At 44.5% G+C, this 576716-nt stretch overlaps 2 protein-coding genes and 2 long non-coding RNA genes across 6 annotated transcripts; 2 read left to right on the forward strand and 2 right to left on the reverse strand.

Annotated features, from left to right (window-relative positions):
• Nucleotides 1-10120: 10120 nt before the first annotated feature.
• LOC146059577 (uncharacterized) lies at nucleotides 10121-17350 on the reverse strand. The gene is made up of 3 exons (XR_014470281.1): nucleotides 14890-17350; nucleotides 13767-13879; nucleotides 10121-13478 (listed from the first exon to the last, which is right to left on the reverse strand). It is a non-coding gene; the product is annotated as an uncharacterized LOC146059577 (long non-coding RNA).
• A 9618-nt stretch (nucleotides 17351-26968) lies between these two features.
• LOC146058713 (uncharacterized) lies at nucleotides 26969-256561 on the reverse strand. 2 transcript variants are annotated; one of them, XR_014469912.1, is made up of 7 exons: nucleotides 256211-256561; nucleotides 253049-253120; nucleotides 34343-34438; nucleotides 31875-32190; nucleotides 31064-31153; nucleotides 30521-30639; nucleotides 26969-30045 (listed from the first exon to the last, which is right to left on the reverse strand). XR_014469912.1 is itself a non-coding variant. In XM_083170963.1 (4 exons), exons 1-4 carry the CDS (start codon nucleotides 256305-256307, stop codon nucleotides 32069-32071), a joined length of 387 nt encoding a protein of 128 aa, XP_083027089.1. In that variant the 5' UTR covers nucleotides 256308-256561; the 3' UTR covers nucleotides 31560-32068. The 2 variants fall into 2 exon arrangements, 1 of the variants encoding a protein (XP_083027089.1); XM_083170963.1 differs by lacking the exons at nucleotides 26969-30045; nucleotides 30521-30639; nucleotides 31064-31153 and having other exon boundaries at nucleotides 31560-32190.
• Nucleotides 256562-311685: 55124 nt separating this feature from the next.
• Nucleotides 311686-354157, forward strand: LOC146058714 (uncharacterized). 2 transcript variants are annotated; one of them, XR_014469913.1, is made up of 4 exons: nucleotides 311686-311899; nucleotides 312203-312341; nucleotides 348850-348977; nucleotides 353945-354157. XR_014469913.1 is itself a non-coding variant. In XM_083170964.1 (3 exons), the coding sequence occupies exons 1-3, from the start codon at nucleotides 311725-311727 to the stop codon at nucleotides 353963-353965; spliced, it is 324 nt and encodes a 107-aa protein (XP_083027090.1). In that variant the 5' UTR covers nucleotides 311686-311724; the 3' UTR covers nucleotides 353966-354157. The 2 variants fall into 2 exon arrangements, 1 of the variants encoding a protein (XP_083027090.1); XM_083170964.1 differs by lacking the exon at nucleotides 312203-312341.
• Nucleotides 354158-452812: 98655 nt separating this feature from the next.
• On the forward strand, nucleotides 452813-457150 carry LOC146058715 (uncharacterized). The gene is made up of 3 exons (XR_014469914.1): nucleotides 452813-452862; nucleotides 456192-456304; nucleotides 457047-457150. It is a non-coding gene; the product is annotated as an uncharacterized LOC146058715 (long non-coding RNA).
• Nucleotides 457151-576716: the final 119566 nt, after the last annotated feature.

Genomic DNA, 576716 nt, shown 5'->3' on the forward strand with positions numbered 1-576716 from the left:
GTAGTATAGTGGTGAGTGGTAGGGCTTGTGAGGGGGGGGGGAAGGGTGGGTAGTGGGAGGGGAGGGGGGGGATTGAGGGTGAGGGGGGGAGTGGAGGGTGATGGGGGGAGAGGTGGGTGGGGGGAGAGGGACGGGGGGCAGGAGGAGGTAGGGGGGGGAGGGGGTGGTTAAGGGGGGGTGAGTAAATTAACCCAACCACACTGTGGGTGAAGCAAGCCAAGGTTCAGGGGGGTGCAGTCACTCAGGCAGGGTTTGAGCTTAGTGTGGCAGCAGCATGGAGCACAGTAGTATAGCGGGGAGGGGTAGGGTTTTGGAGGGGGGGGAGGGGGAGGGGGGAGTGGGAGGGGATGGGAGTGGGGGAGAGGTAGGTGGGTGAGTGAGGTGGGGAGAGGGGGGCAGGAGGGGGAGGTGGAGGGGGGTGAGTAAAGTAACACAGCCACACTGTGGGTGAAGCCAGTCAGGGTTCAGGGGGGTGCAGTGACAGTGGAGGGGGGAGGGGGGAGGTGGAGGGGGGAAGAGGTTGGCGGGGAAGGGGGAGGTGGGGGGGGGATGGGGGAGGGGGGAGGTGGGGGAGAGGGGGAGGGGGAGAGGGGGAGGGGGGTGTAAATGAACCCAGCCACACTGTGGGTGAAGCCAGTGAGGGTACAGGGGGGTGCAGTCACACAGGCAGGGTTGAATGTGGTACAGTGAACCAGTGTGGGTATCCAGGTGTAGGCAGTGACATGGTTCTGGGGGGAGGCTACAGTAACCCCCACCCTCCAGCAGTGACTGACCTGTCTGTGGGCAGGCTCTCCTCGTTGTCCCCCTGGTGTCAAAGGCAGGTGTCCGTGGCGGCGCTCCTCTTGTCCCCAGCTCTATGTGTGCAACCGCTGCAGTAGCCGCACAGCAGCTCCCAGTGTCTGAGCGCAGCGTCCTCTGCGCAGTTCGGGTGTGTAGCTGCGGGATTAGAAGCTCCCAGGTGCTGTCCTGGCGGGTGCCGTGGGCGCACAGCTGCACAGCAATCAGCGCAGCTTCCTCCTGTGCATCATCCGACGGAGCGTCCGCGGCCGCACAGCTGCGGCGGCAGCCGAATTAGACAGCGTCCCCAGTGCAGTCAGCATGGACTTGGGGTATTGTGTGTGCACTTGTGTTTTTTTTGGCAACTAAGTCTGGGTGGGGGATGTGTATTATTTATTTGGCTACATGTGTGTGTGTGTGTGTGTGTGTGTGTATAAGGCTGGGTGGGTGTAACCCCGCCCAGCGTTATAGACACACTCTCTGGATGATTGACACATGTAGCCAAATATATAAGAGATGAGACCATTCAGTGATCAGTAAGGAAATATTGAATAAGAAACACAAACAGGAGGGATTACTGTGGAAACAGTCAACCATAGGATCAGTAGCATGTCGCTGATGGGAGCCCTTAATGTCAGACAGTCAAACGGTTGACATCAAAACATCTCTTGCTAACTAAAGGGGTGTACACACGGAGCAAATGTGTGCTATTTTCTAAGCAATCTGACTAGATTGCTTAGAAATTAAGCACAGATCTCTCCGTGTGTATGCTCCAAGAGATTAAATATCTCTCGCTAACTAACTCAGTGCATGCAGTCAAAATCTAGTCAGATTGCTTAGCAAATGACTGCAAATCTCACTGTATGTACAGAATGAGAGATACTGATCCCAATCTCTCATTCTGATCCACTACCCTGGCTTTTTTTTCTTAAGCAAAATTGCTTAGCACAAATCTCTGCGTGTGTATGTGCTCTCCATGGGAGATCTTGACACCAGCAAAATTGCTTAGCACAGATCTCTATGTGTGTGTGCCCCTGATGGAGCATACACACAGAGATATGTGCTTACTTTCTAAGCAATCTGACTAGATTAAAATAGCACAAATTTGCTCCGTGTGTATGCCCCTTTAGACATTGACAAAAGTTAGACATGCATTAGTTAGACATTGACAAAAGTTAGACATGTATTAGTTAGACATTGACAAAAGTTAGACATGCATTACTTAGACATTGACAAAAGTTAGACATGCATTAGTTAGACATTGACAAAAGTTAGACATGTATTACTTAGACCAGTGGTAGCCAACCCTAGCCCTCGAGAGCTACCAACAGTTCACATTTTCCAGACAACCTAGCTGCTGCACAGCTGCACTCATTAATCACTAACACATTTTAAAAGATACACAGATGGAGCTAATTAGCTCACTTGTGATTCTGTGAGGAGACCTGCAAAACATGCACTGTTGGTAGCTCTCGAGGACTAGGGTTGGCTACCCCAGACTTAGACATTGACAAAAGTTAGACATGCATTACTAATACCCCTTTCACACTCGCAAAAATATCCCAGGTTTGATGCACATGAATGCGCAACAACCCGGGATTTAGCGCAGTTTGAAAGGGTCTACAAAGAATATCCCGGGATGAGCATTCCAAGATAAAACTGTCCACACATGTTTCAATTTTTTTTATTCGGTCATTTCTAGGCTAGGCTCGTGTTTCCAGATTATGGAGTTGATCCTATTAGCCACGATTACTTCGCAAGTGCGAATCATTACAAATCCGGATGCACTTTACGGCAGATGGATTTCGCACTTAAGTGCTCTCTGCCCCATAGGCATGCAAGCAATTTTTAGCGAATCCCGGCTTAGAAAGGGTACACATGGGGCAATGTGTGCTTATGCCCTTATTCAGATCTGATCGCAGTACAAATTTGTTCTCAAAATGGTCAAAACCATGTGCACTGCAGGTGGGGCAGATGTAACATGTATAGAGAGAGTTAGGTTTGTGTGAGTTATTTTGTTTCTGTGCAGGGCAAATACAGGCTGCATTATTTTTACACTGCAATTTAATTTCAGTTTCAACACACCCCATCCAAATTTAACTCTCTCTGCACATGTTACATCTGCCAACCTGCAGTGCACATGGTTTTGACCATTTTGAGAACAAATTTGTACTGCGATCAGATCTGAATAAGGGCCTTAATTTCTAAGCGATTTAGACAGATCGCTTAGAAAAATCGCTCCATGTACTGTATATGGGCCTTAATACCATAATTACATAAATAACTTCATTTATAGAAAGAATGAGTAAATACCAAATTATTTATTTTGATTCTAAAAACATTGCCCTTTCCTTTAATGCTTTTTAATTTGTATTGATTGAACAATTAAAAATGACTGAATTCTAAGTCATTAATTAATTAATATAGATGTTTACAATTCCAATAATTAAATACTCTGCTCTAGTTTTGTTGCTAATGATCTGAGCTGATGCAGTCGTAATTTGTTTAAATCTTCTTAATTGGAGCTGCAGACCCACAGTAGCGCAGCTTACGCCACATAGAAGCAATATTTCATTATTGTTATGGGTTACAATCATACTACAATAATCACAGTGCAAAGAATGGACAACTTGTTAATACTGTATGTCTTAAAATTTATACCTATATTTAAAATACAGTGTTTTTAAATTTAATATGCTCTCCTTTTTGTGCAAATATTTATCTACAGAAAGCTTTATAGTCACAGTTATAGTGACAGAGAGTGAAAAGTACAAACAAGATATTCTGAATATAAAATAAATTGCAAACCTTAATTACAGTATCTTTCATTTAGAGAATTATCAATACTTGGAGAGAGAAAATGACCAAACAGTCAGCTCTAAAGGTTCATTTTTCAAAAACACTACAGCAAATGTCATCCTCAGGTACTGTTTACCATGCTGAAATTGTGCAAACAACTCAAACACAGCGGCATATCTCCCAACATTCAAGTAAGTTGGGACAACCGCATATGCTGAAGGCGTGCCTGAAATTTGGGGGCATAGCCTTCCGATAAAGGGGCGTGGCCTCATGTCAGCGATGCCCCCAGCCCCACTGTCTCCGGGAATAGCTCTTCACCGCAGCGGGTACCAGAGGGGACTCTGCCCCCCCCCCCCCCCTCCAGCTTTTACCAATTTGCTCTCCATAAATGCAGACTGCGCAAGTCTAAACCCCATTAGGGCAGTGCCTGCCAGTCAAAGTCATGGCTGTGGCCTATGGAAGAGCTTGAGGAGGGGCTTGTGAGTGCACAGCTTGCAACTAATATGCCCACTGCAACTTTTGAATATGTATATATTTTTAAATAGTAGTGCACATGGGTTTGGGGTGAGAGGCAGAGCCGCTGCCACTTCCCAAAGTCGCTTGGTGGAGCATAGGAAGGGGCTGATGGATTGTGCTAGGAGTGCCACACAGTTCTGCTGATGGTGTGCACCGACCAACCTGTCTGTCACTCTGTCTATGGCCTCAGTTCGCCTATCTGCCCATCTAAGCCCCAATATGCTGCCCATCCAGTTACCTATCAGTCTATGCTTCCACATGGTGCTCTGTCCATCGTCATACCCATCCCATTGTATCCTCCCATCTGCCCCCCCCCATTCTGTAATCAAGTAGTATCTCACCTGCTCGCTCCCCCCTCCCTCTCTCTCCTTGACACTGTCTCCCTGACAGTCTTTATATTCCTCTTTCTGTCTTTCTAACACTGTTTATAGCTCTACCTTTCTCTGACACTCTCACCCTGACAGTCTCACCAATACACTCTTCCTGACAGTCTCTTTACATAGTTACATAGTTACATAGTAGATAAGGCTGAATAAAGACTTGCATCCATCTAGTTCAACCTACGTTTTAATAGCTTATCCCTTGTAAAAGACAGAATATGGTTCTTATTAGTACCCCTGGATATTTTTATCCAATAAATGCTTGTCCAACCTTATTTTGAACGTATTTATTGTATCTGCCAACACCACCTCTCCAGGAAGAGAGTTCCAAAGTTTGACTGCTCTGACCGTAAAGAATTTTTTTCTTTTGAGGGAACGAAATCTTTCTCTCTCCCTTTCTCTGACAAGGTCTCTCTCTCCCTTTCTCTTTATGAAAAGGTCTGTCTACATTTCCTTATGACAAGGTCTCTCTCTCCATTTTTTTCTCTCTGACAATGTCCCTCTCTCTTTCACTCTATGACAATGCCCTTCTATCCGACACTCTGGATGAGATTTAATAGGATGAGCGACTCAGAAAGTGAGGGATTTGGTAAGAAATCTTCAGTTTTTGTAAAGTGGAAATCATTTACACTGCAAAACCAGTTAGATTTTCTAGTGTAAATGATTGCCGCTTTAAAAAAACCTGGAGATTTCTTACCAAATCTCTCACTTTCTGAATCTCTCCTATTAAATCTCACCCCTTATCTCCCTGATAATCTGTCCCTCACTCTCTCTACCCCTGAAAACCCTTTCCCTTACCCTGCCCCCGAGAGTCTCTCTCCCCCTTTCCCTTAAAACATTTCTCTCTCCTTGTCCCTCACGCTTTCTTTACTTGACACTGTACAATCTCTCTGTCTCTTTCAAACACACTCTACCTCTATGTTTCTCACATTTGGGGTTTCAGCATGTAGGGGCGTAGAAATTGGACATCTCAGGGATTGCATATTGAGTTGAATTCTAGTACACGAGAGGAACACTGAAACTAGCATTTGCATATTAGCATTCCTATGATTCCAGAAACAGGTGCTAGAGCAAATCCAGCAATGTCCACCACTGAATCAGGTCCAGAGTTCTCAATTGCCACTGCAGGACACGCCCTAGGTGGAGTTAGGCATGACCTTTGGGTGGAGTATGACACATCTCTCGGCATTCTCCTACCAGCTTAAATCGCCCTTCCAAAAGTAGTCATGCATGGCTCATGCGCATGTGCAGACCTATGAGAAGTCCTCTTTTTTTCTGCGATTCTGGCAGAATTGCTCCAGAGAGGTAAATATAAAAAAAATAATTTGTGCATTGTGTGTGGTGTGGGCCCCCCTGGTATTTAGGGGCTTATATGCACTGCATACACCCATTACAAATAAGCCTCTGATAACACTGAATCACAGAGCTACGCTCCGAGTCCCACAGGTTCCTCAGTTAGTGACCTGCAGCCATGCGTATACAGAATGTGACCCCAGGTCACGCTTGCGCACAGGCAAGACAGAGTACCAGTAAGCAACACAGCTATTGAAGTACAGTGTTACTATAACACATCAGCCTTCCCAGTAACTGGGCAATACTGAATTGCTCCGGTAGTTGGATACTTAATTATTACCGGCTAAACATAGATGTTCTTAAAGGTTGGTATCCCACACGGCCGCAAAACTCTGATGCCATTACATCCTACCCCAAGTATACAAAGGAGTATGCAGATACAATTGGGAACTTTCACATGATATAAAAAGAGCATAACAAATATCCATCTAGGGGTCCATTTAAATCCATAAAAAAAAAAAAACCTGAGAACTGTGCGGGTGTGAGGTGAAAACATGATTACCTAATTATATACTAACTGGCAAGAATATAATTAAAACACAGCGCTAATGATGCTGTAGAGAAACATACCTGTGAGAGAAATTTTAGAGGCATAGGAAGATAAATATTAAACTATTACTTGCCTAATCATAGGGTGATTGGCAGTGATGTGATATACACTATAAAATTGCCTTGCATGAATTCTTACTCCATGGGATTGATTAATACAGTTAGGTTGATTAACTGTAGTTATAAAATACCAAAGTTTTAAATGAAAAATACAATATACATATGTAAGTAACTACTATAAAATATTTTGCCTCTAAACCCCCCCCCCCCCCCCCCCCTCCCCTTACATTTCTGTTCTGCTACTGTGTACAAAGTTATATTTCAGAGAGTAGTCTAAGATAAATATTTAGCTGTTTAGAAGGTGGCCAAAATAATATCATTTAATGTCACTACGGGTTGAGTATTCCTTATCCAAAATGCTCGGGACCACGAGTATTTTGGATAAGGGACTTTTGTAGATTTCAGAATTTTTTTTTTCATGCTTACCTTGTCCCCTGGTGGTGCTCCAATGGTCCCCCATGTACACGGTGTCCACGGCACCCATCGGAATCCTCTTCAGCGACATCCCCAAGGATGCATTACGCGGGTGCACGGTTGCGCCAGTGACGTCACTTGGGGTGGGGATGCCGCTGAAGAGAGTTCTGATGGCCACCGTGGGATGAGGCAAGTGTGGAAAAAAGGTGTGTGTGTGTGTGGGGGGGGGGGGGGGGGGGCAGGAACGGGACACGAAATATTCTGAACCACGTTTTTCTGAATATTTAGGTTTTTGGATATATACGGATAAAGGAGACTCAACCTGTGTTACACAGGACAGTATGTACCAAAGCAATGGCGGAACTTGTGGGTGGTTAGACCAGGTGCAAAATTAATTGGACCCCCCTCCTCCACTCCAACCCAAGCTCACAATATGCCACATAGCAGTGGGTGGAATTAGTGGGCCCCTTACCTCACGGGCCCCGATGCAGAGCACCCCTGCTGCACCAATCATAGTTCTGGCATCCGGTGTCAAAGGTTTTTTTGTGGTCAATCATACAAAAATGCCATTTTCTGAGGTCTGGCTGCACCAAGCTCCGAAAAGCTTATAGGATTCTCTTTGCGATGGAAACTGAGAGGGATCCAATCAGCTTTTACCCAGTATCCCCCGTGCCTTTCATATCATCAGATGCCGGCACAGAAGGACTTTCAGGTCATATGCCCGGTAGTCTGCACTTTGCAAAGGATAGCGCTTATAGAGACCTACCTGTACATTGCTGTTAAGAAGGCTGAACTGGACGGGATACTAACAACAGCCTGTAACACAGAACTAATAAGCAAAAAGCTAAAAACGGCACTGTCCCAAAATCATCCAAGGGTCCCCATTTTTTTCACGGTACCTAAGGTACATAAAAGCGAGACCCATAATATCAGCGCCTGATTCCCTGTACCAGCCCATATCCCAGTTCCTTGACGGGATACTTCAGCCGCTGATCATAAAACATCCTAGGTACATAAAAGACACTACCTCCTTTTTAAATAAATTGAAGGAGATTGATGCAGTACCACTGGACACGATCATATGTGTATTAGACGTCAACAGTCTATACACATCGATCCCCCATGCACCGGGCCTAGCAGCCATGGAAGAATTCCTCAGGGAAGAAGACCTCCAGTCCTTGGACATCAAGCTATTTATTCAACTGCTGGCACTAACCTTGAAACGGAATTACTTCCTCTTTAATAAAGAATTTTACTTACAACTTACAGGGTGCTCAATGGGGAGTAATGTTTCCCCATCCTTTGCGAACGTGTTCATGTTCCAAGAAGAACAACGGATGTTCTTTCAAGATCCCAACACAGCAGCCCACATTCTCCTCTATTCACGATTTATCGACGACCTATTCATCCTTTGGACGGGGGGTGAGCCTGCATTGATAAGACTCCTGGAACATCTTAACCAGAGGCAATCACCTATCAAAGTGACCTCACAATATTCTAGAGAATCCTTAAACTACCTTGACGTGCAAGTGTCCATCAGCCAAGGCAAGATCCATACTTCAGTTTACTCAAAACCCACAGACAAGAACACCCTGCTTCAACATAACAGCCACCATCCACGGGCCCTGATAAAGGCATTACCCAGGTCACAAATGATCCGGGTGGCCAGAATCAGCAATGACCCAAACAACACTAAGATGGAGCTAGACAAACAAATTGCCAAGTTTGAAGCACGTGGGTACCATAAAAGAAGGCTATTGCAACAGAAAGAGGAAGTATTACAGATGAAGAGAGAAGATCTTCTACAACCAACTCCTCGTTCACAAGAGCAGACCCTTCCATGGATCTCGAAATATAACACCACAAGTGCCGTCATCCCCAGAGCCACCAGAGCACTGTGGCCCATACTTACCACAGACGGTGAATTGCCTGGTCTGAAGCATCTGAGACCAATGGCGTGTTACACCAGGGGCAAAAATTTAAAGGACTTTCTTGTGCATAATGACATCTCCGACTTTGCACAAACTACACAGCCCAACACCTTCCTCAAAAAAACCCCGGGATGTTACAAATGTGTGAAGTGCACAACTTGCACCCACATGATCACCGGCAAGGAATTCGCCAACTCCAAGGGCGACCAGAAATTCCAGATTAGACACGTGCTCAGCTGCAAATCCACCCACGTGGTCTATATAATCACATGCCCCTGCCACAAACTATACGTGGGTAAAACCATAAGATCGGTGAGGGAAAGGATGGCCCTTCATCGCTCGGCCATAAAAAACGCACTTGACGGCAAGATAGTGGACCAACCTGTGGCCAGGCACTTCGTGGCCATGAAACACAAATTGTCGGAGTTAAAACACATCATCATAGACCATGTTCCCTGGAGCAGAAGAGGCGGAGACAGAGAAGGAATCCTGCTTCGTAAGGAAACAAAGTGGATCTTCACGCTGGATTCCTGTAGCCCTGCGGGCCTTAATGAGAGACTGTCCCTTAATATCTTTTTATAAAACCAGGAGTCATGCTCTCTATTCTGAAGACCTCATCTGGATTAACCGACACAGATATGTCGGTTCCCTGCTCGATTTGCGTACCCACCTCCCGTTCTTTCCCCCCCTCTCCCTTTCCCTCCCCCCCCTTCCCCCCCCTCTCTCCCCCCTTCTTCCCCCTCCCTCCCCCCCTCCCCTCCTCCTTTCCAACCACCAATACGCAAGAATTCACCACTTACCAGGACTGCTGAAATTATCTTTTTTTATAGTTTAAATAATCCTAAACACTCCTAGCCAACCCTGGGTATCCATGTGTTCATTATCTGAGTTATAACCATAATCATTAGTACAGCAGAAACATGGACAGATTGCCAGCCACCGTACTGTTTTTAAAGTGATGCCATTATTTTTACACAGCACTATTTGCACTTTATATATGTAATGCCTGATCCAGGCCATGTACACCATGTCATATTTCAATAATTATTTCACGCATCATCTGTATTTTTCTTAATCATGTTCACACTCTCTCATGCAGACGCCGCCTGCCGGATCACCTAGGCAACCAGCAGACGCCAGAAGCGTTACCAGGGCACGGACGCAGGGAAACAATCCCCCCACCCCCGGTGACGTCAGCGGAAGTCGGCGGAAGCCGGGTTGAACGCCGGAGACGGACGCTGAGAGGAGGGCTCACGTTTTCTTCACACACTACTTAAGGTACTTATTTTCCTTATCATATTGTCTTGTACACCTTGAAAACGGGGAGCGTTGTCCCCGAACGTCGGTCACCATTGTGCAATAAATTGTCTTCACACAAGTCCGTCGGAGTGCCGCTGATTGTACCATAGCAGAGACCTACATTCCCCCTTGCCAGAGGGCACCCACGGCAGCTGCACTAGCACCCCGGGAGTGCCAGGCTGACACATCCTATATATATAAATATATATATATACTGTACATATATACACAGATTAGATAATCAAGCAGCGACAGGAAATGCTGCAATCCGACGTTTCGTAACGATAAACTGTGCAAAATACAGAACACAAGTCAATAGAACCAATTACTATGGTCAATACACATACCCCCTAAATATACAGTATTTAAAAACAAATATTATATTTTTGTGAACTTTTGTAAATCGAGGAAAACTGTATCCAAATAGATCCCAATAGGACAGTAAGTTCCCTTTAAATATCAATAATGACATGCATCTACATACAGTATTTTAGAAGATAAACTGGTTATTTTGACATTTATATGATAAAACAACAGTCACAGCTGTGCAACTGCCCGAATCTGACTCCTCCACAAAGATAGGAAAGTTATTGTCAGGCACTGAAACAAACAGACAGTGCCTGCAGCACGCTCCGCATTTGCCTTCATTATAAAAATCAAAAAAGGACTTTCCGCTATTCATCTGCAATTCAGCTTTGGGATTTTATATTTCAACTATGGCATGACTTTAATGTCATACAATAACTCCCAGCTTGAAATAAATGTATTACCTATCTGCTAGATTCCCCGCGGTTGTGATTTGTGCAGGAGTTTAAATTATTGATTTAGTACAAAAAGAAATCCCATGCTTAAAAAACATAATGAATGGCCTTGCGATTTAGAGTTGAATAATTATTTGTAATCCTTCGAGCTATAAATTAGTGCTACAAAATGTAAAATGCTAATTATAATTTTATTTGTTAAGTATTTTATTTCCAATAATGTCTCCTGCCACACTTAACTAAAAAAAATGAAAATACAATATTAAACAATATGGATGTTGCATCTTATAATACATATTATACAGTATATCCTATAATTTTATCTATAGATGATCAGGATTATGTTTTTGTTTTAGCTCTGTTTTGGTTTTGTTGGTTTCCAGTTTGTGGTTTTGCAGCATACCAAACATTATATACTGTACGTAAAGGTGTGCACACACAGTGCGATTCTCTTTCTCTTTGATCCCGATTCGAACGGGATCGAAGCGTACAGCAAGCAAAACACATTCAATTTTGACTATATAGTACAGATTTGTACTATATAGTCTTGACTTCACAGTCTAATTTTCTATTTGATTTTAGGCCCCCATACACTATACAATTTGGGCATGATTTCACCCAATTTGGATGAATTGGGCAGTAATATTGGCCCAAATCGTGTGTGACCCCCCTTCCCTTAAACATCTAAATTCTAGAGGAAAAAAAAATACACAATGGGTGAGATTTAATAGGATGAGAGATTTGGTAAGAAATCTCCAGTTTTTTTAAAGTGACAATCATTTACACTACTAAATCAAACTGGTTTTGCCGTGTAAGTGATTGCCTCTTTAAAAAAAAATTGAGATTTCTTACCAAATCTCTCACTTACTGAATCTCTCATCCTATTACATCTCACCCTATGGGTGACATTCTATGGAGTGAGATAAATGCGCATGTTTTTATATCGCACCACATCGCCGCTATTCGCCCTTTTTAAAATCGCATTTTTTGGTTATAATTCGCATATTTAATGGGATGCGCTTTGGAGGCTGAAAAGTGCGAAGTGGTGCGATTTGCGGCGAAGCGGTGCGTATTTAAGTCACAAAAAAGTGTGATTTATTACGCCGGTCATGTGCGAGTTTTGGACCAAACGGAGTGCGATTTACAAAACTGTCTCCGCATGACTAAGAACCCCCCAACCTATTGGCCCACCTCTGTCCCCTCCATTATGCATCACACCCCTTATATAAAGGGGCACTGGCGCCATTTCACTCTTTGATAGGAAGTAAGGAGCATGGAGAGGAGCAGTGGCAGTGTGAGCAGAGGAAGAGGTGTTGGTGGCAGAGTGAGGAGTGGCAGAGGGAGCAGTGGCAGAGTGAGGAGTGGCAGAGGGAGCAGTGGCAGAGGGAGCAGTGGCAGAGTGAGAAGTGGCAGAGGGAGCAGTGGCAGCAGCCAGCCAAGTGGGAGAGCCAGCAGTGTGGCAGGCAGCATGGCCACAGCAAGGCCAGCCCCAGACCAGGCCCTGGCCGTCCAGCCCCAGCAGGAGGAGGTGGAGGATCCGCTGGCATCCCCATCCTATAGCCAAGACCTTGACCATACCCCACAGCAGCTGCAGGAGGGCCACATGTCAGAGGTGGAGGAAGATGGAGGTGAGGAGGAGGAAGACACTGGCATGGAGGAGAAGGGGTACATGGCTGGAGTAGAAAATGAGGAGGAGGAGGTGGAAGCTGGCCGCACAAAAAGTGGCCGGAAGGTCAGATTTTCCTACGAGGAAAATGCTGCGCTTGTCCGGGCTATCATGCCTGTGTTTGACCGGTTACTTGGGAGAACTCACCACAAGACCACTGCACAGCGCAAAAGGGCTATGTGGAAGGACATCTCCCAGGCGGTGAACGCTGTAAGTCAGCACAAGCGCCTGGTCAGAAATGTCAAGAAGAGATTCAATGACATCAAAAGGCAGCTGAAAAGTAAAATGGCAATGGAGTTGGAGGAGGCCACCAAGACTGGCGGAGGAAGCCCCACCACTGTCTGCTACACGTCCTATGAGGTCAAGTTGAAACGAATCATACCCCCTGAGGTCCTGCCTGGCATGCACGTCGCGGATACCGATAGGCCGCAAACGCCATCCAGAGCTGGTAAGTGTGACCACATGCAATCTTAAACATACATGCCAATGTTTTCAAACTGTAATGTTCACTTGAATTGTTATGCTAAGTAAAGTGCTGCTGTGGAACTACATAGCCCAGCAAGGTCATGCACAATAAATTGCCTGCTCCTACTTTCAAATTGCTCATAGTGCTGGGCCTTGTAGTTCCACAACTGCTGATATTGATCAACACTGTAACATGTATGTGGCCAAAAACACATAGGTGTACTGGTGGTTTAGCCGCCATGGCTACATACCACAGATTATCCAACAGTTGTAATGTGTCCCATAGTTTAATAATACTCTAATAAAATAATCAGGTAAAAAACAGATGTCAAATAATGTGGGAACTAAATAATGTAGTCCTTTTGTCCATTAATGTCATTTCAATGCATGTTTGCCGTAAATGCTTATCCATTGCAAGGTACATAATGGCTGCCCATCTTTCCTTTCACAGATTGTCCGTCCCGAAGTGCTCACGCATCAAAGACAAGAAGGCCCGTTGCTGCAGAATCTGTGGAAGCAGGTAAATGAACAAAAAACAGGCCATTACACATAAAGTACACACACCCATGTCACATCAACAATATGTCACAATACATTCATCTCCTGCTGCTACATTGCAACGGAAATGAATGTAATCTGACCAAGCCATCTCACTTATTATTAATGTCAATGTTACATGCTGTATCGGGGTACATGTGTAAGTACATAAGACCCCTAGGTATGTGCGTCCAGCATATCAAGCACTTTCTAAAACAGTACTGAAGAGAGTCTGGCCTATATATGCATCAGTACTTACCTCCTCATCTGTATTCACAGGTACTATACAACTAGGAACACATCAAACAGATTCTTCGATGATGCTGTTGGACGAAATGGACATCATTCTCAAACCCGTGGAGACCTTTGCGGCTGAGGAGGAAATACAGACCTCATCACAGAGTGATCTTCCCCCAAGTGGGGTGTCTCCCAACCCACCCCCACCCACAAACACACCCCATACAGCAGCTTCTGCTTCCCAAGTAGCTAACTCCTTGGTCAATTTCAAGGACAAACAAATAGAATTTATGGCCTCCCAAAGCCTGCAAATAGGTAACATCCAGGGTTACATGCGTGACACGTTCCTTCAATTACGAAAAATTGCACGTAGTGTACGGGTAGGTGTAGGTACTCATGTGCGCATTGCTAATAGCATTGACACCCGTTTTGCAGATCTAACTTCTGCTGTAAGGGAACAGAATAGCCATATTGGCAGCCTTGCGCAAAGTATAGCTGCACTAAGCCAATCATGCACAGCGCAGACCAATGCCTTAATAGGTATGCAGGCCCAACTACAGCAGATGGAAGGCAATGTTGTAGGTGCAGCAGCATCAACTCTCAGTAGTGTATCTAGCACCCCAATAAGTGGCTCCCCCACTTCCCCACCCCGTCGGAGTATTAGGACCCGTGGTGGCCTGGGTGCAGGTTCAAGAAGTGGTGTAGGGTGGCCTGATTGTGGGAGAAGATAGGTCATATTTTTGATACTTTTGTAATTTGCATCTAATATGCAATACATCTTGTTACATCCCCCGACAGTTTTAATGTTTTACTGACAAAAATGCAGATTGCTTCTGACATAGTATACTGCAGTAAAAATGTCTAACCGCATACCATTTTGTCAGTGTATTATTTATGAACCAATTGTTGTGTGAATTATGACATAGTGTAATGGTATATGACAATGGGATTGCTGTAAAGTAGTGTTGGGTAACTCCTGGCCCGTCAAAGGTTGTGGAACTACATATTCCAGCAAGCTCTGACACTCATGGTTTGGACTATAATGGTTATAGTGTGTCAGGGCATGCTGGCACGTGTAGTTCCACAACACCAGTGAGCCATGTTTTACAGCAAACTTCATTCATACATGTATCAAATGTACTTACAAGCTTGATACCAGCAAGGGATAGGTCAGCACCACCAGCTGCATCCGTTGGGCTCTGTGTATTAGGCTAAATGTGGGTGGAAACAGATGGTATTGGTAAATAATTTGTTTATGAGTACACTTACAGCAAAGGTACATTTTGGAATACAGGGCACATGTGCTTACCAGAAAAGTAACGGCTGATGATGAATGTGCGCACCAGATTCCCCCTCTGCGTACCCCTCACTACCCGAGGTGTGGTAGGTTTTGCTTCCTGCACGACTGCTGCATGTTCCTCCTCCACATAGGCAGGTTGGGACAGGGCTATGTTGTGCAACATGCAGCAAGCCTGGACGATCATTACTACTTTTGCAGGGTGGTAAAGCAGCGTACCCGATGACCGGTCCAAACACCGGAATCGACTCTTCAAAACCCCAAATGTGCGCTCCACCACATTGCGGGTTGCAATATGGGCTTCATTATACCGGTGCTGTGCAGGGCCCTCTGGGGAGCGCAAAGGTGTCATGAGCCAGGAAACACACCCATATCCTGAGTCACCTAAAACACAGATAGGAAGTGATTGCCTTATATGGCAAGGTATGTGTTTTTTGCAAACAGGAGACACTGGTAGAAGAACAATATGCTTGTGAAACAGGAAACACACACATTAGAGCAGGTACAAATAGGGACAGACAGGGTAATATGTAAAAAGGTACTTACCTAGTAGCCAGCCCTCTGGCATTTGGTGGTCGGTAAATCGGTTCCAGAGGGCTGAGTGTCTCAGAATATAGGCGTCATGGCAGTTCCCAGGAAAGCCTGCAACAACACTCAGAATTTTGAGGTGAGCATTGGAAACAACCTGCACGTTCAGGGAGTGCCGCCCACGCCTATTGACGTAGACGTGGCCCCGCACGTGCGGTGCCCTTATCCCAATGTGTGTGCAGTCTATAGCTCCCAGCACACGAGGGAATGCTGAGAGTCTATAGAAAGCCAACTTGTGGTCCTGCCACTCCAACTCAGAACTGGGGAATCTGATGTATGTGCAAGTAACACTTGAGTAAAATGCTTAGAGAAAGTGGCCTGTGATACCCCCAAGGACCATGAGGTCACAGACTGAGTGGAGCCTGTGGCCAAATAGTAGAGGGCACACATTAATTTGTGCAGCCCAGACACTGCATAGTTGCCTCCCCCAAAAGGGTCCAAATTATCTCTCACCTGCTCATATAAGTCCAACAGGTTAATGCGGTTCAGCCTAAACATCCCCACAACCTGTTGATCTGAGAGGGAGTCCAGGTACAGCCGAGCACGATACATACGTGGGGTACGCAGTAGTCGGGGGGCTACCTGGATCTGGCGCGCAGCTTCCTCCCTCCTGCGCAGCTCCTCCAAATGGGCCACATCACAAATAAGCAACTCCAAACCACTCTGCAAAATCTCCATGTCTCAAACCCTCACAGGTGTCCTTAATGATGTTGGGGTTTATGTAGGGGTGTTTCTGAGTGAAAATGAGGGCATCTGTGCTAAAATTAACCATGTGTGCACTTGACCAAAGTGAGTTCTGGGCCAAATCGCCAAACAGAACCTGGTCTGAAATAAGTGCGATTATTAGACACCTAAAAAGTGCGATTTGCGAAAACGCATTGCATTAAATAAGCGATTTGTATACTTTTCTGTACGAAAACATCTGGATGCGATATAAATGCGAATTTATCACGCACTTTTGGTCCGCATGCGTTAACGCACATAATATGCGATTTAAGTCCCTTAGCGCATCCTATTAAAAAGGCGATTTGACGGAAAAATGCGATGTCGCCATTTTGTTTACTAATTAACGCCAAAAAACAGAAATCTCATCCCATAGAATGTCACCCTATGTGTCTAATCTTTCTTTATGGCTTAATTACTGTAATATTTTTATTAGCTTTGTTGCTTCTTTTGACTTTTTCCAGTTGTATGATGTCCTTTTGTAGAGCAGGGTCCAGAATTGAAGTCCATATTCTATATGCAGTCTAACCAATGCTTTGGAAAGAGACATAATTACATTTAAGTCCCAAGTCTCCATACCCCTTCTTATACAGGCTAATATCCTGTTGCCCTTATTTGTTGCTACATGACATTGAGCACTACACCCCAGTTTGTTATCAATTTGGACTCGTAGATCCTTTTCCAGTTCTGATTTACACAATGCAACCCCGTTTAGGTTATAAACTCACTGGTTATGTCTCCCAAGATGCATACCCTTGCATTTATATACATTAACCCTCATTTTCCAATGTTTTGCCCACTCTTCTAGTTTATTTAGATTACTCTGAAGTGTGGCGACACCTTTGAATGTTCTAATTAGCCGGCTTGGTTATGTGTCATTAGCAAAAAGTGATAAAATGGAGAGTGATAAACAACCAGCCAATCAGCTCCTACCTGTCATTTTTCAAACCCAGCCTATAACATAACAGATAGGAGCTGATTGGCTGGCTGTTTATCACTCTACATTTTATCACTTTTTGAAGCTTGATACATCAGGCCCTTAGACTTTTCTGAGTATACTCATACCAATATCATTAATGAATATGTTAAACTAGGTGATTCATCGCGCCCTCCGGGCGCTCTTCACACCGTTGTGAGGGGCTTCGCCCCATTAGAAGTAGAAATATATGTGAGTGTGAGATATAGTGTCATTTGCCGAATAATGTTCTTAAAGTGCATTTGAGTGAGAGCATAAATGTTTAGAAATGAAAGTGCATATAATTGCAAAGGGGGTGTAGTCTGTGATAGTGTTATGAATTATTATTATTTTTTTTTTAGAAATGTTACCTAATGTAGATGTAGGAAATATGTATTTAAATAGAAATGTCTTATAAGAACATTTTGAAAACAGGTTGAACATTGTGAAGCATTTATTGTAAACATTGTAAAAAGTGAGGAAAGTGCAGTTATATAAATAAGGTTAGTAAAGTCACATATTGTAGTACTACGACATGTTACATTTGGAAAACGTCATTAAAAACCACATTTTTGGTAAATTGTCTATTGTTAGAAAGTAGTTGTCCTTGTTCTTCATTTGGGGTAATGTGGACTTTGACTTGATTTGGTTGTCTTGATCTTGATAAAGCCACGTAAAGTTGACCATGTGAGAAGACAGAAGTTTGTAGATGAATTCCAACGTGATTGAATGTTTGTCCTTGGGATTTGTTAATAGTGATTGCATAGGCTGGAATGATTGGAAATTGGTGACGGTTTAGGATAAATGGCAAAGTGGTATCTATTGGAGCCAAATCAATGCGAGGAATAAAGACAATGTCACCTTTGTTGCAATCGGATATAATTTTTGTAGTTATGAAGTGAGGTGCTAAGTTTTCAATAATTAATCGTGTACCATTACACAATCCTTTTTTGGGGTTAAGGTTGCGAAGTAGCATGACAATAACTCCCTTTTTTAACAGTAAGATATGTGGAGGCATTCCAGAAGGAGTTTGCTCATGTAGAAATTCCAGGGGGAAGTTTAAAGTGTCGTTGGGGTCTTCACTTACGACGGAGTCAGCGCTGTAATAAATTTGTGGAATTCCAGGTATTAATCCAATAATGTTGCGATTCATTTCAAGTGTGTGGGCATTTGTTGGAGCAAGAATTACTCTTTTGGAAAGTTCTTCTACGGACATGTTTTGTACATTGTTAAAAATGGTACTAATGAGATCGTCTGTAGTTAGCATATGTTGTGGGATTTCAATGATATTTGTTTGTGATATTTCTGGTATTGGTGGTACAGTTCCCATTCCAACTTGTAAAAGCCATGTATTATGTTCTAGTTGTCCTTCACTGCGCATGTTTGTAGTGAGAGTTAGATGCCTGAAATGTTGCCATAGGTGACTGGCTTTTATGCAGCATTCAATGATATCCGTTTGTGTTCCTCTTGGCAAAACAGGAAGTGTCTGTCTAAAATCACCTCCTAATACAATAATTTTGTTTCCACATGGTTTGGTGTTGTTCATAATTTACTGTAGAAGTGTGTCAATGCATCGAAGACCATGTTTGGGGAGCATAGTTATTTCATCAAAGAGAATGACAACAGCTTGCCGTAATAGTTCTGCTTCTGGGGACGTTAGTCTCATGCAAGAAAAGGATGTATCAAGTAGTGGGACAGGTAGCTTAAATCCACTGTGAACAGTGCATCCACCTTTGAGTAAAGTATCTGCAATTCCTGTGGTAGCAAACGGCAATATGATGTTACCTTGACCTCGTATATACGCAATGAGCGTAGTGTACAGGAATGTTTTGCCGGAACCTCCTGGGCCATCAACATAAAAGCAGTGGTTGTGACTGTGGGGCAGATGTATTAAACCTGGAGAAGAGATAAACTGGAGATAAAGTGGAAGGAGATAACGCACCAGCCAATCAGATCCCAACTGTCATAGTTCAAACACAGCTGATTGGCTGGTGCGTTATCTCTTCCATGTTATCTCCACTTTATCTCCAGTTTATCTCTTCTCCAGGCTTAATACATCTGCCCCTGTATTCCTTATGTACTGCCATGACTATGGTGTTGAAAGCAGCTAACTGCTGATTGTTAAGCATTGCAATGTTGTGATTTGCTAAATTTTGTTCTTCAAGGACATTATATGCTTGTTCTTGTGGTGCATTTCCGGTGGGAATTGGCAAGCCAAGCAGTTCACATGACAATCCATGTTGTTGTAAAATGGAGTTAATGTGGTGGAGTGCTTTGCTTTGGGCTATGTGTTGGGTGGTATTGTGTTGAAAGTCAAGAGTGAATTGAATAAGGTGATCTTCCCACAACCGAAGTGGTTCAGCAGGCTGACAAAAGCAACATATGTAGGCGAACATTTCTCTTAACTGTTTAGGCATAATGTATGTGGCTGCATCTGTTAAAGAGTTATACCATTCGATATCTGATGCAAGAAGTCCATGTGCTAAAGCAGCAGCTTTAAAGGTTTCACAAACAACACCATTGACCGTTTGCAATGCTTGGAAACTGATAGCCCCAGGAACATGTAGCAGTAACATGCGAAGGTAAAAGCGCTCCTCATTTTTTATACTAACGGTAAACATGCGTGCAACAATTTTGTCTCCACCACGTTCAATCTGAAGTTTGTTCGCTGGGTCGTAAGTTGTCTTTGATTTCCGTCCAAGTTGGATTAGCAGTGAAGGTAACAAAAACATCTGGAGCTCCCCACTTTGAAAAAATAGACATAGCGTCACAGCAACGCTCTCGCATGTGTCTTGGTGATCCTTCAAAGGTTGAGGGCAAAATCACAGGCACACCAGGTTGCATGTCACAATTATCAGCCATGTTTGCAAGGTGATCTGCAAGTCCCTGATACTGTTCAGCTTGTAAACGTTTTTGATTAAGACGAATGTAGTTTAATCGATTTGCTTCCACTTGAAGGTATGAATCAACTAACCACTGTTGAGTCAATTTGCCAGCAGACATGATGGGGCTGAATTGGTGACGAATAGTTAAGGCGGCCTTGTACTGTAACATGGAAACATTTTTGTTTACTGGATTAAGTTTAGCTGTATTGTATGACTGACATTGCCAATTTGGTTGCCATCCTGGTTCGCCATAGGGGAAAAGAAGTGCATATGTCATTGGATCCATGTTTGGGCTTAAAATATTTAAATGGATAAATGGTTGGTTAGGATTGTCTGGGTTTTTTGGATATATGCGGATGTCTCGTTTGAATGGTGGCTCACTATCTTCATTGACAAAGATCATAGCTACTTCGTTGGATGTGGGTGTGTTGTATCGTCTTGAATCAGATTGTCGATCACGTCTTAGCGCCATGCTTATTACTGGAATGGTTTCTCCTTTTTCAGCGGCAAATGTCATTTGTTGAGTTTCAACTTGACGCATTAGGTGATAGCTTTGTGCAAGTCGATTGTGTTGTCGAAAAAAGCGATCAATTTGGTCCATGATATTGTGGCGACAATCCTGATTGGCTGCATGAAGTTCGCAAACGTTGGCTGCTTGTGTGCTGCCCAGAACGTATAGTTGTGCAAACTTTGGAGATTCATTATTGATGGGTTGTAGGTGTGAAATACGATGATATGTTTGTCCTTGAACTTTAAAAACATATGGTCCGTTACCTGGCAAAGTGAGAATGTTGGCTCCCATAGATGCAAAGGAAAGAGCACTATTGTACGACCAAATTTTGTCTTTGAAATTAAGGTAATCAGGGCAAAGTGGATTGGATAGTAAGTTGGTTAAAAACTCTGGATAGTGTAACTCCTGTCCATTAATGTCTTGTGGCTTTGGTAATTTAACTTTTCCTTTTTGGCAACAGTGAGTAAATTTTCCATCGGACGGGCGCTCAGCTATAAAACTCAAAGAACCACAAAACTGGCACATAATGTTAAATGGGCCGCAAGTATGTGGTGTCACTTGTTGTTCATGAAACATATGTAAATTTGTGGTTGTTGCAGTATTTAGTGTGTGAAGTTGAGCGGTCTCTTTGTCAGTATGTAACTGTGTTGATGTATTTGGTAATGATGTATTAGAAAGGGATGTAAGTGGATGAATATGTGTGGTTACATCTAGGTTAGGTTTGCAAGCTGGTAACTTTTCAGTTGTAAGTAAATGTTGTGGACATAGGTCATTGTTAATTTGAGGCAGTTGCTCTTGTAGCATTGTTAGTTGAGTAACTGTGCGTTGTTGACATTGTGCATGCACGTCCTTTTGAAGTACAGTTGTTCCTTCCGTTTTGTGTTGGACTATGGGTTGTTGGGCTTGTGCATCAACGATGTGAGTCATTTGACTGTGCTGAATAGTATTTTGTGTGCGTTTTTGTTTGCTGAAAAGAGCTTTAGCAGCTCGTATTTTGTTTAGAGACTCTTGGCTTTGCCTAGATAACCATCTTTCGTGGCGTTGGGCATTTTTTGCTTTATTTGTCGTTGTTGGTGATGTAAGTTGAGGATTATTTGGTGGTAAATCTTGTTTTGGTTTTGAAACTGGGAGATGTTGTGTTTCAAGTAAATGTTGTTGACATTGTACAGTAATAATGGCCCTTATTCTGATCGGTGCGGCCGGATCCGAATATGCGGCCAGGACCGTGCGTGCGAAACCCCGCCTTCCATACGGATCGCCAACTCCGTCCATACGCGGTAAGAAGCTGGCCGAACAGACCGCACGTGTATTTTTCACGTAATACGCCTCCTCCATCTCAGGGAACCTCCCCCATCATTCGATGGTCACAGACCATCGAATGCAGGACCGAGTGGTCCACCAGCTCCCGCAACCTCAGACCACACAGACATTTTCGCGTGCAAAAGCCGGGATCAGGGCGGGCAGCTGACATCCGGCGATGTCATATGTCCGCCCCCTACACGTGCGTCACGGCCGCATTACCATACGTACGCCCAGCGTTTGCATGGGAACGCCCATGAAACGCGGGGCATATGCATACGGTAATGAGCCCAAATAGCCCTTCACATTTCATGCGGGATTTGGCCGTACGCCCCGCTCGCACATGCGCAGAGACGCCTCTGCACATGCGCAGACACAAAACATCGGCGGCACGAACGCACGCGGATATTACCGCACAGATCAGAATAAGGGCCAATGTGAGGCAGTTGGTGTTGTAGTGATGGTTGTTGAGTAAGTGTATGTGGCTGACATTCTGGATGCACAGTTTGTTGAATGCAGGTTTTTTCCTCTGTTTGGCGTTGGACTATGGGTTGGTGCACTTGTGCAGTGAAGATTTCAGGCAGTTGACTTTGTTGAAATGTTTGTTGTGTGCGTTTTTTTTCTCATGAAAAGAGCATTAGCAGCTCTAATTTTGTTTAGCGACTCTTGACTTTGCCTAGATAACCATCGTGCTTTGCGTTCTGCATTAGTTGATTTGGTAGCAGTTGTTGATGTATTGACATTGCATGTAAGTAGTTGAATATTTTGTGTTAAATGTGTGTTTGTTTCTGAAACTGGTAGCTGTTCTGTTGGAAGTAACTCTTGTTGACATTGTAGACTGATAATGTGAGGCAGTTGATGTTGTAGCTTTGTTTGTTGAGAAAGTGTATGTGGCTGACACTTTGGATGAACCGTTTGTGCAATGGTGGTTTTTCCCTCTGTTTGGGGTTGGAGTATGGCTTGGTGCCCTTGTGTATTGACGATTTCCTGGTTTTGACTTTGATTCAATGTTTCTTGTGTGCGTATGCGTTTCATAGAAAGAGCATTTTCAGCTCGAATTTTGTTTTGCGCGACTCTTGGCTTTGCCTAGATAACCATCTTGCTTTGCGTGTTGCATTCTGTGTTTTGGTAGTAGTAATTGTAGATGTATTTACATAGCATGTAAGTTGTTGAAGATTTGATGGAACATCTTGGTTAGGTTGTGAAAGTGGGTGATTTTGTGTTGGAAGTAAAGATTGCAGACATTGTGCATTGATAATTAGAGGTAGTTGCTGTTGTAGTGTTGTTTGTTCAGTAGGTGTCTGACAGAGAGGATGCACAGTTTTGTGAATGGAGCCTGTGTCCTCTGTTTGGCATTGAACTCTGCGTTGCTGCACTTCTGCATTGCTGATTGTAGCTTCTTGACTTGTATTCAATGTTTGTTGTGTGCGTTTTCGTTTCATTGAAAGAGCTTTAGCAGCTTTAATTTTGTTAAGCGACTCTTGGCTTTGCTTAGCTAACCATCTTGCTTGACGTTGTGCATTTTGTTGTTTTTTTCGTAATAGTGGTTCTTTTTGGGAGTCCATAGCGATGTTGTTTTCCTTGAAAAGTCATTGTGTTATTTGCAATAGTAGACAGTGATAAAAGAAACAGGGTAACAACAGACAGACTTGGAGGTAGGAGGGCCCTGCTGCAAGCTTACAATCTATAGGGCTAATACAAATGAGTAGTGGGAGGGCACTTGTGCATATATGCTAGTGCACATCCTCTTCTATGGTTCTTTGTGGAGTTTGAAAGTAAGGGGTTAGTGCTGTGTCCACTGTTTCCCGTACACAGCTCCTGTCTTGTCTTGGAGTTTGAACAGCACAGTAACTGAGAGCTGGTGTGTGATAGTGTTGCGGCATTATTAGAGAAAGGAGGTGCTGCTTTATATGTTAGCAGGTGTATAGCAGCATTAGGGCGGCTGGCAGCCAGTAATACCGATGGTTTACTACTGTTTATGGTGCACATACTGGAGGATGCTGAAGGCATGGAGAGAGGAGCTAGCGTTATAGCTAGCCACATGAGCACAGTAAGGTATGTGATGCCTGGTGGGAGGGATGTTAATGTGTGCTTGTGGGTGGTCATTGTATTGATGGGTGTGTGCGTAGTTGTGAGTATTGGAGACATGGATGGGTGAGTGTGTGTGTGTACTTGTGAGTATGGTAGGCATGGATGGGTGTGTGTGTGTGTGTGTGTACGTGTGAGTATTGGAGGCATGTATGGGTGAGTGTGTGTGTGTGTACATGTGAGTATCATATGCATGGATGGGTGTGTGTGAGTGTGTGTTTACATGTTAGTATTGGAGGCATGGATGGGTGAGTGTGTGTCTACTTGTGAGAATAGTAGGCATGGATGGGTGTGTGTGTACGTGTGAGTATTGGAGGCATGTATGGGTAAGTGTGTGTGTGAGTGTACTTGTGAGTATCGTAGGCATGGATGGGTGTGTGTGTACGTGTGAGTATTGGAGGCATGGATGGGTGAGTGTGTGTTTAGTTGTGAGTATGGTAGGCATGGATGGGTGTGTGTGTAGTTGTGAGTATTGAAAGCATGGATGTGTGTGTGTGTAATATAGGCATGGACGTGTGTGTGTGTGTACTTGTGAGTATTGGAGGCATGGATATGTGTGTGTGTGTGTGTGTCTAGTTGTGAGAATTGGAGGCATGGATATGTGTGTGTATTTGTGAGTATTGGAGGCATGGATGGGTGTGTGTGTGTAGTTGTGAGTATTGCAGGCAAGGAGGTGTGTGTGTAGTTGTGAGTATGGGAGGCAAGGATGTGTGTGTGTTTGTGAGTATTGCAGGAATGGAGGTGTGTGTGTGTGTGTGTAATTGTGAGTATGGGAGGCAAGGATGTGTGTGTGTGTTTGTGCGCGCATGGTTGTGAGTATAGGAGGCATGTATGGATGTGTGTGTGTGTGTAGATGTGAGTACTGTGAGTACTGGAGGCATGGATGTGTGTGTGTGTGTGTGTGCGTAGTTGTGAGAATTAGGGGCATGGATGGGTGTGTGTGTGAGTGTGTAGTTGTGAGTATTGGAGGCATAGATGGGTGTGTGTGGTTGTGATTATTGGATGGATGGGTGTATGTGTGTGGTGTAGTTGTGAGTATTGGAGTCATAGATGTGTGTGTGGTTTATAATGACGTTGCTGCCACAGTGTGCAAACATAGTAAAGTGTACTGTGCTACAGTGTGAGTATTGAAGGGACCTTAAAGGAAAAGGGAAAATCCTAAGACATATCTTGAAGTGTGGCAAAGTATTTGTGCTGAATTGAGGAATGGATGGGTGTGTGTGTGTGTATTGTGTAGTTTTGGAGGCATGGATGGGTGTGTGTTTATGTGTGCGTAGTGGTGAGTATTGGACACATGGATGTGTGTGTGTGTGTAATTGTGAGTATTGTAGCCATGTAGGGGTGTGTGTGTGTGTGTAGTAGTATTGAGTATTACAGGCATGGATGTGTGTGTGTGTGTGTGTAGTTGTGAGTATTGGAGGCATGGATGTGTGTGTAGTTGTGAGTATTGGAGGCATGGATGGGTGTGTGAGTAGTTGTGAATATTGGATGGATGGGTGTGTGGGTGGGTGTAGATGTGAGTATTGGAAGCATGGATGTGTGTGAGTAATTGTGAGTATTGTAGGCATGCATGCATAGGTGGGTGTGTGTAGTTGTGAGTATTGGTGGCATGGATGAGTGTGTATAGTTGTGAGTATTGGAGGCATGGATGGGTGTGTGTAGTTGTGAGTCTTGGAGTCATGGATGTGTGTGTAGTTGTGAGTATCGGAGTTATGGATGGGTGTGTGTGTGTGGGTATAGTTGTGAGTATAGCAGGCATGGATGTGTGTGTGCGTAGTTGTGAGTATTGGAGGCATGGATGGGTGTGTGTGTAGTTGTGAGTATAGGAGGCATGGATGGGTGTGTGTGTAGTTGTGAGTATTGGAGGGATGGATGTGTGTGTGTGTAGTTGTGAGTATTGTAGGCATGCATAGGTGGGTGTGTGTAGTTGTGAGTATTAGGGGCATGGATGGGTGGGTGTGTGTGTAGTTGTAAGTATTGGTGGCATGGATGGGTGTGTGTGTATTGTGTAGTTTTGGAGGCATGGATGGGTGTGTGTTTATGTGTGTGTAGTGGTGAGTATTGGACACATGGATGGATGTGTGTGTGTAATTGTGAGTATTGTAGCCATGCAGGGGTGGGTGGGTGTAGTTGTGAGTGTGGTAGGCATGTGTGTGTGTGTGGTTGTGAGTATTGGAGGCATGAATGGGTGTGTTTGTGTAGTATTTAGTATTACAGGCATGGATGGGTGTGTGTGTAGTTGTGGGTATTCGAGGCATGGATGTGTGTGTATTTGTGAGTATTGGAGGCATGGATGGGTGTGTGAGTAGTTGTGAATATTGGAGGAATGGATGGGTGTGTGGGTGGATGTAGATGTGAGTATTGGAGGCATGGATGGGTGTGTGTGTGTATAGTTGTGAGTATAGCAGGCATGGATGTGTGTGTGCGTAGTTGTGAGTATTGGAGGCATGGATGGGTGTGTGTGTAGTTGTGAGTATAGGAGGCATGGATGGGTGTGTGTGTAGTTGTGAGTATTGGAGGGATGGATGTGTGTGTGTGTGTGTGTGTGTGTGTGTGTAGTTGTGAGTATTGTAGGCATGCATAGGTGGGTGTGTGTAGTTGAGAGTATTAGGGGCATGGATGGGTGGGTGTGTAGTTGTAAGTATTGGTGGCATGGATGGGTGTGTATTGTGTAGTTTTGGAGGCATGGATGGGTGTGTGTTTATGTGTGTGTAGTGGTGAGTATTGGACACATGGATGGATGTGTGGGTGTAATTGTGAGTATTGTAGCCATGCAGGGGTGGGTGGGTGTAGTTGTGAGTGTGGTAGGCATGGGTGTGTGTGTGTGTGTGTGTGTGGTTGTGAGTATTGGAGGCATGAATGGGTGTGTGTGTGTGTGTGTAGTATTGAGTATTACAGGCATGGATGGGTGGGTGTGTGTGTGTGTAGTTGTGAGTATTGGAGGCATGGATGTGTGTGTATTTGTGAGTATTGGAGGCATGGATGGGTGTGTGAGTAGTTGTGAATATTGGAGGGATGGATGTGTGTGTGGGCGGATGTAGATGTGAGTATTGGAGGCATGAATGGGTGTGTGTGTGTGTGTAATTGTGAGTATTGTAGGCATGCATAGGTGGGTGTGTAGTTGTGAGTGTGGTCGGCATGGCTGGGTGTGTGTGTGTGTAGTTGTGAGTATTGGAGGCATGGATGTGTGTGCGTTTGTGTGTGTGTGTAGTTGTGAGTATTGGAGGCATGGATGGTTGTGTGTAGTTGTGAGTATAGGAGGCATGGATGGGTGTGTGTGTGTAGTTGTGAGTATTGGAGGGATGGATGTGTATGTGTGTGTGTTACTGAGTATTGTAGGCATGGATGGATGTGTGTGTGTGTATTTGTGAGTATTGGAGGTATGGATGTGTGTGTGTAGTTGTGAGTATTGGAGGCATGGATGGGTGTGTGTAGTTGTGAGTATAGGAGGCATGGATGGGTGTGTGTAGTTGTGAGTATTGGAGGCATGGATGTGTGTGTGTGTAGTTGTGAGTATTGGAGGCATGGATGGGTGTGTGTAGTTGTGAGTATAGGAGGCATGGATGGGTGTGTGTGTAGTTGTGAGTATTGGAGGGATGTGTGTGTGTCTGTGTGTAGTTGTGAGTATTGGAGGGATGGATGTGTGTGTGTGTGTAGTAGTGAGTATTGTAGGCATGGATGGATGTGTGTGTAGTTGTGAGTATTGGAGGGCTGGATGGGTGTGTGTGTGTGTGTGTGTGTAGTTGTGAGTAATGGAGGAATAGATGGGTATGTGAGTAGTGGAGTTATGGATGGGTGTGTGTGTGTGTGTAGTTGTGAGTATTGTAGGCATGGATGGGTGTGTGTGGTTGGTAGTATTGGAGGGATGGATGGGTTTGTGGATGGGTGTAGATGTGAGTATTGGATGCATGGATGTGTGTGTGTGTAGTTGTGAGTATTGGAGGCATGTATGGGTGTGTGTAGTTGTGAGTAATGAAGGGATGGATGTGTGTGTGTGTGTGTGTGTGTGTGTGTGTAAAAATCAATACTAAAGAGTACTGTGTAATACAGAGTTTTGAAGGCACCTTGAAGTAAATGTCAAATCCTAAGACATACTGTACATAGAAGTGTTCCAAAGGATTTGTGAATATTGGAGGTATGGATGGGTGTGTTTGTGTGTGTGTGTGCGTGCATTTTGGACTTTTTGAGGCATGGATGGATGGGTGTGTGTGTGTGTGTATTGTGTATTTTTGGAGGCATGGATGGGTGTGTGTGTGTGTGTATTTGCAAGTGTTGTAGACATGCAGGGGTGTGTGTAGTTGTGAGTGTGGTAGGCATGGCTGGGTGTGTGTGTGGTTGTTGCATGAATGGGTGTGTGTGTAGTAGTGAGTATTAAAGGCATGGATGGGTGTGTGTATGTATGTGTGTAGCAGTGAGTATTGTAGGTATGGGTGGGTGGTTGTGTAGTTGTGAGTATTGGAAGGTTGGATGTGTGTGTATTTGTGTGTGTGTATATGTGTGTTTAGTTGTGAGTATGAGAGGTATGGATGGGTGGGTGTTTGTATTTGGTAGTATTGGAGGCATGGATGGGTGTATGTGTGTGTGTAGTTGTTAGTATTGGAGGGATGGATGTATGTGTGTGTAGTTGTGAGTATTGTAGGCATGGATGGGTGTGTCTAGTTGGGAGTATTGGAGGAATGGATGGGACTGTGGGTGTGTGTAGATGCCAGTATTGGAAGCATGGATGCGTGTGTGTGTGTGTGTGTGTGCGTGTGTAGTTGTGAGTATTGGAGGCATGGATGGCTGTGTGTAGTTGTGAGTAATGGAAGGATGGATGTGTGTGTGTGGGTGTTGTTGAGAGTATTGGTGGCATAGATGTGTGTGTGTGTGGCTTAAAATCATGTTGGTGCGTTAGTGGTGTCCAAAGAGGTGTGACAATATAGTGGGAGCTGAAATGTTTAAGGGAGGAATGTTGTGTAAGAAGAGGCGTTTGTAGTGTAGTGGTATGGGGTAGTTATGAGAATTGGAGGCATGGATGGTTGTGTATTTGTGTGTGTGTATATGTGTGTTTAGTTGTGAGTATTGGAGGTATGGATGGGTGTGTTTGTACTTGTTAGTATTGCAGGCACAGATGTGAGTGTGTGGTTGACGATGTAGTTGGTGCGTCAGTGGGCAGACGTTGTAAAGTGTGAGTTTGTAAGGGTCATGTAAGCAAATGGAAATATTTAAACACATAAATGGAAGTGTGCAAAAGTATTGGAGTTATGAAATGTTTAAGGGAGTACAGTTTTGTTAGAAGAGATGTTGTTAGTGCAGTGGTATGGGGTCGTTGTGATTATGGTAGGCATGGATGGGTGTATGTGTGTGTACTTGTGAGTATTGTAGGCATGGATGTGTGTGTGTGGAGGCATAGATGTGAGTGTGTTTTTGACAATCACGTTGGTGTATCAGTGGGCAAACGTAGTAAAGTGTGCTGTGTTACACTGTGTGTTTTGAAGGGACCTTTAATGCAAAAGTAGTTGTGAGTATTGGCGGCATGGATGGGTGGGTGTGTGTGTGTACTTGGTAGTATTGGAGGCATGGATGGGTGTATGTGTGTGTGTAGTTGTGAGTATTGTATGCTGGGATGGGTGTGTGGTTGTGTGTACTTGGATGTTTGTGTGTGTGTATTTGTGAGTATTAGAGGCATGGATGGGTGTGTGTGTGTGTTTCGGTGCGAGTATTGTAGGTATGGATGGGTGTGTTGTGAGTATGGGCTGCTGGGTGCCATGAAGCAGGTACTGGGCTGAAATGGAAGGTAGCTGTGTTTGTAGATTAGTTGGTAGTGTAGTAGTATGGGGTGTTAGGTAGTACTTACAGATGGGTGGGGTAGAGTTGTGTTCTGCGGCAGGCGTCACGTGAATTTGGCAGGAGGCGGCAGCAGGTCGTAGAGGGTGGCGCTTTTTGGCAGCAGGTTGTGGACGTTGTTGAAGGAACCTTAAAGCAAAAGCAAATATTAGAAGACACGAATAGGGGTTGTTGTGATTATAGTAGGCATGGATGGGTGTATGTGTGTGTGTGTGTGTACTTGTGAGTATTGGAGGCATGGGTGGGTGTGTGTGGAGGCATAGATGTGAGTTTGACAATGACGTTGGTGCATCAGTGGGCAAACGTAGTAAAGTGTGCTGTGTTACAGTGTGTGTTTTGAAGGGAGCTTAAATGCAAAAGTAGTTGTGAGTATTGGGGGCATGGATAGGTGTGTGGTTGGTAGTATTAGAGGCATGGATGGGTGTGTGTTTGTGTGTGTGTATATGTGTGTGTAGATGTGAGTATTGGTGCAATGGATGGGTGTGTTGTGAGTATGGGATTCTGGGTGGCACGCAGCAGGGACTGGGCTAAAATGGAAGGTACAGTAGCTGTGTTTGTAGATTAGTTAGTGGTGTAGCGGTATGTGGTGTTAGGTAGTACTTACAGATGGGTGGGGTAGAGTTGTGTTGTACGGCAGGCGTCACGTCAAATTTGCAGTAGTCGGCAGCAGGTCGTAGAGGGTGGCGCTTTTAGGCAGCAGGTTGTGGAGGTTGTTGAAGAAACCTTAAAGCAAAAGCAAATATTAGAAGACACGAATAGAAGTGTGCAAAAGTAGTAAAGGCTGCAGCTACCGGCGTGAGATGCATTGATGGGTGTGTGTGTGTAGGTGTGAGTCTTGGAGGCATGGATGGGTGTGTGTAAGTTTAAGTCTAGCAAGCATATGTGTGTGTGTAGCTGTGATTATTGGAGGCATACGTTGGTGCATGAGTGGGCAGATATAGGTGAGTGTACTGTGTTAGACCGTGATGGGTGAAAGGGGCTGAAGTGTGGTACAGTTGTAAACCCTGCAGGGCCGTGCCTGATATGGGAGTTGTGTGATGAGAGGTGTGTTTGAAGTGGTGTACTGGGGTGCCTGGGGTGAACTGGAAGGGAGCTGGGTTTGGAGTTTTTTGTGGTGTATTAGTATGGGGTGGTGGGTAGTACTTACAGATGGGTGTGGTAAAGATGTCGTGTGGCACAGGGAGTCTGGGAAAGTAGAGTTGTGCGGCATCAGGTCCTGGAGGGTGTTGTTCAGCTGCTGCAGGTTTGAGAGAATGGAAATAAACGTAAGAAGGGGGTTGTGGGGGTGGGGGTGGTGGGGGGGATGGGGTTATTTGGCTGAGGTGCACAGTGGGCTTCCAGATGGGTGTGATGTGGTGTGGCACTGGTGGTCTGGGAAAGTAGAGTTGTGTGGCATCAGATCCTGGTGGGTGGTGTGAATGGAATGAAACGTGTGAAGGGGGTTATGGGGGGAGGGGAGGGGTGGGGTGTAATTTGGGTGAGGTGGACAGTGGACTTCTCTGGGCTGGTCCCCGTGGCCCCCGCTGCCACTGGCAGCCTCTATGATGGTGTTAGAAGACATGAATAGAAGTGTGCAAAAGTACTAAAGGCTGCAGCTACTGGCGTGAGATGCATTGATGGGTGTGTCTGTGTAGGTGTGAGTTTTGGAGGCATGGATGGGTGTGTGTGTGTGTACGTTTAAGTATAGCAAGCATACATGTGTGTGTGTGTAGGTGTGATTATTGGAGGCATACGTTGGTGCATGAGTGGGCAGACATAGGTTATTGTACTGTGTTAGACCGTGATGTGTGAAAGGGCATGAAGTGTGGTAAAGTTGTAAACCCTGCAGGCCTGCGCCTGATATGGGAGGTGTGGGATGAGCGGTGTGCCTAAAGTGGTGTACTGGGGTGCTGGGGTGAACTGGAAGGGAGCTGGGTTTGGAGTTGGTGTATTGGTATGGGGTGGTGGGTAGTACTTACAGATGGGTGTGGTAGAGATGTGGTGTGGCACAGGTGGTCGGGGAAATTAGAGTTGTGCGGGATCAGGTCCTGGAGGGTGTTGCTTGTTGGCATCAGATCCTGGTGGGTGTTGTTCGGTTGCTGCAGGTTTGAGAGAATGCAAAAAAACGTGGGAAGGGGGTTGTGGTTATTTTGCAGAGGTGCACAATGGACTTCTAGATGGGTGTGGTAGCGATGTGGTGTGGCACAGGTGGTCTTGGAAAGTCGAGTTCTGTGGCATCAGGTCCAGGAGGGTGTCGCTTGTTGGCATCAGATCCTGGTGGGTGGTGTTCGGCTGCTGCAGGTTTGAGAAAATGGAAATAAACGTGGGAAGGGGGTTGTGGGGGGGTGTAGGGGAATCTGTGTTAGGTGGGAGCGTTAGGCAGCGTGTCCCCCGGGAGCCCTTGCTGTAAGGGTAAGATGTGGTGTGTGTGTCTCAGCTAGGAGCGGACAGCTTTTGCTGGGAGCGTCAGGCAGCGGGTCCCCTGGGAGGCCTTGCTGAGAGTGGCAGGCAGCGGTGGGTGGCTGGGAGCCAGCGTGTGTGTTGAGCGGGGGGGGGGGGGTTGGCCTTGCGTTGTGTAGACATGGGGCTGGCTGGATCGGGTAGCTGGTGGGGAGGGGGTTTGCGCGGTGCGTTTCGGTGGAGATGCGTGAGGCAGCGGGTCCCCTGGGAGGCCTTGCTGAGAACGTTAGGCAGCGGCTGGGAGCCAGCGTTTGTGTCTGACCTGGGAGCGGAGGCAGCGGGTCCCCTGGGAGGCCTTGCTAAGAGTGGGCAGGCAGCGGTGGGTGGCTGGGAGCCAGCGTGTGTGTTGAGGGGGGGGGGGGGGTTGGCCTTACGTTGTGTAGACGTGGAGCTGGCTGGGTCGGGCAGGTGGTGGGGAGGGGGGTTGCGCGGTGCGTTTCCGTGGAGATGCGTGAGGCAGCGGGTCCCCTGGGAGGCCTTGCTGAGAGCGTTAGGCAGTGGCTGGGAGCCAGCGTTTGTGTCTGACCTGGGAGCGGATAGCGTTAGCTGGGAGCGTCAGGCAGCGGGTCCCCTGGGCGGCAGGTAGCGGTGGGGGGGGGGGGGGTGGGGGGGGGTGGGCGTGCGTTGTGTAGACGTGGGGCTGGCTGGGTTGGGCAGCTGGTGGGGAGGGGGGTTTGCGTGAGGCAGCGGGTCCCCTGGGAGGCCTTGGTGAGAGCGGCAGGCAGCGGGTGGGAGGCAGCGTTTGTGTCTTACCTGGGAGCGGACAGCGTTAGCTGGGAGCGTCAGGCAGCGGGTCCCCTGGGCGGCAGGTAGCAGTGTCTGGCTGGGAGCATCAGGCAGCGGGTCCCCTGGGCGGCAGGTAGCGGTGTCTGGGTGGGAGCCAGCGGGTCCCCTGGGCGGCAGGTAGCGGTGTCTGGCTGGGAGGCAGCTCTGAGCATCAGCCAGAGGGTCCCCTGGGCGGCAGGTAGCGGTGTCTGGCTGTAAGGCTGCGTCTGCGTCTCAGCTGGGCGACAGCCAGCGTTTGTTAGGCAGGCAGCGTGGCTGGTGATCCGTGCGGGTGTGTGAAGGGGGCTGGAAGGCTGCGTCTGCGTGTCAGCTGGGAGCGGCAGGCAGCGTGGCTGGTGATCCGGACCTGAGTGGGATAATGGTCGGAAGGGGAGGTGACGGTGGGGGCGGGGGTTGTAGTCGGGATGCTGCGCGTGTATGAGCGGGGCGGGCTGGGCGCGCGTTGTGTAGACGTGGAGATGCCCTATGGGCGGGCAGGGGCTGAGTGTGTGGGGGGGGGGGGGGTGTTTGTGGGCGGTGAGCAGCCGTGGGGTGGAGTTTGTGCATGTATGGGGAGTGGTGGGCGAGGACTGGTGTGGAGAACAGAGGTGGTGTGTAGAACGGAAGTGCCTTGCTTTTGCAGTGTGGCTAACGGTGGATGGGCCTGTCAATCACCCGTGAAACCCCGCCCACCGTTTGCCACACTGCTTAGACTGACGGATCTGGCTAAATATATAAGAGATAAAAGAGGCCCTAGCACAGAACTCTGTGGTATCAGTACAGGTATCATATTTGATACTGCACCGTTTACAATGATTCTAATCTCTATTCCGCAGCAAGTTTCCTACCGATCTATACATTTTTATACCTAGTCCCAAATTCTCCATTTTATTTATCAACCTCTTGTGTGGCACAGTATCAAAAGCCATAGCAAAATCCAGGAAGACCACATCTACAGCATTTCCATTGTCTAGGTTGTTGCTAACTTCCTCATAAATGCTTATGTTTTTGGATATTATCCCTTCAAATTCACTCAAATAATTTACTGGTCTATAATTTGTTGGGTGATCCATTTTTCCTTATTTGAATATTGGTACTACCTCTGATATTCTCCAGTACTTAGGCACTTTAACAGATGAAAATATAGTTCTCAAAAATGTAATACAGTACAGAGGGTTTGCTAGTTACTCTCTTAATTCCATTAGAACCCTAGGATGAATACCGGATTTGTTTGTTTTGATTTTGCGGAGCCTCTTTTTGATTTCATCTGTAGTGAATTCCAAATTAAGTTCAAGTTGGTTCATCCCACTTGTGGTACCTGTTAAGGATTTAAAGAAACCTTTATATGTGTGACTGCAACCTCTAAAATGTAAGCATACTGTACATGTGAGCACTATTTCATTCTTGCACGAGTGAGGTCACTCTTCAGTACACTTGGAACCCTAGGACCACTGGGAGTACGCTTTCCTTAATCCTCATTGACACATTAGGAGACTGTCATATTTATACAGTACTACACTCTTGTATACATTGGGGGAAATTTACTAAAGGAAATTTGTAAAAAAATAGGTGTATTTGTATCCAAAAGTACACTTATTTTTGACATTTACTTTCCCGAAAATACGGCAATTCGTATTCGTATTGATGTGCTATCAATACGAATACGAATTGCCGTATTTTCGGGACAGTAAATGTCAAAAATAAGTGTATTTCTGGATACAAATACACCTATTTTTTACAAATTTCCTTTAGTAAATTCCCCCCATTTTCTTTTTTATGTGACTGTTTATATGGAGAAAGCATTCCGGAACCCACTGAAAGGAGAGGTTTGGAATACCATATTCTATATGGACATTTCAATAGCTCATGTGAGTCTATGGGTGAAATTTAATAGGATGAGAGATTCAGAAAGTGAGAGATTTGGTGAGAAATCTCCATTTTTTTTAAAAGCGGCAATCATTCACACGGCTAAATCAAACTGATTTTGCAGTGTAAATGATTGCCGCTTTAAAAAAAAAGGCATCTCTCTCTCTCTCTAGAACAGTGGCTCATTACTCTAGTACCCCTAACAGTTCAGGTTTTGTTAGTCATCCAGCTGGTGCACTGTGTATCACCAAATACCACATTTTAAAAACCCACAGGTGAACTGGAAAACGCGCAGTTGGGGGTTCTTGAAGATCGGGGTTGGGAACCACTGCTCTAGAAGATTTAGGGCAGGGGCTAATTCAGAATGGGGCCCAAAAAATTATGGTTACACCTGTGCTCTTAGTGACCCTACACTCCAAAATACAATAATAAACATGACAGGCGTACCAAGTGGAATCATATCATTTTATCAAAAGGACTTAACAAGAGATAAAATAAATTGATTTTATCTCTTGTTAAGTAAATAAAATAAAAAATGTAGCATTGTCCTTTAAAAGCGGTCTCACTGGATTAGATGTACCTTTCCAATACATGCAGGAGCATATTTAAAACAAAAAAGTATTTTAATAGTGTGATAAAGTCTTAATAGATATAATAAAAAATCTCTGAACAAGTCTGTGCTGTACAATTTTAAATATTAGTTTAGTACTGTAATTAATTTCTCTTCATACTGCTGCTTCGGCACAGATCCTGCAATCATTTCCCTGGAATAGTTATCTACTGTAATTTCTATATGGGAAAATAATCGTTTTTCTGTACCCCTATTTCCAACCTAGATTGCCCAATATATACTACCTCCTAAATGGCTAATTCATTCCATACTTTAATACAAATGTACCCCATGAAAGCCTATTGACTCGGTTACAGTGTAAAGTTAGCCATACACTTATACGATTTGGGAACTTTTCACCCAATTCTTAAGGACGGGCTCGTGAATCGGGTGATAAGTGTCCACGTGGTATGTATATAACCTCCAATTCCAATGCGCGGTCCCATGCGCATCGGTTCGGAGATCACAAGGGCTGCAGGTAGGATTCGTCCGATCCCACAGACCTTGCTGGTATTGCAAAAGGACCGCATATGATGTATTGTATGGGATCCTGTTGCCCGGGAAGCCTGGTGGGCAGTATCCGAGGTATTGCATGCAAGGCTGCATGAGATACCGTGGCATACTGTATGGGCAGCTTATGCCCAACTCCGCATGCTGTAATGATGACACTATACAGTCACAGATAATAATGTATGTTATTTTACTTTCTCATACTATTGTGGGACGCACCCAGCGCCTACCATTGGGCTATGCTCCCGGCAGCCGGCCGTCCATCAACAGTAGCTGCCACGATCATGCTGGCATCCCCCCGGAGCAACACCCATATGCATGGTGTCCAGACAATCTCCTGAATAGTTCAGTGGGTGAGAATACAAACGCTCTCCCCCCACTTCTACATACGTGCTGTTTCAGTTTTCTATGTGACTGCTTTATCTGCCTGACTACTGGACCTCATGCGTGTCAGTTTACACGCTAATTCAGGCACACCAGCTTCCTACTAACCATTAATGCTTCAATATTGGATACTTTAACACCTTTCCACTAACCCATGCTTCAATATATGGCTTCTATACAATGGATTACTAACTTATGCAAGGAGTCCAAGTTTCTTACCCTAATACCGGGTCATCAGCTGGTCCCCATTATAAGGCTACATTACAGATGAAGCGGGACTTATCTACCCAGGGGATGGCGATGCCAGCCGCCATCCCCTGCCCCGCGCCTTCTGTGTGCCGAAAGGGGACGCTCACGCACGAGGTGCGCGCGTGTCCCCTTCCGACGGTGCTGCCGGCGGTCGCCCGGTGTCTACACCGGGTCCCCGCACCCTCCTGAAGCGGTAGGCGGACAGGATTGCGTCCGCCTCGCCGCCCGGTTACTGAGACGCGTGTGCGTGGGGGACGCACGCGCGTCTCAGTCAGATGGAGCGCCGTGTTGCTGGCGGATCGCCAGCAACATGCTGCTGGCGATTCGCCAGCAACAATAAGACCCGCTCCATCTGTAAATCAGGCTACTAATTATGTTCTAACCGTTTAGATATTTTAATATTTAGTTTGCTTACAATTGTTTAGTTAATTTTCCAATTTCTGCTATAAATGTTTTATCATTTACAACTATATTATCTTTTTTATTCTAAAAGCTGGATTAAATTCAAAGCGTGTCCTGTATTATTGTGGTCAGCGTGGTATAAGTAAACCAATTGACAGTGCAGTGTATAATATTTCTTTCTCATACTACAGTATTGTAACTAAAATGTTTAGAATATACTTGATAAATGCTACCTCAAAGCTGATTGGGCAACTTCTGTCCGCTTCTCTATTCTTTGTATTGCTTGATACATCCACCCAGAGTCTTTTCAAAACAGATTTGCCGCAAGGAGTCGCTCTTAAATAAATATCTTAAATCGGGCTAACTGTATTCACCCCCCATAATGTTTAATTTACTGTAGATGCAGGTTATTCAAGGGTTTTCTAACACCGTGTGCAGTGATCATAAGATAGCCCTATCTCATCCTTGTGCAATGTACCAACTAGACTTTGGGGTCTATTTACTTAAGCTTGCGGAGAGATCAAGTGGACGGTGATAAAGAACTAGCCAACTAGCTCCTAACTTACTTTTAAAAGCTAGCCTGTAACATGACAGGTAGTAGCCGATTGCTGTGTCACTGTGCACGTATCTATGGTAACACTGTGCTACTCTACACAGTGCACCTGCCTGGTGACCTGGAAAGGGTAAACTCTCTCTCTCCAGAGGATTAAGTTTGAGAACCAATGCCTAGACTTAAGGTGCAAGGCTTTGTCCTCCAGTTGGCCACAGAGGTTACTACTTGCCCCTGAATAGTGTTCCGGCAGCTGGGTAATAGATTTCACAAAGCTAGCTCCACTCCTCAGTTGCTTCGGTTATAGCTTAAGCTGGGTATACTCTTACCCAAACCACAGCAGTTCCGACTCCTGTATGACCAGTTTGTCCTACATTGGACAAGTATGTATCCTCCACCGACTGACCCCTTTATCTTTGCTGCTTGTCGGTTCTTCTGGGACAGCCTTAGGCTTCAGCCTTTGTCTTGGGTGACCTGGAGAGTGGGGACCCCTTTATTGGGTATTCAAATACCAAGGAATACCTGGCCTGACTGACTAGTTTATGGCGAATGAAGTCTTGTCCAGGAGGACCACGTCAAGTGTGTCCCCTGGCTGTGGTGTTACACCCTAGAGTCCGATGCTGGTTCATAAAATACAGGTGACCGCTACCTGTTTGTTCCCTGTATTTTTTTGAACCAGCGCCAGCTGAAATAGCCTGGGGCTGGTTATTCCTTTGGGGGAAACCCACACATTTATTTTTAGTGGGGGAGGACCATTAAACTCCTATTCCCAATTATGTTTTTGATTCTCACCCTGCATCTTCACCGTTATAAGTAATAAAATTCCTCATTAATAAATTCTCACTTCCTCCACATGTACTGCATTTACCAGCAGATTGCCATAGATTGTTGCCATTAATGGCAATAGTGCAACTGGCCATAGGCAGTGTAAAAATATGCAATGGATGACCATCGATATTTTTACCTATCGATGGTCATCCATTATGTTTGACTAATTGGCCTGTGGGCCAATCAAAACACGGGGCGGAGCTTTGCATGTGTCGGGGGCGGAGCTATGCTCCATGTCCCGGCACTTTGGGGGAGAAAAAAAACAAAAGCAAAAGATCGGTTTTGCTGTGCCATCGATGGATGGAAACCAGCTGGTTCTCCCCCACCGATGTCAAAATTATTTGACATCGGCCATAAACCATTGATTTTGAATCATTTATGGTCGACGGCCATCCCTAGTCTGCAGTAGGAATGTATCAACAGTCTGATATGGAGTCTGATCTGCCAAGTAAAGGCCCACATACACCAGAATAAGATTGGACCCAACCGTCCAATCTAAACTGGTCATGCGACGGAATGTGTGCACACGATTGCCCAATGCACACTACCGGGGGTCGTGAGGTTGACCCACAGATGAGACGTGCTGCACGTCTCATCCATCGGCTCTCATTAAGGTGGAACAAGGAATTATACATTATATGCTTCTAAGCACATATGATCGCTCGCTTGACCACTCCTCAAACCTGCATACAACCTGGTCATCATATGCAGGTCGTCCTAATGTATGGACAGCTTAATAGACCCAGCTTAATTACAGTGTGCTCCCCTGCCCTCGTGGCTCTCAGCACTGCTGCTGACTGTTCCATTTCCTGTGCATGCACTCAGCATCTTGCTGCCAGTGGAACAAGTCCCTGCTGGCAGCTTCTATGGGCCGCAGTGCCAAGCTGGAACTTAAAATATGTGAATACATTCTAATGGAATTAACAAAAGATAAATTGGATCTTTCCTGTTATCTGTCCTCCAATACTATCTATGGCTGCCCACTTATTTCATATATTTCTTAGAAATCCTCCCTACATCCTCCTTATCCCCCTCACCTACCTATCACCCACTCAGTTTCCTGAACAGCACCAGGGGCACCCCTCAGCTGGCATCCCACACCCGTACATCACCTGACACAGACCTGATTTATAAAGGGACTTCAGATCAGCAGATATACTGGAAATATATATACTGTGACAGTTTTACTGTGACACTGCATAAGACATACAGTCAGACAGATAGAACATTAGTCTGGCAGATAACAGGAAATAATAGTGGAGGGCAGATAACAGGAAAAATCGAGTAAAATATATTCCTTAAAATGTATTATTGTCCTTAAAAGCAGTCACTAGATATACAGTAGTGAATATTACTGAACAGGTACATAATTATAGACAATGGGGTAAAAGTAATAGGCTGTGACTTTCAGGTGCGAGTGAGTTTCCAGCGAGTTTACCTGATGTTTTAAAGGGACAATCATTAAAAAAAAGCAAAACATGGTTAATTTTGCTTTTTTTAAATGATTTAAAATGTATACATGACACATGCTTACAAAAAAGACCTTATGGTGAGTGCATTACCCAGGAAAGTTTTCCAGATTGGAGCCCAAGTCCCCCAGTATGGTGGTAAAATCGACACATACAGTAAAGGCCCCCATACATTAGGCCGACTTGTCCTAGGGACAAGTCGGACCCAATTTACCTGCGAGCCGCCCGGCAGCTCCCCGGGAGGCTCACATACAATTTGGCACTTGATGTGCCATTTTTACATGGGATAAATCGCATGCGATTTATCCCATGTAAAAAAAACCCCGGGGAGCTGCAGGGTGGTGAGCAGTAGTGGGGGCGGGCAGCGGCAGTAGTGGGGACGGGCAGCGGTGGTGGGGGCGGCCAGCGGCGGTAGTGGGGGCGGGCAGCAGCGACGGGCGGCGTTTGCGGTGAGCGCAGTGTACTTACACATAGCAGCAGCGGCGGGGACGGGACGCGCAGTGGCGGCTATTATATTTTTAAAATACTTGTCAAATGACCGGCCGCTCTCTGATTGGCCGGAGAGCTCTCAGCCAATCAGAGAGCGGCCGGTCATTTGACAAGTATTTTAAAAATATTATAGCCGCCACTGCGCGTCCCGTCCCCGCCGCTGCTGCTATGTGTAAGTACACTGCGCTCACCGCAAACGCCGCCCGTCCCCGCCGCCGCTGCCCGCCCCCACTACCGCCGCTGGCCGCCCCCACCACCGCTGCCGCTGGCCGCCCCCACTACTCCCCCGGTGTCTGTATGCATATGCCTGTCAGGTGGCAGGCATATGCATACAGGGAGGTCGGACGTGATCGTATGTACAGACCGTCCGACCTCCCTGATCCGGTCCGATGCGCACGGGACCGCGCATCGGATCGGATCAAATGTCACATACCTACGATTTTGGGCCGATTTCATCCGATTATCGGCACAAAGTGCCGAAATCGGATGAAATCGTCCCAAAATCGCATAGTGTATGGGGGCCTTAAGGGAGTGATTCTGGTTGACACGCAAAGCTTCAAAATTCGCAGCTTTGTGTGTCATCTATGCACCACCTGCACGTTTTGAGCATGCACAGTCACGAAACATCGCTCCCCTGCGCGAATCTGTGGGGGAGCGAATGGACCAGAATAAGGCTCTATGGGTGGCAGTACTATACCAGTCTCTATGGGTGGCAGTACTATACCAGTAATAGTGTATTCAGGGCATTTCCAGAGCTCACCACTAGAGGCCATACCTTGTCCTCAAACAACATCTCCAAGAGTCAGGTTGAGCCATTGCCCAATTACTAGAGATTTTTCATACATTTCCACAATAAATAAAAGGGCAGTTGCTTGATTGGTAACAAAGTGTGTGTTTGCAAATTCACTCATGATACACCATGGATGCAGGCTATCTGTGCTTACCTTCTGTATCAGCTCCGAATGTGTAGATAACATTGACAATTAAAGTAGCCATTTTCTGGGAGCCAGCGACACCCCCAAGGCAGTCTAGATCCAAGTGGGTAAAAAGACCATGCCCCCCTACCCACCACCTCAGCAGCCTATCCCTTACCTGCCACTACCGACAGCAATTCTTAATATTATGCCTCACAGTAGTGCCCTAGTTTATTTTATGAACCATCGTAGTTCCCTAGTTAACATGATGTTACATTGTAGGGCTGCCAGTAAACATTATGCAACACAGTACCCCCCAATTCACATAATGCCATACAGTGCACTTAATTAATATTATGCCATTTTACAGTTCTCTGCGTACATAATGGGGCAGATGTATCATAAAGCTTGTTACATTTGTGAAATAACGAGTCCCGCTTCTCCTGCATAACGAGGAGAAGCGGGCACTCGGTATGGGGAGATGTATTAACATCCCCCAAGCCGATAAGGAGAGCCGTTATGCCCAGCGTTAACGGCTCTCCTTATCGGCTCCCTCAACGGCCAGCACATGCGCACTCCCCGTCGCGACCCCTGCCCGGCTTACTGGGCATGCGCGAGATCTCGCAAAAACCGCGAGATCTCCAGCGCAGCCCAAGCCAGACGCAGGGCTAGCGTTGTCCCCATAGTGGGGGATAGGACAACGCTAGCCCTGAGCTGGCGAAGCGGCCGGGGCAAATTAACGCCTTGAAGGCTGTTAATACATCGCCCCGGCCGTTAATCCCTGGGGGGGATTGCAGGGACAGCCCCGCCGAGCGTAACTCGGCGGGCTGTCACTAGCGCACGTTAGGTGCGCTAGTAATACATTAGGGACAGACGTAATCCCCCCCAGTTAACCAGCGTTAAGTGCATTTTTGCACTTAACGCTGGTTAATACATCTGCCCCAATGCACCATGTATCAGTACAGTACCCTCCAGTTCATATATTAAAGTGCCCCAGTTCATATTATACATTACTAGTTTCCTCGTTCATATTGTGCCACATTAGAATGCACTTCAGCTCACATTATGCCACATTACAGTACCCAGCTCATATTAGGCCTCACTATAGTGTCTCCATTTCAAATTGTGCCACATTAAAGTGCTACAGTTCTTATTATGTAACATTGGGGCAGATGTATTAAGCCTTAACAAGAGATAAATGCAAGGGGGATAACTGACGTTTTCAAACACAGCCTGTAATATGGTAGTTAAGAGGTGATTGGCTGGACGTTTATCTCTCTTTATCAGCCTTGCATATATCTCTTGTTAAGGCTTAATACATCTGCCCCATTATTAGAAGAGTAGCGTAGAATGGGAGACACATGTACCTGCCACGGTTGTTAGCAGCAATGTAAACAGAGAACAGAGAGTTTGCTGCACACGTCTATCGGGGCAAGTCAAGCCCCATCATTGGCGAACCAGTGACCAATGTGGAACAGCCACACTCTGTGTCATCAGGTTGCATGCCATGTCATGATTTCAATATATTGCATGTTGGTTGGCAGTATTTGGTTCTAATACTGTAAACTTCTTGTTCTGGTTATGTTATTGTTTGGATTATGCAATACTTATACAACAGTCAATCAGCAAGAAATCTAAACATTGATGGTGAGGTTTGTGGAACATATTAAAACAATAGTTTGGGTAATTCATTTCTGAGAAAAGAAGATTAGAATTTAGTGCTTCTTCTTTCCAGATACAACATCCTGAACTTGGAGGCATAAGCCTATAATAACAAAGCAAATATTATCCTAAATATTATTCCAACTCAGGTAGCTGCTGCAATAGGATTCACATAATCCTTAATATTTATACAAACACTTGGATTTGTGCCTTCTCACATTTAATAGATTCAGTGTTATTCTGTGATACAACCGGTTTCTACTTTTTCAAATATTTAAAGTATTAAGGAACTTTTAAAATAAGGGAATAAATGTCATAAAATACTGGTGCTATAAGGCAGTATACACAGCAATGGGAATAGAACAAAATGCAACACATCATCTATATATATATATGTCTAGTGTCCGTGAGTCTACAAAACACTGCCATCTGCTGGCAGAGAGTGAAACTGCATGTCTTTCTCATACATGCACAAACATAAAAGGCAGCAGACTAGCTTTCGAAGTTTTTACTTCGAGCGGGCTTACTAGTAATTTATACTTGACATAACTAAAAACCAGTGTAACTAAATAATGAACTGTTTATTTTCTATTCATTCAGCAAATTATATGAACATATAAATAATATCGGCAGCAATGAATAACTCATATTAAACTCCATCAGCTACATTCATCCCACTCTTAAGTACATACAATTTAAAATTGGATTATGCTTTTTAAAGATTAATTGATTAATGCTAGCATGGGGGCAGACCAGGAATGGATGGTAAAACAAGACAATGATTCATACAATCATGAGCATAAGTAGAAGCAGATTTTTTTGCGCAGAGGGAGGAAGCAGAATCTGTCTGGTCGTGGGCAGATCAGCAGTGCTTGGCCACCCCCCCCCCCTGGAAGTCAGCAGCGCCCCAACCAAAGACACCGCGGTCAGCGATGCCCGACGTCCCCCCTTCCTGGAGGTCAGCGGCAGTGGTGCTCTGACCGAGGGTAGCGTGGTCAGCGATCTCCGACCCCCCTCCTTCAGGAAGTCAGCGGCGCTCCGACCAAAGGTAGAGCGGGCAGCGGTGCATGACGACCACCACGCCTCCCGCCCTCGTTTCCCCCTCCTGACAGACCAAAAGCATCAGTTCCCGAAACTACCCCCTCCCTTCCTCCCTGTGAATAAGTCCGGCGATAGGGGGGGGGTGTGTGTGGGACTCTCAGGTCACTTAGAAATGGGTACACCCTAGGTGATGTCAGCTGCCCTCACCCCCTACTCACGTCACCGGGGGATTGCATGGCAACTCCCAGTGTTTTCATGAACGCTGGTTGTTCCCATGGGAGAATCGCCCGGCCCATCGCCGCACGCCCCCCTATGCAGACACACACCATCGGTCCCCCTTGTGAATACACCTGACTAAGGTCCCTAGTGTCCAATATGTTCAAGGAGGCATAAATATAGTTTAGTCGGTGCCAGGATATACTAGGATATACTATGTGCAGCATGTACTTTTTAACTAGATCACTTCATATCTAGTGCAAAAAGCAAGCTGCAGTAGCGCATTGCATACATTTTGAACTAGATGCAATGCGATCTAAATCAAAATGCACAGGCTCCTACACTTTCATCCTGGCTCCTAAATTTTTACATTTTTTGTCAAGCCCTGATTTATCCCATCTGGCCCCATTGATTTATCTACTTCGATACTGTAGTTCTATTAGGACCTTCTCCTCTGTAAATATACTCATTTAATTTTTCATAATATCCCTGCATCTTAACTGTGTCTCTTCTTTTTCAGTAGTGAATCCTGAGCAAAAATAATTATTAGTAAAATGAGATATTAAATTGTCTCCCTCAACAAGAAACCCAGTCTCTGTCTTTAGTCTTATTATTCCGCCTTTTGTTTTTCTACTCTCACTTATACTGTATACCTGAAAAAGTTTTGCCTCCTTTACCCACTGACTGAGCCATTTTCTCCTCAGCTTGTACATTTGTACATCTGATTACCTTCTAAGTATAATAAGATACATCTCTTTGTCTTCATTTTTGTGTGTCTGCTTATATTTCCTAAAAGCCATCTTTTTTGCTTTTACAATACTTGTACTTGTTTCTTAAACCCCACTGGCTTCTTTCTCCTTGTGCTTTTCATAACCCTTTTGAAGTTGCCTTTAGTATTGCACTAGTATTTTCTCGCTCCCCTGCACTTCTTCTGAGTTCCTCCGCACTGCCAAAGCATCGATAACACATTTCCCCATCCCTACAAAATCAGGCTTCCTAAAATCTAACACCTTTGTTAGACGAGTCAGTCTCTGGGCAGTATTCAATGTAGAAAATTCTCTGTGCATGGCGAGAGATTTTTTCTCTCGCCATGCACTCGCCGTGTTCCGGAGCCTCCTGCTCCCACTATTCAACGTATTCAAGACTCGCCGCCACTCGCGGCGAGTCTTAACCCCTGCAGTGGACGAGCGTCCGCGGCAGGGAGCTGACAAGGAGCCGTGGGACGGTGGCATCCAGGGAGATTAAAGTCTCCCTGGATGCCCCAGAACATATGTGGAGGGTAGGGGGCCCCCCCGGGACCCAGGCAGCACAGGCTGCCCCCCCCCCTATAGCCAGCGGGGGACCCAGTATTCACTGCACCCGAACGTGCATATTAACTATCGGGTGCAGTGAATATATGAATATCTAATGAGCGGCTCGAGCGCTCCGGCCCCCTGCTGGCTGCACTGTGTAAAAAAAAAAAATATATATTTTAAAAAAAAATATATTTTTTAATTAAATATATATTCATGTGCTATAAGCACATGAATAAAAATAACATGCCCCTTCACAGAAAAAAAAAACCTGATTTTTTGACACCAAAGTTAAAAAAAAAAAACCTTTTAGATTAAAAGTTCACATTCCAGCTCTCCATCAAAAGATGGAGAATTTCTACACGGAGAGAGACGGCGAAAATCACTTAGAAAGACGGCGAATATTTCACATTGAATAGGGTGGTTCACTTTTGGAGAGCAAAATGCTCCGTCCAGGGCGAAAAAAGCAAAAATTCTCCATAAAACACGGAGAATTTTTCTCATTGAATACTGCCCAGATGTCTTTATTCCGTACCATACTGCTTGAATAGCGGACTATTATAAACATAAACTATTCCAACTATTTCGATATTCTATCAAAGAGGTGGGGATAGGCAGAGGATTAGTCTGAAATCACCTAGGAATTTCATTAAGCTCAGCCAGATAGCTGGCTTGCTCTTCTTATGTTTTTTATACAATTTGAAGTTTTATCTCTATTACAATTTCAAGCTTGCATTTAAAGATGATAATTAATTATACATTTAAAGAATTACATTATATTTATATACATATTACTACAGTATATTGCATATTTATCAACCTTAAGTGATACTTTTCAGTTGGAATTCTAAGATGTTGCCACAGATTCATTCGTACTGAAGTCCCTTCTATAAATTTAGTTTTTTCAATTTGACCAGTAGCATTACATAGATTGGTGCCAGCTGCACCTTTCCCCTGTCACGGGTGTGGTATGACTGCCCGACAATCGGGACCCTGACAGTCAGTATACACGCATCGGAGCTCCGACAGATGGGCGAGCGCAAAGAAGCCCCTTGCGGGGTTAGTGGCTCGCTTTGCTCGCCACAGGTTCTACTCTCCCTCTATGGGGGTCATGGACCCCCAGAAAGGAGAATAGTCCCAGTCAGTCGGGATCCCCCATCGGAGCACAGGCAGTCGGGACTGCGATGTTGGTATACTGACTGTCGGGATCCCGAATGTCGGGCAGTCATGTGCACAATGTTTTGTTGACTACTTACCCCTCTTGAGTATGAGCACAATGATGAACAGTTTATCCTGTTCTCTGAAAAAAAAATCTTAAAATGGCTATGTTGGTTCAGGTACCCTATATACTATACGTCTAAGATAAAATTGCCTAAGAAAGTGATGATTACATGGAAAGTTACAACTGTATTTCTATGTATGAATAAATGTACTATTAGAATATGTTATTATACATTATGCATATTGAAAGATGTGGTTTTAATTTAGTTAATAACTGGTTTTAGATTTGTTATTTTAATCACTTCAGTTCTCTAAAATAAATGGACACTTGAATGAATGATTAAGTGGTTTAAGTGGTTTATATTATTACTCGTAAAACATAATTCATAATTATAATTGCTATGCATTTTTCATATATTTGGAAAATTCTTCTGAAGAGAAAAGAGCAGGGCACTGTATCGAGTATAGTAATGGAAATTCCTTCCTATTATATGTAGGAAAATGGATTCACTGTTTGCGGACTAATTTTACAGGGAAAAAATATTTTTTCCTATTTTATTATTATTGCCATAGAATCCTGAGAATAAATGACATAAATGCACACACAACGTTGTTAGGGAATACATTAAGAGATACAGATGATTTTGGATCTCACTTTTCACGCTTGGCGACTAATTTATCACTCTTCCACCTTTTAATATGGGTATATGCATGGATTGGCACATTTTGGGGAAATTTAGCAGAATATTCAATTATTTCTCCCTTCGATGGGGCTCCTGAATTTTAGGATTGGTATTTAATTTAGCAGAAAGAAACATTCTAATGAATTTGCAGAAAAGGATAGTTTGAATAGCTACCTGCACAGCCATTTTGAACAGATTTTTAGCCAGCACATATCTCGAACTGCACCATTTCCCGGTCCCTGGCAGATTATTCTGCATGAGATGACTGCTAAATTGGAACCCATACTATTTGTGTTCTATGCTAAGGTCTGAGCCTTTTGGAGCAAAACTATAACTTCAATTGGTTCAGGAAGTACAGCTGCTATAAGGAGGCCCGGAGATGGGGGTGGGGTCAAAGGGCACACCCGTACTGAGCCTGAACTTCAGAGGGACTCTGACAATTTGGCGCAACAAAAAGGAGATGCAGCAATCATTACAACACTGAGGATTTGTAGCATGAGCAGTAGATGAGGACTGAATATGGCAACTTTTAGCATGGGGGCAAATTCAAGCAAGTGGCCCTGTCTTTACATAAACATGTGACAATGGAAAAATAGGCATGAACCAGACATTCATTCAAGCATACTGTACGTTTAGAAGTCTATGTACAATAAAATGTATACAACATAGGGGTACACAGTTTTTCCAATATATGAAAAGCATGACTGATATTCAATGTTGTTGCCCTGTGGCAGAAAAAAGATTGCCCCCCCCCCCCTCCCACAGTAAAATAGGGACTAAGCACACCATAGGTGCGTGTCAAAAATGTACACCGTAATGCCCATTACAAATTGGCCCTCATTCTGGTTAACTTGCAAAGCAGCAGAATTTTGCTCCTTTGCAAGCCAAGAAACGCCACCCACAGGTTGTGCAAATGTCCACCCCACGTTGAACGACAAATGTCCCCACAATGAACATCCAATGAATAAACATCCATTCGTAGGCTTGCATGTGGGCCTGACATTTTTGAAGTGCTCGCTAATCTAAGTCACTCTCTGGTGCCTTAGTTTAGTGGTGCCCTGCTCCATGAACAGGACGGACAGCTGACATCTGGTGATGTCAGCTGCCCGCCCACAGGAGGCAGGTAGCTGCCCCCATTCACATGGGGACGCCCAGCGGTTTTCTGCAGCCCCCTCGCTGCATGCGCCTCTGAGACTATGCGATTATGCGCAGGCCATCACCATTGGTCCCCGTTCGCAATTCGCAATGGGGCGAATCAATCTTAATGAGGGCCATTATGCCACACACCAAAATGCCCATTACACATTATGCATCCCACTATGCATCCCATTATGCCTATTACATATTATACTATAACATGAGCAGTGCACACGGCCGCACTGTCTCTGATTTCTCTATTTGCTCGCTAGTGTGAGAGGAGCCGGAGACAGCGCAGCTGGGACCAATGCTCATGTCAGTGGTCCAAGCTTGGTTCGTATCACCAGACTGTATTAGCAGCTGTATAAGCTTGCTACCAGCTGTGCATCACACAGTGGCCAGACCTCTCTTCTTAAAAGGCAGCAGTGTAGTGTGACCGCAGTGTCAGGCTGCGCAGGGTGCACAACTAGTTGTGTGAAGTCAGGTAGGGACAGACAGCCTTTTCTTGGGCCAGCTGGCCCCAAATGCTTAAAAGTGAACCAGCCCTGGGGGCATATGTCACCCTGTTATCATGATAACCAAACTCCCCATTACTTATTTTCATTTCTAAGCTGCCACATAAGTTTTATCCAGTTCTTCTGAGAAAGAAACTTAGTAAAGCATTGATTTTCAGACATAGTGATTCATTTAACAATGTCAGACAGATAAAATAGATATAACTAAGTATGTGTTACTTAATAGCACTTTGGCTGGTTGCCATTCTCTTTCTTTGCATATTTCATACTATTTCATTTTTATTTTGCTCATTTGCAGATTTGTGACCATGAAATAAATCTGCTTTATGGGTTTGATTTATTGAAGAAAAAAAAGGAATACTTAGTGGATAAAGTTCCATTTAGTCTATACTGCTAATGTACAGTATAATACAGTATATCGTACATAAATCTTAAAAACTATATACGCCATTTACAAATCTGCTCTTGCTATTTTAGGCCATGTTGAAACCGGCCTTTTGAATACAGATAGCAATTGCCCTGGGTACTTGTGTAGTATCACGGCGCCCGTTGCGTCGCATCGCATACCACTATTTAAGGTATGCGATGGTATGCCATGGCATGCGATGGACCCGATTTGAGGCTTTTCCCGGGAAGAGTGTACAATTTTAATATAGCTTTGCATCGCATGCCATTATAATGGCATGCGATGCAACGCGATTTCAATGTTAAATGCCCACCCAGACCCGATTTTTAATTGTATCCCCACCCTGATGGGTAATTACAATGTTAAATGCCCCCCCATTGTTAATGCCACCCCACTATCAATGCAAACCCAAAGCATGGCGAGCGCAGCGAGCCCGCGAGGGGCGGAGGTACGCGAGTGGCGGTGGTACGCGTCCTCCGACCTTTTCATACCCCCAATATCCACGTCGGCGTGGAGTAGATTTTATATAGTGTGCGAGCGCAGCGAGCCACCGAGCCCGAAGCGAGCGGACGCTTAATACTTGTGAAGTAATGCGCGTCCCCTTGCGGAGCTCGCTGCACTTGCCACGCTTTTTGGCATGCGATGGAAATGGGGGCACCGCGATAATGCAAAAGTACCTTGCCCTGTAACTGTTGAAGGCAGAGAGCATTACTCTGCAGACTTGATATTGGATCCTCCAGGGAGGCTTTATTCATTTACCAAGATGGCCACCAACCCTACTACTGCCCATGTTAGCAACCATCTAGTTCAGTGTGTTAGAGCACCACAGTGGGAGATGTAAGTCATGGGACCTGCAATAATAATGACTTACAACTGCTTCCCATAGATCATCCACAGCTGTCCGCTACCTTCATGCATTCTCCGGCTGGTGAACAGTATTACACCCTGGTGTCAGTGGTGGGATTCAAATAAATTAAAAACAGGTTCTACAGTATGTCCAAATGCCCATTGCACATAAAGCCGCACGACATAATGCCAATTACAAACAAGGCCACACACTGTCATCCCCGTTACACATTGTGCTACATACTGTGGTGCCCATTACACATAATGCCGCACACCATGATGCCCATTACATATTTGAAACATAAGTGCCACTTACCTACATGCTCATTGCTAGGTGTTTGCTCAATGCCAGGGGCTTCATGCTTGATGCCAAGGGGGCTTCATGCTCATTGCTAAGGGGGCTTCATGCTCATTGCCAAGGGGGAATACATGCTGGTTGCCAAGGGGGAGTGAATTGCTTGCTAAAAATGGGGAGTAAATTGCTGGTTGTCAAGGGGGAGTGAAATGCTGACGTATTGTGTAAGTAACACTGCTGCCAGCCGCACACAATGTAAAGCTGTGACAAACGGGCAGAGAGCTGCGTGCTGCCGGGCTGTATACTGAAAGCAGGTCCACGGCCACCACTGCCGCTTCTTATTGGCTGCCTGACTGCAAGCTCCTATTGGCCCAGGGTCCAGCAGTAGCATTCAAAATAGCCAGGGACCTGCTTTGTGTATACAGCCGGGCAGCACACAGATCTCTGCCCAGCTGTCACAGCTTTACAGTACCCTGTGAGTGGCTGTGTCTATCAAAATTACAAGGAGAGGACATCCAGGCACTCCTTAGCAAACACACCACATCCTATTTCCAAAGTACAGAAATTAGAGCACATACTGTAGGCTGCACAAAATATGTCTTTGAGAAGCATGCACACAGGAGCTACACTCATATAGGGATTTATAAAGCTGAAAGGGGCAGAGAATTGTAGACACTGGAAGTTTGCTACGGAAAAGCAAAAGTTACAGTAGATCCTGGTGACAATCAAAACGCAGATGGTATACAGAAGATAGAGCCATGGGTACTATTCATTAGAGTGCAATGAAATATGTGTACTTTATCATACACGGGAAAACATCAGTTAAAGACATTTCGACAACTTTACAGGGCCCCAGAGGAGAATCCAATAAAAATGTGTATTGTATAACCCAACTTTAATGAATGCAGCAGTATGAATGACTATATTGACTAAGCTATGTCTGTTCCTCAGCAACTAACATTTGTTAGATGAGTGCAAGCAGATGATAAAGAGATTGCTACAGCAATGTTGCAAAAAAATGATGTTTGAGTTTGACTTCATATTTGTGGCATTGGAAGCAAATAACACCAGGTTAACCACCGATACAATCAGTACAAAGATACAACAGTTCCAGTAATGTGTTTTCTGTGAATTAAATGCTGAGAATTCTGCATAACCTATGAAGAGGTACTGTAGATTTATTAAAGCTTCTAAGACAGATAACTTGTGCCCAGTGCAAAAATCATTGGTTGGTCAGCCTGTTACGATGTGTTTTGGACACATAGAACAGATTTGTAGCCGTACACATCCATTCACACAGCGAGCGCATTCATTTACATTGTGGTATCTCACTCTAGCGGGGCGGCGGCTAAACTGAAAGCAGGCCCCTGGGAATTTGCCATCAGGTCTGAATTAACCACTTCTCAGATTTTTGATTAACAAAATATACTGTATGTTCTTTCGTAGGCAGCTGTGGTTGACATGCCAAAAGTTTTCCAAAAGGTGCCCATACACGATAAGATTTTTTAAAGATATGGCCGTTTCCAACCGATTGGAACGACCATTCGTTTGAAAATTACCACATGATCACAGTCCAATGAGGGTGCCTGTGGGTCATTCATCAAGCCCGCTGATCACCTTTAGAATCTAATATTATGACCCGAGTGACAGATTACTGAATGTCCTTATACCCAATTTACTTTATATCTCGCTGTACTATCATCATGTATACAGTGAAGTAGTTATTTTTATGTCTAGAACTGGGACATACACACACTCACATGAAGACAAAACAGTTGTTTTGAATGCACACTATTTCCGTGGCATAATATATAATTGTCTGGAATTTGCAAATATTATGGATTTCTTTATACAGCGCTAATACTGCAGCCTTTTAGTAATGAACATGGAAGATAAAATGAATGTCTTTTTCTAGAACCATAGACAGATACTGATCAAGAGGTATGACTGAGTCTAATGTCTCATATTGCCTATTACGTGGAAATTGCCAGGGCATTATAGTTATTGTAAATCTCCTTTTGACTTATCAAAATAGATAAATGTTTTTCCTTCAGAAATGTGCTAATTAGGAGCCTACCATATACTGTCATAACACGTGGAAGGCTTTTACATGTGTTGCTTTGAAGTCAGGAATAGGGCAGCTCCCATGGTTGCTGTAATACGCGACCATGATTTACCGGGGCAGATATATTGAGCCTGTGGAAGTGATAAACTGGAAGGTGATAATGCACCAGCCAATCAGCTCCTGTCATTTTTCAAACCCAACCTATACCTTGACATTTGATTGGCTGCTCCGTTATCACCTTCCACTTTATCACTTCGCCAGGCTTAATACATCTACCCCATTATCTCGCAAATTGTCTGCATCACTACTGAGGAGGGTGGAGAGGACTAAATAAATACCATTCTCTCAAAACTGACACTCCTCATTGATGACCTTCATTCCAGCATGCATTTCACTTAATTATCCCCGATCAGACGAGCCAGAACCTTCTAGTATTTTCCATGGCTAGAGCATATCTCCTACAGCTGTCAGTGGGCCTCACCGCTCATGAGATATGCAAGATTAGTGTCCACAACCCTTCACACATTGCAAGGGGCGTCTAGGACCTGTAGTCTACAACAGTCTCAAAGCACAGCTGGCCTCACAATAAAAAACAATAACCAACTGTTCAAGTATCATGCCTCCCCAATATATAATGGAAACAGTAACGATAAGCACATTATCACTAGCAACTGTTGCTCAAGTATATCTAAATGACAACAAATCAAAAAGAAAACAAAAAAACTATAAATGTTATAAAATAGATAAAACAGCTACTTTAAGATATTGCTGATATCTAGAAGGTGTGCCCAAATGAAAAGGAGACTTTTGCTGTAGCAGCGTTGTATCAAACTGCAGTTGGTTAATGTTTTTGCCGATAGCTGGTGCAGCGGTTTTCCCCGGTTCTGCATGTGTAGTGAACGGTTTTGCCTCAGTTTCTTCATTCCTGGATAGTTATTTTGTGCGGTTTGTACATGATGGATTCCTCCAGATCAGAGCAAAGAGCAGTTATCCAATATCTTTCTGGCTTGAATTGGGTAGAACAGTAAATAAATGCTGAACAGTACTGCAAAACGTTGCTGAGGATGAGACAGGCCATCAAAACAAGCGCAGAGGCACGCTTTTGAAAAGGATAGTGCTGCTCCAGGACAACGCTAGGCCATATGTGGCCAATAAGACCCTTGACCTACTGGCAACATTTTGATGGGAGGTCCTGAAACATCCTCCATACAGTCCGATATTTCCCCTTATGATTCCCTTGACTTCAGCCACTGAAATGTCAATTGTGAGGACAAGCAACAGACTGTGGAAAACTGGATCAGTCAGCAAACCAGGAGCTTCTACACTGAAGCCATCCAATTCCTTCATAAGCACTGGGATCAGTGCATCAATGTCAGTAATTGTAATGTTACACATGAACTGTAATTAAATATTCCTTAATTAAAATATTCTGACTTCATTATAAAATGTCTGCTTGATTATTTTATTAATGTACTTTACACTATGTACAATAACATATGGGATTGGGGACTTATGCCAGATCCCATAAATTATTGACCAATTGCAAGTCCATTTTTGTCCGATAAACGGCCACTAATTGGATACCGTGATAATGACTATGACCAAAGAATAGTGCCCTTTGTCCGCAAAGTATTATGGCACATAGGACCAGATGTATCAAGCTTCAAAAATTTGATAAAATGAAAAAGTGGTAAACAACCAGCCAATCAGCTGAAAACGGTAATTTTTAAATTGCAGGCAGCGGTGACATATACATGATTTAATGTGACAATTCTTTGAAGGGCAAAAAAGTTACCTGCAACTTGCACTATTAGTGTACACCGCTTTGCCTACCCCTTGCAATTTATCTTAGTATTTATAAGAATGTACTGTATATAAATGTCTATACCCAGGCATTCTGGGCATATGTTACTATACCGACGAAACAAAACCAGGAAGCGGCTTGGAGGGGGAAGTGCAACTTTTTACATTTAAGTCTCCATAATTTCCCGTTGCAGCATAACCTCACATATTTGTTTAGGCTGCAGAATATATATATATATATATATATATATATATATATATATATATATATATGTGGAGAGCAGAGTACCGGCACTCCCATGCAATGATCAGTCCAACTGCGCCCGGTGCCTTCCTTATCTTGCTGGCAGCAAGGAAAATACAAACAGATAGATGCTGGCGGCACTCGTCGGCGACTTTCAAATAATGACGCAAGAGAGAATATATATGTATATATATATATATATATATATATTTATTTACTGTATGTGTGTGTAGTAAGCTTTCCTATAGCTATACAATATTCATTTTCTTCATGTATGAATGAGCAAGATAAAAAAAGATATCTGGGACATAATATTATTTTCTTCAATCTCCAACCTTGTCTCTGCTTTGTTAATAAACACATAATAACTAATACCAACAGTGCAGCTCCACAGACTATTATCTTAATAACTGCTTTATTTTTGAGAAGCTGAAGAGCTCTCCTGCCACTGATAAATAGATATTCCAAGTTTCTACCTAATTTATCAGCCATTCATGCAAGACAAAATCGTTATATTAGTTTGTCAGGGTATGTGTTGAATATCAATGTGTTTGTTACATTCAGCATGAACTAAAATACTTTCTTTTTGACTTTAGATCAGGTTTTTGCTTGTGGGAAAAAAAGAATCATACAGTATATCTTAATAATATAGTTCTATAAAACACTCTTTTGTGTTCCTTACATGAAGGAAGAGGGTGTTATGAATTTTGGGGTGATGAGATAACCCATCAGAAAGAAGAACCCTAGAAACAGAGCCCCACGGAAAGGTGGGCAAGTCTTCTACAGTGGAGCATCCACCTACAGTCAACCACTTACAGAGTACAAGTGGGCGATCTGAGGGGGCCTGATAATACAATTTGTGCTGAATCATGCCATTGTAGCTCCGCCCCGCTCTATTCAATCCCTGTAATATCTGCATTGTATAGCAGGGGTGTGTCTGTGATGATGAGACCATTGACCACACCTCTTGTACAGCCTCCTATCCTGAGTCCTACATATGCCCCTTATGCCAAGTCCTGGAGGCAGGCTGTGACAAGCTGGGTGTGTTTTTATTTAACTATTTGTAGTACTGTGGGACTACTAGTCCCAGCGGGCCCTTTATTGCCCCACATGCTGGGACTTGTGATTCTCCAAGTCCCTGCATGTGGTGCAGGCTTGCTGGGACTCAGAGTTCCACAGCAATACACAATAGGATTTTATCTATTTTTTTACACCATTAATCAGCTCGATGCCCACAGCCCAGGGGCATCGAGGACAGCCCCGGGCTTCAGCATGGGCAGGTAAGTTCTGGAGGGGGGGACCCCTTCTTTGGGGAGGTCCCCACTCCCCCAGGGCCCCTGCCCATGCTGACCGGTCAGAGGGCTGAATGCTTTGGCCGGGGGGACTTGTATAAAAAGTCTCCCCCCGGCTGTGGCATTACCCTGCTGGCTGGTTGGGCCCGGTGCTGGTTCTTGAAATACGGGGGACCCCCAGTCATTTTGTCCCCGTATTTTGGGAACCAGGACCGGCCCTTGAGCCTGGTGCTGGTTTTATAAAATCCTATTGTGTATTGCTGTGGAACTATGAGTCCCAGCAAGCCTGCACCACATGCAGGGACTTGGAGAACCACAAGTCCCAGCATGTGGGGCAATAAAGGGCCCGCTGGGACTAGTAGTCCCACAGTACTACAAATAGTTAAATAAAAACACACACACACAGACAGTACAACTTTAATACACACCAAGCCCATTCATCCAATACTCACCTATGTTGACACGAAGCTTCGGTCCCCTTGTCCAGTAGAATCCAGAGGGGAGGCTGTGGAGAGAAATCATACTCACCACAGACCGGTGCTGGTTCTTGAAATACGGGGGACCCCCAGTCATTTTGTCCCCCGTATTTTGGGAACCAGGACCGGCCCTTGAGCCTGGTGCTGGTTTTATAAAATCCAGGGAACCCCAACTTGATTGTTCCTTTGATTTTATGATACCAGGACCGGCTCTTTGAGCCCGGGGCTGGTTATGCTCAGGAGGGGGGACCCCACGCCGTTTTTTTTTTTTTAACTTTAACTTTTAGCCTTTTTTTGGACAGACCCATGCACAGATCACAAAGATTTGTGCATTGTTCTGTAAAAATCGCCAGCAAGAAGCTGGTCTATTTTTTTTGCGTTTTTTTGTTTAGGTCCCATATGCGACTTTAGAACTCGCATCCTATTACATATGCGAGTTCTATAGTTTACAATGGGAAAACATCTGGATGCGATTTTCAGTGTGACTGAAAATCGCATCTTTAAAATGTGCGCATTCGCGAGAAAAAATGCGATTTTTCCCGCGACTCGCACCCTATTACATGTGCGATTTTTAGAAAAAATGTGATTTTGGCCGATTTTGACCAAAAATCGCAATAGTCTAAAAATCTCAACCTATTACATTTCGCCCCCTGAAATAACAGCAATCTCCCTCTCTCCCTCATTAGTCTAGCAATCTCCCTCATGTCACCTAGCCCAAAATACACTGTTACATTTTGGGGGGGAAAAAGGAATGAGAGACAGATACATTTACATTGAATCATCAGCGCCATTTCCCAGCACCTTAGCAAGTATAGCAGCAGTTCTCAAACTGTGGGTCCTGACCCCAAAGTGGGTCCTGACCTTCTCAGCATGGGGTCGCGACTATGTTGCTGAACATCAGGCTGGTGATTTTTCTAATCTCAATCAGTGATTGAAGGAGTCTGAAAAATCAGTTGAATTTTCTGTTATTTTAGACTCACATTATTTTGTTCCTCCACAATGCTGCCAGCTGACCACACAGGTGATTGGATGACCTTCTGCAGTAACTTGTTGGGGTCCCATAATCAATTTTATTGTCTGATGGGGTCCCAGAACAAAATAGTTTGAGGACCTCTGAAGTATAGTAACTCTTACTAACTGCTTTGGGGCTTATCTACATTTGTATATAAATCATTTTAAAAGATTCCTCTCAGATGTAGCAGTGCACACCCATGCTTCTAGGTGCCATGTTTTCAAAAGTAGGCAAGTATGGTGTGTAGAACAGGACAAAATGTGAATCTAGATAGGTGCCAATTGGGACCAATCAATTCACAATCCCAGCGCTCTAAGAGTAGGTAAATATAAATATATAATTTTGAGGTGCCTATAGTATGCACCAATAATTGATTATATACTCAGCTGCTGCACGTGTTAAATGAGCTAGCCTGGCTCATATACAAAGGAAAAATTGGAGGGGTATTAACACAATTGCGCTGCTGAGTATTTAGAGGACACTCTGAGTATTAGCCCGCTGACCAAAAAAGCACGCTGGACACGCTTGTAAAGTTATTAGTTTTTATAGAAATATAAAAAGAAAAGCATAAGTAATATACAATACAATTAGTATATAGCACCTAAAAAAATCTAAAAACATATAGAATAAAGTGTCAATTACAGGTGTGTCTCCAAGAATTAATTGATATATCAATATCCGAATCAGGATCTAAGTATATCCAAAATGTATAGAGAATTAATTGCGAGTCCCCTTTAATTAGCCCGCAGAAATATGGTAGTTGTCAATTAGCATGTATACGATACATGCACTAGATGTAGTAGGCAGTTCATCAGCAGACGGTAGATAATAAGATTGTAAAGTTTCTCACCTATAGATGGTAGTGAGGGCGGGGAGCGTTATTCATTTGTTGCTCAACCCTGATGTTAAATCGCCAGGAGTGTACATCTGAGATTTGTAGATTTAGCGGGGCAATATGAAAAAAGCCCGTGCTATGGACGGTAATGATGGTGGGGAGCGTTATTCGATTGTAGCTCGACCCTGATGTCGAATCTCCAGGAGTGTACAGCTGAAATTGTAGATTCACCGGGGCAGTGTGAAAGAAGCCCGTGCTGTCGGATTAGAGAGCCGGCAAATATAAAGTTTGAGCAGCGGCTGTAGATTTCAGTCAGAGCCGGTATCACGGCTGATGATGGACTGCGGCTGTGAAGTATATGCCGACAGTGCGGCTCACATTGAGCGGTAGCTGTGAGGTAAAGGTCGGTCTCACAGTTGTCGGTGAGCCGTCGCTTGTATGTCCAAAGCCGGTGACGCTGCTGGAGGTGGGTGCCGGCTAAGAAGTAAACGCTGGTATCGCGGCTGATCATAAGCCGTACTGCAGGGTTGTAGAGGGACTCCTAAAATCTTGGAGACACGTTTGGGAAAGGATCTGACGTCAACGCGTTTCGTACCCACAATGGTTGGGAACTTTTTCAAGACCAAAAAGGCTCATCTACATTTGTATATAAATCATTTTAAAAGATTCCTCTCAGATGTAGCAGTGCACACCCACGCTTCTAGGTGCCATGTTTTCAAAAGTAGGCAAGTATGGTGTGTACACACGGTCTAATTTAGCCTACAATTTTGACTACATACTCAAAATCTCGAATGGGTCGGTAATAGATTGCATGGTGATCGCACAGATTTTTTAACCTTTCGATCCCAATGCGCGCAATTCGATCCCGATGTGATCTGTTCGCATCGGGGTCGAACACCATTAGATTTGGGTGGGGTGTGTTCAAACTGAAATCTAAATTGCATTGTAAGAATAAAGGAGTCAGTATCTAAGGTACTCTGCACAGAAACAAAATAACTCATCCAAACGTATATAGCATACTGCAATTGTTTACAAGAAATATTTAAATGTGATAAAATTATATTTTATTAAAAAATCTAAAAATAAATCAACTACAAATATAAAAACCTAAAATCATTACAGTTGGATGGTGTCCATCAATTTTGACTGTCCCTGGGAATAAGGGACTCTATGCAATTATTGTATGAAAGTTCGATTTTGCAGGTACAGTAACTCTCTGAAAATCACTTGGACACTTTGCATCTCATTAACCTTCCCCATCGCATGCTGTGCAGTCCTACAGAAATCATATGTACCACCTGCAACTACTTAATCTTACATGAGGGGATTTCTACAATATATATTATTCATTATTGGCTGTAAAAAAACCCTGAAGTCTGAATATTCCAGAAAGCATAGCATTTACTGTCATACATTACTACTTGCAGTAGCATACAGTGGGGCAGATATATGAACTACAGTAGCGTTACGTGCATTTCTGCACTTACGTGTTTTGATATGTATTATCAGCACGCCTAAGGTGTGCTAGGGTCAGCCTGCCGAGTAACGCTCAGCGAGGCAGTCCCCTGCAACCCCCCCCAGTAATTAGCAGCCGGGGCGATGTATTAACAGCCGCCTAGGCGTTAAATCTCCCCGGCCACTTTGCCAGCTCAGAGCTAACGTTGTCCTATCCCCACTGCAGGGACAACGCTAGCGCTGCTGCCCAGAGAGCCGGCCTGGGGGGGGGGGGTGATAGGGTTTTTTCCAAATGCGCATGCTCAGCTCTGTGGGGGTGTCGATAAGGAGAGGCTTTAACGCTGAGCATAACGGCTCTCCTTATCGGCGCAGGTGGGGTTAATACATCAGGCAGTAACGGGTGCCCGCTTCTCCACGTTATGCAGGAGAAGCGGGACCCGTTATTTTAGAAACATTAAGGGCAGATTAATACAACTGCCCCAGTATTCCCTGTTTAAGCTGTATAACCGCCTAAAAATCAGAACATCACTACAAAACGGCTGTGAGTTGGGAGCTCAGGAAGAAAGATACTGTAACATTAATTTTGTTAATGATTAATTCTGAAATATTACTAGCAGTTCTGTAGGATGCTTAGGATCATTTAGTATGATATATGAGTATTCTGTGTACCGGGAGACAGAAAAGTGCAGGTTTGGTTCAAAAATGAGTTTTCCAATGTGCTGGAATACACATTTACAGCCTTCATCAGGCTTGATCACACGGGGTTTCCGATGCTGAAGGTATGTGCAATTGCACAAAGAGGCATTAGCATTGTTGAGGGAGGGAAGGGGGTGGGCTGGGGCAGTTGAAAGCCCAGCGGTTTATGGGCATCCCAATGAAAATGCTGGGCGTTCCCCTGGGGACACAGATGGGACGATATCTGCTCGGGGCAGTCGGCTGACGTCACATGACGCCAGCGCCCACCTCCTTTTCGGCGATTGCTAATGATAACAAAGGGCAGTTCTGATTGACTTTTATTACCGGCGACCATCAAATGGTTTCTCTCCCTTCATACCCTTGTATGCTAGCGCGGGAATGTGGGAGGAGTGGGGTGTTTGGTGGGGAGGTGCTGACCTGTTCGCTAGGCTGCGAGTGTACATAGCCTAGCAAACAGGTCTGAATTAGACCCTTATAGACTCCCATCCATTCCCCTGTCCTGATACATTATTTATTGTTATTTGTTAATTTAATTAGACAACTGAAACACAAATACAACATTGTGATTAGGGTGGCCAATCCCGGGATCGGCGGGATCCGGCCCCTAAAACGCCGGGATTTCAATCCCGGGATTGGAGTTCCCAATCCCGGGATTTCGGGATTAGACTGCGCATGCGCAGTCTAATGCCGGCCAGCGTCTGAGCGTGTGCTCAGGCGCTGCCCGGCTTCTCCCTTCCCCGGCAGTGCATCCCTGCGCAGCGTGACGAGTACAGAGGTCACGCTGCACAGGCCAAGCAGCTGCACAGAGCCAGTGTGGCTCTGTGCAGCATGCGTTCGCCCCCGGCGATATCGCATTTTTCCATCAAATCGCCAATTTAATGGGATGCGCTAAGGGACTGAAATCGCATATTATGTGCGTTAAGGTATGCGGACTAAAAGTGCGAGATTAATTCGCATTTTTATCGCACCCAGATGTTTTCGTACAGAACAGTATACAACTCGCTTATTTAATGCAATGCGCATTTGCAAATCGCATTTTTTAGGTGTCTAATTAACGCACTTATTTCAGACCAGGTTCTGTTTGGCGAAGTAGCCAGAACCCTGCACAGATCGCAATGTTCTGTGCAGGGTTCTGGTCCCCTTGATTTCATGAAACCAGCACCAGGCTCAAGGTCCGGCGCTGGTTCCCAAAATACGGGGGACAAAACGACTAGGGGTCCCCCGTATTTTAAGAACCAGCACCGGACACAACCAGCCAGCAGGGTAATGCCACAGCCGGGGGAAACTTATTATATAAGCGGGTTAATAATTTATTAACCCCCTGGCTGGTCAGCATGGGCAGGGGTCCTGGGGAAGTGGGGACCCCCCCCAATGAAGGGGTCCCCCCCCTCCAGGACTTACCAGCCCATGCTGATAGTCCGGGGCTGTCCCCGATGCCCCTGGGCGGTGGGCATCGGGCTGATGGATTGTGTAAAAAAAAGAATAACAACTATTGTTTTCTACTGGCGAACTATGAGTCCCAGCATGCGGGGCATTAAAGGGCCCGCTGATTGGCCAGAAATCATTCTAACTAGAGACGCCGAGGAAGAAACATCTCTGCGCATGATGCGCAGAGATGTTTCTTCCTCGGCGTCTGTATTCAGAATGATTTCTGGCCAATCAGGAGCCGACTTTCTTGGCTCCTGATTGGCCAGAAATCATTCAGACTAGAGACGCCGAGGAGGAAACATCTCTGCGCCTGTCAAAGTCCTGCGAGCCGGGTACCAGATGGGAGCAGCGCTGTCACCGGAGAGGATGCCGAGGTCGTCGCCGGGGACCAGGTGAGTAGGATTTCCTTCATTAGGTACCCCTGGGGACTACCTCGGATCCTGGACCCCGGATTCTTCAGCCCAGGAGCCCCGGAACCCCAGGACCAGCCCCGGAACCAGGACCAAGGCCCCGGAACCGGACTCTTCTGCCCTGGAGCCCGGACCCAGGGACCGACCTACGGGCTCAAGGTAGGTAAGTATCAGTGTGTGTGTGTTATGTGTGTATTAAACTTTTATTTTACAGTGTGTCAGTGTGTTTTTGTTAACTATTTTTTGTACTGTAGAACTACAAGTGCCAGCGGGCCCTTTAATGCCCCGCATGCTGGGACTTGTGGTTCTCCTAGTCATTTTGTCCCCCGTATTTTGGGAACCAGCGCCGGACCTTGAGCCTGGTGCTGGGTTCATGAAATCAAGGGGACCCCTATTTGTCGGGGACCCTGATTTTATGTCACCAGCACCGGCTCAGTGAGTCCGGGGCTGGTTATACTCTGGCGGGGGACCCCGCGCTCGTTTTTTTTTTTTTAATTTGCGCTTTCCTGAAAACGTGCGATTTTCAGACATGAAAAACGCACATTTTCAGGACTAAAGACAGCGCACCACTTCGCCGCAAATCGCACCTCTTCGCACTTTTCAGCCTCCAAAACGCATCACATTAAATATGCGAATTATGACTGAAACGTGCTATTTGAGAAAGTGTGATTTGCGGCGATGTGGTGCGCTAAAAAAAGATGCGCATTTATGTCAAAGCATAGAATGTCACCCAATGGGGGGACATTTAATAGGATGAGAGATTCAGAAAGTGAGAGATTTGGTAAGAAATCTCCAGATTTGGTAAAGCGGCAATCATTTACACTGTAAAATCTAACTGTTTTTGCAGTGTAAATGATTTAAAAAAACCTGGGGATTTCTTACCAAATTTACCGATTAGCGTAAATTGACTTTAGGTGATTGTTGCTAGTCTGCACATGACTGCACATAGGACCGTTCATGTGCAAATCCCAAGCTGCGGTCGCATTCTTGAAGAATTAATGTACGGTACTATAGAAAAATGTCAAACCTATCCTCTCATGGGACGAACACACAGGCTACATCTCCACATGTGTCCTACTAATGTTAAACACAGAATTGCATACGGTGTTGAGGATGACTTGGATTTGGAAGACAAAATTATTCCTAGATTGATTATTTATAAAAAGTTATATACAGATGCGTCCATGTAAATCTAGCTGCCCTGCGGGATAAACAGCCCTTTTAGGAACTCGGCAGCACTGAACTCCTATGCGTGCAAAGTTTCCACTACAATGGGTCCTTCTCATGAAATGATGTGAATAGGAAGCACAAGCAGCTACTGCTGATATAAATGATATGCAGCATGCCAATATTCTGTGTGCACCCTCGGCTGTATCTGCATACGAAATGCTACGCTACAGTATTTTCAAGAAAATTTTGAATGCAGGTACACCTGCATTCACACACTGAACATATGCATGTTGTACATTATTTTAATCAGCAGAAGATGTTGGAGCATCTTACTAACACCAATTTGCAATGCATTGTAATGGAAAAATTGTCAAAGAGCTTTCGCTGCCGATTATCACAATGGCATAACACAACTAGAAAGGCTGTTTTGCCTTCTAAATGATTGCTACAGTACTTTGAAAAAAACAGGCAGAAGTCACGCACCTATAGAACTCAGAGGCGATGACACTTAGCCCACAGTATTCAATGATAGATAGTATGCATCTGATGGGAAAGGTTACACAATGTTATGCATACATGCTACGTTTACATTCCATCAGTAGGCTGTTCTTCTATATAAAAAACACAGTTAAGTGGAAATCCCCTGAATTACATCCAACTTTAATCCACAAGGCAGGCTTCTTTGTCCACAAAAGTCAGGGTCGGTGGTCGGACTAAACATGGCTCCCTGAGAGACGTAGAATTCAAGCATCGTTGAAACAAACGCCGTGGTATTATGCACATGTGATATCTGGAGATCGTCCAATTCTAATATTCTAATATTAGGCAAACACATTAACACATTGGTCCTCCTACCTTTTTTTCCCTCTCACTTTCCTTTCCATTTCTCTTTTTATAATTTGTGAAACTACTTGCTCTGTCCCCCCGCTACCGTTCTCTCCATATGTTGGGGACAAGTGGGAGGACATCTAGGAAGTTATTTGCTCTCAACTTCAGTGAAACTCTGAAAATTGGACCACAATGAGCGCAGTATAAATGATTGATGTTATGGCAACCAGTTTTTAATTGTGATTAATTTGATTGTGAACAATCTATGATATATTAATTGCATTATTGTATAACAATGTCATCTAATCTTCTATGGGCCATATTCAATGCAGCCGGCGAGGGGGTTAAACGGCGGGGATCACCGGAAATAAGCGATCCTCGCCGTTTAACCCCTACGCTGGCCGCTCACCCTATTCTAAGTTCTGGGGGAATCCTCGCTGTCACAGGATGGCGAGGATTCCCCCAAACAGTGAGGCCCGCTGCATTTAGCCACGAGCCTCGCTGTTTTAGCGGCCGCACACACCGTTTCTCCATCACTACAAAAACCCAGTGAGGGGGAAACGGTGTGTGCAGGGGGTCAGTTCAATATTGAAAGGGCGAGCTGTGACAGCGCATACACCCCTATGTATTGTTATAAATCATCCTCTTGGTGTTTAAATAAAAAATACTGTATATATTTTAAAAAATGTCTCCTTTGAGGTTTGGCTATTAATAGCTCATCCTTCTCAAAAGTCTCCTCCATAGCCTGATCTTCCATGATGTAAACAATAATACGGAAACATTTTACTATTTCTTTCCAGATGTCTCATAAATGATCATATTAGATTCTGGGCGAGATGTACTAAGCCTTGAAAAGTGATAAATGGGGAGTGATAAACCTCCAACCATTCAGCTCCTACCTGTCATTTAAACACAGCCTGTAACATGGCAGTTAGGGGCTGATTGGCTGGTGGTTTATAACTTTTTATAGGCAGTAATAGGGGTGGGGGGAGGTTATACGGTTGCAAAGATGTGTACATACCTGTGTAGGATGGATATATGTATTTTTATCTGTGCATGCTAGGGTGGCCAATCGGCGGCATGTGACACCAAAATCCCGCATCGCTGTCCCACCCCAGCTCCCATTTTATTAGGAAAGACAATCCCGTATTCTGGGATTGAAAAAAATGCCCCTGGATTGGCTTTCCTAGTGCATACTATATGGATGTAATTATTGAAAGCTTAAATTTAACTCTGCATCAAACCCTTATTTAAATAATAATTTCACTCTTATTGGAATAATTATGTCATTATTTTATTGCTGACCTTTGGAGGAGAACAGTATAATGTATTTAGTTTTTTTTCCCGTTGTTGTTGACTTTTAGGTGGTCTCTCACTCTTTTCAAGCAAGCAATGAAGAACGTACGACTTTGAAAGTAAAGCAGGTAATTCCCCTTGTTATTAAATCAAACAGCTGCCAATAAAAGTGATAAAACCCTAGAACACTTCCCTGTTATATAAGTAGTTATTTATAATTTTAATCATCGTTCACCCACTCCTTTCCCAATCTTTAAAATTAATGTCCTAAGCTTTGAAGCTGTGTGGTGTTTGAAGGGATATTATTTAGGGCTCTCAGATATAATTTCCTGAGGCTAGCCATATGCAGTGGATAAGATCCAGGCAACGTCCTACTGATCTCTAGGTAGACTGGATTATTTCTGTATTTTCTATGACAAAAACAAGTACTGAGCATTTGAGAACAATAAAAGTATTTAAGATTAAATCTGATTTTTTTTTTATTCTTAGCAGATAGGACATTTTCATTTGGTGAAATGTTAGAATCCCCATTATTGTTGCAAATAAGCAAAACAAAACAGATTTTAATATGTTGTTGCCAGTATCCAGCTAATTACATTATACAGAATTCAGTACATTGTACGATTTAGATACTGCACATAGTGTAATGAAAGTGTATAACTTGCTCATTATTATATTGTCTTATAACCTGTTTTTTTTTTTAATTATAAATTACGGCTTATTGAATGTGAGCCTGTAAAATAAAAGATAATTATATTGCAACAAAGACGAGTTACAGTATTATGTCATCTTGGTAGTGAAAGCGGGACCATATGGCTGTGCGTGAAGTACTGAAAGGGAAATGTCATCACCATATAAAACTATAACGCTGAAGCATAAAGTAGAGATTGGACGGTAAAGGCTAAATTGAACTACATTGCAAAGTGCATTATTACAGACCATATTAATTCCAGAAGATTCTAAACTAAAATAGGAATTATCTGTTCTGAAAGCACCCTCCAAAATAATTAATTTGGGCATAAGCGGGCTGATTCTGACTAGGACGGAACTCTTTGCATGGACCCAGATGCAGTTTTAGGCATTTTGACAATCAACTATTCGGATGGATCTTTGACAAGTCTGTCTCTCCCGGTATTTTAGTAGAGAACAGGGAGAGACCCAAACACAGAAGTGCCACGTGGTGGCATGCGAATTTGACTAGATAGTCAAAATCGCCTAGAAGCTTAACCAAAATTACACTGTGTGAACACTGTGGGCAAAAGCAATGTGCAGCCCCAGCAGTGTTGCTATTGCCCAGCAGATCAGACTGTGCAGGCAACGCAATTCTGACTAAGCCGCACGTCTGTGTGTATTTGGCCTATGGCCAAGTCACACATGGGGCTTGACTCTGGTTGACTCGCAAAGCAGCTTAGCGAGCCAGCAAACGACATCCGCCGGGCAAAGGAATGCCGCCCTCCATCGCCGTGCGTACATTCCCGGCGCATTGCAAATGGATGTTTTGTACAACCATCCATTCGCAAGGGAGCGTACAGGGTGTGAAATCATTCAATGGTTGCCAACCATGGAATGATTGTAATGGGCATAATGTAATGTAATGGGCATAATAACAGGATATTCTGAAAAACCACGGTTTTCGGAATATAAGTGTTTTTGGAATACACGGATAAGGAAGACCCGACCTGTATATGTAATGACTATACTCATTTTTGTGTAGGACTCTTCACTTTTTACAGTAGGCCACCTACAAGCTTAATTTGTAAGTTACAATTTATGGGGATCTGGTCGATGGGTTGACAGTGTGTACTGTAGGTCGACAGTCAATAGGTTGACCAGAAATGGTCGACAGGTAATAGGGCGATACATGCAAAACTGACTTGTTCTTTCTGCAATTTGCAGACGCTATTACAATTCTGGTGAGATACTGTAGTCACCAAATCAAAAGCGGTAATTAGTAAAAAAAATGATGCACCGGTTCCTACAAGTCACCATCTAGGACATTTGGCCCATAGTGATAATTCCACAATGTGTAAATTTGGGAGAGGGAGAGAATATCAATAGCAAATATTAACCCCTTCCTGACAGAGCCATTTTTTTCAAATCTGACATGTTTCACTTAAGTGGGGATAACTTTTTTTTGCTTTTACTTATCCCAGTGATTTTGAGATTGTTTTCTCGTGACACATTGTACTTCAAGTTAGTGGTAAATTTGGGTCGATACAGTCTGTGGTTTTTTGTGAAAAATACCAAAATGTCGTGAAAAAATGGAAAATTTTGCAATTTGCAAAATGTCACATTTTCTGCTTGTGAGACAAATAAACATACCACTCAAAATAGTTAATAACTAACAAAGACCATATGTCTACTTTATGTTGCAATCATTATTTCAACCTCCTTTTCATTTTTTTGGACACTAGGAGGCTTCAAATATGAATAGCAAATTCTCAAATTTTCAAGAAAATTTCAAACACTGATTTTTTTAGGGACCAGTTCAGTTCTGATGTGACTTTGAGGGACTTGTATGTGAGACACCCCCATAAATGATGCCATTTCAAAAACTGCACCCCTCACAGTATTCAAAACAGCATTTTGGAAGTTTGTTAACCCTTTATGTGTTTCACAGGAATTAAAACAAAGTGTAGGTGAAATTTCAAAATTTCTTTTTTTTTGCAGAGTTTCAATTTTAATACATTTTTCTAACGAATACAGTAGATTTTACTAGAGAAATGTGACTAAAAATTGATTCCCCCAATTCTTTTGTTTTCATAAATATCCTATATGTGGCCCTAGTGTGCACGTTGACCAAACCACAGGCTTCATAATAGAAGGAGCACCTACTTGATTTTGGAGCCTCCTTTTTATGAGATTTTTTTTTAGGCACCATGTAGGTTTCTAGGCACCATAAGTGCTAAAAGTTAGGAACCTCCCCCACAAGTCACCCCATTTTGCAAACTACACCCTTCAGGGAATTCATTTAGGGGTATAGTGTACATTTCAAACCCCCAGGGGTTTCACCAATTTTGATACAACTGGGCTGTGAAAATGAAAAAATTTAATTTTTCATTTTCACAGCTCAATTGTATCAAAATTGGTGAAACCCCTGGGGGTTTGAAATGTACACTATACCCCCTGATGAATTCCCTGAAGGGTGTAGTTTGCAAAATGGGGTCACTTGTGGGGGGGTTCCACTGTATGGGTGCTTCAGGGGTCATTCAACCAGAATCTGTGCTGCAAAATCCAAAAATCACTCCTTCCCTTCTGAGTCCTGCCATGCACCCAACTGGTATTTTTTGGTCACATGTGAGGCATTGCCATACTCGGAAGAAATTGGGGCACAGATTTTGGGGTGCTTTGTCTCCTTCATTCCTTGTGAAAATGAAAAATTTTGAGCCAGATCTGCATTTTTGTGTAAAAAAATGTAATTTTTTACATAGAAATGCAGTTCTGGCTCAAAATTTTTCATTTTCGCAAGGAATGAAGGAGACAAAGCACCCCAAAATCTGTGCCCCAATTTCTCCCGAGTACGGCAATGCCTCATATGTGACCCAAAAATACCATTTGGGTGCATGGCAGGACTCAGAAGGGAAGGAGTGATTTTTGGTGGTGGAATGAAAGGTGGGTGCTATGTTGCATTAGCAAGACCCCCGAAGCACCAATACAGTGGAACCCCCCCACATGTGACCCCATTTTGCTCACCAGCTTTGGGAGGGGGGCTGGCGCTGCGGCTGGTGGGGGGGTGGGAGGGGTGCTGGCGCTGCGGCAGCCGGGTGGGTGGGAGGGGGGGCTGCCGGGTGGGAGGGGGGGGGGGCTGGCGATCGGTGGTGATCGGTGCTGTACTTAACAGCACCGATCACTGTATATATATATATATATATGTGTGTGTATATATATATATGTGTATATATATATATATACACACATATATATATATATGTGTATATATATATATACATATATACACATATATATATATATTTATATATATATATAGTTCATATAAATAAATTGAAACAAAAATCAAAGATGTAACTGTGCTGCTGCTGGCGGGGGGGTGGGAGGGGGGCTGGCGCTGCGGCTGCTGGCTGGCTGGGTGGGAGGGAGGCTGCCGGGTGGGAGAGCGGGTGGGAGGGCGGGCTGCCGCTCGGTGGTGATCGGTGCTGTACTTAACAGCACCGTTCACCACCGATCTCTGTGTTACCGAGCGGCTTAGCCGCCGGTAACACAGAAAACGCTGCAATTGGCTGTTCACTTTTGAACAGCCAATCGCAGCGATCGCCGACCGGGGGGGGCACCCCTGCCCCCCCTGGGCGGCGAGGGGGGATGTCTGCTGTCAGGGACAGCAGACATCTCCAAACTGTCACCGCGTCTATAGACGCGGTGACAGTTAGAAGTCATGACGTACATTTATGCCATGTGTCGGGAAGTACTTCCCGACCATGACGTAAATGTACGTCAAATGTCGGGAAGGGGTTAAAAATATCACATGCCATTTGAATGTGAAAGAAGAGATTAATTGATGGGTAACTATTGGGTTTACCAACAAAATAGATCCTTATTTTTCAAAGGCTTTAATGTCTATGTAAAAATCTATATTCTTCAGGTCCATATACACTGGGCAACTATGCCCAGTATGTATGGACAGCGATAATGTCAATCATCGCTGCGGGAAAAGCAGCTCAGTGCATACACACTGAGTGGCTTTCCCCCTGCCCGGCACCGACGGAGGGGGGAGGACGGCGTTGCATAGCGCAGAGCTATGCAAAGCCATTCTCAACGCTGCTCATCTGCTGGTATAACCAGCAGATGAACGACTTTCCTAGCGATGATGCGGGAGCGCGCAGCAGCGCTCACCGCTCATCGCTGGGGCATACACACTGGGTGGCTTTGAGCTGAAAGCCGCTCAAACCTGCTGTTTTGAGCGGCTTTCAGCTCAAAGTCGCCCAGTGTGTATGCTTTTCGACCGTATATGAAATTGATGCCAATAAAGAGCAAATTTACCAAAACTTCTAAAAAGGAAAAGAGGTGATGTTGGCCGTAGCAGCCAATCAGATTCTGTCTATCGTTTTCTAAGATGCAATAAAGAAAACAGACAAAATCTGTTTGGTTGCTATGGTCAACATCAATTATTTTCATTTTTAGAAACTTTAATTAATTTACCCCTAAGGATCTTATATACAGTGTGCATTACATTTAGTTTCAACAATTACAGTAAACCATAACGACCATATATAATATAAATACAATTTTATTGGTTACAGTTATCCAAGTTTAAATATAAATTCTATGCAAGCAAATGATATATTTTGTTTGTTGAGCATAATTGATTGTCTTCTGTTTATCAGATATCCCAGGCAACAACAGACTGGCTGCTGGCTATAGGATGACATCCACTCTGTGTAGAAAGATAAACTCCATCCAACATGAAAAATGTACCCAGAATATCTTCAGTTATGTTTATAAATAAATAATAAATAAATAAATCTCCTGAATCTTCCTCCCTAAAAGCAGTCCAAAGGCAAGAAGCTCACTGGAGAGAACAACGTGGCTCCTATATGAGTTACGAGTTTTCCCAGAAAAGTGCAGAAGGCCTAAAGAAGGACTTGTTGGAACCACGCCAGATGTCCTTATGTGCCTGCCTGAAGGAGAAACAGTCAAAGTGGCACTAGGTGACTACTTATATGAAGGGATCAAGCAATTTAGTGTCCCCATGGGGATAGGTTTGTGGTTGTCTTTGATATATTTTTGTATGGCCTTAACAAAATCAATCATTAAATGTATTTTAGGTACTTGTGTAGTTTCACAGTGGCACTGGGATCGCATCGCATTGCATGCAAAGCGATGGTACTTGTTTCGTTTCACAGCGCCCCTGCCCGCAGATCACATGCAAAACACATGCGATTTGATTGAGTATGATGCGATGCAATGCAATTAGGGGGAGTGTTCATCACAGGAAGAGAAGCAACAGAACACGAGGACATGCACTGAAACTAGAGGGAGGAAGAGTAGTAGATAAGTGAAATAGCCTCCCATCAGAGGTGGTAGAGGCAAATACAGTAGAGCAATTTAAACATGCTTGGGATAGGCATATTGATATCCTTACAAAGAAATAAGGATCAAATATGGTTTGAGGTTACATGTTTAAAAAAGGGGCAGACTAGATGGGCCAAGTGGTTCTTATCTGCTGTCAAATTCTATGTTTCTATGGGGAGGCAGAATGGCAGGGAGGTGCAATTGCACACCAAGCATACAATAGTATGGGTGTGTCCATGTACAGTAATTAAGTTAGTAATAAAGTATTTCTAAGCATTAGTACATAGACTGGAGTAAGCATGAGAGCAAATACAAAAACACATATGTATGCATACAGTATCCGCTGTTGATGATTCCAGGAGCACTAACCAGTTGCATTGAAATTGCTGTTTATAGATTGAACTCTCCAGCTTCTACATAATATGAAGTTGTGGCTGTCTATTCCCATTACATAATTGCACTATAACAGAAGTTTTCGATTTGGCTATTAACAACTTGGGCTCAATATTCCAGGCTCCGCTGCGCTGCCTCAGCGGGCTGTCCCGCCAACCTCCCGCTCCATCACCTCTGCTCCAGTAATTGTACACTAGAGCTCCCCTGCCACTTCCCTAGCCGCCATACACTTTACAGCAGTGACATAGGCGGCAGACAGCAGGGCGGCTCGGGAGCACTCAGGAGTTCAGGCGCCCTAGTCCTCCCGAGCCGCCCTGAACATCCCCAAGCCTGCCGTCTGTGGTCACAGCTGTGACTGGCGGCTGGGGCAGCAGCGGCAGGGGAGCTCGGCCTCTGGTGTAGAAACGCCGGAGCGAAGGTGAGGGGGCTCCTTCGATAAGAGGTGGGTTTAACTGGGGCAGGACAAACCTGCCGTGGTAGGTTTGTCCTGCCCCCAGCACATTTTTACTCACACACAATTTAGTTTGTATTTATGTGTGAATTCAGATATACAAATGGAACATTTTTCAACTAGCCCTCTATGGAGAGCCAGAGGATTACTGTAAATCCGACAGCTCTGGCTCACTTAATCCTATTACAGGGCTAGATGAGGATGGCTCTATCTGTATGTGGTGAATGTATTGCCTTTAGTAATTACTTTTAAGATGCTATATTCTGTTATGCAAATGAGACCTCACTACTTTCCTAGATTCTATGCAAATTGATTTACATTGTCAAGTTATAGCTGTGCAGTAACCCTATTTTATTGGTCGTTAATGTATACACTATTATTACTACTGATGGAGCCAATAATAGTGCTGTACAACTGGGTGCATCTAAAGGTGCCCATACACGCAGCGATGAGCTCCATACTTTTTGTACTAGTTCGCATCTAGTACAAAAAGCATGCAATGTGCTACAGCAGCAACGAGATCTAGTACAAAAAGTCCATGCTGCACATACTTTATGTGCTGTGCGATGTGCGTGGAAAAACGTCCCGCGTATGGGCGGCTTAAGCAAAATATCATGTGTGCATCATTTCTTGTGTATGCTGAGGGACAAATGCATTCAACTCTACCTTTTTAAAAAGTGCAATACTGTACTAAAGGCTGAAGACTCTAATATCAAAAAGCCCAAGGAAAAAAGAAGATACTGTAACGTGGCTTGCAAAAGAAGTAGCAAGTACTGTACTGTATTATGAAGGCAACAAGGATGGTGTTTAAGAAATATAAATCGATGCAAAAGAATGAAGACAAAGTGGTTCACGTGCAGTGAACGCTATTCATTCCTGAGGGAAGTGTGGTAGATTTATTTCTCTTAAGCGCTGGTGTTGAGGATCGACCCCCAACTGGCACCATTTGGTACCCACCTGTCGGTTCACGTGCAGTATCTTGTTAGACTGAAGGAGGTTAAAGTTCCCATACTCTAGTGCATTGTGGCCACTTTTCACCTAAAAAAGTGGCCAAATCGCATGTGTTTGACATCCCTTTCAAACCAATGTGGAGCCCAGTTCCAATTGTGTCGGAGTCAGAGGTCGGATGTGCTGCAAATGAGATAAATCAGATGTGCAGCAGGCAGCACATCACGAGGTCTGCAGGTATAAGCTACATATGACAGTATGAATACCTTTCAAACTGACCCATTTACAATAAGACAGTCCCGCTAATTGGACATGGGTCGCAGTGTCTCACAGGTGGGTGTGGGGGGGAACAGTTTGCATGTGCACAGCATCTATCAGCGCAGGGAGAAAATCCTGGGGCTTAGCAGAACCTTTGGGAGCGATCGGCAAGCCCCCAAAATGACGAAAACAGGAGTCGCAGTGCTAGGCCACTATCTGCTGGGTCAGGAAACTCTGCATCCAATAATGTACGAACACCTGCAAAATGTTGAACAGTCATGACTGCCAGCCCCAAAACACAGTAGCTTGGCAATGAAGGCTGATCATGCAAGATCTACTCTGCATGGTTTGTGTGCTGTACATGTGCAGACTTTCAAACATTGGATGTGTACATAAACCATCGGTTTTGCATGCAATACTGAATCAGGTGCTAAAGCAGCAGTCTCTGTAGCCTTCTGCTCAGTCACAAGGGAAGATCTCAAAGTGCTTTGCATGGGAATCTTCAGCTTCCATTGAATCTTTTACAAGGGTACATATGGGGGTCTCTCTCACTTCAACATGGATTCAAATAGGCAGTGGCGTAACTAGATACATGTGGGCCCCATAGTAAAAGTTTGTAAGGGCCCCTATTCATCAATTAATGCTGAAAAATGTATATAGCACATGATACTGTGACAGGCAAAGTGGACCCCTCTCAGCTCTGGGCCCCATAACAGCTGCACCCCCTGCACCTATGGTAGTTACGCCCTTGCAAATCGGCCAATCCCCCTCTGCAACACTCAAGGGGTCAAACAACTGCCAAGGCCCCACCCTCCAAAACACCACAAAGATGAATCCATTGCTGCTGTTTTTGTTTTAGGTATACACTATAAATTATAATATTAAGGCATATCGTTCGGTACTTATATAATATCTGGGCGCCCGATTTTTTCATCGCATTGCATGCAATATAGTGGCATACAATTCATGCAATGCGATTTTTCATTGTAAAGACCCGATTTTTAATTGTATAGTCATCCATGGGTGATTTCATACCCCCACTATCCAACTACGCATGGAGCTGATTTTATATAGTGTGAAGAGCGCAGCGAGGGGATGCAGAATACATGTACAGTAATCCGTGTCCCCTCGCCGCGCTTCGCGCTCGCCACACTATATAAAATCAACTCCATGCATACAGTAGTTGGATAGTGGGGGTATGAAATCACCCATGGGTGACTATACAATTAAAAATCGGGTCTTTACAATGAAAAATCGCATCGCATGCCTTAGGTAGTGGCATGCAATGAAAAAATCGGGCGCCCAGATAATACATAAGTACCTACCGTTCTCATTGCGACCTGAACAATACATAGTACAAATAGTTTTGGAGGGTACAGGCCTTTGTTTCCTGGATAGTCTCTGGGAATGTGCTGCACATCCAGTCGCGCAAAGAAATGAAATGTTTGACTGCGTTGTTACATACAGATTGTACAGTATAGTCAGCTTAGATGCCAAATTTATTGCTGGCACCCCAGGAAGAGGCAACCAGGTTGGCACAGTGGTTTACAATGCAAGGGGGGAGGGGAAAGGGGCGTGTCGTGGCATAGTGGAGTAACACTGTACTAGATATATACATACACACACCCTAATAGAAATGGGGATTTTAACCTCTTCCCGCCGCAGCCTGTTTTTGCCTTCCTGACAGAGCCCTTTTTTTCAAATCTGACATGTATCACTTAAGTGGGGATAACTTTTTTTTGCTTTTACTTATCCCAGTGATTTTGAGATTGTTTTCTCGTGACACATTGTACTTCAAATTAGTGGTAAATTTGGGTCGATACAGTCTGTGTTTTTTTGTGAAAAATACCAAAATGTCATAAAAAAATGAAAAATTTAGCAATTTTCAAAATGTTAAATTTTCTGCTTGTGAGACAAATAATCATACCACTCAAAATAGTTAATAACTAACATAGACCATATGTCTACTTTATGTTTCCATCATTATTTCAACCTCCTTTTAATTTTTTTGGACACTAGGAGGCTTAAAATATGAATAGCAAATTCTCAAATTTTCAAGAAAATTTCAACCACTGATTTTTTTTGGGACCAGTTCAGTTCTGATGTGACTTTAAGGGACTTGTATGTGAGACACCCCCATAAATGATGCCATTTCAAAAACTGCACCCCTCACAGTATTCAAAACATCATTTTGGAAGTTTGTTAACCCTTTAGGTGTTTCACAGGAATTAAAACAAAGTGTAGGTGAAATTTCAAAATTTCATTTTCTTTGCAGATTTTCAATTTTACTACATTTTTCTAAGGAACACAGTAGATTTTACTAGAGAAATGTGACTAAAAATTGATTCCCCCAATTCTTTTGTTTTCATAAATATCCTATATGTGGCCCTAGTGTGCACGTTGACCAAACCACAGGCTTCATAATAGAAGGAGCACCTACTTGATTTTGGAGCCTCCTTTTTATGAGATTATTTTTTAGGCACCATGTAGGTTTCTAGGCACCATAAGATGCTAAAAGTTAGGAACCCCCCCACAAGTGACCCCATTTTGCAAACTACACCCCTCAGGGAATTCATCTAGGGGTATAGTGTACATTTCAAACCCCCAGGGGTTTCACCAATTGTGGTACAACTGGGCAGTGAAAATGAAAAATTAAATTTTTTACACAAAAATGCAGTTCTGGCTCAAAATTTTTCATTTTCACAAGGAATGAAGGAGACAAAGCACCCGAAAATCTGTGCCCCAATTTCTCCCGAGTACGGCAATGCCTCACATGTGACCAAAAAATACCATTTGGGTGCATGGCAGGACTCAGAAGGGAAGGAGTGATTTTTGGATTTTGCAGCTCAGATTCTGGTGGAATGTTGGTGGGTGCTATGTCGCATTAGCAAGACCCCCCAAGCACCAATACAGTGGAACCCCCCCACAAGTGACCCCATTTTGCAAACTACACCCCTCAGGGAATTCATCTAGGGGTATAGTGTACATTTCAAACCCCCAGGGGTTTCACCAATTGTGGTACAACTGGGCAGTGAAAATTAAAAATTAAATTTTTTTTACACAAAAATGCAGTTCTGGCTCAAAATTTTTCATTTTCAGAAGGTATGAAGGAGACAAAGCACCCCAAAATCTGTGCCCCAATTTCTCCCGAGTACGGCAATGCCTCACATGTGACCAAAAAATACCATTTGGGTGCATGGCAGGACTCAGAAGGGAAGGAGTGATTTTTGGATTTTGCAGCTCAGATTCTGGTGGAATGTTGGTGGGTGCTATGTCGCATTAGCAAGACCCCCCAAGCACCAATACAGTGGAACCCCCCACAAGTGACCCCATTTTGCAAACTACACCCCTCAGGGAATTCATCTAGGGGTATAGTGTACATTTCAAACCCCCAGGGGTTTCACCAATTGTGGTACAACTGGGCAGTGAAAATGAAAAATTACATTTTTTTACACAAAAATGCAGTTCTGGCTCAAAATTTTTCATTTTCAGAAGGTATGAAGGAGAAAAAGCACCACAAAATCTGTGCCCCAATTTCTCCCGAGTACGGCAATGCCTCACATGTGACCAAAAAATACCATTTGGGTGCATGGCAGGACTCAGAAGGGAAGGAGTGATTTTTGGATTTTGCAGCTCAGATTCTGGTGGAATGTTGGTGGGTGCTATGTCGCATTAGCAAGACCCCCCAAGCACCAATACAGTGGAACCCCCCCACAAGTGACCCCATTTTGCAAACTACACCCCTCAGGGAATTCATCTAGGGGTATAGTGTACATTTCAAACCCCCAGGGGTTTCACCAATTTTGATACAACTGGGCAGTGAAAATGAAAAATTTAATTTTTTTACACAAAAATGCAGTTCTGGCTCAAAATTTTTCATTTTCAGAAGGTATGAAGGAGAAAAAGCACCCCAAAATCTGTGCCCCAATTTCTCCCGAGTACAGCAATGCCTCACATGTGACCAAAAAATACCATTTGGGTGCATGGCAGGACTCAGAAGGGAAGGAGTGATTTTTGGATTTTGCAGCTCAGATTCTGGTGGAATGTTGGTGGGTGCTATGTCGCATTAGCAAGACCCCCCAAGCACCAATACAGTGAAAACCCCCCACAAGTGACCCCATTTTGCAAACTACACCCCTCAGGGAATTCATCTAGGGGTATAGTGTACATTTCAAACCCCCAGGGGTTTCACCAATTTTGATACAACTGGGCTGTGCAAATGAAAAATTAAATTTTTTACACAAAAATGCAGTTCTGGCTCAAAATTTTTCATTTTCACAAGGAATGAAGGAGACAAAGCACCCCAAAATCTGTGCCCCAATTTCTCCCGAGTACGGCAATGCCTCACATGTGACCAAAAAATACCATTTGGGTGCATGGCAGGACTCAGAAGGGAAGGAGTGATATTTGGATTTTGCAGCACAGATTCTGGTGGAATGTTGGTGGGTGCTATGTCGCATTAGCAAGACCCCCCAAGCACCAATACAGTGGAACCCCCCACAAGTGACCCCATTTTGCAAACTACACCCCTCAGGGAATTCATCTAGGGGTATAGTGTACATTTCAAACCCCCAGGGGTTTCACCAATTTTGATACAACTGGGCTGTGCAAATGAAAAATTACATTTTTTACACAAAAATGCAGTTCTGGCTCAAAATTTTTCATTTTCACAAGGAATGAAGGAGACAAAGCACCACAAAATCTGTGCCCCAATTTCTCCCGAGTACGGCAATGCCTCACATGTGACCAAAAAATACCATTTGGGTGCATGGCAGGACTCAGAAGGGAAGGAGTGATTTTTGGATTTTGCAGCTCAGATTCTGGTGGAATGTTGGTGGGTGCTATGTCGCATTAGCAAGACCCCCCAAGCACCAATACAGTGAAAACCCCCCACAAGTGACCCCATTTTGCAAACTACACCCCTCAGGGAATTCATCTAGGGGTATAGTGTACATTTCAAACCCCCAGGGGTTTCACCAATTTTGATACAACTGGGCTGTGCAAATGAAAAATTACATTTTTTACACAAAAATGCAGTTCTGGCTCAAAATTTTTCATTTTCACAAGGAATGAAGGAGACAAAGCACCCCAAAATCTGTGCCCCAATTTCTCCCGAGTACGGCAATGCCTCACATGTGACCAAAAAATACCATTTGGGTGCATGGCAGGACTCAGAAGGGAAGGAGTGATATTTGGATTTTGCAGCACAGATTCTGGTGGAATGTTGGTGGGTGCTATGTCGCATTAGCAAGACCCCCCAAGCACCAATACAGTGGAACCCCCCACAAGTGACCCCATTTTGCAAACTACACCCCTCAGGGAATTCATCTAGGGGTATAGTGTACATTTCAAACCCCCAGGGGTTTCACCAATTTTGATACAACTGGGCTGTGCAAATGAAAAATTACATTTTTTACACAAAAATGCAGTTCTGGCTCAAAATTTTTCATTTTCACAAGGAATGAAGGAGACAAAGCACCCCAAAATCTGTGCCCCAATTTCTCCCGAGTACGGCAATGCCTCACATGTGACCAAAAAATACCATTTGGGTGCATGGCAGGACTCAGAAGGGAAGGAGTGATATTTGGATTTTGCAGCACAGATTCTGGTGGAATGTTGGTGGGTGCTATGTCGCATTAGCAAGACCCCCCAAGCACCAATACAGTGGAACCCCCCCACAAGTGACCCCATTTTGCAAACTACACCCCTCAGGGAATTCATCTAGGGGTATAGTGTACATTTCAAACCCCCAGGGGTTTCACCAATTTTGATACAACTGGGCAGTGAAAATGAAAAATTACATTTTTTTACACAAAAATGCAGTTCTGGCTCAAAATTTTTCATTTTCAGAAGGTATGAAGGAGAAAAAGCACCCCAAAATCTGTGCCCCAATTTCTCCCGAGTACGGCAATGCCTCATGTGTGACCAAAAAGTGGCAGGACTCAGAAGGGAATCTGCTGCGCTATATAAGAACCTGTAAATAAATAAATAAATAAATAAATAAGGGAAGGAGTGATATTTGGATTTTGCAGCTCAGATTCTGGTGGAATGTTGGTGGGTGCTATGTCGCATTAGCAAGACCCCCCAAGCACCAATACAGTGGAACCCCCCACAAGTGACCCCATTTTGCAAACTACACCCCTCAGGGAATTCATCTAGGGGTATAGTGTACATTTCAAACCCCCAGGGGTTTCACCAATTTTGATACAACTGGGCAGTGAAAATGAAAAATTACATTTTTTTACACAAAAATGCAGTTCTGGCTCAAAATTTTTCATTTTCAGAAGGTATGAAGGAGAAAAAGCACCCCAAAATCTGTGCCCCAATTTCTCCCGAGTACGGCAATGCCTCATGTGTGACCAAAAAGTGGCAGGACTCAGAAGGGAAGGAGTGATATTTGGATTTTGCAGCACAGATTCTGGTGGAATGTTGGTGGGTGCTATGTCGCATTAGCAAGACCCCCAAAGCACCAATACAGTTTGCAAACTACACCCCTCAGGGAATTCATCTAGGGGTATAGTGTACATTTTAAACCCCCAGGGGTTTCACCAATTTTGATACAACTGGGCAGTGAAAATGAAAAATTACATTTTTTTACACAAAAATGCAGTTCTGGCTCAAAATTTTTCATTTTCAGAAGGTATGAAGGAGAAAAAGCACCCCAAAATTTGTGCCCCAATTTCTCCCGAGTATGGCAATGCCTCATATGTGACCAAAAAATACCAGTTGGGTGCATGGCAGGACTCAGAAGGGAAGGAGTGATTTTTGGATTTTGCAGCTCAGATTCTGGTGGAATGAATGGTGGGTGCTATGTGGCATTAGCAAGACCCCCGAAGCACGGTGAAATGATGAACCTAATAATCCATAGATGTGTGGTATATTTTAAAACACTCCTTTATACATAGGCCGGGTTTGTCGGGGCAAGTTTCACAGTGGAAAATAGTATCCTTTCTTATTCCCTTTTTATAGCAAACTTTGCACCTTTTTTGTGTCCTGCCCTTTCTTGCAGTGGAGGGGATTTCGTTAGGAAAATGCTGCCCTGGTAGAATACGGGGGCCAGTACTAGAAGTACTGGGGCCCTCTGCCTGCTGGTTCCCAAATATTAGGCCCTTTATGACTTCCTCTTGAAAGTGCATAAATGTCCCCCTCTGGCTGGTAGAACGGAATAGCATGTAAGCGTTATACAGTGCCATCTGGATGATATACACGGCCAGCTTCTTGTACCAGATTTTTGTTTTCCGCAGGGCACTGTACGGCTTCAGTACCTGATCTGAAAGATCCACTCCGCCCATGTACCTATTGTAATCTAGGATACAATTAGGTTTTGAGGTGTGGGTACTGGTACCTCGTACAGGGATGGAGGTGGTACTGTCTCCATGAATTGTTGTCAGTATAAGGACATCCCTCTTGTCCTTATATTTGACCAACAACATATTTTCGGTGCATATTCCCCTGCTTTCACCCCTTCTCAGTACTTGGGCAATGTGCGTTTTTGGGAGGCCTCTTTGGTTCTTGCGCACAGTACCGCAAGCTGCTGTACCTCTTGAACCAAGGGCCTTAAACAGGGGGATGCTAGTGTAAAAGTTATCCACATAGAGGTGATAACCTTTATCCAGGAAGGGGTGCACTAAATCCCTGACAATTTTTCCACTAACACCTACGAGGGAGGGGGGGCATTCTGCCGGTTCAATTGTTGAATCCTTCCCTTCATATACCCTAAACCTGTGGGTGTACCCTGAGGTGCTTTCACACAGCTTATACATTTTTATGCCATACCTTGCCCTCTTACTGGGAAGGTACTGGCGGAATTTAACCCTTCCTTTAAAATGTATAAGGGACTCGTCGATACAAATAAATTTTTCAGGGATGTACATCTCTTCAAATTTGGCACTGAAATGATCAATGACCGGCCTGACTTTGAATAGCCGGTCAAAGGTGGGATCATCTCTGGGGGGGCACTGTGCATTATCGGTGTAATGTAAAAATTTAAGGATTATCTCAAAACGAGTCCGAGTCATGGCCATACGGTAAAGTGGGGTGCTGTACAGAACATCTGTACTCCAATATTGCCTAATTTCTGGCTTTTTTACTATGCCCATATGTAACACCAGACCCCAAAACGTCATCATCTCTACTGCATCTACAGGGGTCAACCTAGCAAATGATGACGTGGGGTTTTGAGCAATAAACTGCTGGGCATATAAATTACTTTGGTCCACCATTAAATTTATAAAATCATCAGAGAAAAATAATTTGAAAAAGTCAATTTCTCTGAGACCTGTTGAATCAAATTGGATTCCTGGGATGGCCAAAAACTCAGGAACCTGGGGCTCAAAATTGTCTGGTGGTGGGGTCCATACGGGATCAATCATTTCGGGGGGGGGGGGGTCTCAGCTGCTCTACGGGGGCGTCTTTGAGGGGGTCCCTCATCACCAGAGGAGGAAGAGGAGCTTAAGACGAATCCTTCAAATTCCCCGCTTGCATCACTGGCTGTGTCAGAGTCAGAGGCAAGCATGGCATATGCCTCCTCCGCTGAATACATTCTTCTGGATGACTGGGATGACATTTGGGATGACATTTGGGATGACATTTGGGATGCCATTTTTATTTTTGTGTTTCTGTAAGTGTAATGTTTCAACACGTGTATAGTGTAGGGGGGGTACAAACTTTATTTCAACACGGGGGGTATGTAGTGTGTAGTGTGTATGTAGTGCAGAAAAAAAAATACATTATACAGGAATTTGATCCCAATAAAAAAAAAAAAAATTGAAGGGGTAAAAAAAAAAAAAGGTCCTGCGCCAAAAATTGAGCACAGATGTTGGTCAGTAACGTCCGTCACTGAACAGCGCTCAAAGGCAACAGGACACCCACAAAAGCAATGTGGGTGTAAAAAAAAAAAAAAAAAAAAACAATTTAAAAAAACTGCAGAAAAAAAATGATATCAACCCTGTGCCAAAAATGCTGTTCAGTGATTTTACGTCACTGATCAGCGCTCAGCGGCCACAGGACACCCACAAGAGCAACGTGGGTGTAAAAACAAAACCCCACTGCACTCTCCAAAAAAAAAACAATTTAAAAAAACTGCAGAAAAAAAATGATATCAACCCTGTGCCAAAAATGCTGTTCAGTGATTGTACGTCACTGATCAGCGCTCAGCGGCCACAGGACGCCCACAAAAGCAACGTGGGTGTAAAAACAAAACCCCACTGCACTCTCAAAAAAAAAAAAACTGCAGATCTGTGATGCAGTGATGCAACACTGATTAGCAGTGAGGGGCAGCAGGCACACAACTGTGGGTGCAACCTGACAGGGTATATATAAAAAAAAAAACCCTGGACCCCCAAAAAGTTGCTGATTAATTAATTTAAACTGATCAGCACAAAAGGGGGGGGGGGGGGGCAGCAGGGGGGGCAGCAGTCAGTTGCACACGCAGCACAACCTTTGATGCAACTGACAGGTATATATATATATATAAAAAAAAAAACCTGGACCCCCAAAAAGTTGCTGATCTTAATTAATTTAAACTGATCAGCACAAAAGGGGGGGGGGGCAGCAGGGGGGGGGGGGGGCAGCAGTCAGTTGCACAGGCAGCACAAACTTTGGTGCAACTGACAGGTGTATATATATATAAAAAAAAAAAACTCTGCACCCCCAAAAAGTTGCTGATCAGCTCAGATATAGTGATCAGCACAAAAGGGGGTGCAGCAGACACAAAATATAGCACTCTCTATCACTCTCTGTCACTATCTCTCTCTATCTCTGACTATCTATCACTATCTGTGACTCTATGACACTGCAGCAGCAGCACACAGGAAGTCACAAGATCCAGGAAGCATCCAGCTGCTGGCAGCACGCTACCAGCGGTGATCAGGTAAGTATCAGGCAAGGTTCAGGTATGTATAGCAGGACAGAGTGGCCGGTGACCGCTCTGCACGCAATTCCAGACCGGAATGGCGTCTGCAGCGCAGTCACCGTTAGTTTAAATGGCGCGCCATGGCTGTGATTGGTCCGTCGGTCCGACGGACCAATCACAGCCTTGGGGGCAGGTGGGGTGAGGTGTCGTCGTCACCGATGACCCCCTCATACCCGGCGGTGATTGACACCTGTGTTACCGAGCGTCTGATTCGCCGGTAACACAGGAAAACGCTGCGAATGGCTGTTCACATTGAACAGCCAATCACAGCGATCGCCGACGGGCATGCAGGGACATGTCTGCTGTCAGGGACAGCAGACATCGTCCCTCTGTCACTGCGTCTCTAGACGCAGTGGCACTTTGAAGTCATGACGTATATATACGTCATGTGTCGGGAAGTACATCCCGGCCATGACGTATATATACGTCAAATGTCGGGAAGGGGTTAAAGAGGGGGTATGGAAATTTGAAAGGGATTTAGGGTGTTATCGTAGGATGGGTGATTATAAAAATGACTGTACATGTGTACGGATTGCAGTACACATGCACAAAGCCATCCTGATACAAAATCCAGTATCTTTTATGACCGCTGGCCATTCTGAAGTTGAATGATATGAATACGCTGGGATTACACTTTGAATGGGTAGCGGCTATCTAATATCAGGGCACTGCTAAATCCCTCTGCAGGGATCAAGTCTGAATCACTCTCTGTGACCATTCCAGGGTACACAGTAACAGACGCTGACAAGATGCCAGACAGACAGATGCTGACACAAGGCCAGGCTGACATGTGCACTCTGACATACAGACAAATGCTGACACTGACACACAGACAGCCACTTATATACATGAATACAGTCACTGAGACACACACCACGCTGGTAGATGGACGCTGACACACTGACACAAAGATATACAGAGTGACGTTGACACACTGGGAAGAAAACCACCATTAATGTTTACCCATCCATTCACACTGGTATTAAACAAATCTGCCCACTGTCACAATGGATTCAGTATTGAATCCCGGCGGTCGGGAACCCGGCGTTCAGAATCCCGACAGCCAAAATGCCGACAAGGGGGGGACGTGGATCGCCCCCCCTTGCGGGCTCGCTGCGCTCGCCACGCAGCGGGCCCGGTGCCTCGCTACGCTCGGCACGCTATTTTATTCTCCCTCCAGGGGTGTCGTGGACACCCCAGGAGGGAGAAAGTGTCGGCATTTCGGCGGTCGGGATTCCGGCGTCGGGATTCTGAACGCCGGGATCCCGACCGCCGGGATCTTAACTGCATCCCGTCACAATATTATGAATATATATCCACTTCCCCCATTATACTGACATAGATCTCCGACTGCCACACTATTGTCATGAATATATTCACACGCAGTGACACCCTTCCTTGATGTCACAGACATTAATAGATTCCACCTCACCTCCTCATCACACAAACTGTAGTTTGAAAAACTCCCACAGCTCGTCGTCTGCTCCTCTTCCTTCAGTATGCAGAACAGATATCAAACACTGGCTGACCCAGGCATGCTGGGAGCATCAGAAGCCTCCTCCCAGCAGGCTCCTCACCAATATTGCCTCCTCCCAACTGCATCCTCCCGGCTCACTTCACACTACTAAATAGGCTAGGCCACGGCCGTGGTAAGTGAGCCAGGCCTGCTGGAAGCAGCGTGGGGGAGAAGACAGAGAGCAACCATTCATGGCGTGTGCTGCAATGCTTCGATCTCTCGTGTGACAAATGCTGAAGGCACTGAAATAAGTTGGGGAGGGTTTGTCACTCCATCCACTGTGCAGCCAGTTGCATTGAACACCCGGGCTTGTCTAAATGGGCAACCAGGGGATGAGTATGTGAAAGACGGCATGGCAGGGGATAAGTTAGCGGGGCCTTGGACAGCCAATTGCTGTGTTGCTGATGAAAAAATGTGTCTGTCTCAAGACGCACAGCAGGTCCCATGGGCCTATTTTGATGGTAGGCTTGGAGCTGCAGCTCCATCATGCCCATTGTTAATCCGGCCTTGATGGTAGCTATAGCATTCATAAGACATTCTAGGAGTTCTAGCCAACCCCTACCCTGGGCTTAATATTATAGAACCTTTCCTAACCTACTCTCCCACACTCTTCCCTTCCCAAAACCTTCTATTTGACACATGTCAGGTAAAGGAACCTAGACCTAAAACAGACTTTGTTATTCCGCTTTACCTGATAAATACTGTACATGAGATTGTATACTGTCATTTTCTGAAATGCTGCCATCATGCAACAGACAGTGTGGTACTGGGGCATGAAGGGCCCATGGGAGAATGCAGTGGTAGGAGAACATGTGTAGAGTCTTGGATAACCCATTAGCGAATGCATGGCCTGGGCCTATGGATAAATATGTAAATATTCATACTACGTGCATGATAATGTACCACAATAACAGCAATGCACTGTAGAAAATACTCCATATTCCTGTACAGCATAATGTCACATATATATGATGTATTACAGTATAACTCACATTCATCAGTGTGGCAGTGCGTTCCCCGTGTGCCCCTGTGGTGACCCCAGTCTTAGAAATCAGTATTAACGCTAGTATATAGTCCATATATAGTCCATAACCTGCACAAGGTAGATATAGAGAATCCTCAGTCCTGTAACAGCCACTTCACCTGGGGCTAGGGTTACCAACTCATCCCTTTAATCCAGGACACATTAATTACACAGGTTCTGTGGCTGGCTTTCACCTGGTTTTAAACTGCCACACCTCAAGACTCCATTTCACCTGGTTTTAAACTGCCACAGAACCTGTGTAATTAATATGTGTCCCGGGTTAAAAGGGATGAATTGGTAACCCTACCTGGGGCCTTAATGAGAGAAACCTCAATTCGCAATTATGGATATACTGTAGCTAGATGCTGATATTACAAAAATATTTATTTGGACATGAATATTTTTTTATCTCTTATATATTTGGCTACATCTGTCAATCATCTGCGGCTGTAACGCTGGGCGGGGTCACACACCACCCAGCCAGCAAGAACAAATGTAGCCAAACATATAGGAGAAGCCCACACCTATCCCCACCTAACCCCCGCAATCACGAACACCTTACTGCACCGCCACGCTGTCCCAGTCCCTGTGCGCCGGCTCCTGTCAACTGTCGCGGGAACACAGCCGCACATACACTGCTGTGCGCCCGCTGCCTCCTCCGTCCAGCCACCCGCCAGCAGCGCAAAACGCTGTCACACAGCGCCCGCTGCCTCCGGATAGCAACCCCACGCAGAGCCACCCCTCAGACCTCTACACGCCGGCACAAGCTCCCGCTGCCTCCGGCCGCCGCAGAGCCAGCCGGCAGCAGCGCTACCCGCTGTAACACAGCGCCCGCTGCCTCTGGCTAGAAACCAGACGCAGAGCCACCCCGCAGACCGCTACACGCCGCGCTACACGCCGGCACACAGCGGACGCAGCCTCCAGCTCCAAACCCGCTGCTGAGCCACCCGCCAGCAGCGCTAACAGCCGCCACACAGCACCTGCTGCCTCCGCAGGAATACACGCCGCTGAGCCACCCCGCACACCCCTAGACGCCGGCACACAGCGCCCGCTGCCTCCGGCGACAAACCCTGCCGACACACTTCACCCGCAGCCTCCTGCTGCCAACCCTGCGCCTCCGGCGACAAACCCTGCCGACACAATTCACCCGCAGCCTCCTGCTGCCAACCCTGCGCGGAGGCACCCCGCAGCACCGCTACACGCCTTCAGACTGCGCCCGCTGCCTCCTGCTGCCAGCCCTGCACAGACCCACCTGGCAACACCGGCTGGCTGCACCCACTGCCTGCCACCCCCACCGGATGAAAACAGACTGTGGCCGATGCATGCCAACCCCGGACGCATGAGCCAGCTGCTTGCCACCCCCTTCAGCCTCAGAAATACTGTGGACGAAGACTGCCACCATTGCCCGCCTTGGACACCAACAGACCACTCATCTCTACCACCAACGGATAAAAGGTAATTTACACACACCATTGTAACACACACACACTTTCTAGCCACAACTACACCACCCCATGCACTTTAGACCTATCGACACAAACAGCACAACAATAACATCCATAACACTACATAACACCACCGCACACCACAACAGCACCAACGCCCCCATTAACACCCCAAATTACTTAGCAAGCGCAAGACATTCAGCAAACCCAACCCACAATACCACACCACCAACGCCCCCATTAACCCCCCTAATTGATACACAACACCAAGACTTTCGGCACCAAGGTGTCACCACCAGCCTCTCCTGGCGATGCACGGAGCATGCCTCTCTGTGTATGCGCCGTTACGCACTCACCAACACCACTTCCACAAACACCCTCACCCCACTAGCCCTCGACCACTGCCATGTGGAACCATCCCCATCCCAAAAACACCATATGCCCGGACTGCAATGCCTACAATTTAGCAACCTTTAGGAGCCTTTCCCTGCAATTGCCGCAGAACGGCTTTATGCGCATGTGCCCTAACGTGCTGACCCACCTCCCTCCCTCAAACCCACTCCCCGCACTGCCCCTCGGACACTACCATGTCTACCCATACCCAACAATGGCATGTACACGGCCAAGAATAACAATAGCCCTGACGTGCAGAAACAGCATGGCCAATATTCACACATCACCAACATTCACATCCACCAGACAACAAAACACCACAACACTCTACAGAGACACAAATAATGTAAACCCAAAAACAAGCCCATTCGGCAAACAACAAAACACCAGACACCGGCACACACCCACAAAACATTCCGCCCCCACAACCAATATCTTGACACCACTAGGTCCACACCCCCTGCACTCCACACCAGCAACAACTCGCCAACACAACCCATCACACCTACACTATCCAGCCCCCACACCAACAACAAACCACACTCACTATCTTTGCACCATAAGAACCCATGCCCTCTTTACCATCGGTCTCAAAACCAAACCCACCTGCCCAACATCTCAAGACAACTCAACCCTTCAGAACAACATCAAACACAACCCCATCAACATCCTACTAACACACACTCTCTTTACACCGCAATTGCACACACACTTACACTGCACACCTATGCACGATATCCAACATCACAACACTCACTATCTAACCCACCGTCAATAGTACAAAAAATACACACAACTTTAACACGATAACAAACACTAGCACCACCCTCACACGCCAACTAGCGTTACAGCTCAGCTACACAACACTAGCAGCTTAAATACCACTTCTTCTACCCACCACACCTCCATTTCAAACACACACCAACTTCAATCCCAGACAAATATACACACAGACACCCAACTACCTAAAAAAACAGAACACACAAATAACCACAACACCATTACAACATCCCTTTACATGCACACCACCACTACCAACACTTATTTAATATCGCACACAACACACCATACATTAAAACAACAACTACACAGAGTACTCTAAATTACTTATAACACAGACACTCCAACACAATCATTACATTACTCCTCTAAGCATCCCTATTCTTTACATAACAATCTTATGTCTTCCTTCCCAGCTACAACAGCTCCAGCTGAAACCACCGAAGAGAACAACTGTTAGAAGAAACATCCGCAGCAGCACTCAATACTGACCTGGACTACTACATCTAAAGACTACAGCACAAGCCACAAAACCACGGTAAGACCAATACGATTTTACACATACATATACTACACTATATACGCTTACATCACCTCACTTTTGCCCCATTACTAACACACTAGGAACACACACCACCACTTACTCTTACAACAACTGCACAACCACCTCATCCACACAAACAATACACACACACACACACAACACTCATTTCTCAACATCTTACTACTACTTTACTAGCATCCACACTACAACTATACATCCGTATTGCTCAAAAAATCACTACACAAAGTAACATTCAAAAACTATGCACTTACTTACAATACTTAGGAGAAAAACCACACCTACACCAAAATCATTCACACACCCTCACTAACATACATCACATACACTACACTACCCGCCATTAGCACTACTTCTGCTACTAGCCACACCACTCCTACATCTACTATACTCGCAATACAACACAGCATATTGACATAACACAACCACACATAAGTCGAAGTATCCTTTATGTACATCATTAGCTACTATTACAATCACGAGCTTGCTAAACCACTCCATTACACACACACCCCAACAATATACTCCACACATTGAACACACGCACACAACAAAACCCGACACAAGTACACACTGAAAACACCATCACACACACTTCACACACACACACACACACACCAGACCAATATACACCACACATTCACCACACACACACAACAAAACCAAACACAAGTACACACTGAAAACACCGTCACACACACTTCACACACACACCAACACACACACACACACATTACACACTTCAAACACACATGTACAACTGTGCTATAAACTCAACATAAACCTAACCAAACAACACCCACAACTCTACTATAGACTCTATATACCCACATACAACAACACTATTCTATAGATACAATCAATGCATGTACACTCTCGCTACAAATAAATCTGGTGTGCGAACACAGCTACTACTGGCCGCACTAAAAACACACAATTTAAGATCCTTTACACACACAATCCACTGCAGCACTCAACAATGACCTGATCACAAACATCTGTCAACTACTAACACTATACTGTTAGAACACCCCACAAACACAATTCAATTCACACACACACACACACACACATTCCAAATACATCCACACACACACCAAAGTTAAAACACACCTCACAAGCGCATCACACACACACACACACAACACCTTTACACCACACTCTAACATGTACGCCACCCCTACTAACACTTAATTTACATCACTAACAACATACTCCAAACCAAACAACTAACACACTACAACACATTACTCCTAACACAGACACTGAAACACAATTATTACAAGATTAATCGAAGCATCGCCATTCTTTACATAACACTGTAATGTTTTCCTTCCCAGCTACTACAGGTCCAGCTCAAAACACAGAAGACAAGACCTGCTATCAAATTATACGCTGAAGCACTGAATACTGACCTTTACTACTACTACATCTCAAGACTACAGCACAAGGCCCAAAACCACGGTAAGACCAATACTATTTTACACAACCACATACTACACTATATACGCTTACATCACCTCACTTTCCTAACAGTTAGAACACACTATAAACACACAACACCACCTACAGTAACAACTACTGCACAACCACCTCATCCACAAAAACAATACACACACACACCTCATTTCTCAACATCTTTCAGCTACATTACTAGCAGCCACACTATACATCCCTATTCTTCAGACAAAAAACCTATACAAAGTAACATGAAATAACTATGCACACCCCGCAATTCCATTTCTTTTCAATCTCTTTATGAAAAAGACCACACCGACACATAAATCATTAACACACGCTCACTAACAACGATCACATACACTTCACTACCCGCCATTAGTACTACTTCTGCTATTAGCCACACCACTCCTACATCTACTATACTACAAATACAACACAGCATATTGACATAACACAACCACACATAAGTCAAAGTATCCTTTATGTACATCATTAGCTACTATTACAATCACGAGCTTGCTAAACCACTCCACCACACACACACCCAAACAATATACTCCACACATTGAACACACGCACACAACAAAACCCGGCACAAGTACACACTGAAAACACCATCACACACACTTCACACACACACACACACACACACACCCGAACAATATACACCACACATTCACCACACACACCCACAACAAAACCAAACACAAGTACACACTGAAAACACCGTCACACACACTTCACACACACACCAACACACACACACACACATTACACACTTCAAACACACATGTACAACTGTGCTAGAAACTCAACATAAACCTAACCAAACAACACCCACAACTCTACTATAGACTCTATATACCCACATACAACAACACTATTCTATAGATACAATCAATGCATGTACACTCTCGCTACAAATAAATCTGGTGTGCGAACACAGCTACTACTGGCTGCACTGAAAACACACAATTTAAGATCCTTTACACACACAATCCACTGCAGCGCTCAACAATGACCTGATCACAAACATCTGTCAACTACTAACACTATACTGTTAGAACACCCCACAAACACAATTCAATTCACACACACACACACACACACACACACATTCCAAATAAATCCACACACACACCAAAGTTAAAACACACCTCACAAGCGCATCACACACACACACACACACAACACCTTTACACCACACTCTAACATGTACGCCACCCCTACTAACACTTAATTTACATCACTAACAACATACTCCAAACCACACAACTAACACACTACAACACATTACTCCTAACACTGAAACACAATTATTACAAAATTAATCAAAGCATCGCCATTCTTTACATAACACTGTAATGTTTTCCTTCCCAGCAACTACAGGTCCAGCTCAAAACACAGAAGACAAGACCTGCTATCAAATTATACGCTGAAGCACTGAATACTGACCTTTACTACTACTACATCTCAAAACTACATCACAAAGCCCAAAACCACGGTAAGACCAATACTATTTTACACAACCACATACTACACTATATACGCTTACATCACCTCACTTTCCTAACAGTTAGAACACACTATAAACACACAACACCACCTACAGTAACAACTACTGCACAACCACCTCATCCACAAAAACAATACACACACACACCTCATTTCTCAACATCTTTCTGCTACATTACTAGCAGCCACACTATACATCCCTATTCTTCAGACAAAAAACCTATACAAAGTTACATTAAATAACTATGCACACCCCGCAATTGCATTTATTTACAATCTCTTTATGAAAAAGACCACACCGACACATAAATCATTAACACACGCTCACTAACAACGATCACATACACTTCACTACCCGCCATTAGTACTACTTCTGCTATTAGCCACACCACTCCTACATCTACTATACTAGAAATACAACACAGCATATTGACATAACACAACCACACATAAGTCAAAGTATCCTTTATGTACATCATTAGCTACTATTGCAATCACTACCTTGCTAAACCACTCCACCACACAAACACCCACACAATATACTCCACACATTGAACACACGCACACAACAAAACCCACCACAAGTACACACTGAAAACACCATCACACACACCGACACACACACACACACACATTACACACTTCAAACACACATGTACAACTGTCCTATAAAGTCAACATAAAGCTAACCAAACACCCACAACTCTACTATATACTTTATATACCCACATACAAACACACTTTTCTATATATACAATCACTGCATGTACACTGTCGCCACACATAAATATGGTGTGCCAACACAGCTACTACTGCCCGCACTGAAAACACACAATTTAAGATACTTTACACACACAATCCACTGCAGCGCTCAATAATGTACTTATCACAAACATCGGTCAACTACCACTATACTGTTAGAACACCCCACAAACACAATTAAAGTCACACACAAACACACATCCCAAATTAATACACACCGAACAAGAGCATCACACACACACACACTCACAACACCTTTACACCACACTCTAACATGTACGCCACCCCTACTAACACTTTATTTACATCCCTCCCAACATACACCAAACCAAACAAGTAACACACTACAACGCATTACTCATAACACAAACACTGAAACACAATTATTACAGTACTAATCGAAGCATCGCCATTCTTTACATAACACTGTTATGTTTTCCTTCCCAGCTACTACAGGTCCAGCTCAAAACACAGAAGACAAGACCTGCTACCAAATTATACGCTGAAGCACTGAATACTGAACATAACTACAACTCCTACATCTCAACACTACAGCACAAGCCACAAAACCACGGTAAGACCATGAATATTTTACACATCCACATACTACACAGGATACGCTTACATCACCTCACTTTCTGTCCAAATACAAAACACTATCAACACACCCCACAACACACACTGACAACTAATGCACACCCATCTCATCCACATCAACACTACACACACACAGCACACTCACCTTTAGACCTAACATAACTACATTACTAACATACTAATTACTAAAAGACATCCCTCTTCCAATAAATAAAAAACACACAATTATGGCTTTTCACGACTATCTATCCACAACGTTTTACACAGTCTTGCAACTTTTTTACTACAACAACTATACCTAAGAAATACACATCCACATTACCACAAACGCTCTCCACAATATACCTACAATACACAACTAACTAGCCAACATTAGTGGTACTTATACTATTAACCACGACACACCTGCTTCTACTGTACTCCAAATACAATACACTATCTTTACAAAATACATCCACACAATACTCAAATGCTTCCCTACTTCATGTACGTTATTCACCACAATTCACAACACTATATTGGACACAAAAATAACACACACACAACACTTTTTGGTATTACACTACATACATCCAAACCACACCCTACTAACTCGAAGTACACCCTACATTAGGCCACTAACATTACCCTCAAATTAGCTATTAAAACACACACTTTCAAACAAGAGCACCACCACTAACTGGATACTCTTCGCACACATTACCCAAGACGCGCACATTAACCATCAATGATACTTATGCTATCAAACACACCACATCTGCTTCTACTCAACTCTGAATACAACACAGCATAGTTACATTAGTACACATCCACAGAACACTACATTACTTCCCTCCTTTATATGCATTATAGCACCAAATCTATTACAACAACAATCAACCACACACAAATAATATACAACACACATACACAACACAAATACAAACACTTCTAAATACAACCAATCAAGCACCTCAATCCTCAATACTTAACTGCACAACTCAAACTCACAACTACACCACTACACAATAAAGGTCACTTACACATTCCATTAAACATTACTATTTATCAAACTACTCAAACTACACTAATCACATCCCTTACACTCTATTTCAAACACACAATCAACACACACCCCACATACACTTACAAATACAGCACACGCTTCTCATGTACAACAATACTACATGCACACACAACACTGCCCATAATATAATACAACAACCTTCCTAACCATGGCCCTTATTCTGATTGACGCGGACTTTACCGCGTACTTACGGATCGCGTCTTTACGGCGTCTGCGCATGCGTGGAGAACGCTACGCGCATGTGCCACGCCTTGACTCGGTACCAGTTCGGCCAAATCCCGTCCAAAACTGTTCACCGCTATCAGTCGGGAAATAGGGGCGTATTATGGGCGTCATGCGGAATGACACATGGGCGTAGTTTCAAAGTGGGCAAAACGGGGCGGAAACATGGGCGGACACGGGGGAGTACACTTATGTTGGGGGGCGTACATTCGGAAACCACTCCGAATGCACGCGATCAAAAAGGGCAGAAATGTGCGGTGTCCACAAGTGTACTATTGCTTTGCGGACACCACTCGTTCATGCGGTAGGCGAACGTACGCCTAATGACTACAACCATTAACACCTGAACCCAATAGAATCGACTCCTTTACTCATTACTCACTAATAGGACGCTTGTCAGTGCTTTAATTGAAACCATTGCACTTCAATTGCTGTAAGGGTTAATGTGTGCAATGCATGTGTTAGGCATGCTTGTAAGGATATATTGGCATCTAATTGATTCCAATTCCAAATAAGCAGTTTTTTATGAGGATAGGTAATTGAATAAGTGGGTCATGTGATGTATTGCAGAAGATACTTAATAGTGGGTTGTTTGGCGTAAATACTCCGCTTACGGGCGGTAGCACCGCTTGGCTCCCGTTCGGATGCGGTATTTCCGAGCATACTCTGTAATACTCTGTAATACCGTGCAGAATCGGAGTGTTTCTCCCGCACACGCATGGTTTGTATGTCGTCCGTAAACACGCCCTGTTCTTAAAGAGTCAGTCCGTCCGAATGCGGAGGACACGTGGGCGTTTCTACGGACGATGGCCGCATGCGGCAAAACACCGTGGCGTGCGGACCGCTCCGTAAGAATGCGGGAATATCCGCACCGATCAGAATAAGGGCCATTGCCGGTTACTCTCTGACACTCGCAAAGCCACAATCCCTCTCGAATGGACAAAACCATATCCGCTGCAGCCGGGGATCATGTAACATGTACAGAGAGAGTTTAATTTGCCTCGGGGTGTACTTCAAATTGATATCAATGTAACAAAACAACATACACTATTTACCCTGCACAGAAACAATACAACACCCCATTGTAACTCTTTCTGCACATGTTACATTACTCCCACCTGCAGTGCACATGGTTTTCTCCATTACACACTATCAATAACCACCAGACTCAATAAATTATGTATTCCTCTAGCCTAAAACTCATGCACTACTTACTACAATGTCCATACAACACACAGACGCTTACTCTGAACTCAGCCCATACCACACTGCATACACTGAAATAACATCACTTCCATCACAGTAAAGTACCTCACCTACCAATCCTTATTACCAATAGGTTAATTAATCCTACTATTTGGCATATTGGTTCCATTTTACACTGCATTTCACAACTTTGACAACTACATTACATCGTGTCTCCCAATGTAACAGTTCTACATGTTCCACTGACCATTATCCACCCACAAAACTTACACAATCATAGCTAACACAACACGAAAAAGAACACACACACAACAACACTAATATTCACCAAAATTCACCATGTCCACCCATCTACCTAACATTTCACCTGCACACTTACTCTCTACACACACCAATATCAAAAGCACTATAAACACCTATATCGCCACACAAACATACACCACACTAAACATTCACTACCAAACCACATGTACACTATGCACAAGCAACACACAAACACAAAGTACAATTCAAACCAACTACATAACCAATACATACACCACTCTATCACTAACACTACACCAACACATTCAACAAAACACATCACACACACAAACACCTCTAACACACACAATCCAACAACACAGTACTTTCCTCACATATACTAAACACAACACACACTTAACAATTACACTCACCTCTGCCAGCAAACAAGAAAAAATATACTACACCACGCCTTCAAATCGCAACCCACCATATGCACAACTCACATGCAAAATATATTACATTAATCATACTATAACACATACATCACACACACACTTCTATCAATACATCACACACACCCATTTCGACAACACTCACAGCTCTACAACACAAGCACATACTCCACCCTTCACACTACTGAAACTGTACCTTACTTAACCCCTACACTTTACAAGCTCTTTTTCACAAACAACACTCACTAAACACACACAATGACATTTAACTGTTACATACACATCGCACTACTACACCAAACTCAGCCCCACATATATTCACAACGCACACAGTATATACACACATTTAAACACACCAACATGCCAAAACATTAACCGCAATACACTTACACACATCCCTCTTCCACATATATATTGCGAGTGGACTTTAAACAGTGGCTACCATTTATGTACAACTAGGTAATTTATTGCGCCCTACACTCGCTCTTCACACCGCCGTAAGGTGCTGCACCCCATTCATATGACAACATTTGTGTTGTGTGAAACATGGTTTGATTGTATGAAAAATGCCCTGTATTCAAACTTCAGTTATCGGTGAAATGTGTTACATAAAGAGCATATAATTTACCAAGGAGTGTGTATAGTTTTGTTCCATTACTAAGCGGCTACAGAGTAAGATGTACATTGATAGTCAAGATAGTACTGTGACATTTGGGGGTGTGAACAGGGTGTGCGTGTTGTTTACGTGTGTGTGTGCAATAGTATAGTCGGGTGTTTTTCAGTCAGCGCCTCCCCACTGGTGGAGGTCAACACACAGGAAAACACGAGGCTGAGTAGTGATAATGGTGTCTGCCATAAAGGGGACTAAACCGTAGGGTGGGGGGCACTGTGCATATTATGCCAGTGGATGAGGGTCAAGTGTACCATCACAGGAGTACACAACGGTAGCATAGGGTGTCTGCCACTGTGGCCATGGTTCTTTGTTACTATGTAAGTGTGTGTGTCCCGAGCCAAAGGCTCTACAAGCCTAATAGCCTATGACTCCACCCTGCATTATAGACACACTCACGCATTCAGTGACACATGCACTTAAATAGATAAAACATTATTTAAAAATGACACTTGCGATTTATAATGACGCAGATAACAATGGACTCTCAAGAAGATCCCATACTAAGAAAACGCCGCAAAACTGCAGAACGCCAAGCTAGATGGTTAGCTAAGCAAAGCCAAGAGTCCCTAAACAAAATAAACGCAGAGAAGGCTAATCATAAAAAAATTAAACGCACACAAGAAACATTACAACAAACTGAAGCGCGTCGTATTGTACATGCAGAAGCAGAGCGACTCAGAGTCCACAAAAAAAAAACAGAAACAACTTTCCTACAACAGCCGCCAAATCCAAATTGTCAGCCAACCACACATACTGAACAACAATTACTACCGGAACCAGTACCTACATTGCAATATGTATCGCATGAACTTCATATACTTCCACCTGGAAATTCAAACGTTTGCCAACCAACACACAATATTGACAACCCTATTCAACCAAGTACATCTCATCCAAATACATCAACAACCACTTCGAAAACATTGATACATGGTATTATCAATCAACAAGCACTGGCACCCAGAGTCCAACACAGAGAAGAGGAAACAGCTTCACTTCAACAGTTCCTGCAAAAAGACTGTCAACCAAGCACACAGACTGAACAAATCTTACTACCGGCGACAGTACCTCCATTAGAAAATGTACCAAATGAACAACATATACTTCCAGCTGCAAATTCCACCGTTTGCAAAACAACACACAATGTTTCCAAACACATTCAAACAAGTACATCCGTTCCAAATACATCAACAACCACTTCTCAAACATTGTTACACATCAACAACAACAACAATGGTCACATTAACCCACACAATCCAACACTAACAACAAATACCAACGTTATGTTGCAACACCAAGAAGTCACACCACATACTTGCGGGCCATTTAATATTATCTGCCAGTTTTGTGGATCTTTTAATTTTATCGATGAGCGTCCACATGATGGCAAATTTACTCACTGTTGTCAAAAGGGAAAACTAAAGTTACCAAAGCCACAAGACGTTAATGGACTACAGTTACAGTATCCTGAATTTTTGAAAGAATTACTTTCAAACCCACTTTGCCCACATTACCAACACTTTAAAGAAAAAATACGATCATATAATAGTGCACTTTCCTTTGCATCTATGGGAGCAAACATTGTTCAATTACCAGGAAATGGGCCATATGTTTTCAAAGTTCAAGGACAAACATATCATCGGACGTCACACTTACAACCCATCAATAATGAAGCACCCCAATTTGCTCAACTATACGTTCTTGACAGCACACAAGCAACCAACGTTCGAGAACATCATGCTGCCAATCAAGATTGTAGACCCGATATCATGGACAAAATTGATCGCTTTTTTCGACAACACAATCGCCTTGCACAAAGCTATCACCTTATGCGCCAAGTTGAACAACAACAACTGAAACTTGCCTCCGAAAAAGGAGAAACCATTCCAGTGATTAGTATGGCGCTGAAACGTGATCGGCAATCTGATGCAAGACGATACAACACACCCACATCCAACGAAGTAGCTATGATTTTTGTCAATGAGGACGGCGAGCCACCATTCAAAAGAGACATCCGCATATACCCCATAAACCCCACAAATCCAAAGCAACAATTTATACATTTAAACATTTTAAGCCCAAACATGGATCCAATGACATACGCCCTTTTATTTCCATATGGTGAACCAGGATGGCAACCAAATTGGCAATGTCAGTCATACAATACAGCAAAACTTAATCCAGTGAACAAAAATGTTTCCATGTTACAGTACAAGGCGGCCTTAACAGCCATTCGGGAAGAATTTAGTCCCATCATGTCTGCAGGAAAATTAACTCAACAATGGTTAGTTGATTCATATCTTCAAGTTGAAGCTAATAGATTAAACTACATTCGACACAATCAAACACGTTTACGAGCAGAACAATATCAAGGACTTGCTGATCACATTGCAAATAAAGCTGATAATCTCAACATGCAACCTGGTGTCGCTGTTATTTTGCCATCAACCTTTGAAGGCTCACCAAGACATATGCGAGAGCGTTGCTGTGACGCTATGTCTATTTTTGCTAAGTGGGGTGCTCCTGATGTTTTCATAACGTTCACTGCTAATCCAACTTGGAATGAAATAAAAGACAATTTACGACCTGGCGAACATACTTCAGATCGACCTGATTTAGTAGCACGGGTATTTCAAATTAAGCTACATTCGCTCATTAATGATATCAGTAAGCATGGTGTTTTTGGAAAGGCCAAAGCTTATGTATATACTATTGAGTTTCAAAAAAGAGGCCTACCACATGCACATATACTTATGACACTGCAAACTGAAGACAAAATTACCACCGTCCAAAAAATCAATCAATTTGTCTCTGCTGAAATACCATCAAACGACAATCCAATTTTGCGCAACATTATAACACGCTGCATGCTACATGGTCCATGCGGCATCAAGAATCCACGTGCACCCTGCATGAAAGATGGCAAATGTTCCAAACTCTTTCCAAAACCATTCCACCATGAAACCACCTTAAACACAAATGGCTATCCTATTTACCAACGTCGACCTGGAGAACAAGTAGAAGTTCGCGGTGTACTTATGTCCAACCAAAATGTGGTCCCATACAACCCATACTTATCACTCAAGTACAATGCTCACATCAACGTGGAAGTATGCACATCACTTACAGCTATTAAGTACATATACAAATACATTTTTAAAGGCTTTGATTGTGCTAATGTGGCCATTACACCGAATGGAGAAGCAGAACTTCAATACAATGAAATAACCAATTTCATTGACTGTCGCTATGTGAGCCCACCTGAAGCCATTTGGAGACTACGAGAATCATTCATGCATAATCGCTCACACAGCGTCATTAGACTTCCAGTCCATTTACCCAACCAGCAAACAATCATATTTGAGCAAGGTCATGAACAAAAAGCTCTCCGTGCAGCACAAACTGTACAAACCAAACTAGAAGCTTGGTTTCACCTCAATGCTACTACACCACATTCACAGCAATGGCTGTACTCCGACATTCCACTTCACTATGTTTACACACATTCCAAATGGCAACCAAGACAACGAGGTGGAGACAAAATTGTTGCACGAATGTATACCGTCAGTATCAAAAATGAAGAGCGGTTTTATCTACGTCTTTTACTACTACATGTGCCCGGTGCTATCAGTTTCCAAGCATTGCGAACTGTGAATGGTGTGGTTTGGGAAACCTTTAAAGCTGCTGCTTTAGCACATGGCTTTCTCGCATCAGATAACGAATGGCATAACTGTTTATCAGATGCAGCCACTTACATTATGCCTAAACAGTTACGAGAAATGTTTGCCTACATATGTTGTTTTTGTCAGCCTGCTGAACCACTTCAATTATGGATAGATCACCTTATTCAATTCACTCTTGACTTTAGTCACAATAATAACCAAGACCTTGCCCAAAGCAAAGCTCTACACCACATTAACACTATTTTACAGCAACATGGATTGTCATGTGCACTGCTTGGCTTGCCAATTCCAACTGGAAATGCACCACAAGAACAAGCATATAATGTCATAGAAGAACAAAATGTAGCTAATCAACATATTTCAATGCTTAACAACCAACAGTTAGCTGCTTTCAACACAATAATCATGGCTGTACAATCTGACAACATCCAAAGCCAATGTTTTTATGTGGATGGCCCAGGAGGTTCGGGAAAAACATTCCTCTACACGACACTGATAGCATATATACGAGGCCAAGGTAAGATTATATTGCCGTTTGCAACAACAGGAATTGCAGCAACTCTACTCAAAGGTGGACGCACTGTTCACAGTGGATTTAAGCTACCTGTCCCACTACTGGATACATCTGTTTCTTCCATGAGACTAACGTCCCCAGAAGCACACCTGTTACGTCAAGCTGCTGTCATTCTCATTGATGAAATAACAATGCTCCCAAAACATGGCCTTAGATGCATCGACAAACTTCTACAAGAAGTAATGAACCTAAACAAACCATTTGGTAACAAAATTATTGTCGTAGGAGGTGATTTTCGACAAACCCTTCCAGTTGTGCCAAGAGGAACACAAACCGATATTATCGAATGCTGCATTAAATCAAGTCATCTGTGGCAACATTTCACTTCTCTCAGTCTTACTACGAACATGCGAAGTGAAGGCCAACTACAACATAATCAATGGCTTTTAGAAGTTGGAATGGGAACTATACCACCAATACCCGAAATATCCCAAACTAACATTATTGAAATTCCACAACATATGCTAACAACTGAGGATCTTATTACAACTATTTTTCACAATGTACAAAGTATGTCAGTCGATGACCTTTCACAACGAGTTATTCTTGCTCCCACAAATGCCCACACACTTGAAATGAATCGCAAAATTATTGATTTAATGCCCGGAATTGGAAAGATTTATTACAGCGCAGACTCAGTCGTTAGTGAAGACCCCAACGACGCTTTAACCCCTTCACGACATATGACGTATATATACGTCATATGTCCGTTGCGGGGGAATCAAGCCAGCTCACGGAGTGAGCTGGCTTGAAAGAGAGCAGGTAATGGCTGTATATTACAGCCAGGTCCCTGCTCTCACGGCCACGAGCGGCGAGTTCGCCGATCGTGGCCGTTTAACCCTTTAAGCACCGCGGGCAAAGCGCCTGCAGTGCTTAAATAGCTGATCGGAGGGGGGGCGCCCCCCTCCGGCGCCGATCGGGGCCCCCCGCAGCGAGATCGGAGGGTGCCGATCGGTTGCCATGGTAGCCAGGGGTCTAATGTAGACCCCTGTGCTGGCCGTGTATGCATACCTATTACATCCTGCCTCAGGCAGGATGTAATAGGAAGTGCATAAAATCACTACGTTCAGCCATAGAGCTCTATGGCTGAACCTAGTACAGGCGATCGCGCCCCCTAGTGGTCAAGTACATTAGGGGGCCTTGTAGTAAAAGTAAAAAAAAAATAAAAATAAAGTTTAAAAATAAAAAAAAAATAAAAAAATATTAAAAGTTCAAATCACCCCCCTTTCCCCATTTCCCAAATAAAAATAAATAAAAAATAAAAAAAATAAACATATTTGGTATCGCCGCGTTCCTAAAAGTCCGATCTATTAAAATATAACATTAGTTATCCCGCACGGTTAAAGGCGTAAACGGAAAATAATCCCCAACGCCAAAACTACGTTTTTTGGTCGCATCGCGTACCCAAAAAAAATAACTAAAAGAGATCAGAAAGTCGCCCATATCCCATAATGGTATTAATTAAAAAGTACACTTCAGCCCGCAAAAAATGAGCCCTCACCCAGGTCCGTAGGTGGAAAAATAAAAAAGTTATAAGCCGCAGAACATGGCGACGCAACGCAAATTAGAAAAACCGTAAAAGTTGCGATTTTTTTTTAGTGGTAAAACATAACGAAAACTATATAAGTTTGGTATCGCCAGAATCGTAACGACCCATAGAATAAAGATAACCCATCATTTTAAACGAACTATGAACTCCAAAAAAACCGTAACCAGCGCAAAATTGTGCAATGGCGTTTTTTTTTTTTTTTTACCCCACATTGAATTATTTCCTGATTCCCCAGAATATTATACGGTATAGTAAATGGTACCATTACAAAGTACAACTTGTCCCGCAAAAAAAAAGCCCTCATGTGTCTATATAGCCGGAAAATTAAAAAAGTTACGCTTATTTGAACTCAAGGAGGAAAAAAAAAAAAAAAAATTACCTTAAAAGGCAATGTCGTGAAGGGGTTAAACTTCCCTCAGGAATTTCTACATGACCAAACTCCTTCAGGAATGCCTCCACATATCTTGCTTTTAAAAAAAGGAGTCATTGTAATGCTTCTACGCAACCTTAATCCAAAAAAAGGATTGTGTAATGGCACACGCTTAATCATAGAAGACTTGGGTCAACACTTTATAACAACCAGAATTCTTTCCGATTGCAACAAAGGCGACATTGTCTTTATTCCCAGAATTGATTTAGCTCCAAGTGATACCACATTACCATTTATCCTAAAACGCAGATAATTTCCAATAATTCCAGCCTATGCTATCACAATAAACAAATCCCAAGGTCAAACATTTAATTTTGTGGGAATTCATCTACAAACTTCTGTCTTCTCACATGGTCAACTTTATGTTGCTTTATCAAGATCTAGACTACCAAATCAAGTTAAAGTCCACATTAACACTAATGAAGAACAAGGACGCCTACTTTGTAACCATCGTCAATTTACTAAAAACGTTGTTTTTCATGAAGTATTTCACATGTAATGTGTCATTGCTTGATAATGTCTGTTCTTGGCTATGTTTCAACCATTTCAATATGGCGCAACTTACAAAGCTAATTGCAATGGTGACAAATAAACATTTCTAATCTTCAATGTATTTCAACACTTATTTCAACACATACATTACCTCAACTCTACATTTTATGCATTTAAAGTAACCAAAATACTATTTATAACAATAACACAAGCACAAAACCATTGCCAATGTCATTTCATCACATCTTTCGATTTTCCAACTCACACTCCAATTGATATTACACATATTCAGACAAAAAAACAAACATTCCTACAAATATTTTGTTGTCATTTTAATGGGGCGCAGCCCCCTACGACGGTGTGAAGAGCGCCCGTAGGGCGCGATGAATCACCTAGTTTAATAATATTGGAAGAAAATGTGACTGTATATTATGGATTGGTTTTTCGTATCCTTAACTAATTGTACAAAGCTAATTGTTCTGACACACAGACAGCCACTTATATACATGAATACAGTCACTGAGACACACACCACGCTGGTAGATGGACGCTGACACACTGACACAAAGATATACAGAGTGACGTTGACACACTGGGAAGAAAACCACCATTAATGTTTACCCATCCATTCACACTGGTATTAAACAAATCTGCCCACTGTCACAATGGATTCAGTATTGAATCCCGGCGGTCGGGAACCCGGCGTTCAGAATCCCGACGCCGGAATCCCGACAGCCAAAATGCCAACAAGGGGGGGACGTGGATCGCCCCCCCTTGCGGGCTCGCTGCGCTCGCCACGCAGCGGGCCCGGTGCCTCGCTACGCTCGGCACGCTATTTTATTCCCCCTCCAGGGGTGTCGTGGACACCCCAGGAGGGAGAAAGTGTCGGCATTTCGGCGGTCGGGATTCCGGCGTCGGGATTCTGAAAGCCGGGATCCCGACCGCCGGGATCTTAACTGCATCCCGTCACAATATTATGAATATATATCCACTTCCCCCATTATACTGACATAGATCTCCCACTGCCACACTATTGTCATGAATATATTCACACGCAGTGACACCCTTCCTTGATGTCACAGACATTAATAGATTCCACCTCACCTCCTCATCACACAAACTGTAGTTTGAAAAACTCCCACAGCTCGTCGTCTGCTCCTCTTCCTTCAGTATGCAGAACAGATATCAAACACTGGCTGACCCAGGCATGCTGGGAGCATCAGAAGCCTCCTCCCAGCAGGCTCCTCACCAATATTGCCTCCTCCCAACTGCATCCTCCCGGCTCACTTCACACTACTAAATAGGCTAGGCCACGGCCGTGGTAAGTGAGCCAGGCCTGCTGGAAGCAGCGTGGGGGAGAAGACAGAGAGCAACCATTCATGGCGTGTGCTGCAATGCTTCGATCTCTCGTGTGACAAATGCTGAAGGCACTGAAATAAGTTGGGGAGGGTTTGTCACTCCATCCACTGTGCAGCCAGTTGCATTGAACACCCGGGCTTGTCTAAATGGGCAACCAGGGGATGAATATGTGAAAGACGGCATGGCAGGGGATAAGTTAGCGGGGCCTTGGACAGCCAATTGCTGTGTTGCTGATGAAAAAATGTGTCTGTCTCAAGACGCACAGCAGGTCCCATGGGCCTATTTTGATGGTAGGCTTGGAGCTGCAGCTCCATCATGCCCATTGTTAATCCGGCCTTGATGGTAGCTATAGCATTCATAAGACATTCTAGGAGTTCTAGCCAACCCCTACCCTGGGCTTAATATTATAGAACCTTTCCTAACCTACTCTACCACACTCTTCCCTTCCCAAAACCTTCTATTTGACACATGTCAGGTAAAGGAACCTAGACCTAAAACAGACTTTGTTATTCCGCTTTACCTGATAAATACAGTACATGAGATTGTATACTGTCATTTTCTGAAATGCTGCCATCATGCAACAGACAGTGTGGTACTGGGGCATGAAGGGCCCATGGGAGAATGCAGTGGTAGGAGAACATGTGTAGAGTCTTGGATAACCCATTAGCGAATGCATGGCCTGGGCCTATGGATAAATATGTAAATATTCATACTACGTGCATGATAATGTACCACAATAACAGCAATGCACTGTAGAAAATACTCCATATTCCTGTACAGCATAATGTCACATATATATGATGTATTACAGTATAACTCACATTCATCAGTGTGGCAGTGCGTTCCCCGTGTGCCCCTGTGGTGACCCCAGTCTTAGAAATCAGTATTAACGCTAGTATATAGTCCATATATAGTCCATAACCTGCACAAGGTAGATATAGAGAATCCTCAGTCCTGTAACAGCCACTTCACCTGGGGCTAGGGTTACCAACTCATCCCTTTAATCCAGGACACATTAATTACACAGGTTCTGTGGCTGGCTTTCACCTGGTTTTAAACTGCCACACCTCAAGACTCCATTTCACCTGGTTTTAAACTGCCACAGAACCTGTGTAATTAATATGTGTCCCGGGTTAAAAGGGATGAATTGGTAACCCTACCTGGGGCCTTAATGAGAGAAACCTCAATTCGCAATTATGGATATACTGTAGCTAGATGCTGATATTACAAAAATATTTATTTGGACATGAATATTTTTTTATCTCTTATATATTTGGCTACATCTGTCAATCATCTGCGGCTGTAACGCTGGGCGGGGTCACACACCACCCAGCCAGCAAGAACAAATGTAGCCAAACATATAGGAGAAGCCCACACCTATCCCCACCTAACCCCCGCAATCACGAACACCTTACTGCACCGCCGCGCTGTCCCAGTCCCTGTGCGCCGGCTCCTGTCAACTGTCGCGGGAACACAGCCGCACATACACTGCTGTGCGCCCGCTGCCTCCTCCGTCCAGCCACCCGCGCAAAACGCTGTCACACAGCGCCCGCTGCCTCCGGATAGCAACCCCACGCAGAGCCACCCCTCAGACCTCTACACGCAGGCAGAAGACTCCATTTCACCTGGTTTTAAACTGCCACAGAACCTGTGTAATTAATATGTGTCCCGGGTTAAAAGGGATGAATTGGTAACCCTACCTGGGGCCTTAATGAGAGAAACCTCAATTCGCAATTATGGATATACTGTAGCTAGATGCTGATATTACAAAAATATTTATTTGGACATGAATATTTTTTTATTTAATAATATTGGAAGAAAATGTGACTGTATATTATGGATTGGTTTTTCGTATCCTTAACTAATTGTACAAAGCTAATTGTTCTTCTTTGCTATGTAATTACTTTTTGTAGATGATACCCTGCTTATCAGCACAGATCTTTTATAAACACATTGTGCATGCTAGTGATCTACCCCATGTAAATAAACATTACAAAAAAGCACATAAATCATTCCACTCAATGGTGGAGTGAGGCTTATGATGTCACAGGCAGCCTGTGTGATGTCACTCAGGTGTGATAAAAAGGGCTGCGCTTGGCACAGAACCATCAGTTATTGGATAAGAGTGAGCTGTGTGGTAGTTGTATTTCTGTATAGCTATACATACGCGTTTTCTTATTGCTTTAACGCTGTTTCAGAATGTGGAAGTCTAAGGTAAGTTTATTTATAATCTTAATATTACAAAATAGTTTAGATTTCTCTGGGGTTTTTTTTGTTCCCTTTCATAGATTGTTTTTTTTTGTTCTAATTTGTTTAAAATAATCATCATCAATTGTGCTCTTTTAGGGAATGGGATTTCCTATACAAATAATATAAATGTTCCCCTTTGATTGTATTTGAGGATTATCATTTATTCAAATGTTTTTGTTTTTTTTGCTGGTTTAGTCTATATCAGGTATTTTCTGCATGTGGCCCTCCAGCTAATGTGGATCTACACATCGCACATGCCCTGCCACAGATGTACATGCATTATTACCAAAATATGTCAGGACGTGCCACGATGTGTAGTTCTACAGCAGCAGGAGGACTGCATGCTGATACCCCTGGCCTACACAATAAAATCTACGTGGCTATTTTATCACATAAACCCTCATCCTCTACATCAGGCATGTCCAAACTATGGCCCCTTAAATGTTGTGAAACTACAAGTCCCATCATGCCTTGCCACAGTCTTGCTATTAGGGAAATGCTTAAACTATGGCAAGGCATGCTGGGATATGTAGTTTCACAGCAGTTGGAGGGCCACAGTTTGGACATGGCTGCTCTACATTAAAGGTCTGATTTGGAGCTGTCAACTCCATGTGGAATTTTTTTATTTGGAATTTAAGAGACATGGGCTTCGTAAGCACAAAAATATTGACTTATTTAAAAAAATTAAATAATTAAAACTTTTTTTTTGACTTATTTATATTTTCCTAACTCCTATTTTTCTTGCATATTTACAGAACACGTGGTTGCCTTATTTAGGGCTGACACAGAAGGATAGACTTCAAATTCTGTCAGACATTGGTCTGAGTGACCGAATTATTGATGCCGCTCAGAAAATCCTGCGGAGACAATTTAATGTTGAAGGCTTGCAGTCTACAGTGAGAGCAGCGTCTGGCTCCTTCACCTCCATCTCTGGGCCAGCAGTACAGATCCACCCAGATACGGATCATAATCACTTTTACGTGTCCTTTTATCAGAATGGACAAATACAAATTGCGGACAGTGATGGATGGCAGGTTACCCCCTGTGCCAGCAGACAACTGAGAGACCTATATGGGACTGTTGTGCCCAAAAAACTGCTGCAAAGCCTGGAAATCCTGGATGTGGAGCAACAGAGGGCAAACACAGCTAATTGTGGACTATATTCAATAGCCAATGCTGTGCAGCTCCTCTACACCGGCAGCGTCCCAAACCGCCGATACAACTATCAATTAATGACACCACATCTTATACAGTGCCTGGAGGCTGGATACTTCACTCTATTTCCTAAAATTGGGAAAAGAAGACGCCAAAATAAATGGGGGAATTTTGGTGCAGCCTGCAGCCTAGACACTGGAAACTCTACATCATTTCCAGAATTAAGGAAACGGAAATACCTTGAGGAGAGTGGAAACAACAAACGGTGGAAACGATCCAGCTATTATTAGCTGCAACTCACAGTCAAATACAAGCTGCAGCGGTACTACCAGCTATCTTGTATGATTGGACTCTAACGTATACATGAGCAGTCAGACATCTCCGATAGGTATAGTGGCAGCTCCAGATCACAGTGGTGTCATTAGCGGATTAGAGGATTCATGGGGATTATGGCTACTGGCTACACCCCAAAAAAAAAAAAAACGACACATGGCAGCCACCTCTTGGGTGTGTTGGAAGAGCTGCTAAGCTGCTAAAAAGTTTTAAAATATTGACAGTAAAGGGGACTACATATGGGGAGATGTTGCTGAGCGATCTGTGCAATGTAGATCACTCAACACACAGAGGTGAACGTGGTGTCAGCGATGTGTGCTGAGTGATCTGACAAGGCCAGTGTTCTGCAGTGAGAATACTGGCCCTGACCAACGATTTACTAGATCTATCCAGCATGCTGGATCTTAATCACCGGGCGATAGCAATAAAGGAGGAGATGGCGTGCTGGGGACGTACACACAAAAATGCAGGGTGTGCTAAGGAAAACGCTGGGCATCCCCAAGCGAACACGGGAGGGCACTGGGCTATTGGGGGCAGGTGACGTAAACGGACATCAGCTGCCCACTCAAATATCGGAGCAGAGCACTGCAGATTTAAGTCAGCAGAGACTGACATAGATTTGCAAGCATTACAGAAATCATTCGATGGTCGACGACCATCGGGGCCCGCGCACAAGCCTACGAACGGATGTTTATGCAAAACATCCATTCGCAGTGCGGCGGGGACATTGGCCGTGCAGCGAGGGGCGGGCATCCAAAGAGGAAATTCCTTCTAAAGAGGAAAGTGATGGTGTTGCCAATAGCAAATAATATGATTCTAACCTAGTAACTACCTAGTACATTCTATAAAGTGATAGCTAGAATCACCAGCCCACCCACTACATGGTTGATAGATATCACTTAAAATCCTCTCATATTGCTTTATAACCCATCCCAGTCACGTGGGGAGGGTTAGAGTTAGTGGGGGCAGGGAGAGGGTAAGTATACTTACTTAAACCTGTCAGGATTCAGTCCCTGAGGTTGCCGGCATTGGTATTCTGAATGCCAGCATCTCATCCAGTGAGGGTATGAATGGTAGACTATACACAAACAGCTATTTAGTGTATATATCAGTGCGCTTGCTGCCTCAAAGGGCCCCCCTGGCGATAGGTGTCACCACAAACACTTCACACAAGTACAAACAACAAATATTAAGGTGCAGATTAATCATATTATTCAGGATAAAGTTCGCAGGTGGGTAACCAAAAAAAAAAAACGTGTGTGCTCCGTTTCCATGTGGCGTGTGAGCTTCTCATGCGCGCGCGCCCCCTGGCGGGAGCTGGCGATAGTTTCATCCAACCCCCGGCAGGATGAGACCTGCTACATCTGTACATCTCCCCACATGGTACCAAGGGAATTCGGCGGCGGTGTTCGGCCGGGCGGCGCTAAGAGGCTCACTAGGCAATGAACCACCACTTCCTAGCGAGCCAACCTGTATCACCACCAAAGTGTACCAGCTTTTTCTAAAACTTCAGATAAATATATTGCTACCGCTGTAACTTGATCTTTGTACCAATTTTGGCGATCTACAGAGACTTTGTAGGCAATTGCGCATGTATCAGTAGAGGATCTCAAATATTAACATGACTTTTAGCTCAGGTCCTCAATGCCTCTCAGCACAGCATATGCGAAATAAAGCAAAAAAGCTTCCAATGGATAGCACACTTTTTAATAAAACAAGGTAAAATACACAAAAAAAAGGAAGACTCACCCTCTGGCGGTGTCTATAAACAATATGCAGACTACAAAAGCTTGTTGTACAAATTCATCCGCCATACCAAGAGATAGCGGATGTCATCTTACAGGATCCGGTCCACTTGTCCAACTCAATACCCTTCCACCAATGCGTTTCAATACCCTTAGGTGTTTTTTTTTTAAGGTCTATTGTGGGTAACCAAGTTCCCTATATTTATACTGATCCAGTGTCCAATCATAAAATGACATCATTCTGCCTAATACCAGACATAGACCATCTAGTCCAGGGCTGGCCAACCAACCAGAGCCAATGAACCAAAAAATAGGCTATGGTGATGAGACAAAGAGCCGATACCATGCAAAAAAAAAGGAGGGTATAGCTTCGACAAGGCCATACACCATTTTTGTGTTCAAACAGGCTGCACAACAAGCCAGGGTCACAGTTTTTGTAGCACAACTTTTAACAGCTACCCCCCCCCCCCCCCCCATATCTCTCAAAATGCCCAATGCAGTTTCAGATATTAAAAATGCCAGATATCATGATTATGATCGTTTTTTAACATCGGGGTACTCAAACAGAGGTCCCTTTTACTGTCCGAAAATTTATCCACGATCACACACAAAGAAATGGGATTAAGGAAAGAAAAGTCCCTGATCCCACCTGTTATCACAGCTCTGCTGGTTTATCTGAAGCATGCAAAGAATAATCCCAGATACAGTAAATGCAGGAATCCGGTGATAATGATGCCAGCATTGCAGCTAATTGGATAGGCCCGAGTGAAACATTTGAATATCAGCCTTGGTTGACTATTCAAATGTCTCTCATCATTTCTGTTCTATGCTGACATGGTACAGGGCAGAATTCGCTAATTTACAACATATCATTTTTTTTTTTTAATTAATAAACACAGTAAGGGTACAAATACCCAAACAATATACCTAATAAAAAAAAATGTAATTTCAGAAACTGCTTGTAAAGTATCAAGCTAATGATGATGAAGCAGTCTAATAAACTAGATGCAGCCTCCAGTCAGCAGCCAGATGATCAGCATCAAAAAGTATCAAACCCCCCCCCTTCACCCATCTCCCTCTCTTTATCGCTCAATTCCACCATATTTTGGTGGGGAAACGGTCATCTGTCAGACCACACTTAGGTCGACAGTCATTAGGTCGACCCCGGAAGGTCGACTGGCCCCAAGGTCGACAGGGTTAAAGGTTGACATGGCTCAAGGTCGACATGAGTTTTCACTGTTTTTTGAGCCGACATGTGCCGACAGGCGGTATTTCATGCCCTACCATCCACTAGGGCGTGGAGGGAGATTAAAATAGTGTGCTTGAAGCATAACGAGCGTTGCGAGGGGCTGCGGTTCAACTCCAACTGAGTCCATGTCGACTGTGTCGACATTTGGGTAAAAAAAACAGTGAAAAACTTATGTCGACCTAATGACCGTCGACCTAAACCCATGTCGAACTTAAGTCATGTCAACCTTTAACCCTGTCGACCTTGGGGCCACTCGACCTTCTGGGGTCGACCTAATGACTGTAGACCTATGCCTGGTCTGACAGATGTACAGATTCCATTCTGGTGGGGGGGGGGGGGGGTTGCGTAAAGCCGCCTATTGCATATCCTTGTAAGAGGTCAGGAGATCTCTCAAACAACGGAGATCCTGGCCCCTTCTCTCTCCTTAAATGGCAGCAACACACCTCCGTTTCTACAAATTTGCCCCCGAGGAGCATCAGATTGTCCATCACTGACAGTCTGATGCCATAGTGCATCTTGTGTTGCAGACCCGTTCACACGCATGCAGAATAGGTCCTGCGTATGCTCAGAGTACTGAAGATTGGTATCTTGCTGGTTAGGACGCAAATCCTTTGGGATCAAAATTAGCCCAACTTTATGGTATATTGGCAAATCTTGGGATGTGCACTGGTCCACCAGAACGCCTTTCCAAATGTGTACATACCGTAAGTTGTGGAACAATAAAGCCCTGCTGTGGTTCAGGTATGCCTCAACAACTGGGGTTGGCGTTCATAGTGTGGGTGCCGTTGGGGATGCTTTTAACATACTAAGCACCCATCACGGTTAATTATCTTATAGGGGGCACTATTAACATTGAAAAACCCATTAGGGTGCTTATACAATTTAAAATCGCATAATATTGTATATGCGATATAATGGCATATTTGCATAACATCGCATGCCATCGCATAACATCGCATCGCATACCATCGTATGCCTTATGGTCTGCGATGCGATGGGCGCCGTGCTAGTACACAATTGTACTTTGATGTTGGATCATCCATTGAATTATGTACAAAGCTTTCATTGAATGAATTTTGTTTGTGTATAAAAAAATCTGAATAAATACAGTTTTTTATCTTTGTATTGTTACTTAAATTCAAAAGTGGTGAAATTAAATAGAGCGCACTTCTATTCCTTTCTCTTTATATCTTTCTCTTTTAGTACCTAAACTAACAGCAGGGTACTATAGAAGTGCTGCCCATACGTCAGCGCAGAAAAAGGACCACACCCTCCCCATATATATATATATATATATATATATATATATATATAGACACATATATTATTGACAATGGCAGTAGTCAACATTGTGAATATGGCAAATTTAAGCTCTCACCCCTACACTATCCTAACCGCAGCTTAACCTAACCCTAACTGCAGCATAACCATAGCTAATGCCGGGTACACACCACACAATGGGCCTTGTTTTGGTTGTCTCGCACCTCCGTGCGTTCGCAAGGGGGAGCAATGTTTGCCGTTTGCGCATGTACATACGCTGAATGCGAGCAGGAATGGGCAACTGCTAGTTCAGTCGCGTTAACACCTACCAGTGCGGGCGGGGGAGCAGCGGCGACAGGCTGCCCATGGGAACACCCAGCGTTTCATGGGTGTGCCCCCCCGCCCCCGGCAAAGTTTTCCCTAGGTCGGCCTGCTCATGCCAGTTGCAATTCACTGGTATTTAGGGTGCGGGTCTTAATGCTGTGAAGTGCCCACCATCATCAGAGACCCGTGGCTGACTGCTGTGCACAGACTGCTGTAGTTAGGTCATTCTCTCTTGTCTCTCCATCTGTCCCTCTCCCCACCCCCTCTCTATTTCTCTTGCATTCTGTCTCTCTACTCACCCACCCTCACTCTCTTTATCTCTATTTCTCTCCCCCCTTCTCGCTCATTCTCTTTCTACCCACCCCCCCCCCCCATCTCTCTCCACTTCCTCTCTCTTTCCCTCTCAGTGACATGACTACTGTGAGTGCAGAGGGTCCCAGAACACTTCTAGAGCCCACCTCCCCCTGCATTTATTTAGTTACACATGCTAGTGAACTCCGTACACACTAAGGGGTTTATTCTAGTTCATTCTTTCTGACAAAATTCTTCTTAGATGGACAAAACCATGTGCACTGCAGGGGGGCAGATGTAACATGTGCAGAGAGAATTAGATTTGGGTGAGTAATTTTGTTTCTGTGCAGGGAAAATACTGACTGCATGATTTTACACTTCAATATAGATCTCACTTTGAAGAAAAACCCCACCCAAATCTAATTCTCTCTGCAAAAGTTACATCTGCCCCACCCGCAGTGCACATGGTTTTGTCCATCTAAGAAGGATTTTGTCAGAAAGAATGGACTAGAATAACCCCCTAAGTGATATTGTGAACAGTATTGCTCAGAAAGTGCTTGCTGATCGATATTGTACACAATATCGCCTAGTGTGTACACTCCATATCGTTAACATCATTAATGACCTCCTCTCTCGTCCTGCATACTGTTACACTGCAAAGCAGCAGGTGATCACTGAATAGATGTGCTGGGAGGGGAGCAGGGCTCACCTGAAATGGTGATGGTAATGCCGTCTCCGGATGGCTTCGCCCCTTTCCAGCTTCAGCTCCGATGCTGAAGGTCCCGGTTTGTAACCTCCAAAAAGTTTAAAGGTATGAGTTCGGCGTCTGAAAGGAGGACGGTACTTGTGTAGTTTCACGGTGGCAGCTTAAGCACCTCCTATCCTTTCCCATCCATTCCTATTTATCCTATTGTTTTTCGTTCATCCACCCACCTCCTTTTAGTCTGTTTACTCTTATGAGTAGGGCCCTCCTTCCCCACGTACTCACCCTACCTATTTACCTCACCAGTGCTCCTGCCCTGTTCTTCCCTTACTCTACTTCATCTTCAGTCTCCTCGACAATTTCGACACCTACTTCAGAACTGATGCTGATTTTAGTTCTACCAGCTATACTCCTATTTATGCTGTATCTTATCAACACACCCTGTACTGGTTTTTGTTTGCTATGTACGGCGTTGCGGACACTTTGTGGCGCCTTATAAATAAACGTACTACTACTACTAAGCTTCGTTGTTAGTTTAGCCCAATGGCTGTAGCCGCGGGAACACTACGCTGATTCTGACAGGGACGCTGACTACGCTTCCCACGGGAACACTACGCCAATTCTGACAGGGACGCTATGCTGACTACGTAACTGCCGGCGTGAAACTACAGAAGTGTGTAGTTTCATGGCTAACTTAAGCTATGTTGTGCAGCTATGTACCCGGCGTCCCTGGCAAGCTTAGAGAGCGCCTCTCACACAGCGCCGGTAACCGCCAGATCCCCTGCGCTGGTGGAGAGGGGATCATGCGGGCGCCGGCGGAGAGGCGCTCCATCTTGAGACGCACAGGTGTCTCAGACGCTTGTGCGTCTCAGTCATTCTTGCGGGCACTGTACGGCAACCCTGCCCATGTCAGCTTAAGGGAGGTGGGGTTAAAGGTACGCATTTGCCAGTGGTCCATATTACATACTGGCAAATGCCTCCTTTTCAAACCCCCACTATCCAACGCCAGCCTGTGGTGAGCGGACGCGTTATGCACCCTCCCGACCTGTTCATACCCACTCTATCCAAGTCGGCGTGGAGTTAATTTTATAAAGTGTGGTGAGCCCAGTGAGCCCGAAGTGTGGTGAGGGGCCGCGGATTACTTCTCCTATATTCCGCGTCCGCTCGCCACGGTTCAGGCTCGGTACGCTCGCCACACTTTATAAGATCAACTCCACACTGAGGTGGATAGTGGGGGTATGAACAGGTCGGGAGGACGCATAACGTGTCCGCTCGCCACGCTTCGGGCTGACGTAGATATTGGGGGTGTTTAAGGAACACATTCACACGTGTCATGTCAGGCAGGGTAAAATGATCAATGGTTCCCACACAATGTAATAAGCGCTGACTGACTACGCTAACTGCGTAACGCTGACTGACTACGTTAACTATGTAAGCTCCGACTGGCCGCGAACGGGCGGGAACACGACACTGATACTAACAGGGACGCCTGACTGACTACTTGTGTAATTTCATGGCGGCAGCTTAAGCTACGCTGTTAGTGTAGGTCAATGGCTGCGGCCGTGGGAACACTACGCTGATTCTCGACAGGGACGGTAAGCTAACTACGTAACTGCCGCCATGAAACTACATAAATACCAGAAGGACATTATTGCAGGGTGTGAGAGAAGACATGGGGACATTATTACAGGGAGTAAAGAGGGACATTACTATAGGGCAGCGGTGGCCAACCAGCGGCTCGCGAGCCGCATGCGGCTCGCCGAGCTGTAAACTGCGGCTCCAGCCTCCCGTCTGCAAAGCGGGGTTTTGAATTTGGCGCCAATTCGGCTGCCAAATTCATAACGCCGCATCGGCGGCCAATAGAAAATGACCACGGCGAGCCATCAGCGCTCGCCGCGCCGTTTCCGCCCTGCCCCCCGGCGTCTGACATCAGACGCCAGCGGGAGGGCGAAAAGTCTTCTCCACGCCGGCGGAGCGCAGGAGCGCTCCTGAAGACGCGAGAAGCCGCCGGAGGATGGCGCAGAAGACGGCGGCGGGGAGAAGAGTTCCGGCGCCGCTGAAGAGGCCAGAAGACGCCGGGATCAAGACAGAAGATCTCCGGCGCCTTCTGCAAGAAAAAAGAAGATGGCTCCCGGAGAGGCCAGCGGGGGTGGGAAGCAAAAGAGCTGACGAAGCTCCCCCCAGCGGCCTCTCCCAACACCAGGTAGGGGCCTTTGGCCTCCTACCCTCCATCCACCCTAGACCACCGGGTGTCGGGCACTAGGCCCGTGGGCAAATTCAGGCCCTTCTGGCCTGTGTGCGCATTAGTCGGGCCCTCTTGGCCCGTGGCTCATTTATTTGTTGGGCCCTCCTGGCCCTCTAGGTGGGCCCTTTAGTTAGGAAGCTGGGCCCTCCAGCATAGGTGTTGCACTGTGGGCAACACCTGTGCTGGAGGGCCCAGCTTCCTAACTGTGGGGTCATATGATGTTTGGGACTGTGGGGGGGCATATGTTTGGCACTTTGAGGGGCATGTGATGTTTGGCACTGTGGGGGGCATATGATGTTTGGCACTTTGCGGGGCATGTGATGTTTGGCACTTTGAGGGGCATGTGATGTTTGGCACTGTGGGGGGCATGTGATGTTTGGCACTGTGGGGGGCATATGATGTTTGGCACTGTGGGGGGCATATGATGTTTGGCACTGTGGGGGGCATATGATGTTTGGCACTGTGGTGGGCATATCTGGCACTGGGGGCATAAAGTTTTGTCATGTGGCCACTCTCCTTGTGTCATATGACCACGCCCCTGACCACTCCCCCGATCACGCCCCTTTTTGGCGCGCGATTTTTCGGCTCTTTACCTCTGACCGGTTGGCCACCCCTGCTATAGGGTGTTAGAGGAGACAGGGGGACATTACTATAAGGTGTGAGAGGAGACAGGGGGACATTATTACATCTTCTAGAGAGGGACATTGCTATAGGGTGTGAGAGGAGAGAGGGGAACATTACTACTGTATAATGTGTGAGAGGAGACAGGGGGACATTATTACAGCTTGAAGAGAGGGACATTACTATAAGGCAGGCCTGGCCAACCTGTGGCTCTCCAGATGTTGTTAAACTAGAAATCCCATCATGCCTTGCCACAGTTTTGCTATGAAACTGTGGCAAGGCATGCTGGGAATTGATGTTTCACAACATCTGGAAAGCCACAGGTTGGCCTGTCCTGCTATAGGGTGTAGAGCGGGACATTACTACAGGGTGTGAGAGGAGACAGGAGGACATTACTATAAGGTGTGAGAGGAGACGGGGACATTATTACAGGGAGTGGAGGGGGACATAGGGACATTATCGGGTGCCGGACGCGGTCCAGACAGTTGGGATCTGACAAAACCGACAGACGTTTGCCCGACGGCCACCGGCCATTCTCCCTCATGGGGGTCCACAACCCCCATAGAGGGAGAATAGAATAGGTGGCAAGCGTAGCGAGCCACTGTGCCCGCAGCGTGGCGAGTGCAGCGAGCCCGCAAGGGGCTTTGTTGCGCTCACCATGCTGTCTGAGTCCGGGCAGTCGGGATCCCGACGTCGGGCTAATGACTGTCAGGATTCCGACTGTCGTTACCCTGTACCACACCCGACATTATCATAGGGTGTGTGAGGAGACAGGGAAATTATTTCAGTGTGTGACAAGTGACAGAGACCCATTATTACAGGGATTGGAGGGGGACATTATTAGAGGATGTGTGAGAAGTGACAGGGGGACATTATTGCAGTATGTGAGAAGTGACAGGGGGACATTATTGCAGTATGTGAGAAGTGGCAGAGGGACATTATTACAGGGTGTGTGAGAAGAGACAAGGTGACATTATTACAGATTGTCTGAGAAAAGAAAGAGGGACATTATTGCAGTATGTGAGAAGTGACGGGCACACTATTACAGGGAGTGGAGTGGGACAGAGGGACATTATTTCAGGGAGTGGAGGGGGACAGTGCCATCTTTAAAAAACATTGCCCATTTTCCATGCTCAGATAGGACTCTTATCTCAAGAGTTTTGTGATAATGTTCAAATGCAAAGCAATAATAAATGCCATTATACTTGTGAATAGTGTTATAAATGCAATGCTTGATGCATCCAGCTTTTTATCTTAAGAGTATCTCATTACTGTTCCGTGGCTCATTGCACCTTTCCCCCTTCACTCTTTCCTCATCTCCTTTCTCTCTTACTTCTTCCTCCTCTTTCTTTCTCTTTTTGTACGTTTTAGGTTCCCTTCAATATATTGGTTTTAAACAACAACGTAAAGAGTGAAAAGAATATTGGTTGATGACGTGGCCCTTTCTTTCTGGTCTACAACAAATAGGTCGACAAGCTTTGGGTTGACACCACTAGGTCGACATGCAGCAAATTCGACAGTGAAAAACCCCATGTCAACCTTTTGACTTTCTACCTTACCCACGTCGACCCAATGCTTGTTGACCTAGATGTTGTAGACCTGGGGTAGCCAACCCTAGTCCTCAAGAGCTACCAACAGTGCATGTTTTGCAGGTCTCCTCACAGAATCACAAGTGAGCTAATTAGCTCCACCTGTGGATCTTTTAAAATGTGTCATTGATTAATGAGTGCACCTGTGCAGCAGCTAGGTTGTCTGGAAAATGTGAACTGTTGGTAGCTCTCGAAGGCTAGGGTTGGCTACCACTGTTGTAGACCAAATGACCATATCCCATGTAAGTCTCCTGCCTATCCTCAGTAAGGTCTTTGGTACTTACTGCGTATCTTACCTTTATTGTATTAACATCATCCATGATAAAAAATAAATGGGGGGGGGGGGATTTTACAAGAGACTCCCTTTGAAGAACAACTTGCTGCTCTGAGAAATAAGTTAAGTAAAAGAAAATATGAATCTGAAGATTTCAACACAACTGAACACAACACAAAGTAAAAAAGACCAATTGAAATGAACTTTTTAAGCATAATTTTAAGAACAGCCCATCAAACCCAACCAGGATTGCATACATCGCCCAGGTCAGCAGTAGAACTAATCATTTCAAACAAATCCTCAAAGAAAATTGGCACTTACTAATTCTGGACGAGGACTTTAAGGGCATCAGTACAAATTTGTTCTCAAAATGGGCAAAACCATGTGCACTGCAGGTGGGGCAGATGTAACGTGCAGAGAGAGAGTTAGATTTGTGTGAGTTATTTTGTTTCTGTGCAGGGTAAATACTGGCTGCATTATTTTTACACTGCAATTTAGAGTTCAGTTTCAACACACCACACCTAAATGTAACGCTCTCTGCACATGTTACATCTGCCCCACCTGCAGTGCACATGGTTTTGCCCATTTTGACAACAAATTTTAATCCGGTCAGATCTGAATAAGGCCCAAAATACTGTACATGATGCTCCGTAAAAATACATTTTTAATTAAAGTGCACCTTTTTTTGTCATAACCTACAAATATGAGAACAATTACTAAAGGTTCTAAAAATAAAGAGGTGATGTTGCGCATAGCAACCAATCAGATTCTGTCTACCATTTTGTTATTGCATCCTAGAAAATTATAGACAGAATATGATTGGTTGCTATGGGCAACATCACTTTTCATTTGTAGAAACTTTAGTAACTGTAGCCCATAAAATCCTGCTTTAATACTATTCTAGAAAGTTGGATTATTGGTGAAACAAGAAACACAAAGTATTTTGCTTTCCATTTGCTTTTGTCGAAATTTTAATAATACATTTTCTTTATGACCATTTGGGTTAAAAAAAACATTATTGAGATGTTTTAATGAGTAAAAAGACTAAAAGAATAGGGCATGGGACGCCGCAAGTGCAGGATTCTGTGCGTCAATTCCCGTATATTTAAAGCGGCTGCTTTAAACATCGGGCCATTCTGACAAAGAATGTCGCATCCTATTACATTTACACCAAAGTCTACTGAAAAACACAAGGTAGAATTTTTGTGGCTACTACTGCATAACAAAATCGATGATGTTGATGTTGGAATATGACGAAGAGTAACATCAGAACATGTGCCCCCAAGAGTGACCAAAGTCCCAGCAGCAAAGGGGTTAAAACATGTTAACCGAGTTGTCATGATAACATTCAACATGATGGTAAAGCATTATACTGAATTTAAAGTTGTAATGCCAACATGGTTAAGATTCTTTAAATAACATCAGTACTGTACCTTGTCCGCATTCTCCCTTTGGCAGTGTACGGTTGACATTTACACTGTGGACATCGTGAATGTTGAAAATTTAAGAGAAGATTTGAAGATTATAAAAAAGAGGTACAATAAAAAGGATAATAAGGAGAGATCTATGAATCTATGAACCTACGGCATAAAGAGGACAGAGTGAATATGGTGTCTAAGTGGTGGGAGTTCTAAATCACAAATACAACGAGATGGGATTTCCAAATCCTTGGCGCAACACTTGAATATGATAAGTCTGGAGTTCTTTTTTCCAGGGATTTTTCTTATTTTTCAAGGATATTCTCAGTAATACATGCAAGAAGAGGGGAATCACTGATTAGAAAAGTCTGTACCCCAAAATTATAGAAACGGCAATGAAGGGTGTATAAGTATAGGCGTACCCCTACTCACGGTAAGTAAGGTGATGTAAAGGCCCGTAGCGGTTTCTTTGTGATTATCCTCTGTTCTCTTGATCTTGGTTCTTTTTGTGTTCTCCGTACCAGATGTTGAAGTAAGAAATAAAAAGGAGGGATTAGTGGATAGTTCTTATCGTGTGATAAACACCCCGTGCAGATTCTGATGTGATGAGAATGTGACTATCGTACCTTACTCACCCCAAGATAGAGTAAGATACACATATAAAGGTATCTTTGTGACGCAATACAACAAATGGCTACAATGGAAGGTGGGTATGCGTACCGCACTCACGTCAGTAGGTGCGGGGTATATACCCGTAGCGTTTTCTTTGTTCAAAACTTGTGTTGGTCCGTAGAGAACGGTGTTTTTCTCCCAGATTAGTAGTTGGGAGTAAGTGTAAAAGAAGAAGGAATAATAAGATAAATCAGTACATGAATCTTATCATGTGATGAACACCCTGTGCAACTCCGGATATGGGCCAGATGTGACTATCGTACCTTACTCACCCCAAGACAGAGTAAGATACACATATAAAGGTATCTTTGTGACGGAAATATTAACAACGGCTGCAACAGAAGGCAAATATGCGTACCGCACTCACGTGTGTAGGTGCTGGGTATATACCCGTAGCGTGTTCTTTGTGCAGATTTCTGTTGACCCGTGGAGCAAGGTATTTTTCTCCCGAATAGGTGATTAGGAAATAAATGTGAAAATAAAGATAAATAAAATTGCGTATGGTAAGTGCTATCTATACTCCTATATATAAATATAGGTGGGTATAGAGGAAAATTTGGTGTCTTGATTTTGTTTTATATATAAACCAAGGTGGAGGTAACACAAGCGTACCGTGACTCACAATGGAGTGTGTAGATAAACACCCAAAAAGGTTTCTTTTCACAGAAGGGGATACAGTCTTTTCACCACGTGAAGTATATAGATATGTAGCAATATGTACCCAAAGATAAGTTGATCAGAAATTTGCGTACCCAAACTTACAGTAATGCAAGTTTTCACCACTTATATTGGTTTCTTTTATCCTCAACGTGGAAAATACTCCGTGAGGATGATTCCTTCTCCCAAATATGGCCGAAAAGGTGTTTTAAAATTTGTAAGTTCTTTATTCCATAAAAAAGTAAAAAATACAAAAATCCTCCATCCCAACGATGGTCAGATTATACAAGAGTCCAAGAGTTGTCCATAAGTAATCACAATATGTCCAGCATAACAATAGAAAAAATACAAAAATAAAAAATAAAAAATACCAATAAAATACAAAGGTTTAAAAATACATACGAAATGGAAAAGGATGATGGCTGCTCACTCTCCACAGAACTGGTCAACGCGTTTCGGTGTCCAAGCACCTTTTTCAAGACATCTTTAAAAAGGTGCTTGGACACCGAAACGCGTTGACCAGTTCTGTGGAGAGTGAGCAGCCATCATCCTTTTCCATTTCGTATGTATTTTTAAACCTTTGTATTTTATTGGTATTTTTTATTTTTATTTTTGTATTTTTTCTATTGTTATGCTGGACATATTGTGATTACTTATGGACAACTCTTGGACTCTTGTATAATCTGACCATCGTTGGGATGGAGGATTTTTGTATTTTTTACTTTTTTATGGAATAAAGAACTTACAAATTTTAAAACACCTTTTCGGCCATATTTGGGAGAAGGAATCATCCTCACGGAGTATTTTCCACGTTGAGGATAAAAGAAACCATTATAAGTGGTGAAAACTTGCATTACTGTAAGTTTGGGTACGCAAATTTCTGATCAACTTATCTTTGGGTACATATTGCTACATATCTATATACTTCACGTGGTGAAAAGACTGTATCCCCTTCTGTGAAAAGAAACCTTTTTGGGTGTTTATCTACACACTCCATTGTGAGTCACGGTACGCTTGTGTTACCTCCACCTTGGTTTATATATAAAACAAAATCAAGACACCAAATTTTCCTCTATACCCACCTATATTTATATATAGGAGTATAGATAGCACTTACCATACGCAATTTTATTTATCTTTATTTTCACATTTATTTCCTAATCACCTATTCGGGAGAAAAATACCTTGCTCCACGGGTCAACAGAAATCTGCACAAAGAACACGCTACGGGTATATACCCAGCACCTACACACGTGAGTGCGGTACGCATATTTGCCTTCTGTTGCAGCCGTTGTTAATATTTCCGTCACAAAGATACCTTTATATGTGTATCTTACTCTGTCTTGGGGTGAGTAAGGTACGATAGTCACATCTGGCCCATATCCGGAGTTGCACAGGGTGTTCATCACATGATAAGATTCATGTACTGATTTATCTTATTATTCCTTCTTCTTTTACACTTACTCCCAACTACTAATCTGGGAGAAAAACACCGTTCTCTACGGACCAACACAAGTTTTGAACAAAGAAAACGCTACGGGTATATACCCCGCACCTACTGACGTGAGTGCGGTACGCATACCCACCTTCCATTGTAGCCATTTGTTGTATTGCGTCACAAAGATACCTTTATATGTGTATCTTACTCTATCTTGGGGTGAGTAAGGTACGATAGTCACATTCTCATCACATCAGAATCTGCACGGGGTGTTTATCACACGATAAGAACTATCCACTAATCCCTCCTTTTTATTTCTTACTTCAACATCTGGTACGGAGAACACAAAAAGAACCAAGATCAAGAGAACAGAGGATAATCACAAAGAAACCGCTACGGGCCTTTACATCACCTTACTTACCGTGAGTAGGGGTACGCCTATACTTATACACCCTTCATTGCCGTTTCTATAATTTTGGGGTACAGACTTTTCTAATCAGTGATTCCCCTCTTCTTGCATGTATTACTGAGAATATCCTTGAAAAATAAGAAAAATCCCTGGAAAAAAGAACTCCAGACTTATCATATTCAAGTGTTGCGCCAAGGATTTGGAAATCCCATCTCGTTGTATTTGTGGTAATTTATGGTTATTGGGTGATAACCAGGGAAAGTACATCTCGCGGGCAGCAGCGCGCCATCACAGGTCATATCCTAGAACTCTTTTGTGGAGTTCTAAATCAGCCTGTAGGACAGGGGTGGGGAACCTTTTTTGTTACCATTTTGAATGGATGAAATCCTTCCGGGGGCCAGAACCATGATTCCCCCGTCACACGCTCCGGACACCGCAGATTACCTGCTGCTGCTGCTAGAGGCCTGTCGCGCTCCCGCCCGCGTCACCACCTCAAGCGAGTCTCCCTTACATGTCTCCCGTGTCTACGAGGGTGTTTACGGCGGTGGGACAGAAGTTCCCCACCCCTGCTGTAGGAGAACCAGTTATGTCATTGAAAGGGGATTATTAATTTTAGTTTTATCTAAATTAAGCTGTTTATTTACATAAGGCAAATGGAGGAAAACAGAATGAACTATACACAGAGGAAAATAAAGAGGGTTTGTGTAAATGTCCTTTTTAGTAAAATGCAACAAGGTGTTGAGGGTGTACGAGGGTGGTTTATTGTCACATCTGCAACACTTCCATAGGATGTAGCATTTAAGCCACCCCTCTCGGACCTTACATTGCTGCTACAGTGAGTTACTGAGACTCTGCAACCTTCCCAACTTTGGGGCCAGCGGAGTAGGGACATTTGCAAGCGCCCCTGAAAAGACAGGGCATGGCTGATGATTGTGGCTGCCTGTGAGGCGGTGCCCCCCATTTTGCCACTGTGGAGGCACGCCCAGTGCTCTGAGAGCTGCTGACCATGCCCCTCTGTCTCAGTGAATAGACACTGTGCACATGCCCACAAAAACTGTCCCGCAAAGATCTGGATAGTTGGGTGATATGCATACAAAATCTTGACTAATGATTGGTATGTCTCAGATGCATGCACAGGCAAAACACATCATTACGCTGTGCCTGCTGATAACACTGTTGCAACTTGGGTACTCAGCACCTTCTCCCCTCTAGTTCATAACTTGTAAGCAAACAGGGATTTAGCAAACCCCAGAATTACATGCCTGCTTCCAATGCAGTATGGTTAGTATTGCACAGCTAGAGGGAAGTGGTCGTGCAATACAATATAAGTGTTCAAAGGGGTCTGTATGAAATACTGTACATGCATACCAGCCAGCATGTCTAAAGATGCAGCATAGGATCACTATGGAAACAACAAAATTGGACATAGGGAACCCTCTGCTGGATCCAGTGAGTCTGCAGGCCTGGTTGCCAGCGTACAACGCAGCAGCTTGTCAAGGAAGGATGCAAGCGATCATGCAGGACCCATACTGCACAGTCCTGGTCCTGCACATGTGCAAACTCCCAAACATCAGATATGTACATAAACCATTGAGTTTGCATACAAATCCCAATCAGGTCCCACAGCAGCAAACGTGCCTTTGCTGCAATCTGCTTCTCCTGCTTCTTAAAGTTGTAGGCTCAGTAGCCTTCAGATCAGTCACAATGAGTTGCCACGTTTTAGTGTCCATGTTGACTATGTTGACATTTTGAACAAAAGATGTTAAGAACCCCATGTCGACCTTTTGACAGTTGACCATCCCCATGCCAATCTAATGCTTGTGTAATACCCCACCCTGACAGTTGTGTTAACCGTGCCATTTTTATATGCCCACCTGAATCCCATGCTGTTTGTAAAAGGTGCCAATGAGAACATGTATTATTTTTATTATAAATGTTGCCTATGTGTATATTGAGTTTTAGTGAACAACATTGGTTACATTGGGACTGAAATTACAGAGCAAGCACATGCTAACTGGCAACTCACCCACATGCTGCGTGCAGTGGGAGGGGCCGGCTCATGCTGCTGGGGAAACCGTTGGAGACTAGAGTGGACAGTTTGAGCAGCCATCTTAGGAGCAGGGATGGAGAAAGTTGGTGTGAGCAGACAGAGGGCCAGATTCTCAAAGCTTCAAAAGTGATAAAATGGAGAGTGATAAACAACCAGCCAATCAGCTCCTGTCTGACATTTTTCAAACACAGTCTGTGACATGGCAGGTAGGAGCTGATTGGCTGACTGTTTATCGCTCTCCATTTTATCACTTTTGAAGCTTAGAGAATCTAGCCCAGAGCCTCTGTTGCCAGTGACCAGAGTTGGAAAGCAGCAGCAGGAGTACATTGTACATTCCCCTCCATGTTTCAGGAGTTCCAGGCTTAATTGGCAGAGGCAGAGTGGAGATGGCTCACTCCTGGAGTAGAGAGGCATCAGGGAGATGAGGCAGACTCCTTGGTGACAGTGAATGTGGAGCAGAGGGTGACTACACTGATGACAGACATGTGGTGAGCAGCCCCCTGAGCAGTATACTGTACCCTGAACAAGCAGTGTACAGGCAGGAGTAGGTTTCCCGTATAGTAATAAATCCAAGACACAGTAGCCCTCCAAGGAGAGCTGAGTAAAACCATCCTGACAAGTGGGTGAGAAGGCCTGCATTATAGTTAGACATGTCAGCTGCAGCCCATATCAGACCCTTGGAGGCGGGCGCTGTACACAGCTTGGAAGCTTTCAGCAGCTTGAGTATTTAATGAGCAAAATGTTCGATTCCTGTTTCCTTGAAATTGACAGCACAGAAATGACACTTACTAGAGCAGGCATGTCCAAATTGTGGCCCTCCAGCTATTGTGAAACTACACATCCCAGCATGCCTTGCCACAGGTTTAGCATTCCCTAAGAGCAAAACTGTGGCAAGGCATGATGGGACTTGTAGTTTCACAACAGCTGGAGGGTCAAAGTTTGGACATGCCTGTACTAGAGGATACCCAAAGCTCTAAATTTTTTACAGGATTCTACCAGAAAGACACAAAGACAATACAAATATCAATTGTTGCTTAGTCAAGGAATGAGTGTGGAAAAGTCAGTGGTCACAGCTGCACTCCACATTACAAACTTTCTATTGTTACCTCTCTCAAAGACATAATAACACTCACAAGAGCTAACCTGCAGGCCTATAAACTCAGGACTTTTATAAATAGCTATAACTATATAATTATCAGAGGTTATATGGGGCCCCAATTGTTAAATATTTTAAATGTCATTTTTATCGTATTTTGAAATGTTAATGTGATAATATTGTTAACAATTAATTAATCTTCCCTTACTAAATGAATGATCCTAGTATCCCAATTTAAGTTGTTCATAAAAGACTTATTTGCATTGAATTGTAAGTTATAGTAGAGACTAAAGGTGCATACACACTGTACAATTTTTTTGACAAATTTGGTTGAAAGACATTTCCATTGAACCCAGTGTCCTGGATGAAAGATGTTGACAAAAGATATTGATGACAGACGAAAGACGAAATATCTAGCTACAGTTTATAGGCTGTTTTTGAAAGATAACCAAATTGAGCTGCATGCACAGTTGACGAACAATCTTGATGAACAACTGGCGGGTATAATTCGTTGTTCGTCTGTTGTCAATATCTTTCATCAACATCTTTGGGTTCAATGGAAATGTCTTTCAACCAAATCGGTCAAAAAACTTGTACAGTGTGTATGCACCTTTAGTTTTTAAGAATTCGGTGATACTTATCTTTGTGGGTATTAAACTTTTTGCATGTCGACCTTTCTGCATTTCGGCCTAGTAGTATTAACCTAATGGTTGTCAAACTTTTTGATGTCTACCCATTGTCCCACACCCATCCCCTGTACCCCTGTGTATCAGTCTCATCCTGGCAACAGGTCTTAAATCACTATTCATTCAACTACATAATTCATAACCTGGTCAAGGTGGATATAGAGAATGTTCAGTCCTGTAACAGCCACTTCAGCTGAAAGAAACCTTCTTAATCCACAATTTTGGATAATGCTAGATGCTGATATTACAAGAATATTTTTTGGCTCACGAATATTTTACTCATTTAATAATATTGGGGGGGGGGGGGAAAGTCACTGTATATTATGGTTTTTATAGCTAATTATTCTTATATTCTATATAATGACCTTTGGTAGATATCTTTCTTATCAATGCAAATCTTTTATAAAAAAAAATTGAATACTAGTGAGCAATGGCTCATGTAAATAAACATTATAATAAAGCACATAAATCATTACATTCAGTGTTGGAATGTAGGCAGAGTGATCCTAAAGATGTCATAGGCAGAGTGAGGCTGATGATGTCATAGGCAGAGTGAGGCTGATGAGGTCACAGGCAGACTTTGTGATGTCACACAGGTGTGGTAAACAAAAAAGTCTGCGCTTGGCAAAGGACCATCAGTTATTGGATGAGAGTGAGCTGTGTGGTAGCTTTACTTCTGTATTGCTGTACATACGCGTTTTCTTATCGCTTTAACGCTGTTTTAGAATGAGAAAGTCTATGGTAAGCTTACTTTTAATCTGAACATTACAAATAGTTTAGAGGTTTTCTTTTTGTTCCCCCCTCATAATTTCTATATTTCTAGTTTATTTCAAATCATCATCCATCGTTGATATTTTATGGAATGTGATTTTGTATACAAATAATATAAATATATTGAGGATTGTCATTTTTGTTCTCCTATTCCTAACTTAGTAAATTTTCCTCTATGGCTGGGTTTGGTAAACATAAGAGCTAATCAACATGTGGCACATCCCAGCATCCCTTGACATAGATTTACTTGCCCTAATAGCAAAAATATGGCTGGACATGCTGTAATGTGTAGTTCTTCAGCAGCTGGACGACTAATACCCCTGGCCTACACACTCAAATCTATGTTGATATTTTAATACAAAAACCCTCACCCTCTACATTAAAGGGCCGAATAAGAGCTATAAACCTCACATTCATTTTTTTATATTGGAATTTATGTGACATTGGTTTAGTTATTGCAAATTTAGTGACATAAATTAATTACAATTATTATATAAATGTTTTTCTTGCATATTTACAGAACACGTGGCTGCCTAATTTAGGGCTGACACAGAAGCATAGACATGATATACTGTCCGAAGATGGTCTTACTGACCGCACTATTGATGCCGCTCAGAACATACTGCGGAAACAATTTAATGTACAGGGCTTGCAGTCTACATTGAGAGCAGTGTCTGGATCCTTCACCTCCGTCTCTGGACCAGCACTACAGATCCACCCTGATACGGATGACAACCACTATTTCGTGTCCTGTTTTAGAAATGGACAGATACAGATTGCGGACAGTAGTGGATGGTGGATGACCTCCTCTGGTAAAAGACAACTACAAGACCTTTATCGGATTGTTGTCCCAAAAGGCCTGCTGAAAAACATGAAAATCCTGGATGTGGAGAAACAGAGGGAAAACACAGCAGACTGTGGACTATATGCAATAGCCAATGCTGTGGAGCTCCTCTTCAGCGGCAGCGTCACCAGCCGCAGATACAAACGTAAATTAATGACGCAACATCTCATACAGTGTCTGGAGACTGAAAACTTTACTCCTTTTCCCAAAACTCGGAAAAGACGACTCCAAAAAAAATGGAATCTTGATCCAGACTGCATCCTAGAAACTGGAAAATTTGAAGCAATCCCAGAAACAAGGAAACGAAAACGCCTTGAAGATGATGGAAGTACCAAACGGAGGAAAACTTGAACCGGCTATTATTAGCTGCTGCTCCACATCAAATCCCAGGTGAAGCCGTACTATCAGCTGTCTGGTGTGATTGGACTGATCAGTCATTTATACAGCCACTATAGCTATTGAAGGTGTGTGACTGCCCATGTATATGTTATAGCTGAATCGGCTTGTGCAGGCCTCAGAATTTACACCACTTCCAGAAACTAGGAAAAGTTCTCAAGAATATGAAAATGTGAAATGGAGGAAATGATCCATCTTTTATTACATGCAGCTCCAGATCACAGTGGCGTCATTAGGGGAACAGAAAATAAAGCAGGGGATTAGGGCTACTGGCGACACCCCCAAAAAAAAACGACACCTGGCAGCCACCTCATGGGTGTGTTGGAAGAGCTGCTAAGTCGCTAATAATTTAAAAAAATGTTGACTGTATCTCATTGATAACTAATATCTTGAAGATTTAAAAACCAGGTACAGTACTTCAGTAAGTACATACAGTGTATATACACGCACATAGAGCTATATAACATATATATATATTAGTGTCTGTTTGTGTGCCTCCAAAACTGTGCCGTCAGTTGGCAGTGAGTGAAACTACATCTCTTTCTCTCTCACATATGCACAAACACAGAGACAATCACAAGGTAGCAGACTAGCTTTTGAAGCATTTGCTTCGAGCGGGCTTACGAATACAGTATATATATATATACAGGTTGGGTGGCCCCTATTCAAAATGCTCGGGACCAGAATTATTTTGGATAAAAGATTATTTTGTGTTTCTGAATATTTTTTACACAAAAATACATTTTATTTGAGCATGAAACAATGTTTCAAAAATATAAAACAAAGTTTGTGTACTATCTCAGGCACTGAATGTGAATGCTAAACAATCATTTTCTTGCACATATTTAGGGCCATTTACATATCATTTCCCCAGTAGTGCCAGTACCTTACTGGGTGTGCAAGAAAGTAAGTACATTCTGGTAACTATGGATTTCTGAATAATTTTTATAACGGATATTTGGATAAGGGATACTTAACCTGTAAACACACTGCTCAAAAATATAGAGGGAACACTTAAACAACACAATATAACTCCAAGTCAATTACACTTCTGTGAAATCAAACTGTCCTCTTAGGAAGCAACACTGATTGACAATCAATTTCTCATGCTGTTGTGCAAATGGAATAGACAACAGGTGGAAATTATAGGCAATTAGCAAGACACCCCCAATAAAGGAGCTGTTCTGCTGGGGGTGACCACAGACCACTTCTCAGCTACTATGCTTTCTGGCTGATGTTTTGGTCACTTTTGAAAGCTTGCAGTGCTTTCACACTAGTGGTAGCATGAGATGGAGTCTACAACCCGCTCAAGTGGCTCAGGTAGTGCAGCTCATCCATGATGGCACATCAATGCGAGCTGTGGCAAGAAGGTTTACTGTGTCTGTCAGCGTAGTGTCCAGAGCATGGAGGCGCTACCAGGAGACAGGCCAGTACATCAGTAGACGTGGAGGAGGCTGTAGGAGGGCAACAACCCAGCAGCAGGACTGCTACCTCCGGGTTTGTGCAAGGAGGAACAGGAGGAGTATTGCCAGTGCCCTGCAAAATGACCTGCAGCAGGCCACAAATGTGCATGTGTCTACTCAAACAGTCAGAAACAGACTCCATGAGGGTGGTATGAGGGCCCAACATCCACAGGTGGGGGTTGCACTTACAGCCCAACACCGTGCAGGACATTTGGTAGAGAACACCATGATTGGCAAATTCGCCACTGGTGCCCTGTGCTCTTCACAGTAGAAAGCAGGTTCACACTGAGCACAAAGACAGATGTGGCAGAGTCTGGAGATGCCAAGGAGAACGTTCTGATGCCTCCAGCATGACCGGTTTGGCAGTGGGTCAGTAATGGTGTGGGGTGTCATTTCTTTGGGGGCCGCACAGCCCTCCGTGTGCTCCCCAGAGGTAGCCTGATTGCCATTAGGTACAGAGATGAGATCCTCAGACCCCTTGTGAGACCATATGCTGGTGTGGTTGGCCCTGGGTTCCTCCTAATGCAAGACAATGTTAGCCCTCATGTGGCTGGATTGTGATGTTCCTGCAAAACTAAGGCACTGATGCTATGGACTGGCCCGCCTCTTCCCCAGACCTGAATCCAATTGAGCACATCTGGGACGTCATGTCTCGCTCCAACCACCAACTATCCAGGACTTGGCGGATGCTTTAGTCCAGGTCTGGGAGGAGATCCCTGAGGAGACCATCTGTCACCTCATCACGAGCATGTCCAGGCATTGTAGGGAGGCCACACAGGCACGTGGAGGCCACACACACTACTGAGCCTCATTTTGACTTGTTTAAGGACATTACATCAAAGTTGGATCAGCCTGTATTGTGACTCCAAAGCCAGACCTCCATGGGTTAATACATTTGATTTCCATTCACAATTTTTGTGTGATTTTGTTGTCAGCATATTCAACTATGTAAAGAACAAAGTATTTAATAAGAATATTTAATTCATTCAGATCTAGAATGTGTTATGTTAGTGTTCCCTTTATTTTTTTGAGCAGTGTATATCTAATATATAAAGGCAAAAATGTGTCTGTTCTTCTTTCTATTCATATCCACAGGATACAAGGTAAGATCATGACATTTTACATACGAGTGTATTAAAACACTGCCGAGGCAACTAAAATTCTACTGTTCATATTCTATTAATAAAAAAAACACAATTTTTGCTGTATGTTCCAACATAACTCCAGAATGGCTGGAATAATTTACAGCAAACTTACTAAACATATGACTTCCTATTTGGGAAAAAAACACTGTGGTGTAGGACACCAGGGCTGAGGCAGCAGACTATTTCAGCAGACAGCATAACTGGAGTGACTGGAGCAATTAACACAAAACTTGGTACACAAATCAATTACAATCTGTGAACAAACACTGTGGCCAGTATTCAATGCCCCTGATTCGAAGCTGTTTTCAGCTAATCGTGCTGTTTTCCGGTGAAGCGGCAAATTTTTTCACTGAAAATGACATGCCGACTTCCGGTTCCGGCATGGAGGAGTAAGGAGCTTCTCCTTGTAGCTCCGTCTCCCCCAGTGACGTGCGGTGAGATAAGTGGTTGGTGAGGCACTGGCTTGGTGGAGCTAGCGCAAACGGGGTCTGTGGGGAGCGCTGGGTCTGTGTTACTTCCCCATCATCTCACAGATATGCTATCCTATAGGGTATTCCTGTACATACTATAGGGTCTCACAGCACATACAATGAGCCAGCCCCGCCAAGTCTACTGCAGCCCACAGGTGGCACATGAGCGATGCCCGGGCACAGAGCGGCTGCTACAAGTGTGAATTATGAATAGCAGAGTCTGGTGGCCACTATGACAGGTAGGAGGAGGTGACATGGCTGGATGGAAATCCTGGTAGTATGACAGGGGTGACTATCAGCAGGGCTTCTAGTTAGCAATCTGGGTGCAAGCTGACTGTACTGTGCTCAAAGCATGCTAGTGACAATGAGGAAAAGACTGTCACTGTCTGCCTTGAAGGGGTACATTGATGCAGTCTATTAAGGCTGCCCTGCTGTGCTATAACTTAATGGCCGTGTTCTGGCTGGGGACAGAGTAGAACAGGGTACCTTTCTTCGATTGCCAGCTCCAGACTGTTGCCTCTCTCCTCATGGGTCCTGGTCACACGGCCTGTCCCCTCATTCACTGAAAATATGCTTGCGCAGCTCCTCTGCCTCCGCGGTGTGTGATGGTTGGTGCACCCGCTGTGGCGCTGGAGTGGAGGCATAAACTGTAACTCTTCTGGCTGGAGGGACTCGGCCCTGAGCTCCCATCCCGCCGTCTCCCGCATGACTGACGGGTGCGTCCGCTCCCCATCCAGCCCGCTCCCCTCCAATCTCTCTACTCACCACCCACTGCTCTGTCCCAGCAGCGCTCCTCTCCATCCGGCGTCCACACTAAAATAGGCTGCGGCTAGCAAGTAGAGAGCACCAGTAGTGAGGAGAGCTCCAGCGGGCGATCGTAGTGAAGACAGAGCAGGCAGTGAGGAGCCGGCGGGCAGGAGTTGATTTTGCGTCCGGGAGCATGAACCAGAATCAGCAGAGTCAGACCTCCATCTGTAGAAACGGCACCTGTAGAAGTGCCTCAGTGACGTGCTTTCTGCCTATATGAAAGCACACCCCTGTCACTGAGGCAGATGTGATTGCCCAATACCATCTGCCTCAGTGACAGGGGTGTGCTTTCATATAGGCAGAAAGCACGTCCCTGTCACTGAGGCACTTCTACATCTGCCGTTTCTACATCTTTCTTGAATGGGATTTTAAAGCCTGGTGCTTTGCCCCGCCCACTGCCCGCCCCCATTTTCTGGCTCTTAACATTGTCAGTGGGAGGCACCACTCTTGGTGCCTCCTAAACCAATAAAAACAGGGGGTAAAAATGATAATAATAATATAAAGCATATATTTATGTTACATAAGTATTTGCTTTGTATTATTTTATTATGTTGCTCAATAATGACAGGGGAGGCACTGCCTCCCCTGCCTCCCCTGACTGCACGTCCCTGGTCTCCCCTCCCAGCACGTGAAACCCTAAAGCTGTCGGGCACACTTAGAGAACGCTCCTGCTCTCCCCGCCGGAAGGCTCATGCCATGGAGAGAAGCCCAGGACTACCTGCTGCCGCTAAACAACCTCCGGTGCCTCAGCCACAAAGGCAGGAGAAGAGACGCGTGGAGCAGAACATGGCGTCGGGCTCCAGCAACGCCCCAGGAACACCAGCGGCTAAAAAACCTATAACGGAACCCAACTCAGCTGAATTAAACAGCGCTACAGGATCAGCAGGTATTTACCATTATCAGCATGAGGAGCTGATCTCTATTATACAAAAATCTATGTCCCCCCTCATTCAGAAAGCTGTTATGGACATAACAGTCCAAATCAGCCGTCTCACTGACAGAATGTCCATTGCTGAGCAAAAGATCAGCGATAATGCTGATGAAATTACTGTCCTGACAAAATCAGTGCAAAACCTAGAATCTGACAACAAGCGACTAGCTGACAGGCTAGAAAATATTGAGAACAGGACTCGAAGAAATAACATAAGAATTACAGGAGTGCCTGAACATGTAAAGGGGACACAGCTAGAATTTTTTGTGCGTAACACTTTACCAAAACTACTCAATATCGAATCTGCATGTGCAGACATGGCAGTGGAAAGGGTCCATAGGATGGGATCCCTAAATCCTCAATCACAACACAGACCCAGAGTAGTAATACTAAAAATTTTAAATTACTTGCACAAACAACTAATTTGGAATGCGTCATGAAAAGTTAACCCCATAATATGGGAGGAGCACACACTGAGAGTATTCCAAGATTTCTCAAACGAGGTATCAAAAGCAAGACGTGCCTTTTCTCCTATCTGTTCAGCCATGATAAGATCCGACTGTAAGTTCTATATGTTGTTCCCAGCCCGCCTGAGAATAATCACTGATAATGGTACCCGAGACTTCACTAAGGCGAGTGAAGCAGAAGACTACCTTAAAAAACATCGTCTCATTGCAAGGCAAGAGGAGTCTCAGGACATATCGGACATTGTGGCAGATTGAGAGGTTCTTATTATACTAGTGACAATGTTGATTGTCACGTCGCTTAGCCTACACTTTCTGTAGAGGGTTAGGATCTTTCTACCAAAATGAAGCATATGCCGACTGGCTACTTAAAAATTTAAGTTCGAGTTTATTTGAATGTTTATGTGAATTCTGCTGGAGGGGAGGGAAGTTATGCTGGTAAACGTTTTTTTTTTTCAAGTTTATAATTATAGTACCACTGCTATGGCAAATAGCCATAATCAGTGGATTATTACTGGAAGTCCACAAGTTATGTACCTACCAAGGTTTTTCTTCTAGTATAGTTGTAGGAATTTGTATAGGTTTATGTCTTTTATGTGTGTTGCGTCTTGCCCCCGTCTATGTGTTTGGTGCTATCCTTTTGTGTCTCTTATGCCAATATGCATGTGATTTGGAAGCATTGGTTTCTTTAATATTCATAAGGAAATTAAGTAATGTATATTACGGTTGGATCACTTAATGTTCGAGGAATCCACACACCAGCCAAGAGGCGGAAAGTATTAACATACCTCAATAAGCAGGAGGTAGACATTGTATGTTTACAAGAATCCCATTTACTGCCTGGGGAGATAAAAAAGCTCAATATGCTTAATTGGACCGTATTGGGTTCTTCCTCCTTAAATTCAAAATCGTATGGAGTAGTGATTCTGGCGAAAAAGTCTTTGGCTGTAAGTGTGTCTTCCTCGATCAATGACCCTAAAGGAAGGTATGTGATAGTGAATATTACTTTAGAAGGACAGATGTTCAATATTTGTAATTTATATGCCCCCACCCCGTATAAGAAGGCGTTCTTTATTGCGCTTTTGACTCACTTGCATAAGCTAGACCCAACTACATTATTACTGTGTGGAGACTTTAATTTAATTGTATCGGATATGTTGGATAGGACCCCTCCAGCCAAAAAACAAAGAACCCCCCCGAAGATAGGTATTCCCTACCTACTGCGAACACTGAATCTAATAGATACATGGAGAGCACTTCATCCTCTTGAGAGGGAATTTACATGCACTTCTTTGACCCATAACACTTGCTCTAGACTGGATCATATTTTGCTGGCTGAACCATTGTTCCCAAGAATAAAAGAGGCATACATAGAACCCCCATTTTTGTCGGATCATGGCCTGATCACGATAAAAATGGAACTAAAGGCTTCTAGAAATATAAGACCTAACTGGAAATTCCCCTCCCATATGTCCCAAAACAATGGCCTTCAGGATAAGATTAGACATACATGGGAAAAATACTGTGTGGAAAATTCAACTACCAGAACTGAAAACCCTACTCTTTTCTGGCAAGCTGCGAAAGCAGTTATGAGAGGGGAAATTATAGCCTATGTCTCTAGCATAAAGAAAAATAGAAATAATAAGTATCTGGAATTACAATGTAAACTAACAGAAGCTTATCATCAGTATAAACTTAAACCAAATATAGGGAGTAGGCTAGACTATCAAAAAGCTAAAGTTCATTTTGAAGAACTTATTCAAATGGAAGGAGATAAATATCTTTTTAACGTAGAATCTAAATTTTACAAATTTGGAAATAAGATAGGACCCATGCTTACCAATTTGCTGCGAGGCTCTAGGCAACGTACTGTAATACACCCGCTGAAAACAGGAACAGACAAACTTACCGAATCAGATGAACAAATTGCAGAGGTTATGCAGGCTTATTACAAAAATTTATATACCCCTCCTGGGACCTCCTCGGATGAGTCGACCGACACAGATGGGTCCCCCTCCCACCCTCTAGATGTAACCACTACACCGTCACCCTCCTCTTTTTGGAGTTCTATTAGATTACCACAAGTCCCAGATCATTTGAAACAGTCCCTTGCTGCGCCAATTGCAACAGATGAAATATCCTGGGCCATTGGACAACTAAAACTGGCTAAAGCGCCAGGTCCAGACGGATACTCAAACGAGGTTTATAAAATTATGAAAATTGAAGTGGCTGAGTCAAAAAGAGACTGTTTCAACTGTATTATAAAACAGGGTACCCTCCCAGCTTTCTTTTCAGACGCTATAATCAAAGTATTGCCGAAGGCAGGATTAGATCTGAATTTGGCCGATCTCTCTGCTAAATATAGACTATAAGCTCTTTACCAAGATCTTAGCAGAGAGATTGAAACCTGTAATGCCTGTCATTATTCATAGGGATCAATCCAGCTTTATAACTGGAAGACATTCAGTCGTTAATGTCAGACGAGTTTTGGCTGCCATACAGCATGTAGAGGGAATCTCTGCGGACCAGCGTGGGCAACATATGGTGCTCACGTTGGACGCAGAGAAAGCTTTTGATTTGGTTTTGTGGCCGCATTTGTTTAACACCTTATATAATTTTGGTTTCCCTCCCCTCTTTGTAGATATAATCAGATCCCTCTATCAGGCACCTAGATCAGCGGTAGCATGTAATGGCATTCTTTCGGATTTCTTCCAATTAGGTAGGGGGACTAGACAAGGCTGCCCTTTATCCCCTATGCTCTTTGATCTAGCGATAGAACGCTTGGCTGAAGCCATAAGATTATCCCCTCAAATACATGGTATCCGTATTAGATCCGAGGAATTAAAAATCGCCCTCTTTGCGGATGATACTCTCATTTTTATTTCACAACCCACACAAACCATCCCAGCCCTGATGTGTTTGATCGACTCATTCGGAGAGGCCTCTGGATACAAGATAAATACTACAAAATCTGAGCTTCTCTTGTTAGGAAATGTCAACCCATTAGAAATTTCTAAACTTAATACCCCATTCACTATAACAAAAACTCAATTTAAATACTTAGGCATTTATATTAGCGCGGACCTAAGTAAACTATATTCTTTAAATTTTACCCCAATCATAAGTTCCATAGCCACAAAGCTGGAGGCATGGAAAGACCTCCCAATCTCGATGCTTGGAAGAATGGCGGTCATACAAGCCATTATCTTTCCAAAAATTTTTTACTGCATGCAGATGTTGCCTATAGCCTTGCAGAAAAAGGATATACAGCGTCTGGAATCTCTTTTTTCAAAATTCATCTGGCGGAACAAACCGCCACGCATAGCCAAAATTAAACTCCAGAGCCCAAAGGCAAGAGGGGGCATGAGATTTCCTAACATAGGAAATTATACAGCATCTATTTTCTTTAGATACATTGCTGATTGGGTGCTTGGCAGGTCGGCATATACAGACACAACGTTGGAACATGACATATTTTATCCCTATGCCTTGGGAGCACTGGTTCAGTCAAAGAAATCACTGATCCCAGTACAAATTAGATCACATGTTCTGTTCAGAGATATGTACGAGACATGGATGTGGATAAACAAGAAATTTAATAGAAATCCATATGTTTCCCAATTTATCCCTCTATGGGGAAACCCATCATTTCCACCGTCTCTGACAAACTCTCTTTTCAGAACATGGAGGGCCAAAGGCTTAGATCTATCAAGCAAGATGTTTGATCCTGGAGGAACCATTGATTCCTTCTCTAACCTCTCATTAAAATTTGCACTACCCAACAGTCACCAATTTATGTTTTTCCAAGCTAGGCACTATTTGAACTCGATTAAAGCCCCTGGAATGGATACCTCCCCTTCTCCCCCGATAGCACAGATAGATTCGATAGATCAACTCTTAAAATATTTACTGTGCAAAAAGTATAAAGTCAAATATCTGTATACATTATTATCGGAAATAGGGCATCAAGACCGAGATCAATGGGTCTTACTCACAGATAAATGGAAAACAGATGTTCCAGGGATCTCTGGTCAGGAGGAATTAATGAGCCTGCATTCACTGTCATTAAAAGCTCTGCATTCGACTTACCTCAAGGAAGTATATATACTGACTTTAAACCGTGCATATATTACCCCTCATAGAAGGAGACATATGGTCCCAGAAGAAACGGGCCAATGTATGAAATGTGGATGTGCGACTGCAGACTTTAAACATTGCATGTGGGACTGCTTTAAACTGAGACGCTTCTGGCATAAAGTAACTAACTACCTCTCTCAGATCTTCCACGCAAACATTTCCCCTGACCCTCTCGCAGTTATGGGACTTAGTTTTGAAAACTGGCCAATGGATACTATTGAAAAAAGCACAATACCACTTCTTATCATCATGATCACAATTGCAAGAAAATGTATACTCATACATTGGACCAAGAAATCTGCACCACAGTTATCTCTTGTTCAACAAAAACTTTTAAGGACTCTATACTTCGAAAGAAAATACGCCAAATTGGATATGATAAACGGCGCTCACACATTTTACAAAAGATGGTCACTCTTCATTGACTCACAGGACCTATCGACAAGAACTCTTATTATGTCAGTGTTTGACACCTCATAGTCAAGTTTTGGTAGACAGGTTCGTGAGATCAAGAAGTTTAGCAGTGTTTAAATGGTATATATGATATGGTGGGGATTATAACAGTCTCTAGACCTGTATTTGAGATCTCAACTGTGTAGAATGTGTATGGTAAATAAGATAGATCACATTTAAACCAAAGGAAAAAGGTTAATCTAATGATTAAGGAAACTTTCGAACCATTGCTTCCCCTTACCTTTATATAACGCTTGCAAATACTCTCTCCCCCCCCTACCTCCCCTCCCCAACCCTTGTCTGTTATCCTATTGTGTCTGTCTATGTCTTTGTCCTTGTATTTGTCTTTGTCTATGTTTAAAAAACTTTTCATATTTTAGAGTATGTGTTTGTTTAGTTAGGATTTAAGCCTGGAGGAGACTTAGACCTCAGTATTAGAATACCTGACCACTGTAGTGAAATGTGGAGTGTGGGACATGCATTGGCTGGCCACCTGACCTCATTTGATTTCTAATTTTGGAAGTAAAAGACATGCGGCAATCTAAATACTCAAAGCTATAGAGCTGTTCAACCCCACATATCCACCACATGTAAATAAGGAGGAGGCCAGTGCATGATCTACATTGCTACGCAATAAGATACTATATTCATTGTTTGATAGTATATGCCGCAATAGAAATATACTGTATGTCTTGTTTCATGCATGATGTCTACAGAACAGGCTTACGCATGTTGAATTTTCATTCATTTATTTATTCCTTTATTTACATGCATGTACTCTTTATTCAATATTCAATATTATACATTGTTGTTACATTTAAAAAAAAAGCAATAAAAAGATTTAAAAAAATAAATAAATAAAAAATAATGACATGCCATGTCACTGTATTCAACGGTCACTGTTCACCGAAATCGAACAGTGAATGTCTGGCAATTCGCCGTTTCATAGTCGCTGCAATTCGTTGGTGCATTTCAATGTGGTTTTTACTCTAATTCGCCGAGAGTGTATTCAATGCTAGAATGGAGAACTGCTTTCGGGGTGGTAAAATAATAAGAATAGCAGACACTACTGTGTGACATAATTGGGAGCGGTGCTGGGTGCCGTGACGGGTGCAACTAGCAGTGGTGCTAGGGAGCACCAGAAAAAATCTTGCCTAGGGCACCAAATTGGTTAGGGCCGGCTCTGACCCCCACCTTCACCCTGCCATAAGATATTGGGAGGGAAATGTCTTGTTAGGATCTGGGGGAATCCCCGCCAACCCTAACTCCGTTGCCTCCGCCTGGAATCGACGGACGAGTGCAGGGCTAGGCTTCACCTGGGCCCGTCTCGGCTGAAGGGCGAATTAGGTCCGCCCCACTCCGCTACAGGCAGGTCTTAAGTATGGACAACTCGTCCGCCGAGGCCAGGAGAGAACAAGGGGATAAACTAGCTAGACCCAATGAAGGCGGGGAACCCCAGAACCACAACTGAGTGGATGACACAGGGAGATGCCTACACAGTGGTGAACCCGCTAATGACCTGACTACGGGAAGCGCAGGTAAACGCAACAATGCGTATTGGTCTTAAAAGATAACAAATGACAGTAGGGCCAGGATGGTATAACCAAATGGTGAATAGCAACAATGCTAAAGTTGGCACCAATAACAAAATCTCACTGAACAATCAGGAATGTAAAAGGATATACTAGGGGAACCCCCGGAGGGTGTCCCACCCGGACTCACGGTGACAGGGGTGTCTCGGACGGGACTGTCACGGACCACGGCACCACTGCTTCCCTCACAGGTATGGAACACTCTGGATGGTAACAGGTTCTCAGGACAGAAGCAGCAGGTGACTTGGGCAGGCAAACTGAGCTTGACAGACAGGACAAGCCTCAGGACACGGGAACCAACAGACTGGACAGGTGGGGTAATGCCAAGGAACCGGGAACACTCTGGACATGCAGGACAGAACTATAACCGGCATGGGACTGAATAACCAGAGGGTTTAAATAGAGAGCACAATGTGGTGCTGATTACATATTGCCTACAGGTGAGCACTGCAGGCTAGAAGCCTAATTAAGACACACCTGAGTCCTGATGACACACCACTGAAAGTAAGCTGCAATGGCCCAGGCTGACCACTGGAGGCCACCAGCGAGTAAACACACACACAGGAATAAACCCAGGGAGCAGAATCCAGGGAAAACAGACAAACTACACACAGAACATGAAAAACCGCACACTTACACCGATCCGCTGGAGGCGGATCGCAACATGTCTACTCAGTGATTGGGGGGGGAATACCTGCTCTGGAATTTGGGGGTGGGGGGGTGGGAGGTATGCTTGCACAGTAATGGAGGGGGTTTGCCCTAAAAAAATCCTAGAGTGAACACTAAATAACAATTGTGTATTATCATGGCGCCCACGATATTAACTTGCACGACATATAATCGCATCGCATGCCATACACTCGATGCACACCGATGCAATGCGATTTTAAATTGTATAAGAACCGTAATGGGGGCTTACAATGTTAAATGCACCCCCACGCCATCCCCAATATAGTGTGGCGAGCGCAGCGAGCCACTGAGCCCGAAGCGTGGCGAGCGAAGCGAGCCCCGCGCGGGGACGCGTATTACTTCACATGTATTACGCGTCCGCTCGCCACACTATATAAAATCTACTCCACACCGAAGTGGATAGAGGGGGTATGAAAAGGTAGGAGGACGCGTAACGCCGCCGCTCGCCACGCTTCGGGTTGGCGTTGATAGTGGGGGTGCAGTTGGGGGTGCTTTTGACATACTAAGCACCCATATAGGGGGCACTTTTAACATTGAAAAACCCATTAGGGTGCTTTTACAATTTAAAATCGCATACCATTGTACACGCGATACAATGGCATACAATTCCATACAATGCGATGGTATACAATTTAAAATTGTATACCATCGGCTGCCATCGCATCGCATACCATCGTATGCCTTATGGTCTGCGATGCGATGGGCGCCGTGCTAGTACACAATTACCTTGTATTTATATAGCACTCTTCCTCCAGCTGGACCAAAGGCACATTTCTGATACCTGCTGTGATCCCTCTATTCCCATTGTATTCCCTATAGGTTTCTCCAGGGGATGCGATGCTGACTGATTTACCAATACCCAGAATGCAAAGCATTCACAATATTGGCTACCGCCAGATGACCTTAGCTCAATGTAACCTACAGTATGGGTTATTCCAGGGCTCGACAAACCCCGGGGGCCAGGTCGCCACGGCGACCAGATCCTGCTTCCTGGCGACCAGATTTTGTTGAGGAGGAAGCAGAATCTGGTCATCGCCGGGTGCACTTGCGGTAACAGGACAATTAGTCATTAATCTACCTGGCGGTATGAGGCACAGAGTCCATCCCTAAGGAGCAGGTCCTACGCGGCATCGGGGGCCAATCACAGTTTGCGGTTCAGCAGCCAATCAGACCGCCGTGAGCTCTGGTCTGGCGCAAGATAAAAATAGCCATGGCGGAATGTGGGGTAGCCCTGCGTCGAACCGAGCCTCCCCACTGCCGCGGCGCAGCGATCAGCACCAGCACCCCCCTCCTGTCTGGTCCCCCGGCTCTCGCTCAGCGTGAGCCAGGATTCAACTCCTAGACAAGCGGCGCCCCGACACCTGCTCCCCCCCCCCTCTTCGGCTTCCTACTGTCTGTCTGGTCCCTGCACTGGGGCAGCCACTTGGATCGCGTCCCTCAGGCTCCGGCTGGATGTAGCCGACAGCCCCCCTGTGCTCCGTGCAGACCTCAGTATTCCGTAACACACTGGGAGGAGGCTGCTCAGAGTGATAGCTCCGGCGGGGCAGGCACCTCCCACGGCGCAGCGGTTAGCACCAACACACCAGCACCTTCCTCCTGTCCGCTCCCCCGGCTCTCACTCGGTGTCCCCACTTGGATGTAGCCGACAGTAGCCCCTGTGCTCTGTGCACACAGGAGACGCGTCCACAGGGTGGGGGGGCTGCCGCGTACCAGGGATTCCCCACTGCCACGGACAGAGGTTTCCCCACTGCTGAGTGGGCGCAGCAGTGGGAGAGCTGTGCTAGTATGGCATCATAGGGAGAGCTGTGCTAGTAAGGCATCATAGGGAGAGCTGCATCAGGTATGGCCTCAGTGAGAGAGATGGGACATGGATATGGCTTCAGGGGCAGAGCTGTGCTAGTATGGCATCATAGAGAGAACTGCATCAGGCGTATTTTGCCAGGGGGATAGATGCATCAGGGGTATGGTGCCAGCGGGATAGCTGCGTCAGGGGTATGGTGCCAGGGGGATAGCTGCGTCAGGGGTATGGTGCCAGGGGGATAGCTGCGTCAGGGGTATGGTGCCAGGGGGATAGCTGCGTCGGGTATGGAGTCAGCGGAAGAGATGGGTCAGGGGTAGGGGATATATATAATTAATTACATTTCACTGTTGCCAAGCTTTTTGACAGGGGGAGCAAAATTTATAGTTACGCCACTGCGCAGTGTACCTGCTCTAATACAGCTGGGTGGATTGAGGACTTCTCTGCCTGGCTGTTACCGTTACCACAGATGGTAACGGCAGGGAGGAGGAGGGATAATTCCCCATAGCAACGAGCATGTTAACCCCGTGGCACCACATGTAACTCCTGGCAACGAGCATGTAAGTAGTAAGTTGAACATATGTGGCATAATATGTAATAGGCATTACGCCGTTTGGTATTATATGTGATGGGCATATTACAGCATGTGGTGCATTACAGTGTTTGGTATATGTAATGGGCATTATGGCGTGTGTTATATTTAATGGGCATTATGGAGTGTGGTGTAATATGTCATAGGTATTACGGTGTGTGGCAAAATATGTCATAGGTATTATGGCATGTGGTATAAGACGTAATTGGTGTGTGTGTGTGTGTAATAGGCATTACAGTGTAAATTTTGGGTGTGTGGCTTTGGCACGCACTGTTCCTATTTTTAGTTTGTCTGGCTCCTACTTTTTCATCCTGGCTCCTAGATTTTAAAGAAATTTGTCAAGCCCTGGGTTATTCAACATATATGTGCTTTTAATGGCTTTTTCTTTTACATAGGAACCAGCATCACAGCCACCCACAGCAATTCAGTTGAATCTAGATCTGGGTATTGGCTCATCCGTTTTAGATATGCAGGGGAGGTTTAGGGCTAAGCTGCGGGATGGTTAGGTTTAGGATGGAGGAACAGTTAGGGTTAGGTTTTAGTATTTATTGTTAGGATTAACTCCTGTTCTATAGGGATAGTCCAGGGTACCTGGAGCAGTTGCTGGATGATAAGGATAAATAAATAACATAAACTAAACTGAATACGGGACATTGGACATAAAAGAGTAACTGACAATAACCAGGAGCAAAGAGGTGAGGACGGGCCACAATACCAACCCTGACTCTGTTAATCCCTCCAGAGGTTATAGGCACCTGCAGCGCTAAGACTTCACCTATAATAGCCACGTTCAAAGGGGTAAATTAAGTTCACCCCAACCCCGGTGCCACCAGGACTTTGCAAGGAAACAAAGTGCCCACCGCCTCCGGAGAAGACAAGAGGAAAGCTAACTAAAACCCGTAAAATGGGAAACAAAATGTGGCACAACTGTCATCCACAGGGGTGAATCCTCTAGCAGTTCAACGTACACGTGAATGACTAGTGACCCCTGAATACAATATAAGTGTTCTAATTCTGTAAGGAGGGATCTGTATGAAATAGATGCCTCCAGCCATCATGTCTAAAGACGCAGCATAGGATCACTATGGAAACAATAAGTTTGGCCGTAGGGAACCCTCTTCTGGATCCAGTGAGTCTGCAGGCCTGGAAGGATGTGAATACGCATGCAGGACCCATACTGCACAGTCCTTGTCCTGCACATGTGCAAACTCCCAAACATCAGATGCGTACATAAACCATTGAGTTTGCATACAAATCCAAATCAGGCCCCACAGCAGCAAACGTGCCTTTGCTGCAATCTGCTTCTCCTGCTTCTTAAAGCTTGTAGACTCAGTAGCCTTCAGATCAGTCACAATACAGATCGCATAGTACTTTGCTGTGTATCTTCAGCTGCCATTCAATCTTTTACAAGAGTAGATATGAGGATCTTTCTCACTTCAACAATGACTCATATGGGCCATTCCCCCTCTGCAACACTTCAGGGCTCTAATAGCTGCCAATGGGCTATGGTCATTGGTCTACAAGCATTACGTCGTCACCACTAGGTCAACATGCATGAAGGTGGACATGCAGGAAGGTGCACATGACTGAAGATCGACATGGGTTAGGTGGACAGGGTCATTAGGTTGACACAAGAGGTAGATAGACATGGGGAAGGTTGACAGTCAAAAGGTCGACATGGGGTTTTTGAAAAAATTTTTGGAACCAACCTATTTCATGCCCTACAATCCCCTAGGGCAGGCCTGGCCAACCTGTGGCTCTCCAGATGTTGTCAAACTACAAATCCCTTCATGCCTTGCCACAGTTTAGCTATAAGGGAGTGTTAAAACTGGGGCAAGGCATGCTGGGATTTGTAGTTTCACAAAGAATAAAATAGTGTGCCATGCGAGGGGACATGGTGCTACATTTCAGTGTCCATTTTGACAAAACTTGAAAAACCCCATGTCGACCTTCACTATGTTGGCCTAATGCTTGTGTCGACCTAATGACAATGTCGACCTTTCTGCATGTCGACCTAATGCTTGTAGACCTAGTTGCTGTCTATCCAATGATCCCATTCCTTGCCAAGGCCCTCGCCCTCCAAAACACCACAGAGTTCTGTACTTTGCTGTTTTTATTTTGTTTTTGTATACACTATAGCACAGGTTCTCAAAGTCGGTCCTCGGGACCCCATACAGAGCATGTATTGCAGGTCTCCTCACAGAATCTAATGAAATAACTAGCTCCACCTGTGGATCTTTTAAAATGTGCCAGTACATAGTGAGTGCACCTGTTGGGTGACTTGGAAAACGTGAACTGTGTGGGGTCCAGAGGACGGAGTTTGAGAATCGCTGCACTATAAGATATAATATAAGATATATCATTCTGATGCAGACCTAAACAATATATAGTACACACTGTATAATAGGGCCGATCCAAATATGGCCCCTGCTCCAATGGTCGGGTTTCTGCGCAAGTGCAAACCCCGACTGCAAACGGCCATGGTGAGTAGCTCATTTGCAGGGCAGTTTTCAGAGGAAAGGGAGGGACAGGGTGGTGGCATTGCTGGGCTATGGGAAAGCCCAGCGTTCTTTGGGCAACCCCATGAAACAGATGGGCGTTCCCATTGGTACGTGGGTGGGCAGATGCCTGCCAGATGTGGGTGGCTGACTTGTATTTGTGAAGACACGAGAAGACATTAGATGGTCGGTGACCATCGATTAATTTCTCCTGCAGCATTGCCATGCAAGGGGATGTGTCTTTGTTACACAACCACTCGCAACCAAATGGCGGGGGTGAGTTTGTGTGTGGCAGAGTTACATGGCTCACTAAGCAGTGAATATTTGCAGCTAGAGAAGTCAATGTGAATCAGCAACAGTGTGTAGCAATATAGGTATGATGATATGTAGAGCCAGGCCTTCATTTATTGAGTCGTCCCAATGAATGTGGCCTGGACCTCTAGATAAATATGTAAATACTGCTACTACCTGCATGCTAAAGTACCAGAATAACAGCAATACACTGTACAAGATGCACAATATTCCTGTAGAGTATAATTTCACATATATAGTACATGATGTATAATTCACGTTCACAGCGTGGAACCTGATTCCAGGCAGTTCGGACCATCGGAGTGTCCCCTGTACCCATGTGTTTCAGTCTCATCCTGGCAACAGGTCTTGAAAGTCACTATTCATTCTAATACATATCCATAACCTGGTCAAGGTGGATATGGAGAATGTTCAGTCCTGTAACAGCTACTTCAGTTGAGAGAAACCTTCTTAATCCACAATTATGGATAATGCTAGATGCTGATGTTACAAAAATATTTTTTGGGCCAAGAATAATTTCCTCATTCAATAAAATTGGGGGGGGGGGGGGTCACTGTATATTATGGATTTGTTATTCAAATCGCTGAAAAAGGTAAGTATTCTTATTTGCTATATAACGACCTTTGGTAAACGATAGGCAGTACGGATGGTGTAATGGTTAGCATTACTGCCTCACAGCGTTAAGGTCATGGGTTCGATTCCCACCATGGCTCTAACTGTGCGGAGTTTGTATATTCTCCCTGTACTTGCGTGGGTTTCCTCCGGGTACTGCGGTTTCCTCCCACAATCCAAAAATATACTGGTACATTAACTGGCTTCCAACAAAAATTAACCCTAGAATGTCTGTGTGTGCGTGTGTATGTGGTAGGGAATATAGATTGTAAGCTTCATTGGGGCATGGACTGGTGTGAATGTTCAACTATACTCTGTAAAGCGCTGCAGAATATGTATGCGCTATATAAAAAACTAAATAAATAATAAACAAATAAAAAATACTTTGCTTGTCAATGCAAATCTTTCATAAAAATATTTTGAATGCTAGTGAGCAATGCCCCATGTAAATAAACATTATAATAAAACACATAAATCATTACATTCAGTGTTGGAATGTAGGCAGAGTGAAGCTGATGATGTCACAAGCAGCCTTTGTGATGTCACACAGTTGTGGTAAAATAAAAAATGCTGTGCTTGGCACAGGACCATCAGTTATTGGATGAGAGTGAGCTGTGTGGTAGCTTTATTCTGTATTGCTATACATACGCGTTTTCTTATCGCTTTAACGCTGTTTTAGAATGAGAAAGTCTATGGTAAGCTCATTATTTAATCTGAATACTACAAATAGTTTAGAGGTTTTCTTTTTGTTCCCCCCTCATAATTTCTTTATTTCTAGTTTATTTCAAATCATCATCCATCGTTGTTATCTTATGAAATGTGCTTTTGTATACAAATATAGTTCTTATATTCCTAACTTAGTAAATTTACCCCAATGGCTGGGATTGGTCTACATAAGAGCTAATCAACATGTGACACATCCCAGCATCCCTTGACATAGATTTACTTGCACTAATAGCAAAACTATGGCAGGGCATGCTGGGATTTGTAGTTATTCAGCCGCTGGAGGATAGCATACTGAATACCCCTGGCCTACACAATAAAATCTGGCAACAGGTCTTGAAAGTCACTATTCATTCTAATACATATCCATAAGCTGGTCAAGGTGGATATAGAAGCTACTTCAGCTGAGAGAAACTTTCTTAATCCACAATTATTGATAATGCTAGATGCTGATATTACAAAAATATTTTTTGGCCCAACAATATTTTCCTCATTTAATAATATTGGTTAAAAAATGTCACTGAATATTATGGATTTGTTATTAAATGACCTTTGGTAGACGATACTTTGCTTATCAATGCAGATCTTTAATAAAAATATTTTGAATGTTAGTGAGCAATGGCCCACGGATGGTGTAATGATTAGCATAATTCAAATCATCATCCATCGTGGGTATCTTATGAAATGTGATTTTGTATACATATAAAATAAATATATTGAGGATTGTCATTTTTATTCTCCTATTCCTAACTTAGTAAATTTTCCCCTATGGCTGGGTTTGGTCTACATAAGAGCTAATCAGCATGTGGCACATCCCAGCATCCCTTGACATAGATTTACTTGCCCTAATAGCAAAAATATGGCAGGGCATGCTGTAATGTGTAGTTCTTCAGCAGCTGGATGACTAATACCCCTGGCCTACACACTTAAATCTATGTTGATATTTTAATACAAAAACCCTCACCCTCTACATTAAAGGGCCGATTAAGAGCTATAAACCTCACATGAATTTTTTTATATTGGAATTTATGTGACATTGGTTTAGTTATTGCAAATTTAGTGACATAAATTAATTAAAATTATTATATAAATGTTTTTCTTGCATATTTACAGAACACGTGGCTGCCTAATTTAGGGCTGACACAGAAGCATAGACTTGATATACTGTCCGAAGATGGTCTTACTGACCACACTATTGATGCCGCTCAGAACATACTGCGGAAACAATTTAATGTACAGGGCTTGCAGTCTACATTGAGAGCAGTGTCTGGATCCTTCACCTCCGTCTCTGGACCAGCACTACAGATCCACCCTGATACAGATGACAACCACTATTTCGTGTCCTGTTTTAGAAATGGACAGATACAGATTGAGGACAGTAGTGGATGGTGGATGACCTCCTCTGGTAAAAAACAACTAAAAGACCTTTATCGGATTGTTGTTCCAAAAGGCCTGCTGAAAAACTTGAAAATCCTGAATGTGGAGAAACAGAGGGAAAACACAGCAGACTGTGGACTATATGCAATAGCCAATGCTGTGGAGCTCCTCTTCAGCGGCAGCGTCACCAGCCGCAGATACAAACGTAAATTAATGCTGCAACATCTCATACAGTGTCTGGAGACTGAAAACTTTACTCCATTTCCCAAAACTCGGAAAAGACGACTCCAAAAAAAACGGAGGAATCTTGATCCAGACTGCATCCTAGAAACTGGAAAATTTGAAGCAATCCCAGAAACAAGGAAACGAAAACGCCTTGAAGTTGACGGAAGTACCAAACGGAGGAAAACTTGAATCGGCTATTATTAGCTGCTGCTCCACATCAAATCCCAGGTGAAGCCGTACTATCAGCTGTCTGGTGTGATTGGACTGATCAGTGATTTATACAGCCACTATAGCTATTGAAGGTGTGTGACTGCTCATGTATATGTTATAGCTGAATCGGCTTGTGCAGGCCTCAGAATTTACACCACTTCCAGAAACTAGGAAAAGTTCTCAAGAATATGAAAGTGTGAAATGGAGGAAATGATCCATCTTTTACTACATGCAGCTCCAGATCACAGTGGCGTCATTAGGGGAACAGAAAATAAAGCAGGGGATTAGGGCTACTGGCGACACCCCAAAAAAAAAACGACACCTGGCAGCCACCTCATGGGTGTGTTGGAAGAGCTGCTAAATCGCTAATAATTAAAAAAAAATGTTGACAGTAACGTGCCACTCATTGATAACCTAATACAGTATGTTGAAGATTTAAAAACCAGGTATAGTACTTCAGTAAGTACATACAGTGTATATACACGCACATAGAGCTATATAACATAAATAAATATATATATATTATATATATGTATATATAGTGTCTGTTTGTGTGCCTCCAAAACTGTGCCGTCAGTTGGCAGTAAGTGAAACTACATCTCTTTCTCACTCACATATGCACAAACACAGAGGCAATCACAAGGTAGCAGACTGGCTTTTGAAGCATTTGCTTCGAGCGGGCTTACGAATACAGTGTATATATATATATATATATATATATATATATATATATATATATATATATATATATACAGGTTGGGTGACCCCTATTCAAAATTCTCAGGACCAGAATAATTTTGGATAAAAGATTTATTTTGTGTTTCTGAATATTTTTTATTTTTTACACAAAAATACATTTTATTTGAGCATGAAACAATGTTTCAAAAATATAAAACAAAGTTTGTGTACTATCTCAGGCACTGAATGTGAATGCTAAACAATCATTTTCTTGCACATATTTAGTGCCATTTACATATCATTTCCCCAGTAGTGCCAGTACCTTACTGGGTGTGCAAGAAAGTAAGTACATTCTGGTAACTATGGTTTTCTGAATAATTTGGATAAGGGATACTTAACCTGTAAACACACTGCTCAAAAATATAGAGGGAACACTTAAATAACACAATATAACTCCAAGTCAATTACACTTCTGTGAAATCAAACTGTCCTCTTAGGAAGCAACACTGATTGACAATCAATTTCTCATGCTGTTGTGCAAATGGAATAGACAACAGGTGGAAATTATAGGCAATTAGCAAGACACCCCCCAAAAAGGAGTTGTTCTGCTGGTGGTGACCACAGACCACTTCTCAGCTGCTATGCTTTCTGGCTGATGTTTTAGTCACTTTTGAAAGCTTGCAGTGCCTTCACACTAGTGGTAGCATGAGATGGAGTCTACAACCCGCTCAAGTGGCTCAGGTAGTGCAGCTCATCCAGGATGGCACATCAATGCGAGCTGTGGCAAGAAGGTTTACTGTGTCTGTCAGCGTAGTGTCCAGAGCATGGAGGCGCTACCAGGAGACAAGCCAGTACATCAGTAGACGTGGAGGAGGGCAACAACCTAGCAGCAGGACCGCTACCTCTGGGTTTGTGCAAGGAGGAACAGGAGGAGCATTGCCAGAGCCCTGCAAAATGACCTGCAGCAGGCTACAAATGTGCATGTGTCTACTCAAACAGTCAGAAACAGACTCCATGAGGGTGGTATGAGGGCTCGACGTTCACAAGTGGGGGTTGTGCTTACAGCCCAACACCGTGCAGGACATTTGGCAGAGAACACCAAGATTGGCAAATTCGCCACTGGTGCCCTGTGCTCTTCACAGTAGAAAGCAGGTTCACACTGAGCACAAAGACAGATGTGACAGACTCTGGAGATGCCAAGTAAAACGTTCTGATGCCTCCAGCATGACCGGTTTGGCAGTGGGTCAGTAATGTTGTGGGGTGTCATTTCTTTGGTGGCCGCACAGCCCTCCGTGTGCTCCCCAGAGGTAGCCTGACTGCCATTAGGTACAGAGATGAGATCCTCAGTCCCCTTGTGAGACCATATGCTGGTGTGGTTGGCCCTGGGTTCCTCCTAATGCAAGACAATGTTAGCCCTCATGTGGCTGGAGTGTGATGTTCCTGCAAAACTAAGGCACTGATGCTATGGACTGGCCCACCTCTTCCCCAGACCTGAATCCAATTGAGCACATCTGGGACGTCATGTCTTGCTCCAACCACCAACTATCCAGGACTTGGCAGATGCTTTAGTCCAGGTCTGGGAGGAGATCCCTGAGGAGACTATCTGTCAGCTCATCACGAGCATGTCCAGGCATTGTAGGGAGGTCATACAGGCACGTGGAGGCCACACACACTACTGAGCCTCATTTTGACTTGTTTAAGGACATTACATCAAAGTTGGATCAGCCTGTAGTGTGACTCCAAATCCAGGCCTCCATGGGTTAATACATTTGATTTCCATTCATAATTTTTGTGTGATTTTGTTGTCAGCATATTCAACTATGTAAAGAACAAAGTATTTAATAAGAATATTTAATTCATTCAGATCTAGAATGTGTTATGTTAGAGTTCCCTTTATTTTTTTGAGCAGTGTATATCTAATATATAAAGGCAAAAATGTGTCTGTTCTTCTATCTATTCAAATCCACAGGATACAAGGTAAGATCATGACGTTTTACATACGAGTGTATTAAAACACGGCCGAGGCAACTAAAATTCTACTGTTCATATTCTATTAATAAAAAACACAATTTTTGCTGTATGTTCCAACATAACTCCAGAATGACTGGAATAATTTACACCAAACTTGGTACACATATGACTCTGGGACCAAACACTGGGGGGGGGGAGCAATTTACAGCAAACTTACGAAACATATGACTTCCTATTTGGGAAAAAACACTGTGGTGTAGGACATCAGGGCTGAGGCAGCGGACTATTTCAGCAGACAGCATAACTGGAGTGACTGGAGCAATTAACACAAAACTTTGTACACAAATCAATTACAATCTGTGAACAAACACTGTGGCCAGTATTCAATGCCCCTGATTCGAAGCTGTTTTCAGCTAATCGTGCTGTTTTCCGGCGAAGCGGCAAATTTTTTCACTGAAAATGACATGCCATGTCACTGTATTCAACAGTCACTGTTCACCGAAATCGAACAGTGAATGTCTGGCAATTGGCCGTTTCATAGTCGCTGCAATTCGTTGGTGTATTTCAACGTGGTTTTTACTCTAATTCACCGAGAGTGTATTCAATGCTAGAATGGAGAACTGCTTTCGGGGTGGTAAAATAATAAGAATAGCAGACACTACTGTGTGACATAATTGGGAGGGGTGCTGGGTGCCGTGACGGGTGCAACTAGCAGTGGTGCTAGGGAGCACCAGAAAAAATCTTGCCTAGGGCACCAAATTGGTTAGGGCCGGCTCTGACCCCCACCTTCACCCTGCCATAAGATATTGGGGGGGAAATGTCTACTCAGTGATTGGGGGGGGGGGGGGGGGGGGGGAAATACCTGCTCTGGAATTTGGGGGTGGGGGGGGGGGGGGGTGGGAGGTATGCTTGCACAGTAATGGAGGGGGTTTGCCCACTCGGGGGCAGCACACTGCCCTAAAAACATCCTAGAGTGAACACTAAATAATAATAATAATATGCGTATTATCACGGCACCCACGATATTAACTCGCACGACATATAATCGCATCGCATGCCATACACCCGATGCACACCGATGCAATGCGATTTAAATTGTATAAGCACCGTAATGGGGGCTTACAATGTTAAATGCACCCCCACGCCACCCCCAATATAGTGTGGCGAGCGCAGCGAGCCACTGAGCCCGAAGCGTGGCGAGCGAAGCGAGCCCCGCGCGGGGACGCGTATTACGCGTCCGCTCGCCACACTATATAAAATCTACTCCACACCGAAGTGGATAGAGGGGGTATGAAAAGGTCGGAGGACGCGTAACGCCGCCGCTCGCCACGCTTTTGACATACTAAGCACCCATATAGGGGGCACTTTTAACATTGAAAAACCCATTAGGGTGCTTATACAATTTTAAATCGCATACCATTGTACATGCGATACAATGGCATACAATTCCATACAATGCGATGGTATACAATTTAAAATTGTATACCATCGGCTGCCATCGCGTAACATCGCATCGCATACCATCGTATGCCTTATGGGCTGCGATGCGATGGGCGCTGTGCTAGTACACAAGTACCTTGTATTTATATAGCACTCTTCCTCCAGCTGGCTCAAAGGCACTTTACAGTCATTTCTGATACCTGCTGTGATCCCTCCATTCCCGTTGTATTCCCTATAGGTTTCCCCAGGGGATGCGATGCTGACTGATTTACCAATACCCAGAATGCAAAGCATTCACAATATTGGCTACCGCCAGATGACCTTAGCTCAATGTAACCTATGGGTTATTCACCATATATGTGCTTTTAATGGCTTTTTCTTTTGCATAGGAACCAGCATCACAGCCACCCACAGCAATTCAGTTGAATCTAGATCTGGGTATTGGCTTATCCGTTTTAGATATGCAGGGGAGGTTTAGGGCTAGGCTGCCGGATGGTTAGGTTTAGGATGGAGGAACAGTTAGGGTTAGGTTTATGTATTTATTGTTAGGATTAACCCCTGTTCTATAGGGATAGTCCAGGGTACCTGGAGCAGTTGCTGGAAGATAAGGATAAATAAATAACATAAACTAAACTGAATAAGGGACATTGGACATAAAAGAGTAACTGACAATAACCAGGAGCATAGAGGTGAGGACGGGCCACAATACCAACCCTGACTCTGTTAATCCCTCCAGAGGTTATAGGCACCTGCAGCGCTAAGACTTCACCTATAATAGCCACTTTCGAAGGGGTAAATTAGGTTCAACCCAACCCCGGTGCCACCAGGACTTTGCAAGGAAACAAGGTGCCCACCGCCTCCAGAGAAGACAAGAGGAAAGCTAACTAAAACCCGTAAAATGGGAAACAAAATGTGGCACAACTGTCATCCACAGGGGTGAATCCTCTAGCAGTCCAATGTACACGTGAATGACTAGTGACCCCTGAATACAATATAAGTGTTCTAAATCTGTAAGGAGGGGTCTGTATGAAATAGATGCCTCCAGCCAGCATGTCTAAAGACGCAGCATAGGATCACTATGGAAACAATAAGATTGGCCATAGGGAACCCTCTTATGGATCCAGTGAGTCTGCAGGCCTGGAAGGATGTGAATACGCATGCAGGATCCATACTGCACAGTCCTGGTCCTGCACATGTGCAAACTCCCAAACATCAGATGTGTACATACATAGAAACATAGAATTTGACGGCAGATAAGAACCATTTGGCCCATCTAGTCTGCCCCTTTTATTATCCTTCAGGTAAACTCAACCCTTTTTATTCCTTATTTCTTTGTAAGGATATTCATATGCCTATCCCAAGCATGTTTAAATTGTTCTACTGTCTTAGCCTCTACCACCTCTGATGGGAGGCTATTCCACTTATCCACTACCCTTTCTGTAAAGTAATTCTTTCTAACATTTCCCCTGAACCTACCTCCCTCCAGTTTCAGTGCATGTCCTCGTGTTTTATTACTTGTTTTCCTTTGAAGAAAATTTCCCACCTGTACTATGTTAAAACTCTTGACATATTTGAAGATTTCTATCATGTCCCCCCTTTCCCTTCTCTGCTCCAAACTATACATGTTAAGATCTTTTAGTCTATCCAGGTAAGTTTTGTGCTGTAGGCCATGAACCATTTTAGTTGCCCTTCTTTGTACACTCTCCAATGTATTTATATCCTCCTGAAGATATGTTCTCCAGAACTGGACACAGTATTCCAGATGAGGTCGTACCAATGACCTATAAAGTGGCATTATTACGTCTTTTTTTCTGCTACTGATTCCTCTCCCTATGCAACCAAGCATCTGACTAGCCTTCCTCATTGCCTTGTTACATTGCCTCCCTGCCTTTAAGTCACTTGAAATAGTGACTTATTGAGTTTGACCATTGAGTTTGCATACAAATCCAAATCAGGCCCCACAGCAGCAAACGTGCCTTTGCTGCAATCTGCTTCTCCTGCTTCTTAAAGCAGTAGCCTTCAGATCAGTCACAATACAGATCGCATAGTACTTTGCTGTGTATCTTCAGCTACCATTCAATCTTTTACAAGAGTAGATATGAGGATCTTTATCACTTCAACAATGACTCATATGGGCCATTCCCCCTCTGCAACACTTCAGGTCTCTAATAGCTGCCAATGGGCTATGGTCATTGGTCTACAAGCATTAGGTCGTCACCACTAGGTCAACATGCATGAAGGTGGACATGCAGGAAGGTGCACATGACTGAAGGTCGACATGGGTTAGGTGGACAGGGTCATTAGGTTGACACAAGAGGTAGATAGACATGGGGAAGGTTGACAGTCAAAAGGTCGACATGGGGTTTTTGAAAAAAAATTTGGAACCAACATATTTCATGCCCTACAATCCACTAGGGCAGGCCTGGCCAACCTGTGGCTCTCCAGATGTTGTCAAACTACAAATCCCTTCATGCCTTGCCACAGTTTAGCTATAAGGGAGTGCTAAAACTGGGGCAAGGCATGCTGGGATTTGTAGTTTCACAACATCTGGAGAGCCACAGGTTGGCCTGTTCTGCACTAGGGCATGGTGGGAGAATAAAATAGTGTGCCATGCGAGGGGACATGGTGCTACATTTTAGTGTCCATTTTGACAAAACTTGAAAAACCCCATGTCGACCGTCACTATGTTGGCCTAATGCTTGTGTCGGCCTTTCTGCATGTCGACCTAATGCTTGTAGACCTAGTTGCTTTCTATCCAATGATCCCATTCCTTGCCAAGGCCCTCGCCCTCCAAAACACCACAGAGTTCAGTACCTTGCTGTTTTTATTTTGTTTTTGTATACACTATAGCACAGGTTCTCAAAGTCGGTCCTCGGGACACCATACAGAGCATGTATTGCAGGTCTCCTCACAGAATCAAATGAAATAACTAGCTCCACCTGTGGATCTTTTAAAATGTGCCAGTACATAGTGAGTGCACCTGTTGGGTGACTTGGAAAACGTGAACTGTGTGGGGTCCAGAGGACGGAGTTTGAGAATCGCTGCACTATAAGATATAATATAAGATATATCATTCTGATGCGGACCTGAACAATATATAGTACACACTGTATAATAGGGCCGATCCAAATATGGCCCCTGCTCCAATGGTCGGGTTTGCACATTTCTGCGCAAGTGCAAACCCCGACTGCGAACGGCCATGGTGAGTAGCTCATTTGCAGGGCAGTTTTCAGAGGAAAGGGAGGGACAGGGTGGTGGCATTGCTGGGCTATGGGAACGTCCAGCGTTTTTTGGGCAACCCAATGAAACAGATGGGCGTTCCCATTGGTACGTGGGTGGGCAGATGCCTGCCAGATGTGGGTGGCTGACTTGTATTTGTGAAGACACGAGAAAACATTAGATGGTCGGTGACCATCGATTAATTTCTCCTGCAGCATTGCCATGCAAGGGGATGTGTCTTTGTTACACAACAACCAAATGGCGGGGGTGAGTTCGTGTGTGGCAGCGTTACATGGCTCACTAAGCAGTGAATATTTGCTGCTAGAGAAGTCAATTAGAATCAGCAACAGTGTGTAGCAATATAGGTATGATGATATGTAGAGCCAGGCCTTCATTTATTGAGTCGTCCCAATGAATGTGGCCTGGACCTCTAGATAAATATGTAAATACTGCTACTACGTGCATGCTAAAGTACCAGAATAACAGCAATACACTGTAATTCACAGCGTGGAACCTGACTCCTTGAGAAGAGGCACACAGGCAGTTCGGACCATCGGAGTGTCCCCTGTACCCCTGTGTTTCAGTCTCATCTGGCAACAGGTCTTGAAAGTCACTATTCATTCTAATACATATCCATAACCTGGTCAAGGTGGATATGGAGAATGTTCAGTCCTGTAACAGCTACTTCAGTTGAGAGAAACCTTCTTAATCCACAATTATGGATAATGCTAGATGCTGATGTTACAAAAATATTTTTTGGGCCAAGAATAATTTCCTCATTTAATAATATTGGGAGGGGGGGGGGGGGGAATGTCACTGTATATTATGGATTTGTTATTCAAATCGCTTAAAAAGGTAAGTATTCTTATTTGCTATATAATGACCTGGTAGACGATAGGCAGTACGGATGGTGTAATGGTTAGCATTACTACCTCACAGCGTTAAGGTCATGGGTTCGATTCCCACCATGGCTCTAACTGTGCGGAGTTTGCATATTCTCCCTTTACTTGCGTGGGTTTCCTCCGGGTCCTCCGGTTTCCTCCCACAATCCAAAAATATACTGGTACATTAACTGGCTTCCAATAAAAATTAACCCTATAATTTCTGTGTGTATGTGGTAGGGAATATAGATTGTAAGCTCCATTGGGGCAGGGACTGGTGTGAATGTTCAACTATACTCTGTAAAGCGCTGCAGAATATGTATGCGCTATATAAAAAAACTAAATAAATAATAAACAAATAAAAAATACTTTGCTTGTCAATGCAAATCTTTAATAAAAATATTTTGAATGCTAGTGAGCAATGCCCCAAGTAAATAAACATTATAATAAAACACATAAATCATTACATTCAGTGTTGGAATGTAAGCAGAGTGAGGCTGATGATGTCACAAGCAGCCTTTGTGATGTCACACAGTTGTGGTAAAATAAAAAATGCTGTTCTTGGCACAGGACCATCAGTTATTGGATGAGAGTGAGCTGTGTGGTAGCTTTATTCTGTATTGCTATACATACGCGTTTTCTTATCGCTTTAACGCTGTTTTAGAATGAGAAAGTCTATGGTAAGCTCATTATTTAATCTGAATACTACAAATAGTTTAGAGGTTTTCTTTTTGTTCCCCCCTCATAATTTCTTTATTTTTAGTTTATTTCAAATCATCATCCATCGTTGTTATCTTATGAATTGTGCTTTTGTATACAAATAATGTGTTTGAGGATTGTCATTTTAGTTCTTATATTCCTAACTTAGTAAATTTACCCCAATGGCTGGGATTGGTCTACATAAGAGCTAATCAACATGTGACACATCCCAGCATCCCTTGACACAGATTTACTTGCACTAATAGCAAAACTATGGCAGGGCATGCTGGGATTTGTAGTTATTCAGCCGCTGGAGGACAGCATACTGAATACCCCTGGCCAACACAATAAAATCTGGCAACAGGTCTTGAAAGTCACTATTCATTCTAATACATATCCATAAGCTGGTCAAGGTGGATATAGAAGCTACTTCAGCTGAGAGAAACTTTCTTAATCCACAATTATTGATAATGCTAGATGCTGATATTACAAAAATATTTTTTGGCCCAACAATATTTTCCTCATTTAATAATATTGGTTAAAAAATGTCACTGAATATTATGGATTTGTTATTAAATGACCTTTGGTAGATGATACTTTGCTTATCAATGCAGATCTTTAATAAAAATATTTTGAATGTTAGTGAGCAATGGCCCACGGATGGTGTAATGATTAGCATATTTCAAATCATCATCCATCGTGGGTATCTTATGAAATGTGATTTTGTATACATATAAAATAAATATATTGAGGATTGTCATTTTTATTCTCCTATTCCTAACTTAGTAAATTTTCCCCTATGGCTGGGTTTGGTCTACATAAGAGCTAATCAGCATGTGGCACATCCCAGCATCCCTTGACATAGATTTACTTGCCCTAATAGCAAAAATATGGCAGGGCATGCTGTAATGTGTAGTTCTTCAGCAGCTGGATGACTAATACCCCTGGCCTACACACTCAAATCTATGTTGATATTTTAATACAAAAACCCTCACCCTCTACATTAAAGGGCCGATTAAGAGCTATAAACCTCACATGCATTTTTTTTATATTGGAATTTATGTGACATTGGTTTAGTTATTGCAAATTTAGTGACATAAATTAATTACAATTATTATATAAATGTTTTTCTTGCATATTTACAGAACACGTGGCTGCCTAATTTAGGGCTGACACAGAAGCATAGACTTGATATACTGTCCGAAGATGGTCTTACTGACCACACTATTGATGCCGCTCAGAACATACTGCGGAAACAATTTAATGTACAGGGCTTGCAGTCTACATTGAGAGCAGTGTCTGGATCCTTCACCTCCGTCTCTGGACCAGCACTACAGATCCACCCTGATACAGATGACAACCACTATTTCGTGTCCTGTTTTAGAAATGGACAGATACAGATTGCGGACAGTAGTGGATGGTGGATGACCTCCTCTGGTAAAAAACAACTACAAGACCTTTATCGGATTGTTGTTCCAAAAGGCCTGCTGAAAAACTTGAAAATCCTGAATGTGGAGAAACAGAGGGAAAACACAGCAGACTGTGGACTATATGCAATAGCCAATGCTGTGGAGCTCCTCTTCAGCGGCAGCGTCACCAGCCGCAGATACAAACGTAAATTAATGCCGCAACATCTCATACAGTGTCTGGAGACTGAAAACTTTACTCCATTTCCCAAAACTCGGAAAAGACGACTCCAAAAAAAACGGAGGAATCTTGATCCAGACTGCATCCTAGAAACTGGAAAATTTGAAGCAATCCCAGAAACAAGGAAACGAAAACGCCTTGAAGTTGACGGAAGTACCAAACGGAGGAAAACTTGAACCGGCTATTATTAGCTGCTGCTCCACATCAAATCCCAGGTGAAGCCGTACTATCAGCTGTCTGGTGTGATTGGACTGATCAGTGATTTATACAGCCACTATAGCTATTGAAGGTGTGTGACTGCTCATGTATATGTTATAGCTGAATCGGCTTGTGCAGCCCTCAGAATTTACACCACTTCCAGAAACTAGGAAAAGTTCTCAAGAATATGAAAGTGTGAAATGGAGGAAATGATCCATCTTTTACTACATGCAGCTCCAGATCACAGTGGCGTCATTAGGGGAACAGAAAATAAAGCAGGGGATTAGGGCTACTGGCGACACCCCAAAAAAAAAACGACACCTGGCAGCCACCTCATGGGTGTGTTGGAAGAGCTGCTAAGTCGCTAATAATTAAAAAAAAATGTTGACAGTAACGTGCCACTCATTGATAACCTAATACAGTATGTTGAAGATTTAAAAACCAGGTATAGTACTTCAGTAAGTACATACAGTGTATATACACGCACATAGAGCTATATAACATAAATAAATATATATATATTATATATATGTATATATAGTGTCTGTTTGTGTGCCTCCAAAACTGTGCCGTCAGTTGGCAGTAAGTGAAACTACATCTCTTTCTCACTCACATATGCACAAACACAGAGGCAATCACAAGGTAGCAGACTAGCTTTTGAAGCATTTGCTTCGAGCGGGCTTACGAATACAGTATATATATATATATATATACAGGTTGGGTGACCCCTATTCAAAATTCTCGGGACCAGAATAATTTTGGATAAAAGATTTATTTTGTGTTTCTGAATATTTTTTATTTTTTACACAAAAATACATTTTATTTGAGCATGAAACAATGTTTCAAAAATATAAAACAAAGTTTGTGTACTATCTCAGGCACTGAATGTGAATGCTGAACAATCATTTTCTTGCACATATTTAGTGCCATTTACATATCATTTCCCCAGTAGTGCCAGTACCTTACTGGGTGTGCAAGAAAGTAAGTACATTCTGGTAACTATGGTTTTCTGAATAATTTGGATAAGGGATACTTAACCTGTAAACACACTGCTCAAAAATATAGAGGGAACACTTAAATACCACAATATAACTCCAAGTCAATTACACTTCTGTGAAATCAAACTGTCCTCTTAGGAAGCAACACTGATTGACAATCAATTTCTCATGCTGTTGTGCAAATGGAATAGACAACAGGTGGAAATTATAGGCAATTAGCAAGACACCCCCCAAAAAGGAGTTGTTCTGCTGGTGGTGACCACAGACCACTTCTCAGCTGCTATGCTTTCTGGCTGATGTTTTAGTCACTTTTGAAAGCTTGCAGTGCCTTCACACTAGTGGTAGCATGAGATGGAGTCTACAACCCGCTCAAGTGGCTCAGGTAGTGCAGCTCATCCAGGATGGCACATCAATGCGAGCTGTGGCAAGAAGGTTTACTGTGTCTGTCAGCGTAGTGTCCAGAGCATGGAGGCGCTACCAGGAGACAAGCCAGTACATCAGTAGACGTGGAGGAGGGCAACAACCTAGCAGCAGGACCGCTACCTCTGGGTTTGTGCAAGGAGGAACAGGAGGAGCATTGCCAGAGCCCTGCAAAATGACCTGCAGCAGGCTACAAATGTGCATGTGTCTACTCAAACAGTCAGAAACAGACTCCATGAGGGTGGTATGAGGGCTCGACGTTCACAAGTGGGGGTTGTGCTTACAGCCCAACACCGTGCAGGACATTTGGCAGAGAACACCAAGATTGGCAAATTCGCCACTGGTGCCCTGTGCTCTTCACAGTAGAAAGCAGGTTCACACTGAGCACAAAGACAGATGTGACAGACTCTGGAGATGCCAAGTAAAACGTTCTGATGCCTCCAGCATGACCGGTTTGGCAGTGGGTCAGTAATGTTGTGGGGTGTCATTTCTTTGGTGGCCGCACAGCCCTCCGTGTGCTCCCCAGAGGTAGCCTGACTGCCATTAGGTACAGAGATGAGATCCTCAGTCCCCTTGTGAGACCATATGCTGGTGTGGTTGGCCCTGGGTTCCTCCTAATGCAAGACAATGTTAGCCCTCATGTGGCTGGAGTGTGATGTTCCTGCAAAACTAAGGCACTGATGCTATGGACTGGCCCGCCTCTTCCCCAGACCTGAATCCAATTGAGCACATCTGGGACGTGATGTCTTGCTCCAACCACCAACTATCCAGGACTTGGCAGATGCTTTAGTCCAGGTCTGGGAGGAGATCCCTGAGGAGACCATCTGTCAGCTCATCACGAGCATGTCCAGGCATTGTAGGGAGGTCATACAGGCACGTGGAGGCCACACACACTACTGAGCCTCATTTTGACTTGTTTAAGGACATTACATCAAAGTTGGATCAGCCTGTAGTGTGACTCCAAATCCAGGCCTCCATGGGTTAATACATTTGATTTCCATTCATAATTTTTGTGTGATTTTGTTGTCAGCATATTCAACTATGTAAAGAACAAAGTATTTAATAAGAATATTTAATTCATTCAGATCTAGAATGTGTTATGTTAGAGTTCCCTTTATTTTTTTGAGCAGTGTATATCTAATATATAAAGGCAAAAATGTGTCTGTTCTTCTATCTATTCAAATCCACAGGATACAAGGTAAGATCATGACGTTTTACATACGAGTGTATTAAAACACGGCCAAGGCAACTAAAATTCTACTGTTCATATTCTATTAATAAAAAACACAATTTTTGCTGTATGTTCCAACATAACTCCAGAATGACTGGAATAATTTACACCAAACTTGGTACACATATGACTCTGGGACCAAACACTGGGGGGGGGGAGCAATTTACAGCAAACTTACGAAACATATGACTTCCTATTTGGGAAAAAACACTGTGGTGTAGGACATCAGGGCTGAGGCAGCGGACTATTTCAGCAGACAGCATAACTGGAGTGACTGGAGCAATTAACACAAAACTTTGTACACAAATCAATTACAATCTGTGAACAAACACTGTGGCCAGTATTCAATGCCCCTGATTCGAAGCTGTTTTCAGCTAATCGTGCTGTTTTCCGGCGAAGCGGCAAATTTTTTCACTGAAAATGACATGCCATGTCACTGTATTCAACAGTCACTGTTCACCGAAATCGAACAGTGAGTGTCTGGCAATTGGCAGTTTCATAGTCGCTGCAATTCGTTGGTGTATTTCAACGTGGTTTTTACTCTAATTCACCGAGAGTGTATTCAATGCTAGAATGGAGAACTGCTTTCGGGGTGGTAAAATAATAAGAATAGCAGACACTACTGTGTGACATAATTGGGAGGGGTGCTGGGTGCCGTGACGGGTGCAACTAGCAGTGGTGCTAGGGAGCACCAGAAAAAATCTTGCCTAGGGCACCAAATTGGTTAGGGCCGGCTCTGACCCCCACCTTCACCCTGCCATAAGATATTGGGGGGGAAATGTCTACTCAGTGATTGGGGGGGGGGGGGGGGGGGGGGGGGGGGGGGAAATACCTGCTCTGGAATTTGGGGGTGGGGGGGTGGGAGGTATGCTTGCACAGTAATGGAGGGGGTTTGCCCACTCGGGGGCAGCACACTGCCCTAAAAACATCCTAGAGTGAACACTAAATAATAATAATAATATGCGTATTATCACGGCACCCACGATATTAACTCGCACGACATATAATCGCATCGCATGCCATACACCCGATGCACACCGATGCAATGCGATTTAAATTGTATAAGCACCGTAATGGGGGCTTACAATGTTAAATGCACCCCCACGCCACCCCCAATATAGTGTGGCGAGCGCAGCGAGCCACTGAGCCCGAAGCGTGGCGAGCGAAGCGAGCCCCGCGCGGGGACGCGTATTGCGCGTCCGCTCGCCACACTATATAAAATCTACTCCACACCGAAGTGGATAGAGGGGGTATGAAAAGGTCGGAGGACGCGTAACGCCGCCGCTCGCCACGCTTTTGACATACTAAGCACCCATATAGGGGGCACTTTTAACATTGAAAAACCCATTAGGGTGCTTATACAATTTTAAATCGCATACCATTGTACATGCGATACAATGGCATACAATTCCATACAATGCGATGGTATACAATTTAAAATTGTATACCATCGGCTGCCATCGCGTAACATCGCATCGCATACCATCGTATGCCTTATGGGCTGCGATGCGATGGGCGCTGTGCTAGTACACAAGTACCTTGTATTTATATAGCACTCTTCCTCCAGCTGGCTCAAAGGCACTTTACAGTCATTTCTGATACCTGCTGTGATCCCTCCATTCCCGTTGTATTCCCTATAGGTTTCCCCAGGGGATGCGATGCTGACTGATTTACCAATACCCAGAATGCAAAGCATTCACAATATTGGCTACCGCCAGATGACCTTAGCTCAATGTAACCTATGGGTTATTCACCATATATGTGCTTTTAATGGCTTTTTCTTTTGCATAGGAACCAGCATCACAGCCACCCACAGCAATTCAGTTGAATCTAGATCTGGGTATTGGCTTATCCGTTTTAGATATGCAGGGGAGGTTTAGGGCTAGGCTGCCGGATGGTTAGGTTTAGGATGGAGGAACAGTTAGGGTTAGGTTTATGTATTTATTGTTAGGATTAACCCCTGTTCTATAGGGATAGTCCAGGGTACCTGGAGCAGTTGCTGGAAGATAAGGATAAATAAATAACATAAACTAAACTGAATAAGGGACATTGGACATAAAAGAGTAACTGACAATAACCAGGAGCATAGAGGTGAGGACGGGCCACAATACCAACCCTGACTCTGTTAATCCCTCCAGAGGTTATAGGCACCTGCAGCGCTAAGACTTCACCTATAATAGCCACTTTCGAAGGGGTAAATTAGGTTCAACCCAACCCCGGTGCCACCAGGACTTTGCAAGGAAACAAGGTGCCCACCGCCTCCAGAGAAGACAAGAGGAAAGCTAACTAAAACCCGTAAAATGGGAAACAAAATGTGGCACAACTGTCATCCACAGGGGTGAATCCTCTAGCAGTCCAATGTACACGTGAATGACTAGTGACCCCTGAATACAATATAAGTGTTCTAAATCTGTAAGGAGGGGTCTGTATGAAATAGATGCCTCCAGCCAGCATGTCTAAAGACGCAGCATAGGATCACTATGGAAACAATAAGATTGGCCATAGGGAACCCTCTTATGGATCCAGTGAGTCTGCAGGCCTGGAAGGATGTGAATACGCATGCAGGATCCATACTGCACAGTCCTGGTCCTGCACATGTGCAAACTCCCAAACATCAGATGTGTACATACATAGAAACATAGAATTTGACGGCAGATAAGAACCATTTGGCCCATCTAGTCTGCCCCTTTTATTATCCTTCAGGTAAACTCAACCCTTTTTATTCCTTATTTCTTTGTAAGGATATTCATATGCCTATCCCAAGCATGTTTAAATTGTTCTACTGTCTTAGCCTCTACCACCTCTGATGGGAGGCTATTCCACTTATCCACTACCCTTTCTGTAAAGTAATTCTTTCTAACATTTCCCCTGAACCTACCTCCCTCCAGTTTCAGTGCATGTCCTCGTGTTTTATTACTTGTTTTCCTTTGAAGAAAATTTCCCACCTGTACTATGTTAAAACTCTTGACATATTTGAAGATTTCTATCATGTCCCCCCTTTCCCTTCTCTGCTCCAAACTATACATGTTAAGATCTTTTAGTCTATCCAGGTAAGTTTTGTGATGTAGGCCATGAACCATTTTAGTTGCCCTTCTTTGTACACTCTCCAATGTATTTATATCCTCCTGAAGATATGTTCTCCAGAACTGGACACAGTATTCCAGATGAGGTCGTACCAATGACCTATAAAGTGGCATTATTACGTCTTTTTTTCTGCTACTGATTCCTCTCCCTATGCAACCAAGCATCTGACTAGCCTTCCTCATTGCTTTGTTACATTGCCTCCCTGCCTTTAAGTCACTTGAAATAGTGACTTATTGAGTTTGACCATTGAGTTTGCATACAAATCCAAATCAGGCCCCACAGCAGCAAACGTGCCTTTGCTGCAATCTGCTTCTCCTGCTTCTTAAAGCTTGTAGACTCAGTAGCCTTCAGATCAGTCACAATACAGATCGCATAGTACTTTGCTGTGTATCTTCAGCTACCATTCAATCTTTTACAAGAGTAGATATGAGGATCTTTATCACTTCAACAATGACTCATATGGGCCATTCCCCCTCTGCAACACTTCAGGTCTCTAATAGCTGCCAATGGGCTATGGTCATTGGTCTACAAGCATTAGGTCGTCACCACTAGGTCAACATGCATGAAGGTGGACATGCAGGAAGGTGCACATGACTGAAGGTCGACATGGGTTAGGTGGACAGGGTCATTAGGTTGACACAAGAGGTAGATAGACATGGGGAAGGTTGACAGTCAAAAGGTCGACATGGGGTTTTTGAAAAAAAATTTGGAACCAACATATTTCATGCCCTACAATCCACTAGGGCAGGCCTGGCCAACCTGTGGCTCTCCAGATGTTGTCAAACTACAAATCCCTTCATGCCTTGCCACAGTTTAGCTATAAGGGAGTGCTAAAACTGGGGCAAGGCATGCTGGGATTTGTAGTTTCACAACATCTGGAGAGCCACAGGTTGGCCTGTTCTGCACTAGGGCATGGTGGGAGAATAAAATAGTGTGCCATGCGAGGGGACATGGTGCTACATTTTAGTGTCCATTTTGACAAAACTTGAAAAACCCCATGTCGACCGTCACTATGTTGACCTAATGCTTGTGTCGACCTTTCTGCATGTCGACCTAATGCTTGTAGACCTAGTTGCTTTCTATCCAATGATCCCATTCCTTGCCAAGGCCCTCGCCCTCCAAAACACCACAGAGTTCAGTACCTTGCTGTTTTTATTTTGTTTTTGTATACACTATAGCACAGGTTCTCAAAGTCGGTCCTCGGGACACCATACAGAGCATGTATTGCAGGTCTCCTCACAGAATCAAATGAAATAACTAGCTCCACCTGTGGATCTTTTAAAATGTGCCAGTACATAGTGAGTGCACCTGTTGGGTGACTTGGAAAACGTGAACTGTGTGGGGTCCAGAGGACGGAGTTTGAGAATCGCTGCACTATAAGATATAATATAAGATATATCATTCTGATGCGGACCTGAACAATATATAGTACACACTGTATAATAGGGCCGATCCAAATATGGCCCCTGCTCCAATGGTCGGGTTTGCACATTTCTGCGCAAGTGCAAACCCCGACTGCGAACGGCCATGGTGAGTAGCTCATTTGCAGGGCAGTTTTCAGAGGAAAGGGAGGGACAGGGTGGTGGCATTGCTGGGCTATGGGAACGTCCAGCGTTTTTTGGGCAACCCAATGAAACAGATGGGCGTTCCCATTGGTACGTGGGTGGGCAGATGCCTGCCAGATGTGGGTGGCTGACTTGTATTTGTGAAGACACGAGAAAACATTAGATGGTCGGTGACCATCGATTAATTTCTCCTGCAGCATTGCCATGCAAGGGGATGTGTCTTTGTTACACAACAACCAAATGGCGGGGGTGAGTTCGTGTGTGGCAGCATTACATGGCTCACTAAGCAGTGAATATTTGCTGCTAGAGAAGTCAATTAGAATCAGCAACAGTGTGTAGCAATATAGGTATGATGATATGTAGAGCCAGGCCTTCATTTATTGAGTCGTCTCAATGAATGTGGCCTGGACCTCTAGATAAATATGTAAATACTGCTACTACGTGCATGCTAAAGTACCAGAATAACAGCAATACACTGTACAAGATGCACAATATTCCTGTAGAGTATAATTTAACATATATAGTACATGATGTGTAATTCACATTCACAGCGTGGAACCTGACTCCTTGAGAAGAGGCACACAGGCAGTTCGGACCATCGGAGTGTCCCCTGTACCCCTGTGTTTCAGTCTCATCTGGCAACAGGTCTTGAAAGTCACTATTCATTCTAATACATATCCATAACCTGGTCAAGGTGGATATGGAGATTGTTCAGTCCTGTAACAGCTACTTCAGTTGAGAGAAACCTTCTTAATCCACAATTATGGATAATGCTAGATGCTGATGTTACAAAAAATTTTTTTGGGCCAAGAATAATTTCCTCATTTAATAATATTGGGAGGGGGGGGGGGGGGGGGGGGGGGGGGGGAATGTCACTGTATATTATGGATTTGTTATTCAAATCGCTTAAAAAGGTAAGTATTCTTATTTGCTATATAATGACCTGGTAGACGATAGGCAGTACGGATGGTGTAATGGTTAGCATTACTGCCTCACAGCGTTAAGGTCATGGGTTCGATTCCCACCATGGCTCTAACTGTGCGGAGTTTGCATATTCTCCCTTTACTTGCGTGGGTTTCCTCCGGGTCCTCCGGTTTCCTCCCACAATCCAAAAATATACTGGTACATTAACTGGCTTCCAATAAAAATTAACCCTATAATTTCTGTGTGTATGTGGTAGGGAATATAGATTGTAAGCTCCATTGGGGCAGGGACTGGTGTGAATGTTCAACTATACTCTGTAAAGCGCTGCAGAATATGTATGCGCTATATAAAAAAAACTAAATAAATAATAAACAAATAAAAAATACTTTGCTTGTCAATGCAAATCTTTAATAAAAATATTTTGAATGCTAGTGAGCAATGCCCCAAGTAAATAAACATTATAATAAAACACATAAATCATTACATTCAGTATTGGAATGTAGGCAGAGTGAGGCTGATGATGTCACAAGCAGCCTTTGTGATGTCACACAGTTGTGGTAAAATAAAAAATGCTGTTCTTGGCACAGGACCATCAGTTATTGGATGAGAGTGAGCTGTGTGGTAGCTTTATTCTGTATTGCTATACATACGCGTTTTCTTATCGCTTTAACGCTGTTTTAGAATGAGAAAGTCTATGGTAAGCTCATTATTTAATCTGAATACTACAAATAGTTTAGAGGTTTTCTTTTTGTTCCCCCCTCATAATTTCTTTATTTTTAGTTTATTTCAAATCATCATCCATCGTTGTTATCTTATGAATTGTGCTTTTGTATACAAATAATGTGTTTGAGGATTGTCATTTTAGTTCTTATATTCCTAACTTAGTAAATTTACCCCAATGGCTGGGATTGGTCTACATAAGAGCTAATCAACATGTGACACATCCCAGCATCCCTTGACACAGATTTACTTGCACTAATAGCAAAACTATGGCAGGGCATGCTGGGATTTGTAGTTATTCAGCCGCTGGAGGACAGCATACTGAATACCCCTGGCCTACACAATAAAATCTGGCAACAGGTCTTGAAAGTCACTATTCATTCTAATACATATCCATAAGCTGGTCAAGGTGGATATAGAAGCTACTTTAGCTGAGAGAAACTTTCTTAATCCACAATTATTGATAATGCTAGATGCTGATATTACAAAAATATTTTTTGGCCCAACAATATTTTCCTCATTTAATAATATTGGTTAAAAAATGTCACTGAATATTATGGATTTGTTATTAAATGACCTTTGGTAGATGATACTTTGCTTATCAATGCAGATCTTTAATAAAAATATTTTGAATGTTAGTGAGCAATGGCCCACGGATGGTGTAATGATTAGCATATTTCAAATCATCATCCATCGTGGGTATCTTATGAAATGTGATTTTGTATACATATAAAATAAATATATTGAGGATTGTCACTTTTATTCTCCTATTCCTAACTTAGTAAATTTTCCCCTATGGCTGGGTTTGGTCTACATAAGAGCTAATCAGCATGTGGCACATCCCAGCATCCCTTGACATAGATTTACTTGCCCTAATAGCAAAAATATGGCAGGGCATGCTGTAATGTGTAGTTCTTCAGCAGCTGGATGACTAATACCCCTGGCCTACACACTCAAATCTATGTTGATATTTTAATACAAAAACCCTCACCCTCTACATTAAAAGGGCCGATTAAGAGCTATAAACCTCACATGCATTTTTTTTTATATTGGAATTTATGTGACATTGGTTTAGTTATTGCAAATTTAGTGACATAAATTAATTACAATTATTATATAAATGTTTTTCTTGCATATTTACAGAACACGTGGCTGCCTAATTTAGGGCTGACACAGAAGCATAGACTTGATATACTGTCCGAAGATGGTCTTACTGACCACACTATTGATGCCGCTCAGAACATACTGCGGAAACAATTTAATGTACAGGGCTTGCAGTCTACATTGAGAGCAGTGTCTGGATCCTTCACCTCCGTCTCTGGACCAGCACTACAGATCCACCCTGATACAGATGACAACCACTATTTCGTGTCCTGTTTTAGAAATGGACAGATACAGATTGCGGACAGTAGTGGATGGTGGATGACCTCCTCTGGTAAAAAACAACTACAAGACCTTTATCGGATTGTTGTTCCAAAAGGCCTGCTGAAAAACTTGAAAATCCTGAATGTGGAGAAACAGAGGGAAAACACAGCAGACTGTGGACTATATGCAATAGCCAATGCTGTGGAGCTCCTCTTCAGCGGCAGCGTCACCAGCCGCAGATACAAACGTAAATTAATGCCGCAACATCTCATACAGTGTCTGGAGACTGAAAACTTTACTCCATTTCCCAAAACTCGGAAAAGACGACTCCAAAAAAAACGGAGGAATCTTGATCCAGACTGCATCCTAGAAACTGGAAAATTTGAAGCAATCCCAGAAACAAGGAAACGAAAACGCCTTGAAGTTGACGGAAGTACCAAACGGAGGAAAACTTGAACCGGCTATTATTAGCTGCTGCTCCACATCAAATCCCAGGTGAAGCCGTACTATCAGCTGTCTGGTGTGATTGGACTGATCAGTGATTTATACAGCCACTATAGCTATTGAAGGTGTGTGACTGCTCATGTACTGTATATGTTATAGCTGAATCGGCTTGTGCAGGCCTCAGAATTTACACCACTTCCAGAAACTAGGAAAAGTTCTCAAGAATATGAAAGTGTGAAATGGAGGAAATGATCCATCTTTTACTACATGCAGCTCCAGATCACAGTGGCGTCATTAGGGGAACAGAAAATAAAGCAGGGGATTAGGGCTACTGGCGACACCCCAAAAAAAAAACGACACCTGGCAGCCACCTCATGGGTGTGTTGGAAGAGCTGCTAAGTCGCTAATAATTAAAAAAAAATGTTGACAGTAACGTGCCACTCATTGATAACCTAATACAGTATGTTGAAGATTTAAAAACTAGGTATAGTACTTCAGTAAGTACATACAGTGTATATACACGCACATAGAGCTATATAACATAAATAAATATATATATATATATATTATATATATGTATATATAGTGTCTGTTTGTGTGCCGTCAGTTGGCAGTAAACTGTGCCGTCAGTTGGCAGTAAGTGAAACTACATCTCTTTCTCACTCACATATGCACAAACACAGAGGCAATCACAAGGTAGCAGACTAGCTTTTGAAGCATTTGCTTCGAGCGGGCTTACGAATACAGTATATATATATATATATATATACAGGTTGGGTGACCCCTATTCAAAATTCTCGGGACCAGAATAATTTTGGATAAAAGATTTATTTTGTGTTTCTGAATATTTTTTATTTTTTACACAAAAATACATTTTATTTGAGCATGAAACAATGTTTCAAAAATATAAAACAAAGTTTGTGTACTATCTCAGGCACTGAATGTGAATGCTAAACAATCATTTTCTTGCACATATTTAGTGCCATTTACATATCATTTCCCCAGTAGTGCCAGTACCTTACTGGGTGTGCAAGAAAGTAAGTACATTCTGGTAACTATGGTTTTCTGAATAATTTGGATAAGGGATACTTAACCTGTAAACACACTGCTCAAAAATATAGAGGGAACACTTAAATAACACAATATAACTCCAAGTCAATTACACTTCTGTGAAATCAAACTGTCCTCTTAGGAAGCAACACTGATTGACAATCAATTTCTCATGCTGTTGTGCAAATGGAATAGACAACAGGTGGAAATTATAGGCAAATAGCAAGACACCCCCAATAAAGGAGTTGTTCTGCTGGTGGTGACCACAGACCACTTCTCAGCTGCTATGCTTTCTGGCTGATGTTTTAGTCACTTTTGAAAGCTTGCAGTGCCTTCACACTAGTGGTAGCATGAGATGGAGTCTACAACCCGCTCAAGTGGCTCAGGTAGTGCAGCTCATCCAGGATGGCACATCAATGCGAGCTGTGGCAAGAAGGTTTACTGTGTCTGTCAGCGTAGTGTCCAGAGCATGGAGGCGCTACCAGGAGACAAGCCAGTACATCAGTAGACGTGGAGGAGGGCAACAACCTAGCAGCAGGACCGCTACCTCTGGGTTTGTGCAAGGAGGAACAGGAGGAGCATTGCCAGAGCCCTGCAAAATGACCTGCAGCAGGCTACAAATGTGCATGTGTCTACTCAAACAGTCAGAAACAGACTCCATGAGGGTGGTATGAGGGCTCGACGTTCACAAGTGGGGGTTGTGCTTACAGCCCAACACCGTGCAGGACATTTGGCAGAGAACACCAAGATTGGCAAATTCGCCACTGGTGCCCTGTGCTCTTCACAGTAGAAAGCAGGTTCACACTGAGCACAAAGACAGATGTGACAGACTCTGGAGATGCCAAGTAAAACGTTCTGATGCCTCCAGCATGACCGGTTTGGCAGTGGGTCAGTAATGTTGTGGGGTGTCATTTCTTTGGTGGCCGCACAGCCCTCCGTGTGCTCCCCAGAGGTAGCCTGACTGCCATTAGGTACAGAGATGAGATCCTCAGTCCCCTTGTGAGACCATATGCTGGTGTGGTTGGCCCTGGGTTCCTCCTAATGCAAGACAATGTTAGCCCTCATGTGGCTGGAGTGTGATGTTCCTGCAAAACTAAGGCACTGATGCTATGGACTGGCCCGCCTCTTCCCCAGACCTGAATCTGGGAGGAGATCCCTGAGGAGACCATCTGTCAGCTCATCACGAGCATGTCCAGGCATTGTAGGGAGGTCATACAGGCACGTGGAGGCCACACACACTACTGAGCCTCATTTTGACTTGTTTAAGGACATTACATCAAAGTTGGATCAGCCTGTAGTGTGACTCCAAATCCAGGCCTCCATGGGTTAATACATTTGATTTCCATTCATAATTTTTGTGTGATTTTGTTGTCAGCATATTCAACTATGTAAAGAACAAAGTATTTAATAAGAATATTTAATTCATTCAGATCTAGAATGTGTTATGTTAGAGTTCCCTTTATTTTTTTGAGCAGTGTATATCTAATATATAAAGGCAAAAATGTGTCTGTTCTTCTATCTATTCAAATCCACAGGATACAAGGTAAGATCATGACGTTTTACATACGAGTGTATTAAAACACGGCCGAGGCAACTAAAATTCTACTGTTCATATTCTATTAATAAAAAACACAATTTTTGCTGTATGTTCCAACATAACTCCAGAATGACTGGAATAATTTACACCAAACTTGGTACACATATGACTCTGGGACCAAACACTGGGGGGGGGGAGCAATTTACAGCAAACTTACGAAACATATGACTTCCTATTTGGGAAAAAACACTGTGGTGTAGGACATCAGGGCTGAGGCAGCGGACTATTTCAGCAGACAGCATAACTGGAGTGACTGGAGCAATTAACACAAAACTTTGTACACAAATCAATTACAATCTGTGAACAAACACTGTGGCCAGTATTCAATGCCCCTGATTCGAAGCTGTTTTCAGCTAATCGTGCTGTTTTCCGGCGAAGCGGCAAATTTTTTCACTGAAAATGACATGCCATGTCACTGTATTCAACAGTCACTGTTCACCGAAATCGAACAGTGAATGTCTGGCAATTGGCCGTTTCATAGTCGCTGCAATTCGTTGGTGTATTTCAACGTGGTTTTTACTCTAATTCACCGAGAGTGTATTCAATGCTAGAATGGAGAACTGCTTTCGGGGTGGTAAAATAATACAAATAGCAGACACTACTGTGTGACATAATTGGGAGGGGTGCTGGGTGCCGTGACGGGTGCAACTAGCAGTGGTGCTAGGGAGCACCAGAAAAAATCTTGCCTAGGGCACCAAATTGGTTAGGGCCGGCTCTGACCCCCACCTTCACCCTGCCATAAGATATTGGGGGGGAAATGTCTACTCAGTGATTGGGGGGGGGGGGGGGGGAATACCTGCTCTGGAATTTGGGGGTGGGGGGGTGGGAGGTATGCTTGCACAGTAATGGAGGGGGTTTGCCCACTCGGGGGCAGCACACTGCCCTAAAAACATCCTAGAGTGAACACTAAATAATAATAATAATATGCGTATTATCACGGCACCCACGATATTAACTCGCACGACATATAATCGCATCGCATGCCATACACCCGATGCACACCGATGCAATGCAATTTAAATTGTATAAGCACCGTAATGGGGGCTTACAATGTTAAATGCACCCCCAATATAGTGTGGCGAGCGCAGCGAGCCACTGAGCCCGAAGCGTGGCGAGCGAAGCGAGCCCCGCACGGGGACGCGTATTACGCGTCCGCTCGCCACACTATATAAAATCTACTCCACACCGAAGTGGATAGAGGGGGTATGAAAAGGTCGGAGGACGCGTAACGCCGCCGCTCGCCACGCTTTTGACATACTAAGCACCCATATAGGGGGCACTTTTAACATTGAAAAACCCATTAGGGTGCTTATACAATTTTAAATCGCATACCATTGTACATGCGATACAATGGCATACAATTCCATACAATGCGATGGTATACAATTTAAAATTGTATACCATCGGCTGCCATCGCGTAACATCGCATCGCATACCATCGTATGCCTTATGGGCTGCGATGCGATGGGCGCTGTGCTAGTACACAAGTACCTTGTATTTATATAGCACTCTTCCTCCAGCTGGCTCAAAGGCACTTTACAGTCATTTCTGATACCTGCTGTGATCCCTCCATTCCCGTTGTATTCCCTATAGGTTTCCCCAGGGGATGCGATGCTGACTGATTTACCAATACCCAGAATGCAAAGCATTCACAATATTGGCTACCGCCAGATGACCTTAGCTCAATGTAACCTATGGGTTATTCACCATATATGTGCTTTTAATGGCTTTTTCTTTTGCATAGGAACCAGCATCACAGCCACCCACAGCAATTCAGTTGAATCTAGATCTGGGTATTGGCTTATCCGTTTTAGATATGCAGGGGAGGTTTAGGGCTAGGCTGCCGGATGGTTAGGTTTAGGATGGAGGAACAGTTAGGGTTAGGTTTATGTATTTATTGTTAGGATTAACCCCTGTTCTATAGGGATAGTCCAGGGTACCTGGAGCAGTTGCTGGAAGATAAGGATAAATAAATAACATAAACTAAACTGAATAAGGGACATTGGACATAAAAGAGTAACTGACAATAACCAGGAGCATAGAGGTGAGGACGGGCCACATTACCAACCCTGACTCTGTTAATCCCTCCAGAGGTTATAGGCACCTGCAGCGCTAAGACTTCACCTATAATAGCCACTTTCGAAGGGGTAAATTAGGTTCAACCCAACCCCGGTGCCACCAGGACTTTGCAAGGAAACAAGGTGCCCACCGCCTCCAGAGAAGACAAGAGGAAAGCTAACTAAAACCCGTAAAATGGGAAACAAAATGTGGCACAACTGTCATCCACAGGGGTGAATCCTCTAGCAGTCCAATGTACACGTGAATGACTAGTGACCCCTGAATACAATATAAGTGTTCTAAATCTGTAAGGAGGGGTCTGTATGAAATAGATGCCTCCAGCCAGCATGTCTAAAGACGCAGCATAGGATCACTATGGAAACAATAAGATTGGCCATAGGGAACCCTCTTATGGATCCAGTGAGTCTGCAGGCCTGGAAGGATGTGAATACGCATGCAGGATCCATACTGCACAGTCCTGGTCCTGCACATGTGCAAACTCCCAAACATCAGATGTGTACATACATAGAAACATAGAAACAGAATTTGACGGCAGATAAGAACCATTTGGCCCATCTAGTCTGCCCCTTTTATTATCCTTCAGGTAAACTCAACCCTTTTTATTCCTTATTTCTTTGTAAGGATATTCATATGCCTATCCCAAGCATGTTTAAATTGTTCTACTGTCTTAGCCTCTACCACCTCTGATGGGAGGCTATTCCACTTATCCACTACCCTTTCTGTAAAGTAATTCTTTCTAACATTTCCCCTGAACCTACCTCCCTCCAGTTTCAGTGCATGTCCTCGTGTTTTATTACTTGTTTTCCTTTGAAGAAAATTTCCCACCTGTACTATGTTAAAACTCTTGACATATTTGAAGATTTCTATCATGTCCCCCCTTTCCCTTCTCTGCTCCAAACTATACATGTTAAGATCTTTTAGTCTATCCAGGTAAGTTTTGTGATGTAGGCCATGAACCATTTTAGTTGCCCTTCTTTGTACACTCTCCAATGTATTTATATCCTCCTGAAGATATGTTCTCCAGAACTGGACACAGTATTCCAGATGAGGTCGTACCAATGACCTATAAAGTGGCATTATTACGTCTTTTTTTCTGCTACTGATTCCTCTCCCTATGCAACCAAGCATCTGACTAGCCTTCCTCATTGCCTTGTTACATTGCCTCCCTGCCTTTAAGTCACTTGAAATAGTGACTTATTGAGTTTGACCATTGAGTTTGCATACAAATCCAAATCAGGCCCCACAGCAGCAAACGTGCCTTTGCTGCAATCTGCTTCTCCTGCTTCTTAAAGCAGTAGCCTTCAGATCAGTCACAATACAGATCGCATAGTACTTTGCTGTGTATCTTCAGCTACCATTCAATCTTTTACAAGAGTAGATATGAGGATCTTTATCACTTCAACAATGACTCATATGGGCCATTCCCCCTCTGCAACACTTCAGGTCTCTAATAGCTGCCAATGGGCTATGGTCATTGGTCTACAAGCATTAGGTCGTCACCACTAGGTCAACATGCATGAAGGTGGACATGCAGGAAGGTGCACATGACTGAAGGTCGACATGGGTTAGGTGGACAGGGTCATTAGGTTGACACAAGAGGTAGATAGACATGGGGAAGGTTGACAGTCAAAAGGTCGACATGGGGTTTTTGAAAAAAAAATTGGAACCAACATATTTCATGCCCTACAATCCACTAGGGCAGGCCTGGCCAACCTGTGGCTCTCCAGATGTTGTCAAACTACAAATCCCTTCATGCCTTGCCACAGTTTAGCTATAAGGGAGTGCTAAAACTGGGGCAAGGCATGCTGGGATTTGTAGTTTCACAACATCTGGAGAGCCACAGGTTGGCCTGTTCTGCACTAGGGCATGGTGGGAGAATAAAATAGTGTGCCATGCGAGGGGACATGGTGCTACATTTTAGTGTCCATTTTGACAAAACTTGAAAAACCCCATGTCGACCGTCACTATGTTGACCTAATGCTTGTGTCGACCTTTCTGCATGTCGACCTAATGCTTGTAGACCTAGTTGCTTTCTATCCAATGATCCCATTCCTTGCCAAGGCCCTCGCCCTCCAAAACACCACAGAGTTCAGTACCTTGCTGTTTTTATTTTGTTTTTGTATACACTATAGCACAGGTTCTCAAAGTCGGTCCTCGGGACACCATACAGAGCATGTATTGCAGGTCTCCTCACAGAATCAAATGAAATAACTAGCTCCACCTGTGGATCTTTTAAAATGTGCCAGTACATAGTGAGTGCACCTGTTGGGTGACTTGGAAAACGTGAACTGTGTGGGGTCCAGAGGACGGAGTTTGAGAATCGCTGCACTATAAGATATAATATAAGATATATCATTCTGATGCGGACCTGAACAATATATAGTACACACTGTATAATAGGGCCGATCCAAATATGGCCCCTGCTCCAATGGTCGGGTTTGCGCTTTTCTGCGCAAGTGCAAACCCCGACTGCGAACGGCCATGGTGAGTAGCTCATTTGCAGGGCAGTTTTCAGAGGAAAGGGAGGGACAGGGTGGTGGCATTGCTGGGCTATGGGAACGTCCAGCGTTTTTTGGGCAACCCAATGAAACAGATGGGCGTTCCCATTGGTACGTGGGTGGGCAGATGCCTGCCAGATGTGGGTGGCTGACTTGTATTTGTGAAGACACGAGAAAACATTAGATGGTCGGTGACCATCGATTAATTTCTCCTGCAGCATTGCCATGCAAGGGGATGTGTCTTTGTTACACAACAACCAAATGGCGGGGGTGAGTTCGTGTGTGGCAGCGTTACATGGCTCACTAAGCAGTGAATATTTGCTGCTAGAGAAGTCAATTAGAATCAGCAACAGTGTGTAGCAATATAGGTATGATGATATGTAGAGCCAGGCCTTCATTTATTGAGTCGTCCCAATGAATGTGGCCTGGACCTCTAGATAAATATGTAAATACTGCTACTACGTGCATGCTAAAGTACCAGAATAACAGCAATACACTGTACAAGATGCACAATATTCCTGTAGAGTATAATTTAACATATATAGTACATGATGTGTAATTCACATTCACAGCGTGGAACCTGACTCCTTGAGAAGAGGCACACAGGCAGTTCGGACCATCGGAGTGTCCCCTGTACCCCTGTGTTTCAGTCTCATCTGGCAACAGGTCTTGAAAGTCACTATTCATTCTAATACATATCCATAACCTGGTCAAGGTGGATATGGAGAATGTTCAGTCCTGTAACAGCTACTTCAGTTGAGAGAAACCTTCTTAATCCACAATTATGGATAATGCTAGATGCTGATGTTACAAAAATATTTTTTGGGCCAAGAATAATTTCCTCATTCAATAAAATTGGGGGGGGGGGGGGGGTCACTGTATATTATGGATTTGTTATTCAAATCGCTTAAAAAGGTAAGTATTCTTATTTGCTATATAATGACCTGGTAGACGATAGGCAGTACGGATGGTGTAATGGTTAGCATTACTGCCTCACAGCGTTAAGGTCATGGGTTCGATTCCCACCATGGCTCTAACTGTGCGGAGTTTGCATATTCTCCCTTTACTTGCGTGGGTTTCCTCCGGGTCCTCCGGTTTCCTCCCACAATCCAAAAATATACTGGTACATTAACTGGCTTCCAATAAAAATTAACCCTATAATTTCTGTGTGTATGTGGTAGGGAATATAGATTGTAAGCTCCATTGGGGCAGGGACTGGTGTGAATGTTCAACTATACTCTGTAAAGCGCTGCAGAATATGTATGCGCTATATAAAAAAACGAAATAAATAATAAACAAATAAAAAATACTTTGCTTGTCAATGCAAATCTTTAATAAAAATATTTTGAATGCTAGTGAGCAATGCCCCAAGTAAATAAACATTATAATAAAACACATAAATCATTACATTCAGTGTTGGAATGTAGGCAGAGTGAGGCTGATGATGTCACAAGCAGCCTTTGTGATGTCACACAGTTGTGGTAAAATAAAAAATGCTGTTCTTGGCACAGGACCATCAGTTATTGGATGAGAGTGAGCTGTGTGGTAGCTTTATTCTGTATTGCTATACATACGCGTTTTCTTATCGCTTTAACGCTGTTTTAGAATGAGAAAGTCTATGGTAAGCTCATTATTTAATCTGAATACTACAAATAGTTTAGAGGTTTTCTTTTTGTTCCCCCCTCATAATTTCTTTATTTTTAGTTTATTTCAAATCATCATCCATCGTTGTTATCTTATGAATTGTGCTTTTGTATACAAATAATGTGTTTGAGGATTGTCATTTTAGTTCTTATATTCCTAACTTAGTAAATTTACCCCAATGGCTGGGATTGGTCTACATAAGAGCTAATCAACATGTGACACATCCCAGCATCCCTTGACACAGATTTACTTGCACTAATAGCAAAACTATGGCAGGGCATGCTGGGATTTGTAGTTATTCAGCCGCTGGAGGACAGCATACTGAATACCCCTGGCCTACACAATAAAATCTGGTAACAGGTCTTGAAAGTCACTATTCATTCTAATACATATCCATAAGCTGGTCAAGGTGGATATAGAAGCTACTTCAGCTGAGAGAAACTTTCTTAATCCACAATTATTGATAATGCTAGATGCTGATATTACAAAAATATTTTTTGGCCCAACAATATTTTCCTCATTTAATAATATTGGTTAAAAAATGTCACTGAATATTATGGATTTGTTATTAAATGACCTTTGGTAGATGATACTTTGCTTATCAATGCAGATCTTTAATAAAAATATTTTGAATGTTAGTGAGCAATGGCCCACGGATGGTGTAATGATTAGCATATTTCAAATCATCATCCATCGTGGGTATCTTATGAAATGTGATTTTGTATACATATAAAATAAATATATTGAGGATTGTCATTTTTATTCTCCTATTCCTAACTTAGTAAATTTTCCCCTATGGCTGGGTTTGGTCTACATAAGAGCTAATCAGCATGTGGCACATCCCAGCATCCCTTGACATAGATTTACTTGCCCTAATAGCAAAAATATGGCAGGGCATGCTGTAATGTGTAGTTCTTCAGCAGCTGGATGACTAATACCCCTGGCCTACACACTCAAATCTATGTTGATATTTTAATACAAAAACCCTCACCCTCTACATTAAAGGGCCGATTAAGAGCTATAAACCTCACATGCATTTTTTTTTATATTGGAATTTATGTGACATTGGTTTAGTTATTGCAAATTTAGTGACATAAATTAATTACAATTATTATATAAATGTTTTTCTTGCATATTTACAGAACACGTGGCTGCCTAATTTAGGGCTGACACAGAAGCATAGACTTGATATACTGTCCGAAGATGGTCTTACTGACCACACTATTGATGCCGCTCAGAACATACTGCGGAAACAATTTAATGTACAGGGCTTGCAGTCTACATTGAGAGCAGTGTCTGGATCCTTCACCTCCGTCTCTGGACCAGCACTACAGATCCACCCTGATACAGATGACAACCACTATTTCGTGTCCTGTTTTAGAAATGGACAGATACAGATTGCGGACAGTAGTGGATGGTGGATGACCTCCTCTGGTAAAAAACAACTACAAGACCTTTATCGGATTGTTGTTCCAAAAGGCCTGCTGAAAAACTTGAAAATCCTGAATGTGGAGAAACAGAGGGAAAACACAGCAGACTGTGGACTATATGCAATAGCCAATGCTGTGGAGCTCCTCTTCAGCGGCAGCGTCACCAGCCGCAGATACAAACGTAAATTAATGCCGCAACATCTCATACAGTGTCTGGAGACTGAAAACTTTACTCCATTTCCCAAAACTCGGAAAAGACGACTCCAAAAAAAACGGAGGAATCTTGATCCAGACTGCATCCTAGAAACTGGAAAATTTGAAGCAATCCCAGAAACAAGGAAACGAAAACGCCTTGAAGTTGACGGAAGTACCAAACGGAGGAAAACTTGAACCGGCTATTATTAGCTGCTGCTCCACATCAAATCCCAGGTGAAGCCGTACTATCAGCTGTCTGGTGTGATTGGACTGATCAGTGATTTATACAGCCACTATAGCTATTGAAGGTGTGTGACTGCTCATGTATATGTTATAGCTGAATCGGCTTGTGCAGGCCTCAGAATTTACACCACTTCCAGAAACTAGGAAAAGTTCTCAAGAATATGAAAGTGTGAAATGGAGGAAATGATCCATCTTTTACTACATGCAGCTCCAGATCACAGTGGCGTCATTAGGGGAACAGAAAATAAAGCAGGGGATTAGGGCTACTGGCGACACCCCCAAAAAAAAACGACACCTGGCAGCCACCTCATGGGTGTGTTGGAAGAGCTGCTAAGTCGCTAATAATTAAAAAAAAATGTTGACAGTAACGTGCCACTCATTGATAACCTAATACAGTATGTTGAAGATTTAAAAACCAGGTATAGTACTTCAGTAAGTACATACAGTGTATATACACGCACATAGAGCTATATAACATAAATAAATAAATATATATATATATTATATATATATATGTATATATGGGGTGAGATTTAATAGGATGAGAGATTCAGAAAGTGAGAGATTTGGTGAGAAATCTCCAGATTTTTTAAAGCGGCAATCATTTATACTGCAAAATCAAACTGGTTTAGCAGTGTAAATGATTGCCGCTTTAAAAAAACTGGAGATTTCTCACCAAATCTCTCACTTTCTGAATCTCTCATCCTATTATATCTCACCCATAGTGTCTGTTTGTGTGCCTCCAAAACTGTGCCGTCAGTTGGCAGTAAGTGAAACTACATCTCTTTCTCACTCACATATGCACAAACACAGAGGCAATCACAAGGTAGCAGACTAGCTTTTGAAGCATTTGCTTCGAGCGGGCTTACGAATACAGTATATATATATATATATATACAGGTTGGGTGACCCCTATTCAAAATTCTCGGGACCAGAATAATTTTGGATAAAAGATTTATTTTGTGTTTCTGAATATTTTTTATTTTTTACACAAAAATACATTTTATTTGAGCATGAAACAATGTTTCAAAAATATAAAACAAAGTTTGTGTACTATCTCAGGCACTGAATGTGAATGCTAAACAATCATTTTCTTGCACATATTTAGTGCCATTTACATATCATTTCCCCAGTAGTGCCAGTACCTTACTGGGTGTGCAAGAAAGTAAGTACATTCTGGTAACTATGGTTTTCTGAATAATTTGGATAAGGGATACTTAACCTGTAAACACACTGCTCAAAAATATAGAGGGAACACTTAAATAACACAATATAACTCCAAGTCAATTACACTTCTGTGAAATCAAACTGTCCTCTTAGGAAGCAACACTGATTGACAATCAATTTCTCATGCTGTTGTGCAAATGGAATAGACAACAGGTGGAAATTATAGGCAAATAGCAAGACACCCCCAATAAAGGAGTTGTTCTGCTGGTGGTGACCACAGACCACTTCTCAGCTGCTATGCTTTCTGGCTGATGTTTTAGTCACTTTTGAAAGCTTGCAGTGCCTTCACACTAGTGGTAGCATGAGATGGAGTCTACAACCCGCTCAAGTGGCTCAGGTAGTGCAGCTCATCCAGGATGGCACATCAATGCGAGCTGTGGCAAGAAGGTTTACTGTGTCTGTCAGCGTAGTGTCCAGAGCATGGAGGCGCTACCAGGAGACAAGCCAGTACATCAGTAGACGTGGAGGAGGGCAACAACCTAGCAGCAGGACCGCTACCTCTGGGTTTGTGCAAGGAGGAACAGGAGGAGCATTGCCAGAGCCCTGCAAAATGACCTGCAGCAGGCTACAAATGTGCATGTGTCTACTCAAACAGTCAGAAACAGACTCCATGAGGGTGGTATGAGGGCTCGACGTTCACAAGTGGGGGTTGTGCTTACAGCCCAACACCGTGCAGGACATTTGGCAGAGAACACCAAGATTGGCAAATTCGCCACTGGTGCCCTGTGCTCTTCACAGTAGAAAGCAGGTTCACACTGAGCACAAAGACAGATGTGACAGACTCTGGAGATGCCAAGTAAAACATTCTGATGCCTCCAGCATGACCGGTTTGGCAGTGGGTCAGTAATGTTGTGGGGTGTCATTTCTTTGGTGGCCGCACAGCCCTCCGTGTGCTCCCCAGAGGTAGCCTGACTGCCATTAGGTACAGAGATGAGATCCTCAGTCCCCTTGTGAGACCATATGCTGGTGTGGTTGGCCCTGGGTTCCTCCTAATGCAAGACAATGTTAGCCCTCATGTGGCTGGAGTGTGATGTTCCTGCAAAACTAAGGCACTGATGCTATGGACTGGCCCGCCTCTTCCCCAGACCTGAATCCAATTGAGCACATCTGGGACGTCATGTCTTGCTCCAACCACCAACTATCCAGGACTTGGCAGATGCTTTAGTCCAGGTCTGGGAGGAGATCCCTGAGGAGACCATCTGTCAGCTCATCACGAGCATGTCCAGGCATTGTAGGGAGGTCATACAGGCACGTGGAGGCCACACACACTACTGAGCCTCATTTTGACTTGTTTAAGGACATTACATCAAAGTTGGATCAGCCTGTAGTGTGACTCCAAATCCAGGCCTCCATGGGTTAATACATTTGATTTCCATTCATAATTTTTGTGTGATTTTGTTGTCAGCATATTCAACTATGTAAAGAACAAAGTATTTAATAAGAATATTTAATTCATTCAGATCTAGAATGTGTTATGTTAGAGTTCCCTTTATTTTTTTGAGCAGTGTATATCTAATATATAAAGGCAAAAATGTGTCTGTTCTTCTATCTATTCAAATCCACAGGATACAAGGTAAGATCATGACGTTTTACATACGAGTGTATTAAAACACGGCCGAGGCAACTAAAATTCTACTGTTCATATTCTATTAATAAAAAACACAATTTTTGCTGTATGTTACAACATAACTCCAGAATGACTGGAATAATTTACACCAAACTTGGTACACATATGACTCTGGGACCAAACACTGGGGGGGGGGAGCAATTTACAGCAAACTTACGAAACATATGACTTCCTATTTGGGAAAAAACACTGTGGTGTAGGACATCAGGGCTGAGGCAGCGGACTATTTCAGCAGACAGCATAACTGGAGTGACTGGAGCAATTAACACAAAACTTTGTACACAAATCAATTACAATCTGTGAACAAACACTGTGGCCAGTATTCAATGCCCCTGATTCGAAGCTGTTTTCAGCTAATCGTGCTGTTTTCCGGCGAAGCGGCAAATTTTTTCACTGAAAATGACATGCCATGTCACTGTATTCAACAGTCACTGTTCACCGAAATCGTGAACAGTGAATGTCTGGCAATTGGCCGTTTCATAGTCGCTGCAATTCGTTGGTGTATTTCAACGTGGTTTTTACTCTAATTCATCGAGAGTGTATTCAATGCTAGAATGGAGAACTGCTTTCGGGGTGGTAAAATAATAAGAATAGCAGACACTACTGTGTGACATAATTGGGAGGGGTGCTGGGTGCCGTGACGGGTGCAACTAGTAGTGGTGCTAGGGAGCACCAGAAAAAATCTTGCCTAGGGCACCAAATTGGTTAGGGCCGGCTCTGACCCCCACCTTCACCCTGCCATAAGATATTGGGGGGGAAATGTCTACTCAGTGATGGGGGGGGGGGGGGGGGGGGGAATACCTGCTCTGGAATTTGGTTTTGGTATGCTTGCACAGTAATGGAGGGGGTTTGCCCACTCGGGGGCAGCACACTGCCCTAAAAACATTCTAGAGTGAACACTAAATAATAATAATAATATGCGTATTATCACGGCACCCACGATATTAACTCGCACGACATATAATCGCATCGCATGCCATACACCCGATGCACACCGATGCAATGCGATTTAAATTGTATAAGCACCGTAATGGGGGCTTACAATGTTAAATGCACCCCCACGCCACCCCCAATATAGTGTGGCGAGCGCAGCGAGCCACTGAGCCCGAAGCGTGGCGAGCGAAGCGAGCCCCGCGCGGGGATGCGTATTACGCGTCCGCTCGCCACACTATATAAAATCTACTCCACACCGAAGTGGATAGAGGGGGTATGAAAAGGTCGGAGGACGCGTAACGCAGCCGCTCGCCACGCTTTTGACATACTAAGCACCCATATAGGGGGCACTTTTAACATTGAAAAACCCATTAGGGTGCTTATACAATTTTAAATCGCATACCATTGTACATGCGATACAATGGCATACAATTCCATACAATGCGATGGTATACAATTTAAAATTGTATACCATCGGCTGCCATCGCGTAACATCGCATACCATCGTATGCCTTATGGGCTGCGATGCGATGGGCGCTGTGCTAGTACACAAGTACCTTGTATTTATATAGCACTCTTCCTCCAGCTGGCTCAAAGGCACGTTACAGTCATTTCTGATACCTGCTGTGATCCCTCCATTCCCGTTGTATTCCCTATAGGTTTCCCCAGGGGATGCGATGCTGACTGATTTACCAATACCCAGAATGCAAAGCATTCACAATATTGGCTACCGCCAGATGACCTTAGCTCAATGTAACCTATGGGTTATTCACCATATATGTGCTTTTAATGGCTTTTTCTTTTGCATAGGAACCAGCATCACAGCCACCCACAGCAATTCAGTTGAATCTAGACCTGGGTATTGGCTTATCCGTTTTAGATATGCAGGGGAGGTTTAGGGCTAGGCTGCCGGATGGTTAGGTTTAGGATGGAGGAACAGTTAGGGTTAGGTTTATGTATTTATTGTTAGGATTAACCCCTGTTCTATAGGGATAGTCCAGGGTACCTGGAGCAGTTGCTGGAAGATAAGGATAAATAAATAACATAAACTAAACTGAATAAGGGACATTGGACATAAAAGAGTAACTGACAATAACCAGGAGCATAGAGGTGAGGACGGGCCACAATACCAACCCTGACTCTGTTAATCCCTCCAGAGGTTATAGGCACCTGCAGCGCTAAGACTTCACCTATAATAGCCACTTTCGAAGGGGTAAATTAGGTTCAACCCAACCCCGGTGCCACCAGGACTTTGCAAGGAAACAAGGTGCCCACCGCCTCCAGAGAAGACAAGAGGAAAGCTAACTAAAACCCGTAAAATGGGAAACAAAATGTGGCACAACTGTCATCCACAGGGGTGAATCCTCTAGCAGTCCAATGTACACGTGAATGACTAGTGACCCCTGAATACAATATAAGTGTTCTAAATCTGTAAGGAGGGGTCTGTATGAAATAGATGCCTCCAGCCAGCATGTCTAAAGACGCAGCATAGGATCACTATGGAAACAATAAGATTGGCCATAGGGAACCCTCTTATGGATCCAGTGAGTCTGCAGGCCTGGAAGGATGTGAATACGCATGCAGGATCCATACTGCACAGTCCTGGTCCTGCACATGTGCAAACTCCCAAACATCAGATGTGTACATACATAGAAACATAGAATTTGACGGCAGATAAGAACCATTTGGCCCATCTAGTCTGCCCCTTTTATTATCCTTCAGGTAAACTCAACCCTTTTTATTCCTTATTTCTTTGTAAGGATATTCATATGCCTATCCCAAGCATGTTTAAATTGTTCTACTGTCTTAGCTTCTACCACCTCTGATGGGAGGCTATTCCACTTATCCACTACCCTTTCTGTAAAGTAATTCTTTCTAACATTTCCCCTGAACCTACCTCCCTCCAGTTTCAGTGCATGTCCTCGTGTTTTATTACTTGTTTTCCTTTGAAGAAAATTTCCCACCTGTACTATGTTAAAACTCTTGACATATTTGAAGATTTCTATCATGTCCCCCCTTTCCCTTCTCTGCTCCAAACTATACATGTTAAGATCTTTTAGTCTATCCAGGTAAGTTTTGTGATGTAGGCCATGAACCATTTTAGTTGCCCTTCTTTGTACACTCTCCAATGTATTTATATCCTCCTGAAGATATGTTCTCCAGAACTGGACACAGTATTCCAGATGAGGTCGTACCAATGACCTATAAAGTGGCATTATTACGTCTTTTTTTCTGCTACTGATTCCTCTCCCTATGCAACCAAGCATCTGACTAGCCTTCCTCATTGCCTTGTTACATTGCCTCCCTGCCTTTAAGTCACTTGAAATAGTGACTTATTGAGTTTGACCATTGAGTTTGCATACAAATCCAAATCAGGCCCCACAGCAGCAAACGTGCCTTTGCTGCAATCTGCTTCTCCTGCTTCTTAAAGCTTGTAGACTCAGTAGCCTTCAGATCAGTCACAATACAGATCGCATAGTACTTTGCTGTGTATCTTCAGCTACCATTCAATCTTTTACAAGAGTAGATATGAGGATCTTTATCACTTCAACAATGACTCATATGGGCCATTCCCCCTCTGCAACACTTCAGGTCTCTAATAGCTGCCAATGGGCTATGGTCATTGGTCTACAAGCATTAGGTCGTCACCACTAGGTCAACATGCATGAAGGTGGACATGCAGGAAGGTGCACATGACTGAAGGTCGACATGGGTTAGGTGGACAGGGTCATTAGGTTGACACAAGAGGTAGATAGACATGGGGAAGGTTGACAGTCAAAAGGTCGACATGGGGTTTTTGAAAAAAAAATTGGAACCAACATATTTCATGCCCTACAATCCACTAGGGCAGGCCTGGCCAACCTGTGGCTCTCCAGATGTTGTCAAACTACAAATCCCTTCATGCCTTGCCACAGTTTAGCTATAAGGGAGTGCTAAAACTGGGGCAAGGCATGCTGGGATTTGTAGTTTCACAACATCTGGAGAGCCACAGGTTGGCCTGTTCTGCACTAGGGCATGGTGGGAGAATAAAATAGTGTGCCATGCGAGGGGACATGGTGCTACATTTTAGTGTCCATTTTGACAAAACTTGAAAAACCCCATGTCGACCGTCACTATGTTGACCTAATGCTTGTGTCGACCTTTCTGCATGTCGACCTAATGCTTGTAGACCTAGTTGCTTTCTATCCAATGATCCCATTCCTTGCCAAGGCCCTCGCCCTCCAAAACACCACAGAGTTCAGTACCTTGCTGTTTTTATTTTGTTTTTGTATACACTATAGCACAGGTTCTCAAAGTCGGTCCTCGGGACACCATACAGAGCATGTATTGCAGGTCTCCTCACAGAATCAAATGAAATAACTAGCTCCACCTGTGGATCTTTTAAAATGTGCCAGTACATAGTGAGTGCACCTGTTGGGTGACTTGGAAAACGTGAACTGTGTGGGGTCCAGAGGACGGAGTTTGAGAATCGCTGCACTATAAGATATAATATAAGATATATCATTCTGATGCGGACCTGAACAATATATAGTACACACTGTATAATAGGGCCGATCCAAATATGGCCCCTGCTCCAATGGTCGGGTTTGCGCTTTTCTGCGCAAGTGCAAACCCCGACTGCGAACGGCCATGGTGAGTAGCTCATTTGCAGGGCAGTTTTCAGAGGAAAGGGAGGGACAGGGTGGTGGCATTGCTGGGCTATGGGAACGTCCAGCGTTTTTTGGGCAACCCAATGAAACAGATGGGCGTTCCCATTGGTACGTGGGTGGGCAGATGCCTGCCAGATGTGGGTGGCTGACTTGTATTTGTGAAGACACGAGAAAACATTAGATGGTCGGTGACCATCGATTAATTTCTCCTGCAGCATTGCCATGCAAGGGGATGTGTCTTTGTTACACAACAACCAAATGGCGGGGGTGAGTTCGTGTGTGGCAGCGTTACATGGCTCACTAAGCAGTGAATATTTGCTGCTAGAGAAGTCAATTAGAATCAGCAACAGTGTGTAGCAATATAGGTATGATGATATGTAGAGCCAGGCCTTCATTTATTGAGTCGTCCCAATGAATGTGGCCTGGACCTCTAGATAAATATGTAAATACTGCTACTACGTGCATGCTAAAGTACCAGAATAACAGCAATACACTGTACAAGATGCACAATATTCCTGTAGAGTATAATTTAACATATATAGTACATGATGTGTAATTCACATTCACAGCGTGGAACCTGACTCCTTGAGAAGAGGCACACAGGCAGTTCGGACCATCGGAGTGTCCCCTGTACCCCTGTGTTTCAGTCTCATCTGGCAACAGGTCTTGAAAGTCACTATTCATTCTAATACATATCCATAACCTGGTCAAGGTGGATATGGAGAATGTTCAGTCCTGTAACAGCTACTTCAGTTGAGAGAAACCTTCTTAATCCACAATTATGGATAATGCTAGATGCTGATGTTACAAAAATATTTTTTGGGCCAAGAATAATTTCCTCATTCAATAAAATTGGGGGGGGGGTCACTGTATATTATGGATTTGTTATTCAAATCGCTTAAAAAGGTAAGTATTCTTATTTGCTATATAATGACCTGGTAGACGATAGGCAGTACGGATGGTGTAATGGTTAGCATTACTGCCTCACAGCGTTAAGGTCATGGGTTCGATTCCCACCATGGCTCTAACTGTGCGGAGTTTGCATATTCTCCCTTTACTTGCGTGGGTTTCCTCCGGGTCCTCCGGTTTCCTCCCACAATCCAAAAATATACTGGTACATTAACTGGCTTCCAATAAAAATTAACCCTATAATTTCTGTGTGTATGTGGTAGGGAATATAGATTGTAAGCTCCATTGGGGCAGGGACTGGTGTGAATGTTCAACTATACTCTGTAAAGCGCTGCAGAATATGTATGCGCTATATAAAAAAACTAAATAAATAATAAACAAATAAAAAATACTTTGCTTGTCAATGCAAATCTTTAATAAAAATATTTTGAATGCTAGTGAGCAATGCCCCAAGTAAATAAACATTATAATAAAACACATAAATCATTACATTCAGTGTTGGAATGTAGGCAGAGTGAGGCTGATGATGTCACAAGCAGCCTTTGTGATGTCACACAGTTGTGGTAAAATAAAAAATGCTGTTCTTGGCACAGGACCATCAGTTATTGGATGAGAGTGAGCTGTGTGGTAGCTTTATTCTGTATTGCTATACATACGCGTTTTCTTATCGCTTTAACGCTGTTTTAGAATGAGAAAGTCTATGGTAAGCTCATTATTTAATCTGAATACTACAAATAGTTTAGAGGTTTTCTTTTTGTTCCCCCCTCATAATTTCTTTATTTTTAGTTTATTTCAAATCATCATCCATCGTTGTTATCTTATGAATTGTGCTTTTGTATACAAATAATGTGTTTGAGGATTGTCATTTTAGTTCTTATATTCCTAACTTAGTAAATTTACCCCAATGGCTGGGATTGGTCTACATAAGAGCTAATCAACATGTGACACATCCCAGCATCCCTTGACACAGATTTACTTGCACTAATAGCAAAACTATGGCAGGGCATGCTGGGATTTGTAGTTATTCAGCCGCTGGAGGACAGCATACTGAATACCCCTGGCCTACACAATAAAATCTGGTAACAGGTCTTGAAAGTCACTATTCATTCTAATACATATCCATAAGCTGGTCAAGGTGGATATAGAAGCTACTTCAGCTGAGAGAAACTTTCTTAATCCACAATTATTGATAATGCTAGATGCTGATATTACAAAAATATTTTTTGGCCCAACAATATTTTCCTCATTTAATAATATTGGTTAAAAAATGTCACTGAATATTATGGATTTGTTATTAAATGACCTTTGGTAGATGATACTTTGCTTATCAATGCAGATCTTTAATAAAAATATTTTGAATGTTAGTGAGCAATGGCCCACGGATGGTGTAATGATTAGCATATTTCAAATCATCATCCATCGTGGGTATCTTATGAAATGTGATTTTGTATACATATAAAATAAATATATTGAGGATTGTCATTTTTATTCTCCTATTCCTAACTTAGTAAATTTTCCCCTATGGCTGGGTTTGGTCTACATAAGAGCTAATCAGCATGTGGCACATCCCAGCATCCCTTGACATAGATTTACTTGCCCTAATAGCAAAAATATGGCAGGGCATGCTGTAATGTGTAGTTCTTCAGCAGCTGGATGACTAATACCCCTGGCCTACACACTCAAATCTATGTTGATATTTTAATACAAAAACCCTCACCCTCTACATTAAAGGGCCGATTAAGAGCTATAAACCTCACATGCATTTTTTTTTATATTGGAATTTATGTGACATTGGTTTAGTTATTGCAAATTTAGTGACATAAATTAATTACAATTATTATATAAATGTTTTTCTTGCATATTTACAGAACACGTGGCTGCCTAATTTAGGGCTGACACAGAAGCATAGACTTGATATACTGTCCGAAGATGGTCTTACTGACCACACTATTGATGCCGCTCAGAACATACTGCGGAAACAATTTAATGTACAGGGCTTGCAGTCTACATTGAGAGCAGTGTCTGGATCCTTCACCTCCGTCTCTGGACCAGCACTACAGATCCACCCTGATACAGATGACAACCACTATTTCGTGTCCTGTTTTAGAAATGGACAGATACAGATTGCGGACAGTAGTGGATGGTGGATGACCTCCTCTGGTAAAAAACAACTACAAGACCTTTATCGGATTGTTGTTCCAAAAGGCCTGCTGAAAAACTTGAAAATCCTGAATGTGGAGAAACAGAGGGAAAACACAGCAGACTGTGGACTATATGCAATAGCCAATGCTGTGGAGCTCCTCTTCAGCGGCAGCGTCACCAGCCGCAGATACAAACGTAAATTAATGCCGCAACATCTCATACAGTGTCTGGAGACTGAAAACTTTACTCCATTTCCCAAAACTCGGAAAAGACGACTCCAAAAAAAACGGAGGAATCTTGATCCAGACTGCATCCTAGAAACTGGAAAATTTGAAGCAATCCCAGAAACAAGGAAACGAAAACGCCTTGAAGTTGACGGAAGTACCAAACGGAGGAAAACTTGAACCGGCTATTATTAGCTGCTGCTCCACATCAAATCCCAGGTGAAGCCGTACTATCAGCTGTCTGGTGTGATTGGACTGATCAGTGATTTATACAGCCACTATAGCTATTGAAGGTGTGTGACTGCTCATGTATATGTTATAGCTGAATCGGCTTGTGCAGGCCTCAGAATTTACACCACTTCCAGAAACTAGGAAAAGTTCTCAAGAATATGAAAGTGTGAAATGGAGGAAATGATCCATCTTTTACTACATGCAGCTCCAGATCACAGTGGCGTCATTAGGGGAACAGAAAATAAAGCAGGGGATTAGGGCTACTGGCGACACCCCAAAAAAAAAACGACACCTGGCAGCCACCTCATGGGTGTGTTGGAAGAGCTGCTAAGTCGCTAATAATTAAAAAAAAATGTTGACAGTAACGTGCCACTCATTGATAACCTAATACAGTATGTTGAAGATTTAAAAACCAGGTATAGTACTTCAGTAAGTACATACAGTGTATATACACGCACATAGAGCTATATAACATAAATAAATATATATATATATATATTATATATATATATATGTATATATAGTGTCTGTTTGTGTGCCTCCAAAACTGTGCCGTCAGTTGGCAGTAAGTGAAACTACATCTCTTTCTCACTCACATATGCACAAACACAGAGGCAATCACAAGGTAGCAGACTAGCTTTTGAAGCATTTGCTTCGAGCGGGCTTACGAATACAGTATATATATATATATATACAGGTTGGGTGACCCCTATTCAAAATTCTCGGGACCAGAATAATTTTGGATAAAAGATTTATTTTGTGTTTCTGAATATTTTTTATTTTTTACACAAAAATACATTTTATTTGAGCATGAAACAATGTTTCAAAAATATAAAACAAAGTTTGTGTACTATCTCAGGCACTGAATGTGAATGCTAAACAATCATTTTCTTGCACATATTTAGTGCCATTTACATATCATTTCCCCAGTAGTGCCAGTACCTTACTGGGTGTGCAAGAAAGTAAGTACATTCTGGTAACTATGGTTTTCTGAATAATTTGGATAAGGGATACTTAACCTGTAAACACACTGCTCAAAAATATAGAGGGAACACTTAAATAACACAATATAACTCCAAGTCAATTACACTTCTGTGAAATCAAACTGTCCTCTTAGGAAGCAACACTGATTGACAATCAATTTCTCATGCTGTTGTGCAAATGGAATAGACAACAGGTGGAAATTATAGGCAAATAGCAAGACACCCCCAATAAAGGAGTTGTTCTGCTGGTGGTGACCACAGACCACTTCTCAGCTGCTATGCTTTCTGGCTGATGTTTTAGTCACTTTTGAAAGCTTGCAGTGCCTTCACACTAGTGGTAGCATGAGATGGAGTCTACAACCCGCTCAAGTGGCTCAGGTAGTGCAGCTCATCCAGGATGGCACATCAATGCGAGCTGTGGCAAGAAGGTTTACTGTGTCTGTCAGCGTAGTGTCCAGAGCATGGAGGCGCTACCAGGAGACAAGCCAGTACATCAGTAGACGTGGAGGAGGGCAACAACCTAGCAGCAGGACCGCTACCTCTGGGTTTGTGCAAGGAGGAACAGGAGGAGCATTGCCAGAGCCCTGCAAAATGACCTGCAGCAGGCTACAAATGTGCATGTGTCTACTCAAACAGTCAGAAACAGACTCCATGAGGGTGGTATGAGGGCTCGACGTTCACAAGTGGGGGTTGTGCTTACAGCCCAACACCGTGCAGGACATTTGGCAGAGAACACCAAGATTGGCAAATTCGCCACTGGTGCCCTGTGCTCTTCACAGTAGAAAGCAGGTTCACACTGAGCACAAAGACAGATGTGACAGACTCTGGAGATGCCAAGTAAAACGTTCTGATGCCTCCAGCATGACCGGTTTGGCAGTGGGTCAGTAATGTTGTGGGGTGTCATTTCTTTGGTGGCCGCACAGCCCTCCGTGTGCTCCCCAGAGGTAGCCTGACTGCCATTAGGTACAGAGATGAGATCCTCAGTCCCCTTGTGAGACCATATGCTGGTGTGGTTGGCCCTGGGTTCCTCCTAATGCAAGACAATGTTAGTCCTCATGTGGCTGGAGTGTGATGTTCCTGCAAAACTAAGGCACTGATGCTATGGACTGGCCCGCCTCTTCCCCAGACCTGAATCCAATTGAGCACATCTGGGACGTCATGTCTTGCTCCAACCACCAACTATCCAGGACTTGGCAGATGCTTTAGTCCAGGTCTGGGAGGAGATCCCTGAGGAGACCATCTGTCAGCTCATCACGAGCATGTCCAGGCATTGTAGGGAGGTCATACAGGCACGTGGAGGCCACACACACTACTGAGCCTCATTTTGACTTGTTTAAGGACATTACATCAAAGTTGGATCAGCCTATAGTGTGACTCCAAATCCAGGCCTCCATGGGTTAATACATTTGATTTCCATTCATAATTTTTGTGTGATTTTGTTGTCAGCATATTCAACTATGTAAAGAACAAAGTATTTAATAAGAATATTTAATTCATTCAGATCTAGAATGTGTTATGTTAGAGTTCCCTTTATTTTTTTGAGCAGTGTATATCTAATATATAAAGGCAAAAATGTGTCTGTTCTTCTATCTATTCAAATCCACAGGATACAAGGTAAGATCATGACGTTTTACATACGAGTGTATTAAAACACGGCCGAGGCAACTAAAATTCTACTGTTCATATTCTATTAATAAAAAACACAATTTTTGCTGTATGTTCCAACATAACTCCAGAATGACTGGAATAATTTACACCAAACTTGGTACACATATGACTCTGGGACCAAACACTGGGGGGGGGGGAGCAATTTACAGCAAACTTACGAAACATATGACTTCCTATTTGGGAAAAAACACTGTGGTGTAGGACATCAGGGCTGAGGCAGCAGACTATTTCAGCAGACAGCATAACTGGAGTGACTGGAGCAATTAACACAAAACTTTGTACACAAATCAATTACAATCTGTGAACAAACACTGTGGCCAGTATTCAATGCCCCTGATTCGAAGCTGTTTTCAGCTAATCGTGCTGTTTTCCGGCGAAGCGGCAAATTTTTTCACTGAAAATGACATGCCATGTCACTGTATTCAACAGTCACTGTTCACCGAAATCGAACAGTGAATGTCTGGCAATTGGCCGTTTCATAGTCGCTGCAATTCGTTGGTGTATTTCAACGTGGTTTTTACTCTAATTCATCGAGAGTGTATTCAATGCTAGAATGGAGAACTGCTTTCGGGGTGGTAAAATAATAAGAATAGCAGACACTACTGTGTGACATAATTGGGAGGGGTGCTGGGTGCCGTGACGGGTGCAACTAGCAGTGGTGCTAGGGAGCACCAGAAAAAATCTTGCCTAGGGCACCAAATTGGTTAGGGCCGGCTCTGACCCCCACCTTCACCCTGCCATAAGATATTGGGGGGGAAATGTCTACTCAGTGATTGGGGGGGGGGGGGGGGGGAATACCTGCTCTGGAATTTGGGGGTGGGGGGGTGGGAGGTATGCTTGCACAGTAATGGAGGGGGTTTGCCCACTCGGGGGCAGCACACTGCCCTAAAAACATTCTAGAGTGAACACTAAATAATAATAATATGCGTATTATCACGGCACCCACGATATTAACTCGCACGACATATAATCGCATCGCATGCCATACACCCGATGCACACCGATGCAATGCGATTTAAATTGTATAAGCACCGTAATGGGGGCTTACAATGTTAAATGCACCCCCACGCCACCCCCAATATAGTGTGGCGAGCGCAGCGAGCCACTGAGCCCGAAGCGTGGCGAGCGAAGCGAGCCCCGCGCGGGGACGCGTATTACGCGTCCGCTCGCCACACTATATAAAATCTACTCCACACCGAAGTGGATAGAGGGGGTATGAAAAGGTCGGAGGACGCGTAACGCCGCCGCTCGCCACGCTTTTGACATACTAAGCACCCATATAGGGGGCACTTTTAACATTGAAAAACCCATTAGGGTGCTTATACAATTTTAAATCGCATACCATTGTACATGCGATACAATGGCATACAATTCCATACAATGCGATGGTATACAATTTAAAATTGTATACCATCGGCTGCCATCGCGTAACATCGCATACCATCGTATGCCTTATGGGCTGCGATGCGATGGGCGCTGTGCTAGTACACAAGTACCTTGTATTTATATAGCACTCTTCCTCCAGCTGGCTCAAAGGCACGTTACAGTCATTTCTGATACCTGCTGTGATCCCTCCATTCCCGTTGTATTCCCTATAGGTTTCCCCAGGGGATGCGATGCTGACTGATTTACCAATACCCAGAATGCAAAGCATTCACAATATTGGCTACCGCCAGATGACCTTAGCTCAATGTAACCTATGGGTTATTCACCATATATGTGCTTTTAATGGCTTTTTCTTTTGCATAGGAACCAGCATCACAGCCACCCACAGCAATTCAGTTGAATCTAGACCTGGGTATTGGCTTATCCGTTTTAGATATGCAGGGGAGGTTTAGGGCTAGGCTGCCGGATGGTTAGGTTTAGGATGGAGGAACAGTTAGGGTTAGGTTTATGTATTTATTGTTAGGATTAACCCCTGTTCTATAGGGATAGTCCAGGGTACCTGGAGCAGTTGCTGGAAGATAAGGATAAATAAATAACATAAACTAAACTGAATAAGGGACATTGGACATAAAAGAGTAACTGACAATAACCAGGAGCATAGAGGTGAGGACGGGCCACAATACCAACCCTGACTCTGTTAATCCCTCCAGAGGTTATAGGCACCTGCAGCGCTAAGACTTCACCTATAATAGCCACTTTCGAAGGGGTAAATTAGGTTCAACCCAACCCCGGTGCCACCAGGACTTTGCAAGGAAACAAGGTGCCCACCGCCTCCAGAGAAGACAAGAGGAAAGCTAACTAAAACCCGTAAAATGGGAAACAAAATGTGGCACAACTGTCATCCACAGGGGTGAATCCTCTAGCAGTCCAATGTACACGTGAATGACTAGTGACCCCTGAATACAATATAAGTGTTCTAAATCTGTAAGGAGGGGTCTGTATGAAATAGATGCCTCCAGCCAGCATGTCTAAAGACGCAGCATAGGATCACTATGGAAACAATAAGATTGGCCATAGGGAACCCTCTTATGGATCCAGTGAGTCTGCAGGCCTGGAAGGATGTGAATACGCATGCAGGATCCATACTGCACAGTCCTGGTCCTGCACATGTGCAAACTCCCAAACATCAGATGTGTACATACATAGAAACATAGAAACATAGAATTTGACGGCAGATAAGAACCATTTGGCCCATCTAGTCTGCCCCTTTTATTATCCTTCAGGTAAACTCAACCCTTTTTATTCCTTATTTCTTTGTAAGGATATTCATATGCCTATCCCAAGCATGTTTAAATTGTTCTACTGTCTTAGCCTCTACCACCTCTGATGGGAGGCTATTCCACTTATCCACTACCCTTTCTGTAAAGTAATTCTTTCTAACATTTCCCCTGAACCTACCTCCCTCCAGTTTCAGTGCATGTCCTCGTGTTTTATTACTTGTTTTCCTTTGAAGAAAATTTCCCACCTGTACTATGTTAAAACTCTTGACATATTTGAAGATTTCTATCATGTCCCCCCTTTCCCTTCTCTGCTCCAAACTATACATGTTAAGATCTTTTAGTCTATCCAGGTAAGTTTTGTGATGTAGGCCATGAACCATTTTAGTTGCCCTTCTTTGTACACTCTCCAATGTATTTATATCCTCCTGAAGATATGTTCTCCAGAACTGGACACAGTATTCCAGATGAGGTCGTACCAATGACCTATAAAGTGGCATTATTACGTCTTTTTTTCTGCTACTGATTCCTCTCCCTATGCAACCAAGCATCTGACTAGCCTTCCTCATTGCCTTGTTACATTGCCTCCCTGCCTTTAAGTCACTTGAAATAGTGACTTATTGAGTTTGACCATTGAGTTTGCATACAAATCCAAATCAGGCCCCACAGCAGCAAACGTGCCTTTGCTGCAATCTGCTTCTCCTGCTTCTTAAAGCTTGTAGACTCAGTAGCCTTCAGATCAGTCACAATACAGATCGCATAGTACTTTGCTGTGTATCTTCAGCTACCATTCAATCTTTTACAAGAGTAGATATGAGGATCTTTATCACTTCAACAATGACTCATATGGGCCATTCCCCCTCTGCAACACTTCAGGTCTCTAATAGCTGCCAATGGGCTATGGTCATTGGTCTACAAGCATTAGGTCGTCACCACTAGGTCAACATGCATGAAGGTGGACATGCAGGAAGGTGCACATGACTGAAGGTCGACATGGGTTAGGTGGACAGGGTCATTAGGTTGACACAAGAGGTAGATAGACATGGGGAAGGTTGACAGTCAAAAGGTCGACATGGGGTTTTTGAAAAAAAATTTGGAACCAACATATTTCATGCCCTACAATCCACTAGGGCAGGCCTGGCCAACCTGTGGCTCTCCAGATGTTGTCAAACTACAAATCCCTTCATGCCTTGCCACAGTTTAGCTATAAGGGAGTGCTAAAACTGGGGCAAGGCATGCTGGGATTTGTAGTTTCTCAACATCTGGAGAGCCACAGGTTGGCCTGTTCTGCACTAGGGCATGGTGGGAGAATAAAATAGTGTGCCATGCGAGGGGACATGGTGCTACATTTTAGTGTCCATTTTGACAAAACTTGAAAAACCCCATGTCGACCGTCACTATGTTGACCTAATGCTTGTGTCGACATTTCTGCATGTCGACCTAATGCTTGTAGACCTAGTTGCTTTCTATCCAATGATCCCATTCCTTGCCAAGGCCCTCGCCCTCCAAAACACCACAGAGTTCAGTACCTTGCTGTTTTTATTTTGTTTTTGTATACACTATAGCACAGGTTCTCAAAGTCGGTCCTCGGGACACCATACAGAGCATGTATTGCAGGTCTCCTCACAGAATCAAATGAAATAACTAGCTCCACCTGTGGATCTTTTAAAATGTGCCAGTACATAGTGAGTGCACCTGTTGGGTGACTTGGAAAACGTGAACTGTGTGGGGTCCAGAGGACGGAGTTTGAGAATCGCTGCACTATAAGATATAATATAAGATATATCATTCTGATGCGGACCTGAACAATATATAGTACACACTGTATAATAGGGCCGATCCAAATATGGCCCCTGCTCCAATGGTCGGGTTTGCACATTTCTGCGCAAGTGCAAACCCCGACTGCGAACGGCCATGGTGAGTAGCTCATTTGCAGGGCAGTTTTCAGAGGAAAGGGAGGGACAGGGTGGTGGCATTGCTGGGCTATGGGAACGTCCAGCGTTTTTTGGGCAACCCAATGAAACAGATGGGCGTTCCCATTGGTACGTGGGTGGGCAGATGCCTGCCAGATGTGGGTGGCTGACTTGTATTTGTGAAGACACGAGAAAACATTAGATGGTCGGTGACCATTGATAAATTTCTCCTGCAGCATTGCCATGCAAGGGGATGTGTCTTTGTTACACAACAACCAAATGGCGGGGGTGAGTTCGTGTGTGGCAGCGTTACATGGCTCACTAAGCAGTGAATATTTGCTGCTAGAGAAGTCAATTAGAATCAGCAACAGTGTGTAGCAATATAGGTATGATGATATGTAGAGCCAGGCCTTCATTTATTGAGTCGTCCCAATGAATGTGGCCTGGACCTCTAGATAAATATGTAAATACTGCTACTACGTGCATGCTAAAGTACCAGAATAACAGCAATACACTGTACAAGATGCACAATATTCCTGTAGAGTATAATTTAACATATATAGTACATGATGTGTAATTCACATTCATAGCGTGGAACCTGACTCCTTGAGAAGAGGCACACAGGCAGTTCGGACCATCGGAGTGTCCCCTGTACCCCTGTGTTTCAGTCTCATCTGGCAACAGGTCTTGAAAGTCACTATTCATTCTAATACATATCCATAACCTGGTCAAGGTGGATATGGAGAATGTTCAGTCCTGTAACAGCTACTTCAGTTGAGAGAAACCTTCTTAATCCACAATTATGGATAATGCTAGATGCTGATGTTACAAAAATATTTTTTGGGCCAAGAATAATTTCCTCATTTAATAATATTGGGGGGGGGGGGGGGAATGTCACTGTATATTATGGATTTGTTATTCAAATCGCTTAAAAAGGTAAGTATTCTTATTTGCTATATAATGACCTGGTAGACGATAGGCAGTACGGATGGTGTAATGGTTAGCATTACTGCCTCACAGCGTTAAGGTCATGGGTTCGATTCCCACCATGGCTCTAACTGTGCGGAGTTTGCATATTCTCCCTTTACTTGCGTGGGTTTCCTCCGGGTCCTCCGGTTTCCTCCCACAATCCAAAAATATACTGGTACATTAACTGGCTTCCAATAAAAATTAACCCTATAATTTCTGTGTGTATGTGGTAGGGAATATAGATTGTAAGCTCCATTGGGGCAGGGACTGGTGTGAATGTTCAACTATACTCTGTAAAGCGCTGCAGAATATGTATGCGCTATATAAAAAAACTAAATAAATAATAAACAAATAAAAAACACTTTGCTTGTCAATGCAAATCTTTAATAAAAATATTTTGAATGCTAGTGAGCAATGCCCCAAGTAAATAAACATTATAATAAAACACATAAATCATTACATTCAGTGTTGGAATGTAGGCAGAGTGAGGCTGATGATGTCACAAGCAGCCTTTGTGATGTCACACAGTTGTGGTAAAATAAAAAATGCTGTTCTTGGCACAGGACCATCAGTTATTGGATGAGAGTGAGCTGTGTGGTAGCTTTATTCTGTATTGCTATACATACGCGTTTTCTTATCGCTTTAACGCTGTTTTAGAATGAGAAAGTCTATGGTAAGCTCATTATTTAATCTGAATACTACAAATAGTTTAGAGGTTTTCTTTTTGTTCCCCCCTCATAATTTCTTTATTTTTAGTTTATTTCAAATCATCATCCATCGTTGTTATCTTATGAATTGTGCTTTTGTATACAAATAATGTGTTTGAGGATTGTCATTTTAGTTCTTATATTCCTAACTTAGTAAATTTACCCCAATGGCTGGGATTGGTCTACATAAGAGCTAATCAACATGTGACACATCCCAGCATCCCTTGACACAGATTTACTTGCACTAATAGCAAAACTATGGCAGGGCATGCTGGGATTTGTAGTTATTCAGCCGCTGGAGGACAGCATACTGAATACCCCTGGCCTACACAATAAAATCTGGCAACATATCCATAAGCTGGTCAAGGTGGATATAGAAGCTACTTCAGCTGAGAGAAACTTTCTTAATCCACAATTATTGATAATGCTAGATGCTGATATTACAAAAATATTTTTTGGCCCAACAATATTTTCCTCATTTAATAATATTGGTTAAAAAATGTCACTGAATATTATGGATTTGTTATTAAATGACCTTTTGTAGATGATACTTTGCTTATCAATGCAGATCTTTAATAAAAATATTTTGAATGTTAGTGAGCAATGGCCCACGGATGGTGTAATGATTAGCATATTTCAAATCATCATCCATCGTGGGTATCTTATGAAATGTGATTTTGTATACATATAAAATAAATATATTGAGGATTGTCATTTTTATTCTCCTATTCCTAACTTAGTAAATTTTCCCCTATGGCTGGGTTTGGTCTACATAAGAGCTAATCAGCATGTGGCACATCCCAGCATCCCTTGACATAGATTTACTTGCCCTAATAGCAAAAATATGGCAGGGCATGCTGTAATGTGTAGTTCTTCAGCAGCTGGATGACTAATACCCCTGGCCTACACACTCAAATCTATGTTGATATTTTAATACAAAAACCCTCACCCTCTACATTAAAGGGCCGATTAAGAGCTATAAACCTCACATGCATTTTTTTTTATATTAGAATTTATGTGACATTGGTTTAGTTATTGCAAATTTAGTGACATAAATTAATTACAATTATTATATAAATGTTTTTCTTGCATATTTACAGAACACGTGGCTGCCTAATTTAGGGCTGACACAGAAGCATAGACTTGATATACTGTCCGAAGATGGTCTTACTGACCACACTATTGATGCCGCTCAGAACATACTGCGGAAACAATTTAATGTACAGGGCTTGCAGTCTACATTGAGAGCAGTGTCTGGATCCTTCACCTCCGTCTCTGGACCAGCACTACAGATCCACCCTGATACAGATGACAACCACTATTTCGTGTCCTGTTTTAGAAATGGACAGATACAGATTGCGGACAGTAGTGGATGGTGGATGACCCCCTCTGGTAAAAAACAACTACAAGACCTTTATCGGATTGTTGTTCCAAAAGGCCTGCTGAAAAACTTGAAAATCCTGAATGTGGAGAAACAGAGGGAAAACACAGCAGACTGTGGACTATATGCAATAGCCAATGCTGTGGAGCTCCTCTTCAGCGGCAGCGTCACCAGCCGCAGATACAAACGTAAATTAATGCCGCAACATCTCATACAGTGTCTGGAGACTGAAAACTTTACTCCATTTCCCAAAACTCGGAAAAGACGACTCCAAAAAAAACGGAGGAATCTTGATCCAGACTGCATCCTAGAAACTGGAAAATTTGAAGCAATCCCAGAAACAAGGAAACGAAAACGCCTTGAAGTTGACGGAAGTACCAAACGGAGGAAAACTTGAACCGGCTATTATTAGCTGCTGCTCCACATCAAATCCCAGGTGAAGCCGTACTATCAGCTGTCTGGTGTGATTGGACTGATCAGTGATTTATACAGCCACTATAGCTATTGAAGGTGTGTGACTGCTCATGTATATGTTATAGCTGAATCGGCTTGTGCAGGCCTCAGAATTTACACCACTTCCAGAAACTAGGAAAAGTTCTCAAGAATATGAAAGTGTGAAATGGAGGAAATGATCCATCTTTTACTACATGCAGCTCCAGATCACAGTGGCGTCATTAGGGGAACAGAAAATAAAGCAGGGGATTAGGGCTACTGGCGACACCCCAAAAAAAAAACGACACCTGGCAGCCACCTCATGGGTGTGTTGGAAGAGCTGCTAAGTCGCTAATAATTAAAAAAAAATGTTGACAGTAACGTGCCACTCATTGATAGCCTAATACAGTATGTTGAAGATTTAAAAACCAGGTATAGTACTTCAGTAAGTACATACAGTGTATATACACACACATAGAGCTATATAACATAAATAAATATATATATATATATATATATATTATATATATGTATATATAGTGTCTGTTTGTGTGCCTCCAAAACTGTGCCGTCAGTTGGCAGTAAGTGAAACTACATCTCTTTCTCACTCACATATGCACAAACACAGAGGCAATCACAAGGTAGCAGACTAGCTTTTGAAGCATTTGTTCGAGCGGGCTTACGAATACAGTATATATATATATATATATATATATATATATATATATATATATATATATATATATAATTCTCGGGACCAGAATAATTTTGGATAAAAGATTTATTTTGTGTTTCTGAATATTTTTTTACTTTTTACACAAAAATACATTTTATTTGAGCATGAAACAATGTTTCAAAAATATAAAACAAAGTTTGTGTACTATCTCAGGCACTGAATGTGAATGCTAAACAATCATTTTCTTGCACATATTTAGTGCCATTTACATATCATTTCCCCAGTAGTGCCAGTACCTTACTGGGTGTGCAAGAAAGTAAGTACATTCTGGTAACTATGGTTTTCTGAATAATTTGGATAAGGGATACTTAACCTGTAAACACACTGCTCAAAAATATAGAGGGAACACTTAAATAACACAATATAACTCCAAGTCAATTACACTTCTGTGAAATCAAACTGTCCTCTTAGGAAGCAACACTGATTGACAATCAATTTCTCATGCTGTTGTGCAAATGGAATAGACAACAGGTGGAAATTATAGGCAATTAGCAAGACACCCCCCAAAAAGGAGTTGTTCTGCTGGTGGTGACCACAGACCACTTCTCAGCTGCTATGCTTTCTGGCTGATGTTTTAGTCACTTTTGAAAGCTTGCAGTGCCTTCACACTAGTGGTAGCATGAGATGGAGTCTACAACCCGCTCAAGTGGCTCAGGTAGTGCAGCTCATCCAGGATGGCACATCAATGCGAGCTGTGGCAAGAAGGTTTACTGTGTCTGTCAGCGTAGTGTCCAGAGCATGGAGGCGCTACCAGGAGACAAGCCAGTACATCAGTAGACGTGGAGGAGGGCAACAACCTAGCAGCAGGACCGCTACCTCTGGGTTTGTGCAAGGAGGAACAGGAGGAGCATTGCCAGAGCCCTGCAAAATGACCTGCAGCAGGCTACAAATGTGCATGTGTCTACTCAAACAGTCAGAAACAGACTCCATGAGGGTGGTATGAGGGCTCGACGTTCACATCTTGAAAATCCTGAATGTGGAGAAACAGAGGGAAAACACAGCAGACTGTGGACTATATGCAATAGCCAATGCTGTGGAGCTCCTCTTCAGCGGCAGCGTCACCAGCCGCAGATACAAACGTAAATTAATGCCGCAACATCTCATACAGTGTCTGGAGACTGAAAACTTTACTCCATTTCCCAAAACTCGGAAAAGACGACTCCAAAAAAAACGGAGGAATCTTGATCCAGACTGCATCCTAGAAACTGGAAAATTTGAAGCAATCCCAGAAACAAGGAAACGAAAACGCCTTGAAGTTGACGGAAGTACCAAACGGAGGAAAACTTGAACCGGCTATTATTAGCTGCTGCTCCACATCAAATCCCAGGTGAAGCCGTACTATCAGCTGTCTGGTGTGATTGGACTGATCAGTGATTTATACAGCCACTATAGCTATTGAAGGTGTGTGACTGCTCATGTATATGTTATAGCTGAATCGGCTTGTGCAGGCCTCAGAATTTACACCACTTCCAGAAACTAGGAAAAGTTCTCAAGAATATGAAAGTGTGAAATGGAGGAAATGATCCATCTTTTACTACATGCAGCTCCAGATCACAGTGGCGTCATTAGGGGAACAGAAAATAAAGCAGGGGATTAGGGCTACTGGCGACACCCCAAAAAAAAAACGACACCTGGCAGCCACCTCATGGGTGTGTTGGAAGAGCTGCTAAGTCGCTAATAATTAAAAAAAAATGTTGACAGTAACGTGCCACTCATTGATAACCTAATACAGTATGTTGAAGATTTAAAAACCAGGTATAGTACTTCAGTAAGTACATACAGTGTATATACACGCACATAGAGCTATATAACATAAATATATATATATATATTATATATATGTATATATAGTGTCTGTTTGCGTGCCTCCAAAACTGTGCCGTCAGTTGGCAGTAAGTGAAACTACATCTCTTTCTCACTCACATATGCACAAACACAGAGGCAATCACAAGGTAGCAGACTAGCTTTTGAAGCATTTGCTTCGAGCGGGCTTACGAATACAGTATATATATATATATATATATATATATATACAGGTTGGGTGACCCCTATTCAAAATTCTCGGGACCAGAATAATTTTGGATAAAAGATTTATTTTGTGTTTCTGAATATTTTTTTATTTTTTACACAAAAATACATTTTATTTGAGCATGAAACAATGTTTCAAAAATATAAAACAAAGTTTGTGTACTATCTCAGGCACTGAATGTGAATGCTAAACAATCATTTTCTTGCACATATTTAGTGCCATTTACATATCATTTCCCCAGTAGTGCCAGTACCTTACTGGGTGTGCAAGAAAGTAAGTACATTCTGGTAACTATGGTTTTCTGAATAATTTGGATAAGGGATACTTAACCTGTAAACACACTGCTCAAAAATATAGAGGGAACACTTAAATAACACAATATAACTCCAAGTCAATTACACTTCTGTGAAATCAAACTGTCCTCTTAGGAAGCAACACTGATTGACAATCAATTTCTCATGCTGTTGTGCAAATGGAATAGACAACAGGTGGAAATTATAGGCAATTAGCAAGACACCCCCCAAAAAGGAGTTGTTCTGCTGGTGGTGACCACAGACCACTTCTCAGCTGCTATGCTTTCTGGCTGATGTTTTAGTCACTTTTGAAAGCTTGCAGTGCCTTCACACTAGTGGTAGCATGAGATGGAGTCTACAACCCGCTCAAGTGGCTCAGGTAGTGCAGCTCATCCAGGATGGCACATCAATGCGAGCTGTGGCAAGAAGGTTTACTGTGTCTGTCAGCGTAGTGTCCAGAGCATGGAGGCGCTACCAGTAGACAAGCCAGTACATCAGTAGACGTGGAGGAGGGCAACAACCTAGCAGCAGGACCGCTACCTCTGGGTTTGTGCAAGGAGGAACAGGAGGAGCATTGCCAGAGCCCTGCAAAATGACCTGCAGCAGGCTACAAATGTGCATGTGTCTACTCAAACAGTCAGAAACAGACTCCATGAGGGTGGTATGAGGGCTCGACGTTCACAAGTGGGGGTTGTGCTTACAGCCCAACACCGTGCAGGACATTTGGCAGAGAACACCAAGATTGGCAAATTCGCCACTGGTGCCCTGTGCTCTTCACAGTAGAAAGCAGGTTCACACTGAGCACAAAGACAGATGTGACAGACTCTGGAGATGCCAAGTAAAACGTTCTGATGCTTCCAGCATGACCGGTTTGGCAGTGGGTCAGTAATGTTGTGGGGTGTCATTTCTTTGGTGGCCGCACAGCCCTCCGTGTGCTCCCCATATGCTGGTGTGGTTGGCCCTGGGTTCCTCCTAATGCAAGACAATGTTAGCCCTCATGTGGCTGGAGTGTAATGTTCCTGCAAAACTAAGGCACTGATGCTATGGACTGGCCCGCCTCTTCCCCAGACCTGAATCCAATTGAGCACATCTGGGACGTCATGTCTTGCTCCAACCACCAACTATCCAGGACTTGGCAGATGCTTTAGTCCAGGTCTGGGAGGAGATCCCTGAGGAGACCATCTGTCAGCTCATCACGAGCATGTCCAGGCATTGTAGGGAGGTCATACAGGCACGTGGAGGACACACACACTACTGAGCCTCATTTTGACTTGTTTAAGGACATTACATCAAAGTTGGATCAGCCTGTAGTGTGACTCCAAATCCAGGCCTCCATGGGTTAATACATTTGATTTCCATTCATAATTTTTGTGTGATTTTGTTGTCAGCATATTCAACTATGTAAAGAACAAAGTATTTAATAAGAATATTTAATTCATTCAGATCTAGAATGTGTTATGTTAGAGTTCCCTTTATTTTTTTGAGCAGTGTATATCTAATATATAAAGGCAAAAATGTGTCTGTTCTTCTATCTATTCAAATCCACAGGATACAAGGTAAGATCATGACGTTTTACATACGAGTGTATTAAAACACGGCCGAGGCAACTAAAATTCTACTGTTCATATTCTATTAATAAAAAACACAATTTTTGCTGTATGTTCCAACATAACTCCAGAATGACTGGAATAATTTACACCAAACTTGGTACACATATGACTCTGGGTCCAAACACTGGGGGGGGGGGGAGCAATTTACAGCAAACTTACGAAACATATGACTTCCTATTTGGGAAAAAACACTGTGGTGTAGGACATCAGGGCTGAGGCAGCGGACTATTTCAGCAGACAGCATAACTGGAGTGACTGGAGCAATTAACACAAAACTTTGTACACAAATCAATTACAATCTGTGAACAAACACTGTGGCCAGTATTCAATGCCCCTGATTCGAAGCTGTTTTCAGCTAATCGTGCTGTTTTCCGGCGAAGCGGCAAATTTTTTCACTGAAAATGACATGCCATGTCACTGTATTCAACAGTCACTGTTCACCGAAATCGAACAGTGAATGTCTGGCAATTGGCCGATTCATAGTCGCTGCAATTCGTTGGTGTATTTCAACGTGGTTTTTACTCTAATTCACCGAGAGTGTATTCAATGCTAGAATGGAGAACTGCTTTCGGGGTGGTAAAATAATAAGAATAGCAGACACTACTGTGTGACATAATTGGGAGGGGTGCTGGGTGCCGTGACGGGTGCAACTAGCAGTGGTGCTAGGGAGCACCAGAAAAAATCTTGCCTAGGGCACCAAATTGGTTAGGGCCGGCTCTGACCCCCACCTTCACCCTGCCATAAGATATTGGGGGGGAAATGTCTACTCAGTGATTGGGGGGGGGGGGGGGGGGGAATACCTGCTCTGGAATTTGGGGGTGGGGGGGTGGGAGGTATGCTTGCACAGTAATGGAGGGGGTTTGCCCACTCGGGGGCAGCACATTGCCCTAAAAACATCCTATAGTGAACACTAAATAATAATAATAATATGCGTATTATCACGGCACCCACGATATTAACTCGCACGACATATAATCGCATCGCATGCCATACACCCGATGCACACCGATGCAATGCGATTTAAATTGTATAAGCACCGTAATGGGGGCTTACAATGTTAAATGCACCCCCACGCCACCCCCAATATAGTGTGGCGAGCGCAGCGAGCCACTGAGCCCGAAGCGTGGCGAGCGAAGCGAGCCCCGCGCGGGGACGCGTATTACGCGTCCGCTCGCCACACTATATAAAATCTACTCCACACCGAAGTGGATAGAGGGGGTATGAAAAGGTCGGAGGACGCGTAACGCCGCCGCTCGCCACGCTTTTGACATACTAAGCACCCATATAGGGGGCATTTTTAACATTGAAAAACCCATTAGGGTGCTTATACAATTTTAAATCGCATACCATTGTACATGCGATACAATGGCATACAATTCCATACAATGCGATGGTATACAATTTAAAATTGTATACCATCGGCTGCCATCGCGTAACATCGCATCGCATACCATCGTATGCCTTATGGGCTGCGATGCGATGGGCGCTGTGCTAGTACACAAGTACCTTGTATTTATATAGCACTCTTCCTCCAGCTGGCTCAAAGGCACTTTACAGTCATTTCTGATACCTGCTGTGATCCCTCCATTCCCGTTGTATTCCCTATAGGTTTCCCCAGGGGATGCGATGCTGACTGATTTACCAATACCCAGAATGCAAAGCATTCACAATATTGGCTACCGCCAGATGACCTTAGCTCAATGTAACCTATGGGTTATTCACCATATATGTGCTTTTAATGGCTTTTTCTTTTGCATAGGAACCAGCATCACAGCCACCCACAGCAATTCAGTTGAATCTAGATCTGGGTATTGGCTTATCCGTTTTAGATATGCAGGGGAGGTTTAGGGCTAGGCTGCCGGATGGTTAGGTTTAGGATGGAGGAACAGTTAGGGTTAGGTTTATGTATTTATTGTTAGGATTAACCCCTGTTCTATAGGGATAGTCCAGGGTACCTGGAGCAGTTGCTGGAAGATAAGGATAAATAAATAACATAAACTAAACTGAATAAGGGACATTGGACATAAAAAGAGTAACTGACAATAACCAGGAGCATAGAGGTGAGGACGGGCCACAATACCAACCCTGACTCTGTTAATCCCTCCAGAGGTTATAGGCACCTGCAGCGCTAAGACTTCACCTATAATAGCCACTTTCGAAGGGGTAAATTAGGTTCAACCCAACCCCGGTGCCACCAGGACTTTGCAAGGAAACAAGGTGCCCACCGCCTCCAGAGAAGACAAGAGGAAAGCTAACTAAAACCCGTAAAATGGGAAACAAAATGTGGCACAACTGTCATCCACAGGGGTGAATCCTCTAGCAGTCCAATGTACACGTGAATGACTAGTGACCCCTGAATACAATATAAGTGTTCTAAATCTGTAAGGAGGGGTCTGTATGAAATAGATGCCTCAAGCCAGCATGTCTAAAGACGCAGCATAGGATCACTATGGAAACAATAAGATTGGCCATAGGGAACCCTCTTATGGATCCAGTGAGTCTGCAGGCCTGGAAGGATGTGAATACGCATGCAGGATCCATACTGCACAGTCCTGGTCCTGCACATGTGCAAACTCCCAAACATCAGATGTGTACATACATAGAAACATAGAATTTGACGGCAGATAAGAACCATTTGGCCCATCTAGTCTGCCCCTTTTATTATCCTTCAGGTAAACTCAACCCTTTTTATTCCTTATTTCTTTGTAAGGATATTCATATGCCTATCCCAAGCATGTTTAAATTGTTCTACTGTCTTAGCCTCTACCACCTCTGATGGGAGGCTATTCCACTTATCCACTACCCTTTCTGTAAAGTAATTCTTTCTAACATTTCCCCTGAACCTACCTCCCTCCAGTTTCAGTGCATGTCCTCGTGTTTTATTACTTGTTTTCCTTTGAAGAAAATTTCCCACCTGTACTATGTTAAAACTCTTGACATATTTGAAGATTTCTATCATGTCCCCCCTTTCCCTTCTCTGCTCCAAACTATACATGTTAAGATCTTTTAGTCTATCCAGGTAAGTTTTGTGATGTAGGCCATGAACCATTTTAGTTGCCCTTCTTTGTACACTCTCCAATGTATTTATATCCTCCTGAAGATATGTTCTCCAGAACTGGACACAGTATTCCAGATGAGGTCGTACCAATGACCTATAAAGTGGCATTATTACGTCTTTTTTTCTGCTACTGATTCCTCTCCCTATGCAACCAAGCATCTGACTAGCCTTCCTCATTGCCTTGTTACATTGCCTCCCTGCCTTTAAGTCACTTGAAATAGTGACTTATTGAGTTTGACCATTGAGTTTGCATACAAATCCAAATCAGGCCCCACAGCAGCAAACGTGCCTTTGCTGCAATCTGCTTCTCCTGCTTCTTAAAGCTTGTAGACTCAGTAGCCTTCAGATCAGTCACAATACAGATCGCATAGTACTTTGCTGTGTATCTTCAGCTACCATTCAATCTTTTACAAGAGTAGATATGAGGATCTTTATCACTTCAACAATGACTCATATGGGCCATTCCCCCTCTGCAACACTTCAGGTCTCTAATAGCTGCCAATGGGCTATGGTCATTGGTCTACAAGCATTAGGTCGTCACCACTAGGTCAACATGCATGAAGGTGGACATGCAGGAAGGTGCACATGACTGAAGGTCGACATGGGTTAGGTGGACAGGGTCATTAGGTTGACACAAGAGGTAGATAGACATGGGGAAGGTTGACAGTCAAAAGGTCGACATGGGGTTTTTGAAAAAAAAATTGGAACCAACATATTTCATGCCCTACAATCCACTAGGGCAGGCCTGGCCAACCTGTGGCTCTCCAGATGTTGTCAAACTACAAATCCCTTCATGCCTTGCCACAGTTTAGCTATAAGGGAGTGCTAAAACTGGGGCAAGGCATGCTGGGATTTGTAGTTTCACAACATCTGGAGAGCCACAGATTGGCCTGTTCTGCACTAGGGCATGGTGGGAGAATAAAATAGTGTGCCATGCGAGGGGACATGGTGCTACATTTTAGTGTCCATTTTGACAAAACTTGAAAAACCCCATGTCGACCGTCACTATGTTGACCTAATGCTTGTGTCGACCTTTCTGCATGTCGACCTAATGCTTGTAGACCTAGTTGCTTTCTATCCAATGATCCCATTCCTTGCCAAGGCCCTCGCCCTCCAAAACACCACAGAGTTCAGTACCTTGCTGTTTTTATTTTGTTTTTGTATACACTATAGCACAGGTTCTCAAAGTCGGTCCTCGGGACACCATACAGAGCATGTATTGCAGGTCTCCTCACAGAATCAAATGAAATAACTAGCTCCACCTGTGGATCTTTTAAAATGTGCCAGTACATAGTGAGTGCACCTGTTGGGTGACTTGGAAAACGTGAACTGTGTGGGGTCCAGAGGACGGAGTTTGAGAATCGCTGCACTATAAGATATAATATAAGATATATCATTCTGATGCGGACCTGAACAATATATAGTACACACTGTATAATAGGGCCGATCCAAATATGGCCCCTGCTCCAATGGTCGGGTTTGCACATTTCTGCGCAAGTGCAAACCCCGACTGCGAACGGCCATGGTGAGTAGCTCATTTGCAGGGCAGTTTTCAGAGGAAAGGGAGGGACAGGGTGGTGGCATTGCTGGGCTATGGGAACGTCCAGCGTTTTTTGGGCAACCCAATGAAACAGATGGGCGTTCCCATTGGTACGTGGGTGGGCAGATGCCTGCCAGATGTGGGTGGCTGACTTGTATTTGTGAAGACACGAGAAAACATTAGATGGTCGGTGACCATCGATTAATTTCTCCTGCAGCATTGCCATGCAAGGGGATGTGTCTTTGTTACACAACAACCAAATGGCGGGGGTGAGTTCGTGTGTGGCAGCGTTACATGGCTCACTAAGCAGTGAATATTTGCTGCTAGAGAAGTCAATTAGAATCAGCAACAGTGTGTAGCAATATAGGTATGATGATATGTAGAGCCAGGCCTTCATTTATTGAGTCGTCCCAATGAATGTGGCCTGGACCTCTAGATAAATATGTAAATACTGCTACTACGTGCATGCTAAAGTACCAGAATAACAGCAATACACTGTACAAGATGCACAATATTCCTGTAGAGTATAATTTAACATATATAGTACATGATGTGTAATTCACATTCAAAGCGTGGAACCTGAGTCCTTGAGAAGAGGCACACAGGCAGTTCGGACCATCGGAGTGTCCCCTGTACCCCTGTGTTTCAGTCTCATCTGGCAACAGGTCTTGAAAGTCACTATTCATTCTAATACATATCCATAACCTGGTCAAGGTGGATATGGAGAATGTTCAGTCCTGTAACAGCTACTTCAGTTGAGAGAAACCTTCTTAATCCACAATTATGGATAATGCTAGATGCTGATGTTACAAAAATATTTTTTGGGCCAAGAATAATTTCCTCATTTAATAATATTGGGAGGGGGGGGGGGGGGAATGTCACTGTATATTATGGATTTGTTATTCAAATCGCTTAAAAAGGTAAGTATTCTTATTTGCTATATAATGACCTGGTAGACGATAGGCAGTACGGATGGTGTAATGGTTAGCATTACTGCCTCACAGCGTTAAGGTCATGGGTTCGATTCCCACCATGGCTCTAACTGTGCAGAGTTTGCATATTCTCCCTTTACTTGCGTGGGTTTCCTCCGGGTCCTCCGGTTTCCTCCCACAATCCAAAAATATACTGGTACATTAACTGGCTTCCAATAAAAATTAACCCTATAATTTCTGTGTGTATGTGGTAGGGAATATAGATTGTAAGCTCCATTGGGGCAGGGACTGGTGTGAATGTTCAACTATACTCTGTAAAGCGCTGCAGAATATGTATGCGCTATATAAAAAAACTAAATAAATAATAAACAAATAAAAAATACTTTGCTTGTCAATGCAAATCTTTAATAAAAATATTTTGAATGCTAATGAGCAATGCCCCAAGTAAATAAACATTATAATAAAACACATAAATCATTACATTCAGTGTTGGAATGTAGGCAGAGTGAGGCTGATGATGTCACAAGCAGCCTTTGTGATGTCACACAGTTGTGGTAAAATAAAAAATGCTGTTCTTGGCACAGGACCATCAGTTATTGGATGAGAGTGAGCTGTGTGGTAGCTTTATTTTGTATTGCTATACATACGCGTTTTCTTATCGCTTTAACGCTGTTTTAGAATGAGAAAGTCTATGGTAAGCTCATTATTTAATCTGAATACTACAAATAGTTTAGAGGTTTTCTTTTTGTTCCCCCCTCATAATTTCTTTATTTTTAGTTTATTTCAAATCATCATCCATCGTTGTTATCTTATGAATTGTGCTTTTGTATACAAATAATGTGTTTGAGGATTGTCATTTTAGTTCTTATATTCCTAACTTAGTAAATTTACCCCAATGGCTGGGATTGGTCTACATAAGAGCTAATCAACATGTGACACATCCCAGCATCCCTTGACACAGATTTACTTGCACTAATAGCAAAACTATGGCAGGGCATGCTGGGATTTGTAGTTATTCAGCCGCTGGAGGACAGCATACTGAATACCCCTGGCCTACACAATAAAATCTGGCAACAGGTCTTGAAAGTCACTATTCATTCTAATACATATCCATAAGCTGGTCAAGGTGGATATAGAAGCTACTTCAGCTGAGAGAAACTTTCTTAATCCACAATTATTGATAATGCTAGATGCTGATATTACAAAAATATTTTTTGGCCCAACAATATTTTCCTCATTTAATAATATTGGTTAAAAAATGTCACTGAATATTATGGATTTGTTATTAAATGACCTTTGGTAGATGATACTTTGCTTATCAATGCAGATCTTTAATAAAAATATTTTGAATGTTAGTGAGCAATGGCCCACGGATGGTGTAATGATTAGCATATTTCAAATCATCATCCATCGTGGGTATCTTATGAAATGTGATTTTGTATACATATAAAATAAATATATTGAGGATTGTCATTTTTATTCTCCTATTCCTAACTTAGTAAATTTTCCCCTATGGCTGGGTTTGGTCTACATAAGAGCTAATCAGCATGTGGCACATCCCAGCATCCCTTGACATAGATTTACTTGCCCTAATAGCAAAAATATGGCAGGGCATGCTGTAATGTGTAGTTCTTCAGCAGCTGGATGACTAATACCCCTGGCCTACACACTCAAATCTATGTTGATATTTTAATACAAAAACCCTCACCCTCTACATTAAAGGGCCGATTAAGAGCTATAAACCTCACATGCATTTTTTTTTATATTGGAATTTATGTGACATTGGTTTAGTTATTGCAAATTTAGTGACATAAATTAATTACAATTATTATATAAATGTTTTTCTTGCATATTTACAGAACACGTGGCTGCCTAATTTAGGGCTGACACAGAAGCATAGACTTGATATACTGTCCGAAGATGGTCTTACTGACCACACTATTGATGCCGCTCAGAACATACTGCGGAAACAATTTAATGTACAGGGCTTGCAGTCTACATTGAGAGCAGTGTCTGGATCCTTCACCTCCGTCTCTGGACCAGCACTACAGATCCACCCTGATACAGATGACAACCACTATTTCGTGTCCTGTTTTAGAAATGGACAGATACAGATTGCGGACAGTAGTGGATGGTGGATGACCTCCTCTGGTAAAAAACAACTACAAGACCTTTATCGGATTGTTGTTCCAAAAGGCCTGCTGAAAAACTTGAAAATCCTGAATGTGGAGAAACAGAGGGAAAACACAGCAGACTGTGGACTATATGCAATAGCCAATGCTGTGGAGCTCCTCTTCAGCGGCAGCGTCACCAGCCGCAGATACAAACGTAAATTAATGCCGCAACATCTCATACAGTGTCTGGAGACTGAAAACTTTACTCCATTTCCCAAAACTCGGAAACGACGACTCCAAAAAAAACGGAGGAATCTTGATCCAGACTGCATCCTAGAAACTGGAAAATTTGAAGCAATCCCAGAAACAAGGAAACGAAAACGCCTTGAAGTTGACGGAAGTACCAAACGGAGGAAAACTTGAACCGGCTATTATTAGCTGCTGCTCCACATCAAATCCCAGGTGAAGCCGTACTATCAGCTGTCTGGTGTGATTGGACTGATCAGTGATTTATACAGCCACTATAGCTATTGAAGGTGTGTGACTGCTCATGTATATGTTATAGCTGAATCGGCTTGTGCAGGCCTCAGAATTTACACCACTTCCAGAAACTAGGAAAAGTTCTCAAAAATATGAAAGTGTGAAATGGAGGAAATGATCCATCTTTTACTACATGCAGCTCCAGATCACAGTGGCGTCATTAGGGGAACAGAAAATAAAGCAGGGGATTAGGGCTACTGGCGACACCCCAAAAAAAAAACGACACCTGGCAGCCACCTCATGGGTGTGTTGGAAGAGCTGCTAAGTCGCTAATAATTAAAAAAAAATGTTGACAGTAACGTGCCACTCATTGATAACCTAATACAGTATGTTGAAGATTTAAAAACCAGGTATAGTACTTCAGTAAGTACATACAGTGTATATACACGCACATAGAGCTATATAACATAAATAAATAAATATATATATATTATATATATGTATATATAGTGTCTGTTTGTGTGCCTCCAAAACTGTGCTGTCAGTTGGCAGTAAGTGAAACTACATCTCTTTCTCACTCACATATGCACAAACACAGAGGCAATCACAAGGTAGCAGACTAGCTTTTGAAGCATTTGCTTCGAGCGGGCTTACGAATACAGTATATATATATATATATATACAGGTTGGGTGACCCCTATTCAAAATTCTCGGGACCAGAATAATTTTGGATAAAAGATTTATTTTGTGTTTCTGAATATTTTTTACACAAAAATACATTTTATTTGAGCATGAAACAATGTTTCAAAAATATAAAACAAAGTTTGTGTACTATCTCAGGCACTGAATGTGAATGCTAAACAATCATTTTCTTGCACATATTTAGTGCCATTTACATATCATTTCCCCAGTAGTGCCAGTACCTTACTGGGTGTGCAAGAAAGTAAGTACATTCTGGTAACTATGGTTTTCTGAATAATTTGGATAAGGGATACTTAACCTGTAAACACACTGCTCAAAAATATAGAGGGAACACTTAAATAACACAATATAACTCCAAGTCAATTACACTTCTGTGAAATCAAACTGTCCTCTTAGGAAGCAACACTGATTGACAATCAATTTCTCATGCTGTTGTGCAAATGGAATAGACAACAGGTGGAAATTATAGGCAAATAGCAAGACACCCCCAATAAAGGAGTTGTTCTGCTGGTGGTGACCACAGACCACTTCTCAGCTGCTATGCTTTCTGGCTGATGTTTTAGTCACTTTTGAAAGCTTGCAGTGCCTTCACACTAGTGGTAGCATGAGATGGAGTCTACAACCCGCTCAAGTGGCTCAGGTAGTGCAGCTCATCCAGGATGGCACATCAATGCGAGCTGTGGCAAGAAGGTTTACTGTGTCTGTCAGCGTAGTGTCCAGAGCATGGAGGCGCTACCAGGAGACAAGCCAGTACATCAGTAGACGTGGAGGAGGGCAACAACCTAGCAGCAGGACCGCTACCTCTGGGTTTGTGCAAGGAGGAACAGGAGGAGCATTGCCAGAGCCCTGCAAAATGACCTGCAGCAGGCTACAAATGTGCATGTGTCTACTCAAACAGTCAGAAACAGACTCCATGAGGGTGGTATGAGGGCTCGACGTTCACAAGTGGGGGTTGTGCTTACAGCCCAACACCGTGCAGGACATTTGGCAGAGAACACCAAGATTGGCAAATTCGCCACTGGTGCCCTGTGCTCTTCACAGTAGAAAGCAGGTTCACACTGAGCACAAAGACAGATGTGACAGACTCTGGAGATGCCAAGTAAAACGTTCTGATGCCTCCAGCATGACCGGTTTGGCAGTGGGTCAGTAATGTTGTGGGGTGTCATTTCTTTGGTGGCCGCACAGCCCTCCGTGTGCTCCCCAGAGGTAGCCTGACTGCCATTAGGTACAGAGATGAGATCCTCAGTCCCCTTGTGAGACCATATGCTGGTGTGGTTGGCCCTGGGTTCCTCCTAATGCAAGACAATGTTAGCCCTCATGTGGCTGGAGTGTGATGTTCCTGCAAAACTAAGGCACTGATGCTATGGACTGGCCCGCCTCTTCCCCAGACCTGAATCCAATTGAGCACATCTGGGACGTCATGTCTTGCTCCAACCACCAACTATCCAGGACTTGGCAGATGCTTTAGTCCAGGTCTGGGAGGAGATCCCTGAGGAGACCATCTGTCAGCTCATCACGAGCATGTCCAGGCATTGTAGGGAGGTCATACAGGCACGTGGAGGCCACACACACTACTGAGCCTCATTTTGACTTGTTTAAGGACATTACATCAAAGTTGGATCAGCCTGTAGTGTGACTCCAAATCCAGGCCTCCATGGGTTAATACATTTGATTTCCATTCATAATTTTTGTGTGATTTTGTTGTCAGCATATTCAACTATGTAAAGAACAAAGTATTTAATAAGAATATTTAATTCATTCAGATCTAGAATGTGTTATGTTAGAGTTCCCTTTATTTTTTTGAGCAGTGTATATCTAATATATAAAGGCAAAAATGTGTCTGTTCTTCTATCTATTCAAATCCACAGGATACAAGGTAAGATCATGACGTTTTACATACGAGTGTATTAAAACACGGCCGAGGCAACTAAAATTCTACTGTTCATATTCTATTAATAAAAAACACAATTTTTGCTGTATGTTCCAACATAACTCCAGAATGACTGGAATAATTTACACCAAACTTGGTACACATATGACTCTGGGACCAAACACTGGGGGGGGGGGAGCAATTTACATCAAACTTCTGAAACATATGACTTCCTATTTGGGAAAAAACACTGTGGTGTAGGACATCAGGGCTGAGGCAGCGGACTATTTCAGCAGACAGCATAACTGGAGTGACTGGAGCAATTAACACAAAACTTTGTACACAAATCAATTACAATCTGTGAACAAACACTGTGGCCAGTATTCAATGCCCCTGATTCGAAGCTGTTTTCAGCTAATCGTGCTGTTTTCCGGCGAAGCGGCAAATTTTTTCACTGAAAATGACATGCCATGTCACTGTATTCAACAGTCACTGTTCACCGAAATCGAACAGTGAATGTCTGGCAATTGGCCGTTTCATAGTCGCTGCAATTCGTTGGTGTATTTCAACGTGGTTTTTACTCTAATTCACCGAGAGTGTATTCAATGCTAGAATGGAGAACTGCTTTCGGGGTGGTAAAATAATAAGAATAGCAGACACTACTGTGTGACATAATTGGGAGGGGTGCTGGGTGCCGTGACGGGTGCAACTAGCAGTGGTGCTAGGGAGCACCAGAAAAAATCTTGCCTAGGGCACCAAATTGGTTAGGGCCGGCTCTGACCCCCACCTTCACCCTGCCATAAGATATTGGGGGGGAAATGTCTACTCAGTGATTGGGGGGGGGGGGAATACCTGCTCTGGAATTTGGGGGTGGGGGGGTGGGAGGTATGCTTGCACAGTAATGGAGGGGGTTTGCCCACTCGGGGGCAGCACACTGCCCTAAAAACATCCTAGAGTGAACACTAAATAATAATAATAATATGCGTATTATCACGGCACCCACGATATTAACTCGCACGACATATAATCGCATCGCATGCCATACACCCGATGCACACCGATGCAATGCGATTTAAATTGTATAAGCACCGTAATGGGGGCTTACAATGTTAAATGCACCCCCACGCCACCCCCAATATAGTGTGGCGAGCGCAGCGAGCCACCGAGCCCGAAGCGTGGCGAGCGAAGCGAGCCCCGCGCGGGGACGCGTATTACGCGTCCGCTCGCCACACTATATAAAATCTACTCCACACCGAAGTGGATAGAGGGGGTATGAAAAGGTCGGAGGACGCGTAACGCCGCCGCTCGCCACGCTTTTGACATACTAAGCACCCATATAGGGGGCACTTTTAACATTGAAAAACCCATTAGGGTGCTTATACAATTTTAAATCGCATACCATTGTACATGCGATACAATGGCATACAATTCCATACAATGCGATGGTATACAATTTAAAATTGTATACCATCGGCTGCCATCGCGTAACATCGCATCGCATACCATCGTATGCCTTATGGGCTGCGATGCGATGGGCGCTGTGCTAGTACACAAGTACCTTGTATTTATATAGCACTCTTCCTCCAGCTGGCTCAAAGGCACTTTACAGTCATTTCTGATACCTGCTGTGATCCCTCCATTCCCGTTGTATTCCCTATAGGTTTCCCCAGGGGATGCGATGCTGACTGATTTACCAATACCCAGAATGCAAAGCATTCACAATATTGGCTACCGCCAGATGACCTTAGCTCAATGTAACCTATGGGTTATTCACCATATATGTGCTTTTAATGGCTTTTTCTTTTGCATAGGAACCAGCATCACAGCCACCCACAGCAATTCAGTTGAATCTAGATCTGGGTATTGGCTTATCCGTTTTAGATATGCAGGGGAGGTTTAGGGCTAGGCTGCCGGATGGTTAGGTTTAGGATGGAGGAACAGTTAGGGTTAGGTTTATGTATTTATTGTTAGGATTAACCCCTGTTCTATAGGGATAGTCCAGGGTACCTGGAGCAGTTGCTGGAAGATAAGGATAAATAAATAACATAAACTAAACTGAATAAGGGACATTGGACATAAAAGAGTAACTGACAATAACCAGGAGCATAGAGGTGAGGACGGGCCACAATACCAACCCTGACTCTGTTAATCCCTCCAGAGGTTATAGGCACCTGCAGCGCTAAGACTTCACCTATAATAGCCACTTTCGAAGGGGTAAATTAGGTTCAACCCAACCCCGGTGCCACCAGGACTTTGCAAGGAAACAAGGTGCCCACCGCCTCCAGAGAAGACAAGAGGAAAGCTAACTAAAACCCGTAAAATGGGAAACAAAATGTGGCACAACTGTCATCCACAGGGGTGAATCCTCTAGCAGTCCAATGTACACGTGAATGACTAGTGACCCCTGAATACAATATAAGTGTTCTAAATCTGTAAGGAGGGGTCTGTATGAAATAGATGCCTCCAGCCAGCATGTCTAAAGACGCAGCATAGGATCACTATGGAAACAATAAGATTGGCCATAGGGAACCCTCTTATGGATCCAGTGAGTCTGCAGGCCTGGAAGGATGTGAATACGCATGCAGGATCCATACTGCACAGTCCTGGTCCTGCACATGTGCAAACTCCCAAACATCAGATGTGTACATACATAGAAACATAGAAACATAGAATTTGACGGCAGATAAGAACCATTTGGCCCATCTAGTCTTCCCCTTTTATTATCCTTCAGGTAAACTCAACCCTTTTTATTCCTTATTTCTTTGTAAGGATATTCATATGCCTATCCCAAGCATGTTTAAATTGTTCTACTGTCTTAGCCTCTACCACCTCTGATGGGAGGCTATTCCACTTATCCACTACCCTTTCTGTAAAGTAATTCTTTCTAACATTTCCCCTGAACCTACCTCCCTCCAGTTTCAGTGCATGTCCTCGTGTTTTATTACTTGTTTTCCTTTGAAGAAAATTTCCCACCTGTACTATGTTAAAACTCTTGACATATTTGAAGATTTCTATCATGTCCCCCCTTTCCCTTCTCTGCTCCAAACTATACATGTTAAGATCTTTTAGTCTATCCAGGTAAGTTTTGTGATGTAGGCCATGAACCATTTTAGTTGCCCTTCTTTGTACACTCTCCAATGTATTTATATCCTCCTGAAGATATGTTCTCCAGGACACAGTATTCCAGATGAGGTCGTACCAATGACCTATAAAGTGGCATTATTACGTCTTTTTTTCTGCTACTGATTCCTCTCCCTATGCAACCAAGCATCTGACTAGCCTTCCTCATTGCCTTGTTACATTGCCTCCCTGCCTTTAAGTCACTTGAAATAGTGACTTATTGAGTTTGACCATTGAGTTTGCATACAAATCCAAATCAGGCCCCACAGCAGCAAACGTGCCTTTGCTGCAATCTGCTTCTCCTGCTTCTTAAAGCTTGTAGACTCAGTAGCCTTCAGATCAGTCACAATACAGATCGCATAGTACTTTGCTGTGTATCTTCAGCTACCATTCAATCTTTTACAAGAGTAGATATGAGGATCTTTATCACTTCAACAATGACTCATATGGGCCATTCCCCCTCTGCAACACTTCAGGTCTCTAATAGCTGCCAATGGGCTATGGTCATTGGTCTACAAGCATTAGGTCGTCACCACTAGGTCAACATGCATGAAGGTGGACATGCAGGAAGGTGCACATGACTGAAGGTCGACATGGGTTAGGTGGACAGGGTCATTAGGTTGACACAAGAGGTAGATAGACATGGGGAAGGTTGACAGTCAAAAGGTCGACATGGGGTTTTTGAAAAAAAAATTGGAACCAACATATTTCATGCCCTACAATCCACTAGGGCAGGCCTGGCCAACCTGTGGCTCTCCAGATGTTGTCAAACTACAAATCCCTTCATGCCTTGCCACAGTTTAGCTATAAGGGAGTGCTAAAACTGGGGCAAGGCATGCTGGGATTTGTAGTTTCACAACATCTGGAGAGCCACAGGTTGGCCTGTTCTGCACTAGGGCATGGTGGGAGAATAAAATAGTGTGCCATGCGAGGGGACATGGTGCTACATTTTAGTGTCCATTTTGACAAAACTTGAAAAACCCCATGTCGACCGTCACTATGTTGACCTAATGCTTGTGTCGACCTTTCTGCATGTCGACCTAATGCTTGTAGACCTAGTTGCTTTCTATCCAATGATCCCATTCCTTGCCAAGGCCCTCGCCCTCCAAAACACCACAGAGTTCAGTACCTTGCTGTTTTTATTTTGTTTTTGTATACACTATAGCACAGGTTCTCAAAGTCGGTCCTCGGGACACCATACAGAGCATGTATTGCAGGTCTCCTCACAGAATCAAATGAAATAACTAGCTCCACCTGTGGATCTTTTAAAATGTGCCAGTACATAGTGAGTGCACCTGTTGGGTGACTTGGAAAACGTGAACTGTGTGGGGTCCAGAGGACGGAGTTTGAGAATCGCTGCACTATAAGATATAATATAAGATATATCATTCTGATGCGGACCTGAACAATATATAGTACACACTGTATAATAGGGCCGATCCAAATATGGCCCCTGCTCCAATGGTCGGGTTTGCACATTTCTGCGCAAGTGCAAACCCCGACTGCGAACGGCCATGGTGAGTAGCTCATTTGCAGGGCAGTTTTCAGAGGAAAGGGAGGGACAGGGTGGTGGCATTGCTGGGCTATGGGAACGTCCAGCGTTTTTTGGGCAACCCAATGAAACAGATGGGCGTTCCCATTGGTACGTGGGTGGGCAGATGCCTGCCAGATGTGGGTGGCTGACTTGTATTTGTGAAGACACGAGAAAACATTAGATGGTCGGTGACCATCGATTAATTTCTCCTGCAGCATTGCCATGCAAGGGGATGTGTCTTTGTTACACAACAACCAAATGGCGGGGGTGAGTTCGTGAGTGGCAGCGTTACATGGCTCACTAAGCAGTGAATATTTGCTGCTAGAGAAGTCAATTAGAATCAGCAACAGTGTGTAGCAATATAGGTATGATGATATGTAGAGCCAGGCCTTCATTTATTGAGTCGTCCCAATGAATGTGGCCTGGACCTCTAGATAAATATGTAAATACTGCTACTACGTGCATGCTAAAGTACCAGAATAACAGCAATACACTGTACAAGATGCACAATATTCCTGTAGAGTATAATTTAACATATATAGTACATGATGTGTAATTCACATTCAAAGCGTGGAACCTGACTCCTTGAGAAGAGGCACACAGGCAGTTCGGACCATCGGAGTGTCCCCTGTACCCCTGTGTTTCAGTCTCATCTGGCAACAGGTCTTGAAAGTCACTATTCATTCTAATACATATCCATAACCTGGTCAAGGTGGATATGGAGAATGTTCAGTCCTGTAACAGCTACTTCAGTTGAGAGAAACCTTCTTAATCCACAATTATGGATAATGCTAGATGCTGATGTTACAAAAATATTTTTTGGGCCAAGAATAATTTCCTCATTTAATAATATTGGGAGGGGGGGGGGGGGAATGTCACTGTATATTATGGATTTGTTATTCAAATCGCTTAAAAAGGTAAGTATTCTTATTTGCTATATAATGACCTGGTAGACGATAGGCAGTACGGATGGTGTAATGGTTAGCATTACTGCCTCACAGCGTTAAGGTCATGGGTTCGATTCCCACCATGGCTCTAACTGTGCAGAGTTTGCATATTCTCCCTTTACTTGCGTGGGTTTCCTCCGGGTCCTCCGGTTTCCTCCCACAATCCAAAAATATACTGGTACATTAACTGGCTTCCAATAAAAATTAACCCTATAATTTCTGTGTGTATGTGGTAGGGAATATAGATTGTAAGCTCCATTGGGGCAGGGACTGGTGTGAATGTTCAACTATACTCTGTAAAGCGCTGCAGAATATGTATGCGCTATATAAAAAAACTAAATAAATAATAAACAAATAAAAAATACTTTGCTTGTCAATGCAAATCTTTAATAAAAATATTTTGAATGCTAATGAGCAATGCCCCAAGTAAATAAACATTATAATAAAACACATAAATCATTACATTCAGTGTTGGAATGTAGGCAGAGTGAGGCTGATGATGTCACAAGCAGCCTTTGTGATGTCACACAGTTGTGGTAAAATAAAAAATGCTGTTCTTGGCACAGGACCATCAGTTATTGGATGAGAGTGAGCTGTGTGGTAGCTTTATTTTGTATTGCTATACATACGCGTTTTCTTATCGCTTTAACGCTGTTTTAGAATGAGAAAGTCTATGGTAAGCTCATTATTTAATCTGAATACTACAAATAGTTTAGAGGTTTTCTTTTTGTTCCCCCCTCATAATTTCTTTATTTTTAGTTTATTTCAAATCATCATCCATCGTTGTTATCTTATGAATTGTGCTTTTGTATACAAATAATGTGTTTGAGGATTGTCATTTTAGTTCTTATATTCCTAACTTAGTAAATTTACCCCAATGGCTGGGATTGGTCTACATAAGAGCTAATCAACATGTGACACATCCCAGCATCCCTTGACACAGATTTACTTGCACTAATAGCAAAACTATGGCAGGGCATGCTGGGATTTGTAGTTATTCAGCCGCTGGAGGACAGCATACTGAATACCCCTGGCCTACACAATAAAATCTGGCAACAGGTCTTGAAAGTCACTATTCATTCTAATACATATCCATAAGCTGGTCAAGGTGGATATAGAAGCTACTTCAGCTGAGAGAAACTTTCTTAATCCACAATTATTGATAATGCTAGATGCTGATATTACAAAAATATTTTTTGGCCCAACAATATTTTCCTCATTTAATAATATTGGTTAAAAAATGTCACTGAATATTATGGATTTGTTATTAAATGACCTTTGGTAGATGATACTTTGCTTATCAATGCAGATCTTTAATAAAAATATTTTGAATGTTAGTGAGCAATGGCCCACGGATGGTGTAATGATTAGCATATTTCAAATCATCATCCATCGTGGGTATCTTATGAAATGTGATTTTGTATACATATAAAATAAATATATTGAGGATTGTCATTTTTATTCTCCTATTCCTAACTTAGTAAATTTTCCCCTATGGCTGGGTTTGGTCTACATAAGAGCTAATCAGCATGTGGCACATCCCAGCATCCCTTGACATAGATTTACTTGCCCTAATAGCAAAAATATGGCAGGGCATGCTGTAATGTGTAGTTCTTCAGCAGCTGGATGACTAATACCCCTGGCCTACACACTCAAATCTATGTTGATATTTTAATACAAAAACCCTCACCCTCTACATTAAAGGGCCGATTAAGAGCTATAAACCTCACATGCATTTTTTTTTATATTGGAATTTATGTGACATTGGTTTAGTTATTGCAAATTTAGTGACATAAATTAATTACAATTATTATATAAATGTTTTTCTTGCATATTTACAGAACACGTGGCTGCCTAATTTAGGGCTGACACAGAAGCATAGACTTGATATACTGTCCGAAGATGGTCTTACTGACCACACTATTGATGCCGCTCAGAACATACTGCGGAAACAATTTAATGTACAGGGCTTGCAGTCTACATTGAGAGCAGTGTCTGGATCCTTCACCTCCGTCTCTGGACCAGCACTACAGATCCACCCTGATACAGATGACAACCACTATTTCGTGTCCTGTTTTAGAAATGGACAGATACAGATTGCGGACAGTAGTGGATGGTGGATGACCTCCTCTGGTAAAAAACAACTACAAGACCTTTATCGGATTGTTGTTCCAAAAGGCCTGCTGAAAAACTTGAAAATCCTGAATGTGGAGAAACAGAGGGAAAACACAGCAGACTGTGGACTATATGCAATAGCCAATGCTGTGGAGCTCCTCTTCAGCGGCAGCGTCACCAGCCGCAGATACAAACGTAAATTAATGCCGCAACATCTCATACAGTGTCTGGAGACTGAAAACTTTACTCCATTTCCCAAAACTCGGAAACGACGACTCCAAAAAAAACGGAGGAATCTTGATCCAGACTGCATCCTAGAAACTGGAAAATTTGAAGCAATCCCAGAAACAAGGAAACGAAAACGCCTTGAAGTTGACGGAAGTACCAAACGGAGGAAAACTTGAACCGGCTATTATTAGCTGCTGCTCCACATCAAATCCCAGGTGAAGCCGTACTATCAGCTGTCTGGTGTGATTGGACTGATCAGTGATTTATACAGCCACTATAGCTATTGAAGGTGTGTGACTGCTCATGTATATGTTATAGCTGAATCGGCTTGTGCAGGCCTCAGAATTTACACCACTTCCAGAAACTAGGAAAAGTTCTCAAAAATATGAAAGTGTGAAATGGAGGAAATGATCCATCTTTTACTACATGCAGCTCCAGATCACAGTGGCGTCATTAGGGGAACAGAAAATAAAGCAGGGGATTAGGGCTACTGGCGACACCCCAAAAAAAAAACGACACCTGGCAGCCACCTCATGGGTGTGTTGGAAGAGCTGCTAAGTCGCTAATAATTAAAAAAAAATGTTGACAGTAACGTGCCACTCATTGATAACCTAATACAGTATGTTGAAGATTTAAAAACCAGGTATAGTACTTCAGTAAGTACATACAGTGTATATACACGCACATAGAGCTATATAACATAAATAAATATATATATATTATATATATGTATATATAGTGTCTGTTTGTGTGCCTCCAAAACTGTGCCGTCAGTTGGCAGTAAGTGAAACTACATCTCTTTCTCACTCACATATGCACAAACACAGAGGCAATCACAAGGTAGCAGACTAGCTTTTGAAGCATTTGCTTCGAGCGGGCTTACGAATACAGTATATATATATATATATATACAGGTTGGGTGACCCCTATTCAAAATTCTCGGGACCAGAATAATTTTGGATAAAAGATTTATTTTGTGTTTCTGAATATTTTTTACACAAAAATACATTTTATTTGAGCATGAAACAATGTTTCAAAAATATAAAACAAAGTTTGTGTACTATCTCAGGCACTGAATGTGAATGCTAAACAATCATTTTCTTGCACATATTTAGTGCCATTTACATATCATTTACCCAGTAGTGCCAGTACCTTACTGGGTGTGCAAGAAAGTAAGTACATTCTGGTAACTATGGTTTTCTGAATAATTTGGATAAGGGATACTTAACCTGTAAACACACTGCTCAAAAATATAGAGGGAACACTTAAATAACACAATATAACTCCAAGTCAATTACACTTCTGTGAAATCAAACTGTCCTCTTAGGAAGCAACACTGATTGACAATCAATTTCTCATGCTGTTGTGCAAATGGAATAGACAACAGGTGGAAATTATAGGCAAATAGCAAGACACCCCCAATAAAGGAGTTGTTCTGCTGGTGGTGACCACAGACCACTTCTCAGCTGCTATGCTTTCTGGCTGATGTTTTAGTCACTTTTGAAAGCTTGCAGTGCCTTCACACTAGTGGTAGCATGAGATGGAGTCTACAACCCGCTCAAGTGGCTCAGGTAGTGCAGCTCATCCAGGATGGCACATCAATGCGAGCTGTGGCAAGAAGGTTTACTGTGTCTGTCAGCGTAGTGTCCAGAGCATGGAGGCGCTACCAGGAGACAAGCCAGTACATCAGTAGACGTGGAGGAGGGCAACAACCTAGCAGCAGGACCGCTACCTCTGGGTTTGTGCAAGGAGGAACAGGAGGAGCATTGCCAGAGCCCTGCAAAATGACCTGCAGCAGGCTACAAATGTGCATGTGTCTACTCAAACAGTCAGAAACAGACTCCATGAGGGTGGTATGAGGGCTCGACGTTCACAAGTGGGGGTTGTGCTTACAGCCCAACACCGTGCAGGACATTTGGCAGAGAACACCAAGATTGGCAAATTCGCCACTGGTGCCCTGTGCTCTTCACAGTAGAAAGCAGGTTCACACTGAGCACAAAGACAGATGTGACAGACTCTGGAGATGCCAAGTAAAACGTTCTGATGCCTCCAGCATGACCGGTTTGGCAGTGGGTCAGTAATGTTGTGGGGTGTCATTTCTTTGGTGGCCGCACAGCCCTCCGTGTGCTCCCCAGAGGTAGCCTGACTGCCATTAGGTACAGAGATGAGATCCTCAGTCCCCTTGTGAGACCATATGCTGGTGTGGTTGGCCCTGGGTTCCTCCTAATGCAAGACAATGTTAGCCCTCATGTGGCTGGAGTGTGATGTTCCTGCAAAACTAAGGCACTGATGCTATGGACTGGCCCGCCTCTTCCCCAGACCTGAATCCAATTGAGCACATCTGGGACGTCATGTCTTGCTCCAACCACCAACTATCCAGGACTTGGCAGATGCTTTAGTCCAGGTCTGGGAGGAGATCCCTGAGGAGACCATCTGTCAGCTCATCACGAGCATGTCCAGGCATTGTAGGGAGGTCATACAGGCACGTGGAGGCCACACACACTACTGAGCCTCATTTTGACTTGTTTAAGGACATTACATCAAAGTTGGATCAGCCTGTAGTGTGACTCCAAATCCAGGCCTCCATGGGTTAATACATTTGATTTCCATTCATAATTTTTGTGTGATTTTGTTGTCAGCATATTCAACTATGTAAAGAACAAAGTATTTAATAAGAATATTTAATTCATTCAGATCTAGAATGTGTTATGTTAGAGTTCCCTTTATTTTTTTGAGCAGTGTATATCTAATATATAAAGGCAAAAATGTGTCTGTTCTTCTATCTATTCAAATCCACAGGATACAAGGTAAGATCATGACGTTTTACATACGAGTGTATTAAAACACGGCCGAGGCAACTAAAATTCTACTGTTCATATTCTATTAATAAAAAACACAATTTTTGCTGTATGTTCCAACATAACTCCAGAATGACTGGAATAATTTACACCAAACTTGGTACACATATGACTCTGGGACCAAACACTGGGGGGGGGGGAGCAATTTACAGCAAACTTACGAAACATATGACTTCCTATTTGGGAAAAAACACTGTGGTGTAGGACATCAGGGCTGAGGCAGCGGACTATTTCAGCAGACAGCATAACTGGAGTGACTGGAGCAATTAACACAAAACTTTGTACACAAATCAATTACAATCTGTGAACAAACACTGTGGCCAGTATTCAATGCCCCTGATTCGAAGCTGTTTTCAGCTAATCGTGCTGTTTTCCGGCGAAGCGGCAAATTTTTTCACTGAAAATGACATGCCATGTCACTGTATTCAACAGTCACTGTTCACCGAAATCGAACAGTGAATGTCTGGCAATTGGCCGTTTCATAGTCGCTGCAATTCGTTGGTGTATTTCAACGTGGTTTTTACTCTAATTCACCGAGAGTGTATTCAATGCTAGAATGGAGAACTGCTTTCGGGGTGGTAAAATAATAAGAATAGCAGACACTACTGTGTGACATAATTGGGAGGGGTGCTGGGTGCCGTGACGGGTGCAACTAGCAGTGGTGCTAGGGAGCACCAGAAAAAATCTTGCCTAGGGCACCAAATTGGTTAGGGCCGGCTCTGACCCCCACCTTCACCCTGCCATAAGATATTGGGGGGGAAATGTCTACTCAGTGATTGGGGGGGGGGGGAATACCTGCTCTGGAATTTGGGGGTGGGGGGGTGGGAGGTATGCTTGCACAGTAATGGAGGGGGTTTGCCCACTCGGGGGCAGCACACTGCCCTAAAAACATCCTAGAGTGAACACTAAATAATAATAATAATATGCGTATTATCACGGCACCCACGATATTAACTCGCACGACATATAATCGCATCGCATGCCATACACCCGATGCACACCGATGCAATGCGATTTAAATTGTATAAGCACCGTAATGGGGGCTTACAATGTTAAATGCACCCCCACGCCACCCCCAATATAGTGTGGCGAGCGCAGCGAGCCACTGAGCCCGAAGCGTGGCGAGCGAAGCGAGCCCCGCGCGGGGACGCGTATTACGCGTCCGCTCGCCACACTATATAAAATCTACTCCACACCGAAGTGGATAGAGGGGGTATGAAAAGGTCGGAGGACGCGTAACGCCGCCGCTCGCCACGCTTTTGACATACTAAGCACCCATATAGGGGGCACTTTTAACATTGAAAAACCCATTAGGGTGCTTATACAATTTTAAATCGCATACCATTGTACATGCGATACAATGGCATACAATTCCATACAATGCGATGGTATACAATTTAAAATTGTATACCATCGGCTGCCATCGCGTAACATCGCATACCATCGTATGCCTTATGGGCTGCGATGCGATGGGCGCTGTGCTAGTACACAAGTACCTTGTATTTATATAGCACTCTTCCTCCAGCTGGCTCAAAGGCACTTTACAGTCATTTCTGATACCTGCTGTGATCCCTCCATTCCCGTTGTATTCCCTATAGGTTTCCCCAGGGGATGCGATGCTGACTGATTTACCAATACCCAGAATGCAAAGCATTCACAATATTGGCTACCGCCAGATGACCTTAGCTCAATGTAACCTATGGGTTATTCACCATATATGTGCTTTTAATGGCTTTTTCTTTTGCATAGGAACCAGCATCACAGCCACCCACAGCAATTCAGTTGAATCTAGATCTGGGTATTGGCTTATCCGTTTTAGATATGCAGGGGAGGTTTAGGGCTAGGCTGCCGGATGGTTAGGTTTAGGATGGAGGAACAGTTAGGGTTAGGTTTATGTATTTATTGTTAGGATTAACCCCTGTTCTATAGGGATAGTCCAGGGTACCTGGAGCAGTTGCTGGAAGATAAGGATAAATAAATAACATAAACTAAACTGAATAAGGGACATTGGACATAAAAGAGTAACTGACAATAACCAGGAGCATAGAGGTGAGGACGGGCCACAATACCAACCCTGACTCTGTTAATCCCTCCAGAGGTTATAGGCACCTGCAGCGCTAAGACTTCACCTATAATAGCCACTTTCGAAGGGGTAAATTAGGTTCAACCCAACCCCGGTGCCACCAGGACTTTGCAAGGAAACAAGGTGCCCACCGCCTCCAGAGAAGACAAGAGGAAAGCTAACTAAAACCCGTAAAATGGGAAACAAAATGTGGCACAACTGTCATCCACAGGGGTGAATCCTCTAGCAGTCCAATGTACACGTGAATGACTAGTGACCCCTGAATACAATATAAGTGTTCTAAATCTGTAAGGAGGGGTCTGTATGAAATAGATGCCTCCAGCCAGCATGTCTAAAGACGCAGCATAGGATCACTATGGAAACAATAAGATTGGCCATAGGGAACCCTCTTATGGATCCAGTGAGTCTGCAGGCCTGGAAGGATGTGAATACGCATGCAGGATCCATACTGCACAGTCCTGGTCCTGCACATGTGCAAACTCCCAAACATCAGATGTGTACATACAAAGAAACATATAAACATAGAATTTGACGGCAGATAAGAACCATTTGGCCCATCTAGTCTGCCCCTTTTATTATCCTTCAGGTAAACTCAACCCTTTTTATTCCTTATTTCTTTGTAAGGATATTCATATGCCTATCCCAAGCATGTTTAAATTGTTCTACTGTCTTAGCCTCTACCACCTCTGATGGGAGGCTATTCCACTTATCCACTACCCTTTCTGTAAAGTAATTCTTTCTAACATTTCCCCTGAACCTACCTCCCTCCAGTTTCAGTGCATGTCCTCGTGTTTTATTACTTGTTTTCCTTTGAAGAAAATTTCCCACCTGTACTATGTTAAAACTCTTGACATATTTGAAGATTTCTATCATGTCCCCCCTTTCCCTTCTCTGCTCCAAACTATACATGTTAAGATCTTTTAGTCTATCCAGGTAAGTTTTGTGATGTAGGCCATGAACCATTTTAGTTGCCCTTCTTTGTACACTCTCCAATGTATTTATATCCTCCTGAAGATATGTTCTCCAGAACTGGACACAGTATTCCAGATGAGGTCGTACCAATGACCTATAAAGTGGCATTATTACGTCTTTTTTTCTGCTACTGATTCCTCTCCCTATGCAACCAAGCATCTGACTAGCCTTCCTCATTGCCTTGTTACATTGCCTCCCTGCCTTTAAGTCACTTGAAATAGTGACTTATTGAGTTTGACCATTGAGTTTGCATACAAATCCAAATATGGCCCCACAGCAGCAAACGTGCCTTTGCTGCAATCTGCTTCTCCTGCTTCTTAAAGCTTGTAGACTCAGTAGCCTTCAGATCAGTCACAATACAGATCGCATAGTACTTTGCTGTGTATCTTCAGCTACCATTCAATCTTTTACAAGAGTAGATATGAGGATCTTTATCACTTCAACAATGACTCATATGGGCCATTCCCCCTCTGCAACACTTCAGGTCTCTAATAGCTGCCAATGGGCTATGGTCATTGGTCTACAAGCATTAGGTCGTCACCACTAGGTCAACATGCATGAAGGTGGACATGCAGGAAGGTGCACATGACTGAAGGTCGACATGGGTTAGGTGGACAGGGTCATTAGGTTGACACAAGAGGTAGATAGACATGGGGAAGGTTGACAGTCAAAAGGTCGACATGGGGTTTTTGAAAAAAAATTTGGAACCAACATATTTCATGCCCTACAATCCACTAGGGCAGGCCTGGCCAACCTGTGGCTCTCCAGATGTTGTCAAACTACAAACCCCTTCATGCCTTGCCACAGTTTAGCTATAAGGGAGTGCTAAAACTGGGGCAAGGCATGCTGGGATTTGTAGTTTCACAACATCTGGAGAGCCACAGGTTGGCCTGTTCTGCACTAGGGCATGGTGGGAGAATAAAATAGTGTGCCATGCGAGGGGACATGGTGCTACATTTTAGTGTCCATTTTGACAAAACTTGAAAAACCCCATGTCGACCGTCACTATGTTGACCTAATGCTTGTGTCGACCTTTCTGCATGTCGACCTAATGCTTGTAGACCTAGTTGCTTTCTATCCAATGATCCCATTCCTTGCCAAGGCCCTCGCCCTCCAAAACACCACAGAGTTCAGTACCTTGCTGTTTTTATTTTGTTTTTGTATACACTATAGCACAGGTTCTCAAAGTCGGTCCTCGGGACACCATACAGAGCATGTATTGCAGGTCTCCTCACAGAATCAAATGAAATAACTAGCTCCACCTGTGGATCTTTTAAAATGTGCCAGTACATAGTGAGTGCACCTGTTGGGTGACTTGGAAAACGTGAACTGTGTGGGGTCCAGAGGACGGAGTTTGAGAATCGCTGCACTATAAGATATAATATAAGATATATCATTCTGATGCGGACCTGAACAATATATAGTACACACTGTATAATAGGGCCGATCCAAATATGGCCCCTGCTCCAATGGTCGGGTTTGCACATTTCTGCGCAAGTGCAAACCCCGACTGCGAACGGCCATGGTGAGTAGCTCATTTGCAGGGCAGTTTTCAGAGGAAAGGGAGGGACAGGGTGGTGGCATTGCTGGGCTATGGGAACGTCCAGCGTTTTTTGGGCAACCCAATGAAACAGATGGGCGTTCCCATTGGTACGTGGGTGGGCAGATGCCTGCCAGATGTGGGTGGCTGACTTGTATTTGTGAAGACACGAGAAAACATTAGATGGTCGGTGACCATCGATTAATTTCTCCTGCAGCATTGCCATGCAAGGGGATGTGTCTTTGTTACACAACAACCAAATGGCGGGGGTGAGTTTGTGTGTGGCAGCGTTACATGGCTCACTAAGCAGTGAATATTTGCTGCTAGAGAAGTCAATTAGAATCAGCAACAGTGTGTAGCAATATAGGTATGATGATATGTAGAGCCAGGCCTTCATTTATTGAGTCGTCCCAATAAATGTGGCCTGGACCTCTAGATAAATATGTAAATACTGCTACTACGTGCATGCTAAAGTACCAGAATAACAGCAATACACTGTACAAGATGCACAATATTCCTGTAGAGTATAATTTAACATATATAGTACATGATGTGTAATTCACATTCACAGCGTGGAACCTGACTCCTTGAGAAGAGGCACACAGGCAGTTCGGACCATCGGAGTGTCCCCTGTACCCCTGTGTTTCAGTCTCATCTGGCAACAGGTCTTGAAAGTCACTATTCATTCTAATACATATCCATAACCTGGTCAAGGTGGATATGGAGAATGTTCAGTCCTGTAACAGCTACTTCAGTTGAGAGAAACCTTCTTAATCCACAATTATGGATAATGCTAGATGCTGATGTTACAAAAATATTTTTTGGGCCAAGAATAATTTCCTCATTTAATAATATTGGGAGGGGGGGGGGGGGAATGTCACTGTATATTATGGATTTGTTATTCAAATCGCTTAAAAAGGTAAGTATTCTTATTTGCTATATAATGACCTGGTAGACGATAGGCAGTACGGATGGTGTAATGGTTAGCATTACTGCCTCACAGCGTTAAGGTCATGGGTTCGATTCCCACCATGGCTCTAACTGTGCGGAGTTTGCATATTCTCCCTTTACTTGCGTGGGTTTCCTCCGGGTCCTCCGGTTTCCTCCCACAATCCAAAAATATCCTGGTACATTAACTGGCTTCCAATAAAAATTAACCCTATAATTTCTGTGTGTATGTGGTAGGGAATATAGATTGTAAGCTCCATTGGGGCAGGGACTGGTGTGAATGTTCAACTATACTCTGTAAAGCGCTGCAGAATATGTATGCGCTATATAAAAAAACTAAATAAATAATAAACAAATAAAAAATACTTTGCTTGTCAATGCAAATCTTTAATAAAAATATTTTGAATGCTAGTGAGCAATGCCCCAAGTAAATAAACATTATAATAAAACACATAAATCATTACATTCAGTGTTGGAATGTAGGCAGAGTGAGGCTGATGATGTCACAAGCAGCCTTTGTGATGTCACACAGTTGTGGTAAAATAAAAAATGCTGTTCTTGGCACAGGACCATCAGTTATTGGATGAGAGTGAGCTGTGTGGTAGCTTTATTCTGTATTGCTATACATACGCGTTTTCTTATCGCTTTAACGCTGTTTTAGAATGAGAAAGTCTATGGTAAGCTCATTATTTAATCTGAATACTACAAATAGTTTAGAGGTTTTCTTTTTGTTCCCCCCTCATAATTTCTTTATTTTTAGTTTATTTCAAATCATCATCCATCGTTGTTATCTTATGAATTGTGCTTTTGTATACAAATAATGTGTTTGAGGATTGTCATTTTAGTTCTTATATTCCTAACTTAGTAAATTTACCCCAATGGCTGGGATTGGTCTACATAAGAGCTAATCAACATGTGACACATCCCAGCATCCCTTGACACAGATTTACTTGCACTAATAGCAAAACTATGGCAGGGCATGCTGGGATTTGTAGTTATTCAGCCGCTGGAGGACAGCATACTGAATACCCCTGGCCTACACAATAAAATCTGGCAACAGGTCTTGAAAGTCACTATTCATTCTAATACATATCCATAAGCTGGTCAAGGTGGATATAGAAGCTACTTCAGCTGAGAGAAACTTTCTTAATCCACAATTATTGATAATGCTAGATGCTGATATTACAAAAATATTTTTTGGCCCAACAATATTTTCCTCATTTAATAATATTGGTTAAAAAATGTCACTGAATATTATGGATTTGTTATTAAATGACCTTTGGTAGATGATACTTTGCTTATCAATGCAGATCTTTAATAAAAATATTTTGAATGTTAGTGAGCAATGGCCCACGGATGGTGTAATGATTAGCATATTTCAAATCATCATCCATCGTGGGTATCTTATGAAATGTCATTTTTATTCTCCTATTCCTAACTTAGTAAATTTTCCCCTATGGCTGGGTTTGGTCTACATAAGAGCTAATCAGCATGTGGCACATAATTTTCTTTATATTGGAATTTATGTGACATTGGTTTAGTTATTGCAAATTTAGTGACATAAATTAATTACAATTATTATATAAATGTTTTTCTTGCATATTTACAGAACACGTGGCTGCCTAATTTAGGGCTGACACAGAAGCATAGACTTGATATACTGTCCGAAGATGGTCTTACTGACCACACTATTGATGCCGCTCAGAACATACTGCGGAAACAATTTAATGTACAGGGCTTGCAGTCTACATTGAGAGCAGTGTCTGGATCCTTCACCTCCGTCTCTGGACCAGCACTACAGATCCACCCTGATACAGATGACAACCACTATTTCGTGTCCTGTTTTAGAAATGGACAGATACAGATTGCGGACAGTAGTGGATGGTGGATGACCTCCTCTGGTAAAAAACAACTACAAGACCTTTATCGGATTGTTGTTCCAAAAGGCCTGCTGAAAAACTTGAAAATCCTGAATGTGGAGAAACAGAGGGAAAACACAGCAGACTGTGGACTATATGCAATAGCCAATGCTGTGGAGCTCCTCTTCAGCGGCAGCGTCACCAGCCGCAGATACAAACGTAAATTAATGCCGCAACATCTCATACAGTGTCTGGAGACTGAAAACTTTACTCCATTTCCCAAAACTCGGAAAAGACGACTCCAAAAAAAACGGAGGAATCTTGATCCAGACTGCATCCTAGAAACTGGAAAATTTGAAGCAATCCCAGAAACAAGGAAACGAAAACGCCTTGAAGATGACGGAAGTACCAAACGGAGGAAAACTTGAACCGGCTATTATTAGCTGCTGCTCCACATCAAATCCCAGGTGAAGCCGTACTATCAGCTGTCTGGTGTGATTGGACTGATCAGTGATTTATACAGCCACTATAGCTATTGAAGGTGTGTGAATGCCTATGTATATGTTATAGCTGAATCGGCTTGTGCAGGCCTCAGAATTTACACCACTTCCAGAAACTAGGAAAAGTTCTCAAGAATATGAAAGTGTGAAATGGAGGAAATGATCCATCTTTTACTACATGCAGCTCCAGATCACAGTGGCGTCATTAGGGGAACAGAAAATAAAGCAGGGGATTAGGGCTACTGGCGACACCCCAAAAAAAAAACGACACCTGGCAGCCACCTCATGGGTGTGTTGGAAGAGCTGCTAAGTCGCTAATAATTAAAAAAAAATGTTGACAGTAACGTGCCACTCATTGATAACCTAATACAGTATGTTGAAGATTTAAAAACCAGGTATAGTACTTCAGTAAGTACATACAGTGTATATACACGCACATAGAGCTATATAACATAAATAAATAAATATATATATATATATATTATATATATGTAGATATAGTGTCTGTTTGTGTGCCTCCAAAACTGTGCCGTCAGTTGGCAGTAAGTGAAACTACATCTCTTTCTCACTCACATATGCACAAACACAGAGGCAATCACAAGGTAGCAGACTAGCTTTTGAAGCATTTGCTTCGAGCGGGCTTACGAATACAGTATATATATATATATATATACAGGTTGGGTGACCCCTATTCAAAATTCTCGGGACCAGAATAATTTTGGATAAAAGATTTATTTTGTGTTTCTGAATATTTTTTATTTTTTACACAAAAATACATTTTATTTGAGCATGAAACAATGTTTCAAAAATATAAAACAAAGTTTGTGTACTATCTCAGGCACTGAATGTGAATGCTAAACAATCATTTTCTTGCACATATTTAGTGCCATTTACATATCATTTCCCCAGTAGTGCCAGTACCTTACTGGGTGTGCAAGAAAGTAAGTACATTCTGGTAACTATGGCTTTCTGAATAATTTGGATAAGGGATACTTAACCTGTAAACACACTGCTCAAAAATATAGAGGGAACACTTAAATAACACAATATAACTCCAAGTCAATTACACTTCTGTGAAATCAAACTGTCCTCTTAGGAAGCAACACTGATTGACAATCAATTTCTCATGCTGTTGTGCAAATGGAATAGACAACAGGTGGAAATTATAGGCAAATAGCAAGACACCCCCAATAAAGGAGTTGTTCTGCTGGTGGTGACCACAGACCACTTCTCAGCTGCTATGCTTTCTGGCTGATGTTTTAGTCACTTTTGAAAGCTTGCAGTGCCTTCACACTAGTGGTAGCATGAGATGGAGTCTACAACCCGCTCAAGTGGCTCAGGTAGTGCAGCTCATCCAGGATGGCACATCAATGCGAGCTGTGGCAAGAAGGTTTACTGTGTCTGTCAGCGTAGTGTCCAGAGCATGGAGGCGCTACCAGGAGACAAGCCAGTACATCAGTAGACGTGGAGGAGGGCAACAACCTAGCAGCAGGACCGCTACCTCTGGGTTTGTGCAAGGAGGAACAGGAGGAGCATTGCCAGAGCCCTGCAAAATGACCTGCAGCAGGCTACAAATGTGCATGTGTCTACTCAAACAGTCAGAAACAGACTCCATGAGGGTGGTATGAGGGCTCGACGTTCACAAGTGGGGGTTGTGCTTACAGCCCAACACCGTGCAGGACATTTGGCAGAGAACACCAAGATTGGCAAATTCGCCACTGGTGCCCTGTGCTCTTCACAGTAGAAAGCAGGTTCACACTGAGCACAAAGACAGATGTGATAGAGTCTGGAGATGCCAAGGAGAACGTTCTGATGCCTGCAACACCCCCCCCCCAAAGACATGCCACCCCACACCATTACTGACCCACTGCCAAACCGGTCATGCAGCGAGGTCCTGCATGCAGCGGGGTCTGGCAGCACAAGGTCGGGCAGCGCTGGCGGGCAGGGGGCCCCTGCAGCATATGTAAAGTCAGTGGCGGGGTCCCTGCGGCTTTCTGCATGCTGGCGGGTTCACCATCATGCCTGCCGCCGCCATGTCGCAATTCCAGGTGACTTTCACCGTTCTGGTTGATTTTTGATTTGCCACCTGCCCCGCCGTGGGTAAATAAAATAGGGTGCACAGCGGGGCAGGCGGTGAATGAAACTGCCAGCAAAAGCCCGGCGACCGCTGCCAAAAGCCATATATTAAACTGAATATGGAACATTGGACAGACAAAAGTAACTGACAATAACCAGGAGCATAGAGCTGAGGACAGGCCACAATCCGAACCCTGACTCTGTTAATCCCTCCAAAGGTTATAGGCACCTGCAGAGCTAAGACTTAGCACCTATAATAGCCACGTTCGAAGGGGTAAATTAGTTTCACCCCAACCCCGGTGCCACCAGGACTTTGCAAGGAAACAAGGTGCCCACCACCTCCAGAGCAGACAAGAGGAAAGCTGACTAAAACCCATAAAATACTGTCATCCGGGGGGGGGGGGGGGGGGGGGGGGGGGGAGTCGTTCACGTGCAGCGATACAGCATCCAACCAAACAACAATGCATGAAGGTGTTAAACAATACACAATACCATAAAAACTTGATCCATTTATGCAATAGTATATGGTGCAAAAGAGACCATATAACTCCACACAGAGTAATCCTGCAAACTGCAATAACCAGAATGGACTGATGCCTAGATGATAAAGGGCACTTATCTCTACTCTATAATGGTGTGGGTCAGGTTACCCAGAATCCGGTACCAGGAGACAGGACAGGAACTGGACCCTTCTGCAGAGGGATAAGGTGGTGAACTGCAGGGAAATGAATCACAGGCTGCACAGGACGCGGACAGGGAAAACAGACTAGGACAGGCGGCTGCACTAGGACAGGAGCCTGACTTTGGACATACGGCTATAAACTCAGGCTGGAGACAGAACTCAAAGGACTTCACAGTGACAAGCACATGTTGCCTTCACTGAGGACTAAACAGGAAGAGGAAATATCACCAGCAGGGAGCAGCTGGTCAGAAACCCTAATAAAGGGTCACCAGCTAATGAGGGATTCAATGCAGGTGTGCCTGCTGCACAGAAATCCCAGTCCAGGATGCATAGCAACAGCTAATACCCCTTTCAAACTGCAGCTCTTAACCGGTATAATGTCGATTTTTTTCTTAGCCTTTTAAAATGGTTAGAGCTGCAGTGTGAAAGCTCCAGTCTGCATTTACCGAGTCCTACACGGTTCAGAGCAGTTTTTTATGCTGTTTGAACGGCTCTGAATCGGTATTTAGGACTCAGGCAGCGCAGACAATGAGACAGCGCAGTGCATATTTAATGAGCGGGTCAGCTCATTACATATGTACATATGTAATGAGCGGACCCGCTCATTACATATGCACATATGAAATGAACGGATCCGCTCATTACATATGCACATATGCACATATGTAATGAACAGACCCGCTCATTACATATGCACTGCGCTGTCTCAGTGCTACTGTCTGTCCTGTTCTCCACTGCTTACACACTGCAAACCTGCCTTGAGACCCAGTATTTACTGAAGTGTGAAAGGGGTTTAAAATGGTAATATATACGTTTTTCACCTGCAACGTGAAAGGGGGTCAAGTGGCTCAGACCCGGTTTAAATACTGTTTTAAAATACCGGGTCTTAAACGTTTTGGCAATGTGAAAGCAGCATCCGTAACAAAATTAGAAGCAGCACACCTGACATTTATCCTGCAATATACAGTCTTATGATTATAAATACAAATATAAATATTGTATACTCTGAAGAAATACATGTAGCACAGTCATTTTACCATTATGAAAAATGTATTTGATTTAATAAGGAGAATCTAATACAGGTTGAGTATCCCTTATCCAAATATCTGTTATCCAAATTATTCCGAAAACCATTTTATTTTGCTCAAAGCACAATTGGGGACGTCTGTAACAGCACTACTGAGGACATGATATGTAACTGGCACTAGATCATTTCTATAACTGTTGTTTGTTTGTACTGACTTTGTATGTTTCTCTAAAAACTCAATAAAAAATATTGAAGTAAAACTAAATATGTGCAAAAAAATGATTGCTTGGCATTTAAATTCAGTATCTGATATAGTACACAAACTTTGTTTCATGGGGTGAAACCTTGTTTTATGCACAAATAAAATATATTTGTCTGTATTTCACGTGGATGCAAGATACCTCAAGATACATCATTGAAATATAAAAATATTGTGAAATACGGAATAATCCGTTATCCAAAATTCTCTGGTCCCGAGCATTTTGGATATGGGATACTAAACCTGTAATTATATATTTTAACTATTCTTCTTAGCTTCAACAACAATTTCTGAATATACTGTATTACAAAAATAGCATTAATATTGTATGGAGTAAAATCTTTTAGGTCTACTATGGGGAAACATAGGTGTTTTTTTAATACAGTGACACAGACTTAATATCTCTTCTTCAAGAGTGAAACCAAATTCCTTTTTTTTTTGCTTTAACTGGAAAAAAAAAATCGGACAGATAAATCATGAAAAACCCGCCCTGCAGGTCTCATCGTCCGGATTCTTTTATTTCAGCTAGTTTATAATGGATAATCCATTTAAGTGTCCCAATCAGATGCCCTGTGGCTCATCCACAGTGATATCAGTGGCTGCTGAACTCACACAAAACTGTGAATGATCTAGATTATAACAAGAACACTAGACGACATATCTGATATTATAAAAACTATGGGAAATTTCTAATTAGCTGTAGACAATGTACTGGCAATTTTTTTTTATTTATTCTCCTATTTTCTTTTATGCTTTTAGATTGTTTTATTGTTTAAGCTAACTATCCTGTACAATAGTTAAAGTCATGTTATTGATTCGAAAAAGTAATATGGATTACACATTTGCAATGCTCAGCTCTGAAATCTAAATTGAGAATGTTGGACAGGCTGTTGTACAGACTGCAGGTCCGATTTCCTGCTCAGCTCCAGCTCGATCGCGTATCGGACCCGAAGGGGGGCATCAAACACATACCATTTGGTCCGATTTATCACCCCAACCCGTTGGAAACGGCCCAAATCATACTAGTGTATGGGCACCTTTAGAGTACGTTAAACAATAAATCCAACATTTGATTTGTTGTGCCATTATCACTCAACTCATAATTAAATCAGAAACTGAAAATAGAAATACTGTGGGTGAAATTTAATAGGATGTGAGATTCAGAAAATGAGAGATTTGGTAAGTAATCTCCAGTTTTTTAAAGCAGCAATCATTTACACTGCAATACCAGTTTGATATTGAAGTGTAAATGATTGTCGCTTTAAAAAACTGGAGATTTCTTACCAAATCTTTCACTTTCTGAATCTCTCATCCTATTAAATTTCACCCACAGTATTTCTATTGTCATCTCTTCCATCAACGAAAAACTATGATAAGGTATGTCCGCAATTGTGCTGTTCACAATATATTGTTAGTTCGTAGCTGTGACATTTATAAAGTATCCTACTATCATCTTACCAATATAATTCCGATGTGTATCTTTTGGTATAGATAGCAGAGACTACAACATGTTATGTCTGTCGCTTATTGTATTAACCCGTGACCCCCGAATGCAATCATATGGCATTATTAGACAGACTATATCTCGGGGCATATCATCTATCCAGATCAAATTCATTAATTCATTAATACAAGCTCTATATCCTGACACCTACTGCAAAGTACTTCTTCATATGTGACATTTGCTAGCCTTGTATCATGCCCCAGTGCACTCGTCACAAGCCATTTCCTTTCATTTTAGTGAGAAAATCTATTTTGTTTTCTGGTTAGTCTTTTCTTTTAAGTCTATCATAGAGGATAAAAGAGCACATTACAGTGCCCAGCAGGTCATCTGTGTGGATAGATGTCACTTTATGATACATTCTTAATTTATACTACCAAACTGTATTTCAAGGAGAAATGGCAAAAAAAAAAACCCTGTCTATTATATAACTAATACAGAAGAGAGAAGACAAATCCAGAAAATCATTCGACCTATCATCATAGTCCACTAGGTATATATGCCCACTTAAAGAGAAGAAATGCATAGAAGAAAATGTAATTGTATGTATATATATATATATATATATATATATATATATATATATATATATATATATATATATGTTTTTTGAAATGGCACTCACAATCCACATTTAAAGCATCCGCTGGGGTGCGAGTCTCAGGCTATTTCCAAGGAAATAGCCCATAATATACAATGTCCAAAAAGAGCACTTACCATGCTTCCATTATTTGCAAATAGAGAAAGTATTTTAATACGTCACCAAGTTTAAAACAGCATTTTGTTGAAGTTTCGGGCCAAATCCAGCTCTTTGTCAAGACCACACTTAGAAGGACCTCAGCAGAGGCAGATCTGCACTGTACATACACGGTACAGTTGCTGGGTGCGATGCACCGCACAGCTCAAAAAGTATGTGCTGCACATAGTTTTTGTACTAGGGGGGTTATTCACATTTGTTCGGTTCGAGTGCCGATGTTTTGCGTCTGCGCAAGCGCATTTCTGTGCAGACGTAGGGTGCATGCACCCACATCAAACTTTTCCGTTCGCCGGGTGCACGCACCCATGACGGCGTGCAGGGGGCGGAGAAGGGCGGGGGAGCGCCGGGCTGCCCCATTACCATATGGGAATGCCCAGCTTTCCATGGGCGTTCTCATGGTAATAAGGCGGTGACGCCGGTGGTGGGGGCTGGCAGCTGATATCACCGGATGTCAGCTGCCCGCCTATATCCGTGCCAGCGTGTACGCATATGTAAGTGACTTAAAGGTCACTTTTATATGTGTGTGCGCACCACATCTTTCGATGGTCGCCGACCATTGAAAGATGTGGGCAGTTACCCGAGGCATAGGAATGCTGGCGAACCCGCACTTCAAGGGGGGGGCGTTCATTTGCCGGGTGGGGTTTGGTGGACTCGCAAGGCTGCGAATTCACATCCTTGCGAATCAACCAGAATAACCCTCTAGATCTCATCTAATCGCATTTGCATTGCAAAACCTATGCGATGCGATCTAGTCCAAATTGTATACAATAATTGTACCGTGTATGGGCACCTTTAGGGATGTGGTTTGCTTAGTTGTATTTCTAATTGTTTGATGAATGCAATTTTTATTGTATTTTACTGATATATTTGTTTATTACTATGATAATGCGGTCCAGTGGCCAGTGTTCCTGATATAGGGCCTTATTCTGGTTCACTCCTTCTGGAAAATTCCTTCTCAGATGGACAAAACCATGTGCACTGCAGGGGGGCAGATGTAACATGTGCAGAGAGAATTAGATTTGGGTGAGTTATTTTGTTTCTGTGCAGGGAAAATACTGAGGGGCAGATTTATTAAGCTTGGAGAAGAGATAAACTGGAGATAAAGCGGAGAAAAGGTAAAATGAGATAACGCACCAGCCAATCAACTCCCAACTGTCTTTTTCAAACACAGCTGATTGGCTGGTGCTTTATCTCCTTTTACCTTTTCTCCGCTTTATCTCCAGTTTATCTCTTCTCCAAGCTTAATAAATCTGCCCCTCAATGCTTTATTTTTACACTGCGATTTAGATATCAGTTTGAAGTAAAACCCCACCCAAATCTAATTATCTCTGCACATGTTACATCTGCCCCATCTGCAGTGCACATGGTTTTGTCCATCTAAAGCTGTGTACACACAGGGCAATTTCAGCATATATTGCTGGCAATATGGTCGCTGAGCGACCATATTGCCAGTGATTGGAGTGTGCACTGGCGATAAATCGCCGCGTACGCGCTCCCGTTTTCAGCCCCTAATGATTGATGGTCAGAGGAGCTTGCTTCTCCGACCAGCGACTTCCCCTGTCTCTTCTCCCGGCAGTGTGCCATTTTCATCAGCAACCATCTCTGGTCGCTGATGAAAATGGGACACTGAGCAATATGATTATATTACATTGCCAGCTATCATATTGCTCCGTAAGAAGGAATTTGGTAAGTAAGGTCCATAATGTCACGTGATTTGATTTGCACTGCTTTTTTTTTTTTTTTTTTTTTTTATTGTTTGCTGCTGCACTGATTTGAGTTGGATATAGCGGGCATTAAGTATTATTAGCAAAGATACACAAACTCTCATTGAGTTTTATTACACGCACTAATTTGTTTACAAGGTTTCATGGCAAACGTCTTGTGGAGAGGTCATCATTGAAGTGCCTCCCGTTGCGAGCAGGGACGCCTGAAAAAAACAGTGAACAAACGAGTGAAGCTGCACTACATAAGGGGTGATTTTACTGTTCTTCTTTATGAAAAGCCATTGAAGGCTGAAACGTCACTATACAAAGGCTGCTCTCATTTGTCATGGAAGTCCGGAGTGCTGCTGTTAAAGCAAGATCATAAATGAAGTCGAAACGTACAAGTTCAGCATTGCTTCTTATTTATTAAGACCGTGACTGCCGCCTCCACCCCACATCGCTACACATTATTTGGGAAGACATCTGCTGAATTTACGTATTCACTGATGGCACCAATAGCAACATCACATCTGAAATACAGCTCCCATCTTAGTAAATTTTCCCCAAAGTGAATGAAGATAAAGTACTGTACTAATCAACCAGCTTCTAACTGTCATTTTTCAAATCCTGCTACCGTTATTTTTTTTATCAATGGCAGCACGCAAAGTGATTGGCAGAAAGCCGGCGTTTGGGGTGGTAAACGGCCATTATCTGGCAGTGTCAGGGTGAACACAAGCGTGCCCTGTCATTTTCTGGGAAGTTGTGCGAGTCGAGTCGGCTCTGGCCACGAGCATCCTGTTTCTATCCCAGCCACAGAGTAAGTCCTGGGCTACACACAGACTTCACACACTGGAAAAATCATTAGATGGTGAGCAGCTGACATATGGATTTGCTGCTAATCCCCAGCTGCAATATTTTTGCAAGCCTTGCTCATCAATTCACAGGCTTACACAGGGCGGGCTCTGCAAAGCCCAGAAATCAGGTTGGAATAACCCCCTTTGTTTTTTCATAGTCCCACACCATCCTACAGCCATCATCAGATTATTATGAAACTAATGATTCTGTCCATGTAACGCACCTGCCCACCACCATAGGCCAGTCATCCACAATCACACTATCATTTAGTGCAACCATAACACACATTTTAACAGTTCCGACACCAGGTCGAGCACAAATATGCTCTATATATTATTATACACAGCAACCCAAATATGTATAAAACACATTTACATACTCAGCTGGACACATCCTGTGTGGCACCTATCATTTCAGTGGCTATTTACAAATGCACACAATATCCTAAAATGCATTTACTGTATTTAATATTGAATCAAGGAAAAATGCATATCCACATGGCACATAGAGATTTAAACCACATCACTGCAACATAGAGGCAACATAGAGATTTGAACCACATCACTGCACTTCTTACAACTAGTCCCAGTTAATAGGCGGATTGGGCCTAAAATCGGCGCTTCCAATCCCAGGATTTGGGGATTGGAAGCACATGCGCAGTTGGTTTTTCAATACCACACAGCGCTGAGCAGCAGACAGATCAGACGCTACCGAGTTTCCCCTGTCCTCAGGCTGTGCGCAGCCCAAACACCGTCTGTGCCCACCCAGTATAAAGCAAAATCCTTCACAATCGTACATCCGTCCGTTCGGCTGAGTCTTTAGCAGAACATGGCGTTTTGATTTGGAAGGGAGAGAACCATGCCAGCCGCTGAAATATCACACAAGTGGAGGCTGGTGTTTGGAGTCAGGGGGCTGTAGGGAGAGAAATAGCTAAGCACTGGTGGGGAGAGAAATAAGTACCGGAATCCCAGGATTGGCAAATTGGGACTGGCATCCCTAGCTATCACTGGGGGTTCTTAAGGTGACTGCCAGATGGCTGTGCCAATGTAACTTACTGGTGGAACTTACTGGTGGAACTATGACTTTATGTACAATGTGCTACGGTCCCAGCTGGGCAGCCTAAAGCCAACCAGGCAAATTTAAGAAGGATCGCATTAAAGCTATGTACACACGGGGACAATATATTGCCCAGTGTCTCTTTTTCATCAGCGACCAGAGATGGCCACTGATGAAAGGAAACCTCTGCCGGGGGAGCCGCAGAGGGAATGAGTTGGTCAGCGATCATAAGGGGGCTAAAAATAGGAACGTGCACCTGGCAAATTATCGCTGGTGCACCCTCCAATCTCTAGCAATATGGTCGCTCAGCCCGAAGCGCAGCGAGCCCCGCAAGGGGACACGGATATGCGTCCGCTCGCCATGCATTGGGCTCACCACACTTTATAAAATCAACTCCACACCGACGTGGATACTGGGGGTATGACGTGGATAGTGAGGATATGACGTGGATAGTGGGGGAAATGTGTGTGTGTGTTCTGCTTTATACTTACCCTCCTCCGGCCCAGCCACCGCGTCCATCAAGTCCACCGATGGGCAGCGTTCAGTCCCCCTCCTCTGGCAGTCACTCCCCGGGGCCAGCGTTCAGTCCCCCTCCTCCGGCACTGGCAGCGGACAATGTACGCAATTAGCGTAGTGCCGCTGGGGGGCAGGGAAACCATGTGATGCTCCCCCAGCGGCAATACGCTGAATTACGTACATTGCTGGCACCGGGGAGTGACTGCCGGAGGAGGGGGACTGAAAGTTACAGTTGCCCGCGGGGATCACCGACCGGAGGACAGTAAGTATAAAACAAAGCACCCACACCCTGCTCCCAGTGTAGTTCACGGTGGCAGCTACACTGACAACACAGCTTAGGCTACGTTGAAAACGTAGCGTAGAGCTGCCGCCGTGAAACTAAACAAGTTCCAAGAATTGCATTGTAATATGCAATCCTAATGTCCGGACGTAGCTTCCTGCACATGCAGGGATAGGGCTCCGGGGGTAGGCACATGCATGCTTAGCGATGACCCTCCTCTGACCCAGCTGACTGCACTGCCCTGCTGGCAGTGTGGTATGTAGCCCATAGCCTACAATGGACTACCGACATCGTAGAATAGTATGACCTGATTCCATACTGCCCAATACTGATACACCGGAAAGCACCGCATACGCCATAGAGACCTATGGGGATGCGGCTACAAGTGGAGCAGGAGGGATCACAGCAGGTATTGGAGATTCCTGCTGCAGTCCCTCCGTGATGCATTCCTGGAGGTACTTAATCTCTGCGGTTTACTCCAGAAAACAGGAGTGTTTTGGGCCCCAGAGGCTCCTTCACACAACACAAGCATTAGATTCTACATGCCAGTTGTATATCCTTAGTTACACGCACATGGCAAATTCCCAAGCACCCATACACATGTATTTAGCAGCATTACAAGGGGAGCTACATATGTATCAGCTATGGGCACCTGGAAATTTTAATCAGGCCCTGTTTACACATACGACCGCCTAACACACAATACTAACCGCAGTCATCCCCCTTCTGCCACCACAACAAAGAGAAGCTACCGAGGTTTCGTGAACAACCTGGGACCAGGGAACGGCGATTACAACAGAAGCCTCTCCCTACTAATAGCTTCCATTGGGAACTGGCCAGTGATTTATGTCCCTTATATTGTCACTTTACCTCAATAAATCTAGGACACATAGCAAAGGATTTCCAAATCCTGACCCTAACTAGAAATCCCACCCTAACCACTAATGTCTAATCCAATCCGTTAATCCCTACCCGAGTCCTTATACTCAAACCTCTAAACCAGTGGTTCCCAAACTGTGTGCCGTGGCTCCCTGGGGTGCCTCGGGACACATGCAGGGGTGCCGCGGCTTGGTGGTCTAGGACCAACTCAAATTATTAATGGTTAATTATTTATGAGCAAAACCAGTGCTGGTAGCTGGCAATCATAGAATGTGTACCAACAGAACCAAAATCCTGCCCTTTACCACATAACTGTCACTAAGAATCGCATATAAACCCAATCTAAATTAAAAAAATTTTACCTAGGGGTGCCGTGAAAAAAAGTCTGATACTCTAGGGTGCCGTGAATCAAAAAAGATTGGGGACCCCTGCTCTAAACTAACGCCAAAACTAATACTCATACCTAAAGGTGCCCATACACTGTACAATTATTGTATACAATATTGTATCCAATATCGCATCTCGGTTTTGCGATGAGATGAGATGAGTGCTGCACATACTTTTGTACTAGATCTCATCGCAAAACCGAGATGCGATGAGATGCGATATTGTATACAATGTTACATACAATAATTACCGTGTATGGGCACCTTAAGTCCATTCTCTACAGTAGTTCCAGAACACAGGCTATGCATTCGTGTGGATGGTCCCCCTGGAAGTGTCTCTCTGTACCTGCTCTTCCTGCAATGGCAGAAAGCTCGCCAATATGGCAGCAGGGAAGAGTGTGGTAAGCGGGATCTTGTCTCTGTGCCGATTGGTGCTTACCTACAACTACAGTGTATGGGAATTACACTGTCTGACAGCAGCGGAGTAGAAATGTTTCCACATACAACTATACTCAAAAGGAGGCTGTTGATCACAGACCTTTGCTAATAAGCTGACACATCTTGGCACACATTTTCTTCACACACTGGGGTACGCACAGATGTATTAAGCCTGGCAAAAAGCTAAAGTGGAAGATGATAACACACCAGGCCAATCAACTCATTTTTTTAACATAGCAGATTGGATGGTGCGTTACAACCTCTTCACCAGGCTTAATACAATATATCTGTCCCAATATGCGTCATTGTTACACCATTAATCTGAAAAAATTACAATTACACCTTGGACATTCATGCGAGCAGACAGTGTAATGGTTAGCATTACTGCCTCACAGCACTGAGTTCATGGGTTTGAATCCCACCATGGCCCTAACTGTGCGGAATTAGTATACTCTCCCTGTGCTTGCGTGGGTTTACTCCGGTTTCCTCTCACAATCCAAAAATATACTGGTGGGATCCTTGGCTCAAAACAAAATTACCCTAGAATGATTGTAAAGCGCTGCGGAATATGTGTGCACTATATAATAACTAGTAATAAATAAATCTGTTGTTCGCAATTCAGTCGCTAACTATTAAAAGGCAAAAAAAAACACAATGGACCAAGATGATGGGCCAATTCCTTTGAGACACAAACAGGTACATTTACTAAGACGACAGTTCTATTGAATATAGAATGTTGCCCATAGCAACTAATAAGAACCTACTTCTTATTTACTTAGCACCTTCTACAAGATAATATGCAGCATCTAATTTTGCCCATAGCATCTTCAATAGAACGCCCATCTTAATAAATTTCCCCCAAACACTGATCGCCAGTGCCTAGAATCCTAGATCATCATAAGCAAACCTCCCAACTTTCGCCAGACTCAAAATCGTCGAATGTGCGGCTGGCCTGAAAAGGAGGTGGGCCTAGTATGTGCAAGGCCTTAGTTAGTGGGGCGTGGCCTAGCGCCACAACCTGCTTTGTTTGTTTTCATTTTCGGGGACCCCTAGCAGCTGGGCAGCCCCCGGCACCCTCCCTGAACTGAAAAGATGGCATCTTCAGCAATCACCGGCTGATATCCAGCTCACCCATAAACTCCCCCCCCCCGCTGGATCTTGCCACCTGTGGGAGGGACAGCAGGATAGTCTCCATAAAGAGGGACTGTCCCGCTGTAATCAGGAGGTATGTTATCTAGCAAGTGATGATATGCAGCTAGCATAGGAATAAGAAATTTCTAAAACCTTCACTCCACTGAATGACATCTGTATAGTCCGCTGAGATATATACCAAACAGTCACTGCAGAAGCATAACATACAGAATATATAAGGCGAAACATAATACATAAACAGTCACATTATCATGGACTCTTCTGCCAGATCTTTAATGCTGATACAAACAAAAGCCATTCACATAAACCAATAACACAAGCTGGTATGCAAAGAGGGGTGCTTCATTGTACATGTAAATATAATGCCAATACGGTTATACAGCAGTGACACAAGCAGTACACTGTATGGTTACAAGACTCTGACTACAGATCCCCAGTGGCAAAAGCAGGAGGCAACACCAAGGGGCAAATTTACTCAAATGTGAGATTTTACGAGAGATGTTTCCTATGGCAACCAATCAGATTCTACTCATCAATGATCTAACACAGGCCTGGACAACCTGTGGCTCTCCAGCTGTTGTAAAACTGTGGCAAGGCATGCTGGGACTTGTAGTTTCACAACAGCTGGAGATCCACAGGTTGGCCAGGCCTGATCTAGCACTTTCAATAGGATAATAGCTAGAATCTGATTGGTTGCTATGGGCAACATTCCTCAGAGTGAGTGCAGGAGACCAGCAACCAAAGAGGGTTACATTGCAGCTCAGCTTCGCCAGAGACAGGGGATCATGTTATCTGGTGCAAGACTAATAAACGAGGGTCTGATTAGTGCCTATGACACTGTACTTACACTTTTTGGTTCTATGTCCATCCATCCAACCAATTCTGTACCAGCCAACGCAGGAAAGAGGCAGAGTCGTACCTGCAGGGAAAGAGCATAGGCACACATGGGTAAATGGGGCAGAGACACAGATGGGGAGGGGGCAGAGGTATATATTGGAAGGCATATTAAGGATGGACATCGTAAGCCCGCCATAAAATGGGCATCCGGTCATTTGGCCAACGCATTAAAATAATTAGACAGAAAAAAATTCTGAGGATTTGTGCATGCGCAAAAAAACCTTTTTGCGCATGTTCAGACAATTGCAGGTGTGGAACTAGGGGTGAGACCATTGCAACACCATTAAATGTTTACCATTAATGGTGGCACACATCAGCATGCTGCCATTAAATGGTAAAAACATTACCATCAGTGCAAAGACAGATAGATGTCCATCCCTATGGGGGATACGGTCATTGGGTCACCAGCAAGTTGTTAAGACAGTCATTAGGTCGACACCATTAGGTAGACATGCATTTAGGTCGCCATGTGTCTAGGTCGACATGCAGGAAGGGTAACATGAGCCTGGGTCGACATGGGTTAGGATCGACAGGGTCATTAGGTCGACATGGGATAGGTCGGCAGTCAAAAGGTCGACATGGGGTGTTTCACTGGTTTATGAGCCGACAGGCGGTATTTCATGCCCTACCATCCACTAGGGCATGGTGGGAGAATAAAATAGTGTGCCGAGCGCAGTGAGGCACCGTGCCCGAAGCATGGCGAACGCAGCGAGGAACGCGAGGGGACGAAGTGCACTTTAACCTGTGTCCATGTCGACATTCGGGTAAAAAAACAAACTGTGTCGACCTTTTGACTGTCGACCTAATGACCCTGTCGACCTAGACTCATGTTGACCTTTCTGCATGTCGACCTAATGACTGTCTAACAACTTGCTGGTGACCAACTGATCCACACCCCCCTATGGTATATACAGGGAGGAGACGGTAGGAGAGACTGTATGGGATAAGGAGACAGTGAGAGAGACTGCAGAGTGTATGAGCACAGTTGGAGAGACGGTAGGGAAAGGCAGGTAGTGAGAGAGACTGCAGGGGATATGGAGTACCTATGTGGTGTGTACTGTAGCCACAGAGCCAGTCTGCTTCTGTGTATGCTGTGCCAAAGGAAGTAGGGAGGACTCAGGAGGAGAGTTGGGGGTGGGGCTAATGCAGGCCTAACAAGGAAAGTGATCTAGCGGGGGTGCCTGAGGGAGAAACTTGTCTGAGAGAGTAGTTTTCCCAGGGAAGGTTTCATCACATGATCTAGCTCCGCAGCACTGCAAGCACTAATGATTTGGTACAGACTAGATCCCCTTCAGTTTTGTTTACAGGATGTGACAATCAGTGAGTATGGAAGTTGTTAGATGCCCATACCTCCCAACATTACCCTCTCCAGGAGGGACACATTGCTCTGTTCCTGGACTTCCCTGGTAATGTATGATTGCCATCACCTGTGAGGAAGCACCTTTATTACCCATTTACCTGTTTAAAACAGGTGATGGCAATCATACATTAAGAGGGAAGTCCAGAAACAGAGCAAAGTGTCCCTCCTGGAGAGGGTCATGTTGGGAGGTATGGATACCCTCCCAACGTTTTGTACTTTATCTGTAATTCATGTAGGTATCAGTTATTTTGTTTTATTTTAGCTGCATTGTACGCTCGCACGCTTTGGGCACGGTGGCTCACTTTACTCTCCACAGATTTATATTCTCCCTCCATGTATACCTGGACCCAGTGCATGATAGGAAAATTTACAAAACTAAAGGGGATCTAGACACTACATGAATGATTCTGGCCAGAGAAGTAATTTGTAGTCTGGATCATTAGAGCCACCGGGCCCCAACCCCTCCATCTTCCCGGGCATTATACAGGTATACCACCTGAACCCCCTTGATGGGGGGCCCGTTCTGTATCTGACAGGCCAGCTACATTTCATGTTAAATGCTGAAATAGCACAATGCAGCAGTCTGACACATTGACAGCCGAGACGCTCCGCAGGCAGTGGTACCTGCCAGCCTGTCAGATATATGTGTACTAAGCGCACCTGCAGTCCTAGCGCACCAGCCCTCACCCCACTACCACTCACCCCAGCCACATGCCCAGGCCCTAGACTTGCGTTTAGGTTGCCTTGCAGTAAATCCTGCACGAAACTCTGTGTAATCTGTGTTGCCTAATGAGGCAGGGGTACATGGCCGCCGGCCTGATGAAAAATTAACAGAACTATGAGGGTAACACAGTTTTGGGGGCGTGGAGAGCGTGATCATGTCATCATAGCCATGTCCCTTCTATGCAATGCTGGTGTTACTGGCACTGCACAGTGGTGGGCGGGGCTACAATGATGCAATTCGTGTCATTTGGTCCCACGGACCCACCTCCGAGGAAGGGGTCACAGGAAACTGGTGGCAATGCAGTGGATTTCCCCTCCTTTCCAGGGGGCTGGGAGGCAGCCCTGATTTTCGGGAGCCTCCCAGCCATTCCGGCAGGAAGTAATCCTGGTGTTCATGGAACCATCACTCAAAAAGGATGTGCATTAGCAGTGCATATTATACATGTGTCACTATCTCAGTCCTGCTTAGAACATTTTGGATTTCGGAATATTGAAATATCGTATTTTTGTATATGGCAGACTTTACCTGTATCTGACACATTATTGGTGATTATTCAGAGGGGATGCGGTCATTAGGTGGACAATGTCTAGGTCGACACGTTCAAAAGGACCACACAAGCAAAAGGCCGACATGAGTTTGTCACAATTTTATTTTTTAGAAAAGGACTTGTTCATACGTTACCATCCCAGTGGACATGGAGGGGGAATATAATAGTTTGCCTAAAACATGGTGCGGCATGCGACGGTATGCGCTACACTTGTCGACCCACGTCGACATGGACACAAAGAAATTTGAAACCTCGAGTCAAACTTTTACGTTTTGACCATATCATGCATGTTTACTTTTTTGTGTCGACCTTTTGCCTGTCGATAGTGATCGCTCTATTGACTGTCACCCTTTATTGTATCTACCCTATTACACATACACATTCAGACTGCTGTTAATTTGTAGAGCCCTGCGATCAGTTCATTGCCACCCTGCTCTGTACAAGCCTGCGACATGCTGCAAATCCATTCACAATAACTCACAATCAAAGGATTTTCCCAATGTGTGCAGTCTGTGCGTAGCCCAGGACTTAGTTGGCGGCTTCGATAGAAGCAGTTGGGTTATAGCCAGAACTGACATCCACGACTTCACTGAAAACGCCTGCGTCTTCCCTGACTCCCTCAGATAAAGGCCGGTTACAACCCCCAAAATGCAGCTTCCTGTCAATCAGAAAAGTAGGATTTTATTGACATACGCATATTCAGACTATGATAATCGCCCTGTCTGTATAAGCCCCATAGTGCTGTATTGGGTTGGGATCATCTGGTCTACAGCATCTTGGTCGACAAGCATTATCATTAAGCAACATGGGGAAAGGTCGACATGGTTCTAGGTCGACATGGGACAAGGTCAAAATGGGCTTAGGTCGACAGGTCATTAGGTTGACCTAAGCATTAGGTCGACAGTGTCTAGGTCGACATGGGGTTTTTCCACTGGTTTTTTTTTTTTTTACCCGAATGTCGACACAGTCGACATGGACACAGTTTAAAGTGCACCGCATCCCCTGCTTCGCTCGCGATGCTTCGGGCACACTATTTTATTCTCCTACCACACCCTAGAGCAGGGCTGGGCAACACCGGTCCTCCAGATGTTGATGAACTACACATCCCAGCATGCCTTGCATCAGTTTCACATAGCAAAACTAATGCAAAGCATCCTGGGATGTGTAGTTCACTAACATCTGGAGGGCCGGTGTTGCCCAGCCCTGATCTAGAGGATGGTAGGGCATGAAATACTGCCTGTTAGCACATGTCGGCTCAAAAAACAGCGAAAAACCCCATGCCGACATATACACTGTCGACCTAATGCATGTGTCAACCTAATGACCTGTTGACCTAAACCCATGTCGACCGAGACCCATGTCGACCATGACCCATGTCAACACAATGCTTGTCGACCAAGATGCTGTAGACCAAATGACCGTATCCCGCTGTATTTATGTCAAACTTTCCTTATATGATATCTTCACACTGTTGTTTCTCTTGATCTTGATTTGACAGTAAAAGATTTATATACTGATTGAATCTAGCATTGTTTCCACCACACAAGGGATTTAGTAATACCATCGGTGCAAGACAAGATTGTTTTACTGATTCTGCCTCCAGCATTACTCTTACACCACACTTATACAAGGGAATGAGCGTGATATTCCATTATATATGAGTTTTGGAATACATGTGGGACCTGATAGGTGGGGAACCTATCTTTTACATTTGTACTGGGCTCCACAGCTCCTGATGGCCTCCATGTGTGCAACAAAAAATGTACTGTTACTCTCTTTAAAGGCATTTTCAACGCAATGCATTTCATTTTGCAATTCATGGGCCTAGTGATGGTATCATTACTTTATCATCACATAGAAAATTCTGTGCTGAAGGATGTGTTCAAAAAAATGATCTCCTTTGTCAAGAGTCAGTAACGTTAGCACTGCGGCTGCTGGCGGTAATCCAGCCCTGCCGGGAGCATGCAAATCTGTCTTTTTCAAGCTGTGTGGAAGTCAGAGGTGCCAAACACTGGAACAGAGTGATTTCTGCCTGCAGGTAGCTCTCATTGCTGATGGAGTAACTGAACGTCTGCCCAAAACAGTTGTGTCAATCCTTATGGAGCAGCCACAAAGTAAAAAATACACAAATGCAAGAGTACTACTGTCATATAAGCATTATGGAAATGTTTTATTTTTATGCAACACTTTGTTCAGGTTTTAAGCTATAATTTCACCTACTGTAGGTTAGTTTAATATTGTAGTATGAGCAAGATTCTGTTAGGCATGGTTTCAGCAATGGAATATACTAGTGCTGCACTAGTGCTCAAGTACCACTGTGACCATTTGTGTTCATTGAAACCCCTGTTTTCTTCTGGCCTCGTGGGCACAACTTCCACTGGCTAGCTTTGCAAGCTGGGGCATACTTAGCTGGCAGTCTGTGGGGAACATCGTGACTGATGTCGTTAGCAGTGCTGGGATCACGGTTACGTGCAGGAGGCGTCTCTTCTACTGAGACGTCTACCGCATGCACGCCCCTCCTAGAGATCAGATGGAAGTTCACCACTGGGCATTGAACTTCCATCCATTTCTGAATCAGGAGGTGATCAGTGAGTGGTAGTTCAGAACCCCCCCCCCCCCATCCATGCAGATCACACCAGAGGTATCCCCGGCCAGCCTGTCTAGACCTGCATTGCCAAATCTCCAGCTACTCTGCTGATGCCCCCACTCTGTCACAACGGACAAATGCCCCATCTGTAACCCTAAAGGCCCATACACACTGGGTGATTTTGAGCTGAAAAGCAGCTCAGTTTTTATCTGCTTTGAGCTCAAAAGCCGCCCAGTGTGTATGGCCAGCGGGGAGCCCTGATGTGTGCTCCCGCATCATCACCAGTGACTGCAGCTCATCTGCGGGTATTACCAGCAAATGAGCAACGGGGTAAGTGGCTTTCCAAAAAATCCTGTCATGGAAAATCGCTGAACAAGGAGAAAATCGGTGTGTATGCACTGAGCAATTTTTAGCCCAGCAATTTTTCCCATAATCATTGTTCATACACGCTGGGCAAAATCACCTAGTGTGTACAGGGGAGCCCACCCACAGAGAGAATGGTGGGGAGAGAGTGAGAAAGATAGAGGGTAAAGCAATGGGTGACAGTGAGAGGGCAATGGGTGTAGCCAGGGAATAGGCAACAAGAGGAGAAAGTGGGTGATGCCAGGGGTAAGCAGTAGGTGAAGTAGAGGAGAAAGGTGAGAAGCTGTCAGTGCAGGTAGAGATAGTAGGAAATGGAGTGGCAGTGGGTGAGTGGGAGAGGCAAACGGTGATGGTAGAGGAGGACAGACAGAGGGTAATGTGGTTGGTAGAGAGGCTGAGGTGACGGAAAGGAAGATGGTGTATGAGATAGTGGGTGACTGAGGGGGCAGTGGGTGACAGGGCGAAGGAAAGGGTGACACCGAGATAGAGTATAACAGGGAGATAGTGGGTAAACATTGAAGCAGTGTGTGATGTTGGTGCCAGAGAGAGAAAGTGTGACAAGAAGAGTAATGGTGACAGGGAGATAGAGGATGACAAGGAGAGGGTAAGAGTGACACGCAGAGGGTAATGGTGAAACGGCTATAGTGGGTGACAAGGAGAGAGTAAGGGTGACACAGAGAGGTAAAGGGTGACAGGAAGATAGCGGTTGACACAGATGGAAAGGGAGAAATGGAGAGGGAAAGGGTGACAGATAGTGGGTGACAAGGAAAGGGTAAGGGTGACAATGAGGGTTAAGGGTGATAGGAAGATAGTGGGTGACAAGGAGAGGGAAAGGGTGACACGGATATGGTAAAGGTTACAGGGAGAGGTTATGGGTGACCAGGAGAGGGAAAGCGTGACAAGGGTGGCAGGGAGATAGTGGATTACAAGGAGAGGATAAGGGTGACACAGCAATAGTGGGTGACAAGGAGAGGGAAAGGGTGATGCAGAGGGTTAAGGTGCCCATACACCAGTAAGATTTATCATCAGATCTGGCTGGTTGGAACAAAAACATGGTTATGGATGAGTGACAGTTTGTCAGTTTTCCAGCATTTCCAAGCAAATGGTCAACTGTCATTTACTCTCATCCATAACCAGGTTTTTGTTCCAACCAGATAGATCTGCAGATACTGTAAATCTGCGTGTGTATGGCCACCTTAAGGGTGACAGAGATAGTGGGTGACAAAGAGATGGTAAGGGTGACAGGAAGATAGTTGGTGACAAGGAGATGGAAAGGGTGACACAGAGATAGTGGGAGACAAAGAGAGGATAAGGGTAATACTAGGAAGGAAAGGGAGACATGCAGCGGGTAAGGGTGACACAGCGATAGTGGGCGACAAAAAGAGGGTAAGGGTGACATGGCGATAGTGGGTGACAAGATGGTAAGGGTGACACAGAGATAGTGGGTGACAAGAAGAGGGTAAGGGTGACACGGCGATAGTGGGTGACAAGAAGGTAAGGGTGACACGGCAATAGTGGGTGACAAGATGAGGTAAACGGTGATACCGAGAGGGTAAGGGTGACACGGAGATAGTGGGTGATGCAGAGAGGGTAAGGGTGACACGATGAGGGAAAGGGTGACACCGAGAGGGTAAGGGTGACACGATGAGGGAAAGGGAAGCATGGAGATGATTGTTGGCAGAGTATATAGCGGTGCCTGTGGTGTTGTTAGATGACACAATTTTGGAGGCTTAACAGGAATGTAGTTTATTATAGAGAGCACAGATTTAACAGTTAGTCAAGGGTTAACTTGCAGGTATCAGCATATAGCAGGTAATAACAGGCAGGTAGGTGTACACAGGTGTATGGTGCAGGTACTTATCGTATCCTATAGTAGAGCATGAAGACAGTATGAAGGTATCTCTGCCATGGAAGTCTGTACAGTCATGCAGGCTTTGAAGCTGCGGTGACGGTCTGTGAGGGCAACAGCTGGGCTGGCGCTGTTTGCAGGGGGACGCTCCGTCGGCGGTGATTGGCAGCTCAGGACCCGGTGGGGATAGCTGCCGGGGCTCAGTCAGGACACGCTGCGGGTAGTAGCGGTGTCCTGTCAACGTACTTCACAAGTGGAGGCGCGCGGACTTCCCTCAGCACGCGGCGGCCATACACAAACTGACTGGAAGAAGCGCGCTAATAGCTCTGCGCGCGCGGGGACAGAGGGACACGCCTACTCGCATGGACAGCAAGCGCAGAGGGACAAAGAGGCAAAGGGCGCGGCTCCGCTTTTTTTCGGCCGATACCTCCTGCGTCCTGCCTGTGGCTTGCTGCAGTGTTTGGGCTGACTTTCTCCTCATGGAAGGCCGCAACACCGACATGCTCCTCGTGGCCGGGCCGACAAGAGACGAGTCCCCTCGGTAACTAGTGTCAGTCTGACGGCGGAGCTGGTGACACGTGACAGGAGCCGGACAAGCCACGCCCACGCCAGCAGCCCCCCCCCCCCTCCTAATTATTATTATTAATAGTAATAATAACAATGCAGTGTATATGCACTTGTTAATGCTGCTCATTGCCCTATAACACGGTTGAAACAGATTTTCTCTCTCTCTCTCTATATAATATATATATATATATATATATATATATATATATATATATATATATATATATATATATATAATCAAGAGTTATTCCATTAAATTGAAGGGCCCAGCAATATGATTTTAATTATGTAGCATAGTCTATGAGTGTAGTGACCCTTTATAGTTTCTTAACTTTTTCTAATGTATTTGTAATGCGTTTATAATGCGTGCATTAGAGGCTTAATATGTTTATGGAATGTGCTGTAGGAGGAATCAGAGCTAATCTACATGTGAAAAAAAAAACGGAAACAAAAAGACCCCTATGTGTCCAGCTGTACTATAATAACCTGTTGCTTAGCGTGAATGACATGACATTGTTAAAGGTCTGCAAAAGCAAATTGGTACCTGGGAAAGCCATTATGAAGCGCTACTGTGCTACAGTTTTATTTTTAAGCCTCTGCAACCTCAGAATCATTATTTGAATAACTATAATTTATGAGCGCATTTAAATGAAATACCCGTTTCCTTTGATACTAAAGTTATTTACCTAGAACAGCGCTATGCCGTTTAAAATTCATTCACGTTAAATATTTATCGGAAAATACAGACTTTAAACACTAGGAATTAAATGAGTTAGTTATGCTGTGGGGTATAGAAATCCCAGATGATTTAGAATTAAAAACAGAAGCACAGACAGGTAGGTGGGAATAAAACGCTGCAGGCAAATCATGCTAAAAGCAAGATTAATAATCATTATTCTATGAAGGATACCGGCTCTACCTGAGAAACAAGGCTTAAGGCCATTTTGCAAACAAAGTGTTATAAAAGGAAAATATGATTCTATAATACACTATTAATGGATCAGTTATGGGTAGAATTGTTTGCAAAACAAAAAATAAGTTCAACTGAAGTACAGTAGATATATTTATGAAAAAGGTACTAAATGAAGGGCTGACTATTGTACTTAAAGGGCATATCCAATCTTTTAAAACCCATTTGACCTATGTCCGTCCGTCCGTCTGTCCCCCAAGTAGCAATTAAGAGGTAATCATGCAGCCTTAGCTGGGCTCCAGCAGGCCTGTCAACTGGGGGAGGTAGGTAGTCTATGCCTCCGCCCAAAACAAATGTAAAAAAATATTATGCATGACGCTTTGGCAACGGGTTGGGGTAGGGTCAGTGTGATCGGCCCTACCCTTACCATGTGTACTCTGGCAGGAACTGACCTACGCCCTCACTGGGCCCGCGAAATTATCCTCATCTCAATGCCCCCTTAGTACTGTTGAATGTATGACCCATATTCACTTCATGACAACGAATATCGTCAGTGCTTAGTGGTACTGGAGAGGTGGTGGAACTCACTTCCCTTGCCCCCCCCCCTCCCCCATATGTCACAGCCAGGGTGGGTGCTAGGGTGTTTGGCGCCCCCCTGCAAGCTTTACATTTCTGGCCTATGCCACACACCCATGAAAAGAATGCGGGACACATATCACCCCTAATTCAAATTGTGCCCCACAGTGAAAAATAACCCAATACCTAAAGAAAATTAAATGTAACAGTGCGCACAGCAAAAATTTAGGGCATGGCTTTGTGGGACAGGGGGATTATGCACACCAAAAGTCCATTACACATAATGCTACACACCATAATGCCCATTGCACATAATGCCACACACTGTAATGCCCATTATACAATATGCCACACACCATTAATACCCATTACATATTATGCCACATAGGCGTTGCTTACCTACATAATTATTACTATGATTTTCTTGCACGATGCCAGGGGTTACATGCTCTGTGTCAGGGTTTACATGCTCTGTGCCAGGGGTTTAATGCTCTGTGCCAGGGGTTACATGCACAGTGCCAGGAGATACATGCACAGTGCCAGGGGTTACATGCATGGTGCCAGGGGTTTAATGCTCAATGCAATGGTTACTGTACATGCTCAGTGCCAGGGTTAACATGCTCGGGGCCAGTGGCTGGGAATAGACATTTCATACAGCGTCTGTTCAGTGAGACAAAGGTGCTCGGGGTATGGCCAGCAGCTTACACAGCACTGGCCATGCCCCCATAGTGACGGAAAATGACCTACATTGAACATAGGTACCTGGTAAAGCCATTTCAATGTTGAAGTATGGATAATACACTGCTCAGCGCAGATCGCTCAGTGTGTGTGCAGTAATGTGTGATGATCACATATTATGGTCTTATATCACGTAGTATAGTGTGTACAAAAGATGTCCAGGAGCGCAAGAGAAATTGTATACAACATCTTATCAGGTGGCAGGTAAAGCCGGTCGGCATCCCGATGGTCAGTATACCGACTGTTTGACTGCCCGACAGTCGGGATCCCAACCAGTAGGGGCTATTCTCCCTTATGGTCCACGGCCCTCATAGGGGGAGAACAGAACCTGTGGCAAGCACAGCGAGCCACCAAGCCCGCAGCGGTAGTGAGCACAATGAGCCCGCACAGGGCCTTTCCTGTGCTCTCCCCCCTGTCGGAGTACCGATGTCAGTATCCTGGGCTTTGGGATCTCGACTGTCATACCACACCCATCTCTTCCCATATCTTATCATTGTAATGTGTACATAAGATAAGCCTGAAGTATGTGTAGATGGAAATACAGGACTACTGACCTGTCGTTATATACACCAATGTCTCCCCCAGAATGGGTAATTTAGGACAGCCCACCGGCTGTCTATCATGGAGAGACCACCTATTCCTTCACTGGATCACAGGAATCTGCATCTGCGCCCATGGGCTGTACAGCAAAGCGGAAGCCCCCACTTTCTGTCACACACACTGCTTACAGCCATCTGGGAGGGCTCCTGAACATGACAGGCAGCCGGCAATTCTCACTACCGAATGGCTGGCTGCCAATCTCCTCCATCATACTGGAGACCCACAGGATGGCACACCATGCAGATATGTCCCCACAAGATGGCTGCCTCAGCACTGCTCCCCTCAGTGCACAACTGTCAGTGTGGTGCTTCTATTTTTAGACTGCAGTCACATGACCCACTGACTGCATGCACTGCTGTTACTGTCATCTGCCCCACCTTACACACACAGTGCAGACAGATCAGAGATGGGAGAGTCCCTGCTGAAAGCTCTCTATTAGAGTCTTAGGGGGGAAATTACTAAAATGGGAGTTCTATTCATGGGATGTTGCTATGGGCAACCAATCAGATACTATCTATTATCTTCTAAAAGTTGCTAAATAAATAAGTAGATTCTAATTGGTTTCCCATAGCAACATTCCATGTGAAATAGAACTCCCATCTTTCCCCCTTACAATGGAGTCTTAAGGTGCCCATACACTAGTAAGATTTATCTTCAGATCTGGCTGGTTGGAACAAAAACATGGTTATGGATGAGTGACAGTTTGTCAGTTTTCCAGCATTTCCAAGCAAATGGTCAACTGTAATTTGCTCTTATCCATAACCATGTTTTTGTTCCAACCAGACAGATCTGCAGATAAATCTGCGTGTGTATGGCCACCTTTACAGTATTACAATTTATCACCATAGGGAGTACCATACTCATCGGGGGTACCACAAGTGCCACCATACATGGGTTGACTCACCATATCGCTTAAAATACCAGTGCCTATAATGACAGGGGTGCATAGGGTTCCTCTCATTTCTCGGTTTTTGGGGTTTTTCACACCTGATTACAGCCCTGCAATGTCACAAGGTGAACTACAGTATTATCAAAAGACTATGCATGTGTATTCATCGTAGCGCACGTGCGCAAGGCCATGCAGTGAAAGAATACGGGATCTTTTCTGATCACAAGCAGTTCACAAGTTGATTGACAGGAAACTGGTATTTGTTGGTGTCACCCGGCCGTTTTCTGTTAGTGTCAGGAAAAACGCAGGCGTGTCCAAGCATTTTCAGGGAGGGTCTGTGACGCCAGCTCCGGCCCCATTTAGCCTGTTTCTATCGCTAGATTAAATCATTCGATTGAGTGAGTGAGTGGAAAATGGATTTGCAGCTACAGTATACACCCATTGGAGTGATTTTCTCAGGCCAATTGTGGACATACCAGAGTCATAGGCGTGCGTTGCCCATTTTATTAGTGGGTGCACCATCAAAGGGGTGTGTCTAGCACCACCAATTGGGCGTGTCTAGCATTGCCCATTGGGTGTGTCTAACACTGCCAATCATGCATGTTTAGCATCATCTATTGGTACTCGCTAAAATATTAAGGGTGACATTCTATGCTTTGAGATAAATGCGCATGTTTTTTTAGCGCACCACATCGCCGCTATTCGCACTTTTTAAAATCGCACTTTTCAGTCATAATTCGCATATTTAATGTGATGCGCTTTGGAGGCTGAAAAGTGCGAAGAGGTGCAATTTGCGGCGAAGTGTTGCGATTTTAAGTCACAAAAAAGTGCGAGTTCTTCCGCCGGTCATGTGCGAATTTTGGACCAACCGGAGTGCGATTTACAAAACTGTCTCCGCATGACTAAGAACCCCCCAACCTATTGGCCCATCTCTGTCCCCTCCATTATGCATCACACCCCCTATATAAAGGGGCATTGGCGCCATTTCACTCTTTGATAGGAAGTAAGGAGCATGGAGAGGAGCAGTGGCAGTGTGATTAGAGGAAGAGGAGTTGGTGGCAGAGTGAGGAGTGGCAGAGGGAGCAGTGGCAGAGTGAGGAGTGGCAGAGGGAGCAGTGGCAGTGGCAGCAGCCAGCCAAGTGGGAGAGCCAGCAGTGTGACAGGCAGCATGGCCACAGCAAGGCCGGCCCCAGGCCATGCCCTGGGTGTCCAGCCCCAGCAGGAGGAGGTGGAGGATCCGCTGGCATCCCTATCCTACAGCCAAGACCTTGACCATACCCCACACCAGCTGCAGGAGGGCCACATGTCAGAGGTGGAGGAAGATGGTGGTGATTGAGGAGGAAGACACTGGCATGGAGGAGGAGGGGTACATGGCTGGAGTAGAAAATGAGGAGGAGGAGGAGGAGGTGGAAGCTGGCCGCACAAAAAGTGGCCGAAAGGTCCGTTTTTCATATGAGGAAAATGCAGCACTTGTCCGGGCTATCCTGCCAGTGTTTGACCGTTTGCTTGGCAAATCTCACCACAAGACCACTGCACAGCGCAAAAGGGCTATGTGGAAGGACGTCACCCAGGCGGTGAACGCTATCAGTCAGCACAAGCGCCTGGTCCGCAATGTGAAAAAGAGATTTAACGACATCAAACGGCAGTTGACAAGTAAAATGGCCATGGAGTTGGAGGAGGCCACCAAGACTGGAGGAGGAAGCCCCACCACTGTGTGCTACAATTCGTATGAGGTGAAGCTGAAGCGCATCATACCCCCTGAGGTCCTGCCTGGCATGCACGTGGCGGATACTGATAGGCCGCAAACGCCATCCAGAGCTGGTAAGTGTGACCCCATGCAAACTTAAACATACATGCCAATGTTTTATAACTATAATGTTCACTTGTATTGTTATGCTAAGTAAAGTGCTGCTGTGGAACTACATAGCCCAGCAAGGTCATGCACAAGAAATTGCATGCTCCTACTTTCAAATTGCTCATAATGCTGGGCCCTGTAGTTCCACAACTGCTCATATTGTTCAACACTGTAACATTCTTTCTAGCAGCCTAACATGTATGTGGCCAAAAACACAGAGGTGTACTGGTGGTTTAGCTGCCATGACTACATACCACAGATTATCCAATAGTTGTCATGTGGCCACTAATTTAATATTAATTTAACCAAATAATAGTGTTAAAAAAAGGGAAAAAAAATGTGGTGAAGAAATAATGCTGTCGAAATCCAAAGAAAGTATTGTCCATTATAGTCATTTGAATGCATGGGTTTTGTAAATGCTTATCCATTGTAAGGTCCATAATGGCTGCCCATCTTTCCTTGTACAGATTGTCGATCCCGAAGTGCTGCAGCATCCAAGACAAGAAGGCCCGTTGCTGCAGAATCTGCGGAAGCAGGTAAATGAACAAAAAACACCCCATTACACATACAGTACACACACCCATGTCTCATCAACAATATCTCACACTACATTCATCTCCTGCTGCTACATTGCAACGGAAATGAATGTCATCTGAGCTAGGCATGTGACTTATTATTAATGTCAATGTTACATGCTGTATCGGGGTACATGTGTAAGTACATAACACCCCTAGGTATGTGCGTCCAGCATCTCAAGCCCTATGTCAAACAGTATAGACGACAGTGTGGCCTATATATGCATCAGTACTTACCTCTTCATCTGTATCCACAGGTGCTATACAACTAGGGTCCAACCAAACAGATTCTTCAATACTGGTGTTAGACGAAATGGACATCATTCTTGATCCGGTCGAGACCTTTGCGGCAGAGGAAGAAATACAGACCTCGTCACAGAGTGATCTTCCCCCAAGTGGGGTGTCTCCCAACCCACCCCCACCCACCCACACCCCATACAGCAGCTTCTGCTTCCCAAGTAGCTAACTCTTTGGTTAATTTCAAGGACAAACAGTTAGAATTCATGGCCTCCCAAAGCCTCCAAATAGGTAACATCCAGGGGTACACCTTCCTTCAGTTACGCAAAATTGCACGTAGTGTACGGGTAGGTGTAGGCACACATGTGCGCATTTCTAACAGCATTGACACCCGTTTTGCAGAACAAACTGCTGCTGTAAGGGAACAGAATAGCCATATTGGCAGCCTTGCGCAAAGTATAGCTGCACTAAGCCAATCATGCACAGCGCAGACTAATGCCTTACTAGCTATGCAGGCCCAAATACAGCAGCTGAAAGCCAATGTGGGAGGTGGCGCAGCATCAACCCTCAGCAGTGTATCCAGCACCCCAATAAGTGGCTCCCCCACTTCCCCACCCCGTCGGAGTGTTAGGACCCGTGGTGGCCTTGGTGCAGGGTCTAGAAGTGGTGTAGGGGTGCCTGATGCTGGCAGAAGGTAGCTCATATATATGTTTGTTAATTTTGTCTAATCCCAAACATCTTGTAACATGCCCCCACAGTTGTTATGTTTCACCTGCAAAAATGCAGATTGCGTCTGAAAAAGTAGGCAGAAGTAAAAATGTCATACCATTGTGTTTGTGTCTTTTTCTAAAAACCAATTATTGTGTGAATTCTAACATATTGTAATGGTATATGACAATGGGATTGCACTAAAGTAGTGTGGGGTAACTCCTTGGCCGGCAAAGGTTGTGGATCTACATATTCCAGCAGGCTCTGACACTCATGGTTTGGACTGTAATGGTTGTAGTGTGTCAGGGCATGCTGGCACATGTAGTTCCACAACACCAGTGAGCCATGTTTGACTTCATTCATACATGTATCAAATGTACTTACAAGCTACATACCAGCAAGGGATAGGTCAGCACCACCATCTGCATCCGTTGGGCACTGTGTATTAGGCTAAATGTTGGTGGAAACAGATGGTATTGGTCAATAATTTGTTTATGAGTACACTTTCACCACAGGTACATTTTGGAGTACAGGGCACATGTGCTTACCAGAAAAGTAACGGCTGCTGATGTATGTCCGGCACAACTTCTTTAAAGCAAGTAACACTTGAGTAAAATGCTTAGAGAAAGTGGCCGGTGATACCCCCAAGGCCCATGAGGTCACAGACTGAGTGGAGCCTGTGGCCAAATAGTAGAGGGCACACATTAATTTGTGCTGGCCAGACACTGCATAGTTGGCTCCCCCAAAAGGGTCCAAATCATCTCTCACCTGCTCATATAAGTCCAACAGGTTAATGCGGTTCAGCCCAACCATCCCCACAACCTGTTGATCCGAGAGGGAGTCCAGGTACAGGCGAGCACGATACATACGTGGGGTACGCAGTAGTCGGGGGGCTACCAGGATCTGGTGCGCAGCTTCCTCCCTCCTGCGCAGCTCCTCTAAATGGGCCACATCACAGATAAGCAACTCCAAAATAGTCTGCAAAATCTCCATGTTTGAAACCCTCACAGGTGTCCTTAATGATGTTGGGGTTTATGTAGGGGTGTTTGTGAGTGAAAATGAGGGCACCTGTGGTGAAATTAACCATGTGTGCACTTGACCAAAATGAGTTCTGGGTCAAATCGCCAAACAGAACCTGGTCTGAAATAAGTGTGATAATTAGACACCTAAAAAGTGCGATTTGCGAAAGCGCATTGCATTAAATAAGCGAGTTGTATACTTTTCTATACGAAAACATCTGGATGCGATAAAAATGCGAATTAATTTCGCACTTTTGGTCCGCATGCCTTAACGCACATAATATGCGATTTCAGTCCCTTAGCGCATCCTATTAAATTGGTGATTTGACGGGAAAATGCGATATCGCCATTTTGTTGACTAATTAACGCCAAAAAACCCAAATCGCATCCCATAGAATGTCACCCTAAATGTCTCAGCCAGAACATAATGTCTGGCCAATTTCAGTTTTAATATTCTTATTACTCTGTATAACAGTACATGCATATAAATTATGCAGGTATGTAGTGATATGACAACGGTCTAGTACAATTAACATTGCAAAACACACGATTGATGGGCACTAATTTTAATGGAATACAGGTCTAAAAAGCAAAAGACTTTGGTAAAAGGTATTGCTGCTATTGCTAGCGGCAGGGAGTTGTTCATAAGAGTGGGCACAGCATTCAATGTGCGCACGCCTACAGTATGACTTGAAGTGTTTCACTCCTTCATCGGGGCATGAAACGCTGTGCTGTTTTGAGGAGCGTGGCCATTGTGTTCTCATCATCGTGGCAATTTGTGTCATCGGGTCCCCGCGGATCCCCCACCAAGTGGGAATTGAGGGAGGCTGGAGGATTCCGGGAGGCTTGCCCATCTTTTTTCGGGGGACTGGGAGGCGGACCCGATTTCCTGGAGTCTCTGGGCAACCCTGATACATACACAGGACAAGTTTTCATGCTTGCGGGACGGCAGCTATCTGATTACAGAGCTCTGCTTAATCATCCATGCTACCGTATTTTTGAACCTATTTCAACCATAGGGTAGTACGGGCGGTGTAATGGTTAGCATTACTGCCTCACAGCGTTGAGGTCATGGGTTCTATTCCCACCATGGCCCTTACTGGGTGGAGTTTGTATATTCTCCTCGGGCTTGCATGGGTTTCCTCCTGGTGCTCCGGCTTCCTCCCACAATTCCAAAATAGACTGGTAGGTTAATTGGCTCCCAACAAAATGAACCCTAGAATGTCTGTGTGTGCATGTATATGTGGTAGGGAACATAGATTGTAAGCTCCACTGGGCAGGGACTGATGTGAATGATCAAATATTCTCTGTACAGCGCTGCGGTATATGTATGCGCTATATAAGAACCTGTTAATAAATAATAAATAAACCAATCAGATTTGAGCAATCCATTGTATTCAGGCAAATATCTTCTTGGTTTGTATGTTTTGGTTTTAGCTCACACTATGGCCTTTATTCAGATCTGATCGCAGTACAAATGTGTTTGGAAAATGGTCAAAACCATGTGCACTGCAGGTGGGGCAGATGTAACATGTGCAGAGAGAGTTAGATTTGTGCGAGTTAAGCTGGTTTCACATTGCAAAAACCTGCTTTCAACTCGTTTTTGTAAATGTTTTTTTTAAATGGGTCAAAAGCCAGTTAAACCCCTTTCATATTGCACGTTGTAAAGGTATATTGCAGTTTCAATACTGTTTTTGTACCTTCAGATTCAACCCGTTTCACCCATAGAAAGCCATACAATGTCATTTTAAATGTTTTTTTTCCTGCCTGTGGGCGGGGATCAAGTGTGGTTATCATTTGTAGCAAATACCGTTTCTGAGCTGTTCAGACTACAGGAAAAACGGCTCAGAAACGTGTAGGATCCTGCTTTTAACAAGTTTCAAAATACCGGTATTTTGTAACCGGTAAATTGATTGTGGAGCTTTCATATTGCAGCTGGTAACGTTTTAAAGCAGTTAAAAATCGGCAATATGCCGTGTTAAAACTGCAATGTGAAAGGGGCTTTATTTTGTTTATGTGCAGGGTAAATACTGGCTGCATTATTTTTACACTGCAATTTACACCCCACCCAAATTTAACTCTCTCTATACATGTTACATCTGCCCCACCTGCAGTGCACATGGTTTTGCCCATTTTCCAACCAAATTTGTACTGCAATCAGCTCTGAATAAGGGCCTTTGTATCATAGTGTTCTGGTAAAACCATCCTCGTGTTTTGTTTCCTATTTGGTTTTTGGTTTGGTTAAAAAGGATAATCATTGATAAAAGTCATTAAAAACAGCTAAAATCATGTAATTTCTGCATTCACAAATTCATATTTAAAAATACGAATTCCGAACCACAGGAATATCTTAACCGGGACTCACATCAGATCGGATGTCCTCGGGTAGATCCAGACGGGCTTTGGTTCAATTTGAATCCACAAAATTCAGGTGGATTCGGATTTCTGGAGAACCCAGCAGCCCATCAAAACTATTATAAGCTATTTTGTGACATTTATACTAGGTATATACATTATATATTTCAACTGGAATTCCACCCTGTACTTGGTTTATTCCATATCATCTACTTTATGTGGACCTGTGACAATTAACCCTTTCTGATTCAGTAGGGCACAATGTAGGTTTTTTAGAATTTTTAGTGATTTTCTGTCTCTATTTCTTTTTTGCTGACTTTCCAAGCTTCATGCCAGCAGCCTCTATATTAAATATGTAAATGAGACATTGCAGAAAGTTCTCCAGCTTTCTATCAGTGTCACTGTAAAGTAAATTACATTTTTTTGTTTAATGCATTGTCATATCATTTTTCATTTATCAACCCTGTCTTTTTTAAGCACCCTACAGTTCTCATTTTGAGGAAATCTCTAAGAAGCAGTTAATTAATATTAGCCAGCCAATAATTACTTTGCAAGTTCTCATATACGGAAAGCCTAAAATTTTCTGTTTAAATTATTTGAGGAACTCCCCTTGATGAAAACTCCCCTTAGAACAGTAAAATGACTGTCCATGATGGTTATGGGCCCCATTTAATGAGACATAACACATAGGCATGTATTCAATGCCGGTGCGAGCGGCCGGCGAGGGGGTTAAACTGCGAGGATCGCAGAAAACCAGTGATCCTCGCAGTTTAACCCCCGCGCCGGCCACTCGCACTATGCAACGTTCCGGGGGGAATCCTCGCCGTCACAGAACGGCGAGGATTCCCCTAAACTGCGAGAGCCGAGGCTAGTGCAGCAAACACGCTGTAATTAGCCTCGATTCTCGCAGTTTTGGAGGCACATACGCCAATTCTCCCTCGCTCAAAAAACGGAGCGAGGGGGAATTTGCGTATGAGGGGGGTCAGTTGAATACTGACAGGGTGAGCGGTGAGCAAAAAGTCCTGCTCGCAGTCACCGCTCGCCCACGGCATTGAATATATGCCATAGCATTCGCTAAATGGTTCATGTCCTCATTTCAGTATTTACCAAAACCGTACCACTTATGTAAACTAAAGATGGCGAGAGTGATAATCATCATTGTCAGCAGTGGAGCCCCAGCAGCAACCTTTGTGGCATTGTCATACCCCTTTTACACCGGGTGCCGGATGGGATCCCGACAGTCATTTACCCGACGTCGGGATCCCAACTGTCAAAATGCCGACAGCCGGGTGCCCGACGGACACCCGCTATTTTCCCTCGTGGGGGTCCACGACCCCCATAGAGGGAGAATAGAATAGGTGGCTCGCGTAGCGAGCCACCGTGCCCGCAAAGGGGCTTTTTTGCTGTCTGACTCCGGGCAGTCGGGATCCCGACGTCGGGATAATGACTGTCAGGATCCCGACTGTCGGAGTCCCATACCACACCCTTTCACACCAGCCTAAATTCCCATGTTGGGCCCTGGAACAATCCGTGACTAGCGCTGATGTGAAAGGTTCCCGGGACAAATTTGTGGGAAAATTTGCTGGGATTTCAACCCTGCTAGCTAGCCCGGGATACAGGCCGGTGTGAAAGGTACTTACCCGGGCAGTGGGATCGGGGCAGCGGCATCCAGGCAGTGGCGGCTAGGAACTTGTAGTTCTATTTGCCAGGGTGGGAAGCACTGCTGAATTTAAAACCATTTTGAAAAGACTGGCCAGATGCTGATTGGCTGAATTCAGCCAATCAGCATCCGGACAGTCTTTTCAATATGTTTTCAAATTCAGCAATGCTTCCTGCCCCGCCGCCCGGTAAATAGCGCTACAAGCTCCCAGCCATCGCTGCCCGTATCCCCGCTAACTGGATGCTGCTGCTCGGACACCGCTGCCTGGACACCGCTTCCTGGATCTCCACTGCCTGGACCCGCTGCTGCACATAGGTGGGTTCGGGGATGGTTTCTCTCCCCCCTCACACCAGAAAATGCACGGACTGGCCAGTTTGAAAGGGGCCACCCCGGGAATGTCCCTGCTTGATCCCTGGACTGTATTCTCGGGTAAGTCCCTGTGTTTTCTGATGTGAAAGGGGTATCAGTTTCCTGGTGGGTTATAACATAATGCACATGCGCAGACTAGACACTGTATATGCGCATGGCACAGCAGACTGTTGCTGGCAGAGATAGGTTGCCAGCAACAGATCAGAAGATTACACCAGGGAGGGGGTAATTGCTGGGCCTCACCAAGAGAGGTACGTATTGTTAAATTCCAATGGCTTGTTCATTATTATCACTGTGATACTATTCTGCTGGTCATAAGACTCATTATTGAAAAGGGCCCTGCAGTATGTTCTATTAGGATATAGAAAAACCGAGTGGTACCTGTCATCAGCACACATCTCCCTACTGTCTAGAAATCTGGAAAAGCATCCTTCTCAGTGCCCCAGCATACAGTACACTGGATAACCATTTAGCAGTAATGACAAATCTACAGTCGATTGTAAAGGCCTCCATACACTTATGCTGTTGGACTGCCTATCAAGGCATGATTAGCGATGACCCCTGCAATCCCCCACAGGACACAGAGGTTTAAGTATTACCAACTGGGATTGTGGGCAACCACCAACTGGCATCCCCACCACACTAGCACCCAGGGCAGATGTCCTCCGCCCTTGTTACTAGCCCTTCCTCTGAACAAGGAAGATGTAAGTATTATTTATGTCTTTGCTAGGGTGTAACAATGCAATGGTAAAGCCTGTTTGACATGGGGTGAGCAGTGAACCGCTTGGCTGAATGGGACACTTCCACACCAGCAGCTGCGAGATCCAGTGGACTAGAGTTACAGTATGCTTTGGAGAACTACAGTAATTATTAAAAAAAAATGACGGAACAAGGAACATGCACTATGGGGAGAGGCAGAGAGATGTAAGAGAATAATAAAGCGGACATAGAAAACTACTGTTTCTACAAACACAACGGAGCAGTAGGGGACAGAAAAGAGGAGATAACTCAAAGCGAGAACAGGGGTAATAATTGGAATTTCCAGAGGGGAGAGAATAAATAATGTGTGTCAAGGAAAATAGAGGAATTAGAAAACAAAGGGGAATCACTAAGAGAACAATAAAGAAGAATTAAACAAAAAGTTAACAGGAAAAGGGAAATACTGTAAAAGGAGAACAAACCACAGCTGAGAGTTAAAGGAAGGGAGGTGGAATAAGGTTAAAGCAAGGGAAGGGTAGCTCGGCTAACAGTCAGTCGTATGATTCAAAGTAGCTTGTTTGGGGGAAATGTCTCAGGCCTTGGAGGCGTAACTCTGGAAGGCAATGGAGTCAAGTGGTTATATCTAAGTCAGCAGGTAACCTAAGGCCTCACTGGAGCTGATTGGAAGACGCCATCTTGCCAGTGGGAACATTCTGGCGAGCCCCAGCGCTGGCTGAGAGGCGCTCTATCTGTATATTCACTGGTACGCTAACATATTTTCCAGGTGGCTCTATACCTGCTCAATAGTAGGCTCGGTGGCCATCTTGGCACAGAAAATGTAGCTTCCCTGGAGGAGTAGCAGCATGGAGTCTGCACAGTAGTGCACTCCACTTTCAACACTTCTGACATTTTTAAGCACAGCCTGTAAAAGGATAGTGAGAAGCTGATTGCTAGTACTTTATCTCTAAAAACTTTATCTCACTCAGAAGTTTGATACATCTCTCCCCTTTTATCTGGATTTATGAATTGGATGTTTGCGCACCTTAGCAATAAAGAAACATGTACAGGAGGTGAAAAGGTTTAAACAGTTTATCACATTTGTAACCGAATGTTTCTTCTTCATCAGGTTCAAGTATTACACTAGCTCTGCGGAAGGCCACAAGAAGAAGGCCTTGATAAACGATTTAATAAAGTTTTATTGATTATTGCTTTACCTCTCACCTCTACCATTATCCTGTTATTGTGCACATTGCTTCCCTTTGTTGTGTTTACTACAAGGACGGCAATGTATTAAGAGAAAGGAGAGTACAGTTAAGCCTTATCTCTTTTCAGTCTACAATAGTACAGGTTGAGTATCCCTTATCTAAAATTCTCAGGACCAGAAGAATTTTGGATAATGGATTACTCCGTATTTTGGAATATTTTTATATTTCAATGAGGTATCTTGCATTTATGTTGTAGACACACATCAACCACATGAAATACACACAAATATATTTTATTTGTGCATGGAACAAGGTTTTAAAACATGAAGCAAAGTTTGTGTACAATCTCAGACACTGAATTTGAATGCCAAGCAATCATGTTATTGTACATATTTAGTGCCAGTTACATGTTATTTCCCCAGTAGTGCCAGTTACAGATATACCTTGAAGGTTTTTAGCAAAAGATAAAAAATGAAAGTACATTTTGGAGACTATGGTTTTCGGAATAATTTGGATAATGGATATTTAGATAAGGGGTACTCAACCTGTATCAGTTTTTGACAATCAACAGCTACAGGTATACATACATACATAGCTATCGCTTCATTTTCTTAGACTTTATTGTTGAAAATGTACATTTTTAGAAATTTGTAAAAGAAAATACCAGTGATACATGTACATCACCTGTTTTAATCTGGTCACATCAGGTGCTGGAGGGTGTAAAGGGGCAGTGGGAGGAGTAGGGAGTCACACTGTGGGCGGGGTAGTCACATTGTGGGGGGATGGAACATACTACAGGAGGGAAGTTGTGCTGCTTTAAGAAGAAAGACTGCAGTAGGTAAGAATGGTGCGATGAGGGAGTTGCACTGGGAAGGAACATGTGTGGGGGGCAATCGCGCTCCGGGGGATTTCACTGATAATCCAGCAAAATGGATACTCCGGTACAGTGTCGGAACTGAGGGTACCGGATTATCCGTGGTGTACCTCTATCATCTATATATATATATGTCTAGTGTTTGTGTGACTCCGAAACACTGCCATCAGTTGGCAGGAAGTGAAACTACATCTACTAGCTTTCTAAGTTTTTGCGTCGAGTTGGCTTACTAGTACGATATATGTAATGTGTTTATTATATTTGTGAAATGTATATGCCAGTGCCAAGGATTTCATACTACCATAATGGCTTCTATACCATAGAAAGTGCAGTGCTACCAGTACCTAGAAGGCTGTAATGGTTCTATATAGCACTGATGTCTAGATAAATAAACTGTTCTGATACGTTTTTTGTTAGAGCACACTCCGTCCATTCTGCAGATGTGCCAATTCAGACAATGGTTATATATTTCCACAGTAGGTATTTGGTGGAACAGTGCTATCTGCAAGCTTCACATACAAAATATAAAGGCAATTTGATTATATTCATCAATTATACTTTAGAAGTAACTGAACCTATTGTATCTGTATCTGTACCTGGAGACAGCCATTAAGTAACACGTGCAACAGCCTCAATATTCTGTGCCAGACATAGGGAAATGTGGGGCAGATGTATTAAGCCTGGTGAAGATAAAGTAGAAGGTTATAATGCACCAGCCAATCAGCTGTGTTTGAAAAATGACAGTAACGAGTTGATTGGCTGGTCCACTTTATTTCTTCAGTATACAAGAGGGTAGTGGTGCCGCGCTCTGCCCCTATAGTCCCTTTTGTTGGTGTGGTGTGCAGGGACAAATGATGAATGGAAACTGTGGTCTGTGGTGAAAAATAGTGTGACTTTACTCATGAAAAAACATAAACATTGTAAGCATTCCAAACATTTGTTACAGATATGTTTATACAATGTATGTCACCACGTATATTGCCACAAGATAACACAATGCAATGGGGATAGGAGATATAAACAGATTACAAGTGTGGACACATAAACACAGAAGTAATACTCTATATCTCGTGGTGTTGGGGGTACTTGGGCGGTGCGGGTGGGGGTGCACAGGAGGTGGGCAGGGAGATGGATGGGGGGCATCTTGGAACAGAGGTAGGCTCTCTGGCGGGGATGTTGCTGTTCACACCGGTGGTTTTGCGCCTATAGGTTCTCCCTGTTTGTTTTGGGAGTGCTGGTGTTCCCCGGTCGTGGGTGGCTTGTGGCGACCGGCTTTCTGGCGTCAGGAGATGGTCTGTGGGTGGTACTGGTGCACTGGTGGGTCGGGGGTTGGTGGTGACTGCTCTGGAGGAACCTTATGCTGTTCCTCTTCAGGGTGACAAGTCAGCGCTGTTCGCCGTCCGGGCTGCTGCGCTGTATGTCACTCCTGTTTGGTTCAGCGTGGTTCCTCTGACAGGGAGGCGGGGAGAGGTTGGCACTGATTAGCCGCCTGCCGCTGCGCTTTCCTGCCGACAGAGTGGTCTACTCACCTACTCCCTCTCCGTGGTGCCCGTGCTGTCCGTCTCCGCTTCTGCTGGTGCTCTTCTGCCGGGCGGCCTTCTCCGTATCTTCGCTCTCTGTGATGCCGTCAGCTAACTGTTGGTGTTTGCTGCCGGCTGTCCCGATCCTCTCTGCTGCTGCTGAGTTCGTACGGTTCCTGGCTGGTAGTGGGGTGGGGGTTCTCTGGGTTCTTGGGAAGGCTGTGTATTGTCAGTGCTTAAGTTGATTCCTTGGTGTGTCTCTCTCTCCAACGCGTTTCGGCCTTAGGTTGGGCCTTCTTCTAGGGAGTTGTTGAGTGCTTTCCATGAGGCTGTCTTTATTAAAGGTGGGCAGGTGTTGGGTGGGAGGTCTTGTGTTTTCCCCTCTCTCATTGGTTACTGGGTCTCTTCTCTGAGTGGTTGGTTGCTTTCTATTGTGATTGGTCCTTTTGGGTTGTCATTCATACTTTTCTATTGCTTCTTCTGTTGGTTAGTTCTTGCCGGTGTGTTGATAGATTTCTGTCGTCTGTTTGTGTCGACCGATTAGTGTCATTTGTTTGAGCAGGGTTGTTGATCCCTTTGGATGTCTTCTCGTCTGTTGGTGTGTTAGCTTCACATTTATTTCCATTTGTGTTTGCGTTGTCGCTCCAGTCGGTTGCATGTTCCTCTGGAGCAGTTGTGTCGGTTGTTCCTGGGTGATACTCATACGGTTTTTATACTTGATCTTGGTGCTTTTGTGTTTTTTCTGGTTGTTTGGGGGCTGTGTGTTGCTGGTGTTGTCTTGCTGATGTGTCGACCGTTGGTTGTGTTGCTGGTGTTGCCTTGCTGATGTGTCGACCGTTGGTTGTGTCGATTTTTCGGGTGTGATTTTTTATTTTGTTTTAAGTTTTCTTATTATTTCCTAATTCCAACAATCGATTTAACTTCATTGTCAAGGTTCAGGCCTCTTGGGTTGAGTGTCTTCAGTTCGTACATCCATTTTAGTTCTTTTGTGTTAATGCGCAGGGTGTAATTTCCTCCTCTCCAATCTGGTTTTACTTTTTCTATTCCTATGAATGTTAAGGATTTAGGGTTGCTGTCATGGAAGTCCTTGTAGTGTTTGGATAGATTGTGATCTTCGTAGCCAGTTCTTATATTTCTGATGTGTTCATAAAGGCGGTTTTTTAGGGGTCTGGTGGTCCTTCCAATGTATTGTTTATTGCAGGGGCACTGTAAAAGATAAATAATTCCCTTGTCGTTGCATGTGATTCTGTCTTTAATCGGGTATTGTTTCCCTGTAGTGGTGGATGTAAAGTTGGTGGTTGGTTTTGTACTCCGTTTTTTGTTTTGCGTGCATCCCGTGCAGTTTCCGCAGAAGCCTTTTATTGGGTCGGTGCTGTTAATGGTGGTCTGTTTGCTTGTTATCGGAGGGATGTAGCTGTGGACTAATTTGTTTTTTAGGTTTGGTGCCTTTCTGAATACAATCTTTGGTCGGTCTTTGACGTGTTCTTGTAGTAGTTCGTCTTCTCTTAGAAGTGCCCAGTGTTTTTTGATGATTTTCTGTATGTCGGATGATTGCTCAGAGAAGTTTGTGATGAAGAGGGGTTCTGTTTTCTCTTTATTGTAGTCCGTCTTGGTCTTGTATTTTAACAGTTCTTCTCTTTCGATGGATTCTATTTCTTTCAGTGTTTTCTCCAGGTGTTGTTGAGTATACTCCTTTTCCTTAAATTGAAGTGTTAGTTCTTCACTTTGGGTCTTGAAATCTTCTGTTCTTGAGCAATTGCGGGCGTAGTCTTAAGTATTGGCTTTTTGGAATGGTCTGTAGCCATTGGGGGTGGTGTCCGCTTGTTGTGAGTATGAAGCTGTTTACGTCCACTGTTTTTCTGTAGGTTTTTGTTTGTATTTTTGCTTCGTCTATGAATATCTGTAGGTCTAAGAAGTTGACTTGTGACTTGCTGTATTCGGTAGTGAATTTTAAGTTGTTGTTGTTCTTGTTGATGTATTCTAGAAATGCTTGTAGTGATTCTTCGCTGCCCTTCCAGATAAACATGACATCGTCGATATACCTAGCCCATAGGAGGAGGTTCTCGAAGTCGTGTCCATTCCATATGTATTGGTCCTCCCACCAGCTCATAAATAGGTTTGCATAACTTGGTGCAAATTTCGTACCCATTGCGGTCCCTGTCGTCTGTTTGCAGAATTGGTTCTCGAACCATACATAGTTGTGCTGTAGAATGAATGTGATTCTTGATATGATGAAGTCTCGATATTCTTCGTTGATGGATTGATTTTGCTCGAGGTGGTACCTGATGCTGGCTGTTCCTTGGTCGTGATTGATGACTGAATATAGAGAAGTGATGTCTGACGTTCCTAACCATAGGTCTTCTTTCCATGTGATGTCTTTTAGTCGGTTCAGTGTGTCCGTTGTGTCTCTCAGGTATGATGTTTGTTTCTGTACATAGGGTTGTAAGACGGTATCTGGGTATTCTGATAGATTGGAGGTGAGTGATGATATCCCAGAGATTATTGGTCTTCCTGGTGGGTGTTCTGGATTTTTATGGACTTTTGGCAGGTAATAGAATACTAGGATGATTGGATGGTTGTTTTGAATGAATTTAAACTCCTGTTGGTTTAGGATTCCTTTGTTGAGTCCCTTTTGCAAGTGGGTGTCCAGCAGTTTTTTGTATGCTTGTGTTGGATCGGTACCTAGTTTGGTGTATGTGTTTACATCGTTAAGAATCCTATGTGCTTCTTCCAGGTAGTCCGATTTGTTTAGTATTACTGTTCCTCCTCCTTTATCTGCTGGTTTGATGATTAGTGATTTGTTGTGTGATGATATCCCAGAGATTATTGGTCTTCCTGGTGGGTGTTCTGGATTTTTATGGACTTTTGGCAGGTAATAGAATACTAGGATGATTGGATGGTTGTTTTGAATGAATTTAAACTCCTGTTGGTTTAGGATTCCTTTGTTGAGTCCCTTTTGCAAGTGGGTGTCCAGCAGTTTTTTGTATGCTTGTGTTGGATCGGTACCTAGTTTGGTGTATGTGTTTACATCGTTAAGAATCCTATGTGCTTCTTCCAGGTAGTCCGATTTGTTTAGTATTACTGTTCCTCCTCCTTTATCTGCTGGTTTGATGATTAGTGATTTGTTGTCTTGTAACTCTTGTAAAGCTGTCAGTTCTTTCTTTGTAAGATTGTTTTTGTTCTTTTTCTTTTTTGGTTGTAATAATTTTAGGTCCTTTTCTACCATCTTGACGAATGCGTTAATTTGTGGTCCATTGATGTGGCTGGGGTAGAAGTTTGAGGGGGGTTTTAGGTTGGTGTGTTTGTGTGGTCCTTGGTTTGTTTTTTATTTCGACTGGTGTTTTGTTGGTGAAGAATTTCCTTAGTGAGAGTTTGCGTGCAAAGTTGTGTAAGTCCAGGTATGTCTGGAACTTGTTTAGCTTGTTTGTGGGTGCGAATTTGAGACCCTTGTCGAGTATTTTCATGTGTTCCATTGATATGTCTTGATCGCTCAGGTTGAAGATACCTTTCCCTATCTGCGTCTCTTGTGGTTGGTTTTCTTCTGTTTTTTTTTGTTGTTTGTCCCCACCTCTGCAGCCTCTTCGTGTTTTTTTGAATGGGTTTTTGCTCTTTTGCTTTGTCTGATGTTCGGGGGTTTGGTGGCCCGACTCTTCTCTAAAAAAAGGGGATGTATTGTGACTTGTTTTTCTTGTGTGTCTTCTTGTTGTTCCTCGGTTGTCGTTGTTACTTGCTGTTCAAGTATCTTGTTATCTGTTGTTGGTGCGTTTCCCGGTGCAGGGTTTGGGGAGATTGGGGTTTGGTCAAGGGTCGGTGTGAGGTTGATCGATGGTGTGTCGTCTAGTTCGGTGTAGTCCTCGTCTGAGGACTTTATTTCTTCACCAGGCTTAATACATCTGCCCCAATATATGATAGGCACAGGGGCAGATTTATCAACGAGGGATTTTCTTGTTGTCACTCATAACGAATGTTAAATGGTGTTTCAACCAATCACCAACTAACTATCATGTGTTTGAAAAATAACAGTTAAGAGCCAATTGGTTGGAGCACCATTTACAACAAGTGATAACAACAATATCGTTCGTTATTAAATCTGCCACATAGGGGTAAATTGACTCAGATGGGAGTTCTATTGAAGATGGAAATGTTCTCCATAGCAACCAGATTCTATCTATTATCTTCTAGAACAGGCATGTCCAACCTACGGCCCTCCAGCTGTTGTGAAACTACAAGTCCCATCATGCCTTGCCATAGTTTGGCTATTAGGAATGCTAAAACTATGGCAAGGCATGCTGGGATTTGTAGTTTCATAACAGCTGGAGGGCCGTAGGTGGGACATGCCTGCTCTAGAAGGTGTTAATAAATAAAAAGTAGAATCTGATTGGTTGCAATGGGCAACACTCCATCTACAATAGTACTCTCGTCTTAGTAAAGTTATCCCATAGGTTTATGTCTTTCCTTTGTAAACTTTTAACTATAAACAAACCTATGACATCATAACCCATGTCACAAATATACCTTGACACTAAGGGGGTCATTATCATCGATTCGGTCCCCGTTGTGACCGATGTTTAAGCCCTGCACATATTCTATTGTGCAGGGCTTTTCGAGCGGCTGCCATTGCTGACTTGCATAGTTGGCGTGGCACTCGCATGGGGAGGGATGAAGGCAGGCACGCGCAAACGCCCTGCTTCTCCTGAGCATACCCACAAAAATGCAGGGTGCGCCCAGGAAAATGCGGGCACCTGCCTGCCGGGGGGCTAAACATCACAGGGTGCCCAAACCGAACATTGAGTGATTTCGCTTCCCTGCAAATGGATGTTTATGCAATACAACCATTCGCAAAGCAGTGGGTATATTCGGCGGGGGGGCGGGCATTCGCAAACCCGGCGGGTGACGTTAGAAGGCTCGCTAAGCAGCGAAATACTGTATAGATTAATACATTTCTTGTATGCTATGACGGCTAGATTTCTGCTTTCGATATGACTGCGTGGAGACTGACTGGACGTTTCTGAGAGTCTCCACAGTTGGTATCGGTACCGCCTCGTGCTTCTTTTTACCACTTTACAAACTGAAATGTATTCCGATTACCTACAATGTACTATAATAATTGTGGGTACTTATGTAGTATTTGGGCGCCCGATTTTCTGATTGTATGCCTTACCTTACGGCATACAATCAGATGTGATTCAACGCGATTTTCGGCAAAATCGCATCGAATCGCATCCGATATTGCATGCGATGCGATGCGATTTTGCATAGGGTTTAATGTTAACAAGGTCCTGTTCATTTCCCCACTATCCAAGTGGGCATGGAGTTGGATATAAACCTGTGGCGAGCGCAGCGAGCCACCGAGCCCTAAGCGTGGCGAGCGAAGCGAGCCCCGCGAGGGGACTCAGATTTTTTTTAAAGTATTCTGTGTCCCCTCGTGGGGCTCGATACGCTCGCCACGCTTCGGGCTCGGTGGCTCGCTGCGCTCGCCACAGGTTTATATCCAACTCCATGCCCACTTGGATAGTGGGGAAAGGAAAGGACCCCTTTTTCCCATTGAATTCTATGTTAAAATGGATTCAGACCATTTTAACATTGAATCCTATGGAAAAATCGGGACCATCGCATTGCATCGCATACGATTTGGTCGCATGCGATGCGATGCGATGTGCCCGATCTGACCCATTTCTAAATCGGGCGCCCAGATACTACATAAGTACCTAATTGTGAGACAGAGGCACACTTCTGCAACCTAAGAGATGCGGTCATGAACTTTTCTATAAGAGCTTTATAGCTGTTTATTTATTAATGTTCATTATATGCTGACTTATATATCCACTCCTGGGAGTTCTTATTAATTTGTTTGTTCTATTAAATATTTTTTATATTTCAACTTGTATTGTGTATGAGTGTGTAAAGCAGGGTACAGACTGTACTATATGCGGCACTGTCGATATTATTAACTATACGGGTGGTGCCGCCGAACTAAGACCCATCTCTAAAACACTGAACTAAATTGGTAACGATATCGTTCAGTGACATCACTGGGACTCCCACGGAACATGCAATCGCTGATGATAATGTCAGATTTAACTGCATGATCAGACAACAGTGGGTATCGTTAGCAACACGGGGGAGAGAGCATCATTAACAATATAGTGGGTACACAGCACACTAAACTATATGCACGATAATATCGTTAACGAGATCATTATTGTGCATATCTCTGGCTAAAATCGCATAGTGTGTACCCAGCTTAAAGGTGGCCATACACACGCAGATTTATCTGCAGATCTGTCTGGTTAAAACAAAAACCTGGTTATGGATGAGAGCAAATGACAGTAGACCATTTGCTTGGAAATGCTGGAAAACTGACAAACTGTCACTCATCCATAACCATGTTTTTGTTCCAACCAGCCAAATTTGAAGATAAATCTGACTAGTGTATGGGCACCTTAAATCTGCTCATACTTGCTGACTACCCGACATCCCTCTCTGATAGGGAACAAGCAAGTCAGCACAACAGCGGGGTAGCTCAGGGGGTGTAACTTGGCACAGGGGTCTCCAGGTGCGAATGAGAACACATCGGTGCTGTGGTGCTCTAACAGTGCATTTCTTATAAGATCAAACAGCAGCCATCTTGGTGAAGTTCTGATGCTTCCCTAAAGGAGTACCATGGAGACCATGTAGTAGAGCAGTCTATTTCTCAGTAAGAGTGCCCTCACTGTACTTGAAAGCGCTCTATTTCTAGTAAAGAAATTGCAGTCTATCAAATCAATAGGAACCAGTGACATTGCTAAGTGTCAAGGCACACGTGGGATGGCCGAGTTCTCATGAATATTGATATACTCCACAAAATGGCTACTTAAACTATGCATGGGTGACAGGTGCAATATAAAAAATCATGAATTTATAGCATTATTTAAATATTGTTCATTCCCTTTGATAAAAACAAATAAAATATTACTTATTCAATAGGATTTATTTCCCATCTGCTAACATACTGCATGTGTATTATGAGAGTGACACGACAAACCCCGATGATAAATTACCGCACTGTACGCTCTAAAAGTTGGCAGACAGAAAAATAAAAATAAAGTAGCTATCAGTATGCATTGTTTCAATCTCATTTAACCTGATTGCATTTAAGTACACCTTCCTTTTTAGAGCTTAGGCTTTTCTCATAAGATATTCAAATTATGTGTTCATAGCAATAAGACGGAGACAATGGAAGTTGCTCGGAGAAAATTGCAATCTTGCTTATGAAATTTCAGGTAGTGAATCTGAATTACTACAAACTTCTAGCCCAGGGATAATCAAAAATAATGAATAAAAAAAACAAAATCTGATGAATATAAAACTCAATATCAATTGAAGCAAAATACACTTGACTTTCTCCAAGTTTACCTTGCTGGTAGCGTTCTCTGAATTGGTAATGTTTTCATAGTATGAGAACATGTAGGGGGGTAGCAGAGCTATTCAGCACAGGGCTGGGTGACCTTAGGGGAAATGACTATTCTGTTAAAGGCCAAACTCTTGCAGCCAGTGATGAACACCAAGCTGCGGATCTACCGATGTGAGCGGTCCTTCCTGGTAGAATCTGGGGTTGATTTTTCACTTTCGAACCTTCGATCCCCAACACGAATGTATAGCAGCACTGTAGCACTGGCATTGAAAATTCGTTTCTGGGGCCCTCCTACAGAATATTTACTAAAATGCATATACCTAGATCAGTGGTTTCAAGCTGTGGGTCCTGACCCCAAAGTGGTTCCCGACCTTCTCAGCATGGGGTCGCGACTCCATGTTGCTGACTATCAGGCTGATGACTTTTATAATCTCAGTCAGTGATTCAAGGAGTCTGAAAAATCTGTTGAATTGTCTGTTACTTTAGACTCCTCCCATCAGTTTGTACCTCCACAATGCTGGTAGCAAATAGGGATGGTATATTGCACAGGACAGGGATTGATTTGGTGGATATTGTAGAACCAACTTAACAAAGTAATATGATTGTTCACATACAACAATTTAAACAATGTTGGAGGTGCCCCCAGGAATCAAGTACTAGTATACTTAGAAAAAAGGAAACGGTGGTCCACAAATAGTGGGCCGCCGTTCACAGAAAGGATTCCTTTTTGGAGGCACACTTTTGAATGAATGAAGGTATTGTTTAATGAATAAGCTAAAACTTAACTTTTATTTCCATTTATTTTAAAATGTTGATAACTCTATAATTACATATGTTGCATAATTTGCCATGAAGAGTTAAATAAATAACAAAATATTTTTAGTGAAACAAAAAATGGCCACTGAAATTTACCATGTATTTTTTTATCGACACAGTGGTGGTTAGTGGTGTTGTTAAACAATCATATATTAACACCCAAATGTAACTCTCTCTGCACATGTTACATCTGCCCCACCAGAAATCTTGTCCTGCTATCAGGTCTGAATTAGGTCCAATATTTTCGAAGTATACAAAACTTTTTTCATGATATTAATACTAAACCATATATTACTTTCTGCTACAAAGTGTAACCACCTTGTACTGTATATCACCATGTCTCTATATTCTATGCTGTAATGTCCTACAGGAATAATAGAGGACCCAATTAAAGTTTTGCCCATTGATGTAGACCACTAATAGTGCCATTGGAGAGAAATATAAATATTCCTAATCATCAGAAGCCTATACAGTCATCAAAGTGCTTTATGTATTTACAAACACTGTATTGACTACAAGTACAAAAAATTTTTTTTCAGTAAATCTCAGTCTGCGTTTGCAACATTGTTTGGTGAGTGCCGTCACCATCATCCACTAAAAACGTATTCAAGTGCACAACACAAGCCCATATAGTTGTGTGGCATAATCTCACTGGCCTTACTTTATTCTTTAAGGGGCAGAGGTATCAAGCTTCAAAATGTGATAAATGGAGTGTAATAAACAGGGCCGCCATCAGGTGGGTGCTATGGGGACAGCTGTCCCTGCCCCGGCTGCTCTGGCAGAGAGTAAGGTCCGGGCCGCTCTATCCCTGCAGCCTGCCAGCACCCCCCTTCTCCGCAGCCCGTCGTACAGACACATTCCCTAAGACTGGCCGGAGCCACCTACTGCCCGCTGCCCAGGGACATTCACAAGCAGTGCAGCGGGCAGCAGGAACGGCAGGAGCCCGCACAGGTAGCCCTACCGCACAATGTGAGGCAATGATGTCATGTCGCATGCCCCAGATGGAGGATGAGCAAAAAGAGCCGGCCGCGACATCCTGATTGAGACTCTAAAGGTAATTATCTATTTATTGTCATTTTAATACACCGGAGGCAGAGGGGCAGGGGATTTTGTCAGTTCTGGGTCCCACAATATGCTGTATGATAACAGCCCTGGTTATAAACAGCCGGCTCATACTGTAACTGTCATATTACGGGCTGGATTTGAAAAATAAAAGGTAGGAGCTGATTGGCTGGTTGTTTAGCACTCTCCGCTTTATCACTTTTTGAAACCTGATACATCTGGCCCTAAACCTTAAATTGAACATCTACAGTACCTGTCTACTACTAGACTGAAATGAGCACCTTATACGGTTCCATTGAGAATTTGCTCATCAACACAACCATGAAAAAAGGATTTAAAATAACTAGTTACCTTTGCAACTCTATGTATTAGCTCCAACAATGAGTCATTTTACAGACACAGGGATCAATGTTTTTTTCCGGTGCATAATGATTTATGCAAATGTGAAGGCTCTTTTGGCGAACGGACTCGACAACTTGCATAGTGGCTGGGCCGTTTGCACAGAGCAGTGTGGGCCGGGGGCCGCGTGGTGGCGGGCCCTCATCGAGCCCCTGGGAACGCCCAGCATTTCATAGGCGTCCTCATAAAAACATTGGGCATTCCCATGGGATTCTGGGCGGGACGAGGAGTACCGGGAGCAGGTGGCTGACATCACATGACGTCAGCCACACGCCCTGTCTTCATCTCGCTGCCTGCAAATAGTAGTCAGTCTCCACTGACTTATATTTGCGTGGCCTGAAGAAATCATTTGATTTCTCCACCAGCGGGACATGCGAGGGGATGTGTTTTAGTGACACATCCCCTTGCATAGCTGTGAGGAGATACGGCGGCAGCGGGGGCGCCGACTCTATAATTTCTACATCACTCATTTTAGTGGAATAGTGGGGCAGATGTACAGATGGAGCGCCTGTCAGCCAGCCTGAAGAATCGCCACATCTCCTGAGCTTGTGCAGGCTGGCAGACAGGAGCTCCATCTGACTGGAATGCACGAGTCAGTCAGCACGGCGCCCCTGCCCGTGTCCGCTTCAGTGAGAGGGGTAGGGTGAGCGGAGGCTACAAAAGAGCTACAGCGGAGCAGGGGAGGGCGGCGGCAGGCTCCGACAGAATGGGGCACGTAAGTGTCTCGTCCCTGGCGCACAGCGGTGACTGGGGATTCTAGCGCCAGGAGCAGCTCCATTGAGAGCTGCTTCATATGTATTAACCCCTTCGGTGGTGGTTTTTTTTGGGGAGTGCTCCCCACTGGGCGAGTTTTTTATGGGGAGCGCTCCCTTAAAAAAAAACACCACTGCCTCCCTGGGTCCGGACAGCGCCGCTGCACTGTCAATCAGCGGCTGCCCGGACCTGCGCCCCCCGCACCGTGTCCCTGTCCCCGGCACCCGGCTTGTCATAAGCCGGCGCCGGGGACTTCATACAAAACCTGAGGGGAGGGGGGAGGAGGGGGGAGGAGGAGGGAGCCGGAGGCGCCGCAGAGTGGAGGGAGCCAGGCAGTGCTGAAGCTGCCTGAGTTCAGTGATTGAACTCAGCAGCGCTGCCCGGCTGTTAACTGTGGCAATCCCGAGAATTTTCCAGGCTTGCCAGACTGGGCATTGAGGCACAGCCCGAGAAATTCTCGGGATTGCCACTGAAGGGGTTAAGCCTGTTAAAGTGATAAAGTGGTGATAAATTAAGTGAAAATGCACCAGCCAATCAGCTGTGTTTGAAAAAATGACAGATAGGAGCTGATTGGCTGGTGTGGTATCACCTTCCACTTTATCACTTTACCAGGCTTAATACACCCGCCCCATTGTCTGTAATTCAGAACTGAAAACCATAAGCAAGTCCATCCTCAGGTGTCCACCCATAAATGATTCCTCTGCAAACTCATATCTACATTTTCATGTCTTGTTACTTGGACATCGCTGTAGAACGACCGTGAAAGAATCCCAAATGACAAAATAAAATCTATGGGTAATCTTAAAAAAAGTTTCCTTTACTCAGACTCCGTAGGAAATGGGCTGTGTCACGCTGTGCCTGTGCTCCGCTACATCAGGACTTTCTCTATTTGTTAAATTACTTTCTGAATACTTTCCCCAGCAATTCAACATACAGTAGTCTCCGAATGTTTAAATTTACATATTTCTGCACAGATATTCCGTCTTTTGTGGAAAAAGCAATATGCTGGAGCATGGTGAAAAAATGCGTTACCGAGCGTTAACTTATTACTGGAGAAAATACATATATAACTACAGAAATGTCATTTTTCTTCTATTGTTATTCTTGATGATTTTCATACGTACAATGCTGAGGATGTGGCATAGTAATATGAAGTACACTGCAAAATGTCACCACTCTACATATACCGTCTACACACCGCACCTCAAACCCGGTTATTGCCGGACGACCCAAGTCGAGTTGCGGTGTGAAAGCACTAAGGCGGGATTCCGACTGTTGGAATGTCCCAACAGTTTTTGTCCGAACCGACAGTTAATAGACAGCCGAAATTCAATGTTCTGGCCGCCGAGTCTGTGGGCCGGTGAAAATGGGCATGGATTGTTAAAAATACGGCCACCAATTCGACAATTTATGGCTGTTTCCGACATCAGACTTAAAAAGTCGGATCTGACACCCGTCAATGCTCTAATTAACAACAGCATTTAATAAATTAGTGTCGTCTGATCCTGGGTCCAACCCGGCAAATGTGACGTGAAATGAGTAATGTGATCAAATCTACTTACTGTGGATAATAGACTTCCATAGTGGCTGTGTGATAAAGAGAAGTCAGTACAGAACAAACTGTCTCCAGCTAATAATGGCAGTCTAGGGGCCTAATGGGGTTATTCATGTTGATTCGCAAGGCTGCGAATTCGCAGCCTTGTGAGTCCACCAAACCCCGCCCGGCGAACACACGCCCCCCCGCCACCCCAGCAAAGTGCGGCTGTTTTGCATAAACATCCGTTTGCTTTGCTGGGGTGTCCGCCCACATCATTCGATGGTCACCGACCATTGAATGATGTTTAGCGTGCACGCATATATAAGTGACTTTTCAGTTGCGTATATATGCGTGCACGCTGCCGTGATATGGGCGGGCAGCTGACATCCGGTGATGTCAGCTACCCGGCCCACACACCCATGTCACTGCCTCATTACCATGAGAACGCCCAGCATTCTCATGGAAACGCCCATGGAACGCTGGGCGTTCCCATATGGTAATGGCGCAGCCCGGCGCTCCCCACCCATCTCCGCCCCCCCCTCGCTGCCATGGGTGCGTGCACCCGGCGACCCGAAAGGTCGCCGTGGGTGCACGCACCATGCGCCTGCACATGCGCAGAAACACGCCTGTGCATGCACAGACGCACAACATCGGTACTGCGTGTGAATGCGCGCAGTACTGATGCAATCTGAATAAGGCCCTAAATCAGATTAAAAGATGGATTTGTATTGCGCTCTAGCCAGGTGTCAGCAGGCAAAACACCAACTGCCCCCTTCAACCATTCTACCACCAACGAATCGGGCGCAACAGAGACAACACAGAAGGAGGGTAAATGTATGTAGGCGGGACGCCGTCTGACATACCTATACCCACACACCTCATTGACTTTGACTTCTGACTTTTCAAACCCAGCCTGTAACATGACGGGTAGGAGCTGATTGGCTGGCTGTTTATCACTCTCCACTTTATCACTTTATGAAGCTTGATACAGTACATCTTGCACTTAATATGTGATATCGCTGCATAGTGTATGGGAGCTATAACCCTCCCTCTAGTTCTTAACCCTAACAAACACCGTTCCTCCGTTGCCTGTCAATATTTTAACAATGTTGATCTCATAACTATCGACATTGGGGGGTATGCAATGTGCCGCTGTTATTTCCGACGTGGGAAATAGCGGCGGCTCCCTATTCAATGCTGTCATTAACGGCAGCATTAATGCGGGATCGCGGCAGAACAGGCCCGACTGCAGAAGCTGTCAGGCCCGTTCTGCCGATAACGGCCGTGAATTGATGTTATCCGGGCCGCAGATCGACAATTCACGGCCGTTTTTCATGGCCACGCCCCCTTTGCGCCCATCGGCAGACGGGACATTGAATCCCGCCTGTCGTTATGCGGTCGAACTGACCGCAAACGGGCCAAGATCACGGCTGTCGGCGGCCCCTCATTGTGTTGTAAATGACTACATCAACACCCATACAACATCGCTGTATGTTAGCAATTCAGGTCCAGTTGGACTAATGTAAAATGACTGTCCATGTATGTTGTTTTTTTTGGACACTTGATCTGATCCAGTGTATAGATCCGTGAGCACAGTACTTAGCATGCCTAAGGTTGATAGCGGAATATTGATCTTAAACTATTGATAACTGCGTATTTGTAATCTGTCTCCTAGGACTGTGAGCTCAGCAGTGTAAAGCCATACAGTTTTATCGTTGCTTTTTGTTTGCTGGTTTCATCATATAGGAATATATGGTGTTTACAGTGGAGACAATGGGGGTCATTCTGGTGTGGGCAGAATTGCTATAACCGCTGGAAACAGCAGGGATAGCTCGGTACGGTGATGCTGCAGGAGGCGTCTATTACAAGCAGATGCCTCCTGTTGCAGCAGTGATCCAAGCTGCATCCTAGGATTGAGCATTGGATCAAAGCACCCATCATCAGGCGGCTTGCTGCACCATGAAATCTACAATGGAGATCCCTGACCGCTTCTCACGCCCTATACAGAGGCTGCCATGGAAACGGCATAGGACTGACATCATATGCTGCTAGACCTGTTTGAGCATGTGCAGAACTGCTCCTATGAAAAGTACTAAAAAACATTTACTCTGCGACGATGGGTGCAGGTGCAACCACAGCTGAATGACCCCCAATGTGTAGACAAACAGGTCCTCTTCACTTTCATTTGAAGTTCTTGAATTAGCAAGAGCAGGGTTACAGCAGATGAGGGGCTCCTATGTCCCGTGAGCAGTAGAAAGTGAGTTCTAACAATGATGTTGTAATGTGCAGACGGGGTGTGATAGATTTCTCCCAATCAGCTGCATTCAGTGAAACTATTGGAAGTCACATGCTCTACTTCTGCTTAGCCCCTCCCTGCTGCCATTCAAAGGAATAGAGTGGGCATGGTCCAGTAAGCACAGTTGGGTGTGGATTGTTTAGTTGACAGTAAAAAGGGCGACAGTCAATAGGTCAAGAACTATTGGTGGACAGACCAAAGGTCTACACATGGAACAGGTTGACAAACAAAAGGTCAGCATAGAAAAGGTTGACATGGTAAAAAGTCCAAAGGAGTTTTTAAAGGTTTTGGTGTCTACATTGACAAATGTCAACATGGACACCGTATTAGTGCCCCGTGCCTCCATCTATACCCGCTGGGATGGTAAAGTATGAACAAATCCGTTTTTTTTAAACTAATGTCAACCTTTTTCCCATGTCAACCATTCCCATGTCAACCTTATGATCGTGTCAACCATTTGAACACGTCGACCTAAACCATCTCGACCTTTTTGCATGTGTCGACCAATAGTGGCCCTTTGTACTGTCAACCTATCGACACAATTCATATGATTTGCCTTTTATGTTTCAGGCCAAGGGCTTAAAGTGGTCAGAGGTGGGGGAACTCATTTCTCTATGCCACCTAATTATACCCCCTCCCTCCCCCAATGTGCCAGAGACAGGGCCAGTGGTAGTGTATTTGGCATCCCCTCGCAAACTAGAATGCGTTTCTGTAAGAATTACTGTGCAGGGCCAATGTGGAGGGCCAAATGTTCGACCAAACCATTTGAGGTGTTGGAACTCAGTTCCACCCCGTTCCCCCTCACTTTAACCCCTGTTCAGGCCAGAGCAACAGACATCTAGTAAAATAGGCTGGATTCCTGCGACCAGCTGATTACCTCTGCGGCAGCGATCATCTCTGGTCACCGATGAAAAGTGGGCATTGAGCGATATATCGCCCAGCAATATATCGCCGGGCGATATATCGCCCCGTGTGTACGCACCTAAATATTAGGGATGAATCAGAGTTGGATGCAGGTGTGTTCACATTTCCAGGAGCCTATGAAATAACATATGCTAATTAAGCTAGATGTCTATGGGGCTAATTCAGCAAGGATCACTAAATAGACAATTCTCAATTCAGACAATTATTTACCAACGGCGCAATCATTTCACATCAGCCATATTGCGCATGCACGTACTCAATTAGTGACTTAGCAGTCGCAGTTTGACTGACAGAAAGCCAGCGTTTCTGGGTGGAAAGATGGCGTTTTCTGAATGTGTTTCAAAAAGGGCAGGCTTGCCCAGGCATTTTTTTAGGTGAGCGCTGACCACTCCCAGCCCGCCTCAGTCACAGAATAATGGCAACCTCATGCCCGCATTTAACACATGGGAAGTATCTTTCAATGTTTCGGGATTCGAGACTGGAAGTGCGAATATTTTGCTATTTGCGATGCATTCGTAATTTTGCATGGGGTGTTTTTCTTTTTGTCCAGGTGGTGGCTTTCTATTTGCACCTGCTATTTTTCAGAGTAATGATCTATGCTGAAGTAGGCCCTATGTATGGCTATATCTCGTAATTTTCTAGTGTCCAGGATGCACCCGGTTGTGTCCATACAGCTGCGGGGAATAGTATAAGGACTTGCACCAGCCATATGCTGGATGCAAAAGTTCTGCCTAAAACAGGCATTATTCCAAATGTGTCTGAACACTAAAAACAGGCACAGAAGTCGCGCTATACACCCAAGACACTTCCATGACACCCTCAACTGATGTAGATGTTCCGTGCAACTTAATACTCACCACCCGGTTGCCCCCCAGGCACAAAGACTTGTTTTCATATTAAGCTGCATGCACAGTTGGCCTTCCAAATGGAGAACAGCATCCATTTTTTTTAAGATGCCCCAAGATTCATTTTTTAACTTTGACTAGTATTTTTGGGGTGGTTTCGTAAGGGGCCCATTTATTAGGGAAGTGTTCAGGTAAGTTCCCACTGCCCCACTGCCTGAGTTAGGGATAGGGAAAATTCAACATTTTGTAAATCATTTATTCGCCCAATGAATAAATAATGGGATCGGTGAGCCAGGGATTTTTAACATGTTTTTGTTGCCGAGGGATCGTTGATTATCATTGTATGCCATTCAACAGAACTGATTGATTGATGGATTGGATCGGCACAACAGTGAATCGGACTGTGAATGTACATCCTGTGAATTTCACATGTAATGTGAAAATGTTTTTGCATTTGAAAATCATAAATGAATACGTCTATAATCAGCATCCTGGTGGTAAGGATGCCGGTGTTCAATATACTGACGCCTGAAGAACGGAGCCGGAACCAGTGGTGGAACTTGTGGGTTGTGGTCCCAGGTTCAGAAATAGATATTTGGGCCTCCCTCCTCCACCCCAACCCAAGTTCATGTTATGCAACTTGGCAGTGGGTTATAGGAAGAGGCAGAGGGTGACAGAGAGAGAGAGACCGGGAAAAACAGTGGGTGACAGGGGCAGCAATGAGAGTTCCACCTCTGGCCAGAACCTAGAACAGATCAGGATGCCAATATCAGAATCCTGACAGCTGGGGACCACTAACTTGCGCCTGGGGAGGGTGGGAGTGGGGTTAGGTTTAGGCACTAGCGGGGAGGTTTAGGATCACGCTGTAGGAGGGAGGATTTAGGGTTAGGCTTCTATAAGGGAGGGTTAGAGGTTCAGGCGGAGACGGTTAAGGTGCCTTCTGAATCACTGTCAGGATATTCACTATCGGGATGCCGGGGTCGGTCTTATGACCACCGGCCTGCACCAACACCACCAGGGTAGCGTACCGTATGTATCCCTTTATATGCTGTCATATTACAAATATGAAATACAGCAGAACTTTTTTTGGCATCTTATATTTCATTACGATGTTGCAGGGAAGTTTTGAACAGCTTTTTGATATATATTTTGTTTTAAATGAAAGTTAGAACGACACAGAGTAATTAATTACACCTTCAACCACTCTATCAAAAAACATTTCGGCACAAACGACTCGGGAACTGTCTCGGGGGGATTCTTAACATTTCAATATGTTATTTCTCAAGATAAAATATTGAGCATTATGTCATACATCCCAAATGCCAATAAACATGTCCAAGGTGAAATAAATGAAAATGCTTAAGAAATAACGGTCTCCTGTTCAACCACAATGGATGATTATCCTAGGGGCACTTTGTTTTTGCATTAACACTAATCTGTTAGAGAAAGGCTTTGCTACATTCTTATTGCATTTTAGAAGCTTTATGGGAGATTTGTATTGATTTAAAAGTAAGTTGACCGACACAGAGGCAATAAATTTTCCTAGTTAGCACTGATGAATTTGGCTTTTATAGGCCTTATCTTGCTCGAACAGTCATTTTATTACTCAGTCTTGGGTCAGCTTGTTAGAAAGTCAATATCGGTGTTGTTTTGATGTTACAGGTTATAGCTGGCCTTAATGTTTAATCCTATTCCATTCAAGTTATGTTTTAAATTCAAACCAGCACGCTTACATATTATATCGCCTGCAGTATGTTTTATATCTCTCAGGGATATTTCCAACTAATATATTTGCAATTTTTCCTTTATTGACCATAACAGCTAAGTTCAAGGGTCATCAGTTCAGGATTCGATAGGGCTGTGTAAGAAACAATGGCGTTTAAATGCAATTAGTTAAACCCCGCGAGTGGTAGTTTTATGGAATTGTCCATTGTGTATTCCTGGCCTTGCTAAAGATGGCCCATCCCATTCCCTACGCTACATTTACCGGCATCATTAATCTAGTAAACTCCTCATGGTGAAAGTCTTGTGAAATAGTCAAACACAATAAAAAAAATGATGAATTTTCACTACGTCAGCAGCTTTTTTTATATAGACCACCTTAGGGTCTTCATAGAGAAAGCAACGAGTCTACTACACAAAGGGCCTAATTCAATATCCCTTGGAATGGGGAGAATTGGGGTCCGTTCCGATGTTTGGGAGTATGCGGCAAGCAGCGAAGGACTGCTGCATACCTAGCGGCATTGAATCATCCATGAATATTTGAAATAATTAGAACTGAGATCCAAATGAACACAGTAATATGACGGTCAGGTGACATAACATTTGCTGGGGTCAAACGTAACAAATTAAGGGTTGCTTAATGCCTGTAAAGATTTTGCTGTGCTTCACCCACAGAGAGAACTCCCTACCATATAGAGAGGGTCATGATGAGGGGTGTCTGACCAGAGAGCTGCCCAGGATGCAAGACAGAGAAGGATCAACGATTGCTACCCCATTGGTATTACACCACTGCGGACAAGGAAAGAAGCATTGCCAGCCAGTAGCGCACGCAGGGGGGGTTTCTGAGTACCCAGAAACCCCCCCAGGAGTCTAAGGGCCCTAGGCTGAAAGCTGAGGGTCCCCTCTTTCCATGGGTACAAGAATTTTAAAAATCGGCCCTTGGGAACCGGAGATATCTGACTTCAAAACAGTGCTCCCCATCCAAGCCTGTTAATTGCTCTCCCCAGTCAGATATTTCAGGTTGTCTCTGACTTAGAGTTTTTCTGAGAGTAGATTCCAAAAGCTGGGACTCTCCCCCTTTGATGGACACTAGTAGCTTGTCTCTACTGTTCCCAGAACCAGAGATATCAGCCTTCCAGCAGCTGGTTACTGCTCCAGCTCCAATCACCTGGTATGTAGTTTTATAATCTTGTTGGCAGATTGCTCTGCCTCCTGAACTCTGATCCCCTAGTCCCCAATACCATTTGGTAGGTGGGATTATCTAGTTTTTAATTCCATTACAATCTAAGAAATCTATTTCTGGGAACTGGATATATCTGCAGTCAAGCAAGCTGTCCTGCCACCAGAAAATTATGTATAATAAGCCCACTCCACTATACACCTCTCCTCTGCGTATTAAACATCCTCTACCACCCTGGAAGTTATGTATCAGGGCCCCTTCATTCAGGCCAATGCCCCCTTCTCCCACCCTATCTCCCACCATCTGTGCAGTAAAGGGGTAATTAGTGGAAATTACTGATCCAGGCCCTACATGCTGAGTGGTTGATATAATACCCTCTACCACCCGGGGGACATCAAAGCTTCCCCCACCCCTACCGCTGAAGGATCCGTAGGTGCCCCAATACATTGCTATGCCCAGGGGTCTACACAGCTGTTGACACCCCTGTATGTATTAATATATATGTATGTATGTATGTATGTGTGTGTATATATATATTATTATTATTATTATACATTTGGTCTATCTATAATACTTTAACTGACCCGGCATGTACTGGGTCACCTAAGTGTCCATCTGCGTGCTTTGCTCCGCCCCTCTGGAAACCCCCTTCTGAAAATCCTGCGTTTGCCACTGCCAGCAGCCACATTCCTGTTCTCTCACTGCTTTGCAGTGCTTGCTGTGACATCATGAGGTCACGTGGGTGAGGTGTGACAGACCAGGGTGCAAGCTCGCTATGGCTACACTCATACTTATCACATTCTCCTCTACTCCTCATCTCTTTAAGCACTTTCTGAAAGCCCCTTCTCCTGGCAACACCTTCAGCTAGACTGCATATACCCCTTTCCCGTCACAATGCCAGGTCTGAGATTCGGGTACAACCCGGAACCAACCTGGGTCTGGTGCTTTCACAACCCAGATCGGCCCATTATACAGAAGGCAACACGGGTTTAACCCTTCTTATAACCCAGGTCAAAGTGCCGGTTTGGTCGACCCAGGTTATAAGCTTTGGTACTTTAAGTGATCATCGCTTCTCAGCTTTGCAGAGCAGCCGGTAATCTTTGGATAGATGCTGTGAGCATCTATCATTGCAGAGAGGAGAGCCGGGGACTGCCCAGAAAAATGGGGGGCTCGTCATCCGGTCCTGCAAGCTTAACATGTAGTCCTGCCCCTCCTGCCAAAGCCCCACCCCTTATCCAGGGGCAGCTGCAACTGTAACGCGGTATGTCCCACTGCCCCAACCAATAAAGTTGGGAGTTATGATTTAGTTGCATTGTGCACATTATATAGAGTGGCCGTGGCCTATACTTGTACAGTGTCCCCCCACGGGGGTCAACTATATACCCCTAAGAGGCAGATATAACAATGAATGATATTCTTGTTATCACTTGTTACAAACGAAAAAATGATACTATAGTCATTCAGCTCCTAATTGTGATATGTTTGAAAAATGACAGTTAGGAATTGATTAGCTGGAGCACCATTTATCATTCGCAAGTGATAAGAATATCACTCGCTAATTGTAAAAGTACATAGGGGCGATGATGGGGAAAGTAGTCCACTAGCTAATGTAAAACAAGTTATGTCTATGGATCAGCTCTCTGTGGATCAGCTCTCTGTGGATCAGCTCTGCGTAATTTGAGTGATGCTGAGTGGACGGAACGTTGCTCTGCAACTTGAGATTTTGGAAGAACGGATTGAAGAGAATGATTTCATTTTAACAGTAACAGTATGAGGATGATATATCAGACAGTTCTATAGCAATGTTCCCCTGCCACACATTTCTCTACGCCAAAGCAGAACATGCCGTATATTATTGCGGATTAGTAAATACCGACTGGATAGGAAATTCGATCCTGAAACACTATAATTGGTACAGAAGCTGTTACCTTAGCATAAACTGTTTATATAATACCTGCTAGGTGGACAGATCTGATCTGCAGCAAGACGAGACAACACAACTGGCGAGACTGCGATTATTTTATAAAACTGTTCCTAGATTTAATTCAGTTCCGCATAGTAATATGGAGGCACGAGTTCTAATCTTTAATACCCTTAGGCTTCAACTAAGGCAGGATTTAATAACAAGTATAAAAATTTGCATATTGTAGGATCATATTGCTGAATATCTCGCTAGTATTTCATTGCCCTTGGTTATCACCATTGATACATGAGACCGGTAAGCGCAGACAGGTCCGCAGGTGCGCAGGGCTTTGATAAAGACATATTTTCTTGTCCCGATAACGAGAACATTTCTATTTTAGAATATTCACAATATGTGGTTAAATGGAGATAACATATTACTTTAATTCCCGGTTTTGTATCTTGGCGGAACTCTAACGAGATTACAGAAAAGAGCCCACAGGACATAAGGAATCAGGGATGTAACAGCCGATACCGGATTACAACCCCAGCAGTTCACCTCTACATGCTGTACCCATTATACTACTACCAGAGCACATGGAATCCTGCAAGCTGAGCTCCCACCAAACAGGATTTTTATGACAAGAGATGAATGCAGATTTTCTTAGGCATGATTCAAGGTCGCTGGCAGCAGTTACATACAATGCTTCTCCACTGCTATTGCAAACAGACATATTATCCTTCTTAACTGCTTTTGCTAGTGTTTCTTTATATAAGATTCAAGATACTGTACAGTAGCAATCAAATGTTTTCTAATGGTGCATTCTCATTGCCGCCCCTAAAAAATCCCGGGTTTTTCTTGCCGGATTTTTGGCGGGGCACAGAGCTTCTCAGTTCAACAGCCCCCCTTCATACTGCACCTCTGACCTGGGAATTTCCTGTGTCTGACTCTTTCACACTGCTTTCCATGGTCTGCCTTCCAACAAGTGTGTGGAATTTGATTGGGTGTTGGAAAATTTGTACAAATTGCTGTGATTGGCTGTTTAAAAAACAGCTTTTATTGGCTGCCTGTCACATGTGAATTTACACTTACACAAACATAATCTCTTATATATTTGGCTACATGTGTCAATCATCCTGAGAGTGTGTGTATAACGCTGGACAGGGTCACACATGAAACTCCACCCCCCACCCAGCCTTATACACACACACACCACACATAATACACACACATGTAGCCTAATATATAAGAGATAATACACACATATTGGCCCCTGCCTGCCTGCACTACACCCCCCGCAATACCACACACCTATAATACTCACAGACACATGTAGCTCCGCCAGCGTCGTTGGGGGCGGAAGGGAGTGCACTGAATAAATTAAGTCCGCGCAGCTGCAGATCTGTGGTGCTGACATAGCAGCCTCTGGCAGCCAGGGGGAGCAGCTCTGCCTCCTCTCAGGCTGACCTCGAGTCGCAGACAGAGTCACATGGTCACAACCTGAGAGGAGAGAAGCATGATGCAGCTGTGACTCGGCAGAGCTGCCTCCTCCTTTATAGTAAAGCTCTGGGCTGGCTGTAGCTCCTCTCAGGCATTTCCAATCTGCCGCTGGACGGGTGAAGCAAGACTGCCCTGTGAGTGTCAGGCGCCACAGGTATGTCACATGTGGGAGGGGGATGCCAGCAAGTCTGGGGAAGGAGGGGAAGAGGAGGAGGTTGTCTATAATAACTTAGGGGGGGGGGGGGTGCACAAGGCAGCAGCAACCCGCTCCCCCCCCCCCCCGGCCTGCACACCCCACCGTCCTGCACACCCACCCCTGGCACACACACACCACCCCCCCTGCCTGCACACAGCAGCAGCAGCAACCCGCTTCCCCCCCCGGCCTGCACACCCCACCGTCCTGCACACCCACCCCTGGCACACACACCCGCCTGCACACAGCAGCAAGGTCATCAGGCAGACACACACAGGTGTACTCATTACTCACTGACACACTTCCCAAGTCACAGCGCAGACACACAGGTGTACTCATTACTCACTGACACACTTCCCAGGTCACCGGGCAAACACACAGGTGTACTCATTACTCACTGACACACTTCCCAGGTCACTGCGCAGACACACAGGTGTACTCATTACTCACTGACACACTTCCCAGGTCACAGCGCAGACACACAGGTGTACTCATTACTCACTGACACACTTCCCAGGTCACAGCGCAGACACACAGGTGTACTCATTACGCACTGACACACTTCCCAGGTCACCGCGCAGACACACAGGTTTACTCATTACTCACTAATATACTACCCAGGTCACAGCGCAGACACACAAGCGTACTCATTACTCACTGACACACTTCCCAGGTCAAAGCGCAGACACACAGGTTTACTCATTACTCACTAATATACTACCCAGGTCACAGCGCAGACACACAAGTGTACTCATTACTCACTGACCCACTTCCCAGGTCACAGCGCAGACACACAGGTGTACTCATTACTCACTGACACACTTCCCAGGTCACAGCGCAGACACACAGGTGTACTCATTACTCACTAACATACTTCCCAGGTCACCGCGCAGTCACACAGGTGTACTCATTACTCACTAACATACTTCCCAGGTCACCGCGCAGACACACAGGTGTACTCATTACTCACTGACACACTTCCCAGGTCACAGCACAGACACACAGGTGTACTCTTTACTCACTGACACACTTCCCAGGTCACAGCGCATACACACAGGTGTACTCATTCCTCACTGACACACTTCCCAGGTCACAGCGCAGACACACAGGTGTAATTACTCACGGACACTTCCCAGGTTACAGCGCAGACACAGGTGTACACATTACTCACTAACATACTTTCCAGGTCACAGCGCAGACACACAGGTGTACTCATTACTCACTGACACTTCCCAGATCACCTCGCAGACACACAGGTGTACTCATTACTCACTGACACACTTCCCTCATTACTGCACAGACACACAGGTGTACTCATTACTCACTGACACTTCCCTCATCACTGCGCAGTCACACAGGTGTACTCATTACTCCCTGACACTTCCCAGGTCACCACGCAGACACACAGGTGTACTCATTACTCACTGACACACTTCCCACGTAACCGCACAGACACACAGGTGTACTCATTACTCACTGTCACTTCCCTGGTCACCACGCAGACACACAGGTGTACTCATTACTCACTGTCATTTCCAAGGTCACCACGCAGACACACAGGTGTACTCATTAGTCACTGTCACTTCCCAGGTCACCGCGCAGACACACAGGTGTACTCATTACTCACTGACACACTTTCCAGGTCACAGCGCAGACACACAGGTGTACTCATTAGTCACTGTCACTTCCCAGGTCACCGCACAGACACACAGGTGTACTCATTACTCACTGTCACTTCTCAGGTCACCGCGCAGACACACAGGTGTACTCGTTACTCACTGACACACTTCCCAGGTCAACACGCAGACACACAGGTGTACTCATTACTCACTGACACACTTCCCAGGTCAACACGCAGACACACCACCAAAATCCCTAACCCAACACACCCCTTCCCGCCAACACCATCCTCCCCACGCAAAATTAAACACATTCATCCACAAATAACAAACATAATTCACACTAAAATATATTCATAACTTTAATGGGGCGTAGCCCTTTACGACGGTGTGAAGAGCGCCCGTAGAGCGCGATGAAACACCTAGTATAATTATTATGGTGGAGAAATTTTCCTCCTTTCAAAAGGATTTCTGTATCCAAATCAGAACACAGTCCGTATACCTCCCACTTTCCTTTGTCTCTAAAAAAGAGAAGTAATCGTGCAACACCTTTTTGACAGGGGGGAACAATTTATTTATACATCAAACTCACAAAGGTGGGTTAAAAACAGGCGTATAGTCACCAGCGGTGACACAAATGAGGAGCTCTCACCAACCACTCCTGTGGTTCTGACCGAAAGATAGCGACTCCCTCAGGCAGACCTCAGTGCGGGTGGTCCTCCTCTGCGTGTAACAAAGATTCTGTTCTCCAGCCACGGATACAGCAGATCAATGCATTTCAGACCTTTAGGTCCTTCGTCAGGAGCATGCTATCTTTCAGTCAGAACCACAGGAGTAGTTGGTGAGAGCTCCTCATTTGTGTCACCGCTGGTGACTATACGCCTGTTTGGTACTCTTTACCTAGAACGGCGCCCACGATTTTGATCTTAGGCATTGCAAGGTAAAAAATCGCGACGGTCGCATCGCATGCGACCAAAAAATCGAATGCGTTGCGACCAACGCGATTACCGCGATTTTACATAGGAACCAATGTTAAATGGCCCAATTGACCCGATTTTACATAGGGTACAATGTTAAATGGCCCACAGACCCCAAATAGCCACCCTGAAGTGTGAAATGGCCCCCCCAATTGTTAACGCCAACCCACGATCAACGTCAACCCGAAGCGTGGCGAGCGCAGCGAGCCCGCGAGGGGGAGCGGTACGCGTCCTCCGACCTTTTCATACCCCCACTATCCACGTCGGCGTGGAGTTGAGAATAGAAAGTGTGGCGAGTGCAGCGAGCCACCGAGCCCGAAGCGTGGCGAGCCCCGTGAGGGGATGCGGATACCTTCACAGGTATCCGCGTCCCCTCGCGGGCTTCACAGGTATCCGCGTCCGCTCGCCACGCTTCGGGCTCGGTGGCTCGCTGCACTCGCCACACTTTCTATTCTCAACTCCACGCCGACGTGGATAGTGGGGGTATGAAAAGGTCGGAGGACGCGTACCGCTCCCCCTCGCGGGCTCGCTGCGCTCGCCACGCTTCGGGTTGACGTTGATCGTGGAGTGGCGTTAACAATTGGGGGGGCCATTTCACACTTCAGGGTGGCTATTTGTGGTCTGTGGGCCATTTAACATTGTTCCCTATGTAAAATCGGGTCAATTGGGCCATTTAACATTGTTCAATATGTAAAATCGCGGTAATCGCGTCGGTCGCATCGCATGCGATTTTTGGGCCGCATGCGATGCGACCGACGCGATTTACATTTTAACATGCATTTCTATGTAAAATCGCGGGAATCACATAGGTCGCATCGCATGCCATTATAATGGCATGCGATGTACATGCGATGCCCACGATGGGCGCCGTTCTAGGTAAAGAGTACCCCTGTTTTTAACCCACCTTTGTGAGTTTGATGTATAAATAAATTGCTCCCCCCTGTCGGTGTTGCACGATTACTTCTCTTTTTTAGAGACAAAGGAAAGTGGGAGGTATACGGACTGTGTTCTGATTTGGATACAGAAATCCTTCTGAAAGGAGGAAAATCTCTCCATCATAATAATTATATTATGTTTGTGTAAGTGTAAATTCATTTATACATTAAGACTATAGCGCCCAGGACACTGACTTTTTTTGCTTTTGTCCATTGTTTTGAAGTCATTGGTGTTACTTCATTGACAGTGTCCAAGCTGCTTTAGTGAGTTTTGCGCAGTTGTACAATTGTTTTCTTCTTTTGACTGGCTGTCACATATCACATGATTACATCCCCCAATGCGCTTGTTTTTTGGGATCATGTGTGAAAAACACGGGTCTGTGCTGTTCACACTGCCGTACACTCGTGTATTACCCAGGAAAAACCCTGCAAAAAACCCGTGTCTAATCCCCGCGGCATAACACCCGGGAATTTCACACTGAGACAGGACAGGGGAAATTATGACTTGCCCTGGCAATTACCCGGGTTTTTGCGGCAATGAGAACGGGGTATAACAAAGCCTGAGCTAATCAGACAGCTACTGCTGGAAGAACACAACCATTCATGTAATCAGCAAAATGCTCATTTACGTTTAAGCTGCTTTTACTTTGATTTGTGCTGATTGGTGCTAAATCTGCAACTTGGGTACACACCAGAACGATGCAGATCGTAAGACAATCGTACGATCGGCTCACGATCTGTTTGAGCCCACGATCCGCTCACAACTTGCACACGATCTGAATCTGATCCGATCACGAACTGTACCCAGCTGAATGGTCATTTACAGATCCTACTTACTGCAGGTAGGATCTGTAAAACGACCAGCGGGCACGCGCATCGGATCGGAATTGGATCAGATTTCAAAACATGCCCAATTTCCATACAATCGGTCGAGATTGTATTGAAATGAGATGGATTGGGGCCAAATCATTCTGGTGTGTACAATACATTAAACAAGCTGAAAGTGGTAAGTGCTGATGTCACGGAGCCTCCTTACAGATGCCTGGGCACGCCTGTGTTTCTTCAAACACACCCAGCAAACATCAGGATTTCTGCCCACAATGCCGGCTTCCTGTCAGTCAAAATGTGACTCCATTGCATTTATGATCCAAACATACTTTCAGTCACTAATTCCCCTCCCACTTGTACACTACTTATGGTACGTATGCTTAGTAACGCTTAATAATCGCTCAATTTTCAAAGTTTCCGATAAGCGATTCATGCTGAATTATGCCCTGGGTACGGGAGCAGAATCACGATCATCAGAATACCCGCAACAGGATTGTGGGGGTGAAAATGCCTAGTAATCTACGGTAAGTATGCAACAATTAACCCTAAACCACCCCTTCCCTAGCCTAACCTTAACCACCCCCCACTCCCCCATCCCTGCGCACAGCCTAACCCTAACCATCCCCTTCAGCATCCTAACCCGACCACCCTCCTCTTAGCTTCTGTCAAAGCAGTCAGTATGTACAGTGTGTGCATATGGGTGAGATGTACAAACCAGCCTTTGTTGCATATTTGCAAAAGCATTTAATATTAAGTGCAATTATATGTTCTTTGATGCATAATGATACAGGCATATAATGTGCAGGAATTGAGGGTTTTTCACATACATTGCAAGTTTAAATGTCTTTATCAAATATAAAATATGATTGGGCAGCACGGATGGCGTAATGGATAGCATTACTGCCTCACAGCACTGAGGCCCTAGAATGAATGTGTGCGCGTGTATATGTGGTAGGGAATGTAGATTGTAAGCTACACTCGGGCAGAGACTAATGTGAATGTTTAAATATTCTCTGTAAAGCGCTACGGCAGTGGTTCCCAAACTTTTTCAAATCACGGCACCCTAGAGCATCAGAATTTATTTCACGGCACCCCTAGGCCAAAAGTTTCTTTTGAAAAAAAAGTAAATTGATTTATATGTCATCCAAAAGGTTTAAATGTGGATGAGGGTCAGGATTAGCTTCTGTTTGTACACATATTTTATTACTGACAGCCCACTAGCAATGTTTTTGCCTTTTACATTGACCATAAATAATTTTAATTGGTCCTGGGCCACCAATCCAAGGCACCCCTGCAAGTGTCCCGAGGCACCCCAGGGAGCCACGGCACACAGTTTGGGAACCACTGCGCTACGGTATATGTGTGCGCTATATAAATACCTGGTAATAATAATATCTTTTACTTTCATTTATTAGCAATACTACAAATAGGTGGCAACCTCGGTTCAAATTAAATTACCAACTCCATAGACTCCTCCAAGTCTTGTTCAATGTTTCATTTTATACAATTTCATGTTCCCAGCAAAACCTGTTGAACAAGAGTTGGAATGGGAACGAGACGCCATTGATTGAGGCCAGCTGGTCAAACAGAATTGAGCACAGGCTTTGAAACCACACATGAAATCCAAATCACTGAACTAAGTCCATTCAATACCGCAACAATAATCATTGACTATGCTTTACCTCCATAAACCAGTAATCTGAACATTATATACAGTCACTGGCCTAGTGCCCATCTATTTGTTGCTAGAGGCCTATGGCCCAGGTTTGGCCAGGAGCATAGTGGGCAAACGTTATGCCACACAATTGTGTTGCTTATACACAATGTTGACAGTAGTAGTGCCCCTTACACATTATGCCCAAATTAGTATTGACACTTGTACATATAATGCCCACAGCAGAAGTACCCCTTACACATTATCCCCACACTAGTGCCCCTTATACATGTATCTGTATCTGTTACGGTCCAGCAGCTCAACGCCCATATCTTCCAGCAGCTTCCCCTCCTCTCTGTGTCCCTCCAGCCCCCACTAACCTTGTCTTTAGCATGCACAAAGCCTGCTCCTCATAGTGGATCTTCTACACTTCAGCAGTGACGGTATGGCATCACATATGCCGTATGAGAAGAGGAAGACACTGGGACAGGCTTTTCTGTGCAGGGCTGTGGTGGATGTGGAACTAGTTCCCCCTATTATTACAGGTGGTGGAACTCAGTTCCACCTAGTTCTTCCCACTTTAACCCTTGATTCTTGTTGTTTGTGTTTGTAGATTTGCTGATTCCTGGCTGTAGTTCTTTGCCACCATAAACATTTTAATTAATAATCATGTTGCATTCAATAAATGTACAGTTCTCTGCCAATCTACATCTCAGTGTCTTTATTTACTTTATTGTTTAAGTGATTAGGCACCCATAACACAACTTATCCAATGGAAGGTGTATATGTATATATATATATATATATATATATATATATATATATATATATACAAGCAAGGGGTCCGGCACTCAGGCTGATGAAATTCAGCAACTTAGGTGCGCTTCTATCTCCCAAGGAGAAATGTAGTGAAGACAAGCAGAAGTCACTCTAAGAATAAGTTCAACACTGCACAGCGGCAGTCAATGTAAAAAACGTGAAGACACTGGTATAGTGCAAAGCCAACGTTTCAGGCGGGTAGCCCTTTATCAAGACATAATAAGTGTACAAACATTACTCACATTTATAGTAGAAAAACTGTCAAATCACTCTGTGCACACCACCACCGTGCTGGCCCCCGGCGGGGAACTGATGACATCATCGGCGCTACTGCACCGACAGGTTCTGACTCACCGGGGGCGTGTGTCCATCACCGTTTACCTAGTAACCATAGTGACAATGTAAATAAAGGCATAAAGAAAATAAGCCACCATAGCGTGTGCTAAGTGACCCTGGTGACACTGTAGATAAAGAAATGAGTACAATCCACCACCATGTTCACCACGCGTGCGGGGGGTATAAAAGCAGGGAGGTCACGGGCTGGCTCTGAGCGGGGAGCCGCAGTGTGTAAATACTGCGGGCAGGTCCCCGTGTCAAGGCAATGTAAGTGATGGGGCTGAGCGAGCGGCTGCTGAAAACCGTGTCAGTGATCAGGCAGAAGCGCCAGATCGCTGTACGAGTTACCTGTGTGATGGCTCACGGAGGAGCTCTGGATGCTGCTGAATGTGTGCCTAACGCGAACGGTGTCAGTCACCGGGCTGGGCGTGCGGCTGAGGACTGTCATGTAGACAATGGATCCATGCAGGCTGATCGCAGGATCAATGGTGCCTGGAAGCGAACACGCAATGCGTGTGTCCATGGTGCTGTAAGGGGTGTCTGGAAGGGGACACGCAGAGCGTGTACATGGTGCTGAAGGGGGAAACTGGATGGGAACACGCAATGCGTGTAACCATGGTGCTGAACGGAGTATAGCCGTCCAGTGTGCGCCAGCCTTGTCTTGCAATATGGCAAGGATGATGGAGCAACTCTGTGAAAAAATGAGGGCAATGTATGGTGAAAAGTGTACTGAGTGTTCTGGGTGGGGGAGGATGAGGGCGAGCTGGGAAAGCAGGAGGGGTAAAGGTGAAGTAGTGCAGAAAGCGAACCAGAAGAGGAGCCCAATGTGTGAATCCTGTATCAATGGATACAGTCTATAATAAGGAAAAACCGTCGGGATGTGAAGGTTGAGAGGGGGGAAAGGGGGGGGGGGGTTATCGGGGGGAAGAAGGAGGGGGGCTGAGGAATGTGCTGGTGATGGTGGAACACCGTGCATAGGGTGATCACGCTGGGGTTAAGAGAGGATCACTGTGCAGCCGTGGGAACGGACCTTAGTGTGCACCAGAAACAGGCAGCAATACTGATGAATATGTAACAGTCAACAGTTATACATGTTGTACATGTGATGTCTTCTACAGGGCTTGAATGGGCACATATGTAACAGCATGGGGGGATCAACATCACTGGGCAGACCTAAGTTTCTGGACCTCAGACTATGTAAGGGGAACAATGTCCACAGGGTTGGAGCTATCAGCAATGGGGTGCACTTAGTCCAGGTGCCGGATGAGCTGTCCGAAAGATGGGGATGGAGACATCGACCTCTATTGGACCGTGACCGTCCGCAAGCAATATGCATAGCTGGGTAGTTCTCCTGGTAACTGAAAAAGGGTTCACAAGAAGCAAGACATGGGTAATAGCTCGTTCAGTCCATGAGGCTGTACTGTGTCCAGAGCGTGTATCCATTTAGATTCAAGTTTGAGCAGTGCTTTGCCTCTATCGCCGCCTCTGGAGCTGGAAGGGATGCAGTCGATGATTTTATATCTGATGCTCGGCAGGGTATGGTTAAAGGCTTTCCAGTGCCTGGCAACCGGCTGGTCAGAGCCTTAGTTGCCAAGTGCCGCTCGTATGCTAGATTTGTGGAGGGCCATCCTCTCCTTAAACTGCCTAATAGTCTTACCCACGTATAAGAATCCACACGGGCATTTGATGTAATACACTACATAAGTGCTGCTGCAAGTGAGGGGATGCTTTATGGGTATGCGTGCTCCAGTTCTAGGGTGCAGAAAGAAATCTCCTGTTTCCAACCCTCCGCAAGTGACACATTTTAAGCACCTGTAATTGCCGTTTTTTCTCTTCAGGAACGTGGTGGGTGGAGCTTCCTTCATGTCAGAGATGTCATTTCGGACCACGAATTCCTTTATGTTTCTGCTGCGCTTGTAGGCTGGCATCAATGTTGTAGTTTTGAGACTGCTCAGGTGCGGGTCGTTTGTTATAAGTGGCCAAAAGCGTTTGGCAATTCTGACTAATTCTGTGCTGGTTGTAGAGTAGCTTTGTGTCCAAATCATTCTGTCGGCTTTAGCTGCCTGGTTGTTGTGTTGCAGCAGATCTTCTCTATTGAGTGCTAGGACTCGGTTCTTGGTATTGGACAGAAGCTTCCGTGGGTATCCTCTTGTGGCGAATTTTTTGGACATGCTCTCAATTTCGGTTTTTGCCGCCTTCGGGTCTGAGCAAATCCGCATTGCTCTCAGGAATTGAGAGTATGGAAGACTCCATTTGGAAGCAGATGGGTGGAAGCTGCTTCCCAATAGGGCAGTGTTCCTGTCGGTGGATTTATGGAAAACGGAGGTTTCAATCCGCAGATCAGGAGTGAGCGTGATGGTTACATCCAGGAAGTTGATGGTCTGGAAGCTTGAATTCATGGTGAATTTAATGTTTACATCCTTACTGTTGATGTCAGCCATGCATCGGTTGAAGCTTTCCTGTGTGCCATTCCATAAGACAATGATGAAATTGAGAGCATGTCCAAAAAATTCGCCACAAGAGGATACCCACGGAAGCTTCTGTCCAATACCAAGAACCGAGTCCTAGCACTCAATAGAGAAGATCTGCTGCAACACAACAACCAGGCAGCTAAAGCCGACAGAATGATTTGGACACAAAGCTACTCTACAACCAGCACAGAATTAGTCAGAATTGCCAAACGCTTTTGGCCACTTATAACAAACGACCCGCACCTGAGCAGTCTCAAAACTACAACATTGATGCCAGCCTACAAGCGCAGCAGAAACATAAAGGAATTCGTGGTCCGAAATGACATCTCTGACATGAAGGAAGCTCCACCCACCACGTTCCTGAAGAGAAAAAACGGCAATTACAGGTGCTTAAAATGTGTCACTTGCGGAGGGTTGGAAACAGGAGATTTCTTTCTGCACCCTAGAACTGGAGCACGCATACCCATAAAGCATCCCCTCACTTGCAGTAGCACTTATGTAGTGTATTACATCAAATGCCCGTGTGGATTCTTATACGTGGGTAAGACTATCAGGCAGTTTAAGGAGAGGATGGCCCTCCACAAATCTAGCATACGAGCGGCACTTGGCAACAAAGGCTCTGACCAGCCGGTTGCCAGGCACTGGAAAGCCTTTAACCATACCCTGCCGAGCATCAGATATAAAATCATCGACTGCATCCCTTCCAGCTCCAGAGGCGGCGATAGAGGCAAAGCACTGCTCAAACTTGAATCTAAATGGATACACGCTCTGGACACAGTACAGCCTCATGGACTGAACGAGCTATTACCCATGTCTTGCTTCTTGTGAACTCTTTTTCAGTTACCAGGAGAACTACCCAGCTATGCATATTGCTTGCGGACGGTCACGGTCCAATAGAGGTCGATGTCTCCATCCCCATCTTTCGGACAGCTCATCCGGCACCTGGACTAAGTGCACCCCATTGCTGATAGCTCCAACCCTGTGGACATTGTTCCCCTTACATAGTCTGAGGTCCAGAAACTTAGGTCTGCCCAGTGATGTTGATCCCCCCATGCTGTTACATATGTGCCCATTCAAGCCCTGTAGAAGACATCACATGTACAACATGTATAACTGTTGACTGTTACATATTCATCAGTATTGCTGCCTGTTTCTGGTGCACACTAAGGTCCGTTCCCACGGCTGCACAGTGATCCTCTCTTAACCCCAGCGTGATCACCCTATGCACGGTGTTCCACCATCACCAGCACATTCCTCAGCCCCCCTCCTTCTTCCCCCCCGATAAACCCCCCCCCCCCCCTTTCCCCCCTCTCAACCTTCACATCCCGACGGTTTTTCCTTATTATAGACTGTATCCATTGATACAGGATTCACACATTGGGCTCCTCTTCTGGTTCGCTTTCTGCACTACTTCACCTTTACCCCTCCTGCTTTCCCAGCTCGCCCTCATCCTCCCCCACCCAGAACACTCAGTACACTTTTCACCATACATTGCCCTCATTTTTTCACAGAGTTGCTCCATCATCCTTGCCATATTGCAAGACAAGGCTGGCGCACACTGGACGGCTATACTCGTTCAGCACCATGGTTACACGCATTGCGTGTTCCCATCCAGTTTCCCCCTTCAGCACCATGTACACGCTCTGCGTGTCCCCTTCCAGACACCCCTTACAGCACCATGGACACACGCATTGCGTGTTCGCTTCCAGGCACCATTGATCCTGCGATCAGCCTGCATGGATCCATTGTCTACATGACAGTCCTCAGCCGCACGCCCAGCCCGGTGACTGACACCGTTCGCGTTAGGCACACATTCAGCAGCATCCAGAGCTCCTCCGTGAGCCATCACACAGGTAACTCGTACAGCGATCTGGCGCTTCTGCCTGATCACTGACACGGTTTTCAGCAGCCGCTCGCTCAGCCCCATCACTTACATTGCCTTGACACGGGGACCTGCCCGCAGTATTTACACACTGCGGCTCCCCGCTCAGAGCCAGCCCGTGGCCTCCCTGCTTTTATACCCCCTGCACGCGTGGTGAACATGGTGGTGGATTGTACTCATTTCTTTATCTACAGTGTCACCAGGGTCACTTAGCACACGCTATGGTGGCTTATTTTCTTTATGCCTTTATTTACATTGTCACTATGGTTACTAGGTAAACGGTGATGGACACACGCCCCCGGTGAGTCAGAACCTGTCGGTGCAGCAGCGCTGATGATGTCATCAGTTCCCCGCCGGGGGCCAGCACGGTGGTGGTGTGCACAGAGTGATTTGACAGTTTTTCTACTATAAATGTGAGTAATGTTTGTACACTTATTATGTCTTGATAAAGGGCTACCCGCCCGAAACGTTGGCTTTGCACTATACCAGTGTCTTCACGTTTTTTACATTGACTGCCGCTGTGCAGTGTTGAACTTATTCTTAGAGTGACTTCTGCTTGTCTTCACTATATATATATATATATATATATATATATATATATATATATATATATATATATATATATATACTGTATATATATATATATATATTGTTAAAGTCGAGTTGCACACATGCCATTTTAGGATAGTATGGCCGCCATTTTGGTTCGCAGAGTTGCGCAAATAAAGTATACATACCCGAGTCTGTGTGACAAAGTGGACCAGAAGCGCAGCCATATTATTACACATAAATTCATAATACCATACTTACACCAAATAAAATATAGTTAATTAAAGGTTTAGAGCACTACACATAGTTTAATCAGCATTACACACTTCTGTCTGTATAATGTTTGGTACCGTTACGTTCCGTTTCTTATGCGCAGTATTCCGGTCGTTGCGAAGTTTTCGCAACTCATATGGTCCGATAATTACGGACAAAATCCATATTTCAAGGACTATTTCTCTTATACTGTGTGAGACAAAGGAATCCAGTTAAAAAACGGTTCTTGTTGCTGTTTACGACCCCCGACGACGATGCCAACACACAAAGGACACTGAAGTACACCCCCCCCCTGCACCAATCCTTATTGGGTGCAGTATTTTGCTACTTTATATTTGAACCTGTGACCAATGGAAACGGCCTTTGACCCCCCCTTTGTTTGTAAACGATAAAGATAGCTATCCCTGAGCTGGCTGGGGCTCTCTCTCTCTTTTTGGCACTACATCTCTCCCCTCATCCTGACCGGGCTAAGTTCAATTTGAACATAGCGAGCTCCGACCGGACTGCGCTGCGATATTTCTACAAGTATATGACGGTAAAATTTGTATTCCTGTTCTGTGTAATGTGGCTGAATATAGTTGTATCTGTTTCTGTTCCTCTGTTAGTGTTTTAAAGTATATTTATTCTTATTGTTAGATAATTGTATCACGTGTTATCCTGTATTTTCTTCTTTCTGTAATCCCCTTTTGTCCGCTAGGGACTAAATACACTATTTTGGAGAATCTATCTCCTCACTTGTTATATTGTGGTCTCGTCTATTATTCGCATTTAGCGATAACATATATTACGGACATTGTCCTTAAAAGGTATTCGCAGATTAGAGACTAAGTACTGCGAAGGGATTTCCCATTACTGTTATTGATTCAGCGTGTACAATACACGGAAAAGGTACGCTACGCTGCGCTACGTACGTTTTGTACGTTTTGTACGTAGCTAGGAATAAAGGGTACGCAAGTTACGGAATAAAGATGTAAACTGCGCATTTCACTTATTGTTCTTTGGTTGTATAAATATCAGCTTTAATAATATATATGTTGGGCAGGGAGCAATGGAGTCTGTGATCACTGGACGTGCAGGATACCGGATGATCTCAGACTTTTTTCTAAAGGTGCAATAATTTTCAAGGCATTTACTTTGCCTTGTGAAAGATTACCCCTTTATAAAAACTTCCAAGATCTTCCAGCATCCTGCACATCGATCTTGGACTCAATTACATCCCACCTCTGATCTTACATCCTGAAACTAGGGATGGCCATCGTTTTGTTTGCCATCGATGGTTGCCATTGATGGCAATTCTACAACTGGCCATCGATAATGCTAAACTATGCTATGGATGACCATCGATATTTTTACATATCGATGGTCATCCATTGTGTTTGATTGATTGGCCTGTGGGCCAATCAAAACACAGGGGCGGGGCTTCACGGTTCTCGGGGGCGTAGCTATGCTCCGTCTCCCGGCACTTTGAAAAAAAAACACAGTTTTGCTGTGCCATCGATGGAGAGAAACCATCTTGTACCCCCCCATCGATGGCTAAAGTATTTGACATCGGCCATGAACCATCAGTGATTTCGAATCATCGATGGTCGATGGCCATCCCTACCTGAAATAGTACAAACTTATAGCATACCTCCCAGTGTTCCGCGGGCAATTGGGGGGAGCCGTTGATCACCGCTGTTGTGCTCCGCAGAGCAGAAGGTGATCATTAAATAGATGCATGGCACTCGCGTGGCATCTCAACAGCGCAGGAAGGGAGTTGAGGGCTGCCCAGCACTTCGGGGGGCACTGCCCAAGCCCCCAAATTGCTAAAATGGGGGCCACTGAGATACGCCATGTGCCAGAAGCCACTCCCATCCGTATCGAAGTCACACCCCCTTTTTGGTTCGGCCAATTTAAAATCTACTAAAGTGCGGGGTTATGCTTATAGCATTATATCCATTGAGTTCCTCTATGACTTTAATATTATAATCTATAATGCTGGATAATTTATCTTCTTCATCACAATGCACGTTTATTGTGTTATTTTCTTCTATTATCCTTTTTTACCGTAACCTCTGTAAAAAAAAAAAAAAAATAACCAGACATATTTTCTAAATTATATTTTTCTAAGCGCAGCAGCTGTAATAGACATAAGGAACTATCTGAGATAAATCAAATCCTTGTTACCAGAAAAATGCGAAGAACCAGTCAATGCATTGACTTCTATACGTCTCTGTATCTGCATATTGCAGATTGCTAGTGACAAATTATTCATAGTATAACCCTCTCCTGGTTTCCTTGTTATCTTTTCCATTTTTCCTCCAGGGCATGTTTTTGTTAAATCCTCCTCGCCTGTCAGTTTGTTTATGTAGTGTATGTACTTTTAGTGTGGATTCAAGTTTCACCGGAAGGCATACAGTAGGCGCTGCTCTATCTGTGTTCTATTCTGATGGCTGCTTGCCGCGTAGTGCTCTGGTCTCTAAGTGCCCCTCAAGATCTTCAGCTGTCATAATAACCTCAGTCTTTTCAAGAAGGTCTGTTAAGAAATCCATTCATTCTTTCTTACCACCATACCTATAATGATGTGTTCTGTATTGCTATGATACTTTGCCCTTATTAGCTTGGTTCTTGCAGTGTATTCACACATCTCTAAATGCTTAGAATCTAGATTTATTATGGACTTCCTTATGAATCTGCATTATGCTAATGTGAGAGTGAGCCAGTCTATGTGAGTATCATTTATGTCTATACAATGCTCCACCTACTGTTTTCCATCATCATTATTATTAGGGCCTAAGGTGGGTAAATAATCATTGGCCAAGTGTGTATGCTGTTCTAGAGTTTTAGCTGTGAAAAGGCTTGTAAGGCCCCTGCAATGGCCGGGAGGTCCTGCACTGTTGACTCCTGGGGGGAAATTTACTAATGGAAATTTGTAAAAAAAAATAGGTGTGTTTGTATCCAGAAATACACTTATTTTTGACATTTACTATCCCGAAAATACGGCAATTCGTAGTCGTATTGATGTGCTATCACTACGAATACGAATTGCCGTATTTTCGGGATAGTAAATGTCAAAAATACTGTAAGTGTATTTCTGGATACAAATACACCTATTTTTTTACAAATTTCCTTTAGTAAATTTCCCCCCTGGAGTCTGATTCGGATCTGATTGCTGGACTGCAAATCATCAGAGCCCAGCGAACAGTTAAATGCCGCCCCGACAGAGTCTATTCCTGCCCCATTGCACGGCTGTGAATGCATTCATAGCCATGCGTACTCAGAAAAACTCACAATCGAATTGATTCCCCCCGTTACCCGGTGCTGCAATGGCTGTGGGGAGGTTGGGGCAGCCGATGATGTCAGCATCCCTCCCTGCCTGCATTTTTATGGTGGCCATTCCAGAAAACGCTGGGGTGTGCCTACAAACACCGGCTGGATGTAAATCATCTTGCGAACGGCCAGCAATGGCTAGTCATAACTGGATTCGTCTGCAGGGTGACCTGCGGAATGCTGTGCGCATGTGCGGTCTATCGATATTAAGCAGGGCTGATTGTAAAAGTGCCCACCTATACACTATGTACGTACACTATCAACATAGGCGAATCTAAGGCGAATCATAGGTGCACAGCACCACCCAGTAGACTGCACGGCCGTTGTGCACCTTTAAATTGAATCACCGCCGCTGCCCGTTTAACTACACCAAAAACATGGCCACAGGAGGGCTGCGCGCATGCATGACTGCACGCAGCTCCTCCCATGGTCCTTTGCGGAGCGTGCTCCCTCCGTCTCTGTCCTCCTCCTCCAGGCGAGCGTGTGCAGCATGCAGGGTCCGGGTCGCATGCGGCGGAGATTGACAGTCCTGGGCACCGGGCGGCACAGAAAACAGTAAGTGAAAGTGCCTCAGCCAGCAGCCTGTCTCCCATGCCGTGCCCTGCCTTAAAAAAAACCGAGGTGATCTGTTCCCCCCTGGCCCTGTGGTGGTGGATAGAGGGAGCCCTTGGGTTTTAACCCATCGCATGCTGTCACCCAGGTTGGGCGGGGCCAGACGGTCGGTAGCTGTGGGAACTATCAGCGAGCATCTGGCTTTGCCCACACTGAGAGGTGCTCTGCGCGATCCCGTCACCCACTCATAACGTGAAGGGGCAGCGCAATTCCCCTGACATGTTGTGGTGACAGATGGGCGTAGTCAGCACGGGGAAGGGGGAGGCACCAGGTGCCTCGTGTAGCAGCGCAGAGTGATGTCCTCAGGTGTATGCTAGTCACTCATTTTTTTCTGATTTACTTTATTGTCATTTAGGTGAGCGCTGCACAGTAAGGTGTAGCAGATGTATAATGTATTGTCTAACCTGCATTGAACTACACATGATGCTTATAGTTCATGACTGTAACCACTGCATACTCTAATTATTGGCCTATTTATGGTGGGGAGTGACTTGCCCTGTTAAGCCACACCCCTCAAATGAGGCCACACCCCTTTTCTGGGCACGCACGGCTTAGCCACGCGCAAATCCATTATGTATATTAGCATATTTCTAGATTCGCCTATGACCACCAATGAACACAGAAGTCTGCCTCATTTCATGCACATGGACTGATACCAACCAATCAAACACAGCCTGTAACATGAAATTTAGGAGCTGATTGGCTGGTAGTTTAACTCTGTCCACAGTCCACTTTATCACTCATCAAGGGGGCTTGCACAGGCAGAGTTGGTTCTCCATTACGCACTAACTGCGCGCACTGTGAAAATCATTAGATGGTGAGTGAACCTTTCACAAGTGTGCGATAGAAATAAACTGACCAAAGCTGGAGCTGACATCACAGATCCTCCCTGAAAATGACTGGGCACACCTGCGTTTTTTCTGACACTCCCAGAAAACAGCCGGGTGACACCCACAAAAAAGGTGGCTTCTTGTCAACCAACTTGAGAACAGCTTGCGAATATTATGTATGGAAGTATACATTTAGAAAAATTGCTTAGTAAAATAGTAATAAAAAACATAAGGGCCAATGCTTTATTTTACACGTTTTTTTATTTAGTGCAGAAAATTCTGTTGTGCTTGGAATTTAACATATTTTGGTACTTGTTTAGTTTCACGGCGGCACAGCATGGCCGCGCGTCTGAGTCCTCTTGCGGGGCTCGCTGTGCTCGCCAATGCTATGGGCTAGCTACACTTTCAATACGGGCTCGGTGGCTCGCTACACTTTCAAGGCGGCAGCCAGTGGCGGAACTATGAATTGGGCGCCCCCCCGTCATTAATGGGGGGCGCCCCCCGCAGCACCCCCTGCCCGCAGCCTTACCTGTCTTGCTGGTCCCATCCCGGCTCCCTTGCTGGCTTCATTCTTCTGCTAGTGAGACGGACCAACACAAAATGTCCGCCCCCATACAGCAGACAGTTTCAGAGAACTGTCTGCTATATGGGGCGGACATTTTATTGTGGTCCGTCTCACTAGCAGAAGAATGACCACCAGTGAAGTCAGGTAAGGCTGCGGGCGGCGGATTGGCGGGCGGCAGATGGGCGGAGGGGGCTAACTATAGCACCACAGCCCCCCGGCGCCCACACATGCACAGCGCCCCCCCCCGCGGCCGCGGGGGCTGAGGTGCTATAGTTACGCCTCTGGCGGCAGCGTTGGTTGAAGGAGAGGGGGACACCTAGGAGGCTTGTGGACTGGTGCTGAGTGTCATCTTTGGCTATTGGGGGATCCTTCCTTCCGGATAGGGAGGTAACCCAGACCACCACTTGCCCCTGGCAGTCTCTGCTCATTTTAGCACTGTTTTATGGAAATTTTTATGGATGTTTTTTCATTGTTGGTATAAATCGTGTTTATACAAGCATTTGGAGTGAGCGAGTCACCTGTGTTCCGTAAAGGAGAAGGAACGGGATTAAAGAAACCTTTCAGTGCCCATAGGGAACTTGGCCCTGGTGAGTGTCATTTTCAATGGTCACCTATTTTGATGTCGTATGACCGGTGTTATTCCACCTGTATGCAGAGATAGAGAAGAGCAAAGAACCTGCTATGTGCACATAGGGCACCTATTTCAGGTCAGTGCAGAGTGTTTAAAAGGAACGACCAGACGGAAGAGTTGAACACACTGAGGACTCCATAATTTGGGGACTAATAACCACCATCATTAGGAGGGGGATTACAGCGCCCTATGATCACCACTTTTTTCTTCTCGCTGTGCTCGCCAATGCTACGGGCTCGGTGGCTCGCCGAACTCGGAAGTAGCACGCGGCCATGCTGCCGGTGTGAAACTAAACAAGTACCCGTATTTTTTTTTTTTAATGAATATGTACTAAAGTTAACTTTCTATCTCTGAAAGCTAATTCTGTGGCATTTTATAGGAGTTTATTACATTTGTGAAAGACTCCTCTTGGAAATCTGGCACTGCACACGGGTCCTTATTCTGGTTCACTCGCAAAGGCAAATTCCTTCTCAAATGGACAAAACCATGTGCACTGCAGGGGGGCAGATGTAACATGTGCAGAGAGAATTAGACTTGGGTGGGTTATTTTATTTCTGTGCAGGGAAAATACTGGCTGATTTATATTTACACTGATCTCACCCCCCCCCCCCCCACCCAAATCAAATTCTCTCTGCACAAGTGACATCTGCCCCACCTGCAGTGCACATGATTTTGGCCATTTGAGAAGGAATTTGCCTTTGCGAGTGAACCAGAATAAGGGCCACAATCTAAGGTTCTGGCCCAAAACTTTGGTCAGTTAATTATACCCACTGAGAATGGCATAAACCTATGGGGCCATACTCCAAAAGCTTTACCTTTTGGAGTTTGGTACATAGGGGGTCAGACCACAGCCATATTGGGTCCTGCATTTTACAGCGCTAATTAGCCTTCTGCATGAGATTTCTTTGAATTATTCTGCATTAGGCCGTTAGTACATAGCAGGAATACATAAAATGATGCATGAACTGTTGTTTCTGCATAATTTAATGAAAAATGAGCTTGATAAATAGGCCCCACACAGTCGTTATATTACTTACAGAAAACACATCGTAGTATGACTCTGTGTGATTGTCTTTTGGAAATTAATTATAAGAACTACATGTAGAATTGTTGAAAATCTTCCAAATCCTAGTGTCACTGCGATGCCAGTTCCATACACGTGGGAAATCTGAATGACAGGCTTAGATAAAAGAGATGATGTGAAAACAGGTGGTCTGGGATTGGTAGCAAGAACAGAACATCTGGTCTTTAAAGTCTGACATTGTAAGATTTGCTTGTGCTATTTGCATCTACCCCGTGTTGGTGTTACAGTTAAGAGACTAGTTTTGGAGCCACTTAAAAGCATATCCCTTTGGAAGATCCGGTGATAAAAATAAGAGAACAAAATGTTTAACAGATGAAAGATTCATGCTCACCAATGATCATCACATATTATGACGAGTTTGGTCTTTGTGGTTTAATTGGACTAAACAAAAATTTATATACAGTCTTCCAACTTTTTATTTAGGTTTATGCATACAAAATGGCTATAGCGTGTTAATGGGAAAATAGGTCCATTGAAAGTTTTTTTTATAAAGTTCTGATTATTAAAGGACTAGATTAAAGGGATTTGATCAGTAAGGAACAATTTTGATTGGGCATCACTCTAATTGTGGGTGCGGAACGGTACTGTAGATTGGGAATGTGCATGACGTGTAAACCTAGAGAGTACTACTGTAGGTCTCCTTAGTAATTAGAAAAATGCTGTAAAATTCTTTAGCTGTTGAAAACATGGTGGGGGTTGAAGAATGTGGAGTGCTGGTAAATGCTGACAATAATACTGGGGTCTCTAGTCTGCAACACCCATAGAACGTTCTATAAGTCTTGTCACAAAATCACAGCTGGACCGCTGGACAGCTGCGGCGGGGATCAGCACTGACATTGTAAGGGGGCAGGCATCACAGCCAGCGGTAACCCCCCTCCAACACGGAGGTGGGAGCCGCCGCTGGTTGTAGGTCATACTTGCCTACACTCCCAGAATCTGCCAGAGGCTCCTTATGTTTGTTACCCCTCACAATCCCTGGAAGAGCAGGCAGATCTCCAGCATCCTGCCTGTACCCTAGTGAAGCGGGCAGGATGGAGAGGTAATCACCGACATTTGCATGTTGCTTTCCACATCATGACTCCTTCTTCCGATTAAGCTGCATGCAGGACCGACAGAGGATGTTGCTGATGATGCTCAGGAGGGATTTAAAAGATTTTAACATTTTGTTATTCTGAACTGTCAAAATCAGCAAAATCGTTTGAAATATCATCTAATGTGTACCCAACTGTAGCATATGCTCCACAGTCCATAAACACTTGGTGTTGATAGGGAGGGGCATAAATTATACATCTAACAGAGTGGGAAGGGGTGCCATGGGCTGCCTAACTGTTTGGGGAGCGCTGGGCATGCTTCCAAAATGACGATACATGAGGATATGCAGCAAGGCTCCTCCCCCACCTGATGATCTGCCCCTCCACTCAAAGTCCTACCCCCTTTTCAACTACAGCCATGATTCCAGCTCATCTGGTACCAATTCAGCATCTCCAAAGATTTGGAGGTATGGGTACATTACAGTAAGTTTTGAGTGAATTTGTCAAAATAGTATTCATCATAATGACCTGTAATGTTTACCTTATAGGAAATATGTTTTTTTACACATTTTTTATTTGAATTTATATAACAAATGTGAAGGACTCTGGCATTTTTAGCGGATATTTGGCAGAGGCGTTGGTTGTTCTGTGCTATGATCGCAGGACCCTTATGCGATCCACCCTGAATTGAGCCCCGTATGCCCTTAGTGACCAAAATATCCAGGAGGCTTAAGCCAAAGAAGACATGCAAAATTAAAAATGAGATGTGTGCTATAGTTCTGTTACATAGTAACAAGGATTACCCCCGATTTTGTAATCCAGGATAAAACTACACATCATGTTAACCAAGATTTAACAAATGAATAAAGCAGGAAGGAGCTGAAGGCCACAGGTGAGAATTAAGAAGGCCGCGTTGTCTTTAAGGCCCTTATTCTGATCGGTGCGTACTTTCCCGAATTCTTTCGGATAGCGTTTTTTAGCCGTCTGCGCATGCGTGGGGAACGCCATGCGCATGTGCCACGCATGGTCTCCGTACTTGTTCTCACTAATACCGTACAGAAATGTGCACCGCAATCACTCGGGAAATATGGGCGTCTTATGGGCGTCATTCGGAATGACACAGGGGCGTAGTTTCAAAGTGGGCTAAACTGGGCGGAAACATGGGCGGACACAGGGGAGTGCACTTATTTTGGTAGGCGTGCATTCGGATAGCACGCCGAATGCACGCAAACAAAAAGGGAAGAAATGTGCGGTGTCCAAAAGGCAAGTATTGCTTTGCGGACACCACTCGGTCATGCGCTAGGCAATCGGAACGCCTAATCAGGACGGACACACCTCAACCAATGTCAGCTGAACACAATACAATCACCTAATTTACTCATTACTTGTTAATTACACGCTTCTCAATTGCTTCAATTGAAACCATTGCACCTTAAATGGACCATTACTAAACACACACATATATGCTGCAGTTTTCACACACTTTTACACTGCAAATAATGACCACAACTTAATATTAATAATACAAATACACATGTCACTTCTGCATGTATCAATTAATCCAGACATTTGGGGGACAAAAATAACATTTATTAAATGAACTTAGAAAATAATTTCGAAACCATCACAAAATAAATGGTACCATAGCAGGACTAAAAGTAAATAATATATAATAAATACATGTATTATACACATACATAGCCACAGCAGAATCATTAGGAACACATCAGGTGGCTTCACAACAAAAGTAGAGCACCAACACTTCAAGTACAGCACACAGTAATGCTAGCCGAAACAGGGCAACAGGGGAACCAAACATGACATTTGAACCGAGGGCAAATGTGGTGACCCTCGGCACGGAATTTGACACAGGATGCTGACACACACAGCTCAATGGAAGATTTGGGAAGACATAAGGGTGGAGATTAATGGGGACACAAGTTCATTTGCACGTTTGCCCCTGGCAGGCTCCTTGCCACGTGCAGCAGCTCTTCGGCCTCGGCCACGGCCACAGTCAGATGGTGGGTCACGTGGAGCACATGCTGGGGAGGGGGTGGATGTTCTTCCCCCTCTGGCAGCAGGGAGTGATGATGGTGGTAATGCACCAGAAACGGGTGACATTAGGACCCTATTGGTGGTAACTAGCTCCACCATAAGTTCATTATGGCGGAGGAGGAGTTCATTTTGCCGCAGGGCTTGATCAGCCAGCACCTTCAGGCTAGCAGCAATAGCCTGCAGGCTCGCAGCAATACTCTGCTGGCTGGTGGTCAAACCCTGCAGCACCTCCTCGGCCCTACGCACCCGCTCTGATGCCGACTCTCCCTGCTGCACAATATTTTCAAGCACATGCCCCCACGTGGCCAATTCAGCCGCGGACATTGGCGGCTGCTGCTGCACGGGCCTGCTACTGGGGCCAGGTGGCACAGACTCCACAACCTCCTCAAGAGATTGTTGACCAAGCGGTGGGGATGCTGTTGAAAGAGAAAATACCAATTACCACACATTCCATGCAAAATTCAAAACATCTACTTATGGCCTGGCAAATAATTACCTTCAAGCATAGAAGCCATCACTTCCGCTGGGGACTCGCTGTCTATGGTGCTCACCCCCCGGACCTCCTCCACTGCAATGCAGCCCTCTGCCATCTCTTCCAGGGGGGTGAGCTGCAGCTTTGATGGCATGGGGCCAGCCCCAGAGGTGTGGCTGTGTTCCCACCACTGGGTCAATTTCTTTTTGAGGTTCCCTTTGAAGTCGTGCCACCTGCAATCAAAGTTTACATATTAATACATGTCACTCCTCATGTTTGCTGTAGCACCCATTGCAATCTGAAACATAATACAACATGTGCCTCCTGACACCAAACTTAGATTATATTCATTTTGAAACACAACCCTTAGAAGATACAATCACACTCACCCTACAATAACTATCAATTCAATGACATGGCAAACATGTCTGTGCCTCCAAGCAACGTGACCACCCATTGACCAACTCCATCTAATATCGAATGTAAACATTACTGGACTTGTAGCTCAAATGTAACACACATGAACTTGCCTCTTCTTAACGTGCTCCGCCTCACGAACTTGTGGAGCCACCGCATTAATCTCCGCCGTTATCTCCTCCCAGATCTTCCATCTCCTTGTGTGTGTCAACTTTTCCGGTGGGCACTCGATCAAATCCCGTGCCCGGGTCACAAGGATGGCAAGCTCCTGCGGTTCATATGCCATGTTTCTGGTGGTTGGTTCCTCTGTTGCCCGATTGCGGCCACGGCCACGACCACTGGCACCGCCACGGCCACTGGCACCGCCACGGCCACTGGCACCGCCACGGCCACCGGTTGCTGTACTTGAAGTGCTGGCCAGGCTACTCTGTTGGGAAGCCACCTGCTGTGTTCCCAATGATTCTGTTGATGCTGAGGATGGGCCAGCTGCCGATTGGCGTGATGTTGATGGCCCATCTGGCTGCTCTTCCCCCAATGGCTGGTCTGGGTTGAGGGGGACATAGGTGGTGTTGGACTCCATGCGGGCCAAGAGGTTCTGCACCATCTGTTCTTCCTCTGACTCTGAGCCAGCCATGTTTGCAACAACTGTTTGCCTTTCTAGCACAACTTTAAATACTATTTCTGTAATTGGCGTTAATCAGCTACAACCTGCGTTCCGTACGGCCGCGTCAACCGTGCGACGCATAGGCCACGCCCCTTGCTGTGGAAAAATATTTCAAAAAAACCTGGCAAACTGAGTAAGTCTGATTTAGTAGGTAAATGCAGATTTGAACACCAATGACCAAATAAAACTGAGGTCACACATGAAATGTATATTTGAATGTACATCTGTACTGTGCACTTGTTTGGTATAGAAACATAAAAACATAGAATTTGACGGCAGATAAGAACCACTTGGCCCATCTAGTCTGCCCCTTTTTTTAAACATGTTACCTCAAACCATATTTGATCCTTATTTTTTTGTAAGGATATCAATATGCTTATCCCAAGCATGTTTAAATTGTACTACTGTATTTGCGTCTACCACCTCTGTTGGGAGGCTATTCCACTTATCTACTACTCTTTCTGTGAAAAAATTCTTCCTCGCATTTCCCCTGAATCTTCCTCCCTCTAGTTTCAGTGCATGTCCTCGTGTTCTGTTGCTCCTCTTCCTGTGAAGAATGTCTCCCACCTGTACCTTGTTAAAGCCCTTGATATATTTGAAAGTTTCTATCATGTCCCCCCTTTCCCTTCTCTGCTCTAAAGTATACATATTAAGATCTTTTAGTCTTTCCTGGTACGTTTTGTGATGTAGGCCATGCACCATTTTAGTTGCTCTTCTTTGTACAGTCTCTAATGTATTTATATCCTTCTGGAGATATGGCCTCCAGAACTGAACACAATACTCTAGGTGAGGTCGTACCAATGACCTGTCATGAACCCCGGTTCCCGCACTGCTCGCATGCGCCCCTTACCGGCACGCTGGGGTAGTGTCCTCCGTAGGTCAGCTGCCGGCACAGTCGGCAATCCCTGGCGTGATGTCTTTTGCTTCCAAGTCACCCCTGCGTCACTGTAAGCTCCAGGTGTATTCCCTGATCAAGTTGCGGGTCACATGATCCAGGTAAACTCCATCTCACTTCCTGGTCTGTGTGCTGCTGCTGCGGCTAATTCCATCACCTGCGTCTGATTCCCTAATCACCTGGAGGGATAAATACCCAGCTCACAGTCTCCTCCTTGTCTTGAACAACTCGTCAGTTTTCCTGTGAGTTCTCCAGCGTTAAGCTCCTGTCAAGACTCCCCACGTGCTCCAGAGGTCCGGTTTTCCTGAGTCCGCTGTCACCTGTGTTACTCTCAGCGTCCTGGTCATTCTACTCCTGCCAGAAGTCTCCACGTGTTTCCATCTGCCGTGTGATCCTGTCTTCTCGTGCAGCCCAGGTTACTTGCTCAGTGTCCGGTTATCCGTGGGTTCCGTGCCCGTCTCCTCTCGGCTCCCAGGCCGCTCCAGTGATCCCCAGTATCGGCTCCCTAGCCGCCCCAGTGATTCCAGCGATCCCCAGTGATCTCAAGTACCGGCTACTCAGCCGCTCCAGCGATCCCCAGTGATCTCAAGTACCGGCTACTCAGCCGCTCCAGCGATCCCCAGTGATCTCAAGTACCGGCTACTCAGCCGCTCCAGCGATCCCCAGTGATCTCAAGTACCGGCTCCTTAGCCGCTCCAGCGATCCCCAGTGATCTCAAGTACCGGCTCCCTAGCCGCTCCAGCGATCCCCAGTGATCTCAGGTATCGGCTCCCTAGCCGCTCCGGTATTCCTCATTGTCTCCAGTGTCCCCCTGTGTTACCTTCACGTCATCCCCGGCTTCCAGGCCGCATCCCACTACTCTCAAGAACCCTCCGTGTTGCTGTATAGCATTCAGTGCCATCGATCACCATCGATGGTTTTCGTACCCCATTAAAGACTCTTGATTCCAAACTCTGCTTAAGTCACAGGGGAACCTGGGCAGAGGACCGCGACCTGGTCGGCAGTTGCAGCTAAGTCCATATCCCCTTGCGGGGGTCCCTGGTGAATACCACTGTCGGCTTAGACCCCGCGCCTCTACCTTAGGTCTCAGCCAATTCCCTGTGTCCCCGGCAGTTCAGCTCCCTCCTCTCTCCGTGCATGAGCTCCAGCTATCTCAAGCCTCCTCGCTTCCAGTTCCCTGCGCCCTCCACTGGCGCACCCAGGTCAGTGCCGGGAACACAGACAGTCCAGGCCGTGACAGATTGTTCAAGACCGATGGACTCGGCACACGACCATAGTGTGGGGCCAGCGGCGCTTCAAGATGTCACCTCGCGTATAGAGACGCAAGAAGCGACGCAGCAGCAGGTGATTACATACCTCCAGGATGTGTCCACTCGTCTGGATTCCCTCCAGCAGTCCCTCCGGCCACCTCTGCCACCAGTATCTAATCAGCCTGTTACTCATGCTTCCTCATATTTCCCTCGTCTTCAGCTGCCTACTCCTAATAAATATGATGGCAATCCCAAGGCCTGTAGAGGCTTTCTAAACCAATGTGACATTCACTTTGAACTTTTACCACAGAACTTTCCGACTGCCAGAACCAAGATAGCATATATTGTCTCCTTGCTGTCAGGTTCTGCCCTAGATTGGATATCACCCCTCTGGGAAAGATCTGATCCAATTCTCACCGATTATGAGAGATTCGTCTCTACCTTCCGACGGATATTCGATGAGCCAGGAAGGCCTGTGTCAGCCTCTACAGAAATTCTCCGTATCAAACAGGGCTCTCGTTCCATGGGTCAATTCGTGGTACAGTTTCAGACCCTTGCCTCCGAGCTCAAATGGAACAATGAGGCGCTAACAGCCGCCTTCTGGTTGGGTGTCTCAGAGCGCATCAAAGACGAACTTGCCACCCGAGATCTCCCCGAGCAGCTGGAAGATTTAATCTCCTTGTGTGTCAAAATAGACCTGCGCCTAAGAGAGCGAGGTTTAGAAAAATTAAAGAAAGTAGTTCCCCGAGTCCCGCCTCCGTCTCAGCACCGTCCTGCGACAACCTCCACAGAAGAACCTATGCAAATAGGTAGATCTAGGTTATCCACAGATGAACGGTCCAGGAGACAAAGAGAAAAATTATGTATCTACTGTGCCGCCCCCGGTCACTTCATTGGGTCCTGTCCCGAGCGTCCGGGAAACGCCAAGTCCTAACCTGCAGTGGGGGAGTCAGGTTAGGTTGTCTCAGTAAAGCTCCTCCCACCAATGACTTAATTCTACCCGTTGCCCTTGTGTCCCCTGTGGGTACCCTGAAAGTTTCAGCCCTGGCAGACTCCGGGGCTGCAGGGAACTTTATCTCAGCCGAGCTGGTAAAGAGGTGCAAAATCCCAATCCTGCCTCTTCCCCAGCCTCACTACCTCACAGCGGTGGATGGAAGCAGGATCCACGGGAGTGATATTGTGTATCGGACAGTCCCCGTCTCATTCCACGTAGGGGTACTTCATCAAGAATGTATGGACTTCCTGGTCATTCCTAAATCTTCTTATGATCTTGTGTTAGGATTACCATGGCTACAACTCCACAACCCTCGTATCGATTGGAGGTCTCTCCAAATTGTGGAATGGAGCGATTATTGCCAGAAACATTGCTTGACTGAAGTAACTCCAGTCCGATCTTCCACAGTCAAAAGCCTTCCAGGTCTTCCATCAGCATATCATTCTTTCAGTGATGTCTTCAGTGAACAAGCCGCTGATGTTCTGCCTCCACACCGCCGATGGGATTGTCCCATCGATCTCCTCCCTGGGAAGTCCCCTCCTAAGGGGCGTACCTACCCCCTGTCAATCCCTGAGACCAAAGCGATGTCTGAATACATTCAAGAAAATCTCCAGAAAGGGTTCATCCGACCCTCTACCTCCCCTGCTGGTGCAGGATTTTTTTTCGTGAAAAAAAAAGATGGAGGGTTACGCCCATGCATAGATTATAGAGGCCTCAATGAGATAACCATCAAGAACAGTTATCCTCTTCCCTTGATCACTGAACTATTTGATCGTATCAAAGGGGCAAAAATTTTTACCAAGCTTGACCTCCGAGGGGCGTATAACCTAATCAGAATTCGCCAAGGCGACGAATGGAAGACTGCCTTCAACACTAGAGATGGGCATTACGAGTATCTAGTGATGCCCTTCGGTCTCAGTAATGCACCTGCCGTCTTTCAAGAATTCGTCAATGAAATTTTTAGAGATGTCCTATACAAATATCTTGTTGTATACCTCGATGATATTTTGATTTTTTCTTCAGATCTCCAGTCCCATCGGTCTCAAGTCAAAGAAGTGCTGTCCCGTTTACGTGCTAATAAATTGTACGGTAAACTCTCCAAGTGCACATTCGAAGTTCCACAGATACCCTTCCTAGGGTATATCGTATCCGGCTCAGAGTTGCGAATGGATCCCGCAAAACTTAAAGCCATCGATAGTTGGTCCCAACCAACCACTCTCAAAGCAGTCCAGCGTTTTATTGGCTTTGCCAACTACTACAGAAAATTTGTCAAAGGATTCTCCACCCTCATCGCCCCCATCACAGCCCTCACCCAAAAAGGTGCCAATCCAGCTGTCTGGTCCGAAGAAGCCTTGTCCGCATTCCACCTGCTAAAACAAGCCTTCATTTCTGCACCCATTCTCCGGCAGCCAGATACAGACAAACCTTTCCTCTTGGAAGTCGACGCCTCTAATGTGGGTGTTGGGGCTGTGCTCTCTCAAGTCACAGACGATGGCAAACAGCACCCCTGTGGGTTTTTCTCCCGGAAATTCCTCCCTGCCGAGAAAAACTATTCCATTGGCGATCAGGAGTTGTTGGCAATTAAACTTGCACTGGAAGAATGGCGATATCTGTTAGAAGGGGCCAAGTTTCCCGTGTCCATCTTCACAGATCACAAGAACTTACTGTACGTCCAGACCGCCCAGTGTCTTAATTCCCGCCAAGCTCGCTGGTCCTTATTCTTCTCACGATTTAATTTTAAAATTTTCTATCGTCCTGGGTCCCAGAATGTAAAAAGCCGATGCACTGTCCCGCTCTATGGAAGATGACACAGTGCTACAAGAACAACGTCCCATCATCAGTCCTACGGCTTTTGCGGCCACCCATGTGTCACCTGTGCCACCTCGAGGAAAGATGCTAGTTTCACCTGAACTCCAGCCCAAAATCTTGTCTTGGGCTCACGCCTCGCCCTTCTCCGGTCACCCAGGTGTTCACAAAACCCTGGAAATTCTTCGCCGGTCATTTTGGTGGCCTCATATGAAAAAGGATGTCCAGGATTTCGTGGCCTCATGTCCCATCTGTGCCCAACATAAAGTCCATCGTCAGTCCCCTGCAGGTACTCTCCTTCCATTGCCCATTCCCACGCGTCCCTGGACGCACATTTCCATGGACTTTATTTCTGAACTCCCAAAGTCTCAAGAATGTAATACCATCTGGGTGGTGGTAGACCGGTTCTCCAAAATGGCACATTTCATTCCATTGACTGGCCTGCCCTCTGCTCCCAAGCTCGCCCAGATCTTCATCCAACACATCTTTCGAACTCATGGACTTCCCACAGATATTGTCTCCGATCGTGGAGTGCAATTTGTAGCCCGCTTTTGGAGAGCTCTCTGTTCTGCCCTGAATGTGAAATTGAACTTTTCCACAGCGTACCATCCGCAGTCTAATGGGCAAACAGAGAGGGTTAACCAAGACCTAGAAGCATTTCTGCGCCTGTATGTGTCCTCGTCACAAGACAACTGGGTCAACTGGCTGCCTTGGGCTGAATTTGCCCACAACTTCAGATACCACACAGCTACTGGCTACTCTCCTTTCTACGTAGTCTACGGTCATCACCCTCGACCACCGATCTTTGAGCCCTTACCAGTTTTGGAAGTGCCTGCCGCATCTTCCACTCTCAAACATTTTTCGCAAGTTTGGAAAAATGTACATGTTTCTCTCAAGAAAGCCTCAAAGAGATACAAGTTCTTTGCTGACCGTAAAAGAAGAGCAGTTCCTCAGTTAAAGCCTGGCGACAAGGTATGGCATTCCACTCGAAATCTCCGCCTCCGAGTCCCGTCCATGAAGTTCGCCCCCCGATTCATTGGGCCATTCCCTGTGATCCAAAGGATCAATCCCGTAGCTTATAAGCTGAAGCTACCACCATACCTGAAGATCCCAAATTCCTTCCACATATCCTTATTGCGACCTCTTGTTCTCAACCGGTTCCAAAGTACTACTCCTGAGCTCCCCAGAGTTTATACCCATCGAGGGGTTGAATTCGAGGTCGATAAGGTGGTGGATTCTCGCAAAAGATATGGAAATATCCAATACCTCATCGATTGGAAGGGCTATGGCCCGGAAGAAAGAAGCTGGATCAATGCTGCAGATGTGCATGCTCCCCGTTTGATTGCAGCTTTTCATAAAGACAATCCAAGTAAGCCCAAAGGGTGTTCGGTGCCCACCCTTAAAGGGGGGGGTACTGTCATGAACCCCGGTTCCCGCACTGCTCGCATGCGCCCCTTACCGGCACGCTGGGGTAGTGTCCTCCGTAGGTCAGCTGCCGGCACAGTCGGCAATCCCTGGCGTGATGTCTTTTGCTTCCAAGTCACCCCTGCGTCACTGTAAGCTCCAGGTGTATTCCCTGATCAAGTTGCGGGTCACATGATCCAGGTAAACTCCATCTCACTTCCTGGTCTGTGTGCTGCTGCTGCGGCTAATTCCATCACCTGCGTCTGATTCCCTAATCACCTGGAGGGATAAATACCCAGCTCACAGTCTCCTCCTTGTCTTGAACAACTCGTCAGTTTTCCTGTGAGTTCTCCAGCGTTAAGCTCCTGTCAAGACTCCCCACGTGCTCCAGAGGTCCGGTTTTCCTGAGTCCGCTGTCACCTGTGTTACTCTCAGCGTCCTGGTCATTCTACTCCTGCCAGAAGTCTCCACGTGTTTCCATCTGCCGTGTGATCCTGTCTTCTCGTGCAGCCCAGGTTACTTGCTCAGTGTCCGGTTATCCGTGGGTTCCGTGCCCGTCTCCTCTCGGCTCCCAGGCCGCTCCAGTGATCCCCAGTATCGGCTCCCTAGCCGCCCCAGTGATTCCAGCGATCCCCAGTGATCTCAAGTACCGGCTACTCAGCCGCTCCAGCGATCCCCAGTGATCTCAAGTACCGGCTACTCAGCCGCTCCAGCGATCCCCAGTGATCTCAAGTACCGGCTACTCAGCCGCTCCAGCGATCCCCAGTGATCTCAAGTACCGGCTCCTTAGCCGCTCCAGCGATCCCCAGTGATCTCAAGTACCGGCTCCCTAGCCGCTCCAGCGATCCCCAGTGATCTCAGGTATCGGCTCCCTAGCCGCTCCGGTATTCCTCATTGTCTCCAGTGTCCCCCTGTGTTACCTTCACGTCATCCCCGGCTTCCAGGCCGCATCCCACTACTCTCAAGAACCCTCCGTGTTGCTGTATAGCATTCAGTGCCATCGATCACCATCGATGGTTTTCGTACCCCATTAAAGACTCTTGATTCCAAACTCTGCTTAAGTCACAGGGGAACCTGGGCAGAGGACCGCGACCTGGTCGGCAGTTGCAGCTAAGTCCATATCCCCTTGCGGGGGTCCCTGGTGAATACCACTGTCGGCTTAGACCCCGCGCCTCTACCTTAGGTCTCAGCCAATTCCCTGTGTCCCGGCAGTTCAGCTCCCTCCTCTCTCCGTGCATGAGCTCCAGCTATCTCAAGCCTCCTCGCTTCCAGTTCCCTGCGCCCTCCACTGGCGCACCCAGGTCAGTGCCGGGAACACAGACAGTCCAGGCCGTGACATGACCTATACAGTGGCATTATTACTTCTTTCTTTCTACTGCTGATACCTCTCCCTATGCAACCAAGCATCTGACTTGCCTTCTTCATTGCTTTGTTACATTGCCTACCTGCTTTTAAGTCCCCTGAAATAGTGACACCTAGATCCCTCTCTTCCTCAGTAGTTTCCATTATAGTGCCATTTATACTATATTGAGTCTTTGGATTTCTGAGACCCAAGTGCATGATTTTGCATTTTTTGGCATTAAACTGTAGTTGCCATTCTCTTGACCATTTCTCTAATCTGCCTAGATCCTCAATCATTTGTTTTACCCCTCCTGGTGTGTCTACCCTGTTGCATACCTTTGTGTCATCTGCAAAAAGGCACATTTTACCCTCAATTCCATTTGCGATATCACCAATAAAGATATTAAAGAGCACCGGTCCAAGTACAGATCCCTGGGGTACTCCACTTGTAACCTTTCCCTCCTTTGACTGTACTCCGTTTACTACAACTCTCTGTTTTCTGTCCTGCAACCACGCTCTTATCCATTCAACTATCTTAGAATCCAATCCCAAGCTTTCAAGTTTATTTAACAGTCTGCGATGTGGGACAGTGTCAAAAGCTTTACTAAAGTCTAGATAAGCTATGTAGTACAACTGACAATACCCATTCCATATGTAAATCCAGTCCACCACTTAGGCACAAGTAATCAGTGCTAGCATCCAAATCACATGTGAAAGCACTCCAAATTCAGCCTTGATGCTAGCTACTTTTCATTCCACCTCTCTAGTATGGCCCAGTAGAAGGTAAGTGTACACATGGCAGCATGGCCTAATTTTGGGAAAAGGTCTGGCACTATTTGCTATGTTTCTGCTGCATACAGTAGCTTTCATTATAAAATAGCTGTTTAGTACCTTGTTGAGTTAGGTGTAAGTGTCTAGTGATGCAGACTATTTCACCTGTTGCTTATACCCATGTTTGGTGATTGTTATAGATTCTATATAATGGGTTCCCATCTTATTTGACACTGTCTGTTTAGGATGGTCTGGTAAACTATGCAAAGGTACAGCAAGTGTGGGTGTGCGATGCAATGGGTTAGCCGTCTGTTCGGGCGCATACACGCTGTTAGTGTAAAAATGAACAATAAAGTTAATACCAAATATCACTCTGATCAACCAATGACAGCACATGATTGCTTGATTTGTGCCATTGCTAAGATGGCGGCTTATGGAAGAGCAGCACCCTTCTCAGCTGCGGAGCTCAGGACACTGGTCTCCGTTATGGAGACCAGGCTGGGACGGGCGGGTACATTTATTACAAACCGCCAAAAGCGCAATGCGTATGCGGTGGCCCGCCGCCGCATATTCGCCCGCACACAGGTGCGGCGGACCATCGCTCAGCTGGAGCGGCGGTGGTCTGACCTGAGGCGTCGGCAGCTGGATTTGCTCCAGCAAATCAGGGGCAGTATTGCTAGATGTGAGTGTTTCCACATGAAATGTCCATTTGTACATGATTGCTTAACTGACATTATTTAAGCCACTAAGGTCACCAGCCTGATCATGAGTTAAACATGGCATACACTATATGTGTGCTACTTCCTGTTTTACACCCTGTAATGGTCATACAATATGTGATTGGGGAGGATTAATGCTTGTGATGCTTACAATGGCCCAAATGTCACAGCATACCTGCCATGTTACAGGCTGTGTTTTGTAAAGGCCACTAAGGAGCTGTTTGCCTGTACAATTATCTGTACTTATAACCTTTGCATTTATAGCTTGATAAGGCTTAATAGTAATTACCACTAATTGGCACTTTTTTGAATTTTCCCATACACAGCACGTGATCGAGCAAGACAGGCCCGGGAGGAGGCAGAGGTGGGCCAGGAGGAGCTTCCTCAGGAAGGGAGGCCGGAGGAGGGGGCCGAAGAAGTGGAGGAGGCAGAGGTGGCCCTGGAGGAGCTTCCTCAGGAAGGGAGGCCGGAGGAGGTGCCCCAAGAAGTGGAGGATGAGAAGGGGTGGGCTGTGGAGGCGCTGCCACCCGAGGAGGAGGTCGTCCAAGCAGAGGACGAGGTGGGACAATTGGAGGCCCCTGAGGAGGAGGTGGAGGCCTGTGAGGTCGTCCAGGGGGCCGGAATTGGTATGTATACATAAGGATTAATTTATCCTTTTGGCATCTACTATTTGCTATGTAGCACTGGTGATTCAATAGATTTTTACAATACTATAAAGTGATAAAACAAACGGGATAGCAACAGACACACTTTGGGGTTAGATAGGGTGGCCAAACCATCCCTTTCATCCTGGACACATATTAATGACACAGGTTGTGAGGATGGCTTTCATGTCGATTTTAAGTGCCACTGAACCTGTGTAGTTAATCTGTATCCTGGAAGAAAGGGATGACTTGCTCATGTAAGGGTTACATGTCCCTGCTGCAAGCATACAATCTGTAGCCTCATATAGGTGAGTAGAGTTTACTGGTGATTGATCTTTCTAAACTAGATTAAGTATGGCATAAATGGAGTATGGACAGGCGTGGCTTAGACTGGAGTAACAAGTGGTCAGTGCCCCTGGGCCCTCCTCTAGCTAACCACCCCCTGCGGTCTGCATGTATGTTTTGCACCATAATTGTGTGTTAATTTGGTCTTAGTAATGATTTTGAGCATGGGAGTGGGTTAGTGCTGCAGCTTCCCCTAACTGGCATTATGACACTGATTTCTGGAGCAGACCATCAGCAGGCAAGCCATGCTTGATTGCACAAATGTACTGAGCATTCCTGAGAGTTGTGTAACTCCCCTGCCAGGCTCCATCATATAACAGACACTGAACTTTGTTTGCAGAATTGTGATTGGTGCAGCGCGTGACATGCTTCTCAGAGCTTAGTCATGGGTGGGTTTGGATTGAGAAGGAGCAGTATGACTGTGAGGTGTTCTACAGAGTAAAGGGTATAGGGCAAAAATCAGGCTTTCCATGTAGTATGTATGCATGTATGTATAGGTGTATGTGTCATATATATAGTTATATATGTGTCTCTATATATATATATATACATATACACACACACCTGTCACGGTGCATGTTTAAAATTTAGGTATGACTATGTTAAATGTATGCATGAATATCATTATTAATTTTTCAATTTGTATTTGGTCCACAGATGAGCCAGCCCAAGCAGAAGAGGGTCTCCGTGGGGCCCTCCTCCGAATGAGAGGCCACATGCGCCAGATGATGGCAGAATTGGACTGGCTCCTGGATGGGGCAAATTAGTTTATTTTTGTATTCATTTTTTTGAAAGTTTTTGCTTAGATTAATAAATAGTTATTTACAGTTCAAAGTTGTCCGTGTTTTTTTATAACATGCAAAAGTATATGTGTAACTTGTTTAAAATCTTTTAAATAAGCCAAATGTAAATAGTGTATATAGATGTATGTTAGGGTCACATGCTGTAAGGGTTAATGTGTGTAATGAATGTAGTAGGAATGTGGTTCAGTATAGATTAGGATTTAATTGATTCAAATAGATAACAATCCCTTTTTAATGAGGTTGCCTAATTGCCTAAGTGGGTCATGTGTTCGCTGTGTGTACTCAGTAAAAAAGTGTGGTATTTAGCGTAAACACTCCGCATCGGTGCATACGGACAGCTTCCCGTCCGTTTTAACGCGGTAAGACCGTGCTTACGCGGGAAGACCGTGCAGAATCTGTACGTGTCCACCGCACACGCACGGTTTGTATGTCGTCCGTACACATGCCCTGTTCTTAAAGAGTGAGTCCGTCCGAATGCGGAGGACACGTGGGCGTTTCTACGGACGTTGCCCTTACGCCACCGCACAGCGTGGCGTGCGGACCGCACCGTAAGAATTCGGGAAAGTACGCACCGATCAGAATAAGGGCCTAAGTTCTCTTTTTTTTTTTTATTAATTGAATTACATTTTTTGTGCCCTCTTGCTGGGCAGCAGCAGAAACAGTATATTCCGTGGTACATACTGCACTACCGATGTCTTTCTAAACTGTGCAGCTCATAATTACTCTAAAAATGCAGAAACATACTTTTATCTTTAGCATGACTGTTTAATAAGGGGGCATTTGTGATGATGAGTTGACATGAGCGGTTTGTTATGTAACAATGCTTAGTAAGAGGACCCCTGGAGAGTGCGTTAACCTGAACCCTCAGTACTAATTGCCCTGATACACAGGAGTCCTACACACCAACTTGACAAGCAATGATTAAATATCTAAGGAACTTTAAGGTTGCTATTATAAAATATTTGAATTGCATTCATCACATTGTTTTTCTCTGGTTTATATAATACACCTGCATAATTTCCTACACTGGAAGCTGCTATTAAAAGGCTTTTTTTATTTTAAGTTTTACTAGATGAAACAAAGTATTCCATAGGATATTTAGAATATCTCAGTTATCAAATACTAAATTCAACCAGGAATTCTGCTAAGTTTAAATTTTTTAGAGTTGCCTTAAATATTACTTACAGATAGCACTGGATCCATCTCATACTTACTGTACCTACTCTTTTATTTCACCGGAGTGGAGACTCTGTGGGCTACTTGAGGGGGGTGCGGCTGTGCTGTCACGTAACTAGGCCCCGCCCTGTTCTCTTAAGGTCCGGGATGTGCCAACCACTTTGGTTACATCCAGACGCTGATACTATTCACATGTACTAAGACATGTGATTAATTCTACAAAGGGCATGTGCAGAGTAATGCTGGCAGCTGTGGGGCATGCTGGGAGGAACCCATAATGGATTCCTTAAAACAGCGCTATGCAAAGAAGCCCATAGGCTTTTATAGTGTTCCCCACTGCACTGGAGCTTAAGTACATTCAAAATTGTGGTAAATCCCCCGATAATGAGGTTTTACAGCATTTCGGGCTTAGTACATCTCATTCAAAAAGATGCAATTTGTTGGTCCCTGGGTGGGGCTAAATTATCCAATTTAGCCCCGCAACCTCTAAACAACACCCCAAATACCGGGGGGAAACCTTTTTATCCTGAATGCTTCATTAGGAAGCTGATGGTATGCTTAAGATCTCTCTACTCTTCCATGAGTGCAGTTAACTGCCCAAAAAATCAGGAGTCTTCTGCAACTTGCGGGAGAGTAGGCAAGTATGCACCACCTACAGTATTAAGGGGAGATTTAGCAAACCTAAAAAGGACAAATAGCAACCTATCAGATTCCAGCATTCATTTTATACAATGATACTTTAAATTCAAGCTAGATTCTGATTGGTTGTTTGCGATTGGCAACACCCCATCTCTTTAAAAGCTTTAAAAAAATCTTCCCACAAATTCCTAATTGTCTGTTTTGTATATTTCTCTGGAATCTCCAAGTGGAAAATCATGGGTTATGGTGATAAAATTCACATCATGTTGGCCCCTCACTCACTGCACAATGTTATATATTTGTGTGTCATAGCAAAGGGATGGGCACATCTACAATGATGTGATCAACCACAAGTCATGTCATAAAGCCCCTGGATCATCCGCTACACTGGGATAATGACCATGCCGCTGCGTTCACATACATGTGGCCTCAATACGCCGTGCAGAATGAGATGCATGTCACGAGTCAGCCATCAGGTGCAGCTATGCTCATGCCAAGCATTTGTCTCTTCTGAAAATGTGTCTTATTTACAAGGTAATGCAACTAGGACGCACAAGGAGATTCATTAATGTTATTATGTTGTATGCGACTGAGTCTGTATACAGAGCAGATTCCAGACAGGACTCTTGCTAAATCCTCTCCTGTTCCAGCCCATAGTATAGCAGGTATTTCCTCTGGTTCCCGCCCAGAATCCTGCTAAAGCTTCTCTGGTACCAGCCTGTAGTCCTGTTATTATTTCCTCTGGTTCCAGCCCAGAATCCTGCTAAATTATCTCTGCTTCCAACCTGCAGTCCTGCAAGTATTTCCTCTAGTCCCAGCCCTGAATCCACTAAAGTCTCTTTGATTGCAATCCAGGGTCCAGTAAGTATTTGCTTTAGTTCCAGTCCAGAGTTTAGCTAAAGCCTCAGGTCCCAGCCTAGAGTTTAGCACATATTTATTTGGTTCCGGTTCCTGAGCAAATTTGGTTCCAGCCTGATATAGAAAGACATCGGTTCCAGCCCAATAATATTGCAGAACGATACTGAGAACATTGGTTCCAGTGCACATGTTTTTTTTCATTAGAGAGATAATTTGTTTTTGCAATGAACCAGAATCAGGCCCTGAGTCACCTACAGCTATCCACTTAAGCCAATGAGATGGAATAATACAGAGAAGAAAAAGATAAAATGATAGTAAATTGCCTGTTAGCCAGCCACAAAAGTCAGCACAAAAAAAGCAACAAAAACAGATTTAATTAAAATAAATAATGTATAGTAGTGATTAAAATTACAGCAAATTCAGGAAAAATAACAAACTGCTCCATCTCAATCCAAACCTGTATGACAATCTAACACTCTGGCATACGTCTACAGAATTCATAGATATTACTCAAGAGGAAAGGAGCAAGAAATTCAGGTCAAATGGTGTCTACAAGGTGTCTGGGGTCTTCTATCCGGTCAATCATCTTTCTCATAAGGAGAATTGAAGACTTAAGTAGTCCTGCAACCCACAACTTGGTGATTTTGCACCAAGTTGAAGTTGGTGGAGTAATTGATGGAGGATAAGTGCATGATGACCAATGCAGACCTCTCCATATTCACAATGAGGATAACAGGACCACATCACAGTCATGAGGGGGTCAATTACTAAGATGGGAATTCTAGTGAAGATGGGGTGTTGCCCATACTACTACTTATTTATCTAGCACCTTCTAGAAATAATAAATAGAATCTGATTGGTTTCTATGGGCCAACATCCCATCTTCAATTGAACTCCCATCTTAGTAAATTTACCCCAATCTAAATAGTTCTATTGACCTACAGTCGCAATGAAGGTGCTAAAGAAGCCCTAGGCAGCTCAGTAGTGGAACTTCAACCACATCAACCAGAGGAAACTTCTCCTCCTCTATGGAAATCTTCTGCACTGGGCTATCCCTCAGATTGGAACCGTACTGAAAAAATTTGGGAAAACATACCTTAGCGATGTCGCTAGCAGTAAAGATTTATTTTCAAAGTGATGACATTCAGGGACTGTTGGGGGAGGTTATGGCGACCGTTGCTGTGTGTTTGTAGGGATCTGCGGAGCCGCCGTTTGCATACCTCCCAACATGACCCATTCCAGGAGGGACAAAATGCTCTGCTCCTGGACATACTTGCCAGTTGAAGTTGCAGAGGTGGGACTGCACCACTGTCGCAAATTCAAATAGGGGAGCTACATCTGCCAGTGAGTCCAGACTGTGCTATTTAGGATGGCAGTTGGTGGGGCTCCCCTATTTGAATTTTGGACTGTGCTGCAGCCATGCAATTCTGCAACTGCCACTAGCATAGAAGTCCAGGAATGGAGCATCTTGTCCCTCCTGGAATGGGTCATGTTGGGAGGTATGCGTTTGGGCATCACAGTCCGTTTCAGGCAGCTGCAGCATTAGCCTATTCCCACACATTAGCTGCCCGTGGGATCTAATCTGCGAATGCATTAGCGTACATCTCTGTATCAGGCTCATAGCCCTGAAATAAATTTACTCTTATGATTGTCAAATAAAAACACTTTAAGATATTATTCATTGATCTGTCTGCTTTGACTTTACACAATACAAAGTCAATTGTCAGTGCTGAAATAGGATTATGTGTAGTAAAACCTGCAATTAAGGAACTGTAACCAAACAAGTCTTTATTTATTCCAGACAGGCAGAGCTGGAACAGGATCCACACAAGTCATTTCTGTTAATGCAGTGCAGTTTTGCACAAGCGTCTATTTCAATCACCTCTTTAAAATGCTTCAGAAAAGAGTTGATCTCACAAATCAGTACATTTCTTAATTGGTTTGCATAATGCAAAGCAAGGCTATTAATCCCTGTCCCCGGTGAATGTTTGTGAAATCGATTGCGGTCTGGATGTGTCTCTTTCAAATAATTCTACTTGCAATAATGGACAACAGTGTTACACAAGGTTAAAGTGAAAATCTTTTTCGAAGGTCAAACAGTAAGTTGCTAAAGACCTTTTCCTCTATTACAATCTCATTTAGAAAGTACACATGGTATTTAATGACATAAGACAAACAACAATCTAAAAGACCACTAAACAAAAACACACTTACTGTATGCATACGGTTGTGACTAAATCACCTTCGCCTTAATGACCAGGATGTGACATCAGGTGAGGGCGGGAGTTGTTTTATGCCCTTACAACATTTGTTCTTTTGTGTCTAATCTAGCTTGGTGTAGGTTATTTTTTTTATTGCAGCTGGATTGGACCCTTCGCTCTCCATACTCGGGCATGGTGGCTTGTTTCGCTCGCCACAGGTTACTATTCCCCCCTTCAAGTAGAGGTGGACCCAGTGCTTGATGGGAACAGTCCTTGTGGTGAAGGAAATCTAGCTTCTACCTTATGTTTACTCCCCTCCAACACACAACAGGAGAAACTCATCTACCCGGTCTAACCATGAGGAAGATTATCAACACAAATAATTATTATTTCCACAGTTAATACATTGTGATTTTTACATCAACCAGCTGCAATTCAATTCCCAACTCAATCACCATCGAATGATTTTCCCAGTCTGTGCAAGTGTGCGGAACACTGACCCTTCTATGACTCTGTGACTGACACAAGCGTATTGAGGCTGGAGCTGACATTACATCAGAGGCGTCACTAGGGGGGGTGCGGACCACACCCGGAAGTCACCCTCCAAAGGGGTGACACTAATTGCCTTACTCACTTTCAAATGGAGTTATTAAGGAGTAGGAGAAGCGCAATATGCACTCTCCTCACAGATGGAAGGAACAAGACAGGGCAGCAGGAGCAGCAGAAGAAAAAGCAAAGGCCGGAGCGGTGAGTATTGCTGGAGGCATTCCCATCTTAGTTAATTTACCCCAATGTATTGAAATAATTCCAATGACCCAGAAGTGGCAATGAAAGTGCTAAACTAGCCCTAGGCGGCTCAGTTGTGGAACTTCAACCACATCAACCAGAGGAAACTTCTCCTCCTCTATGGAAATCTTCTGCACTGGGCTATCCCCAATGTGGGCATCACTGATGGTGCTTTCACACACACCAAGCATCTGAAGATAAATGCTTCAGTTGTCTCTGACAGTGCCGCAGTGCAGTCCCATTCATCATGGCATGACAAAACCCTCAGATTGGAAATGTATTGAAAAAATTGGGACAACACATACCTTCCAACATGACCCTCTCCAGGGGGGACACATTGCTCTGTTTCTGGACTTCCCTCTTAATTAGTGATTACCATCACCTGTATTGAAGCACCTTTCTTATCACTCATTCTGTTTCAAACAGGTGATGGCAATCATACATTTAGAGGTAAGTCCAGAAACAGAGCATTGTGTCCCTCCTGAAGGTATGGACAATGTACCTTAGCGATGTCGCTAGCAATGAGGATTTGTTTTTGAACTGGGGATTTCTTTTTGAAGTGATTGACATGCACGGGGGGTGACTGAAATTGCCTTACTCACTTTCGCACAATACCCGCCACACATCGCCAAAACATACAGCCTCTGCCAGCTCAGTCAGTGGTGTAGCGTCTCCCCCGCGGCTGGATTTAGACTTTGAACTGAATTATGAATTCTAAATGCAGTGTCAGCCGGCTGCTAGGCCGTTAGTTTCGATTGACTCACATGCCGGAGCCAACTTTCAAATGGCCCCATGAGTTATCAAGGAGTAGGAGAAGCAAGATCTGCACTCTCCTCACAGACGGAAGGAGCTAGCCAGGGCAACAGGAGCAGCAGAAGGAAAGTAAAGGCCAGAGCCGTGAGTATTGATGGAAGCATTCTGTATTAGGCACTATGGGGGGGATTCTGCATACGGCGCTATGGGGGTATTCTGCATAAGGCACTACAGAGGGCATTCTGCATATAGCACTATGGGGGGCATTCTGCATATGGCACTATGGGTAGCATTCTGTGTATGGCACTACTGGGGACATTCTGTATATAGCACTAGGGGAGCATTATGTATATGGTAATATGGAGCATATTCTGTATATGGCACTAGGGGGGCATTATGTATATGGCACTACTGGGAACATTCTGTATATTGCACTAGGGGGCATTATGTATGTAACAATATGGGGGATATTCTTTATATGGCAGTAGGAGGGTGCATTATATATATGGCACTATTAGGGGCTATTGTGCAAATGGCACTTCTGGGGGCATTCTGTATATGGCACTATGGGGGGCATTCTGCATATAACATTATGAGGTCATTTTGTATATGGCACTATGGGAGGCATTATGTATATGGCACTACAGGGGCATTATGTGTAAGTAGCACGTAAGTAAGTGCCATGGAAGGGGGGAGGGGGACACAAAAGCTATAATTATTTAACTACAATTATAGTATTTTTGGAAAGTTCTGGGAATGCTGGAACCTTTGAGAGAAATTGCAGAAAGCTGCATCTTCTGCCATCCCCTGTAATCCCCTGGCAATGAGCCAGAAACCCCTGGCAATCATCAGGTAATTGTCAGCCTTACTGTTGGTTATAATTTGTAAGTGGCATTATTGTTTGTAGAACATAAAATGGTGTTAGGGGCATAAATGTGTGTGGCATATTGTGTAATGATCATTACAATGCATGGCATAATGTGTAAGGAGCATTATGGTGTGTGGCATCATGTGTAAGGGACATTACAGTGTGGCATAAAGTGTAAGGGACAATACTATAAGGTATCGGCTCATTCCTCACTGGTCATTGACCAGAGCCTCTACAGTTGTAGCTGACAGAGAGAAGATGGGCTCATACCAGGACAGGCAGAGAAAGAGGCTATGTTTGGCGTACCCCAACTGGTCACAAGACGAAACGGTCATCTTAAGGCAGAAGGTGTTTATTCGCCAAATTCTTGAAAATGACTCTTCTCTGTTGCTAGGGGATCAGCATACAAAAGACAGATACAGTACAAATACCAATTTCAGGCCTTCGAGTGGGCCTTTTTATCCCAATTCCATGCCCAATACAGCAAGGGGTAATTCTGCCCTTTCAAAGCTCTTTCCAAGCAATGATTGTAAGTGCATGAGCTGTGCATGAGTTGGGCATGTGAACATTCATCATGGAAAGATGAGGTGTTGGTCAAAATGAGCACCTACATAGCATATTTCCAAAATGGTGGTGAGCCGAGACTATTGGCCACCAGGGAGCCCACCCTTATGGAGCTAAGCTCGGCAGGCACAAGTACAGTGGAAGCAAAGATGCCCAGTAAATGGCGATGATGCTTCGCATATCCGTCTGTTGGACTGTAGTTTTCATTAGCGAAGTTTTTATTAGCGAAACAATCGCCGCCCAGCTGCGAAGCCATGTAATTACATGCTTTGGCACCCTTTTGCCATAGTACACCTTAGTGCGCCATAATGGGACATTTAACATGGCAGGACAACAAAGCCAGGACGGCGGGCCAACACAGATAGATGAGTGTGGATACATCTGGATATCTAATATCACTTTTGTACTGTACTGGCCTACAAAGAGAATATTTTTAGCAATTTACTGTAATCCAGTTTATTACCTTGCTGCTATAGAGATTTATAATTAAAAATGAATATTTTTTTCTGGCATACTGTACTATTTCCGAGCATTCCTGAGAGAGCGACAGTTGGACAATATTGCCATATATTGACGTTATATGACCCTCATGCAGGGACGGACTGGGACCAGAAATCGGCCCTGGCATTTTGAGCACACAGGCCCACCCAAAGCAGGCAGGACATTTGCAGCGAAAAAGGGGGCATGGCCTCAGGGAAATGAGGCGTTGCATCAGACAAAGGAGGCATTACACATTATGGAGCACACCGTAATGCCCATTACAGAATATGACACAATCTTAACGCCCATTACACATTATTATAGGCCATGGCAATTATTACTGCTGGATATACAGTAGATCCCAGTGCTCACCTCTATGTGAAGCTTATGTAGTACAGTAAGTGTTAAAGGATGAAAAGAATATATATAACGGTGTATTGTATTTAAATCAATGACAAATAAACAAAGGAAATTAAATGAAAAAAGTGCTTGTAGAAGCTTTTGTGTGAAATAGGTCTTAACAGGTTGGACCTACACAGTATCACTCTGACAGGCCCATTGGCTAGGGTATGTGGCATACTTGCCTACTTTTGAAAACTAGTTTCAGGGAGATTATAGTTGGTAGTAGAATTTTACACAGCGCCCCATTAAGGGGGCGTGTCATGCTCCTCCCAAAGGGCATGTCTAGTTCCATATATATTTAGAGATTGTGAAAAGAGATTGTGAACATGGCACCTAGAAGCGTGGGTGTGTACTGATACATATGAGAGGAATCTTTTTAAATGACTTATATGCAAATGTAGATGACCCCCAAAGCAGTTAGTAAGAGCTACTATACTTGGTAAAGTGCTGGGAATGGTGCTGATGATTCAATGTAAATGTATCTATCTCTCATTCCTTTTTTCTCAAAAAATTTAACAGTGTAATGTGGGTTAGGTGAAATGAGGGAGATTGCTAGACTAATAAGGGAGAGAGGGAGATTGCTGCTATATCAGGGAGTCTCCTGCAGAATTTCTCTTTCTGGCATTTGCCAGAAGTGCCAGATGGCCAGTCCGGCCCTGCCCTCATGTGAATGCTGGAGCCTGTGGTGTTCCTGATAATGGGCGGTATTCAATGAGCCTGATTCGCCATGTTTTTATGGCAAATTTGTGCTGTTTGGCGAATTTTTGACTAAAACGGTGAATCACCCTATTCAATGACCAGATGGCGAATACATTTGAAGGTTTTTTTCGCCATGATTCACCGAGTAGCAATCGCTATCTTTTTATGGAGAAGTGGAATGTGAACTTTTAAAATAAAGTGTTTTGTTTTTTACATTTGGTGTCAAAAAATCAGGAATTTCATTCTGAGGAGGGGCATGCTACTTTTATTCATGTGCTATAAGCACATGAATATATATTTAATAAAAAAAAAAAATATTATTATTTTTTTTTTTTACACAGCAGCCAGCAGGGGGCGCCGGAGCCGAGCCGCTCATTAGATATTCATATATTCACTGCACCCGATCGTTACATATGCACGATCGGGTGTAGTGAATATACCCGGTCCCCTGCTGGCACCCCCGGGGGGCAGCCTGTGCTGCCTGGCACCCGGGGAGCCCACCTCCCCCCCACATACGCTCTGGGGCAGGCAGAGAGACTTCCATCTCCCTGCCTGCCACCGTCCTCAGGCTCCCTGCGGCGTTCGCCGCAGGAGCTCATATTCGCCGGTCAGGGGCAGCGAGCCCCTGACTCGTTGAATACCGGAGCCGGCGAGGCTCCGGAACGTGGTGAATGTGCAGCGAATCCTAAACAGGATTCGCTGCACCTCGCCGGTATTCACATTGAATACCGCCCAATGCCTTACCTATTTCATTCTGAGGATATTGTGAATCAGTCTATTTTCTGTAGGAACGCAGACCCGGAGAAAGAAACGTCAGCACATGTTGTATATTTCTTTTGCAATAGAGTCATTTGGAAAATCAAATTGGGCATAGCGTGTAAGGCCAGCTAAAGCCTACAAGCAGAACTGATGTTCTACCGTTGATGCGCCAGTCTCTGATTTTATAGTACAAGACTCCCAAAGTAGCCAATAGCTCCACAATTAATACTATGCAGTAAATGCTTCATTAAATTACAAGCTGCATATTTCAGCTCAGTTAATTTTTTCTACAAGATTTAAGAAGCACTTAAAAAAGCCTTTTGTTTTTACATCCATTTGTTCCTTGGGAAGAAGTTGTGTAGGAAGTTACTATTTTGTCAATTGCTTATTGCCTACCAAGCCAACATTAATATTAATGGAGGGCAGCCAGCAAGTGCTTACATCTGGTCTGGAACTTCTGGTTCAGCGAAAGACAGATTTTCAGACAGCATTTTGCTGCATTAACACTTAACAAAGAATTATGCAAAACGAACAGCGTCGTGTGCAGAAATCACTAGGAAAATGGCACTGCTGCTATTGTCATAAACTTTCCACGCAATGGGGAAATCACGGTAGAGTGGAGATGGAACCATATACATGGAGACCTGCACAACCGCAGTAGACTTTGTAGCTGTTCGGTGAAGAGGCCAAGAAATCCCCAGGCGGTGCACCCGAAAGGGGCCATGGCTTCCTGAAATCAACTAGGCCTCAAGGAAACCCTCACTGCCATCCCTAATAGGGGTGACGTGACTTAGTGGGGGAAGTCCTCACTCTGGGGGGCTGGAGGACTGCCTGCGGAGACTCTACAGCAGGGGTGGCCAAACCGGTCCTCGAGATCTACCAACGGTCCACATTTTCCAGATCACTTAGCTGGTGCACAGCTGTAGTCATTACTAACGGTCAAATTTTCAAACATGCTGCATTCATTCCTACTATAGATCCACAGGTTGCCTGGAAAACATGCACCGTTAGTAGATCCTGAGGACAGGTTTGGCCACCCCTGTTCTAAAGTATTTCCGGCTTCTTCTCAGTGATGAGAGCAGGGTGCTGCAGGAGAACGTCACACTGTAGCACTCGGTTCCTGTCTCTGTGGAGGAGTCAGCATCTGATGTCACCTCTTGGAAGGGTGCAGCCCAGGTGCATTCTAGGGATGCAGTCAACATGGTCATTAGGTCAACACAAGCATTATGTTGACATGGAAAAGGTCTTCATGAAAAAGGTCGAGATGAGTTTTTCATGTTTTTTTTTCAAAACAAGGTGTTTTTTTCATACTTTACTATCCAAGTGGGCATGGAGTAAGAATATAATAGAAGCATGACGAGCGAAGTGAGACATGCGAGGTGACGCGGTACACTTATATGGTGTCAGGTCGATTTCTGTCGACTTTGACAATGAAAAAAACATGAAAAACTAATGATGACCTTTTTCATGTCTACCTTTTCTATGTTGACCCAATGCATGTCAACCTACTGTATTTCATGTGTTAACCTAGTGACTGTAGACCTATAGTGGTCAACCTAACGACTTACGACCGAAGTTCTGTCAACTCTATTACCCATACCCATATTCTAAAGGCAGTCACTTGACAACATATTTATAATGTATTTTTTTTTTCATTTTTCAGTCAGAGAGCATTGCTGTTAGATACTGATGCTGATTGCTGTTAGATACCGACGATGATTGCGGTTAGATAATGTAGTTGATTGCTGTTAGATACTGACGCTGATTGCTGTTAGATACTGAAACTGATTGCGGTTTGATACTGAAACTTATTGCTGTTGTATACTGATACTGTTTTCTGTTAGATACTGATTCTGATTGCTGTTATATACTGATACTGTTTTCTGTTAGATACTGATTCTGATTGCTGTTAGATACTGAGGGTGATTTGCTGTTAGACACTAAAGCTGATTGCTGTTGGATACTGAGGGTGATTGCTGTTAGATACTGATTGCTGTTAGATACTGATGATGATTGTGGTTAGATACTGAAGCTTATCACTGTTATGCTGTGTACACACGGGGGCGATGGGGGCTGAAATCGCTGGAAATATGGTCGCCGGCGACCATATTGCCAGTGATTGAGAGTGTGCCCCGGCGACAAATCGCCGGGTGCGCGCTCCCGCTTTCAGCCCCTTTCCAATCGCTGGTCGCAGTAGCTTGCTTGCTCCTGCGACCAGCTAATTACCTCTGCGGCACCACCAGCAGAGGTTCCTTTTCATCAGCGACCATCTCTGGTCGCTGATGAAAAGGAGACACTGGGCAATATATTGCTCAGCAATATATTGCTAGCAATATATTGCTGAGCAATATATCTCCCCCCGTGTGTACGCACCTTAAGATACCGACGCTGATTGCTGTTAGATACTGACGCTGATTGCTGTTAGATACTGAAGCTGATTGCGGTTAGATGTTAGATACTAATGCTGATTGCTGTTAAATACTGAGTCTGATTGCTGTTAGATACTGATGCTGTTAGATACTGATGCTAATTGCTGTTAGATACTGGTGCAATGATGAGGAGCACAGGACAGGTCACATGCTGCAGGGGCTTATTCTGAGCTGGGAGAAAATCAAGAAAGCAACTTTGGGGGTAATTCAGACCTGATCGCTAGGCTGCATATATTCTCGGCCTAGCGAGCAGGTAAATTCCGTCCCGCCGAACGCACCCCACTGCCAGAATGCCCGCGATGAGAGCATGTGTTCGCACAGAAGAGAAATCATTCGAGAGTTACTCACCATAGTAATTGTAGATAAAATTAAGTCTTGTACTTACTTTTATATTGCCTCTTTTTGTGCGAAATCGGGGCAGGTGCTGACGTGATCTGACGCCAGCCGCCCGCCCTGAGCAGGCATGGGCACACCTGTATTTGCAGGGGTACGACCCCACACACCATTTTTTGCGGCCATAAACTGCTGTGCGGACCCCAGCGACCATCCACTGTCCATCATTTTGCAAACACCCTGGCATGTGTAAAAGTCGCCGAAGGCGTTTGCTCCAGGGGTGTGCACATGCGCAGGAGTCACTACTGTATGTGCATGAGCAGAGCTGGTCTGAATCTGCCCCTTTCTACTGTATCTTGAGCAAAGCATGTTGTTTTGCATGCAGGGTAAATACTGGCTGCTTTACTTGTAGCCCACTAATCTTGGATGTATTTATTTTTACACTGCGATTTTTGAATGTGTGCATATCCCTCTTACATATCAATCTCTCTGCTCATGTTGCACCTACAGCTCCTGCAGTACAGCACGGTTTGCGGAAGTGCAAATTGGCGTTCTCACACTCACACTGCACACGCACACGCAGCTGCTGCAGAAGAGGAGCATTTCAGGATCTGGATGAAGATGAACAGCTGTTGAAAGTGAGTCATTAAGAAGTAATTAAGCTAATTGGAAACTTCAAATTGCTTAATTTGCCTAAGGGGGGGTGCCACAGGGTTAAAAATAAAGTTTTTTTTAGTACATCAGACTTGCTCTGGAAAAAAGACTAATGTAGGGTACACATGATCGCGAGCAGATCGTGAGATGATCATACGATGGTCGCACGACCTGCTGGAGCACACGATCCGCATACGATCTGTACCCAATTTTCAAATCCTGACTGCAGCAGGTAGGATCTGCAAAAAGACCAGTAGGGATGCACATCGGATCTGAATCGGATCTAAAACTTGCCCAGTTTACATACAGTCGGTCGATAAATTGGGGGAATTGAGACCAAATTGTTCTGGTGTGTACACTGCAGAGAGTGTGTGCACAGGGCTGCAGAGGGTGTGTGCGCAGGGCTGCAGATGGTGTGTGCGCAGGGCTGCAGGGGGTGTGTGCACAGGGCTGCAGATGGTGTGTGTACAGGGCTGCAGATGGTGTGTGCGCAGGGCTGCAGAGGGTGTGTGCGCAGGGCTGCAGATGGTGTGTACGCAAGGCTGCAGAGGGTGTGTGCGCAGGGCTGCAGAGAGTGTGTGCGCAGGGCTGCAGAGAGTATGTGTGCAGGGCTGCAGAGGGTGTGTGCACAGGGTTGCAGAGGGTTTGTGGGCAGGGCTGCAGAGGGTGTGTGCACGCAGGGCTGCAGAGGGTGTGTGCACAGAGCTGCAGAAAGTGTGTGCACAGGGCTGCAAAAGATGTGTACACTGGGGGTCTGTGCGCAGGGCTGCAGAGGGTGTGTGCACAGGACTACAAAGGATGTGTGTACAGAGCTGTTGAAAGTGTATGCGAAGAGCTACAGAGGGTGTGAGCAGGGCTGCAGAGGGTATGTATGCAGGGCTGCAGAGGGTGTGTGCACAGGGCTGCAGAGAGTATGTGCGCAGGGCTGCAGAGCGTGTGTGCGCAGGGCTGCAGAGAGTGTGTACGCAGGGCTGCAGAGAATGTGTGCGCAGGGCTGCAGAGAATGTGTACGCAGGGCTGTAGAGAATGTGTGCGCAGGGCTGCAGAGGGTGGGTACGCAGGGCTGCAGAGAGTGTGTGCGCATGGCTGCAGGTGAGAGATCTAATAGCAAACATACATCACTTTTCAGTACTGTGCATGAACATCCAGAGACCGCATTCATTTGCACATCCTCCAAACTGAAACCTTGATGGTCCTTCACCCAATGGTAAAAACGATTTGCTTTTGGAGCTGTTTTTGCAGGGTATTGTTGTGGGGGTGGGGAGTTGTGATTAGGGGGGTTAATGTCTATTACTTTCATATAAAGCCTGACTGCATACAGTATTGATAATGTACCCAGCACATGTGCAGTGCGATCATGACACATGTGCATTCAGACGATAATCACTGACTGCATAAATATCGTCATTGCGCACATCCCAGGCCCTAAGATGTGCTAATAAAAGTATCATTCCACCTGTGTACATTTTCATTTGATTTCATGCACATTTGCACCGGACAGTTTTTTTTGTGTGCCTGTGCTTCAGCTGTCATTATTATTATTATTATTATCAACTTGTACCAGTCCACTGCTGGGTGCCAGAGACCCATCTGAAACATGCATTCCCAACTGTATGCCATTTCTATTTGTTTGTGTTTATCTCGTGTGCCTTTTTTCCAACAGGGGAGGAGCTTGGTAAAAAGCAGCTTTCCTCCGCAACCTAGCGTGCTGCTTAGGAGGCATCTCCTCTTTGAGAACAGAGAGTTTATCACTACATCAGGGGAGGCACTGGTCTCTATCTCAGTACTACAGTATCATACAGTACCTCCAAACTTTGGGCAGTGGAGGAGGGACATATGCACACACCCGAAAAATAGGGTGCGCATACACATCTATTCCCCGTTGCTCTGCTCAGCAGAGAAGTGGGTATCAGGGGTGACTGCCACCTGTTTCCCCATGGAACACTGCTGGCCATGGGTTGGGACAGGGGACAGTCCTAAAAAATGTGACTGTCCTACAAAAATTGCAACAGTTGGGAGATATGCAGTATGCCAGTTCTAGAGGACAGGAAAAGAGCAAATGTAGTTCCACTGCACAAAAATGGAAGCAAAGAAGAAGAAGCAAGTAACTACAGACCAGTGAGCCTTAAATCAGTAGTAGGGAAATTAATGGAAACACTATTAAAAGAAAGAAAAGTGCAATATCTTAATTAAACAACTTACAAGGTCCAAAACAGCATGGTTTTACTACAGGGAGATCATGCCAAACAAATCTTATTGACTTTTTTGACTCCGTGACCAAAATAATAGATGAAGGGGAGCTGTAGATGTAGCTTATCTATACTTTAATAAGGCATTTGACACTGTCCCACATCACAGACTGCTAAATAAACTTGAAAGTGTGGGATTGGATTATAAAACAATTAAATGGATAAGCACCTGCTTGCAGGATAGGAAACAGACAGTTGTAGTAAATGGAGTGCATTCTATGGAGGGAAATGTTACCAGTGGAATATCCCAGGGACTGTACTTGGACCAGTGCTCTTTAATATCTTTGTTAGTGACATTGCAAATGACACATTGATATGCAACAGAGTACAGTAGACACACCAGGAGAGGTATATCAAATGACTGATGATCTAGGTAAACTTGAGAATTCGTCAAGATCATGGCAACTATAGTTTAATGCTTAAAAATGCAAAATTATGCACTTGGGACTCAAAAACCCAAAAGCTCAATATAGTATCAAGGGTACTATAATGGAAACTGCTGAGGAAGAAAGGAGTCTAGGAGTCACTATTTCAGGTGACTTAAAGGTAGGAAAGCAATGTAGCAAAGCAATGAGGAAGGCTAGTTAGCTTGGTTGCATAGGTAGAGGAATCAGTAGCAGAAAAAAAGAAGTAATAATGCCACTTTATAGGTCATTGGTACGGCCTCATCTGGAATACTGTGTCAGTTCTGGAGACCATATCTTCCGAAGGATATAAATACATTTATCGCGCCCTCCGAGGGCGATTTATCGCGCCCTCCGAGGGCGGGCATAACCACTGCTGTGGGGGGGGGGGGGGGGGTGTTGCGGGCAGACCCGCTGCTCTGGGGGTGGGGGGGATGCCGGCAGACCCGCTGATGCAGCGAGGGGGGTGGGGTGCGGACAGACCTGCTGCCCCGGGGGCAGACCCTCCGCTCACCTAAACCAGTTGGGTTTGGTGTATAATGGTGGATGGTGGGCGTGTGCTGTAGCCCTGACTGTGGGCGGGGGGGCAATGTTTTCAAAGGGGGTGGTGGTGCGCATAACGCTGGTCTATCCCTGGGGGGGGGGGGTTTGTGGGCGGGGGGGTGTTCTAAGGCAGAAACTTTGTGTGTATAACGCTGTTATACACACAGGGGTTGAGTGACGGATCTGGCTAAATATATAAGAGATTAGAGACTGTACAAAGAAGGGCAACTAAAATGGTGCATGGCCTATATCACAAAACTTACCTGGAAAGACTAAAAGATCTTAACACATATAGGGGTTTATTCTAGTTCATTCTTTCTGACAAAATCCTTCTTAGATGGACAAAACCATGTGCACTACAGGGGGGCAGATGTAACATGTGCAGATAGAATTAGATTTGGGTGAGTTATTTTGTTTCTGTGCAGGGAAAATACTGACTGCTTTATTTTACACTGCAATATAGATCTCACTTTAAAGAAAAACACCACCCAAGTCTAATTCTCTCTGCACAAGTTACATCTACGCCACCCGCAGTGCACATGGTTTTGTCAATCTAAGAAGGATTTTGTCAGAAAGAATGAACTAGAATAACCCCCATAGTTTGGAGCAGAGAAGGGAAAGGGGGGACATTATAGAAATATTCAAATATATGAAGGGTTTTAACATAGTACAGGAGGGACATTTTCTTCAAAGGAAAAGAAGTAGGGAGGGAGGTAGGTTCAGGGGAAATGTTAGAAAAAAATACTTCATAGAAAGGGTAGTGGATAAGTGGAATAGCCTCCCATTATAGGTGGTAAAGGCTAAGACAGCAGAACAATTTAAACATGCTTGGGCTAGGCATATGAATGTCCTTACAAATAAATAAGGATCAAAAAGGGTTGAGATTACCTGAAGGATAAAAAAGGGGCAGACTAGATGGGCCAAATGGTTCTTATCTGCTGTCAAATTATATGTTTCTATGTAACGGCCCAGTTCCCCTCTATTTATTTAATTATTATTAATGGGCTGTGGCTGAGGTAGCACTGATTATTTTCCTGCCACTATACTTAATTGTTCAATCCAGTGTTAATTTCTTCAATGAAAATGTAGACAAACTATTCGTCGACGAAGGTTTTTTCTGTGACTAAAATGTAATAATAACGAAAATAGGATATTTTTAATAACAAAAATGTTGACTAAATATTTGTTCATGTTGTCATGACGAAAACTGACTAGATGAAAATGCTGTACAGGTTGAGTATCCTGTATCCAAATATCCAAAAAACAAAATATAAAAAAAAACGTGGCGGGCTTCAGGATCCTCTTCTGTGGCATCTCCAGTCCCAGGGGTGCATTGCGCGAGTGCGTGGCAGTGATGTCACTGGCGCGCCTGCAAACTCGCGCAATGCACCCCTAGGACCACTGAAGAAGATCCTGAAGTCCACCGTGGATGCCGGGGGAACAGGTAAGTATGTTAAAAAAAAATATCTAAAAAAAATGGAAAAATCACCACATTTTCCGAGTGATTGATTCTTTTGGATTATTTCATTAATAATACTGTATTTTATATAGTTTTATCCATCCTCCCTGGCCCTAGATTTACGTACTGTGCAACAACTCTTTGTCATGTGTATTATAATAATGTCTCCTTACAGCATCATTTTATTTTGCAGTAGGCTGGTACAGGTTGAGTGTCCCTTATCCAAATATCCGTTATCCAAATTATTCTGAAAACCATAGTCTCCAAAATGTACTTTTTTCTCCTCTCTCTTCTAGAAACCTACCGGGGACATGTAACTGGCACTACTGGGGAAATGATATGTAACTGGCAGTAAATATGTGTAAGAAAATGATTGCTTGGCATTCAAATTCAGTGCCTGAGATAGTACACACACTTTGTTTTATGTTTTAAAACCTTGTTTAATGCACAAATAAAATATATTTGTGTGCACAGTATTTCATGTGTTTGATGTGCTTCTACGACACAAATTCAAGATACCTCAAGATACCTCATTGAAATATAAAAATAATCAAAAATCTGGAATAATCCATTTCCCAAAATGCTGGTCCCGAGCATTTTGGATAACGGACACTCAACCTTTTCTGTACTACTACTAATACTATTACTACTATTTACAGTGGCGTAACTATAAATTTTGCCCCCCCCCAGCCAAAAAGTTTGTGGCTCCCCCCCCCCCCTCCAGGCTCCTCTCCAGCATGTTTCCCCAGCGTGTGACTTGATGACGTTACGACGTTACACGCATAACAGGGAAGCTGAAGCAGGAGAGAGGAAGAGAGACCAGCATACACTGCTGCTTCCCTTGGCTCCGATGCATCCCAGGCCGCCCTAGCGCGCCCATCCGCCCGCCCATCCTGTACACAGTAGCCAATAGCCGGCTCTGTGTACAGTCAATTGAATCAGTGGGGGAATTTGACATCTCTGCCATGGCCCCACCCGCGCTGCGGCTGACTCGCCTCCAGTGCTCAGTCAGTGGGCAGCGGCAGGCAGCAGCATGTCAGTGTGTAGAGTAGGTGCCGGCGCCCACACAGACCCTGCTGCTGCTTGCTCCCCTAAGCGGCTGCTGGGGCTGCCTTACAGTAGTTACGCCACTGACTACTTATTTGTAATGGTATACTAAATATTCAAGGTAATGATAGAGAAATGATATTCAGCAAAATCCATTACAGTATCAATAAATTGCAAAGCTATGACTAAATCATTGTCTAAAATTAGACGAAAATGAGTCAACTACAATGACTAAAATGAAATGAAAAGATTTGATTAAAATGTTATATTTAATGCCGTCAAATTCTAGGAATATGACTAAGACTAAAACTAAATTGAAAATTACTGACGAAATTAACATTGGTTCAATCACAAATTGATCTGAGATTTAGCTGTTATTAATATTTTTATGGCAATCAAAGGTGGCTTTATTCCTATAGTTCAGTAAAGGCATTGGGGAATAATGAAACCTCCAGGTCAGGTGACACCCGGTGCGCCCTCTGAATCCCACTCACGCACCTCCAGCAATTAGTCGAAAAGGGAGATGGTCTATATTAAAAGGGCATTTCCTCACAGGGAATCCCATTGTAATTGCTCTAGGGGGGCAACCCAGCATCACTAGAGATGGATGCTAGAGCCTGTACCGTCAGCTCCTCCTCTATGATAGGAGCCAGGTGCTGCAGGAGAACTGTCACACTGCAGCACCCAGCTCCTGTCACTGTGGAGTAGCAAGCATTTTGGTGTCATCCCCTCTGACATCTTGGTGTAGCCTATACCCCACTTCTGACGCCAATGCTCTGGGTGACTTATAATGCTGGTTCTATAAGAATGTACTTTGGGTTAATCCCTACCCAGTCTTATAGTGTACAGTATAATAGAACTATTTTTTTATTGTTGCCTGTAAATATTGCTTTTGTATTGTTCCTAACATTCTGTAACGCAGACAAAATGTAAAATAAAATGTGCCGGGGTAAGTCGCATGTGTTCCTTTAAATTTATGACTCTGCAGTGAATGTATATTTGCGCTTTTATGCTCTTGATACATTTTGATTGTTTGAGCCCTTTGGGAGACTGCTCAGCGTCTTCCTTTTATACACATTTCCAATTTTTATCATCAGCATCTTATCTTTTTAGTAGCATTGCTTCCTAGACTGTGGCTCCAAGACTTGTGGGAACGGACATATGGAATTGTTTACGAAGGGTTTTTATTTCACCACTATACTTGGATAGATGCCCAGAAATATCAGCCCGGCGCTACATTGTCATGCAGGCTCCATGTCAAGATAATATATATCTGCTGGATTTTAATGAAGAGAAATGAAACCAAAACTCAGCTCTTTTGTTACTTTAAAATGAATAACTACCTTTTATTTTACACTTCCACAGTGAAGTTTTCTTACAGCTATTGCTACAGTACAGTACATTGCAAAAGTTGCAGTGCAGGGGAAAAAGTGCGCTGACAAAGGAAATGATAAATGCTGTAGAGAAGTCATAGCGGTTGATTGCAATATTTCATGCAGTGAAATATTCAGAAGGGAGGGAGGGTGGGGGGAGGAGAAGGCGTGTGAAGGGAAGGAGAGGGTGGGGGAGGAGAAGGTGTGTAGGGAAGAGAGAGTGGGGGTGCCAAAGAGTTAAATCCACATATTACAGATGGAGTGTCTCTCGTTTAGCGGGGGTCTGACAGACGGATCAACAACCGCCAGCCACCGGAAGGGGATGCACGCACACGAGATGCTCGCACATCCTCTTCCGATGGAGCTCCCTGACAGTCCCCGCTGTCTCCCCGTCACTGTCCACGGCTCCCCCCCCCAACCCTGCCTGTCTCCCTGAAGCGAAGACGGGCAGGGTTCCCGTCCACATGCAGGGCCTATGGAGGATGACGCTTATGATGCACGGAACCACACATCACGAGCAACATCTTGCGTACACAATAGATGATATTTCGATTTTGTTGTTCCAACCCAACAGAATCAGTAAAATCCTTAACAATATTGTCTAGTGTGTATCCAGCATAACAGTTCACGACAAAAGGAAGATGCATCTAACCATGGAGACTTAATTTGGAAAAAGATAAAGTTCTAACTAACTATATATACTCTATCTAGCATACCTCCCAATATTTAATACATCTCCCCCCCCCCCCCATCACTGCAATTATGCACACACACACACACACACACACACACACAAATACTGTACACACACATTTTATGATTTGTCTTGTCTGCATTCATGGAGGTCTGAGCTACTGTATGTACCTAATTCCCAATATACAGGACAAAGGACTTAAAGCATTTAGTTATCAGCCGGAATTTTTTTTTTATTTTACTACCATATATCACTACAAATAAACTCCGGCAATAAATTTTGTACAATCTGGAAAGTAATAAGCCTCCTGGGGTAGTGTTCAGTGGCAACTACTGTATGATATATACATGATTATAAGGACAAATTATATGAGCAGCAATAATTTACTATTAATATGATCATTAACAGCTCTTAGAAGTACAATACATCAGTATTAATTGGGGACAGATGATGATTTTAGTAGGCAGTTCAAGTCATTATCCATATTTTAGTACTTCATGAATACCTGAATAGTTTTAATGAAGTGATTATTTTCTTCTCACTCTGCAATGATCCTGGTGATTCTCCTTCTCTATAGATTACAGAGAGGACGGACTAGAGCGCATATGATAAGACAATCGCCTTTAAGTTATGGCGTTAATTAACAACAAATATGCCTTGTTTTCATTTGTACTGTTTGATTTTCTGTGATATAATAATTACTTTATGTTGGTATTGCCTGGCTGCCATCGTTATACTCGGTAACGAGAAATAATGAGTTATTTGGGCTTTTGCTGTTGTTCTTTGTACTAGGCGCTATTTGAACATTTAAGCAGTTAAACACAATGATACAATTCAATGTAATTGATTAATATGTGTTCTGTAATTATATGATATGAAAGCTCTATTTGCTTAGGCATAGAATCACAATTGCGTTTCCATTACGCGGAGGTAGAGTAGGGCCTAGTACACAGTCTGTGTCTTTGGCATTGTTTTGTCATAGATCAATGCCTTCCAGATGGACAGAGATGGAAGGGACCCCAGATACCAGGCTTTGTGCATCCACAAGCAGCGGGTTTTCGCATTCATAGTCCGCACCTCCAGGCTCAGTTCTTGGGTTCTCCATACACTCTCCTGACCTGTGCAGGTCAGGAGAGGCAGGTACTGTGTGTTCTGGGCACACAACAGTGGAGATGTGTGATCAGTGGTGTAACAATGGCACTGCAGTCCATGCGGTGGCTTAGGGGAACCGGCGATGGTTTCTACAGATTCCAATGGGTCTGGCCATCCGTATGGAATCTTCTGAAAATATCCCTCCAAAAATGGCCACCCCCTTAGAGGTCCTGCTTGACAGATGGATAGATGTTGGATGTCCTACTGTGTGGCGTATATCACTACCAGAAAGTTATAGATTCTTGGCAGCAATTTATATATATTTATTTATTTACAGTTTCTTATATAGCGCAGCAGATTCCGTTGCGCTTTACTATTGTATACAGTGATAGAACAAACTGGGTAACAAGAGACAGACTTGGGGGTAAGAGGGCCCTGCTGCAAGCTTACACTCTATAGGGACCCCCTTGCAATAAGCATCTAAATCCCTGGAAACAAGCATGTAACCCTCTGGCAATGGGCATGTAACTTCCTGGCAACGAGCATGAAACCCCTGGCTACGAGCATGTAATCATTGGCAATGAGCATGAAACCCCTAGCAACGAGCATGTAACCCCTGGCAATGAGCATGTAACTCCTGGCAACGAGCATGTAACCCCCGGCAATGATCATGAAACCCCTGGCAATGAGCATGAAACCCCTGGCACTGAGCATTTAGGTAAAAAAATATATAATAAATGTATGGGGTTGGGGCATACCAAAATTATTTTGGCAGGGGGCAGGAAATTTCTAGTTACGCCACTGTGTGTGATTCATTCATTGCCCCTTCCATAGTGATGCAACTGCCTGTCACTGAAACACAATGTGGTTTGTCCTTTTGTGATGCCTAACAATTTAGACTTCATACATATATATGGGAACTTCATCATTATGGCGCAGATTGGAGGCTGGGAGATCTCTTTTGCACACAAAGGCCTTTATTCAGATCTGATCACAGTACAAATTTGTTTGGAAAATGGGCAAAACCATGTGCACTGCAGGTGGGGCAGATGTAACATGTGCAGAGAGAGTTAGAATTGTGTGAGTTATTTTGTTTCTGTGCAGTGTAAATACTGGCTGTATTATTTTTACACTGCAATTTAGATTTCAGTTTCAACACACCCCACCCAAATTTAACTCTCTCTGTACATGTTACATCTGCCCCACCTGCAGTGCATATGGTTTTGCCCATTTTCCAAACAAATTTGTACTGCAATCAGATCTGAGTAAGGGCCATAGTGCTGATGCCCTATCACTGTAGTGTGAGCCCCGGGCACAAGGCCGCATTGCCAGTTACTGTGATTGCCATCAGTCAACATAACATCCGGCGTGTGTCACCAGGATACAGGCATGTGTAACAGTCTTCCCTTATGCAAGCACCCTGCATGATGAGAAAGGCTCTCCAAACAGCAGAAACAAGAGGATAGGCCCTCATGGTCATGAGGCCAGGCCCCCTTCCACACTGGATGACACACGTAAAAACCGCCACTGGTCCTGTATATTGTCATTTGCAAGAATGTTCATTTATGAGTCTTGGAATAAATCATGTTTTTTTTATATCCAGGCTGAAAAAACTTTTTATGTCAACTTGGAAACTGTGGCTCATTAATAAACAAGTTTAGTACTTTGCACAAATTGGACCTTATTTACAATGCAAAAATCCTACTATCAATAAAATTGATGAAAAACAGCACTGTCCACTGCCCAGATGATCAACACCTTATGTTATTGGAAGTTTTGAGAAAACTCTAATGCCTCACTAACCGCAATGTATAACAAAACTTTTCAAGGAGCAAATCTCCTTATGGACAGAACCTTGGCAGAACTAATTATTACAGAAGACAGATGAAACCTAACTTTATGTCCAAACAACAGATCGATATCACTGCTTGATCTAAAAATGTATGCAAAAATTCTAGTTCAATGGAGAAACGCGTCACGTGAGCTAGCCTGCCAGCCTCCACACTGCTGTCCTCCTGCCGCTTCACCTGTGTCTGGTTCTATGCCCTTGTGCGGCTGCTACTAACAACTCTGCATATACCCAGCACATGTTGTGTCTCACAGTGTCCCAGGTGCCTCACTCCAGCCGCCAGAAGGATATTCCATCAATATCCCACTACACAAAGTGCGGGTACACTGTCCGGCCATCTTAGTTACTACCTGGAGGGCCGGTCCCTCCTAGTGCTCAGGACCCAGACCCCAAGCCAACAGATCCGTGGGTGCGCTTTTACATTAGCGCCCGGCTGCTGCCTTACAAACTTCCACAGTAACTCAAAAAGTGATAAAGTGAAGATTGATAAACAACCAGCCAATCAGCTCCTATCGTTTTTCAAACCCAGCCTGTAACATGGCAGGTAGGAGCTGATTGTCTGGCTGTTTATCACTTTCCATTTTATCACTTTTTGAAGCTTGATATATCTGGCTCTGAATCTGTAAACTGTTGGACGGTTTCTCCTACCCCCAGGAAGTTACAGTACTATCTAACATACTAAGGGCGGTTTCACACACTCCGGCTCCTGCCGGACGGCAAAATCCCGCACGGCCAGGAAGCCGTGCCATGCACAGTAGTTGTGAATGGACACTATTGTGTCCATTCATGTGGGATGGCCACGGCCCGGCCGTCTGTTTGTGGGCGGATCCCGCCACTGGAAGGGACAGCTGCCGGGCTGTGGCCATCCCCTCCATTCTAAACTCATGTGTGCAGCACGGCTTCCTGGCCCTGTGACTTTTGATTACATCTAATCAGACCGGTGTTGCGTATATATATTTACTATTCAGTTGGAATGCTGGCTTTTTATCATTTGATCTTTCTGAGGACATTGTTAGCTTACTATATAATTATTTTTATTATTGATTGTGTTTTTGTGTTTGAAGTATACAACTTGCTTATGTATCTTTATGTTATCTCAATCTTAATCTGACTGAGTGTTGCATCCCTTCTTGGCAAACATGAAGTGTATTCAACTGTTAGTACAGATTGAGTCTCTTATCCGTGTATTCCAAAAACTATAATATTCCAAAACTGTGGTTTTTCTGAATATTTTTTTCCCCTCCCCTTTTTCATACTTACCTCATCCCCCGCTGTCCACAGAGGCCATCAGAAACCTCTTAAGTGGCATCCCCGGTTCCAAGGATGCAGCTGAAGAGGATTCCGAAGGCTACTGCTGACGCCAGGGGACATCGGGGGAGCATCGGGGCACCGCCGGGAGACCAGGTAAGTATGAGAAAAAAATATTCCAAAATCTGCAAAAATCCCCTATCCAAAATACTTTTTATATTCTAGAAGGTGCTAAATAACTAAGAAGTAGATTCTGTTTGGTTGCTATGAGCAACATCCACTCTTCAACAGATTTCTCATTTTAGTAAATAAACCCCAATGAAATCAGATTGCATCGAATACACCTACTGTACTCTAGATCACGTAGGCTTCACCACAAACTGTCACACAGGTGAAAACACAAGAAAAACAGTGGATCTGCTATTTATCTAACACAATCCCACTGTGGTTTTGATTCCTTAGCCGCAGAATAAAAAGAATTCCACTGAATTTGGTGGCCTTAATGTTTAACATTTATTTACGGTTCTACAGTTATTTTAGTTAACGGCTATTCCCCACAAAGCAGGGTCTTCGCTTATTCTCATTGCTCTTTGCGATAATTAAGGAACCATTGCTGAATAAAATTAAAAATCTGAAACAATATAAATATATAAAATAAAAAATCTGAAACAATATAAATAGATCAGACATACTGTAAGAAAGAATATTACATTTGCTTACGCGCTAATGATATGTTGCTCACCCTCACCAGCTCATTAATATCATTGCCTTTACATTTGAAAAAAAATCTTATGGGGATTTTGTACATTTTCAAATCAATGACAATAAATTAAATATAAGTTCTTTCATTAAATATTGATGACGCCCTTCTCAACGTTTTAAAACAAATTTCATATACTTGGTGATACATAAACAGTTTATCCCTGAACGATATTAACAACTTTTTCATGTTAACTACCAAAAGTATTCAAAGACATACGAAAACTATGATTTGGAATAATAAAATAATATAATTGAGAGGCAGCATTTGAAATATCAAAATGAGCATTCTACCCAGATTATTATACAGGTCGGGTCTCCCGTTGGGTATCCGTGTATTCCAAAAATCGAAATATTCAGAAAACCATATTTTGGTGTTCCCCCCCACACCCCTTTTTCATACTTACCTTGTCCCCTGATGTCCACGGCGGCTTCCGGGATTCTCTTTAGCAGCATCTCAGGTCCCAGGGGTGCATTGCGCGAGTGTGCGGTCGTGCAATGCACCCCTGGGAATGGAGATGCCACTGAAGAGGATCCTGAAGGCTGCTGTGGACATCGGGGGATGTTGAGGGACCATCGGGACACCACCAGGGGACCAGTATGGAAAAAAAATATTCCAAAAACCAAAAAAAATCCCTTATCCAAAATTTGGAATAAGGGATACTCAACCTGTATTTGTATTTCTTTCAAACATAACCTACAGAATTAGCATGCTGTCACAAAAATGGTTTTGAGCAGTTGCGACGGGCTGTAGCTTAAACTACATCATGCAGTAGGGAGTTGGTTGGCACATATAACCATACATGCAGGGATGTACTGTATGTATTATCTATGCTGGCTGCAGGTACCCGGGTTGCGGTAGTGCTGTGTCTATCAGAGCTGCCTCTGCAGCACCCGGGACACAGCATTTGACATTACTGTCCTTCTAAGCCCTCCCCCAAAGCTCCCATTGGCTAGGTTTCACAGGAGCCTTGGCTTTGATGAAGAGATGACCTGCAGCCAGAACGTACAGTATGTTACATACATCTCTGCATGCATGTTCATATGTGCTAACCGGCTCCCTTGCACGATGTGGTTTGAGACGCATGTCGGGCATTTAAGCCACCACTTGTTTTTGGAGACTCCAATCTCTCACTGCTGTTATCCAACAGCACTCAGTCGAACATGCATTATGTGGGAGTGATACATCGTTAAAATAAACAACCACATGCTTTTCTGTCAAAAATATTAAAATCCCCATTATTTCACATACTCGGGATCAGTTTAAATTTTTTTTCGCGACCAGTAACACTGAACTCTTTCAGGAAGTCTTGAGTATTACCTGCCTTCCTGAATCTCTTTAAAATGTCATTTTAAGTCAATCCCAGTCATCACTATTGAAATCATTACCTACAGATGTGTTCCCATACACTTTACTTTAAATTGCGCCAAAGAGGCCCATTTTCCACACAACGGACGTTGCATCTTAGGTGCGCCAAGATACTAATCCTAAGTGTGTAGTATGCTAAAAGAAACATTCAGAATTGAGGAAAAAGTTATATGCGGTAAAAGAATCCCTACCCATAGATCACGTCAGGCGTCTTCTGCCATAAGGTGCAAAAAGGATAATAAGAGGACACATCTCTATAGTAAGGTCCATGGTTTGTAAATATAATTTTAACCCACCATATCATTTTCTACAAAATATAGACTTACAAAATAATTTAACATAAACCACAATTCATTAATAACTTGTCAAACTTTAAACATGAAAGCTTCTGGCTCGGTTTCTTTTCATTTATGGATACTATTATACCTTTACAGATTGAATAAAAGATCAATAAATATGCCCCAAAATTTAGAAACAAAATAAACCCCAAAATGTGGCAATTCTGTCAATTAGAACTACTGTACAGTGGTCTAAGAATAAAAAAGATGCGTAATGCATGGGGCAGCACGGATGGTGTAATGGTTAGCATTACTGCCTCACAGCACTGAGGTCATGGATTCGATCCCCACCATGGCCCTAACTGTGTGGAGTTTGTATATTCTCCCCGTACTTGCGTGGGTTTCCTCTGGGAATGCCGGTTTCCTCCCACATTCAAAAAATATACTGGTAGGCTAATTGGCTCCTAACAAATTAACCCTAGAATGTCTGTGTGTGCGTGTACATGTGGAAAGGAGCATAGAGTGTAAGCTCCACTGGGGCAGGGACTGATGTGAATGTACAAATATTTTCTGTAAAAGCGCTGCGGAATATATGTGCGCTATATAAGAAACTGTTAATAAATAATAATAACTAAATGGTTTCTATGACACTCTGATTCCTTTACATAACTTACTATTATTAGAATATTCATTAATTTGACATAGTAATGATATTGAATTTAACATCTACTGTCTAACCTTTGCTAGCAAAGCTCTTCCATTCCTTCATCACCCAATAACTAAGACTACTATAATTAGAAGTTGACATAGTTTAACTTCTTATGTAATTATCTAGTTTCCCCGTACTGTAAGTTAATCTTTAAACTCTGTAAATTATATATTACGCTAATATATGTCTTTCTTTCCTGCTCAATTAAGTATCATGAATAGACGGACACAGCTTCATAGGGGGGATGTATGAAACGTTCAAAAACGGATAGGTGAAGAAGATGTCTATAGCAACCAATTAGAATCTAGTTATTTTATAGAATGTACTTGATAAGCGATAGGTAGAAGATGATTGGTTGATTTCAGAACATTCGTAATTTATTTATTAACAGTTTCTTATATAGCGCACACATATTACGCAGCGCTGTACAGTGTAGTTGAATATTTACATCAGTCCCTGCCCCAGTGGAGCTTACAATCTATATTCCCTACCTCATGTACACGCACACACAGACATTCTAGGGTTAATTTTGTTGGAAGCCAATTGACCTACGAGTATATTTTTGGATTGTGGGAGGAAACCGGAGTGCCCGGAGTAAACCCATTCAAACACGGGGAGAATATACAAACTCTGCACAGTTAGGGCCGTGGTGGGAATCAAGCCCATGACCTCAGTGCTGTGAGGCAGTAATGCTAACCACTACACCATCCATGATGCCCCTTCATCTGTCCTCATTAGAAACCTTAATTCAACTACCATCATACAATACAATATATCCTTTATGCTCAGGATTTAAGTAGTATACACTAGAGTGGTCAATACTTAATTAGCCAATCAGAGGCAGTTAATGAATGCATTGTTGGTTATAGCAATCATTTTGCTGCTCTCCAGTGAAGGCAAGATTCATAAAAGGTATATATACTGTTTGTAATCTTGGGAAAGCGCCCTTAATGGGGGAAGATGCGGAAAATTGAAAATAAAGAACAAAGATTAATTAACCAGGGCAACATCTGTGGATCTGAAATTTTGAGTTCTTTAATTAGTTCAAATAAAGATCAACAGTCATTGTACTAAAATGCAAAAAAAACAAAAGCTTCCATTTAACGTTGAATCTGGGGTCTACGTGACCTTCGGTACAAAATTTTATCACGATTTGATTACTCGTCAAAAATATACAATCCGAGCCTCATTTATATATTATGTGGCCACCATGTGCTTGGTGAAATAAAAAATGCTTATACGTAGATTTGACTGATTTTATCAGCATGCTGCTAACAGCAGCGTATCATCAATAGCTACAGTACATCAGCCTCCAGCAAATCTCTGTTCCACCTCTAGCTTAGCTGTCAACAAGCAAGTGGCAAGCTTTCTGGTCGGTGAATTATTTATGGATCCCAGGGAAGGAGCATAATGTGCTCTACTTGATGCACAGCTAAAAATTGGTCTTTATTTTTTTATACGTCTACAAACTTTTTGACCTGTCTTACAAACTTTTCACTTCTGATCTTTTATAGCTTTGTCCAGTGGTTTTTTTTTTTGTCAATCTTTACGCAATCTATTATGTATTAACAGTCAATCCTGTCCGGTTTGTCTACTTTTGTTCTGACTGTCCTGGGCCTTAGCAGTAGGCTTTTTTGGTGCACCATTGTCTTTCTTACGCTGAACATGAATAAATGAGTATTTTGTATTCTCTAACAACCATATCCCGTGCAACATGATCAAAGAGAAATAGAACTATCTAATCACAACATTGAGATTCAAATGTTGGGCATTGGTGACCTTTCCACAAGCCTAAGCTGAATATGTATAACCTTTGAAAAAAGTAATACTATGACTACTAGATGAAAAAATAAAACTTGGCTTTTACTATTTTTCTTGGTTTGTTTCTTCAGGCTATTAATAATGGCTAATTCTGCAAGGCACGTGTGCAAAGTGGGAATAATTCCGATGTGTTGCAAAGTGGCTATGGCATGCAAATCGGCCGATGTTTTCTTACTGTGCATGCATCTGGGATGATGTCAACCGAATTGCGAGATTGTAGTCGCAAAGCGAGTGACAGTTAGAAATAGTTTAGGGGTGGGAACTGGGAGTGGTTGGGTAAATGCAGGCATGGCATGGCCATTAAGACAGTTTCTCTCCCACCACCTAGCGGTTATGTATTCCCCTCTGCCACTATCCCACCATCTGGCCTCTTCTCTATCCTCATCCAGCTTGATCTGTCGGCTGCCTTTGACACTGTTGACCACCCTCTCCTGCTCAAAAGTGTCAAAGGCAGCCGACAGATCAAGCTTGATGAGGATAGAGAAGAGGTCAGATGGTGGGATAGTGGCAGAGGGGAATACATAACCGCTAGGTGGTGGGAGAGAAACTGTCTTAATGGCCATGCCACGCCTGCATTTACCCTTACTGTGCATGCATCTGGGATGATGTCAACTGAATTGCGAGATTGTAGTCGCGAAGCGAGTGACAGGTAGAAATAGTTTAGGGGTGGGAACTTACCTCCGCTCCTTTGGCATCACTGGCACGGTCTTCTCCTGGTTCACCTCATATCTCTCCGATCGCTCCTTCTCCGTCTCCACTCCGAGCTCCTCCTCTCCTACTACCCCGCAGCCAGTCGGTGTTCCCCAAAGGTCAGTCCTTGGCCCTCTCCTCTTATCCCTCTACACCACCTCTCTGGGCACCCTCATCAGCTCCTATGGCTTCCATTACCACCTTTATGCTGATGATACCCTAATCTATCTCTCCTCCCCCAACCTATCCCCATCACTACTGTCCAAGGTCTCCGAATGCCTCACGGCCATCTCAACCTGAATTACCCAACGCTTCCTGAAACTAAACATGGCTAAAACTGAGCTTCTAATCTTCCATCCCCCGAACATCCCCTCTTCGCCAAATATCTCCATTAGCATTGGTGAAACCGAGATCACCTCCACCGACCAAACGTGCTGCCTCGGTGTCATCATTGACTCCTCCCTCTCTTTCACCCCCCACATTCGTGCTCTCTCACAGTCTTGCCGCTTTCACCTCCGCAACATCTTGTGCATTAGACCATTCCTCTCCACTGATGCTACCAAAATTCTCATTCACATCTCCCGCCTTGACTACTGTAACATCCTTCTCTCTGGGCTACCTCTCGCCCGCCTCGCCCCTCTCCAATCCATTCTTAACGCTGCTGCTAGGCTAATCTTCCTCTCCCGCCGCTCTACCTCCCCCTCCCCCCTCTTTCTATCTCGTCACTGGCTCCCCATTCCTTTCCGGGTTCTCTTTAAACTCCTCACCACCACCTATAAGGCTGTCTCCTCCTCCACCACTCCTTACCTCTCTTCACTGATCTCTATACACACTCCCTCCCATCCTCTTCGCTCCGCCGCCGACTGACCTCTCACCTAATCACCTCCTCCCACTCCCGTGTCCAAGACTTCTCTCGCGCTGCCCCCCTGCACTGGAACAACCTCTCGCCACCCATCAGGCTTTCTGATTCCCTTACCTCCTTCAAGCGCTCCCTCAAAACCTACTTTCTTCTGACTAGCCTATCCCTCCTCCTCCTAACCTTTTTTGCTCCTCCTATCCTGCCTACCCTACCCCTCCATCTGTTCCTACTTATCCTATTGTTTTTCGTTCATCCACCCACCTCCTTTTAGTCTGTTAACTCTTATGAGTAGGACCCTCCGTACTCACCCTACCTTTTTTTACCTCACCAGTACTCCTGCCCTGTTCTTCCCTTCCTCTACTTCATCTTCAGTCTCCTCAACAATTTCGATACCTACTTCAGAACTGATGCTGATTTTAGTTCTACCAGCTATACCCCTATTTATGCTGTATTTTACCTTGTAATTAGTTTTTTTGTTTGCTATGTACGGCGCTGCGGACACTTTGTGGCGCCTTATAAATAAACATACCACTACTACTGGTGTCTGTGTCTCCGCCCTTGCTCTCTCACCGCCCTGTGGCTGTGTCTCTCTCCTCTGTGATCCCTCCACCCAACAGCTGTGTCTCCCCCCCCCCCCCACATGCCACTATCCCAACACCTTGCAGTTGTGTCCCCATCACTCTCTTACCATCTTGGGGCTGTATTCTCCCCCCTCACACCCACACTCTCCACCATCAAGTCTCACTTTGACCACTGATCCTCTCTGACTACTATTCACAGCAATTGAGAGGTGTTTGACAGAAATGGCCGCAAAGATGAGTTAGCACTCATCTGTACATCAGATATTTTACTTGCATTACTTGTATTGTGGTTCATTCATTCATTACATGCAACTCCTACTGATATCCATCATGAAAATAAACCACACATAGATAAGTTGACTGTGATACATTGGGTTAATTAATCATTGGCTTAAAATAGCTGACTGCATTATCATGGTTACAATACCATTTACTTATGAGAATGAATTGTGACTGTTTTGGATGGTTTGTAAAAAAAAGCTATGACACAAGCAGGATATTTAAATGGGAGTTATGCAAGGGTTAATTTTATCATTCTCCAATCACAGAGATCAGACTGCATCATGCCTCCTAACTGTCCTATTTTTTGCGGGACCGTCTCGTTTTTATGGGACGTCCCGCCCCCTGTCATGTGGTGGGGGGGGATTGGGAGTCCCCCCAGCCTGAAGGGAATAGACGCTGTGCGCATGCAACGAAGAGGGCGAAAAATGGGGGAGTGGCCTGAGGGCTCACTCATTTGCATAGACCGCGCCCAGGGGCACGAGTGTCCCTCTTCGACAGATGAAGAAGTTGGGAGGTATGCTGCATAAAAATTGCCAGAAAAATGGCCGCCGCCCCATTTTCCCAGAGATCTATGTATGTACAGTTGCGTCTGAGTGCTCTAGTGCTCAGACTCCACAACACTTTACTGCTACCGGCAGCAGCAAGCGATGCAGATATCACCGGAGAAATGGCCACCATTTTAATGGAGATCTCTGTATACACAGGAGGGTCTGAGCGCTCCAGTACCCTGGGAAGAGAGGAGGGGGCCTGGATGGAGGAGGCTGCACATGAGGATCGTCCTCTCTTAAAATGCCCTTGTTTATACTTCACCAACTCTGTGATTCTCGAACGGCCAGATACAAATAAGGTTGGAGTTGCTGTCGGTACTGCTTACATAGAAGCAGCAGTGATAACAATAATTTGGAAATGCAGCAGGTGGCATCATGGCCTCTGCCTGCATTACTGATCCAAATTCCGTCCTAAGACAATGTATCGGATCAAATCCGACAAACTGTCAACATTGTAACATTTCACCTTGTCGTCACTAGCTGCAAAATGGCTGTCAGAATTTTTAACTCTTGCTGCACCCATGGCATCTACAGATGGAGTCATGTCCATCCATGCTGCCCTTGGCACGCCGTACTCTTGGTAACAATGCACGTGCGTGTGAGATGCTCGCGCTTCCCCGTATCAGCGAACAGCGCACCGAGTCAGGTCACTCAGCCGCGCAGGCGGGATAGATGGATGTGACTCCATCTGTATGTCTCCTGTTTATAATTTGGTAACAAAGGGGGTAATTCAGTTAGGATCTCAAAAGCAAAATCTTTCTCCAATGGGCAAAACCATGTGCACTGCAGGTGGGGCAAATGCAACATGTGCAGCGAGAGTTAGATTTGTTAAATCTAACTCTCTCTGCACATGTTACATCTGCAGTGCAACATGATTTTCACCATTTGAGAAAGATTTAGCTTTTGAGATCCTTACTGAATTACCCCCCCAAAATGCTGTGCAGTATATGGTACTGTATATGTTTTTTGGCAACACATATTTCACCAGTTGCAGTGGCAGTTGTAACTCTGGAAATGTAATATTGTTAATTATTTCTTACACATATTAGGAATTGATCAAATAGATGAATTAATTAGCTAGCTAATATCAACTTTGATAAGATATGATGCTATGATGGATCGCCAAGACTTCTCCTCTATACAGTATGCTGTATGCCAAAAAAACAGACTCTGCGCTTAAGATAGATGGCACTTTTACGTTCTGTCTTGCATCTATTAATCAGCATGTGTCTGTTCTATAAAGATAGATGCGACTGTGTCAGACAAACATTATTAAAAGTGATTGGTGGGTGGTTGGTGAGGCCAAAGGGAAGCTTTATAAAAAATTAAAACGGTGTGTAACTTACTGTATGCTCAGGAATAAAAGCAGCGTCTGTGTACAGCCAGCAGCCGCTGAGCGGATCTTAGTGGCGGCTGGTGGGTAGGTAGACATATTGTACGAACCAGTTGCCAGCCACATCACACATGTAAAATTGTATATAACTGCTATTAGTACTCTTTTTGTTAAACCCCAAACCCTGCTCCGTGATGGACAGAACAAAAAGCAAAATTGAATTGGTTAATTAACATACGTATTCTTTTCTTGGTTTGTTTCTTCAGTCTGCTATTAGTGATTTATAATGCCACAAAGTGTGCAGCATCATGTGACTAAGACGGGAGTTCTATTGTAAAGGGGATGTTGCTGTGCGCAACCAATCAGAATCTACTTCTTATTGAGCACCTTCTAGAACATAATAGAAAGCATCTGATTGGTTGGCCATAGTAACACTTCATGTGAAATAGAACTCCCATCTTAGTAAATTTCGGCCAAAACTGGTTATACAATAGTTGCTGGCAGACATGAAGCCTGTCTTACTACTTTATGCTAAGGTGAAAGTCATACTTGGTCACTGTCCTTGGAAGTTGCAGAATGCGGGAGGCAGCTCCTTGCACTACTGGCTGTCCTCCCGCATCCTGCCCACTTACCAAGGAAATGGCAAGCTTTGTGGGTAACATGTGAGGGCGAGGGGCCAATATTAGACATGTCTATGCAAATCACATCATGTTAGCCCCACCCCCCTCATGAGCAACGTGAAGTTTGCAGGTATTTCCCAAGAGAGGTGGAGCCTAATGAAATACAGTACTTAGCCCCACCTTCAGTCAACAGCCACTCTCCTCTGGGCTTCTCCTGGAGGAAAAGTAGGCAAATATGGTGAGTTCCCATTTACTAAAATGGGGTATTGTGTATGCGCAAAATTAGAACCAGCTTGTCTGGTGTCGGTAGTGCCTGGTGTCCAGTAAAAATAGAAAGTTGAGCTACAGTATATCCAGGGGAGGTTCTAGAGGAGGGACTGCAGCACAGTTTAAAAGTCAAATAGGTGAGCCACACCCACTGCCACCAAATGTCATTCCAAACTGACTCACTGGCAGTTAGTGCGGCTTCCCTATTTTAATTTTGAACTATGCTGCAGCCCCCCCCACCTGGAGCCACCCCTGAGTGTAGCTGTAAAGTGTTTCAAAGAAACAGATTGGCCTGTGGCTGGTATCATGCATAAACGCTGAGACATTCATGCCCCCAACTATAAGATATTCAGTCAAGTTTAGTACCGAGGCTGTTACAACTCAGCTTAGCCTTATTTGAACTATGACATTCTGACTTTAATAAACTGAATGCACTACAGAGTGTTGCAATGGTTTGATAACTATCATTATGATGTTCCACAGCATTCCACAGAGATGTATAACAATATAACAATAACAATATAATTGTATAACAATATTATATGCTGCTTCTTCTCATACAGTATATTCTGATCTGAACAAAAAGACTTTATAAAACCAAACCCTTTATGAACAAAAAACTACTGTGACATATGGTTGCACTGAATAACAAATTGGGGGGGGGGGGGGAATTCAATGGATACCGCCAACTGATGTCCCATCGAAAGGAGCGAGAGATCACAAGGCAATAGTAAACTGATCTTTTTTTATCACGTTGGCTGCAGGTATTAGTGATGTGCTTAGCCCCATAAAGCCGATTTTAACTAACAGACATAATGCAAAAAGTCAGGTTTGAGCACTTTTGCTCGCTTGAGCTACCACCCCGGGCAACCAATCGTATGCCAAAGGACTAACAATTGAATAGCTCCATTGGGCTCGCAAGAATGGCAGCTGCCCCCCATTGTCTAAGCATCTTTTAAAAATGAAATTCAATTTGGCGACTGTTGAACGGCACAGAAAGCAGGCGATCCAGCAGCGATCTAGTGCAGTCTCCCTAGCTGTGCTGGTTCCCATGGCTGCGTATAGGTAAAGCCATTCTGAAATAGCACTAATTAGCGGCAAAAATATAATCTTGGAAATCGATAGCAGATTACTCCAGTATTAGACTCCTAATAAATTGTAATTGATTACACTCTTTTGGAATTGTTCTTACAGTGTTTTGCTACATTATTCTAATATGTATTGACATTATTATTTGGTTCAATATTGCCTGTTGTGTTCAAACCTTATCCAAACTTATTACATTGTGATTGTTTTTTTTTTATGATATAGACCAGTGGTTCCCAACCTGGGGTACTAGTACCCCTGGGGGTACTCTGCAGACCAGTTGGGGGTACTTGGAAATAATATTGGTAATGGCGGAAGAAGAAAAAGTCTCCCAATGGCAAAAGAAGTCTACCATTGACATGGAGACAAACCACGTTGTGTCATTTCCAGTTCCATCTGCAGCGTCATCAGCGTCTCCTCGTACTTTTGCCCAACCAGCAATTCACTGAGAGCTACCTGCAAACATCTGCCCCGCACTGACATGGGTGGAAGAAGCATTAATCCTACAGGCGTTAGCGGGAACTCTGGAGACAATACACAGCCAGCGGCCAGACAAAGACGGACCTGATTCCTGACCATACACTAGTCCACGGCTACTCTTTAATATTAGGACACGCATACTGCTCACTTCCACTCATAAGTACTGTGAAAATGTCAAATTGAGAGGAGGGGTACTTATAAATGAAAAGCCTAATCAAGGGGTACGTGAGAGAAAAAAGTTTGGGAACCACTGATATAGACATAACATTGTACAGTTCAGTTAATATAATTCTGCTTGTGTTTGTAATTAACCACTGGTTATCGAATGGTAGCATTATTCTTATTTATCACTATTGCAGTATTGCTCAGAGATTAAGCCATTTATCATACAGTATATAGTACTTGTGTAGTTTCACGGTGGCAGGCTATGTTACGTTTTCAGCGTAGGCTAAGCTACATTGTCAGCATAGCACCAACGGATGCCTAGCGTAGTCAGCCCTGCATAGTGTCCCCATCAGGCAGCGTAGTCACCGTACTGTCCCGGGAGCTGCAGCTCTGTCCCCGGTGTTCCTGGCAAGCCTAGTGAGCGCCTCTCACACAGTGCCGGTAACCGCCAGATCCCCTGCACTGGCGGCCGCCGGCGGAGAGGGGACCATGCAGGCGCCGGTGGAGAGGCGCTCCATCTGTCTGAGATGCGGCAACCCTGCCTGTGTCCGCTTCAGGGAGACGGTAAGGGGTTCGGTAGTGCGTGCGTCTCCTGCACAAAGGCGGGGGGGGGGGGTGCGGTGTGCAAGTGCGTCTCATGCACAATAAAGGACACTGACAGGGACGCTGACTACGCTGACTGTGGGAACACTATGCTGATAATGACAGGGACGCTGACTATGCTGGCCATGGGAACACTACGCTGATTCTGACAGGGACGCTACGCTGACTACGTAACTGCCGCCGTGAAACTACACAAGTACCCAGTACATCATCCACTGGTAGCCAGATGCCAGACCATAGCATCTGGCCCTTTTATTTTATAAATGTGCCTAATTCAACCCATTGTGGACCCAGCAAGAATGATCAGCGCATGTTAAGCTAGAAGTAGGAGAAGAAAGGTCACTGTGAACAATAGGAAAGGTTTTTAAATCAAACCAAACATACAGGGGTGTATTCAATGATTTTTGTGAGCTGTGACAGCGATCAGTGCTGACTGCTTGCTGTCACAGCTTGCAGGGTCATTATGAAACTGACCCCCTGCACATGCCAATTACCCCTCGCTTGGTTTTTGTAGCGATGGGGAAACGGTTTGTGTGGCTGCTAAAACAGCAAGGATTCCCCCCCAGTAGAATAGGTTGAGCGACCGGCACGGGGGTTAAACAGCAAGGATCACTTGTTTTCGTTGATCCCCGTCGTTTAACCCCCTCGCCGGTTGCATTGAATATGGCCCACGGTATAAAAACATGACGAAACACAATAATAAAAAAAAAATAATTAATGTTGAAGGGATACATTATTAATTGACAAACAATGACATCTTGGGCCAAATGTAATAGGGTGAGAGTTTCAGAAAGTGAGAGATTTTGGGAGAGTTTTCCTATGTTTTTTAAAGCAGCAATCAATTACATGGCAAAATCAACCTGGTTTTGCCATGTAATTGATTGCTGCTTTAAAAAACATGGGAAAACTCTCCCAAAATCTCTCACTTTCTGAAACTCTCACCCTATTACATTTGGACCCTTAGTTTTTACTTTTATTACCAGTCATATCCATATGTGATCAGAACGATATTTTCTGTTAACACCATGGGCCGGATTCAGAGTTGATCGCTGTTGTGCAAATTCGCAAGGAGTTCAATTTTCAACGCATGCGCAAGGCCAAACAGTGACAAAATAAAACAGCAATAAATCTAATTGCAATCCCTTCACGGTTTAACTGACAGGAAGCCAGCATTTGGGGGTGGCAACCCGACATTTTCTGGGAGTGTCAGAAAAAACGCAGGCATGCCCTGGTGTTTTAAGGAAGGGTGTGTGACGTCCACTCCGGCCTCGATCAGCCAGCCCCTGTTGCAGAGTTGTGAAAGGGTCAGCGTTATGTACACTTGGACAGACTGGAACTGATACCAACAATAGTCTGAGTATCGTTTAAGTCCGTGAGTGTCGCCTTTCCATTCCGTATTATATACTAGTATAGTAAGCCTGCTTGAAGCAAATGCTTCGAAAGCTAGTAGATGTAGTTTCACTTGCTGCCAACAGATGGCAGTGTTTTGATGACACACGGACACTAGACATGTATATATACAGGGGTTAAAATGCGGGGGAACTAAATTCCACCACCTCTAATGTAGAGGTGGAACATTTTTACCTCCACATTGGCCCTGCACAGTAATCTCACAGAATAGCATTCTAGTTTGCAAGGGGATGCCAAAAACCTACCACTGGCCCTGTCTCTGCCTAATGGGGGGAGGCGGGGAGGTAATTAGATGGCATAGAGAAATGAGTTCCCCCACCTCTGCATGACCAGTTTAAGCCCTCCTCATCCTCCACAACCAACCTGGTTTCCTCCTCATTGAATATATGTTTGTTTTTACAGATCTCCGCTTTTAAATGAAATATTGTTTTTAATGTAATTTACACTCTAGTATTATTAAACGGCAATGTTTCACCATTCTAGTTACCCCTGAAGAAGTCCCTCCGGGACGAAACGCGTGGGGTCTATCAGGAAAACATACTTGTTAGAAATGGTATCTAATATGATATGAACATTTGTGTGAGAATCGACTGTTTTAATATTATTGTACAAAATAAATTATTTTATTCTACCATTGTGTATGAAATTAAGGTGAAAACCTACACCAGCGCACCTCTATTCTTTCTTTTTCTATGCCTATCCTCTATCTCAATTAACAGCGAGGTAGTTAGAGGTGCAGATAACCTCTTAGCGCAGAAAAGGTCACAACCCCCCATCTCTCTTGATATATATATATATATATATATATATATATATATATATATAAATAAATATATATATGCAGATAGATACCCGAGAGCTTACTGTTTATTTAAGCTTCACCAGCACTGTGCTCTTCTACCTTAATTAGCTTATTTTATGAACGTGAATGTTCTACACAATTAAGCACATTTTTCCATTTTTACCGATATTTTATTAATCTTTGTTTCTTTGTTTCTATGACGCTATTCAACAAATGTGTTGTAGTTAAGGTGTTTACATACTTGTTTAATACAAGTAAACATGATGATTCATGTGAAGGAACGGCTTTGTATAATAATGAGTACATGCATACAGCAAGAAATGATTTTGTACAAGTAATAAAGTCTAGCCGGGTCTACTTTGCAAATATCTACTTGCTTGACATCTTGATACAGTACACTCTCATTATGAAGTGTATTTTTTATTCTCTTCCATTATGTTAATACGGCAAAAGTTAAGCGCATCCCTGACATGAGGTGTTACTGGCAAAAATGTTGAAAGCACTTTATTTAATTAAATGCCGTTGCTGTTGAAAAGTGTTAAAGGTTGCATTTTAAATTGCTGAAAAAATATGAGAGAATAAAGTACAATTGTTACTGTTAATGCAAAGCACCAACTAGTGTCCTCAGTGACAAAAATACGTTTCCTGTAAAGTGGTTTCAAAATGGTAAATGAGCAGACAAGCAGAACCATTGTTCCAAATCAATGCGTCGTATTAGAGTTCCCCGAAGGGGAAATAAAAGCTTAGGAGAAAGTGGATCAATATGTGGAAACAAAGGGAATACACGGTGTGATCTGGCCATAAGAATATGTAAAAGTGGATCCGCTAGGACAACAACAACAAAAAATCTATCATAAAGGGTTGCACTGAACAGCAAATTGTGCAGTTTTTAAAAGTGCAATTCTCACAACATATTCTCCCTGTACTTGCGTGGGTTTCCTCCGGGTACTCGTTTCCTCCCACAATCCAAAAATATACTGGGAGGTTAATTGGCTCCCAGCAAATTAACCCTAGAATGTCTGTGTGTGTACATATGATAGGGAATATAGATTGTAAGCTCCTCTGGGGCAGGGAATGAGGTGAATGTTCAAATTTTCTCTATAAAGTGCTGCGGAATACTGTATGTGTGCGCTATATAAGAAACTGTTAAAAAAGGAAATAAAATAGATTACATTTTTCACTCTTCCATAACTATCATTAAAGAGCAACAATTGGCCCCTTTCTGCATGCAGCCAGCACGCTTATTTCCAAAGAGAGTGGACCTTAATTTGGACTGAAGAGTTGTAAATATAAGTCCACAATAGCATTTATGTATAAGCTTCCAAGTTCCATGTAAAATGATACATTTACATAAGAAACATATCTTTTTCAGCTACCCAATTATGTAAGAGTGTGTGTGTGTTATACTGTATATACATATAATTAAGTGTGCCCAATTATGTATTTGCGTATGTTTGTATATAACAAAAGCATAAAATAAAGCACCACTGTATCTCAGTATAAAAGTCTGAATTATGCCCTCTGTCTAAAGGAACTTACTAAACATCCATAAAAAAAACTGTAGAATTAACACTCTCCCCAACATAGATAATGAAGGACCAGTTCTCACTAATAAAATAAGAGAAGATTTATGTAGCACGTTTCAGTATATCTGTGTGTCCATCCAATGTCTGTTTCAACTAAAGGTAGTTTTCATCAGTGACCCCTCCTATACTCTATAGCAGCGGTGGCCAACCCTGTACTCAAGATCTACCAACAGTTCATGTTTTTCAGGCAACCTGTGGATCTATAGTAGGAATAATGCAGCAGGTTTGAAAATGTGACAGTTAGTAATGACTACTGCTGTGCACCAGCTAGGTGATCTGGGGAATGTGACCGTTAGTAATGACTACAGCTGTGCACCGGCTAGAGGATTTGGAAAACGTGGACCGTCGGTAGATCTTGAGGACCGGTCTGGCCACCCCTGCTCTATAATGTAGCTTTTTCTTAAAAGACAAGGACACATACTATCTTGTTGGGGAATAAGAAGTGTTAATAGAAGAAGAAGAAGAAGAAGGCTTGTGCTGTAGGTATATATCCTTAGTAAAAAATAAAACCCTATATTTTACAAATTTATGCATTTTACCTACTCTCCGGTATGGGTATGGTATAGATCACTGATTTCCAACCTTTTTCAACTCGAAGTACACCAAACAAGATTTTAAAATTGCCAAGGCACACCATCAAACCCCAACACTGTAAACACTCATTGACTCTCATATGAAAAAACAATCACACTGGTCCCCACAGGTAAAAAAAAATAAAATACATTTGGACTCACATGAATGCAAGAGATCAGTGAACAAGAGTTTAATGGTGGTGGTGGTGGCTGTAAACTATACTGAACATCTCTAGCTTTGGTGGCGCACTTTCAGACCCATCAAGGCACACTAGTGTGCCATGGCACAATGGTTAAAAAACACTGGTATAGATGATGTCTAGGTTGACAGTCACTAGGTCGACAACTAAGAATGGTCGACATACTCTTGGTCGAAAGTAACAAAGGGGCGACTCGTGGTAATGGTCAACATGTTCGAGAATGAAAATTCCGAAATGTGTTTTCCACGTTTCCCCACTGTATAAGTGTACTGCATCCGCTCGCATGACTGGCTGTACTCGTCATGCTTTGGGCACGGTGACTCGCTTCGCTCGGCACGCTATTGTTATCTAAATCTATGCCCACTTAGATGGTAAAGTATGAACCAAGTCGGTTTAAAAGAAAAAAAAAACTCATGAAAACTTGTGTCAACCTTTTCGGTGTCGACCATGTTCATGTCGTTCTTTAACTTGTGTCAGCCTTCTGTCGACCTAGGGTATGTCGATCATTTGTAGGTGTCAACTTACTCAGTGTTGACCATTAGTGGTCGACATAGCTATTGTCGACAGTGGCGTAACTATAGCGCCGCAGTCCCCCACGACAGCGGGAAGGCCCTGAGAAAGCATGGGCGCCGGGGGTCTTTGAGGCTATTGTTATGCCACTGCTGGGACCTGCCGCCTCTCTGCCCAGGACCACAGTTTGACTTGTTTGCGGTCCTGGCTCTCCTCCTGAATACTGCTGCTCTGGGAAACTGACCTTCAAAAAATGTCTCCCCCCCCATACAGCAGACATTATTTGGCGGCTGCCTCCTCTAGCATCCTTAAAAACGGTATGCTATTAGGGGCAGCCATTTTGTGAGAGTCAGTTTTCAATAGCAGCAGGAAGAGAGGAGTACGAGCAGCACCGGGACCGCAAACAAGACCGGCGGGGGATTCCGCACAGGGAGGGGTAAGGCAGGGTTGGGGGATAACTTTACTTTGGGGGGGAAGGGGGCGGTAACTTTACTTGGGGAGGGGGGGGCGCGGTGGGCAGGGGTGGCGGGGGCGCAAGATTATTAGTTACGCCATTGTCGACCCAGGGACCGGATACTTCTGGTATAATACTGGTGGTTTGCCACTCTATAAAACAGCACAACATTGTATTCTAATCTAAATGCTGTAGTTAAAACCATTCCCTTCTGCTGTGCTTATGGCGATCTTATGAATTTATTAACTTTCACCCCAGTCCATTCCCTGTAAACCGGTGTGCACATGGATCAGGCATCTTCTCTTGGTTTGTCTCTGAAAGATGTATTTTTCCATCCACTTGACCCAGCTTCTGCATATTTGGAGTTTGTTAAAGGAGGTCTCTAAACAACATTGTTTTGCCTTTCTTTAGTCAGTTATTTTTGAGTCGACTGTAAGATAAAATCTATTTGTATTCTTTTTAAGATGATCGTGACTTTTTTTTGGAGCCTTTAATATTCCTGTCTCCCTCTCTTCTACAATAAGAGCTTGGATTGATAGTACACGTAGAGCGCTCACTTTTTGATCCAAACAACCTTTTAAGGTTTGTTTTTCAGTCTCTAACTGAGAACTTTTTTTTAGACAACTCTTGTCTCTTGAGCTGTTCAATTCTCCCTTTCATCCAACCTCTGTGACATCTCTTTATTAAGTTTGCTCTTGCAGTTTTGTCTCTTAAATATAATTTTCCTTTAAATTACACATTTCTATCTTCATTGTATGTTTTAGATCTTGTTTTAATTTCAATTTGCCTCTGAAACATCAAGTTGTCACCTCCAATGAGCTATTTCATATCCATACAGTGTCTTTGGTGTTTTATTCTCGTCTTCATATCATACTTGCCTACCATCCTGGAATTGCCGGGAGGCTTCCAAAATCAGGTGTCTCCCCCATATTCCCCAAAGCCCCTGCTTCCCCCTTTTCCAGCTGAGGTAAATGCCGGAAATCTGGTCTTCAGAGAAAAGTCAGGAATAAAATGACAAGATTCTCGTAATTTCATATAATTTTAGCCCCGTCCCCTCTCCAAAGACCCGCAAATCTCTGTGTTTGTATGGCAAGGGAGTGGGGCTTGGTGACATCATCTCATCCCTGCACCACCACTGCTTCCTCTGTGTCTTCTCTCCTGGCTTCTCCCGGAGAGGAGATCTCAAAAGTAGACAAGTACGTTTCAGACTTTTGTACCCCATCTTTTGTACATTGCTAAAAGATGGGGACTCTCATACCTATCAGCTATCTGTGCTTGTTGAACATCTCTTTTCAAAACCATATGGAGTTGTTACCCAATTTGCTTTTATTATAGCCCTAACTTTGTTTCTTTAGGATTTCTATTTGAATTTGGAATATGGCTGCATGGACGGTGGAGGTAATCAGTTGGGACTAAAGGCATCATACATTGGTTGAGCGAAGTGGGTGAGCAGGAGTATGGAGGGAGATGGGGGCGGAGATATATAAGTAGATGGGTTGGGTGAGGGTTTTAAAGTGAGTCTGAAGAAAATAAATTGAATTCTGATTGGAAAGGGGAGACAGTGCAGAGCCTGGTGGAGAACGGAGGCAGAAGCAATACATTTGAAGAGGAAGATGAACCAAACAGCATTGCTGAGAAATTTCAGTGGAGAGAAGTAAGAAACTGAGTGACCAGATAACAAGACATAAGAGTAGTCCAGTGTAGAGATGACCAGTGTGTGGATGAGCGTCTTTGTTGCCTATTGGGTGACAAAGGATCTGATGCTGAAGGTGGATGACGCAAAATGCAATATATTCCAGGGCTTGGATGCAGAGAGGTATCCAATTGAATCCCTACCAGCACCACCCATGGCATCACAATGTGCAGATAGGAGTCTGGATCATAAACCAGAAGTCCTATCATTGCAAAGGACAGCTCTTACCGCAAGAGCTGTCCTTTGCTAACATCTTCATGCACATGATGTAATAAATGTTAACTGGGACGCAGTGAGTGGTGGGAAGCATAACATGCATAATGTGATACTTGATGCCTCCAGACTCAAGGCTAAGTACAAAGAGTCCTTAAGGACTTAAGGTATTGCAGGAGGAGAGGTTAGCAAAATGATGATCATGTCTGACTTTAGTGTGGGCAGTTTCTGAAGAACAGAGAGAATGAAAGGTGATCCAGTGGTTGTAGACAATCTGCTTGAGGATCTTGGAAGCAAAAGTGGAGGGGAAAAATGTGGTAGTAATTTGACAGTGCAAGGGTAGGTTGACAGGGTAGGTTTTTTTTTTTTGAATGGGAGAGACAAGAGAAAGCTTGAGTCTAGAGACACTGTGCTTTTCATATTGTATAGGTTTGCTTTCATATTTACGTGTATATCTATACAAATAATGTAAATATATTTTACAGTACTGCAACCCATAGGTAAAATCCGCCAGTGGTGAGTACACACTGGGCCTTATTCTGATTGATTCGGTCCTCCGGGCGTTTGTTGTGCATCTGCTCATGTGCAGACCCATTTTTGCGTATGTGCCGATGCAGAACATTCTGTTTGCCAGGTGCACGCACCCTACACAGAAGGCGGGTGGAGGAAAAGAGCGGGCGCCGCTGGCCAGCACCATTAGCATATGGGAACACCTAGCATTTCGTGGGCGTTCCCATGAGAATGCTGGGCGTTCTCATGCTAATGAGGCCATGATTTGGGGCAGCTGACATAACCGCCCTGTCCTCGCACAAGGCGCCTGCAGTTTAGAGACACCATATAGGTGTCTCTGAACTGTAAGCGCTGGAGAGATCATTCGATGCTCGCCGACCATCGAATGATTTCTCCCTGCCTATGATTATGTAAATCATCCATTCGCCGGAGTGCAGGGGGTCGCACTTTTAAGGGGTGGTGGCCAGCACTGTGGACGGTGGGCGCGTCTGATGGACTGCGAATTTCACAGCCTTCCGAGTCAATCAGAATAAGGTCCACTAAACGATATGAAAATAATATTATTAACATCATTATCATCTATATTGTTGGCTTCAGTCTTGGCCGATAGTCTTGTTTTCAGTCTTGGCCGATATTTCCGATAGTCGCAAATATCAGCCAGGTCCTATTCAATCTCGGCCATTTTCTGCATGGACTCGCCGCTGCAGATCCGACTACTGTATTTCATGTGTTGGATTTGCATTGTCGGAAACGGCAACCAAATTTGTTGAGTTAGTGGTCTTTTCCGCCAAAAAATATGTGGATTCACCGATCCACGTCTTTTTTGACTTTCAGAATGTTTCCAAAAGTCACAAGATCAGAACGGACATTAATTGGTTGAATATATTTCCGACAATCGGAAATATCATCTGGGATTGAATACCCTCCATTGTGTGTATCCAGCTTTAATTCCTCTGAGCAAAAACAGACATCCATGCAAGTGAAACCGCAGGCAAAAGCAAGATGTTAATAAAACATCTCTTTAGTCAGTTATTTTTGAGTCGACTGTAAGATAAAATCTATTTGTATTCTTTTTAAGACGATCGTGACTTTTTTTTGGAGCCTTTAATATTCCTGTCTCCCTCTCTTCTACAATAAGAGCTTGGATTGATAGAACACGTAGAGCGCTCACTTTTTGTTCCAGACAACTTTTTAAGGTTTGTTTTTCAGTCTCTAACTGGGAACTTTTTTTTTTTACAAATCTTGTCTCTTGAACTGTTCAATTCTCCCTTTCATCCAACCTCTGTGACATCTCTTTATTAAGTTTGCTCTTGCAGTTTTGTCGGTACTTATGTAGTATCTGGGCTGCCGATTTTTTGATTGTATGCCTTAAGTTAAGGCATACAATCAGATGCGATGCGATGCGATATCGCATCGCATCGCATCGCATCCGATATCGGATGCGATGACCCGATTTTTCCATAGGAATCAATGTTAAAATGATTCCTATGGAAAAATGGGTCCTTTTCATACCCCTACTATCCAAGTGGGCATGGAGTTGGATATAAACCTGTGGCGAGCGTAGCGAGCCACCGAGCCCGAAGCGTGGCGAGCGAAGCGAGCCCCGCGAGGGGACGGTATTCGCCCCCTCGCGGGGCTCGCTTCGCTCGCCACGCTTCGGGCTCGGTGGCTCGCTACGCTCGCCACAGGTTTATATCCAACTCCATGCCCACTTGGATAGTAGGGGTATGAAAAGGACCCATTTTTCCCATTGAATTCCATGTTAAAATGGACTCAGTCCATTTTAACATTGATTCCTATGGAAAAATCGGGTCATCGCATCGCATCGCATCGCATCGAATCGCATGGTCGCATGCGATGCGATGCGATCTCCCGATCCGACCCGATTTAGAAATCGGCAGCCCAGATACTACATAAGTACCGTTTTGTCTTTTAAATATAATTTTCCTTTAAATTACACATTTCTATCTCCATTGTATGTTTTAGCTCTTGTTTTAATTTCAATTTGCCTCTGGAACATCAAGTTGTCACCTCCAATGAGCTATTTCTTATCCATACCCTGTCTTTGGTGTTTTATTCTCGTCTTCATATCATGTTGCCTACCATCCTGGATTTGCCGGGAGGCTTCCAAAATCAGGTGTCTCCCCCATATTCCCCAAAGCCCCTGTTTTCCCCTTTCCAGCTGAGGTAAATGCTGGAATTTTCTGGTCTTCAGAGAAGGGTCAGGACTAAAATTACAAGATTCTCGTCATTTCATATAATATTAGCCCAGCCCCCTCTCCAAAGACCGGCAAATCGCTGTGTTTGTATTGCAAGGGAGTGGGGCTTGGTGACATCATCTCATCCCTGCACCACCACTGCTTCCTCTGTGTCTTCTCTCTGGGCTTCTCCCAGAGAGGAGATCGCAAAAGTAGACAAGTATGTATGTTTCAGACTTTTGTACCCCACCTTTTGTACATTGCTAAAAGATGGGGACTCTCATACCTATCAGCTATATGTGCTTGTTGAACATCTTTTTCAAAACCATATGGAGTTGTTGTTACCCACTTTGCTTTTATTATAGCCTCAACTTTTTTTTTTTAGGATTTCTATTTGCATATGGGAACACCTAGCATTTCGTGGGCGTTCCCATGAGAATGCTGGGCGTTCTCATGCTAATGAGGCCATGATGTGGGTGCCGGGGGCGGGCAGCTGACATCACCGCCCTGTCCTTGCACAAGGCGCCTGCAGTTTAGAGACACCATATAGGTGTCTCTGAACTGCAAGCGCTGGAGAGATCATTCGATGCTCGCCGACCATCGAATGATTTCTCCCTGCCTATGATTATGTAAATCATCCATTCGCAGGAGTGCGGGGGGTCGCACTTGCAAGGGGGGTGGCCAGCACTGCGGACGGTGGGCGCGTCTGATGGACTGCGAATTTCACAGCCTTCCGAGTCAATCAGAATAAGATCCACTAAACGATATGAAAATAATATTATTAACATCATTATCATCTATATTGTTGGCTTCAGTCTTGGCCGATAGTCTTGTTTTCAGTCTTGGCTGATATCGATAGTCGCAAATATCAGCCAGGTCCTATTCAATCCCGGCCATTTTCTGCATGGACTCGCCGCTGCAGATCCGACTACTGTATTTCATGTGTTGGATTTGCATTGTCGGAAACGGCAACCAAATTTGTTGAGTTAGCGGTCTTTTCCGCCAAAAAAGGTGTGGATTCACCGATCCACGTCTTTTTTGACTTTCGGAATGTTTCCAAAAGTCACAAGATCAGAACGGACATTAATTGGTTGAATATATTTCGGCCAATCGGAAATATCATCTGGGATTGAATACCCTCCATTGTGTGTATCCAGCTTTAGTCTCCATGCAAGTGAAACCGCAGGCAAAAGCGAGATGTTAATAAAACATCTCTAGATACATATACTTACCGTATGGACATTAAATCATAAACATTTAGCAATGCACAGACATATGCCAATGGGGAAGGGCACAATATTAATAATACAGTAGTCATAAAAACATAAAACAATATTTCAGACTTCATTGTTCATCACGGCTGGCTTTATAAGTTATATTTCATATTATGCGCATTTCATATGCAGCGTATTAAATTATACTAACAAAATTTGGCAGCCTCAGTAATTGGAACTGTAACGAGGGCCCTATCCTTGATACAAATAAATATCGCTATCCTCCTATAATACGGTAAAGCTGTTTCTGTAATGGCTTAATGGGATATAGAATAATTAAAACCAGCGAATACTCTGTCAATTTAGTCATCCAACAATTTATTTATACTGCAGCAAATCTTTTCTCTATGTCAACAGCTTGTGTAATTAGCTTACAATGCATTACCCTCCGAGATGAAATCTCCCCGATTGCATTTATGATTTCCATATCTACTGTATGAAGTCATTATAAAACTTTACAATATTTCTCTTATTAAGACGATAAGACGCTGCACTCAGAAGAATCCTATTCCCCAAACAACAGGAGCTAACATCACCATACTCATTACTATAATGCCATCGGATATTAATATTTTACAGCAGGCATCACGCGCTAGGTTGCGCTAAAGACCATATTTTACATTGTTAAACAATCAGGAAATGTCACATATTGGAGATGTTCCAAATAGCATATGATAAATAAAAGTAAATATAATGCAGATAAAAGCCCATTAAACACTTCCTGCTGAATAATGGCAGCTGGAGAATGTCAAGTATTTTTATTTCGCTTGAAAGGTTCCGTAATATACAAAAATAAAATCACATATGAAACAATGATGCACAAGTTCCTAAGTTGGTATTACTCAGTGGGAAGCTATAATGCAGTAACCACCTGCCGGAACAGTGTCGGACTGGGAGAGGTGCAGAGGCGTAACCCTGGGTGGCAATGGAGTCATCTGCCGCTGGGCACCTGCTCCCAAGAGGGCACCTCTCCTTGCCTCTGAGATGAACTTACACCACTGGGGAGATGCAGTGGTAGGGGTCAATGCTAAGGGCAGTGTCCATCCAACATAGAGGCTTGGGTAACTATTAGAGTGTGCATGGTCTATTCCAAATGCACTGTAGAACCTACACCACAGTCCTGTGCAGTATAATGTAACCTATGTATAATGTATAATACAAGTTTACAGTCTGGAATCTGTACCCTGGAGGAGGGTGTGGATACTCAGGCAGTGGAGCTCACCAGGTGTTTCCCCAGTACCACTGCTGGCCAGTCCATAGAAACAGTGGGTAAGAAAAAATGCCACGCTAGTGTGATAAAAAAAAACAAATGTACTACTGTATGTATCATATCTACATAATAATTCTCTAAGGTGTAAGGGGGGGGGAGCGGGGGGGCAACGGCCATAATGGTACTGAGGTGGGGGGGGGGGAGCCCAGACTGAAGGTCAGTCCCGGGCACTGCGATTCCTTGTGGTGGCCCTGTCAGGAAACTATGGTTGTCTGCATCATTTGGATATAAGATATCCATTTGGATAAGGGATACACACCCATTAGTGTAAGACACTATACACCTCCCAAGTACATAAACACTGTACAGTTTTTGCTGCATTATGTTACAAACCGATGCTCAGCAGCTTCCTAAGAACAATGATTAAGATAATTCTTAATGCAGATACTAATCTAAAGGCATTGTGTCCTATCATTCTGCGCTGTCAGCGGGGGTTGTTCCTTGTTAAGGCATAAATGTCAGATAAAGTGGTGTAAGAAAAAACGTTGCGCAGCGTGAAAGATGATTAGATAGAATGCATCATTTTGAATTTCAAACAGATTATACACAAAGCATCAAATGTGCTTCTGTCAGCAAGTCTGCAGCATGTGCATTAAGATGTAATGGGCTTCACTTCTGTTGCCTTGCCATTATTTGATTACACTTTGAATGATAGGTAGAAGGACAAAGTTAAACTGGATTACTTTTTTCCTACTGTTTTCTGCACAAGTATTCCGGTAAAATAAAATTTACTATCACAAACTTGCTACATCTGCATTTATCTCCAGTTCAATGTGTTCATTCTTTACAAAGATATTATTAGGGGGAAAATCACTAAGATGGGAGCATAGTTACATCCCCTCCTGCATTCTGCAGGAGACTCCCTGAAATAGCAGCAATCTCCCTCTCTCCCTCATTAGTCTAGCAATCTCCCTCATTTCACCTAGCCCACAATATGTTGCTGTTAATTTTTTGGGAAAAAAAGGAATGAGAGATAGATACATTTACATTGAATCATCAGCGCCATTACCCAGCATTGGTGATAAAACAAAATGATACCACAATGAAGGCTACATACATTTTTTGTTTCTATTTATATGGAACAATACCTGACAAGTATCAGTGACTTTTCTTAAGCAAGTATAGTAACTCTTACTAACTGCTTTGGGGCTCATCTACTGTACATTTGTATATAAGTTATTTTACTAGATTTCTCTCAGAAGTAGCCAGGGGCGTAACTATTTAGCGCCCCCCCGCCGCACGTTTATTCGGCGCCCCCCCCACACACCTAACCTGCCCCCCCTTCTTACCCGCGGTCTGCGTCTCGCCCGGCTCTCTGTCGGGACCTTCCTGACCGTCACGGTCCCGGCCGGCTCCTGCTGCTACAATGAAAACGGACTCTTAGAAAATGGCTGCCCCCATACTGCAGACAGAAAACTGTCTGCAGTATGGGGGCAGCCATTTTCTAATTGTCAGTTTTCATTGCAGCAGGAGCCGGCCGGGACCGTGACGGTCAGGCAGGTCCCGGCAGAGAGCCGGGCGAGACGCAGACAGCGGGTAACTATAGCCCCGCAGCCCCCCCAGTAGCGCCCCCAATTTCTCTGATCCCCCCCGCCACCGCGGGGGCTGCGGAGCTATAGTTACGCCACTGGATGTAGCAGTACACACCCACGCTTCTAGGTGCCACAATCTCTTTTCACATTCTCACCATATATGGAACCAGACACGCCCTTTGTGTGGCGCATGACACCCCCCCTCAATTGGGCGTTGCGTAAAATTCCCGGTGAACAGCTGTGTCCCCCCGCGGCTTCCCCCGGCAGTATCTCCTTTTCATCAGCGACCATCTTTAGAGTTCATTGATGAACAAGCATAAAAAGTGTACGTTTGTGGAAACCAATTATTGCTTTATAAAATACAAACAAGTGCATGGTTTGGCAACTCCATTATTGATGGGTAACAGTAAAAAAAAGTTCACATTAGTGCAAACAACTTATTGGTGTAAACACATACACGCAACTCACTTATTGGTGTATGCACATGGGTCCTTATTCTGGTTGACATGCAAAGATGCGAAATTAGCAGCTTTACGTGTCATTTAAGTGGTGTCTTCGATCTGCGGACTCCCTGTATGGGAAGCGGGTGGGCAGCTGATATCCGCTGATGAGGCTGCCCGCCCCCCCGCGTCATTGGCGCATTTACATGGGAATGCCCAGCGTTTTCATGGGGACGCCCTGGCATAATAAATCTGCCCCTCTGTACCCACTGTAGGGCCCTTATGCTATATAAATTTGTCAGAACAGTTTCTTTATAGGGCCACTATGTTCTTGATTAACAGTGATCATATCAAGTTAATGTGTTTTATTATGAAATAATTGTATAGAGTCTATAATCATAACTGACATCTTCCATAGACCTTCATTAAAGCTGAGTACACATTAGCTGTTTATCATTAACGATATTTTGTTGCATTTTGGGTAATGTGTACGCACTATATTGGTAACAGTGCGTGCTCATGCGTGTCGTTAATGACCCCCCCCCCCTCTGTCATCTGTACATGTAGTTAACAATATCGTTCAGTGTGTATGCACTATAGCGTTTGTTCAGGAGTTCCAGGCAGTTCAAGGGGAAATCATTAACGATATCGTTCATGGGCGATATGGTCTAACTAGGTGTTTCATAGCGCCCTACGGGCGCTCTTCACAACGTCGTAAGGGGCTACGCCCCATTAAAATTATAAATATATTTTAATGTGAATTATGTTTGTTATTTGTGGATGAATGTGTTTAATTTTGGGTGGGGCGGATGGTGTTGGCGGGAAGGGGTGTGTTGGGTTAGGGATTTTGGTGGTGTGTCTGCGTGTTGACCTGGGAAGTGTGTCAGTGAGTAATGAGTACACCTGTGTGTCTGTGTGATGACCTGGGAAGTGTGTCAGTGAGTAATGAGTACACCTGTGTGTCTGCGCGGTGACCTGGGAAGTGACAGTGAGTAATGAGTACACCTGTGTGTCTGCGCTGTGTCCTGGGAAGTGTGTCAGTGAGTAATGAGTACACCTGTGTGTCTGTGTGGTGACCTGGGAAGTGTGTCAGTGAGTAATGAGTACACCTGTGTGTCTGCATGTTGACCTGGGAAGTGTCAGTGAGTAATGAGTGCACCTGTGTGTCTGCGTGTTGACCTGGGAAGTGTGTCAGTGAGTAATGAGTACACCTGTGTGTCTGCGCTGTGACCTGGGACGTGTGTCAGTGAGTAATGAGTACACCTGTGTGTCTGCGCTGTGACCTGGGAAGTGGGTCAGTTAGTAATGAGTACACCTGTGTGTCTGCGTGGTGACCTGGGAAGTGTCAGTGAGTAATGAGTACACCTGTGTGTCTGTGCGGTGACGTGGGAAGTGTGTCAGTGAGTAATGAGTACACCTGTGTGTCTGCGCTGTGACCTGGGAAGTGTGTCAGTGAGTAATGAGTACACCTGTGTGTCTGCGTGTTGACCTGGGAAGTGTGTCAGTGAGTAATGAGTACACCTGTGTGTCTGCGTGTTGACCTGGGAAGTGTGTCAGTGAGTAATGAGTACACCTGTGTGTCTGCGCTGTGACCTGGGAAGTGGGTCAGTGAGTAATGAGTAAACTTGTGTGTCTGCGCTGTGACCTGTGTAGAATATTAGTGAGTAATGAGTACACCTGTGTGTTTGCCCGGTGACCTGGGAAGTGTGTCAGTGAGTAATGAGTACACCTGTGTGTTTGCCCGGTGACCTGGGAAGTGTGTTAGTGAGTAATGAGTACACCTGTTTGTGTCTGCCCGTGACCTTGCTATTGCTTGCAGGCGGGGGTGTGTGTGTGTGCCAGGGGTGGGTGTGCAGGCCGGGGGGGGAAGCGGGTTGCTGCTGCTACTCTGTGCAGGCGGGGGGGAGGGGGGGGTGTGCCAGGGGTGGGTGCCGAGTCACAGCTGCATCATGCTTCTCTCCTCTCAGGCTGTGACCATGTGACTCTGTCTGCGACTCGAGGTCAGCCTGAGAGGAGGCAGAGATGCTCCCCCTGGCTGCCAGAGGCTGCTATGTCAGCACCACAGATCTGCAGCTGCGCAGACTTAATTTATTCACTGCACTCCCTTCCGCCCCCATCGACGCTGACTGAGCTACATGTGTCTGTGAGTATTATAGGTGTGTGGTATTGCGGGGGGTGTAGTGCAGGCAGGCAGGGGCCAATATGGGTGTATTATCTCTTATATATTAGGCTACATGTGTGTGTGTATTATGTGTGGTGTGTGTGTATAAGGCTGGGTGGGGGGTGGAGTTTCATGTGTGACCCTGTCCAGCGTTATACACACACTCTCAGGATGATTGACACATGTAGCCAAATATATAAGAGATGTGTACCCAACTTAACCCTTTGGGGGAAATTTACTAAGATGTGTATTCTACTTCACATGTGATGTTGCTATGGGCAACCAATCAGAATCTAATTCTTATATATTTAGCACCCTCTAGAAGATAGTAGACAGGATCTGATTGGTTGCCCATAGAAACAAGTAGAATACACATCTTAGTTAATTTCCCACTTTAAGTGCCAACATCTCTGTGAGAGATACACAACATATCCACAAAAAAATGCCAGTGTAGCTCACATTTGTTATATAAATTCAAATGAAAAACTGTTGAGTATTAGATTTCCTATTTAATATAAACATTACAGGTCATTATGATGAATACAAATGTTTGCTTGGCAAATTTTCCCACCTATTTTGACAAATTCACTTGGCACTCAAAGGATTATGTGGGTTATTCTAGTTCATTATTTCTGACAAATTCCTTCTTAGATGGACAAAACCATGTGCACTGCAGGTGGGGCAGATGTAACTTGTGCAGATAGAATTAGATTTGGGTGGTTATGATCCTCGGAGATTTTAATAACATTCTGGATCCCTTACTTGACAGGAAAAGCCACGCGAGGGTATCCCTGGGCACACAGAAAAAGTGTTTTCCATCATTAATTAAAGAAATGGGCCTAAGGGATATATGGCGCGAGCGTCATCCTGACCTATTAGAGTTCTCATGTTTTTCTAGCTCCTATGAAGCCTTCTCCAGAATCGATCTAGCTCTAGTATCAGAGGACTGGTTTCCTCATATTCAGGAAATAAGATATAGGACGCGTGGAATATCTGATCATTCACCCCTAGAAGTAGTGGTGGATATAGGTGAGAATAAGGGTTTTACGTATTGGAAAATGAACGCCTTCTGGACAACTTTGTTAGAGCCTGGAGATAGGCTAGTAAACTCCTGGCAGGAATTTTTCGAAAAAAATAGGGGCTCAGAATTGATCGAAAACCTCTGGGGGGCATTTAAAGCCTATCTCAGAGGGACTCTGATTAAGGAAATCTCGGGCCTAAAAGCCTCATATAAAAAAGAGGAACAGAAACTGGAATCTAGATGTAACAACTTAGAGCTTGAGTACTTGCGAGATGGGACAGATGAAAGTAAGCAGGCCTGGATTAAAGCCCAGGACGCCTGGCATAAATGCCTGTTAGAAAAAACAGCATATAAAGAACTATTTGCCGGTCATAATATTTATATGAATGGGGACAGGCCGGGTAGCTTTCTTGCTCATCTCGCACGTACAGACCAGCCTGGGAACATAGTGACAGAGATACATCTGCCCCCCTGCAGTGCACATGGTTTTGTCCATCTAAGAAGGATTTTGTCAGAGAGTGAACTAGAATTATTATTATTATTATTATAATTTTATTTATAAGGTGCCACAAGTGTTTCGCAGCGCCGTACAAAGGAACAATACAGGGAAACAAAACTTGGCATAACATTGAATAAATAACAAAAATACAGTACAAATAAAGAGCGCCACAGATCAATACACATTACAGCTTGGATATAAGTAGTGAGGACTCAATCAACATACAACTAGAGGCTTGAGGCCAATGATGGAGATGAGTATGCGGACAAAGATGGTCACTGAGTGTTGGAGTAAAGGAGAGCTGTGAGTGAAATGTGAAGAGAAGTGGGCTTTGACAACAGGAGGGAAGAGGGCCCTACTCGGAGGAGCTTACAATCTAGTAGGAAGGGGAGACAGACAGATTACAAGAGGTGCAAGCGAGGGGGTTGTGGTTAGATAGCAGGATGTAAACAGGAAACAGGCAAGGGGTCGGAGAACCAGCTGGTTTATGCAGTGGAAGGGTACGCTTTGATGAATAGGTGAGTTTTCAGTGCCCGTTTTAAGCTTTGCAAGGTCGGGGAGAGTCTAATGGAGCGAGGGAGTGCGTTCCACTGAAGGGGTGCAGCACGGGCAAAGTCCTGTACTCTAGCATGGGAAGCAGTGATCAGGGTGGAGGAGAGACGACAGTCGTCAGCTGACCGTAGAGGGCGGGAGGGTGTATGAATGGAGATGAGGTTAGAGATATATGGAGCAATGGAATTAGAGATGGCCCTGTATGTGAGTGTGAGGTGTTTGAAGAGGATTCTGTAGGGGAATGGAAGCCAGTGCAGATTTTGTTGAAGGGGAGTAGCAGAATTAGAGCGGCGGGAGAGGAAGATAAGCCTGGCTGCAGCATTGAGGACAGATTGGAGAGGATCAGTATAAGGCCCTAAGTGCCTTTCTCAAGTTTTTCAGGTACAATTAATCCAAAAAGAAAATGGTAAACTTGCATTACTTCCTGTCTTGCTGGCTGTTGGCCTAAACCCTGGATAGACACAATTGTATGACCTTATTAATAGCTCAGAATTTTCTATTCTATTTGAAATGGGAATTTAGTCAGCATCTTCACAGCCAAGATGCCACAGGTCACAATACTGTCAGTGGCATCCCGATTGTGTCAGAATCTGGAGGCATTCTGCCGGTAAGTATTAGGTTTAGTTTTAGGTTGCGGGGGATGGGAGGTGGATAGGGGGTGGATAGGGTTAGTCTTTAGCAGAGGAAGTTAAAGATAGGTTGATGGATGGGTTGGATTAAGGGAGGGTAATGTCTACAGTACTTATCAAAGTGTGTTGAAATTGTGACTTTCAGGGTGTCGATGCTGGGATTCTGAGTGTTGTTATCCCATACCCAACCCATGAAAATAAAAATGTCTGCCAATATAAATTCTGGCAAAGTGCATTATATAACAATATTACTCTCACTAGACACAACCATTTCTACAGCTACTGTTTTTTCTCCCAACCATAAAGGGTAACTTGATTATTGCAAATATAGAATAAGGGAAAAGCACTGTTTCTGTCTTTGCTCAAATTAACTTACTTCCCAAACAGATTCATTTCAAGTTGGACATCCACTAAGGCGAAAAAACATATCTACTTCCATACCATAGCATATCAGGTATATAACACACAGCAGAACAGTCCTTCAGTCAGTGTGGTCAGAAGAACAGTCCCTCAATTTCGTTAGCTGGACAATCACTCAGAACAGTCCCTCTGTCAGTGCGATTAGCAGAACAGTCCCTCAGTCAGTGTGATCAGCAGAACAGTCCCTCAGTCAGTGTGGTCAGCAGAAAAGTCCCTCAGTCAGTGCGTTCAGCAGAACAGTCCCTCAGTCAGTGTGATCAGCAGAACAGTCCCTCAGTCAGTGTGGTCAGGAGAATCGTCCCTCAGTCAGTGTGGTCAGGAGAACAGCCCCTCAGTCAGTGTGATCAGCAGAACAGTCCCTCAGTTAGTGTGGTCAGCAGAACAGTCCCTCAGTCAGTGTGATCATCAGAACAGTCCCCCAGTCAGTGTGGTCAGCAGAACAGTCCCTCAGTCAGTGTGGTCAGCAGAATAGTCCCTCAGTCAGTTTGGTCAGCAGAAAAGTCCCTCAGTCAGTGTGATCAGCAGAACAGTCCCTCAGTCAGTGTGGTCAGCAGAACAGTCCCTCAGTCCGTGTGGTCAGGAGAATAGTCCCTCAGTCAGTCTGGTCAGCAGAATAGTCCATCAGTCAGTGTGATCAGCAGAATAGTCCCTCAGTCCGTGTGATCAGCAGAACAGTCCCTCAGTCTGTGTGATCAGCAGAACAGTCCTTCAGTCAGTGTGGTCAGCAGTATAGTCCCTCAGTCAGTGTGGTCAGGAGAATAGTTCCTCAGTCAGTGTGATCAGCAGAACAGTCCCTCAGTCTGTGTGATCAGAAGAACGGTCCATCAGTCAGTGTGGTCAGCAGAAAAGTACCTCAGTCAGTGTGATCAGCAGAACAGTCCCTCAGTCAGTGAGGTCAGCCGAAAAGTCCCTCAGTCAGTGTGATCAGCAGAACAGTCCCTCAGTCAGTGTGGTCAGGAGAACAGTCCCTCAGTCCGTGTGATCAGCAGAACAGTCCCTCAGTCAGTGTGGTCAGCAGTATAGTCCCTCAGTCAGTGTGGTCAGGAGAATAGTTCCTCAGTCAGTGTGATCAGCAGAACAGTCCCTCAGTCCGTGTGATCAGCAGAACAGTCCCTCAGTCCGTTTGATCAGCAGAACAGTCCCTCAGTCAGTGTGGTCAGGAGAATAGTTCCTCAGTCAGTGTGGTCAGAAGAACAGTCCCTCAGTCAGTGTGGTCAGCAGAATAGTGCCTCAGTCCGTGTGAACAGCAGAACAGTCCCTCAGTCCGTGTGATCAGCAGAACAGTCCCTCAGTCAGTGTGGTCAGCAGTATAGTCCCTCAGTCAGTGTGGTCAGGAGAATAGTTCCTCAGTCAGTGTGATCAGCAGAACAGTCCCTCAGTCCGTGTGATCAGCAGAACAGTCCCTCAGTCAGTGTGGTCAGCAGTATAGTCCCTGTGTGGTCAGGTGGAAGTCAGTGTGGTCAGGAGAATAGTTCCTCAGTCAGTGTGGTCAGCAGAACAGTTCCTCAGTCAGTGTGGTCAGGAGAATAGTCCCTCAGTCAGTGTGGTCAAGAGAACAGTCCCTCAGTCAGTGTGATCAGCAGAACAGTCCCTCAGTCAGTGTGGTCAGCAGAACAGTCCCTCAGTCAGTGTGATCATCAGAACAGTCCCTCAGTCAGTGTGGTCAGCAGAATAGTCCCTCAGTCAGTGTGGTCAGCAGAAAAGTCCCTCAGTCAGTGTGGTCAGCAGAAAAGTCCCTCAGTCAGTGTGATCAGCAGAACAGTCCCTCAGTCAGTGTGGTCAGCAGAACAGTCCGTCAGTCAGTGTGGTCAGCAGAAAAGTCCCTCAGTCAGTGTGATCAGCAGAACAGTCCCTCAGTCAGTGTGGTCAGCAGAAAAGTCCCTCAGTCAGTATGATCAGCAGAACAGTCCCTCAGTCAGTGTGGTCAGCAGAACAGTCCCTCAGTCAGTGTGGTCAGCAGAATAGTCCCTCAGTCAGTGTGGTCAGCAGAAAAGTCCCTCAGTCAGTGTGGTCAGCAGAAAAGTCCCTCAGTCAGTGTGATCAGCAGAACAGTCCCTCAGTCAGTGTGGTCAGCAGAATAGTCCCTCAGTCAGTGTGATCAGCAGAATAATCCCTCAGTCCGTGTGATCAGCAGAACAGTCCCTCAGTCAGTGTGGTCAGGAGAATAGTCCCTCAATCAGTGTGGTCAGCAGAATAGTCCCTCAGTCAGTGTGATCAGCAGAACAGTCCCTCAGTCCGTGTGATCAGCAGAACAGTCCCTCAGTCAGTGTGGTCAGCAGTATAGTCCCTCAGTCAGTGTGGTCAGGAGAATAGTTCCTCAGTCAGTGTGGTCAGCAGTATAGTCCCTCAGTCAGTGTGGTCAGCAGAACAGTCCCTCAGTCAGTGTGGTCAGCAGAACAGTCCCTCAGTCAGTGTGGTCAGCAGTATAGTCCCTCAGTCAGTGTGGTCAGCAGAACAGTCCCTCAGTCCGTGTGATCAGCAGAACAGTCCCTCAGTCAGTGTGGTCAGCAGTATAGTCCCTCAGTCAGTGTGGACAGGAGAATAGTTCCTCAGTCAGTGTGGTCAGCAGTATAGTCCCTCAGTCAGTGTGGTCAGGAGAATAGTTCCTCAGTCAGTGTGATCAGCAGTATAGTCCCTCAGTCAGTGTGGTCAGAAGAACAGTCTCTCTTTCGAGCAATGAATTAGAGCAGACCTACAGTATTACTGAGACTTTCTATGTGGTTTATTTACTAAGATGGGAGTTCTATTAATTATGGGATGTTGCCCATAGCAACCAGATTCTACTTCTTATTTATTTAACACCTTTCAGAAGATAATTGAGCGAATCTGGTTGGTTGCTATGGGCCACATCCCATCTTTAATAAAACTCCCTTCTTAGTAAATTTACTTCTCTGTGTCTGCACTTACCTCTGTTTTCCAGATTCCACTTCCAGGATGTTACAATATATCCTCCAAGGCTACAGTCTAAGTTACTCCATTGAACCCATTATAATACTTTTGCTGATCATGCTGGAACCACAAATACCATAGCTCTATTATCTCATAACGTTTGGTGGCCATTGCTATGAAAACAAGTTAAAGACTATGGGGCAGATGTATTAAACCTTAACAATAGATAAATTCAAGTGTGATAAGGAGAGATAAACGTCCAGCCAATCAGCTCCTTACTGACTTTTTTCAAACACAGCCTGTAACATGGCAGTTGGGATGTGATTGGCTGGACGTTTATCTCTCCTTATCACACTTGCATTTATCTCTTGTTAATGCTTAATACATCTGCCCCTATATATGTTATGCATGTGCTGTGCATACATTTTTAAGACAGGTCTTGGTCCTCGACCCCTCTCTCTGTGCCATACCATCTATGATATGCCACATGTAACAACTACTGAATTACATCAAGTTATACTGCGAACGGGCTCATCATTTCTTTAAATAAATCTGTTGTATGCATGGCGACCGCAATATCAAATTTACTTTCTCTAAAAGTAAAGAACAACTGATTTTCTGAGATCTACAGTATGGGCGGTATTCAATGAGAATACCTGCGAGGTGCAGCGAATCCTTTTTAGGATTCGCTGCACATTCGCCACGTTCCGGAGCCGGCGGGCTCCGGTATTCAACGTGTCAGGGGCTCGCTGCCCCTGACTGGCGAATATGAGCTCCTGCGGCGATTGCCGCAGGGAGCCTGAGGACGGTGGCAGGCAGAGAGATGGAAGTCTCTCTGCCTGGCCCAGAACTTTGTGGGGGGTAGGTGGGCTCCCCGGGTGCCAGGCAGCACAGGCTTCCCCCCGGGGGTGCCAGCAGGGGACCTATATTCACTATACCCGATCGTAACGATCGGGTGCAGTGAATATATGAATATGTAATGAGCGGCTCGGCTCCGGCGCCCCCTGCTGGCTGCTGTGTAAAAAAAAAAAAAAAATCTTTTTTTTTTTAAAATTAAATATATATTCATGTGCTTACAGCACATGAATAAAAATAGCATGCCCATCCTCAGAATAAAATTCCTGATTTTTTTACACCAAATGTAAAAAACAAAACACTTTATTTAAAAAGTTCACATTCCACTTCACCATAAAAAGATAGCGGTTGCTACTCTGTGAATCATGGCGAAAAAACCCTTCAAATGTATTCGCCATGTGGTCATTGAATAGGGTGATTCACCGTTTTTGTCAAATATTCGCCAACCAGCACAAATTCGCCATAAAAACATGGCGAATCAGGCTCATTGAATACCGCCCTATGTCTTTATATCAAGGATGGAATACTGAACATGAAAGTATATAGGAAATTGACAGATTCCATCAGTCTTATAGAAAAAACAGTCAGCACCTTCAAAATTGGCTGGAAGGAATTCAATTCAGTCAATTTCTTAGCATAAAAAGAAATTTTACTGAACGATCTGTGAAGGCCAAGTGGAAGAGATGAGTACCCATTTTTTGGAGAACGGTTATCCTAAGACTTTAATAAAGAAAGCCCATAAAAAAGGTTAATGGTCAAAATAAAAATTACTGTAGAAAATAATGAAAATATCCTGTGGTCTTTCATTAGTCAATTCCATTGCCAATATAAGAAAGTTGAGAGTATCTTTAGAAAGAACTGGAAGTTCTTAAGATCCGGCTTTGGGACCTTAATTACCACAAAATCCGGTGTTTATATACTGTAGGTGTTCCACAACCATGAAGGACACTTTAGTCCGAATTGCGATGGATGTCCCCAAAAGGAATAGCACATGTAGTCAGGGCTTCCATCACTGTGATTTATGTTTGATGTGTCATTGAACAAAGTGTACCAGCAAAATTGAAGACTTCTATGTTAAAAATACGAAGTACCCTATAAAGGACTTGATATACTGAAATTCTAAGAATATGATAAATGCCTTGGAATGTAATTACGCTTTGGTATATGTGGTCAAAACCACTAGGTGTCAGGAACCAGGTTGAATGGTTCATTCAGTTTTGTTTGGCATTTGACTCACTGGTGGCCTCCAGTGGTAGGTATGTGCCATATCGGCTCAGTATTCTGGCAGCTAATTATTCACTAGGCTGTGAAGGTAATTAGCTTGTTATGCACTAGCCTGGGAGCTCCCTGGATCTTCAGGTGTAATTAATCACCTGAGCCCTTTATAGGGCAGGCTCTCCTGCAATACTCTGCCAGTGATAGCTTCCTGTTTAGTTCCTGCTTCCTGTGTAGGGAACTTCTGTCAGCTCTCAGCCACGTTACCTGGTCCCTTGTTCAGGCCTCCTATTTGGATCCCAGGATATATCCTCTGCAGCTCTGCCAAGCTGTTTCTGGTCCCCGGTGGTTTTCAGTTCCTTGGAGTCTCTTGCTAAGGTTCTCCAGCGGTCCTGCTGCCCGCCCTGCTTATCAGCTCCCAGACTCTGTTCCAGATCTGTGCCTCTTGGTCCCTTTGTGACCCTGCTGACAGCTCAGGTTCCATCATCTGTCCCAGGTCACGTAAGTGCTTCAGTGGAGCCCGGTGTTTACCTTTATCTACCGGCAGCCAGCCGGCCAGTGTTACCACCTTTTTGGCTTCTAGCCTGTTTGTTTTATTTGAGGGCACATGCTTCCACCCCTCCGTGGGTCCGGCCTGTCTTCCTCTCTGGTGGTTACCAGTTCCTTATTTCTGTTCTTGTTACCCTTCCTTAGTCCTTTGGGGTAGGCAGGGTGTTCCTGTTTATTCTGGTTATTGGTTTTGGGGATTCGCTTCCAGCCCTTGTTACTTTGCCGTGGAGATTCCCCTCAGCTCTCTGTTGTGTCTGCGACTGGGTCGCATTCCCGCCCTTGGCCTGGTGCTGGCAGATAGGGGTCATTACCAGCATAGGCCCATTAGCTAGTCATTCCTCTTGATCCAACCTCTGACGATTACAAGCTCTTTGTCCCCTCATAGACCTAGCTGCATCGGGGTTGGAGCGGGCATAACTCGCTCCTTCAGACACGGCGGCAACAGGTGAAGACTAGCATTCGCAGGGGTTTGTCATCTGCCCGAGGTGCTCAACAGAGAGAGTGTAGGGTTCGCCGTGGCCATCCTAAACAGCGGTCACGGGCTCACGCCTGATCTCCAGCTTCCAGCCTCCGGTAGTTACACCCAGGCGGCATCCGTAACACTAGGTGCCTCAAGATTAGGCTGGCCGAGCATATCTATAACGTAAAGAAAGGTCTTAAAAAACATAGAGTATCCGCACATTTCAAGAAAATGTATATATCAAATACCTATTCAAAAAATGTTTTTGGGGTATTCAACAAATTAACCACAATTGGCGATGTAACTGCATAGATGGACAGTTAGCTAAAATGGAGATACAGTGGACAAACAAATTAAAAACTCTTGTACCCCATGATTTGAACACTGAGTTTGAACCAAAATGGTTTCCTATGATCTCTTTAATGGATGCTGGTGTTGCTATATCTATATATAAGTTTTTATACAATTGAATTTTATGCCTTGTTATATCTAAAAGCTACCCTTTTTTTTTGTCCTTTTTTGGGTTTTATCTGTTAATGGACATTTAAATACTGATGAATTCGCTACCAATGGATCTGATTGCTTTTAAAACACGAATTGAACTCCTTTCATACAAAAACCGGACCGACAAAATGGATGTGCGCTCCAACCAAAGACTTATGCGTCCCACATATAGGATATCCTTGGCACTGACACGCAGGAAGTGAGAGTTTGGAATGCGGGAAACATGTCATTTCCGGCAAGGACTTGCCGATTCAGATCAGCTGTTTGATGTTTAAACTATTTGCAGGGTATATTAGTGCCATGTTTGGCAGTGATCTTCATGCTTCTGAGGAAGTGCAGTTTGTGCCCAAAAGTGCGCTTAAGCTTGTGATCACCATCGAACCTACATGGTCAGCAGTCCCACTGACTGAGGGACTGTTCTGGTCAGCAGAACAGTCCCTCAGTCAGTGTGGTCAGCAGAACAGTCCCTCAGTCCGTGTGATCAGCAGAACAGTCCCTCAGTCAGTGTGGTCAGCAGTATAGTCCCTCAGTCAGTGTGGTCAGGAGAATAGTTCCTCAGTCAGTGTGGTCAGCAGTATAGTCCCTCAGTCAGTGTGGTCAGCAGAACAGTCCCTCAGTCAGTGTGGTCAGCAGAACAGTCCCTCAGTCAGTGTGGTCAGCAGTATAGTCCCTCAGTCAGTGTGGTCAGCAGAACAGTCCCTCAGTCCGTGTGATCAGCAGAACAGTCCCTCAGTCAGTGTGGTCAGCAGTATAGTCCCTCAGTCAGTGTGGACAGGAGAATAGTTCCTCAGTCAGTGTGGTCAGCAGTATAGTCCCTCAGTCAGTGTGGTCAGGAGAATAGTTCCTCAGTCAGTGTGATCAGCAGTATAGTCCCTCAGTCAGTGTGGTCAGAAGAACAGTCTCTCTTTCGAGCAATGAATTAGAGCAGACCTACAGTATTACTGAGCCTTTCTATGGGGTTTATTTACTAAGATGGGAGTTCTATCAATTATGGGATGTTGCCCATAGCAACCAGATTCTACTTCTTATTTATTTGACACCTTTCAGAAGATAATTGAGCGAATCTGGTTGGTTGCTATGGGCCACATCCCATCTTTAATAGAACTCCCTTCTTAGTAAATTTACTTCTCTGTGTTTGCACTTACCTCTGTTTTCCAGATTCCACTTCCAGGATGTTCAATATATCCTCCAAGGCTACAGTCTAAGTTACTCCATTGAACCCATTATAATACTTTTGCTGATCATGCTGGAACCACAAATACCATAGCTCTATTATCTCATAACGTTTGGTGGCCATTGCTATGAAAACAAGTTAAAGACTATGGGGCAGATGTATTAAGCCTTAACAAGAGATCAATTCAAGTGTGATAAGGAGAGATAAACGTCCAGCCAATCAGCTCCTTACTGACTTTTTTCAAACACAGCCTGGATGTGATTGGCTGGACGTTTATCTCTCCTTATCACACTTGCATTTATCTCTTGTTAAGGCTTAATACATCTGCCCCTATATATGTTATGCATGTGCTGTGCATACATTTTTAAGACAGGTCTTGGTCCTCGACCCCTCTCTCTGTGCCATACCATCTATGATATGCCACATGTAACAACTACTGAATTACCTCAAGTTCTACTGCAAACATGCTCATCATTTCTTTAAATAAATCTGTTGTATGCATGGCGACCCATTATCACCCAATATCAAATTTACCTTCTCTAAAAGTAAAGAACAACTGATTTTCTGAGATCTACAGTATGTCTTTATATCAAGGATGGAATACTGAACATGAAAGTATATAGGAAATTGACAGATTCCATCAGTCTTATAGAAAAAACAGTCAGCACCTTTAAAATTGGCTGGAAGGAATTTAATTCAGTCAATTTCTTAGCGTAAAAAGAAATTTTACTGAACGATCTGTGAAGGCCAATTGGAAGAGATGAGTACCCATCTTTTGGAGAACGGTTATCCTAAGACTTTAATAAAGAAAGCCCATAAAAAAGGTTAATGGTCAAAATAAAAATTACTGTAGAAAATAATGAAAATATCCTGTGGTCTTTCATTAGTCATTTCCATTGCCAATATAAGAAAGTTGAGAGTATCTTTAGAAAGAACTGGAAATTTTTAAGATCCGGCTTTGGGACCTTAATTACCACAAAATCCGGGGTTTATATACTGTAGGTGTTCCACAACCATGAAGGACACTTTAGTCGGAATTGCGATGGATGTCCCCAAAAGGAATAGCACATGTAGTCAGGGCTTCCATCACTGTGATTTATGTTTGATGTGTCATTGAACAAAGTGTACCAGCAAAATTGAAGACTTCTATGTTAAAAATACGAAGTACCCTATAAAGGACTTGATATACTGAAATTCTAAGAATATGATAAATGCCTTGGAATGTAATTACGCTTTGGTATATGTGGTCAAAACCACTAGGTGTCAGGAACCAGGTTGAATGGTTCATTCAGTTTTGTTTGGCATTTGACTCACTGGTGGCCTCCAGTGGTAGGTATGTGCCATATCGGCTCAGTATTCTGGCAGCTAATTATTCACTAGGCTGTGAGGTAATTAGCTTGTTATGCACTAGCCTGGGAGCTCCCTGGATCTTCAGGTGTAATTAATCACCTGAGCCCTTTATAGGGCAGGCTCTCCTGCAATACTCTGCCAGTGATAGCTTCCTGTTTAGTTCCTGCTTCCTGTGTAGGGAACTTCTGTCAGCTCTCAGCCACGTTACCTGGTCCCTTGTTCAGGCCTCCTGTTTGGATCCCAGGATATATCCTCTGCAGCTCTGCCAAGCTGTTTCTGGTCCCCGGTGGTTTTCAGTTCCTTGGAGTCTCTTGCTAAGGTTCTCCAGCGGTCCTGCTGCCCGCCCTGCTTATCAGCTCCCAGACTCTGTTCCAGATCTGTGCCTCTTGGTCCCTTTGTGACCCTGCTGACAGCTCAGGTTCCATCATCTGTCCCAGGTCACGTAAGTGCTTCAGTGGAGCCCGGTGTTTACCTTTATCTACCGGCAGCCAGCCGGCCAGTGTTACCACCTTTTTGGCTTCTAGCCTGTTTGTTTTATTTGAGGGCACATGCTTCCACCCCTCCGTGGGTCCGGCCTGTCTTCCTCTCTGGTGGTTACCAGTTCCTTATTTCTGTTCTCGTTACCCTTCCTTAGTCCTTTGGGGTAGGCAGGGTGTTCCTGTTTATTCTGGTTATTGGTTTTGGGGATTCGCTTCCAGCCCTTGTTACTTTGCCGTGGAGATTCCCCTCAGCTCTCTGTTGTGTCTGCGACTGGGTCGCATTCCCGCCCTTGGCCTGGTGCTGGCAGATAGGGGTCATTACCAGCATAGGCCCATTAGCTAGTCATTCCTCTTGATCCAACCTCTGACGATTGCAAGCTCTTTGTCCCCTCATAGACCTAGCTGCATCGGGGTTGGAGCGGGCATAACTCGCTCCTTCAGACACGGCGGCAACAGGTGAAGACTAGCATTCGCAGGGGTTTGTCATCTGCCCGAGGTGCTCAACAGAGAGAGTGTAGGGTTCGCCGTGGCCATCCTAAACAGCGGTCACGGGCTCACGCCTGATCTCCAGCTTCCAGCCTCCGGTAGTTACACCCAGGCGGCATCCGTAACACTAGGTGCCTCAAGATTAGGCTGGCCGAGCATATCTATAACGTAAAGAAAGGTCTTAAAAAACATAGAGTATCCGCACATTTCAAGAAAATGTATATATCAAATACCTATTCAAAAAATGTTTTTGGGGTATTCAACAAATTAACCACAATTGGCGATGTAACTGCATAGATGGACAGTTAGCTAAAATGGAGATACAGTGGACAAACAAATTAAAAACTCTTGTACCCCATGATTTGAACACTGAGTTTGAACCAAAATGGTTTCCTATGATCTCTTTAATGGATGCTGGTGTTGCTATATCTATATATAAGTTTTTATACAATTGAATTTTATGCCTTGTTATATCTAAAAGCTACCCTTTTTTTTTGTCCTTTTTTGGGTTTTATCTGTTAATGGACATTTAAATACTGATGAATTCGCTACCAATGGATCTGATTGCTTTTAAAACACGAATTGAACTCCTTTCATACAAAAACCGGACCGACAAAATGGATGTGCGCTCCAACCAAATACTTATGCGTCCCACATATAGGATATCCTTGGCACTGACACGCAGGAAGTGAGAGTTTGGAATGCGGGAAACATGTCATTTCCGGCAAGGACTTGCCGATTCAGATCAGCTGTTTGATGTTTAAACTATTTGCAGGGTATATTAGTGCCATGTTTGGCAGTGATCTTCATGCTTCTGAGGAAGTGCAGTTTGTGCCCAAAAGTGCGCTTAAGCTTGTGATCACCATCGAACGGAACCACTCTGATGCGGGGGATTGAGGATCATCCTGTCGCTGAATTTATCTCTGGTCGGTAATTGTGAGGTGAACCCAATTCAAATCAGGGGTGGAGGAATCCGTTACCCTTTTTAACATTATATGCTTGTTTTTACTAATACCATGTGAGGGTGTGTAATAAATACATTGGGTGACATTTAACCCCTTCCTGACAGAGCCAGTTTTTGCGTTCCTGACAGAGCCCTTTTTTTCAAATCTGACATGTATCACTTAAGTGGGGATAACTTTTTTTTGCTTTTACTTATCCCAGTGATTTTGAGATTGTTTTTTCGTGACACATTGTACTTCAAATTAGTGGTAAATTTGGGTCGATACAGTCTGTGTTTTTTTGTGAAAAATACCAAAATGTCGTAAAAAAATGGAAAATTTAGCAATTTGCAAAATGTTAAATTTTCTGCTTGTGAGACAAATAATCATACCACTCAAAATAGTTAATAACTAACATAGACCATATGTCTACTTTATGTTTCCATCATTATTTCAACTTCCTTTTCATTTTTTTGGACACTAGGAGGCTTACAATATGAATAGCAAATTCTCAAATTTTCAAGAAAATTTCAAACACTGATTTTTTTAGGGACCAGTTCAGTTCTGATGTGACTTTGAGGGACTTGTATGTGAGACACCCCCATAAATGATGCCATTTCAAAAACTGCACCCCTCACAGTATTCAAAACAGCATTTTGGAAGTTTGTTAACCCTTTAGGTGTTTCACAGGAATTAAAACAAAGTGTAGGTGAAATTTCAAAATTTCATTTTTTTTTGCAGATTTGCAATTTTAATACATTTTTCTAAGGAACACAGTACATTTTACTAGAGAAATGTGACTAAAAATTGATTCCCCCAATTCTTTTGTTTTCATAAATATCCTATATGTGGCCCTAGTGTGCACGTTGACCAAACCACAGGCTTCATAATAGAAGGAGCACCTACTTGATTTTGGAGCCTCCTTTTTATGAGATTATTTTTTAGGCACCATGTAGGTTTCTAGGCACCATAAGATGCTAAAATTTAGGAACCCCCCACAAGTGACCCCATTTTGCAAACTACACCCCTCAGGGAATTCATCTAGGGGTATAGTGTACATTTCAAACCCCCAGGGGTTTCACCAATTGTGGTACAACTGGGCAGTGAAAATGAAAAATTACATTTTTTTACACAAAAATGCAGTTCTGGCTCAAAATTTTTCATTTTCAGAAGGTATGAAGGAGAAAAAGCACCCCAAAATCTGTGCCCCAATTTCTCCCGAGTATGGCAATGCCTCATATGTGACCAAAAAATACCAGTTAGGTGCATGGCAGGACTCAGAAGGGAAGGAGTGATTTTTGGTGGTGGAATGTTGGTGGGTGCTATGTCGCATTAGCAAGACCCCCAAAGCACCAATACAGTGGAACCCCCCCACAAGTGACCCCATTTTGCAAACTACACCCCTCAGGGAATTAATCTAGGGGTATAGTGTACATTTCAAACCCCCAGGGGTTTCACCAATTTTGATACAACTGGGCAGTGAAAATGAAAAATTACATTTTTTTACACAAAAATGCAGTTCTGGCTCAAAATTTTTCATTTTCAGAAGGTATGAAGGAGAAAAAGCACCTCAAAATCTGTGCCCCAATTTCTCCCGAGTACGGCAATGCCTCACATGTGACCAAAAAATACCATTTGGGTGCATGGCAGGACTCAGAAGGGAAGGAGTGATTTTTGGTGGTGGAATGTTGGTGTGTGCTATGTCGCATTAGCAAGACCCCCAAAGCACCAATACAGTGGAACCCCCCCACAAGTGACCCCATTTTGCAAACTACACCCCTCAGGGAATTCATCTAGGGGTATAGTGTACATTTCAAACCCCCAGGGGTTTCACCAATTTTGATACAACTGGGCAGTGAAAATGAAAAATTACATTTTTTTACACAAAAATGCAGTTCTGGCTCAAAATTTTTCATTTTCAGAAGGTATGAAGGAGAAAAAGCACCCCAAAATCTGTGCCCCAATTTCTCCCGAGTACGGCAATGCCTCAGATGTGACCAAAAAATACCATTTGGGTGCATGGCAGGACTCAGAAGGGAAGGAGTGATTTTTGGATTTTGCAGCTCAGATTCTGGTGGAATTTTGGTGGGTGCTATGTCGCATTAGCAAGACCCCCCAAGCACCAATACAGTGGAACCCCCCCACAAGTGACCCCATTTTGCAAACTACACCCCTCAGGGAATTCATCTAGGGGTATAGTGTACATTTCCAACCCCCAGGGGTTTCACCAATTTTGATACAACTGGGCTGTGCAAATGAAAAATTACATTTTTTACACAAAAATGCAGTTCTGGCTCAAAATTTTTCATTTTCACAAGGAATGAAGGAGACAAAGCACCCCAAAATCTGTGCCCCAATTTCTCCCGAGTACGGCAATGCCTCACATGTGACCAAAAAATACCATTTGGGTGCATGGCAGGACTCAGAAGGGAAGGAGTGATTTTTGGATTTTGCAGCTCAGATTCTGGTGGAATGTTGGTGGGTGCTATGTTGCATTAGCAAGACCCCCCAAGCACCAATACAGTGGAACCCCCCCACAAGTGACCCCATTTTGCAAACTACACCCCTCAGGGAATTCATCTAGGGGTATAGTGTACATTTCAAACCCCCAGGGGTTTCACCAATTGTGGTACAACTGGGCAGTGAAAATGAAAAATTACATTTTTTTACACAAAAATGCAGTTCTGGCTCAAAATTTTTCATTTTCATAAGGTATGAAGGAGAAAAAGCACCCCAAAATCTGTGTCCCAATTTCTCCCGAGTATGGCAATGCCTCATATGTGACCAAAAAATACCAGTTGGGTGCATGGCAGGACTCAGAAGGGAAGGAGTGATTTTTGGTGGTGGAATGTTGGTGGGTGCTATGTCGCATTAGCAAGACCCCCAAAGCACCAATACAGTGGAACCCCCCCACAAGTGACCCCATTTTGCAAACTACACCCCTCAGGGAATTCATCTAGGGGTATAGTGTACATTTAAAACCCCCAGGGGTTTCACCAATTTTGATACAACTGGGCAGTGAAAATGAAAAATTACATTTTTTTACACAAAAATGCATTTCTGGCTCAAAATTTTTCATTTTCAGAAGGTATGAAGGAGAAAAAGCACCCCAAAATCTGTGCCCCAATTTCTCCCGAGTACGGCAATGCCTCACATGTGACCAAAAAATACCATTTGGGTGCATGGCAGGACTCAGAAGGGAAGGAGTGATTTTTGGATTTTGCAGCTCAAATTCTGGTGGAATTTTGGTGGGTGCTATGTCGCATTAGCAAGACCCCCCAAGCACCAATACAGTGGAACCCCCCCCACAAGTGACCCCATTTTGCAAACTACACCCCTCAGGGAATTCATCTAGGGGTATAGTGTACATTTCAAATCCCCAGGGGTTTCACCAATTTTGATACAACTGGGCTGTGCAAATGAAAAATTACATTTTTTACACAAAAATGCAGTTCTGGCTCAAAATTTTTCATTTTCAGAAGGTATGAAGGAGAAAAAGCACCCCAAAATCTGTGCCCCAATTTCTCCCGAGTACGGCAATGCCTCACATGTGACCAAAAAATACCAGTTGGGTGCATGGCAGGACTCAGAAGGGAAGGAGTGATTTTTGGATTTTGCAGCTCAGATTCTGGTGGAATTTTGGTGGGTGCTATGTCGCATTAGCAAGACCCCCAAAGCACCAATACAGTGGAAGCCCCCCACAAGTGACCCCATTTTGCAAACTACACCCCTCAGGGAATTCATCTAGGGGTATAGTGTACATTTCAAACCCCCAGGGGTTTCACCAATTTTGATACGAGTGGGCAGTGAAAATGAAAAATTAAATTTTTTTACACAAAAATGCAGTTCTGGCTCAAAATTTTTCATTTTCAGAAGGTATGAAGGAGAAAAAGCACCCCAAAATCTGTGCCCCAATTTCTCCCGAGTACGGCAATGCCTCACATGTGACCAAAAAATACCAGTTGGGTGCATGGCAGGACTCAGAAGGGAAGGAGTGCTTTTTGGATTTTGCAGCTCAGATTCTGGTGGAATTTTGGTGGGTGCTATGTCGCATTAGCAAGACCCCCAAAGCACCAATACAGTGGAAGCCCCCCACAAGTGACCCCATTTTGCAAACTACACCCCTCAGGGAATTCATCTAGGGGTATAGTGTACATTTCAAACCCCCAGGGGTTTCACCAATTTTGATACAAGTGGGCAGTGAAAATGAAAAATTACATTTTTTTACACAAAAATGCAGTTCTGGCTCAAAATTTTTCATTTTCAGAAGGTATGAAGGAGAAAAATCACCCCAAAATCTGTGCCCCAATTTCTCCCGAGTACGGCAATGCCTCACATGTGACCAAAAAATACCAGTTGGGTGCATGGCAGGACTCAGAAGGGAAGGAGTGATTTTTGGATTTTGCAGCTCAGATTCTGGTGGAATTTTGGTAAGTGCTATGTCGCATTAGCAAGACCCCCCAAGCACCAATACAGTGGAACCCCCCCACAAGTGACCCCATTTTGCAAACTACACCCCTCAGGGAATTCATCTAGGGGTATAGTGTACATTTCAAACCCCCAGGGGTTTCACCAATTTTGATACGAGTGGGCAGTGAAAATGAAAAATTAAATATTTTTACACAAAAATGCAGTTCTGGCTCGAAATTTTTCATTTTCAGAAGGTATGAAGGAGAAAAAGCACCCCAAAATCTGTGCCCCAATTTCTCCCGAGTATGGCAATGCCTCATATGTGACCAAAAAATACCAGTTGGGTGCATGGCAGGACTCAGAAGGGAAGGAGTGATTTTTGGTGGTGGAATGTTGGTGGGTGCTATGTCGCATTAGCAAGACCCCCAAAGCACCAATACAGTGGAACCTCCCCACAAGTGACCCCATTTTGCAAACTACACCCCTCAGGGAATTCATCTAGGGGTATAGTGTACATTTCAAACCCCCAGGGGTTTCACCAATTTTGATACAAGTGGGCAGTGAAAATGAAAAATTACATTTTTTTACACAAAAATGCAGTTCTGGCTCAAAATTTTTCATTTTCAGAAGGTATGAAGGAGACAAAGCACCCCAAAATCTGTGCCCCAATTTCTCCCGAGTACGGCAATGCCTCATGTGTGACCAAAAAGTGGCAGGACTCAGAAGGGAAGGAGTGATATTTGGATTTTGCAGCACAAATTCTGGTGGAATTTTGGTGGGTGCTATGTCGCATTAGCAAGACCCCCAAAGCACCAATACAGTGGAACCCCCCACAAGTGACCCCATTTTGCAAACTACACCCCTCAGGGAATTCATCTAGGGGTATAGTGTACATTTCAAACCCCCAGGGGTTTCACCAATTTTGATACAAGTGGGCAGTGAAAATGAAAAATTAAATTTTTTTACACAAAAATGCAGTTCTGGCTCAAAATTTTTCATTTTCAGAAGGTATGAAGGAGACAAAGCACCCCAAAATCTGTGCCCCAATTTCTCCCGAGTACGGCAATGCCTCATGTGTGACCAAAAAGTGGCAGGACTCAGAAGGGAAGGAGTGATATTTGGATTTTGCAGCACAAATTCTGGTGGAATTTTGGTGGGTGCTATGTCGCATTAGCAAGACCCCCAAAGCACCAATACAGTGGAACCCCCCCACAAGTGACCCCATTTTGCAAACTACACCCCTCAGGGAATTCATCTAGGGGTATAGTGTACATTTCAAACCCCCAGGGGTTTCACCAATTTTGATACAAGTGGGCAGTGAAAATGAAAAATTACATTTTTTTACACAAAAATGCAGTTCTGGCTCAAAATTTTTCATTTTCAGAAGGTATGAAGGAGAAAAAGCACCCCAAAATCTGTGCCCCAATTTCTCCCGAGTACGGCAATGCCTCACATGTGACCAAAAAATACCAGTTGGGTGCATGGCAGGACTCAGAAGGGAAGGAGTGATTTTTGGATTTTGCGGCTCAGATTCTGGTGGAATGAATGGTGGGTGCTATGTGGCATTAGCAAGACCCCCGAAGCACGGTGAAATTATGAACCTAATAATCCATAGATGTGTGGTATATTTTAAAACACTCCTTTATACATAGGCCGGGTTTGTCGGGGCAAGTGTCACACTGGAAAATAGTTTGCTTTCTTATTCCCTTTTTATAGCAAACTTTGCACCTTTTTTGTGTCCTGCCCTTTTTTCCAGTGGAGGGGATTTCATCAGGAAAATGCTGCCCTGGTACAATACGGGGGCCAGTACTAGAAGTACTGGGGCCCTCTGCCTGCTGGTTCCCAAATATTAGGCCCTTTATGACTTCCTCTTGAAAGTGCATAAATGTCCCGCTCTGGCCGGTAGAACGGAATAGCACGTAAGCGTTATACAGTGCCATCTGGATGATATACACGGCCAACTTCTTATACCAGATTTTTGTTTTCCGCAGGGCACTGTACGGCTTCAGTACCTGATCTGAAAGATCCACTCCGCCCATGTACCTATTGTAATCCAGGATACAATTAGGTTTTGAGGTGTGGGTACTGGTACCTCGTACAGGGACGGAGGTGGTACTGTCTCCGTGAATTGTTGTCAGTATAAGGACATCCCTCTTGTCCTTATATTTGACCAACAACATATTTTCAGTGCATATTCCCCTGCTTTCACCCCTTCTCATTACTTGGGCAATGTGCGTTTTTGGGAGGCCTCTTTGGTTCTTGCGCACAGTACCGCAAGCTGCTGTACCTCTTGAACCAAGGGCCTTAAACAGGGGGATGCTAGTGTAAAAGTTATCCACATAGAGGTGATAACCTTTATCCAGGAAGGGGTGCACTAAATCCCAGACAATTTTTCCACTAACACCTACGAGGGAGGGGGGGCATTCTGGCGGTTCAATTCTTGAATCCTTCCCTTCATATACCCTAAACCTGTGAGTGTACCCTGAGGTGCTTTCACACAGCTTATACATTTTTATGCCATACCATGCCCTCTTACTGGGAAGGTACTGGCGGAATTTAACCCTTCCTTTAAAATGTATAAGGGACTCGTCTATGCAAATGAATTTATCTGGGATGTACATGTCTTTAAATTTGGCACTGAAATGATCAATGACCGGCCTGACTTTGAATAGCCGGTCAAAGGTGGGATCATCTCTGGGTGGGCACTGTGCATTATCGTTGTAATGCAAAAATTTAAGGATCGTCTCAAATCGAGCCCGGGGCATGGCCATACGGTAAAATGGGGTGCTGTACAGAACATCTGTACTCCAATATTGCCTAATTTCTGGCTTTTTTACTATGCCCATATGAAACACCAGACCCCAAAACGTCATCATCTCTACTGCATCTACAGGGGTCCACCTAGCAAATGATGACGTGGGGTTTTGAGCAATAAACTGCTGGGCATATAAATTAGTTTGGTCCACCATTAAATTTATAAAATCATCAGAGAAAATAATTTGAAAAAGTCAATTTCTCTGAGACCTGTGGAATCAAATTGGATTACTGGCATGGCCAAAAACTCAGGAACCTGGGGCTCAAAATTGTCTGGTGGTGGGGTCCATACGAGATCAATTATTGGGGGGGGGGTCTCAGCTGCTCTATGGGGGCGTCTTTGAGGGGGTCCCTCATCACCAGAGGAGGAAGAGGAGCTTAAGACGAATCCTTCAAATTCCCCGCTTGCCTCACTGGCTGTGTCAGAGTCGGAGGCAAGCATGGCATATGCCTCCTCCACTGAATACATTCTTCTGGATGACTGGGATGACATTTGGGATGACATTTGGGATGCCATTTTTATTTTTGTGTTACTGGTAGTGAAATGTTTCAACACGTGTATAGTGTAGGGGGGGGTACAAACTTTATTTCAAGCCGGGGGGTATGTAGTGTGTAGTGTGTATGTAGTGCAGAAAAAAAAAATACTTTATACAAAAAAAAAAAAAAATTGAAGGGGTTAAAAAAAAAAAAAATTGAAGGGGTTAAAAAAAAAAAATTTAAGGGGTTAAAAAAAAAAAAAAAAGGTCCTGCGCCAAAAATTGAGCACAGATGTTGGTCAGTAACGTCCGTCACTGAACAGCGCTCAAAGGCAACAGGAATTTGATCAAAAAAAAAAAAAAAATAGATCAACCCTGTGCCGAAAAAGCTGATCAGTGATGTACGTCACTGATCAGCGCACAGTGGCCACAGGACACCCACAAAATCACAGTGTGTGTAAAAAAAAAATTAAAAAAAGACCCCACAGCACCCACAAAAAAAAAAAGGTGATCAGTGATGCGACACTGATTACCAGTGAGGGGCAGCAGGTGCACAACCTTTGGTGCAACTGACAGTGCAACTGGCAGCAACTGACAGGTATATATATAAAAAAAAAAAAACCTCTGCACCCCCAAAAAGTTGCTGATCACCTCAGATATAGTAATCAGCACAAAAGGCGGGGGCAGCAGACACAAAATTTAGCACTCACTATCACTCTCTGTCACTATCTCTCTCTATCTCTCTATCTCTCACTATCTATCACTCTATGACACTGCAGCAGCAGCAGTGACAGGTATATATATATATATATATATATATATATATATATATAAAAAAAAACCTGCGCCCCCAAAAAGTTGCTGATCAGTTAATTTATACTGATCAGCACAAAAGGGGGGGCAGCAGTCAGTTATATAAAAAATATATAGCACAATCTGTCACTATCTCTATCTCTCTCTCTCTATCTCTCTATCTATAACTATCACACTGCAGCAGCACAAAATATAGCACTCTCTGTCACTAGGCCTCTCTATCTCTCTCTATCTCTCTCTCTCTATCTCTCTCTATCTCTCTCTCTATCTCTCTATCTATAACTATATCACACTGCAGCAGCACAAAATATAGCACTCTCTGACACTATCTCTCTCTCTCTCTCTCTCTCTCTATCTCTCTCTATCTAACGCTATTACACTGCAGCAGCACAAGTTCACAACACAGGAAGTCACAAGTAACAGGATCCAGGAAGCATCCAGCGCACTACAAGTGATGAAGCAGTGATCAGGCAAGGTATTTGCAAGGATCAGGTAAGTATTTGGCAAAGTTCTGGTCAGTAAATGGCAACAGCTGGGCACGGTGACCGCACTGCACGCTATTCCAGACCGGAATGGCGTCTGCAGTGCAGTCACCGTTAGTTTAAATCCCCCTCCTTGGCTGTGATTGGTCCGTCGGCCCGACGAACCAATCACGGCCTTTGGGGGCGGGCGGGGTGAGGTGGGGTGACACCAGTGTCACCCTTACACCCCGCGGTGATTGGTGCTGTACTTTACAGCACCAATCACCTCCGATCCCGTGTCACCGGCGAACGTTATTCGCCGGTGACACAGGAAAACGCTGTGAATGGCTGTTCACACTGAACAGCCAATCACAGCGATCGCCGACGGGGGGGCGGCATCGCAGCCACCCCTGGGCATGCACGGACATGTCTGCTGTCAGGGACAGCAGACATGTTGACAGTTACAAGCCATGACGTACATTTACGCCATGTGTCGGGAAGTACTTCCCGACCATGACGTAAATGTACGTCAATTGTCGGGAAGGGGTTAATATCGCATTTTTCAAAATCACATTTTTTGGGGAAGAATTTGACTATTTAATAAGGTGTGAATTTGCGGCAAAAAAATGCGATAAGGTGCAATTTTTTTTTTTTTTTTACTCATGAAAATGTGCAATTCTTGGTCTTGAAAATGTGCAAATTTGAGGACAAGTGCGATTTGGGAGACATGGTAATATGCGTTTTTGTGTAAAAATAAAAACAATGCTCCTGAGCATTACCAGCCCCGGGCTCACTGAACCGGTCCTGGTTCCAAAAATATGGGGGCCAAAAAGCATAGGGGTCCCCTGTATTTTTGAACCAGCACCATGCTCCAACAGCTTGCGTTGTCATACCATAGCCAGGGGACACTCTTTACATAAGGTCCCCCGGCCGTACTAGTGGTACTGTGGCTGGTTAGCCCTGACTGCGGGGTGAGTCGGCTTCCTCCTTGCTGTCACAGCACTATACAAGCACTCAGCCCTGGTTGGCTGGATGCGTCTATCTCCATGGAGACGCTTTCATCCAATCAGGGGAAGCCACTCAGCCCTGATTGGCTGAAAGCATCTCCATAGAGATGCATACAGCCAAACATGGCTGAGTGTTTGTATTGCGCTGTGACAGCACTGTCATTAGCAAGGAGGAAGCTGGCTCACCCCGCAGTCAGAGGGAGGGGAGCCAGCTCACCCTGCAGTCAGTGCGAGGTGAGCTGGCTCACCCCTGCTGTCGGTGCGGGGTGAGCTGCAACACAGAGACACCGCTGGAGCCTGGATTGGTAAGTATAGAAATTAGTGTATGTTTAATAAAGTTTTACTTTTCTCTGTGTGTTTTTCTTTAAACATTCTTTTTACAGGTGAACTACAAGTTCAAGGGGGCCCATTAATGCCCCGCATGCTGGGACTTGTGGTTAGCCAAGTCCCAGAATGCGGGGGAGGCCTGCTGGGACTTATAGTTCACTTGTAAAAAGCAATGTTTTTTTTTTTTACACGTATCAGGACTGCATCCACCGGCCAGGGATGCAGGGGACAGCCCCAGGCTTCACCCCCGTTCAGGGCTGACCAGCCACGGTGCGCATGGTACGAGTGGGGGACCTTATGTAAAAAGTGTCCCCCGGCTGTGGCATGACACCGTGGGCTGTTGGAGCCCGGGGCTGGTTCCAAAATACGGGGGGACCCCAATTTTTTTGTCCCCTGTATTTTTGGAACTAGGACCGATCCAAGAGTCTAGGGCTGGTTCAGAAATATGGGGGACCTCTACGCGTTTTGGCCCCCAGTATTTTTGGAACCATGTCCAGCTCAATGAGCCCGGGGCTGGTTATGCTCAGGTGTGGGGACCCCATGTCATTTTTTTTGTACTTTTACACATTTTTTAAGACAGAACCATGCACAGATCTCAATCTGTGCATGGTTCTGTCAAATTCCCCTGTCAGAACCTGGTCTATTCTTTGGGGAATTTTTGGTAACGTTTACCAAAAATCGCACCCTATTAAATTTGCGAGTTGTAAACTTTATAATGGGAAAACATCTGGATACGAATTGAAGTGTGAGAATGAAATCGACAGGTCAAAATGTGTGATTTTCAGGGCAAAAAGTGAATTTTTTTTTTTTAATGCCATTCGCATCCTATTAAATGTGCTTTTTTCGGAAAATGTGCGAATTCGGATGTTTTTTGCTAAAAAAAATTGCAAAAGTCTACAAAGTCTCGCCCATTGTGTTATCTTTTAAAATGGAATTGCACCATATCTATTTCTATCAAGTTCCCCTAGAACATTTTTGATATGCGCATTTGATCTTTCTTAAATGTGAGTGGATTATGTGAAAATAAATCCTATATACCTTTGGGACAATATTGCACCATGGTCCTCTTTCTTTTGAGTATTTTCTAGATAAAGACAAATCAACACTGAGTTATGAATTTCACCAGTGGGTGCACATTCTTTTCTGTCTCATGCAGTACAGTACAATGCTTTGCAAAATGTTAGCATGCTTGCTGATCTTTTCCTCTCTTTATAATACACATCCTATTGGACAATCAGGATTTGGAGATCTTTTTAATGATATTCATTAAGATGATTAGAATGTGTTCACAGTCTACATGCCTTTCATCCTTATTTCTGGGGTTGTTCCTACAGGGGTATCAGTATTTCCAAAATCTGGAGTAAAATAAAGGAAAACCATCCAAAGAACTTCAAGTTATTTTTATTGATACAAAGTGGTTCATAGTTTCTGGGGGTTGTTAACTAAAAACCTCTGATTAAGGATTCCCAGTGTGACATTTGCATCTCGTTTCGTAAGGCCCTTTGAAATTTTGATTAATCCAGAGGCCTTCAGGCTGAATTCTGGGATTTGCACCTGCAGTCATGTTATCACTGCTGTCTCTGTGTTAGGGATGCCACCAAGGTGGTATAGGTGGCACTGTTGCACTTGCCCAGCAGTCCTTAAGCCTCCTGCAGGCTAAGGCTTCACCTAGAACAGCCAAATTTGTGAGGGTGAATTAGGTGCCACAAAGTCTTACAGAGGGACAAGTCTGCTACAGGAACCTGGGCACGGCTAATACAGGACTGGAGTCAGACTGGGGCACAAAAGAAAGGACACACAGCACAAACAATAGACAATAGCACACTACTGTGTGCAACTAGCACACGACCACACGACCATTGTGGCAGTTAGTATACACGAGCAACACAGCACTGGAGATGAAATTACCAAGCACTGGGCAGTGAACTGCAATGGTCGAGGTGTAAGCGATGCAGTTGCTATGGCACCTGAGGACCATGTGAGTAGACAAACAGACGGAACTGGAATGCGAAGCAACACCGGTTACAGGCAGAGAAATCGACTACTGGACTGGGGAGCAGCGCCAGAACAGGTGTGTTGACATGTAAGCACAGGTATATACAGGAGCATTATTTAAAACCATATATAGGCGCCAGTGGAGGGGATTTCCTATTTCTGTCTTGCTTGTATTTTGGGGTGTCTAGGGTCCCCCCCCCTCTTTTTGTTTTTTTTCCCATCATAGGCAGCCTAGGCGCACAGAATCCGATCTCTGTTCTATTTCTATCCATTGTACACACAGAATCTCAATAGGAGCAAGTACATAAAGAACACAATAAGACTGTAAAATGAACACAAGACATAAACAGAAGCTCAGTATGAGCAGGGACAGACAGGGCAAAGTATATTACACAGGACTAAAGTAAAAGCTCTATTAGAGCAGGTACAGGCTGGAATATGCAGGAGAAGAATACAGACACAGGCTCTTGCAGAGCAACTGCAAGCTAGACATATGTCTGGGTAACACAGGCTAGACAAGATTAGATCAGGGTTTGTCAGGAAAGACTGAGTATGATCTGCTGCAATAGCCAGAGACAAGCATTATAACCAGCACAGAGCTTAGGGCAGACTGGGTAATATAGGGAGCAATGTCCAATCAGAACAGCTACAATGGACAAGCCCCTTTAATGAGGAAAGTCACTGCAGGTGAGCAGCCTGACACACAAGGCGGAGTGCTAATTGACTAATTATGTGATATGTAAAACTGCACAAAGAACAAATACAAGAGTCAGGCTGCATTTACACAGACCCGCTTGAGGTGGCTCGTAACACTCAGGCTTCATATTTTAACTTGATCCTGTCTATAGTAAGTTGCCAGAGTACTGAGTTTAACACACATCGTCATTATCATCACAGCATATGTCCTAGACTATAGTATGACCTGGCTTGTTTACTGACTCTTCCTTTAATATCCTATGGTCATTGTGATCTCCTGGCATCTTGATCCTTACTTTGTTTGTGATTCATCTTTGTGCAAAATATTACTGGCTCCCTCCATTACTCTTGGTATACTGACTACTGGCTATTCTCTCTGAATTTATCCATTGACTTAAATGGAGACCCTCTCATGTACCAGAACCCGACTACTGTCAAGTTGCCTCTCACTATCATGTTAGTGGCCAGTGTGAGTGGCTGCTATCCGAGTACTGGGACAGTAAAGTCCCAAGGTCCTTCTGGAATTCCCTCGTGGAAACCATTTCTGAAAAAGTCTCATCACCCTTGTTCATGGCTAATAGCTTCTCATATATTTATCCCAATGGTACATGACAAGTTTAATGTCATGTAATATGACATGACATAACAGGAAGGAATCTGCTGCGCTATGTAAGAAACTGTAAATAAAGAAATAATAATGGTGTGTATCTTCAGGAATAAGCCACTTTTCTGTGTACCTGTATGGCACTATAACAAGTTGTTGCGTCAAGTCACATTTCTGGCCAGAGTGAAATGCGCCACACCCCGCTGAAATACCTCAATGCCTGTCGATAATCCATAAGGTATTCAAAATAATGCAAATCTGATGAAGTATTGAAGATTTGTCCTCCTGTAGAATTTGCCCAAAACCATATTTACCTTCTACTGTGGGAAAGCGGACATTTACACATCTGGCCTATCATCGTAGACCTGCCCCAAGATGTTCATGGGATGGAGGGGCCAACTGTACAAAGGGCATTGTTGATTTGGGCTGGATCAAGGCAATCTCTGAATGTGCCATCCTTCTAGGTTGTGTAAATCATTGCAGGAGTCCCACTAGGCCAAATGGAAAAGCCTCTGAGTTTGGCAATCGTGCGGAATGCCAGCTGAACTCGGAGGTTTCTTTAAAGGGGCAGTCATTTACAAGGCAAAACCATGCAGTGTAAATGCTTGCCCCTTTAAAAAAAAAACAAAAAAAAAAAAACCTCAGAGTTCGACTAGCATCACACGCGGATGCAAAACTCGGAGGCTTTTAAAGTTGTCTCACTGTGTTGCCTACTCAACATGTGTGGTGGTGACCCCAAGCTTGGTATGTATCTAGGTGCACATGTTGTGGAGTGCAATGAGTTAAACCCAGCTGCATGTGATAGTTGACTGAGCATTTTGCTATAATTTCACAGTCAAACACACTTTGGATCACTTTAAACTCAATGACCTCTAACTGTGTGGAGTGTACATCTTACCAAATTGCATCAATTCTAATTTGATGCTGTCAGGCAGCCCAGGGATGGAACATTTGAAATGATGCCAAATTGCATTTTTCTGTCTAAAGGTTAGGTGTGGACACATATGGTTGTATGCACTTATTGCACTTTGTTTGGAAGTGTTTAATATGTGTCTGTCCGCGTCTATTTTCTCTTTTGCAACCATTATATCTTCAAACTATTTTTATCAGCGCTAAAGGATGTTCAATGGGGGTGATTCTGGTTGATCCACAAAGGTGCGAAATTTGCAGCTTTGTGGGTCCTCTAAACGCCGCCTGGGAACCTGCATGAATGCCCCCCAAAGCCGATTTCGCATCATCTATTTGTCAACCATTGAATGCTCGGAGATCTCGGACACCTCTCTGGTGTCTTAGATCTGCAGATCGCTGTACGGGAAGTGGGCGGACAGGTGACATCCGCTGACATCAGCTGCCCGCCCCACGCACCCGCGCTGGCGAATAATCAATTTGCCATGGCCACTCTCACAATACGGCTGCACATGTACATAAATGTTTGTGCGCATTAGTGAAACATCGCTCCCCTGTGTGAACGTGCAGGGGAGCAATCAAACTAGAATCAGGGCCAATGCCCCTTCCCGCTTAAAAATGTAAAAGTGTTTGATCAATAAATAGCCAAACTCGGTAAGGTGCACGTCAGCAGCGGTTTTGAGTTTTCAGATAAGCCAACAATGCACTATATTCATAGCCTGTTGCCTGGGGTGTGGTATAGAACATAGGGATGGCCATAGACCATCGATGATTCATAATCATTGATGGTTCATGGCCGATGTAAAATAGCTTTGCCATCGATGGTGGAGAACCAGATGGTTCCCCTCCATTGACACAGCATATACGGTTTTTTTTTCCCCCCAAAGGTGTTGGCATATGGACCACAGCTCCGCCCCTTACACCCATGAAGCCCCACCGCCAGGTTCTGATTGGCCCAAGGGCAGTGCAGTCAAATGCAATGGATGACCATTGATAGTTAAAACCATAGATAGCCATCCATTACTTATTATGCTGCTATCGATGACCATCTGTACCATCTTCATCGATGGCAATCGCAACGATGGCCATCCCTAATAGAAGATTTACCGCAGGCTTAGCCAACCTGTGGCTCTCCAGCTGTTGTGGAACAACAAGTCCCGGGTTTAAAATAAAAATAAAAAAGATGTATACAAATATGAGTGAAATTATAATCGCACATAAATTCCTTTTTAAGAGGGAGCGCCACACAGCTGAATAAATTCAATTCAATTTATTAATTTATGTATTAATTTCTATATAAAAAGACATTTAGCAATGATATAAATATAAAAACAATATTATGATTAATAGTAACTGGAAATCACACTCCAATAAATTCACAATCAAACTTTCCCCAATCTAGGGAAGAAAATTGTCCCGTGCTGAATTTAATAAACAGGAATGGTACTTTTGCGGCACCTATTATTTTAGCTTAATATAGGTATCCAGAGCTGATTGAGATCCTTTATGTTATTTGGCAAGAAGGAATTTGCCAGAAGGAGTGAACTAGAATAACCCCCTAAAAGTTATCTGCTTCTGACGAATTGTTAATTTAAAATTTCACATTGTATTGTTTGTTTAAAAATTGAGGTTAAAAATGTACTTTTGGCCCCTTCGCATTTGAAATTTTCACGGGCCACCTAGTTACAGTACATTCATTTACTAATACAGGGAGTTAGAAGCAAATAAAAGAGGAGCAAACATGGAGCAATCTGCTCCTGGAACATTCCAACACAAGGGGTGCAAACGCATTTAATTATCTGTCTTGCATGCAGGGAAAATACAGACTGCTTTTACATGTAATGAACAAATTTAGATTTCAGCTGGAACACAGCCCTAACTAATGCTGAATCCAGTTTGCTCCTTTGTTACTCCTTTTATTGGCTCTTAGCTCTGCATAATCCACACATTGGTCCTGATTCTGGTTGATTTGCTAAGCAGCGCACATTCATTGTTTAGTGAGCCAACTAACACAGCTCGCCATGCGAATGCCGTCCCCCAACGCTGTCCCAACATCCCAGCTGCTTTGGGTGCATGTTTTGCATAAACATCTATTTGCAAGGGACCGAACGGGGGAAATATCATTCCATATTCACTGACCATCGAATCATTTTCCCCGTGTTCACATATATAAGTCTTGACTGATCTATATTTCCGCCATCCATTCTGAAAACAGGGTGGGCTGCTGACGTTTGCATTGGTATGCGCATTGTGATTTAATTTATTTATTAACAGTTTCTTTTATAGCACACACATATTCTGCAGCGCCTTACAGAGAATATTTGAACACTCACATCATTCCCTGCCCCAGTGGAGCTTAATATCTATATTCCCTACCACATGTACACGCACACACAGACATTCTAGGCTTAATTTTGTTGGAAGCCAATTGACCTACCAGTATATTTTTGGATTGTGGGAGGAAACCGGAGTACCCGGAGGAAACCCACGCAAACACAGGTAGAATATACAAACTCTGCACAGTTAGAGCCATGGTGGGGACCGAACCCATGACCTCAGCGCTTTGAGGCAGTAATGCTAACCATTACACTATCCGTACTGCCCAGCATTTTCCTGGGCGCATCCAGCCTTTTCGTTGGTACGCCCAGGAAACTCTAGGCGTCCCCATGCGTACGCTCTACCCCCACTGGCAGCATAGAACCGCCCCTGCAAACACCTCGGGATCATATGCAAATATGTCCCCGGTGTGTATACGTCAGGGACCGATCAGACTAACATTAGACCCATTGTTTCTATGCACTAATGTTTAATATTTCGGTACTTATATGTTAGCCGGGCGCCCGGCTACACTACACTGACAACGTAGCTTTGGCTACGTTATCAGCTTTGCCATTGCCGAGTGGCCGGCTAAACGCGGGCAACGGGCGGCCATTGTGCAGTGAGCGGCGGGGCAGACAGGGGGGGGGCAGGGGGGGGGGGGTTATAACTTACCATGTCCTGGCGGCAGGGAATCAGCGGCGGACGGGCGGCGTCCAAACCTCTAGGCAGCGGGGAGCAATGGTGGCGATAAAGCGTAGTCACCGCTGGGGGAGCATCACATGGTTTCCCAGCTCTCCCAGAGGTGACTACGCTAATAGCGTACATAGCGCAATGCCGGACTGCGGGGAGACGAGTGCCAGAGCCGCCGGCATGGTGAGTATCATGCACATTACACACACACACTACACACACAACACGCACTTACACAATCATATGGCCACTATCCACGTCATAACCCCAGTGTCCACGTGGGCGTGGAGTTAATTTTATAAAGTGTGGCGAGTGCAGCGAGCCACCAAGCCCGAAGCGGGGAGAGCGGACGCGTATCTGCGTCCTCTCGCGGGGCTCGCTGCACTCGCCACGCTTCGGGCTCGGTGGCTCGCTAGGCTCGCCACACTTTATAGAATTAACTCCACGCCCACGTGGACACTGGGGTTTTGACGTGGCTAGTGGGCATATAATCCATTATGTGTTAGCAGGGTTTCAGTTACGTCATTTGCGTAGGTTACGTAGTTTAGGTAGCCAGCATAGTGGTGTATTGGTATTCTCAATACACCACTACGCAAACTACGTAACGGGCGCCCAATTAACATATAAGTACCAATAGTTCTAATATAAAATACATCTATCATAGAGTATAACATGTCTGGATGTCTGCTTCCTGGGGAATTACACCATACCACAGACACCACAGACACATGCACCGAGAGGCAATAATAGCTGTAAGCATAAAGGAATCTGTTCCATGTGAAATGCGATTTTAATAGCGGCAGCATTGTATGCAATAATATGGACACATTTGCAGCTACTGTACAAACCCTTTTACAAAATGGGTATTGTATGACTCGATTCTCGCACAAAAATTGGGATATTCTAGGGAATCATGGTCCTTTTCTTTTGAAATCTGGTATAATGTATGAGAAACATTTTAGAGTCAGTTGTGGCTGTTTTGTTGAATTTCAAAGATTCTATTACAATGCTGCCATCTAGTGGATAATTCAAGTATTTCAAGTAGAATAACTGCTATAACAATGATACAACAAAGTACTTTTTCTAATCTAATCCAGGGAAGGCAGGTACACACGAGGGAAGGCAGGCACACACCAGGGAAGGCAGGCACACACCAGGGAAGGCAGGTACACACGAGGGAAGGCAGGTACACACGAGGGAAGGCAGGTACACACGAGGGAAGGCAGGTACACACCAGGGAAGGGTGGTTCACACCACGGAAGGCAGGTACACACCAGGGAAGGCAGGTACACACCAGTAAAGGCAGGTACACACCAGGAAAGGCAGGTACACACCAGGGAAGGCAGGTACACACCAGGAAAGGCAGGTACACACCAGGAAAGGCAGGTACACACCAGGGAAGGCAGGTACACGCGAGGAAAGGCAGGTACACGCGAGGAAAGGCAGGTACACGCGAGGGAAGGCAGGTACACACGAGGGAAGGCAGGTACACACGAGGGAAGGCAGGTACACACGAGGGAAGGCAGGTACACACGAGGGAAGGCAGGTACACACGAGGGAAGGCAGGTACACACGAGGGAAGGCAGGTACACACGAGGAAAGGCAGGTACACACCAGGGAAGGCAGGTACACACCAGGGAAGGCAGGTACATACCCGGGACGGCATGAGTTTAGTGGACTCAAGCAATATTCATAAGGCCAGGGATGGTGCAAGGCAGTTTGGCACCCTAGGCAAAACTTCTAATAATGCGCATCCCCTTTACCCGGTTTTGTTATTTGTTAGGAATAAAGTGTATATATGTTTCTGTGCAGGCAACCGATGCACAGAAATATACTTCAAAGGAAGAGCCAGATCACTCAGGACTAGAATACATTCTATATATTTCCTTCCCACACCTGTACTCCAGTATCCCTCACACACCTGTACTCCAGTATCCCTCACACACCTGTACTAGAGTATCCCTCACACACCTGTACTCCAGTATCCCTCACACACCTGTACTCCAGTATCCCTCACACACCTGTACTCCAGTATCCCTTCCCCAGCCCTGCACCTCCCCCAAAAACCAAAACACATGTTCCCCAGCCCTGCACCTCCAACACACATGTTCCCCAGTCCTGCAACACACATGTCCCCCAGCCCTACACATTACCCAACACACATGTTCCCCAGCCCTGCACCTCCAACACACATGTTCCCAAGTCCTGGAACACACATGTTCCCCAGCCCTGCACCATACCTCCCAACAGTCCCGATTTTAGCGGGACAGTCCCGATTATCAGGGCCTGTCCCACCCGCGGGCGGCAGTGTCCCGCGGTGTGGGGGGGGCTGTTGGGAGTCCCCCCCTGTCAGCTGCCAAGCAGCGGGGAATAAACGCTGTGCGCTTGCGCACAGCATCTATTCCCGCAGCCAGGGGGCTGGGGGCATGGCTAGAGGCTCACAGAGCCTCTGGGTCATGCCCCCATAGCGGCAAAATGGGGGCGTGGCCTCATGGGAGAGCCGCGAGTATAGGCCACGCCCCCAAATTAGGCCACGTCCCCGAAAATATTGACGCGCCTGCGGCGCGCAGCAGCAGCGTCCCGCCTGCTAAGCTGCCAAAGTTGGGAGGTATGCTGCACCTCCAACACACATGTTCCCCAGTCCTGCAACACACATGTCCCCCCAGCCCTGCACATTACCCAACACACATGTTCCCCAGCCCTGCACCTCCAACACACATGTTCCCCAGTCCTGCAACACACATGTCCCCCAGCCCTGCACTTTACCCAACACACATGTTCTCCAGCCCTGCACCTCCCCCAACACACATGTTCCCCAGTCCTGCAACACACATGTCCCCCCAGCCCTGCACATTACCCAACACACATGTTCCCCAGCCCTGCACCTCCAACACACATGTTCCCCAGTCCTGCAACACACATGTCCCCCAGCCCTGCACTTTACCCAACACACATGTTCTCCAGCCCTGCACCTCCCCCAACACACATGTTCCCCAGCCCTGCAACACACATGCCCCCAGCCCTGCACTTTCCCCAACGCACATGTAAAACCATCCCTGCACCTCCCCTCCCTGAAATACATATATTATGTGCTGCCAGTCACCTGTTCTGTATGTCTGGATGATCTGGCTGCTGGTAGGGTCTCTTAGGAATCGGCTCTTGTGCTGGAGGGGGCGGAGCTACCAGACGATCTCTGTGTGAAGAGCAGCAGGAAGCAGAAGAGCAGGGACACAAGCCTCATAACTGCTGCTGGAAGCTGAGCCCAGCAATCATTCACTGTACCTGCTCCCAGGCCCAGGTAACAGCATGTGCAAAATGTGCTGGGGGAAAGTGTCAGGCTCCCCTAGAACTCAGGAAGTCCAGTAAAATACTAAATTTACATGATCACAGTACTGGGGCGCCCTCTAGTGGCCAGCGCCCTAGGCAGCTGCCTAGTGGTAGCTCCGGCCCTGCATAAGACAGCACACTATCCATGCACTAGAAATACAGGTGAGTGAAGGGTTTCTGTGGATGATTTAGAGGAGGATGCTGTTAACACACTAGGCAAAATGATGCAAAAGCCTCAGGAGGCGTCTAAAGCAAAAAACTGCTAGCTTGTGTGATCTGAAGATGCAGCATCGGATCATCTGAAGGAATGTCTGACATCTGAGTAACCCTCACGTTACTCAGTTAGGATGTCTGGCAAATCACACTGCCCTCATTTCTTGGAATGTATATGAGTCATGGAGGGGCATCTTAAGAGAGACATAGGCCCGTGTGCAGTCTCCCCGGGCCGGGCCCCATTCTTTTTGCCGGGAGCAGTAGGGCCTGAGCACTCAGACCTTACTGCGCATGTGCAAACCTCCGCAAAAATGGCATGACGGACATCAGACTCCACTGCACATGCAATCGCACACAGTGGTGAGTGGCAGAGCGGGCAGTGACAGGTGCCGAGCAGATGGCAGCGGCAGGGTGGGAAACTGCAGCAGAATTTTTTTTTTAAACTTGTCAGAAGACTGGCTACCCATTGAATGGCTGAGAGCACACTCAGCCAATCAGCGGCCTCCCATCTAGGCAGAAAATTTGATCAGCCAATCAGTGGCTGGCTAGTTTTTTTTAAGTGTTTTTATTAAATTCTGCTGTCACTTACCGCTTACCTGGCACCTGCCGCTGCCAACTATCTGGCACCCAGTGCTGCCTGCCCCACTGCTCACCGATGCCGGGTATCCGCCACTGCCTAATCCACCACTCATGCTGTGTCCCCCTGCCCGCCCCTGTACAAAGGTGTGTGCCAGTGGTGGTTCATCACTGGCACACACCTACAGAATCAGACCCAATACATCATGCGTGCTTAAAAGCCTTTACGATGTGCCTCTGATGGGTCCAATCCGATACATTTTATGTGAAGGCGGTTCAATCTGCAGAGTTGACCCGATGCACACGGGACCGCTCATTGGGTCGGATGGGATGTAAAACACATTTGATTTGGGCCGATTCTCGACCTGGGCTGAAATCATACTACTGGATATTACGGGAGATGGTTTTAGTGTGTGCGATATAAGATGAATTTAACGAGAAAAGTTACATGTACAGTACTTTGGCTATTTTGACAAGTCAAAGTCAAATCATATTTAGCATTTTTAAGGTTAGAAATTATTTTTGAAATGTTTATTACAAATATGCTCTGAAAAAAACCCATTGTCTAGTACACATCTGCATTGACCTGGTGTATCTGAACAAAGCTCTAATGAGACCACATCACCCCCAATGATATTTATCACTCTGGATGCCAAATGTAGATTCTGGCAGATCACAAGGAATCACCCAAGCTCCCCAAGCTTCATGACGGCGTGGGCAGGTAATACCTTCCCCCACGACAGTGGTGGCCAACCCGTGGCTCTTGAGCCTCATGCGGCTCTACCCCTTGTAAAGTGTGGCTCCTGCTCCCACTGCTGCCTGCCGCCCACTGTCCGTCCCAGTCCCCCCTGCTGCCGGTTCCCTGAATCCCTTCTCCTTCTGAGGGGAGGAGAGCATGCATCGCGCATCTCTCCTACCCCTTACTGTGCATCCTTGTGACTGGGCCGTCCGCCAATCAGAGCTCGCGGGCCAGCAGCCAATCAGGAGCCGGCCAGCGAGCTTTGATTGGTGGACGGCCCAGTCACAGGGAAGTGAGGGGAAGGAGACGCGCGGTGTCCTGTGCTCTCCTCCCATCAGTGACATGACAGGACGACTGCAGGGGGACACCAGACTGTCCTCTCCCCGCCCGGCAGCAGCAGCAACAACGGTGAGTGCTGCTGCTGGGAAATTTGCTGGGGGGGGCATAGCAGTTTGTGGCACTGTGGGGGCATACCAGCTTTCTGGCACCATAGGGGCATACCCGGCACCGTGTGGTGCATTCCTGGCACCGTGGGGGGCATATGTATATATGGCACTGCACTATTGGAGGCATATTTGTATCACACCCACCCAAGGGGTCAAAATAAGCTACGCCCCTTTTTTTGGCGCATGCGCCTTCGGCGCGCGCATGATGTCGGCTCTTCAGCTTGACTACCGATATTTTTCGGCTCTTTACATCTGACCGGTTGGCCACCCCTGCCCCACGAGCTATAGGGCATACACACTGGTAGTAAATCTTTTTAACACTTTATGGATCATCTCTTCCTGGGATACCGTTCTGGAATCATTGTGGATGACAGTTTAGGGTTGCACCATGCAAGAACTAGACGTGAGCCTCCACAAGGTCCTCCAAAGAATCTGTTAAATAAACAAGCAGTTAAACCCACTTAGTTCCTGTATGTTGGCCATCCCCTAGCTTCAGAGGGTGTTAGGCTGAACCCTGCCAAGACTCAGACCATCCATCACAAGCCTACCCCCAAAAATATTTTTTGGGGGTGGGACCAACTAACTTTTAAAATGTCTTCAAGCACCATCTTTCCCACCACCAAATTCAAATTTGGTGCCTGATTCAGTTGAATTTTTGCAAAACTTCTCAAAGCTGCAACTGACAGAGCCAGTAAGGGGGGGGGGATGACACCAATGACTGTTGCCTATCACCCAATCTTTTTCAAAGCTTATGATCCATAAAAGTATTCAGTCATTTAAAGTTTTTGTTTTATTGTGTAGGGCCTCGTCTTAGCTGGGTCTCACCTCACTGTTGGTGGGGTCATCAGAGACTAGGCAGACCATGGGCCAAATGTAATAGGGTGTGAGAATCAGTCAGTGAGAGATTTTGGGAGGTTTTTTTTAAAGCGGCAATCATTTACACTGAAAAAAACAAGGATGATTTTGCCATGTAATTGATTTGCCGCTTTAAAAATAATGGAAAAACTCTCCCAAAATCTCTCACTTTCTGATTTTCATACCTATTACATTTGGCCTCATCTATGAAATCCAGCTAACTAGGATATATAAACCAGATACGGTATACACACTCTGAATGCAGCATTCCTGAGGGAAACAGCACATTGATTTCCTTCAGATATATTACTATTATTGAAATGTTTACAGTGGTTATATAAATGAGAGAGAAAATTAAAGCTTCCTAAAGAGATGCCAATTTATGGCTCTGTAAGATTACAGCATATTTCAATAACCCGAACCCACACATACTGCAATATTTATTTCATTTAAAGCATGTGTTTAGAAGACAGAGAATTTTATAGCTTTGTATGGATAATGTATTTTCCAATAATCTGTAATTACACCTATGTCAATAGTAATTTCTAAGAAAACAGGCAATTTAATACTGTGTGGCTGAAAGAAAAACATAAATTGCAGAGAAAACTGTTCCTGATTGTGTTATGTAAATTCCACTAACAAAGTTATTCACCGTAGTATACTTACAAAGGACAGATATTAAAAATGCATGAACGGCCAGAACAGTGTTGATGAGAATGGAGAATACAACAATGAATAATAATGAATATGTAAAATTGTAGTAATGTGTGTTCCATTTTTTAAGAGCAGTGGTTCTCAAACTCGGTTCTCAGGACCCCACACAGTTCACGTTTTCCAGATCACCCGACAGGTGCACTCATTACTGACTGACACATTTTAAAATATCTACAGATGGAGCTAATTATTTCACTTGATTCTGTGAGGAGACCCGCAACACATGCGCCGTGTGGTGTACTGAGGACCGACTTTGAGAATCTGTGTGTTTTTTTTCTTTATTTAGTTACAGTTTCTTATATAGCGCAGCAGATTCCGTTGCGCTTTACAATTGTAGACAGTAATAAAACAAACTGGGTAGCAGCAGACAGACTTGCAGGTAACGCCCCTTTCAGACCGCACTTATTACCCGTTATATTGCTGTATTTTTACAGTTTCAAAATGGTAATATGTGCGGTCTGAAAGGTCCAGAGTGATTTTACCGTTTTTAAAACAATGGTATTTCAAAACCGTTAAACAGCAGGGTCCTGTCATACCGGTACGCTGGCGATCTACATCTCCACCCACGATTAAAGAATGGTTTGCTCGTATAGATTTGTATATGACAATGGAGGATTTGAGAGTGCCTCCTTAACGTACCCAGGAGTTTACAGCAATATGGTCCCCGTGGACGGAGTTTAAGTCTTCACAGGTCTTCTCAGCTAATAATAATTGATAGAAGGAAAAACTTGTACAAACACCAACAGCACTCCCCCCCCCCTCCCCATATCTTCCTTTCTTAACTACTATTCCCCTCCCTCCTTTTCTTCCTTTCCTTTCTCTTGTTTATCTTTATTGTCATTTTTATGTAATGTATATCCCATAGGTGTGATACGTGTATGATTTAAATCATTTAGAGACTCAGTCGATTTGTCATTGTATACCATTTTCTTAAGCCTTCACTACATTTGATTTGTAATTTCTGACTAGTTGTTCACATTACCAATAGATGCTATATTCTTGTTACATTTTCAAAAATCAATAAACATATATTGCAAAAAAAAAAAAAAAAGCAGTGTCCTACCCGTTTCAGACCCTTTTTTTGCAGTCTGAACAGGTCTGAAACGGTATTTAGGACCCTGGCAGTAGTGAGCACTGAGCTGGTCCTGCTCTGTGCATATCTAATGAGCAGGACCCAGCGCAGTGAATATTTAATGAGCGGGTGCCCGCCCCCTGCATGTGAAAGGGGATTTAATGCTGCTTTCACGCCACAAAACCTGCTTAGACCTGGTATAATACTGGGTAATATGTGCGGACTAAAAGGGGCATAACCTGCTTTGACCCGTTTTAAGAAACATTTTAGATACTGGATCTAAGCAGGTTTTGCGGTGTGAAAGCAGCACAAAAGGGCCCTGCTGCAAGCTTACACTCTATAGGGACATAGTAGGGGAACACAGAGGGTTATGCGTGTGGAACCTAAATATAATAGGCTTGCCTGAAAAGGTGAGTTTTCAGGGAACACTTGAAAGTTTGGAGGCTAGTAGAGAGTCTTTTTGTGCGTGGAAGGGCATTCCATAGGGTGGGAGCAGCCCGATGAAAGTCCTGTAATAGTGAATGGCGGCTAGTGATCCGTACAGAAGAGAGGTGCAGAGCGGAATGGTCGAGATGGGAGATATTTTGTGATAAGTGCAGAGATATATGCTGGTGCAGTATGGTTAATAGCTTTATATGCAAGTAGAAGTATTTTATATTGAATACGGTAAGATACAGGCAACCAATGGAGGGACTGGCAGAGCGGATCAGCAGACGATGAGCGTCTTTCAAGGAAGATCAGCCTAGCAGCAGCATTTAAAATGGATTGTACAGATGACGCAGGTCTCTTCTTTGCAGGGGATGGCGATGGCGACGCCAGCCACCATCCCCTGCCACCCGCCATCTGTATCTGCGAAAGGGGACTCCCGCGCACGAGATGTGTGCGCGTCCCCTTTCGCACGGCTCCCCCGGGTCCCCGCCGGCTTGTCGGCGGTCACCCAGGGTCCCCACCGTCTCCCCACACACCCCCCCCCCTAACCCTGTCTGTCTCCCTGAAGCAGAGACGGACAGGGTTCCCGTCGCCCCGACGCCCAGAAACTGAGACGCGTGTGAGACGCACGCGCATCTCAGACAGATGAGAGCCGGGCTGCTGGCGGATCGCCAGCGGTGACGTTCTGGCGATTCGCCAACAATTGGGAGCCTGGCTCCATCTTTAGTGGCGAATATCTGTTCTTGGGAAGACCCATAAGGACTAACTAGACTAGACTATTGCAATAATCAGTGCGGGATATAATGAGTGCATGGATAAGAGATTTAGTAAGTTGAAATTTAATGGAATGAGAGATTCAGAAAGTGAGAGATTTGGTAAGAAATCTCCAGGTTTTTTAAAGCGGCAATCATTTACACTTCAAAAATACAAACTGGTTCTGCAGTGTAAATGATTGCAGCTTTAAAAAAACTGGAGATTTCTTACCAAATCTCTCACTTTCTGAATCTCTCATCCTCTTAAATTTCACACTTAGTAGTGTCTTGTGTGAGATACGGTTGTATTTTGGATATGCTTTTTAGATGCATGTAACAGGATTTAGAAACTGATTAAATGTGAGGAATGAAGGACAGTCGAGGATGACCCCTAGGCAACGAGCTTGTGGGGTAGGGTAGATTTGTCGAGTTGTCAACAGTTATGGAGATATCAGGATGGTAACTGTTTTTGGCTGGTGGGAATATAAGTAATTAGAGGTATATCTACCAAAAGTTTGTACTTGCTAAACAAATAGCATCTAAAACACACTCTCTTATATGGTGATAGCAGTTCATCATGTCTGGAATAATATATACTGTAATATAGGATGTCACAACTGCACATTCAGGGCCCTATAGAGACCTGAACCTGGATAATCCATACCCACTCTGCCTCTCTCAGCACCCCTGACTACAGAGTCGGCCATAGGCAAACTAGGCAATTGCCTAGGGCATTTGGAATGCCTAGGGGCACCAGGAGCTTCTGCTGATTGAAATGATATGCAGCATGCCTATATTCTGTGTGTGAGTGAGGCTGTATCTGCATATGAAATAGTGTATTCATGGAAATCACTGAAACATAGTATTCCGTATGCAGGTACAGCCACAGTCGCACACAGAATATATTCATGCCACATATAATTTTAATCATCGGAAGTTCCTTGTGTGTACTGGTCACATAACAATGCAAATAAGATTAATTTTCAGCAAAAAAGGCACCCAACGTTAGCAGAACTGGCCAGGAGCTGCATGGCCTATTGAGGCAAGGCTGTGCGAGTGCTGTCTGCGGGTGGGTTGGTTTTGCAATAGTGTTCGGTTAGTGTAAGTGTAAGTGGCATTATGTGTGTCATGTGTAAAAGGGCATTAATAATGTGCAACATATGTGTAATGGGCATTATGTGTGTCATGTGTATAAGGGCATTAATAATGTGCAACATATGTGCAAGGGGCATTATGTGTATGAAGGGCATTAATAAAGGTTGGCATAATGTGTAAGGGGCATTATGGTTATAAGGACATTAATAATGTGTGTCATGTGTAAGAGGCATTACTGTGTGGTATCAGGGGTGCCGAGAGAAAGGGGTAAGGGGTACAAATTACCCAGGCCAAAGTCTGATGGAAGGGCCCAGTGGGGGCCCCGGGTCCCCTCCCCTTAAGTGACAGCAGCAGCTCTTCTCCTCTGCCCAGCACACACTGCTTTGTGCTGGGTTGCAGTGTGGCCATGGAGGTGCTTAAAATACAATATTTTCTCAGGATAATGTGAATGTGAATAATGTGAGGAGTAATGTATATAGTGGCACTACTGTTTGATATAACGTGAATAAGGGACACCATTGCATAATATAATGTGAATAAAGTTGCTCTACTGGGGGAAATTTACTAAAGGAAATTTGTAAAACATAGGTGTATTTGTATTTAGAAATACACTTATTTTTGACATTTACTATCCCGAAAATATGGCTATTCGTATTGATGTGCTATCAATATGAATATGAATTGCCGTATTTTCGGGATAGTAAATGTCAAAAATAAGTGTATTTCTAAATACAAATACACCTATTTTTTACAAATTTCCTTTAGTAAATTTCCCCCACTGTGTCGCCTACTTTGAAATGGTGGTACTATTGTGTGGCCATGCCCCTTCCCAGCAAGAACACACCCCTGTTTGGGCTGCGCACTGAATGTGTGCACTGTTTCTATTTAAAATATTAAGGGTAGGAGCACCAAAATGATGACTGCTATGATGAGGTTTAATGGTGCTGGGAAAGGGGAGCAATGTCAGAGGCGGAACTAGTGGCGGTGCTAGGGGGCACCAGCCAAAATCTTGCCTAGGTCGTCATTTAGGCTAGGGCCGGCTCTGCCTGACTATAATGATTACATACAGGAATTCAGGTGCAGGGTTCACTTTGCGCCCTTCTCGGAAATCACTTATTGTAGATTGCAGCTGATGACTGCGACAATGAGATTGGTGAGTAGAGGTAGATTAGGGTTTCGGAAACACAGGAGTCTACTTATTGAAGCAATACAAATATTTATATATATTTACAGTAAAAATGTTTTTTTTAGAGTTTTGTGAACAACAAAATAATGAATAGGTCACAGAACTGCAAATAAAGAGCATAGAACAATAAAAGCTGCAAGCATAAATAACAATCAGTAATGAAAATATACAACAAAATAAACATAAAAAGAAAAGAAAAAAGGCATGCAGTATGTTCTGCTGCTTTGGTGGAGCAGGGGAAGGTGGTTGAGGAGAGTTATGGGAAGGAGGAAGTTTAGTGTTTAATGGAGAAAGTTGAATACAGGGGGAGATAAATTAATGTTGTTCAGAGAGATGTACAGAGGTTGGTTCACACTCCAGGGCAAGGGCAGAGGTCAGAGGAGATTTGGGACTAGGGTCAATTAGTAAACCAGAGTAGTATTAGTGTGGGAGAAGGAAATTAGAATCTAAAGTTGGCCAAACACTTTTGTGACATACTTGCCTACTTTTAAAAACTAGTTTCTGGGAGATTATAGTTGGTAGTAGAATTTTGCACTGCGCGCCATTGAGGTGGAGTGTCATGCTCAACCCAAAGGGTGTGTCTAGTTCCATATATGGAGAGATTGTGAAAAGAGATTGGGAACGTGGCACCTAGAAGCGTGGGTGTGTACTGCTACATCTGAGAGGGATCTTCTAAAATGACTTAAATACAAATGTAGATGAGCGACCAAGGCAGTTAGTAAGAGATACTGTACTTGGTAAAGTGCTGGGAAATGGTGCAGATGATTCAATGTAAATGTATCTGTCTCTCATTCCTTTTTTCCCCCAAAATGTAACAGTGTAATGTGGGCTAGGAGACATGAGGGAGATTGCTAGACTAATGAGGGAGAGAGGGAGATTGCTGCTATTTCAGGGAGACTCCTGCAGAATGCAGGAGGGGAGGTAACTATGATGTAACAGTGTAATGTGGGCAAGGTGACATGAGGGAGATTGCTAGACTAATGAGGGAGAGAGGGAGATTGCTGCTATTTCAGGGAGTCTCCTGTAGAATGCAGGAAGGTAGGCAGCTATGTTTTGTGTCTTCTTTGAGGGGATCTTCCGGAGTGTCAGGATTCCATATGATACAACATACTGTATGCATTTCTTTTTGCATACAATGTATCATATGCAATCACAGCCAAGCCTAGCTGCGATCGGACATATCCTATGTCCCGTACCTCTGATGCGATGTGCACGGGACCGCCGTACATTGCACAAGACCTGCTGTTAAATACATGCAATTTAGATGCTTTTTATTACCACAATTGCAAAAAAAGTGACCAAATCGCATGCATATCGCCCTGGTGTATGGGCACCTTAAGGGACTTAAGTAAGAGCAATAGGTATCAGATTCCTTATATGTGAGACAAACATACCAAGTGGATGTACAGTAGAGTGACGCAGTCATTTTCTTCTGTGAAGATAAAATTAAATCAGCCATTTGTCCCATCAAATCATTCGCTAACAGAGAGATAAGAGGCTTTTTTTGAAGCTGCTTCTTAAAGGTGAATATTTAGATTGAGGGGTGTAAGAGAATCCAGAACCCAGGTTCTGAGGGAACTGCAGGACCAAGACCTGCTCAGAGATCTGGGAGACCCAGCACCAGTAGGATTTATACATCCCACTATAATTGGAGTGGGGGACCTACAGCTGAAACACAGTGCCAGTAGGTAGGAGTGATGAGTACAGACATTTCCTGAAGAAGGCTACAACATCCATAGCACGTATCAGCATCTACAGATGGCAGCAATAGAAATTTTAAGTTTTTGCATCCTGGCACCTCTGCAAGGATGTTCTCTCCTTCATTAGCAACCTAACACTTCTGGACACGGATCAGCTATTTCATTGCTATACCAATCGATGCCTAATAATCCCAGAGCGCTTTTGATGCTCATAGATTAGGAACACCTGTTTCTACTTATTCACACACATGAGAAAATGATTTAGTTTTGATGTTCTCCGCTTTATTGAAGTAACAAGGTCCTAACTTCCAAGGTGCCAGAGGTTAGAAGGAGACGTATCCAGCCTATAGCAACTAGAGTCCGACTATAATTATATAGAGAAGACTACATATATGTGTGCTAGAAGCTGATTGGTTGGTAGGAGTGACTTTTCCAGTGTGTACTGTATTTAGTGGTACATGGGGAAGTGGAGCAGTAAAAAAGTTGCAGGGTTACTTATACTGTAGGCCCGGCAATGGTCACAGTTCATTTGATAATGGGGTGTCTCCTATATATAAGACGTCTCCTGTGACTTAAATATAAGAAGTATGCATAGTTTTTGATTGTAAATGACTTTGCTTTGTTTTAAGATCCATTTAAATTGAAATATACACTAAAAAGGGCTTTTATAACTTGATTATGTTCTCTATCACCAAATAATAATTATTTGCATTGCTGCACCTGTGGTAGTGTGTAACTACAAGAATGCTTTATAGTTTCTCATCAATTTTTTTATGTTAAAATAAAACATATACAGTATATCGTAATTTGTTCCTATAGGAAAGTTCTATCTGCCTATATAAAAATATAAGTGCACTGCTGGTTGTCATAAAGTAAATAAGGGGCACTGCTATGTGGTGTAATATGAATCAAGGGCACAACATGGTTTGTAATGAGGAGAATAAGATTGTGCTACTCTGTCATTTAAATAGGGATTACTATTGTGAGGTAACACGCCATCCTTATGAAATCACTGTCCCATTATAAAGTATTGTAAAAAAAAGTCCACTGTACATATCTGTCTTAATAATAATCGATAATGAACTCTCTCTGCGCATGTTACATCTGCCCCATCTGCAGTGCACATGATTTTGCCCATTTTGAGAGCAAATTTGTACTGCGATCAGATCTGAATAAGGGCCTATGTCCATCATCCTTGTGCTTTACAATGTAATATTTAAAATGGAAATCTGTATTTAAAGAAAGCAACTCCAAAAAATTGCATAGAGAAAAAGCGGTACTTGTGTACTAGCACGGCAGCCATCGCATCGCAGACCATAAGGCATGCGATGGTATGCGATGCAATGCGAAGGCAGCCAATGTTATACAATTTTAAATTGTATACCATCGAATTGTATGGCATTGTATCGCATATACCAGTGGTTCCCAAACTGTGTGCCGTGGCTCCCTGGGGTGCCTTGGGACACTTGCAGGGGTGCCCCGGGTTGGTGGTCCAGGACCAATTCAAAAGATTTATGATCAATTATTTATGGACAAAACCAGTGATGGTTGTTGCCAATCATAAAGTATGTGTACAAACAGAAGCAAATCCTACCCTTTACCACATAAAATAACCTAAGAATTACATATAAACACAATCTACTTCATTTTATATGTATTTTTCTGCATTTTTTGGGGCCCTAGGGGTGCCCTGGAAAAATTCTGTTACTCTAGGATGCCGTGATTCAAAAAAGATTGGGAACCCCTGGCATATACAATGGTATACGATTTAAAATTGTATAAGCACCCTAATGGGTTTTCCCATGTAAAAAGTGGCCCCTATAAGTTAATTAAACGTGATGGGTGCTTACTATGTTAAAAGCACCCCCACTATCAACGGCAACCCGAAGCGTGGCGAGCGCAGCAGTACGCGTCCTACGACCTTTTCATACCCCCACTATCCACGTCGGCGTGGAGTTGATTTTACATAGTGTGGCGAGTGCAGCGAGCCACCGAGCCCAAAGCGTGGCGAGCCCCGCGAGGGGACTCGGAATACATGTAAAGTAATACGCGTCCCCTCGCGGGGTTCGCTGCGCTCGCCATGCTTCGGGCTAGGTGGCTCGCTGCGCTCGCCACACTATATAGAATCAACTCCACGCCGACGTGGATAGTGGGGGTATGAAAAGGTTGTAGGACGCGTACTGCTGCGCTCGCCACGCTTCGGGATCACTTTCATACTGGGGGTGGCGTGGGGGTGCATTTAACATTGTAAGCCCCCATTAGGGTGCTTATACAATTAAACATTGTATAGGGGGCTTATACAATTTAAAATCGCATCGCAGTGCATCGGGTGTATGCCATGCGATGCGATGCGATTATATGTCATGCAACCAAATATCGTGGGTGCCGTGCTAGTACACAAGTACCAAAAAAGCTTTCCATTTTTATTTCATTTCCAGCACACAGCATGGAGAAAACAGTTGTTTTATTATCTGTGCCTCTCAGCCAATGAATTGTCCATCCCAATGAAGAGTCCCAGCAATGCCAGCATATATATAAAATCGTAAAAATAAAATAAAATGAATAGCATACCTGCAAAACAAATGCTCTGTGATACATTGCAAGTGAGAGAAACAGAATCATGCAAAGCACAATGTAAATCCTCTGGGGGGAGACACAGGCCACACAATCTCTGCAAGTTATAAAACTTAGATTTTTTTTTATTCTGTGTTTTTGCCATAAATTCTCTTAGGTACTTATGTAATATCTGGGCTCCCGTTTTTCTTATGAGACCGCGTCCCCTCGCGGGGCTCGCTGCACTCGCCACGCTTCGGGCACGGTGGCTCGCTGCGCTCGCCACACTATATAAAATCAACTCCATGCGTAGTTGGATAGTAGGGGCATGAAAAAATGGGGTGCATTTAACATGGGAGCCCAGATAATACATAAGTACCTTCTCTTATATTTGCTTGCTCTTTTTTAATTTTTATTATTCATTATTAATTTAATTTCAGCTTGTGGAAAACATGGGCACACTGTATAAATATAAGGTAAGACTGAGGATGAGATTAATGTACATCATTCCAAATTGCCCCTGCATCATTATCTACAACCCCCGCACCCTTTTTGTGATTTTACTATAGTGGTTAAATTTCAAATGATGGCCGGCGGGACGGGCCAATCAGCTCTTAACTGTCATTTTTTTAAACCCAGCCTGTAACTTAACATTCAGGATCTGATTGTCCGGTGATAAAGTACCAGGCACTTTATCACTTCTCCTCCCTTATCACTGCTTCATACATCTACCCCTCAATTTGCCAACATGATTCAACCTGTCCCTGGGATGACTCACATGAGTGTCTCGCTGATATTTTGCTCCCAGCCTATAGAATGTGCCATCAGAAATCGGCTATTGTATTTCCCCAGCTTTTTCCATTATCGCTCTTTTATCATAGTCACCACCAAGTCCAATATACAAAGATATGTTCTAATGTAATTCCCTAGCTGGTCCTGGCCACCGGCATACGTGGGTTTCACTACACTGATATTGGAAAACGACAATGACACAATCAAAATGTATTTGAAAGCCACAATGTTGTATAGACAACAGACGTACAAAAAAAAACAGTTTTTTTTTTTTGTACCAACACATTTTATTAAGTGTATACTATAAACTTTACTTGGAGTATTGAACACAAAACCCTATACCGTATATCTTTTAAACAAAGAAGGCTACTTCTTTAAAGCTAACAAGCTCCCTTCGGCTAGCCTACATCTGATCCTCAACTATAGATTTCCCTGTTGAAATTCAGAAGTGAGGGCTCTGAATTATTGCAGAGACGGTTAATAATTATTCAGTGCAACAATCCTTCCAAAAAAACAAGTTGTCCCATAGGACTTGCCATAAATATTAATAAAAGTCTTTGTAGCAAGAATCAGTGGCGAGATCAGATAAAAAAAGAGAGATACAGGATATCTTTAGCAAAGCACGCCTAAGGGGAAATTACACTAACCGGGTCAGAAAGTAGCGCTGCTTCTCTGATGGAGGCTGAGAGCAAAAGCTGCTATCAAAAAGCCAAAGGAAAAATAATAGGTTCATTGTTTAAAAGTGACTAACACTTAAATGAGAGAAAAACAGCACAACTATCGCTGCATTGTCATATGTCCATGCAACGGGTGAGAAGAAATTCTCAATAATTTATTTTCCACAATCTGCATTTCAAATTTACAGGGCAAATTTAGGAAATATCACTTGAATGTATCTAAAATCATTTATACAGAGGAGCTGGCAAGAAAAGAACTCACTGTATTTTTTTGGAAAAATGACAGTAAAATGTTCCTGGGCATGCCCCCCTGTTTCTGCTCCCAATGATCCTGTCATGCAATGCCTGCTGCTGTCCACCTGTGGTGACACCTGCTGATGTTCCCTCAAGCACCACCATCCCTCCGCTGCCTGCTGGTCAGCACCTTCCACTATTTCGTCTTCCTTACCCATGTAGATCCTGCCACAGCCCTACCTGCCCCCCACCCCCATACGAATGATACTCACCTGCACCATGAGAGGGGGGGGGGGGGGGTCAAGTAGGTTTCCATCACTGAAGTTAATGTAGCGGTTGCCACCATTGAAGTCTATGGAAGCACGGCTGGTTGCTACTGATAGCATAGCTAGAGGCAGAAGTCTCAGTGTGCATTAGGGCCAGATGGACTGAGCTTCAAAGGTGATAAAATGGAGAGTGATAAACAGCCAGCCAATCAGCTCCTACCTGCCATGTCACAGAGTGTGTTTGAAAAATGTCAGGCAGGAACTGATGGCTGGCTGTTTAAACATAGAAACATAGAATTTGACGGCAGATAAGAACCACCATCTAGTCTTTTTTAAACATGTTACCTCAAACCATATTTGATCCTTATTTTTTTGTAACTGTTTATCACTCTCCATTTTATTACATTTGAAGTTTAGTGCATCTGGCCCTTAATGAGCCTAAATCTCCTCACACAAACCCAACATTCTCACCCCACAAGGGCCAGATTGAGGTTTGTCACAAATTATTAACATGATATACTGGCAACCCTCAGTGCACATTATACCACAGTGTGAACAACCCTGATGATACAGGAATGTGTGGAATTACCAGTGTGTGGGGGCCCCCGGATAATGAAACCAGCCACCCTGTTCTTATTCCTGCTCTGCTTCCTCCTAAAATTAGAATCCTGCAAGGGCGTAACTACAATAGATGCAAGGGGTGCAGCTGCTATGGCCCCAGAGCTTAAGGGGGCCCATCTTTACTGTCTAATACCCCTTTTACACCGCCGAAAAATCCGGGTCAGCGGCGGGTCAGACCCGGATCTTCGGCAGTGTAAATCCCTAACGCGTGTCCCTTTACACGGGACTTCTACCCAGGTCCTGACCTGGGTAGAACACGGCTAGGACCTGGGTAGAGGGCGGTGTAAATGGGAACGCCGGGTCGGATGACCCGGCTCCCATTTACATGAATGGGGAGCGTCCAACCTGCGGACCGCAGTGTCCACAGGTTGGACGGGTTGTCAGCCTGACACTGACAGCCGGCACTGCTGTCTGCTATACCCTGCAGACAGCAGCGGCAGCGGGGGAGGGAGGTGAACGGATGCCTGTGTGCGGCATCCATTCACCTCCTGCGCGACGGCGGGGGGAGTGTGCGCGGGGACTGGGGGCAGCCCAGCAGCTTACCTTAGTGCTGGGCTGCCCCCAGCAGCGTTCCGGTCCGGCGGCGGCGGTGATTGGCGCTTGGAGATGACAAGCACGGGGGAGGGGGGCGGGTGCGGGCCGGGCTGTCCGCCCGGTGTAAATTGCACTAAACACCGGGTCGCACCCGGCTTGAACCTGGGTCTAAAAAAGCCGGGTGCGACCCGGCGTTTTGGTGTAAAAGGGGTATTAGTAATATGTTTTACATACATTTTCACCATCAGTTGCTAAATAGGGGGCCCTTATAAATATTTGCTATGGGGCCTACGACTATCTAGTTATGCCACTGAATTCTGCATGAATTAAATGGCAGAAAGCCCGAGGGGCAGATTTATTAAGCTTGGAGAAGAGATAAACTGGAGATAAAGCGGAGAAAAGGTAAAAGGAGATAAAGCACCAGCCAATCAGCTGTGTTTGAAAAAGGCAGTTGGGAGCTGATTGGCTGGTGCTTTATCTCTTCTTACCTTTTCTCCGCTTTATCTCCAGTTTATCTCTTCTCCAAGCTTAATAAATCTGCCCCTAAATCACTCCGTTACCCCTCTATAAATAGGGCAGCCAGTCTGCATTACAAAGTCTCTGTCCTGCCTCTCACAGATACAGTATGGCACATCCAGGCCTTATATAAGTGCTCACTGCCACTTACAGGTTTAGGGGGGTGTTCAACTGGGGTCACGGCTGCCAAGCTGGCCCAACAGCCGAGACCCTGTTCCATTCTTGGTCTGCTCGACCGAGAACAAGCAGGTGGGATTCAATGTCGGAACAAGAAGGGGTGTGGCCGTGAGCTGCGGCTGGGAAGAGGCGAGCTGCAGCAGGGAGCTCGTCACATCCCGGTCGTTCTTGGTCTGTCTGGAGATGGCTACGGGTGATTGAATACCCCCCTTAGCCTTGTATTTTTGGCCTTCTCACACTCAAGACTCACTGAGTTGTCTCTGAAGAACCCAGTCCCGATTTAGAGGCTATATCTCCCACTGGCAGTGGTTCAGAAGTGTGATTCTGGTTCTTTTGAAAACGGGCTATAATCAGCTCTTCAAATATACCACTGGCAAGGTTTAAGGTATTCAGCAACCAGGCCAGAACTGGGGTTAAACATCAAGAACCTCCTGCCAGCAGTGGAATGGCCTGGTTGTTGCTGTTGTAGAACTCCTCCACAACAATACAGACAGGCCCTTATTCTGGTTCACTCGCAAAGGCAAATTCCTTCTCAAATGGACAAAACCATGTTCACTGCAGATGGGGCAGATGTAACTTGTGCAGAGAAAATTAGATTTGGGTGGGGTTTTACTTTAAAGTGAGATCTATATTACAGTGTAAAAATAAAGCAGTCAGTATTTTCCCTGCACAGAAACAAAATAACTCACCCAAATCTAACTCTCTCTGCACATGTTACATCTGCCCCACCTGCAGTGCACATGGTTTTGTCCATTTGAGAAGGAATTTGCCTTTGCGAATGAACCAGAATAATGGCCTTAGTTTTATCCATGTTTGCTGGAAAGGGAAGACTCTCAGCTTTCTGACAGTCTTAAGGCCCCCATACATTATGCGATTTGGGCCCGATTTCACCCGATTCGGATGAATCGGGCTGTGAAATCGTCCCAAATCGCATGTTTTGACACCCTATCCGACCCGATGCGCGGTCCCGTGTGCATCGGATCGGAGTCGGGCAGTCGCACCGGCTGCACATAAGATTTCCTAAATCTTATGTGCAGTCTCCAGGCAGGGTCAGCGGGCGGGGGATGCCGGGGAAGGTGAGCTGACAAATAGTCAGCATGCGGGGGACGCCGGGCATGGGGAGAGGCTGGCAGGGGCAGCTGACACTATAGACAGCGGGCGGGGGGACGCCGGTGAACCGGCGAGGGGAACAGCTCACTGCTGGGCAGGAGGACCAGGCGGCAGACGCAGCTTCAATAAAAAATGAATGGGGAGGCAGTGATTGGCTGAGAGAGCTCTCTCAGCCAATCAGCAATTGGCTGAGAGCTCTCAGCCAATCACTGGCTCCCCATTCTTTGTATTGGTTTTTTTATTCCTTGAAGCTGCGTCTGCCTGGTCCTGCCCAGCACGTGAGCTGTTCCTCTCGCCGGTACACCGGCGTCCCCCCGCCCGCTGCCTATGTGTACACTGCCCCTGCCAGCCTCTCCCCATGCCTGGATCAACAGTGTCCCCGGCACTCCCCTGTTCCCTGCTGCTCCCCAGCGTCCCCCACCCGGCTCTCCCCCTGCAGCTCCCCGGGGACTGCATATGATAAATCCATGAGATTTATCATATGCAAAATTTGGCACATCAAGTGCCAAATCGTGTATCCCCCTCCCGGGGAGCTGCAGGGGAAAGGACAAGTCGGACTAATGTATGACAAGTCGGACTAATGTATGGGGCCTTTAGGCGTTAGTTTACATGGTACACGGATCCATATCTGAGTGAGGACCTTTTTTTTATTGAGAAAGAGAAAAATGGTACAATAACAACCATATACAGCAAACAAGTAATAGGCAGTTGCATGGTGGAGTAACACAATTGCATAGTCAACCAGGAACAAAGAAGTGGCATTTCTTGATACATTAAAGTGTATAACACATGACAGTACAAAAAGAACACATAAAGAGACAATTGTAGTATGACCTCCTAATTGACAAGTGTTGTGTGTGTATATTCAAAATTCGAATCAAAAAACAAAATCAAAAGGGGGGATGACCTAGTTCTAAAGTAATCATATTATACCAAGTGGACAGTTTAACATATTGTCTAATACGGTCTTTTTCAAGGTCAGTAAGGGAAAGGACATATGGGGTGACATTCTATGGAATGTGAGTTGTGTTTTTTGGCGAATTTTACTCCAAAAAACGGCTAATTTGCATTCTTCTGTGAAATCGCATATTTAATCTGATGCGAAAAGGTCCCTAAATCGCATATTTTGTGCGATAAGTCATGCATACTAAAAGTGCGGTAAAAATTCGCAATTTTATCGCATCCAGATGTTTAAACTCCACACAGTCATAGGCATTCATCCACACTTACACCACTTATCTATGAAATAATGACGCGTACAACTGAATTGGGCTTAAAGGGGACGGCTTATTTATTTTGAGCAGGGGCGGCCTATTTGAAACTAACTGAAAATTACGTCCCTGCTCTAACTAAGGTGGCGGGCAAAGAACGGTATGGCAATAAAACACATCAGCTGGTAAAATAAAAAAGTAATGAAAATAATAAACTCCGGATCCAAGGGCCTCCTGCCCTTTTTTCTAGGACCGGCCAACTGCCAGCGTCCTTGGCAACAGACAACTTTATATGCGGACTTTTCCCAAAGGGCCATCTGCCCTTAAGGCCAAGGGTTGACCTTCTGCCTCTGCCCCTGACCTCGCATATATCACTAAGGCAGAGCTCACCACTCTGCCCGAGCCAGAAAAATTGGGCCACCTGCCCTGACACACAAACTGTCCGCAAAATTTTTGCCTATCCGAAGTAAATGATTGTTAAGGACCAGATGTGGGCCCACCTGGATCGGTGATGCCCACATCTCGACACCAACCACCAGCTAAATGTAAATACCGCTAGAATTTAAACTACCGTTCTTTCCGCCACAATAAGCCGACAACACTAAAGAGAAAAAACTGCTAAAGAAAAACTCCTAAAATTAAATAAAACTAATAAATAGGGTGGGAGGGAGGGCAACGATTCCAGCAGAAAGAGGCAGAATTTTCTGGAAGCAGGATCATCTATCCATCAATCCACGCCTCTGACTTCACACCAGCCTATCAATGATCTACATGCAAATCAGCCACCTGCCAATCAAGCAAGCCAAGCCCCCCAGCCCAACTCCAGTGTGCAAGCTAAGGATTCCTGCCATAGCCTGGTGAGTTTATGCTGCTTTCAGCCAGACAAGCTGTCTTCTACAGTCTTAAACTCCACACAGTCATAGGCATTCATCCACACTTACACCACTTATCTATGAAATAATGACGCGTACAACTGAATTGGGCTTAAAGGGGACGGCTTATTTATTTTGAGCAGGGGCGGCCTATTTGAAACTAACTGAAAATTACGTCCCTGCTCTAACTAAGGTGGCGGGCAAAGAACGGTATGGCAATAAAACACATCAGCTGGTAAAATAAAAAAGTAATGAAAATAATAAACTCCGGATCCAAGGGCCTCCTGCCCTTTTTTCTAGGACCGGCCAACTGCCAGCGTCCTTGGCAACAGACAACTTTATATGCGGACTTTTCCCAAAGGGCCATCTGCCCTTCAGGCCAAGGGTTGACCTTCTGCCTCTGCCCCTGACCTCGCATATATCACTAAGGCAGAGCTCACCACTCTGCCCGAGCCAGAAAAATTGGGCCACCTGCCCTGACACACAAACTGTCCGCAAAATTTTTGCCTATCCGAAGTAAATGATTGTTAAGGACCAGATGTGGGCCCACCTGGATCGGTGATGCCCACATCTCGACACCAACCACCAGCTAAATGTAAATACCGCTAGAATTTAAACTACCGTTCTTTCCGCCATATCAGTTTGTCTACAAACTGACCCGCCACCACCATACTTCAAAACTCCTCTCACACTAACCATCTAACTTCTCAGGACGTCCATCATATCCTTGAAGAAACAAATCCATTCCCATCAAGGAGAGATGCAGTCCATCGGACCGATACAGGGTCTCGTCCCTAAAAGAAAATGGCCTCATGCCAGATGACCATCCCACCCTCTGCAACGATTGCCCTGCCAACCACGGAGTTAATCTGTCTCCGAACAAGCTCAATGGCCCCTGTACTAAAGCATCTCTCCAGATCCTCCTAGGGATAATCTTCGATCCAAAGAATCTACGGAACGCCACTCTCTAATTAAATCCAGCATTAAATTCCTAATCCCAAAAGAATACCAATACTGGAATTATGCGTGAGGTCGTTGCCCCCCAGGTGAAAGTGTATAATAAATAAAAATGGGGAAACTTTCCTGGGAATTCCCTTAATGGTGATTTTAGCATTCTATATTAAATTGAAGATGACTAATAGGAAGGTGATTCGGGTGACCTATTTTGAACCTAATTTTGAACCCATTAAATTATTGAAATTCTATTCTAAACTTATAATGAACAAATTTGGTAGGGGAGAGGGGGGTGGGTCGCCCGATTTGACTTGAGGCAAAAACACAAATCTTTCACCAGCTGGCAAAAGCCAAATTTAAGACTGGTGATAACACAAAAATTCCTCAAGGCCCCCCAAACGCTAAAGCGCATTTGAGCGAGCGGCTACTCCTCAAATGGGCTCACTGGATGATGTTGGCCTGATGTAACGCCTAAACGCACCAGACCGCCATCTCCCAAGTGCTCGTATGTCGACCTGGGACCAACCCGCCGCAGCAGCAGCCGAGGCGGCGCCGATACGGAATGAGTGTGTCCCGAAGTCGGCCGGAGAAAGATCCAGATGCAAAATACAGCGCCTGAAGACCGACAAAACTGAAATTTGGTAAGGGGCGACCCTCAATGTGCATTAACCAGGCACCCGGCTTTCGTCATGTCAGTCTTGGAGCGCTGGATTCTGCACCATATACCTTCGTGGCGCAAGTCAACGTGACGGAATATCATGGAAGACGCTGCCGTCCTGGTTGGGGACGCCAGTTCACCCACTCCAAACGCCCCATGGAATCCCATGGCGAACGCCAGCTTAAAAGCCGAGACTCGTAATCCGATGAGCACATGATTATAATGATATTGAGATTTGACGCAATATACCAGCGTCAATTGGCTGTCTCCTGTCGGAATGCCTCCTGTCCCCCAAGACGCAAAAAGAATGAAAATACCTGTCAAGTAGCACCCCAGGATTTTCCCTCCCAGTACAGGTTCCAATCGAGGCGATAATAAGATTCTCAGTGCTCTCACCTTCGCCCCCGTGTTCAAGGACAAATTCATTCCAGCACTCCCATGAGGCCAGATACGCCCTGAATGTCCCCGGTGCTAAGGACCGCAGGGCCAACTCTTCTCACCTACATTGCCACCCCATAAAAAGGTGGACACTACTCACCATACTTCTGGGCGAAAGGCACCACTGCCTAAACGCTTCCATTCAAAAAGAGACCGTGCACCTGCTACCTCATTAAGCGCCCCGGCGTGCTTGGCTCACAACGTAATGTTGTTTGCCAAGCATAGCATAGTATCCGAGCTAAAATGCGCGAAACCGGGAAGGATGTTGCCTTTTGGCGACCAACAGTGCGGTTGTCGCACCAAAAGCCAACCTCCCTGTTACTCAATTCTCCGGCCCAAAGTTCCACGGCAACCCCTATTGGAAATCTCTCCAACAACAGCATGTTTTTAATTAAACCGCCTTGGACCCACTGCTCCGGCAGGCATACGCGCCCTGACGCTCACGATAGAATGCTCCATCACCCGTGGAACCCGCGGCGTCCGTGTATAATTCCAACGCGCATTTGCAACGGCTGGTCCTTGCCATATGCAGATACCGATAAAATTGGCCAGAAAAATTTCCCACACCTTCAAATATCTCTTGATTTCTGAAGACATGCGAAGGAAATGATACGGCTTACGTAAGCCCGCAGCCGCTCTCTGAAGTTTAAGACAATAGATTTTACCCATGGGTATCACTTCTTCATGCAAAGTTAAACAGGCCCAATAAAGATTGGGCCAGTCTAAACGTTAACTTGGCCGGCGCCATTGCATAAAGTATTTTGTCATGTAGACGATGCACCTTTTCCAACGGGAGTCTCCATACACCGGACTCGGAATGAATTTCGATACCTAGAGAAACCAGGCACGTAGTAGGGCCTTCGGTTTTTCTTTACTCGGCTACAGGAACTCCGAAATCCCCAAACAATTTAAGAGCGGATTCTAACAACCGTAAGCAAATTCAGAATCTGAAGGACCTACCGAACGAAAGTCGTCCAAATAATGAGTGATACTAGATGCTCCTGTCACTTCCCGCAAAAAACCATTGCGAGAAAGTGCTGAACGCTCAAAATTATGCACAAGATATAGAGCAACCCATGGGAAAACATTTAACTATATAAAAACCCCTTCCAATTTAAATCCCATGCATGTGAAGGCAGTCTTATTAAATGGCAGCAGTCTAAAAGCTGATTCAACATCCAATCTGCACATGAGGGTACTATTACCGAAATTCCGAACAATCGTCAGAGCGCCTTCAAATAATAGGTAATTAACTGTGCATAACTCAACAGCAATGGCATCATGAACTGACGTCCCTCTAGGACATGAGGGTTGTTGAATCAGCCTAAACTTCCCCTGAACTTTCAGGTCCCCCTCAACGGGGACAAAATCAGTCCCTCCACTGGCAGTGTGGTGAACGGGCCCGCCATGCGACCCAACCTAACTTCGGCCTCTACCTTTTGTTTTATTGCAACAGGGTGCCCCATGGCAGAACGTAAATTACCCCTAGACTCCTTGTTAATAGGGCCAGAAACAGGCAATTGAAAACCTACGGCAAACCCAGACTGCAGAAAATCTGCTGTCTCTCTATCCGGGTAACGTTCCAGCCATGGCAACATCCTGACCAACAATATTGGGGTTGGGGCTGTATCCAACGATAGATGCCGCTGGACCGCTGCTTTGCTTTACCGTGGACTGAGCTCCACCCCCCGCCCTCAGTTGGTGGTTTGTGCAATCCTTGATTGCATGCGATCCCCCCGCATCTGAAACAAAGGTGCCGAAAACAACACCGGTTTCCCATATTACATTGGCAATTGTTAAACGCGAAACAATTTCCGTGGTCAGGCTTGCTATTAGCTCCCCTATTATTGTTATTATTAGGCCTATTACCGTGCTGCCGGAACCAACGTTTCCCTTTGTAAACCTAGAAGGGTGTAACACCTCTCGGCCCTGTTGATTGCTACTAAACTCCTGGTCATAGGTACGCCAGCCAGAAACCATGTACGAGGTGTATAGTTTATGAATCAGAAACTGGTATCTCGCCAGATTTATGTATTCATCAGGATGGCTCTCAAGACAACAGGCCGCAAAATAAGCATGCCCCTTATCCAGTTGCTGTAGGTACGAAAGGCCACCTTATTGAATGAGCCCTACTTCCTAGCCTCAAATAGAGCCCGCCTATCTTTGCTTGGTAAAGCAAAATATCCACATAATGGCTTTTCCGAATCTTAATTCGAGCCCTAGGCCGCAAATCCCCCTTCATGGCGGTGTTTGTGCAATGTACTGTATGGATTCCACCGATACATTAGAGGAGCCCGAATTATGTGATCGATAAGTTCACGGGGAGAATATACAAACTCCGCACAGTTAGAGCCATGGTGGGGTAGAACCCATGACCTCAGCGCTGTGAGGCAGTAATGCTAACCATTACACCAGCCGTACTGCTCCTTCCGTTTTGAAAGGCGCACGCCCCCATCGGAAGATGACATATCCTCCGATGAAGTGGACGCCAGTGAGGGATCATAATCCCTACACCTGCCCCTTCTTTTCTTGGATTTGGAGGAATTAGCCCATTTCCCTGAAGCTGACGACGTCGAACCCCCAGATCCATCATTATTTGACCTATCAGCACTATCACTGGCCCAATTGGGATCGTTAGAAGACTCACCCGAACTCGAACCAGTGTTGCCCCGAATGGCTCCTTCACCTCCTTGACGGCTTACAGATGCTCTTTCCCCATTGCTCTGCGACGATCTCCGACCTGACGGTAAAGGGTTAGTAACATGCACAGGCAAATTGGGATCACTATGTGATGCCGCTTCTACAGAATGCACAGGATGAACTGGATCTGTCACATTTAATGCCGGCGCAATGAATCTGGCTATAATTTCGGATAATATAGCCACCGTGGTTAACGATACTGAAACCCCCCCTGTCCACCCGGTGCAGTGGTTACCGGGGGGGGGGGGGCACAGCTGACACCACTGCAGCGCATACCCACGTCAATGCCGACGAATCCACGGTAACTAAATTACCGTTACCCCTTACTGCGTCTGCGCATGATAAAACAGCCCGAACACTGTCCCGGGGTGTGACCACAACATTAGACTGGGCCCCGACCCTAGCCAATCTCCTTCTGTCCCCGGGCCTGCTTTTTTGCGTTATCGCCGCAAGACCCGCGAAGACCCTATCAACTGCCGAATTGCCCTCAGGTGTGCTATCTAAAGGTTCGGTGCTCCGCAAGTGAGGTGCTGAGCTCATCGCCTGACCACTGCGCGACACCTGAACATAGGTATGTCGACCACCCCCTGGTGAACTACAAATATACTCGCTGGACTGAGACTCCCCAGTGAAGTCACTGTGTGACTGGTCACTCCACATAATGTTGTCAAGGCCAGCAATTCCCTATCCCTTAGGGACAGCTTGATCCTAATGCTGTCAATCATTCTGGACATTCTAAACCTGCTGTCTCCTATGCCACTAGATGGCGCTGCAGCCTAACTTTCCTCAAAAGCACCTATACCAGCATGGTATCCCCAGGCTGACTACAGCCTGCAGCATTCATTATGTCACAAAATGGCGCCACAGGCTGATCCTTGCCTGTGGCACCGTTCCTAGCCCTCTCCATACCCCTACGGCGGCCCCCTCTAATGGTAGCCGCCGCAACGGGAACAAAATCAGTCCCTCTATTGGCCTCAGAGTTCATCGGCACTGCACCCCCCAGTTATAATATTGGCGGGCAGCCCGGGACCTTCTAGCCCGCTGCCCGCCGCTAACTACTGCCCGCCTGTAAGAGTGTGCAGGAGGCGCCCCGGAGTAAGCCCCGGCGTCCTCCTCCTGCACGCGATGCATGATGACGCTGCTGCCGGGAGCCGCAGAGCGACACCCGCTAATGACGCGGGCGGGGAACCTGTCCGCCCGATCCGACTGCCTGAGCCCCGGATCTCCGTCCCCGCTGCACTGGCTCCAGGGCCGCCCTCGGGATTCCCCGGACTGGTAGGGAGATTGCTCTGCAAGGTGAATACAATAGGCTCATTCCCTTCTAATAAACTAAGGGGGACATGTATCAAAGCTTCTACAGCGGGTATCACCCCCAGTTAACCCTGCGACGCCCGGGGCACGGGGACAGCCCAGGTGTGGGGGGGGGGGGGGGTTGAAGCAGGCGCCTGCAGAGGTGAATTTGTGTAAGGTGAGGCAAAAATTGCTGCCCAGGTGAGGGGTAAAGTCCCCGCTCCCCACCTCTGTTGGGCGGCCTAGCCCTGGCCCTAAGCCTAACATTTACCTCAGCCAGTGCTGCATATATTGCGAGTGCCCCCCGCCAAACGCTTGGGCCTAGCAAAACTTTTTAGATAAGAATGAAAAGGAAAGGAGGAAATAAAGAAATATAAGAAGTGGAAGAAATTGAGTAAGAATAAAGATGTAGAAAGTGAGAATAGAAAAGACACAAGCTAAATGCTTTACAATTTGTATATGAAGGTCACAGTACTTATCAGAGCAACGATTTCAGCAGAAAGAGGCAGAATTTTCTGGAAGCAGGATCATCTATCCATCAATCCACGCCTCTGACTTCACACCAGCCTATCAATGATCTACATGCAAATCAGCCACCTGCCAATCAAGCAAGCCAAGCCCCCCAGCCCAACTCCAGTGTGCAAGCTAAGGATTCCTGCCATAGCCTGGTGAGTTTATGCTGCTTTCAGCCAGACAAGCTGTCTTCTACAGTCTTTCCAATAGAAAAGTATACAAATCGCTTATTTAATGGAATGGGATTTCGCAAATCGCACTTTTAAGGTGTCTAATAATCGCCATTTTTTCAGACCAGGTTCTGTTGGGCGATTTGGCCCAGAACTCAATTTGGTCAAGTGCACACATGGTTAATGTCATCACAGGTGTCCTTAATTTCACTCACAAACACTCCTACATATACCCCCACATCATTAAGGACACCTGTGAGGGTTTGAGACATGGAGATTGTGCAGAGTGGATTTGAGTTGCTCATTTTGGATTTGGCCCATTTGGAGGAGCTGGGCAGGAGGGAGGAAGCTGCGCACCAGAACCAGGTACCACCCCAAATAGTGCGTACCCCACGTATGTATCGTGCTAGGCTGTACCTGGACTCCCTCTCGGATCAACAGGTTGTGGGGATGTTTAGGCTAAACCGCAATAACTTGTTGAACTTATATGAGCAGGTGAGAGATGATTTGGACCCTTTTGGGGGGGGGCAACTATGCAGTGTCTGGGCTGCAGAAATTGATGTGTACCCTCTACTATTTGGCCACTGGCTCCACTCAGTCTGTGACCTCATGGTCTTTGGGGGTATCACAAGCCACTTTCTCAAAGCATTTTACTAAATTTTACTTGCTTTTAAGAAGTTGTGGCAGACATACATCAGATTCCCCAGTTCAGAGTGAGAGTGGCAGGACCACAAGGTTGCTTTCTATAGACTCTCAGCATTCCCTCACGTGCTGGGAGCTATAGACTGCACACACATTGGGATTAGGGCACAGCACGTGCGGGGCCACGTCTATGTCAATAGGCGTGGGCGGCACTCCCTGAACGTGCAGGTTGTATGTGATGCTCATCTCAAAATCCTAAGTGTGGTTGCAGGCTTCCCTGGGAACTGCCATGACGCCTATATTCTGAGACACTCCGGCCTCTGGAACCGATTTACCCAACAACAAATGCCAGAGGGCTGGCTACTTGGTAAGTACATTTTTACATATTACCCTCTCTATTCGTATTTGTACCTGCTGAAATGTGTGTGTGTGTGTTTCAATTTTCACCAGCCTACTACTCTTGTCCAAGTAAATACTATTTGCCCACTGCACATACCTTACCATATAAGGCAATAACTTCCTTTCTTTGGTTTAGGTGACTCAGGATATGGGTGTCTTTCCTGGCTCATGACACCTTTGCGCACCCCCGATGGCCCTGCACAGCACCGGTATAATGAAGCCCATATTGCAACCCGCAATGTGGTGGAGCGTACGTTTGGAGTGTTGAAAAGTAGATTCCGGTGTTTGGACCGGTCATCTGGTTTGCTGCTTTACCACACTGCAAAAGTAGTGATGATCGTCCAGGCTTGCTGCATGTTACACAACATAGCCCTATACCAACCAGCCTATGTGGAGGAGGAGTAGTCGTGCAGGAAGCCCAACCTACCACACCTCGGGTAGTGAGGGGTACGCAGAGGGGGAATCTGGTGCGTACAGACATCATCAGGCACTACTTTTCTGGTAAGCACATGTGCCCTCTATTCCTACATGTACCTTTGCTGGAAGTGAACTCACCTACATTACATTTATCACTAACATCTTTTTGCCCCCACATTTAGGCCAATAGACACAGTCCAAGGGTACAGTTGGTGGTGCAGACCTATCCCTTGCTGTAAAAAACCTTGTAAGTATATTAACAACATGTATGTGATTTTTGTGCAATCAACTATGGCTCACCTGTTGTTGTGGAACTACATGGGCCAGCATGCCCTGACACACTGTAAGCATGACAGCTCAAAACATGACTGCCACAGCTTGCTGAAATATGGGGCGAAATGTAATAGGGTGCGATTTTTTAGACTAAAAAAAAATCGCACCAAATCGCACCTTTAAAAATCGCGTTTTTTGCCGCGAATTCGCATATGTAATGAGATGCGAATTAGCGGCAAAAAAATGCGATTTGCCGCGATTTTTAGTCATGAAAATGTGCGCATTTTCAGTCATGAAAATGTGCGCATTTTTATAAATGCGCTTTTGTGCAAAAAAAAAAAAGTAAAAAAAAAAACGGCGTGGGGTCCCCCCTCCTAAGCATAACCAGCCCCGGGCTCATTGAGCCGGACCTGGTTCCAAAAATACGGGGGAACAAAAAGCATAGGGGTCCCCCGTATTTCTGAAACCAGCCCCGGACTCTTGGACCGGTCCTGGTTCCAAAAATACGGGGGACAAAAAATCTGGGGGTCCCCCGTATTTTGAAACCAGCACCGGGCTCCAACAGCCCGCGGTGTCATGCCACAGCCGGGGGACACTTTTTATACAAGGTCCCCCGGCCAAAACATGAGCACCGTGGCTGGTCAGCCTTGGACGGGGTACCTGGAGGAGTGGGGACCCCCCCAATAAAGGGGTCCCCCCCCCCCAGGCTTCACCCGTCCAGGGCTGAAGCCCGGGGCTGTCACCGGCGTCCGTGGCCAGTGGACGCCGGCCTGATAGGGTTAAATTCATCATACATATCATTACATTGCTTTTTACCGGCGAACTACAAGTGCCAGCAGACCTCCCCCGCATGCTGGGACTTGGAGAACCACAAGTCCCAGCATGCAGGGCATTAATGGGCCCGCTGGGACTTGTAGTCCACCTGTAAAAAGAATGTTTATAAAAAACACACACACAGAGAAGTACAAGTTTATTACACACACACACCTCAATTTTACACAGCGTTACTTACCATTCCTGGATCCAGCGCTGGTCTGGCTGCTTTACAGCCGGCTCCCCCCGAACTGACAGGCAGCGGGGAGAAGCGGCTGTCTCCGTCGCTTCTAACAGCCTCTGTAGCGCTGTCCGAGTGCTACAGAGGCTGAGAGCGTGATTGGCTGAGCTACAGTATGCGTCTCCATGGAGACGCATAGCTCAGTCCTGATTGGCTGAGCTATGCGTCTCCATGGAGACGCATACTGTAGCTCAGCCAATCACGCTCTCAGCCTCTGTAGCACTCGGACAGCGCTACAGAGGCTGTTAGAAGCGACGGAGACAGCCGCTTCTCCCCGCTGCCTGTCAGTTCGGGGGGAGCCGGCTGTAAAGCAGCCAGACCAGCGCTGGATCCAGGAATGGTAAGTAACGCTGTGTAAAATTGAGGTGTGTGTGTGTAATAAACTTGTACTTCTCTGTGTGTGTGTTTTTTATAAACATTCTTTTTACAGGTGGACTACAAGTCCCAGCGGGCCCATTAATGCCCTGCATGCTGGGACTTGTGGTTCTCCAAGTCCCAGCATGCGGGGGAGGTCTGCTGGCACTTGTAGTTCGCCGGTAAAAAGCAATGTAATGATATGTATGATGAATTTAACCCTATCAGGCCGGCGTCCACTGGCCACGGACGCCGGTGACAGCCCCGGGCTTCAGCCCTGGACGGGTGAAGCCTGGGGGGGGGGGACCCCTTTATTGGGGGGGTCCCCACTCCTCCAGGTACCCCGTCCAAGGCTGACCAGCCACGGTGCTCATGTTTTGGCCGGGGGACCTTGTATAAAAAGTGTCCCCCGGCTGTGGCATGACACCGCGGGCTGTTGGAGCCCGGTGCTGGTTTCAAAATACGGGGGACCCCCAGATTTTTTGTCCCCCGTATTTTTGGAACCAGGACCGGTCCAAGAGTCCGGGGCTGGTTTCAGAAATACGGGGGACCCCTATGCTTTTTGTCCCCCCGTATTTTTGGAACCAGGTCCGGCTCAATGAGCCCGGGGCTGGTTATGCTTAGGAGGGGGGACCCCACGCCATTTTTTTTTTATAAAAACACTTTTACACATTTTTATTAACAGAACCATGCACAGATCTCAATGATCTGTGCATGGTTCTGTCAAAATCGCCTGTCAGAACCTGGTCTATTTTTTTTGCGATTTTTGGTAACATTGACCAAAAATCGCACCCTATTACATTTGCGAGTTGTATACTTTATAATGGGAAAACATCTGGATGCGAATTGAAATGTGACTAAAAATCGCACTTAGAAAAGTGCGATTTCGAGGTAAAAAGTGCGATTTTTTACCGCGATTTTCAACCTATTAAATGTGCGATTTTCGGAAAATGTGCGATTTTTGCCGTTTTTGACCAAAAATCGCACATGTCTAACAAATCACACCCTATTACATTTCGCCCATGTAGTTCCACAACCTCGGACAGGCCAGATTTGAGACAACAGCATCTTCCACCAATACCTTGCCCATATATCATTACATTATGGAACAGATCACACAACAAATGTTTGAAGAATAAAACACAGACAAAATGGTATGCGTTGTGACATTTTTACTACAGTATATTATGTCATACATAACCTGCATTTGTCAGTCGCGAACAATAGAAATGTGTATTAATGTAACAAAAATTCAAGCATAGTACATGCATTATCAATTTATTTTATGTAAAATAATTATTTTTTCCCTCCATCAGGCCGTGCACAACCACCTCTTGACCCTGCGCACATGCCACCCCGGGTCCTAATACTCCGACGGGGTGGGGAAGTTGGTGAGCCACTTACTGGTGTGCTAGATACACTACTAATTGTAGATGTAGTTGCATCTATGACACCTGACACCTCCATTTGATGGATTTGTGCCTGCATAGCGATCAACGCATTGGTCTGCGCAGTACACGATTGACTAATTGAATGAATACTTTGTGCAAAGCTGCCAATATGGATATTCTGCTCCCTTACAGCAGAACTAAGTTCAGCCAGACGGGTGTCTATGCTATTTGCCATACGCACCTGAGTGCCTACACCAACCCGTACACTCCTAGACAATTTTCTCAACTGTAGAAAGGTGTCACGCATGTACCCCTTAATGTTGCCCATTTCCAGACTTTGGGAGGCCATAAATTCTAGTTGTTTGTCCTTGAAATGTACCAAGGAGGTAGCTACTTGGGCAGCAGAAGCAGCTGTAGGGGGAGTATTTCTGGGTGGGGGTGGGTTTGGAGTCACCCCACTTGGTGGAAGATCACTCTGTGATGATGTGTTTATTTCCTCCTCAGCCGCAAACGTGTCCACTGGTTCCAGAATTATCTCTATGTCATCCACCGGCATATCAGAGGATTCTGTGGATTGTTGTCCTAGTTGTACAGTACCTGTGGATACAGAGGAAGAGGTAAGTACAGATGCATATATTGGGCGAGATGTATCAAATGGAAAATGCGGTAAAACCCCGGTTTTACCGCATTTTCCTATGTATCAAAAGTGATACTGCAGTGAAGGGTATCGCCACCTTTGGGTGGCGATACCCTATAGAAGCCTAAGGGCTTCTTTTCGCCGCCCGCCGACGCAAACCCGCCGCCTCGCCGACCCCCCCCTCTGGCTTACCATCCCGAAGGGTCCTCCTGAACCCCGGAAGGTAAGCCCTGCCTCCCCCTAGTGAAGCAGCCGGATATCCTTCCGGCTGCAGGGGGGAGGAGGAAGCGCCGGGGACAGCATGTATAGTTGTCCCCGGCGTGAGGGGAGAGCGTGGCGGCAGGGAGGTGACGGAGACCCCCCGCACACCAGTCTACAGGTATCGCGGGGGGCCTCCGTCACCGCACCGCGATGCCAGCCGCATATGTTAGTATTTGAATACATCCCGCCCATTGTCCTTTCTGTCATCAGTACTGTTTTGGAAAGGGACTGAGATGGTAGACGCCCATACCTAGGGGTGCTATGTACTTAAAAATGGACCCCAATCCTGCATGAAACATTGACAATAATCTTCATTGACATGGCTAGGCCACATTACATTCATGTCCGTTGCAATGTAGCAGCTGGAGATGACTGTAATGTGATTTATTATTTGATGTGACATGGGTGTGTGTACTGTATGTGTAATGGCCTGTGGTTTGAACATTTACTTGCTTCCACAGATGCGGCACCATCGGAGCTTCTTCTCTTGGATGCTTGATCACTTCGGGACGGACAATCTGTGAAAGGAAAGATCGGCAGACTTTATGTACCGAGCAATGGAGATGATTTTGTGCAAAATCATCAAATAAATTACAATAATGGACAAATTGACCTTTGGTTTAGGGCTATATTATTTACTATTCATATTTTTACATTGAATTTTTGCACCCGTAGTCAGGCAAAAAAATTAAAACACTGCTTGACACATTACAACTGTTGGCAAATCTGTGGTATGTAGGCGTGACTGCTAAACCACCAGTACACCAATGTTTTTGGGCCACATACATATGAAGCTGCTAGAAAAAATATTACAGTGTGGAACAATAGATTGTGGAACTACAAGGCCCAGCATTCTGATCATTTTTAAAGTAGGTGTAAACTATTGCCATTGACAGACCTTGCTGGGCTATGTAGTTCCACAGCACCACATTAATTAGTATAACAATACAAAATAACATTGCAGTTTAAATATATTGGCATGTATGTTTCATATTGCATGTGGTGACACTTACCAGCTCAGGGTGGGCTTGCCGGCCTATTGGTATCCGCAATGTGCATCCCAGGCAGGACCTCAGGGGGGATAATTCTTTGGAGCTACACCTCATATGATGTGTAGGTTATTGTGGTGGGGCTTCCTCCGCCAGTCTTGGTGGCCTCCTCCATCTCCATGGCCATTTTCTTTTTCAGCTGCCGCTTGATGTCGTTAAACCGCTTTTTAATGTTTTTGATTAGCCTCTTGCGGTGACTGACAGCGTTGACCGCCTAGGTGATGTCCTTCCACATACCACGTTTACGATGTGAGGTGGTCTTGTGCTGGTTTTTCCCCAGTAAGCGGTCATACAGGGGTATGATGGCCCGGACAAGCGCCACATTCTCCTCATAACTGAATCGGACCTTTCTCCCACTTTTGCTGCAGCCAGCTTCACCCTCCTCCTCATCCTCTATATCTTCCACATGCATGTCAAAATCCTCCTCCATGCCAGTGTCTTCCTCCTCCTCCTCCTCCATCTTCCTCCATCTCTGACATGTGGCCCTCCTGCAGCTGCTGTGGGGTATGGGCAAGGTCCTGGCTACAGGATGGGGATGCCAGCGGATCCTCCACCTCCTCCTGCTGGGCCTGGTGCGCCAGGGCCTGGTCTGGGGCTGCCCTTGCAGTGGCCATGGTGGCTGCCACACTGCTGCCACTCCCTGTAATGGAGGTCGACCTCACCAGTCCTCTGCTGCCTCTCCCACTGGCTCCTCTTGCCTGGCTGCTGCCACTGCTCCCTCTGCCACTGGCCCCTCTTCCTCTGGTCACACTGCCACTGCTCCCTCTGCCACTGGCCCCTCTGCCACTCCTCACTCTGCCACCAACACCTCTTCCTCTTCTCACACTGCCACTGCTCCTCTCCATGCTCCTTACTTCCTATCAAGGAGTGAAATGGCGCCAATGCCCCTTTATATAGGGGGTGTGATGCATAATGGAGGGGACCTAGGTGGGCCAATAGATTAGGGGGTTATTTGGCATGTGGAGACAGTATTGTAAATCGCACTCCGGTTGGTCTAAAATTCGCACATGACCGGCGGAAGAAATCACACTTTTTAGTGACATGATTTTGCATCAATTTGCCGCAAATCGCACTACATCGCACTTTTTAGCCTCTAATGCGCATCCCATTAAATATGCGAATTATGACTAAAAAATGCGATTTTTGAAAGTGCGAAGAGCGGCGATGTGGAGTGCGAAAAATATACTGTATGCGCTTTTCTCTCATTCCATAGAATGTCACCCATGGTATCCAGACATTAAAAAACTTTGTTGCGGGGGCGTGGCCTGAGCGGAGAGGCAGCAGGACGCGTATCGGCTGAGCTCCTGCTGCCGACCAGCCTAAGTGCCTCACCATCGGCACTCAAAGACCCCCCTGACCCGAAAAACACCTTACCCCCCTCAGCTGAACACCCGGGGCGGTGAGCGACAGAGCCGCGGAGTCTCTCGCCGGAGGCCGCCCGCCTCGTCAGGTTGCGGCCTACACCAAGCCCCGAAGCCGCGGACTAGATTTCCGGCGCGGACCGGGGGAGCGGCAGAACAGCAGCGGCGGAGAGAACCGGAGCCCCGGACAGACGGCTGGACCCGGCTGGGGCGTCCCCGCTCCCACCCCACATACACTCGGTGGCACCCGCTGCACGCAGGAGTGAGGCGCGGCGCCCAAGCCGCGGCGGGGCCTACTCGAACGGGCGCCATCTTGCAGGAGGCACGCACGCCCTGAAACTCGCCTGAACCACCTAAAGGTGAGCTGCTTGCTGGAGGGACACACCTGGGTCATTACCTGCCGCCCCCCCTCCCCCCCCTGCAGGCTGCCCTAAACTCTGAATCAGGCCCCTAGGTGGAGGGGCTGTAGCAGGACAGGCCAAGCCAGGCCAGGCCCTCACCAACAGCTGCAGGACTCTCCCTGACCAGCACCTGGTACAGCCACAGGGATAGTCTGCCTCTGCTGTAGCAGAAGGAAAGGGACATTCTAGGTGCAATGCTGGTGGCACATTTTTCGCCCGATACCTGCTAAATACCACGCTCTATGCTGGCTATTGTGCGACATCACCCCTAGATATAATACCCTGCCACTGCATGACTGAATGACAGACTGTGTCCTTACTATTTAGCCTAAAGGAAACCTGCATTGCCTGTGATTAAAATGTAATCAAAGACAAGGCTCACCACTGTGGCCCACTAACAATCCTGCAAGAGCTGCGGCCTCTACCTCACGCTTGGTTGCTCACTATACCTATTAACCTTTATGAAAAAATTCCTAGTATCCCCCTCCATGACCCCTGCTAGTTTGAGCTCAGGAAAGGAAATCCGGGAAGAAAACTCCTCAGATTCTGGCGAGTCCTCAACTCGCTCTGGGTCAAGACGCAAACGGCGATCCACCGCACCTACTCGCTCTTCCAAAATGAAACCTACTGACATTGCTGCAGTACTAGGCCCCTTACTAGACGAAAAGCTGTCTGGCATTAAAGAGGCAATTGAATCCACATTAACACAACTCAACAACCATTCTGGCCGAATCGATGAGCTGGAACAGAGAGTCTCCAACCTGGAGGACGAACTACACACGGCTCACCAGACCATTGAATCACAACGCTCTGATGTGGCCGCCCTGACTGATAAGCTGGACGATCTCGAAAATCGCAGCCGCAGGAATAACTTGCGGGTGATTGGCATCCCAGAGTCGGTAAGGGGCCACGAGCTATTAGACCTCCTTTCTAGTTGGATTCCTGAGCAACTAGCCATGCCCCGAAACGGTGCCCCCCTAGCCATTGAACGAGCGCACAGGATTGGCCCGGAGCGCAAGAACCCATCAGGGCGCCCAAGACCCGTTATTATGCGGATCCTCAATTTTGCAGACAAGACAGCACTCCTGGACCATTACAGAAGAACGGCCAGCCTGACCTATAATGGAGAGAGGCTGCTCATTTTCCAGGACTTCTCCAACCAGGTTGCAACCAAGCGGAGGGAGTTTGCCCCTATCTGCAAGCAGTTATTCGAGGACAAGATAAAGTTCTCATTGCTCTACCCTGCCCGACTAAGAGTCCTCGAGAACGGGAAGCCGATCTTCTTTGAAGATCCTGCCGCAGCTAAAGCCCACTTCTCTCGTCCTGACACCTGAACTTATCTAACCTGCCAATGTGAAATGCTCTTATCTACCCACACGCTGGGCCACGGTGTGTGTATGTTTTCATATACCTCATAAGTCTCATGTTCGCTGTTTTTTGCCTTTGTTTCTGTTTTTGCTTGGTTTATTGTTTTACACCACCTTCTATACATGTATTTGCTATTACCTTAGATATTGATCTAGTTCCGGAGCCGGGACCTGTCCTGGGATGTCTTCCCCCCACTCGCTGGGATGGAGGGAAACCCCACCTTAACGTTTACTTCACTTGTACTACAATGCCACTTACAGGTATAGGTTGATAACACAAATTGCGTCCATCTGAATCAAAATGATATAGGGAATATTCCGATCCTAGCATATAACTTAATTTCATGGAATGTAGAAGGCCTTAATACCCCCATCAAGCGAAAAAAGGTCATTGCCCATCTTAATCGACTAAAACCCCATATTGTACTCCTCCAGGAAACCCACTGGTCCGATGACCCTAGAAATACCCTTAAGGCCCCTTGGGTAGGAGAATGTATCTCTGCCCCCTATCCTAACAAAACAAGAGGAGTTGCTATACTCTTTAGTAGGAATCTACATTACACATGTAAGAAAAAACTAATAGACCCGGAGGGACGGTACATTATAGTAGAATTATCAATTGACAATACTGATTACTTGTTGGTCAATGTATACGCTCCAAATACTTCTAACAAAGCTTTCTACGCAGTGCTTTTACAGGAGATCCTCTCTTGGGGAAACCCAAATCTGATCCTGGGAGGAGACCTCAATGGGGCCATCGATCCATCCATAGACAGGTCAAAGGTAAGCCTACATGCTCCCAGCATGAATGACACCCTCCTCAGGGCCTTTTGCTCCCAGCTTAATCTAGTCGACCCTTGGAGAATACACCACCCCTTACACAGGGAATACACCTTTTTCTCGCACCCGCACTCCTCTCATTCACGTATAGACTATTTACTTTTGTCCCAACATCTTCTCCCGAAAACAGCTCACACTTCCATCAAAGACATTATAATATCGGATCACGCACCCATATTACTAGCGCTTAATCTCTCAATACCTCAATCCTTCTCCAAAAGCTGGAGATTTCCCGCCTACCTTGCACAGTCGGAGGACTTCCTCCTACACTTACGTCATGCGTGGCGCGAATATACATCCGACAACTCTGCCCACGGAGAAGATCCCCCATTATTTTGGGGAGCCTCAAAAGTAGTCCTTAGGGGACACATAATATCTTATGTGCAATCTAAACGCAAAAAATTCGCAAAGCAATTACACGCTCTGAGCACCTCACTCACAGCGGCTTATCGAGCTTACAAGCTACACAACGATCCACCCCACAGAGAGGCTTACATCACAGCAAAAAGGATTTATGATACGTTCCTCACTGAGCAAGCCCAAACACAACATAACTATCAAAAGAATAAATTTCACCGATGGGGGAACAAATCGGGTAGGCTGTTGGCGAACCTGGCCAAAGGACAACAGGCTAAAACCTGGGTTAGCGCCATAAATAATCCCGACAGAATCATCACCAGCCCTACAGAAATATGCGAAGAATTTATGTCTTACTACAAGACCCTATATGAGGCTGATGCCGATGACGAGTTGGAAGGTTCCTCTTTTCTACAGAGGGCCAATTTGCCAACGCTAACCCAGGAGGAAAAAGAATATATAGATAGTCCGATCTCTGAAGTAGAACTCACTGAAACTATCAAAATGCTCCCCAATGGCAAAAGTCCTGGCCCTGATGGATATGGCCCAGAGTTTTATAAAATGCTTAGCGCAGAACTAGTACCCACACTGACTAAATTATACAACCATATTCTCTCTACTGGCCTAGCTCCCATTAGATTCAATGAAGCCAAAATCATCGTAATCGCGAAACCCGGCAAAGATCCCTCCCTAACTAGTTCATACCGCCCTATCTCACTCCTCAATCAGGATCTTAAGATCCTGACCAAACTCATGGCCAATAGACTGCAGAAACACATGACACGATTGATTTCATCGGCACAACTAGGATTTATTAAAGGTAGACAATCTGTGCAGGGGATCCGAGCGGCACTTGCCGCAATCTCACACACATACCTCCATGGGGCAGATAACAATAGCAACATCATTGTCAATTTGGACGCAGAAAAAGCGTTTGACAAGATAGCCTGGCCTCATCTAGCTAGAGTACTGCAACATCAAGGCTTTGGCGACGTATTCTGTAGACTTGTTTCAACTCTATACAATACCCCCACTGCACAAGTGCTGGTTAATAATATGCTCTCGTCTCCTTTCCAATTGGAAAGAGGTACGAGACAAGGATGCCCCCTCTCCCCGCTTCTCTTTAATTTGGCACTGGAACCTCTTCTTAGAGTGATCACCCAATTGAGAAATTACTCTGGCATATCAATAGGCAACAGAGAACTAAGAGTTGTAGCTTTTGCGGATGATCTGCTCATCTTTTTGTCCAACCCAAATCGCGACATTCCCACATTAATATCCACCATCCAAAGCTTCTCCTCCTTTGCCGGATTTTCAATCAATCTTGATAAATCTGAAGCCCTAGCCATATCTGATAAAGTAAAATCACAGCTGAACATTGCCTTCCCCTTCAAATGGGCGACATCTAAAATAACCTTTCTAGGCATTGGTCTCACTCCGCGCCCCCGGGATCTGTACTCTCACAACATCACCCCCATCTTGCATAAAATACAAACAGAACTCACCTTATGGCAAGACCTCCCGCTGAATCTGTTAGGCCGATGTAACTTGGTAAAAATGGCAAGCTTCCCTAAACTATTATATGTCCTACAAATGACCCCTCTTTTAGTAACCAAACAGGACTTAACATCCCTAAAAACTGCTATCTCGCGCTTTATCTGGCATAGAAAACGCCCGAGAATCAGCTATAAGAAACTATCACAAATGCCCTCCAGAGGGGGTCTTAACCTACCCGATATTAAACAATACAATCTAGCTTGTCTCGCACGCTATGCCTTGGACTGGGTGCGGTCTTCGAGTATCTACACAGACGTAGCACTGGATTCCCAGCTCTGCCCCCCCTACTCCCTGGCATACCTTTTACATGCTAAACCCTCCCTGCTGGGAACCCTAACACAAGACAATCCACTTATACTTTCGACTGTGCAAGCCTGGCAAAAGATTCGGAAATCACTAAAACTCCAGCACTACCATTCCTTATTCCTACCCTTAACAGGAAATTTGGATTTCCAAAATGGGAAGGCTCAATCCCCTTTCATAGAATGGAAACGGATGGGGATTGTGGTTCTGCGAAACCTACTGGATACCTCCAATACCCCACTCAAATTTGCAGAAGCTTCGCAAAAATATAATCTACTACCTAGACATAGATTTGCATACTTCCAAGCATCTCACTACCTCCGATCCATACTATCCAAACTACACGCCAAAGACTTCACAAACCCCCTTGACTCCCTTTACCGCACTACATCATATTCTACATCCATTATCTACTCCCGTATTCGAACAGAACTTGACCCGGAAACAGAGATCCCAGAGATTGCCAAATGGGCCACAGAAATCCCCTCATACACCCCGGAGGCGATCGTGAGGTCATTCCAACTTAATTTAAAACTGATCTCGGCAAGTACATACCAAGAAATGACATATAAGATGCTCCATAGAGCATACTTGACACCTAAAAGAAGACATGCCATGGGTCTTTCAACAGACTCTAAGTGCCCTAAATGTCTTACAGATAATGCTGGCCTCATGCATTGCTTCTGGGAATGTCAACCCGTCCAGAAATTCTGGAGAGACCTCTGCTCTTATGGCACAACAAAATTAAATATCTCTTTCCAATGCACCATCCCTTGGGCACTCTTTGGCTGTCTAGCTGATCAACCCCAAATTCCCAAATATACCAAGAAGCTGGTGATGATCCTGTCCGCGGTGGGCAGGAAAGCCATACTGCAGCAGTGGATTCACACTGCCGCCCCCACCGTCGATATGGCCACGACACGGCTTTTATTTTTATTCACCATGGATTGGCTAGAAACCTCCCTTCATAAAGAAAAACTTACATCTTCTCTCTTCCGATGCTGGGAAAAATTTATACAGACCCTACCCCCTCAAACTAAAACAGCAATACGTAACTGTTTTCACCGCACCACGTGGTACTCTAACCAGCTACTGGCCAATAGCGACCCCATTCTCCTCTGACCAACCCTAACTCCTTTCCCTATATCTGGCTCAACCTATGCTAGTGGCCTCTCTGTGGATGGACCGATGGCCTCCGAAAACTGAAAGAAGGTGATGCGTTGCTTTTGTTCTCTGTTAATTTGTTTTGTATAGTTTGGTTAACTATCGTCCATATATGTTAGAATTAATAGTAAAATAAAATGTTACATTTCTATGCTATTACATCAGAACACATCAACATCCCTTGGTAGACAGGGCACTTTCTCACAAGAATATGCTGTGCAATCTACACCCCAGAGATATCGTGCTGATATAACATCTTGTCTATGAGTAATTTTTCTACCACAATGATCAACCAAGGAGACTCACAGAGACTATTTAACTTCATTGTACTTTATTAGTGCTTTACATGCACAGGACTATGCTGTCAAGATATCATAGTCATTATAGCATCACTAATTGTTGTCCCAATTTTCATCTTCACTTTTCTTGTTGGATTGTGTTTTATACGCTAACTCTCAATAAAAACATTTTGGAAAAAAAAAAAAAAAAACTTTGTTGCCCTTCTTTCCATGTCAACTGAACATTCGATCCAGTCCATTTGAAATAGAAACTGCAGTCGTGAGGACCTCTTTTAATTAGGGTATAAGTAGGGTAGGAATCAGTTTAGCACGAAAAGTTTACGGGGGAAACTTCTGTTAAGGGGATGCATCTCTGTGTGGGCCATGTGCAGGAAGACATTGCAGGGTTTATTTGAAAGCTTGGACCCTGGGCTTCCCAGCTGTACAACTTGCTGGGTTTTGGGGTGCATAAAAGCAGGTCAAAAGCCAATGTGGTACCCCGCAGCGGATCCCACTAGCCAGGGCACTCAGCGCTGGCTCTACCGCAGAGAGGGGGTTAAGTAAATTCCCCATCACTACAGAAGGAGGCAGGACTCACCTGGGCAGGAGGGAGGAAGCCTGGCGGGGATTGGTGTGTGGGACGGCACGAAGAGAGGCCGGGAGTGACGGGGTCAGAGGTCCCCAGGAAGCGGAGGAGAGGTGTGGACCGGAGGAGAGAGCCAGCGGGGACGACGGGAACACCCGTCGCACATGTTACAGCAGGGGTGCAGAAATGGACAGCGGGAGCCCAGCCGCATAGGGCAGCGCGAGGGGAGAGAGGGAGGCGGGTGTCCCCACTACCTCCCAGACAGCAGAGCCGGGTGACGGACCGGGCAGCGGCGGTGACAGCGACATCCATCCAGCCAGTGCACCCTGGTGATGAACGGAGACTTCCTCCATTCTGGGACACCGCAACAGTGGGCAGTATTCAATGAGAATTTTGACGATGTGCAGCGAATCCTGTTTAGGATTCGCTGCACATTCGCCACTGCCTGCCGCGTTCCGGAGCCTCGCCGGCTCCAGTATTCAATGAGTCAGGGGCTCACTGCCCCGGACCGGCGAATTTTAACTCCTGCGGCGATGCCGCCGGGAGCCTGAGGATGGCGGCAGGCAGGGAGATGGAAGTCTCCCTGCCTGCCTCAGAACGTTTGTGGGGGGGAGGTGGGCTCCCCGGGAGCCAGGCAGCACAGGGTGCCCCCCGGGATAGCCAACAGGGGACCGGGTATTCACTACACCCGATCCTGCATATGTAATGATCGGGTGCAGTGAATATATGAATATCTAATGAGCGGCTCGGCTCCCGGCCCCCTGCTGGCTGCTGTGTAAAAAAAAAAAAATTAAATTAAATATATATTCATGTGCTTACAATACATGAATAAAAATAGCATGCCCCTCCTCAGAATAAAATTCCTGATTTTTTTTACACCAAATGTAAAAAACAAAACACTTTATTTTAAAAGTTCACATTCCACTTCACCATAAAAAGATAGTGATTGCTACTCGGTGAATCATGGCGATAAAAACCTTGAAATGTATTCGCCATCTGGTCATTGAATAGGGTGATTCACCGTTTTAGTCAAAAAATCGCCGTACAGCACGAAAATAGCACAAAATCGCCATAAAACATGGCGAATCAGCCTCATTAAATACTGCCCAGTGAGTCCGGCCCTGGTGGCCATAAGTGTGAAGTGACCCCCTGTAAATGTGCAGCCTAGCACTTGTCAGGCAGGCTGAAGTGACCCCCGTGTACCCAGTGCATTCCAGCACTTGTCAGGCAGGCTGAAGCAACCCTAGTGTGTCCAGTACAGCCAGCAATTGTAAGGCAGCCCTAGTAATTCCTCATCTCAGCCCCCACGATGACGAGGGAATGCCTACCCTCCCATTGCCCCCCTGACAGATGGGCCTTTTCAGCCCAGAAATATAGACACTGGCACTTAGCAAGGGCCAAACTAGGTCCCAGCGCTTTACCGCCCGTAGAGGAGATCTCCACCCCAGGCAGCCCCAACCGGCTAACTCGGGCTACTTATCCATAGAAAGGCCAGAGTTCAGGAGTGACCCTCCGGCTACTTATCCGTAGGAAGGCCGGGTTGCCCCATAGGGACACCTCCCCCGGGAACTGTACATTGGTTCCTGTACACAGGCCGAATCCTATATCTCCGTTCTTGGATAATAATGGGGTACCGGTACCAGTTAGACTCAAGTTAACGTAGGGCAAAGTCTGTTAGAACCTGGTGGATACAGAAATTGGTTCACCAGAAGTCGTAATATTTCTTATTGTTAGTGAAAGTGAGAATAAAATCACCCCTGCTCAATTGCATCTGCGCTCTCAAGCCTGCATTTGTTTATTGTCTACCAACCCCCTGGACGAATGAACCCCTAGCAGTCCGTGGGTGTCACACCAACACAAATGTCAAACACCCCACTACTGCTGCAGACACCATATGGTTAAAAGCTACTAGCTCTCTTCTACTTTGCTCATGGAGATTGTTACATGATTGTTAGTCCTGCAGACTCTCATCTGTTGTTTTCCCCTTCATTAGAATAGAATAGAATAGAATCAACTTTATTGGCCATGTGTGCTTGCGCACAGTAGGAATTTTTTGCGGATTACAGTGCAGCATCAGCAGGGATGAAGGGGGGGGCATTACATACGTTACATTGGACATTACATGCGGGGGGCACATACCCGCCGAGCTGCGCAGCACCTAGGCAGCCATCAGCGGCGCCACTGGTCGTTGCAGAAGCCAGGTGAGTAACATATAAGCAGGGACAGTACAGTTATCACACGGGAACACATACCCGCCGATTTGCTCAGCGCCCAGGCAGCCATCAGCGGCGCCACTGGTCGCCGTAGCATCCAGGCAGGTGACAATATAAGCAGGGACAGTACAGTTATCACACTTGGAACACATACCGGGGACACATACCCACCGAGTCGCACAGCGCCTAGGCAGCCATCCGCGGCGCCACTGGTCGTTGCAGCAGCCGGTGGGTAACAATATAAGCAGGGACAGTACAGTTATCACACAGGGGACACATACCCGCCGAGCTGCACAGCGCCTAGGCAGCCATCAGCGGCGCCAGTGGTCGTTGCAGCAGCCAGGTGGGTAACATTATGAGCACAGTATGAGGTAACAGTGTGGGCAAGACAGCACAGTGGAGCAGAGACAGTACAGTTATCACATAGGGACAAGGGATACATATGGCTGAGTGCACAGTTCCTAGGCAGCCATTGTGGCGCCCTCTTGAATCTTCCTGTAGGGAGAGCCGCGGGCAGCGTGGGTGGTGGCGGCGAGGGGGTTGGAGAGAGAGTCACTGAGGCCTGGGCAGAGTCAGTGAGGCCTGGGGCTGGAGTTGGTGGGGGAGAGAGAGTCACTGGGGGGCCAGGGCAGAGTCGAGTCGAGTGGGGCCTGGGGCTGGAGACTGGGCCTGCAGGAAAGGGAGCCACCGCTGGTCTCCTGAGGGCAGAGGCTCCCTCTCCTGTGGTCTCTGTCCTGGGGATGAAACTGCAAGCTGGGGGGGGGGGGCTACCGCTGGTGTCCTCACGCAGCTTCCCCTCACCTCACCCTCCGATGGTCGCCGGGAGCCTGGTGGACGGGGGTCCTCATCAGCCATTGCGCTTGTGGCCTCCTCCATACATCCAGGTGGGGCCTCCGCTAGGCCGGACCGCCGCTGCCTGGGGGATCCCTCTCTCCGAGTCCTGCTGTCCTTCTCAGCTTCAAAGGGGCGCGATTAATTTCCAGCAGTGGGGGGGCCGGGGGATGGGAGCTCTGTGGATGGAGCGGGAGCTCCACAGTGTGCATCCCCAACTGGGGGAAGTCGCCCGCCCGCAGGCCGATGGTGCTGCGCCTGCCGTCCCGCCGGGGGTGCCGTTTGCAGCGCTTGCCGCCGGGTGTGCACAGCGCTTGCCGCCGGGGGTGCACAGCGCTGCCTCCCCTCTCCCCTCTCCGCCGTCGCGCTGCCCGCCACTCCGGAGGCCGGGGATGGTGGAGCTCCGTGGATGGGGGACCGGAGCTCCACGTGCATGCGACCATCCCCGGCCCCCACCGGAAGTAATATTAATAGGGATGTGCACCGGCCACTTTTCGTGTTTTGGGTTTTGGGTTCTGATTACCTTGAGGTTTTGGGTTCTAATGGGTTTTGCCAAAACACCTCCTAAGTGTTTTGTGTTTGGATTTTTTTAGTTTTGGGTTCTGTTTTCTTTAAAAAAAAAACTGCTAAAATCGCAGAATTTCGTTTTTTTTTTTTTTGCTCCTACGCTATATTAACCTCAATAAAATAAATTTCCACTCAATTCCAGTCTATTCTGAACACCGCACACCTCACAATATTGTTTTTAGGGCAAAAGGTTGCACCGAGGTAGCTGGATAACCATGCTAAGCCACACAAGTGTGCGGCACAAACACGTGGCTCATGTAAGAGTGGCACTGCAGCATGGAATTATTTTTTACAGTCCCACGCAGCACAAGTATTATTTTTTTATTAAATTATATATAGCAGCCTAGTATGTAGTTGTACTACTAGGTAGGTACACTTAGGCAGTAGCACTGCCAGTGGCAATAGTGGACTGAGTAAATAATACTGGCAACCTCTATTCCAGGGTTACCGACTTTAGGATTCTCCTCTCCGGGAGAAGCCCGGAGAGGAGAGTTTCAGCAGCCGCTCAGGGGGCGGGGCTTACGAGTGACATCACTAAGCCCCGCCCCCATGCTGTTAAAGCAGTGAATTCACGGAACTCTGTGGAGGGGGCGGGGCTAAAATGACGCGATTGTGTCGTTTTAGCTCCGCCCCCTCCTCTGAGACCCGAGGTTTGCGGCATTTTAATGCCGCGATCCAGGGGTCAGCGGGGGTCCCCCCTGAATCCGGGAGGGTTGCCCACCCTTCCGGGGGCCGGGAGGGGGTACCCGATTTTCGGGAGACTCCCGGAAATTCCGGGAGGGTCGGCAACCCTGCTCTATTCACAGTATTCAGTGCAGGCAGCACCAGTGGACTATATATAATTAAATTAATTAAGTATTAATAATATAGCAGCCTAGTAGGTAGAGAAACTAAACTACTAGGTAGGTAGGCAGTAGCACTGCCAGTGGCCACCACAAAAGGTAGTTACACAGCACCAGTAGCAGACTATTATGCACCAGCAGAATTTATAATAATACATTTTATTATAGGTACTGCTTGGCAGTGGCACTCAGTGGCACACGTCAGTGCACCAGCAGCATGGAATTATTTTTTACAGTCCCACGCAGCACAGTTATTCCTATTTAATTAAATTAGATATAGCAGCCTAGTATGTACTAGGTAGGTACACTTAGACAGTAGCACTGCCAGTGGCAACAGTGGACTGAGTAACTAAATAATACTGGCAGATTCAGTGCAGGCAGCACCAGTGGACTATATATAAATATAATTAATTATTAATATAATATATATAATATTACAGCACAGCACCAGAGGTAGGCCCCAGCACAGAGGAGAGAGTAGTACTACAGGTACACAGTTAGACTGTCCTCGTTGCTAGGTATCGCACCCTAAGCAGAGAGGAGAACAGAGTACACAGCAGCACTGAGGGAGACAGCCCCAGCAAATAAAATAGTTACAGCACAGCACACCAGAGGTAGACCGCACAGAGGAGACAGTAGTACTACAAGTACACAGTTAGACTACACAGCAGCACTGAGAGACAGCCCCAGCGAATAAAATAATTACAGCACAGCACACCAGAGATAGACCGCACAGAGGAGACAGTAGTACTACAAGTACACAGTTAGACTGTCCTCCTTGCTAGGGTGATCCCACCGTAAGCAGAGAGGAGAACAGAGTACACAGCAGCACTGAGGGGCAGATTTATTAAGCTTGGAGAAGAGATAAACTGGAGATAAAGCGGAGAAAAGGTAAAAGGAGATAAAGCACCAGCCAATCAGCTGTGTTTGAAAAAGACAGTTGGGAGTTGATTGGCTGGTGCGTTATCTCCTTTTACCTTTTCTCCGCTTTATCTCCAGTTTATCTCTTCTCCAAGCTTAATAAATCTGCCCCTGAGAGACAGCCCCAGCGTATAAAAAATATTGCGTTCAAGGTCAAGCTCAAGTTTAAGCCCCAGCAGCAGCACCAACACACCCTCTCCCAACCCACTACTAGACTGGAGTGAAGTTGGCGGGCGCAGCAGCCGCTATTTAAAGCCTCGCGAAATCTGGTGCCGGGCGATGACGTTCTGCCCACGCGGACGGACCCGAGTCGGGCGGGAATCTCCGATCGCTGCTTGGAACCGTGCTTGGAATGATGACGTCCATGGGGGCTCGGATCTCTGGAATCTGAGTCTGCACATCTCTAATTATTAATATCTGTTAAATTTTCAGTTATTAATTAATTTATTGTATTCAGGCACTAGCAGCATTTACTATATATAGCTTGGCTCTCTAATGGTTAGCCACGCCTTTGTAGCGGTAGCTGGCCACACCCCCTCTGGAGGGTGGCAACACCCCTAAGCTTCTAAGCATGGGCCCCTGTAACTAATTGCTGCATGTGGGCCCTTGACTCTCACACACACACACACGTTTATATATATTTTATGTTCAATTATAGTTTATGGAACTGCTGTGTTTGAAATATGACAGTTGGGAGTTGATTGGCTGGAGGATTATCTCCTACCACTTTATCTCCAGTTTATCTCTGCGCCAGGCTTAATACATCTGCCCCATTGTTATTTACTGTATTTTTGTAGCCAAACTTTTTAGTCTTGCCATAAATGTCCCTATGCAATCAAGTTGTAGTGCTGAATGTAGTTCTCTACTGCAGCCTCGATGGTTTCTCGCTTTACACAGTGCTGGAAGACAACTTCTTGCTGCGCTGTCACTAATTAGCTCCCAGTGTATTCTGTAACTGGGAGCCTGTAGTTGGCTTATTAAATGAACAGAGAAACAGATAATGCGTCAAGTGTTACAAAGCATGTGTGTAAGCCTCCCGCGAGCACATACACAGACTATAAAATCAATAAAACTTAGGGGGGAAATAAAACAGGCTTTTTTTGTACCATTGATTACTAAAAAGAAATTGTAAGTTTTTAATGAATGTCCATTCTACTACATTCGCTCTGCTTCAGGGTATCAATCAGACTTGCAACGGGATCCTCAGAGACACGTTAATGGGGAAAATGTAAATTAATATTTATACAAATGATAGCATTTTATGATTTGCCAACATTTCTTTTTTATTTCACTTATTTTTATTTTCTATTTGTTGCAGCCGTGGGGCCGATGTGCCTAGACAGTGCGATCCGATGTTTAACACAAAACAAACTCATGGCATTAAATGGATCATTACAAATATGCCAACGGATGTGTTCACTTGGAATGCTTCTAAACCACATTCTGCTGCAACTGCTTACCATCTTTTGACATAGACGTGTCTGTGACAAATCAATCTATGTACTAAGCATTGTAATGGAGAGAGAGTGAAAGTGTACAAAGAGAAAGTCCCAGCCAATCAGCTTAAAAATGTCAGATTGTCATACCTCCCAACATCCTTGGAACCGGAGTTGGACCGCCGCACACATTTCCAATAAGGGAAGTGACCTCAGGGAAGGGGGCGTGGCTTCATGGTAATGTCCGTGATCGCGAAGCCACGCACCCATTTCACTGCTTTGAGGGCATGGCCAGTGCTACATGAGCTGCCTGCCGTGAGCTGCTGGCCATGTACCCTGTACACACTGCCAGCCGTGGGTGGGATATGAGACAGTGACACAAAATTGTGACTGTCCCGAAAACAATTGGGACAGTTGGAAGTTATGTGCTGTGCTTGAGAAACGACAGTTAGAAACTAGATGGTTAGTACTTTAGTCTAGTCTAAATGCATGAAATGCAATGAAAATGAGATTCAGAATTTTGCCCACACTTTCACTTTTAGTATATCCAATCCTTTATTTACAGTATTAAATACCTACTGTATATTAAATATAATATAAATATTTAAGTAAAGGGGTGTACAGATGGAGCCCCTCTCTTCTTTGCTCGGCGCTCACCAGAACATCCCCGCTGGAGAGAGACTCCATCAGCCAGGGACATGCGTGTGTCTCACGCGCACGTCCGTCCCAGTCTCTCGGCGGCTGGCCGGTGAGACCCTGCCCATCTCCACTTCAGGGAGACAGGCAGGGTTAAGGGGATCAGGGCGGCGGTGGGGACCGGAGATGGCGGCGGGCGGCGGCAGGGAACCTAGGCCATTTGCCATCCTTTTCCAAGGAACCCATCTCTGAAGTTCTCATATAAATGTCCAGCGGAAAGCACTGAACATGCTTCCCATGCCCATGGCGTGCCTGGCAAACCACCTTTTTTTTATTAAACCACATGTCCTCTACCCCCTCTATGTTATGAAACTTTGACCTTGACCCACTTTGTGGGTGCTCGATGAAATGATTTTGCAGATACACCTCCGCTCTGCTCCTACCCATCCTCACCCACTCAGCCATGGTCCCAGTATGCCGCACCACCAATCCGGGCCGTCAGAATATCAGCAAGTATGATATACTTTAAAACCCAATACTTTTTGTAGTTTTGGGTGACATCAGGGGCCAAATGTCATAGGGTTTGAGAATCAGAGAGTGGGATATTTAGGGAGTTATTAAATTATTTTTTAAAGCAGCAATCAATTACACGGTTGATTTTGCCATGTAATTGATTGCCGCTTTAAAATAATAGGAAAACTCTCCCAAAATCTCTCACTTTCTGATTCTCACACCCTATTACATTTTGTACCATCTCTTAAACTGTATTCCGTGGTGGCAAATAGACTGGATGGCTCAAAATAAACTCAATTATTTTGCCATGCCTTAACCACTAGCAAATGGAAAAGACAGCTGCATGCATGCACCGAAGGTCAAGACTGAAGTACAGCTAAAAGAGCTATTAGCTGTGACAACATATGTTTGGGGAAACAAGCAACGCAATTTATCTGAACTAAGGAAAAAGAGAGATGCTTTGAATTTTTAGCAACAGAAGATATCACGCAGAGATACAAGATTCCTTTTAGATTCACATTTTGCATATTAATTAGGAACTGTCTAAATCGGCTAATCTGACACCAATCAGAAAGCATTGATATCTTTTAGCATTTAGATCTACAGTATACTCCAGTGTACATATCATAGCTATTTACAGCTAGCAATAAATATTTATGTAGTATTTCAAAGAGATCACAACAATCATTAATTCAAACTGAAATCATAATACTCATATACAGTACAACATTGAACACTGGCAAACCCTAGAACAGTTCAGCGCAGGGCTGGGCAATTGCGGCCCTCCAGATGTTGAGAAACTACACATCCCAGGATGCTTTGCATTAGTTTTGCTATGTAGCCATGCTGAAACTGATGCAAGGCATGCTGGGATGTGTAGTTCCTTAACATCTGGGGGGCTGCAATTGCCCAGCCTTGGTTTAGCGAAATGACAAATAAAACAGTTGTCATAATAGGATGTAGCCAATTTACCAACAGTCAAAATACCGAAACTATTGGCAGACAGTCAAAATACCGACACGTTCAAAATGCAGACATTCATTATGCCAACATGGTCAAAATGCCACCATTTAAAATGTCAACATGTCAAAAAGTCGAAAATCGGGGTCCAATCCGGGTCAGATCTGGGATTTGCCCCATTAATGCTGCAGTGCCGATCTGGGATATTCCCCGGCCAGCAGCATTTACACTACACACGGGTGCAGGAGGCGGCACTTGGAGATGACATCATCTCCAATCACCAGGGCCGCCGAACGACGTGCCATAGGACCGCCGATCACCGCGCTGGGGGCAAGCCCATCACCAAGGTAAGCTGCTGTCTGCCAGGGCTGCCACTAGAAATTGTGGGGCCCGGGACTGACAAAATAGACAGCCCCCCCCCCCCCAAAAAAAAGATCAAGCATACCCAACATATGCTTTGCCAGACAGAGCTCCCGTTACATTTTGCTAGGCAGAGCCCCCATTAAGTTACACTAGGCAGATCCCCCGTTACGTGACACTAGGCAGAGCCCTCGCTAGGCGTGACCCCGGCTCCAGACGCCGTCTATGTCCTCCATGGCTGTGCAGTTGCGGAGGATGTGGGTGCACTGCTAATTGCCTGCAGGGATGGAGGGATGAAGCTCTTTACACCCAGGTGTGCGCCACACCACCCACACCCCCTAGTGATGCCGCTGGTAGGCGGTTAGGCGGCGAAGCTGTGGGAGCCAGAGGGACACTGGGGACATCAGTGGTGAGCGCTATGAGCTGCCCAGATCCTCCCCTCTCTGTCAGAGTGGCTGACCCAGGTCAGCTGTACCTGCAGTATCCCCTGATGGCGGCTCTGCTGTCTGCATAGTGCAGCAGACAACATTGGAGGCTTTGTGTGCCCCCCGACCAACCTCCATATTGACCATACAACGCTGCGGTCAGGAGGTTGGGCTCCACCATTGGTATAAAGGGCCCCAGTTCGGATAACCCGGGATACCCATTTACACAACCCCACCACTCTGGTCCTCTCCGGGTTCCATGCTGGTCAGGACTTGGGTAGGATTCCTGGGAAAATGGACCAGAGTTTTTTTAGGTACCCCATTCACACCACTGCTGACCCAGGTCAACGAGGCAGAAACCCAGGCTTTTGCAGTGGTGTAAAAGGGGTATTATTCTAATATATCTCTTGTTTCCCTTGCTGCTGTTTTTCAGGGGAGGTTTAGCCCATCCCCAGCGTAAAAGCAAAAGAAAAAAGGAAGTACAGAGAGATACAGTACCAGCCAATTAGCCCCTAGCTGCCATGCCTGGTGGGTATGTAAAATGATAGCTAGGGGGTGATTGGCTGGTTGTTTATCACTCTCCAATTCAACACTTTTGAAAGCTTAGTGCATCTGGGCCTATGTCGGATAAATACTGTCCAGTAAACAATAAAATACATAAAAAAATGATCAAAGGTACCATATAATAAAAACCTCTAACTGAGTCCTGTTGAAGAAAAGGCGATATATAACTAAAATTATTATTATTATTATTATTATTATTATTATCAATTATCATAAACAGACATGTCGGTAGTTTGTATTACACTTTGTTGAGGCTGTTAATTCCAATCGCCTTCTATTAATTGTAAGTATTTATGCAGTTCTTAGTATTATTAAAGTTCTAACAGTAGCAGGGCATGCTGGGATGTGTATTCAATTTTTTACAAGACTATCGCATTTCTCCGCCTCCTCTAGGTGCCAGTGGCTTTCTCAGAAGTACACATCGACGATAGCCTGCCAGGATCCCATCTCCTAGCAAGAGTAAGTAAAAAATTTGCATGAAAGCATTCATATTCACTTTTCAAATTGACATCAACCCTTTGAGTGCCAAGTGAATTTGTCAAAATACGGGTGAAAGTGGCCAAGCAAACATTTTTATTCATCATAATGACCTGTAATGTTTACCTTTATATAGGGAGTCTCATTTTTTTAACACAACATTTTTTTATTTGAAATGAAATAACAAATGTGTGCGATGATGGCATTTGTTAGCGGATATTTTGCACATCTCTCGCAGAGATGTTGGCACTCGAAGGGTTAAATATATTTATGACATTCGCATTAAAATGCAGATTGTGAATCGGAAAGTATGTCCTGGCCTCAGGGCCGGAGCAATGGGGGGGTTCAGGGGGTCAGTACCTCTGGGCCCCCTCTATCTAGGGCTCCCTGTGGTCAGCATGTATGTTTTATTTTTTATTTTGTTGGTGTTTTTTTTTAGCTAAAGTTTTTGTGCATGGGAGTGGGGTAGTGCTGTTTGGACACAGGAGAGCACACACCTAAAGGAGCTGATAAGGTCACTTGTTGGATCGAATCCCCTTTTTTTGTTTTGTTTTGATTGGATCTAATTCTTACTTTAATCACAATGGGACCATTACTCACTTTGGAGTTCACCCCTATGTTTCTACATGTGTAAATACATCATCAAATTAAAGTATTGTAGATTACAGCATATCTATAATAGGTATATATGGAGTCATAAGAAAAATAAGGCACCGATTAGCCCTAAAGTACCAACTACAGTAAAAGGACTTAAGGCCCCTATTTGGACCAGTCACAATCGAAATATTGAAATTTCAGTACAGCTTTGTGATCAAAAAAAGATCCTTAAAGATCTATTGTTTATAAACACCCCTGATGAAGTCTCATAAAGAGACGAAATGCGCCGGGATTCTATTGTGATCCATAATCTAAAGAAATTCTGATACAAGATTCAATCTCAAGACAAAGTTTGATGTGTTTTAAATGTTTTAAATAAATGTTTTTTATTTGAAAAATGCTTATGTCGATTATGGTCTTATAAAGTTAAGGAAAGACAGGAATCACCTAGTAAATTGTATAAGGGCGCTATATAACACTATTGTCTGTGATATTGGTGTTGGGGTCCCTCTAGTAGGGGATTCAGTGTTATCAAGCGAGTGTAGCGCAAATTCTAGAGATATTGTAAGTTTTATATATATATATATATATATATTGGAAAAGAAGGGGGGCGAGAAACAGCGCTCTCTGGTGTGATATCATGGTCACCAAGTTTTAGGTGAACAAATAATTAAGCGTACCGTGAGGAAAATAATAAGGTGCTCATCAATATGTGATGTTATAGGGACTCCTGTTCTTGGGATTTACCAGGATGTTTGCCCGGAAGAAAATTCAGCCTCTCAGCAATAGTGTCCCATTTGTTCATACAGGGTCCAAGTGCATCAGTGCCATGTGATAGGTATATATAAGGAAGAAACTCCAATTACAATTCAAAAGGAGTTTATTTTTTAAAAAGTGAACAAAGTGAACATAAAACAAGAATAGCTTACATGAAGGTACTGTAGCAGAACACAGACCGCTCTCAAATATACAGTATATACAGTATATATATATATATATATATATATATCCCCCACCCTGCAGTTACCCATTGACCAAGTTTATACTGCCTTTACTCTGTTTTGACAGTGTAATTTTCTCCCGTGCAGTTTGCGGCCAGTAATGAAAAGTGGGAGGGGCCTCCCTGTCTAAAGTGACCTGGTCCCCCCAAAAGCTTAATCCACCCCTGCCTGGCCTACAGTATATGTGACACAATATTTGTGAGACAATAACAGGGGACAGTACACGTCAATGTACAGATAACGGAGAATTTAGAAAAACAATATTTGTACACTCTTGCACTCACAGACAGCTAATGAGTTTCCCGATAATTTATGATTACATTTTTAAAGCTAATAGCTTTTTGGTGAAGAGTGAGAACATCCTGGGAACCACAGGTTGAGGTGTCCTCCAAGACACCAGCTGTGTAATATGTTATGATAATTTATTAGAGGGCACGTATCACATGAAAATAAAATGTCAGTAACCAGAAACATAATTAAATGTCAAAAATGAAACAAATGGTTTCTCTATGTGACAGCTACAGTATCTCAGACACGGAACAACAAGAACAGACAGGAACCCAGTTCCCACAAGAATTATGAATGCTCACGTACAGTAGTTAAAGAAATGAAAGAAAACAATAATAATAATCGTATTAATATTCCTGGCAATAAACATGGGATATGTCCTTATAGATATATAGTATGTGAAACAGCAAAAAAATGAAAAGCACCAATTGCAATATAGGGTTACAGACAAATAAAAAATAATGGGTAAGATGCAGTGGCGGCTCCAGAAAGGGGGGGGGGGGGGGTGGGCGCTACAGCACAACTTAAATTTCAGGGGAGTAACACCAACTACCACCAAGTGTCATTCAAAACTGACTCACTGGCAGTTGGTGTTGCTCCCTTATTTGAATGTTGAACTGTGCTACGATCTGGACTGCCTATATAGAGTGTAAATATAATACTTTCTGCAGAAAGTAATACAATGAGATCTTCCTTGATGTAATAGCACATCCCATGCTAATAATGAGAGGCTGCACTGGAACAAGACTATTTTAGGAAGAACTAAGAACTGCCAGGTGGGTCCCCAAAACAGGGAGCAGCAGTGGTTGTTGGGATGTATGATTTAGTGGCATTCTAAAACTACAGCACATGTAGTTTTGTATAAATGATGCACCTTCAGATTATGGGAGCAGTGATAGAAATCGTACTTCAATTCTTGAAAGATTGTAAGATTGTATAGGCATCAGCAGATGTCTGTTGTGGAACAAGTAAGCAGTAACTTCAAAGTCCTGCCTATTATCATTTTAGGGCTTCTCATAGGGCTGCCTAGAAATTGTGGGGCCTGGGATTGATTTCTAGTCTGGGGCCACCCCCCACACTTTCCACCTGGCTGTGCAGGACCACCCCCCTTCCTCTGCACTGCCCCAGCTGAATACCACTGCTCCAGCAGCGCAGTCCACTGTTTGCGGCCATTTAAAATATGGTGCCGTCTTGTAAGCCAATCGGGGCTCGTGGCCAGCAGCCAACCAGAGCTGCAGGTACGCAATCTCTGATTGGCTCACCAGATGGTACAGCATTTTAAATGGCCGCCAGCATCTGGAGATGAAGGAGAAGCCTGCACTATGGGAGCACAGCATAAGCATAAGTCAGCATAAGTTTTCAAGGTGAGAGTCTCTCACCTTGAAAACGGGGCACAGTTAGCCCAGAAACGTCGGTACACTGAGATGTTACTGTTTTAGTAATAAACCTGTTTGGATATTGTTTGGATATTGAATATCAAGTCTCCTGAGTGCCACTGCCCATCACCCTCTCTACCTTCCATACTGTGGGAGGCACCAGAGCAGTTACTGACAGAACAGCAGGAGTGCCGGACCTATACATAGACCTATATATATATGCATACAAAAAGATGGGTTTATCGGAGAGCGCTGGACTTAGTACCACCTAGTCAGTTAAACAGCAATTATTAAAATCTTATTGATCACACTTGATATGACAAATCCTTGTCCCCTTCCAGAATGACACGAGAAATTTGTTCGGGATAAAAGTTCTTTATTGAAATCCAACGACTTCTTCAGGGGTGTGACTATAAGTGGTACAGAAAGAAAAACAAGTCACACCCCTGAAGAAGTCGTTCTGACGAAACGCGTTGGGTTTCAATAAAGAACTTTTATCCCAAACAAATTTCTCGTGTCATTCTGGAAGAGGACAAGGATTTGTCATATCAAGTGTGATCAATAAGATTTTAATAATTGCTGTTTAACTGACTAGGTGGTACTAAGTCCAGCGCTCTCTGATAAACCCTGATTTACTGTACCTGACCAACCTGATGGCGGCTCTGGCTTCTCATCACATTCAAGATACTGTATCACAGCTCATGTTGAATACATTTGCTCAAAGCAGTATCTAATGTCGCTTAAAGTGGTCATCTCAGTCCTTGCACATTCTGATGCAGGGCTGTGCACCACTGAAGTGCATGTACGTACAGTAGTGCTATTGGCATACCTACCATAATGTCCCAATTACAGTGGGAAAGACCCGCTAATTGGATACTGTCCCTCTGTCCCTCCTGCAGGTGCCAGTGTCCCGCTGGTGGGTGGGAGCAGTTGGTGATAGTCCACATCCCCTATTCCAGATGCCATGCCCATCTGGGATGTATCTCCGCCCCCTTTGGGGCCTTTGGCATGGCAGGTCCTGATTGGCATAAATCACAGGAGCAATACTAACAGAAGGTGCTGCAAAAGTCCCATTGGTGGATATTTCGTATGGGCAGCAGGACTGCAGCACCCCAGTGAAGTCCCCCAACTCGCTCGGTGTCAGTGAAGCCAGATGCAGCCTGTGAAACTGCACTTGCTACACAGAGACTTTCTACTGGCATTGAGAGGATGGTTATATAGAAGAATGGAGATATGGGGTGGGGGGCCTTAGGGAATGTTAATGATATGGGGGTGTGGGGGACAGTAATATTTATTACAGAAAGATTCATTAGCCAAAGCCTTTTAGCCAAAAACAAGGTTGTTTAGTTGTGTGTTTCTTTCTGTGTGTGTTTATTTTACACTAATCAGCTTAGTATTAGCAAGTTGTGCAGGAACTTATGTCCGAACGCCGTACTTGTAAACGCTGACCGGAACTTTTTATTTTCTTTCTAAGGAAATTTTAACACTGATTGATTAAAGATTCTTTCAGACCACAAAGGTTAAAGATGCAAAGTGAAAGTTGTAATACATGTTTGACACTGATGAAATACACTACAATGAAGAGCCCCACAAAACGGACACTTCCCAGCCTGTGATAACCATTATATTACTAAAACTGTCTAAAGGATAAAAGGACAAATTAAATCCATTAATCAAACATATCTACTCTAAACAGTTGCTCCACAGAGATGAACAAATGAAAAATTTACTGTTTGTCTTTTATGCTGGCTAAGAAAATCAATTACTATACCTGTGTGCGCCACAAATTGGGATATTTATAGGGAAAATTGCTTTTTTTGCTCTGTAAATATCACAAAATATATTAATTAATAAATCTTGTCAACGTTATTGACTGATTCCTTCCACCTTTAACTAAGCTGCAAAAAATGGCATTTGTCCAGTGAAAACAAGAACATGAATTTAATAACAGGCAGCTGTTGCCCGTAGCAACCAATGACATGAGTTTTTATCATTGTAATTCAAACTTAACTAAAATCAATAATGTCTTTGGTTCATACCTGTTTTTCCAACTTTTAATCATTTCTGCAATCTCTGCCTCACTGTACACAGATCTGTAGTAATTAGCATACCGTAGGCGTTTCTATAGTGGATGAAGCAAGGCATCATTCATTGGTAATGGTATAGATCAGGCATGTCCAACATTGGCCATCCAGATGTTGTGAAACTACACATCCCAGTATGCTTTGCCACAGTTTTGCTATTAGAGAATGCTAAAACTATTGCAAAGCATGCTGGGATGTGTAGTTTCAAAACATCTGGATGGCCAACGTTGGACATGCCATGTATAGATGATAGACAATGTCTAGATCGACCACTTATGGTCACCAGTGACTAGGCTGACGCTTAAGAATGGTTGATATACTCTAAGTCAACAGTAACAAAAGGTCAACAAAAATTCGACATGAACTTGGTTGACACTGAAATGGTCAACACAATTTTTTAATGTTTGTTTTTGTGTTTATGTCAACATATGTCGACATGGACATCGTATAAGTATACTGTATCACCTTGCTGGACCTTTTATGTGTTGACCATGTGCAGGCTGACTTTTAGCTTGTGTCGACCTTCATTGTTGACCTAGGGTATGTCAATCTTTTTTAGGTGTCGACATACTCACTGTCAACCATTAGTGGTCCACCTAGACATTGTCGACCCAGGGACCGTATACCCATTCATTAATGTGAACCTCCATTTTACTCATACTTACCAACTTTACCAAGTTGCCTCTGCCGGAGAGGAGAGCCAATGCTGCACTTTGGGAGGTGGGGACAAGGCTGATGTCACAAAGCTCTGCCCCAAATCCACCCAAACTCAGTGATTAGCGGTTCGTGGATTTTGGAGGGGTTTGGTCCTGCGCTTCTATACCGGCTGCCTATACGTTGTCACTAAGGTCACCCTCAGACCTTACGGTTAATGGAATGTGGAAAGAATTGGGTGTGACAATGAATATGGGCGCCAACGGATTTGGAAATTAACAGAGTTTAATTTGACATAAAAAGCATTGGATATAAAAACATTTAAAATCGTGTTATAAAAGTTCTTCTTACCCCTAATGCCTCTTTCAGACCGCACTTAAAACACAGTATTTAGCCGATTTTTAACCGTCTTAAAACGGTAATCTGTGCGGTCTGAAAGGTGCACAACCACTTTACCGTTTTAAAAAAGCAGGTTTTTTAAAACGGTTAAAATGGAGGGTCCTACCCGTTTCAGACCCGGTATTTTGGCGTCAAAATCGGGTCTGAAACGGTATTTGTGACCCAGCCAATGAGCGGACCCAGCGCAGTGAATATTTAATGAGTGCTCATTAAATATTCACTGCGCTTCACCCCCGCTTCGCCCCCCCCCCCGTGTGCCGGTTAACACCCCCCCGCCCCCCCTGCCACGCGCCGGTTAACATCCCCCCCCAGGGCTAACAACCCCCCCCCCCCGTGCAGCCGGTACCTCCTGCGACGCATTGAGAATCCCGGCAGTATGGACGGATGCATTGCACTTGTAAAAAAAAGTGTCTTTCGGAAAATGGCTGCCCCTTAGGAAAACCTGTTTAAAAAAACTGTCTTTCGTATGGGGGCAGCCATTTTCCGAAAGTCACTTTACAAGTGCAATGCATCTGTCCATACTGCCGGGATCCTTAATGCGTCACATCGCAGGAGGTACCGGCTGCACGGGGGGGGGGGGGGGGGGGGGTGTTTCCTTTAACACATTGGGGGAAGGGGGGGGGGGGTTTGTGTGTGTGTTAACCTGTGGGTTTTTTTTTTCCTTAAACACATTGGGGGTGGCGGGTTGTGTGTGTGTGTTAACCCGCGGGGGATGGGGGGCGGTTGTGTGTGTGTGTGTTAACCCGGGGGGGGGGGGGGGGCGCTGAAGACCGCACTGGATTTGACCCTGTATTTGGAAAGCTTCCAAAAACGGGTCTGCCAGTGTCAAAAAAACGCCACTTAAACGGTAATATACCATTTAAGAGATGTGGTGTGAAAGGGGTTTTACCTGGCAGACCCGTTTTTGGAAACGTTTTCAAATACAAGGTCAGAGCCAGTTATGCGGTCTGATAGCAGCATACGGGTATTTGGAGCCAGCAAGGATGGAATAAGTCCTCCTTGAGGCTCCAAATACCTATGCACTTGGGCTGAGTCCTGGGTCATGTTGTGGGATACCAGTCACTACCGAAGCATTTCGAGCATCTAAGTGCTCTTCTTCCTGGGCGCTTTACCACTTTTTTTGTTTTTTTATTTTGAATAATAGTTTTTACCCATACATTGTCCCAAAATCACCTACAATACTGTATCATATTCCTCTGCAATGCGGAAGACTTCCATTGACTTCAATGTATTTTCACATTAAAAAGCAGAGTGAATTTCCGCTGTTATCTCAGCTTCATCAAAAGTATACCTGAATCTGGTTAATGAGCCAGTTATTAACAAGTTGATGAAACTCTATAGGAGATGCAGCTTGATAAAATCGAGGGCATTGTACAAAAAAAAATAATAATACAACGCTCATATGCTTTTCTATTATAAATATGTTGTTTTAGGCCTTTGGGATATAAAACTAATTACTACTTTTACTGAATCACCTGAAATGAAATAATACTCCTGAGGTTTTTGCTATGTTTCTTTTGAATTTCCATTAATTTGTCTTCAACTCATCCACATTACATGGACCAAAGCCAACTAGAAACCATCACTTGCACCAATGATAGCTAACTGTACTTTATTCTTCATTCCTGGGTGATTCTGCCTAATGCAGTGGTTCCCAAACTGTGTGCCGTGGCACCCTGGGGTGCCTTGGGGAACTTGCAGGGGTGCCCTGGGTTGATGGTCCAGGACCAATTCAAGTTATTCATATACAATAGAATAGTCAAATTATGGACAAACAGAAGTACATTTTGTCCATTACCACATAACTGATCCTAAAGATGAGATATAAACACAATTTATTTAATTTAATATTTGTTTCTGACTTTCTCAATGAGAAAACTTTAGCCTAGGGGTGCCGCGAAAAAATTTCTGATGCTTCGGGGTGCCGTGAGTCAATAAAGTTTGGGAACCCCTGGCCTAATGTATTCTGTATTCTCTTCACATTCCAATCAGTGATGTTCTTTCTTTATTAAAACAGTAATATACGTCTTTTATTCATTTATTCAGAATGGACTCAGATCAAAGAGACACGGGGGGGAGATTTACTAATATCCCTTTCACATCGCAATGCCCTGTCGCACCCATTATTTGGACTTGGGTCCGTACTGGGAGCAACCCGGCGGTAAGCTGGGTCACTGACTACAGAAAGGTAGCAGGGTGGAGCGGTGGCACATCATTGGGGGAATGGGAGGAGGCAGCGCTAGAAGCTGATGCTGTCTCCAAGAGCTGCCCCCTCTATATATAGTGTGAACGGGACCTGTTCACAATGCACGGCAACCCTGGTCTGACCCAGGGTTAACCCTTCTTTGACCCCGGGTCAGAAATGTAAAATAGCCCCTTTAACACCACACAGAGACCTGGGCCGACCTAGCAACAACCAGGAATTGACCCGGGTTATATTGCGATATCAAAGGAGTATAAGAAGGTAGTTCTATTTCACATGGGATGTTGCTATGGGCAAGCAATCAGAACCTACTTCTTATTTTTTTGGCACCTTCTAGAAGATAGTATCTGATTAGTTGCCCATAGCAACATCCCATGTGAAAAATAACTCCCATCTTAGTAATTTTCCCACCAGAGTATTTGAGTGCAGCGGCCATGTGAAAATATGCTAATACTGTCTGTAAGTAGATACCTCCTGCCAGCTTCTCACATCCGCTGCTTCATCCAAGGACGCATCAAACCATCATCTGTGCAACGTTGAACATCAGACATCTGAGGATCTCTTCATGCTGCTAAATCCATTAAGCTGTATACAAAGCCACAACCGCTGGTTTTAGCCAACTCAAAAAATGGGGTCGACATGCCCCCTGATTTCTGTAATGCTGGCTGATGCAACCCTGTCACTGTTGTCTCCAAATGCTCAATCATAGTGCTGCACCTGGGGCACTGCCGGCAACATTGGCGCTCCAGATCTGTACATGCACACATTTAAAAACATTGGGTTTGCATGCATGTCCGAATAAGGCCCTTAGGTTATGACGTTACCTGCTTCTGGAGTTCCTTTGTATATCAATTTGTCTGGGGAACCCTTATTCTCCAATGGCGTTCATCACAGGGTAACCATACTTATTCAATACAAAGTGCAAGACCATCACACATCTCACGAACCCACCATCTTGTAGCAATGTGATTGAGATACCAAATAAGTCATAATATATACTGCTGGGGGCCAAAACTGATTTCCCCAGTTGCAGCTGCATCCAGGATTCCTATTTTTCCAGTTGCATTTCAGTTCTGTAAAGGGAATGTAGTCAAGATCCTGACATTCACCATCTCAATGGTCATAATACTGATGAATCCCGAAGTATTCTCATTATGGGTGAGTTAGGGTTAAGGATGGGATACTAGAGGGGGGTGGTTAGGGTTAGGGTGCAGAAGGGGAGGGTTAGGGATATGTTGCCAAAGGCAGCAGTGAAGGTTAAACTCTGGGCAATGGGATGGTTAGGGCTTGACTGCAGGAGGGATGGGTAAGCTTTAGACTGCAGTAGAGGTGGGTAACAGTTAGACTGCAGGATGGGTGGGTAAGGTTTAGACTGCAGTAGAGGTGGGTAATGGACAGTTAGTCTGCAGGAGTAATGGATACGTGTTAGACCACAGGAGGAGTGGGTAAGAAACATAAAAAGAAGCAAGAAAACCTATGCTTGGATTGAAAAACTTTTTTTAAAAGCAGCCAATCACCGTGCGGCCAGTGTTTTCAAAATCAGAAGCGCTTCCCCCGCCGCCACCCAGTGGATATCGCTAGTTATTTCCAAGTCACTGCATGGACCGCACCAACTTAATACACAGCGCCGCAGGGACCCCTCTGACCGGGCTTGCAGACAGTGCAGCAGGTACCCCTCAGACCCCCTGAAGCCACCCCCCCCCCCACCGTAGAGCAGGCTAGTCTCAAACCACCCCACCCCCTAGGCGCCCCCCCTCACCTGCCCTGAGTACTGTCATTTATAGTGTAAATCAACCAGTTTTTATTTACAGTGTAAATCAAGGTTTTTCCAATTTAATTAATCAGTGGCACCGACTATGGCTGCACATAGATAAATACCTCCTTTCAAAAATATTTGGATGTGAAATGTGCTGTAGCATGGGCCATAGAGTTTCTGTAATATTCACTGTGCCAGCTGCCACGCCACCTGCCTGCCTCTCCCTTCCACGCCTCTTCTCCAAGTTTTTCAACAATATTATTTGTGTGGACTGTGGTGGGATGTGGCGCTGGCTTGAGCCGTGGCAACCATCAATGGCAAAGGCAACAATGGTCATCACTAGAATCAGGTCCGTCCAATGGCTCTTCCACCTCTGAAGTCAGAAACATGTGCGGGTGGCAACAGCGTCACCCACAAGGTGTCACTGGAGGAGGAAGAACCTGTTGGTGTTGCCGTGTGTGGACCGTCCCCAACAGCGCCAGAATTAGCTAGAGGCAAGATATGCCCCCCACCCCATCCAGCACCCGGGTCACGTGACCACCTAGCCCCCTAGTTATGGCAGGTTTCAGCTGTGGGACAGACTGGAGGCTGAGCAGCAGATAGCATTAATGACTGGAGTGAGGTGAGTGACAGATGAACAAACTTTGGAGAGGACTGAACCTTCATTGGTGAATGTAAGTAAGACAGGAGCATAAATGTAATTTAAGGTTTCTGAGAACGGATTGGAAACTGAGCATACTGTATAAAAGGGCATGATTGATGGGGCTCTGGGGCTCGCATATGAAGGTGCCTAACTAAAGTGACTCCATATGAGTTGGGGCATTATTGTTTGGCATGGTATCAATTGTGGAATTTAGGGTGTGTGATTGACAGGTCAGTAGAGCTCAGCCAATCGGGAGCACTGCTGATGTGGCGCTCCCTGATTGGCTGTCACGGGGGGACTCAGCATTTGGCGGGAAGGAAGCCCATGTCTACACATGGGCATACTTCAGTTCATATGTACTGGGTTTTTGCATATTTTTTTTAACCCCATGGAGGCCTACAGGGACCAGAAAGGACAGGATTTACCCTGGAGGAGTTGTGAGTATAATTTTGTTCCCTTTAATTACCCATTGGACTTTCTACTGGAGAAGTGTACCGAACCTCTGTGTCAAGTAAGTATGTATGGTGTGTGTAATACATTTATACTTTAATAATGTATGTGTTTTATTTGGGTATTGGTTCTGTCCCAGCATGCCCATTAATGCCCTGCATGCTGGGATTTGTGATTCTCCAAGTTCCAGTATATGGGAGACCCCGTATTTTTGTAACCAGGTCCGGTCCAAGAGCCTGGTGGTGGTTTATTGAATACAGTGGATCCCTATGTAATGTTTTCCTTGTATTCAAGAAACCAGGACTGGCTCAAGGAGCCCAGGGCTGGTTATGCTTGTGGGGGCCCCCATGCCATTTAAAAAAAAATGTCTTTCTTTTACGAACACAGAAGCATTGAATGGATCTGACTGATCTACGCAATGCTTGAGCCTCATCTGTTTTTGGCTGCCGGGTTAACTGAGCAGCCAAATACTAATCACTTCACCATAGGAAAAATACTAATCCTTTTAATAAGGCAGCTTAGTAAATGCGCGTATTTTCAGTGCGTATTTTCAGACCAATTACTTCCGATCCTGGTTCGTACACCTTAGCGGCCATAATAAGAATTCTTAGTACATTTTCTTATTGTGTCACTCCAAGATGATATGTTTGGACAGTCCAGCTTTACAGAGCCTTTAGAGAAGACCAAACCCTCAAGCCATCCCACAAATGAACAGGTCTACTACATAACCAAAAAACTAAAACTCATGTACTAATGTATTCATTAATGCAGAGATTCACAAACTTTGCCATTATAGTTCAGGCTTTGACCCCTTAAATTGTACTGTAACCCCGTAATATTTCCTGGCTACACCACTTTCTGATCCCTTGAGGACCACCAGCGATGATCGCGGAAGCCCGGGAATCAGCATATTGCATTACATGATTAAGCCTGCCCCCAGACTCCTATTAGCCAGGGGGCGGGCTTAACTGTGTAATGCATTATGTTGATTCCCGGGCTCCACAGATCGGGCCAGGAATCAGCACTAGGGATCCCCGCTGGCCATCAGCACTGGTGGTGTCCCGCACTCCTCCCCACCTGCACCATGGAAATTTGAAAGTCACTCTCGGAGGGGTGTTTTTTTTTTTAACCTGCCACTTAAGGGGTTAAAGTGTGTTTAAATAATGCACAAAATTAACAATAACCGACATACAAATTTATAAAGCATATGCGCACATAGATTTTATTTTTCACATTTTAACAATAAAGTTTATAAAGTTTTTTCTTTTCCATCAAATTTTTTTTCTGAACCCATTACCTATAATAGTACAATTAACAATTATACAGTATGTTTAACAAAACGTGTACAACAGAATAACGTTACAATTTTAAATATTGCCGAAAACTTTTCTTATTTAACTGGGAATGTTGACTTAAGTCAGCCATGCTGGAATTTAATTATATTAAAGAAAAAAAACAGAATAGTTAAATGAAAGTATAATTACTCTGCTCTCCTTGGCACAGCGACAATGTTCTTCTTTTGCTTAATATTCATGCAACATGTTACCATACTTTGTAATATGGCCATATTTATGGAGAGATATTGTAATCCTCTTTTCTGGTTTAGGTTAATTTCAATAAAATATTAAATCCATTTTCTAATCTTAATGAGTTCATTATGGGAGACATGGCAATGAGAAAGCCAAAATCCCCACTGACTTCAGCTTCATTACATTTAAGCATTGGGCTTATTTCAGGGCAGAACATTTTAATATGGATTTATCTTTTCTGCTCCAAAACATCTATCCTACAGTACCATAGTTGTAAAGCTATTGTTTAGGTGGAGTATGGATATGCTAAGCAGTCTATTGTCAATCCTGAGGTAATGGCTGCGGATGTAAACTTGCCATCAGAAACCTTAATAATGGAGTTACAGTAGCCATATAGCAAATGCCTTTCATGCACTTTCAAGAAGGAAACATTTGGCTCTCCAGTCATTTACTGAGTTTGCCCTGACATGTTGGAAATTGGACTGTGTTCCTCCATGATGCTCCATTACTGAAGCATCTTTCAGTACTCTTTACCTAGAACGGCGCCCATGATTTTGATCTTAGGTATCGCAAGGTAAAAAATCGCGTCGGTCGCATCGCATGCGACCAAAAAATCGCATGCGATGCGACCGACGCGATTACCGCGATTTTACATAGGGAATGTTAAATGGCCCAATTGACCCGATTTTACATAGGGAACAATGTTAAATGGCCCACAGACCCCAAATAGCCACCCCGAAGTGTGAAATGGCACCCCCAATTGTTAACGCCATCCCACGATCAACGTCAACCTGAAGCGTGGCGAGCGGCGGCGGTACGCGTCCTCCGACCTTTTCATACCCCCACTATACACGTCGGTGTGGAGTTGAGAATAGAAAGTGTGGCGAGCGCAGCGAGCCACCGAGCCCGAAGCGTGGCGAGCGCACGTGGATACCTTCACAGGTATCCGCGTCCCCTCGCGGGCTTCACAGGTATCCGCGTCCCCTCGCCACGCTTCGGGCTTCTCAACTCCACGCCGACGTGGATAGTGGGGGTATGAAAAGGTCGGAGGACGCGTACCGCCGCCCCTCGCGGGCTCGCTGCGCTCGCCACGCTTCGGGTTGACGTTGATCGTGGGGTGGCGTTAACAATTGGGGGGGGGAGCATTTCACACTTCAGGGTGGCTATTTGTGGTCTGTGGGCCATTTAACATTGTTCCCTATGTAAAATTGGGTCAATTGGGCCATTTAACATTGTTCCCTATGTAAAATCGCGGTAATCGTGTCGGTCGCATCGCATGCGATTTTTTGGCCGCATGCGATGCGACCGACGCGATTTACATTTTAACACGCATTTCTATGTAAAATCGCGGGCATCGCATCGGTCGAATCGCATGCCATTATAATGGCATGCGATGTACATGCGATGCCAGCGATGGGCGCCGTTCTAGGTAAAGAGTACCCATCTTTCTTTACCAAGATGGCTGCTCTATTGAAGATAGAATGTTGCCCACAGCAACCAATCAGATTTAGCTTTTTATTTATTTATTAACTTCTAGAAGATAATAGATAGATTCTGATTGGTGGCTATGGGCAGCATCCCATCTTCAATAGAACACCCATCTTAGTAAATCTACCCCTTAGTCTGATCTTGTGCGGTGCCATCTTGTCACTAAGTTTGAGTGCCATCATATTTCATGGCTTTGTATCACTTAGGTCTGTTGGGGATCTGGCGATACCCTTCTGCCAGTGCCTACATACAGTACCTGACCGGCTGGTCCTCTGTATGCTCTGCTTCATGCCTGCTACCCACCTTTGTATCTGTGAATACGGCTATACAATATCTGTGCACTACAAATAATCCATAGCTCCTGGTTAAGTCTATCCAGCTGGCATGCTCCAACAGTTCTATCCTCTGGTGTCTGCTGTTCATTAGTTGTGTACAGTATCCCGCAGAATAGTACACAAGTATTGATATGACAGACAATCTTATGTGGGTCATACCTCAGGGTTCCCCAATGCCCATTCGATCCAACAATCTTTGTCCTTATCCGCCAATCAGCGGAGATCAATCTGTCTTGGAATAGGCTAAAACCAGCATATTAAGAGTAGACAATTCTGATAATTTCTTGGATAGAATTGACAAATCGAGGATATCCAGCATGTTCAATTTCCCTGATCCCCCAACCCACACATCAGAAGAACGTGGAATTTCCCTACTTCTCACCTAATGTGTTGTCTATTTATCTCAGTGTATTCACCTAGCATCCCTGTGTAGCCTACACAACCAGAGTTGGCTGTTTTTAGAGTCCTGTAATATCTGAAAGATAAAAAATATGATCTGACAATTCAAAAATATTCACCTCCACTATGTTCACCTCTGCTATGAATCCTCACAGACTACGGGAGCCTGCAGTATGTTCTGGGTCAGAAAAGTTCTTGACAATCATAGTTTATGCTGTGTTTAACATAATACTGTATGAACTTTCTAAGCTCTATGACACGGGGTTAATTTCTCTGTGACCTCACTTTTTTTGAGCACCTCATTGATGCTGATTGATCCTAATTGTTCCCACACAAATCCTCCTGGGAGTTAGACCTTACCTCCTATTTAAAGAGGAGGACTGGGACGATATGACACTGGCAATTGCTAAATCCTCCCTCACCGCTCATGTTAAAGGAACATACTCTCTCAAATATCTCCTGGAGATACGGAAATGTGGCTTTCGGGGCACCCTATGTTTGGTAGACCTGCCCAGAACCTTTTTGGATCTCGGTTCATACTCTTTTGAATAATCTATTAGAATACCTTTTTATCCAATAAAAATTCTGTTTAGCAAATATTTGGCCTAATTCAGTAAGGATCTGAATGCCTCTCCCTGTCAATCAGACAGAGGCATTTGTTATACTGTGCTGTGACCGCAGGACTTTTCTGTCCATGTGCAGAATGGGTCCTGTGCATGAGCAGTTCCCTGACAATCGTGAATCTGCGGTACTGATCACATAACTAATCAATTCGGATTAGCGCCCTATGTGCTTTATGTCTGTAAAGCATTTTGAGTCCAGTTGGAGAAAGAGCACTACAGATGGAACCGCGCTCATCAGAGCAGCTCCCACCCTGCCGCTCCGTGCCACCAGAAATGCTTGCACTCCCCATTCTCGGCTATGGACAGAGGCGCTCGTGCATCCCAGTCCGCTGGCCTGCCCTCCGCCATCAGATACTGAAATCTGGCATGCTGGCGGATAGGGCGAGAGCGGCTCCATCTCTACCTAAGTAAAATAATTAATATTATTATTATTATGTAAGATCTCTATTTAAGGATATATATATATATATATATATATATATATATATATATACTGTCCACTTTTTGCTGGCACTCTGCTCTCAAGAAGACATCGATTCCGGTGCACTATCTGTAGCAATCACATATCCTCCAATGTCAGAGGCACTCGGATAATAATGGAATAAAGAAACTTCAAGCGGATGTTAGAACATGGCTGTGTTATAAAGCCAAGCGCTTTCGAGGCAGCACCTCGTCGTCAGAGCACAGCAAACAACAAAATACATACAACTTACCCCACCTAAATACCCCAGGTAGTGTGGTCCGCTCCATTCCCCGCCGGGCACCAGCCGCCGTCCCACCGGATGTCGTCATCACACGGCTTCCGGGTGACGCATCCCTCCGGCATCAGGAAGCGCTTCCTCCGTTCCACTGACACCATAGCCTGCGTTCCACCTGTCGCCACGGTAACCTACTCCTAGCGGGATTGCGCGTCAGCGCCCTAGTGGAAAGAAGAACATGGACACTTCACTTATCAAAAAACAACACACAAATGTACTAATCAGAAAACATAGTACATACAAAAAATACAAAAATACAAAAAGACAAAAACTGTGCTAACAGCAAGTTCCAGATATTGCAGATACCTATAAATAGACATACAGTAAATGCATATACAGTATACTGATATTCACAGCATGGAAGTTACATGTGACAGGCACTAACAGATATACTCATAATATACTACATAAGGCTGTTCCAGTTGATTTTTTGTTTAGGCCACCCGGATTGGTGGTACCCAAACAAACTATCCACTGGGACTCTTTGATCAATAATCTCTTGGCCCTGTCCCCTCCACGTATAGAGAGAGGAACATGGTCGATCATAAAGTACCTAAGTGATTCAAGGGGGTGATTCATTCTTTTAAAATGGCGGGCGACTGGTTGATCCGTCTCCCTCCCACATAGCGCAAAATTAATGGACGATCCTCTCTTTAAATTAACAAGTTGTCTGCCCTACGTAGTAAAGCCCACATGGGCAGGTCGCAATATAAACTACGTATGAAGATCCACAACTCGGAACTTACCGGATTTTATACCTTGTGTGGGTGCTTAAAGCTTTTGCAGGGTAACATTAATTTACAAGTAGCACAATCGCTACACTTGTAATAGCCAGGTTGTTTGGTATAAGTATTAGGGCATTTGCTTTTATTCATGTCAGATATGTCCGTCTTCACCAACCTATCCCGCAAGTTCCTGCCCCTGGAGTATGCCACAATAGCTCTGGTATTTTTAAAACCCTGGCAAATCCTTGTCAAGTACTGACAATGGGCCAGACTGCTTTGGTGGCTCTTTGTATAATAGGGTTAGATGTAGCAAATTTACAGACAAGGGGAATGGACTCCCCCTCTTGCTTCACTCTGGATTTAAGCAAATCCGATCTATTTAACTTCAAGACCTGCTCCTTGGTCTTGAGTAAAGACTCTTGAGTAAAGACTCAATCAGATATCCCTTAGATCTAAATCTTTCTACCACTATATCAAGTTGTTTGGGGACTAACTGCCTGTCACTCGTGATCCGGGCCATCCGAATAATTTGTGACAATGGTAGTCCCTTCTTAAGAGCAGGAGGGTGGTAGCTTGCAACAGGGTGTTGCGGTCTGTGGGGTAACTAAAGATGCTGGTGGCGATTATCCCATCCACCAGGTTCAATTCTACATCCAGGAAGTTGGCTTTGGTTGGGCTGGCTGAATATGTAAATTTAATGAACGGACTAACTTCATTGATGTTGAACATGAGTTGCATAAACTTCTCAGCCCCCCCAGTCCACAGTAAGAAAACATCGTCGATGTACCTAGTGAACAGAAGTATCGACTCACTGATGGATTCATCTGCAAAAAACAAATCTTGCTCCATTTTGAACATGTACACATTAGCGTAGGAGTGTGCCACGGAAGATCCCATGGCACACCCCCTACGCTGGACAAAAAAACTCACTGTCAAACAGAAAGTAATTCCGGCATAATGTGAGTTTTAACAAAGACAGGAACAATCGATGGCTAAACACCACATCATCTAAGTTCTCCACCAGAAATTCCTGCATAGCTCTTAGGCCACCCTCATGTGGTATCGACGTGTACAGACTGCACACGTCCAGACAACACATGAGGGTGCCTTCCAGGCACTACTCCTAGTGCCTCTTTTTTCAAAAGGAATGTTGTAGTGTCCTTTAAAAAGGTGGGCTGTAAAGGAAGTAGAGGTTGCAGGATACTGTCCAACAGAATCGAAACTGGTTGAAGCAGAGAGTCTCTGGCCGATATTATGGGCCGCCCTGGTGGTCTAATGGGGTCTTTGTGAATCTTTAGGATTGAATATAGTATCGGGACTTTCGGAAATTCTACACAAAGGGACTTCCACACCTTGGTTGGTAAATTACCCTCCTGGTGTGCTTCATTCAATATACCAAAGAGTTCTTTCTGATAATCCTTGGTAGGGTCCTTGGGCAGTTTTTGGTACACCATAGAATCTTGTAGTTGGCGCACAATTTCGTTCCGATAGTCAGTGATGTTTTGGATCACAATTGCCCCGCCTTTATCTGCGGGGCGTATGATGATCGATTGATCCCGTTCTAGAGACTTTAGAGCTTCAGATTCTGTCTTCGTTAAATTGGGGCGAATAGTATGCGGTGTGGCCAAAAACCTTGTAACAGAGTCGTCCATCAGTCTGGAAAATGCCCTAATAGAGCTATTATATGACACTGGATCATATTTTGACCTCACTGCTTTCTTAATGAATGGGTCAAAAATAGAGGTGGAAACCTGGCCTTCTGAGTGTTGGAAATGTTCTTTTAGCCTGAGCCTCCTGGAAAATTGGTGCAGTTCCATTTTCCAACTAAACTCATCGTACCGATTGGTAGGTACAAAGCTGAGACCCAGGTTGAGGACTTTCTCCTCAGTGACAGTCAGTTGCCGGTCGGACAGATTAAAGATCAGACTTTGAGCTTCGTGGCAGCGATGGTTGCTGCTTTGCGGGCCTCTCTTACCCTGACCCCCTCGACGGGTGGTCTGGCATTTCTTTGATTTGGAACTTTTGGACGTGCCCCAAAAGGGATTTGTTCCAATGGTCCCTCTTCCTCAATGTCTGAAATTTGAAAATCACTGTCACTACTGCTGTGTTCCGTGCCAGATTTTGGATTTTTCTTCTGGTTTTTGTTCCACGGTCTCCTTCTCCACGGTGTTCTCTCTGAGGGCTGTGTAGTGTCATTCCCATAAAACCACCGGTATACCCGGTTTTCCTCATAATTGGAGTCTACAATGGACTTCTTATTGTTTTTAAACTTAATCAAATCTCTGTAGTGCTTATCACACTTGTCTTCCAATTTCTGTAGCCAATCAGGATTGGATTCTGTATTCCACACATTTTCATGGATTGTGTGAAATGATGCAATCTTTTTCCTGGTTACTGCCAGCTCCCTATTTGCCTCCTCCACGACTAATACCATTAGGTCAAAAGCGCACTTGTTTAAAATTGCAATCCATTTCCGTACAAACTCAGGGTTCGTTCTTCTGATGGTGGGTATATTTCTTACCCTAAACCCCCTCGGGATTTTATGTTCTTTGAAGTAGGATGCAAGTGAGGCGCTGTGGAGTTTGAAATCCGTCTCTCTACGACGCAATTTGAACAATTGGGCCAGTAAGTCTTCCATATTCAGAGGCACATCCGGGAGTTCTGCAGGTTCCTGGGACAATATTGCATTCATTTCAGTCTGTGAAAAGCTAAATACATCACCCAGCGGGGTTACCACCGGGTTGCTTTCACCCATCTGGTCCATGCTGTTGTTGGATTTTTGTGCAGATTGGTACAATAAATCTGGAGATCTCTTGGTGTGTACCCAATTAGTGATTGTCTCCAATTATGGTTCCGCAGTCAAAGGAGAGTTCCACATAAATCACAAATATAGCGGTGCCTTGCAGCTGGTCTATGTCCCCATACACAGGTTCACAAAACCAATAGATACTGTCCACTTTTTGCAAGCGCTCTGCTCTCAAAAAGACATAGATTCCGGTGCACTATCTGTAGCAATCACATATCCTCCAATGTCAGAGGCACTCGGATAATAATGGAATAAAGAAACTTCATGTGGATGTTAGAACATGGTTGCATCATAAAGCCAAGCACTTTCGAGGCAGCACCTCGTCGTCAGGGCACAGCAAACAACAAAATACATACAACTTACTCCACCTAAATACCCCAGGTAGTGTGGTCCGCTCCATTCCCCGCCGGGCACCAGCCGCCGTCCCACCGGATGTCGTCATCACACGGCTTCCGGGTGACGCATCCCTCCGGCATCAGGAAGCGTTTCCTGCGTTCCACTGACACCATAGCCTGCGTTCCACCTGTCGCCACGGTAACCTACTCCTAGCGGGATTGCGCGTCAGCGCCCTAATGGAAAGAAGAACATGGACACTTCACTTATCAAAAAACAACACACAAATGTACTATCAGAAAACATAGTACATACAAAAAATACAAAAATACAAAAAGACAAAAACTGTGCTAACAGCAATTTCCAGATATTGCAGATACCTATAAATAGACATACAGTAAATGCATTTATACTGATATTCACAACATGAAAGTTACATGTGACAGGCACTAACAGAGATACTCATAATATACTTCATAAGGCTGTTCCAGTTGATTTTCTCGTTTAGGCCACCCGGATTGGTGGTACCCAAACAAACTATCCACTGGGACTCTTTGATCAATAATCTCTTGGCCCTGTCCCCTCCACGTATAGAGAGAGGAACATGGTCGATCATAAAGTACCTAAGTGATTCAAGGGGGTGATTCATTCTTTTAAAATGGCGGGCGACTGGTTGATCCGTCTCCCTCCCACGTAGCGCCAAATTAATGGACGATCTGTGTCCCCCCATCCTCTCTTTAAATTTACAAGTTGTCTGCCCTATGTAGTAAAGCCCACATGGGCAGGTCACAATATAAACTACGTATGAAGATCCACAACTCAGAACATACCGGATGTCATACCTTTTATCTGAGTGTGGGTGCTTAAAGCTTTTGCAGGGTAACATTAATTTACAAGTAGCACAATCGCTACACTTGTAACAGCCAGGTTGTTTGGTATAAGTATTAGGGCATTTGCTTTTATTCATGTCAATCCGATCTATTTAACTTCAAGACCTGCTCCTTGGTCTTGAGTAAAGACTTAATCGGATATCCCCTAGATCTAAATGTACTATGTTTTCTGATTAGTACATTTGTGTGTTATTTTTTGATAAGTGAAGTGTCCATGTTCTTCTTTCCATTAGGGCGCTGATGCGCAATCCCGCTAGGAGTAGGTTACCGTGGCGACAGGTGGAACTCGGGCTATGGTGTCAGTGGAACGCAGGAAGCGCTTCCTGATGCCGGAGGGATGCATCACCCGGAAGCCATGTGATGACGACATCCGGTGGGACGGCGGCTGGTGCCTGGCAGGGAATGGAGCGGACCACACTACCTGGGGTATTTAGGTGGGGTAAGTGGTATGTATTTTGTTGTTTGCTGTGCCCTGAGGACGAGGTGCTGCCTCGAAAGCGCTTGGCTTTATTATACAGCCATGTTCTAACATCCGCTTGAAGTTTCTTTATTTCGTTATTATTCGAGTGCCTCTGACATTGGAGGATATATATATATATATATATACACACACAGACGCCCTCTGACAAAGTTTTTATACGAAACGCGTTAGAGCGGGGCTTGGTGACGCTAGCTCGCTGCACACTGGGTCTCCCCTGCCTCCTCTGTTTCTGGTCGGACAATCGGCACGCCGTTTCCCACAGCCGTGAGCCCGGCGGGTGATCGTATGTGTCCACAGTGCCCTGGATGGTGGTAGGAGATTCGCCGCTACTTATGTATTATCTGGATTCCCATGTTAAATGCACCCCATTTTTTCATACCCCTACTATCCAACTACGCATGGAGTTGATTTTATATAGTGTGGCGAGCACAGCGAGCCACCGTGCCTGAAGCGTGGCAAACGCGGCGAGCCCCGCGAGGGGACGCGGTCTCATAAGAAAAACGGGAGTCCAGATATTACATAAGTACCGATTCGCCTGGTTCTGGTTTTGATACACCTTGTGGTATCCATCCCACACCTGTTTTATTTGCGGCACGAGTCTTTGTTGGCTATACCGGAGCATTGTATGCTTATTAAATATTATCAGTTTTACACTATGGAGTGCTCCTCTTTTGTTGTATCTCCATATATATATATATATAAGAGAGGGAAACCCGGCACTCTGGAAGTTAATTTCCGTGAACTGCTCCGGTGCCGGCTTTGGACCCTGGAGTCCCAAATATGTACCTTGGAGAAAGTTGGCACTCGTGAGTCTTCAATAATGCAAATAATTTTCTGTATTCCTACATGTTTCGGTCAGTGACCGTCATCAGGGAACAATACAATACAATGAACAAGGCATACTTATACCTACACAAGACACACCCTCACCAATTAAAAATCTGCTGGACCTTCCCCCGACACACACAGCACACCTGTGGGTTAATGCCAAGCCATGCCTTGTTCATTGTATTGTATTGATCCCTGACGACGGTCACTGACCAAAACATGTAGGAATAAAGAAAATTATTTGCATTATTGAAGACTCACGAGTGCCAACTTTCTCCGAGGTACATATATATATATATATATATATATATATATATATATATATATATATATATATATATATATATACTGTGTATGTATGTATGTATATATATATATATATATATACTGTATATGTATATATATATATATATATATATATATATATATATATATATATATATATATTACTAAGATAATCTTTATATGTGGAAGTATAAAGCTTTTAACAGGTTGTGAAAAACTTCATAACATTGGAAGTGCAGGGAAGAATTCAGGGATTAGAATGCAAATTACTTATGTAAATCTTCCACTTTAGCTCCTGAGATAATGAAAGTAAATAATTTCCCACAAAGCCATGAAATTGTTTATGGATGGTTGTTTGTGTAAAATAACCTTCAAATTGCATTGCAAAATAACATAACAAGTGAGAAATGTGCTTACATGATAATAATACTGAGGCGTTACACACAGAGATGATACCTCTAATAAGGCCGTAATATAACATTAGGCTGCATTTCCAGTCTAATGAGTCGCTCCGACTTAATGGTTTAATTTCACAGTTTTTACAATTTAGGCATAGGGGGACATACCAAATACTCCAAAATAGATGAAGCGCATGATAATGACACTGTAACCAGCCATTTACCAATCTCATTAACCCCCTCAGTGGAGTTTTTTTTTTTAGGGAGCGCTCCCCACTGGGCTAGTTTTTTATAGGGAGCACTCTCTAAAAAAATCACCATTGCCTCCCCGGGTGCGGGCAGTGCCGCTGAACTGTCAATCAGCCGCTGCCCGTCCCTGCGCCCCAGCACCCCATCCCTGCTCCCAGCAGCCAGCTTGTCATAAGCCGGCTGCCGGGAGTCTTCTATAGAAAAGCCGGAGGGGAGGGGGGAGGAGAAGGGAGGAGGAGGCGTGGCAGAGGGGAGGGAGCTGGGTAGCGCTATAGCTGCCTGAGTTCAGCGATTGAACTCTGCAGTGTTCTAAACTGTGGCAATCCCGAAAATTTTCTGGGCTTGCCAGACTGGGCACTAAGGCACAGTCCGGAAAATTCTCGGGATTGCCACTGAAAGGGTTAAGGCAAAACAAGCCCATTTGGTGGTCAGTGGATGGACACCCCTTTTATTTCTTTTCAAGGCTTAGTACATCTCACCCACAGGCTGTTAAGGAAAGACCTGGGTGACCCACTGGAACTGGCGCAGTAAAACCAAGATGTATGTGGACACATCTGTAGGTCACCCTAGCTAGTGTCCAAGGCATTGAGAATGGGTCAGAGGCATAGATGTTGAAGGGGCAAAGGTGTAACTAGAGTAGGGAGCAAAGGCGCATCTTGGGAGCACTGCTGGTAAGGGGTTAGAGGCACAGATGGAGAAGGTGACAGAGGAGGCATATACAGTATTGGCGGTGCAGCTAAACAAAACATGGTTCAAAAGGTTGACAAAGGGGGAATAAGTGCATAAGCAGCAGAATGGGCAGACCTACAGATGGGGAACTACTGGGTTCCTCTGTTACTGTGTAACAGTCCCAGCAAAGGCAGAGAAAGGAGTTATTTGGGTAGAGACAGAAAGAGAAGCGGATGTAAAAGAGAAGCGGAAGTTCATAGGTTGAACTAGATGGACGCAAGTCTTTATTCAGCCTCACCTACTGTAAAAGGGGCCCAGACAGAAGCCCCTGAGAGAGGAAAGACTGGGCTTGTATCCTTATATTCTGCTCTGCAGATGCTGATGATCACAGAGTGATAGGGGGCTGCCTGCAAATGAAGATGCTTCTGATGGAATTGCACAATTCTAAGTTCTCTCATTTGGTAGCCTTCAATTTAAAAGGAAAAACTACCAGGACAGCTATACATCATAATACAAGAAAGTATTCTAGTTGCCTATCCGTATAAGAAGGAAACTATTCTATGATGTGTTTTAGGAAAGGTGTCAGAGGCTGTTATGGCAATCCAGCATTTGGATATTAAACTACTAATCTATAAACTTTAAATCTATTGTAGGAATAAGGGACTAATGCCCAGTACACAGCAGGACGATGGTGCTCGTGAGCGGGTCGTCACAGGAACGTACGACCCACTCACGATCTGACGGCGCCGCCAACACGCTGCGAAAATGCCGCTGATGTGATCACGATCCGATCACGACCCCCACCCACTGCAATGGTTGGTTCTGAGATCCTATCTGCAGCAGGTAGGATCTCAGAAAAGACCGACCGACCCGCGGGGCCGCACATCGGATCGCATAAAAAGGACACCAAAATGGCCCAAAACTTGACCAATTTACATACAATCGGTCGAGATTGTATCTAAATTGACTCCTTTTGGGCCATATTGTCCTGGTGTGTACCCCACATAAGTAAAAACCTGAACCAGACAAGTCCCCAGAAAGCCTGGGGTGTCCCATTGGGGGGGGGGGGGTGTCTTGTCCATTGAGATGCCTGTGGTGGCTTTCTCCAGGGACACGGGGAAGGGGAGATTACAGCCTTCCTGTGTGGTCTGGACCATGCGGGCAGGCTTTATTCTCTCCCTTCTTCTCTCCCTGGGGACAGGTATCACAGGCAGTCCCCCTGGACAGGACACCCCCGGACAGTCACCCCCCTGGACCAGTCCGGCATTCCAGGGTGCTGTCCGGTTACGGTTTTACCCATACCCAGGAATTACTTTGGAAAGTCTGAATAAGCATCATGGCAGTGGTATAACAATAGCACCCGCAGACCATGCAGGGGCTTGGAGGCTCTGGAAAGCTTGTGGGTGCTGAGGGTCTGTGGGGGCTTTTGCTAACACTGTTGGCACAGGGTACCTGCTCCTGCCTCCATTTCGCCTCCATCCGCCATTGTCTCTGGGATCGTGCCTGACAGCAATGAAAATGTCCTTCACGTCCAATGGCTGCACAAAACATCACACAAGTTTTACTTAGATGGGAGTTCTATTTCAAATGCAATGTTGCTATGGGAAATCAATCAGATACTATTTTCCTCTAGAATGTGCTAAATAAGAAGTAGATTCTGCACGGTAGCAACATCCCATGTGAAATAGATCTCCCATCTTAGTAAATTTCCCCCAATGATACTATAGGCAAACACAAGTGGCTCCAATTATGACAACACTAGCCATGCTAGATAATACAATTACCCATCATACAGTTTAATAGACATAGTAGAGCTGCTCATGCCGGAGGTAACATTGTTTACCTCCAAATTTGCTGTCTGTGTGGATCTGAGTCCTCATTCAGTGCACTGAGAGAGAAGCTACCAGGAAGAAGAGACAGGAGCCTTAATGTGAGGTGGGAGAATGTATGCTTAGAAAGTACAGTACTGGTTCTATTATGTTTGTTTATTTATTACGGTATTTTTAACCTTTTCGTGGCCTTTTTATTTATATTATTTACATATAGCATATACTATAAACCATCCACAGAGATAGATAAAAAATGTATTCCAAGCAGTATACTTTGCATAAAAAAACAATGTTTACATTAATGTCCAGGGTTGTTATTAGGTTCTTCTACTGCACCCCCCCCCCCCCCAACTCCCGCACTCACACCAATGTTCCGCAGAGTGGTAGATTGTGGGCTGCATTTGGAAACCCATCTCTAGAAATCTAGCATTTGCCACTGGATACTATCAATATGATAATTTTTTTTCTTCTACAGGTGTCAACTAATATAGATGTTTTCTAAAAGTCCTTTAAATGGGGGCTGTCTCATTAGTGGAACACAAACACATTGCCATCAAAATCTGGTTTACAATATGGTCCATGACAACGTCTACTTTCGAGGATAATAGTATAAAGTGTGATTTAATTCAACCTAAACCAACATTCTGTAATCTGCTCGCCTTCCTCAGCCCATATAGAGATGTCAGACTTCATAATCAGGACAGACGGATAAAGTGCTATTAGCATAATACCACGGAGGTGGCTGCTGACAGATAATTAAACATGCAGACAATGGATCCTATGCAGCTTTATGATTCATATCAAGTTGTACATTTCCTCTTCATCATATTTATTTTCAGATAGCATTTACATGGTACTCAGGCTCAGCTTCCCTTACATAGATTAGTTCTCATTAACAGTTCTGTCCTTGGGAGAACAGAAAGTTTTTGTCCAAGGTCACATGTGCAGTAGCTGGAATTCTATTGGCTTACACGAGTATGTGTCATAATCATATTGTAACAACTGTTTTTTTTTTTTTAGGATTCACCAAAATTATGAAAAATAAAGTGTGCTCACATGAGATACAGCAATGATATCAATTGTCTGTTGTTTTGGTTGACATGGTGTAATCATTTTTGAGAAAAAGTTACATAACCTTGATTGATAATGACCAAATTTATCAAAAAATAAAATGCTACTGTATATGGGCAACAATGAAAGTTACTGATTTCCACTACCGCATACGAAGCTTTTTCCTGTTATCACTGTGTCAGAGATTAGCAAAAACTAGAACCATTTAATGAAAATGGAGAAGGTCAAGGAAAAGAGTGACCAAACCGGTCTCGAGATCCACCAACAGTTCATGTTCTCGATGCCACCTGTGGATCTGAAGAATGTGTTGGTTATTAATCAATGCAGCACATGATTGAACATGTGACAGTTATTAATGACTACACCTGTGCACCAACTAAGTGGTCTATAAAATTAGACAGTTTTTAATGATGACTACACCTGTGCACCAGCTAGGTGGTCTGGAAATTGTGAAGTGGTGGTCAACAGGGCCGCCACTAGAAATATTGGGGCCCGGGACTGACCTACAGTCCGGGCCCCCAGCGGCACAGCGCCATACCTCCGCCCCCACCCCCATCTGCCAACACCCCGCCTCCCCCTACCCCGTCCCCATTACTTACCATCATGTCGCGGCAACGTCCTCCGGCTCCTTCACTTTCCCCTGTCAGGTCCGAAGCGCACACTGCACAATGCAGCCTGCAGAGCACCGAGCCCCTCTGTGTCCAAGGCTCGGCGCTCTGCAGGCTGCACTGTGTATTATGCGTGCATGGCCACCGGCGCCAGGTTAGGGAGGCTGGGTGCGGGGGTGGGCGGTGGGGCTGTGAGCATTTGCCCGGGCCCCTCCAGAGCACGGGGCCCAAGACAGCTGTACCCATGGCACCCCCCCTGTCGACGGCCCTGGTGGTCAATGCCTAATTTGGACGGTCCTGGAATAAAAGGTCAAAAGAAACAAGTGGAATTCATGGTAAGTAATAAAGAAAGTGACTGCCGATGGGTTGGATGGGGGTCACATGTACAGTATTTGGGCATCTCACGGAGGCCTGCACTTGCCAGGGAGGTGTAACTACAGTACAGCATGCAAGATACCATGAGTCATACCTCGGGTCACATCTATCTCTTAGCATCCCTGAAAAAGAGTGCAGGTATAATTGACCATTGTAACAGCAGAACAAAATAGCCTAATTGATAAACAGGCCCTGGGTCGTCACATGCAGTGCTCTCAAGCAGTGATGCTGTTTTCAGTGGCAAGGGTGGGAATAAATTGTTCAACGTTAACAAAAAACTGTGTGTCCCCCCGCTTTCTATAGTGTCTGCGTTTCTGGGTTGCAGATTTCCTTATTCCTTACTCACATGGCTGATGTTTAAGCAGGTGACCCGATGCTGCGTTTGCGACACAGCGGCGGGTCGGACAAGCCTGTAGTGAGTATCTGTTCACTCCAGATGAGGCGCCTGGACAGCAGCTTCGAGTACGGGTAAAAACCGGACCCGGACAAGACCCTGGAATGACGGACATCAAACTCTGCATTCCGGAGCTTGTAGTGTCCGGTCCAGGGGTGTCCTGTCCGGGGTGGATGTCTGTGACACCTGTCACCAGGGAGAAAATAAAGCCTCCTTGTATGGTCCGGGCATGGAGCAAAAACTGGAACGGTCCGGACCGCACCGCAAGGCTGTAATCTCCCCTTCCCCATCCCCCCTGACAAGACACCACAATCTGCAAATAAAGGGATTTGAATGTTTTAGTAAGTTGTACTTCAATCTATATATGGCAGTAGGTCAACGAACAACTAAGATTTTCCTGGAACACTACTAAATAGCAGTATGTAAGTATTTTGTGCTGTTCCTCTACTTCGATGACAGATGGTGTGGGCACCTTGACCTCACCATTAAAAAAACTATTTGGTAGATAATGTCCTATATGGTAATCCACAAATCACAGGATGCCTATTTGTTCACTTGAAAATAAAAGCCTCAAAACTAATCAACCCTTTGAGTGCCAACATCTCTGCCAGAGATATGCGTTTTCATGGGAACGGCCATGAAATGCAGGGCATGCGCATATGGTAATGATCCTGATCAGGCCGCCACGCCCTTCTCCACCCCCTGCATGGAAAGCCAGAAGTGTGGACTCGGCGACAGAACTTCTTGCTGAGTTTGCTCGCTCCCTGCGTACAGACATGCACAGAGATAGTTCTGAGCATGCGTATAAGCACAACATCGTTATGCGGACCGAATTCGTGCCTGAGCGAAACGATCAGAATAAGGGCCCAGGCGCATCTATTGAAAAAAAATTTCAACGTCACCCGTAGTTCCCTTCTTCTGCTGCCTGATTAACAGGTAGCGGCATTGAGAGGATGGGTAGCAGGCGGAGGGAGGACTGCATTGCTAAAAACGGGATTGTGTCACCATATTTTCTAGCTGGGGAGTGGTTACACATCACTCTCCCGTGCGTACACATGGGTGGAGCGAATAAACCAGAATAACCGCCGCTATCTCAATGCCAGCAGTAGTTATTATGACCCACTACTCTTCTTGGAATTGACCACCATAATTGTGTACTTCCAAATGCACTTAGCAGACAAAGAGCAGGATGTTTAGTACTAATGGCAAAATTCAGTCAAAGCTCTTAAGTTTTAGTTTTTGGGAGTTTGCCCACAATCCCCTTATGTATGTGAAGCACAACATTCCGGAGCTTGTACCCAATAGGCAACACCAAATAGTGTTGTCAATAGAAGCCTATGGGCTTTCCACATAAATTCCATCAGATCCCTGCCTGGCTCTCACATTGGCTGACAGATGGCCAAGCATGAAGAGTAGGACTCATGAGTCATAAATCGGGAAGTCCTCACTTCTCAAAGGGTGGTTCTTTCGGATCACACATCTTCATGCCCACACATTAATGTAACACGTCCCCTCACACAGCTTTCTTTGCTCACCATGCTTCAGGACAGGTGCCTCACCGTGCTTGGCACACTTTACCATTCCCTTTCAGAATCCACGTGGACGGTAAAGTATAAAAAAGTTCAAAAAATTACCATAGCCATGTCAACATTTTGATCATAGAATGGGGGATATACTCGAGATTGGAAACTCAGAGTAGAAATAGGCACCCTGTGAGGTGTGTCGCTAAGCTGCTCCTACTTAAGGGGTGTAAAACCCTCTAGTGGATACGAAAATGGGGAAAAAAAGGTGGAGCGCTAAATGGATCAATTGGATATCACAATTTTAATGTATATAAAATATTTTAAAAAACAAGCAATATGAAAAAGGACAATAACATTGATGTCAATGACAATAACAATAAAAATATATATAATAGGACAAGGAAGACAATACTTATGTCTCTGCGTGGCTGCCTTTGTAGCCCTTGGAATGAGGGGGCTTTTTACTCTCCGGGTAGTGCACTACCGGAATGGTGGTTAGCAAGTTGCCGTCCTGGATGGTGTTATGGTGGAGGATGATCTGGTTCCCAAAATTGGGGTCCTCACTATATTGCACTGATCTCAGAGATAAATGCTGTGGTAAATTTTCTCGCTGGAGGAAGATCTGATTTCCTTCTAAATGAAGGGTCCTCACGATGATGCGATAAATGAAATCCACAGAGTGCAGGTAGATAATTCCCCAATTTGGGGTGGAGGTTGGGACTTGGATCCAGAGGGTGACAATGAAAGGGAAAGCTTACAGGAGAGTACCGGGTATGGGTGGGTGGGTGGGGGGTGGGGGGGGCAGTAGGCAGAGTCAGAGATTCTTCCCAGTCCTTGTTTAATAAAAGCAAGTGCTGCCTAACATGTTTCGTCGTGATATCACGACTTTATCAAAGGTAAGGTTTATCAAAGGTACCTTTGATAAAGTCGTGATATCACGACGAAACATGTTAGGCAGCACTTGCTTTTATTAAACAAGGACTGGGAAGAATCTCTGACTCTGCCTACTGCCTTCCCCCCCCCCCCACCCATACCCGGTACTCTCCTGGAAGCTTTCCCTTTCATTGTCACCCTCTGGATCCAAGTCCCAACCTCCACCCCAAATTGGGGAATTATCTACCTGCACTCTGTGGATTTCATTTATCGCATCATCGTGAGGACCCTTCATTTAGAAGGAAATCAGATCTTCCTCCAGCGAGAAAATTTACCACAGCATTTATCTCTGAGATCAGCGCAATATAGTGAGGACCCCAATTTTGGGAACCAGATCATCCTCCAGCGTCTCCTAACACCATCCAGGACGGCAACTTGCTAACCACCATTCCGGTAGTGCACTACCCGGAGAGTAAAAAGCCCCCTCATTCCAAGGGATACAAAGGCAGCCACGCAGAGACATAAGTATTGTCTTCCTTGTCCCATTATATATATTTTTATTGTTATTGTCATTGACATCAATGTTATTGTCCTTTTTCATATTGCTTGTTTTTTAAAATATTTTATATACATTAAAATTGTGATATCCAATTGATCCATTCAACATTTTGATCATGTCGACAATATTGGATCAATTGACTCTCGACCTAGACATTGTCAGCCAGCCTGCACATTTCCTTAGATTTCTAAACATAACTCAGTGGGGTATGGGTCATTAAGTCGACAGTGTCTAGGTCGACAGTGAAAAGGTCGGCCACTATTGGTCGACAGTCAAAAGGTCGACACATAAAAAAAGATCAAAATGCATTAGGTTGACATGTAAAAAGTCGGCATTAGTTGTTCACTTTTTTTGTTGTCATTACACTTATACACTGTCGACAGAGACAGTGTATAAGTATACCACACCTGCTCGCCATGCTTTGGGCATGGTGCCTTGCTGCACTTGGCACACTATTATATTCTCCTTCCATGCCCACTAGGATGGTAAAGAATGAACAATTTGGTTTTAAAAAACTCATGACAACCTTTTTCCCATGTTGGTTAAATGACTACATACCAGGGTCGGACTGGCTATATGGAACTTCTGGCAAATGCCAGAGGGGCCGATTTCTTTTTGTAAGTGGAGGCTCCACCTCGCGACTGGCACACAGAGAGAGTTGTTGGACTCGCGGCATGCCTCTGAGGTCCAGGAGAGAGGGGGGAATCACACACCACTATTCCCCTCTCTACTGCAAGCTGGGAGAGGCAGCGCACACATGCGCGCACAAAATCCAGGGCCGATTTGGCGGCCCAGTCCGATGCTGCTGCATGCCACCTCAATGAGTGCGTTGTTGGGACAATAATCAAAGAAAAATATCATAAATCTGAATTCAGCTGACAAAACTTAAGATGTTTGGTATTTTAAATATATTCCTAATCTTCTTTATCCAATTTGTTCTGTGAAAGAAGAGTTTGCTCATTCTAAATGCTACCGCTATATTTCCAGCACCCAGTTCTAGAACAGAATCTTGTGCTTCGCTACATCATAATTGCCAGTGCAGAATATATCCAGGATGGGCTCGCAGAAGTTTCAGTTTCAAGTTTTAGACTCTGGGAACAGATAACATCGGCATTACTTTTTGAGACATTACAAGTAGGAAAGATAATTCAGTATTTGGATGTCAAAGAACTGCAGCTTAAGGCAAATGCAGTTTGAAGACCTTTTTAGCCTCAGGGGAACAGACATTGCTGAAGGCATTTATCCGAGCCAGGTTTAAAATGAAATAAAAAGCAGCAGATAAGTTTTGAATGGACAGCTTATTGTAACTGGCTTACCCTAAAAATTGTATGTGACGGGGACAGATTTGAAGTAGACTCAGACCAGTATACATGAGAAAAATAATATTAATGAAAAAATCAAGTATATCCTATTGGAAAAGACAACATAAAGGAGAGCGCTGACTAATCTTCCGAGAACCATTGTGGCGAAAGTCGTCCTCTGGAAATCACAAATAACCAGTGGCGGCTCCAGAGGAGGGGCTGCAGCACATTTCAAAAATTAAATTGAGGAGTCACACCAACTGCCACCAACTGCCATTCCAAACATATTCACTGGCAGTTGGCGTTTCTCCCCTATTTGAAGATTTAACTGTGCTGCAGCCCCTCCTCTGGAGCCACCACTGCTAATAACATAACACAAATCCTGCATGAGAAATCAGATCCGATAATTTAAAATAATAATAATAATGATAACAGGTATCAACTTTTCACTCGTAGAGTAGAACCAAGGCCCCAACACTGGTTGGCTTGCAAAGCAAAGTTAGTTTGCTGCTATATGAGCCATGTAATGCCTGTCGTACGAACGCCCCCCCCACTAGTTGTCGAATTTCTCTGCGAATTAATGTTTTGCATAAACCACCATTCGCAGCATTGCGTGGTGGCCTGAAATCATTTGATGGTCGCCAAACATCGAATGATTTCTGTAGCGCTCACTAAACTAAGTCGCTCTCTGGTGACTCAGATTAGGGGGCGCCTTGTTTCGAGAATAGGGCAAGCAGCTGACATCTGGTGATGTCAGTCGCCCTCCCTCGGAAGGCAGGTGGACACTCAGCATTTTTGTGGCTATGCCCAGGAAACGCAGGGCGTTCGCATGTGAAGGCCCCTGGCCGCCTCCTGCACTATGCAAGTCTCTGAGGCCCCCAGCGGTGAAGACCTGCACGTGCGCCTAAGTGATTATGCACATGCGCAGGCCTTCAACAATGGTCCCCGTTGCGAATTTGCAGTGGGGCGAATGAACCAGAATCATCCCCCAAGTCTCGTCTTGAGTCACTTTTCAGGTTATAAATTCAATCGAGTGCTTTCTCGGGCCATCCCTCCATGTTCAGATCTACAGTCGTGTGTTTTGGATTGTATGTTGGTAACATCCTCATGATTACAGGTGCCATTATGTACTGGAAATTAATTAATATATTTATTTATTTATTTTTTGGCTGGAAACTGGAAATGACTGGAAACTAATGTTATCAATATAAATAATACTGTAGGAACAAAAACAGGTCCAAACGATATAATTTAGCTGTTTTAGAAAGCCATGCCCAGAACCAAATCTAAAACACTCAATTGTGGTTTTGCCAAAACATGGCAATGAATTATTAGATCCAAAACACTGGGTTCTGTGCACTGGGTTCTGTCCAGTAGCCATAGCATTAAAAACAGTATGTGAAGCCTACCTAGGAACTTCTCAGTCCCAGAACAGTGATACAGTCACTCTTATCTGGTGGACCAGTTGTCAATGAATTGTCAAAGGAGAGGGAATTATCAGGATATTATTTACTTAATACTTATTTCTATCTTTATTACAGTTTACTGTGTTTATATAGTGCACTAATTACACTATGCTGTACATAGAGAATACATGAAATGCACATCAGTTCACACACACACACATACCTACCGCCCTTGTTGCTACCAGGACGGCTCAAGATGGGACGGGATATTAGCATTTGCTGTGGAGATAAGATTGTTTCAATGAGCCTTTCCAAGATTACCGACATGTAAATCTGGGGGTGGGACGATGGCACAATTCACTGCAAATCCTGTCAATGTCCCATCCCTCTTTGGTCTACAAGTGGTAGTGTGTGGGGTGAAGGGGTAGATGATGGTGGATGGGCAACTGATCATCTCTGGGCGACTCCTGGCCATTCCGGGAGAGTAGTGATGTTCAAAATGCAGTCCTCCATTCCTGTAGACCACCTGATAGCATAAATGTAGGCATGGCTTACCGAAACGTGTAGTTCCACAGCAGCGGGTGTTTTGCATGTTAAAGACCTTGGTCATTGGTCTTCTTGAATGTTTTCATCTGGAGCACATGGGCCTTCAATAGGCATATCTGCATGAACTAAGCCAATATTGGTATGTTTATTTGGAAGAGAATGACAGTTACCAAGAAAAGCTGTGAAGGATTTTCTACAGTATATTCGTACATGACCTCCGAAACAGGAGTTAGCAGCAGAGTGAGAAGGAAATGCACGTACGGTAGCCATAAACAAAGCATTTGTAAAAGGCTTTATTTTTCTAAAGGCTTGCATGTAAAAACATTAGACAGGACAAGTCGGAGAATCTAGAGAAATCTAAAAGACTTGCAGCCAAAGAGATGAGACCTCTGAATTTGTTTACTACCTTTTTACAAACGTAGTTGTGTCTATCCGGGTGACCTTCATTAAAGTGCTGCAATAGTTGTTCAAGCTACTTGATCTGCTGACATCACTTTCTGCTGTCAACCTTTTTGTTCTTTTTTGTGGGGACTCCTTTGCAAATGCATCCAGCAGCACCCCATTTTTGCTCTTATCAGTGGACTCCAATGGATGAACATTTCTCAGTTTGTCTGTAACACTGCCAGTCTTCTTGAACTTATTAATAAGTTTGGCAACAGATTTGTGCATATCAATATTCGTACATAGGGCCTGATTCAGACATGACAAATTTGTTCACAAAATGGGCTGCACTGCAGGTAGGGCAGATGTAACATGTGCAGAGAGAGTTAGATTTGGGTGGATTGTGTTCAAACTGAAATCTAAATTGCATTGTAAAAAATAAGCCACCAGCATTTACCCTGCACAGAAACATAATAACTCACCCAAATCTAACTCTCTCTGCACATGTTACATCTGCCCCACCTGCAGTGCACATGGTTTTGCCCGATTTGAGGACAAAATTTTCCTGCGATCTGTTCTGAATCTGACCCATAGTCAAAATCACATAATGTGTAGGGTGGTTCTGTGGGGAATTCAAAGGGAAATCTGCTAAGGTCAAAATTGCATCTTGACAATGGCTAATGTCATCTAAAGATGGTGTTCATTAACAGGGCCAAGCCCTGAAAAAAGACGCTTTTTAAAACTTTCTAAATGCTGCTGCAGGAGGGAGATAACCCCCATTGTGTAAAAAAAAGCCCTGTCGTTTTAAAATGAGGTCATATTAGGACAACAGATTTTTTTTCGGGGGGACTGGACAAAGGGCCAGATGTATCAAGGTTCAAAAAGTGATTAAGTGGAGAGTGATAAACAACCAGCCAATCAGCTCCTACCTGTCATTTTTCAAACCCAGCCTATAATATGACAGACAGGAGCTGATTGGCTGGTTGTTTATCACTCTCCAGTTTATCACTTTTTGAAGCTTGATACATCTGGCCCTAAATGTTTGGATTAGTTAGCCCCTAAATTCAGCACAAGGGTGAGCAAGATCAGCAGAGGCTACAAATATTTAACCAAGTATTTGTGATTATTTGGACTGTCCAGTGACGGCACTTGTGAGTGGTTGGCCCAGGTGCAAAAATATCATCCCCCCCCCCCTCCTCCACCCCAACCCAAGTTCACAATATGCAACATGGCAGTGGGTGACAGGGAGAGGCAGATAGTGACAGGAAGAGTCAGAGAGAGGCAGAATGTTAGAGGATAAACAGTGGGTGACAAGAAGAGGATGAGAGGTGCAGCAGTAGGCCCCTTAGCCCTCATTGGTGCAGCTGCTGCACCAATGGTAGTTCCGCCCCTGGGTCTGTCTCTTCTCTATCTGCTGTGTAAAGATATAAATACACATTACATCCTTGGCTTAAGAAAAGAAGAGATCTTAATGAGAAACAAAATGTATTGCATTTTATTTGACATAGCATTAAAATATCACAAGGGCATAGCTTATAGCTTTTCCACGCGACATGACTTCAACGTTCGAGAAAAGTCCTCATAGAGATATACGCATAATCCAATTATCCTTGTGTGCCATCTGGAGTATTGTGATTGAACTGCAGTTCTAATAAAAATTAAGTAACAGAGCAATAGGAAGAACATGACAGTGGTTGGCATTTTTTCAGCCTTGCCGCGATGATACCTTCAATTTTATATGAGAACAAAAATGTAGTATAGTTCTATACTCGAGGCACTCGTAATTTAAATAACAATCGTTCTGCCGGGAAAGTTAATTCCGAAGACAGAAGTATTTGAGTCTTATGAAGTTTTACTGCACGCTGGGTTTAACACTTCCTATAGTCTGCATATATCACTTTAGTCCCGTTGTAGAGCAATCTCTCTCGGAGATCAGGATAGGATCCCTCAAAGATTTTTTTTCCCATTCAATTTATTTTATGGTATATTTTATAGTCTATAATGTCAGATGCACTTTACTTGAAAAGTGGGAAATGTCTATCGGTGAGTGAATAATGTTAGCAGGAGCTCTCTGTGTGCGTCACCTTCAAAGTAAGACTCGGTAACTAGATCTTCCTATGGAAATTCAAGACTGTTTTTTAAGTCATTGTCACCTGCCTTAAGTTTCGAAGGCTTTCGGTAGCATGCTACATTAATAAGGAAATAGTGCCATCTGTCACCACGTTAATATGAACTCAGGAAGGCAGAGGAATGCATTGCTGGAGTGGTGCAATGAATTTAGGAAATAGAGCCATTTTTAAAGTAGATTTGCTGTTGGAAATGAATATGGGGAAAGGGAGAACGAAGACTTCTTAAAGGGATAAGAGATAACGTCATTTGCCGATCCGGCGCTGATGTTACAGGAGTTAAGAGAGTGGAAATGGAAAATGGAGAAGTAATGAAATGACAGTGACATATGCGAATCAGCATCTGCTTTGGCATCAGCGACTGCTTGACTGATAGACTGTAACACCAGCATGGGAGTATCACAACACAAAGAATGGGATCTACAGCTTTAGTCATTATTCAAATTCCTTTCTGGATCACGGCGGAGCAAGGGAACTTGTATGGAATTACAATATGTGCGTATGCATATTTCTATGTTTATTTGAATTTATTGTTAATGTCATTAAAATATTTGGTTACTGGCGTATCAAGATGTGAGCGCCAAGTATTAACCAGGAAGCACTGTATAATTTTACGGTACTTGTGTATTATAGCGGCGCCCCCGATGTGCATCGCGCGATGTTTTAATCGCATCGCATGCCATGCGATGCGATTTTTGCCCCCTATGCGATGAAAAATCGTATAAGCACCATAAAGGGTGCTTTTAAGCACCCTAATAGGTGCTTACAATGTGAAATGCACCCCCACGCCACCCCCCCACTATAAACGTGAACCCGAAGCGTGGCGAGCGTGGCGAGCGCAGCGCGAGGGGCGGCGGTACGCGTCCTCCGACCTTTTCATACCCCCACTATCCACGTCGGCGTGGAGTTGAGAACAGAAAGTGTGGCGAGCGCAGCGAGCCACCGAGCCCGAAGCGTGGCGAGCGCACGCGGATACCTTCACAGGTATCAGAGTCCCCTCACGGGCTTCACAGGTATCCGCGTCCGCTCGCCACGCTTCGGGCTCGGTGGCTCGCTGCGCTCGCCACACTTTCTATTCTCAACTCCACGCCGACGTGGATAGTGGGGGTATGAAAAGGTCGGAGGACGCGTACCGCCGCCCCTCGCGGGCTCGCTGCGCTCGCCACTCTTCGGGTTCACGTTTATAGTGGGGGGGGGTGGCATGGGGGTGCATTTCACATTGTAAGAACCCATTAGGGTGCTTATACAATGTTTAATCGCATCGCATTGTATGGCATTGTATGCCATGTACAATGTCATACAATTTTTAAATTGTATGACATTGTACAGCATCACGCGATATCGCGTCGCATCGCATACCATCGTATGCCTTATGGTATGCGATGCGATGGGCGCCGCCAAAATACACAAGTACCAATTTTACTTTTAATTTGCTAAATGAATTGGATAGCTGCATTAAGGTGATCCCATTCAATATATACAGGTGTCAATCAGGAGTGGGGGAGGGGGTGCTAATTATCCGGGCCCAGCTCTGATGGAGGGGTCCAGTGGGGCCCTGGTCCTCTTCCCATTACCTGGAGGCAGGAGCTGCAGAAGCTCTTCTCCTCAACCCAGCATATGCTGCTGTGTGCTGGGGTGCAATGCGGCCAGGGAGGTGCTTAAAGTACTATATTTCTGTATTTTTATTTTATGGGTGGGTGGCCACACCTCCTGTGACAAGGCCACACCCCCAGAAATATACCTGGGCCCAGGCAGGCTCTCTTCTGCCCTGGTTTAAATAGAGGGACACTTTTGGGTGTCAGAGGGGGTGACAATAGCACTGGCTCCTCCTCAGTGATAGGAGCCTGGAGCTGCACTGCAACATTATCACTTTGATCCTGTGACAGTCATGGAGCCAGCAGTGCAGCCAGTCATGCTCTGAAGGTTGCCAAGCCTGTCCTGGATCCCTCGTTGCCAGGCCACACCCTTCCAGTGAGACCATGCTTCCCCCACAATGGGGGGGGGGGGCGCCGAGAGTGAAAAAGGGTGGGGAGGGGGTGGAGCCACACGGGCAGCTACTTGTTGGGGGTTTGGCCAGAGCGATAGCGTCATTGTAGCCACGCCCCCGACGTGCAATGCCATTTTTTATGGCATTGCACTGTGGTGGGCGGGGCTAAAATGGCGCTATTCGCATCATTTGACCCACGAACCCCCCCCCCCGCCAGGGGGGGCGCGGGTGCTGGCGGGGGGAGCACGGGAGCCAGGCAGTTTTGCGGGCGGGTTGCCCCTCTTTCCGGGGGGCCGGGAGGGGGACCCGATTTCCGGGACCCTCCCGGCCATTCAGGGAGGGTAGGCAACCCTGCATTAGATACATGTAAGATATAATTATTACCTGTTCACAATAAGTGGCATATTCATTTTGATAATTATAAAAAAAATGTATCACTGCTTATTGCAGAACTTAGAAATTAAAGTTTAATTTCACAGCCTTGTGAGTCCCCCAGATGCCGCCTACATGGCCGTTAACGCAAATGCGCAAGGGGACTGATTAAATAAAAATCACCCCCTATGATGATGTGTTCAGGTACCTTGGACTGTGCACTGTGGACTCATTTTGGACCTGTACCGGCTCATCTTTGGTGCCAGGTGGTGAGATCCGGATCCACCATCTGTTTCTATGTGTGTTTGAGGACTGGATTGACTCCATGTTCCTCCACCATTACGGGTAACAGGCCATCTCATATGCTTGTTTGATTGCATAAAAACTGTATTACACCATATGCAATTGAATTATTCTTTTGGGAACCGGTAACCATTACCACACTCTTCGAGTGGGATTACAGAGAGAGGAGGGACTACTCGTTTATGTGGTGGATACTGCATCTGGTCATTGAGGCGGAGAAGAGGACCGTGACCTTTAAGAGGGGCGTACGGTATTTGATATATGTTATGTATACAGTATTCTGACCTATCCCCCTATTCGGAGAAGAGGATCATTATTCTAATAGGAGGGACATACCTTTCTTATTTAGACGCCAGTGGAGGGGATTTGCTATTCTCTTTTTTTGTTCCATTTGTCCTCTGAAGGTGTTGGGGTCACCTTCCAGTTGGTCACCCACCACAAGGCAGCCTTTGAGCGCACTATTTGAAGAACTTTCAAACCTTTTGTTCTAACATACTGAACAATGTCAATTATTTTGTTTCTATCATTTTTATTTTAACTACTGCAGCAGATTAGAATGGATATATTTTCCTTCCTATGGACGTTTTATAAGAAAAAGATATTAGCGCACGCAGGGGGGGTTTCTGAGTACCCAGAAAACCCCCCAGGAGTCTAAGGACCCTTCCCTGAAAGCTGAGGGTCCCCTCTTTCCATGGGTATAAGAATTTTAAAAATCGGCCCTTGGAAACCGGAGATATCTGACTTCAAAGCAGTGGTCCCCATCCAAGCCTATTAATTGCTCTTCCCAGTCAGATATTTCAGGTTCTGTCTGACTTAGAGTTTTTTTGAGGGTATATTCCAAAAACTGGGACTCTCCCCCTTTGATGGACACTAGTAGCTTGTCTCTGCTGTTCCCAAAATCAGAGATATCAGCCTTCCAGCAGCTGGTTACTGCTCCAGCTCCACACACCTGGTATGTAGTTTTATATTCTCGTTGGCAGATTGCTCTGCCTCCTGAACTCTCATCCCCTAGTCCCCAATACAATTTGGTAGGTGGGATTCTCTAGTTTTTAATTCCATTAAAATCTAAGAAATCTATTTCTGGGAACTGGAGATATCTGCAGTGAAGCAAGCTGTCTTCTAACCAGAAAATTATGAATAATAAGCCCACTCCACTATACACCCCTCCTCTGTGTATTAAACATCCTCTACCACCCTGGAAGTTATGTATCAGGGCCCTTTCATTCAGCCCAATGCCCCCTTCTCCCACCCCATCTCCCACCATCTGTGCAGTAAAGGGGTAATTAGTGGAAATTACTGATCCAGGCCCTACATGCTGAGCAGTTGATATAATACCCCCTACCACCCGGGGCAAAGCTTCCCCCACCCCTACCGCTGGAGGATCGGTAAGTGCCCCAATACATTGCTATGCCCAGGGGTCTACACTGCTGTTGATGCCCCTGTATGTATATATATATATATATATATATATGTATGTATATATATATATATATTTTTTTTATTATTATTATTATTTATATACATTTGGTCTACTATAATACTTTAACTGACCCGACATATACTGGGTCACCTAAGTGTCCATCTCCTTACTTTGCTCCACCCCTCTGGAAACCCCCTTCTGAAAATCCTGCGTTTGCCACTGAAAGTAGATACGGATATGATAGTTTTTATGTACCTTTCCACTGCTTCTTTTTCTAAGTTACAGCAACTCCAGATATTTAATACTAAATCTGTAGCTGGTTCTCCTGAGTATAGTAAGATCAGAAATACAAGGTCAGGCGCTCAAACGGGGCTTAGACAGGAAAATAAACTTATACATTTCTCAGTGATTGACAAGCTCTTTTTAATTTAACTTGTCTCCCTGTAAATAGAAGCATAAGAGGTCCTCCGAGGACCTGCCATTACCTAGAGCAGAACAGCATCAATACCACTTCAGAGCTCTGCAGACGAGGAATAAACAGCCTGCTATAGCAAATATGAGCCGCAGACACGTACAGTTACATCAGGAGCGACTCAAATAAAGATATTTATCCAGACTTAGAATCATTAGCAGCAATAGAAATACCGGCAACAGCAAAGTGTTATAATAAACAGCTTTAGTGCGATAAAGAAATGAAGTATATGATAGATGTTGTCAGGTGCTTCCCAATAATAATTATTATCTGGATATATCTATGGGAGCAGATATTAGAGAAACCGATGGGGACAGATTAACTGCTGTATTTACCCTAGTAGTTAGATGTTGTAGCCAACGGGCTAAAGGTAAAGGGAGAGGGGTCTGCAGGAGCCCTCTCCTGTACTCTGTAATTGCAAGTGCATGGTAACCCCTGGTTTTTTTTAATACATTTCGGCAGCTTTTTCTTGAAGTCAGTTGAGTGTGAGAACCAATCCTTATAAACCAGGGGTGGGGAACCTTTTGAAGTCTGAGGTCAATTTGCATTGAGGCATAATGCCTCGGGGGGCCATTAAATAAAAACAACGTACAAATCATCCTGCGGCAGCCATCCCACGCTCTGGGCCGCAGGTTAGGAGTCGCCTGTCTGTGTGTTCCGGCGGCTATGCAGGGAGTTTCATACAGGAGAAATCTCGCAAGAGGTCGGTAGCTCTCGCGAGACTTCGCCTGTACTTGACTCGCTGGGTGGGCGGGCCACAAAGACCAGCTCCGGGAGCCGTATACGGCCCGAGGGTCGGAGGTTCCCCACCGCTGTTATAAACCATACTGTAAAGGGGTAATCTGTGTACCATAGCTGCATATTAGTCTTAGCCAAGCCCTCCATCTACTTAGATGTAGGCAAATAAATGATTTATAAAATGATGGCTTTTCCCTATACCTGACAGCAGTGGGAACTTGCCTGAACACTTCCCTCCCTAATATATGGGCCCCTTAAGAAACCACCCAATAAATACTAGTCAAAGTTAAAAATTTAATCTTGGGGCATCTTAAAAATGTCACCCATTGAGTATGTGCATGCTCAATAGGGCTGATGTGAATGCTCCATCGTTAAATAATCGTCTGAATTGAGAATTGTCTATTTAGCGATCCATGCTGAATTAGCCAGGTAGAAATCTCATAGACAAATGCAGGGAAGGTTTCTGGTTGCCCGGAAACCCCCCTCCTCTTGGCAAGTGCTTTACATTATGACACTATAAGCACTGGTATATAATATGATCAATAGAGCTGCCACCACATCATGCAGTGTAAGGGACAGAGCAGAGCTGCTGCACATGCCCAGTGTACCAGCTTCTTCCACCACATTTACTGTATGTGTGGATCTGAGCCCTCAAACATCGCAATGGACCAGATAGCAGCTACCAGGAGGAAGAGACAGGAGCCTGGCCATGAAGTGGGAGAATGTGAGCTTAGAAAGTGCAGTACTGGTTCTATTATGTTTGTATATTTATTTATTATGATATGTTTACCCTTTTCCTGACCACTTATCTTATTGTTGAAATGTTTGAAACAGCCTCTTCTACAGACCATCTGTATTGTTAAATATTAATATTGTATTCCATACAGTATCCAGTGTATAAAAAGACCAGTTTTCAGGGCTGTTACCGGTACCCCAAACTCCCGTACTTACTCCAATGCGCTACAGAGTGGGAGATATTGGATTACATATGGAAACCCCCCTCTAATAATCCTGCATTTGCCACTGCCCCTGGAATAATTCTGGCAATTTATACTGCATCATTGTATCAGGCATTATCCATTTAATTGATTTTAGCAATGAGTCTTAGTCTTCATGGGACAGATCTGACTGAGGTGATATGCTTATTTGGGCAGTGTATCATTTGCAGCTATTGACAGGTTTTTATTCTGAATGTAAATTTAAAACTGCAATATACGGTATTCAGGTATAGAGTATACATAAACTCACCATCGGTATCCCCAGGCCCACACTTTATAAACTTAAACATGCTAAACAATAACTTAACCTTAACTTAACTAAAGCTTAACTGAAAATAAAGACACAACACAAGTGCTGGCGTTTCAAAAGAATGTCAAAATGTATTTTGACAAATTAACTATGTAACTATAAAATGGTGGAGGCACTAAAGAACAGTCATTAGAGAAAAGTGGGGGTTAAAGATCACCATGCATGCACACATCGCTGGTGATCACTCTCCCTAGTCAAACCACCCAGGCAGGTGGTGTGGCCATCCCCTGTGCAGAAGCATGGCCCATGACAATCAATGTCAAGGGAGAGTGCACCCACTAATTACACACACACACACAGAGTTATTAAAGATGACCGTTCTTTACCGCCGCCGAAGAAGAAAAGTAGGGAAGGGTGGGTGGGGCTTCTTCAGGACAGAGGCAGATCACTCTAGCACGTGATCATTCCTAACCTTTCTAATCCCTCCCCCTGTACTGATAGGCCTCATGCCCACCTTCATTAGCATAATCACATGACTAGCTACTACAGCCTGCAGGAACCCTTTAGTGGTTTATGTCTCCTCACTGCTTAATCAGCATTCGTCGTTTCTGTCTGTCTGTTTATACAGTGTACATACAGATTTTAGTCTTGTAAAACTGCCCCAGGAAACCTTCTGCTATAGTTCAGTCCTTTATATGTGCATGATGTCATAGGAGCAGGGGTGGAGTTAAAGGGTCATTAAAGGACACTTTGCAATTTTATGACTTTCATTGAGATTGCCAGTTGAATATAATAATCAATGACATTTCATTTATGTTTAAATCTATATGCATATTTTAGGACAGGTTACTGGAGCAGTCTGTGCAGTCACTGATAGTTAAGAATATTATCAACTTCAAAATAAGTGACATCACCACTTTCCTGATGTAAGTGATAATATACAGTAGTGATATCAGTGCTCTCCAAATGCAGGGTTATATTTTACAGGGTAGTCTACATCACAGGTTGTCAAAGTCGGTCCTCAGGACCCCACACAGTGCATATTTTGCAGATCTTCTAAAAGTATTAGGGCAGGAATTTAGGGTGTACGGATGGTGTAAGGGTTAGCATTACTTCCTCACAGCACTGAGGTCATGGGTTCAATACCCACTATGGCCCTAACTGTGCAGAGTTTGTATATTCTCCCCGTACTTGCGTGGGTTTTCTACGGGTACTCCGGTTTCCTCCCACAATACATAAATATACTGGTAGGCTAATTGGCTCCCAACAAAATTAACCATAGAATGTCTGTGTGCATGTACATGTGGTAGGGAATATAGATTGTAAGCTCCACTGGGGCAGGGACTGATGTGAATGTTCAAATATTCTCTGTAAAGCGTTGTGAAATATGTGTGCGCTATATAAGAAACTGGTAATAAATAAAATAATAATTAATAAATAATCAAGTGAAATAATTAGCTCCACCTGTGGATCTTTTAAAATGTGTCAGTCGGTAATTGGTGCACCTGTCGGGTGACCTAAAAAACATGAACTGTGTGGGGTGAGAGCCGAGTTTGAGCACCACTGGTCTACATAATCATGTCACTTATGCCATATAACGATTATGTTCTTCTGCTTCTACCTGTGAAGCCTGTTTTCCTAGAAGCAGCCTGAGTTTGCCTGAGAGATGGCAGTATTCCCTTACAAATGCAATTGCCACAAGTCTTCCAATGAAGAGTTTCCTGACTGTGTTTTATTATTACATTAACTTTCAAAACGCATTATATAGAATATATTCCAAGAGTTTATTCTTTTTTTAAGCTCATCGAAATACGTAGCATAATTATACAGTATAGCTCAAAATGACAGACCCCGTACAAAGATCACTTAAATAATATTTTGTGTTTTTTCGCATGCATTATTTATTATGAATAAATCTGTTAATTAATGTAATGTCTTTCCCCTAAAGAGAATGAAAACCTTAGCACAGATAAAATAAATAATTTCATTAATGAACAAGGCCATTAACTGTTGTAGATACCCTCCTTCTAATACATCAGCTTGATTATTTTTGTAAGTCTCCGCTGCAAGCAGTTGCAACAGAGGCATGGACGGAAAGTGTAAGCCTGAGACCAGTTTAAACCCCAATGTTGAGCTGACAGTTGCCCCTTTATGAAATCACAATGGTCACTTTGCTGATAGTAATTTTCTGGCTTAGTAATAAGGGATCCAACTGTGTGCGAGGGGCGGAGTTATTCAGATTTATTTAACGCTGGCCAGGTTGCAACAGTGCCCTGTATTTTTTTGGAGGTGGGAATAACAGATGTTTATCTGTGAATGTGAAAACTTCATTTTAATTGGATGTACTCTCCCCACAAATGATTATGATTTAGGCCATTATTGTCATGATCGGGAAACAAGACTCTGCCCTTCCAGGTGTGTGATTGTGCAATCGGAAGAGTTGAACAGCAACGATTGGGTTATATCTCAAGAAAGGACACACTTCAATGTATTGCTGTCACGATCCGGGTATTAAAGCAAACCATCTTACCTGCGCAGGCTCAGCTTGCGTTACAAGTTCCGATACAGCCGGCATCCTGAGCGCAGTGCGCCTCCGTGTCAGTCATCTGGCAGTCCTCTCAGCCCTGCTGAGTCTGCGGCTGCGCGGTGCACCACTCTCCTCACCCGCAGTAACAGTATCCTTTGCCCTGCAAGTTCCGTGACCGACGCCATTGCTCCCGGCCACAAGCATGGTGTTTCCAAACACACTTTCCCGCCTTAGCCAGACATGGTGGCTGCCATGATGTTGTCAGTCACATGTCTGGTTCATCCAATCCGGCAATGAGTTGATCTCCCAGGTTACCTGCCCGGCCAATCCAGGCCAAGCCATGGGTATAAGGACCTGGGAGCTCTCATCTCATTGCTAGTGCTTCATTTGTCATCCTGCTATGCAAGTGTTTGTCTGCTGGTATTCTCTTCCTGCTGCAGTGTTCCATCCAGGTGCTCCAGGTTGCTGTGTCCATCCAGGCCTACCATTGCCTGTGTTCCATCTGGGCTAATCATCACCTGTGTTCCATCCAGGCTCACCATCGCCTGTGATATAGGGACACCATCGCCTGTGATATCGGGGTCACCATCGCCTGTGTCCAAGCCGGGTCTCCTATCCTGTGCCATCCAGGTTCCCTGTGACATCACCTGTGATTTCACCTGCCGCAGATCCACTTACCAGCTTCAGCCTAGCTCCGATGTTCTACCATCGATCCTGACCGATACTCCGGTTATCCTCCGCTGTCTCCATCCGTTCCATCCGGATTCCACAGCCTTCATCACCTCCGCATCCCTGGTCCGATACTCCGGATACCACACTCCATCCGATGTTCCACCATTGAATCCATATCGGTGCAAGTAGTTCTGTTTCACCTTATCAGTGACTGTCATTTACCATTCCATCGGTTCACAAACTGCTTGTACCATCTTCCTTCAATAAACCTGTTATATTTTACCTGCTGCCTGATTCTTCCTCTGGGTGCACTGTCGTGCTCATATGCACAAGGGTCTCCTACAGCCTGCCCGGTTCCAATACCGATCTAGACCCCCACCAGAGGTCTTTGTCTCAGCGACTCAGACCCCTGGTGTGACAATTGCACAATACGTCATTCTCTGGTGTCAGTGTAATCCCCTCTCATATGATTAACATGCATACAGTGATAGAGGATAGCTGTGTACCACATTGTTTCTACCTGGTAAATTGATTATCAAAACAAGTGACAGTTTTCATGCCACTATTTGTGAACCACTGAGATAGAATAGTATGCTTGACAAACTGGAAACAGTAGTGTTTTGACCATAGGCGTGCGCAGCACATTTTATTAGGGGGTGCACCATCAAAGGGGTGTGTGTAGTATAACCTATTGGGCTCATTAGGTTTGTCTAACACCGCCAATCAAGCGTGTCTACCATCATCTATTGGCACTCGCTACAATATAAAACGTCTCTCAGCCACACCATAATCTCCTGCCTATTTCAGTTTTAATCTTTTAATTACGCTGTGTAACAGTAGATGCAAAAAGACTCAAAAACATATATGGATGATGCAGGAATGTAGTGATATGACAATGGTCAAATACAAGTAACAATGCAAATCACGCATAATTGATTGATGGGTGCTTCTTTTAATGGAATACAGTTCTAAAAAGAAAAAGTGTTTTGTAAAAGGTATTACTGGTATTGCTAGCGGCAGGAAGGTGTTCATAAGGTTGGGTGGGCACTGCATTAGGGGGTGCCTGTGCACCCCTAACGCTCAATGTTCGCACTCCTATGGTTTCGACTGATCTTGATGAGTATTCAACAACTAAGCTAATTGAATCTACTATACTAGTGATTTTGTTTGTATATGAAGAACGTAAGTGGATGAAGGGGTTATTTCAAAAGTGTTCTCCATTCCCTCAAGACCTTACAGCCAAATATTTCTTGTTCCCAAATAACAACAGCTGGTTATAAAAGAGTCCACACAATGGTCAAGTACTAGCAAATACCCCCCCCCCCCCCCAAAAAAAAAATAACATAAGTACTGTGAATTCAGACTCATGGATGGTGGCCAGTTAAATATTGATGTTGCTTTTGGTATGGTCCATTTGAAGGTCAGATTAAAAAATGACACTGGAAATATCCAGTGCCGGCTCCAGAGGAGGGGCTTCAGCACAGTCCAAAATTCAAATAGGGGAGCCACACCAACTGCTAGTGAGTCAGTTTGGAATGGCAGTTGGTGTGGCCACACCCCACCCAAATCTAACTCTGTCTGCATCTGTTACATTTGCCACACCTGCTGTGCACATGGTTTTGTCCATTTGAGAAAAAATGTGCTTTGCAATCAACTCTGAATTAGGCCCATTATACGGAGATGGTGTGAAACTAGATGTAAAATGAAATCCTCTATGGTCATTTTATGAATCCAACATTGAAGAGGGGAGAGCCGGGAGATATTGCTGCTCCAAGTCCATGGCTCGACTGGGAGAGTGGACCTTGAAGGAGTGCTACAGAGTGACGTTATTGCACTGCTGGAGACTAGTTGAGTGAGAGGATAGCAGGATGGCAAAGCAGGAACTAACAAGCAGAGGCAGTCCCTTGAGCAGTTGAGGTTGGAAGACAGCCCACCAGAATGGAGTGCCCAGCAGGAGACACAGAATCATCACTGACATCTGCCAACATCCTTGGAGATCCATTAAAAGGGACTGAGAGGTATTGCAGAAGAACACCCCAACACTCCATACCAGCTAGGAGCCATCAAAGGTTGGTAGACACTGGCTATACAGGGTGCATATTAATTCTAACAGCATTATGTATATAAGACTCTACTGTCCCACATATTCCAGAGATACAGTGGACTCATCTGAATTAAAACTACAGAAACCAAGATTGCATAGCCTGTAGCTGTGTACTATTAAGGATTGGAAGTGTTGTACCTTCACTCAGGAGCAGACGCAGACTGTTCCTGTCAGGCACTAAGCAGCAACAGTTCCACCATATACTGTATGACTAAGACCAGGGCCGAATTAAGGGGGGGGGGGGCACAGGGGGTCAGCACTCCTGAGCCCCCCTCTATCAATGGCCCCCTGTAGTCAGCATGTATTTAAAAAAATATATATATATTTCCTTTTTAGCTAAAGGTTTTGTGCATGGTTGTGGGGTAGTGCTGCATCTTCACCTATCTGCCAATGTGGCAAAGATTAAAGGTGCTGAGCATCGGGAGCCAATGCACACTGACTGCACAGTGTGCAGTGCATTACTGGGAGTTGATCCAGGAGACTTTGCACAAGAGGTCAGAGGCTGAGAAGCTTGTGCTGAGCTCTGATTAATAGAGCTCATCACATGATTCTCAGGCCCATGGAAGACAGCAGCAGCAGCGGCCTCATCGTGGGAGGATTTTTAATCAGAGGCAGCACTGAGCCTGTGAGGACTCCTACAAAGTAATTTACAGAGGGACAAACGCATGCTTTTCAAGTACCCCACAAGGTGGAATCAAGTATCCCACAAGGCGGTATACAACACTGCAGTTAAAACAGCATGATAAAGTTGGAGCCGGGTGCACTCACACATGATCTCCTTCCTTCAGGTGACGACGCTAGGCCATGACCCTACGCGTTTCATCATTGACTTCGTCAGAGGACTGCAGTATATATACACACTAGGTGATTCATCGCGCCCTACGGGCGCTCTTCACACCGTCGTAAGGGGCTGCGCCCCCTTAATTTGTGAACATTTGTATATGAGAAAGATGGTTAGAATTGTATGAAAGATGCCCTGTATTGCAACTTGAGTTATAGGTGAAATGTGTTAAATAGCGAGTATATGATTTGGAAGGGGGTGTGTTTTGTTTAATTAAAAAGAGGTTACAGAGTAAGATGTACATTGATAGTGTGGATACAGTGACATTTGTGGGTGTGGGGTGTATGCGTGTTGTTTAGGTGTGTGTGTGTGCAATAGAATAGTAGGGTGTTTTTGAGTCAGCGGCTCCCCACTGGCGGAGGTCACAACACAGGAAAACACGAGGCTGGGTAGTGATAGGGGTGTGTGGGCATAAGGGGGACTAAAGAGGAGGGTGGGAGATACTGTGCAGCTTCTGCCAGTGGATGAGGGTCCAGCGTGGCAGTACAGGAGTACAGGATGGTGGCCCTGAGTCAGTGTCTCCTCCTACTGGGTGGGAGTTAGGGTGCATGAGAGCAGGAGGCTGGGCTATGAGGCATGATAGGGGCATGTGGGCAAAACAGCGTCAGCGACTCCCCAGTGGTGGAAGTTACAGTTCAGGAGAGCAGGAAGCTGGGTAGTGATAGGGGTGTGTGAGTATACGGGGGACTAAAGAGGGGCTTAGGGGTGCCGTGAATTGCGGGAGGGTCGCAGGGGGTGCCGTGAATCAAGGGAGGGAGGGGGCGCAGGTGTCCGCGAATTGCGGGAGAGGGCGGGGGTCCGCAAAGTGTGGGAGAGGGCGTGAATCGCGCGAGGGGGGGCGTGAATCACAGGAGGGGGGGTCCGCGAATTGCGGGAGGGGGGGCACGGGGCGCGATGAATCACCTAGTTGGTTATATATTCTTGTAGAAGGATGGTAGGATGTTGCTGTCATTCAGAATGCATTTACATAAACAGTAACAGTAGCAGTAAAAGATCTGACTTAAAACACATACAGTAAAACAGAACAGGTGTTATATATTATACAAAGAATTGGTTGATGATGTCTAGGTTGACGTGCACATAGTTGTCACTGGAAAAAAATTGCCACAAGAAAAAATCAACACAGAAAGGTCAACACATGTAAATGTTGATATAAGTGTGGCATTGGTGTCCATGTTGACACATGAGAATGAATATGAAAACATAAAAAAAAAAGAAAAATAAATCTTTAAAAAACTCATGTCAACCTTTTTCATTGTCGACCATAGCCGTGTCAGTGTTTTGCATGTGCCATTTAATCCTGGGGTTGCCGTGAATCGCGCGCGGGGGGGGAGGGAGGAGGTGAGGGGAGTCCGCGAATCACAAAATGGGGGCTGCCACGAATTGCGGTGGGGGGGTTCGCGGGGGAGCACGCAAATCGTGGGAGGGGCCCCGCGAATGGCGGGAGGGGGGGTCGCGGGGGTGGGTGTGCCGCGAATTGTGGGAGGAGGGCGGGGGGGTTTCCCCCGAATCGCGGGGGGGTCGCAGGGGGAGCCACGAATCGCGTGGGGGGGGGTGTGCCGCGAATCGCGGGAGGGGGGTCACGGGGGGGTGCCGCGAATTGCGGGGGTGGGGGGGTCCCGCGAATTGCGGGAGGGGGGGGGCGAGAGGGGTGCTGCAAATCACGGCGGGGGGCCCGCGAATCGCGGGAGGGGGGCGCAGGGGCTGCCGCGAATCGCGGGGGTGGGGGGGTGCCGCGAATCGCGGAAGGGGGGGCGGCGGGGGGCGCTCATCTGGTGTGTCTGGAGAGTAGCTGTGTCCTTGCTGGGTAACATGGGGAGGCAGAGGGTGTCTTTCACTGTGGGCTTACTGGGCTCTCTGTCATGTGAGTCAGTCATGTGAGTCAGAGGCTCCACCCAGCGTTAGAGAGTCAGACACACTTTGAGTGACAGATGTAGCCAAATATATAAGAGATTTGCAGTATAATTTGCAGTATAATGTATATAACTGTATTCCACCCGTTAAGGGTTTAAATACAATTTGTTTGATTAGTATAAAAAAAAATAAGTCATCATCATAATTTGCATTGCCTGTGAAAAGAATTTTCTTAATAATTTTAGAATTGAAGCATATTGTTTCCAAAGTTCTGAAAGGTGATAAATCCAAGGCCGTAATCAACACAGCGCGGAAAGTGAGAATGATATGAGGCCTTTCAGAATGAATAAGTGACTAATAAGTAATATCTATAAAAATGAATAAAGTGTTTCAATCAGCTGTAGTAAATCCCAACACAGGCTAATACAAGTTGCATACAAATCAGCATAGTTTTGTACAGATGGATGTTTGGTTTAGTTAACCATTAACTTTCCTCTATTTGGAAATTTGGAACACTTAAGGCCCATACACACTGGGCGACTTTGAGCTGAAAGTCACTGAAAACAGCAGGTTTGAGCGGCTTTCAGCTCAATGCCGCCCAGTGTGTATGGCCCGGCGAGGAGCGTTGAGCACTGCTGCGCGCTCCCGCAACCATAGGCGTGCGCAGCCCATTTTCTTAGGGGGTGCACCATTGGAGGGGCGTGTCCATCACCGCCTACTGGGCATGTTCATCATTGCCTATTATTAAACATAATGGCACACACTGTAATGCCCATTAGACATAATGCCACACACAATAATGCCCATCACACATGCCCCCTATGCACACACAGGTATATACATACAGAGCCCCCACACACATAGTATACACAGCCCCCTACAGTATGCTCACACATATACACACATACACCCCCTCTATGCATGCACATGCACATGCACACACAGACATTATACATACAGGCACAGCATGCACACACATACACACACACACACACACAGATATATTGTAGTATACACAGAGCCCCCTCCCACACACCCACACAGCATACATACAGTATACACAGCCCCTCTATGCAGACACACATGCAGTATACATACAAAAAGCTGATACATACACACACACACACCTTTTTGACATAATAAAAAGCAGGCAGCATGATTAAAGACAAATATAAAAATAACTTTTTATACACCCCCCCCCCCCCCCCCCTATAAAACAAAGCCATAGACTGCCCAGGTAATATACAAATCCCCCTGTTACAGCACCTTCCGAGTCCCGATAACTTGAGCACACCTGCAGCAAATTTCAATCAGCAGGCAGGAAGTCCTCACTCCTCCGTCCCTCCTCACCCAGGCAGCGAAGCTGTGCACGTCAGCTCCCCCTAGAGGTAGCCAGGGGCGTCACTAGATACAGATAGTACTGTAGTATCCTGCTGCAGCAGCCTCGGCCACGTCTGTCACACACTGCAGCCTGGCTGCAATTGTGAGGGGGGTGCCCATCATTAGGAGGTGCCTGTGCACCCCTGGCACCCCCTGTGCGCACGCCTATGCCCGCAACATCGCCGGGAAAGCCGTTCATCTGCTGGTTATACCAGCAGATGAGTGGCTTTCAGGACGGCTTTGTATAGCGATCCGCTTTGCAACGCCGTCCTCCCCCCCTCCGTTGGCGCCGGGCAAGGGGAAAGTCGCTCAGTGTGTATGCACTGAGCGGCTTTCCCCGCAACTATGATTGTCATCATCGCTGTCCATACACGCTGGGCATAGTCGCGCAGTGTGTATGGACCTTTAGGGGTAAATTTCCTAAGGTGAGCATTCTATTAAAGCCCGATCAAATTCTATTTCCTATTTATTAAGCGCCATCTAGAAGATAACAGATTCTGATTGGTTGCTATGAGCAACATCCCATCTTCGATAGAACTCCCATCTTAGTAAATGTATCCCTTATAGACTAGAATTTGTGACTTGAACCGATTGATATAGAAAGACAGTAACCAAAACGTATTCTAACTTGTCTTCAGTGCTTTCATTCCTCATATGGTGCTTATTATCCTCAGACACATAGGGCCCAATGTACAGTAATAGGGTGTGAGAATCACAAATTAAAGATAGGAGAGTTTTCCCATTTTTTTTAAAGCGGCAATCAATTACATGGCAAAATCAACCTGGTTTTGCAGTGCAAATGATTGCCGCTTGGAGAGTGATAAACCACCAACCAATGAGCTCCTTATTGTCAGCTTTAACTGATTCTAATAAGAATGTGAGAAACATTTCCCTATTAGATGACTCCTGCTTAGAAGAATCTGAGCAGCGGAGGACAATGTGATGTCAGGATACTGTAGCTTTTTAAAGGTAGGATTATAGGAGAAAATTCAAGGTTCTCCTTTCCTTCTGTCTACCGAAGCTCATTGCTTAGTCTTACAACGTGGTGCTAAAGACAGCAGGGCCGGTGCTAGGGTGTCCGGCACCCTCCTGCAAACCATATATTTTGTGCCCTTTCACATTGCCATTGCAACAAGCTGCAGACCGATTGTGAGAGTGTATGCAACATGCGATCCTATGGAGGATCTCGTGTGCATGTACATGTATGCATACACCATCTCATTGCTGTGTCTGCAAAATGTTGCAGGCACTAAAGGTGCCCATACACGCTGCAAGAATCGCATATGTTATGGGCTCGATTGCATCGCTCGCACGGCATGCATGCAATGTGTGCGCGATGCGATCCGAAAGCAGTACAAAAAGTATGTGCAGCACTCGTGACTGAGGGGGAAAGGAGTGGAGAGAAGGAGGAGATGGAAGAAGAAGGGAGGAGATAGAGGGGGTGGGGTGTTGAGGAATGGCAGTGGCACTGGCACAGCACACTGAGAAGAGGGAAGGAAGGGGAGGCGGCGCTGCTGCCTGTTCGTCATTTGATTGACAGCTGACAGAAGCAGGGAGCAATGGGTAGGGGCGGATCCGGACATGACATGTCATCCAGGCATTCACAGACAGCGCTACATGCCTCAGCGCAAGTGTCCGAGCGGAAGAGGGGGCAGGTCGGCAGGAGGAGGACAGTGTGTGCGCGGGGCAGGGAGCTGCTCAGTCTCTCCATACTGCCGCCCGCTGTCAGACAGGCGCTGCAGGCGGCGTGCAGGAGGCAGTGACAGTAAAGTCTGAGGCAGCTTTAGCAGAGCAGGGAGGGAGACAGCGCCTTTTCAGCATTGCGCCTCCCTGCTTTGCAGGAGCTGCTGAGTGGGTAGCGCCGGCCCTGAAAGACAGCAAACTATCCACAATACTGGATGCCTATTTGTTCTTTACGGCCAATTTTCAACAGTTTTATATTACAGGGTTGCCTACCCTCCCTGAATGGCCGGGAGGGTCCCGGAAATTGGGTCCCCATCCCGGCCCCCCGGAAAGGGTGGCAATCCTCCTGCATATCCCCCCCAGCTCCCGCGATTTGTCCCTCGGCGGGGGGGTCCACGGGTAAAATGCAGCGATCGCTGCATTTTAGCCCCGCTCCCCGCCGTGTAATGCCTGTAATACCGGCATTGCACGGCGGGGGTGGGGCTAAAATGATGCAACGCTGTAGCCACGCCCCCCAACAGGGCAGCATCTGTGTGGCCACGCCCGGAACCTCCTCTTTTTCACTCCGGGATAAGGCCTCGCCCCCCAGCATATCAGAGCTGGCTGCCTACTCAAAAGTCGGCAGGTATGTTATATTATTAATATTGTGGCAGGGACAGCATACTTCCACATGAGATGTATGTTGAAGATCCAGTCTAGGATTTAGAGCAGCAGCAGGGCTAGTGAGATCCAGTCTGGGTTTTCCTGGTGATGTATTGTGAATCACTGTTTGCCAAATAACAACTCATGTTAACTTCCTGTCATATGTTTGCCCAGAGCAGAGGCTCAGTGTTTCCAATGCCTTTTAGCGACTAGGCCATAGATTCGGGATTGGAGATTTTCTGGTGTACCCTTATTGTAAAGTCCTTGTGTTGCCCAATGAAACATGCGATTGCTGTAATGCTGCTTTCACATTGCCTAAACGTTTGAGACCCGATATTTTGAAACGGTATTTAAAACGGTATATTACCGTTTTAAACCCCTTTCACACTGCACATAAATGCCGGGTCTCAAGCAGGTTTGCAGTGTGAAAGCAGGACAGACAGTAGCTATAAGACAGCATAGTGCATATGTAATTAGCCGCTTTTTACATATGCGCATATGTAATGAGTGGCTCATTACAAATGCACTGCGCTCTCATAGCTACTGTCTGAATCCTATATACAGCTGAGGAAGTCCACTCCCTCATCTCATCCTCTCCCCCCTCTACCTGTCCCTTGGACCCTCTCCCCTCCCGTCTCCTCAGTTCCCTCTCCCCCACTGGCTGCTCCCACCTTGCTCAACTCTTTAACCGATCTCTTTCTACTGGCATCTTTCCCTCACCCTTCAAACACGCTCTGGTCTCGCCTATTCTTAAAAAACCTAACCTGGACCCTTTATCTCCCACAAGCTACCGCCCTATCTCTCTTCTCCCATTTGCCTCTAAAATACTAGAACGGCTGGTTTACAGGCGTCTCACCAGCTACCTGTCTGACCACTCCATCCTAGATCCCCTTCAATCTGGCTTTCGCCTACTTCATTCCACTGAGACTGCCCTAGTGAAAGTCACCAATGACCTGCTGTCAGCCAAATCCAAGGGTCACTTCTCCCTGCTTATCCTTTTGGACCTATCTGCTGCCTTTGACACTGTGGATCACCCTCTCCTCCTCCACACACTCCAAAACATTGGCCTCTCTGGCACAGTCTTCAACTGGTTTTCCTCTTACCTCTTCAACCGTTCCTTCTCAGTCTCTGCCTCTGGCTCTACCTCACCACCTTCTATCCTTCCTGTCGGGGTCCCTCAGGGTTCCGTCCTTGGCCCCATTCTGTTCTCTCTGTACACCTCCTCTCTGGGTGCACTCATTAACTCCTTTGGCTTCCAATATCACCTCTATGCAGATGACACCCAAATCTACCTCTCCTCTCCTGATCTGTCCCCCACTGTTTTCTCTCAAGTTTCCAACTGCCTCGCTGCCATCTCTACCTGGATGTCTGAGCGATTTCTGAAGCTGAATATGGACAAAACCGAACTTATTATCTTTCCCCCACCCAGAGCTATGCCCCCTACTAATATCTCTATCACTGTTAACAACACCATCATCTCCCCTGTTCCCCAACTCCGCTGCCTGGGTGTCACTCTTGACTCCTCCCTCTCCTTTGCACCCCACATCCAAACGCTGGCCCATTCTTGCCGGTTCCAGTTACGCAACATTGCTCGCATCAGGCCCTTTCTCTCACAGAGTGCAACTAAGCTGATCATCCACTCATTGGTCATCTCACGGCTTGACTACTGTAATGCTCTTCTCACCGGCCTCACTCAATCCCAACTAGCTCCTCTCCAATCTGTCCTCAATGCTGCAGCCAGGCTTATCTTCCTCTCCCGCCGCTCTAATTCTGCTACTCCCCTTCAACAAAATCTGCACTGGATTCCATTCCCCTACAGAATCCTCTTCAAACACCTCACACTCACATACAGGGCCATCTCTAATTCCATTGCTCCATATATCTCTAACCTCATCTCCATTCATACACCCTCCCGCCCTCTACGGTCAGCTGACGACTGTCGTCTCTCCTCCACCCTGATCACTGCTTCCCATGCTAGAGTACAGGACTTTGCCCGTGCTGCACCCCTTCAGTGGAACGCACTCCCTCGCTCCATTAGACTCTCCCCGACCTTGCAAAGCTTCAAACGGGCACTGAAAACTCACCTATTCATCAAAGCGTACCCTTCCACTGCATAAACCAGCTGGTTCTCCGACTCCTTGCCTGTTTCCTGTTTACATCCTGCTATCTAACCACCACCCCCTCGCTTGCACCTCTTGTAATCTGTCTGTCTCCCCTTCCTACTAGATTGTAAGCTCCTCCGACTAGGGCCCTCTTCCCTCCTGTTGTCAAAGCCCACTTCGCTTCACATTTCACTCACAGCTCTCCTTTACTCCAACACTCAGTGACCATCTTCGTCTGCATACTCCTCTCCATCATTGGCCTCAAGCCTCTAGTTGTATGTTGATTGAGTCCTCACTACTTATATCCAAGCTGTAATGTGTATTGATCTGTGGCGCTCTTTATTTGTACTGTATTTTTGTTATTTATTCAATGTTATGCCAAGTTTTGTTTCCCTGTATTGTCCCTTTGTACGGCGCTGCGAAACACTTGTGGCGCCTTATAAATAAAATTATAATAATAATACCGCTTCAGAGCCGTTCACACTGCATAAAAAACGGCTCTGAACCGTGTAGGACTCTGCTTTTTTGCAGATACCTGTTATTTATAACCAGTAAATGCAGACTGCTGCTTTTACACTGCAGCTCTAACCGTTTTAAAAGGCTGCAGTGTGAAAGGGGTATAACTTGAGAATTGCCAAGCTGTTAACCTGGTATGCTATGTAACTGTTACAAATAAAGAACCAGACTTGTTTCAATCCAGTCTACAGTATGTGATTCCGTGTCACAATATACATATCTAGTTCCATATGACAGGGATTTCCTTAATCTTATTACTATAACGGTGATGACTCATGGTTTCTATTTCCCAATGCGTCAAAAGACCTATAATAGATGTAACATAATGCAAAACTGGAAATAAAACTAAAATTTGGGATTTTAATTAGTCACATAGGAATGTCAATCAGTTTAATCATACAGGACCTGTTACAGGGGCATAGCTATGCCTAATTGGTCTCCATACAAACTAACTAGAACTCTCTGGGCCCCATAGAAAATTTTTATGAGGGGGCTCCTTTGTACTGGGTGACACACACATGGGTAGCGTGGGGATAAAGGGTGTCACAAAAATATTCACACAGGGTTAGGCGGGTACACAATGTTATACATATGGGGGATGCTTGGCAAGTACATGGTGTCGAAATACACATACACAGAGGAAGGATGTAGGGGGGATAGGTTTTACATTCACATTCTCTCACACACACACACACACACACACACACACACGGGTAGTGGGCTACAAGGTGGTCACACACAGGGAGAAGGGGCACAAGGGGTCACACTGTGTGGATTAGGGGGGTAGGGGTGAGAAGGTGTCACACACACACAGGGATCTGGGGTCCAACACTGGGTGAGGGGGACCAAACACAGATGAAAGACATGGGGGGGGGGGGGTCACACACCAGGTATTATGGTGGTCGGGGGGTCGAGTTGTCTTACAAATTGGGATAGGGGTTACAGGGAAGCAGACACCAGTGATAATGGGGGTTTGAGGGAGTCACACACACACAGAGGGGTTGAAAAGGTTTCCCATATACAGGGAGTCACACACTGGGGGGGTCTAGGGCTCACCAGGCACTTACTGATCTAATGAGTAATGTGCTGCAGGGTGTCAGTGAGAGTGTCAGGCCCATGGTCCCAGGTACAGGGTGAAAGGGAGACTTCAGGGGAATCCAGAAAGGAAATCCAGGAACTGCTGCAAAGCATGATGGCCGTGTGGCTTGAGACACAGAGAAGTCATCCCCGTGTGGGAGCGATAGGTAGGCCAAGCACCGCTCCTCCTCATGTCATGTGCAGATCCTGGAGGAGGGAAGTGCTGGATCTGCTTGGAAGGGGAGCAGGCTTCGGCTTAGATCTCCAGCATCCTGGGAGAAGGGAGACAGATCGGCTCAGATCTCCGTCCGGCTGGGGTGGCCGAACGGCTCAGATCTATGTCGTCCGTGGTGGTGGGGGAACAGAGTGTCTCTGATCTCTGGCGTCCGGTGTGCGGGGAGGGGGGGGGGAGAGTATTACACAGTAATACTAGGTGCAGGGGGAGCTGCAGTACTGCATTTTCTAAGCTCACATTCTCCCACTTCATGGTAAGGCTCATGCCTCTTCCACCTAGCGGCTACTCTCTGGTCCATTGCGATGTTTGAGGGCTCAGATCCACACATACAGTAAATGTGGTATAAGACGCTGGTACACTGGGCATGTACAGCAGCTCTGCTCTGTCCCTTACACTGCATGGTGTGGTGACAGCTCTATTGATCATATTATATACCAGTGCTATTGGTGTCATAATGTAAGGCACTTGCCCAGAGGAGGGGGGTTTCTGTGCAACCAGAAACTCCCTCTGCGTTGGTATATGGCTGTGCCCTCTATTGTCAGTGTACTCATGCTGCAGTATCATCTTCTGCCAGTGTCAGGGCTAAGCAATGCCACGAGTTGTCCCAGCTCCAGTGAGGATAGACAAACAGACCAGAAGTGAGACACAGGTCCCTGCTGGCAGATGCAGATAAGACATGCATGGAGATCCATTCAGTTTTAATAGGTGTTCCTTGGCACTGATTGCGGGAGGAGGGTGGCTGGAGATGGTGGACTTAATTGGAAGGCATAGGACCTATGTCCCCGGCAACCATAGAGTTGCTCAGAAGTCGGATGGTCCAGCAGATGTCACATCGATGGTTTGCCTTTCTGCACTCAACTGCAGCTGGTAGGCATCTCAATTGATAGTCCATCGGCTGCAGCATTGGTATCATTTATCAGTAGCGGCAGTTCCAAAAGTTGCAGCAGCTACTGCTTAGCAACCACCTCTGAACCACGCCAACCATGTCAGTAACTAAGATTGGGCCTAATACAGAGTTCTGCACTACCGGCCTAATTCAGCATTGATCGCTAATTAGAGAATTTGAAGATCAATCGATTATCAAACAACTGTGTATGCGTACCGTTAATGCAAATGGATCGTGAACACAATGTAGCCGAAGTTTCACTGACAGGAAGTCAGTGTTTGTGGGCGGTACCGGGCTGTTTTCTGGGTGAGTCTGAAAAAATGCAGGCGTGTCCCGGCATGTTTAAGGTGGATCTCTGATGTCAGCGCTTAACACTTCCAGCCCATGCCAGTCACAGATAGTGGAAGCCTTGGACCTACTTACATTTCCTCAGTACGCTTACACATCCACTTTCAAGTGGCTGCACGGAAGAGAAATCATTTGAAAATCGAATGATTTCTCCATTTCTTGTATAGAAAAGTCCGCCTGGGCTGACTTTTCTACTGTATGCTTCCCGATGAATCCGGGATGGGTTTCCTGATCAACACATCAAACAGCCAATTGGTAAGTATGCATACTTATCTGGATTGGCCAATCTGTTGACACAATGGCTGGTCTGCTAATGTGTCCGTTAGGTTGATTACCCGGCATTATAATGATCAGTGTCACATGATAAACAAACAGCAACAACCGTATATCACTGCAATGAACACAGTAACCTAGGGATGGGCCATCAGTGGCTGCAAACCATAGTTGGTTTGCATCTGATGATGATGGTTTCACTAGTTGATGGTGGAAGTTCCTGTCCGCTCAGCTTTGAGAAATCCACTTTTTAATGATACCCAAACATGACCGGACCACAACCATCAATGGCAAAACTACAGTATCAATGATTTCCACTCAATAGTCTGAAATAATCAAGCATCAATGTCCATGCTGTAGGAAGCCAGCAGGAAAAGGGCTTGATGGCAGGTATGTGCCACTGAGACTGCTGATGTCAGTGGTATAAATCCCAGACAGGGCTGAAATAAGTGGTATGGTCCGGGTTTTGGGTATGCTTGTGTTGGTTTGTTACTTTCCATTCCTATAACACACCAGGTTAATCAACTCTTGAGCTGGCAGTTCAGGTGCAGTTCTGGGAGTGATGGTGGAGAATGCGAGCAGTTGGTTGCTAAGGGCAACGACAGGTCAATTTGCCTGTTGAAGTTGGAAATTGGTTGATGTCCTGGGTAAAGGCTGCTACCTCCCTAGAAAGCCAGTTACACGCCATGGAGGAGCTGGTTAAGCAACTGGTGCAGGCAGACCTGCAGCAGCAGGCAAATGTGCAGCAGCAGGAAACTAACCAGTTGTTGATAGCAGAGATTGCTGTATTAAGAGAAGCTGTTAAGGCTCAGCCAAAGAGGATGGAGGAATTGGCTCTTGTGTCTTTAAATGTAAAGAAAGTGGTGCAACGTGCTTTGCAGAAAATGACGCCTGTTGATGATATAGAGGCCTATCTAACAGTCTTTGAAAGGATGTCTGAGAGAGAAAAGCTTCCAGCTGGTGAGTGGGCAGAAGTCATTGCACCTTACCTAACTGCAGAACCACAAAAAGCATATTCTGACCCGACCCCACAGGCAAGCCAGAGACAATGAGTTGTTTAAAGCCGAGATAATAGCCCGACTGGGAGTCACCCTAGCCGTGAGGGCTTGCAGAGTCCATGATTGGCGGATTGAAAAAAATAAGCCACCCCACTCCCAAATGTTTGATCTCCTGCATCTAGTGCACAAGTGGCTCCAACCAGAGACTCTAAGTCCTGTGGACATTGTGGACAGGATAGTACTGCACCATTATATGAGTGGACTTCCATGGGACATACATCGCTGGGTGACCCAGGGGGAACACAAAACTCTGGACCAGTTGGTGTCTATTGTGGAGCGCTATTCTACTTCCGAAGCCTATGTGGGCCCTGAAACACAGACTCCGCAGTTCTTGAGGTCCTCCAGGAACCAGGCACATGGACCGAGTACCAAAGCTTGCTCCCCAGCTAACAGGGAGAGCACAGCCAGCAGACCCCTGACCAGAGGAAGGGCTGAGGTACTTTACTGGAGGTGTCAGCAGGTGGGGTATATTGCAGCTCACTGTCCCCAGAGAGAGAAACCAATGGAGTGTGGTGCTACCCGGTGACTCTCAATGTTCGCCCATCCTTCCTGCAGTGCTGTTCCTCTACAGCAGGCATTCCCAACCATGGTCCTCAAGGCACACCAACAGTGCAGGTTTTGTAGATATCCAGGCTTGAGCACAGGTGACTTAATTAGTATCTGAGGGATTCTGATTAAACCATCTGTGCTGAAGCCTGGATATCACTAAAACCAGCACTGTTGGTGTGCCTTGAGGACCGTGGTTGGGAATGCCTGCTCTGCAGGGACAAGGTCCCCAGGAGCAACAAGTTAGTGTAAATGGTGTCCCGGTCATAGCACTGTTGGACTCTGACAGCCTTGTCACCCTCTTCCATTCCCCATGTGCTGCTAATGCCAGGAAAAAAAAACGGGTGGGGGTGGTATGTATGCATGGGGAAACCAAGGCTTATCCCATTGCCAAGGTGTCTGTAGAACTCAGACACATGAGATTGGTGTGGTAAAAGACTTGTGGCATTCGTTACTTTTTGGACGTGATTTTCCATTGTTATGGGAGTTGTGGAGTCGGGCCAATGGTAATTGTTGTCATGATGTTTCTTGTCCTCAATCCAGTTCCCTTACCTGAGAATGAGTCTCCTGAGGCTGTAGGGGTGACCACAGAGGTAAATGACAGTTTTCTCTTCGCGGTTTTGGTAGAGGATGAGCTGTCTACCCCCGAGCAGAATGTCCCTGACTTGGCAGTGTCACGGGATAATTTTGGAACTGCTCAATTGCGAGACCTCACCCTGAAAGGTGCATATGAAAATGTAAGTGTACTTAATGGGGTTCCTCAAGAGCCGAATGCTGTTAATAATGATTTTCTGTATCGGGTTACAAAGGTATGAGGTGAATTAGTGGAATGGTTGTTCATGCCAGAGCCACGTCCGGAGTCCCACTCAGATATTGACAAAGTTACCATAGGCGAAGCTCTCTCAAAATCCCCAAAACAGGAGACCAGGGAGTTTTTGCAGCGTAATAGGGATATTTTATCTGACCTACTAATGTAATACAGCATGACAGAGTCACTGAACACCATGTCAAGGTAAACAAAGTTGAGGCAATACAGAGTTGGCCACAGCCTCTCACTAAGAAACAAGTAAGGGCATTCCTGGGGATCGTTGGTTATTACCGCAGGTTTTGTACCAAACTTTGCCTCCATTGCAGCACCGCTAACTGATCTCACAAAAGGGAAAAATTCTGTTATGGTCCAGTGGTCTGAGGAAGCAGAAAAGGCATTTCAGAGCCTTAAAAAAGCCTTGTGTAGCCAGTATTAATAGCACCAGACTTCTCCAAAGAGTTTGTTGTCCAGACAGATGCCTCCGATGTTGGTTTAGGGGCAGTAATGTCACAGGAGGTACATGGAGAAGAGCACCCAGTAATTTACTTGAGTAGAAAACTCACCTCATGTGAAAGAAATTAATCCATTGTGGAGAGGGAGTGTCTCACCATAAAGTGGGCACTGGAGGCTCTAAGGTACTATCTACTGGGCAGAAGATTTCACTTGGTGTCAGACCATGCTTCCTTGAGGTGGATGAGCCGAAACAAGAGTAATAATGCAAGGGTGACAACATAGTTCCTGGCATTACAAGATTATAATTTTGTTGTAGAATCAGGGAAACTACATTTAAATGGCGATGCCTTGTCAAGAGTTCACTGTTTGTCAGCTTCAAGTGCCCAGTCCCTTGGCCTTGGGCAGAGGGGGGTATGTAGGAAGTCAGCAGGAAAAGTGCTTGATGGCAGGTACTGTATGTGCCACAGAGACTGCTGATGTCAGTAGTATAAATCCCAGACAGGGCTGAAATAAGTGGTACGGTCCGGGTTTTTAGTATGCTTGTGTTGGTTTTCTACTTTCCATTCCTATAACACACACCAGGTTAATCAACTCCTGAGCTGGCAGTTCAGGTGCAGTTCTGGGAGTGATTAAGAGGGGGAAGCTGCCTGTGGGCAGTGTTGGGGAATTGTGTGTGGAAGAAAGCAAGCCAGAGAGAGCTGGTGCTACTAGGGCCTGTGGGTTCCCAGACGGGGTCCCGACAGTCGGGATCCCGACAGGCATTTACCCGACGTCGGGATCCCGACTGTCAAAACACCGACAGCCGGGTTTCCGATGGCCGTTGGCTATTTTACCTCATGGGGGTCCACGACCCCCATAGAGGGAGATACGAATAGGTGGCGAGCATAGCGAGCCACCGTGCCCGCAGCGTGGCGAGCGCAGCGAGCCCGCAAGGGGCTTAGTTGTGCTCACCATGCTATCTGGGTCCGGCCAGTCTGGATCCCCACGTCGGGCTAATGACTGTCGGGATCCCGACTGTCGGACTGTACCACACCCAGGGTCTGTCTGGGACCTGCTAATACAGAGACAGGATGAGTGCCTTGGTTTATGCCTGCCTGTTCTGAATCTAAAAGAGCAGAGACTTTGGGAGAAATTTACTAAAGGAAATTTGTAAAAAAATAGGTGTATTTGTATCCAGAAATACACTTATTTTTGACACTTACTATCCCGAAAATACGGCAAATCGTATTCGTATTGGTAGCACATCAATACGAATACAAATTGCCGTATTTTCGGTATAGTAAATGTCAAAAATAAGTGTATTTCTGGATACAAATACACCTTTTTTTTTTACAAATATCATTTAGTAAATTTCCCACTTTGTGTTAAAACTGAGTGCAAATAACTTTACCAATCGCTGCTGAAGAAAAGCCTGATTTGTTTGTGGACTTAATCTGCTGCCGACAAGCCTCCTGTTAATTTGTTTATTAATAAAACCCGGTCTTGCTGCAACCAATTTCGTTTGGGCCTAGCTGTGTTGGAGCCAAGATCTCACAATGCCTACAATAGAAAGGAAGTGATTGAGATATTGGAAGCCAAAGGGCCTTACTCAGAGATGGATCCAATGTCCATGGTGTACGCAGTGGACAGATTATTTTCCATGCATGTACTGTAAATTCCACTGCACATAATAATGAGATAATTCTTTGTCCCTGATGAAAGAAAGCTTACAGTTATCCCTGGCACACACTCAGTGGCCTACAGTAAGAATGCAGATTGCCATCATTATTAACCAGGTGTGTAATTTAGGAGTCATAATCAGCAGCAATTATTTTAAACCATCAGTTTGATGCACACTGACTGCAGTGCTGCTGTACGGTATCGTTCTTTAAGCTTAGTGTTAGTGCTGGGCCAGCTGATATGACTGAGGCACCACTGTGAATAAATTAACATTCTTTCTTACACCATACATTATTCTTGCTATACAAACTGCTCATGGATGACAGCTTTGAGATTCTTACTATGGTTTTTAGCACCATACAATTGCAGCTTGTCCTCATGGCTTTGTGCAACCGCTGCGCTTTCTGCTACGGGACTTCAAAGGTTTGGAGTTTGCAGACAGAGAAACTCATCAGACCACAAATCGCTGCCATGTAGAACTCTCCCTTATTAATTTTATCCTTTGCAGATTTCTCCTTGACATTCTCAGTTGACCCTCATTAAAGTAAATAACACATGCTATAGTCAGGGGAATTCTGGGCAGACTATATCAACAATATTTATTAGCATTATACAGTATTTTGAATTATACAGTATATTGTGTTCATGGTACATAATTGCACAATGTGTTCCTTGTGCATCTGAAATGAGCAAACATCTCGTTAAAGGTACATAATGATGTAATCTCCGATGATGGAACAATATTAAACAACCAACCAGTTGCCAATTAGGGAATTCTTTGACTATACTACCTCTACCACCTGTAGCTAAATAAAATTACTTGCATGTAAAAGTATTTGTGTTAGCAATTTTAGAAGCATATGACTTAAGGCCCCCATACACATACACAGACACTGCACCCAATCATACAATCTCAATGGATTGTATGATGGATTGTATGCAGATTGTGTGCACAATGTCAGCCCTAGGAGATTGGAGGATTGGTCTTTTGATCTGACGTGCTGCACATCCAATCAGTTGATTGTCATTAGATGGTGCATACAAGCAGGGTCATGTGACACTCCCTCCAGAGTCGGCCTTATCCAATTGGATGCCCTAGGCAACATTTTTGTTGCCGCCCCCTAGCAGAGGGAAATGGCGAGTGCGACCATAAAAACTGGAGGGGAATCTGCTTCTATCACTCTCACTTGCTTAACTTACTCTGCGGTAGTCTTGCTGTGCTCTGTGCATGGGGGTGCCGGGCTCCTCTGCGGGCGACAGCCGGCCAAGGCGACGATGGTCTGGTCTGGGCTGCCTAGGACTGCTGGTGCTGGGGCCTGTCCTATAAGGTGGTGTCAATGTCCGTGCTGCAGCCTGCACCCCCTTTGTACATTTTCAATGGCTGCTGCAGGCTGCAGTGTCACGCTGGCTGGCTGATTGGAGCTCCGAGTTAGAAACTGCGCCACCTGGGCTGTGATGATGGAGCCAGCACCGCTGGAGCAGGAAGGGCCTGGAACTTTACACACTGACTGCTGTCCCTCCTTCTCCTCCCAGCGTGCACCGGGCTATTGGAGGCGGGACAGTATGTCAGTATCAGCGTTAGTACTGAGCCACCCATGTCACCGCGCATCACGTGGGGGTGCGCCGTGACTGGCCAGGCAGAAGTTATATCTGCGGCTGTAGTGCCAGGGTGGCGGGTGCCGAGCAAAGTAGTGATCAGAACGCCTGGTAAAGCTGCTGCCCCCAGGCATAGCCTGCCACCCTAGGCAATTGCCTAGTATGCCTATGCCTGGCTCGGACTCCCTCTCTGACTAGCAGAAAAGAGAGGTGCAGCTTCCGGGCGGCCCGTGGCAGTGAAGACGCTGGAAGCTTCAGATCAAGCTGCAAACGGGCAGGCGGCTGAAGAGAGCGGTGGACATCCTTTTGCACAATTCTGTCACTACTCTGAAAACAGTTTTCAGAGGATTGCTGCATTAAGACTGTTTAATAATGGCATAACACAGCAGATGTGAGCAGATTGGTAGTTGCTGGCAACCTGTAAATTAAAAAATAAATTAAAAATGGATTTTTGGTACTCCAGTAGTAGGCCAGCCCCCTATTTAAATGAAGCTTCAATCATGCAGCAACTGGATTGTATGATAGATTTTGAGTACATTGTGTGTCCAAAAACCACCAAGGACTGCAGGGAAGTTTAAGGGAAATTGGACACCATCATGATTGTAAGACCGGTCTCTCTGATGTATTTCCAACTTAAGAGCACATCCTCCTCCTATTATGGATCAAAGATAGTAAACATGTTGGTTGGGATTGTCAGGACATGAAGCAGCAAGTAGGAAGAGTGGCAATGGTACTAAATTATGCAGGAGGATCAGAACTATAAATTTTGCTCCCCCTGCCAAAAAGTTTGTGGCGCCCCCCCCCTCCAGGCTCCACCCCAGCATGTTTCCCCAACGTGTGACGTGATGACGTCACACGCATAACGGAGAAGCTGAAGCAGGAGAGAGGAAGAGAGACCAGCAGACACTGCTGCTACCCTTGGCTCCGACGCATCTCAGGCCACCCTAGCACACCCATCCTGTACACAGTAGCCAATAGTCGGCTCTGTGTACAGTCAATAGAATCAGTGGGGGAATTTGTCATCTCTGCCATGGCCCCACCCGCGCTGTGGCTGACTCACCTCCAATGCTCAGTCAGTGGGCAGCGGCAGGCAGCAGCATGTCAGTGCGTCCAGCAGGTGCCGGCGCCCACACAGACTCTGCTGCTGCTTGCTCCCCCAAGCGGCTGCTGGGGCTGACTTACAGTAGTTATGCCACTGAGGAGGATATTCTTTGATGAACAGGTGGGCTTTCAGTGAACGTTTGAACTAACCGGGTAATTGCACCTGCACCATGTGGATCTCGGGTCATGGCCCTGCACTATGTATCTGGAGATTTCCATACTGTGCATGCAGAAATCTCCAAGAAAATGGTGGCTGCACTATTTCTTCCATGATTTGCGCACACAGACACGGGACTCTGGAGAGGCATGCGTAATAAATAATGCAGAGTGTACAGTGTGGCCCCTTAGACCATTGGGTCCGGGTGCATCGTACATTCTGCTCCCATCACCGCAGGTTTGACATTAAACTAAATGTAGACATGCCGCAAAATGCCAAAAATATTTATTATAAGCTTTATGGCCTTTGTAAGTAATAATTTACAATTACAAATAGGCGAGCCTCCATTGCATCTGAGATATTACATCTCAGCCCTTGATAAATTACAGCCCTATCTGAATTCTTGGTTTAAAATTGCTTCATTTTCTTAAGTCGCAGCGAATGAACCTCATCATTAATACATTTATCTCTATATCCTAGTGGATCAATGTTTGTGCGAACCATAGAAATCAATGCTAATAATTTAGTAGGTTATTTTAAATACGTTTCTGTTGCCGAGCCGTTGCCATAACATGTTGATGGACAAAGTGAATAATGCAAAGACGATGGTGTGATCCTTTGTAATATAACTTCATCATATGTACAAAGAAGGTTTCTGACCTTCCCCACATCTCCTACACGGTAACGTCAGTGCGAGAGTCATCTGTGTAACGCATCTTAATCACCAGACAATCAAGACAGTAATTGTCTTCACAACAATCTCATGCTTTCTAATAGAAACCTGAAAAACACGTATTTCTCAAAGCCTTTGGGATTAAAATAATATGAATAAATTCATATAGTTTGTGTGTGTGTGTGTATATATATATATATACACCTTTGATTCTTTATTCTTTATTAAATTGATCAAATGTTTTTTGTCTTGAATTAAATAAATATTGTAAAGCAATATTACAATGGCAAATGTGTACAGTCATTTGCGGAGTGGTTGTATACAATAGGCATCTATGTACAAAAGGTTGTGCTATGCCTAGCAACATATAAAAACCCCACTAGAATGAGTAGGAAGGTCGCCACCACCCCTGTCTTTATGCAGATCGTCCTACATTAGCACAATTACACAAGTTCCTATATTTCACCAGATCAGGAGCCAGATGTACTTCAAAAAGTGATAAAGTGCAGAGTGATAAACAACCGGCCGATCAGCTCCAAACTGCCATTTTGCAGACTGTACCTATCTAACGGCGCTTAACACACAAAAGAAAAAGTAAACTGTTTTCTGTTACTACATGCACAATTAACATTTCATTAGATTACAAAAACATAGCATACATACAAGCTGTACCTCCCGGGGGAATCAAAGTTAAAAGTTATTAAATAATAAAACCGTAAATGGGATCACATAAAAATTATCCGTACTTATGTAATATCTGGGCGCCCAATTATTTCATCACATCGCATCGCATGCAATATAGTGGCATACAATTCATGCGATGCGATTTTTCATTGTAAAGACCCGATTTTAATTGTATAGTCACCCATGGGTGATTTCATACCCCCACTATCCAACTACGCATGGAGTTGATTTTATATAGTGTGGCGAGAGCAGCGAGCCACCGTGCCCGAAGCGTGGCGAGCGCAGCAGAATACATGTAAAGTAATCCGCATCCCCTCGCAGGGCTCGCTGCGCTCGCCACACTTCGGGCTCTCCGCACTATATAAAATCAACTCCATGCGTAGTTGGATAGTGGGGGTTTGAAATCACCCATGGTTGACTATACAATTAAAAATCGGGTCTTTACAATGAAAAATCGCATCGCATCACATGCCTTAAGTAGTGGCATGCAATGAAAAAATCGGGCGCCCAGATAATACATAAGTACCAAATTATTATTATTTGTCCCACAGTGTGAACCAATCTGGCTCAAAGCATAGAGTCAAACTGAGTAAATCTTCTTGTTAGATTTTCCAATGGATATACTGTATGGGGGTAAAGTTAGATGGTTTTTAGGATTGCCCCAACAGGAGAGAACCTGTTGCTGTTAGATGTATTGGGGCACAGTTATGAAGACACAAAAGTATGGTTGATAAATGAACCATCACACTCTCCTCCGACAGAGCACTCCCGGCAATGGGGTAAGCACAGGTGGCATTGTGTTATGCAGAGTGTACTAGGTCAGTACAATAGTCCGGAATAATGCCGGTAACCTGGAGTCTGAGTCCCGTTTGCAGGGGGACAGTAGTACCTGTGCTGTGGGATCCGCTGGTCCGTGGTCCCAGACTGCTATGGCTGCACCATTTAAGAGTGCCGGGACGAAGACAGGGTGGGCGGCTGACATCCAGTGACATCAGCTGGTCCACATCGTCCATTCCGCATCCCCGCTGGGCGTTCCCATGGGTGACACCGACCCATCCCCGCCACCGAACGCCCCTCCCCGGTCTCTGTAAACGGCTCGCCGACTATGCAAGTCGCTGAACCTGCTCACAAAGGGGACCCGCACATGCGCATAAAAGACCATGAGCGGTCCCACAACCATTGGGACGGGGCCCGAACTCGCTGTTTAGCGAGTAGATTACAATCGCCCCCATAATGTATATTCCAACATAGACATAAAACTTTACAATGCAAATATGATGGCAAGGAATACAGAAACCTAGCGGAAAAGCATCTTGCAAAAAGCCTCCGGATACAGATTGCATTATTCACCACTGTTCCCAGGATCACTAATGGTCTGTATAACAAGACCTCTACTAATAGCAAAAGAGAACGTTTTCAGAACCCGCGTGTAATGCTTCTTGTTTTATTAAGCACATATTTGAGAATTATACAAGTGAATCATGTTTACAGCCTCCAGATAATTGCAGAAAAAATATAAATTTATAGAATACTCCTGAAGGAAGGAATAAATACAGGACGGCAGCTAAACCCTTTTGGCATAAATATGCTTATTATAAGTAAGCTCCAACACCGCTAAAATCCATTGTATAAAAAATATTAGCATATCTTTAATTACACAGTTTTATCCACAACTTCAGAAGTAATTTCTTTTCTATTTATAAAGATATTTATTTTTTTGTATTTGCCCATTAAGTTTATTTGTAATTAAGAGGTAATTCTATATTTATGTAACGTCTGCAAAAAAGCTATCATTTGCCCAAGGAATGTCGTTGTGCCCAGATAGTTTACTGAGCCTCTATTTTCCAAATGCAGTTTTTGTAGGACAGATGCGGGCTCCACCTTATGAAGTCGACACTGTGAAAGTTGAAATACATTAAGTTGACCACTAATGGTCGACATGGCTTAGTTTGACACATGGAATGGGTCGACATGGCTGAGGTCGACACAAGCATTAGGCCAATAATGGGAAGGTCAACAGACCATACACACTAAGAACCTAATATGTGCATGCTGACATTTTTGTTTTAAACAAATCCGTTCTTTAGCTCAAACATCCGATTTTGAACGATAAAGTTGGTCAAAAACTGAAAAAAAAAACAGCTTAAATAGAAAGAGAAACCACCATTGGGCAAGAGCGGAAACTCTTGAAACGTGTTGGGAGCCGCTGGGGAGGCCGATACTCTGCACTGAACCAACAGGATGTCGAGCCGCCAGAACTTCTGGATGCTTTGGGGAGGAAAGGATGCAAATGACCTGCAGCAGTCAGAAGACCAGAGGACATAGGTAAGATTAGGGAGAGATAGGGAACCAGGAATCCTCATAATAGTGCCAACTCCACACTGCCACCCCGATTGGTGGACCCCCACCAATTGCTAAGAGCTGTAAACATTGATTTTAATATATTGCTTTACTATGTTGCCTTAGTCTTTTTATATTTTTATTTTTTTATCTTTATGGCCATTCACATGTGACATTTATTCATATATAAATACCAAGCACTTTATTTTACATCCTACCTAACCTATTAACTATAAAGCTGCTGAAAAGTGCAGAATACACTTTTATTCAATTACAAATGTCGACCTATTGCCTGTTGACCAATACTGACTGACCTATGGACCAGAACCACCTAGCACAGTGGTCCTCAAACTCGGTCTACAGGACCCCACACAAGTTCCATTTCCAGTTCACCTGGCAGGAGCACTGTGTGTCACCAACTGTCACATTGTAACAATCCACAGGTGACCTGGAAAACATGAACTGTTTGGGTTTCTGAGGACCGAGTTGGAGAACCTGTGTCCTAGCAGCAGGCTAGTGAAGTTGCATGTTTGCTGCAGAATGAAAATCAATTGTCAGCTATTACGTTTGATGGCGCATGGTTTTCTTTTCAGCAGTCTGTAGGGTAAAGGATGCTGTTAAGTGCTACATATTATCAATTAAAATACAGCTGTATACAGTATATCACAATTTGACTGGAGTGACAGGCTTGCAAAACCATTTTGTGGCATGGAATAATCAATGATTTACTAGTTTTTAGGAAAATAATCGGTACTTGTTTAGTTTCACGGCGGCAGCTCTATGCTACGTTTTCAACGTAGCCTAAGCTACGTTGTCAGGGTAGCCGCCGCCGGCAGGGGGAGCAGGTTGGTGGGTGCTTTGTTTTAAACTTACCGTCCTTCAGTTGGTGATCCCCGTGGGCGACGGTCACTCCCCAGTGGCAGCTTTCAGTCCCCCGCCTCCGGCAGTCACTCTCCGGCGCCAGCAATGTACGTAATTCAGTGTATTGCCGCTGGGGGAGCATCACATGATTTACCTGCTCCCCCAGCGGCACTACGCTAATTGCGTACATTGTCCGCTGCCAGTGCTGGAGGAGGGGGACTGAACGCTGGCACCGGGGAGTGACTGCCGGAGGAGGGGGACTGAATGCTGCCCATCGGTGGACTTGATGGACACGGTGGCAGGGCCGGAGGTGGGTAAGTATAAAGCACAACACACACACATACTGTATTACCACCACTATCTGCGTCATACCCCCCCAGTATCCACGTCGGCGTGGAGTTGATCTTATAAAGTGTGGCAAGCGCAGCGAGCCACCGAGCCCCGCGAGGGGACGCGTATCCGTGCCTGCTCGCCACACTTCGGGCTCGCCACACTTTATAAAATTAACTCCACGCCGACGTGGATACTGGGGGTATGACGTTGATAGTGGGGATATTAACCATTGTGTCTTTTCAGGGCTCCAGAAGCAGTTACGTAGTTTACGTAGGCAGCATAGTGTTGTATTGGTATTCTGAATGCAGCACTACGTAAACTACGTAACTGCCGCCGTGAAACTAAACAAGTACTGAATAATCTGTTATTCTGTTGCATTGGGGGATGGGAAACATGACCTGAATTATACATACATTCTATCCAATCAGCTAACCTTAAACCTGACTTCACCATATGAAGCTTGATAATGTGCAATTGTTTATATGTTAATTTTCCAAACCGAACATGTCAGAAAAGGAGACATCCGACATACAAAAGAAGCTTGAAGAAGGTAATTAAAAACGGAATTAAGAAAACATCTGGTAGTACTGTAGCTCCGTCCACCAGGAGATATACTATTGAGAACATATTAAGGGAAATTACAACGCTCTAACATTAACTTGGGGGATTTTCATGCACAGAATCTTTCATCTCGTTTTCCTCTGCTGGTGCTAAACTGGAAGGATTTCTTTATAAAACATGCATTAAAAGCATAACTAAACACAGAACAGCAACATATTTTAATTAAGTCAATCAGCAAATGTTAATATTTTTATTCCTTGCATAAAGTATATTACAATCAGACCTTTCGCAGCTATCGAGATGACGTCAGTGGTGGCATTTTGTTTTACATACATGCAGGGCAGACATCAGGGGGGACTGACAGAACTCCAGTACTGGGCCCGGACAGAAAGGGGGCCCGGGACGGTATAAATTGTCATGAACAGAGTTCATATTTCAAATAAAGCAATGATGAGATAGAGTAGTGGGCCAGTGCTATTGACACTGGAGGTCTCACCAAGCACACAAGGGACTTGAGAAGGGGAAAGCGGACAGAATATTTGGTTGGTCCTGAGACCCACAATTTCTGATGGCAGCCCTCATGGGTAGGTTATCTTGAGTCCGATATAGTTACCGCTGTATATGAAGAACTGGGTAGAACATAGACTTTGTCATATTAATAAAAAAAATCAACTATTGGCACTACACAAATAGGTGCTATTGCCACTGAAGTGGGATTCAGTTGCCATTCAGTCTATGGGCCGTCTGAGCACAGATGATTCACTTTATACATACGTATGTGGCATACTGGAATGGTATAAGACAATAGACACTGGAGAGGCAGGGGAGCCGAGAGAGGGGGGGAGTGGGTACTAATTACCCGGGCCCAGGCTTGCTGAAGGGGCCCCGCAGGGGCCCTGGTCTGACCCCTCCCTTTCCCCTCTATCCCTCCCGGGTAGCAACAGTAGCACACACTTCTACAGCATGTGCTGTGCTGACAGCAGGCTCAGCATGAGTGTCTCACTGAAAGCGTGAGAGGTCATGCTGAGCCTGCAGTCAGCACAGCACATGCTGTAGGTGTGTGCTGCTTCTGAGATTACAGTTTTTAGAGTTTTCTTTCAATCACCTCTAAACATTTTGAGGGCGTGGCCTAAGTGTGGGAGGTTCCCACAGCACACACTAAGGCCACGCCCCCAACATTTTACCTGGGCCCGGCATTCCTCTCGGCTGCCCTGTGGAGAGGCAGAGGTCAACAGACACTGAAAAGTTTTTAAAACCATTCAGCATTATCTCTGAGAGGGGTAGTTTATGGTCTAGACCGATTCTTCCAGATGATTCCACATGTAGGGGTTGGACAGGAAGTGAAGGGGTCTAAGGACAAAGGAAAAAAATGTACATGCAGTTGGTCAGCATGAGCAACACTTATGGAAGGGACAGGCTGAGAGATGGGAGCCAGCAGCTTACAGGAGAGAGAGAGAGGCCACAGTGGGAGAGCAAAAGTTTGCAGAGTTCAGTCGAAGGAACAAGGGGGGGATCTCCACCTTTAGGGGGTACCCCAGAAAAAACAGAAAAGTTTCTGAGCGCAGATTGTGTGATTATGCACTGCAGCCGTCTCAATTAAGGGGAATACCAGACCCCTTATATATGAACACACAAGAAAAAAGAAGCAATGGAGGCAGCGCTGTGCAAAATCAAAATACAATTATTTATTAAAAAGAATTTATATATGATGACACTTTAAAATGGTTAAATACCATATGTAAACAATTTAGCAGCCAAAGTAATTCCTATAGCAACATATACAGAGTAATCCCCATATTAATGAGTTTTAGTAGCAAATAGTTAATTGCATGCATGCATGGATTGATGGATTAGTCGCTTCTGTATAGGGTTAGTATATTAGTTATAGCTCAGTCCAGTCCCACCTATGTGCACAAGGTACTTTAAAGTTATTTGAATATACTTATAGTTTTCCAGCTGTTGGTTAGGGCAAGTGGCTCCCAGACCTGGGTGTCACACTCCGACCATTGGTACTTTTCCAGATGATTTGGTCATATCAAAGGTATTTCCACCGGATCTGTAAAATGGCTGCCAAACAAAGTCCCCGTTCTCCTCTACGCGTTTCTCCGCCTAATCGAGTCTCAGCGGCTTCCTCAGGAGGTGTATTACCTGAGGAAGCCGCTGAAACTCGTTTAGGCGGAGAAACGCGTAGAGGAGAACGGGGACTTTGTTTGGTACCCCAGAAGAATGATGAAAGGTGAGTCCCGGCGAGAGGTGGATCTGGGTGAGTGGCTGTAAGATATGTGGCATGTTTAAAGGCTCCCCATCGAGTTGAGTCCATGAGGGATCACATTTAGGTAGACTGAGAGATTCCCCAGAGAATAGGAAGAGTCCCAGTTTTCTTCTCTGGCCCTACAGGTCCCAGAATACAGTGGCATGTAATTTACTGCTGCCCCATCATCATTTATTCTGCTGCTGGGGAAGTGCTGGAAATTTGCTGTCGCAATTAAATCTGTGATATCCCTGTTTGAACTTTAAATGAACTGTGTATGTTGTTTGTCATGAGATAGCCTGGCGCTCTTCTGTCAGGGAAAGAGGGTAGATATAGAAAACTATATCAAGTTTTAAGGGCGCTTAATATGAGTGTGCTTGGCTATACAGCTGCAATCTAAAATTGGGGGAGTCACCTCCAATACAATATACAAAGACAACAAAGAGGGGGTTGACTGCGCTAAAACATGTTGTGCTTTCACAAACTGGAATAAATTTACATATACATGAATATGAACAAATATGAGTGGTCAGGTGTGTAAGAAAAATAGAAAATGCATTTATTATGACATATACAATAAAAATTGAATAAAAATATTAAAAAATAGGGAAATGAAATAATAGTCACCCAATTGTGGAGCAGAGGATTTCAGAATGATTGGGGAAATCCCAAAGAAATAATAGTCCTGGATGATTTTTTGTAATCCAAGTGGTGGGGAAAACACTCAGTGCCGATACCACTGAAATTCCACAGATGGTTCCCGGGCTTCTTTTAGGGAGGTGGCGTACCTCCACAGCGTGTTGGTGCCTCTGGGTAGTGGTGGGGGCTGGTCGGCAATGGTTGTCACTTGTATTTCACAGATGATTACCGGGATTCTTTTTAGGAGGTGGCGTTCCTCCACACTGTGCTTGTGCCTCGGATGGTGATGAGTGGCCAAATGACAAATAAATGAACGAGTGTCCCAGATGAAATAATGGATGATAATCCAGGGCTCCAAAGAATGTAAAGAGGGTGCTGGTTAGTCAGGGTCCCTTTGTGGGGTAGCACCTACGCGTTTCGCTGTCGTGTGGCAGCTTTTTCAATCCCTGTTTGAACTTTAAATGAACTGTGTATGTTGTTTGTCATGAGATAGCCTGGCGCTCTTCTGTCAGGAGTGGTTTCTGGGTACTCAAACCCCTCCACCCCCCCCTTGTGCAATATTGTTGAGGGTCAGATGTTCTAAGGTTTGGAACAGTACTATCCAACCAGTCATGGTAGTTAGGAGAGGATTGGTGAGTACAGATAGAGCCATCCTCTTCTAGCCCTGTAATAGTATTAAGTGAGCCAGAGCTGTCAGACTTAATCCTATGCTAATCCCCTACTGTACTGTTCTATGTATTGTATTGCAGCTGATAACAATAGGCCTTGGTGAGCCATAGCTCACCATGGCTATCCAAAGATGGCTAGTTGAAAAAGGCTCCATCTGTATATCCCCCACTCTCCAAAGCTTAGTAAATTATTCCCAAATGTGGTTCTCAAGGCACCCCAACAGTTCCGGTTTTAAGGATATCTATGCTTTGGTACCCTAAGGGCCACATTTGGGCACCACCGGCTTAGTATATCTCCCCCTCAGTGCGATGACTTATTCCCTGTGTACTGCCCAAAGCTGTGCATGACCAGCTACTGAACATGCACGCTGATAAAAAAAAAGTTCACTTGACAGTGGTCAATACACAAATGGTTGACAGTTTTTGTACCAAATTTTGTGTATTTAATGTTATGTGACCACGATCTGTACAAACGTCAACCCATGCAGGCTCGCACACCCCACAGGTTACTATTACCAATAGATTTTGTTAATAAATCAAGAAAATGTTGAGTAAAGATGTGAACACCCCCAAAAAGCATGTGTTGACTGTTTATGTATTGACTATTGAACCTTTGACCTTTTGTACCTCTTGACTTTAAGCACCTTTTACCTGTTGGCTTTTTGGAGCTGGCTGTGCTCTCCCGGAGAGGGCAGTCAGAGAGTAGGCAATCCTGCTGTATAGAAAATATGTTGTCTATATTCTCTGATTGACAAGTGATTAAAGGACCTTTATTAGATTTTATTTTCAATGCCAGTATTAAATTCTTCTAAGTATTGACATCGTTAGCAGAACATCTCATAGTGACTGTGAGAAGATCCGTTTGGTGATTGTGTCTGTGTGCGTGTAATAAAAACAAACTGCATGAATCCTTTATTTTGTATTCCTTTTTGAGGTTTATAGAATGATCTGACTGTCAATCACTCTCTCCGTGCAAATCCTCACTGCGACCCCCTTTGTAAATCAAACTTGGGTCATGCACAGTGCGGCTCATACACATGCACAGTACAATTTAAAAACAAGACAGCTAAAACCCGTAAACATGGGTATTGTGTCCATCTCTGAGCCCTTTGTGAGATGAGGAAGGTGTACAGCAAAAACAAAAAGTAGCACTGCAGATGGGGCAAAATGAAATGACGCAGGACAGGATGTAGGGAGCTAAAATGCGTTCACTGCAAACCTCCAAAAAAATGCATTTTTGGATGTGCAACGCAAATGCATCATGTCGTGGAATGCAGTACATTGTTGGGCTTAAATGCGGTGGCCAACATTACACTCACAAACATATACAATACCGTACTCCCACACACACACACACACACACACACACACACACACACACACACACACACACACACACTCTACCACACTTTACCAACAGCAGCAGCATGTTGTAGATGAGAAGGACGCCAGGCACAATGGGCCTTATTCTAGTTCACTCTTTCTGACAAAATCCTTCTTAGATGGACAAAACCATGTGCACTGCAGGTGGGGCAGATGTAACTTGTGCAGAGAGAATTAGATTTGGGTGTGGTTTTATTTCAAAGTGAGATCTATATTGCAGTGTAAAAATAAAGCAGCCAGTATTTATCCTGCACAGAAACAAAATAACTCACCCAAATCTAATTCTCTCTGCACATTTTACATCTGCCCCACCTGCAGTACACATGGTTTTGTCCATCTAAGAAGGATTTTGTCAGAAAGAGTGAACCAGAATAAGGCCCAATGTTACTAAGCCCATTGCAAAATGATGGCGCTAAGTAATATCATGCTGGTCTCTCTCCTCTGTAAGGGAGGATCTCTCATATTCCCCCACCCCCTCCTCCTGTGTGCTACTGGGTGCCTTAAGCCACCCTGTGATCCTCGCATCACTCATTTGCTGATAGGACTCTAGTCCTATGATAGCAATGGACAGCTCTGCTATTGTTTTGCTTACTCCAAACCAGCGTTGGCTCCTGCCTGTAATTAGCAGGGGTGCCGCAGCCTGGTCGGCCAGAAGATAGTCCCTGCTGCCACAGCTGCTACTGATTCCCGGGTCCCGGCATCTGGATTATGAACCTGGACAGGCACAGGGACTGGCGCATGAGCAGTCACCGCTGTGCGACTAAGCATGTGAAAATGCTCAGCTTCTATGGACTACACCGACTGCAGCCTATAGAAGTGTAATTGGGCTGCATGGCAAGGCAGGAAGTGTCTTCCGAATGGAAGCCAGCGCTCTGCCTACTGCAGCCCGGACTGGCAGTCCCAGAGGGAGGAAACACTTCCCAATGGGACTGCATGTGGACTCAGTGACTGAAAGGTAGGACTTCCAATAGGAAGTCACTGCCAGTCAGAGTGAAGTCAATGCAGTTTCATGGACTGCATTTGTCTTACTCCCACAGTGGCGGATTTTACTGGATGGGAGGGGCTGCAGTCCTGCACCCACCCAATGCCTAAACCGAGCTCATCCCTTCACTGGCCTACCCTGGCCCAGCATACTTATGTTCAGTATCCCAGCAGTCAGGATTCTGGCACTAGTATTGTGGTCAACATTGTGAACGCCGGCATCCCATCTATATATAAAATGCTAAATACTCCTCACCTCCGAGATAAAGTAGCGCCAGAGACCACTAGATGCCACTCGACCAACCAAATTACTCCTTAGCAGAAAGTGAAAGCAAAATGATCTGTTTCAAACTTGCTGGATATGGGGAGAGGGGGCTGTGAATACACAGATTGGAGGTAGGAGGACATAGGGACTAAGCCATCATTTTGACAGTCTTTTAATTAGCATGTATATATTGTTGTAACTTGTTAATGAGATTCAAAGGTAATGTGCAACCTTTTGAAGGGCATATGACCATCAATGCAAATCTTTAAGTGTGCCAGGTTGCCGTCACAGTTTTAAGACGTACTAAAAAAAAAAAATAACGTCAGCTATTGGCTACTGTCGACAACACGGCCTTTTCTTATGCACTTACTTGCAGAACAGTTGTCACAAGTGTGCCCCAGTAGGTCAGTCTTTGGTAGTTATCCATACAGACATCCCACCGTCGCATTGTCATTACCGCCGCAGAGTAAACTGTAATATACTATTGAATTTTAATACATAAAAGAAAATTGAACCTCTCCGCTTTCAGAAGAACAATAAAAAAAGCACAAAACTAAAAAACCACTACAGTACGTACTATAATTTCTTATGTGAAAACCCTCTTATTAATTTGCTCGTAGCAATCAAATACCTCTGCTGTATCTTTATTTCCGAGCACAAGAATAGGTTTTGTCAAAAAAATAAAAAATAAAAAAATTCTTTTGGGAACATGAAGTATATTAGTTCTCATAATTTTTGATCTCATAATACCATATTGTTATTGTAGCAGCTGTCAAATTATACATAGGCTTGTTTTAGATATTATAACGCTGCAAGTTCTATTGAACCTGAAGAATCATGCCGTCCTATTGTGTATTGTGAATGACAATTACCGCGCTTTGTGGAACGAAAAAAATATTGATTCTGTACAATCTTAAAAAAAACAAAATGGCCAAGCGGAGGGAATTAAGGAAAATGACCAGGAAAGATGTTATATATAAATGTCTTGAAATCAAAAGCGTAAACATTTAGAAAACGTTTTTTATGATACTGTAGGTTTCACTTTTACAGTTTGCAACGGCACAAACACAAACAAAACAGAACAGGGTCTATGTGTAATTGTCTCAATGGTTTTACTGGAGAAAAATGAATAAGAAAAACTGCTGAGCGCAGATGTTGGCAGAAAGAAATGACATTATTTTACGTTCCAATGGCAACAAAACAATACTACAGTATATGCTTTAAATATAAAATAGGGTGTAATTCAGAGTTTTAGGCAAATGCAATTTTCTAGGGAATAGAAGTGAAAATGTTAGCAAGTGAAGCTGACATCCATCAGAGCAGAGGCAAAACTATTGGTGAAGAAAGTGCAGGGCCCACTGATGCCCCTGTCACCCTGTTCCTCTTGCCCACTATTTCATACCCTCCAACATCTGAAGGGCAGAAATCGGTGCACATTCGGGAAGGGGGTGTGGCCATGGGCACACACATCCCCATCTATCGGCGGCAGGGAGCAGAATCCCTGCCTGTCTCCACTTCAGGGAGACGGGCAGGGTTAGGAGGGGGTGTGGGTACCGACGGGGGAGTGGCGGGGAGGCGGTGGAGGGCTCCGATGGAAAGGGAGGACTACCCCCTTCCGTCTGATAGCAGGTCCTGGCGATTGCCGATTGAAATGCCAGGACTTACTCAAATGAGAGGCGCTCCATCTGTATAAGCAAAAAAATTACATTGGGCCTGATTCAGAGTTGATCAGAAATGCTAAATCTCAAATGGACAAATGATGTGCATTGCAGGTGCAGAAGATGTATGATGTGCAGAGAGTTAGATTTGGGTGAGGTGTGTTCAAACTGACATCTAAATTGCAGTGTAAGAATAAAGCAGCCAGTATTTACCCTGCACATAAGCAAAATAACTAATTGATTTATTTATTATTTATTTACAGTGTCTTATATAGCGCAGCAGATGCACTTTACAATTGTAAACAGATAAAACAAACCGGGTAACAACAGACAGACTTGGGGGTAGGATGGCCCTGCTGCCAGGGGGGTGCTGCGGACACAGCTGTCCCGGGCACAGCCAGTGAAGGGCCCGGCGCCCCGGGCCATTCATTCTGCCCACAGCACCCCCACTGAGCTGCCCTCACTGATACAGCTGCTGATAGAGCCAGAAGTGCCGGAAGCCGCTTGGTCCGGCACTCCAGGCTCACCCCTCCTCCTCCTCTGCCCGGCTCATGTCATGTGCATGGTCACCCGGAGCCGTCACACTGTCGCCCGGAGCCCCCCCAGCTGTGTATCTGGGGACAGCCGGGCAGCCCAGTCTCCCTTCTGCCGCATTGTACACAGTAAGTGTACAGTATACAGTACATCTATATGTTCTGTGTGTGTTTATGAATGTATGCTGTATGAGTTATGTATGTATCTATGCAGTGTGTGTGTATGTATGTATGTATGTACGGTATGTATATGTAGTGTGTGTGTTTGTATGTATGTGTGTATGTATGATATCTATGTGCAGTGCTGGTGTGTGAGAGAGAATACTGTATTTATGTATGCAGAGTGTGTTGTGTGTGTGTATGTATGTGGGGGGGGGCTCGGCCTAGAAGTCAGTACCAGGCCCCACAATTTCTAGTGGCAGCCCTGCGTGCTGCAAGCTTACAATCTATAGGGATATAGGAGGGAAACACAAGGACAGGCACCAGTAATAGCATTGCAGGCCCACCAAGTTACAAGTCCAGAAGGGAAGCTATATAATACATGAGTGCCTCAGAGGGTTATGCGTGTAGAACTTAAATTTGATAGGCTTGCCTGAAGCGGTGAGTTTTCAGGGAGCGCTTGAAAGTTTGGAGGCTAGTGGAGAGTCTTACTGTGCATGGAAGGGCATTCCATAGGATGGGAGCAGCCCGGTGAAAGTCCTTTAATAGTGAGCGGGAGCTAGTGATCCGCTCAGATGAGAGACGCAAATCTTGTGCAGAGCGGAGTGGTCGAGATGGGAGATATTTTGTGATAAGTAAAGAGATATATGCTGGTGCAGTATGGTTAATAGCTTTATATGCGAGTAGAAGTGTTTTATATTGAATACGGTAAAACACAGGAAACCAATAGAGTGACTGGAAGAGCAGATCAGCAGACGATGGACATCTTGCTAGGAAGATCAGCCTAGCAGCAGCATGTAAAATGGATTGCAGTGGTGAGAGTCTGTTCTTGGGAAGACCAGTTAGGAGACTATTGCAATAATTAATGCAGGATATAATGAGTGCATGGATAAGAGATTTAGTAGTGTCTAGTGTGAGATAGGGTGGTATTTTGGATATTTTTTAGATGCATGTAACATGATTTGGAGACAGATTGAATGTGGGAAACAAAGGACAGTTCAGAGTAAAGGATGACCCCCTAGGCAACGAGCTTGTGGGGTAGGGAAAGTAATTCAGTTTTGGAAATATTGAGTTTGAGTTGGCGAGAAGACATCCAAGATGAGATGGCAGAGAGGTATTCAGAGACTCTGCCCAAAACCACTGGTGACAACTCTGGGGTTGATAGATAGATTTGAGTATCATCCGCATATAAATGATACTGAAATCTGAAAGAGCTGATTAGTTTGCCAAGAGATGAGGTATAGATTGAGAAAAGCAGAGGACCTAAGACTGAGCTAGCGGGACTCCAACTGACAGAGGTAGTGAAGAGGAGGTAGAGTCAGAGAAGCGAACACTGAAGCGAACAACTCACCCAAATCTACAGTAACTCTCTCTGCACATATTGAGAAAGATTTTGCATTTGTGATCAATTCTGAATCAGACCCATAGACTGCTAGGGCAGTTATTAGGCTACAGTATGCAGATTGGAAGCGGCAGTCACAAAACTGCTCGCACATTTTAGCACATCCATGATTGCAGCTGTCAGCACATACACTCCCCGAAAATGGCCATGACATGCCTTTGTTTTTCAAACCACTAATTGTAAATTCCCAATTAATTCCTCCAGAAGATCTCTTCCTGTCAATCAATTCTGCATAAAATTAGAGATGTGCAGGTTCGGATTTACCCGGATCTCAAAACGGCATCTTATTGGCTATTGGCTGTCACATGTTTTGGTTCCAAAACATGTGACAGCCGGATAAGCCAATAAGTCTTGAGATCCGGAAAGTCCGAACCTGGACATCTCATGGTAAAATCCTCATTGTGAGCGGGATCGCGGAAGAACCTTGGCACATTCGCATTGCAACGTGCTGCACATGCTCAATGTGACGATAATCCATTGCGCAAACTTCGGCTTTTGCATAAAAATAGGAATTGGGCCTCTAATATGCAGTCATCTTGAGAATTACTTTTCATCCCCTTGAGGTTTTTGTCCTCCCTGAGCTTGTCTACCTGTGTTATGGTTAGGTGTACCACCCCAGTCACACTCCCCACCTGCCACTGTCTCCGTAGTGGGTCTTATGCCAGCTAGGTGAAGGGACGGGCACTTGGAGAAGATATAATGACACTGTACTTGGGGGCTCATTTATCAACAAGTGAAAAAAGTGTTGTGAATGATAAAATTCGTTACGTAAGTGGTGCTCCAGTCCCCAACTGATTGGTTGGAGCACCATTTATGATATGCAACAAGATTAAACATTCATAACCACTTGTTGATAAATGGTTCCAATATTCTGAAATTACTCATCTGGTGTGAAATATAACGGAACTCAACTGGAGCTCCACTGGCTATAAATAATTCTGTAGTGCTTATGGTGAAACTCATTCGCACACGCTCCCCTCCTCACATCATGCACATGGACAGGGTCTGGGCTCCCTATGTTTCGCAATCAAAGAACAGTCAGCCCACTTGCAGTCATTTTACCATAATAAAGCCAGTATATGTGAATCCAGAAGCAGGTGGACACTTTACTTCATTCATCCCTGCTAATAGCCACTGAGCTGTGTCTAGTGTGTAAAACAGCACCATCTAGTGACCAAAGTCAGAATTTTGCATGAGCTTTAGTGACAAAATGGATCTCCCTGCCTCGGGCAGTTGATATATATATATAAAAATGCAGATACAGGGGGTTATCGGAGTGCGCTAATAAGGATACCAACTAGCCAATTTCCACATTAAGTCCGTTCCACTGACACGTTTATCAGTAATTTAAAAACACACAGTTCCTCCGTCCACTTTTCAAACAAGAAGATGACTCCAAGTCAAACAAATGGTCTTTTATTCATAAAAACCCAACGCGTTTCATCACAAGGGACTTCGTCAGGGGTATGGCAAAACGGTAGTTGACCTCGCACCTAGATTGAGTGCGGGTGAGTGACTTCACACAATTTGTAAAAATCTAAATAAATCAAGGATCTAGGATATTTTAAAAATATTTTACAGTCGGTGTCGGTGATCTTAGAAGTTCCAAGAAGCCATGGTGATTTATGACGGTTTATTCATCCCACTTGGACCATCTAATAAATGGCCCACTTGACCACAGGAATCTTCGGATCGAAGTGGAGTAGTTCCAGTGAATATATCTTGAATAAGCTTGAAATCTGCTAACAGGTAAATGCTTGGATTGTTTCCTCAATCCTAGAACCCAATCTCCTCTGTTATATATATATATATAAATTGAGTCGGAGTATACCTATATTAAACCGGAGGGACTCTCCACAACATATAAATGGCTTTTCTCTGGTACTGTAACTGTACTGCAACTGAAGTAACCATCATGAGTTTTTCAAGGTCACCAGCAAGTGCTCACTAGAAGAACTGATTTTAGGACCCGGTGTTTCGGCAGTCCCTTTTCATTTTATGTACTGTATACTGAAAAAATGCTGGCCAAGCTTAAGAAAGGAGCCTATATGTAAATCAAGGACATTGCAGCAATCACCTAGTCAATGGCAGAAAAAGTGTTACTTGTATTTAAAGTTTAATTTTTTATACTATGTTGTCAAATTGTTAATGCCCTTGACATATTAATCTGCTATGTAAAATGCATTATTAACAAATAGGTAGGAGTTTTATCACACAATATTCAGGGTATTCCCAAGTAGGCCCCACTGTGTAATTAATACCTACTGTACATACTCAGTAACTTGGTGGGTAAGGTGGGTTAAAATTCCCCATTGGGGCAGTACGGATGGTTTAATGGTTAGCATTACTGCCTAACAGCACTGAGGTCATGGGTTTGATTCCCACCATGGCCCTAACTGTGCGGAGTTTGTATATTCTCCCCGTGCTTGCGTGGGTTGCCCCTGAGTACTCCGGTTTCCTCCCACAACCCAAAAATATACTGGTAGGCTAATTGGCTCCCACCAATATTAACCCTAGAATGTCTGTGTGTCCGTGTACATGTGTTAGGGAATATAGATTGTAAGCTCCACTGGGGCAGGGACTGATGTGAGTGTTCAAATATTCTCTGTAAAGTGCTGCGGAATATGTGTGCGCTATATAAGAAAAGTGTCAATAAATAAATAATAAATAAATTGCCTGAAGCGTTCTGTGAGAGCACAGCTGCTGCAGTACCACTCTTGGCCACTGTGTGCACTGTAGAGCACTACCAATCTTCTCTTACGGAAATTATCATTCTTACTAAAATTGTCACTGTGCATATTCCTTTTGTCATAGATTAATGTTTCATACAGTTCAATATTCCTTGACAAATGCTCTATGAAATGGTGAAAAACACATCAAAACATTTGCTATGGTTCTCAAGATAAGTCCAAAAAGACAGACAACCAGCCGCTTACCAGGACTTTATTACGGCCACAAGGCTGGCACTCAGTCAGCATTTTAGGTATTTTTGTACCCCCATAAATAGAAACATTCATCCAGCAGCAGCAGCGGGCGGAATTTACAGGACTATATTAATATAGTAATTGGTGTGTCTGTTAATGTTACAGCTTTATAAACTTTCATCTGACTTTTATTTAGCCAGTTATTTTACATTATAATTGTTGTAATAAATAAGAGGAAATAGGAATACATCCAATAAACGTTCTAAGTATTTAATTGAGCCTTTCTTCTTTTTAAACTTTCTTCATATAGAAGAGAGACAGATAAATGAGAGAAGACACAGATTGTTCTACCAGCCCCAAGGAGATACTGTAACAGCATTTCATCCTCCTTCATGTTCAGCTTTTATAGTCCGTGAATAAAAGGCAGAGGCGTAACAATAGCCCCGCAGACCCCGCAGTGGCAGGGAGGCGCTGTATAGGTATGGGCGCCGGGGTCTGCAGGGCTATGTCGCTGCCACTGCCGCCTGCCGGGAGCTCACCTGTGATCGGAGCCCGGAACCTGCAGAAGATTTGTCTGTGGTCCCGGCTCCCCTGACCCCTCCTGGCTTCTGCTTCTAATCTAAACAGATGGTACTTGTGTAATATCTGGGCGCCTGATTTTTTCATTGTATTGCATCGCATCGCATGCAATATAGTGGCATACAATTCATGCGATGCGATTTTTCATTGTAAAGACCTGATTTTTAATTGTATAGTCACCCATGGGTGATTTCATACCCCCACTATCCAACATGGAGTTGATTTTATATAGTGTGGCGAGCGCAGCGAGCCACCGATCCCGAAGCGTGGCGAGCGCAGCGAGCCCCGCGAGGGGACGCAGAATACATGTAAAGTAATCCGTGTCCCCTCGTGGGGCACGCTTCGCGCGCCACGCTTCGGGCTCGCCACACTATATAAAATCAACTCCATGCGTAGTGGGATAGTGGGGGTATGAAACTATACAAATTAAAAATCAGGTCTCTACAATGAAAAATCGCATCGGGCACCCAGTTAATACACAAGTACCAAACAGATTATCACAAAATGTCCGCCCCCATACAGCAGGAAAGAGTCTGCTGTATGGGGGCAGACATTTTGTAATGGTCTGTTTGCATTAGATGCTGGAGCAAGGAGCGGACAGGGGAGCCGGGACCACAGACAAATCTTCTGAGCTCCTAGCAGACAACTTTACTGCGCAGGGGGGGCCGGGTGTGTGTGTGTTTAACTGCAGGGGGGGTTTAACTGCGGAGGGGGCCTGCAATATTTTTAGTTACGCCACTGATAAAAGAGTCAATTCATGCCTGTTTTCCTTGATAAAGATCCAGTCCGGATCGAAACGCGTCGGTGGATGATCCGCTCATATATATTTTTTTGACTCTTGGATGCCTATTGTCTACAGGACGGGAACTCCAGAACTTAAGGTGGTCAGGTAAACACGGGGCCCCAAATACCCTGTCCACTGATACAAACAACAAGAAGTTCTTCTGGATGTACCGGTCCATGATAGTACAAGTGGCTTCTGAGTTATTGTTTTTTAAATGACACTGATTTAAATAAAAGGATAACTGTTTTTATCATATACAGTATCCACAAGTGTCATTTACTTCATTTATTCTTTACACTGTAATAACATCGAATTCAGGACGGAGGACGCAGGAACGAAAGATCCTTCTTACATGCGAATTGATCTCCAACTCTGAGTGAGTAATTGGGATAGGGGGACTCACCCCCAAAAAATTTATTTTCATCGGAATACAGTTCCAGGTTTATTGCAAAAGATACATTATACGCTATTGAAATTTATCACAGTGTGAGTGCATTATAAAGGGGGATATAACCCAAACACTCCATTAATCTATACTTTCACTGAATATTATAGAAGTTGTTTGCATTTGACAATCCAGTCAAAACAGGATTACACGAGGGAATCTGCCCTCTTTCTCCCCTTTTTTCTTGTCATTTCATATCACAATACAAGACAAGGAATAAAGAGGAAGACAACAAAAGGATCAAAATAGGGAAGTATTAGCCTCTTTATACAATCTTTATTTTTTCCAGCGCCCATATTTCAATTTTCAAGTATTCTTTCATTCCTAAGTTTTCCAAAAAAGGTCTGGGTGGACCTTTCCACTTGAAAAAGAAATACAGGCAGCTCTCTGCGCAGATTAATTCAGACCCCACTATCTTTCTCTCTAATGCCTGTTTTCCTGCCTGCACCAACGTCGGTGCTCTTTCGGAAGTCCCATTAATCTGTGCATCCGCCGAGTGACTCCTGGGTCATGCGGCGGTTTGCGATCACCGGGCAGAGAAGAAGAAATCATTACTTACAATTGAATAATTTCTCCTCCATGAGGCCGCATGTGAGCCAATGTGTATGCGTACACATCTGTTCGCATCCCTGCAAAGGTATTTGTGCGCCAGGTGGAGGATGTGCGTTCGGCGGGGTGGCTTTAACTCACTTTCTAGGCTGCTAAAACACGCAGTCTAATGAGGTCTCAATTGGGCCCAAGGTTCTCCATAATCGAGTGATTCACTTCATACAGTGACATTGCTAATTTTCCCTTGAACCTTGTTCATGTAGGTTCCATGGCTGGATTAAGGTCTGTGGGGGCCCTGGACAAAAAAATGACGGTGCCCCCTCCCCCACGGAGGCAGGTGGTACCTGGGCACCCCCACGGAGGCAGGTGGTACCTGGGCAGCGGGGATCCAGGCAGTGGGGTCCCTGTGGCAGATGGGAAGTCAGAGGTGGGGTTCCTGCGGCAGATGGGAATTAGTAGCGCTACTAGTTCCCATCCACCGCAGGGACCCTGATGCTGACTTCCCATCCACCACAGGGAGCACTGCTGACTGCAGTGCCCAGCTGCCGCAGGGACCATCTACCCGCCCCACACTGCTTAACCCTGCTGCCTGCCACCCACCCGCCTCTGCCACAGCACTGCTGATGTAGGGGCCCCTGATGAGTGGGGGCCCTGGGGCGATTGCCCCTGTGTCCCCATGCTTAATCCGGCACTGGTAGGTTTTATGTAAAATATAGGAGATAACCCAAAAAGTCCTATTTACTTATGATCTTAATTAATTAAATGACACTGGGCCAGATGCACTAAGCTTCAAAAAGGGATAAAATGGAGAGTGATAAACAACCAGCCAATCAGATCCTTCATGTCATGTCACAGACTGTGTATGAAAAATGTCAGATAGGAGCTGATTTGCTGGCTGTTTATCACTCTCCATTTTATCACTTTTGAAGCTTAGTGCATCTGGCCCAATGAGAAACATATAATAACTTTCATGGATAAAAGAATGTATGAAACACATAACAAATAAACCAGTACTTGCCCCAGCATCAATAATTAGCATTATGGTCCTAATGACTGGTACTGTATGTACAAAACAAAAACTTTGGTAAAAAATCAAAACAGTTTTGGGATTTTTACTGCTTTTTGTAACGACAGTATAAAGCACTGGATGTGACTTTCACACCACACAAATAACCCGGGTCCGACCCGTGTTATTGCCGGGTCAACCCAGGTCACTGTGTGGTGTGAAAGGGCCTTTTGAAAAATACCAGGTCCAGCAAGCCGGCAATCCGACCCGGGTAAAAGGAAGGGTTATACCCGGGTCGAAACCAGGTTGCTGGGCAGTGTGAACAGGAAACTGTCCCATTCACTTCTATGGAGGAGGTAGCGGCATCATTTTAGTGCTGCCTCCTCCCCCATCTGACCTGCCGCCGCTCCACCCTGCCCCCAGGATGATGACATTAGCGACCCGGCAATATGCCTCAGGTTGCTCCCAGGATGTACCCGTGTCCAAATCCCATGTGCGACCCGGGATTTGTGATGTGAAAGCAGCATTACCAATGTGGTGGTTAATGCCACTATAGAAGCCTATGCGCTTTTTTCCCATAAAAATCCTTGCAAAGTTTGGAGGAGTGTATTCCGCACTCTTATTACATCATGGACAAAATAATTTCAACTAACATTATATAAAAATTAAACTAAAATACTAAATAAAGCATAACATTATAGAAGATTTACAAGTCCATCGTGTTATTTGGCTACCCTTGTGCATTTTAAATTATTTTTTAATTTTTATGAAATAAATCATTTTAAACCTCTAGGTGATGTAGAAATGTTTTCTGTGTCAAATTTTTTTTTTTAACCCAAATTCCAATTTAAGCTCTCATGAGTACCCCAATCATATAATTACTTTCTATGGGAAAAGTAAATCATATCGACACAAATTTTTACAGTTTTATCCATATGAGATCCCAAAATGCTAATACTGTAGTATTGAAAAGTTATTAGACAGTTTTAGCTCAACAATTTGCAGCGTGAAACGACTTGAAAAAATGAATTGGTAACTTCCTAGTTATTTCTAAAATAGGTGCAATGTGTGTGGTGTAAATGGGCCCCTCGGTTCCATGGGGCCCCACACCGCATACACTGCACCCAAGTTTTGTTACTTACCTTTACTGTGTTCACAGTCGAAGCTGTAGTCTCCGCCACAAATTGCCGTCAAAATGACCGCTGGGCATACACAATAGGTGTTTTGTTCCCGAGACATGGCAGGTGTTATCTTTCCAGAGATCTGCACATGCTCAACAGTCTCTGGGTCGGTGCCAGAGTCTACTGCACCATAAAGAAGAGGGGGCCCAACTGGAGTCTGCACGTGGGCCCCCTGCTCTTTTAAACTGCCCCTGTGTAACTGTAGAAACAAAACTGCGCTACACAAACTTAGGACAGCACCACATATTTGAAAATGAAAATAACTAAATATACGGCAAAGCAAACAAGGAAATATTTGCATATACACATCAGTTTCAGAGTGCGGTATGTAGTGTCCTAGTACACATGATGTCACATTGTAGGGCTGCCACTCTACATTATGCCACACAGTATCCTCAGCTCACAATGTGGCATAGTGTGACTCCAGTTCTTATTAAGTTACATTCCAGTGCTGCCCCTAGTTCATATTATGTCACACAATAGTGCCTCCGCTTCATACTATGCAACATTACAGTGCCTCTAACGTATATGATACCACACTATACTGCTAAAACTTCATATTGTGCCAAATTGCATTGCCCCAGTTCATATAACGTAACATTGTAATCACAAAGAGCAGTTGTGTTTCAGCCATCTAGATAGTTCACAGGTTATACAGGATAGCTGGTGTTTTCCCTCTGCAGGGGCCAGGTACAGTATCTGCATGAGAAGGCAGAGACCCTGTCCTTGGCCCTCCCAGAAAACCGGTACCACATGCTCCCACTTTTGGGAACACTGTCTGGCACCGCCCACTCCTCAAATCACCACAGCCTGTCAAACAAGCTGTGGGGGCACTGTGTGTGACAAGCTATGACCAGTCATACACATAGGGTTTGCATATACATATGAATTAGACCTTTTCTTATTGTGTTTTTTTCCTAATTATTTAGGAAAAATCTAGTAGCCATAGTAATTAGATGCCTAATATTCTGTGTAAATTCTATTTAACTGCATCCCTCTCCTTCCCGATTATTATTTAATTCCTCACAAAGCTCCTCAATATTTACTTCCATTAATCATTCTGCCTTTCAGTTCTTACATTGCATTAAAACTTAAGTGGAAAATGTTGCCTTAATATTAGAATTTACAATTTAAAAAAATATAATTGTGAGGTTCTTTTTTTCCCCCTTTTTCTCTAAAGTCATCTACTGACGTTTATAACAAGATACCAAGCATCAGAAAGCGTAAATCCTAGCCGAGCTTGTAAAAAAAAACGAGAGACGCTGGATGGTCATTTTTTAAAGCACCCAATTATCAAAGAAATCAGATGTTTTACTGAGGAAGTTTGAAGAGAGAGGTTGAGACAACATTATCATTTTACAAGCTCAAGAGAAAGTTAAGAACCTAAAAAAACTCTGATTTAATGATTTAAAAACCTGAAGAAAAGTTTTCGGATTTCAAAGAAACTTATACTGTATGTATTACAAAATGCAATTCTCAGTCCAGATCAAGAACACTGTAGAAACATATGACAGAGAATATATGAAGTAGATCAGAAAATGAAGTTCTGGGAACTATGTAATCTGGAGATGTGTTTGAGAACTCTAAGGTCAAACGTTACACCACCGCTATAATCCTAAAGTATGCCAGATGAAACCTACATTCTCTTAAATAATAGCAAGCACATCCAAAATGTCTAAGATGGATCAGGGCTATTGTCCTCTGTTTCGGATGTGAGTGAGGAGATGCTGGAATGATGAGGCGTTTAGCTTCTTAGGCGATATTTATGAAGAAATATTGCGGTTCTAAAGCTCACTCCACTCAGGCTGGACTGTCTAGGCACGATATGGGATGTAGTTGTGTATCTGTAGTTCTACATACTTAGAAATACAGTAAAATTTAAATTCCGTTTTCCTCCCACAATCCAAAAATATACTGGTAGGTTAATTGGTAACAAAATTACCCTAGAATGTCTGTGTGTGCGTGTACATGTGGTAGGGAATATAGATTGTAAGCTCCTCTGGGGCAGGGGCTGATGTGAATGTTCAACTATACTCTGTAAAGCACTGTGGAATATGTATGCACTATACTGTATAAGAAACTGTTAATAAATAATAAATATATCCACCTTAGTAAGCGTATAAAGACAAATATGACTTGAGCTCCATGCACATAAAACACTGCTAAAATATACTAATAAAAATAAATATCATTGTTTTCAAAACACTGCCTCTGAGGAAATCACACCTTTGAAGTGAAGAAACGCATCAGATGTTTTCATTAGTCCTTGACGGATGGAGATTGATAGTAGCTCTAGTAGAGCATTCAGCAACTGTTAACCTGTGCCAATATTACATATTGATTCTTGTTCATTGCCTTATACCACCATATTCTACATGTGCAGGTACTAATGGCATGGTACGTTTAATACGTATAGAATTTATAAATAGATACATTTATTTATAAATCATAATAAATGATGATTCAATAATCATCATTTGATGGTCTTTAAAATGTCCAAGGGTTTGGCACGCTTACAGGCAATGTGGTACAAAGGATTACTGTATGTATGAATAAGTAATTACAGAAGTTCAAAGATCTACATTTGTAGGCTATATGGAGAAAAGTAGAAGTGGAGTGCTCAGATATGAAAAAAATTTATTCAGATCAATTGAACATGGTTTTAATATTTAAAATCCTCAATTTATTAAAAAAGCATCTATCAGTGATGCCGACAAAATATAATACAAAATAAAATCATATAATAAAACCCATAGATTTGGGTGAAAAATAAGGAAAATTAGGGTATACTTATTGTTGTCCCGCTTGTTCCTATAGCACTTCCATATTGTTATTGTAATCCACAAGGCAACTGCCAATTTAAAGGTGCTTGATAAATTGGGTGTCCATAAACCTGACTGACCTAGAGTTAGGCTCTCCTGATGACTGGAGTCCCAAGGAATTAGCAGGTGGTGGTTTCCCAGGATGGTAAAATCCAAATGCACCCAGTGCGGACTGGAAGGTGGAAGATGGAAAGTGGAAGATGGTTCAAGACGGGTGGAACCGTATTGGTCCCAATATCTATCAAAAGGAGTGTGTCATCTGTAGGCTATACAGCAATGATATTTTGAAAGGTAAGGAGGAGTAGTCAGTCAATCATAAAAAATGACTGTGGGCAATGTGATCCACAAAAACCTAGAAATGAACAATCATCTAGCAAGCTTTGCTAGGTCTGGATATCCTTGATAATCCATGGAGCTGCCATTGAGGTGACGAGTGAGTGCTGGTGCAGCCATGTGTATACAGTTCTCTATGATATACACCAGGCACAAAAGCATATAAGGCAGTGTTGTTCTTAGCCTGTGGGCACGATTATTGCATACTACATCTAAAAGCAAAATTTTGAAGATAACTTTAGGAATAAAGGGGCACAAATAACAAATCAACATGGACCAGATGAAACATCTTAGCACGCTGCCACTGGATACTGCCTCCATCTTGGCAACAAAGGATATAACATATCATATAGAACACGTGGCACAATTTTGGGGCCCCCTGAACAGACTATACACACATTTTTCCACCTATATTCTTATCTGTGCCCATACATACATACCAAGGGAAGCCCAGTGATTGATGCTTGGTGTATCAGCGGATAACACTGTACGTCAAAAAGAAAAGCGCTCAACTGTAAATGTATTCAGGATAGAACCCACAAGTCAATCATAAAGTATGGAGGAGACTTGAAAAGTGCGGAGAAGAAGTTTGAGAACAATTTTTCTTTTTCTAAATCTGGTGTCTGTCAACCTTTGAACAATATTTCTGTGATAGTGTGAAAGGACATATATTTAAACACCAGTTTAGAGATAACTGATATCAAGCTAGTAAGCTTTATGAGAGTGCTCACTGACCTTTAGGAGAAATTAATGATTTTGTCTAGGATTTAGATGGATGCTGCACTTGACTCAATCAATATATTCAGAGAAGTTGTATGTCATTGTACAGGAATTTTCCTTTAGCTTGCAGTAAAACTATATGGAGTTAATATAAAACTACTGTGAACTTGTAAAAATTGCATATAATTGTATTTTCGAAATTAATTAGATTTTCTATTACATTTAATGGCTTGCCGTGATCTTTAGCTTTCTCAGTTTGGTAGGCCTGTTTCTAATAAATGCGAATGAACGCCATTGGTGTACATGAATCTAGTCTTTCCGCTACAGCATGCTAATAATTAGGATAAGGATACAACATTAGGTATAATTTAATCTATACAGGGGTTCTAATCAAATATGCTGCAGTGTTTCATTTTATCGGATGTTACATAACATTTGAAAATGCTTAAGAGACATTGGGGTAGATTTATTAAGCTTGATGAAGTGATAAAGTGTCTGGTTTTTATTACTGGCCAATCAGCTCCTACCTGTCGTTTTTCAAACCAAGCCTGTAACTTCACAGTTAGGAGCTGATTGGCCGGTGATCAAAACAGAGACACTTTATCGCTTCACCGAGCTTAATAAATCTTCCCCCATTGAGACAGATGTATTAAGCCTGGTAAAGAGATAAACTGGGGATCAAGTTGAGATGAAGTGGAAGGAGATAACGTACCAGCCAATCAGCTGCCAACTGTCATATTTCAAACACAGCTGATTGGCTGCAGAGTTATCTCCTTCCACTTTATCTCAACTTGATCCCCAGTTTATCTCTTTACCAGGCTTAATACATCTGTCTCAATGGGGGAAGATTTATTAAGCTCGGTGAAGTGATAAAGTGTCTCTGTTTTGATCACCGGCCAATCAGCTCCTAACTCCAGTTTATCTCTTCGCCAGGCTTAATACATCTGCCCCATTATATCAAGTTATTAATAACTGTAACAAATATAGGTCTATTAGTACCTTGAAAGACCTTAAAGAAGGTATAGTTCACACGATATTGTTCTAATATGGGCAATATAGTGCTGCAAACAACTTGTGTGTAGCCTTATAAATAAATTGCAATATGTCCTTTCATTATCTCAACTTTATCACTGGAAGAATTCACAGAGAAACACATCATTTGGCTAGAACTCATGATATGATGATTAAAACTGTACAAATAACGGGTATGGATCATTGGGTAGACAGCAACTAGGTCGACAAGCATTTGGTGGACATGCATGAACGTCGACGTGACTGATGGCCGACATGGGTTAGGTCGACCAGGGCCGAAACTAGGGTCTCTGGTGCCCGGGGCAAGACATTTATTTAGTGCCCCCCCCCCCCCCCCCCCCCAAAAAAAAAGAAAAAAAATATTTTACACTGTATTCTGAAAGGAAATATATATTTATAAATGATCCCTCTAGAAACTATATGAACCTGAAAACAGGAACAGTGCGCGCCGGAGGTGCGCGCTAAAAATTTAGGGCATTTTTTTTTTTTTTGGGGGGGGGGGGGGGGGAGAAGTGGTGTGGTCACATAGTAGTATCAATTCACATTATAGCACACACCATAATGCCCAGTACACATTCCAGCACACACCGTAATGCCCAGTACACATTCCAGCACACAGCGTAATGCCCAGAGCACATTACACCACAAACCGTAATGCCCCCCCAGTACACATTATAAGCAATGGTTAATTGCTGCTGCCACTGGATAGAACACTGTCCCTGAATGATGCACAATGTGCCACACACTGCAATGTCCAATATGTCACAAACACACCTCCCAACACTGGAGGCAGAAGAGAGGAGGCAGAATAGAGGAGACATCCCAAAATTAGAGCGTTCACCTACTACTGTGGTACTCCTGCGAGACTACATCCCCCATTTTTCCCGCTATGAGGGCATAGTCAGCTCTCTAAGAGCTGTAGCCACATTGGGTGCGGCCATAGAAAATGGAGGTGTGATACACATATGCCCACAATAGTGCAGTGCCAGATACACATGACCCCAAAAGTGCAGTCCGTGATGCCCAATATACCTATGCCGCATACTGTGATGCCCATTATAAATATGATCCGCACCGTGATGCTCCATTATACATATGCCCCACACCTGGATGCTCATTATACATATGCCCCACAACGTGATGCTCCATTATACATATGCCGCACACCGTGATGCTCCATTATACATATGCCGCACACCGTGATGCGCCATTATACATATGCCGCACACCGTGATGCCCATTATACATATGCCGCACACCGTGATGCCCATTATACATATGCCGCACACTGTGATGCCCATTATACATATGCCGCACACTGTGATGCCCATTATACATGACACACACCGTGATGCTCCATTATACATATGCCACACACCGTGATGCCCATTATACATATGACGCACACTGTGATGCCCATTATACATGACACACACCGTGATGCTCCATTAAACTTATGCCACACACATGATGCCCATTATACATATGCCCCACAGCGTGATGCTCCATTAAACATATATGTCACACACATGATGCCCATTATACATATGCCACACACCTTGATGCTCCTTATTAATGAGTGGGTGGATCATGGGTGGAGATGTTTTACCAAAGGAAGTTGTGCTGCACTGTATAAAGGAAACAAGTAGGGAGAATCAGAGTGGAGACGGGTGGTGGGAGATTTAATGTTCCCTCATCGTGTAAAACATCCAGCCTCCCCCTGCCACTCTATTGATGAGGTCTAGACATCATAACATAAGCTTTGCATTAGGCTTACTTTTTCACTGCTGCCACCACGGCCGCCGTTAATGCCCGTCTGTGTTTGCCGCGCACAGCATTTCTCTGGGAGCGTGGGAGGGGACGCGGCTGCGCCAACCAATGGCGAGGAGGCGGCTGCCACGTTATCACGTCCCCTCCCAAGCTCCCAGTAATGCTGTGCGCGACAGGCACAGACGGGCACTAACGGCGTCGGCAGCAGCAGTGAAAAAGCGACGGGTTAGCTAACAGCAGCGGGACTCGGGCTACATCAGTCCCCGAAACCCCGCTAGCTGTCACTCTCCCGGACCTGACAGCGCCCCCCCCCCTCCAGCGCCCGGTGCGCGTGACCCCCCAGCCCCCCCCTAGTTACGGCCCTGGGTCGACAGGGTCATTAGTCAAAAGGTTGACATGGGGTTTTTCACTTTTTTTGCCCCGAATGTCGGCATGAACACTAAAACGTAGCACCACGTCCACTCGCTGCACTCGCCATGCTACGCTCGGCACACTATTTTATTCTCCTGCCACACCCTAGTGGATGGTCGGTACATGTCGACTCAAAAAAAGTGAAAATGCCCATGTTGACCTTTTGACTGTTGACCTAATGTCGACCTAATGGCCGCGTCGACCTAACCCATGTCCAACTTCAGTCATGTTGACCTAGTGGTGTTGACCTAATGCTTGTCTACCTAGTGACCGTGTCCTGAAATAACACCAAAACCAGATATTTATAAGCTAGCCAGGTAACGTTACTTCCAGTAGTATTGGTCTTATTAACCAGTGACTATTAGTAAGTTGTTTGCCAAGACATAAAAGGGTTTAAGGGAGGCATGTCCAAACTACGGCCCTCCAGCTGTTGTGAAACTACAAGTCCCATCATGCCTTGTGACAGTTTTGCTATTAGTGAATGCTAAAACTATGGCAAGGCATGCTGGGATGTGTAGTTTCACAACAGCTGGAGGGTCATAGTTTGGACATGCCTGGTTTAAGGCATTTTATTTCTCACAGCAGCATATAAATGGTTAATACAATCAATGTTTGGTTGATATTTCATGTTGATATACATACATAGGATCACGGATTATCCTACAGTGCACATCTGACTTGTTAACAGCTAGTGTATATTTTTTTTTATAGGTCTGGGATAAAAGGAGGTGAAACCTTGGAGTAATCGTGCAGCCTTCAGTGCCTTAATAAGGTTGGAGATTCTCCAGATTGCTCCCAGTAGGGACTGTATATGCAGAGACTTTCTCCATGACAATTGACCATCGGTGGTACATGAGCTTAATTACACCCCAAACTGTATTTCAATTAAATTGGCAATGTGTGATCCAACATATTCCAATTGTTTGTTAAGCTGGTGTACTCCGTTAAAGCCTTCACCTCTGGCCAGCCCCTACTGCCACTCACAAACTGATGAGTTACTCTGCGTCCTTCTCCACCAGGTATCACACAGGACTGTTTTCACAAACTATGTTTTTTTTTTTCATGGATTGAGGTGTCCTAGCTCAAAGACTTAAAGAGACTGAACCTTTCTCAAGCATATCAATTACAGGGCACCTTGGGAATTAGCTGACAGGAATTGGCTTACAATTGGGCCCCACTTACTATCTCTGCGGCTTATTCAAAACTCCCACTGACATCATAAATAATTAATTGCGCTGAGCAAGGCAGCAGGGGTGCCATTGCCTTCTGCCGTCAGTTCAATCTCAGAGAAGTAAATAAATTACAGTCTTAGACAGCGGGAGTTTTGGAAACAACTTTCAGCTGTGTGATTCAGTTCACACAAGAGAAAACTCCAAACGATACGGCTACCCCATTTTTATGTTATTAAACTGCGAGGAGTCCATTGAACCCATGTGTTTAAACTGCAGTTTACTGGACATGCCGTTCAAAAATCTTAGCCTGCCACATGATTGTGCCAAAGTGCAGAGTTACTTGTTCTGTTTGGTTTACTCCTAAGGCAAAGCAGGCCCAGCGCTTCCAATAAAGCTACAATGACCATGTACTGTACATTCCCGAACATTGTAATGTCAATTAAATAGCGGTCTGACTTAGAAATGGAAGACATATATATCATCCGAAAAGGCTTAGCTACGCATACTGTATCATCGCATTTTAAATCTCATCAAAATTGTAAGGAAGGTTTTTTAACTAATTTTTGGGGTGTACAGATTGTCCATCCAAGATGGCGTACCAGAGACACTTTATGCAAATTATTATTATATAATTTAAATAAATATTTGATCTTATATAATTTTAAATGTATCAAATCAGCATTTTAAATAATAATTTTGCAGTGTCA

Source organism: Crinia signifera, chromosome 2 (assembly GCF_055691185.1).
Source record: "Crinia signifera chromosome 2, ASM5569118v1, whole genome shotgun sequence".
NCBI lineage: Eukaryota > Metazoa > Chordata > Amphibia > Anura > Myobatrachidae > Crinia > Crinia signifera.

What these genes read in the sequence shown, in the direction of transcription:
- LOC146058713 (XM_083170963.1), bottom strand. Translation starts at nt 256,307, where the DNA reads ATGTCAGTTCTGGCTATAACCCAACTGCTTCTATCGAAGCCGCCAACT. An exon ending in ATTGGGAAAATCCTTTGATT is followed by an intron (nt 253,121 to 256,210) that starts GTGAGTTATTGT and finishes CTTTCCCTGCAG; the next exon opens with GTACGACTCTGCCTCTTTCC. An exon ending in TGGACATAGAACCAAAAAGT is followed by an intron (nt 34,439 to 253,048) that starts GTAAGTACAGTG and finishes AATCCTTAACAG; the next exon opens with GTACCACAAGTGGGATGAAC.
- LOC146058714 (XM_083170964.1), top strand. Translation starts at nt 311,725, where the DNA reads ATGGACACACGCATTGCGTGTTCGCTTCCAGGCACCATTGATCCTGCG. An exon ending in CTCCGTGAGCCATCACACAG is followed by an intron (nt 311,900 to 348,849) that starts GTAACTCGTACA and finishes TTGCACCTACAG; the next exon opens with CTCCTGCAGTACAGCACGGT. An exon ending in AAGATGAACAGCTGTTGAAA is followed by an intron (nt 348,978 to 353,944) that starts GTGAGTCATTAA and finishes TCTCTCTTCTAG; the next exon opens with AAACCTACCGGGGACATGTA.